The 524122-nt window shown below is 52.4% G+C and overlaps 121 protein-coding genes and 3 non-coding genes across 124 annotated transcripts in view; 62 read left to right on the forward strand and 62 right to left on the reverse strand.

Annotated features, from left to right (window-relative positions):
* Positions 1 to 200: 200 nt before the first annotated feature.
* On the reverse strand, positions 201 to 5524 carry SMAC4_00616 (uncharacterized protein). The gene is made up of 5 exons (XM_003352020.2): positions 4360 to 5524; positions 3444 to 4303; positions 3124 to 3390; positions 1571 to 3067; positions 201 to 1517 (listed from the first exon to the last, which is right to left on the reverse strand). Exons 1-5 carry the CDS (start codon positions 5159 to 5161, stop codon positions 1047 to 1049), a joined length of 3897 nt encoding a protein of 1298 aa, XP_003352068.1. The 5' UTR covers positions 5162 to 5524; the 3' UTR covers positions 201 to 1046.
* A 9056-nt stretch (positions 5525 to 14580) lies between these two features.
* On the forward strand, positions 14581 to 15003 carry SMAC4_00617 (uncharacterized protein; the record flags this gene model as incomplete). The annotated part of the gene is made up of 1 exon (XM_003352021.1): positions 14581 to 15003. The coding sequence occupies one exon, from the start codon at positions 14581 to 14583 to the stop codon at positions 15001 to 15003; it is 423 nt and encodes a 140-aa protein (XP_003352069.1).
* Positions 15004 to 15727: 724 nt separating this feature from the next.
* Positions 15728 to 17004, reverse strand: SMAC4_00618 (uncharacterized protein; the record flags this gene model as incomplete). The annotated part of the gene is made up of 2 exons (XM_003352022.1): positions 15728 to 16639; positions 16708 to 17004. The coding sequence occupies 2 exons, from the start codon at positions 17002 to 17004 to the stop codon at positions 15728 to 15730; spliced, it is 1209 nt and encodes a 402-aa protein (XP_003352070.1).
* Positions 17005 to 18945: 1941 nt separating this feature from the next.
* On the reverse strand, positions 18946 to 23447 carry SMAC4_00619 (uncharacterized protein). Its single transcript, XM_066089458.1, has 3 exons — positions 22153 to 23447; positions 20027 to 22038; positions 18946 to 19974 (listed from the first exon to the last, which is right to left on the reverse strand). Exons 1-3 carry the CDS (start codon positions 22274 to 22276, stop codon positions 19417 to 19419), a joined length of 2694 nt encoding a protein of 897 aa, XP_065945907.1. The 5' UTR covers positions 22277 to 23447; the 3' UTR covers positions 18946 to 19416.
* A 242-nt stretch (positions 23448 to 23689) lies between these two features.
* Positions 23690 to 24853, forward strand: SMAC4_00620 (uncharacterized protein). Its single transcript, XM_003352024.2, has 2 exons — positions 23690 to 24112; positions 24194 to 24853. Exons 1-2 carry the CDS (start codon positions 23998 to 24000, stop codon positions 24697 to 24699), a joined length of 621 nt encoding a protein of 206 aa, XP_003352072.1. The 5' UTR covers positions 23690 to 23997; the 3' UTR covers positions 24700 to 24853.
* A 1-nt stretch (position 24854) lies between these two features.
* SMAC4_00621 (uncharacterized protein) lies at positions 24855 to 27343 on the reverse strand. Its single transcript, XM_066089459.1, has 2 exons — positions 26263 to 27343; positions 24855 to 26203 (listed from the first exon to the last, which is right to left on the reverse strand). Exons 1-2 carry the CDS (start codon positions 26410 to 26412, stop codon positions 25256 to 25258), a joined length of 1098 nt encoding a protein of 365 aa, XP_065945908.1. The 5' UTR covers positions 26413 to 27343; the 3' UTR covers positions 24855 to 25255.
* Positions 27344 to 28112: 769 nt separating this feature from the next.
* On the reverse strand, positions 28113 to 30492 carry SMAC4_00622 (uncharacterized protein). Its single transcript, XM_003352026.2, has one exon. It carries the CDS (start codon positions 30452 to 30454, stop codon positions 28262 to 28264), a length of 2193 nt encoding a protein of 730 aa, XP_003352074.1. The 5' UTR covers positions 30455 to 30492; the 3' UTR covers positions 28113 to 28261.
* A 315-nt stretch (positions 30493 to 30807) lies between these two features.
* Positions 30808 to 31762, forward strand: SMAC4_00623 (mitochondrial 54S ribosomal protein mL59). The gene is made up of 3 exons (XM_003352027.2): positions 30808 to 31357; positions 31440 to 31500; positions 31565 to 31762. Exons 1-3 carry the CDS (start codon positions 30963 to 30965, stop codon positions 31598 to 31600), a joined length of 492 nt encoding a protein of 163 aa, XP_003352075.1. The 5' UTR covers positions 30808 to 30962; the 3' UTR covers positions 31601 to 31762.
* A 264-nt stretch (positions 31763 to 32026) lies between these two features.
* On the forward strand, positions 32027 to 32924 carry SMAC4_00624 (uncharacterized protein). The gene has a single exon (XM_003352028.2). It carries the CDS (start codon positions 32207 to 32209, stop codon positions 32792 to 32794), a length of 588 nt encoding a protein of 195 aa, XP_003352076.1. The 5' UTR covers positions 32027 to 32206; the 3' UTR covers positions 32795 to 32924.
* Positions 32925 to 33218: 294 nt separating this feature from the next.
* SMAC4_00625 (uncharacterized protein) lies at positions 33219 to 35250 on the reverse strand. The gene is made up of 5 exons (XM_003352029.2): positions 35124 to 35250; positions 34430 to 34510; positions 34059 to 34365; positions 33690 to 34002; positions 33219 to 33635 (listed from the first exon to the last, which is right to left on the reverse strand). The coding sequence occupies exons 2-5, from the start codon at positions 34488 to 34490 to the stop codon at positions 33528 to 33530; spliced, it is 789 nt and encodes a 262-aa protein (XP_003352077.1). The 5' UTR covers positions 34491 to 34510; positions 35124 to 35250; the 3' UTR covers positions 33219 to 33527.
* Positions 35251 to 37412: 2162 nt separating this feature from the next.
* SMAC4_00626 (uncharacterized protein) lies at positions 37413 to 38695 on the forward strand. Its single transcript, XM_003352030.2, has 3 exons — positions 37413 to 37910; positions 38046 to 38177; positions 38356 to 38695. The coding sequence occupies exons 1-3, from the start codon at positions 37795 to 37797 to the stop codon at positions 38393 to 38395; spliced, it is 288 nt and encodes a 95-aa protein (XP_003352078.1). The 5' UTR covers positions 37413 to 37794; the 3' UTR covers positions 38396 to 38695.
* A 352-nt stretch (positions 38696 to 39047) lies between these two features.
* SMAC4_00627 (uncharacterized protein) lies at positions 39048 to 42287 on the reverse strand. Its single transcript, XM_003352031.2, has 2 exons — positions 39698 to 42287; positions 39048 to 39602 (listed from the first exon to the last, which is right to left on the reverse strand). Exons 1-2 carry the CDS (start codon positions 41546 to 41548, stop codon positions 39405 to 39407), a joined length of 2049 nt encoding a protein of 682 aa, XP_003352079.1. The 5' UTR covers positions 41549 to 42287; the 3' UTR covers positions 39048 to 39404.
* A 32-nt stretch (positions 42288 to 42319) lies between these two features.
* SMAC4_00629 (uncharacterized protein) lies at positions 42320 to 45574 on the forward strand. Its single transcript, XM_003352033.2, has 4 exons — positions 42320 to 42880; positions 42964 to 43374; positions 43501 to 44411; positions 44480 to 45574. Exons 1-4 carry the CDS (start codon positions 42805 to 42807, stop codon positions 45275 to 45277), a joined length of 2196 nt encoding a protein of 731 aa, XP_003352081.2. The 5' UTR covers positions 42320 to 42804; the 3' UTR covers positions 45278 to 45574.
* Positions 45575 to 46352: 778 nt separating this feature from the next.
* On the reverse strand, positions 46353 to 49149 carry SMAC4_00630 (uncharacterized protein). The gene is made up of 3 exons (XM_003352034.2): positions 48314 to 49149; positions 47224 to 48210; positions 46353 to 47155 (listed from the first exon to the last, which is right to left on the reverse strand). The coding sequence occupies exons 1-3, from the start codon at positions 48829 to 48831 to the stop codon at positions 47125 to 47127; spliced, it is 1536 nt and encodes a 511-aa protein (XP_003352082.1). The 5' UTR covers positions 48832 to 49149; the 3' UTR covers positions 46353 to 47124.
* Positions 49150 to 52129: 2980 nt separating this feature from the next.
* Positions 52130 to 55210, forward strand: SMAC4_00631 (uncharacterized protein). Its single transcript, XM_003352035.2, has 4 exons — positions 52130 to 52694; positions 52751 to 53534; positions 53593 to 54060; positions 54139 to 55210. The coding sequence occupies exons 2-4, from the start codon at positions 53100 to 53102 to the stop codon at positions 54778 to 54780; spliced, it is 1545 nt and encodes a 514-aa protein (XP_003352083.1). The 5' UTR covers positions 52130 to 52694; positions 52751 to 53099; the 3' UTR covers positions 54781 to 55210.
* A 1008-nt stretch (positions 55211 to 56218) lies between these two features.
* Positions 56219 to 58126, forward strand: SMAC4_00632 (uncharacterized protein). Its single transcript, XM_066089460.1, has 2 exons — positions 56219 to 56744; positions 57165 to 58126. Exons 1-2 carry the CDS (start codon positions 56453 to 56455, stop codon positions 57866 to 57868), a joined length of 996 nt encoding a protein of 331 aa, XP_065945909.1. The 5' UTR covers positions 56219 to 56452; the 3' UTR covers positions 57869 to 58126.
* Positions 58127 to 58337: 211 nt separating this feature from the next.
* On the reverse strand, positions 58338 to 60152 carry SMAC4_00633 (uncharacterized protein). Its single transcript, XM_003352037.2, has 2 exons — positions 59476 to 60152; positions 58338 to 59394 (listed from the first exon to the last, which is right to left on the reverse strand). Exons 1-2 carry the CDS (start codon positions 60015 to 60017, stop codon positions 58632 to 58634), a joined length of 1305 nt encoding a protein of 434 aa, XP_003352085.1. The 5' UTR covers positions 60018 to 60152; the 3' UTR covers positions 58338 to 58631.
* A 1409-nt stretch (positions 60153 to 61561) lies between these two features.
* SMAC4_00634 (uncharacterized protein) lies at positions 61562 to 64855 on the forward strand. The gene is made up of 4 exons (XM_003352038.2): positions 61562 to 61950; positions 62069 to 62645; positions 62700 to 63662; positions 63719 to 64855. Exons 1-4 carry the CDS (start codon positions 61906 to 61908, stop codon positions 64237 to 64239), a joined length of 2106 nt encoding a protein of 701 aa, XP_003352086.1. The 5' UTR covers positions 61562 to 61905; the 3' UTR covers positions 64240 to 64855.
* A 1919-nt stretch (positions 64856 to 66774) lies between these two features.
* Positions 66775 to 67284, reverse strand: SMAC4_13156 (uncharacterized protein; the record flags this gene model as incomplete). Its single annotated transcript, XM_066091280.1, has 1 exon — positions 66775 to 67284. The coding sequence occupies one exon, from the start codon at positions 67282 to 67284 to the stop codon at positions 66775 to 66777; it is 510 nt and encodes a 169-aa protein (XP_065945910.1).
* A 2145-nt stretch (positions 67285 to 69429) lies between these two features.
* Positions 69430 to 70639, forward strand: SMAC4_04808 (uncharacterized protein; the record flags this gene model as incomplete). The annotated part of the gene is made up of 2 exons (XM_003347457.2): positions 69430 to 70369; positions 70427 to 70639. Exons 1-2 carry the CDS (start codon positions 69662 to 69664, stop codon positions 70637 to 70639), a joined length of 921 nt encoding a protein of 306 aa, XP_003347505.1. The 5' UTR covers positions 69430 to 69661.
* Positions 70640 to 70753: 114 nt separating this feature from the next.
* Positions 70754 to 71661, reverse strand: SMAC4_04809 (uncharacterized protein; the record flags this gene model as incomplete). Its single annotated transcript, XM_003347458.2, has 2 exons — positions 70754 to 70897; positions 70972 to 71661. 2 exons carry the CDS (start codon positions 71659 to 71661, stop codon positions 70754 to 70756), a joined length of 834 nt encoding a protein of 277 aa, XP_003347506.2.
* Positions 71662 to 76321: 4660 nt separating this feature from the next.
* Positions 76322 to 79025, forward strand: SMAC4_04810 (uncharacterized protein). The gene is made up of 3 exons (XM_066090185.1): positions 76322 to 77123; positions 77193 to 77365; positions 77430 to 79025. Exons 1-3 carry the CDS (start codon positions 77019 to 77021, stop codon positions 78718 to 78720), a joined length of 1569 nt encoding a protein of 522 aa, XP_065945911.1. The 5' UTR covers positions 76322 to 77018; the 3' UTR covers positions 78721 to 79025.
* Positions 79026 to 79230: 205 nt separating this feature from the next.
* On the reverse strand, positions 79231 to 82134 carry SMAC4_04811 (uncharacterized protein; the record flags this gene model as incomplete). Its single annotated transcript, XM_003347460.2, has 2 exons — positions 81616 to 82134; positions 79231 to 81166 (listed from the first exon to the last, which is right to left on the reverse strand). Exon 2 carries the CDS (start codon positions 81133 to 81135, stop codon positions 79231 to 79233), a length of 1905 nt encoding a protein of 634 aa, XP_003347508.2. The 5' UTR covers positions 81136 to 81166; positions 81616 to 82134.
* A 1083-nt stretch (positions 82135 to 83217) lies between these two features.
* SMAC4_04812 (uncharacterized protein) lies at positions 83218 to 84717 on the forward strand (the record flags this gene model as incomplete). Its single annotated transcript, XM_066090186.1, has 1 exon — positions 83218 to 84717. The coding sequence occupies one exon, from the start codon at positions 83218 to 83220 to the stop codon at positions 84715 to 84717; it is 1500 nt and encodes a 499-aa protein (XP_065945912.1).
* Positions 84718 to 92523: 7806 nt separating this feature from the next.
* Positions 92524 to 95670, reverse strand: SMAC4_04814 (uncharacterized protein). The gene is made up of 2 exons (XM_066090187.1): positions 93419 to 95670; positions 92524 to 93312 (listed from the first exon to the last, which is right to left on the reverse strand). The coding sequence occupies exons 1-2, from the start codon at positions 94575 to 94577 to the stop codon at positions 92726 to 92728; spliced, it is 1746 nt and encodes a 581-aa protein (XP_065945913.1). The 5' UTR covers positions 94578 to 95670; the 3' UTR covers positions 92524 to 92725.
* A 1294-nt stretch (positions 95671 to 96964) lies between these two features.
* On the forward strand, positions 96965 to 101595 carry SMAC4_04815 (uncharacterized protein). Its single transcript, XM_003347463.2, has 2 exons — positions 96965 to 100808; positions 100871 to 101595. The coding sequence occupies exons 1-2, from the start codon at positions 97388 to 97390 to the stop codon at positions 101398 to 101400; spliced, it is 3951 nt and encodes a 1316-aa protein (XP_003347511.1). The 5' UTR covers positions 96965 to 97387; the 3' UTR covers positions 101401 to 101595.
* A 3614-nt stretch (positions 101596 to 105209) lies between these two features.
* Positions 105210 to 140266, forward strand: SMAC4_04816 (uncharacterized protein; the record flags this gene model as incomplete). Its single annotated transcript, XM_066090188.1, has 12 exons — positions 105210 to 105574; positions 105718 to 110892; positions 110947 to 118324; positions 118379 to 118884; positions 118942 to 119836; positions 119960 to 120061; positions 120149 to 120241; positions 120304 to 121481; positions 121542 to 125969; positions 126053 to 136355; positions 136416 to 138664; positions 138734 to 140266. The coding sequence occupies exons 2-12, from the start codon at positions 105904 to 105906 to the stop codon at positions 140264 to 140266; spliced, it is 33654 nt and encodes an 11217-aa protein (XP_065945914.1). The 5' UTR covers positions 105210 to 105574; positions 105718 to 105903.
* Positions 140267 to 146878: 6612 nt separating this feature from the next.
* SMAC4_04819 (uncharacterized protein) lies at positions 146879 to 151646 on the forward strand (the record flags this gene model as incomplete). Its single annotated transcript, XM_066090189.1, has 4 exons — positions 146879 to 148315; positions 148398 to 148994; positions 149049 to 151070; positions 151332 to 151646. The coding sequence occupies exons 1-4, from the start codon at positions 146882 to 146884 to the stop codon at positions 151644 to 151646; spliced, it is 4368 nt and encodes a 1455-aa protein (XP_065945915.1). The 5' UTR covers positions 146879 to 146881.
* Positions 151647 to 152208: 562 nt separating this feature from the next.
* On the reverse strand, positions 152209 to 155928 carry SMAC4_04820 (uncharacterized protein; the record flags this gene model as incomplete). The annotated part of the gene is made up of 1 exon (XM_003347466.1): positions 152209 to 155928. The coding sequence occupies one exon, from the start codon at positions 155926 to 155928 to the stop codon at positions 152209 to 152211; it is 3720 nt and encodes a 1239-aa protein (XP_003347514.1).
* A 698-nt stretch (positions 155929 to 156626) lies between these two features.
* On the forward strand, positions 156627 to 158225 carry SMAC4_04821 (uncharacterized protein). The gene is made up of 4 exons (XM_003347467.2): positions 156627 to 156812; positions 156914 to 156955; positions 157020 to 157555; positions 157617 to 158225. Exons 1-4 carry the CDS (start codon positions 156671 to 156673, stop codon positions 158091 to 158093), a joined length of 1197 nt encoding a protein of 398 aa, XP_003347515.2. The 5' UTR covers positions 156627 to 156670; the 3' UTR covers positions 158094 to 158225.
* Positions 158226 to 158228: 3 nt separating this feature from the next.
* SMAC4_04822 (uncharacterized protein) lies at positions 158229 to 159731 on the reverse strand. The gene is made up of 2 exons (XM_003347468.2): positions 158631 to 159731; positions 158229 to 158451 (listed from the first exon to the last, which is right to left on the reverse strand). Exons 1-2 carry the CDS (start codon positions 159726 to 159728, stop codon positions 158239 to 158241), a joined length of 1311 nt encoding a protein of 436 aa, XP_003347516.1. The 5' UTR covers positions 159729 to 159731; the 3' UTR covers positions 158229 to 158238.
* A 572-nt stretch (positions 159732 to 160303) lies between these two features.
* SMAC4_04823 (uncharacterized protein) lies at positions 160304 to 162015 on the reverse strand. The gene is made up of 2 exons (XM_003347469.2): positions 161390 to 162015; positions 160304 to 161318 (listed from the first exon to the last, which is right to left on the reverse strand). Exons 1-2 carry the CDS (start codon positions 161587 to 161589, stop codon positions 160919 to 160921), a joined length of 600 nt encoding a protein of 199 aa, XP_003347517.1. The 5' UTR covers positions 161590 to 162015; the 3' UTR covers positions 160304 to 160918.
* A 3026-nt stretch (positions 162016 to 165041) lies between these two features.
* Positions 165042 to 167506, reverse strand: SMAC4_04824 (uncharacterized protein; the record flags this gene model as incomplete). The annotated part of the gene is made up of 5 exons (XM_066090190.1): positions 166814 to 167506; positions 166557 to 166611; positions 166225 to 166304; positions 165874 to 166148; positions 165042 to 165799 (listed from the first exon to the last, which is right to left on the reverse strand). Exons 1-5 carry the CDS (start codon positions 167272 to 167274, stop codon positions 165042 to 165044), a joined length of 1629 nt encoding a protein of 542 aa, XP_065945916.1. The 5' UTR covers positions 167275 to 167506.
* An 8524-nt stretch (positions 167507 to 176030) lies between these two features.
* On the reverse strand, positions 176031 to 179273 carry SMAC4_04825 (uncharacterized protein). Its single transcript, XM_003347471.2, has 3 exons — positions 178907 to 179273; positions 177117 to 178853; positions 176031 to 176804 (listed from the first exon to the last, which is right to left on the reverse strand). Exons 1-3 carry the CDS (start codon positions 178989 to 178991, stop codon positions 176218 to 176220), a joined length of 2409 nt encoding a protein of 802 aa, XP_003347519.2. The 5' UTR covers positions 178992 to 179273; the 3' UTR covers positions 176031 to 176217.
* Positions 179274 to 179741: 468 nt separating this feature from the next.
* Positions 179742 to 182282, forward strand: SMAC4_04826 (uncharacterized protein; the record flags this gene model as incomplete). The annotated part of the gene is made up of 1 exon (XM_003347472.2): positions 179742 to 182282. The coding sequence occupies one exon, from the start codon at positions 179742 to 179744 to the stop codon at positions 181896 to 181898; it is 2157 nt and encodes a 718-aa protein (XP_003347520.1). The 3' UTR covers positions 181899 to 182282.
* Positions 182283 to 183217: 935 nt separating this feature from the next.
* SMAC4_04827 (uncharacterized protein) lies at positions 183218 to 191249 on the reverse strand. Its single transcript, XM_066090191.1, has 2 exons — positions 184347 to 191249; positions 183218 to 184212 (listed from the first exon to the last, which is right to left on the reverse strand). The coding sequence occupies exons 1-2, from the start codon at positions 191244 to 191246 to the stop codon at positions 184099 to 184101; spliced, it is 7014 nt and encodes a 2337-aa protein (XP_065945917.1). The 5' UTR covers positions 191247 to 191249; the 3' UTR covers positions 183218 to 184098.
* Positions 191250 to 193643: 2394 nt separating this feature from the next.
* Positions 193644 to 198272, forward strand: SMAC4_04828 (uncharacterized protein; the record flags this gene model as incomplete). Its single annotated transcript, XM_066090192.1, has 5 exons — positions 193644 to 194856; positions 194912 to 195267; positions 195327 to 197532; positions 197684 to 197851; positions 197998 to 198272. The coding sequence occupies 5 exons, from the start codon at positions 193644 to 193646 to the stop codon at positions 198270 to 198272; spliced, it is 4218 nt and encodes a 1405-aa protein (XP_065945918.1).
* Positions 198273 to 198542: 270 nt separating this feature from the next.
* Positions 198543 to 201412, reverse strand: SMAC4_04829 (uncharacterized protein). Its single transcript, XM_003347475.2, has 2 exons — positions 200066 to 201412; positions 198543 to 199979 (listed from the first exon to the last, which is right to left on the reverse strand). The coding sequence occupies exons 1-2, from the start codon at positions 201114 to 201116 to the stop codon at positions 198583 to 198585; spliced, it is 2448 nt and encodes an 815-aa protein (XP_003347523.2). The 5' UTR covers positions 201117 to 201412; the 3' UTR covers positions 198543 to 198582.
* A 360-nt stretch (positions 201413 to 201772) lies between these two features.
* SMAC4_04830 (uncharacterized protein) lies at positions 201773 to 208783 on the reverse strand (the record flags this gene model as incomplete). Its single annotated transcript, XM_024655712.2, has 2 exons — positions 201773 to 205746; positions 205799 to 208783. The coding sequence occupies 2 exons, from the start codon at positions 208781 to 208783 to the stop codon at positions 202399 to 202401; spliced, it is 6333 nt and encodes a 2110-aa protein (XP_024511031.2). The 3' UTR covers positions 201773 to 202398.
* Positions 208784 to 209955: 1172 nt separating this feature from the next.
* SMAC4_04831 (uncharacterized protein) lies at positions 209956 to 211893 on the forward strand. Its single transcript, XM_003347477.2, has 4 exons — positions 209956 to 210183; positions 210236 to 211538; positions 211601 to 211746; positions 211812 to 211893. The coding sequence occupies exons 1-3, from the start codon at positions 210156 to 210158 to the stop codon at positions 211704 to 211706; spliced, it is 1437 nt and encodes a 478-aa protein (XP_003347525.1). The 5' UTR covers positions 209956 to 210155; the 3' UTR covers positions 211707 to 211746; positions 211812 to 211893.
* A 1627-nt stretch (positions 211894 to 213520) lies between these two features.
* SMAC4_04832 (uncharacterized protein) lies at positions 213521 to 217868 on the forward strand (the record flags this gene model as incomplete). The annotated part of the gene is made up of 6 exons (XM_003347478.1): positions 213521 to 213723; positions 213890 to 213965; positions 214014 to 214042; positions 214110 to 214152; positions 214219 to 214397; positions 214580 to 217868. 6 exons carry the CDS (start codon positions 213521 to 213523, stop codon positions 217866 to 217868), a joined length of 3819 nt encoding a protein of 1272 aa, XP_003347526.1.
* Positions 217869 to 218474: 606 nt separating this feature from the next.
* SMAC4_04833 (uncharacterized protein) lies at positions 218475 to 220433 on the reverse strand. The gene is made up of 3 exons (XM_003347479.2): positions 219834 to 220433; positions 219307 to 219687; positions 218475 to 219211 (listed from the first exon to the last, which is right to left on the reverse strand). The coding sequence occupies exons 1-3, from the start codon at positions 220089 to 220091 to the stop codon at positions 218810 to 218812; spliced, it is 1041 nt and encodes a 346-aa protein (XP_003347527.1). The 5' UTR covers positions 220092 to 220433; the 3' UTR covers positions 218475 to 218809.
* A 1158-nt stretch (positions 220434 to 221591) lies between these two features.
* Positions 221592 to 223259, reverse strand: SMAC4_04834 (uncharacterized protein; the record flags this gene model as incomplete). The annotated part of the gene is made up of 1 exon (XM_003347480.2): positions 221592 to 223259. The coding sequence occupies exon 1, from the start codon at positions 223026 to 223028 to the stop codon at positions 221592 to 221594; it is 1437 nt and encodes a 478-aa protein (XP_003347528.1). The 5' UTR covers positions 223029 to 223259.
* Positions 223260 to 223513: 254 nt separating this feature from the next.
* SMAC4_04835 (uncharacterized protein) lies at positions 223514 to 224023 on the forward strand (the record flags this gene model as incomplete). The annotated part of the gene is made up of 2 exons (XM_003347481.2): positions 223514 to 223856; positions 223916 to 224023. The coding sequence occupies exons 1-2, from the start codon at positions 223587 to 223589 to the stop codon at positions 224021 to 224023; spliced, it is 378 nt and encodes a 125-aa protein (XP_003347529.1). The 5' UTR covers positions 223514 to 223586.
* Positions 224024 to 225172: 1149 nt separating this feature from the next.
* On the forward strand, positions 225173 to 227588 carry SMAC4_04836 (uncharacterized protein; the record flags this gene model as incomplete). The annotated part of the gene is made up of 6 exons (XM_003347482.2): positions 225173 to 225584; positions 225827 to 225940; positions 226026 to 226158; positions 226256 to 226712; positions 226968 to 227233; positions 227309 to 227588. 6 exons carry the CDS (start codon positions 225173 to 225175, stop codon positions 227586 to 227588), a joined length of 1662 nt encoding a protein of 553 aa, XP_003347530.2.
* A 983-nt stretch (positions 227589 to 228571) lies between these two features.
* Positions 228572 to 231252, reverse strand: SMAC4_04837 (uncharacterized protein; the record flags this gene model as incomplete). Its single annotated transcript, XM_003347483.2, has 4 exons — positions 230451 to 231252; positions 230035 to 230242; positions 229768 to 229977; positions 228572 to 229715 (listed from the first exon to the last, which is right to left on the reverse strand). Exons 1-4 carry the CDS (start codon positions 230929 to 230931, stop codon positions 228572 to 228574), a joined length of 2043 nt encoding a protein of 680 aa, XP_003347531.2. The 5' UTR covers positions 230932 to 231252.
* Positions 231253 to 232899: 1647 nt separating this feature from the next.
* SMAC4_04838 (uncharacterized protein) lies at positions 232900 to 236113 on the reverse strand (the record flags this gene model as incomplete). The annotated part of the gene is made up of 1 exon (XM_003347484.2): positions 232900 to 236113. Exon 1 carries the CDS (start codon positions 235879 to 235881, stop codon positions 232900 to 232902), a length of 2982 nt encoding a protein of 993 aa, XP_003347532.2. The 5' UTR covers positions 235882 to 236113.
* Positions 236114 to 236503: 390 nt separating this feature from the next.
* Positions 236504 to 238022, reverse strand: SMAC4_04839 (uncharacterized protein). Its single transcript, XM_003347485.2, has 3 exons — positions 237671 to 238022; positions 236738 to 237580; positions 236504 to 236672 (listed from the first exon to the last, which is right to left on the reverse strand). Exons 1-3 carry the CDS (start codon positions 237891 to 237893, stop codon positions 236632 to 236634), a joined length of 1107 nt encoding a protein of 368 aa, XP_003347533.1. The 5' UTR covers positions 237894 to 238022; the 3' UTR covers positions 236504 to 236631.
* A 275-nt stretch (positions 238023 to 238297) lies between these two features.
* On the forward strand, positions 238298 to 239141 carry SMAC4_04840 (uncharacterized protein; the record flags this gene model as incomplete). Its single annotated transcript, XM_003347486.2, has 2 exons — positions 238298 to 238764; positions 238833 to 239141. Exons 1-2 carry the CDS (start codon positions 238480 to 238482, stop codon positions 239139 to 239141), a joined length of 594 nt encoding a protein of 197 aa, XP_003347534.2. The 5' UTR covers positions 238298 to 238479.
* A 149-nt stretch (positions 239142 to 239290) lies between these two features.
* On the reverse strand, positions 239291 to 240861 carry SMAC4_04841 (uncharacterized protein). Its single transcript, XM_003347487.2, has 3 exons — positions 240189 to 240861; positions 239771 to 240001; positions 239291 to 239529 (listed from the first exon to the last, which is right to left on the reverse strand). Exons 1-3 carry the CDS (start codon positions 240546 to 240548, stop codon positions 239341 to 239343), a joined length of 780 nt encoding a protein of 259 aa, XP_003347535.1. The 5' UTR covers positions 240549 to 240861; the 3' UTR covers positions 239291 to 239340.
* A 758-nt stretch (positions 240862 to 241619) lies between these two features.
* SMAC4_04842 (uncharacterized protein) lies at positions 241620 to 244198 on the forward strand (the record flags this gene model as incomplete). The annotated part of the gene is made up of 2 exons (XM_003347488.2): positions 241620 to 242565; positions 242626 to 244198. 2 exons carry the CDS (start codon positions 241620 to 241622, stop codon positions 244158 to 244160), a joined length of 2481 nt encoding a protein of 826 aa, XP_003347536.1. The 3' UTR covers positions 244161 to 244198.
* A 716-nt stretch (positions 244199 to 244914) lies between these two features.
* Positions 244915 to 246036, forward strand: SMAC4_13157 (uncharacterized protein; the record flags this gene model as incomplete). Its single annotated transcript, XM_066091281.1, has 3 exons — positions 244915 to 245005; positions 245120 to 245405; positions 245529 to 246036. 3 exons carry the CDS (start codon positions 244915 to 244917, stop codon positions 246034 to 246036), a joined length of 885 nt encoding a protein of 294 aa, XP_065945919.1.
* A 2726-nt stretch (positions 246037 to 248762) lies between these two features.
* On the reverse strand, positions 248763 to 250668 carry SMAC4_04844 (uncharacterized protein). The gene is made up of 6 exons (XM_024655725.2): positions 250571 to 250668; positions 250348 to 250455; positions 250085 to 250177; positions 249837 to 249990; positions 249564 to 249769; positions 248763 to 249507 (listed from the first exon to the last, which is right to left on the reverse strand). The coding sequence occupies exons 2-6, from the start codon at positions 250399 to 250401 to the stop codon at positions 249373 to 249375; spliced, it is 642 nt and encodes a 213-aa protein (XP_024511033.1). The 5' UTR covers positions 250402 to 250455; positions 250571 to 250668; the 3' UTR covers positions 248763 to 249372.
* Positions 250669 to 251141: 473 nt separating this feature from the next.
* On the reverse strand, positions 251142 to 252535 carry SMAC4_04845 (uncharacterized protein). Its single transcript, XM_003347491.2, has 4 exons — positions 252365 to 252535; positions 252114 to 252288; positions 251647 to 252054; positions 251142 to 251567 (listed from the first exon to the last, which is right to left on the reverse strand). The coding sequence occupies exons 2-4, from the start codon at positions 252264 to 252266 to the stop codon at positions 251439 to 251441; spliced, it is 690 nt and encodes a 229-aa protein (XP_003347539.1). The 5' UTR covers positions 252267 to 252288; positions 252365 to 252535; the 3' UTR covers positions 251142 to 251438.
* A 1115-nt stretch (positions 252536 to 253650) lies between these two features.
* SMAC4_04846 (uncharacterized protein) lies at positions 253651 to 258371 on the forward strand. The gene is made up of 5 exons (XM_066090193.1): positions 253651 to 255427; positions 255488 to 256012; positions 256064 to 256517; positions 256580 to 256804; positions 256871 to 258371. Exons 1-5 carry the CDS (start codon positions 254576 to 254578, stop codon positions 257869 to 257871), a joined length of 3057 nt encoding a protein of 1018 aa, XP_065945920.1. The 5' UTR covers positions 253651 to 254575; the 3' UTR covers positions 257872 to 258371.
* A 683-nt stretch (positions 258372 to 259054) lies between these two features.
* SMAC4_04847 (uncharacterized protein) lies at positions 259055 to 260545 on the forward strand. Its single transcript, XM_003347493.2, has 3 exons — positions 259055 to 259180; positions 259487 to 259834; positions 259907 to 260545. The coding sequence occupies exons 2-3, from the start codon at positions 259550 to 259552 to the stop codon at positions 259982 to 259984; spliced, it is 363 nt and encodes a 120-aa protein (XP_003347541.1). The 5' UTR covers positions 259055 to 259180; positions 259487 to 259549; the 3' UTR covers positions 259985 to 260545.
* A 1989-nt stretch (positions 260546 to 262534) lies between these two features.
* Positions 262535 to 264857, reverse strand: SMAC4_04848 (uncharacterized protein). Its single transcript, XM_003347494.2, has 3 exons — positions 263675 to 264857; positions 263294 to 263610; positions 262535 to 263235 (listed from the first exon to the last, which is right to left on the reverse strand). Exons 1-3 carry the CDS (start codon positions 263730 to 263732, stop codon positions 263176 to 263178), a joined length of 435 nt encoding a protein of 144 aa, XP_003347542.1. The 5' UTR covers positions 263733 to 264857; the 3' UTR covers positions 262535 to 263175.
* An 18815-nt stretch (positions 264858 to 283672) lies between these two features.
* Positions 283673 to 287689, forward strand: SMAC4_04850 (uncharacterized protein). Its single transcript, XM_066090194.1, has 3 exons — positions 283673 to 283878; positions 283941 to 284466; positions 284516 to 287689. Exons 1-3 carry the CDS (start codon positions 283828 to 283830, stop codon positions 287254 to 287256), a joined length of 3318 nt encoding a protein of 1105 aa, XP_065945921.1. The 5' UTR covers positions 283673 to 283827; the 3' UTR covers positions 287257 to 287689.
* A 1478-nt stretch (positions 287690 to 289167) lies between these two features.
* On the reverse strand, positions 289168 to 291055 carry SMAC4_04851 (uncharacterized protein). Its single transcript, XM_003347496.2, has one exon. It carries the CDS (start codon positions 290982 to 290984, stop codon positions 289224 to 289226), a length of 1761 nt encoding a protein of 586 aa, XP_003347544.1. The 5' UTR covers positions 290985 to 291055; the 3' UTR covers positions 289168 to 289223.
* A 352-nt stretch (positions 291056 to 291407) lies between these two features.
* Positions 291408 to 294119, reverse strand: SMAC4_04852 (uncharacterized protein). Its single transcript, XM_003347497.2, has 3 exons — positions 293791 to 294119; positions 293441 to 293726; positions 291408 to 293383 (listed from the first exon to the last, which is right to left on the reverse strand). The coding sequence occupies exons 1-3, from the start codon at positions 293944 to 293946 to the stop codon at positions 292095 to 292097; spliced, it is 1731 nt and encodes a 576-aa protein (XP_003347545.1). The 5' UTR covers positions 293947 to 294119; the 3' UTR covers positions 291408 to 292094.
* A 1569-nt stretch (positions 294120 to 295688) lies between these two features.
* SMAC4_04853 (uncharacterized protein) lies at positions 295689 to 296819 on the forward strand. The gene is made up of 2 exons (XM_003347498.2): positions 295689 to 296516; positions 296626 to 296819. Exons 1-2 carry the CDS (start codon positions 295789 to 295791, stop codon positions 296717 to 296719), a joined length of 822 nt encoding a protein of 273 aa, XP_003347546.1. The 5' UTR covers positions 295689 to 295788; the 3' UTR covers positions 296720 to 296819.
* A 6-nt stretch (positions 296820 to 296825) lies between these two features.
* Positions 296826 to 298764, reverse strand: SMAC4_04854 (uncharacterized protein). Its single transcript, XM_003347499.2, has 2 exons — positions 297714 to 298764; positions 296826 to 297517 (listed from the first exon to the last, which is right to left on the reverse strand). The coding sequence occupies exons 1-2, from the start codon at positions 297903 to 297905 to the stop codon at positions 297113 to 297115; spliced, it is 597 nt and encodes a 198-aa protein (XP_003347547.1). The 5' UTR covers positions 297906 to 298764; the 3' UTR covers positions 296826 to 297112.
* A 2536-nt stretch (positions 298765 to 301300) lies between these two features.
* Positions 301301 to 302314, reverse strand: SMAC4_04855 (uncharacterized protein; the record flags this gene model as incomplete). The annotated part of the gene is made up of 1 exon (XM_003347500.2): positions 301301 to 302314. One exon carries the CDS (start codon positions 302312 to 302314, stop codon positions 301430 to 301432), a length of 885 nt encoding a protein of 294 aa, XP_003347548.1. The 3' UTR covers positions 301301 to 301429.
* A 448-nt stretch (positions 302315 to 302762) lies between these two features.
* Positions 302763 to 303512, reverse strand: SMAC4_04856 (uncharacterized protein; the record flags this gene model as incomplete). The annotated part of the gene is made up of 2 exons (XM_003347501.1): positions 302763 to 303122; positions 303207 to 303512. The coding sequence occupies 2 exons, from the start codon at positions 303510 to 303512 to the stop codon at positions 302763 to 302765; spliced, it is 666 nt and encodes a 221-aa protein (XP_003347549.1).
* A 381-nt stretch (positions 303513 to 303893) lies between these two features.
* SMAC4_04857 (uncharacterized protein) lies at positions 303894 to 305650 on the reverse strand. Its single transcript, XM_003347502.2, has one exon. It carries the CDS (start codon positions 305491 to 305493, stop codon positions 304015 to 304017), a length of 1479 nt encoding a protein of 492 aa, XP_003347550.1. The 5' UTR covers positions 305494 to 305650; the 3' UTR covers positions 303894 to 304014.
* A 1725-nt stretch (positions 305651 to 307375) lies between these two features.
* Positions 307376 to 310023, forward strand: SMAC4_04858 (uncharacterized protein). Its single transcript, XM_003347503.2, has 2 exons — positions 307376 to 307920; positions 308001 to 310023. Exons 1-2 carry the CDS (start codon positions 307612 to 307614, stop codon positions 309651 to 309653), a joined length of 1962 nt encoding a protein of 653 aa, XP_003347551.2. The 5' UTR covers positions 307376 to 307611; the 3' UTR covers positions 309654 to 310023.
* A 729-nt stretch (positions 310024 to 310752) lies between these two features.
* On the reverse strand, positions 310753 to 315024 carry SMAC4_04859 (uncharacterized protein). The gene is made up of 3 exons (XM_003347504.2): positions 314679 to 315024; positions 311852 to 314517; positions 310753 to 311794 (listed from the first exon to the last, which is right to left on the reverse strand). Exons 2-3 carry the CDS (start codon positions 314384 to 314386, stop codon positions 311261 to 311263), a joined length of 3069 nt encoding a protein of 1022 aa, XP_003347552.1. The 5' UTR covers positions 314387 to 314517; positions 314679 to 315024; the 3' UTR covers positions 310753 to 311260.
* Positions 315025 to 315388: 364 nt separating this feature from the next.
* On the forward strand, positions 315389 to 317009 carry SMAC4_04860 (uncharacterized protein). Its single transcript, XM_003347505.2, has 2 exons — positions 315389 to 315730; positions 315802 to 317009. Exons 1-2 carry the CDS (start codon positions 315662 to 315664, stop codon positions 316462 to 316464), a joined length of 732 nt encoding a protein of 243 aa, XP_003347553.1. The 5' UTR covers positions 315389 to 315661; the 3' UTR covers positions 316465 to 317009.
* A 3098-nt stretch (positions 317010 to 320107) lies between these two features.
* SMAC4_04861 (uncharacterized protein) lies at positions 320108 to 322986 on the reverse strand. Its single transcript, XM_003347506.3, has 2 exons — positions 321213 to 322986; positions 320108 to 321146 (listed from the first exon to the last, which is right to left on the reverse strand). Exons 1-2 carry the CDS (start codon positions 322866 to 322868, stop codon positions 320643 to 320645), a joined length of 2160 nt encoding a protein of 719 aa, XP_003347554.3. The 5' UTR covers positions 322869 to 322986; the 3' UTR covers positions 320108 to 320642.
* Positions 322987 to 323659: 673 nt separating this feature from the next.
* Positions 323660 to 325642, reverse strand: SMAC4_04862 (uncharacterized protein; the record flags this gene model as incomplete). Its single annotated transcript, XM_024655738.2, has 4 exons — positions 323660 to 324500; positions 324661 to 324788; positions 324848 to 324958; positions 325480 to 325642. 4 exons carry the CDS (start codon positions 325640 to 325642, stop codon positions 324297 to 324299), a joined length of 606 nt encoding a protein of 201 aa, XP_024511034.1. The 3' UTR covers positions 323660 to 324296.
* Positions 325643 to 327666: 2024 nt separating this feature from the next.
* On the forward strand, positions 327667 to 327936 carry SMAC4_04863 (uncharacterized protein; the record flags this gene model as incomplete). Its single annotated transcript, XM_003347508.1, has 1 exon — positions 327667 to 327936. The coding sequence occupies one exon, from the start codon at positions 327667 to 327669 to the stop codon at positions 327934 to 327936; it is 270 nt and encodes an 89-aa protein (XP_003347556.1).
* A 1372-nt stretch (positions 327937 to 329308) lies between these two features.
* Positions 329309 to 331376, reverse strand: SMAC4_04864 (uncharacterized protein). The gene is made up of 4 exons (XM_003347509.2): positions 331068 to 331376; positions 330874 to 330964; positions 330237 to 330429; positions 329309 to 330138 (listed from the first exon to the last, which is right to left on the reverse strand). Exons 1-4 carry the CDS (start codon positions 331102 to 331104, stop codon positions 330106 to 330108), a joined length of 354 nt encoding a protein of 117 aa, XP_003347557.1. The 5' UTR covers positions 331105 to 331376; the 3' UTR covers positions 329309 to 330105.
* Positions 331377 to 331558: 182 nt separating this feature from the next.
* On the forward strand, positions 331559 to 331949 carry SMAC4_13158 (uncharacterized protein; the record flags this gene model as incomplete). Its single annotated transcript, XM_003347510.1, has 2 exons — positions 331559 to 331592; positions 331741 to 331949. The coding sequence occupies 2 exons, from the start codon at positions 331559 to 331561 to the stop codon at positions 331947 to 331949; spliced, it is 243 nt and encodes an 80-aa protein (XP_003347558.1).
* A 423-nt stretch (positions 331950 to 332372) lies between these two features.
* SMAC4_13159 (uncharacterized protein) lies at positions 332373 to 333374 on the reverse strand (the record flags this gene model as incomplete). The annotated part of the gene is made up of 3 exons (XM_066091282.1): positions 332373 to 332662; positions 332927 to 333044; positions 333221 to 333374. 3 exons carry the CDS (start codon positions 333372 to 333374, stop codon positions 332491 to 332493), a joined length of 444 nt encoding a protein of 147 aa, XP_065945922.1. The 3' UTR covers positions 332373 to 332490.
* A 2393-nt stretch (positions 333375 to 335767) lies between these two features.
* SMAC4_04867 (uncharacterized protein) lies at positions 335768 to 341652 on the forward strand. Its single transcript, XM_003347511.2, has one exon. It carries the CDS (start codon positions 337244 to 337246, stop codon positions 340889 to 340891), a length of 3648 nt encoding a protein of 1215 aa, XP_003347559.1. The 5' UTR covers positions 335768 to 337243; the 3' UTR covers positions 340892 to 341652.
* Positions 341653 to 343822: 2170 nt separating this feature from the next.
* SMAC4_04868 (uncharacterized protein) lies at positions 343823 to 348136 on the forward strand. Its single transcript, XM_003347512.2, has 3 exons — positions 343823 to 345254; positions 345313 to 346941; positions 347002 to 348136. The coding sequence occupies exons 1-3, from the start codon at positions 344942 to 344944 to the stop codon at positions 347949 to 347951; spliced, it is 2892 nt and encodes a 963-aa protein (XP_003347560.2). The 5' UTR covers positions 343823 to 344941; the 3' UTR covers positions 347952 to 348136.
* A 272-nt stretch (positions 348137 to 348408) lies between these two features.
* Positions 348409 to 350466, reverse strand: SMAC4_04869 (uncharacterized protein; the record flags this gene model as incomplete). The annotated part of the gene is made up of 1 exon (XM_003347513.1): positions 348409 to 350466. One exon carries the CDS (start codon positions 350464 to 350466, stop codon positions 348409 to 348411), a length of 2058 nt encoding a protein of 685 aa, XP_003347561.1.
* Positions 350467 to 351552: 1086 nt separating this feature from the next.
* On the forward strand, positions 351553 to 355011 carry SMAC4_04870 (uncharacterized protein; the record flags this gene model as incomplete). The annotated part of the gene is made up of 1 exon (XM_003347514.2): positions 351553 to 355011. One exon carries the CDS (start codon positions 351553 to 351555, stop codon positions 354844 to 354846), a length of 3294 nt encoding a protein of 1097 aa, XP_003347562.2. The 3' UTR covers positions 354847 to 355011.
* Positions 355012 to 355255: 244 nt separating this feature from the next.
* SMAC4_04871 (uncharacterized protein) lies at positions 355256 to 357775 on the forward strand (the record flags this gene model as incomplete). Its single annotated transcript, XM_003347515.1, has 1 exon — positions 355256 to 357775. One exon carries the CDS (start codon positions 355256 to 355258, stop codon positions 357773 to 357775), a length of 2520 nt encoding a protein of 839 aa, XP_003347563.1.
* Positions 357776 to 358120: 345 nt separating this feature from the next.
* On the forward strand, positions 358121 to 359737 carry SMAC4_04872 (uncharacterized protein). Its single transcript, XM_003347516.2, has 3 exons — positions 358121 to 358586; positions 359293 to 359392; positions 359502 to 359737. Exons 1-3 carry the CDS (start codon positions 358359 to 358361, stop codon positions 359609 to 359611), a joined length of 438 nt encoding a protein of 145 aa, XP_003347564.1. The 5' UTR covers positions 358121 to 358358; the 3' UTR covers positions 359612 to 359737.
* A 744-nt stretch (positions 359738 to 360481) lies between these two features.
* SMAC4_04873 (uncharacterized protein) lies at positions 360482 to 364655 on the reverse strand (the record flags this gene model as incomplete). Its single annotated transcript, XM_003347517.1, has 5 exons — positions 360482 to 363089; positions 363147 to 363372; positions 363432 to 364288; positions 364397 to 364535; positions 364595 to 364655. The coding sequence occupies 5 exons, from the start codon at positions 364653 to 364655 to the stop codon at positions 360482 to 360484; spliced, it is 3891 nt and encodes a 1296-aa protein (XP_003347565.1).
* Positions 364656 to 367952: 3297 nt separating this feature from the next.
* SMAC4_13160 (uncharacterized protein) lies at positions 367953 to 370890 on the reverse strand (the record flags this gene model as incomplete). Its single annotated transcript, XM_066091283.1, has 2 exons — positions 370016 to 370890; positions 367953 to 369965 (listed from the first exon to the last, which is right to left on the reverse strand). Exon 2 carries the CDS (start codon positions 369963 to 369965, stop codon positions 367953 to 367955), a length of 2013 nt encoding a protein of 670 aa, XP_065945923.1. The 5' UTR covers positions 370016 to 370890.
* Positions 370891 to 371924: 1034 nt separating this feature from the next.
* Positions 371925 to 374243, forward strand: SMAC4_04875 (uncharacterized protein). Its single transcript, XM_003347519.2, has 3 exons — positions 371925 to 372061; positions 372128 to 372266; positions 372322 to 374243. The coding sequence occupies exons 1-3, from the start codon at positions 372022 to 372024 to the stop codon at positions 373862 to 373864; spliced, it is 1722 nt and encodes a 573-aa protein (XP_003347567.1). The 5' UTR covers positions 371925 to 372021; the 3' UTR covers positions 373865 to 374243.
* A 1331-nt stretch (positions 374244 to 375574) lies between these two features.
* SMAC4_04876 (uncharacterized protein) lies at positions 375575 to 377455 on the reverse strand. Its single transcript, XM_003347520.2, has 3 exons — positions 376493 to 377455; positions 376014 to 376429; positions 375575 to 375951 (listed from the first exon to the last, which is right to left on the reverse strand). Exons 1-3 carry the CDS (start codon positions 377253 to 377255, stop codon positions 375895 to 375897), a joined length of 1236 nt encoding a protein of 411 aa, XP_003347568.1. The 5' UTR covers positions 377256 to 377455; the 3' UTR covers positions 375575 to 375894.
* A 503-nt stretch (positions 377456 to 377958) lies between these two features.
* SMAC4_04877 (uncharacterized protein) lies at positions 377959 to 378519 on the reverse strand (the record flags this gene model as incomplete). Its single annotated transcript, XM_003347521.1, has 2 exons — positions 377959 to 378180; positions 378256 to 378519. The coding sequence occupies 2 exons, from the start codon at positions 378517 to 378519 to the stop codon at positions 377959 to 377961; spliced, it is 486 nt and encodes a 161-aa protein (XP_003347569.1).
* A 1543-nt stretch (positions 378520 to 380062) lies between these two features.
* On the forward strand, positions 380063 to 383061 carry SMAC4_04878 (uncharacterized protein; the record flags this gene model as incomplete). Its single annotated transcript, XM_003347522.2, has 2 exons — positions 380063 to 380095; positions 380148 to 383061. 2 exons carry the CDS (start codon positions 380063 to 380065, stop codon positions 382833 to 382835), a joined length of 2721 nt encoding a protein of 906 aa, XP_003347570.1. The 3' UTR covers positions 382836 to 383061.
* Positions 383062 to 383106: 45 nt separating this feature from the next.
* On the reverse strand, positions 383107 to 384599 carry SMAC4_04879 (uncharacterized protein). The gene is made up of 2 exons (XM_003347523.2): positions 383927 to 384599; positions 383107 to 383792 (listed from the first exon to the last, which is right to left on the reverse strand). The coding sequence occupies exons 1-2, from the start codon at positions 383990 to 383992 to the stop codon at positions 383466 to 383468; spliced, it is 393 nt and encodes a 130-aa protein (XP_003347571.2). The 5' UTR covers positions 383993 to 384599; the 3' UTR covers positions 383107 to 383465.
* Positions 384600 to 384908: 309 nt separating this feature from the next.
* SMAC4_04880 (uncharacterized protein) lies at positions 384909 to 388676 on the forward strand. The gene is made up of 4 exons (XM_003347524.2): positions 384909 to 385915; positions 385981 to 386821; positions 386876 to 387327; positions 387380 to 388676. The coding sequence occupies exons 1-4, from the start codon at positions 385867 to 385869 to the stop codon at positions 388087 to 388089; spliced, it is 2052 nt and encodes a 683-aa protein (XP_003347572.2). The 5' UTR covers positions 384909 to 385866; the 3' UTR covers positions 388090 to 388676.
* Positions 388677 to 388875: 199 nt separating this feature from the next.
* Positions 388876 to 390876, forward strand: SMAC4_04881 (uncharacterized protein). The gene is made up of 4 exons (XM_003347525.2): positions 388876 to 389144; positions 389301 to 389344; positions 389448 to 390167; positions 390235 to 390876. Exons 2-4 carry the CDS (start codon positions 389303 to 389305, stop codon positions 390250 to 390252), a joined length of 780 nt encoding a protein of 259 aa, XP_003347573.1. The 5' UTR covers positions 388876 to 389144; positions 389301 to 389302; the 3' UTR covers positions 390253 to 390876.
* Positions 390877 to 391006: 130 nt separating this feature from the next.
* SMAC4_04882 (uncharacterized protein) lies at positions 391007 to 393709 on the forward strand. Its single transcript, XM_066090196.1, has 3 exons — positions 391007 to 391821; positions 392137 to 392556; positions 392626 to 393709. Exons 1-3 carry the CDS (start codon positions 391757 to 391759, stop codon positions 393506 to 393508), a joined length of 1368 nt encoding a protein of 455 aa, XP_065945924.1. The 5' UTR covers positions 391007 to 391756; the 3' UTR covers positions 393509 to 393709.
* A 136-nt stretch (positions 393710 to 393845) lies between these two features.
* On the reverse strand, positions 393846 to 394799 carry SMAC4_04883 (uncharacterized protein; the record flags this gene model as incomplete). Its single annotated transcript, XM_003347527.2, has 2 exons — positions 393846 to 394084; positions 394385 to 394799. 2 exons carry the CDS (start codon positions 394797 to 394799, stop codon positions 393846 to 393848), a joined length of 654 nt encoding a protein of 217 aa, XP_003347575.2.
* A 320-nt stretch (positions 394800 to 395119) lies between these two features.
* On the reverse strand, positions 395120 to 397176 carry SMAC4_04884 (uncharacterized protein; the record flags this gene model as incomplete). The annotated part of the gene is made up of 2 exons (XM_003347528.2): positions 396115 to 397176; positions 395120 to 396043 (listed from the first exon to the last, which is right to left on the reverse strand). The coding sequence occupies exons 1-2, from the start codon at positions 396322 to 396324 to the stop codon at positions 395120 to 395122; spliced, it is 1134 nt and encodes a 377-aa protein (XP_003347576.2). The 5' UTR covers positions 396325 to 397176.
* Positions 397177 to 397475: 299 nt separating this feature from the next.
* Positions 397476 to 400958, forward strand: SMAC4_04885 (uncharacterized protein). Its single transcript, XM_066090197.1, has 4 exons — positions 397476 to 398982; positions 399033 to 399906; positions 399976 to 400204; positions 400614 to 400958. The coding sequence occupies exons 1-3, from the start codon at positions 398434 to 398436 to the stop codon at positions 399996 to 399998; spliced, it is 1446 nt and encodes a 481-aa protein (XP_065945925.1). The 5' UTR covers positions 397476 to 398433; the 3' UTR covers positions 399999 to 400204; positions 400614 to 400958.
* A 2128-nt stretch (positions 400959 to 403086) lies between these two features.
* Positions 403087 to 404097, forward strand: SMAC4_04886 (uncharacterized protein; the record flags this gene model as incomplete). The annotated part of the gene is made up of 1 exon (XM_003347530.3): positions 403087 to 404097. One exon carries the CDS (start codon positions 403087 to 403089, stop codon positions 404095 to 404097), a length of 1011 nt encoding a protein of 336 aa, XP_003347578.3.
* Positions 404098 to 404803: 706 nt separating this feature from the next.
* SMAC4_04887 (uncharacterized protein) lies at positions 404804 to 406247 on the reverse strand. The gene is made up of 3 exons (XM_003347531.2): positions 405635 to 406247; positions 405311 to 405438; positions 404804 to 405203 (listed from the first exon to the last, which is right to left on the reverse strand). The coding sequence occupies exons 1-3, from the start codon at positions 406205 to 406207 to the stop codon at positions 405173 to 405175; spliced, it is 732 nt and encodes a 243-aa protein (XP_003347579.1). The 5' UTR covers positions 406208 to 406247; the 3' UTR covers positions 404804 to 405172.
* Positions 406248 to 408795: 2548 nt separating this feature from the next.
* SMAC4_04888 (uncharacterized protein) lies at positions 408796 to 410786 on the forward strand. Its single transcript, XM_003347532.2, has 3 exons — positions 408796 to 409561; positions 409643 to 410060; positions 410211 to 410786. The coding sequence occupies exons 1-3, from the start codon at positions 409248 to 409250 to the stop codon at positions 410388 to 410390; spliced, it is 912 nt and encodes a 303-aa protein (XP_003347580.1). The 5' UTR covers positions 408796 to 409247; the 3' UTR covers positions 410391 to 410786.
* Positions 410787 to 411095: 309 nt separating this feature from the next.
* SMAC4_04889 (uncharacterized protein) lies at positions 411096 to 413725 on the reverse strand (the record flags this gene model as incomplete). The annotated part of the gene is made up of 3 exons (XM_003347533.2): positions 411096 to 412299; positions 412357 to 413176; positions 413236 to 413725. 3 exons carry the CDS (start codon positions 413723 to 413725, stop codon positions 411777 to 411779), a joined length of 1833 nt encoding a protein of 610 aa, XP_003347581.1. The 3' UTR covers positions 411096 to 411776.
* A 1201-nt stretch (positions 413726 to 414926) lies between these two features.
* SMAC4_04890 (uncharacterized protein) lies at positions 414927 to 417409 on the reverse strand. The gene is made up of 2 exons (XM_066090198.1): positions 416185 to 417409; positions 414927 to 415960 (listed from the first exon to the last, which is right to left on the reverse strand). Exons 1-2 carry the CDS (start codon positions 416444 to 416446, stop codon positions 415101 to 415103), a joined length of 1122 nt encoding a protein of 373 aa, XP_065945926.1. The 5' UTR covers positions 416447 to 417409; the 3' UTR covers positions 414927 to 415100.
* Positions 417410 to 418451: 1042 nt separating this feature from the next.
* On the reverse strand, positions 418452 to 420778 carry SMAC4_04891 (uncharacterized protein). The gene has a single exon (XM_003347535.2). The coding sequence runs from the start codon at positions 419999 to 420001 to the stop codon at positions 418748 to 418750; it is 1254 nt and encodes a 417-aa protein (XP_003347583.1). The 5' UTR covers positions 420002 to 420778; the 3' UTR covers positions 418452 to 418747.
* Positions 420779 to 422662: 1884 nt separating this feature from the next.
* On the forward strand, positions 422663 to 425259 carry SMAC4_04892 (uncharacterized protein). The gene is made up of 3 exons (XM_003347536.2): positions 422663 to 422858; positions 422923 to 423126; positions 423194 to 425259. The coding sequence occupies exons 2-3, from the start codon at positions 423058 to 423060 to the stop codon at positions 424676 to 424678; spliced, it is 1554 nt and encodes a 517-aa protein (XP_003347584.1). The 5' UTR covers positions 422663 to 422858; positions 422923 to 423057; the 3' UTR covers positions 424679 to 425259.
* Positions 425260 to 426399: 1140 nt separating this feature from the next.
* Positions 426400 to 430105, reverse strand: SMAC4_04893 (uncharacterized protein; the record flags this gene model as incomplete). The annotated part of the gene is made up of 1 exon (XM_003347537.2): positions 426400 to 430105. Exon 1 carries the CDS (start codon positions 430096 to 430098, stop codon positions 426400 to 426402), a length of 3699 nt encoding a protein of 1232 aa, XP_003347585.1. The 5' UTR covers positions 430099 to 430105.
* Positions 430106 to 433992: 3887 nt separating this feature from the next.
* Positions 433993 to 436138, forward strand: SMAC4_04894 (uncharacterized protein; the record flags this gene model as incomplete). The annotated part of the gene is made up of 1 exon (XM_024655764.2): positions 433993 to 436138. The coding sequence occupies one exon, from the start codon at positions 433993 to 433995 to the stop codon at positions 435853 to 435855; it is 1863 nt and encodes a 620-aa protein (XP_024511035.1). The 3' UTR covers positions 435856 to 436138.
* Positions 436139 to 437716: 1578 nt separating this feature from the next.
* SMAC4_04895 (uncharacterized protein) lies at positions 437717 to 443962 on the reverse strand (the record flags this gene model as incomplete). Its single annotated transcript, XM_066090199.1, has 3 exons — positions 437717 to 439512; positions 439585 to 441015; positions 441083 to 443962. The coding sequence occupies 3 exons, from the start codon at positions 443960 to 443962 to the stop codon at positions 437809 to 437811; spliced, it is 6015 nt and encodes a 2004-aa protein (XP_065945927.1). The 3' UTR covers positions 437717 to 437808.
* Positions 443963 to 447011: 3049 nt separating this feature from the next.
* SMAC4_04896 (uncharacterized protein) lies at positions 447012 to 452872 on the reverse strand (the record flags this gene model as incomplete). The annotated part of the gene is made up of 2 exons (XM_003347540.2): positions 447012 to 449390; positions 449445 to 452872. 2 exons carry the CDS (start codon positions 452870 to 452872, stop codon positions 448160 to 448162), a joined length of 4659 nt encoding a protein of 1552 aa, XP_003347588.1. The 3' UTR covers positions 447012 to 448159.
* Positions 452873 to 458754: 5882 nt separating this feature from the next.
* SMAC4_13161 lies at positions 458755 to 458828 on the forward strand. The gene has a single exon. It is a non-coding gene; the product is annotated as a tRNA-Asn (tRNA).
* Positions 458829 to 460425: 1597 nt separating this feature from the next.
* On the forward strand, positions 460426 to 462093 carry SMAC4_04897 (uncharacterized protein). The gene is made up of 4 exons (XM_003347541.2): positions 460426 to 460603; positions 460666 to 460774; positions 460834 to 461156; positions 461213 to 462093. The coding sequence occupies exons 1-4, from the start codon at positions 460590 to 460592 to the stop codon at positions 461787 to 461789; spliced, it is 1023 nt and encodes a 340-aa protein (XP_003347589.1). The 5' UTR covers positions 460426 to 460589; the 3' UTR covers positions 461790 to 462093.
* A 5316-nt stretch (positions 462094 to 467409) lies between these two features.
* Positions 467410 to 467743, forward strand: SMAC4_04898 (uncharacterized protein; the record flags this gene model as incomplete). Its single annotated transcript, XM_066090200.1, has 2 exons — positions 467410 to 467578; positions 467646 to 467743. 2 exons carry the CDS (start codon positions 467410 to 467412, stop codon positions 467741 to 467743), a joined length of 267 nt encoding a protein of 88 aa, XP_065945928.1.
* A 2322-nt stretch (positions 467744 to 470065) lies between these two features.
* SMAC4_04899 (uncharacterized protein) lies at positions 470066 to 471573 on the forward strand. The gene is made up of 3 exons (XM_066090201.1): positions 470066 to 470306; positions 470507 to 470657; positions 470738 to 471573. The coding sequence occupies exons 1-3, from the start codon at positions 470269 to 470271 to the stop codon at positions 470810 to 470812; spliced, it is 264 nt and encodes an 87-aa protein (XP_065945929.1). The 5' UTR covers positions 470066 to 470268; the 3' UTR covers positions 470813 to 471573.
* A 754-nt stretch (positions 471574 to 472327) lies between these two features.
* SMAC4_04900 (uncharacterized protein) lies at positions 472328 to 478454 on the forward strand (the record flags this gene model as incomplete). The annotated part of the gene is made up of 4 exons (XM_066090202.1): positions 472328 to 472976; positions 473032 to 473684; positions 473738 to 476747; positions 476802 to 478454. The coding sequence occupies 4 exons, from the start codon at positions 472328 to 472330 to the stop codon at positions 478196 to 478198; spliced, it is 5709 nt and encodes a 1902-aa protein (XP_065945930.1). The 3' UTR covers positions 478199 to 478454.
* Positions 478455 to 478897: 443 nt separating this feature from the next.
* On the forward strand, positions 478898 to 482591 carry SMAC4_04901 (uncharacterized protein). The gene is made up of 4 exons (XM_066090203.1): positions 478898 to 479773; positions 479886 to 480066; positions 480158 to 480953; positions 481091 to 482591. The coding sequence occupies exons 1-4, from the start codon at positions 479581 to 479583 to the stop codon at positions 481262 to 481264; spliced, it is 1344 nt and encodes a 447-aa protein (XP_065945931.1). The 5' UTR covers positions 478898 to 479580; the 3' UTR covers positions 481265 to 482591.
* A 2937-nt stretch (positions 482592 to 485528) lies between these two features.
* On the forward strand, positions 485529 to 490470 carry SMAC4_04902 (uncharacterized protein). Its single transcript, XM_003347546.3, has 3 exons — positions 485529 to 488913; positions 488984 to 489122; positions 489189 to 490470. The coding sequence occupies exons 1-3, from the start codon at positions 486900 to 486902 to the stop codon at positions 489307 to 489309; spliced, it is 2274 nt and encodes a 757-aa protein (XP_003347594.2). The 5' UTR covers positions 485529 to 486899; the 3' UTR covers positions 489310 to 490470.
* A 464-nt stretch (positions 490471 to 490934) lies between these two features.
* On the reverse strand, positions 490935 to 492426 carry SMAC4_04903 (uncharacterized protein). The gene is made up of 2 exons (XM_003347547.2): positions 492058 to 492426; positions 490935 to 491901 (listed from the first exon to the last, which is right to left on the reverse strand). Exons 1-2 carry the CDS (start codon positions 492181 to 492183, stop codon positions 491203 to 491205), a joined length of 825 nt encoding a protein of 274 aa, XP_003347595.1. The 5' UTR covers positions 492184 to 492426; the 3' UTR covers positions 490935 to 491202.
* Positions 492427 to 492831: 405 nt separating this feature from the next.
* On the forward strand, positions 492832 to 498304 carry SMAC4_04904 (uncharacterized protein). The gene is made up of 3 exons (XM_066090204.1): positions 492832 to 493572; positions 493630 to 496072; positions 496136 to 498304. Exons 1-3 carry the CDS (start codon positions 493492 to 493494, stop codon positions 498094 to 498096), a joined length of 4485 nt encoding a protein of 1494 aa, XP_065945932.1. The 5' UTR covers positions 492832 to 493491; the 3' UTR covers positions 498097 to 498304.
* A 1705-nt stretch (positions 498305 to 500009) lies between these two features.
* Positions 500010 to 501270, forward strand: SMAC4_04905 (uncharacterized protein; the record flags this gene model as incomplete). Its single annotated transcript, XM_003347549.1, has 4 exons — positions 500010 to 500499; positions 500582 to 500887; positions 500968 to 501086; positions 501178 to 501270. The coding sequence occupies 4 exons, from the start codon at positions 500010 to 500012 to the stop codon at positions 501268 to 501270; spliced, it is 1008 nt and encodes a 335-aa protein (XP_003347597.1).
* Positions 501271 to 502052: 782 nt separating this feature from the next.
* SMAC4_04906 (uncharacterized protein) lies at positions 502053 to 503450 on the reverse strand (the record flags this gene model as incomplete). Its single annotated transcript, XM_003347550.1, has 5 exons — positions 502053 to 502199; positions 502293 to 502402; positions 502492 to 502535; positions 502775 to 502958; positions 503030 to 503450. The coding sequence occupies 5 exons, from the start codon at positions 503448 to 503450 to the stop codon at positions 502053 to 502055; spliced, it is 906 nt and encodes a 301-aa protein (XP_003347598.1).
* A 1451-nt stretch (positions 503451 to 504901) lies between these two features.
* Positions 504902 to 507926, reverse strand: SMAC4_04907 (uncharacterized protein; the record flags this gene model as incomplete). The annotated part of the gene is made up of 4 exons (XM_003347551.1): positions 504902 to 506017; positions 506123 to 506629; positions 506709 to 507245; positions 507384 to 507926. 4 exons carry the CDS (start codon positions 507924 to 507926, stop codon positions 504902 to 504904), a joined length of 2703 nt encoding a protein of 900 aa, XP_003347599.1.
* A 658-nt stretch (positions 507927 to 508584) lies between these two features.
* Positions 508585 to 511603, reverse strand: SMAC4_04908 (uncharacterized protein; the record flags this gene model as incomplete). The annotated part of the gene is made up of 1 exon (XM_003347552.2): positions 508585 to 511603. The coding sequence occupies exon 1, from the start codon at positions 511207 to 511209 to the stop codon at positions 508585 to 508587; it is 2625 nt and encodes an 874-aa protein (XP_003347600.2). The 5' UTR covers positions 511210 to 511603.
* A 569-nt stretch (positions 511604 to 512172) lies between these two features.
* Positions 512173 to 512937, forward strand: SMAC4_04909 (40S ribosomal protein eS21). Its single transcript, XM_003347553.2, has 3 exons — positions 512173 to 512297; positions 512370 to 512630; positions 512711 to 512937. The coding sequence occupies exons 1-2, from the start codon at positions 512266 to 512268 to the stop codon at positions 512599 to 512601; spliced, it is 264 nt and encodes an 87-aa protein (XP_003347601.1). The 5' UTR covers positions 512173 to 512265; the 3' UTR covers positions 512602 to 512630; positions 512711 to 512937.
* A 747-nt stretch (positions 512938 to 513684) lies between these two features.
* SMAC4_04910 (uncharacterized protein) lies at positions 513685 to 515791 on the forward strand (the record flags this gene model as incomplete). Its single annotated transcript, XM_066090205.1, has 2 exons — positions 513685 to 515054; positions 515141 to 515791. 2 exons carry the CDS (start codon positions 513685 to 513687, stop codon positions 515715 to 515717), a joined length of 1947 nt encoding a protein of 648 aa, XP_065945933.1. The 3' UTR covers positions 515718 to 515791.
* Positions 515792 to 516053: 262 nt separating this feature from the next.
* SMAC4_13162 lies at positions 516054 to 516163 on the forward strand. Its single transcript has 2 exons — positions 516054 to 516091; positions 516131 to 516163. It is a non-coding gene; the product is annotated as a tRNA-Ile (tRNA).
* Positions 516164 to 516932: 769 nt separating this feature from the next.
* SMAC4_04911 (uncharacterized protein) lies at positions 516933 to 518584 on the forward strand (the record flags this gene model as incomplete). The annotated part of the gene is made up of 2 exons (XM_003347555.2): positions 516933 to 517629; positions 517731 to 518584. The coding sequence occupies 2 exons, from the start codon at positions 516933 to 516935 to the stop codon at positions 518438 to 518440; spliced, it is 1407 nt and encodes a 468-aa protein (XP_003347603.2). The 3' UTR covers positions 518441 to 518584.
* A 20-nt stretch (positions 518585 to 518604) lies between these two features.
* Positions 518605 to 518718, reverse strand: SMAC4_13163. Its single transcript has 2 exons — positions 518676 to 518718; positions 518605 to 518640 (listed from the first exon to the last, which is right to left on the reverse strand). It is a non-coding gene; the product is annotated as a tRNA-Lys (tRNA).
* A 108-nt stretch (positions 518719 to 518826) lies between these two features.
* SMAC4_04912 (uncharacterized protein) lies at positions 518827 to 520407 on the reverse strand (the record flags this gene model as incomplete). The annotated part of the gene is made up of 1 exon (XM_003347556.1): positions 518827 to 520407. One exon carries the CDS (start codon positions 520405 to 520407, stop codon positions 518827 to 518829), a length of 1581 nt encoding a protein of 526 aa, XP_003347604.1.
* Positions 520408 to 522275: 1868 nt separating this feature from the next.
* The window catches only part of SMAC4_04913 (uncharacterized protein), a 2495-nt gene continuing 648 nt past the window's right edge, over positions 522276 to 524122 (forward strand). The window contains exons 1-4 of the mRNA XM_003347557.2: positions 522276 to 523186; positions 523246 to 523322; positions 523394 to 523767; positions 523828 to 524122. The exon at positions 523828 to 524122 is cut by the window's right edge and continues 648 nt beyond it. Coding sequence (XP_003347605.1) covers positions 522913 to 523186; positions 523246 to 523322; positions 523394 to 523767; positions 523828 to 524122 — 1020 coding nt within the window. The 5' untranslated portion in view covers positions 522276 to 522912. The remainder of the gene's footprint in view (positions 523187 to 523245; positions 523323 to 523393; positions 523768 to 523827) is intronic.

The following is a 524122-nucleotide window of genomic DNA, read 5'->3' on the forward strand; positions in this document are numbered from 1 at the left end:
AATACGAAAGGGACGGGCGGACGGATGTGTGTGTATATTCATGGTCGACCTAACATACATACCTACCAATCTACCTACCTACCTACCTACCTACACTAGTGAATGAAAGTAGGTGGTGGAAGTCTGACTGACTGGTCCCGTTGTTATCAAGTCTCCGTGTTTATTCATAGCAGCAGTAGCAGCAGCAGCAGCATGAGGAAAGTAAACACACACCATCAACCATCGTAAAGTATCACTTTGATAACATAACGTGCAAGATCATATTTTAGTGTGAGTGGTAATGCAGGTAGGTATCATGTAATTAAAAAAAGACTCACTCTCTCGAGAACCCAGTCAGGAGAGTACGAAACGTACGCAGCTAAGTAGCAAAACCAGAAGTCCCCAGGTCCAAGGGTCCAAGGAGACACACACGGACGATAGCCATATCTTAGTAACGTAACCATCAATGCCAAGCAAGCCATACAACGAGAGCCAGAAGCCAAAAAGCCAAAAAGCCAAAAAGCCAAAAAGCCAAAAAGAGCAGACGAGGAGCGGCGGCAAGCGAAAGTTGAACCAGTAAAATAATACTTTGACGAGAGAGATGAGCCGACACGAGCGGCGACGGACAAGGACATACAAAATTCGAAGAAAACTAGCAAACCAGCCGCAAGTAATAATTTCAATCAATGCCTTGGTAACAACAGAAACCGCCTTTGGACCTTAAAGAACCTGATTTGAACCCGGGTACCGGACAAGAGACACACAAACACAAAAAATGACAAACACAGGACTCCATCCACTTCCATCCTTTCCCTTCTTTCTTCCCCTCCCTTGTTTCTTTTTCCTTTCATCCCATCTCGCGAAACCCTTCTACCACCCTAAGCGGTGCGGCCACTGCTTGGTACGTATCGCGTTGTCGAATGTATATATAAAGACACCAAACCTGACTGGCTTTGCTGAACGACGAAGACGGATATCGCGCGACGTGTTAATCAAAGACTGGCAGTATGAGCTCGTATGACCAGCTATATTCCTCCAACGAAAGTCAAATCGACTCATCCACACGGTTAGCTTGCAGCATGGATGTTAGGTTCGGAGAGGCTTGCACATGCCCTGCTCAGAGGATCCTCCTTGTCCGCCGTCACGATGGACGGGCTCTCCAGGCCGGAGACGAGGCTGTCGGCGGCCGTGATGGCCCTGGTAGCAAGGGGTGGGCGGAGCGCAGCGTGTTGCGCAGCTTGGCTGGCAGAGTACATGCCGTTGTCGCGGCGGCCGCCAGTTACGGCGTCGGCGGCACGAGTGAGCTCGCGCTCTCGGTTCTTCTCGAGCAGTTGTCCGCCAAGTGTCGCGCACTTGAGAATGGTCTGGATTAGATGATTCTGCTGCAGCGGCTTGGAGAGATACTCGTCCATCTGTGCCTGGATACACTTCTCTCTGTCACCCATCATGGCGTGGGCCGTGAGGGCAATGATGGGTGTGCGCTGGCTGCCGAGGCTGCGCTCGTACTCGCGAATCTTGGCCGTGGCTTCGAAACCGCCCTATGAAACTGTTAGCATCAGGTTCTTATTTCATAAAGTCGGCTTTGACTTACCATAATAGGCATCTGGACGTCCATAAGAATGACATCGAACTTCTTCCTCTTGACGGCCTCGACAGCCTCCTCACCGTTTCCAACCACGGTGACGACGTGGTGGTACTTCTCCAGGATCTTGACTGCTAGCCTCTGGTTGACAGTGTTGTCTTCGGCAAGCAAGATTTCGAAAGACCTGGTGTTGTCTGCCAGCGACGGCGTGGCCCTGTTCTCAAGAGCAGGAACCATGCCGTTGCCGAGGTCGATGAGTTGACAAGGGGTCGTCATGTAGGACGTGATACCCAAGTCAAGGCAAGACTTCAGCGAGACGTGAACGACAGGTGCTAGCAAGACGATCGGAAGGTACTTAAAGTCATCAACAGACCGCAAGCGCCTAGCATCCTCAATCGAGTCCACAATAATCACGTCGTAGGGCGACTGGCCGGCAGATTTGGCCTTCTCGAGCGCAGGACTCCTCTCCGAATCGACGACGATGGGGACGAGACTCAAGCCGTGAAGCATCTTGGCGATCTCAGGACCATGTCCAGTGCGGCCCTTGTCAATGAACAGGACCTGGTGACCCTTGTAAGGGTTGAGCTGCTTGGCGATCAAGGCGATATCGTCGTTGGCCAAGCGGACCACGCAAGTGAAGTAGAACTTGCTACCCTTACCATATTCACTCTTCACCCACACGTCACCACCCATGAGGTTGACGAGACGCTTCGAGATGGAGAGACCGAGACCAGTACCGCCGAACTTGCGGGTCATTGAACCATCGGCCTGCTGGAAAGTGTCGAAGATAAGATCGAGCTTGTCCGACGGAATACCGATACCAGTATCGGAAACGACAAACTCGATAGCGTACTCATCATTACCGCACTGTACTGAGGAGGCCTTCTGGATGGTAAGGCTGACTTCACCATGCTCGGTGAACTTGATAGCGTTGCCAACGAGGTTAAGAATAATCTGGCGCAATCTGAAGGAATCACCGACAACGTGGTCGGGTACGGAGCTGTCGACCCGATATGTGAGATCCAAGAACTTCTCGTTTGCTTTGACTGCGAGAGTTTTGAGCGCGTTGAAGACGGTGCCACGTAACGTATAAGGAATCTCTTCGATGACCATACGCCTAGCTTCGATCTTGGACAGATCCAAAATGTCGTCGATAATGGTCAGTAAGCTGTTGGCCAGGGAGTTGACTATGTTGAGCATTTCTCTCTGATACTGCGTCAGATCAGTATCGAGAGTGAGCTGTGTCATGCCGATGATGCCGTTCATGGGTGTTCGAATTTCGTGGGACATGTTCGCCAAAAACTCGGACTTAGTCTTATTGGCCAGTTCGGCGGCTTCCCTGGCTTGGGTATTACGTTGGATACTGTCCCTCAAATTGTAGACCATCTGGTTGATCTTCTTTTTGAGTTCGTCCATCTCGCCTGAGGCTTCTACCTCGACGAGTTTTGTAAAGTCCCCGTCTGTTGCTGCGTTTGTAATGTCGCCGAAAGCTCTCACTTGGGCCGTCTGTAAACGGGGTTAGCAAAAGGCCCCGTTTTAAAAGTGCTGGTGGGAACACTTACCAAGTTGTTCGCCATTGTGTTGACATCGGTGGTAATCTCTTTCCACCTGCCCTTCAGGCCAGCAACGTCGGCTTGTCCTCCCATGATACCGTCCACACCGACATCCTTTGCGACTCTCTGCACCTCGTTACAGAAAATGGAAAGCCGGTCAACCATGTTGTTGATAGTCTCCTTGAGTATGAGTATCTCTCCCTTGGCTTCAACCTCGATCTTGCGGCTCATATCACCATTGGCAATGGCTTGTGTGACGGTAGAGATCCCACGGACCTGTTGAAAAAGTTAGCATACAGCACATCCTGTAAAAGACGATAGGAGCTTACCTGAGATGTAAGGTTGCTGGCCATGGTATTGACGTTTTCCGTGAGGTCCTTCCACTTCCCCTCCACATTGTCAACCTGAGCCTGACCACCCAGGGTGCCATCGGTGCCGACTTCCCTGGCGACCTTGCTGACCTCGAAAGCAAAAGTACCGAGACGGTCAACCATGGTGTTAATGGTGTTCTTCAAATCCAGAATCTCACCCTGAACCTCGACCCCAATCTTCTTGGTCAAATCACCCTTGGCGACGGCTGTAGTAACTTTTGCAATTTCTCGCACCTGCGTGGTCAAATTCATGGCCATGCCGTTGACGTTTTCGGTGAGGTCTCTCCAAGTACCCTGGACATCGTGAACGGTGGCCTGGCCACCGAGCCTTCCTTCGGTTCCGACCTCCCTGGCGATCTTTGTAACTTCGCGAGCAAATTGTTGTAGTTGGTCCACCATAGAGTTGATAGTCTTCTTCAGTTCGAAAATCTCACCGCGGCATTCAGCTTGTACTTTTTGTGTGAGGTCACCCTTGGCGACAGCGGTAGTAACCTTGATGATATCTCTGACTTGGGTTGTTAGATTGTTGGCCATGGCGTTCACATTAACCGTTAGTTCGTTCCACATGCCCTGGACTCCTTCAACGTCGGCTTGACCACCGAGGATACCCTCGGTACCGACATCTCTGGCGACACGTGTAACTTCAGAGGCAAAAGTCCGTAGCTGATCCACCATTGTATTGATGGTTTGTTGGAGTTGAAGTATTTCGCCCTTGGCGGGGCGCTCAATCTTCTTGGTAAGATCGCCATGGGCGACAGCAGTCGTTACGGAAGCGATCTCTCGCACTTGATCGGTAAGATTCTGGGCCATAACGTTGACTAGATGATGGTCAGTAAATGGGCCATTGCGGTTGCCAAGATGGGATGAAACGTACCGTTGTCTGTAAGTTCCTTCCAGGTGCCGTCAACGCCTTCGATCTGAGCCTGACCACCGAGAATGCCCTCGGTTCCGACTTCACGAGCGACACGCGAGACTTCGGAGGAGAAGACTTGCAACTGGTCCATCATTGTATTTATTGTGCGCTTGAAAGTGGTGATTTCCGGGTCCATTTCCACCGAGTTCATGCGGACCTTCTTGGACAAGTCACCCCTGGCAACGGCAGTGACAATCTCACCGATTTCTCGGAGAGCCTTTTGGAAGGCCTCATTGGCCTTTTGGTGCTTCCAGAGTTCCCGCTCGAGGGTAGCAACGCGTTCCTGTTCGATGATGGCAAGAGCCTTTTCCTGAAGTTGCTTTTGCTCAATCAGCTGTGCGTTGACACCGGCGAGCTCCTGACGCTGGCTGTCAAGCAGCTTGGACTGGTCGTCGACATGTTCGCGGAGACCCTCCAGGGCCTCGTCGATGAAGCCATTCCGCGGTAGCGGAGCGGGGTAGCGAGGATCAGGCGTTTCGGAAGATGGCGAAAGGGCGGACTCTGAAAACAGCGCATCGGGTGTCGCATTTGGCGTATCGGGCATAACTGGAGGAGAGGCAGCGATAGCGGCAGTCTCCAGCAGCTCTATACGGACAACAAGAGCGGAGAGCTCTCGCTCCAAGTCACCCTTCTCACGGGTATAGGGGCCGGGAAGCCTGACATGGGTGCTCGGGCGAAGTCCAGAAGTCTGGGTAGTAGCCGGGTCGACGGCTAAGGATTTGACGAGAGCAGCAATAGCTGCGAGAGTTGGGCCGTCAGTCATGATATTGGGCTACGGCCTGTTGGCGCCGTGAGCCTTTGGACGAAATAAAAGCAGGAAACGGCAGTCGGGCAAGGCGCGGATGCTAATGGGAAACAATCGACTCTTGCGACTTCATGGGCGTTTGCGGGTGTACTGATAAGGCGCGTTCAATTGAATCGAGATGGGAGATGGACTCGAGAGGAGAGGGAGCGGCGTGGGTTCGACCTCTGGTCTCTGGTGGTTTGTGGCTGGTTGTTGGGTAGGTTGATGTGGTGTTGCGGACTGCAATGCAAAGCGTCGGGTTGTGGTCTTGAAAGCAGGGGATCGTCAGCAACGTGAATAATGCAGCGCGTGCGTAGGTACTTTTTTTAGGATTTGGGGAAGTTGAGGTTTCAGATGAAAGGACAGTGCTGTTGGGGGTGGGCTCACTGTTTGTAGATGGCCGGGTCCCGCGATGGGTGGGAATGGTGTTTTTCAAAAGGATTGTATCGCGGCGAAAGGAGAGAGGAGCTGAGGCTTCAGGCTCGGAGGAGGCTCGATGGTGCGCCTCGGTGCTAGTAGTAGGAGATTTTGTTTGCCTCTTTTGGTCGTTTTTCTCCGTGGCTAGGTAGCGCCTGGGACTGGGGACTCGGAGCGACAGCGGCAGCGGAGGTTGTGACTGTTTTCCCTTTAGGCTTCAGTCTGTGGTCGCTGTTGACCTGGGGACAACTGCGGAATGCGGACTGGAACTGCTGGGAACTTCAACTGCTGCTGCTGGGCCCTGGCTCCTCGGGGTGGTTTGTGCTGATCTGGGATGCTGGTTGAACGAGCCCGTGTTGGTGGTGAGTGGTGGTGGCCCGGTGGTGGTGGGCACTTGTGGCCAGGTTGAGAGAGTGAGGCGGAGAAAGAGGAGAGATATCGAGCGGTGCCTGGACTTGGGATGTGGCTCTCGACTGGCTGGCTTGGGCGAGACTGGAGAGAATGGGTCGGATACGATCAGATCACTGGCTCCTGGATGGACGGGACTGGAACGGGGACTGGAACGGGGGACTGGAAAACAGACTCGTCGGGGCCGCAGCAGGGCAGGGCACTGCGGTCCCGTCTGGCTGTTTGAGCGAGTCTGGTGCAAAGTGCAGAGTCGGAGCGCTACACTCTAGAGCAGCACAGTGCCGTTTTTGTTAGTGCCGTGGGACCGGGCCGGGGGCGGGCGCTGAGCGTTGAATGGCTGGATTGGCTCGTGTGTGGTCCGTTTAAGTTCTTAGGTAGTGGAGATGGCTTTCTGTTCTTGTTCAATTTTGGTTTTCAAACTGTTGTGCCTAGGTAGGTATTTCGTCACTCTCCCTTCAGGTTCTGGGGTCGGTTTCTCTTTTTTCACTTTTTGGTAGATGGGAGTTGTTGAATGCGTAGGCTCTTAGGGAGGTCGAGGTTTGGACAGAGACTTTGGCACAGTGTGCTGTGGACGGAGCGTCCAGGTAAGTGCGGAAAGGCTGCGTTGAGAGATGGGGAAATTCTGAGAAGGGGAAAACGGATGGGACGAGAAAGAGACAGGGCCCAGGCTGGCCAACAAGGATAATGGCGGCGCGCGGGCCACAAGTGGAGGACGGACAGAACGATCAAGGTTTGAATGTGGTCTGTTGTGTTGTTGGAGAGGAGAGCAGACTGCTGGTGGGCAAGGCAAAACACCAAAGGTCAAAAAGTCAAAGAGAAGCCTCTCCAGTGCTCACTCACAGTCCGTCCAATCTCTTCTTCCTCTTTGGCTCTTTACAGTTCGCATCACTGCACAGCGCAACAGCCCGACAAGAGGCACGCAGAGACGGGATGGGGGTAGGCTGGTGGGGTTTGCCGGCCGAGCCGCCCAGTAAGGGAGGGATCAGCGCTGCCCTGCGCTTCCTGCACGGCAACTCGTCTTGGGTGCTTCTTGGTGCTGATGCTTGGCCCTTGGGGACCTGAGGGGATGGTCTGTGCTTTGCGTCTACAGCAGACCCCTTGAGCATTTCTTGGGTTGATTTCTTACAATCATTCAGTCAACCGTTTTTTCCAGCCACTCGGCGCCCACCGTCCGGACTCCGAAACCCAGTGCCGTGCAGGTGGTATCAAGGGCTACAGCAGCCTGGCACTGGCAGCTACCCTGAATGGCCTGTCCTTTGGTGGTGCACAGGCGGTACCTGGGACAGTATGAGCGGCAACACTTTCACACGCCAGCTGTCAACCTTGAGCCTGACTCGTCCCATCTCGTGGTCCCGTTCTGACGAAGACGGAGGGACGGCGAGCACACAGACCGGCAACAGCTGCCGGGACGGGGAGCTTCCGCCCGGGAACCAAGGACGTGCCTGGAATTCTTCAGTTGAAGCGGTCTGATCGTAGGAGTTTGGAAAGAAATAGAAAAGGAAACGCGACGGCACGAACGGAACACAAAGTCTCGACATTGGACATGTTCTTGTCTCGACGACCACACATATCTCGACTGCCCCTCCCTGGCAGAGAGCAAGGCCGCAAAACCCCAAATCGGAATCTCAGGGGCATCGCTGACATTTACCACCAGAAACACCATGCTTAACTCGCGTTTCCCATCTCGGGTCCGGACCTCAATCCCAGAAGGGGGAGTAGGGGACCCAAGGCGACCAGTTCTGTGGGAAAAAGTCAGGTCACCTACTGTGGTCAGGCAGCTGGCAGATGGCACGCATGGACACCCGCACACACGATGGTACACATGGCGCCTTGCACAAGACTCTCTCTACCGTGCGACTTGAAGTCGTGGCAGCCGGCCGGTCCTAGAGCAGTCAAGGCAGTCAGGTCATGCTTGATGCTGCAAATAACCCAATTTTGTCTCTTATTGCGCATCTGGCGGCTGGGCATGGTCGCCGAATCGCCAGTAATCGGGCGTCCTGAAAAGAAAAACAATAGGGAACCATTGATCTCCGATCAACACAACAAAACGATCGAGCAATGCCATGGAGATCAATGGTTGGCGGTATCATATCCATGCGCAATAGTGTAGCTTCCTACACCAGTCGCCTGAAACGGGTTGCGGGGTTGCTCAACGCCACCACCTCTTCAACGTCGTACACGTACAGACATCCAGACTACAGCTGAGAGAACCGACCCCGGAGACATCACGTTGAACAAGACCGGGTTGCTTCCCCCGTCTTCATCGCCTTCTGTCGACTAGACCTATCATACATGAACAGAGGTCGAGATATTAACTGCAGCGCTACAGGTTCTAGTTGCCAGTCAAGGCATTCCGATGCAGGTTGTAGCTAACCGGCTCTACGAAAAAGACCCCAGTATCAACAGCGGGCACCAGCTAGATTCATCAAAGAAGCTCTGGAGATAGCCTCGACCGCAGAAACACAAACAAGTTGCTGAGCAATCGAGAGCAAAGATACTACCTTTGGAAACCTCCCCTGGTCGCAGTCGGCCCTTGTCAAGGTAACCGCTGGCTACTATGCAGTGCACATAACTCACCGTCCCACGCGGGATCACAAGGTGAGCCTGTGAGGTGTGCGGAACCAGAGAAAGCAGTTCACAGCTTGCAGTTCGCATGTCGGAATGGAACCGTGTGCTTCCAACAGTTCCAGCTTTGTGGCAGGCAAAGGAGTTCTAGATGCGGGACCCGCCTTAGTTTGAGCCTCAGTGCCTCACCGAACCCGTCCGGCATATCGTGGGCGATGAAAATCACAAACCCATCATTTCCTTGCAACGCCCAACTTTTTGGTATTGCGACCCAACTGAAGGCCACTGAAAACTGGCGACGCTGGGCACCCAAAAGACGGGAGGCAGAAGGAAACGGAAAGAACTGAACAGGTCGAATTCCGAGAAGCGTTCAAAGTTGGAGTCCCTCCTTCCCCAACTTTGGCAGTACAGTCGACGAAATACTGTATACTAACCCCGAAGAGGCTAGACTCACAGTGTTCTCCAAGAATTCTCACACATGATTGCCCCGTCACACCGACCGAGAGAGCAAGAGCCAACACCTTCCATTCCACATCCACTTGCCATTTTTTCTTTTCGTTCGCAAGCTTCACCATTGCACATTCGAATGATTGCCATGGCATAGTCTCCCGTCCAATAACCGGCCACTAGACGGACCAAAAGAATGCAAGCAAGATCATGGCACGGGTCGACAACATGTCAAAATCGGTTTCATCCGCAGCGCACGCGACCCCATTATTTAGCCTTCACTACACCGCAAGACACCTGCACCTGTCAAATGTTTACCCCTCCTTCCAGACTTCCCCAGGCTCGAATCTCTCAACGGGCGCCCCGGACGATGCCCAACACTCCTGGAGCTTCCCCTCGTCTAATAACGACATGGTCATGGCCAGCAAGCGGGTTTCAACGTGTGTATTGACAGCCACCTACGTCACTTCTGGCTTTCGTCTCTTCTTGCGAAAGCCGCCGTTGTTGTTGGGCCAGCAAGATTCGATTTTGTTCTTTCAGGTGCAATTCGCGGCGGTGAAGACTGAATTGACGACGTGGAAACAGAGACCAGTGCAAGACATGGCAGGGCTTGCCTGTTGCAGAAACACAAGCTTCAATACGATTCAGACAACTGACAACGGCGGCAACCGTGACACACTGACATTTTTTTTCAGCTGGCCTTGCCATCATAGCCGACGTCGCCGAACGGAGTTCCGTCCGAACGTTCGCTTGAAACTGCAGAGTGTTATGTTATTAACACCATACGATTCATGTTGAGCATCAGCTGGCGGATAGATCCAACGAGAGATATCATGGCTTCATAACAACAAGAGAAAGCGACATCGTATACGCAACAAGTAAATCACCATGGGAACGCCGTTCAAGATGGTCGACTGTATGGTATGTTTGCTGGTTTGTTAGCCAATGTCCCAGCCTCGTGTAAGTCGAGCCGCATCAAAAATGAAGTATATAATCAATATCTAAACCAACAAAGAGGAAAACGTGGATCTGAGCTGACATACCCGCACTGATGGGATCCCCCTACTTGTGACAGTATCGGAAGCCTTGGTTTTCTCTCACATGACTACATAATCTTGCGGGTTTGTCTCGCTTCCCGTTTACGTTTTGAATACTGAAACGGCTTGATATCCGAATGGAGGCTGACATCCCAACTTCCCAGGAAAACAACAACATGGACACACAGTATGTACTCGCACTTGAGGCCTTCCAGAACTCTTAGAAGTTCCTGTCCGTTCTGCCATGTCAGCCTCCCATTCGCAGACAGCACCACAATGTCCATAACACAGCATGGCAGGCAGCTCATGGCAACCATTCAGAACTCCACAGGCCGCTTCCCCATGGCCCGGTGGGTGGCCCAGGACCCTGAAAAGCGGTCAGGTGGCAATTGTCGATCACCGAATCCAGATTCGACCTTTTTTTCGCTCTTTATCCCCTTTTGTCCACCTGTCAGCCGAATGGCGCGTAGATTGAAAGGGAGCACGAGAAAAAAAAAACAAAGCCATAGCACAAATTGGCGTGATCGACAAATTGCGATAAGGCCGTTCGTTTGTTTTATCTTGTTATTAAGGCACAAGAGCGACACACCCTTCACATTAACCCAAGCCGACATGGCTTGTACCAAGAGACATTGTCATCCACATCAATTCATCTGTTTGGATTGTGTTGGTTACCTCCCGAATGTCAGATCTTGCCCGTTTTTGGCTCAGTCAGAAAATGCAAAGAACCGAACGAGGTCGAAAGAGGAGGAAAGAAACAACAAAAAAAGCAGTTCGAGACAGGTCCAGCCTCGGGTCGGTAACACCAAGCCAAGAATTGCCCAGATCGGGGCAACCGGAGATGTTCACCACCTTGTCTCTGATTTCTTTTCCTTCCCGAAAGTTCTCAAAAAAAAAAAAGACCTTGAAAACTAATATCCATCCTGTGCAGTGTAGTAGGCAAGGATTATTACGGTCGTGCTATTTGGTCCAAGCAAGCACGAGGCTCGCACCACCGTTTCCGCGAAATCGAGCGATGGATTGAACCAACCGCCAACCCTTGATTTCACTTTTTTTTTTTTTTCTTTTAACTTGCTCGTTTCGTTTCGTTCGGCGCCGGATACGGGCAACGCTTATTACATTAGGCCTCTGGTCCCAGCAGCACAAATCCTTTCCACACTGCCTCCACACTCCACATGGTTTACAAACCATGCAAACTGAACCAAGTCGTTTCTTTAATCTCTGCGCCATATCCGTAACCCTTGAAGTGGCGAATTGTACCTAGCTCAAGGTTGTAGGCTAGTCGTGAAAATATACGGAAATCACACATACATAACCCTATACTATCACAGTCCTAACGTTGGCAAGTGCAACCACCAGCCACTCACATCAGTCACAGAAGATTGTAGTTCCGTCCCAGTTAGGGAGTGAAACAACGGACTCCCGGACACTACCACTGTGGTAAGCCCCTATCACAAATTCCAGGAGAAACCAAACACTACAGCATTCGCACCTCTTGCTTGGTAAACATTCCATCTGCCCATTCACCCGGCAAATCGTTGACCAAGGGACCAAGTGTCCCAAGTGCCCAATGCTCCGAGCGGAAGCGACCAAGCGACCAAGCCTCGCTCCTAGTGAAAGCTCCCGAGAATCCAAGGGATCACAAAGACCCCAGGCCAGGCCAGGGGGTTTGCTCCTTCCCTCCTTCTTCGGAGCCGGAGCAAAAAAAGCCAAGAATAATTATCTAACGGGAATGGGGATGCCGAGCGGACGGGCAGGCGGGTTGCCTGCCGTGGGAGGCTCAACCAGTGTGCCAGTCAACCTCTCAGCCTCTCCGAATCAGACTATAATTTCGAAATTTTTACGTTTCTCCTTTTTTTCTCGGTTTTGATCACTGCCTGGCCACCCCTCCTTTTTTTTTTTTTTTTTTTTTTTTTTTTGGGGGGGGGGGGGGGGGGGGGGGTTTCCTGTGAGTGAGTGCTGATGAATGCTGATCTTGATCTGATAGAGTATCAGATCATCCATCCAGAGCCAGCGCCGGCGGTTGCTTCCACTGCACACACACGTCTGCATGGCATGGCATGGCATGCGGGTATAGGGAGGGGACGAGGGGGAAGTAGGTCGGCGCTAAACGTAAAACTCAAAAGCTACTGTTGGGGTTGGGATATCTCAGACCACTTGGATCGCCAGAACAAAAACTAACAAAACTAATAAGAAAAGGAGGATTCAACCATGGGGATCTTGGCAACAAAAGAGATCGGGACCTTTCAGAGTGGAAAGTTGTAAGCTCATCAAACGTGGTCTGATAAAGTATCTGAAATCACAACCGCCAAGGCGCACAAGAACTTGTGATGGAAGTTTCATCTTTTTTTCTTTTTCTTTTTCTCTTCTTTTTTTCGTCCTGTCACAACAACCCGAACAGCGGCTACGGGTCAACACAAGATCCAATGGGCCTACTGTGTACACCAGAGACGGGAATAAAGAGGCGCTCCCGACCAAGGGAACGAACGTCGTCCGTGGTGTCATCCCGGGGATGATCGGAATTCTTTTTTTTTTTTCCTCCTTTTTTGGTGAGCTTGGGAAAATGAGATAAAACGAAAAGAAGGCATCGCCAGTCCGGATACTTATGTAAAAGAAAGACGGAGTTGAACCCTTCTTGCATCTTACATACCCTATCTCACCCTCTCACTTGTCCATTCATTCGCTCGCCAAGAAACCAAAAATGTCTACCTAGCGGATCAAACCAGGGAACCCCAGGTTTTTTTCTTTTGGCGCTTTTTGGTTGGAGCTTGGAATACGAAAGTTGCGGAGGCGTGACTGGGAGACTTGGGAGGCTGGCAGGGTCTCATTCGATATTGTATCTCGCATCTCTGGAATCTAACAACACAGGACGATTTGTAGATACTACCCTCTACCTCCTCTTCCTCCTCCTCTGCAAATTCCCTTCCTCACGACCCTCGCTTGGATGCCTCCGGAAAGAATCAAAGAATGAAGAAAGGAAGAAGGATGTCAAGAAGAAAGAAAAAAGCAACTGAGGCTGAAGTATATAATCATATGTAATGCGAATCTGGCAACCTCCGCTAGCCTCATAGAACCGCGCGATGGAGTCACTCAGGTCAGGTTACGGTTACATAGCCTACCAGCCTATCCTATCCACAGATGGTATGGGTGTCATTGGCGCGGTAACCGCAAGCGAAGGCATGAAAGCTCGGTGATCCGGGATCGGGCCGAGATGGGTTTGAAAGGGTTTCGGTATCTTCGGTGAGTCGGTGAACTTATGGAGTGTGGTCGGTGAATCAGTGAATCAAATTGCGTGGCCGGGGCAAAGGGTTGCGTGATAACCTCACATACAGACACGACCTTGTGACACTACGACATAGGAAATATTGCCATTTGTTGTTGGGAAAAAAAAACTAAAAAAAAAAAACCTGATGAGACTGCATTTAGTATTCATATTCCTTTTGAGTGTATACACGCATACAAGTGGGTATCATCCGATGAGCCTTGTGAGCCCACTCAGGCGAGGTCAACTCTCGGTCACGGTAAGAAAGCCCCGAAGACACTCAACCATCAGCAACCTCAACATTGTCCGGCGAAGATGACTTGATTTCATTATTTATAGTTTCTTCGACGGCTTCCCAATCAAAGTTAGGGCACGCAATCAGCATGACTCTGATCAACAGTATTGCTAATTCTTGACGTCGAGAATCGCCGCTTGATGTCATCATTGTCCTCACGCATCCAAACTGGCGCCAGATATCAACACCCAATTCAAGTTTCACGCATGGGGGGGGGGGGGGGGGGGGGGGGGGGTTCCCTTCGCAGCGTGCTTGTTAGGTAAGGTACCTTGGATGGTTCTATTACTGGCGGGTGCGAGAGGATGGGATGCAACTACAGTGGCTCAAATTTTGTGGCACATTTCGTTGCTCGTCGTCCTTCCTCCTTTTTTTCTTTTTTCTTCTTTTTTTTTGGAGCGTCACTGCACTTTTGTAAGGTAGGTGGGAGGAAGGAGGCAAGCACGATGGATACAACGAAGGATAGCCACGAACTAAAGCGTGTCTTCCTTAAGTTGTTTGCATGCATCATCGAAGTTCTTTATGGGACGTATGTGACGAAGCTGTCGAGTGTCTCGTAGCATATATGTATATATGAATATGATGTTTGATTGTTCCATCTCAAGTTAGCATATCGACCCAGCAATATCACTGCTTTGCCAAAAGTCCCCAGTACAAGAGAAACTCAGAGTTCCGTGACGCATTGATGTGAATTGGTGTCGACAACCGTGGTCCATGAGGGAAGCAAACGGGCATATTTGTTGTCGGCTTTCTCAATCATGAATACTCAGTGTCCATGGTCGATCAATTCCTGTACCTAATCCCGAATTATGATACATCCATTGTCAAGGTTGGCAGCTTCAACCATCGCGATCTCTTATACATAAAAGAACCGTTTGAGTCCCTCACCGACAGTACCAGCCCATTCCATCCAACCCAAAACACCAAAGCAAATCATGCTCACATTCTAAATTAACCAACCAAGACCAAAATGTGCCGCAAACTCTGGCCCGTCTACACCTGCGGCCACGAACAAATCCCCGCCCAATCCACCCACACCGAGTCTTGCGGGAACCAATGTCCCGAATACTCCTGGGGTTGGGGATACTACGAACTCCCCACGGACTGCGGTAATGTTCGTTGCTCGACGGCGATACGGAGGATGCTTGATAAGGGGCAGGTGAAGATTGCTGATTGGAAATGGGATTATGGTGCTCATGCTGGTGGTAGCTATGGCGGTGGTGATGCTGGTCCAGCTTTGGGGGGTATGAGCTATGGTGCTGATAGTAATGCTGGGTATGGAGGTGGAGGATATGCCGGCTTTGCTCCGATGCGCCCGGCTGGGGGTCCGTTAACGTCTTGTCCGGTACAACGTCTTGTCCGGTACATGGCGGTTATGATTCAGGGCCTGTGATGCTTCCTTATCCTAACGGTGGCAGTTGTTGCTGTCAAGGATACAACAACCCGCAACCCATGACGCGTCCTATGTCAGCTCCTCCAGCCCTCTTTTTGGGTCAACCGTTTTATCCATCTTTCCCAGCGTTTGGTGGTAGTGAGCAAGGATATCCTCCGCCTCCGCCTCTGCTTCCGACGATCGTGTTGAGATTTCACGGGAAGCCCTCGAGAGGTGAGTAGCAAGTCATGAGGTGAAGAGTTATGATGTTTAGCTTGGAATCTGTGAATCTCGAACGGGAGAAAATCCAAGGAATTGGGGAGAAAAGGGAAAAGTGGAAAGTGCAACCTGCTTTTGTGCGATAGTGAAGCCAAGTACAGGTAGCGTAATTACAACAATGTCTTAAATGCATTTCCTTCACAACGGAGCACGTGTGCTGCGAATGCAAATGTATATGCGTATATTCATGCGCATTTTGTGTCGTTGATGCATGCATAAGGAGACGGGAGACACTGGATGTTGATAATTAACCCTTTAGTCCACCCCCTTTTTGTCGTATTTTTTATCGATATTCCAAATGCTCCTACCGCACTTGTTTCTATTGCCACAGTCTTTCAACGCTTATTTCCTGGTTCAGTCCATCACGACCTTTATTCCCATGCCGGGTTCCCATCCGCTTTCTTGTCTACATCTCTATCCACATTATCCAAGTCCCCATCGTCACCCATAGTTACGGATCCCAAGTTTATCGGCTTTGGGCAATCTCTCCATAGGGCTCCTCTTCACTATCCTCCTCCTCCTTAATGTCCATATCATTGCTCCCATATCCACTGCCCTCCGCCTTATTCCCCGCCTCCTTATTGCCCGCCTCCGTATTGCCCGCCTCCTTATTGTCCCCCTCCTTATTGTCCGCTTCCTTGTTACCATTCTCATCATTAGCATTCTCTTCGTCGCTATTCACTCCATTTTCCTCCTCTTCATCCCCATTACCCCTAGTCCCCTCCTTTTTCTTGCCCTTCCCTTCATTGCTCTTCTCTCCACTGCCCTTCCCTTCATTGCCCTTCTCTCCATTGCTCTTCTCTCCATTGCTCTTCTCTCCATTGCTCTTCTCTCTATTGCTCTTCTCTCTATTGCCCTTATTTTCATCAGTTTGTCCCAATCCGGAACCCGTAGGCAGTCGAGGGCGCAGTCGAGGGGGGGGTCCAAGAGCCTCGGTCAAGTTGGAAATTGGAGGCTGCCTACGAGAGGAGGAAGCAAAAGATGGGCCCGCGTGGGGAATCTGTAGAGCGTCATTTCCAAAGTTGGATCCAGCGTGTGGGTTTGCGATGGGTGTGGGCCGCGGGCCAGAGCGTCGATCAGCCTGATCAGGATTACCCCTTGCGGGTGTTGTAGCCGGACGTCCATTGGTTTGGGTCACCGGAGGAGGGGGTGGACCTGCAGATTGGCGAGGCAGAGGGCCGATGTTTTGGGTCCGTCGACGAGATGCCGCGGACTCGAAATCTACGGGGGGGCCCAGAGGTGCTCTATACGAGTATATGGCATTTGAAGACGCACGAGGTAAAGGTAGGATATTCGCGGCTGCCGAGGAAGATGATGGTATTGCGGGCGAAAGCTGGTTTGCCAACACATCGCCCTGGGCATCCTCGTAGGCTTTAAACTGTTTGGGTAGCCTTGGTCAACGCTATGACGCAAGAAAGGGGCTTGTTGTTCGGGAGGAGATCGTACCGCATCAGCGTAATGCCACGTAGAAAGCACCTCAAGCCTGTCCATTTCATTAAGCTTCTTTGACTCGGCAAGCTTAACGTATTCTTGCCAATGCTCCGCTGAGGCAAGCTGGTTGTTGAACATCCAAGCCCAGTAGGCGTCCACACGCGGGCAATGGCCGGGTCGGCGACAGTCGTGAGCAAGTACAACGGTTCTAATCACTTTAGGATCCTCAGCAGGGCACGGGGGTGTACACTTGTGCTCGGAGACGAACGCATAGCATCCGCATGCGCACTCGGTATTGATGATAAAACACATTGTTGATTTGGCTTCTGCTGTAGTTGTGTTTCCGTGTAATGTCTTGTGTTGTATGCTTTGGGATATGAGGAGTCCGTCGGATGCGTCCTCTACGTCGAACGGGTATTAATCCAGTGGAACTAGCTTTAATACCGTTTCTACCAGAGCGTGGTGGTTAGCGATCGAACTGTTCGAGGACATGAGGTTTCCTCATGTAGGTATGAATTGTGAACGGAGGGCAGGAACAAACTCGAGTTATGGCGGAATATAGCACCACAGCACTCACTTGATGGCCCGGGCCGTCACTGTATCAGCCTGTGGTATTAAGATTTATTGGTGTTTGTAGACTGTTGACGGCGCAGCGGTATGGATGTGAGAGGATAAAAGCTGGAAAACAAATAAACTGACTGCCTTCCCAGCGGAATGCCATGACGTGATCCCTTTTCTTGTTGATTTGGTAAGCTTGGTGGTAAGAGAAGGGACATGATGCTACTGATTCAGGAAGGCACCTGTCCGTGATGGTTGGAGGAGCGTTGGAAGAGGGAAAATGAATAAATAAAGATGGAAGGACAGCAGGTAGAAACAAACATCGATGATAGAGAAGGCATGGGAATGAGCTATCCCTTCAAATAACACCCACTCGCTCCCCGTTTCAACACAACCTGGAATGATCCATCATAAGATCTGTAACAAAAGGTGCTTGAACTCGTTACTTGCTCAAGTCGCTCTTTCCTTTCCCTTCGTCATGTCTGTCGCTCTTCGACTTTTCTTCAGGCTCTTCAGTTCACAATTACCCCTTCTCTCCTCCTCCCTTTTCCCATCCGCCCCTTCCCTTTTCTCCCTCAGCTTCCTCTGCTCCCATTCACTTTCATCTTCCCAATATCTATCCCACTCCTTCTTCCTTCCTTTCTCCCCTTATCTTGCTTTCCCCTCCCACCAACCCCATCCACTTTCCCCCATCACGTTACCACCTTTCTTTCCTCTTCTTTCCCATGAGTTGTCCTCTTCCTTCCCCCAATCTTAACCTCATTCACTCACTCACCCTACCTCCTTACCTGGTTCCAGCCCCTAACTCCATCCCCGAACCCTCCCCCACAGCCCTACTTGCCCTCCTTGCCCTCCTCCTCCTCTCCTTCCCCCTTGGAGACCCCAACCATTAACCCTCCCACTTCTGATCATCTCCCTCATAGCCCACGGACACCTCAAATCCCTACAAGTTTGGCCCTGTAGCGTGGTGATTACTGTGTGGGTTGGGTACAACGGGTTACAACGGAGGTATTGATACTGGGCACAGCGTTCGAGACGGGAGGTCTGATGGGGGCAGATTGAGTAGGCTGTTACGTGTGAGGTGCACATTTTGGGTTTTTGGCGGACTGTTTCTGTTTCTGAGAGGGCATGGTAGCTTCAGTTGGGAACAGATTTGGCAGGCATCATCAGGGGTCTCTTTAACCATCTCGGTGACGGTGCTGTAGTCGTCAAGACAAAGTGCTGTATGTCATGAAGCAGGATTTTCAAGAGTGACACTCGGAGCAGAGGAATCAAATTATATGCATGGTGTAGATTCCGTCTTCAACAATGGTGATGTACAACAACAAGCTTCCTTTGGACATCGACCGAGCTCTGACTGGCGTTTGACTTTGAGGCCAAGCCAATTCATGTTCCTAAGAAAATACAATGGGCTTGTCAGTAAAAAAAAAGGTACAGTGACACTATGAGATCTCTAGACAGAAATACTGCAACGATACACTCAATTCATCACCAGACACACACAAGTATAACAATGCAACTGCATCCAAGGAAGGTTGATGCGAGGATGATAAGATCCAGTGTCTAACACATACTCCAACCGTGATATTAAGCACTTGAACAACCCATCTGAAGTGAACACAAACGGATATGGATTGGATCAACGACACTCTGTCCGAGTCTGTCTGTATCAACATACCGCAGTCATTGTAAGGAATTAGTCACAGTCAACAATCGCTAATGATGCACGGAAAAGAACTATAGAATCCGCGCCTTGAATAATCTGTCTGGAAGACTGTAACTAAGTTACTAGCATGACCCCATGAGTTGTAGTAGAATGGGCGCTGTAAAGACCTCGAACCTCGGAACATACAACGTAAGATATACCCATCCATCCTTTCCATCCTTTCACGATCGACTGACCGATCGACTATGTACGTACGAACGCGCTCCACGAACCTGACTGACTCTCGAACCTGACTAGACGTAACGTAACCACACACCCATTCTTTTCCACTTCATCCCATTCGGAAGAAAAAAGACATTGTCCCTAGCAAACAAAAAAAGAAAGTAGCAAAATAATTATCAAGGCTATCGATGAGACGAGTCATGCCTGCGGCTCATAGAACTCCACGAGGGATATGAACCGAACTGATAGACAACCGAATTAGGGAGAACTCAACCCCTTTAGTAGTTGAGCTCGCCACCGTTTCCTCCAGCCGTGGCATCCAAATCCTCGTAGCTCTTGAGGGTCCTTCCTTGGACCGCCTCACGAGGGCCCATAGCGGCATTACCAGCAGCGCCATCGCCCCAGCGGTTGGCAGGACCTCCCACGCCACGACCGCGACCGGCCATTCCACCTTCCATGCCTCCTGCATACCGAGGGTTCGGCCTGCGGTCGTAGGGACCAGTACGACTCTGAAATCTGCCTCCGGCACCGCCCATGGGACCGCCACGGCGGATAGGACCACCTGCACCACTGCGGTCGTCACCACCAGCAGCATGCCAGTTGGACGCCGCACCGGTCATGGCACCAGCGTTCATCATGTTGGGGAACATGGATGGGATGGGGAAGCCTGGGAAGTTCAGCATGCTGTTCATGGCATAATTCTGTAGGTTGAAGCCACGCGGGGTTCCAGTCGGTTGCTGGCCGTTGGAAGGCGGGAAGTGGCCATTGGAGTTGGCGTCGGTCCTGGACGGCGCAATATGTGCAGGGTCGATAACATAGGCATTAACCAAGGCGATCTTTTGAAAGTCAGTATGCAGCCCACTTTGAAATAGCCAAGGAATAACTTACCTCTTCCTTGAGCTTATCCAGCCAGTCGTTGTGGCGCTTCTCAACGTGCTTCTTCCAGAAATGGTCCTCCTTGAAGAGCTTGGTGCAGTCGGGCACCTTGCACCTCCACTTGTTCTCATCTTCCTGCTTGACGTACTTGGCGAGCTCATCGTTAATGGCATCCTCAACAGGCTTACCGCCCAACTTCCTGATGTCAACCGTATCGGGCTCAAGGATCTGCATGATCTTGTCTTCAAAGGTCTTGACCCAGTTGTACGCACGCTGCAGCTGTTGCTCGGTCTTGGAGGACGTGCGGAACTTGCGCTCACCGCCCTCAGGCGCCTCACCTTCCTCAACCTCTTCGGCGTCCTTGCGCTTCTTGGAAGGGAAAGGTTCACCGAGCGCGCTGGCACGAGCGACAGCCTTGGCTGACGATGAGAGCGTGCTACGGGGTCTGCGCAGATGGCCACCAGGGCACTTCCTCGTCAACTCATGGATCGAGTCACTCTCAAAGACGCAAAAGAAGCAAAAGTTGAAGACGCGGCGAAGATACTCAATCATGAGATCCAACTGCTTCTTCTTGACGAGCAAATCTTCGTCATCGACTTCGTCGTCAACCGTCCCCTCATCTTCATTGTCATCATCACTTTCGTGTTCTTCGCCCTCTTCGTCCATGGCTTCATCCATGCCGATAGACTTCTTCTTCTTGATCTTCTCTTTCTTGATGCCAGAAGCAGAAACCGCAGGCTGCAGGCGACCGGCAGCCCTCAGGTCCTCTACGCGCTCATCGATCTTGAGTGTGGCGTTGAAGTCAGAGCCGAAGTCCTCTTCGAACTTGTTGACAAGACGTCTGACAAGCTCGAGGTCCTTCTCGATGCGTTCAGGTGCAGAGAAGAGGTCCCAGAGAGCCTTCTTCCTGGGGTTCACGGGGGGATTGTGTACGCCTACGTGGCATGTGAAATCACCGCGCTGTTCGTCTTTAACGGTCTTGCCATTGATGGCCTCCAGGGCCTTTTCGGCAGTGTTGGGGACGGGAGGCTTGCCTTCGCCCTCGTCATCTTCGTCTTTCATTTCATCCTGAGCGATGGGAGCTTCTGGCGCAGGGTGTAACATGATCCAACCGATGCGGTGGTATCGCTTACTAGGATTCGGATCACTCAAGGAAAGCCACTTAAAGCCGCCCTCTTCCTCACCAAGATGTTCCTTGCAAAAGGCCTCCAGGTTCTGACGGCTGACAGACGGGGCAATAGTCTTGATGAGGAGAGTGGGCTGGAAGAGATTCTCGTCCCTGATGTCGGCATTATTGGCTGGGACCAAGTCACCAACGCCGAGAACCTCGTTCGCAGCAGTTGCCTCACCTTCTTCCTTTTCCACGACACCGCCAGCACCGTTGCTCTCACTCTTGGGGATGCCCTCCAGAGAGAACTCGTCAAAGGTGCCGGTCTCAAGGTCTTGCTCCCACTGGGTGTAGGCGCCACGGCGGAACTCGTTGAGTTGCTTCCTGAAACCGTCTCTGATTTCTGGGACGTAGCGTTCCCTGAACCATTGCTCGTCCTTGTGTTGTCTGACAAAAGTTTGTGCCATCTTTGCTTGGAGTTCTTCCTTGTAGGCATCGTAGGCGGCCTGAATCTTGGCCTTTTCCTTCTCACGCTCCTCCGGACCGCGGACACGCTCGGGCTCATGGCGGCGGCCAGTGCGCAACCTCTCCTTTTCCTCCTTGATTTTCTCGTTCGCCCTCCACCACTCGCCGTAATATGAGAAGCCGACTTGGTACGGGAGCTTGATCGGGTCTGGAATGGGGTTGGCTAGAGGTTGGATCGGGGCCACATCCTGGCCGGGAACGTAGCGGTCAATGTTGGCCGGAGGGGATCGGATGCGTCTCGACTGGTCATCGCGATCGCGAGGGTCGCGGGTGTCACGGTTGTCACGGGGATCGCGGAGATCGCGGGTCGGGTAATCGTCTCGTGTGCGGGCTCTGGGCTCGTACCGGTCAAGCGGGGCCGGGGATCTTGAACGACGTCTGCTGCGGTCGGCTGATGCAGGAGTAAGTACGGTGTGAAGGAATGAACGCATGATCATCGGGCTGAGCGACGTAGAGGGACGGTCTACTGTAGTGCAACACGAAAAGAATGAGATTAGGGACGTACCAGGAGATCTGCCACGATAAAAGTTGTCCCTTTCGTCTTTGATTCTGTCGTCACCTCTGCCCCAGCCACGATCACCAGGTGACCGAGCAGAACCCTCTCGGTAGGGATGGTAGGACGAGTCCATTGTTGATTGTAATCTGATATGTGAAGATGGGTTGGAATGGACTGTTTCCGTCTAACCGTGTCGATGGAAGATAGATGGGAAATGGTCGGAACCGGATTATGGAACCGCGTCGTATAAGTGGTGATTCTGAACGTTGGATGTTTTCCGAATGACAGCAAGCGTGACAATGCTGCTTGTCAAGTGATGGTAGCGGAAGCCGGACAGCTGCTTGCGCGTGTAGATTGGCTTCTGTTTGGCGACATGATTGCGGTTAGAACGGGTAACTCTTGGGTGAAGATGATCTGGGCTTGGAGCAAAAGAAGTAGAGAAGGGGATGTATGTGATTGTAGAAGAAGGCAAAGATGTGGCTAAATATTTATGAGGCAGCCGTGATGTTTTGTGTGTTGTAGCTGCTTGATATGCTGGTTGTGGTGGTGGTAATAGTAGTAGCAGTGGTGGTGATGATGATGATGATGATGGTGACGGTGGAGGAGGAGACGGTCAAAGGAACGAGAACACAGCACAGAGAGCAACGGCACCTCTCGTCGCTGTACAAGAAGAAGGGGAAATCGAGTAAAACCAAGGCAACAAATAACTGATGGCTTGAAGGGTATCTGAACAAGTGAAGGCTTTAAGGAAAAAAGGGAATAACGAACAATTACATGAAAGTGTTGATGATCTGTTGCCCCCAGGCTGGCGGTTGCTTGTCGCCGTCGCGCAATGAGGTTGTATGGGTACAAGTTGGATTTCGTGGCGGCGCGCGTGGAGATTCCTAGTATAGAGTGAAGGGAAGCAAGCAATGGACAGGTACAGGCTGACGAGTACCTTGGCACGCCTGGCACTCCTGGCTCGCTGATGGCTGCAAGTGGATCCACCGCTGTTACCTCAGCAGCCGCGGGTTCGTGCTTTCCACACGTTCTTTGATCTGCTTTCCCACTCCCGGCCAACTAAGTCACGTGTAATCTCCACTTTTAGCCATTCAATCCCCGATTCAATCCATTGTCCGACGGGGGCCTAAGCGTTGATGGCCCAGCAGCAAACGGCAAAGTCCCATCTCTAAACTACTGTGTGTCAATGTTTCGCCAAACCTCCAGCAAACGATTGTTCTTGTAACCACAAGGGCTACGACGAGGGGTAGGTACTGGAAGCTCTATATATTTAAAAGTGTCCTTGATCCATTCATCATCGGCAAGTTTTAACCCCAAAACACGGAGACTTTTTTAAGCGACAAAAGATGGATATCCACACAAGAGGGGCAGTGACATCTCTCACGATCCCGCGATCCAAGGGACCAGGCATTTGGCAAGTACATCGAAGCTTTGGACGAATGATGTTGGAAAGTTTCTACCGCCAAGGTACAATCTCACTTGCAAATAGCAAAATAATACCAACACAGAGTAACAATGCCACTTTACGGAGACATTCAGCTGTAAACGGCCCCCTTTTTCGTTATCTCAAGCAGCACAGTGTTAGCGTTGCAGACCCTGAACTTTCCAAACCTGGCCATGTCGTCATAGTCAGTCGTCTGACTTATACACTACATGAGCTGAACACCACCACCATCGACCGAAGATTCCGTTCTTTCTCTCATTCATATACAAAGACGAGACAAAATCACTTGACGTTTAGTTCCAGATCAACAGCTGTCCTTTTCTCTGATCAACTTGACGAAACCACATATCCAGAACAACACAAAACATATCCATTCACAGCTGGTGTCAACACCAATACAAACCGCCAATATGACGAGCTACATCCCCCAGCTCACCCTCCCCTCCTCCATCTTCAACTCGGCCCCAGCGTCGATTCTCCTCCCCATAGCATTGGGAACAGCCGTAGGCTTCGGCACGAATCGTGGTACGCCCTCTCTTTCAGTTTGCCCCCTTCCCTCTTCCCCTTCATCATCATAACCCATCCTAACCCTTTTCCATCCAACAGCTTCCGACCAAAAGCGTCAATACCGCTCCCTCCAACAACCCCCTCTCCACCCCCCCTCCTCAGTCTTCGCCCCCGTCTGGACCTTGCTCTACGGAATGATGGGCTACGCCTCCTACCGCGCCTACCAAATCGGCACCTCCCCCTCTTCCCTTCTTACCTCCTCCTCTCCAACAGACCTAGTCTCAACAACCTACCACACCTCGACCCTCTACACCATCCAGCTCGGCCTGAACCTCATCTGGATGCCTTTGTTCTTTGGAATCCGCCGTCCCATTGAAGCTACGCTTGACTGCGCCGCGCTCGTGGGCATTAATGCGTACTTGGCCTACGTCTGGGGAACAAAGATTGATGCGACGGCGGGGTGGCTGATGGTGCCGTATGTGGCCTGGTTGAGCTTTGCTACGTATTTGAGTGCGGGCAGCGGGTATTTGAACCAGTGGGATTTTAGCGAGGAGAGGATTAGGAGGGGGGAGGAGAGGAGGAAGGCTGAGGGGAAGGATTTGTAAATCCAAGGTGGATTAGATGGAGGGAGGTATGGTGTTAGGAGCAAGCGAGTTTGTTAGATGAATTGCTGTTTGGGGTGTTTTGGTCAGCGTGTAGACAACACCCAAGGGCAACTGTTTGATAGAGTTGCTAGATGCCAATCGCAAAGTATTTGCGCGAAAACCGTCACTCTTGAAGCTGCAGTGCTCTAAACCAGTTGTTGTTATGTCCAAGTAAACAAACTATGTCTAGTCAACCAAAACCCACGTCTTTCGATACCTTAGTATCTCTCTCTCTCTCTACCTCTAAACCGTCCTTTTTCTCTTCCTGTCTGGTATCAATCCTCCTCCCGAAATGAAACGATGTGTAAAACAGATGCAAACGCTCCAGTTCCAACCAACCGACCCTATCTATAAACTTTGCGCCGACCGTTGTCCCCGTTTTCTTCTTCTTCTCTCCCCTTGCGCCATCTTCTTGCAAGCTGTGTCTAGATCCTCCAAGCGAACATTGACGTCCCTCTTCTTGTCTCATCTCTTCTTTCCTCTTGTTTATCTTCCTTTTCCTCCTCTAAGATGACCCTCAAGCCATAGGAAAATACTTCTTCAACCCATCATACACCATAAAGATGAATGCCGAGCTCGGCGCGCTTCTCAACACCGTGATCCCGCACCCTCTATAAAACCCTTTAATGCCCGCCTGCTTCCACAACGCCCTGGCCTCCTGTCCAAATGTATTCTTCTTTGTCGGCCCTGCCACCCCTCCCTGTCCCTCTCCTTTCCCTGCGTTGTCGTTACCAATCGGACTAGTCTGCATCCGACTCTTGACCGTATCCGCAGGGAAGAACAAAAAGTTATAGCTCATACCCGCCGATGCTCCGGCAACCGCCTGCTGCCAAAGCGGCAGCGCCCTCTCCCTGCTTTCCAGCACCTCATCCTGCGTACCCCCGCGCTTGAGCAGAGTCCGCTCGTTGCGCTCGCGGAACCATTTGCTGGTGGTCTCCTTGGACCCGAACCAAGCCGCGCAACCGCCTGCTTCGCGGATTAAGGTGCCGAGCTGCCCGTGCCAGAACCCGCGCAGGCCTTCATGGCGGAAGATCTCCTTGATGACGGGGATCGGCTTCAGCGGCGCCCTTCGTCCGGTTCCGCCCGGTTCGTCAGGGACTTGGATCTTGCACTTCACCAACTCCACGGGCGTAAGGATGAAAGAGGTGAAAGCGCCGGCGAAACCGCCTGTGAACCAGAGGGCGGACAAGGAAAGCTCGGAGTCGCGCGGCGCGAAGCCGGAGGAGTAGATCAGCCCGCGGCCGATGCGCTCGAAGAAGAAGAGGGACGAGTTTTCCAGGGCGGCACCGACGAGAGGCGCCGTGATGCCCCGGTAGAGACCGAGGAAGCCGTCGGCGCGGATGGATTGGCGGAAACAATCGAGCGGACCGGTGTAGCGCAACGGAAGGTGGTCGGGCTGGGATTGCAGCCGGACTTTGACCGTGTCGAAGGGGTATTCGATGTATTTGCCTACGATGCCGGCGGCCTGCATGTGGTGTTAGTCTTAGGAGAAAAGTTTGTGGAGGCAGGTGAGTGAAAACGTACAGATCCGTAAACGATATCCTCCAGAGCCTCCATCACTGCTGTTCGTGACTCGACCTTGGTCGGTAGAGATGTGGTTGATGTGAGGTGAGAGGCCGAAGCAGCACCGGCTTCCTTGAAGCCCTGGTGGGTTTGAGCTGGTACGGAGTCCATTTTGGTGATGTGTGGGTGGGCTGTAAAGCCTCTGATTAGGGAGACAAAAAAAAAGTTGTGAGGTTGATGAGTGAGTCGGTTGATGAGACCGTGGCCAATCCCCTTTGTCGCAAAACAACGTGGGAAGCTAGCCGGTAGTGTGAAGATGTTATGCAGTTTGCGCCCAAGGAGGCAGTTTTGCGATTCTGCGATCTTATTGACTCTCGTAAGATCGCACGGAGTGTCGTTGACGGTGTGTGATGCGCGATGTGCGCCTGTGTGACTTTTTGTTGGGCTGTAAATGTGATCAGGGATGCCGGGATGCCTTCTCACTTCCTTATTCTTCTTGACTCGTGATCTATAGCGTATGAAGGGTGAGAATATGGCTTGACGTCCGTGGTTTGATTCAGGGAACCAGGAAGAGGGGGAAAAGAAGAAGAAGAAAAGATCAAAATCTATGTTTGCTCAAAAAGATAAAGCAAGGGGGAAAAGAAAAAAAAAGTTTATAGAATAAAAAAGTGGAAGTGAAGAAGAAGGGGAAGAAGAAGTCCGGGCGGGTTGTAGGACGAGGGTCCCTCCGTTTCTTGTGAATCCCCAGTCAGGCCGCTCGGGGTCACCGTTCTCGAACTTGGGGGACTATTCAATTTCAGGGATCACCACCGATGATAACGAATACCTATGTACGTAAAAGTCAACCTTATTTGGGTCCACGGGTAAAGAGTCCGAAGAACGGAAGACCCAAAGCAAGAGCGGAGCCCCGTTTTGATGTGAGTAAGTTGTCTCAAGTTGGTAAAAAGATTGTGTGAGTCGATTGACATGTGCTGGCGTCTGTCTCTCTCTTCGGAAAGATGGAGATCATGGTTCATTCATTATTTTGGAGGAGTATGCGCCTTGTGGTTGACAGTTTTTTCCCACTATCACCACAACGAGAAAAAAAATAAGTGTATCAAGAGGGTACAAAAACCCTCACTTATACCAAAGTAGGTAGGCCGAGGCAGCCAAATTAGTGTACCGTATTACACACAAATGCCCTTGTATCCGTATTTGAAACAAAAGGAAACATTGTCCGGGATTTAACTGATGGTGAAGAGAGAAGTTGTCACAAACCTTTTCTGTTGCAATGGAAAGTGACGACGGGATCGATGGACTCGATCAATCATCGGGAACCCCCGTGCGTGTGTCACCGTTAACAACTTGAACCAACAGCAGGCACAGACAGCCCGCAGCACTCACAAGCGAACGACAGGAACAGGACCCCGAGCGTCCCACAGTGACCGACCGAACCGGAGACGGCAGGAGACGACGCCAGGCGGAACGTCGAGAAGGAGTGGAACTTTGTGGATTTCTGTTCTTGCAAAATTTTGGTGTCAATGAAATCTGGCGCGGTTTCGAGTCCGAGGAGCAGTCGTGCTGCAGGGCCAAGACCCGCCCTCGCCGCCTAACAAAGGCCAGCGGCACCCAGTCGCAGCCAGTTTCGGTACTGAAGGGGGGCGCTGGCGGGGCGAGCATTCAGGTTGCCCTGGCATGGCCCACGCCGATGATGCTTGGCGAGATTATCTGATGATCTGATAAACTTTGCAAGCCTCGGAAACGTTGGGTCGACATCTCCACTGCAACCTCAACCGCTCCTCTTCGGGGCTCTTCCTTGGTCCTCACCGTTTCTTCGTATGCATATTGTTTCGGACGTACGCGGCCGGGCTCGGAATCGCTTCATGGAAAAGATGGATATATCATTAAATCCCTCAAACCATTTCCGGTACTCCTATGCATTCTTATGGTTTACCCATCCACTATCCCATGCCGTTACCGTCTTTCTCAATAAGATGATGATATGCATACAACATTACAATAACATCCATGTAACAGTTCACTAGTTCCATGACCCGCCCTTTCCGCTATACCCGTTGCTCTCCTCCAACTTCTTCTGTCCCTTCTGTGGCTTATTCTGCGCAGCCTCATGTCTCCTGAGCTCATCCGGCACCTTGGAGATGGACGACTTGGAGATGATCTGCCTCAAGTCATACAACACATCATTATCCTCGGGGCCCAAGAACGTGATAGCCACACCGCTCTTGCCCGCACGACCCGTACGACCGATACGATGCGTGTAGGACTCGATGTTGGTAGCCATGTTGAAGTTGACGACCAGCGAGACGTCGGGGACATCGATACCACGGCCCGCCAGGTCGGTGGCCACCAGGATATCCGTCTGCCCGTTACGCAGCGACGCCAGCGCCGCCTCACGCTGCTCCTGCGTCTTGGAACCGTGCAAAGTGACCGCCGAGAAACCCATGTGCTTGATGTCGCGCGCCACCATGTCGCAGTTGCGCTTGATGTTGACGAAAACAATGATGGGCGGCTTGAACTGGCCCGAGTTGAGGATCTCCTGCAGACGCTTCTTGCGCTTATCTTCGCCGGCCACGAACTCGACGCGCTGCTCGACCGTGTCGACGGCCTCGCCTGCGTTTCCGATCGTGACGATGGCCGGACGACGTAGGTATTTCTTGGCGATGCGTTCCACGATTGGAGGCATGGTGGCCGTGTACATCATGGTTTGTCTGTAGCGATCTTTGCCGTCCACGTATCGGCTCATCAGTTGCGGGTTCTCCGCATCGTCCGTGTCTGGCTTTTCGTTGGTTACCGGCATGGCGTCCAAGATCTTCGTAAGCGGCTCTTCGAAACCTTGGTCGATCATGCGATCGGCTTCATCCATAATCGTGTAGCAGCATTGAGAGAAGACGAGCAGGCGTCTCTCGAGACAGTCCACCAGACGACCAGGTGTGGCGACAATGATTTCGGCGCCGTTTCGTAGAGCGTACGCTTGCTCTTCGAGCGAGTGACCACCGACAATACTGACAACCGTAAACCCGAGCGGTGTGGCAAACTTCTTTGCCTCGCTCTCGATCTGCTGTACCAGTTCTCTTGTCGGCGCCAGAATAAGGGCATATGGGCCGTCGTTCTTGTTGTACTCGGTAAGAGGTGGTAGCTCGGAAATGTAAACCAGCAAAGGCAGCAAGAAAGCTGCTGTTTTACCGGAACCGGTCACAGCCACACCGATCAAGTCGCGTGCTTGAAGAGCGATGGGAATAGCAGCTCTCTGAATAGGCGTCGGCTCGTCGTAACCCACATTCTTGACAATATCGAGAAGACGCCTAGGCAGTGTCGACTCGTCCCAACTGCGCATGGGGTTGGGAATTGCGCCGCCCTTGGTAGCAATGCCAAAGTTCTCCTTGAAGATACGCCAATCGCGCTCCTTCATATCCTCCAGTTTCTTCTCGGACCAGTGCTTGCCCAGGTTCTTGCGCTGTTCCGTCTCCTTGATGCGTCTGTGTTGCTCGAGGTATTGCCTGGCACGCTCCTCGCCCGTCTCGGGATCGCCACGACGAATGGCTTCGGCCTTTCGCATAATCATCTCTTCCGTCATCTCGTAACCCCCAAGTCTGACCAGAGGCTCTTGACGCTCTGCGTAGATGGGGTCGAATGGTCGGCTGGTGTCATCATCGGCATCCCAGTCAAAGTTGAATTTGTTTGCTGCCGTCCTCCTCCTCTTCTTCTTGGCTGAGAATGTGGATTGGTTGACTACTGGCCCCATGTACCGGGCGCGCAGCTCTGCCTCGTCGTTCTTCTCCATCTTGACTCGCTTGTCTTCGTCATCGTTGGGTGCGCCGCGTTTTGCGCCACGTTGGTTCCTGTTATCTCGGTTGTCCCTGTTATCGCGGTTGTCTCTGTAGTCGCGGCCGTTGCTCATGCCGTTGGGGTCCCAGTCTTCGTCATATCGCATTGCCTTGGGACCGGTTGGGATGTGTCGTTGGGGGTTGTGATGGTGATGGCTCTGGATACCATCCATGCGGTTGCGGTTGCCGTTGTGTGTTCCATTTGGTTGAGACTTGGATTCTTCCTTGCGCTTGCGCTCTTCTTCCTCCTTCGCCTTCTTTTCGGCCTCTAGCCTCTCGCGTTCTTTTTTGGGGATGAATCTTGGTTTCGCCGCGGTGGCTTCCTGTTCCTTCTTCTGGCGCAGCAATGCTGCCAGGTCTGGGGGTTCCCGTCTTGATGTCGTGCTCATCGTGGTAACGTCTGAGATGTCTGGTGGGATGAAGATCGGCTCGTGGACCAGGTTGCGAGGATCGAATGTGCGATATAAACTTGTCCAGTTACTTGTTGATTTCTAAGCAATTCTGGGTTTGGTATTCGGTTTGCTATGGCGAACTTCTGGGGTGCAGCGGTGCAGCAGTTCTCGACCCGCCCAAAAGTTATGTCACGGTTGGGTAGCGCCGCGCCGTCGGTGATCCCTGTCGTGCCTGTTAAAGGGTCTCCACATGCCGCGCTTTACGCGGGGGGTTGAAGAGTCGGGTTAGGGTTTAACGTGTCATTCTGCTGTTTCGCGCCCTGGAACTTTTTCGCAAGTTTGGGGTTCGGCCGATTGATCGCAAAGTTCCCCGTTCCGGTCGTTCGAGCAATCCGGACCCTGTCACCTACGACACAAACCCATACCCTCTCTCTCGACCTCGACCGAACATACCACCGCCGCGTATAGCAGCAGGCCGGTCGATCGATCGATACACATCTTCACCATGGCGGCTTCGGTGAAGCAGCACGTCCAGTTGGCGCTTTCGCTCCCACCGCGGTTGCGCACCTTCTTGGCCCGGTACCCCCCGGCCTCGATCCTGCCCGCCGGCGCCGACCCCGAGACGCACAAGACCCCGTACCAGGAGGAGACGCCGAACCCGTTCATGCCCACCAAGCACCCAATCACCGGAAAGTGGCACAACCCCAAGTACTCGCTCAGGCGACAGGCCGAGCTCGTCAAGCTGGCCCAGGAAAACGGCGTCGAGGAGCTGCTGCCCTTCACCCGCAAGCTCAACGAGGAGAAGCTACGGAAGAGGGTCGAGCTCGGTCTCCGTGTCAAGGGTACCGGTGTTGGAGAGAAGGTCAAGGGTCACAAGCACGAAAGGACATTGGTTGCCAAGTACGTTGTTGTGCTGCTGGTCCGCCGCTGGGTTGTTGGGAAGAAGTTGTGGTTTGCTGACTGGGAATTTCTTTGCATACAGGATGGAGAAGAGGAGAGAGGCCATGTTGGCTATGCCCGACCTTATCCGGGAATGGAAGAAGGTAATACCAATTACACCGAAACTCTCGCGGTTGGGACGATTTCTAACATCTGGACTCAATACAGGTTGGCAAGAGGAACTGGACCAAGTTCCCCAAATAAGCGATCGGTCGTTGTCGCTTGTCGGGAAGATTCATGCAACGAGACTCAGTGCCATGTCCATAGACTGTATCATCACCAACAACAACAATGTACAACAACTTTCAAGCCATTGGAAAGAGGATGATGTCTTGTGGTTCGTTTCTCGGGTGTTGTCTTTTTTGGCGTCTTATAAGACGGGGTTTCTCCACCGTGGTTGGAAGGACGAGGTACTGCGTTTAACGGTGCAGTAAAATTTCCCCAGAATTTTGTTTCTCTGAACAACTCACTTCACGATATCAGGCAGACATAGGATCCAGCCACCACCGAACCGAACGACAACGCCTTTTCCTTAAGGACTTTTTCGGTCCTTTCTCTCGCTTTAAGTCGAGCACTTATAAAACTCACGTCAAAGAGACACGTGATTGCGGCATTCAAAGTTTTTTTTTTTTTTTGGGGACTCTTGGGGCTCTTGGGACTCATACCAACCAACCTTTCACCACTTACACATCTCTCACCACAACCAGCCAACTCCACTCGGACAACCTCACCAGTGCAACCTCACTGTGGTCTTTCCTACCGATAACCTATAACCAACCCAACACAACTTCTTGTAACAGACCGACCAAAATGTCCCAACCAACCCTCTACGAAATTCTCTCCCTCTCCCCCAACTCCGACCTAACCCCCGCCGTCATCAAACAAGCCTACCGCCGCGCCCTTCTCACCCACCACCCGGACAAGTCCACTCAACACCAACATCAACACGCCCACAAGACCTCGTTACAACCCAACTCTGGTACCGGTACCGGACCCAAGCCTCTCTACACCATAGACCAAATCTCCCACGCCTACACCACCCTCTCCTCCCCCAGTCTCAGAACCCAATACGACGCCTCGCTCCGTGCTTCTCGCAATCACCCGAGCCTCGGCAAAAGTGGTACTGCAGTGGACGAAGATTTCCAAACGGGAATCGACACCATAGACCTAGACGACTTGGACTCCGTTGAAGATAATGGGAAAGATACGTGGTACCGCTCCTGCCGATGCGGAAACGAGCGGGGATTTGCTCTCACGGAAGAAGATCTTGAGGAGAATGCGGATTTGGGAGAGGTGTTGGTTCAATGCGCTGATTGCACCATTTGGTTGAGGGTTTGTTATGTTGTTGCTGAGGATGATGATGATGATCATGATGGGGTGAACCAAGAGAAGAGGTAGTTGTGTCGCATGTCTAAGAGAAATTCGGAAATGCGATGGAGGAGAAAAAAGCGGGCAGGATGGGGGAATAAACGAAGCAAAGGGGCTGTTGTGGTGTTGAGATATGGTTGGCAAAAACGGATGGATTAGAGTTGGCAGGGAGAGTTAAGCAGAGCAACTCTAAGCAACTACCCGTGTACCACGACTTTCACACCCATTGTCTTAGATTGAGGTACAAGCATAAACGAAAATCACACATCAGAGTTGGTCAGGATGATACAAGTGTGTAGAAAAAAAGGTTTCCTTCAGTCGGCAATGAAATAACTTTTCCTGGGAGCGTCAAAGATATTCACATCTATAACTGTGACCATCAACCTGGTTCTTGACTAGAACGCCCAGTGGCGCTGTGAGTGTAAAAGGGTCTGCTCGATATCTTGCTCGAGAAAAGGGGGTAGATTTTGGTGTTCACGACTTCCCAGCGTACTAGTCTAAGAGACAAGACGATACCGAGAAACAAAAGGAAAACATCCAGGGTGCTCTGCTCTGCCACCTTCCAGCTCTCTTTCATATGGGGGGAATCGTCCACTTATTCTTGGATTGCTGTGTTGTGTATCTGCGTAAAACATGCAAAAAGTACTTGGGGGATCTCCATTCCGACACTCCAAAGACACCATTTCCACCGTGGACTTGCCAAGATTTCTGCCAGGGAATTATCACATCATGAGACTAAAAAGGAAACGCATCCGCCACCTCTTTACTCGGCCTTGGGCTCCTCCGCCGCAGGAGCATCAGCCTTGGGCTCTTCGGGAGCGGCCTCACCCGCAGCAGCGGGCGCCTCGGCCTCAGAAGAGGTCCAGAGAGTCTATAAAACTGTTAGCGTCTTTCAACCCAATCCAGCTTCCTCGGGTGGACTCACAAGGTTGTCACGGAGGAGCTGCATGATGAGGGTGGAGTCCTTGTAGCTCTCCTCGCTCAATGTGTCGAGCTCAGCAATGGCATCATCGAAAGCTTGCTTGGCGAGGTGGCAAGCCTGGTCGGGAGCATTGAGGATCTCGTAGTAGAAGACGGAGAAGTTAAGGGCAAGGCCGAGGCGGATGGGGTGGGTGGGAGGAAGCTCGGTCTGGGCAACGTCGGTAGCGTTCTTGTAGGCGTCGAGCGACTTGTCGGCAGAGTCCTTGCGCTTGTCGCCAACGGCGAACTCGGCAAGGTAACGGTGGTAGTCACCCTTCCTATTGTGAGGGTTAGAAAGCGGTAAACCAAACGAGCCAGGGCGCTGTATGCTTACATCTTGTGGTAGAAGACCTTGGACTCGCCAGTGGTGGCGGAAGGAATGAGGTGCTGGTCAAGAACGGAGAGGATGTCCTCGCAGATCTTGGCAAGCTCGCTCTCAATCTTCTGACGGTACTCCTTGATGAGGGAAACCTGGGTAGAGTTGCCCTTGGACTCCTCCTTCTGCTCGATAGAGGTGACGATTCTCCACGAGGCACGGCGGGCACCGATGACGTTCTTGTAGGCGACGGAAAGGAGGTTGCGCTCCTCAACGGTGAGATCACGGTCCTCGGAGGCGACGATCTTCATGTTCTCGACCATCTCTGTACATAGCGAAACGCATCAGTCGCCGTCGGTCGGCATCGGACATTGATGGATTTAACGTACCCTCGTAGCGCTCAGCCTGCTCGGCGAGCTTGGCAAGGTAAACAGCATCCTCGTGACCCATTTTGGCGGTGTTGTGAAGTTCTGTGATGTCGTGTGTTAGCTCGTGAAATTGCTTGATGTGGTGTTGTAGTTGATTAAGGGGCGGGCCAATGTGAGGGCGCGGTGACAGAAATGGCGGGGTAGATATCAAGGCGGGACAGCGAAAAGGAGGTGTAAGGCAGAACAGGCAATGCGCGCCGCGACAAAAGAAGCCCTTTGGTTGCCGACAGACAAACTGAGGCCAAAGTGAAAGTCGCTTTGTGTTCTAACTTTGGAATCCCCCGGCGTGTCGATCGAATGTGTCGAAGTAGACTTGCCGCCAACGGTGGGGTATTGCGCAGGCTGGGCAGCACCTCCTGAGCGAGGCCGTCTTGAGCCGGAGGGACACAGGAATCGGCTCCCGTCAGGTCAAGGCTCGGGTGCGATGAATGCGGCCGCCGTCGATGGCAGCGCCGGGGATGACAAAGTTATGGCGTTGTCGCATCGCGATGACGACAGCGGGTGGTGTGGTAGACGAAGAGAGGAGCAGCGGATAGCGGGAGTGCGTGTGTGCAGCTGATGCCCATGCCCACGGTGGACGGTGCAGGGAGAGGGGAGAAGCGGAGAAGCAGTGTGGTGTCTGTCTGTCTGGCCGACAGAAGCCATCGTTACATACCTTGTTAGATATTAGAGTAGACGGTAAAGGCGGTTGTAAGTTCGCGATGGGGGAATTAGCAGAGGCTTTGGTGGTGAAAGAAGTGGATTTCGCTCGGTCGTTGGGAAAAAGAAGCAGGAAATGGACTGGCAGAGTGGTTTTGGGATGCAAAGTTGGAAATGAGAGAAGGGGGTGCAATAAGGCAGGGAAGGGGAGAGTGAGTGCGACACTGAGGTGGAAGTGAGAGGAACCGCCGGGGCGAGGCTTGCACGGCCACGCCTCCGCCTGTTTTGGGTTCTGATCGATGCTATGGGCCCGCGGGACCACACTGGACTCCTGCTTCACCCACTGTGGGCGTGATGGCGGCCTAGGGAGTGAAGGAACGGGAAGTACCACTCACCAACACGTGACGCCGCCTTTGCTGCCTTGAGGTTGGGAGACGGGATTGGATTGCAGCTTCACTTTTGCCAAGTACGTCACGTCACTTGGGCTGGCACTCACCCTTTCAGTCTCAAGTCACTATCGCGGACGGACCCGGACCTGAGGTCTGGCTTTCGTCGCTTCCATTCCAACTCCATCTTTATTACACTCACAACAGCGGTTCATTGCTTGCAGTCACGCCCGCCTTTGAACCTGAAGCTCCCCTCCTCCCATCAGAGTCCGAGCCCGCTCCCTGTTTGACCCCCAACCCAAACAGCACCCGGGCAGCCCTGCCGGATATGCCAGCGAACGACGGCCGCTTCGAATCAACCAGGCCAAAAAGAGACACGACGTTACTTCTTGAAAAACTCTGATGGGTGATGACCCGAATGTTGGGTGCTCTCACTCTTTCACTGTCGTGACAGTCACAAACACCACCGTCAGCCCCTTCCTGGTGGTATTCAACAGCCCTATTTTCATCCCGTCAACCTGGGTTCATATGAATGCAACTGATGCCACTATGATTGACGCGATTGGAACTTGGTTGCCGCTTCCTAGATTGTTCCATGAATTCCTACCCGTCTGATAAGCCCAGCTTGACTGCTCCCTTGTTCGAAACAGCAAGCGCCCGGCATCATCATATTCAATGGTCGCATTAAGTTGCCCACGTTTCGATTATGCGCTTCTCTGATCCACGGCTACAACTCCCTAGTAAAACCAACCGCTCGGATTCCACCTGTCCATCCCCATCCCCTATGTCCTTAAATTCCGGGGGCGTAAACCACAAGACCCTGGCTCGCCTGGCCACACAGCATGATGGATCGGTCTCACGGTCTACGACTTTTGTCTTGGTATCATCACAAAGCCGCCTACAACTTCCGGAGACCTCCCTGTTCACACACGCTCACGCTGAAGGCATCTGGGACATCCGGTCTCGCCCTACATTTTGTCGCCCTCCAGATGTAACCGTTCCCATACCATCAGCTGAGCTTCCATCCCTCTCGTCGTGAAGCCGCTGTCCAGACCTCGATGGACAGGGATGGGCCCGCATTTATGATTTGAGAGGATGGAGTCCAACCCGGGGTCCCTTGTCTGACCCTGCTCACGCCCCAAGGCCCTTCACAAACGTCAGGAACACGATGATCTCCGGCTCGATGGAGTTTGGCAAAAGCCACGCCGTGGTAGTATGATGCAAGAAGGCTGGAAGGTAGGCCGCCCATGGAGGCACTCAGAAGGACACAGAATTCGGGCTGGAACGGTTGGAGGGTTCAATGAGGACCCTGAGTTTGGGTTGTGCAACCCACAGAGCCGCCCGCTTGCGCCGGTCGCGCAACCAAGATCTCACTGCCGAGTGTGTTCACGGCAGGTGGTGGCGTTCAGGTTGCAAAGGCGCCCTGCCTCTTGCGTGCTTGCAAAGTCACAACATCAATGAAATGAGACAGTCAGGATGGTTGTTGCCTTAGTCCGTTTCCATGATGAAGAAAAACACAGGGTTGCCGTTTGTTGTTGTTGTTGTTGTCTTGGTCATGAACATTGAAAGCAGACGGGCACTCCATTGATTGACTCCAGATCATGATTGCTTTCAGACCCCCTGATGCGTCATTCGTTACCTTCAGCAAGACAGCTGAAAGTGGGAAGAGGGGTGAGCTTTGGCGGGGCAGTGGGGTCAAACATGCCAAGCTTGAGCAAAGAATAGCAACAAATTTGCTGCCTGAGGCTGAACATTGTGTGATCCAACACAGTTCCCGTAAAGACGCCAACTGCCAGTCGAGCCCGTTGAAGTGTCAACGACTGCCACAGCCGAGCCGTCAGCGGACAGGCGGAGCAAGCGGCAAGCCACGAGCCGGGCTTTGAGCCTTGTCCCGCCAACCCCCAACCCCCGACGACATTCGTTGGAGAACGGAGCTTCGACGTCCATGCTCACCCGAGAAGCTCCATCCCCGTCCCGAACTCCAGTCTCCAGTTTTGATCAGGCCATCCCAAACAAGTGTACGCAATTGGATCACCATCTTCCTACACAACGTAATCGCATTGACAGCTAACAGCCGGTCAGCTTGACGATCCCATAGAAAAGGTAGCTTTATCCCCAACTTCCGCGACTTCCAATTGCTGTCATACATTCTTCTCCCATTACATACAACGACTCTTAATCATTTCATCCGACGAGCCTCTCTCTCTGTCTCTTACACGCGAAAAAGAGACCCCATCCGCTAAAGCTTAACCCACGTCACTCTAGTCCAACCAAACCAAACCACCAAACACAACCATCAAGATGCTCCGCACCACCGTCTCCAAGCTCGCTCGCCCTACCGTTTCTCGGGCCTTTGCTACCACCTCCCGCGCTCTCGCCGGTGAGACCGGTGCTCCCCCCAAGACCGGTGGCCAGGGGTGAGTTTTGTTCTTCCCTCTGATTCTCTGTTCCTCTGCTCTTGCGCGTCTGCACTCAACGTGGCGCGCACGTGGAGACAGTATTGATCAATTGCTGGCTGGCTCAGTCCGCTGACATCATACCTCCGACTCTAGTGACGCTTTCCAGCGCCGCGAGAAGGCCAACGAGGATTTCGCTATCCGTCAGCGCGAGAAGGAGAAGCTCCTCGAGCTCAAGAAGAAGCTCAGCGAGCAGAAGAAGCACCTCCAGACTCTTTCTGATCACATGTAAGCTTTGCAACCAGCACCAGCACCTCTCAACTAGAAGCTATCAACCGGCTTCATGCGCTTTCATCATTCCTCCCACGGGCTCTGGACGCTAGTTTGCGAGGAAGATGTCCAGATCCAGCGAACTAGAACAAGAACAAGAACAAGAACAAGTGCTAACATCCGGGGAAAAAAACAGTGACGAGATCACCAAGGAGCAGGGCGGCAAGAAGAACTAAGTCGACGATCTTATAAACAACCTATAATAAACATCACCTTCTCAAATTTTGACGCGCGCACAACCTCGAGGGGAATGATCAGCATGACTATGAACCCATGAAACGAACGCAGGATCAGGAGGGAAGGAAGAGAAATTGGGAGGCAGGAAAGGAACTGAATGGGATGGGATACGGCACTCGCGTGCGTGCGTGTGTGCCGATATTATACCTCACCACTATCTTGTAGCAATACAGCGAGCCAGATGATCGAAGAACTATGTGTCTTTTTGGATACATACCCGCTGGGGACGATGAAGCTTGTTCGGTTGTGTCTTCTACTTGGACTGTTGCTTGACGTGGGAACTTACTGTCCGAGAGACGAGACGGGACGAAGCTGTTATTTGAATTGGACGGGGTGCTTACATGGCTCTACGATCTGTGTTTGATCGTTCACCTCAACAAAGTCAATGATGTGCTTTGCGATCTCTACTTTGTTTCATCTCAACGCACTCAACAGATCGAGTGATTACTTACTCCAATTTCCTATCACCACTGCCTTTGATGGCATGTCTTTAGAAAACCAGTTCAGCCGCCTTTTCCTTCAAATTGTAGATACGCCATGTATTATCATAGCGATGCTATTTCACAGCTCAATCCAGACTCTGGATTCATGTGATCCACGGTCAGCATAGAGGCATCTGTTGTGTGTCACTTTCAAAATTTGTTCTTGGTTCCTCGACGCTAGACCGAAAACGCAAATATGTTCCTGATGCAACCCCTTTTCAGACTACCCGAGGATCTGCGTGAACTTAACCATTTGTTTACTATTTTTGCTTCACAGCCTAGCTTAGCTTAGCCTTTTCATCCCCATCGCAAGCATTCAGCCTAAAAATCCAGACCTAACAACGTAGTGTAGGCCCATCCATTGATACACAAGGCATCTCATGTCTTTACAAATAAACTTGGTAATCAAAACACAGAATCGCCGCCTCCCATTCTCTTTCACCTCCCTAAACTACATCGAAGCCCTTCACCTGTAAGCACCACCAGCCCTGTACGAGCGGTAAAAGCTCTGAGCAGCATCCGACTCGTTGACGCCAGCGTGAGAACCCATGCCGCTGGTGGCCTTCTGGGCAGCGACCACCTTGGCCTGGAGAGCGGCGGCGTTCTGGTCGATCCATTGGAGCTGGGTGAGGTGACCGTTGAGGACACGGACGATTTGGCTGAGCTATTGTTATTTGTCATATGCGTTAGTAACTGTACCAGACCCAAATAGAAAGAAAAAGGGGGGGGAAGTAAGCAAAACGACAAAAAAAGACATACCGGATCATCAGGCTTGCTCCCCTTGCTCAACGAGCCACTCATATCATTAATCTCCTTGATCATCTTGGTCAAGTCCTTGCCCATCTCATCCAGCCTATCGGTAAGCTTCTCCGCAAGCTTATACGTCCTCTCGCGCTCCTGGTCGGGGCCCAAGCCACCGTCGTTGGCAGCCTTTTGCTCGCCGCTGCTGGAGCCGGATCCAAGCTGCTGCTTCTTGAACAGCTCCTCCAGCTGCGCCTCGTACTGGTCCAGCCACGCCGTCAGCTCGTCCTGCTGCGACTCGACGCCCGAGAGCTGGCGCTCGATCTCGTTGCTGGCCTTTTCGGCCTCATACGTGCTCGTGTACAGCTTCTGGATCTTCTCGCCGTTCTCGACCAGGAGACGGTCCCATTCGGCGACCTTGGCGGCTTGCGACTTGAATTCCTTCTGGTACTTGGAGAGGTCGGTGGCCCAGCGGGTGATGATCTCGTCCATCGTCTTGTTCTTCAACCGTGGGAGAGTAGAGGTGGGACCGGTGGTCGTGGAGGCGAGGTTGCCGGTGGTGCTGGTGGTACCCGCGGCGGTAGTGGTGTTGTTGGCGGTTGTCGAAGTGGTAGTGGTGTCCGCAGGCTTGGCTCCGAAAAGACTAGTGGTTCCAGCAGTGGCGGTAGTGCTTCCACCCGCAGCGGTAGTAGCCGCTGTGGTGGTAGCAGGCTTGGTGGTGGCCGCACCGAAGAGGCTACCAGTAGCAGTCGCAGACGAAGTAGCAGGTGCCGTGGTTGTGGTCGTCGCAGGTGTAGTCGAGCCGAATAGGCTTCCTGAAGCCGGGGCAGTAGTGGTAGTGGTATCATCCTTCTTGGCGGCGCCGAACAGGTTGCCGGAAGCAGCAGTAGTGGTAGAGGTGGCAGGGGCCGAGGTGGTGGCAGCTCCGCCGAACAGATTACCCGTAGCTGGCTTCGCAGCTTCGGTCGGCTTGCTTGTGTTGGCACCAAAGAGACCGGAGGTTGCTGGTGCCGTGGTGGTCGTGGCCGATGTCGTAACCGGGGTTGTCGAGGCTCCGCCGAACAGGCTGCCGCCGGTGGTCGCAGGCTTTGCGCCGGCGCCAAAGAGCGTAGATCCAGAAGTAGCTGTCGTCGCGGGAGTTGTGCTAGATGTAGTCTCAACTGGCTTGGCGCCAAAGAGACTAGAAGTGGTGCCGGAGGTAGTGGTCTCAGCTGGCTTTGCTCCCCCGAAGAGAGATGATGTTGTTCCCGCGGTAGGGGCAGCGGTTGTGGTCGGGGTGCTCGTGGCTCCTCCTCCAAAGAGGTTGCCAGAAGCGGGCTTGCTGGCACCGAAGAGAGAAGGGGCGGCCTTGGAGGCATCGGCAGCAGGCGGTGCGCCGGCGGGGGTAGTCGACCCTAGTCCGAACGTGGTCTTCGCCGGCGTCGCCTGACTGTTGGCGCCACCTCCGAAGAGGTTACCGGTACCTGAAGAAGCAGCATTGTTTCCAAACAGATTTCCCGAAGTAGCTGCTGTTGCGGGTGTGGTGCTGGCTCCGCCGCCGAACAAGTTTGAACCACCAGCGGCGGGGGTGGTAGATGTGTTGGAGGTGTTGTTTCCAAACAAGCCCGCGCCAGGCGTCGTGCTGCCTCCAGCAGTGTTGGAAGTAGCGCCAAAAAGCGAAGGTGTAGTCGAGGTGGTATTGTTTCCGAAAAGTCCTCCAGCAGGTTTCGGCGCATCTGCAGGCTTAGCACCAAACAAGCCACCGGCCGGCTGTGTCGAACTCGCTGCTGGGGTGCCGAAGGTTGAGGCTCCGAAGAGATTCCCGGATGTGGCAGTCGTTGCTGGTTGGCCCGTGGCCGCACTGGAGCTTGGTGTACCGAAGAACGACATGGCTGCAATTATGTGAGGGTGACGATATTATGTCGAGGTTTTGGAGTTTTTGGTTGTTGGTGGTTAGGTAGGTAGGTAGTCGTCGACAAAACTGCTAGAGTCAACAACAGCGTCCCACTTCCTCAACAACAGGGAGCGCGGCAACCCAAGCAACAAATCGTAAAATGCGACGAGGGGGATTGACGCGATGTCGGTTTGGGTAATTGATGCAATGGTCCAGCCGTGGTATCAAATCGCGAGTTTGGACCTTGTTTCGAAATCCGTTGGTGGAGTGGACTTCGTTTGGGCGTGGGTTGGAGAATGCAAAAGAAAGTGCAAGCGTCACTCTCTCTGTGTTTGGATGGTCTGCGAGGTTGTCAAGGTTCCTTCGCGACAGGCCTTTTTTGGGAGGTGCTGCAGCGCGCCTGGGCTTTTCCCTTTCTGGGGGGCGCAAGGCCAAGCATTTCCCGCTGTGAAGCAACAGCCCCAGATGTGAAGTGGTCAGCCTCATCTCCTCCCATCTGGCATTGGGCAAGTGCCAAGCGTGCACGGGCGATCGATATGTGGCTTGACTGCAAGCTCAAGAGTAACAACTGGGGGTCAAGGCGGACATGCTCGTGCCGCGGACTTGATGCTCTGGCATCTGACTGGACCGTCTCCTGCAGCACATTACGCAGCGAGTATCCGTACACGGCGATAGCACCGTATCAAAACCAGCCTAAGCGGGCAGGAGCGAAGCAAGAAGCACTGACTGCGGTCACTGCCCGTTGTCTTGGAAAGCTTGGGTGGTGGTTACCCAATGTTCTAGGCCGTCGTTCGCCATTCCTCTAGGCCATCCGGAAGCTGTTCCTCCTCTCGACCTCTCTCCACACATTGTCCATCGTCTGGACATCGAGATGCCACAAGTCAGCCGCAACGTCTGTGTGCATACCCAACCTTGATTTGACCTCTACTCAGGCCATCTGCTGCTTCCAATTGACCTATCTCCTTTCTGCAGAGTATAAGAATTGGCTTACTCCCCCCTCATTGATCCATATATCACCGTCTTAGACACTCCTCAGACTCCTGTCACCTCAGCAGTGGACATCCCCCCACACCAACTACATCACTCCTCAACCTTGCCCCCCGATCACCGATCCCGATCAGCCCATTCATACGAACGTATACTGCTTTCTACCTACCTACCATATACACCTCTGCGCTACCCTACTCACCATAGTCGAAATTCCTCTTGTTCTTTGATCGTATAGACCGCCGCACTACGCTTCGAAATCACAATGGCTTCGCGCAGGAACAGTTTGTCACCTCCCGAGAGGAAGGACACCATGGACCCCGGCGCTCATGAGCTACCTGGTAGGTACAGTTGGTGGGACATGGAAGAGCCCCAAACCAGCCGGCACATGGATAGGCAACTAACTGTCTCTACGCGCCAACAGGCTCCGACAACGAAGATCACTACTCCGATGCCATCTCTGGCTCAGCCTCCCCCAAGGCTCCGTCCTCACCCATCCCAAAAACAAGGGTCGAGCGAGTAGACGACAAGCCGGCGTATGGAGAGGTCCCAGGAACACAAGCATATGCCATGAGGGAAGGAGATGCGAAGCCGGATGAGTTTGCCATTATCCCAGACCCGGACGCCAAGCTCACGGCCGAGGAGCATGACGAGCGCCGCCCGTCCACTCCCGGCGGCCGCCCCATTCCCAAGACCGTAGTAGAGGAGACGCCTGATAGCGCCGGTGCCGTCACCCACCCTGAGGTCGAGGAGAGGCACAGGGTTGACAGTCCTCCCGACGTGCTTGTCAAGGCGGATGGGCAGAAGATCGAGAATGAGAAGGGTGGTGACAATGGTACGGATGCGTAGCACTTCTTTCTAGCCACACGCACATTCACGAGCACATGCCTGTTTGTTTTTTGAGCCAGCCAGCATCGAATTATACAAGATCTCCTTTGTATTGACTTTACGTCTTTCGTAGATACTTCAATACCACCTGCATTAAAGAGTCCCGCGTCGATACATTCTAGAAATTCGTCACCTGATCTAGACCAGCCATCCTCTGATTTGCCCTCCTTAGGACCTAGTCTCCTAGCAAAGGAAGACGGCACTAGTAAGGAGGCGAGCAATGACGCGAGGGACGATGCCGTACCAGACAACGCCAAGACCGTCGACGAAGACGCCGACCATTCCAAGGACGAGGATGTAGTGGCCAAGACTGAGCAGGCTAAAGACGGAGAGGACGAGGACGAGAAGGACGAAGACGAGAAGGACGAGGAGAAGAATGGCGAAAACCAGCCAAAAGATGAGAATACTCCAGAAGAAGGACCCCAAGCAGACGAGTTTGAGGATGCCAGCGAAGAGCTTGAGAACCAAGATACCAAGAAGGAAGACGCGGAGGAGAAGTTCGACGAGCCAGAGCCCCAAGATACAAAGGAAGAGTCAGACGACCAGTTCGACGAGCCAGAACCCAGTCTAGAGGCGGAGAAGAAGATCGAGCCAGAAAACGACAAGGTCGAATCAGAAGACGACAAGGAAGATGGTGTCAACTTTGACAGCTCAGATCAGAAAGAGGAGAAGCCTGTCCAGAACGATGGATTCGACGACGACGGATTTGTTGAAGCAGGGGACAAGGCACCAGACGATGATGGGTTTGGCGATGATGACTTTGGGGACGACTTTGCTGAGCCTGCTCAGGCCGGCGCTGACGACTTCGGGGATGACTTCGACGACTTTGAGGAGGGAGCCGAGGTCAATAACGATGCTGACTTTGGCGACTTTGACGATGCCGGATTTGACGACGACGACGACTTCCAAGAAGCCGAAGGGTTCTCAGCTCCAGCACCCGCTCCCGAGCCGAAACCACGGCAACCAGAATCCTCATTAGGTTTCGTAAGTCCCACAACCAACCCAGTCACTGGTCCCTTATACCAACCGACGACACTGACACACATTCACAGCAAATACCCGACTTCACCCACCTCTCCCCCTCCGAAATCCTCTCCCTAACCTCCACCTACCTCAACGCGCTCTTCCCTCCCTCTCCCGACCTCGACGGTGACGACTCCGACTCCTCTCCCAACTCCATCCCAACCCTCAACGTCACTTCCAACGGCGTCGACCCCATCTTCCAACACCCCCGCTCCGCCTCTCTCTGGTCCCAACTCGTCGCTCCCCCTCCCCTCCAACCCCCCGATTGGATCCGCTCCCGCATCCGGCGTCTCTTCCTCGTCTCCCTCGGCGTGCCCGTAGATCTAGATGAGATCCTCCCCGCTTCCAAGCAAAAGAAACTCGTCTTGCCCAGCTTGGACTCTCCAGGAGGCGACGCCGATGGCGACGAACGTGCAGGCAGGTCAAGAAGACCCAGCGCAGCTCGTCAAACCCGCTCCGTTGACTCCCGCGGAAATCCCACCTTAAGCCGCACACCTTCAAAGCAACCAGTGAACAAGACAGTCACTTCCGCCGCCACCGGTAGTGCAAACCGCTCCTCCTCCTCAGCAAGGAAGGGCCCACCTCCGGAGCCGGTGTTTGATCTGGTTGCTGCGAAACAATTTTGTGAGACGACGGATGAGGCATTGTCGGGAATGACGGTTAAGGAATTGAGGGAGCATGTTAAAAAGTTGGAGGCGATGCAGGGACTGGCGAGCGAGGTGTTGGTTTATTGGCAGCAGAGGACGGATGAGAAGATTGGAGATCGGGAGGCGTTTGAGGGGGTTATTGAGAATTTGGTTAAGCATGCTCGGAAGGTTAGGAAGTAAGTAGCGATGGATGGGTTTGGGTATGTATGTGTGTGTGGTGGTTGGGGATGGATGGGTGGTGATGGACAATGGGAAGGACGGTCTGTGAATGGGTGATGGGTGATGGAAGACAGTGAGAGGGAAGAGGAGACGGAGGAGTGAAGTAAATGACGAATGTTCTATTCGATGTGCTGGAGGTGTTTTAAACCAAGACGATAGACTGAGGTTATAGTATCAGTGTTGTAATTAGAGAAGCTGTGCCAATATTGGATTGAGACCGATGGCTAAGAGTGATGTACTATGTTCCGAATGGTAGACTAAATTGACAACTACGAACAGTCAAATAGTTCAGTTGATATCAGCGCTGCCATGTATTCATGTCATCATCATTCCTGGAATTACCGCTCAACAACTGTAAGAGGTTTTAGTCTATATACCAGTACGGAGACATTCTAAGAAAGTATGAAATTCATGCAAATTATCTGCTCTGCCTCCTAGACTCTTGATTGTTTATGACCAGCACAAAACATGGCCTGAGTAAGAACTTGATGAAGTTCAGGTTTTGCTTTTGGTCGCGTCTTCTGGCATCGTGACGGCTGGCTCAGGACAAACTGAAGGTCCCACGAAGTGTACCATGATAGTTCGAGCAACTACCCTACGGCTATCGTGCTGAAGTAGTGTTTCAAGCATCATGCGTTTACTACGAGGCCCATCTATTTCGTATCTCTCTCTTTCTCACCTCAAGTAATTAACATAGAACCAAAAAACACTTTTGTGTACAATATCCCAAACACCACGGTTGATAATGCGATGTACTGGGTATGTTTGCACCAAGAGGATAGACAAGACTTATTGTATCAGGATTGTAATTAGAGCGAGAAGCTTCCTCGTGAGATTCGGCTTTGGAAAGGTGAAAGGTGTATAGTAAGCCATGAACAGAGTCATTTGTATGAAAATATATATGTACGGTGAATTCATCCTCATTCCCCGTTTCTGCTTCATTTGCCATCTTCACTTCACTCTTCACTCTTCACTCTCACTCCAACTAACTACCTATGCTAGTAAACGCAAAGTACCAAACACGAATAAAACTAAACCGAGACCGTATTCTATCAGTTGTTGTAAGTAGAGGAATTTCTTGTCACCTTGTGAAGTTGTGGTTCAGACGGTGGATAGGTGATGAGTGTGATGTGATATATACCAAGTGAAGGGTGGAACGTATAGAGGACTACAAATGTCCCATACGTTGTTGTGTTTACTTGCCTCACTCATCCTAAACGTATGATCCCCATGTCGAAACTGTTACCAGAATCATACGTATTGCCTTATCATCTCTACTTTCACACCACTCAGCTAGTTAACACAGATACCAAGCATGACTTTTTGTACAGATCCCATAACACCTCGGTTAATAATCCAGTTCAAATGTTCTTCTCTTCACAGTTTCCTTTCATCCTCGCGTATTACCGGGCTTTCTACTCCTTTCCGTTGCTCTCCGGCCCATGACCTCATATTCTCATCTTCGTCACCTTCTATCAGATCTGCCCATTCCTCTCATCACCATCTTCACGTGTGACCAGTGTACCAGTGTACCAGTTCAGTTCTTCTTCCCCTTTTGTGTTTCACACCACCGGACTCCTGTTGTTGGATAAAAATAAGACCATGTACAAATCTCAAGGCTAGTTTTAGAAACACAGGTCCCGGTTCCCATCACGCTACGCCGTCCGCCTTGTCCGCCCAGTTCCATTCTTCCTCTTTGATCACATCCCAACGACTTTTGAAATTCATCATCAGAGCAACCAAAAATTAACACCTTCTCCATTTTCTTCTTGATCCAGCGATATAGTAGACTTTCGAAAATTGGTCGCTTAAGAGGTGGAAGGCTCGAGGGTAACACCGCTGTTTACAGATATTAGTAAATGTTGAGATAAGAAAAAAAAATTGGGGAAGGACACAAAAAAACTTACGCAGCAATGGTGGCCCAACCGATAAGACGCCAGTGCTTCTCGATACGTCTGGAAAGGGCAACCTTCTCGCCGATGCTCGTGCAGGCGGGGGAGGTGAGGATGAGCTTAGCGGCATCCTTCTTGATGGCGGAGACCTTGGCACCAGTGGAGGTGGAACCAATGTTGACCATGATGACTTCGTTCTTGGCGAGCTTGTCGACCTTTGCCTGCTTTCCGTCGGCGGTGCGGACACCGAGGAGGCGGCGGAGGAGGTAGAAGTTGACCTCGATCTCGGAGTAGATCTCGGGGAGGCGGCCCTTGAGACCGAGGACGAAACCGACGAGACGATCGGCACGGCAGAGGGTAGGGTCGATGCGGGTACCGACACCGATGAGACCACCGGGCACGGCGTACTTGAGGTCGTTGGCCTCGGAGTTGAGGGAGACGATTCTGCTGAAGATGGGAGTGCACTTGAGGTCGCCCTTCTCGTCACGGGTGACGATACCGGGACGGATCTCGATCTCGTCGCCGAGCTTGAGGACACCGTGGAGAATGGAACCACCGGCAACACCACCCTTGAGCTCGTCGATCTCGGCACCGGGCTTGTTGACATCGAAGGAACGAATGACGATCATCTGGGGGTCCATGGAGAAGTCCCTGGGAGGAACGGGAATGGTGTTGACGATGGCATCGTTGATGGCGTCGATGTTGAACTTGAGCTGGGCGGAGATGGGGATGATGGGCGACTTTCCAGCAACGGTACCACGGATGAACTTGAGGATGGACTCGTAGTGCTGCTTGGCGGCCTCCTCGCGCATGAGATCGACCTTGTTCTGGAGGATGATGATCTTGTCGAGCTTCATGATCTCGATGGCAGCCAAATGTTCGGAGGTCTGGGGCTGGGGGCAGGATTCGTTTCCGGCGATCAGGAGGAGGGCGGCGTCCATGACGGCGGCACCTGACAACATAGTGCTCATGAGAATATCGTGACCGGGGCAGTCGACGAAGCTGGAGAGACATGGTCAGCCAGATGTGCTCGTCGGCGCATAGTGTCTGTCACTTCTATCATGACATGACGACGAAAAGGGGGGCGATATAGGGAAACACTTACGAGACATGGCGCAACAGACGGTAGGTACCCTCGCAACCCTCGCGCTCGCAAGGGGGATCAACCTCCTTCTCGGACTTGTAACTCCTGTAGCATGTCGGGCGAGGGCATGCTGGGTTGTCGCACTTGTAGATCTTGGCGTTGGCGTAACCAAGCTTGATTGTGATATTGCGAATAAGCTCGTTCTTGAAACGGACCGTCTGGACGCCCGAGATGGCTTTTACTACTGTCGACTTGCCGTGAGCGACGTGGCCGATGGTGCCGATGTTGATGGTGGCCTGTCGCGCAATAATCTCGGGGGTGAGGGGGCTGAGGGTCTTGACGTCGAGGTCCTTGGGGTCGGTCTGGGGAGGAAGGGGAGGTCTCGCGACGACGGGGGCGGGAGTCTTCTTGAGGGCCGACTTGCGGGGCTTGGCCTCAACCTCGTTGTCGGACTCGTGCTGTCCGACGTGAGACTCGTTGTCGGAGCCCGAGTCGGACTCGACGATATCGTTGCCGAACTTGTCGCCGTTGGTAGCCATGATTGCGGATGTGGATGTTCGGTGGTTAGCGGTTTAGGTCGATGTCGCGGGGCAGTAATTTTTTCGCTTTCGGTGAACCCCTCTTGCTTTGCTGTGTACTGGTATGGTAGTGGCCTGCTGCGGCTTGCTACTTTTCCAGACCCTGCTCCTTGGTGTGGGTATGTGTCCTAATGTCTCCGCAACGGGACTCGCGATATTTGATAGCGGGCGTTGTTGGACTGGACTGACGAAAATAGTGGGGTTGGAGAGAAGGTTGACTTCGAGAAAGAATGACTCTGACGATATTTGTGACCTTTGGCTTGTGCTCGTGGACCTGGCTCAGGTAATTTTCTTGTGCATTCATAGGCCTGCCGCTGCTGCCAGCTGCGACCGATCTCCAGCCCAGCCAACGAGGCGAGAGCCTCCTTCCTGCCCTGCGAACTGCGTGCGCCTGGGCGCCCAAACCTTTGCTTGCCGCTGCCCCACTAAGCACGATTTTTGGTTTAGCGTAGCTTGCCCCACAATGTACGATAAGCCCGATAAGCCTTTCCGGCCAGTGCTGAAGTCCAGAGCTCGGTCATCGGTTCAACATCATCCACTGGAACTTCATCCCATCAGCACCTCGCTACAGGCACTACATTTTCATCCAACCACAGTGACCAGTCTCGATACGCAACTGACTCAAGGTTTACACGGCCAAGTATCTGCTCGAAACTATACCGAATGTCAAGAATGGATGTACTGTCTCGAGCGGCGAGTCGAAGTCGGTTTTTTCTATGAGCTCTCGAGAACGATCGTTATTCTGCAACGCTATCTCTTATTGAGAAGCAGCATTCTTCGACGTACATACAGACGCTTTCGGATCATATGAACGTTTCCAAGTCGATAAGCTATACCCATGCGATATCTTTAGCAGCACGCCTCTTGTCGTCGTCAACTTCGAGGAGCATCACAGTTGTCAGCGGTGGTGGAACTCTGAAGCTTTGGTAGAGATATCGTCAACACAAGTTTCTGCCCCCAATACCTGACTGTGAAGTCAGGACTTGGAACACGAGATGTTACGGCAACATCAGCAGCTGGTGTTGAGAAATTGCTTTATATACATCCACAGCTACAACTACGAGCAACAAATTGCACCGTCGCCTTACCTCAAACCACCCCCAAAGGCGTTGTTTCACGTTCAGCCTTGATGCTTGTTGGATCGGGATCGGGAAGATTCCGGGAGCGAGACCTGTTGAACAGCGCGTACGACCGTCCCTAATGTTTCGAGAAGCAGTCTAAGGATCCAAGCCACAGCCGATATCCAGTGATTACCATTGGAGCGGGGAGAAGACTCAGCCAGTTACACAAGACACATCTGCTTGACCGCTGAATGGCCGTCAGTCACGGCCACAGATACGGTTGGAGCTCGACCATCGCTGGGTTGGGGCCGAGAGAAGCAGCGCGGAGTGTCTATCCAAGATCAATCAGGCTGGAAGTGGGCAAAAGGCAAGAAGATGGATCTACAACTGGCATGGCCGAGCAGTGTCTAAGTAGGTACCACATCAACGGTGGAATGGGCGATGACTTGCAGCACTGAGCCACCGAGATAGCCCAAAGGACGGGTGGGATGCAACGCAAAAATGGTTGCCCATTATGGCTTTGATGGCTATATCAGGATGGTGGTACCCAAGTTTTCCCATCACCTTCGGCTCGGCGGGCTAAAAATACTGAATTGGTGGCAACACCAAAGACATGATGGGCTAAATACTGGCACTTTCATGGTCCTCTGTGCTTACGGATGCCCGATGGAGGGTGGGCAATATCTGTGTGCTGACAAGTGCAGCACAAGGTAAGCTCGCTTCCAGGCTTTGAGGTGGTTTATCGCGAGAGTTGAAGACGGCATATTAGTTGCCAAGCTATGGACGGGAACTGGTAAGCAAAAGTTGGCCGTCTTTGTCCGAGTTGGAGAATATTTTCGCTTTCAATCGCGGATTTCAGAACAAGGTCATTGTTGCAGTTGGCAATCGACGAGGGTTGACTACCGACGTGATATTTACGGTGGTAATCCTTGTGAGTCCAGAACCTACGTATACCCCAAAACACCAGCATTGTATCGTCATTCCTAGGATCAAGCCTTCTCGCAGAATTCGTCTTACACACAGCAGCACACTGCATCCGTCCTAGCGGTGTACATGTCTTGGTACCATGCCATGTTGTCCGCCGTGCTACGGAACACCGACGTCGTTGTTCGTCGCTGTGTTCCAGAGGACCCCGATCCCGGATAGGGAGAAAGGTGAAGAACACAGAATCCAATATCTGGAAGGTCGGTCGGGAACCAGAGACCACACGTGTGTGATGGTGCAACATTGAGAAAGTCTGAGGAAGCCGCTGAATTATTGAGGAGGCCCGCCCTTCGCCAACCAGCCTTAGTCTTCACATTTTGTGAACACTCATCGTCAACTGACGATTTTTTACCCCAGGAAATTATAAAAGGCTACTGTGTCCCCGGCGCGTGATTCCCGCGCGTTCCCGAGAGGTCATGGTAAGGTCAGAGTTAAATCGAGCAAACATCACACTTGGAATCTTGGATTTTGCCGTTTCTGGGTCAGCGCCCGATATTAGACTGTGAACGGGCGTGAAGAGACAGGAAGAAAGTTCGCTAGTCGCGGAGAGAAAGGTAGACGAGGTTTGTGTGGTACCGCTTGCCGCCCACCAATGCATGGCTGGCAGCTCTATCACGGGGTTATGCCATCTGATTGGCTGGACATGTGAAGTCTCTAAACATTCAACCAATCATTATCACCGGAACACTCCAGGGTAGGCAGTTGGACGGCAGGGGGACCAGCGGACGAGTGAGATGCACGGCAGGGGTTCTCTTCCTGAAGCTCGAAAAGCCCCGCCCTCCAAGACTTCGCTCAGCAACGACGACGACCGGGCCGCCGTCTCCTGGTGTTGCTCTGACCTTCACGCCGTTGCTGATCTTGGCGGTGCATCTGGACGACGTCGTTGGCCAGCCTCTTGGTCGAGTCCGGTAAAAGTGCTCCCATCCGCCAGCCGCCCCCAGCCAATGGATTGATGTTACCCAACCTTGCCCATGAGTTCCGGGGCCATTTCCATATTTTCTCTCTCTCTCTGGCTGGGGCTTGTCATCCTGTGATGAGGAAGGCAAAATACCTACAGAGAGAGGATGAAAGTCGGGAGAGGCCGAGGGTTCTCTCTGATGTTGGAGCGAAAAGAGACGAAGAGAGAGAAAGAAGACTCACCATGAGCAAGTGCCTGTGATGGTCCCTTACCCACACTCCTATTGGACTCGGTTACTATTTGAGTTTTTTGAGCACATCTCGGTCTTCTTGGCCATGTGTGTGCACACGCAGGGTCATTTACATGTTGGTGTTGACGCCGCGGGATCGTCCATGCCGTCGACAGGCTGTTGTTGTTATTCCCCTGGTCCGTTGCTATATCGAGAAGAAAGGTTGCAACCCCTCTTCCGTCTTACACCTTTCCTTATTGCGTTCGAGTCTTATCTAGACCATTTCTGCTTCTAGGCCCTCCTAGGACTCTGACTTTTCTCTTCTTCTCCCGTTTCCCTCATTCTGTTTTCTCTCACAGAACTCTGCAGCATCCCCAACATCCACGAGACGCAGGAACAAGAAGACCAAGCCTGCCACTGTCCGATCACAGTTCCTCGCTTGCCGACGTACATCTGCGGCCTCCCTCTTGGGCCACGAGCGAAAAAGCAGCTAGAGGTAACCAGCAGCAGCACGACGATCAGTCTGGTGCCCACTCCTGACTCCCACTGGGCGTCTATTTTCGACATCAGTCGCCCGACCCTATTGGCGACACTAGCCCGTCGTCCTATCAGGTTCCGTGTCTCGGGGCCGACTACACCACCCCTGTGCAAAGTATGCTTCCCCATTGCTTCCCTCCGAAGGAACCAGTTGCTGATCGTCCCATGCAGAGAGGCAAGACTCGCGCAACACACCCATACCCATCCACCACCAAGATACCGAATCAAGGTGTACGAGGGTAGTGGCAGCGGCTATTCAAAACCACCTTCACCCCAACGGCGCCTCGCTTTCCGTCCTCTCCTCTACTTCGGTAGCTGGGCTCTCTCATATCTGCGTCTTCCTTCCATTTTACTCTATTTTCCTTTTGCTTCACTCCTGCAAAGTGTGTGCCGTCATCATCTCACAGTTTCAGGCTGTGTACGACCCTTTGCTAGTTTGATATATCGACATCGAAGACTGGCTTCTTCGATTCTTGCCTATTACAGTAACTAAAAACATATACACACATACGTCGTCGATATGGCCTTCAACGACGAGAAGAAGCGGCCAGCCGCTCTCAACCTGACACCCCAACGAACAATGTCGGCCGGCTCAGTATCCTCCAACAATTCATCATCAACAGCTTCATCACTGGCCAAGCCTCCAAGGACACCACGATTTGCCGAAGCCACCTCAGTACACTCACCTGTCGATGCACGGCAACTACCTTTCTCTGAGAAGTCCGAGGTTGCTCATGCTCAGCCTGGAGATGTTGGCTTTGGTTATATCGGGAACGGAGGAAACAGGGAATCAGTTGCCATGCCAATGACACCAAGGTCGCCTCTGAAGAGTGCTTTGAAGGTTCCAGGAACACCAGGTCGGGGTCTCTCCAATCCTCTCAGCCCAACATTTAGGGAAGAGGATCAGTTGGAGCAAAGAGAGAAATTGACGGAGAAGGAACAGGCTCGGGATTTGGTAGGTCTCATCATATTATGGATTTGATCACAGGCCATGGTAACTAACAACATTACAGAAAATCAAAACCCGTGTACGCATGGCCAAGTTCGCCCTTCGCGGTGTCAACTTCAGCTGCAGTCTCATCATCCTCGCCATGCTTTCGGCATCGTTCTCCATCTTCAACGCTACCCGACGTCTCCCGGCCATGAACGGTCTTCCCGCATGGGCCGAAGGCACCAGCCCCTGGCCTCAATACGTCGTTCTCGCCTGCTCCTGCGTCTCGCTCCTCATCTGCATCGGTGTCTTTGTCGGTTACTGCCGCGGTGGTCATAACAGGGCGGAGAAGGTTGGCGTGTACTACACGCTTTTCGCCGTGGGCTGGTTCATCTTCAGCATGATCATGTGGGCGGTGGCTGCCGGTGTCTTCCAATTCAGCAAGAACAACAGCAAGAACCAAGACATGTGGGGTTGGGCCTGCGTCGAGAACCACCGCGCCGACCTCTTCAAGGACAAGGTCGATTACGCGCTGGTGTGCCGTCTTCAGGTAAGCTTTTCCCAATCCCCCCTCACTTCGTACCACCGCAACACCCGGGATGTCTTACTGACTGGCAACAAACAACAGAACTGGGCTCTCATCTGCATAATCATCGAAATCATCGTCGAGATCATCAGCATCACCCTCTACAGCATCGTCTTTTACCGCTACTGGTCCAAGCGCAAGCTGCACAAGTCCATGAACATGCGCGACAAGGCCCGCTCCGACCTGTACCTCGCCCAGCTGCGCGTCCAGTCCGCTCCCAACACGCCCGGCTTCGGCCCCAAGTCGCCCGCCTTCTCAGCATACGCCATGTCTCCCCGCTTCCCGCCCTCGCAGTACCAGTCTTTTGACGACGTCGAGAAGGGCAACGGCGCCGGTCCCGGTGCTGCTCAACAGCAACAGCCCTTCACCCCCGGTGGCCAGCGCCTCATCATCCCCCAGTCCTCCTTCTCCTCCGCCTCGCCCAAGATCGACACGGGATTCAAGCTGCAGGCTCCTCCCTCAAAGGCTAACCCCGCTACTCCCGTCACTCCCAAGACAGGCTTCATGACGCCCACGTCCTCCAACGCCGTGTCGCCCGTGGATCCCATGCCGCAGTTTAACTTGCCTCAGCCTCCTCCCCCGACGGTGCAGATCACGCATGCTCCCGTGGTGGCTGGCGAGCAGCAGTATGAGGCGGTGCCGATCCCCGGTGCTTATGCCGGGCAGGCGCAGAGGTTTGCTTAGACTGAGCCTGTCACTGGTTAGGTGAAGCAGTGGTTTAGGAGGTGTCAATAAGTAGCAGGCGATGAAGTATATAACCATAACCCCCTTTCTCTTCTATAACTATCTTTTTCCTTTGTTTATTATTTTTTATGTTCGTTTCAAATTGGATATACCAAAGGCGTTGGCGGGATCACAACTTTGTTTTTGGAATAGCGCTGGATGGATGGGAATGATGAAAATTGAGCTGGCTGAGGGGAGCGGAACGAAAGTGTGTATAATATGAGCGGGAACTCGAGATACGTGGGAGATGAGGATGAATTGGAGAATGTATGGATGGAGTGATGGGTTGCTGGATGACGAGAAGGTCAAGATAGCTTTCTGAGACAGATCAGACATCAGACAGATCAGAACAAGAGAATAGAATTCTCTGTGCGAATTGAACAAAATTGTCTGACATCTTTGAGTTTCTTCTTGCACATCGTGATATTGTGATAGTATGACATCGTGAAGTGGTTGGTGTTTATGTCTTGACAACTGTAAGGACTCCCGTGTCTTGAGCCAGTGCAACTGTCACGGTCCTCATGGAGGAGGCGGGTGTCGGTTATACAGTAGAGGTGTTGCACGCCAACCTCACCAACCTCTCGGTGAAAGACATCACCGAACCGAGTAACACAAGAGTTATGTGACTACCACAAGACGAAGTATTGGTTCCCACCGAGGTGAGATGAAACCGTGGAATAGTGTGTAATTCTCGGTCATTGACAATCACAAGCGGGAGCACCCGATCCTCCCCGTTCCCTCGGCGGTGATGATAAGCTTTGATGTTCAAGTCCAGCTGTCCAGGCCTCCAGGGGAATTGAGGTTAAATCCCAAGTCTCCACTTCATTCAGGGGCGCCAGCTGTTCCAGCTGTCAGCCTGCCAAAAACAGTAGGCGCTTCACTGCAACTACTGCAACAAGACGAGGTGATCCACATTGCAGCAGCTGCCAGGCGGGCAGTTCATCCCGTCAGGTCCAGTCCAGTACCTCACTGCACTGCAATGACGCTGGCTCGCTGGCAGCGGGACCTGCACTAACAATTAATTTGCTTGCTTGGGACTTGGGACTTGGGACTTGGGACGGGGACAACGCGTGCAGGAGTCGGGACCCTTCCTTGTGAGTGGAATTGGACCCATTCGGGGATGCCACATGTAATTCGCGTTTCGGATCGTAGTCCCTCGTAGTTCTTGAATCAGTCAGCCCACGCCGTCTCCTTTTCCTTCTCTCTTCCTTTCTTCGTAGTGAACAGTAGAGTCGGAGGAGTGATAGTGAAGTAAACAAGTCCGAGTAAAGGTACGTAGTCAACCTTGTGATAGCACCTTGAGTTTTGGTTCGCAACTTATAAGTACACCGCGAGCGACCCTGTCGACCGCTTTTGCTCCCGAACTGTGATCGCCATCCATTCTCCAAAAAAAGAAAAGGGGACGACACGAGACACGGCGGGAGCTCTCCAATTCTCACACCAAGTCGCAACCCAAACTGGACTCAGGAATCGAGACTAAAACTAACGAACGAGCGTCATCGTGCAGGCCACCCACCACCTTCTCGTCACCCAAACCAAGCTTCCAGCTTTCATCCGCTCCCTTGCCCAGAACCCGACCGCATCACACATAACTCGTACCGTCGTACCGTCGTACAACCAACCCTTCGATCCAATGGCATCCTCCCTCCCCCGCCAGGCCTTGCGGCTCGCTTCTTCTACTCCCATCCTCCGCGCCGCCGCCTCCCGTCGTTGCGCGTCCACTCTCGTCCAAAACACCAGCCGTCGCAGCACCACTACTCAGTGGGCTTTGCCTAAGAACAACAGCGGAAAGAGAGCTTACAGCAGCTTGCCCCCCGGCGGCTCTCCCCCTCCTAGAGACACGAACAAGATTGCTTTCTGGCCGTTTGTGGCTGTTTTCGCGTTGGGGTCGGGTGGTTATATGTTGTTGGTTAATCGGAGGAAGGGTGAGCTTTTTTTCCCCCCGTTTTTACGTGATTTCCGTATCTGGAGGTGATGGGTGAGGCTGCAAAAGGGCATTGGGTGGAGGGTACGAGAGAGAGGGGAGATAGGGGAGAGAGGCAAGAGCAGTGGGAGCAGCGGAAGCAGTCACGGCGGGCAGGTGGGCGGGAGGGCGGGAAGGGCAGGCTGAGTTGACTTGGAGCTCTTGCGCCTTTCTCAACTGACTGTCTACTTGCTGTGCTGCTTGCTGTTTGCGACTGGACTTGGCTGTCAGACAAGACAGAGATGACGTCTGCGCAACCATCTCTTGCTCAACCCACCAGCTCCTACAAGCTCACCACCTCTACCTTCTACCTTCACCTGCCCCTACAACCCAACCTACAGTTCTACACCAAACAAAAGCTAACAAACTCCCCAACAACCAGACATGCCTCCCAACCCTAAACCCACCTCGGCCGCAGCCGTCGAGGCCCCCTCTTCCTCCACCTCTACTCCCTCCACCACTACCGCTTCAACCCCCGCCTTCTCCCCCACCGACGTAACAGTAATCTTCGTCCTCGGCGGCCCCGGCGCCGGCAAGGGTACCCAGTGTGCGCGCCTAGTGCGCGACTACGGCTTCACGCACCTTTCCGCCGGCGACCTTTTGCGGGCCGAACAAGACCGTCCGGGCTCTCAATACGGCGCCCTAATCCAAGATTGCATCAAAAATGGCGCCATCGTTCCCATGGAAGTGACCGTCGCTTTGCTCGAAAACGCCATGCGCGACACCCTTTCTTCATCCAACACCACCAAGGGCCGCTTTTTAATCGACGGATTCCCGCGCAAGATGGACCAAGCCGTCAAGTTCGAGGAGGTCGTTTGTCCGGCCAAGATGGTGCTGTTCTATGAGTGCCCTGAGGCGGAGATGGAGAAGAGATTGTTGGAGAGGGGCAAGACGAGTGGAAGGGCGGATGATAATGCTGAGAGTATTCGCAAGCGGTTCAGGACTTTCGTGGAGACTAGTATGCCTGTTGTTGAGTATTTTGAGAAGCAGGGGAAGGTGGTCAAGGTTGACTCGACGCCGGGGCCGGAGAAGGTTTATGAGGAGACGAGGGGGCAGTTTAGGAGGGTTTTTGGGGATAAGTTTTAGGTAACTGTCCCGGAAAAGGAGATGGGGGAGATGGGGGAGATGGGGAGATGAGGCGGGTGGGTGGCTTATAGTGTGTCTTGATGGACTTGGACTTGGTTTCTGAAGTAGTGGTCGTTCCATAAAATAAAACTTTAGTACTATAGAAAGGGAGCGATGGAGTCGGGAGACGGTCAGTCGGTGGATGGTTCTTCGTTAGAAATGGATTTGCTGCTTTTACAGATACCGAGATGGCATTGCGTTCAGATTTACCGTTGGAAGCCTGGCATCATGACCTTGATGACCACTCATAGCTGGGCATAAGGCATTCTTTTAAAGCATTGTTTTACGCTTCCTTTCTTTGTACTTATCTATGGTGTCTGTTGAACTTTACATGTTCATATCCTTCCTTAAAGCTGCGAATTCATCATCACATCGAGAGAGAAAACCTGATGATTGCTGGATATCTAAACCCATTCCTCTCGGAATGATACAACAACAAAATGCAAACCCGCCAAAAGTAGTACTTGGTCGAAAGAGCAGCTCTACCTTCTTCATCCGTTATTTTTGGGGCTCACACAACTCCTTAATAGAAAGAAAGACAACGACCCTTTTCGATGAAACTTTGTAGAATTCCTTTTTCCCATTCAAACGAACTGAACTGATGACCGAGTGTAGAAAAAGCACTGATATGGGAAGAATATCTTTTTTGGAAGATTCCCCAACTCTATGCTACTAACAACAACCAATTATTTGTGTGTGATATCCCGTTTGGCAACACCACCCTTTAGTCATCATCATCAGTACGGGGCCTGGTCTGCCTTTGACCGCCAGTACGTCCTCCCCGGTTACCGCCGCGCTGCTGGGGCTCGTCCAGGCCGGCGTTGGCCAGCTTGCGCTCGAGCTCCTGCTGCTCGCGCTCGCGCTGGGCCTCAACATCGGACTGGGCCTTGCGCACGACGCCGACGAGCCTGTCGACGACGGTCTTGAACTGGTCGACGCGGGTGCCGAGCTCGCGCCACTGCTTCTCGCCGAAGACGCGGTAGGTGGTGCGGTGAACCAGGAACACCTTCTGCTTCTGTGACAGGCGGCCCTCGACCAGCTTGGAGCGGATCACGTCAATGGTCCACATCTCGACGTCCGCGTCGGGGATCTGCAGGGCCTTGGCGATGCTGGCATAGGGGATCTCGCGGTTCGGGGTGCTGGCGGCGAGCGACGCAAAGGTCAGCAGGCGCATCTTGCGCTGCAGCTTGTCGTGGTCAAGCTTCTCGTTCTCGATCCAGCCCTGGTGCTCGTCCCTGAAGTCGTTGTAGTCCTCGAGGTCCTGCTCGGTGAAGATGTCGAGCAGCTGCGAGTAGACGGGGTGCGAGTCGTTCAGGGCCTGGACCGAGGGGAGCGAGCGCAGGTCGTTGAAGTCGAAGCGGGTAGGCGACGAGATGGCCATGCGGAGGGCGCGGAGGGAGAGCTTCTGGGCCTCATCGGAGGTGACCTCTTCCTGGTTGTCGCGGTCGAAGGTGGCAAGAGCCTTGAGGAGGTAGAAGTAGGACTCCCTGTTGTAGACGTGAGATCAGCATGAAGTCTTCAAGGTGCACATGGTTTAGTATGCATGCATAAGAAAGTGTAAAACTCACTCCTGATCACCACCGTCGTTGGCGGCATCGGAAACCTCGACGTAGAGCTTGCGCTGGCTGTCCGAGTCGGACTTCCACTCCTGGAGCCAGCCCTCGACGTTCTTTAACCTGGGCTTGAGGAGGTCGAACTGGCTGTTTTGCCTGATGAAGCGGACGATCTGCATAAAGACGTTGAAGCGCAGGGGGTTGGACTTGTCGAGGAGGTTGAAGATGGTGGTGAGCGCATTGGAGGCGAGGGTGAAGCCGTGGGTGGGCGAGCCGGTGATGGGCTTGAGGAGGTTGCCGCAGAGGGTGGGCAGGTACTTCTTGGGCTCCTCGGACTGGAGGACGAGGTGGATGAGGAGGTTGTAGGCGGGGGTGAAGTCCTTCTCGGGGGCGCCGTTGAGGATGTGGGAGGCCTTGACGATAACGTCCAGGGCATCCTCGCGCTTGTCCTGCTCGAGGAGAGGCTGGACCTGCTCGCCGACCTGGATGAAGTCGGCCATCTCCTGCGCCAACTCGGCGAAGGTGCCGTCGACGAAGATCAACTGGGGGGTAGCCATGTTGATCGATGTGCGTCGGGTGTGGTTGTTTAGTGACTGGAGGAGTATCGAACTATTCCCAGTTGGACCTTACTCCAAGGCTGAGAGGTCTGGGTATGGGAAGGGAGGGGGGGGGGGGACTCGGACGGCGGGACGGAGTCAGGCAGTCGATCGAGAACGGAGACGGGGACACACGGCGACGGGAAAATATGGCCGGGGACAATCTGATAGTATGTCCTGGTGCTGCTAAGGTCGAGCACTTCGGGGGGTGGCCGGAAACGATACGGATATCCTGTAGACGTGGGAGGGGCCCCAAAGGAAGTTTTCTTACTGTAGTGGCAGGCTCCGCTCTTCTTTTTCTTTGCGCAGTCCTAGGCCTCGACTCGCTGTCTCTCTTGAGGAGCCTCAGGTCGACCCTCACCAATTTCTCAAAGCAAAAAAAATGCCCCGCATTCAATGCCAAGCCCACCCATTTTTGCCCTGTGCTGTGAAGGGCTGTTCTGTGTGCTCCAGCCAGTCACGTGAAGAAGCCGTGCTGATGGTCAGGGTTATTGCAGCAATCCGTTGGTGACATAATAAACCCTGGGTTAACTGGTCCATCCTTGACAATGTCAAGCTCCCCTTTGCTTTGTCACCGTGCGCTTGACATTGTCCCCAGACTTCTCCAAATCCGATCTTCACATCACATTCCCATCCGTCTTTTTCTGGGGCACGAAACCATCGATATCGAGAGACGCACCTGATGAACATTCGGATGGTTTCAACCTCTTCAGGTCAAATCCACCTCGAGACTTTTGAACAAGCTCGGACTGTTCAATGTGCGTGCTTCCCTCTGCAAAATGCACCTGATGAATGGCTGTTGGTAGCTCACTTGCCGTGGGCGGTGGAGATATGAACTACGGCAATGACGACAATCCCTGGAGGACTATCAAACGGGGCCAAAACTACACGTGTATCGAACTCGCTACATCATCGATTTTGAACTTTCCCCAATCGTATTCATCAAGAAAAAGTGGCGACTCTACACAGTCGCAACAGTTCAACTTTGTAAGCTCACCCAAAACATAAACAGAAGCGGGAAGCGGAAGAGGGGGTCACGGGTCATCTGAACCCGATATGTATCCAGGCAGACATTCAGAGGGTGGTGGTGACCCGGGCAACACAAGTTTACAGCCAGAGGATATTGCACCAGCTCCTTCCTTTTCTCACCGAAGTGGGAGTCTCAAAGTAACAAATGACCCGCACGGCTGACAGCCCAGAAGGATGTTGAAGAGTCACAACGAACCCACAATGGATTCTCGGGCAAAGAGTGATGACTTGCTGAATGACCAGCCCTATGCAATGCATATGGTGACATTCAGGGACTGAGGGTGTGCACCGCTAAACTCAAATAAACAATGCCCGTGTAGAGTATTGCTTGCAAATCGCATCTTGACAACCATCAATGATTAAAGTCCACCAGTGTTGACATGGGGATGTTTCCCTTCTAGTGGATATGTTTACTGACTTACACGCGCAAAGAGTGGAGTCAATGAACCCCCAATGCTCCCCATATCACTTCTTGGCTCAGAGGCGCGGCGTGATTTCCAAGCAAAAAGTGGAAGGAAGTGAGGAAGCAACGGGCGGTCATCGAGGCTTGTACACCGTGAATCCCTGACGTTGTATGGTCACTTTCTTGGGGGAGGCCAATAGCACTGCCCGCCGCCTATCCCATCCCTCGTTGTATAGTAGTCATTTTCCCCAGGCACCGTCACCACCACCCCAGCTTTTTCCACTTTACACACACACAACACACCCTCGTGTCCCGCCAGCTTGATCATCTCCAATCCCTCCCTCGAATCGAGTCCGCAGCTCCGGCGATAACTGACCAACACACCACCCGACTCGTTGCCCTACAATCCCAGCAGCCATGGCTCCCCGAGCTGAAGGCAGCAGCACTCTTAAGAGAGCTCGCGTACGTCCATCCTGTCATGTCATGTCATGACTCTTGCGTCGTGTATCCTCTTATAAATCCATGGCGCATTGCGTCACCACCAAGCATGCTCCGTCGACTAATATGCGCTTTACTCCAGGGTTCTGCCGACGACAATGATTCCTTCAAGAAACCCCGTCGCTCCGAGCGCCTCTCCTCCCAGCGCATCGAAGACAGCGCCGAACCCAAGCAAAAGACACCCGTCAACAAGACCAAACAGCTTCCCTCGCCAGTCACCCACGACACCGATGACTACCAACAAGATGCCAAAGAGGCCACGGCTACCCCACCAGCTGGCCGCCCAATCCAGCTGTCGCAAACCCACCCAGAGTCCCAATACTCCCAGTCGCAAGTACTTGGCTCCCCGCCCAACGACACGCAAGCCTTCAGCCAGTTACCCGATATCGACAGGCCATTGTCGGACGATGTTGAGGATGAAGTCAAGGAGGGAGTTTGGGGCTACCTGTTCCCCTTGGACCATAGGCACGGCGGTCAGTGCGTCGTCTTGAGGCGGAGGGCCGCTTGCCCTCTTCCGGATACAGTCGAACAAGCGGTTGGCTCTAAGAGAGGCAAGCGCGGTCAGAAGGCGTTGATCAAGGAGGAGCACGAGTTGGACAAGACCAAGGTCAAGGGGCTTCCATCCGGTGGCTATTTGATCGGAAGACACCCGGAATGCGGTTAGTTGACCCGTATACTCCCCGATTTACGCGACAATACTAACGGAACATTAGACATCCAAATAGAGGATCCCATCGTTTCGAACCGACACTGCATTATCTTCACGGAGAACAAGGGCAACGATACCGTGGCCGTATTGGAAGATCTGTCGAGCAACGGCACATTTGTCAACGACGCAATAGTGGGGCGCAATCGAAACAGAGAGCTCCACGAGCTAGACGAGATCGCCATTCTTGACCAGGCCCGCTTCATCTTCCGATACCCAAAGAGCCGACACACCAGCGCATTCAAGCAGCAGTACACCATGCTTCAGAAGTTGGGCAAGGGTCACTTCGCCGAGGTATACTTGTGTGTGGAGAAGTCGACGGGCAACCAGTATGCCGTCAAGGTCTTCTCCAGGACCCCTGGCCTCGAGGAGAGGTCCAAGAACGAAGGGCTTCAGCAGGAAATCGCCGTGCTGATGGGGGTTAGTCACCCCAACGTCTTGTGTCTCAAAGATACCTTCAATGAGCCCAACGCCGTTTACCTAGTTCTTGAGCTGGCGCCAGGAGGTGAACTCTTCAACTACATTGTTAAGAAGACCAAGCTGTCCGAGAATGAGGCTCGCAAGTTGTTTACCCAGCTTTTTCAGGGTGTCAAGTACTTGCATGATCGCAACATTGTCCACCGTGACATTAAACCCGAGAACATCTTGCTAGTTGATGATGACCTGCATGTCAAGCTGGCGGATTTCGGTCTTGCCAAGATCATTGGCGAAGAGTCCTTCACCACCACGCTATGCGGCACACCCAGTTATGTCGCACCAGAAATCCTCACCGACACTCATCATCGCAAGTACACCAAGGCCGTTGATATTTGGTCTCTTGGTGTAGTGCTGTACATTTGCTTGTGCGGCTTCCCACCCTTCTCGGATGAACTCACCTCTCCCGACTTCCCTTATTCTCTTTCGGATCAGATCAGGCAAGGCAAATTCGACTATCCATCGCCTTACTGGGACCCTGTGGATGACCTAGCCCGTAAGTTACCCAGCTTTATTCCACACGTCGCTGTACTGTTACTAACAATGTGTTAGTTGACCTAATTGATTCGATGCTCGTCGTTGACCCCGAGAAGCGCTTCACCATCGACGAATGCCTGGCTCACCCCTGGATGACCGACAAGAAACCTGGCGTCAATGATAGTACCAACGGCCTCGTTCACGGCATTGCCGGTCTCGATGTCACCAGGCGCGGTGTCCTCCGCGAGCGCACCCTCCTTAGCTCGATCAACACAGTCCAGGTCGCCGACAGGATCCCACTTGGCGAGAACAAGCCTGAGCTGAAGGTTTACAAGAAGAATCCCACGGTAGCAGTCGATGGGCCCAGTCAGCGTGAATTTGTTGGCGCACAAGCAGGACCTTCCCACCAGAAGGAGACCAAGCCCGACGACAACAGAGATCCGAATGAGTTTATGAAGATGGGCGGTAAAGGTGATGAGGTACTCTTCGCGGAGGACCCGAAGAGTAACTACCCTACCGCCAGCGAGGACGCAAAGGACATTGTTGAGTCGGCGAAGACGGACGGCAAGGGAAAGGGTAAGGGTAAGAAGAAATAAGGGAGTTCATTAACACTTGCCTCTTTCTTACCTGACCTCCCTTCACCTACACTCTAAGTGATGATATATGGGCATTGGCGTTTGGAACATTGCGTTTGGTTGTTTGAGTAATAACAGGACTGTATCTGTGGGATAAGGTGGACATATTGTAATGATGGATGTTGAAGGATGGATGGCATGAATCTGATGGCTATGAAAAGGATACGTGGTATCTCATGAAAGTAAGGACAGGACATGTTTGTTGAAGCAGGCAAGCAAGCAAGCGGATTTGAATGGGGTTGTCATCATGGATGAATGGAGGAAACTGTTACATACCACTGGAGCTTTAATATTCTGCTTTCTGCTTTCCTTTCCTTTTCGTCACTTCACTGGATCTGTGGGCTGGGAGTCTACCTAAAAGCGGTGCTGCATGGACTTTGAGGTCTTCTATCGAGGGAAGGGTTCAGTGGTATATAAGTTATGTTGTTAATATGTGTGCAAAGCAGATATCTTTGAGGCACCTATCTAGATAGCGTTCTTCCATCTTTCACTTCGATCTTTGGTGACGGATGTTGATATCGATGAACTTGGCTAGTTGGCTTCAGAAGAAAATAGGCAATTGTTCATTAAGGACCGGTCCCATTCGTCAACTAACCATGACCTGAAATGTGTTGGACTTGAGTCGAATAACGTAGTGATCATGTACTCGAGTTTCTGTCGATCGGCCAAGCAGACGGACAGTGTCCCTCATTACACCTCCTAACAAAAACAAGACATCTCAAAACAAAAGAAGGCACGGTGGTAGTCCCACCTCCGGCCAACAAGCAACCTTAAAAAGCTCAATGAAAAAAGAAGTGTAAAAAGTTTTCCAGACAAAGGACAACCAGACATGCATGTATGATGACCATCCGGCATCCAACATCTCGTTGCACCTATCTACCTACCTATGTTATCCAAACAGCCAAACGTAACCGTACCAACAAAGCTTTCAACATATCAGGTTAGTTGGATATAGGCTTTTTTTTTCCTTTTCTTTTCTTTTCTTTTTTTTTTTTTTTTCCTTCTATCCTTCTCGCTTATCATTCTTTCTTCCCAAGTGTCTTTTGCTCAACTGGTCTTCCAGTCTCCAGAAACAATGACGACTGCCCCCCTGAAGATTGAATTGAAATGGGCTCCGAGGTAGCCCCCCATGATGGGAGCATTTCACGGCAGAGAGCAGACAGCAGACAGCAGACAGCAGGCCAAAATTATGATCATATCATACGTAGTGTGTTGGAACTTCTCCAAACATTCCTGACAGCCCTTGGAAATATGTTGGAGGTCACGACGCTTTTATTTGCCTTTTGAGATACTATAGATACTGCTCAAAGGTTGGTTACATTTATCATCCAACATCATCATCATCATCATCATCATCATCATCATCATCACGGGTAATAGGACTTTTTTTTTTTTTCTTTTTGCGATTTTTGTGCTGTCTTTCATGAGCATCATGAGGATGAAGAGCTACTCCGTCTATGTAGACTACTACTGTGTTGAATGAATGCGAAAATTTTCGGGAGATGTGACGTAAAAGCGGCAGTGATGGACTTCCTCTTTCTCTCTATGTGTTTTGTGTGCAAGACGATAATTATCATATTTTGTTCAAAAGGATGAGAGAATAACGAGGGGGTTAGGCATGCTGGGCTGGGGCTTTGGTGGTGGTGTATAATCAGGATGCGAGACAAGACTTGGGGGGCAGGCTTCGTGGCAGGCTTCTGATTCTTATCCTCACGCGGCATTCAGTTCTAATGTGGGGTCTGTTCCTAATGTTGGGTTCGTAGTCTACAAACGTTGGATTTGATTGATGATAAATCCTAGTTAGTGATGGTGGCGGCCCAGGAGCCACCTACGAAAGAGGTGAATATCTAGTCCAAAGGGGGAGGGATAGAAAGGGTCTTGCAAGGTGAGGGGAAAGAGACGGACAGGAGTAAAGTAAGGAGACAGATAGGGGTGAGGCCAAGAGCCGGGATAAAGAAAATGGATGGGGGGAAGGGTAAGAAGAAGAATAAACACCGAGAAAGGAGGTAGTCCGGGGTAATGGGTGAGGGTGAGGTTGCACGGGGAGATTGAATTGGGATGACTGGTAGGTTATGAGAGTGATGGGAGGGTTGATTTCAGGTACATCCGAAGAGAAGAGAAGAAAAAGCAAGGCGAGTTTGACAAAGGGGCTGGTCTTCGTATTCTTAGTTAATTGGCGTTAGCAATGAATAAGTGTCATGGGAGTGTGGGATGTAACTCACTCGCTGTGTCTTGGTACTCCTTGCTATCAAGAAAGAAGCGGCTAATTCCCTGTCTCTACATACCTACTCATCCATCCCCTTTGCCTGTCTAACCCCCTGAAGAAATAAACGGATTGTAATCCTTCACTCAATGCTAACCGTTCTCCGGCAGCACATCCTCTCCCACTTATCCACACAAGGCAAGGCCGATAAGACTACGAATATCCGTCTCTCGCTAATAACATATATGTACACACACCAAGCCTACTACTGGCTGCCCTCATAGGACGCGAAATTAAACAGGTTCTTCTCTCCTGTCAGGTACCTCTAAGCCGAACCCCACAAACAAGGAGAGCATATGAAGGTGAACTTGTTCTATGGTTAGGCGACGACGTATATCGACGTGACACTCTATATCCTCCTCGCCCACTACCATGTTCAATGCTGGATATTCCTCGTGATCACCGCCAAGCATCGCACTAGGTATATCGAGAATAGGCCACGGCGGCGGCGTCTGGTCTTTCGCTTTAAACGGATGGGACCGCTCCGAAAAGGCCAAGAAGTTAAATCCAGGCTGGTGGTAGCGAGGGTATTGGGGGGTCCATACAGGACGGTCGTGTTCGTATGGATGTTGTATAACTTCTTGGGATGAGAGTTGGTTGTTGGCGCCGGCATCACACCACCTGCCGTAGCTCTGGATGAATGACAGCCATCGTTGCTGATCACAGAGCCCGTGATGGACGTGCCAGCTCCAGTAGTTTTTCACGCCTTGGCAGGTCGGTCGGCCACAATCGTTGGCGAGCATATAATTGCATTCTCTTCCGGCTCTGTCGTAACAGTGATGCACATATCCATGGCAAGACCATAGCCCGCTGGCTACGGTGGCGTCACATCCGCATTGATAGAAAACTCGCACGTGGAGACACATTTTTGGTTTCTGTCTCGTGTTGTAGACTTTGTAGGCTTGTTTGCTCAAGGCTGCGCGTCCGAAGCTTGGAATAACCTAATACCCAGTATCTTGACGTTAGCTTCCGCATATACATGTTCATGTAGATAGGGAACAAGACTCACTCTGGTTCGAAGAGAAGATGAGAAGTAATTCAGGGCGTAGACAGCGAGAATGTACGCTGTGTTTGCGCAATGTAATGATTGATGATTCCCGTGGCTTGGGTTTCTTCGGGCGGTGATAGTGATGATGCAGAAGTAAGGAGGCCATGGGACACGGACTTTCTGATCTCTTCGGGTCATGTCGAAGATGGTCCAGTTTTTCTTCAACCGTAGCTTCCATCGAACACAAGCTCAAGAATCGAGTAAGTGCCTTCTATTGTCAATAGAATTGATGATATTTGGGAAGGAGCAGATCGATGGCCATCCGTTGATAACCGCGGCGGCGTGTGCGTCGGCATAAACTCCATGGCAAGGGAATATCTGCGTCTCTGGAAAGAATGATTTCCCAAGATGCGAACGCAAGGTGTCAGTGATGTTGAGAAATGACTTTCTGATTCATTGCTTCAGGATGCTCGCAGAGGTGGGGGGGGGGGGAAACAAATGGACAGCTCGCTCGCGTCAACATGTGCAAGCTGGGTCTCCCTGCGCCAGTCATCCTTCTGCCACTATAGGTGGTCTGTTCATAAACCAAAACCTTCAACCTGTCGAGTAGTCAGCTCAGGCTTGAGGAAGAATGGCCCGATGAACCGGGAAAGCTCGAGAGACAAACATGGAGCAAAATGATGACGGTGCTAGATGAGCTTCATCACAGATACCGCCGGCTCAGATTACCTGAGCTCTAGTTTCCTGCATTCCCTAATGCTCGCCGATCGCCACTCGGAGTGCTTAATCCATTCTTTCGCGACTGGACTATGTCCGACGTGAGCGTGCTCTTAAGTGTCCACTTGTATGAGGTTGTAGACAATCGAGAATGCCTCTTGTTTTCCTAGTAGATAACAATGGCGATGATGATGGCGATGATGATGGCGATGATGATGATGATGATGCCAAAGATGATGATACCGAAGATGATGATGATGATACCAAAGACGACAGAAAATTCCAAGGAAAACCAGACTGAAGCAACCTGAACTGGGTTCGTGAACAGAATTCTCCAGAAATCTCAGTCTGGTCGCCAACGTGAAAAAAGTCGTGGAAAGCGCTCCTCGCCAAAACCAGTCATTCCATGCCCGCGGGGAAGAGCAACCACGACGTTGAGTTTTACAGGAGGTACGACTTGTACCTTCCCTCCTTCAACCTCGACAAATGATTTCCACTCACGACATCATGATGCGAGATTCCACTGGACGGGACACAGATGAAAAAGGGAAGGAACAAAATGGGGAGCGGAATGAGACATTCTGAGGGAAGACATCGCGAAGTTCTTGTCAAGTTCAATCCCATCATCGCCAGATAGAGAGCAGAAAAGCCGGCCCTTGATCTCCCCAAATTCTCGGCGTCGTGTTGTTTCGATAATCTGCCAGCGTGTAATGAGCGGCAATCCTTCAATTGATCTAGAAGCCCAACAAGAACAACGATTCCAGAATATTTATGATCAAGATACTCGAAATGGAAGATGGTGACTTAACGAACTTGAAGAAATAGAGAAAGAGAGAAAGAAAGAACGTCCAACGTCAAAGGTCTGTTAAGACTGAGTGATGTCCCGACACCCAGGCATCACGTTACGCCAAGCAAGCGTAAACACAAGGGTTAGGGTCCAACGTGACTGTGACGTAAGGTGACAAGTGAGGTGGTCCGAGTCCCCTCTCGCGGTCTCGCCCGTTCTGTCAGGTCATTTTTAGCAAGAGCAAGAGCATTGGACGGGAGGCACAAGATGGGATCACGAGCTTCGTTTCTTTCTTCCCTTCCATCAGGTCTCGATTGATTCCAATTGATGGAGTATAAAAACTGATGATACCCTCTCTTGAGTCCATCTTGTGGTTCTGAAAATTCTCCTTCGACAACTCAATTCACAAAAGTGTCACTAGCGCAACCGGACAACGATAGTGGAGCCAAGCAACAAAGGTTCCATGTGAATCACATCACGACATCACAAAGTTCACATCTTTTTCACTTGATCATCTTCACAAATCTCACAAATTTCCATGTAAGTGTGTTTTTTTTTGTCCATTCCAGTTAGGAACCCAAACAAGACCGCTAACTCAATCCCCAGCTCACTTCGACACACCTCAAAAATGGCCGACACCTTCGTCTCCGACTTCCACGTCCGCTCCCAAGCGGGCGAACCCTGCGCCGCCGTCTCGGTCCGCAACCTCTCCACAAACCTGTACGCCGCCTCGGACGCCTGGGGTCGCAAATGCGTCGCCGCTCCCCAGCCATGCCTCATCTCCGCCGAAGTCCACTTCAAGCAACCCTTCGGGACCGCGGCCGCCAACGACCAGCTGGGCGCCGACACGGTGCACTACGGCAACCTGAGCAAGGCGATTCTGGAGCGGATGAAACGGTTCACTGTTCCGAGGGAGGATCTTCTCCAGAGTAACGGCGGCGACAGCAACTTCACGCTGGCGTACGTCATCCATGATCTGTGGGTTGGACTGACGGGGTGGGCCCACTTTGGGTCAGTGAAGGAGGAGGAGAAGCCGTTTCTTGATATCTCGACGGTCAAGTTCCTGAGCCTCACGGTGACGCTTCCCAAGGCGTCTTTACTGGGTGACGGCGTGAGCATGACGTGCAGCCAGTTCTTCAAGAATGGACCGGGCGAGAAGATGAGGGAGAATCTTATCAGTGCGTCGCTGAAGATTTATAACCTCAGGGTGCCGACGTTGGTGGGTGTGAATCCCCATGAGAGAAAGGCCAAGCAGTTTGTTACGACGAGCGTGAATGTGGAGAGGTATTTCCGCATGGATGATTATTACCCGGAGCTGGAGGGTGTTGTTGTCAAGGTTGGTATCCATCCCTGTGAATACAGTTCTTTCAGACAGCGCTAACAAAATCACTAGGCCCTTGAAGAATCCTCCTACGAGACCCTTGAAGCTCTCGGTGCTCATCTGGCTGAAAAGCTGCTTGAGCCGGATCACATGAAAGACCACTCAAAGTGGCAGGTACACATTCAGATGGAGAAGCCCACCGCAGTGCCTCTTGCCGACTGCCCGATTGTCGAGGTGCGAGCCGGTTACGGCTTTCCTGCGCCCGGAAGGCCAAATGCCAGCTAGATATTTGAGGTTCTCACATGACAGCGGTTCTTGCGAGTTTATTCCATAGTCGATGGTTTTTGACGCTACTTGTTTGCGCTGGTTGTTGAAAAGGTGGGCGGGTTCTTTTATTCGTTATTTCGTCTGTATGATACCAAGGGGGACATCACCGTTCGTGATCTCCTTCACAAACTCGGGGTCTGGGTCAAATAGCATGACGTGGAAATGTTCCACGGCTTTTACCGACTTGATGTGAGCCCAGTTCTTGAACCAGATGATCTGTTTTTCATTATTAGTCTCCATTCACAATCCACAGTCAACATCACGGCGGAGAAAGAAGGACAAAAACTTACATGTTCCTCAGGTACCTTCCCCCCAAAAGTCATCTTAACATACTCATCAATCTCTCCCCTCGCCTCATCCGTCAAATCCCCCGTCGCAGGATCATCCTCCAGCTCAAACTTTGTCCACACCACAAGGTGAACAATCCTCTCATCGATCCCATAAGGCCAATCATTCCATAAAATCTTGACATCCCCCCTCTCTTCACAACCCTCGTAGAATCCCGTTCCCTTAGCCACCACCGGCCCCGGCCACTCCCATTTGAGTCGTCTCGTAAGTATAAACTCCTTAACCCCCCCTTTCCACTCCTGTTTTATGTTGTAACAAAACTCCAAATACCGCCACATATCCGCCGGCGTTCTCTGAAAATCTGCCAGCTTGTTTTCTCGCACGCGCTGGACTACTTCCGGCCAGGTATCGAGCTTATACAAATGGTTGGGGGTGCTGATGGTGATGAGGTCTTTAGGTGGGAGGACGGTGCGGAGGAGGAAGGGAGGGCATTCTTTGCTTGATGAAGAAAATGAGGCATGGGATGGGTGGTATATAGAAGAGGGAGGGGCGTTGATTTGCCAGTAGTTGTATGGGATCTTGGAGGTCGGGTTTTGTTTCGGCGTCGGGGTCGAGGTCGAGGTCGAGGTCGAGGATGTCGGGTGATTCTCCTGGTTTGGGTTTAGAGGTTGGAGGGGGGTTAGACTTCCCATTGTTAATGTTGATGTGTTGATGTGTTGATGTGTTGATGTGTTGATGTGTTGATGTGTTGATGTGTTAATGTGTTAATGTGTTGGTTTGTTGTTGGTTTGTTGTAGTGAGGTACTGGTTGGTGATTGAGGAGAATGGGAGGAGTGCGAATGAATTTGGATTAGGAAAGATTTAAGTACCTGTGCATATCAACTGATAAGAAAGTGCCAAAAGTACCTTATGGAGTGAGGGAGTGACGGTGAAGCACGGAAGGAGTCAGGAGTGTGGTTATGAAATCAGGAGGTTTGCCAAGACCGGGGGGTCCGGCCGGCAGTGCTTGCCGTTGGCCGGAGGTAAGACGGAACGTTTCCGAACGTTTAACGGATCAACCACTGCGGGACTTGCCAATTGGCTTCAGTCCACTATATAGACCGTCAACAGGTTTGCTGGTTGAGGTAGAAAATGATTCTTTTCTCTGATGGCTAATAGTCGGACCTGCTGGGTCAACCAATGGATTTGTTTGATAAACAGATATGTTTGCCTTGCGAGGCAGGAGGTCTCGATGGAAGGCAGATAAGCCAGGCATCGATTCAGCTTCCAGACCGTTTCAACAAGACGTTGGCTTTGATCCCAAATAATGGCACCATGTGAGTGTAGTTAACTCGGCCCGTTAGCCAGGTCCGTGCTGAGCAAACGTAAAGTTGAGAAAACCATTATCGATCATCAAGAAAGAGGCGTGATCCATGAAGCCCAGCTGGATTAATCATGACAGTCCGACTACTTCCGACTTCAGTAATCGATGAGCGATGTTTGATACGGTGTTGTGGCTGATCCAGCCGCCTCCTCGTCAGCTGAATAAGCCAACGACAGCCAAAAAGGCAGCCGAAGTCACCAAGCTTCATATCCTTTTCAGTCTTTCCCGCTCATGATCGACATATCTTGACAGCGCCGTCTGTTCCAAGCGCTACTGTATCTTCATGTACCTTGTGAAGATCCATTGGTAACCGTGCCAACCCCACTGCCGAGAGCAAGAGAGTTCCTTGACAAGTCGACACAAGCCGCTTCAGCCCTGTAGAATCTGGATCCTTTCTGACCTGCCTCTTCTGAAGACGCAAGGTTCCTCGTTGGGTCGAGGTATCCGTGGTCACTGCTTGATTTGGCAGACAGGCAAGCCCCTTCCAGGAGATATCTCCGAGGGTGGTGGTTCTTTATCAGATTAGGAGGTTGGGCTGTGATAGTCTTACAAGGCTGATGCTGAGCGGCACTGAGAGGAAGCGAAGATACAACAGAGCAACTCCCACGAATTGAGTAGCTGGATTTTATGATGGGTGATTTTGAGATAAAAGCAAAACTAGCAGCAAACGTGAGGCCATGTTTGCAGATATTGCCGGTATCACACATGGTCTTTCTGGGTGTTGCGTTCTCAGTTGCGCAAGCCTCGTCCAGCCTCATATGAGATGATAGACGCTTCAGCTCAGCCGTATGATTCGTCCATATGTTTGTATTCAATGTTCAGCTCTAGGCGTCGACATTCGAATGGCTTGCGAGAAACGGATGCCAGCTCGGCCACAATCATTAATCCTGAACCGATGAAGAGTTGAAGGGTTGCTTACAAGCTTATCCATCCCATATCATCCACGTGCTGACATGTTATGAAATTCTCTCCATCTGACAGTGGCTGTGTTGCGGAACCTTCGATTTCCCTTTTCTTCCAAAATCAATACTTGTATGAATCCCTTGTGTTCTTTGGCTCAAAAGCGAGAGACGTCGATGGAGTTGATCAGCTCGCAGAAGACAACTGTCACTCTGCTGACCTCAAAATAGTAGAAAAGTCCCACTTGGGAATGTATGTAAATAACACTAAAATCAGGGGCAAAAGAAACAAACCCATGTGCCAAGACGAACGATTCTCAGTGGTCTAAGACAGATGTGGTCTAACACGGGGAGGGTGGTCATGATCATCATCAGGGACACTATGGTGTGGTCATGGGCGTTGCTTGTTTGCATGGTTGTACAGTCGATCCGTGAACCTTGAAGACTGGACTGAAAAGAGTGAAGCTATCACCGTCAGCCGAGTTGTACCGAAGTGAAATGGGGAGAAGGGGCAGCAGAATGTTATGCTGTTGAGGTTGTAAGTCGTAGGGAAGTACTAGCTTGGAAGGGGGGATGGGACAGGGGTGTTATTGGTTCCGCTGCTTTCCATTTCTCTTGAATGAGCGGGCGGGTCGGGAATCATGAAGATATCCACACTTTCAAATTCACCCCAAATTGCCCCCAATGGACGAATGGGCCGTATCGGTGAGAGAGAGAAACGGCCGTGTAACGAGCCCTTCCACCGTCCTCGCCGTCGAGCGCCTCGCTCCGACATTTGGGATGGGGACTCGGTGTAAGGTACGGAGTAGCAAAACAGCGCGGCTCCCCTTTCCACGTGGGAATCTTGGGGCTAACGAGCGCTGTAGTTACGATTTTCTGGGAGATGCCTGAGCGGCTGACCTGTTCTTGGCGGAGACTGTCATATTAACAACGTCTAGACCTGGTACCCTGTTGTATACGGCGGTGATGGCCTCGTGGTGGTGTAGTGTAGTTGTTGCGGTGGGTGGTGGGTTGCGGTGAGGTGAGAGTATGTTAGCAGCGATTGTATTCGTCGCATGTATTCATTTAGACATGGCCAAAAAAAAGAAGACCAGGGTGGGGCTGTCTGGCCGAACGGAAAAACGGAATCTCAGGAGAAGCATCAGACCTGGAATCCTTTCGCGATGCCGTCAGCCATGGATGTAATGGGAAGAAGGCCCGGTGATGCTGTCGAGAAAGAAAAGTCGAATGAGAGAATATTTCATTTTGGGTTGAAGATTGCAACGTTGGGAGAGAAAAGGAAGAATATTTCCCCTTGGGGTTTGGACTGGAAAGAGCATCTCATGATAGAAAAGTCGTCGTTCGTCGCTTCCACTCTGACGTCTCGCTTAATTTAAGGTCGAGCCGTAATTACCCGTTTCGTGTAAGGGGCATTTGTTCTGTACCACAACGTCAGAACGGCCAGTCGGGCCAACCACCCATCTGCTACTCTGTACACAAACAAACCGCCTATCTCCCGGAACACAGCATAGGCCCAGATGTTGGACTACTGCCGGTGGCGTTTCACTCTTTTTTCTCTTGTGATGTTGTGATATGTATCAGAAGAAGCAAAAGATATTGAAGCCTCTGCTGCATCCGAAGAACATGTTCCGCTGTGGTTCCTGAGTCTGTCAAATTTCCTGGTCATGTCCACCGGAAAGCCCACGGTGGATCTATCGTGATCTCTTGCTGGTCCCACCACCCTGTTTTTAGCTCCCGTCGGGGCTGAAAGCAACATTAGCAGCCCCTCCAAAGAGGCAGCCAAAAGGAAGCTGTAGCCAGAGGTCAGGAACCGCATCGGGGAGGGCTTACGATGGAGGGTGAAGTGGGTGAAGAAGAAGCTGGTGAGCTTTTCCCTTTCCCCCCTAATCCATGAACCGGGGGATGTAGGAGATGGAGCTGGGTCCGTCTCCAGTCTAACCCACGCCAGATAGTTCTCGAAGTATCTTTTTCCGGTCAACGGTCAGACCTCGTCCTGGAAGCTTTTAGGCAGGGAGGTAGAGGTAGGTGGATGGGTGGATGCCCCTATTAGTTAGTACTCTGAACCTAACTCTCGAAAGGGGGAAACGTCAGGGCAACATGGTTGGCAGAAGTCGCAGGTTGGGCAGGAAGCTTAAGCCAAACAAGTTGACCAGTGATCCATCGAGTTTCGACAATGCTCTTTGACTGCTGGCTGGCCGTTTTCTTTTTTTCTTTTTTTTTTTTAAGCCGACGGCGGCGATGCAGCAGCTTGGATGCGTAGGTAGAACTATGCCTTACCCCTGGCTGGCTGTAGGTGGACAGTAACTAAGTGAACCACTTGGCGATCCTCTGCCTTCACACCTCCTTCAACTCCAAACACCCGCCTTTTACTGCAAAACATCTCGCAAAACAACAGCCCAAGAGTCTCAACAAGTTGAGCAAAGACTTCATCAAGGCAGATATTTCTTCAAAAAGGGCTCCGTCTTGCGGATTGGGTTCGGCTGCTTAGGCAGACTGGCAGGTTCCATTCTGACGGTGATGTTGGCATGGAAGTGGAGGCGGGGTTACCCAGGTGTTTATGCCTTGCTCGCTCACTGCTGCAGCAGCTCACCACTGCACCCAACTAAACATTGACGCCAGGGGCAACCCAAGTCCCCGCGTCGGGAAAAGAAAAAGAAGATTCCGAAGTGCAGTCGGGTGTCTGAGATGCCAATGAGTGCCCAATCGTGAAATAAGCAGACAGAAGAAAGCCAAGCTCGAGTTGCACTGCAGTGCTTGTAGGGACAAAATGTTCAAGAGGCCAAACCCTGGTTCGTCTCTTCGTCAAGCAGTCCAATGACGCCACACGGTTGTGTCGGTTGAAGATGAGCCTGGGCCCGATCGGAGGGGTGGTCGAGGGGTGACCCACAGGCTACCTTGCTCAGGTACATGGCTCCCTAACAATTTCCACTCTGGCGCGCCCAAGTACGGGCCCAGTACGAGCCATTACGAGCAGCCACCTAGCTTGGGGTTCCGACTTTCTATGGGCCATGTCATGTTTCCATGAACAAGATAAAAGCATCGAGATCCCCATGCCCACCCTCGAGTTTCTTGAACGTTGTTTTGCTCTATCCTTCATCCTTCTCTCTATCTCTCTCTCCCATCTCGGTCATCACATATTGGAAGTTTAAGCTGTAAGTTACCACGAAACCCTAGGAGACATGGAGACACACGGATGATGGCAGCTTGAGGCTGCTGGCTGCACTTGCAGCTGCCCCTCCTCCTTTTTTCCACCCCTCACCTCCCCCACCCTACTAAACAGACACTACCTCACACCTCCTGGCTGGGTGCTGGCTGCTGGCTGGCAGGGGAACGAACGACTCACGGCAACCTCACCGTTGGTTCGAGTCTCTCTTTCTCCTGATTCCTCCTTCCCCCTTTGGCTTCTCTGACTGGCACAAACTGGGCCGATCCTCAACGTGTCCACCGTCGACAATTGAGCTGTCATTTGCAAAGACGCTAGAGAAAACTGGCGGATCCATTCTGCTATCCAGCCTGCCAGCTTCCATTTCCAGCCAGAGGCCCAGCCGATCTCGACTCCTGGCTGCATTAGTCGATTGGTTTCCATTCATTACGTCAAGAGCGTCCAGGCTAACACACTCCCGCACGTTTCAAAGAATATAGAAAGCTGCTTCCTTCCCACACCAACTTCCTACTACTACTATTACTACTACTACTACTACTACTACTACTTATACCTACTTAATCCTCCAACACGCCGTTCACCATTTCGACCTTCTTTTCCAACGTAATTACACAATTCGACACAATGGCCCAAGCAATCAGGAGCGCCCTCCCCGACCGCCTCAAGCCTTCCAACGGCGACGAGTCCGAGTTCACCCAGAGGCACCATGGCAAGACTAGATCCCACATGGTCAGTATTTTCATTCTTTATTATCCGTTCAACAAGATGACAGTCCAAGCACTAACACCACCCTCAAAGGCTTTCGAGAACACCTCGACAAACATTGCTGCCGCCCAGATGCGCAACCACCTCACAGACCTGGCCGAGACGGTCAAGGACCCCAGCCAGAAGAAGCTCTTTGAGACCGAGATGGACAACTTCTTCTCCCTCTTCCGTCGCTACCTGAACGACAAGGCCAAGGGCAACGAGGTGTACGTTTTCCAGCTATTCTATTCCTGGGGACTGATGACAGATAGCTAACTTTCGTCTCCACAGCACCTGGGACCGCATTGCTCCTCCTGCCCCTCATCAGATCGTCGACTACGAGAGCCTCGCTAACAACGACTCGGTCGGCTTCCTTAACAAGCTTGCCGTCCTCAAGCTCAATGGTGGTCTCGGTACCTCCATGGGTTGCGTCGGCCCCAAGTCCGTCATCGAAGTCCGTGATGGCATGTCTTTCCTCGACATGTCCGTCCGCCAGGTTGAGCACCTCAACCGCACCTATGGCTCCAACGTGCCCATCCTCCTCATGAACTCGTTCAACACCGATGAGGACACTGCTGCCATCATCAAGAAGTACGAGGGCCACAACGTCGACATCCTCACCTTCAACCAGTCCCGCTACCCCAGAATCTTCAAGGACTCCCTCCTCCCCGTCCCCAAGTCCTTTGACTCTGCTCTCCACGACTGGTACCCTCCCGGCCACGGTGACGTTTTCGAGTCTCTCTACAACTCTGGCATTCTCGACAAGCTTATTGAGCGTGGTATCGAGATCATCTTCCTCTCCAACGCCGACAACCTCGGCGCCGTCGTCGATCTCCGCATCCTCCAGCACATGGTTGAGACCGATGCCGAGTACATTATGGAGCTTACCAACAAGACCAAGGCCGATGTCAAGGGTGGTACCATCATCGACTACGATGGCTCCGTCCGTCTCCTCGAGATCGCCCAGGTCCCCAAGGAGCACGTCAACGAGTTCAAGTCCATCAAGAAGTTCAAGTACTTTAACACCAACAATATCTGGATGAACGTCAACGCCATCAAGCGCGTCGTCGAGAACAACGAGCTCGAGCTCGAGATCATTCCCAACGGCAAGACCATCCCCGGCGACAAGAAGGGCGAGTCCGACATCAGCATTCTCCAGCTCGAGACCGCCGTCGGTGCCGCCATCAAGCACTTCAAGAACGCCCACGGTGTCAACGTGCCCCGTCGCCGCTTCTTGCCCGTCAAGACCTGCTCCGATCTCATGCTCGTCAAGTCGGATCTCTACACCGTAAAGCACGGCCAGCTCCAAATGAGCTCTGCCCGCTTCGGTGACGCTCCCCTCATCAAGCTCGGTAACGACTTCAAGAAGGTGTCGGACTTCCAGAAGCGCATCCCCAGCATTCCCAAGATCATCGAGCTTGACCACCTCACCATCACTGGTGCCGTCAACCTCGGCCGTGGCGTCACCCTCAAGGGCACCGTTATTATTGTGGCCACTGAGGGTCAGACCATTGACATTCCTCCCGGATCCATCCTCGAGAACGTTGTCGTCCAGGGTAGCTTGCGCCTCCTTGAGCACTAAACGTTTTTTCTTTCAAACGTTTCTTGTTCAAAATTTTTGATTATCAGCACGTGCCTTACATCATCTGTCTTCTTTGCTTGCTGCACGTACATATGATTAATATACCAATGGATGGATTGATGGATAGTATGGAATAGGGATTCAAATTACTCTTTTGTAATACAGCTGTCTGTCCATAAAAGGACGATGGCTTCAAAAGGAGAGAAAGAAGCATGATGAAGATGGGCGGTAGGATGGGTAGAATTGGGAATGGAGGTTTAGCAGTGATTTTGGCGATAAGAACAAATGCAATGCTGTTATAAAGTACAGACACGTCGATGTCGTGAAGAAAACTAAGATTGTTTGTAGTTCTCGTGAATTAGAGAGGCAGCAGAGCCTTGTTTGTTTTGTACTGTTTTTGTTCCTTTCTGATAATGCAACTGTGACATTATAGAGGCAGACAACTTTGTTGTACTTTGGACCTCTTTGGACCTCCATCCCATGCTCATATGATCTTACAATCTCCTACTCTCACTGCCCTCCTCCACCCTGACTACTCAGCCCCCCTCCCGCTCCCTGGCTACTACTACTCTTCTTCCCCTGACTATTACCACCATCCCCCCTCCCTCCTCCTCCTCCTCCTCCCTGTCCCTGGCTATTTTGGTTCCCACCACCACCACCACCCCCCCTCTCCATATTCTTCGCACAAACAGGACAATACCAAGTCCCATTCGGCTCGCTCTTCAATCCCACACAGCTCCAATGGAACCACTCATAAGGACACTCGTCATTGTCGCACGCCACCATGTCTCCGAACGAAACGTTCTGACATAAGCAGTATTTCCTGTCATCGCCGGCTTCTTCGTCGTCTAGTTCCATTTCCATTTGGTCGTTGTCGTTGTCGTCTAGGTCCATTTCGTCGTCGGATAGATTAGGGTTTTGATGGGTTTGGTTATGACTGTTGGAGTGGATGTTGCGGCCGGAGAGGGAGGGGGAGCGATGCATTTCTTGGAGCTGGTGATGTGTGGAACGGTTGCGGTTGTGGTTAGAAACGGAGTGGGAGTGGGAGCCGGGGGGACCGGGGAGGGAGGTGCGGGGTTGGAAATGTCCTTGACTGTGACCGCCGCCGTTGGAGGCGAGGGAGGAGGAGGGGTGGTGACCTCCTGTGTGGTGTCCGCCGCCGTGGGAGAGGTCGTCTTTGTGGGAGAAGGAGGAGGAGGTGTGATGGTGATGGGAAGCGGAGCGGGAGTGAGAGCCGAGAGGGGTGTTACGGCCTGTTTGACCACTGCCACCACCGCCGATACGACGGTGATCGGTGTCTGAGCCGGAGAGGTTCGAGTCGGCGTCTGAGAGGTCGCTGTCGCCTGTTGAGTTGGCGCGGGAGGTCGAGTTGGGACTGTTCTTTGCTCCGCTACTGGTACCAGTGCCGGCGCGCTTGAGCACGCGGGAGAGGGAGGATTTATGGCCTGAGCTACCTGAGGGACCGTTGGCGGAAGCACCGCCGGGTCCAGTACCGCTGCCGGCGGTGGGCACGCTGCTGCCCTTCTTACGGGAGGCGGCCGAACTACCAGAGGGTACGGACTTGCGACTGGTGCTACCGCCTCCTGAAGCCTTGCCTGTGCCGCGGGGCCCAGCGCTGCCGGCGCGTTGACCACCGCCCGCCGAGGTTGTGGAGGATTTGGGCGTGCCTGGTCCTAGAGAGGAGTGCCGGCCGATTCCGCTTGTTTGTAGGTTTAGACCGCTGTTGGAGCGGACGGCACCCTTGCGCGCGGCGCCGCCTCCTCCTCCTGGCCCGGCAGAGCTCTCGCGGGCACGCTGCTGGTTGAGGATTATAGTCGCGGCGGGCGTGGCGGGCGCTGAGGCCGAGTTGTGCTGCGGGACGTTGCGGAGCTGGTTCGTTCGGCCAGCGCCGCCGCCGTTGGGGCCAGTGCCGCCGTTTGCGAGGCCGTTCAGGGCAGTGGATATGGGGTGGTTCCCGTTGACGGGGCGGAGGACGGTCGGGGTGCTGGTAATGTTGGCGGCGCTGTCGCGAACGAGGGAGGGGAGCTCGTCGGGGTCGGTGAAGCCGGGGTCGCCGCGGTCGTGGAGAATCTTGATCTGCTTGTCGAGGGCGCGGAGATGCTTGTCGAAGGTGTGTTGGAGCTTTCGGGTGAGCTCGAGTTTTTCCTTGGACAGCTGCTCGGCGAGCTCAAAGTTCTTGAGGATGGTGGCGCGGTATTCTTCCTCCTTTGGGTTCGGCTGGAAGCTGCCGTTGGCTTTGATGAATTTCTGGATGCGCTCGTCGTTTTTCTCGATCTCTTTCACCAGCTTGTCGTACTGTCGGTCCTTCTCGGCGATCTCGTCCTGCATGAAGCGGATCTCCTCGGGGAGGTTCTGGGTGTTGTGAATCCATTCGTCGAGGATTATTGATGGGTCGAGCTCGGCGGCTGGCGGCATCTTCCTGACGAAGTCGATGGAGAGGTCGTCTCTAGGCATGATGACTGGTTGTTAACTCGGCGCCTCGAAGAGGCACGCTCTGGGCTGGTGGAAGTAAAAGTTGCGGCGCAAAGGGTCAAGAATTGGAATGATGCGAGTGTCATATAAAGTGGGATGGATGGTAGAGGCAAAGGTCTGATACCCCGCGATCCAGGCGCGACCGAAGTGAATGGGAAAAGTAAGGTAAGTATTAAGGTTCTGTATATATGAGACGGAAGGCGCCTAGGAGCACACAGGATCAAGATGTTGGAAGAAGAAGAAGACGACAAAAGAAACACATGATAGTAGATAGAGATGGAATGACGCAGTTGTATTGTGGATAAGTAAAAGTAAAGTAATCAATTGTAGGCATATGGTTGACACATGAGGAGAAAAAAAAAGGTGAACAGACGGAAAGGCGATTGGTGATTCGCGAGTCAAAAAAAATCCAAGCGGGCTCACCTTGCGACAGAGGAAAATGCAGTGTGATATGGAGACAAGAAGTGGGCGCGCTACCGATGAGGTAACCCCCCTGTCAACCTGTTGGGTAACGACAATGGACAATGGCCACCTTCCAGCGAGCAGAGAGATAAGGTACTCGTCAGGTCTTCCTTTTGGTTCTCAGTTTGTGTGTGAAAAGCAGTTGAGCTGTATGGATGGATGGACTGATGGATAGTTTCTGATGCTTTGTGCTGTGTGTGGTGGGGGAGTTGTCCCGTCGTTCCCGTCGCGACTCCGGGCAGTGGGGGGGAGATGGGCAGAAGGTAGATATAAGGTAGTGGTGATGAGGAAAGTTAGGAAGCAAAAGACGAGAAGCAAGAACCGAGTAGCAAGTGCTTAGGTGAATAATCCAAAAGGCAACACATGCCAGAGTGGGAGAAAAGCGAAGATAGGTAGTGGTGGACAGATTGAAGAAAGAAGTGAGGTTGCCCGGTGTTGGCACACACATACAACTTAAAACAGGACAAGGCAAGGCAAGGCAAGGCAAGGCAAGGCAAGGCAAGGCAAGGCAATGAATGAATGCGTGGACGTGGACGGAACTGGTGGACTGGACTGTTTCTTTGTACCGTAGCCGCGTCGGACCGCCCGTTGGATGTGCAGAGGCAGAGGCAGAGGCAGAGGCAGAGGCAGAGGCAGTAGTGGTGGCACTTTCACACCTCAAGGCATGACACCGCATTCCTGAGCTCCAGAAACTGAGAGACCACACTGCAACACCACGCCGTGCCAGAGTTCCATCCCCTCGCTCTGACTGTTCACAGTTCCTGGCGGTTGGCGGCTTTTGCGGAGGGATCACAGTGGGAGAATGACCAAGGTACGTACCCTCAGCTTGTGGTGATGACAGCCAATCACAACTGCAATCCGGCAGCCCACAATAACGCAACCCGCAATATTTTAACTAGCCCATATCCGGTTAGCCCACCTTTCCAGGCACAAGATCGCCACGCAGAGCAGGTGCGACAAATGCACAAAAAGCGCCAGGAAAAAGCACTGACGCTCGCTGACAGTTCGGGATTCCAGACACACACTCACTGAAAGAGTTGCCCTCGAGCTGCAGTGCTCAACAGGGTTTCGAGGTACGGGGGTACCTAGAGGTAGGTGACAGGGGTCCATGGTTCCTGTCAAAATGGAATTCGAGATCCACGACGCCGGGCAGGCACAACCGCGGGCGTTGACCTTGACACGGTCTCAAGGAAGGAACATTCAAAACACACAAAGGACGCTACAAGAACATCGCATCCCCCAGCGCAGTTGACTGGAGCCCGTGATAGTGCTGCTTTGCTTCTGCATCCCATCATTCCACAATCCCACATTCACATATTGCCCACATCAACAGCATCACGTCTGCAGATCTAGAAGCACAATCGCCGACTCTCACCAAAGTACCTACTCTACAAGGCGACAGACATCACAGACTTGACAAAGATCAAAACATTCTTTTCAACATCACGGAAACATAATCTTTCAGGGTATTCATAGATCCTCCCAAGACGGCGACATAGGGCTTGGACGGAGGACATCGGACCAAACACCACAGCACTCACCATCATCAGCAGCAGCAGCACCATGGACACCCTACAGTCGCTACAATGGAGGCCACCAAAACCAAACTACCTCCCTCACGACATCGAGGTCGATGAGCCCATCGTGGACGTTTACAAACCCCCGATCCCCATGGACAAGGCCAGCGACCGCGAAAATGTCGAGTACTACGCCCACATGAAGCGCATGGCCCAGGAATACAACATCACCCGTCCCAAGGGATACACGGTCTCGTACCACTTCAACCCCGACATGGAGCCTCACCACTTCGGCCTGACCCATCCCATGAAGCCCTTCCGTCTGACCCTCACCAAGAGTCTGGTCACCGCCTACGGCATGAACTTTGCCATGGACAACTACAACACTAGGATAGCAACGTACGAAGAGCTCAACTCGTTCCACACCAACGACTATCTCGACTACCTGCACATGGCGCCGCCCGAGGAGATGCCCCGGGATATCGACAACCCCGACAAGGAAGTCAAGTTCAACCTCGGCGGCTCCGACTGCCCCCTCTTCCACGGCCTCTACGACTACTGTTCCATGTCTGCCGGCAGCTCCCTGGACGCCGCCCGTAAAATCTGCAACAAGCAGTCCGACATTGCCATTGCCTGGGGCGGCGGTCTTCACCACGCCAAAAAGTCCGAGGCCTCGGGCTTCTGCTACATCAACGACATTGTCCTTGCCGTTCTCCAGCTTCTGCGCTGCTACCCACGAGTGCTTTACATCGACATTGACGTCCATCATGGTGACGGCGTAGAGGAGGCTTTCTACAGCACAGACCGTGTCATGACCTGTTCCTTCCACAAGTTCGCCCCCGAGGTCTTCTTCCCTGGCACTGGCGGTCTCGACGACAACGGTCCCAAGTCCGAGCACAATCCGGGTGCGCACCACGCCATCAATGTACCCCTTAACGACGGCATCACCGACGAGCAGTATGGCCACCTCTTCCAGTCCATCATCGGCAAGATCAACGAAAAGTTCCGTCCTTCGGTCATCGCCCTTCAGTGTGGCGCCGACTCGCTCGCCGGCGACCGCCTGGGTAGGTTCAACCTGCAAGTCCAGGGCCATGGTGCCTGCGCAAAGTTTTGCAAAACCTTTGGCATTCCCATGATCATGTTTGGCGGCGGTGGCTACACCCCCCGCAACGTGGCCCGCGCATGGGCCTATGAGACATCGGTCGCCATCGACATTGACGAAAAGATCAACAAGATTATCCCCGAGCACACTCCCTGGCGGAAGCATTTCGTTCAGGAGGAGCTGTTCCCCTCGCTCGAGCAGATTCTAGGTGACCCGCGTGTGAATAGGAACTCGCAGAAGCGGCTTCAGGAAATCATTCAGCATGTACACGAGCAGTTGCGCTTCGTCAATGCCGCCCCCAGCGTGCAGCAGCAGGTGATTCCGCCAGACCTGGGTGGCATCCGGGACGATGTCGAGGACCGCCTCAAAGAAGAAAGCGAGGAGAGGGACGAAGGCCTCAGACGGGACAGGGAGGAAGGCTTGGGTATCAGCGGCGAGTTTTAGGGCAACTTACGAGGAGGCGGTGGAAACGCTAATGTTTCGCACCCCCAGGCTGATTTGCCTCCGTTACCTCCTTGGCCCAACGATAATGACAGACAGTCGATTCTCTTTTACCCTGTTTCACCCATCTTCACCCGTTTACCACAATCTGATTCCGACTCTGTTTCCAACTCTGGTGCCGACTTTGGTCTCAACTCTGGTTCCGACTCTGGTTCCGACTCTGGTTCCGACTCTGGTTCCGACTCTGGTTCCGACTCTGGTTCCGATTCTGATGTCTACCCTCATCTCGACCTTGACCCTCCCATTGATTTCCTCGATGATCCGCCTACATATCAAGAAGCCACACAGGTCGACCCTAACCTGAACGCGCCTACATATGAAGAAGCCGCACAGATCTCCTCCACCCCAAACACGCAGTACAAAAAAGAGTTGCAAGGAAGGCGGGGGAACCTATGCGCAGACTTGGTACTCGCAGACTCGGTACTGCGTGGCAAACGGTTGGAGAAAGTAGATCCCAAAGACTTTGAGCAAAACCCCGACGGTGTAATAGCCGTTGCCCTCGGAGAATTGCGTGGAATGAGAGAGCGAGGGGAGTTGACCAAGGAACAACTGGATGAACAGCACGACATGTGGAAACGCCTCCGTGCTGCTATTAAAACCGGTCGGATTTCGAAAAAGGGCGACCCGATTACAACAGAGGAGTCCATAGAGGTGGAGGCCTTTCTGGACTTTTGGAAAGGCATGGCGGCAAAGGCCCACCGGCGCCAGCAGGAATGCCAACGGGAGCTGCAGGATGTGGAGGAAGCCAAGAAAAGGCTTTGGGAAACCGTGGAAGCTTCCTGCGAAACCGTGTCTCGTATGGACCTGGAAAAGATTCGGGTAGCAGTGGAAGCCGCACAGGCTCTGGCACCTGAAGACGGCCCACCTAAAAGGATCTTTGTGGACACGGAAAATAAGCCACGGAAGCAGCCAGTTAAGCCATCGGAAGAGGAGGGTAAAGAAGGGAATGGATGGGCTAAGAAACTGCAGGGCTTTTTGCAGACTCTAGGGAAAATGCCGGAACTTGAGGAGACGAGCTATCCAAATCCTTTTCAGCTGGAGACCAAGGTGCTAGAGGGTTGGTTTCAGGCAGCGCTGGACATGGATCTTGCCGTGAAGATCTTGAAAGCGAAATGGTCAAGTGTGCAGGCGATTATGGAAAAGAGGGGGGTGGATCCAGCCATGGAGATGCCGAAGTTGTTCAAAGAGGACGATAAAGTGGCACCGGCTAACAAGGTGCATTTGGTTTGGCAGTTCGAAGATTGGGTTGCCAAGAAACTCGATGGTGATCCATCGACGAAGTCAGATCCGGGGACAGGCCGTGTTGTTATAGGCGTGAGTACCAAGAAAGCAGTGGAATGGTTGGAGGAGCAGGTGGATAGGGAAAGGGCTGTTAAAGAGATAATGAACAATTACAAGGTCTTGTTGGCAGATGTACAAAAGGAGCAACAAAAGAGGGGGGTGGATGTGACAGCACAAACGCCTTCAGAACCACCGAAGCAACAGGTCAAGCCAACGGAAAAGAAGGATGAGGGAGGGCATAGGTCATTTGTTACGGTGCATCAGGATTTTTTGCGGTTTGTTGATAGCGTTGGGAAAGCCCCGGGAAGTGAAGGGCCGAGCTTTCGTATACAATTAAACACGAAGACACTCACGGAGTGGCTTCAGGGGGCGCTGCGGATGGACACGTGCTTCAGGAATCTGAAACGGAGATATACAGCTTTGGGAGTGATACGGGAAAGGAGGGGATTACCTCTAATTGGGGACAGGAACGTGCTCTTGAAGGTCATCGACAATAAACCGGTGGCGCTTCCCGATCCGGAGTTTTTGAAGCAGCTCATGATTTGTGATTCAGAACTTGGTGGCGGTTCTATACCGATCAATATACCGATCAAGAAGACAGCTAAAGGGCTAGATAATCGTATCATGAACACTATCGGGGTGGATAGCAAGAAAATGGCAGAATGGCTTCGGGTACAAGTGGCCAGGGAAAAGGATATGTATTGTATGAGAAAGGATTACGAGTATATCATGAAGCAGTCACGCGAGAGTGGGGTAGGTGTGACGGAGCAGGAGGTGACGGATTTTATTAACTGGGGATGGGGGTCGGATGGGACGGGGACGGGGACGGGGACGGGGACGGCGCAGGACGGAAAGAATGAGGATGAGAATTACGACGACGACGAAGAGACCGACGAGGACAACGATGAGAGACTGGAGGATAAGGAGAAGAAGAAGAAGAAGAAGAAGAAGAAAAACAAGCCGAAAAAGAAGCCGAAAAAGAAGAAGACGACGACGACGACGAGGACCGCGGAGGATGAACGGGAGTTTTTAGAAGAGGTCGCCAAGCAGAGAGACAGTTTCGAGGATGCGCTGAAGGACCTCATGACCGAGCACATTGAAGATGGTGACGCTGTTGCGGTGAAGGATTCGGAGGTTGAGCAGGTTGAGAATGTCGAGGAGGAGCAAGACAAGAAGAAGAATGCCGAACAAAACAAAAAGGACGAAGACGAACACGGGGACGATGATGAAAATGCAAAGAACGAGACGGACTCGGAAGAAGACAACGAAGACGACTACGTCGACGAGGCTAACAAGACCGAAGAACAGCAGCAGAAGTCAAACAGGGCTCAGATCAATAAAGCCAAGAAAAAAAGGAGAAGAGAAAGGAAGCAGGAAGCGAGAGAGAAGGCAGAGCAGAAAGAGAAGGAAAGGGAGGCAAGGAGGGAGAAGGAGAGAAAGGTGCAGCAAGCGAGGGAGCAGGAGAAGAGAGAGGCTAGGGAAAGAGAGGAGAAAGCCAAGCGGGAAGAAGAAGAGGAGGAGGAGGAGGCTCAGAAGCGGAGGGAGAGGGAAGAAAAGTTGGCGAGGGCGAGGGAGGCGCAGAAGGCGAGGGAAAAGATGTTCCGGGAGGCGAAGGAGAGAGAGGCGAAGGAGAGAGAGGCCCAGAAGGCGAGGAGGGAAAAGGAAACCGTGGAGGAAGTGGCACGAGAAAAGGAAGAGAGGGAGAAGGAAGACAGGAAGAAGAAAGCTAGGAAGTCGGAGGAGATGGAAAAGAAGGCCAGGGAAAAACAGGCGTTGGATATGGAAGCGCTGGAGATGAAAATTAAGCTAGGGGCAGAGAAACAAAGGGAAAAGGAGGCTGAAGAGAAGAAGGCTGAAGAGAAAGAAGCTCGGGAGAAGGAAGCTCGGGAGAAGGAGGCTGAGGAGAAGGAGGCTGAGGAGAAGAAGGCTCAGGAGCAGAAGGCCCAAGAAGCGAAGGCAAAAGAGTTGCAAAAAGCGACGGAGAAGAAGGACGGAGTCATTGTGACAGAGAAGGAGGTGAAGGAAGAGGCCGGGGCGCCAGAGGAGAGGCAGATCTTGTCTCCAATACCAAAGGTGAAAGAGTCTACAGGGCCAAAGATGTCGGTAGAGCAACAGCAAGGAACTCTGCTGCAGCTAGTCACATCACCACCACCACCGGCCAAGGATCCGATTCCTGATCAAAATCCGGCGTCACAGCAGAACCCCATCACAACTAGCCCGAATCCTCCCCGGCCGATGATGCCATACGCTCCGATGTCTCCGCCCCGTATTCCCCAGCCGATGATGCCATCACTGGGACTGATGCCGCCGCCAGGACTGACGCCGTCGCAGGGACAGATGCCACAACAGAACCCGATCAAACCCCAGATTTCCCAGCCAGCGATGCCAAATCATAATCCTTTCATACTCCAGAGGCCTCGGCCGATACCGTCGCAGGGACAGATGCCACACCAGAACCCGATGACGCCGCAGCTTCCCCGGCCGAAGATTCCCCATCAGAATCCAGTCACTCCTCAGGTTCCTCAACCGGCGATGCCACCGCCGGGACTGGCGTCGTCGCAAGGACAGATCCCACTACCGAATCCGCTCGCACCCCAAAATCCGCTCATACACCAGGCTCCCAGGATGATGCCACCCAAGAATCCGCTCGCACCCCAGATTCCCCAGCCGGCGATGGCCGATCAGAATCCTCTCGCATCCCAGGTTCCCCGCCCGATTCAGCACCAGAATTCAATGCCGTCGCAGGGACACATGTCAAACCAAACTCCCCGGTCAATGCCAAACCAGAATCTGTTCACATCCCCGAATCCCCGGTCGATGATTCCACAACAGAATCCGATCATGTCCCAGAATATGCGCCAGGTCCAAGGCCAGAATCCAATGCCGTGGCAGGGACGGATGACGGGGTCGCCGGGACCAATGCCGTGGCAGGGACAGATACCACACCAGAATCGCCGGGACATGCGATACCGGGAACAGATGCCTCACCAGACTCCCCAGCCGATGCCAGCGGAGCCATTCATTGGCCCGTCGGATGCGGTTCCTTTAATCGTGTTCACACCGGAACAATTCTTGACTAATTGTCACTTGTTGGTCGACATCAGCGTCTGGATGCACAGAGTCCTCTCAGAAGATTACCACCTTGCCAGTCTTCCTCAGCAGTCAAAGCACCGGCTCATCAACAGGGTCAAGGAGGACTTTCAGCTCATGAGAGGCAGGCATCACCCTCATCAGCAGATTCAGTCGCAGAGCCAGATGCCAGCAGAGCTATACATACGTCCGTCAGATGTGGTGGTACCTCTACCTCCTTTAGACGAGTCTCAATTCTTAGCTCAATCTCACCTCTTAACTCAAATCGTCGCGTGGGCTCACAGAGTCATCTCGGAAGATTACCACCTTAACAGACTTCCTCAACATTCGAAGCACCGCCTCCTCATCAGGATCACAGAGTATTACGTTCACTTCATGGAAGGCAGGCATTACCCTCATCAAGAAAACCAAGGACCACCGGAGCGCGAGTAGCATGTGCCTCAGGTTCCCGAGGGAAGACGCCGTCGATCAAGGAGCAACGTCGTTTCTCGGCTGGAAGATATGGCCAGGGTTCAAGAAGAGGGATACTATCGAGGGTCTCAAGGGGGAGGGCGTCAAGAACAACCTCAAGCAGAACATCAAGAACCTATCCAATGGCAACGACCTCCCATGCAACAACCTCCACTGGAAGAACCTCAACGGGGGAAACTTCAGAATGAACCCCAAGGAGAACTTGAAGGGGAAAAAGACCCCCTAACGGAAGAAATCCAATGGGGAGAAGTCCAATGGCAAGCACCTCGACAGCAACCACTTTCACGCGAGTTAAGCCCTCGCGAGCAAAGCCCTGCCGCGGAGCAGGCTGAAGACATAATCACAGAGCTGCTTAAATTGCCTGTTCGAAGGACTTTGCCGTTCTCGCCCCCAAGAACCCTGTCGTTTCCTTCACTCTCTGCAGACAGACACAGGCCCTGGAGCGTTTCTTGGCTAAGGTTTCTTGACAATATGACCCGGCATAAAGAGTTTCGAAGGGAAGAAGCAGAGAGAGCTAAGATTGTTGCATCTCCCGGTATGCGATATTTCCCCACTTCCCTATCTCACATGTTGCCTGTGACTAAATTATTTGACCTAGGCCTAGTTCCAGAATCCGCCCAAGAGGACGATTCAGCGGATGATGACAAGAGTAAAGACGGCGGCGGTTACATTATCATCGTCAACGATAATTGGTATCTCGATGCCAATGGCAACTTCAGGTCACTTGGTGATGGACAACGGCAGAACATTGAGGCCTGGGCAAAAGGTGAAGCTGAACTACTCCCTACCCATGTTGGAGAAGAAGAAGAAGAAGGCCGGAAGCTATTGTCTCGAAGAAGAGGAAGGCTACTGTCGGTTGATGAATCGTTACGTGACGAAATCAGGGACACTTCTTGGCCGGATCCTTGGCCGGAAAATAAGCCCTGGGGCACTCGGCAGACTCGATTAGGGGAAGAAACTCGGGGGGAGGGGGAGGAGGGGCCTCACGAGGAATGACTTCGAGGGGAACCTCGAGAACACCGAAAGAACCTGAACATCAGGGGGGAAACCCTCAGGAGGAGGAAGCTCGAGAGAAACCTCAAGAAGTACCGCAAGAGGAACCCCAGCAGGGTTTAATCGAACAGGATTCATTCGAGGCGAGCCAAGCAATCCTGATGCTCATAGGGGGGCGGTCAATACTCTGCCCAAGACCCTGTCCGAGAAAGCCTGCCCGAAACTAAGAATGAAGCTGAAACCGAAGCCAAACGCCCGACTCGAACTCCAACTCCAACTCCAACTCCAACTCCAACTGTACGATTACCCACGAATGACCCGAGAAAACTGTGATAAGCGGTAGCTAGGGGATGTGCGCAGCGAGCTTTTGTCTGTTTGGTGAGGGTGGTGTGGATGAGATGTGGATGTGATGTGATGAGGGTGGAATGGACCTTTTGTGTTTAGTTTTAGGGACTTGTATTTGTTTACAACGCAGCGTAGATAGTTAGTTCACTACCAGGACCAGCGGTTATCGATATTTGGTTCATGTGGTTTAGGCATAGTTAGGTAGTTAGGTAGTTGAATCGAATGGATAGGCAAATTCCTGTCTGAATTAGGAGCGTTTCCGATCCATGCCCTTGTGTTGTACCAATATGGCTCACGACAAGTACCTACCTAACTGACGTAGCTGAAGAGTGGTGAAATAATAGACTGTAATACAGAAAAAGAAACTTGAGTCATTCATCTGAAGGTCGTTAATTTCAGTCACAATGTAGTGTTTCCCTGGGTTGTTTCCAGTTATCAAGAACGAACTTCATCTGTCAATGCGGATGTCACTAAGAGACAACAAGACGAACAAGACGAACAAGATTTCATCTGTCAATGTCACTAAGAGACAACAAGACGAACAAGACCAACGATCGAAAAAGGAAAATGACATCAGCTTGAGAAATAAGGATGAACTTGCTTGCTATTAGTGCTACAATACTCCAAAGCATACAATGCTGGCTGACGAGATACTATGAATTGTCCATGTCTACACCTTTGATCGCTTCATCTATTTTTCATCCATTTCATCTTTCGTCCATTCTTTTTCACTATCTTGTTTATGGTTTCTCTCTTTCCTCCTTTGTTTCACAAATTACAGTATTCAAGCAATGGTTCAGCAATTTAAGCAACACTTTAGCAACCAGTCGAGGCATAATTTACTACTTTGAAATAGTTCGGCAACAGCCATATGTTATTAAAAATCAAACAGTTCACCAACAGTTGAAGAATGCTTCAGAAACACTTTTTAGCGGCCTTAGGTTTAGCAACACTTTAGAAACCCCTTCCATAACACATTAGCAAACCCTTCAGGAAACGTTCAGCAATACTCCTCCAGTAAGCCTTTAGCAATAGTTCACAAACACTTGAATAACAAACAGTTCAGCAACAGTCCGGCAACAAATCAAGTCCATCTTCGTCAAAATATTCTTAAACGTGGTAATATAAAAACAGTGTTAATGCTATTCGCTGCTCCAAAGAAAAGATGCTGACCGTGTATATGCGCAATCCTTCATCCTCCATCTGTCCCGACATCTTCGACAATCTTCGCTTTCGTTTCCCTTTGTTTGCAGTCCTTTTGATTTATGAAGTGAGATGAAAATGACACAATGCCACATGCTAAACATGAACATGAAACTCAAACTCCGCATCCCCAAACACCATGCTAGCTTGCTTTGCCTGCAGCAATGAGAAGTCCTTAAAAGCCATAAAACGTCGATATCCATCCATGCATATTCCGTTACCATGACTCCCGCATGAGCCGCATGTGGAACCCTTTTCCACTTGTTGTTGTTGTTGTTGTTGTTGTTGTTGTTGTTGTTGTTGTTGTTGTTGTTGTTGTCCATCCTTTTGTTTTCGGTCAAACTGTTCTCTTGCTCTTCTTTTTTTTTTTTTTTTTTTTTTTTGTTTTGTTTTGTTTTGTTGATTGTCACATCATCATCTTCGTCCTCATGCTCGGGCTAGGGCTAATCTTTCCTCCCATCAGCCAGCCGGCATATTTCCACAACTGATCAGGTGCGTCAGTCGTCATATTCTTCTTCTTTCGTCCAGGTCGTCCACCCCCTAGCACTCTGTAACAGATACCTAGTACCTAGTACTCCCCCAAAACCCCCCTAGCCTCCTCCTCCAACAACTTCCGCTTGATCCCCCTCGCCTTCACTGCCACAAAAATCACCATGATCGCACCAATCAGAAATCCAGTAGCCATCAGCCCGATATTCACGGGGACCGGGTTCCCCTCGCAAGTCTCGTGAAGCAGGTAATCCAGACCAGATTGACTGAAGTTCAACAGTCCCGCAAAACAGATAATCGTGCCGTACACCGTGCCGAACGTCCTGAACCCGAAGACCTTGGCCGAGTAGTCGGATACGGCGGTGTAATAGAAGGGGCGGTAAAGCACAAAGAGGCAGACGTTGGCGTAGGCGGCGAACATGCTGTGGGGGATCACGCCGAGAGCGCCGATGGTGGTGGCGATTGCGACGAGGGTTGTCAAAACGGTGACGGTGGAGGTGCGGTCGAGGATGGCGCCGATGAAGGGAATCGATAGGATGCCGCCGAGGGGAAGGGCGAGGTCGAAGAAATCGTTTACGCGCTCGGCGAGGGCAGGGGAATCGAGCAGGTCGGTGTATTGCACGCGGATAGTGGCGACAAAGTAGTTGATTCGGGTCATTTGGACGACTGTGACACAGGGGAGTTAGTTGGGGTGCAAGAACGGGAAGGGTGGGAAAGGGGATGGAAAGGGGAAAGGGGAAGGGGAAGGGAAGGGGAAGGGAAGGGGACATACCAGTAAACAAACAAATCAAAGTAAACCAAGGACTCTTGATCTGCTCCCAAGCAGTATAAGCATGCATAACGCCCCAAACGCCCGAAATCTCATTCTTGCGCTCTTCCCTCTTGGCCTGCTTATCCGCCTTGGTAGTTCCCAGCAACTCCTGGATACCCGAGACCACCTCGGCACGGTGCTGTCTCTCTTCTTCGTGGAGCAAAGCCGTCTCCTCGTCGATCTGGTCGTCATAGGGATCTATGTCCGTGGTGATGGGCTCCTCGATCTCCTCCACTAGTTCGCCCACGGTCTTGTAGGATTGGGCTGGCATCAGAACGAACTGGATGACGACGATGGCGGCAGGGACGACGAGGTAGGCGAGGAAGAAGCTCTGGTGGCCAAAGGTTTCGTTGGATTGCTCGTAGATGACGCGGTACACTAGGAACAAGGCACTGGAAGCGTCGAAGGCGCCTGTCAGAAGGGCGAGGATCAACCCCGAGTTCTTGGGAAAGGCGTTGGATAGCTGGAAGGACGAGATATAGGTGAAGGGTCCGCCGAGGGCCAGAAAGAGATATCCGAATAGCAGGCCGTCGAAGGGCAAGTTGTTCTCGAAAGACATGAACAGGGCACCGATGGCGAGGGACAAGGCTCCTAGAAGACCGCAGACACGGGGACCATAGCGATCGAGGATAGCACCGACGGGAAGGGCAGCAACGTTGGTAGCCACGGCAGCCGTGGTGAACATGAGGTTTAGGTGAATCTCGACGCATGTGTCTTGGCTGATGGCGTCCTCATCGTTGGGGTCGACGCGGCAGACATCTTGGTAGACACCCTCTCGTTTTAGGACGGGCTTGATGGCGGCGTAGCCAAAGACGATTCCGGCGGCAAAGAGGGAGTAGATGACGGCGACGACTACTTGGACTGTTTGTAACATATGGTCAATATCAAATGCTAGGATGAATATCGGGGTTACAAATGACCTACGGGTTCTCTTCCACTTTGGTACTTCAAAGGCACCTACGGCCTGGATCTGGTCCAAAGCTGGAGGATCCCATTCTGCTGGGAGAGGGTTGAAGCTAATCTTGCGGTTACGGGTCGAGGCATCCGAGCTTCTTCTGGATCTGTTCTCTGTGAGGAGGGGAGCAAAGGTCTCCAACGAGGATACACGGTTCAGAGACATGGTGACGACGGTATGGTTAAGAACGGGAACGGGGGAAGAGAGACGGGCAGAGCTGGAGGGCTCGAGGGTCTCACGGTTCCCTTATACACGGTCACGATGAAGCAAGAGAGAAGGATGGGCTGTAAGAAGACGAGGGTAACCTAGGACGGGGAGGAGGGGTAGATGATATTTTGAACAAGGCCAAGGCTGGAAAGAGCCGGCACCGGCCTAGCTTGGCGTGTTGATCCGGGGAAGACGGGGCGGAGATGGAAGTTGGGTTGGGGGTCACTCCACGGAAAACAGCAAGTGACGTCGTTGAAGTTGTGGGAGACGCGGCCTCGGCAAGGATGGCGCGTGAGAGGTGCCTATTTCCTACCTTATCTTGAGGAGATATAAAGATTATGTAGGTCGGATGTAGGAGATACGAGGAAGATGCCTTTCTTCTGCTTTTGAAGCAAGAGTGAAACAAAAAGAAACAGGGAAATAGAGAGGTTCAACAAGGTGGCTGTGGTGGTTTGAGGCGAGTTTCCGTTGACACACACACGCACAAACACACACATTCACAATGGAACTCGACCTTGTCGTCCTCCTGTGTTCGTCACTTGACGTGCTCTCTCAACACCACCAGCCTTTTCTCTTCACGAACCAAACAAAAGGCCCCAATTGAAACGGAATTGACAAATCTCTTTTCGTGGGGGCACAGGAATCTGGGGTTTGTACTCCCTGATCGTTGGTCTTTCGGGAATCTCTGTTCGGGAAGGAAGCCGGCCATGCAGCATTCAGTTGTATTGGAGATGATGTTGTTGGACAGTTGGACGACGTGATGAAGGCGCTATTGGATTCCCTTTGACACTGCGTCGACACTGCAATGACACTGTAGCGGCCGAATCAGGCATCCCGTTGCCAGCCGCAGGGCAGGTGATTGTTAGAATCCAGTGTAGCGTCTAACAACCCCGCCTGCGAACCGCTGCGAATTGCGTCCATTCCATGCCATTGATTCGAACCATTGCACATGGATGCACCGCAGCTCACCACTGCAGGGACGGACGGACTCGACGAGGAGGTGGGCTGTTCATCCGCCTGGTTCCGAACTCCTGATTTCGGCCGACTTGTGATGAACCTGTGGACAGAGGTGAAGAATTTTACAGCTGAATGGAAAAAAAGTAAGAGACAACAAACGGCCGGGTCCGAGTTATAATGAAGAATTTTCAAGCTGAATGAGCACCATGCCAGATTTGAAGATGGTGGTGTTCTTGGTGTTTTTGCTTGTGAAGCCTGGAACTCGCCTGCAGACGGGCGGAAACGAAGGCTGCAGCAGCAGGGTCTGCAGGGGAATGGCGCAAGCAAGATGGAAACTGGTGGAACTCCAGTAGGGTGGAACTTGCCGGCCGGCCCCGCTCCCCTCCCCCGGTTGGCCGAGCCGTCTTGTCTTCATGTTTCGAGACACAGCACCATTTTGGCAAGAGGAGGTGGTGAGACGGCATAAGATGTCTCAAATATTGCCATTTGACATGTTGACTATTTGAAGGATACTTCAAGAGTGCATGTTGACCGAATGCCAGACGAGAATGAAGAGACATTTGAGAAGTGTCTTGGCATTCAAAGTCCAGAGTCTTCAGCTCAAGTGAACAGAAGCAAGCGCTCATCACAGTCACATGCACCATCCAATGTTTGGTCTTTGCACCTAACCCAGTACAAACATAAACATTAGGTACAAGTTCTTTGTTCACAACAAAGACAAGTTCAACTCCTACCCAGGTGAAGCCAGAGAATGAAGAGACACTCTTAAACAAACTCCCGTACCCTACCCCCGGCCCATTGTTTAGGCGTTTTGGCCAGGACAGCCCGGGTTGCCCCGCCATCTAATCAGTGCCATAGCATCACCAGTCAATAATAAACTGCGGGGGACCCTCTTCATCCACAGCTCATCTCAGTGGCGATACCACAAGACATCAAGGACTCGAAAAACCCAAGAGCAAACAAAATGAGTCTCGCGAGATTGCAATCATGAGTTCCCCATTCGGAGTGGGAGTCGGAGTCCTCTGACGCCTGCGACGACAAAAGCTTTTTGACTTGTGAACAGGGTGAGCTTTGGTGGGCGCTTGCAACCACTCTCGTCCAATCAAGCCCCCATCTCCAAGCTTCATAAGCGCTGCCATGGGAGGCCATCCGAGGCCAATCACACAGCTTGTTGCCCATGGATGTGTGAGTGACACTTTATTCAGTGGGCAGCGAGCCTGAACTGCCGCCCACGCCGCCCTCACAATCACTGGGGTTGCTGAAGCCTGAACTAACTAACCTACCCCTTTGCCCCTGGTCTCTTTTTCTGCTTGTCTCCATCAAGTTGTGCCTGGCCGCCGCCCATGTCAGGTCGCAGTATCTGGCCGCATATTGATCACCTTGTCTTCCCGGTCTGGCCCTTTTTTCTGATACAAGACAGCTTTTGTGTTTCAACAAGTCCATCTTCAACTAACTTTTTGTTTTTGTTTGGATTGCTTCAGTTGAGAAGCTTCAGCTTGTGACAAGTTGAGCGCAACGAGCTTGTTGTGTTCCCGTCAAGAGTTGTGTTGTCTTATCTTTTACCATCATCTCCATCCTCAACACCAAGGAGGGGTAATCACGAACCCCTTTGCGGACTCCAAGCGACGAGACCGAGAGAGCTGAAACCATCCGGAAATAAACACACACTCCCTCAAGAGTGACAAGAGACCGTTTGTCCTCCCAAATCCTTCGACATCCCGAAACGACGCCAGCCCGTTGTTGCGCATAGCCGCTCTCCCAAAATAACCACCACCACTCCTTACCAGATTCCCATCTACCCAAAAGTCAACATGTCTCGACCCCGCGGTTTTCAAGATGAGGAACTCTTCATTAGCAGACCTCGTCCTTCGGATGAAGATTGCGACAGTCCCACCGTTGAGCCTCTGAGAATTTTCAAGCCCATGAGCCCGAAACCACCAGGTGCCGCCGATAAGGCATCTTACAGCAAATACCCCGCCCCGCCAACATCGTCATCGGCAGCCTCAGCCTCAGCTTCCATCGCCCCTTTACCCGGCCTCCCGGGCCTACCTCCGTTGCCATCCTTCCCTCTCCCGCCCGGAGCTTCGAGTTCGGCCGCCCCTCTCCCGTACCCGGACGACGACCTCTCTTCTCGACCTACACAGCAGGCCTCCAAGCCAGCCCGAGCCCCATACCCCGTCGATGATGTGCGCAGGCCATCTCCGGCTTCAAGCACTGGGCGCATCTATAGCCCTCCTCCGATCTCCTCGACCCCTCAGCTACACAATGATTCCAGCCCGCGGTTGAACATAAGTCCCATCGAGAAGAAGCCTGGTTTGGCAGATAGGCGCGGAGCTGTTCCCAAGCCTCTACAGAGTCCCGATAGTCCCACTGGGGATGACCTGTTTGCGAAGCCCTTGGGTCGACCTGTCCAGCAGCCAGCCCAGCAGCAAGCCCAGCAACATCCTGCGCAGAGAATCTCCAATGCCTATCAACAAAAGCCTTATTACCCTCCTCCCGGAGGTGGCAACGTTCGCAAGAACTCGGAGCCTAGCATTGCCCGTATCTCTTCAACGGCTTCGACTTCGACCACGAGGGCTAGCCGTGGATCGCCTCCTCCTCCCGAGACACCCATTGTTGAGCCGGGTGTGATTCCCGGAGGTGGCATTGAGGCACGCTATGCCGCTGCTGGTATTTCGGGGACCGCAACCCTCACGAGTCTCCAGGCGCAAACTGCGCAGAGTGCGGCTGCTAATGCGCGTTTGGCGCAATATGGTGGACAGAGACCTCCGTCTCAACCACCACATAGCCAGCATCCTGCCCTCGCTCAGTCCCAGCAGCAGCAACCTCAAGCACAGGCGCAACCACCTCGACCTTGGACTCCCACTGAGTCTCCGGATCAACAACCGTTCGGGCCCCCTACCGTCTACCAAGGCGATGCCGTTGCCCAGAACCCTCAGCCAGCGAGGCCCCAGCCCCAGCAGCAGAATAGCTACAACCTTCCCAAGAACCCTGAGCCTGCTGGTAGCAATGCGCCGGCTGGATCTAGCCTCCAAGTGAGCGTTTTGGAGCAGGACTTCCAGCGCATGCAGGCTTCTACTCCTCCTCCGGCTTACAGCAGTGTCACTCCGAATGCCGCCTCCTCGGGCTACCCGGCCGAGAAACAACGGCCTACCCAGGCACATCCGGCCACTGCCACTGCCACTGCCACTGCCAACAACAACAACAACAACAACAACAACAACAACAACAACAACAACAACAACAATGCCACTCCGAACCCAACCTCCCGTCCGGCAACAGCTGCTTCTGGAAGCAGTAGGCCTGCGAACACTGCCTCTCCGGCTCCCTCTTCCTCCATCCACAAGCCCAAGCCCGTTGCCGTCGCTGCTCCTCAGACGCCGGCTCAACAACACCCCGGACACCCGGCCTTTGCCAATGAGCCCCAGCTTCAACACCCGGCTCAGGCTGCGCACAATGTCGGACATCCGGCCTTGCAGCACACGCCGTCTCTCATGGCTTCGAGTCAGGCACCGCCGCCTTTGCCTGAGGGTTGGATTGCCCATCTTGACCAGAACTCGGGTCAGTACTACTACATCCACCTAGCCACCCAGGCCACACAATGGGAGTTCCCCAAGGGTCCCAACCCCATTTCCCACGAGGCAGCTCCTCTGTCTCCCACGGCCTCAACCTACGGCAACCCCCTCGCCTCGCCTCTCCTCGGCGGCAAGGCAGGTCTAGCCTCTCCCATGTTCCACCCCCAAACCCCAGGCTACGCCGAAAGCATCATGACCGTCGCCTCCGCCGCTCCCTCGGGCTTCACCGGCCCTCCCCCCTCCGCCGGCGTAGACATGTACAAGATCATGCCCACCAACGGTGTCTATTTCGGCCCCTACCTTCGCTACGTCAACATGGATCTGGAGAAGGGTATCTGGCACGGCAGCATCATGATCGTGACCGACGCGCCCCAGCCGCCCACCATCCACATCCACCTCAGCGTCGACTTGTCCCCGAACCCGCGCCAGCTAATCCCCCACAACATCTGGACGCACCAGCGCTGGGTCTTCTACAAGTACGACATGGACCTGCAAATGTCCGAACACGGCACCGAGCGCTGGACCTACGCCGTCACTTCCCACTTGGGGTGCACACGCTACGAGTTCATCGTAGCTGGTCGGTACGAGACCGGGTGGCGAATGATTGCGCATTCCGGGAATGATTTTGCTCCCAGCACAAACCAGAACGAGCGCGCCAAGTTGGGGGGTGTCGGGTTTATGTGGAAGGACATACTCCAGAAAAACGTCGAATGCGGCGGCTTTCACGTCCAACTCGGGTTGGGAGACCAGATCTACGGCGACCGTTTGTGGCGTGAGGTTCCCATCCTCAAGCAATGGCTTAGCATCGCCGGAAGAGAAAACAGGAAAAACGTACCTTGGACGGCTCGCCACGAAGAAGACGTCACGCACGCTTACTTCCATTATTACACGAGCCACTTTGATCAACCCTTCATGCGCGAAGCGTTTGCGCAGATCCCGCATGTCTTGCAGATTGACGACCATGATATCTTTGACGGCTTTGGGAGCTATCCGGAGTACATGCAGTCGTCAGCCATATTCAAGAATATCGGTCGCATAGCTATCGATATGTATTTGTTGTTCCAGCATCATACCACCGTTGAGATGCTACGGAATGTTTCTTCGGATATGGACCTCTTCACTATCACCGGCGCGGGCTGGCACTTTGTCAAGTACCTCGGCCCTGCGGTAGTAGTCGTCGGTCCGGACTGTCGTTCCGAGCGCACCCAGACAAGAGTAATGGCCGGTCCCACCTACCAAGGCTTATTCCCCAAAGTCGCCATGCTCCCACCTTCCGTCCAGCACTGCATATGGATGCTTTCCGTGCCCGTGGTCTACCCGAGGTTGGAAACCGTCGAGACGCTAGCCAACACCTTTGCCACGGGCAAGAAAGCCGTAAACAGCACTTATAACTTGCTAGGCAAAGTGACAAGCTCGGTAGCGGGCGTGGTGGGAGGAAAAGAGGTGGTGGCGCATGGGTTTAAGGAAGTCAAGAGGGCCGTGGGTAAGAGTGGATTGATGGGTAATGTCCTCAATCAGTTTGGCGAGTTCGATATTGCGGAGGAACTTAAGGATCTGTGGACGCATGAGAGTAAAGATCTGGAGAGGACGTACCTGATTAGGACGTTGCAGGGGATTGCGGCGCAGAAGGGAGTTCGGATGACGTTTTTGAGTGGTGGTACGTATTCCCTTCTTTAACCCCCCCCCCCTCTCCTGCTCAAAACGCTAACAAGTAAACAGACGTCTCCTCAGCAGGCGCCGGCCTTCTCCACGACCCCTCCCACCCCTCCGACCACAAAACCATGTACCAGCTAATAACCTCGCCCATCGTCGCCGCGCCCTGTTCCTCCTACCTGCTCAAAGCCCTCCACTCCGGCTCCAACAACAAACTATTGTACGTGCCGCTAAACGGCCACAAATCAACCCACGAAGTCTCCGACACCAAAGAAGACATGATGGAGATCTTCCACACCGACGCTTCGGGAGCAGCGAGGGAGTACAAGAAACTCATGGCGAGAAGGAATTATGTCGCTATTGTGGCGTATGATCCTGATGCGGCTGTTAATGGGGGGATGGGCGGGAGTATGATGAATGGGCAAGGTGGTGGGGGGTATGCGGCGAGTGTGCATAGTGGTGGAAGTGGTGGAAACGGGGGTGGATTGAATAAGTTGAGTTTGGCGGTGGATTTTGTGGTTCAGGGTGATGGAGCGTTTACGGCTACTACCAAGTATGGGCCGGTTATTGTGCCGCATTTGGAGTATGGGCATTAGTTGTTTGAGGTTTGTAGCGTTGAATACGGTAGCTGAGTCTTGGGAGAAAGACGATGACGGGTAGGTAGTTGTTTGGATATGGGTGGATGGATGGCGGTTCTGTCGTTTGTTTTGCGTAGCGCTTTGGATAGCCTTTCGTTCTGTTGTATGATCTGCCAGATGTTTGAGATACTTCTTTTTATATACCAAGTTTTTCTTGTTCGGTTAAACCACGACACGGGCTTCGCTGTTGTTCTGTTGTATATGATCCGTCCAATGTTGAGATACTTACTTCTTTTTCATACAAATCAAGATTCCTGTTCTTGTTCAGCACTTTACATTGGTGTCGGTGCTGTACTGTTGTATGATGATCTGTAGGTCATATTTCTTGGGATACCTACTGACTTCTTTTATATGATATAGTTTCTTGTTTCAGACGGAGGACTTTACAATGGTGCCAATACTGTACTGTCGTGTTCCTTGATATACCAACCAAGCCTTCCTATCCAGCTGGATCGCTAACCAACAAGTCTGCATTGTTTTATTCTATGGACGCACAGTACGGAACTTACAGCTGATGGAGGCTCATTACCGAACTTTCCGACTGGGTAAGCTCTCATCGCTTTTCTCCCTTCATCCACATACGTCTTTCGCCCCTCATCCAAGCTTTCCTTGGTGCTGCTCCAGCTTCCTCGACATTTGGACATCCGCGAAGGAACGACGTATATCGAAGAGAAAGTGAAGTGATTGAACAAGAAACGCACCTAAGATCCTCCGTTCAAAGAAGAGCATCTCTTATTGTTCTCACCATTTACACAGTCACGCAGTTACATATCTAGGTGCCAAGATACGATGTCACTTCATCCTGTCTGCCCGCCTAACTGCTATATGCATGGTTTCTCTCCGCTCTCATGCAGGTTCTTATCTTGGATGAAGTCGGTGTTTTCAGAGTAACCTGGAACTGAAGAATCTCAGGTCAGAAAATGGAACAAGAGAAGAGCCTGATTGTAGAAAACATATCAGAGCTTAGTTGTTCATGCTGTTTTGTGTTCCTAAACTGGGTACTCATGCTTCACAGGAAGATATGCAAAAACTTACCTAGGTAGCGGTTCTGTACTGATATGTTCCCGTTTTCCCAGCTTTCCGTCTCCAGGGTTAAGACTGTCCGGTAACTTGTATCAGTTTCGTTTTAATAGAGGTTTTCGTAGTTCTTTCATCGTGTTGTTTCAGTTGAGTTGTTCAGTCTATCGCAGCCTAAGGACCTGACTACCTCACATTATCTTGCCCTCGGTTGTCATATCATGCGCAATGCTAGTGTTCTTCCACACTCGAGTGCCTATTAGAACTAGCTCTTCTTTTAAGCGGCGGCGGAGCGGGCAGTGGAATGGATTATTAATGTACTTTATGTTTGTTTATTCATGAAAGTGGATGGGGCCAAATCGAGAAAGTGTTCAAGTCGCTGTTGTTGATTATTTTCTCTCTCTTGGAATCTCTCTTTGTGACCCCTTGTTTGGTGGACAAAACTGATGATCAAGGATAATTAAACAAATTGGCCTACCCGGTTTTCTTGGAGACATTCTTTATGAATATGTTTGGTGGATTCCAGTCAGATACTTGTGGTGGTTCATGAGGAAATTACCATGCATGCTTTGTAAAGAGTCTCGACAAGATATGGAATTCTCTGTCCTCGTTATGGGTTTCTTCTCATCTCTCGTTTCTGCTCTCTTTGATAGTTTTCGTCGTGCAAACTATCACGATGTCCGCTTGGGCAATCTCACTTGGTTAGCGAGCCTGATGTATTACTTTCAGTCGACCGTCACTTGGTATGACAACCTCTACTAAAGCAAGCTGCTACTGTATGCTGTGACTGGGACCACAACATGAGAAGGATCGCAACAGACTCAACGTCGGAGAAACGATCCTCAAGGCGATATGTAGAATATATAGCTTCGAGCAGAGGACGGAGCGGAGTCCACCAGAAGAAAGGGGCATTCGAGATATCCATATCATAAAAACCAATATGAAACCCGAACATGTGACTTTCTACAACAAGTCGTCTCACAAGCTTGGATTAGCTGGAGACTTCCGCTCACCTTCAACTCTTACACTGGTGCTTTCAACCAGTAACAACTTGATCCGATATTCTCCCGGCTTGAACTTTGGGTTGATAACTGGCCTCGGCAAGACCGTCCTGTCCGAGGAGCGGAGTTGAGACATAGAGAGATGCAAGTCAAAACTCTTCCGGAAGGGTTGGTTGCTGATACCCAACTTTGTGTTTCCAACAGCTTGTATGTGTGCTGGGTATCACTGACAAGTGTCTAGCGATCTCTTGTCAGGTTTCAACTTTGACTGAGATGTGTGACCGTCATCCCAAGTCATGAAGTTAGGTTTCCGTCTGAACTCACGGTTCGAAGATCAAGGATGTTCGGATGACAGAACGCATGGCCCAATCTGCCAACCATGGGATGAAAGAAAAGCATGCTGCTGCTGCGCTTATTTCAACCTCACGACATCGTCCAACAGCTTTCAGGCCTACAGGCTACAGATGCCCGATCGGATCTGACGTCGAGGCACATGAACACATAGGCTTACTGTACTCATCCATGACTGCAGTGGCTTCTTTGCTGCTTCACGATAACAGGCCTGACGGGCAAACTCGAAGCAGGTCCAGCAAGTGATAGCGAGGCGAACAATTCGCGATAAGGATTGGATAGAAGGGGGTTCAGGGTCAGAGGGGGCAATTTGAGGGGGGAAGGAAGGGAATATCAGTTTCTCGCCGGTAGCTGCACCATGCCGAGAAACACACCACCAAAAAAGAAGCCCCTCTTCAGGTTCTCTCGCCTTCTGAGTGACTTCCGACTTCCGACTCTTGAAAAGAGGTGAATTGTGATGTCGCCTCCCTCTTTCTGTACACGTGTGGACTCGCTGTTGGGCTTTTTGGCGTGGGTGAGCAACCAGTGGGAGAGGTTGCCGTGCGCTTCTCGTGAAGAGAGGTCGGAATGGGCCAATTGAGCGGTGAGACTGATGCAAGGGTAGACTGCCCAGACGAGGACGCAAAAGGGCAGAAAAATACCCACCACTGTACACCACTTTCAGAGTACCCTCCCCGGCTGCAAATCATGATTCGGCCGCGGGACGAGGGCGCGGGAGTCGGGACATGCTGTGAGACACACACACAACTTTGTGTGGTGGTTGTGCTCTTGTGTTTGCGAGCAGAATGAGGGGGAGATGAGGTGTGGTCTCAGGTGGTGCCGCACTGACTGGCAGGTGGTGAGAAAGAAAAAGTCGCGTTTTGACGAGATATGGTTCAGCTGGGTTTGAGACATCAGAAACATCGAATGGGGAAGAGGTCGGGCCCAGCCAATGTGGGGCCTCCGGTTCCATGTTTCGATTCGTGGAGATCCGTCCATCCCAAGCTCCCAAGAGTGACAAGGATCGCTCCTTCTCCCGCGAGTGGAGAGTGGTTGGCGTGGTGGGAAGGAACGTCGTGTTCATCCCAAGAGCAAATCTCAAGAAAATGGAAAGAGGGAAAAAAGCACGGCCCCTCTCTCTTCAATCTTCACGCCCTCTTCACGTCTCAACACCCTGTCTCCTCAGTCCTCACCTCTCGTTCGCCGCGGCTGTTGGCATCTGAGCGACTTCAAAGGTCTGTGGTTGTTCGTTCCTGCCACCTGAGATCCAAATTGCGGGTCCCCCAAGTCTATCACCAAACCAATTGGGATTGGTTCACGTAGCAATTGGCAGGATCGGGGTCCTCTGGGCCTTCCGTCTCCACGCAGGGCATCGTCGGTTCGGCGCTTGTTCCTTCCCTCTCAGCCCGTGGAGAGCGACACAGGCAATTCCCTGACTAATTCCATCTGATTGTAACCTTTCATCTTTCAAAGTCATTTTGAGAAAGAAAGGGACTCTTCAACACTCTTGTTCCTCACACACACACTCCTTACAGCAGGGCTGAATAGAGTGTCAAGGGTCATCCAGCCTCATACAACACAACAACAACAACTTCTCATCACTATACCCCGGAAAATACCAAAATCAATAATTGTCAACGCTGTTCGCTGTTGCGCTCGCTGTCTGGGGGACCCTTCAACCAAAAAGAGAGAATCCATAATCGAGATCCAAACCCCAGTCCAGTCCCTCACCCCCGTCCCCAGCCTCCAACCGAAGCAGCTCTCAGCTCTCAGCTCTCAGCTCCGTACGTGTGAATCCATGACAATTTAATCCTAAGCATATACACAACAACCTCGCCAAAATACACCAAAATACACCAAAATACCTAAATCACCGACATCTAGTGTCCAGTATCGCGATCGCTTACCATCTACCACCCCTACCTAGTCGTAGTGTTTTGCACAAGAGTATCGATACCCCGTATTTCGCGAATAGACACGCAACTGAACGACTGTAACGAATGAACGACACCCCCTACCAATTGCATCAATATCAACGACGCATACACATCGCCAGCCGCAGATGAATGGCCCGTAACGAAACACATCATATCTTATACCCACGCGGTCAACAATGATTCCGCGAGACCAACGCCGCCGGAGCCCCGAGAGGGAGCGTCGCCGACGCGCTGACCGCCGCCATTCCAGAGAACAGCTCGCCGCTGCCGCCCTCGCCGCCGCCACCGTCGGCCAACAGACTGCTGCTGCCGGCCCGTCCTCCTCCACCCGATCCCGCGCCAACTCCAGTACTTCGTCTTCCGCCGTCACCTCCTCCGATGAAGACAGCGCCCCCAAGAACACCGGATGGGGCTTCCGCTCTTTCTTTTCCTTGGCATCCTCCAAGAAAGTACGAAAGCGCCGATCTTTTCGAAAGAAGAACTATTCCTCGTCTTCCGTCGACAGCAACTTGGCCTATGGCGGTTACCAGTCCAGGTCTTCCCTAGAGTCGCAGAGAGGTGTCAGGAGAAGGAGCGGGCCGCAGAGGAAGATTAGCCAGACCTATTCTCAACACTCCCACCACGACAAGGAGTATCAGCAACACAAGGACCAGCCCAAGGATCAGTACCACCAGCCGAAGGATCAGTATAATGATCATCAGCAGTACGAGCCTCAGCATGAGTACCAGCGCCCAGAATATGTGCCGCAGAATCAATATGCGCCCTCGGACCAGACCACACCAAGACCATATGTGGCCCAGCCCCAGTATGCGCACTCGGACCAAACTACACCACGCCCACAGCACCAACAACAGCCACACGCGCATCCCGAGCCGTACTATCGTCACCAACATCAGCAGTACCACCAGCAGCAACCCCATGGTTATCAGCACCCTTCGCAGTACCACCATGACGAGCCCGAACACGATCCAGAGCTCTTTACTCCTGATGGCCGACCCAACTTGGCGCGAACAAAGACGGATGAGGAGATTATTGAACTTGGGCGCAAGATTTCTGACCTTGCTAGGGCTTCCAACCTCCGTGACCTGGAAAGGGCTGGCAAACAACGCCCATCCCAGCTGGTAGGTGCCGCGACCGCCATCTCCAACTTCCGCCGCCAGAATTCGAGGAGGAATGGACGCCGCGGTCTTGCTCCCTCCAAGTTTAAACGCAATGAGCAAAATGACGACGATCAGGGCTGGGACACGGCTTCAGACTCGGACTCCGACTCGGGTGACAACACGGAAGAGGCCAGTGCTAGTGACTCTGACCTCGCCTATGGTTCCTCACCTCACTATTCGGACGATAAGCTGTCTTCTCCCCCGGCTGCCGCGCCTCCACCACCGACCATCAGCCCTCAGAAACCCTATGTCAGGAACAAGGCCGTCGATCCCTCCAAGTTTGGTCCCGTCAACTCCTTGCACGGTCTTGTGACTCCTCTGAATAGCTTCCGACCGACTGAGAATGCGCCCCCACCCCGTCAGTCGAAGCCTTGGCTTAACAGATTCGAGAACGATCCTCTTCCTGAACATCCTACCCCGGCGGATGAGCTTGATACACCAATGCAGATGGTCTACCCGGTCGCTACCCCCGATCCCCACAGGTTCGATGCCGTCACCAGTCCAACTCTGGTATCCGGCTCACCCCTGATCACGTCACGACCCGTTGCTGTTGCCATCCAGGCCCCCAAGCCCCGTGTTCCAGTCTCGACACGCGCCCTGGAGCAACATCAAATGCCGCGCCAGAGATCAGCCGATGGTAGGCACCTTGTGGCCGACTCAGCCCTGGCCAAGTCCATTGGAACTGCAGCTAATAAACATGAAGTAATCCGGGATGATACGCCACCCTCCAACTACCGACAACATCGCTCGCGTGCTTCTGATATGAGCACTGGTTCCACTCACCCATCTCATGCTTCTCACCATTCTCAGGTTCCGTCGCACCATTCTCATACTTCGCACACCTCTCACGTTCCGGTCCATGTCCAGGTCCCGCTCCCTACGACCCGTGATCTCGAGTTCGATGATTGGCACGACTTCGAAGACCGCCACAACCGCCTAGCCTCCGATGTCCCCAAGTTTACCGACCCGGCTGCTGCCGGTGTTGCCGCGACACTCATCGGAACCGCCCTCTTCCAGGATCGACACCGACGAGACGACGAAGAGGAACGTAGCCTGGACCCCAACCACGTTCTGGCCGAGTACAAGGCACGCGTCCAGCAGGAGGAAGAGCAGCGCCGGAAAGTCGAGGAGGCCGAGAAGGAGCGCCTTGAGAAGGAACGCCAAGAACGGGAGGCCCGTGCTGCCGCTGCCATCAAGCGGGAGCGTGAAGCTCGTGAAGCTCAGGAGGCCGCTGAGCGGGAAGCTCGCGAGAAGAAGGAGGCAGAGGAGCGTGCCGCCGCTGCTGCTCTTCAACTGGCCGTGCAGAGAGAACGCGAGGAGCGGGAAGCGCGTGAGGCTCTTGAGAAGATGCAGAGGGAAGCTGAAGAACGCGCTGCTGCTGCCGCTGCCGCTCAACGGGAACTCGAAGCTCTTGAGAAAGCTCGTCGCGAAGCCCAGGAACGCGAAGTCCAGGAAGCCATCGAAAAGGCCCGCCGTGAAGCGATGGAACGCGCAGCCGCTGCCGAGGAGCGGGAACGTCAAGAGCGTGAGCATCTTCAGAATGTCCGTCGCGAGGCAGAGGATCTTGCTATTGCTGCCCGCCGAGAGCTTGAGACCCGCGAATCTGCGATTGAGGCCGTTGCCAAGGAAGCTAGGCGCCTCCGTGACGAAGCCGATTACCGCGAACAGTACGAACGCCGTGTCCGAGAGGCCCGTGAAATGCAGTACAAGGAGGAACGCCGAATGCATGATGCTCGGTATCGCGCTGAGCGGGACAATATGGTTGTCGATATTGAGCCCAGACACCGTAGCACTAGCCGGCAATCGAGGGATGAGTCTCCCGAGGAAAAGCGCTCCGATAAAGGTAAGGAGATTGACCGCGAGGAGCACCACCGTCCCAAGCCTCAGCCTGTTACCATCATCAACGAGCGCGACGTTCCGAAAGACGAGCCCAAGCCCAAGGTCGAAGAGCCCACCCGATCCGTTCCGGGAGAGAAGCGAGAGAGTATGGGCGACACCCTGAACCCGGAGCCCAAGAAGCCCAGCAAGGAGGAAAGACGTGCTAAGCGCGCCGAAACTCGCCGACTCCTCGCCGAAATGCAAAAGGAACTCGAGCTCGAAAAGGAACGGGCTAGGAAATTGGCCGAGCTTGAAGCCGCTGAGCAGCAACAAAAGAAGCCTAAAGAAGAGGAACCTCGCAAGTCTAGCCCACCTGTTGTGCCAGAGTCTTCGAAACTCACCAAGGACCAGGTTAGTCGCGACTCCAAGGAAGCACCAGCTCCAGGACCATCCCCTTCGAAGTCCCCTAAAGGCGTAATTGACCCATTCCAATTTCAGGTTCCGGATGATGCCTTTGCCACTCCCGTTTATGCCACCCCGGCTAGGCCATTGACTCCTCAGGTCCATACCGTTCCCGAGCCTGATTTCTCGCCTCCCAAGCGCCGTCAAGTAACCCGCCAGTTGACCGATCAGGAGCTTGAAGTTCGTGAGAGAATAACCCGTCGTGATACCTTTGAAATCGAGAAGCGCCAGGAGGAAATCCGCAGGAGCAGGAATGCGTCTGAGCAGCCAACTGGGGATTATTTCGACCCAAGGACTGCTTCCGAGGCGGACATGAAAACACTAACGCCGGAGGGGCCCGAACGTGAGCGAAGCCGGAGCCGTAACCGGGCGGGAAGCCGTGTCCGCGAATCCGAGCCACTGCGCGATATCACCGAAGAACCTGGTCGTGCCCGCAGCCGCAGCCGTCAACCCAGTTACGCTCGCGAGGCGGAGCCAAAGCCAGATCCTCAGGTCGAAGCTAACAAGTGGTACCGTGACTACAAGAATAGCCAGCGGAACGAACGCTTGCGCAGCAGCTCGCCTAATCGATCGGTCGTGGATAAGTATGACGATTCAAAGTCCGAACCATCGTCACCTGTCATCGTCACAGCCGAACCAACGATCATCACGGCCGAACCTAAATGGGTTACGGTCGAGCCTGCAGATGATGGAAAGCCCGCAAAGAGCAAGTACGCCGAGCCCAATGCCGATGTGAAGATTGACCATGTTATCTTGCCGAGAGATCTGCACAAGTTCCTCACACCGTCGGAGGATCATGCCAGTCTTCATGCGCCCGCTGGAAAACCGATGTTCAGTTCGAGAGATCCGTCGTGTGAGAGGGAGAGGCCCTTGTTGACTTTGGTGTTGCCAACGCCCGCGCCCACTCCGAACCCAGAACGCCAACGGAGGGAACGCGAAAGACAAGCTGCCCGCGAGCCTCAGACAGGACCCATCGAGACCAAGCCTACCTCCGAGGACCCCAAGCCAACGCCCGTTGCTGCCGACGAATCGAAGAAGCCGAACTACATCCTCAATGCCCGCGGTGAAATCGAAATCATCGCCCCGACCCCAAAGGATGAAGACAACGAGTCCGTCAAGTCAGATGGGTGGGTGGAGCCCGTGGCTGATACGGGTTTGACGCATGTTGTTGCGGACAGGTCGAGGCAAGCAGCCGTGGAAGCGATCAAGCGCGCGCTGTTGCAACCCAAGAAGGAGAGGAAGGCGAGCAGTGCTTGGGGAGCGCTTGGTGGTGCGCTGCTCAAGAAGGTTGCTGAGGATAGAAAGGCAGCCGCTGAGAAGAAGGCCGAGCTCCCGGCTGCGGAGGAGAAGAGCGCTGCTCCTGAAGTCGAGGAACAGATTGAGGTCCCAGCTTCGGTTGTTGAAGCTCCAATTGTTGAAGAGCAGAAATTGCGGGAGCTCGAGCCTGAGACAAAGCCGGCTGAGGTTGTTGCGCCAACAAAGACTGAGGTGCAGCCCGATGTTGAACTACCCCGCCAAGCCCTGCATCCCGCTCCGGAGCCGCATCCGGAGCCGCACCATGACGCGCCGCCGGTCCCCACAATTGCCATTCAGGAACCGGAGAGCCCGAAAACGACTGAGGAGACCAAGTATGATGAGCCTAAGGAGGAGCCAAAGGATGAGGGGCAGAGTGCGCTTCCCGAGGGAGATTCTCATGAAGAGAAAAGAGATGAGGCTATGCGTCAGGTGAGAAAGCAACATCATCACAGCGGACGATTACGATTGCTAACCTAGTAACAGATTGTCGATGAACAAACAAGTAGCCCCGTCAAGCCCAAGCGAAAGCTCCCGAAAGGTGTTGTAGAACCACCGATCTTCTCTCCTTACCGCCCTACCTTCTCCGATAACTTCGCCGATGTGCTTTGCGGCGAGAACCCGAACCCCGACACGCATGCCGATACTTATACCTGGCGCCGCGATGGCGTGGCATTAGAGCCGGAGACACAAACTTCTTCTACGAGTGAGGAGTGGGAGTCCCTTCCGCGAGAAGTGGAAATTGATAAGGACGAAACCACGACGAACCCAAAGAGGACATTCAATCCGGATAATCGAGAGCCGCCAGATCGGTTGGGAAAGGAGTTCTCGTTTGAGGTTGTGGACCGCGAGAACTCCCAGACCTATCCCTCCGATGAGAGTGCACGGGAAGGCGAGAAGGTTACCACGGAGCACAGTGGTGTTTCGGACCGCCGACCTAGCCATGAGTTCGCTGATTTCCCGAAGAACCAGACCAATGGCTCGACATCGGGCGGCAAGCACGACCACATCATCACCACCACCACCGAATTGAACGGCAACCATGAGGAGCAGTCTTTTTTAGGTAATGCCGGCACCCATGGCGCAGGTGCCGGCTCGGCAGAAGATTCTGAGGCTGCGACCGCTTCTGAGAGCAAGGAAGCGGAGGCCCAGATTCTCCCTCGCCCAAATGCCACCCAGGCCTCCATGGGCGATATCCCCGTCGCTAAAGCTAAGGAGGAAAAGGAGGAGGAGAAGAAGAAGAAGAAGAAGAAGAAATCACACGACAGCAACAACGCGGGCTCGGACAGTGCCCCCGAGCCAGCCCAACAGCTGCGACACACCGATTCTCGGTTTATCGACCCTGAAGTCCTAGTTCATAGATCCATCACCCCCGCCATCGATCCTCAATATGGGGACCTCCTTCCTTTGCCTCCCTACCCTACTCTCACGGGACCTGGGTACCGCTACCTCGAAGACTTGCCCTCGCCGCTTGATCTTGATCTCGAACAACTTCCTGCACTGCCGGAAAGCCGACCTTCCACCCCCCCACCTACATCTGCTTCCAGAAGCAGCTCGTTCAAGGCCGCCGTGGCAGCAATGATGGGCACCCAATCCATGGTTAAGAGACAAAGGGGTCACACTCGTAGCCGTAGTGCGCTCGATGGGACCACCCCTGTCAGAGTCCCAAGCCAGACTGCTGTTCCTATCCAGTTCCGTCTGAAGGGAAAAAGATCAGGATCGGTTCACTCCCTTCCTCCTCCTGAAGCTTGGGGTCAATCGCCTGTTTCGAGGCCGTCTAGTGCCCATGGTGACCCTGCTGGTGTCTCCGGTGGGACTTCCCCAGTCAGAAGCAGGCCGAGACCCAGTAGCTGGGAAAGTTCAATGAGGGAGATGAAGCCTCTGTATCTTGTTGAACGCAATGCTGCTGTGTCTGGGTCGGCGCCGGCTCGGGTTATTGCTACTGATACTGATGAGGCACTTCCTCCCCCGGAGAGTTTCGAGCTGCCGGATGATGATGATTTGGATTTGTTGCCTGCGCTGCCGGAGAGTGTGCCGGGAAGTGTGTCGGGAAGTGATGCTGGTTCGCCTCTTGTTGCGCCCCAAATTGAGAACCTTGGAAGGAATATGGATGTGCCAAGTGAGGATGAGGAGGAGGTTTTGAAGCCTGTGGAGGTGGATCTTCCTACCACTGAACCTGAGACTGAGGCGGCTGTTGAGGCGGCTCTCCCTGCGCCGGAGGTTGTTTTGAGAGCTCTTCCCGTCACGGCACCGGAGACTGTCAAGCTGCCGGTTGACGAAGACCTTGATCTCCTCCCAGCTCTTCCAGAGAGTGACGCTGGTTCACCTATCATCGCCCCCGCGGATCTCTCCAGGGATGTTCCCGTCGACGAAGTCCTCAACCAGGTCGAAGTCGAAGTCCCTAGCCCGGCTCCTGCTGAGAGGACTCTCCCTGCTCTGGGGACTGTCAAACTTCCGGTTGATGAAGATCTGGATTTGTTGCCGGCTTTGCCTGAGTCCCCGACATTCGAAACTGCTGTGCCCGTGGCGGTTTTGCCGGTCACGGTTCCTGCTGAAGGAACTCTTCCTGCTCCTGAGGAAGTCAAGCTCCCTGTTGACGAAGACCTCGATCTCCTTCCCGCTTTGCCTGAGTCTCCTATCACCGAGGCCGCTGTGCCTGCTTCTTTGCCGGCAGTCACTCCAGAGGTTATTGAGGTGGTCCCGGCTGAGAGGGAACTTCACCTTCCTTCTCCAGAGACCGTCAAGCTTCCTGTTGATGAAGATCTGGATTTGCTACCGGCTTTGCCTGAGTCTCCGACAATTGAGTCTGCTGTGCCTATTTCAATACCAGCGGTTACGCCAGAAGTTGTCGAAGCGGTCCCGGTTGCTGAGCCTGAAGTTGTTGAGGCTCTCAAGGCTATTGAGACTCCCGCTCCAGTTGAGAGGGAAATTCGCCTTCCTTCTCCAGAGACCGTCAAGCTCCCCATTGACGAGGATTTGGATCTTCTCCCAGCTCTACCGGACAGTGGTTGTACTTCACCTACTCTTCGTGAACCAGCCTCCCTTGTTTCCGTTGGTGAGTCTGAGGATGAGGCTTTCGCATCTCCCACGGAGGACATTCTACCAGCTCCACAAGCTGTCAAGCTCCCAGAGGATATCAAGCTTCCTGTTGATGAGGACTTGGATCTTCTTCCGGAACTGCCTGATTCTCCTGCAATTGAGACCATGCCTTCTATCCCCGTCTCGGCTCCTGAAGAAGAAGAGACTCCAAAGACTATCGAGAGGCCGCAGACGATTGAACTCCCGGTTACTATCGCTCCGGCTCCTGAGACTGTCAAGCTCCCGGTCGATAAAGACCTCGATCTTTTGCCTGCCTTGCCGGATAGTCTTGCTACCTCTCCGATAACAGAGACCATGCCAAACCTGCCTTTTGATGAGGAAGTAGCTGAGGAGACGCCAAAGACCGTTGAGCGTGAGGTCCCCGTTCCGGAAAGCATCAAATTACCTGTTGATGAGGATCTTGATCTCCTTCCTGCTTTGCCAGACAGCATCGCTACCTCTCGGACGCCCGCGACCATGCCAACTTTACCTAATCTGGCCCCTGAAGTTGCAGATGCGCCCAAGGAGATCCCGGTTGCCCCCGAGACTATCACACTCCCAGCTGATGATGATCTCGATCTCCTGCCCGCACTTCCCGCAAGTGACAATACTTCCCCAGAAAGAAGCACTTCTCCCGTTCTCGAGAAGGCCGCCTCGCCTGTCATAGTCCCTGTCCCCGAGCCTGAGGCTGAGACAGTAGCGCTACCTGTTGACGAAGACTTGGATCTGCTTCCCGCGCTTCCTGAAAGCGGCCCGGCTTCGCCTACGAAGGAATACTCCTCTCTTGCTACATCGCCGGTTATCGCTCCTGCCGTTGAGAGGGAGATTGATAACGGGACTAAGCCTGTTCCGGATGTCAGCCGTGAGTTGGAGGTGTCCAAGGAGGCTACAATGCTCGAACCTGAGCCGGAGACGATTTCATTGCCGGTTGATGATGATTTGGATCTGCTGCCTTCGCTGCCGGAGAGTGGACCTGCTTCACCTACCAAGGAGCATGCTTCTCTTGCTACTTCGCCTGTCGTTGCTCCTGTCTTCAAGCCTGCACCGGAAACCGTCTGCTTGCCGGTTGACGAAGATCTTGATCTCCTTCCCGCTCTTCCTGAGAGTGGTCTAGCCTCGCCCACCAAAGAGCATACTTCTCATACTACTTCGCCGGTCGCTTCTCCTGCACTTCTCAAGGAGATCGAGACCGAGGCTGCACCTATCCTCACCCTTGACGATGAGGTCGCTAAGGAACTACTACCCAAGCCCGAGACAGTTTCATTACCTGTTGACGAAGATTTGGACCTCCTACCTGCTCTACCTGAGAGCGGTCCAGCCTCTCCTACCAAGGAACACTTCCCCCGTTCTGCTTCCCCAGTGGCCCCCGTACTCGAGAAGGAGCCAGTTCCCGAGGCCACCTCCGAGGTTACGCGTGAAGTAATTCCTGAGCCCGAGGCCGTCTCATTGCCCGTTGACGAAGATTTGGATCTTTTACCTGCTCTTCCTGAGAGTATTCCGGCTTCGCCTACCAAAGAGTATGCTTCGATTGCCACCTCGCCCGTCGTTGAAGCGGTCATTGAGAAGGAACCCATTGTCGAGGCTGCCCCTGAAGTCGTCCCTGAGCGTCTACCGCTCCCAATTGATCAAGACTTGGATCTTCTTCCTGCTCTGCCTGAGAGTGTCCCAGCGTCGCCTACCAAGGAACACGCTTCGCTTGCTACTTCTCCGGTCATCGAAGCAGTTGTTGAGCCCGTTGTCGAAAAGGAGCCTGTTGTTGAGACCATTGCTGATGTTGAAGTTGTCCCTGAGCTTCTACCACTTCCGGTCAACGAGGACTTGGACCTCCTCCCGGCTCTGCCTGAAAGTGCTCCTGCTTCGCCTACCAAGGGACATGCTTCTCTTGCTACCTCGCCAGTCATTGAAGCGGTCGTTGAGAAGGAACCTGCCACTGATGTTATTCCTGTGCTCATGCCTCTACCCATCGACCAGGACTTGGACCTCCTACCGGCTCTGCCTGAAAGTGCTCCTGCCTCGCCAACTAAGGGGTTCGCCTTCCCTGTTTCTTCTTCAGCCGAAACCCCTGAATCTGTTCCTGAGGCTGTCTCCGAGGAGATTCCCAAGGCTCTTCCAAGTGAAGTTATCCCTGAACTTCTGCCTCTTCCCAAGGCTCAAGATTTGGATCTTCTTCCTGTTCTGCCCGAGAGTGGCCCCAGCTCGCCTACTAAGGAGTTTGCTTTCCCGGTTTCTTCTCCCGCAGAAACTCTTGAAGCTGTTCCCGAGGACAATTCCAAGGTTATTTCAGAAGTCAACCCCGAGCTTCTGCCTCTCCCTAGGGATCAAGATCTGGACCTGCTTCCTGCCCTTCCCGATAGTGGCCCCAGCTCACCTGTATCAAGAGATTTTGCAACGCCTGTGGCCCAGCCCAAGGATATTCCAGTCATTGAAGAGATCCAGCAGCCTTCCAAGGCCTCGGAGGATGTCTTGTCAATCACCACCCCCCAGGCCGAGTTCGTGCCACTTCCAGCTGAATCTGACGACGGTCTCTGGGCTTTGCCTTCCCTGCCTCAGAGCCGTGCCGGCTCGGGATACACCTCGCCTGTCACTGCCACTTTCCCGACTGACGAGGTCTCCCCACTCGTCAAGGCCATCGAAGAGATTTCCGAGCTGCCCATCTCCGTCAACCCTGAAACTGTCCGCCTGCCATCTGACGACGGTCTTTGGGCCTTACCTTCTTTACCCGGAAGCCCCGAGGGATTGGGATACGCTTCGCCAGTTGCGGCGATGCCTGCCCTTGGTGTTGAGCCGCCTATGCGGGATCTTGAGGAGTACTTCCCTGATTCATCTGACCAAGAGACTGTCGAGGAAGTCCCGTCGAAGCTGCCGGTTGGGGTTGTTGCGACCGAGTTGCCGCTGGATACCCTGCCTCAACTACCGGCTGATGAGAATCTTGATCTCTTACCTGCCCTACCTGATAGCCGGAGTGAGTCCCCTGAAATTGCTCAGCCGTCGACGCCGAAGGTTGAAGAGACTATTCCCGAAGAGGTCGAGAAGGCTGTTGATAGCCCGGCTGTTGAGCGCAGTCTACCAGTTCCAGAGTCGGTCTCTCTGCCTGTTGACGAGGACCTCGATCTTCTGCCTGAGCTTCCTGAGAGTAGAGGTGAATCACCTGAGCTTGTGCAGCCCTCTGCACCTCAGATTGAGAAGGCTGTTGATGCTTCTGCTCCTGAGGGTAACCTGCCTGAGTCACTTCCTCTGCTCACTGATGAGGATTTGGATCTACTACCCGAGCTGCCTCAAAGCCGCAGTGACTCGCCTACCGCACAGCCCTCAGCACCGAAGGTCGAACAGGCTGTTATCGAGGAGGCCAAGAAAGCTATCAATGTTCCGGATCTTGAGCGTAAGCTGCCTGAGTCAGTTTCTCTGCCTACTGATGAGGACTTGGATTTCCTGCCTCAACTTCCCGAGAGCAGAAGCAGTTCGCCTGGGTATGAGCTCCAGGTTGCTGTGCCAGAAACCGAAGAGACTGCCGAGAAGACTGTCTATCAACCTGAGCAACTACCTCTTCCTACTGACGAGGACCTCGATCTTCTACCTCAACTTCCCGAAAGCAGGAGCAGTTCCCCAGGCTACGAGCTCCCGGTTGCCACCCCTGAGATTGAGCAAGAGCAGCCCACCATCGACAACGTCGCCAAGGATATCGATCTCGTCCAGCCCCAAGAGCCAACCACTCCAGCACTCTCCGAACTACCAAGCCTGCCGGCCGATGAAGATCTTGATCTCTTGCCAGAACTTCCCGCAAGCCGTGATAGCTCACCCGATTTGGCTGTTTCTTTGCCAGTCGAGGACCAGGAGGTGCTACAAGCTGAAGAAGACACCTCAAAGCAGCTTGCCCTTTCTGGGCTTCCCGCCTTGCCCGTGGATGAAGATCTTGAACTCTTGCCTGTGCTTCCGGAGAGCAGGAATGAGTCGCCTGAGCCAGAGGCTTCCGTGCCTGCCAGCGTTCCCGAGCAAGCCGACTTGTCCAAGTTGCCAGCTCTGCCAATCGATGAGGACCTCGATATCCTTCCTGCACTTCCTGAAAGCAGAAATGAGTCTCCTGAGCCTCAGCCTATTTCTTTGCCCAAGGCTATCTCACCAGAGGTTCTTCCTCTTCCGGCTGACGAAGACTTGGATCTTCTGCCTGAACTGCCGGAGAGCCGGGGTAGCACTCCTGATCAAGAGGCTGCAATGCCAGTTGCCGCACCTGAATCTCCCGTCGTTGAAGAGGCTGTTAAGAATGTCCCAGAGGTTGCTGAAGACCTCTCCAAGTTGCCCGCACTTCCCGTTGACGAAGACCTCGATATCCTTCCTGCCTTGCCAGACTCTCCTGCCGTTGACAACTTCCCCGAAGAGGAGACACAGACCAGCCAGCTACTTGAGGAGGTATTTACACAGCCTGCCTGGGAAGAGACGCAACCTACTCAGTTCTCCGACATCGTCGACGAGGAATTCGCCCCAATTGACAGGGCCATCGAAGTTTCCAAGGACGACTTGTCGCAACTGCCCGCTCTACCGGAAAGCAGAAGCGACACGCCGCTCTCTGACCTGCCAGCCCTTCCTGAGAGCAGATCCAGCAGCCGTTCTGAGGACATCGAGACGGCGCCTAGCCTCGAGGACCCGTCAGAACTCCCGCCATTGCCAGAGAGCAGAGAAGATTCGCCCGAGCCCAAGTCACCATTGCCTGTGCTTGGTACCCAACCAGATACGGAGTCGCTTGCCAAGCAGGTTGCCCCTGGTCAATCGTGGAATGAGGGCGAGACGCAAGGTACGGAAGCCAAGATCGATGGAGATTTGAACAAAGCTAATATCGATTGTACAGAAGAAGCCATCCCTACGTCTAACGAGATCATCGTAGGCCACGTCCGCCGCAACTCTTCCGAAGCTGCCCACCCAGGCGATATCTACGAAAAGCCATCCTCCCATAACCAAGCCAAGTCCCCGATGCTTATCGGCAACGACGACAACAACGACCCCAACGAGATTGACTACAAGCTGGCCGAGACCATCTACGAGGACATGTGCGAGGATGACGCTTCTACGGTGGCTGCATCAGACGCCCCCAGCTTTTTGTCCGGCGCAAATGCGGAACAAAAGGAGCAGATTGCCAAAGCCCTTGCGGGCGACTCCGAGGCTACTTCTAGCTTGAGCCCGGAAAGCTCCTTCAGGGTGTTGCAGTATTTGAAGAAGAGGGATGCGGCGATGAAGCAAGGACAGACGTATGAGGAGGAGCCTGAGGAGGTTGTGCCTGGACCTTCCTCGCAGTACGAGGATGAGGAGGAACAAGTCCCACAGGAGATTGAGGAGGCGGTGGAGGCCACTGAAGAGGTACAGTTCCCGATGTACACGAGTTCGATGTTACAGATTGCTAACCAATTGTCTCAGCAGATCAAGAAGTCCAAGGGAGTATCATTCGTGTCTCCAGAGGCTTCCGAGTCCGAGCCCACTCCTCCTGCTTCTGAAAAGCCCACCGTCCTCGAAGACGCACCTACCGATGAAGACATCGCATCTGACGACCAAAGCACCCCTCGCCAAGAGCTTAGGATCGGCATTCCGGGCCCAAGCTCCAGGGTAGCCAATCTCGAAGCGGTCAACGATGAGCTCGAGAATATTCCTGGTACCGAAGAAGCCCAAGAAGAACAAGAAGAGGAACCTTCCAAGGCTTTGACCGACGAAGACAAGCGCACTGAGTCTGCATCGAATCAGGAGGAGGAGTCCAGCGGTGAACCCCAGCCCCAGCCCGGCTCCATCCTCGGAGGCGGTCTGGTCGCTGAGCCTGAGCGACAGCCCCGGCCAAAGAGAGTATCAAGCCCTGACGACCAGTGGGGTACTCTTGGCGACCTGGACGACCTGGATGATGAAGATGACGATGTCAGCGAATACTCCCCAGGCGGTACTAATATGAAGCGGTACTCGCTTACTAGATTGCCGACGTTCCCTGGTGTTACGGCTTTCTTGGGTAGGAATTTTAGGAGCAATTCGGAGCCGAACCCTCACCCGTCGGATGTGCCGGTGCAGGACGAGAGGGATTATTATTCTAGTGATGAGAGGGAGATGCTTGAGGAGGAGCAGAAACAGGATTTGTTGGGAGAGGAGTTGGAGAGACGGTTGGAGGATGTGAAGGTTGATGAGAAGGAGGATGAGAAGGAGAAGAGTGAGGAGGTTGAGGGTGCTGATGAGTCGCAGACCGTGCCTGAACCGGAGAAACCCACGGAAACTGAGCCGGAGCCAGCGCAAGAGACACTTCCTACCAAAGAGCCCGAATCAATCGAAAAGAAGGGTAAGAAGAAGAAAAAGAAGAAGAAGAATAAGGGGAAGGGCAAAGCCGTTGAGCTGGAGCCAGAAAACGCGGAGCCTGAGGCGCCATTACCAACAACACAAGCTGATCTGGAGACAACACTAGCACCTGAAGTCGAAGAGCCCAAAGAACCGGAGCTGGAAGCTGAACCCGAGACCAAGGAGGCCGTCGAACCAGAGGCGGCACCCACAAGCAAGCCAAAGAAGAGTAAGAAGAAAAAGAAGAAGAAGAACAAGAGCGCTGCTGCTAGCATCTTCGAGGAACCAACCATTTCTGACACAGCAAACCCCACAGACGGACCCGGACTCGACCGACATAGCACCTGGCCAGTGGTAAAGAGCGACACCGTTCCAAGTGAGAAGAAGACAGCTCCGGAGAGCGAATCAAGTATGCAAAGCATGTTGTTACCTAGAGGTGAGGAATAGCTCTGTTGACATTTGGTTTTGAAGCAGAAGAAGAAGCCCCGGCCCCCAAGGAGTCCACCACGGACAATGAAAACACCACCACCACTACCACCACCACCCTCCTCCCTGAGGAAACCCCTCTCCCCAAGAGCGGCGACCTCTCCCCTACTGATGTTGGACCCCAGCCACCTACTCCTACTGCTACTGATGAAGCTTTACCTGAAGCAACTGGCCTTGACACAAACCCCCAAATACAGGATTCTTTGGATTCAGCAGCAGAAAGCAGACATCTCCCGAGCGAATCGCTTACCCCCCTGCCGGACCGTCAAGATACTACTGAGCCTGAACCCACGGAAACTGCCAGTCAAGAGGACGAGGATGCGACTACTACAACTAATGCCATTGAGCGCGAACCGGAACCGGAGACAGAGACCCCCACGGCCAAACAAGAGGAGGCCACCACTGCCGATGGAAAGCAAGGTGAATCCCAGACCGACGATAAGGAAAAATCCCAGGAGGAGCCAAAGACAGAGGAGCAACCAGCTACAGTATCGCCAGATCTTGCCTCGCCGACATCAGAGACGTTCACTCCAAGACTTTTGAGACGGTCAACTGCCAAGAAGGAAAAGATCAAGGCTGGAAAGATGTCCAACCCAGCTTCACCTACCATGGGTGCAGGCTGGGGCATCGCCAGCCCTCCCGCTCTGAGCTTGGACAAGGCCCTTGAAGCCGCTGATCCCTTCTCGGCTCCAGACTTGGAACGACGCATGAGAACTGTTAGTGCGACAACCAGAGAAGCAGAGCGCTCAGCCAAGATCGCTGAGAAAGAAAAACTCGAGCGAGCGCTTTTCTTGCAACGCAGGTCTACCTTTGACAACGTTGCCAACTCACCGACATCTTCTACGCATAACAGTGTCCTTGGCTCTACCTCCTCCGTGGCCGTAGAGACTGGTTCCATCGGAGAGGAGAGGCCGGCGTATGCGCTCAAGAGGGCTAGCACCGATAGGGCTGAGAAGAAAAAGAAGCCGGCTGCTGAGAAGAAGAAGAGCAGGAAGTCCGATTGGCCTGATGCCTGGCCGGAGGACTTTGATGAAGAGGCCACAATGCCTCAGGAGTCTGGCCATCCGAGCATGTGGCCTGAGTTACATGGCAGGGCGTCGCCGAGCCCGATTAGAGGTCGGTCTGGGTATAGGACGCCGACGCCGCTTGGGCAGTACATTGAGGTGCGTGAATGTGGAGGAATGACTGGTGATGATTCTGCTGACTCTGTTGGTGTTTTACAGGACGGTGGACCCAAGGACATCCCTCCCCCTGAACCCATCCCTGAGGTTCCTTCGAAACCCATTCCTGATGTTGGCTCCGACACTGCCACTCCTTCCTCGGTAACCAACAAGGAGCTTGGTGGTACTATCAAGGCTTCTGGCAAGAAGGGCCGCAAGAGAAGAAGCTCGTCTCTTGCTGTCCCTACCGATAAGGAAGAGGACGCCAATATTCATAATTCTGAAGCCGAACAGGGTGACTTGGACACTCAACCCTCCGGAAGTGCGCCCGGCACGAAGACCAAGAAGAACAAGAGAACACGGAAGGGCAAGGGCAAAGCCACGGATTCCTCCCCTGCCGCTAATGCTGAGGATGCCGAGGGCCAGGAGGCCTCGGATGGCGATGAGGAGCCCTCTTCTGGCAATGCGCAAGACGCTAATGCTGGCGCTGCCGGCGATGCGTTGGGCAAGAAGAAGAGGAAGAAGAACAAGAAGAAGGGATCTCAAACTCCTTCCGGTCTCATGAGCCCACCTCTGGAGCCGAACCCTGAGGTTGCTCAGCTCACGGCCCAGCTGGCTCAGCTTACCGATTTGGTTCAGCAACTAGTTGTTGAAAAGACCAGAAGTCCCTCGGTGGACCCGGACACTCAAAGTCGCAGCAGGCGAAGCTCTAGTGTTACTAAGGGTAACCCCAAGATTCGCAGGACATCCTCCGGAGGTGGTGGCGATGGCGAGACTCTCTACGACAGCGACGGCTTCTCGATCCACGACGAAGACGAGGAACTCGGCGACGACAACAACGAGACGGTAGCAGCGGACGAGACGACCAAGGCAAAGCGCTTCATGGGCGTGCCTTACCGACGCGGCAGCAAGTCCAAGTCAGACAAGGGCGGCGAAAAGGGCGACAAGGCCAAAGACAAGCATCAACAACAAGTAGGCGAAGATCCAACCTCTGAGCTCGATCCACATGCAGTCCACCTCAAGACTACTCCAAGGGAGGAAGATGAGCAGACTGGCAACAACCACTCCCCCCAAATTCGTGACGTTACCGCAGCTGACAACGAACGCACTCAACTTCAAGAGCTCTTCGCAATCGACAACGTCAACAACGTCATCAAAGATGAATCTCGGGATTCCGAAGCTGGGGTTGAACTCGCTCTTGGGCGGCAAGTCGTCATCGAGCGGCCCCAAGGAAATGAGCACGCAGACGAGCAGCCCGGAGCCCAGCCCGCGGAACAGCTTCAGCAAGGACGGGGACGAGGAAGTCCCGGGCTCCGAGGACGGACCGCCGGACTCGAAAAAGTATCCCCCGTCGGCCAGCAAGCCGGTCAAGAGCAAGGTGCGCAGAGCGATGAGCGGCTTGTCGAGGACCAGGGGCGCGCCCAGCCTGGAACAGATCCCCGAGACGGAGTTCGAGGACTCGGAGCTGGAGGACGGAGCGTCGTCGCCTGGACCGAAACCGGGGATGCTGAACCGCGCCATGACGGGTATGAGTCTGGACAAGCTGGACTTCAGGAAGCCGAGGTCGTCGTCAGTGGGAGGCGAGACGGATCGCAGACCTGCCACGGCCACGGACGCGGAGTCAATCAATATGGAGACGGCGTCAATTACCCAGCCGAAGGGGTCGGCTATGATGAAGAGAGCATTTTCGGGCATGATTCCTACCACGTCGAAGCCACGAGCGAGCCTGGATCAGTCCGAGACGGAGTCGATTTCCGGAGCCAGGCCGAGCATGATGAAGAGAGCCGTGTCGGGAATGATTCCGGGAGCGGCGAAACCACGGTCGAGCATGGACTCGACGGCAGAACACTCGGGCGAACGCAAGATGAGCATGGGCTCCGCGTTCAAGAACTTCAGCATGGGCGGCAAGTCCTCCAGGGAAGCATCGAGGACACGGGAGCCGACCAGTCGGGGACCGAGCATCGATCTGGGTCCACGGGAGACGGACAGCGCGGAGATCAGTCCGCACGAGAGCCCAGCGGTGAGGGCCGAAGTGTTGCCGGATCCGCACCTACATCAAAAGCCGGGAATGATGAAGCGAGCGTTGACGGGCATGAACCCAGCCGCCTCACGACCGGAGATGACGGATCGCCGCGAATCGGAACCGGTGCTCGAGAAGGAAAAGCACAAGACGCTCGACCGGCTGACGTTCGGTATGATGTCAAGGTCTCACGCGACACCAACGGGCGTGGGTACGCAGACTCCGGATTCGGGGTTCAACAGCACGCCCGAACAAGACCTACTGGAGCCATCGAGACCGGGATCTGGGTCGGGGTCTGGATCAAGCTCGATCCATCACCATCAACAACAGCAGCAGTCATCGGAAAAGAGCAAGACCAACAAGACGATGAAGATGCTCGGGTTGGGCGCCTTTACAAAGAAGGACAAGAACCCGGAGTTGGTGGAGACACCGCCGGAGACGAGCAGACCCGGTTCGTCGGGGTCGCATCAAACCACGGCTGCCAAGCCCAGCAGGTTGGATCGGACGATCTCAGGGATGAGTCTGTCCAGGCCAAGGAAGAGTATAAGCCAAGAGACTTCTCCCCTGGACGCGGACTCGAGACCGGGAACTGGTTCGTCAATGCAGCCGCCACAGCAACCGCAGTTCGCGGTGAGACCGGATCCCAGCCCGGCGCCCAAGTCGAGAATGGCCAGCTTCAACAAGGTCATGACGCTGGGGTTGATCAAGGACAAGAGCGAGAAGACTCCGACGCCCAGTCACCACGAGCCGGAGACAGCGACGCAGACGCCTATGGAATCCTCGGCAAGCGCACATTCGAACGGGTCGAGACCGACGAGCTGGAACAGCAACCAGTTCCCCGAGAACCCGGTGCTAGAGGGCAAGCCGAGCAAGCCGCAGACGAGAATGGGAAGAGCGATGTCTGCTCTGAGCATTCCGACGAGCAGGAACAGCGTCTCCCAGGAACGTCCAGCGTCGAGTTACCCGGAGACAACGACCAGTACCAACCTGACGGAACCGACGGACGTGACGGACTCGCACTCGCATCACAGCCATCAGTCAAATCAGACGGCCACCACGGTGACAGACAGCAAGAAGGAAAAGTCAAAGATGTCCTTCAAGAGCGTGGTCACACTGGGAATGGCGAGCAGCAGTCGATCATCGAGCAGTCGGAGACAGAGCGTCGAGCATGGCTCTCAGACCCAGCCGCAGCCGCCAACGGTGCAACAGCCGCCCGCGATGCCGAAGTTGGAACTTCCCAGCTTTGGACTGGGCGATTCCCTACTGGGATCCCCACCGGGAACCTCATCGGGTCTTTCTCCCCCGCCAATCGGGTCGACATCGGCACCTCCGACGTCTTACGGGTTTCCAAGCATGAACCCAGAGACACCGTTAGAGAGACAGAAGGATCTGGAGACGGCATCAATGATGAATCAACCCAAGCCGGGGATGTTGTCACGGACCAAGACGGCCATGAGTATTGGCAGTCGCAAGGATTGGAACGACAGCGCGGAGGCGGGAGAGATGATGATGGGAGGAGAGAAGAAGAAGGTGATGAGCTCCAGCGCGAAAGCGAACTGGAATCGCGCGTTGATGGGGACCAAGGGGATGGGAAAGATGGGCATGGGAGGAATGTTTGGGAAGAAGAAGGAGAAGGAGAAGGACAGGGGGGTTTAGAAGATCCCTCGTTCTTGTTCAAGACTGGAACCCGGACTGGAACTGGGAATGGGAATGATAGGGTGGGGGGTGGAGAGCTTGAGGATGGAGTTGGAAGTTTTGGGGTGAAGAGGCCACTGGAGGTTGAAGAAATGAAGACTGGTGTTGAGGAGGTCACGGTGAGCCCTGAGGAGGTTGAGCTACAGTCTACGTCAGAGGACATTGAGGCTACGCCAGAGGACAGCAATCCTGAACAGGTAGAGCTTCCACCTTCTCCTACAGTTCTCTCTGATGCTGGGGGACCTACTGAAGCCGCTATGGAGCCAACTGAGCGGGAATTCGACCAGCAGCTTAAGAAAGACAACGAGCTACTCTCTTCACTCAACCCTCAAGAGATCGAACTCCCACCTTCACCTTCGGCTATGTCTGAGACCGAGAAGCTTACGGAAGCCGAGATTGCGCCAATTGAACAGATATTAAGTCAGCAATTTCAAAACGACATAGAGCTTCCATCATCATCATCATCATATGCAGTCAATCCTGAAGCTGTTCAACTTCCCGCCTCTCCTCCACTCTCAGCTTTGTCTGATGCTGGTGAACTCGCCGAAGACAAAAATGAGACAATTGAGCAGAGCTTCAACCAGCAATCCTTCAGGGATGCAGAAACCCTGTCTTCCTTCATAATGAACCCTAAAGACGTCGAGCTTCCGGCGCCTCCTTCAACCCTATCAGATGCAGGGCATCTCACCGATACCGAGCCGGTGGTTGAACAAGCCAAGCAGATCGTGGAGCCGCCTTCACCGGCCACCGCTGACCGTGACCTGGCTCTTGACAAGGTAAGAAATCCCAGTCCCACCTCTTTTCCCCCGTTTACCAATCGGATGCTTTGAAATCTCTTGTGCTAATCCAAATCCTGCAGGAAAACAAACCGTTCATTGGGCAGCAATCAGACATCCCACTTTTCACGCCTGAGGCTCAGGATTCTCAGGTACCCGAAGCCTTGGGACTGGTGCCAACTTCTGAGGCTAACCTTTCCTCTCCCCCACTTCCTTGCTGTTCTTCCCGCTCTTCCATGTCTGGTGCTTCTGAAGAAGAGCTTCCATTACCCTCAGAAGACCTTCCCCCACTTCCTTCCTCTCCTAACCTTATTCCAACTGCTATTGCTACCCCTATCGCTGCCACTGCCACTACCGCCACTACAACCGCTGCTGTTGCTGTTGCTGTTGCTGTTGCTGTTGCTGTCACTACCTCTACCGCTTCCGAGGCTACTACCGAAGCTATTGAAGCCACCCACGACGAGCATGCCCCGTCACAACGCGCGGCTGCTCGTTCTTCTTCTTCCCCTTCTTCATTTAGAATGACTGAGCCTGAAGAAGTGGAGCTCCCTCCATCTCCTCACTCACCGGCGCCGCACGCGCACACTGTCACTGCTGTGCCCAGGCCGGAGGAGGTGGAGTTGCCGGCTTCCCCTGCTGTCGATGAGCCTCATCGCCAACTCACTCAAGACATTGACGGCGACACCAAGCAGCCCGTACATGAGGCTAAACAACATGAGCATGTCGACGCTCGCTCATCTGAACTAAGCCTTGACCAGCACCAGCACCCTATTTCCGAGATAAGACCCACTGAGATCCAACTCCCGCCCTCACCGAAGGTTACCCCTGACTCCCCTGAGGAAGTGGAGCTTAACGCGGCTGCCCCTGAGGCTGAATCCACACCTATCGTCGACCTATCTTCTCATGGAGAACTTCCTTCGCATAACGAACTTCATCAATCGCCCAAGGTCACTGCCGATGCTCAACCTGCCTCAGAGCCCCCAATTCTAATGGCTGTCCCAAGCTCCCTGGACATGCCAACATTGGCCGAGATCAGATCAGAGGACGTGGGACTACAGTCCTCGCCTTCTGATGTTGAGCCTCTAGAGGAGCAACTTCAAATTATTACCGAGCTCCTTCAAGATACTACAACCTCGACCTGGTCAGCTGCGCCTGTTATGGTTCTTCCAAACGTAGAGCTTCCGACTTCCACTGAGCGCCTGGTTTCTCATTCTCCCGCGGTTGAGGCTTATGATGCAGTGATCCCAACTGCTGCCATTGAGCCTGAGCTTTCTGAAGTAGAGGATCTCCCGTCATTGTCAAAGCAGAGAACACTAGCCGACGAATTGGATGGCCTTTCTGATTCTGACTCCCATGAGGCTTCACGTTTTCCCTCTCCCTCTGTCGACGCCCAACGCGCCGAGCTTCCATCCTTCGCTGAATTCCCCAGAGACTCTGAAGAACTCCCATCCTCGCCAGCGCAGAAGACACTCGCCGATGAATTAGCAGACCTCTCCGATTCTCATGAACCTTCGCGTTCTCCTTCTCCTGAAGCTGGGATTCAAAGAGCCGAGTCCCCATCATTCACCGAACTTCCCAAGGATGCAGAACTCCCATCTTCGCACTCCTCGCCTATGGTGGCCCCTAAGGATGTAGAGCTCCCAACCTCCCCCGAGCTTATACTTTCGCCCTCTCCTGAGCCGAAAACCGATAATCAAGATAAGGACTTTCCAATCACGACCGAGTCACACGAGACCGCCAACATTATAATCTCAACCCCCACGTCGCCCAAGGTCAGGCTCGAAAACACCGAGCTTCCGCCTTCTCCGCAGCATCCTCAACTCTTGCCTTCGCCTAATATTGTACCCGGCTACCAGTTCTCGCCTGAGCCTATCTCTGACGACGAGGGCCTGCCGCTCTCACCTGGGGATGAGTTTGTGGATGATGACGACGAAGGGTCACCGGTTGATGTTGAGCAATACGAACGGAGCTTCAGTGATGATCCCCAGGATGGATACGCTTCTTCGCCCGAGGGTACTGTTGAGCATAGGGAAATCCAGCAGGAGTATCCTGAAGCCTCATCGCCCACTGTTGAGCTAGCTGAAGACGTAGAACTTTCGCGTTCTTCTTCGCTCGCATGGTCGCCAAGAATCTCACCAGCGGAAGTGGAACTCCCTGCTTCTCCCCTGGAGGAGGAGTTTGCGGCGGAAACTATCGAGTCGCCCAAGTTCCCTGCTTCGTCCCCTTCACCAAAGAGTACACCCGAGGACGCAGTCCTGTCCCCCGCACTTGAGGCGGCAATGGACTTCACGCCTTCTTCACCTGTTGAACGCTCGGTTCCTTCAACTAAGGATGCCCTTGAGGAAAGGGCCGTCTATCCTGCACCTGAGGAGGAGTCGGTATCGTCGCCCCAGATTACACCCGCGGATATTGAGCTCCCAGCTACTCCTACCGAGCAGAATATCGCCTCTGAGAACGCCGAGCTTCCGTCTTCCGATAAGAGCATCCCAAGGGACGCGGTCCTTTCGCCTGCACCTGAGGTCGAGACCGTTAAGATTGCGCCTTCGTCCACAGTGCAACACCCTGTTTCTCCCAAGATTCCATCCGAAGATATGGGATTGCCAAACCCGCTGTTGCCTGAGGCCGAATATGAAGAAATGGAGCTCCCGATTACTGCCACTGCCGCTCAGTTGCCTGAAGATATTGAGCTGCCGCAGTCACCTGTCGAGACTGAGTCTAACGAATTCGAACATCCACCTACCACTGGGATTCCTACTGGCACCGAGGTTTCGACTTCCACTTCACCAAAGATCTCTCCCCAAGACGTGGAACTCCCCATGTCGCCCGAGGTTGAAGTCCAGCACGTGGAGTTCCCCACTCCCGCTCACGAAGTCACTCGTAGCCTTGGCGATCAATCTGACAACATCCACGAAGAAATCTCATCTTCCCCGAAGGTTACGCCCGCGGACATCGAACTCCCAACTTCGCCTGTGGAAGAAAGCACTCCCACCGCGTCTGAAGAACTGCCCAGCTCTCCCGAGGTCGAAGTTCAGCACGTCGAATTCCCAACTCCCGCTCACCAAGTCACCCGCAGCCTTGGCGACCAATCTGACAAAATCTACGAAAACTCATCCTGGCCAAAGATTGCGCCCGAGGACATCGAACTCCCAACCTCGCCCGTGGAAGAAAGCACCCCCGCCGCGTCTGAAGAACTGCCCAGATCGCCCGAAACCCAAGTCCTAGACTCACCCAAAATCATGTCCGGAGACACTGGTTTGCCCGAATCGCATATGACCAAAGCGGAAGTCGAGGAGATGGACCTCCCTACAGCTGCTGAGCAGGCCACTGAGCAGGATGAGCAAAGCGTTGGTGAACAATCTGACAACGATTTCGAGGCTGAGCCTTCGCCTAAGATTGTGCCCGTTCCCGAGGAGGTTGAACTCCCGCGCTCGCCTTCGCCTGTTGAGGACGTGGAACCTGTGGAGGACTTGGAGGATTTGGATGTTGATGTTGATGTCGATGAGATGCAGCACTTGCATTCGCAGCAGATTATCCCGCCTGGTCTTCAGCGTGCGGTTTCGCCTGATACTATTGCCGAAGAGGTCGGGCTTGTTCCGGAAGAGGTCGAACTTCCTGCTTCTCCCGTAACCGAGGCCACGCCAGAGGATATTGAGGCTACGCCAGAGCATATTAAGGCCCCACGCTCGCCATTGTCTGCCGAGTTAGACGTCGATGAGCTTCAGCACATGCACTCCCGGCAAATCATTCCGCCCAATCTTCACCGTTCAGTTTCCCCTGCACCTATTCCAGAAGAGACACAATCCCCGGCTTTGCCCGAGACTATTGCGGAGGATATTGAGCTTCCTGCTTCTCCCTTGACTGAGCTCGCTTATGAAGAGGTTGAGGTTACACCAGAGCATATCGAGGCCCCGCGCTCGCCATCGCCTGCTGGTCTGGACGTCGATGAGGCCCAGCACTTGCACTCCCGGCAAATCATTCCGCCCAATCTTCACCGTTCAGTTTCCCCTACAGCAGTTGCTGAAGATGCCCAAGTTGTTGCCGAAGAGCCCAAGCTTATTCCGGAAAAGCTCGAATTTCCTGCTTCTCCTATAACTGAGGTTGCGCCAGGGGATATCGAGGCCCCAAGATCACCTTCGCCTGGTGAGCCTGAGCCTACTGGGTTGGATGTCGATGAACTCCAGCACTTGCATTCGCACCAGATTGTTCCGCCTAATCTTCAGCGCTCCGTTTCGCCTCATAATGTGCTCGAAAAGGCCGAGGTTGCTACTTTACCTTTGGCTGAATCTACACACGAGGAAGTCGAGCTTTCGCGCTCACTCTCGCCTGTACCTAAGGTGGATGTTACCGAGCTTCAAAGCTCGAACCAGATTCCTCCTCTGTACGTTCAGCGTGCAGATTCCACTTGGGGTGAAGTTTCTGAAGATGCAGAGCTTCCCACCTCGTCTATAAAGGATATCGTATCTGAAGAGGTTCAGATCCCCGCTTCGCCAAATGCTGCTCCTACTGAGAACGAGCTTCCAACTTCAACTGCATCCTCGCCTAGGATCGCACCCGAGGAGCTTGACATTCAGCGCTCTCCACCTGTGGAGGACTTTGACATTACCGAGCTTCAACATCAGCATTCAACTCAGATCATCCCTCCCCATCTTCAACGCTTCGTTTCGCCTACAGCCCAATCCCAGGCTGTTCCTGAAGATGTTGAGCTCCCTGCGTCGCCATTGGAGAAGCTCATGCCTGAGGAGGTTGAACTTTCACGCTCACCTTCACCGGTCAAGAAGGAATTAGATGTCATCGAGATGCAACATCAACATTCGACCCAAGTCATTCCTCCCCATCTTCAACGCTCCGTGTCGCCTACAGTCGAGGCCCAGGCCCAGGCTGTTCCAGAAGATATTGAGCTCCCTGCTTCGCCTTTGGAGAAGTTCACGCATGAGGAGGTTGAACTTTCGCGCTCACTTTCACCTTCACCTTCACCAGTGGAGAAAGAATTGGATATCGTCCAGATGCAACATCAACACTCGGCTCAAACCCTCCCTCTGTACGTCCAACGTGCAGATTCAACTTGGGGTGAAGCTGAGGATATTACTGAGAAGGTTGAAGCCTCTCCTGCTTTGCCATTGGAGAAGTCCACGCTTGAAAGAATTGAGCTTTCAGGATCCCCATCCCCAGTGGAGAAGGAACTGGACGTCATGGAGATGCAGCGTGAACACTCTGCTCAGATGATTCCTCCCCATCTTCAACAACGCTCCGTGTCGCCAGATCAACATCCTACTCAGAGCCTTCCTCTGCTCGCTCCTCTGTACGTTCAGCGTGCAGATTCAACCTGGGGCGAGGCTGTTGTTGAGGATGTGTTGGAGCTCCCGCGAACACCGTCACCTGTTGACGAGTTTGAAGCGTCCGATGTCCAAACTACCACGTCGCCAAAGATCGTTGGTGAGCTGGACGTTTCTGAGACCCAAAGATTGCATCCAAGCCAGATGCATCCTCTATACGTTCAGCGAGCGGATTCAACTTGGGGTGAGGTTCTTGACGAGCTTGACCTTCCGACTTCGCCTCTGGAGAAGATCGCACCTGTCGAGGTCGAAGTTCCTCGCTTACCTTCACCGGTGGAGAAGGACTTGGACGTCGTTGACATGCAGCATGAACACTCTGCTCAGATTCTTCCTCTGTCGGTTCCTCTGTACGTTCAGCGTGCAGATGGAACTTGGGGCGAGGTTCCTGAGGACGTTGAGCTCCCGCGAGCACCTTCGCCTGTCGAAGAAATGGAGACCTCTGAGCATCAACTAGTCTCCGACCTTCGGATCATTCCAGAGGATATCGAGCTCCCAGCTTCTCCTGTTACTGAGGATGTGCCCGGAGAGACTCAGCTGCCACGCTCGCCATCACCTTTCGACGAGTCCAAGATCACCGAACTCCAACATCTGCATTCGGCCCAGATCATTCCCAGGAACATTCACCTTGCGGCTTCATCTTCCGGCTCGCCAAAGATCAGAGCGGAGGAAGTCGAACTCCCCGCCTCGCCTGTGGAGGAACTGGACGTTGATGAGCTTCAGCGATTCCACTCAAGTCAAATTGTTCCTCCGCATGTTGAGCGTTCGGTTTCGCCGTCCGCTGAGGATGCTGTTGCTCAAGATGTGGAACTTCCGTTTTCTCCAGTGGTTGAAAAGGCAGAGGAGCAGCTTCTGGTTGAGCCTATTGATCATTCTGAGGTTCCAGAAGAGCAAGACGAAGAGCAGCATGACAAGCACACTGCTCCCGTAGATTCGCCCGTCACTGCACCCAAAGACGTCGAGCTCTCTCATTCGCCTGTTCTTCTGCCCATAGACGTTGAGCTTCCGGCATCACCTGCCACCGAATCAGACCCAGAACCAATTGAGGAGCCCGTCCGCCAAAGTTTCGACTCGGACCTGTTCTACGATGCCGTTGAGGGTAAAGGCAAACAACCCGCAACCGGTGCTGAGGAACTAACACAACAGGACGATACTTCAAAGACAAGTCCGGCACAGAAGTGGGAGGTGCTCGACAATGATGACCTTGACTCTATTGACGGCGTCGATTCAGAACCCTCGGAAAACGGCCTACTCACGGAGGCTCCAACAAGTAAGCAAGCGAACCAAGAAAAACCAGTGGCTGCTGCGATCGAGCGATCGGAAGATGATGCCCCCATCATACCTCGAACTACCACTACTACTACTGGCGACGGACATCATGCTGACATTCTCAGCCGCGAAGCAGACACCAATGTGGACCTTCGTCGGTCGGCTGGTGGGTCGCCAGTTCCAACTTCCACGTCGATAGCAGCAGCCACCGTCGCCGCAGCAGGAGCAACAGCACTCGCTGCGGCCGCCATGAATGAGCTTCTTACAACATCAACAAAAGACGATGAACCGGAACTGAGAGATGATACCGTTGAAGTCCACCCCGCCGTCAAGGGCACCATCAACAGAGGCTTCGATGAGTACGACTATGCTACTACTGCGCTATCTCCCACCATGGTTGGCCTTGGTCTCATTGAGGATGCCCCCATGGAGCTGTATCCCATGGATGGGCCCTCTCCCAAGCTTCTCTCCGCTTCCACATTCCCTCTGGAGGAAGCTGGAAATGATGAGGGCGATTACTTCGCCAACGTCAAGCTGCCCGAGGGTGCTACCTTCGAGGAGCTTCCTTCCGAAGCGGAGGAGCCTGCTCATGAGCACGCCAGCCACTTCACTCATGATCCGCCTTCCGAGCCTGAAGAGCATGAAGTTAAGAAGGCAAGGAAGTCAGTCGACGAACCGCAGGGGCCTGAGACACTCTTCGCTCCACGCAAGCCGATGCCATATTCCTCAACCAGGGAGATACCAGTCAAAGGATCTTCTCCCAAGTCCGCTGCCCCGTCTCCTTCCGCTAAAGAGACGCGCCAACCACCCAAGCCAGCAGAGCCAGTCAGACACAAGCGCATCAGGTCCACCGAGCCAGCCCGTCTCTCCAACGAAGCCCTCGCAGCGTCTCTCTCGCCACCCGCTAAAACCTCAACCAGAAACTCATGGCCTGCCGCTTCCACCGGAAAAGCCAAAGCGCTCGCCGCTTCCTTCCTTGAGTCTTCTTCCGTCAACCGCGGTTCCTCACCCGTCACGCCCCGCTTCCCGCCATCTGCCATGCACCAACAACAGCCACCAGTCTCAGTCCTGCTCAAAGAACAATCCCAGCGCCGGTCCCGCGAAATAGCAGCCAATTACCTCGAGATGTTCGCCGACGACCGTAAATTCCGATCAAAATCCCGACCTCGCAGCCAACCGTCATCTTTTTTAGGTCGGGCAGCACCGGACGCCGCTATTAATAGGGTGCCGGTGCCGGTTGATTTGGATTCGTTGGGTCAGACTGTTGTTCCTGAGCCTGAGGAACCTGAGAAAGAGAAAGAAGAGCCGGCTGGTGCTAGTCCGCCCTATTTCACTAGCTCGGTAGACTCGATGGGGTCACCGCCGGGTGGACAGGAACAGTCGCACTCACAAGCTTTGTCGCAAGCTCTGGAGCTGGCTGTTTCCTACTTGGATGACGAGGGTGAGGACGTCGGTGCCGTGCCCATGGTTGTTACACCTGGGGTGGATATGGAGATTACGCCTAGTCCTGAGAGTTTGCCTGAGTTGCAGCCTGAACAAACCAAGACCAGTGAGCGTGGGGTTGAGGTAAAGGCTGCACAAGAACCTGAGCCTGAGCCTGAGCCTGAGCCAGCAACATATGAACATGGCAATTCTCCTGTTTGGGGACGAGGAATGTCTCTGCCTAGTGTCGAAATCCAGCCCGCCACTCCCGAGGCGAGAGCTGACAAAGAAGAGGTCGAGTCCTTGTTCGAAATTCCTGCGCATGCGCATGGGGTTGAGACTTTGTCGACGGTGATGGAGGAGTCGGAACCTACATCTGCTGATGAGGACCAGGAGGAACCTACTCCTGTTCCTGCTTTTGTGTCGACTTTTGAAGCACATGAAGCTCCTGTCATCGAAAGGTCCGAACATGACGAGCGCTCTCCTTCACCTGAACTCCCCAAGGAGGAAGTCCACCCGACTCCATCTGTTGAGCTTGACATTGCTGAGATGCAGCGGTTGCATTCAAGACAAATTATCCCGCCTCATCTTCGGCGTTCGGCTTCTCCCACTCCTCAAACCAAGCCTGAAGAGGTTTTGCTCCCATCGTCGCCTGTCCTGGAGCCCCAAGACGTTGAACTCCTTTCGTCACCTGTATTTTCTGGGGAATCTCAACACACTCCGACCGATATCGACATTGCCGCACTCCAGCAGTTGCACTCAGGACAGATCATCCCTCCCAACCTTCAACCTTTGGATTCTCCCACTTCTGAGGTCACCCCCGAAGAGGTTAAAATCCCCTCTTTTGAGCCTATCCTGAACCCAGAAGATGTGGAGCTTCCCACCTCTCCGGTGGAGGAGATGATCCCCATTGTTGCCACGGGTTTGGTCGCAGCTGGACTCATGTTAGCTTCTGAGGCTTCCGAGGCTTCCAAGCTTCACGATCGCTCAGACGAAGAATATTCTGTACCCGCTTCTCCAGTTTCAGTTAGAGAAAGCGAGAGACATCTGGCTGACAAGGTCGAAGATGCTCACCGTCCTGTAACGCCAGAGGTGTATCCTCAGGATGTTGAACTCCCTGCTTCCCCCGAGATTAAGCCCCAGGATATCGAGCTGCCTACCTCTCCCAAGGTTTTGATGGATCAGCCTCCTCAATCCCCTCCCGGCGTTCCGGGCTACAGCTCCAGGCCAGCGCCGCCGCCTTACAATCCTCCCTCTGACAAGCCGCCCCTGCCCTCGGACTGGACGCCTATGTGGGACGACGAGTATCAGAGATGGTACTACGTTGAGGAGGCCACGGGCCGCTCGCAGTGGGAAGCTCCTGGCTTTGAGGTTGAGTTGCCTGTTTCTCCGAGAATTGTTTCTGAGCAGGTTGAGGTTTCTTCTTCTCCTGCTATTGAACCCAGGGATGTTGAGCTTCCGTCATCTCCTATCGAACGTGAGGAGGTGCAGCTCGCCTCTGATTCTGATTCTGATTCTGACGAAGAGGCGGAGGAAGACAACAAGCCAACTGATGAAGCTCCTCGTGTCCCAAGCCCCGAGGAGATCGAGCTACCTTCATCTCCTGCCATTGAACCCAGGGATATTGCGCTTCCGTCCTCGCCTATCGACCAATCCGAAGATGCAGTGCTCGCCTCTGACTCTGACTCCGAGGCAGAGGAGGACAGGACAGTTGCTGAAGATGATGTCACAAAGCCCGAGGAGATTGAACTGCCCTCATCTCCTGCCATCGTACCCAAAGACATCCAGCTCCCTGCTTCTCCTGCTGTTGAGCTCAAAGGCATCGAAATCCCGTCTTCGCCCGAGCCAGAACATGAACTTGACTCCGAAGGTGAACCAGAAGCAGCAACACACTTTCTGCTCGACTCCGACGACGAAGACGAGGAAGATGACTACGACCCGCTAGCCGACCTCCTTCCCTCGCCCGAGGTCAGCCCCCAACAAAACCGTGAACGTTATCAGCGGGAACTTCCCCATCCTCATCCGCTCATGATGCACCCCGTCGAATACTCAGCGCCATATCAACCCGGATATGATGGGCCAGAGGAAGAGGTCCACACGCCTGTTCATGTTGAACCGGTTGAGTTTTGGCATTCGCCTGAGTTGAGGTACCATTACTCGCCTGAGCTGAGACCTGCCGAGCGGGAATTCGCGTCTTTCCCTGAGGTTAATCCCGAGGATGTGCACTTGCCTGCTTCACCTACAGAGGAGGAGGAGGTGCCGCATGTCGAAGGCGATAGAGGATTGTCCCATGACATGCCAGATGAGTGGCAGAGTGAAAGTGGAAGCGAGAGTGACGACAATGAGGATTTTGAGCATGACGATGGTCAGTAACACCTTGCAATGCAGAAAAGGGAGATTGAAACGGATTGCTAATTAAAACCAGATGCGGAACATGAAGTGCATCAAGCAGAAAGTGTCGCGATCGTCGCTCGCGCCGGCACCGTTGCTGTGTTTGGCGGCGCTGCTGCGGTTGTGGCGAACACTTCGAAGAAGGAAGACGAAGCGAAAGATGATCGCAAAGTGGAAGAACTGGCGGAGACTGAAGAGCAAGATGAAGAGGGTGAGAAGACGGAAAGTGAGAGTGATGAAGGGAATGAAAGAAGCGAGGATGAGGACGACCAAGTCAAACCTGTCACGGCTGTGCGAGGTGATGACAAGCGAGAAGACAGCGAGGATGAAGATTCGGAGTTTGAGGGGCAGAGTGAGAGAGGAGGGTCTGAGGATGACCATGAAGATGACAAAGAGGACTACCATGGTGAGGATGAAGCCAAGGGCACTCCCAGGGCTATTCCTGGAGATGGCGACAAACAACGTACGGAGGACGACGTGCTGTCGGTTTCGATCATGAACGATGCGGATACCAAGAGCCTGGCAAGTAAGCCTTCTTCTGAGGGACTTCCCGAACCTAGTCTCGACCGCCAAGATTCCGAGACGCTTCCCAAGGCAATCAGGGAAGGAGCGCCAATGCCGTGGGCAACCCAAAGCAAGCGTCGGGAAGAGTCCCACTCGCCTCCCCCGGTTGTGCAACGCACGTTCTCTTTCCCTGACGACATTGCGGAGGAGGAAGCATTTACCGTCAGTCGCTCCAACACGATGGCGAGTGAAGGTGGTGGTGACACGAAGCATGGGGAAGGTCCGGCCGCAGACAGTCACGCGACATCGGATCAACCTCACCATCATCAACATCAACAAACCCCCAGCGCGCCCATGTCCACCATTTCAGACTACGCGCATTCCTACAACAGCCTACCGACGTTGCGGGAGGAAGATTGGGCAACGGATGACGACAGACACAAGAGCGACCAGGACGGCGATTCACCCATCAACAAAGCCAGCATCACGGGCCTTTTCAGATACGGGACTCCCATCATGGATCCCAACCGTGATAGTGGCTTCACCTTATCGGCCAGGGGCTCGCCGCAGATGCCACGGTACGCGGTCTTCAACGAGCAGTATCACCAGCAACAACTTGAGCGACAAGCCCAGATCAAGGAGGAGGATCTGCGAGAGAGAGGGGTTGATCTACGGGATTTTGCCAATAGCCCGTCTGCTGGCAGTGACCGGACCGAGACTGGACCTTCGTCTCCTCTGAGAACTACTGGGACTCCCAAGATCCAGGAACCAGTGCCTCAGAACACGGAGGTCAACATGGATGTCGTCAAGGAGCAGCAACACAGCAGCAAGGAGACAAGGCGGGAAACACCACAAGACAAAGCTGCTGAGCAACATATTCCCAAAACCTTGCCAGGCCTTGGAGTCCCCGCGATGAGGCCAACAGGCGCTTTCCGGAGTGTCTCGGACATCAGCCAGCAATTGCAATCAGCAGTCTCAGGAAGCCAATCGCCATCACCGGTTGGCCGGCCAATCCCATCCAACACTGGTGTTGCACGACAGGGACTGCGGTCTCCCGAGCCGCTGAGTACTGCCAGCAACTTCTTCAACAACTTGCGGCCTGACAGTCCAGGCAGCACCACCAGTAGCATAATCAGCAGCCGGTCTCACACGAGCACTCCCCCGCTCAGGCGGATGGACAAGCGGGCCACTGGCAACCTGCGCTCCCTTTCCTTTGGCAGCCAACAGGATCCCGCCGCCAAGTCATTCCTTGGAACACTTGCAGAAGAGGGAGAACAGCAAGGTGAGGGAGAGACTGCTACTGCTACAGTGAGCCCTCCACCACCAAGTTCCAGAAGCCTGAACGCTGGTGGCACTGTCAGCCCAACAACTCCCTCGCGTGGTGGTGGTCAACAACACAGTGACACCATTCCCACCTCCACCACCCGATCGGGATCATCGCCGACGGCTGCCCCCCACCACCAAAACCAGGCCCCAGCCACCCCTAGTCCTCCCCGGCCCAACACTAGCAGGGCTACCAGCGCTAACAGCGTCCTTGCTGGGGCCGGTGCAGCTGCCCTGGCATTGGGCACTACCCACTTGCTCTCCACTACCACCACCAACTCCAGCTCCAGCCCTGTCGCCGGTGACGACAACAAGAACCTCGACACCAAAGACAAACACAAACAAGCTGCTGTGGTGACAACGCCCCGGGCTCTTTCTGTCGCACTATCTCCCACGCCCGTCGCCAATGAAGGCCGCACCCGATCTAAGGGGTCAATGGATGTGTCCGACGTTTATGTAAGTTTTTTTCTGTCATTCAAAACTGTGTGAAAAGCACGCTGGCTGACACAATTGTGCTCCAAACAGGATGGCTTAGGCGAAGGTCGCCTGGGCTCTCCGCGATCGCCCGCCCGTCCGCCCAGCTTGCGCAAACGGCAAAGTGTCCAGCTTATTGATCTGGAGAGACAACTTGCCCAGTTGATGGCCGAGAATGCCGCGCTGCAAAAAGCCAAAAATGACGCCGAAACCGAATTGTCCCAACGCAACTCCGAGCTGAGCAGCATCCTTGCCGACAAGAATATCGAGATCGAGAACTTGCAACGCGAAATCCAAGAAACACGCGAAACATGCGACCGACTCGAGGAAACATACGAAGGCTTCAAGAGCTCAACTGCCGCCATTGCTGCTAAGCACAGCGACAAGGTGCGCGAACTCGAAGAGCAAGTGAGGAAAGCCGCCGAGGAACTCGCCGCCGCTCAGGGCGGTCACGAACAATATACCAAGGCCATTGCAGAGAAGGATGCCCAGATCGCCCATCTGCGCGCCCAATTGGACGCCCAAGCTGCCCGGATCAGCGAGCTGCAGAAGGAAATCGAGAACCAAGAACAAATTTTCCGGTCACCGGAGCCTTCTGGAGCCGATGACTTCCTCGACCTGCACGACGTCGACTACTTCGACCAGCGTCTTTCCCAGCTCTGTGCCCACGTCCAGCAATGGGTCCTCCGCTTCTCCAAGTTCAGCGACATGCGCCACTGCCGCCTGACCTCCGAAATAAACGACGAGAAGCTGATCGACCGCCTCGACAACGCCGTCCTCGACGGCTCCGACGTGGACGTCTACCTCGCCGACCGCGTTCGCCGCCGCGACGTCTTCATGTCCATGGTTATGACCATGATTTACGAATTTGTCTTCACCCGTTTCCTCTTCGGCATGGACCGCGACCAGCGTCAACGGCTCAAGTACCTTGAGAAACAACTGTCGGAAACCGGACCCGTGCATGCAGTCCGGCAATGGCGCGCTGTTACCCTCACGCTGCTCAGCCAACGAAGAAACTACAAGAGTCAGCGAGACCGTGACACGGAAGCAGTCGTCCAAGCTATCCTCGACGCACTGGATAAGATCCTGCCCCCGCCGTCAGACAAGGAAACCGTCATACTGGAACAGCTCCGTCGTGTAGTCAAGGAGGCCGTTTCGCTGTCAATTCAGATGCGTTGTCAAAGAGCGGAGTATATCATGCTCCCTCCCCTTCAACCAGAATATGATGAAAGTGGGGAATTGATCGAGACAGTGTCGTTCAATGCTGCTTTGATGAATGAACGCAGCGGAGACGCCGAGGTCCCCGATCCAGAGGAATTGGAGAGGATGAGGGCTACCGTGCGAGTGGTCCTGTTCCCCCTGGTTATTAGGAAGGGGGATGATATGGGTAGGGGAGATGATGAGGTTGTTGTTTGTCCTGCGCAGGTTTTGGTGCAGAGGCCGAGGAAACAGAGGAGGGTTGTTAGTGGGGGGAAGCAGGTGGCCAGGGACCGGGAGCAGCCAGTGCATAGAGAGCAGAGGGAACCGGTACCGCAGGGGATGAGAGGGGATGAGATGATGGGGGGTATGGGGTCGCAGGTTTGAATGTGATGACCTGATGGACGCCGTGATATTCTGAGATAAGGAACTTTGAGAAGAAATTGGAAACGGACCGGATCGTTGGAAGATGGATAGAGAGACGGAAGGAAAGAAATGAAGAAGAAAGGATGGAAGGAAGGAAAGGTGACGAACGAGATGACCTAAAGATCTTGGTACTAATTTCTTGTCTTGTCTTGTCGTTGTTTAGTGTGTTCTATTAGTCCTTTTCTGTCCTATGTTGGCTTCTTGGTTTCATGGCTTCAGTTTAGTTTAGTTAGTTTAGTTGGAGTTGGCGGGCGTTTGGCTTTGATTTGTTTTTGCTTCTTCAGTTTGGAATTCCATCTTGCTTCATGAAGTTGAATGAATTTGTTTTGCCTCCCAATTGCGATTCCGTTTATTTCTCGGGTATGCGATGATGTGACGGTGTTATCATGCCATGACGCTCACTCACAACTGGGAGTGCATACCTTTGCATTCCCCCCCCCCCCTCCGCCCTCCGCCCTCCTGCTATCTACACAGCTACCTACCTACCTGTGCTACCGTAACTTCCTCAACCCGCAACACTTACTCCCCCCCCTTCACGACCAATGAGAGTCTTCTCACCCTCTACTCTCCCATCAACCAACGCAAAAACCTAGACTTGGATCTCGATTGACCGCTAATGTGAATCGCACTGCCCGTTTCGTTCTTATGGAAGATGAGAATGTGGCTGAATTGAAGGAGTGAAGAAAACGCGAGGGGTCTGACACCCGAAAAGCAAAGCAAAGAGACCTAATAGTTTCGTAATGACATTTTGCCAGCAGAACTGTTAGTGTGTTCCCGCCGTCGGTAAGACCCGGGCCTCAGTTTCTTCTGATCACGAAGCTCGAAACACATCTCTGACTCTTTTCTATTCTACTACATATACACAAATACAACCCCCATACCAGCGGGAGTCTCGACTTCAAGAGTTGGCGATTCTGTTTGGGTACAATGGATGCTGTTCTGTCCCTCGACTTTTGGACTTCTCTCGGTTCTCTTTTTGGGCTTTTCTTTTTAGGCTTTCCTTTTTAGGCTTTCCTTTTTTTTTTTTTTTTTACCTCTCTCCGCTCGGAACGCCTACCTACTCAACCGTGGTTTTGACACACTTTTCTTCTGTCATCAGAGCAATTTCATGATCATATCTCTGCAAGTCCTGCTTGTGCGAAGTTGTACTCGTCAGAAGGAGAAGTCGAAGCACACCTTCCACTGGATCCGAAAGGGATAAAGGGAAATCAAGGCGTCGAGGATGAAGGGTGGCTTGGGGCGGGGGAACTTGAGAGGGGAGTGAAGGAGCAGTTTGATCGGGATGTGGTTCTACTCTGCGCTTCCTGCTTCCTGAGAAGTGGATCTTCAGGACCGCATGAAGTTGGCCGGCCGGCTACCAGATAAAAGCGAAAGATAACTGGAGGGCTTTCGTGCGTGGAAAAATGACGTCTCCGAGGCCGTTTGGGGTTTTTGTTCTGCGTTCATCTCCGGGGCAGAGAAGGGACATGGGACTGGACGTTGTGTTTTGTCTAGTTGACTTTTCCTGCTCGGGAGATGGTGTGATTCATCGTCGGAAGCAGAAGATGGGCAATCAGCGGACGAAGTTAAAAGGCCTCTTTCCCTGCTTCCAGTTTATTTTGTTTCAACTCTGTGTCCCCTTTCTACGTCTTTCTGTTCTGTCCACTTTTATCCCCTTTCTCTTTTTTTTTGTTTTTTTTTTGTTTTTTGCTTTTTTGTGTACTAACAATTACTTGCAGTGCTTTAAGGAACCTCATAATACTGACTCTGTCTGCTAAATCGCCAGTGTTCAGTCTTACAGGTAGGTATCTCAACGGCAGTTGTTCAACATGGGCTTCCCTGACTGAAGATTTTCCCCGCCGCGATTGCGTCGAGAGCTACCTAGCATCACTCATGGTGTGATGGTACCACAGAGACCAATCGTGGTTACACAACAGATTGCATTAAGTTGGTCGCCACGATGCTTCCGTGCTCGGGCCCCGACCAGACCCAGCCAAGGGCAAAGGGATACTAGCAGTGGGCTTGGGAAGAGCGATGCTGTTTTGCTTTAAGGGTCCAGGTTGACTGTTGGGCTGTTCCTGCCTCGAGCTGCTCTTCGACGAGAGTTGAGAAAGAGAACGGACAAGGATAGAAAATGCCAGGAAAGAAAGAGGGACTGATGTGACGGGAACCTGCTTCTTCCCCCATGTCCCCAGCATACCCTTCGAATTGTGAAGGGAGGTGAGAGGGAATCCCGGCACCCCCATAATTTCAGGACTTGACATTGGACAAGGCCATGTTCCCATGTTGTCCATGTCACTTGTGTTAGAGATTCCAACGGTTGACTGACTGGTCTGCCTATAGGAAATCACGGAACCGATTCCAATATCTACAAACCGGGCCTATGATTTGTGGGTACTTCACTCAATGTCAGGTTCGGGAGAATGTTTGTTGCCAGCCCTGGCCGGCGTCAGCTGACGAGACGCCCTTCGGGAAGGTAAGGGATTATTCATTTAATGCGGGTTAAGTGCCTGTCATGATACGGGTCCTGCCGCCTTTGACAATTGCTCAGTAGCTGCTGCTACCCTGAGGCTCACTCCTGCCTAAGGAGGGAAGAATAACAGTGTGCGTGGGTTGATTAACGACAAAAAAGAAGGTGCGCTTAACGAAAGGACATCACCAGTAACACGGTTGGTGACGAGCTGGTCTGGCCTGGGCCCGGCCGCTGGGACACTCTCAGGTCACTCAACGACGGTGAATCGTACAACGAAAGAGAGAACCAAAAAGAAAACATCCGGTAGTAGCTAGTTCTACTACGTTGTTCATCTTCTATTCTTAACTTTGCGTATCAACAAACAGCATATGCGGGCATCAAACCAAGCCCAAGTCAAAACCCTAATCATCAACCGAAGCAGAGACTCAAGAGACAAAAACAAGGACAGGGGCGGAATGGAGATCAAAGACTGCACAGACAGACGAGACATAAAGACACAGATGGGCATGGGGCAGCGATGACCTGCAGCAACGATTCAATACTTACCTGCAACTGTCACACAAAGACGAACAAGAACGTCCGATAGGCTTCCTCCTCCATGGAGTCTCCCGATCGTGCTTCTGTGCTCAACTGTCCGCCAACCCGCCAGCCCACACTCTCGCGCACACACACGCGGATACACGCCCATGCCCAGACGCCACACTCCTTTTCCAGCGTATGTCCTAGTCGTTATCATGAGTCTTTCCTCTTCACTCCGTCTTCGACTTGAGGCACGGTCAGCAAGCAAGAAGCAAAGTGGCGCTCACGCATGGTTCAGTCTTCATGGCCGGTGGCCCTTTTGGGGAATCTAGACTCGGACCAGCCTCCCCCACGCCGCCATCGAGGCACAGATTGAAGATGGTGGTAGAAGAAGGGAGTGGATCGAGCGCCTCTTTGCCTGGAGCGGGGCGCTGGGCCGTCGAAGGTCACTCACCAAGAGGCATAAGGTCAACAATAACCGAATGCCGGATAAGAAGGGGAAGGGATATACTCCGACTGGGGGATCTTTTGACAAGATATCTCCACTGCTACGGTTGGTTGCTTGGTGGTGGTGATCCGAAACGACACATGGGATCATGGACCACGGTGGACATGGGCCCAGCCTGAGGAGAGGGATCTGTGACAGACTGAACACCAAGAAAGGCTGTGGCTGTCACGACCCCCGGGACCTCGAGATGGGAGATAAACTCGCAAAGGCTTGACGATTCAAATCGGATGGCGTTCTTGCTCATCGAGCTTACTTCACCGAAATGGATCTTTAATAAACAAACAAGAAGCATATGCAACAAAAAATGGGCGATATCACCACGACACCCCCGACTCCCACAGTACAGTACTTCAGCTTACCTAGGGCCCTCCACTCTTTGTGAAACGTGGGATCAACGTTCCGGTGCTTGCCTGCAGCAGCTTTCTGCCCCTAGCTGCTTTTCTGTCCCCAAGCTTTCCTCCTTACCTCCCCAGTCTTGAAAAAAAAAATTTAAAAAATTTAAAAAATTTGTGTGTTGCTGTGCTATCCCGTCCGGTCGGGCGGGCGGGAGCGTTGAAATCGCTATTGCGTCTGCAGCTCACATAAACCCCCATCAACCACCCATTGTCCCATGTGTTTGATCAAGGTTATGGGGTCGAAGCAGGGAGGTTCCCCGAAGAACTTCACATCTCACACTCGCTTCTTCTTCAGAAATGGGACCACCGAGTTCGTTTATAGACCCAAAAGAGGCATGTGAGTCTTGGTCTGGAAGAAAGTGAGGGGAAATCGAACAGGCACATTCCCAGTTCCTTCGTGCAGATCTATTTCATTTCGGTGATGAAGAAGAACCATTACCACCCAACAACAGTCAACAATTACTGTTGGGTAGAGTAAGGCAGACAACGCGCCGAAATTATCACCGACTAGAATACGCGAGTATCATCGTATGTAAGGGACAGGAGGGGGGAAGTGAGGTACTTTGAGCTCGAATACCCAAGAAGGGCAGTTCGGTAAAGGCTGGCTGACCGACCGAGGACATTGAAAGAGCTTCGGATCCTTCCTGGTAGCTTGTTCTCCGAGATCTCCTTATTCACTACTCGCTCCTACATTTTCGCTCACCCCGTCCCCCAGTCCCCCAGTTCCCACAATCTGTGGTGCATGTCTGGCCTGGCCTGTCTGACCGACCCATCTGTCTGTACCTCCTCTCTCCCACTCTCCTTCTCTCGCTCTCTCTTTCGTTCTTGTTCCCCCCATTTAATACGATCCGAGACTTTGACTTGGGTCTTGGTTCGGTAAGGTAACCAGCCGCAGCTACCCTTCATACCTGCCCCTCCTCTTTCTTACTTACCTCCACATACCTTACCTTGCTTACCGTTATCGAACTCACGCATCCTCTGCTGGTAATAACAGTTCCCGGGAGCTGACAATCTGGGGATCGAGCAGCAACCGACCCGGTACATAACAAACTTACTTTAGGTCATCAACCCCTGAATGCATGTGTATGTCGGCTGGCGTTCCGGGTGCCGTCCCCAGAAAAGAAGAAAAGAAACGATGAAGCACGTCTTCTAGAGGGAACAGTCCATCCATCCAATAACCTTTGTTCCCGTTTCCCGTGCCTGACAGTAGGTACTGCTGCTAAAAGGAGGAACGGGAATCTCCCTAACTTTCCCATCACGCAGCTTCGGAGTCGGTGTTCAGGGTTTATTATCTCGCGTGGTCGTGGTGGCTGCTGCATCTACTACCTATCGTGACGCCAGCCCCCCTCCAAAAACGCAACCAGACAACCTAGCCAGGGAAAAGAGACAAGTGAGTGAGTGAGTGACTGACTGACTGAGTGTGGCAACAATAAGAAAGCAGCATCACCTCGCACAACGTGTGTCCCGGTGTCCCCCTCCCTCCCCTCCCCCCTCCTCTGTTGCTTCCCTCTCACACACACCCAAGTTCCAGTTCCAGTTCCAGCTTTAACCCTCCGGTACGGTACTCTTCCGGACACACACACACACACACACACAAGACGCAAAGGTCGGTTGGTGGCATCTCAGATGAACATGAACCACCCAAGAAGCGGCTGAATTCCAATTCCAAGACCAGACGATATAGTTAACGAGAGAGCACCATCACACAAACTGACTGGATACAGCACATTAGTCTTAAGAGAGAAAGCACACGGTCCGCCTTGTCAACAGACACAGGCATACGAACACTCGCCTGTTAAGTTTGGGTTTTGTGTCTGAATCAATCCCTTTTGGATCTCTCCTGTGACGGAAAGCGTTTTCCCGTGGAAAGCCGAAGGATACGACACCATACCCTACCGGCCCGTTACTATTCCAAGAACTGCGTCGTATGAGCTACAGCACGACAGAAATCTCCATCCCGACGACGGTACCGAGCAAGTAGCACTACGGACTACAAAGATACCTCCACCCGACGCCTCATTGCCCTTTCTCAGCAAGACAGAGAGAGCATCGCACGTGGTTGAGCGACCGCCACCACCACTAACACCACCAAGACGGACCACGCGAGTAGCAGAGGAAGTATCAGCCAGCCTTCCGATCCACTTTGTTGCCGAGGACCCTCCTGGATCAAACCACCTTTTTTCTACTCTTCTTCAGCTTGCATCTCACCACTACACCTAGACACAGACTGGAAAACCGATGCCTCTACCTCTTTCAGGGTCCGGCATCACCCGCTCGACCTTCTTTGTTTCTGAGGATTGTTGTCGCAAACTTTCGAATAACAACAGCAGAGTGTACGTTTCCGAACTCGATATCGATTCTGCAGGCGGCAGCAAATCGACGACACAAACAGCTGCGCGGCGGCCAAGATCAGGAGACCTCCGAGCTACCCCTTTCGAGTCCGAGCCGCGTATGCCCAGCCTTTTGCCCCTTGCGGGACAAACAATGAAGCCACTCGACAATTCTTCCGCATAAGAGAGTCGCCTTATATATCAAACACACAGAAGCAAAAATCAAAAGCAAACTCCTCAGCTGACCTGTCACGTCGCTTCACGATACATACCAAGATTCCAGGGATTACATCTATCTACCTGTACTGAGATTAGGTAGGGGGGCGAACAAAGAAAGAAAGGTGACAGAAAAAGAAGAAAAAGAAGGGAAGGATGGTTACAACGACGAACGGCATACCTCTACCGACCACAATTATCATGAACACAGCAACAACAAGCAATTACAGTAACAGTAATCGACAACAGCCTCATACCACTCAGACTCATCCTCGATCGATCACTACCGCCGTACCGGTTTCACTACCGTCGCAGAATACCTGTACAGGGGCGCAGCATACCCAGCATCAACGTCAACAACACACTGTTTCCTCAACGTCAGCTGGTCAGCAGCAGCAGCAACAATCATATCCAACTACGATTCCTCCTGCCGTCAACATGTCATCATCAGTAATGGGAGGTATGTCCTCTCTCTCACCTTCAAGCGCGCATCAACAGAATAACAACTTCCGACGAACAAGTGTCGCCTCGTCAATAACCACCGCCACGCTAGACGACGACCAGATGGCAACTCCGATGTCCACTCCACGAAGTACCGATCCCAATAACAACAACAATCTCTACGGACCAGGACCAACCAGCATGGGACTAGACATGGGAATGCTTGGAGGAGGAGGCGGAAACATGAACGGACTATTGGGAGGAATCGGATCCGGAATGGTTGTGGGCAGCAGCAGCAGTAGTGCCGGCAACAACCTCCACCAACAACAACAACCCATCACATCAGTTTCTCACATCAACATGGTCTCCCTAAGCAGCATGCCCACGAACCTCCATCCCATGTCTACCTCGGGTGGTTTTCCCAACCTACCTCTCCCCAACATCAACATGCCCATCTCCATGCCCAGCCTCACCAGCATCAACAACATGAACATGTCCCCTCACCACAATCACACTGGAACCCATCATGCGTACACCCAACACCCACATCAGCACCAACACCACAACACCGGGGGCGGAGGAGGAGGACAAAAACCCATCCGTCGCCGCATGCGCATGATAACCTCCTGCCTCGAATGCCGTCGACGTAAGCTCAAGTGCAACAAGTGCAAGCCGTGCGTTAACTGCCAGAAGTTTAATCGCGAGTGTCTCTACCTGGGTCCCAAACTGGACGAGGCGTCGCAGATGCGACTTACCGAAATCAAAGAGCAGGTTGGCAGCTTGGAGCGAGCGTTGGAGAGGGATGTTGCCAAGGGCGCTGCTTCTTCTTCCTCATCATCTAGACAAAGAGGGGGTGGATTCCGGATGGTGGGCATGGGCATGGGCATGAGGAGGGGGAGTTGTATCTCCCTTTCTCATAGGGACGAGAATGGAGATGGAAGTGGGGAGGAGGGGGAGCTGGGGGAGGAAGGGGATGAGGATGGACATGATGAAGGAGAGGAGTATGCGGAATCTACGCCTTTTGTGACGGAAGATGTGGCGTATGATGAGAATGAGACGGATGATCTTATTGACCTGGGGATACAGGTGGGCAAGATGAGGATCACAGAGAGGATTGGGGGGATGAGTAGACCGAGGTTAGCGGAGGAGGTGAGTACCTTACCTACCTTGAGCGATTCTTTTGGCGGAAAATGGGAGGGGAAAGATGCTAATGAGTGCCTGGTAATGACAGATCTCGGTCGGTATCGGAAGCCCTCGCATGGGAGGGAACTCGTCCATCCCGGGCAACCCTAACGGAGTGCACCAGCTGGACACAGACATGAGCTACGATGCCACCGACCTTTCAGGATATCACACGGTAATTGACCAAGACGGAAACATTGAACACGTCCCGGACTTCCTCCGTCCCACGGCGGCATACATTCCTCCTACCAGCGGCTTCTTCTTTGGTCAAACCGGCCATCCCCCTTCACTCCTCCATCTCTTGCCACCCAAGTTCGTTGGTGACGGGCTCTTGGCTCGATACTTCGCCGCCGTGCACCCTATTGCCCGATGTGTGCACAAGCAGTCCTTCCAAACCCTGTACGACGGGTTCTGGCTAGAGATCCTTAACAACATCGAGCCCAGGGCGTCGGCGCAGGCCGTGGTGTTCGCTGCCTGGTTCAGTGCTTGCGTGAGTATGGAGGAGGAGGAAGTGCTGAGGGAGTATGGGGAGTACAAGGCCAAGTTGCTAGAGGCCATGAAGATCGGGACCGAGATTTCGCTGGCGAGGGCCAACTTTTTAAGGACGACCAAAGTTGAGACGATGCAGGCTTTTGTCATGTATATGGTGAGTTTTGCCTTAAAAGAAGTGAAGAGGTGACATACTAATAACGGGCCACAGATCCCCCTCTGCAGAGAAGAAGTCTCCCGGGCTCACTCCGTCCTTGTCGGAGCCGCCGTTCGCATGGCCGAATGCATGGGCCTCCACCGAGACGGCGAAGCCTTCGGTCTCAACCCCTTGGAAACCCACGTCCGCAGACTCATCTGGCATCAACTCTGCTTCCTCGACATCCGGACCTGCGAAGCCCAAGGTCCCAAGCCCGCCATCCGACGAGACGACTATGACACCCGCCTCCCCCTGAACTGCGAAGAAGACGTCTTCGTCAATAATCATCCCGGCTACCCTGTCGTCCCGCAAGACCATCAATGGACTTCCTCCCTGCTGACCATCATGCGCTTCGAAGTCAACCAGATGATGCGCGTCATCTGGTCCGACCGCCGCAAGCTCGAGACCCGCAAGATGGAACTGCCGCCCGTCATCAGCAAGATCGAGAACTTCCGCAAGCGCATGCTAGAAAAGTACACACCGTTGTTAGACGACCGGGTTCCCATCCAGCGCTACACCAGATACGTCATGAACCTGCTCATCTACCGACTACACGCCATGGTATTGCACCCTTACCACAGCAACACGCCGCACCCATTGACGGAGCGCATGAACGGGATTCTCATCGAGAGCGGCATCATGATCATCGAGCACTCCATCGCCCTCGAGACCACGCCCGAGTTCCGCGAATGGGCATGGTACCTGGGTGCCTACCAGCAATACCAGATCGCCCTCTTGCTCGCCACTGAGATCTATTATCGGCCCAACAACGACAGGGCCGATCGCATCTGGGCGTGTCTGGATTGGGTGTTTCAGCTGGAACGCGACATGCCGAGACAGGAGAAGAGTCTGAGGATCTTGACGGAAATCCAGAGCAAGACCAGTGTGTACGCTAATATGCGCAAGATGCGCGCCCCGACCGACCTCGTTAGGGCGGTACCCGGCAAGCAGGCCATTAAGGAATCGCCTCCGCCGCCGACGCCGATGATGCAGACGTCGAGTCAGTCGTTGACGTCGAGCCAGTCGTTGCAGTCTTCGCAGTCGTATGATGGTCATCAACAGCAGCAGCATGTTCAGCAGCAAGCTCAGGCCCAGGCTCAGGCCCAGGCTCAGGCCCAGGTTCAGGCTCAACACCACCATCAACAACAGATGATGATGCAGCAACAGCAACCCCTAGTCCTCAAACAAGAACCAGGTCTTCAAACACCAACAATGCCTCCATCCTCTTCGATGTCCATGTCCGCCGCCGCGGCAATGGCATCCATAAACACCCTCTCTCTTCCTCCATCCATGAACGGTTCCCTCTCTCCCGCTGAACATCATCATCATCAACAGCAACAACAACAACAACAACAACAACAACAACAACAACAACAACAACAACAACAACAACAACAACAACAACAGCAGCAGCAGTTGCTTTTACTCCAACAGCAACACCACCAAGCCCAGACACAGGCTCAACATATCCACGCCCAAGCCCACGCCCAAGCCGCTCAGCACTCCCAACATCCCCATCACACCCATCAAGCGCACCAGCACGGGCAACACGCGCAACACCAACACCAACACCAAAGCCAATGGTCCAACCAACACAACAATCACTGGCAAAATAACATGCCGCCACCGAACATGGTTTACGCAGGCGTGTCCGATGGTGCAGTGCTCTGGGGATTACCTCCGGGAAATCCCGGGAGTCCAGAGAATAGTAGTGATGGGGGGAGTGTGGTGAATGTGAATCAACATGGTAATTCCCAACAAGGAGGAGGAGGAGGGCAAGGAGGAAGGAATGGAAGTATTGCTGCTGGGAATGGAGGTGTTCCTGGTGGCTCTGGTGCTGGTAGTGGTAATGGGAATGGGAATGATAGTGGTGGTGGAGGAGGTGCTGGTAATAACAATGGAGGGCAAGGAGCAGGAGGGACGGGGTTGCGAGGAGAGGGATCAGGATCAGGAGGAGGAAGTGTTGGAGGTGGTGGTGCTAGTGGTGGGCGAGGGACGACGACGATAAGTGGTGTTGGTGGGATGAATGTTGATTGGGTATGTTTCCCCCTTTTGTTATTTCTTACCTTCCTTCATCGTTGACCATCTCCTTCACTCACCTATTTGCCATGTTCACTCTTCCTTATCCATACCGTCGTACTACCACGCATAATGCACATCACTCATACTTCCCCATCCCTTCTCTTCAATCCCATCACTCACACTACCCTTCTAACTCCCTCCCGTTCCCTCACCCTGATCTCCCTCCATGCTTTTTTCTGGTGAAGATAGGTACTAAAAACCCCCGTCCGCACACAGAACCTAATAGAATCCCTCTTCCCAACCCATCCCGAAACAGGCCAGCCTTCTTTCCAAGCCTTCGCCGAACCTGTCATCTCGTTTGTGGACGGCGTTCCGGTTCCTACCATGCCTTCTTCTCAGCACCACCCACAACAACTCCAACAGCAACAACAGACACAACAACAACAACAACAACAACAACAACACCGGGTACAGGAACACTCCGGATCGGTGGGACAGAGGCAGGGGCAGGGACATGCTTCTCAGACGAGACCTGTGAGGGGAGGACAAGGACAAGGACAAGGAGGGCAGGGGTTGAAAGGAGAGGAATAAGTGGACGGGCGGGGTGCGGTGGTTGAAAGATAGTGAGGTGATGGCAGTGTGGAAGACATACGGGAGTTGGGAGCGGAAGTCGTGAAAGGGATGGGGAGAGGATAGGCAGGGAAGGAATGAATGAATGAAGCAAAGTAGTTTGGTTCGTTGTTGATGCAACTCGGCGCGATGATGAAGAAAGGGACAATATTGGGCGTATATGTAGGTAGGCAATTGAACGGAATAGTAAAGTTGAGTGTGTGTGCGTGTGTCGAATGTTGATCGATTTCCTCCGAGTGTGTGAGTGCAGGGCAAGGCGAGACGACCTTGTGACCGAGGCGACTGTGATTGTGATGTGATACCGACGGACCGATGGACGGACCGCCCGGCCTCGAGCATAAACAGATTTTATTCAATGGTTGAATGTATCGAGATCGAGTTTGTATATGTCCACAAGAAAAGAAAAGAATATCCGTCATGCGCATGGGTATATACGCCCCTATCCACCTCCCCTCCCCCTCCCCCCTTCCCTTTCCCCTTTCCTCATTCCACTCACCACCTCACCACCTGAGATCTAGGAAACCTAATGATGCAACCCCTGCCTCAACTCCCTCCTCCTCCTCACCTGATAACTATCCGGCTTATCCCTCTCATAAAGCTTCGTCCGCCAATCCACCAGTTTCTGCCTCGTAGCCCTCGCCACTTCCGGTCCATAATGTCGTTCCATGCACTGAATGAAATACTTGAGTCTGGTCTCCCGTCCCGGTCTACCCATGACCAAGTCCTTTGTGACAACTTTATAAAGCGCCATCAGGACGTCTGCACTTAAGCCCTGGTTCCAGGGGTTGGGTTGATGGATCTGGTCAGGGTCGGCGACGCCGCCAGACTCGCTGTCGGAGAAAGAGGAGAAGGAGTCCTTGGAGGAGTCCAGCGTGTGTTGCACCGTAGACTGGATGTCATGATCCGTTAAACCGCCCATGCCGCGCGCGGCTTTGATGGCTTCGACTTCTTCGAGGTAGCTGATGGATTGTTGCATCAGCCGGTACTTTTGTCTATCAGAGAGGTGTTCTACACTGGCAAACAAAGGTGCGATTTGGGCAACGACGGCGGCGCGCCTGTCACCTAGGTTTCCGTGTAAGTTCATTCGTCGCCTTTGCTCCTCTGTCGTCAGGGCGCCGGGGTCGAAGGCCTCCTCGAAGCGCGGGATGTCGAGGACTTTCCAGATGGTGCCGATTTTGATGGTCGGGTCGGCGATGATGGCTTTGGCGTACTTGAGGTAGACGTGCGTGCTGAAGGAGGCGTTCTTATCACCGTCGTCCATCTTGGGCGGGAGCTTGGAGTTTATTCTTCTTTCCATCTTTTCCCGCCACACGGGCCCGATCGGTTTCTTTTTCCAGGAGTAGGCTTCCCAGATGCGGCGCATCTTGAGGGCGACCTTGTGGTCGTCGCAGAGATAGGCGAGGTCTTCGAGAAGGGTGCGGTTGATGAAGCCTCTTTTTGCGAACTTCTTGAGGGCACGGGGGAGGTGGTGGACTCGGCTGAAGGAGCGGAGGATATGAAACATGCTGGTGTACAGAGCCGCATGATTGAACACTGGTTCGGACTCGTAGATGGCTAGGGCAAGACACGCGAGCTGGCTGTTGTCGAATCCTACTTGGTGTGCCTCGTGCTTGTGTCTGTATACTCTGGCTGTGAGGAACCGTCTCTTTAGCCGGTCTCGACTGGCCCAGTGAAAGAGCATCAAAGAGCACATGTGGAAGTTGCCCAAGTGCTCGAGGCTCTGGGGTACCGTCTTGAAGGCGTCAAGGGCATCACAAAGCAGTTGGGTGTTCACTCCGTCCATCTGGGCAAGCACAGAGAGCCAGTTGTATACTACCGGACTTCCCAGACCCTCTGGACTGGAGCCGAGTTGTAGAACGAGTTCGGTGGCTGCATCAAACAGAATACTAAACTTGTGTGGAGAGACGGCTTCTAAGGCCGCAGAGACCCATCGAACATGAAGACTGTTTCTCTGAGGGTTCTCCTGTCTGGAACGGACGTTGAGCGCAAACAGCACGGAGTCGACGCAGCTGATTGAGTGGGGGTCTGGTGGAGGCCACTCCAGGTACAGATCTTGATTTGGGTCAATCTCCTTGTCCTCCTCAACCTCATGGAAATTGACTTCCTCTAAATCGTTGTTGTCAAAGTCGCTCTCGTCGACATCTTTTTCGTCAACACCCAACTTGGCTTTATCAGCCTGGCTCAGTTGACCGCCCGCAGCGCCTTCCCCGAGATCTGTCGTTCCTGGCGGTTGAGCAGCCCATCCGACGAGAATTCGTTCCAGGACAGCTAAGATTCCTTCCATACCCTTCTTAATACCTGGCTGAGATACGGTGCGCATTCCCCAGTAGAACAGGAAATACAGCTCGTTGCCGAGTTCGAGTTTGGACATCCACTCGAAAAACTGACGCCAAAAGGCAGGTTCAATGGCGTCTGGGTTGAGAATTTCGGAACTCCTGACGCCGTCAACAATGGCTTTGAGGAATACAGCCAATTGTGCCTGTGTCATGTTGTACAGTGCCTGGTAATGAGTTTGCATCAACTCCTCGTCTTCGCCCCATCTCTCCTGTATGGTTCGGATAAGTTCATGTGAGATAGCTCTGAGTTCTACGGCTGAGATCTCGCCAAGGGTGATGTTTTGCTGGAGTTTGGCGCATATTGGACTGAACATTTCCGCAAAGATGGCCAGCGGTTCTGTGAATGCCGCATGTAGACGTTCTACGTCTTCTCGAAGACTTAGATATTGTGCTGATGGTGTATCCGATACCTCCTCCAATATTTCTTCTTCCGCCTCTTCTTCCGGGACGGCTTCTATTCCTAGAGTTTCCAGCTCAACGTCCCTCTCCATGTTTTCGAATTCATCAGGCATCGTTTGTGCCAGGGCGTCCGAAAACGACTGGAGATCATCTCTTCGATCTCTTGCCAGCGATTTTATGTTTATCTTCTCTGGGTCTTGAAACCATGATGGTAGTTTGACAGCCGAAGGATCGGTATCCTCTGCTTTTGTAGGTTCTGCTTCCTCCGGTGGTTCTAGCGATGACCACTGTTCCATAAAGTCCTCTGTGCTTATCCAGTTATCTTTGGGTTTTTGGTTCTTCGGGCCGGTTTCTGACTCTGGAACCGTTGTAAAAAAGCCTGAATCGTCGAAGACGCCGGGGGTAGTTGTCGAAGTCGCAGTCCCGAGGTCTACTGCGAATGGGCTGTCCACTGCTCCATGTAAGGGCTCCTCTCCCCAAGGTATATCTTGCGGAGCGGAGTACTCTGTCTTATCTGGGCCTTCTAGTTCGTCTTCTGCCGACCATTCTGGCTCATCTTCTGCCAGCCAATCTGGCGTGGAAGTCGCAGTCTCTAAATCTACCGCGAACGAGCTGTCGACCGCCCCAGGTAATGACCCCTTTTCCCATGGTTTTTTCTGTCGGGTCGAGTGCTGTGTATCCTCTGGGGCTTCTTCTGCCGGCCAGTCTGGTGTAATTATTTGATAATCGGAGTGCTCCAAGGTATTTGTGTCTTGCGCTTTTGGGTCCCAAGTGAAATCGCCTGTTTCGCCGAAGATGTCGGATTTTGTTTTCGAGTGACTGTTGTTCGCAACCCTCACAATGGGAGCCTCTGGGTTTTCCTGCGAAGGCCAGCCTTCAAATGGTATTTCGTGTTGTATCGAGTACTGTGTATCCTCGAAACTTTCTGTTTCCTCTTGTGCTGACCATGGTCCATCATCTTCGTCCTCGGCCGAGTTCTGGGTATCCTCGAAGTCTTCTATTCCCTCCTGTATCGCGCATTGTTCGAGGAACTGTGGTGTTATCGGTTCATTTTTCGACTGTCGCAAATCTTGATGCGCCGTCCAACCGCTGACAAAAAAGTCGGCATTGTCGTCGCATAAGTCAGCGGTCGCAGAATTACCGGACGCAATCGCCATGTGATCAAAGGCGACATGTTGCGCCGAAGCTGAAGATGGCGGCTCCCATTTCCACTGACTCAGGTCAACTGGGTAAGGGAAGGCCCATGGTGGTGGAGTGGGCGGACATTGTATGGCGTTGAGGTCTGCGAGGTTCCGTTTCCCCAGCCGGCGACGGGCCTCAAGCGGGCCGGGCACGCTCCCCACCGTCCTCCGTGTGGTCTGGACAAAGCTGGCGAGATGTGGGAACTCGGGGGCGGAGGCGATCAAACACGGAGGGCCGGTCGGGAGTGGGCTTCGGGGGATGGACGGGATTCGCGGAGTTCGACTCAGCTGGAGTAGACGGCAGCAGTGGGAAGTTTGTGGAGTCATGAGTGGGAGTGGACTCGGAGCGGAGGAGGAGGGAGGAGACTCGACGGGGAGCTTGACTCGCGTTCACGGGCGGAGGAGGAGGTGGTTGTTGGGGGATCCCAGCCTGGGGAGATCCATCGGAGGGGGGACGTGCTTTGAAGATGGTGGAGGATGTCGACTGCCGAGGTGTTTGATATAGCAATTAAAGAGATATCATAACAGAGGAAAGCAGAATTGGTGTTGAAAAGAACATGGCGAGACTACAGCGACGACACAAGAGAACAGCCTGGTTTCTAGAGTGTTCGCATTCGTGAGGGGGAATAGTGGATATCAACTTTTTAGTTTGGCATTTCGGGCAGGCCCAGACGGGCAACGGCGCGGCATCTCCAAGCAAAGCTGTAGCGGGAGCTGAGGGGGAGCTGTGTCTGTGGCTGAATGGTACCTGCATTCTCGTCTGAACTTGGGGTACCTGTGGCTTGCACTGACCTTCCAATTCATCCTAAACTCATAGCCCAAGAAATGGAGAAAGCGGGGGAAGGTCCTTCTAGGGAGGGACAAGAGGGGTAAATTTAGTGGAAGCATCGATTGTACCAGGGGTTGCAATTGGCAGCAGATCGACCCCGCAAAACCGCGGGCCCAAAAGAATGGAGCTCCACTGAAATTCAGAAGCCGGGGCCAGGCCGGCGGGGGGCCGAGCTTCAATTGCCCGCTGGCGGTTGCTCCTCTAGTTCGGGCAGTCTGATATCACCAGTTCATTGGAATTATGGCGGGGGCTTCTCTCTGTCTCTTGTCCCTGTCCACTGCCTTGGTTGCCTGGTACATTCACAACAAGTCGACAAACAAACACAAGATGGCTTCCCAATTCCCTCCTCTCAAGAATGACTTGTTGCTCCGGGCCGCCCGTGGTAAGTTGAAAAATTCTGATAAAAATGAAGATGAAATTTCAGAGTCATCCCATATGTCATATTCACATGAAATCTCACTAACACACTTGTTCTCCTCGCAGGCGAGACCGTTGAGCGTCCCCCTATCTGGGTGATGCGCCAGGGTAAGAAGTCACTTACACATTTACTCACTCTCACTTCAAACATCACTCTAACACTTTCCCACAGCCGGCCGCTACCTCCCCGAGTACCATGAAGCCAAAGGCGGGCGTGACTTTTTCGAAGTCTGCCGCGACCCCGAGATCGCCTCTACGCTGACCCTGCAGCCCATCGAGCGGTACGCGGGCCTGATCGACGCAGCCATCATCTTCTCCGACATCCTCGTGATCCCGCAAGCGATGGGCATGACCGTCGAGATGGTGGACAAGAAGGGTCCTCACTTCCCGGACCCTCTGCGCTCGCCCAGCGACGGACAGTACGCCGAGCTGATGAAGCGCGACGTCGACGTGGCCAAGGAGCTCGACTACGTGTACAAGGCCATCACGCTCACGCGCAAGAAGCTCGACGGCCGCGTCCCACTGTTCGGGTTCACCGGTGCCCCCTGGACGCTGCTGTGCTACATGGTGGAGGGCGGCGGCACCAAGCTGTTCAAGGAGGTCAAGACGTGGATCTATAAGTATCCGGAGGAGACCAAGGCGCTGTTGCAGAAGATCTCGGAGCTTTGTGTCGAGTATTTGGCGCTGCAGGTTAAGGCTGGTGCTCAGGTATTTCTCCCCCTACATCCAGCTCTTCATTTTTCACCCGCGCACTACTAACGGATCATAGATCATCCAAGTCTTCGACTCCTGGGCCGGCGAGCTCTCCCCCTCCTCCTTCAAGGAATTCTCCGCGCCCTACCTTACTTACATCGCCAAGCACCTGCCCCTTCGCCTGAAGGAGATGGGTCTCGAGCCCGTGCCCATGGTCGTCTTCCCCAAGGGCGCATGGTACGCCCTCGACGCCGCCTGCGACATGGGCTACAACGTGGTTGGCCTCGACTGGCTGCACGACCCCGCGGAGGCCGTCAAGATCGTCGGTGACAGGCCCATGGTCATCCAGGGTAACGCTGACCCTGGCGTCCTGTATGGCTCCCACGAGGCCATCACCAAGGTTGTCGAGGAGATGGTCCGGGGCTTCGATTGGCATGGCAGACACAAGGGCTGGATCGTCAACTTGGGCCATGGCATTACGCCGTTTGTGAACCCGGATGACCTCAAGTTTTTCTTTGAGGAGATTCATCGGTTGACCAAGACTAAGGCTTAGGAGATCTTTAACTTGACTCCTATGCCGACTTTCGGTGGCGTGTATAAATAACAATAAAATGGCGTTGATGTATGAAGAAAAAGATCTTGTATATCCCTCAGTCAGTTGCTCAAATCCAACTCCAACGTCTGTTTCAAATGCCCGTCTACAAAGCATTACCAACGGTAGCCAAATCAACAACAGCCCAAGATAACAGCCACCCAACCCGCCCTCCAATACTCTTACAAACTCCCTGACTCCTAACATTATCCACAAAAACGTCTGCTGCTCCCCACCCGTCGTTGCCGTAATCTCTGATGTGATCCGTCATGACTTTGCAGGCTACTGCCTTTGCTAGGCCTTTTCCGCGGTATTGATCCTGTTGTCGTTTTTTGTCAGCTTTATCCTCGTTGTTTTTTCGGTTTGTCTTTTTTTTTTTTTTTTTTTTTCTCTGCTCGTTCACTCGTCCTCCTTTTGCGTGCAGTAAAAATGGAAGGGGAAGTGAACTGGTTGAAAGGGAAGAGGAAAAGGGGGCGAGAAAGGAAAAAGAAAACAAACCTCAACATGCAAAGTCATCAGCGTCCCATCAAGCGCCATGAATCCCCAAGCAACCATCTCCCCTTCCTTGCCCTTTTCCTCCCCATGCCCAATACCCTCTTCACCCCTCTCCCCCCCACCAGTAATCTTACGAATAGCAACACTAGGCAACCCCAAAAGTGTATCCTCCTGCCTCTTAATCGCCGTCCTACTCTGCACCAACCTCACATCTTTTGGGGTTCTCACCGAATCCCACACCAGCCCTTCTTCCGCCATCGTCTTCTCCAGCAAAGCTTCCTTCTCTGGCGAAAAGACGAGTGATTCAGTGCGGAATAACCACTTCTGGCAAACTTCCCAGTCGATATCATCGGGTATGTTTGCTGTTTTGTGCATTTTGACGGTATGTCCAAGGGTTGGGTTGGGGGAGAGGAAGAGGCGGTGGCGGTGGATTTCGGCTAGGGAACCGATCATGACTTTTGGCCCTTGTTCTGGCCCGGGCCTTGGTTCGGAGTCGGAAGTGGTAATAGAGGGGGAGGGGGTGTTCATGCACAAATACTCCCTAGCCCCCATCCAGTTCTTCTGTCTTGTCTCAGCCATCGCCCCCTCGCCGAGACCTTCTAGGTGAACAGGCATTTGTTGAGCGATAGTTTTCATCCTTCTCAACAGCGCCAACAGATACCCATCACACTCCCTCGCCTCTTCCTCCGGCAAGCTATGCGACCCAAACACGTCCGCGGAAGAAACACCGGTGCCTGGGCCAGCCTCGGGATCAAAAACCCCATAATCCTCCAACGAGGAATAAACCCAGACTTGCGTCTCAGGAAACCTGCTCAAGTCCACAAAGGCAGCTGCGAAGTGCTTCCTTTCTGGCTTTCCTTCTCCCTTCCCATCCGCCTTCCCTTCACGAGTGGCCAAGCACTCCTCAACCGAAAACCTGGAAGCATAAAGTACATGACTATAAGGCGTAGTTCCCAGGCCGTTATCGGGAAAATTCGCCGCGTATTGAAGACGGCGGAGGACGGGGAGGGAGTGCGGGAGATGTTGAGAGAGGAGGGTTAGAAGGGAGGAGGAGGGGAGGGGGGTGTCGAGGAGGTGGAGTCCTTCTTTGGTGATTGTCATTTTGCTTCGAAGTGCTCTGGAATGAAGAGGTTGTGTGGTTGGGTTTGTTGGTGCTGCTGGTGCTGATGTCGTTCGGTTGATGGTGAGGAATATTGTAAAGTGATATTTTCGTTGATGTCGGTGGTGTTGTGTTGGTGGTATTTTCTTTCTTTTTTCGGGTTTGGAAAATTTCAAGATTCGGGTATTTCCGAGACAGTGGGAACTCTTCTGCTGCGTACAAATGTATTGTGTGCTCAAAAGCGGGAAGACTGAAGTCTCGTTCCCCTCTGTCAACTTTCTCAGAAAGAGAATGGAGAAAGAAATGAAGTTGTCGTTGAATAGGTACTTAAGTGATTGTTGTTGTCGTAGAAAGTCCTCGTGAAGTTGTATCTAAATCCTTCAAAATAGTCACAAAAGTGGGCCTATCAGATACCGACATCGAAGAGTCAGAAAGTGAAAAGGGTTGCACCGACAACATCGAACTATTGAACGGATACCAAGCGGTTATAGGCAGGTGTAATGTCTCTTGTCTCCGTCTCTTTCTCCGGCGAAAAGTAAAGTTCTTCAACATGAAACAGAAACTCCCGACAAGCATGAGTCATCACTTATATAGAGAGAAATTAGTGATGTTGGCCGACAAACCGCCAACCAAGAAACAGATATATCGTAGCATTCAAGTCATGAAAGCCTAGCGGCCCCCAAAAAATGTAGAAATAAACCCATGAGTGGTGAAACTTTTTGAAAACTCCCTTTTTTTCCCTCGCCTGTATCAATGTCAAGGCTTCCCTTTTGCCGTGCTGCGTTCAGCACATCCGTCATAAACCATTCGTTCCAAAAAATCCTAATGTTGAAAAGAGGAAACCCCATTGCCATGCGACACGGCAGGCATTCCTGACAAATTCCAAGCCATTATAATCCGAGTAATCCCATAGCCCATTAACGCCAAATTCCCTTGGGTATAAACAATGTGATGAATCAAAGAAATCCCACCTCCCGCGAATAAGCAGACGTCGGTACGTTGGCGGTTCGGAGGAAGGTTGGAAGAGGATCGTGGGTGTCGTGACAGCAGCTGTCATCGGCTTGAGGTTAACTCCAGCTCGGGTCTGGCCGAACACCATGACACCACCGCAGTCTCCCAGCGTCCACTCCAGTTGTATTCCCCTCTTGTCCTCAACTGCACCTAAACCCAACCGCACCAAAAATCAACGCCCCTACGACGAGCTATTCCCACTCTTCCTCTCCGAGCTGCGCTCAGTCTTCTCATTAGTCTTGTCCTTCTTCCCAAACAAGAAATTCTTGCCCTTCTCGGCCCACCCGAGGTCGGACTCGCTCTTCTCGCCCTTCTTATGACCTTGTCTTTCGGCGACAGCAGTGTCCTTATTCACCTTATTTTCCTTGTGGTGATTACTTCCACTGCCGTGATGGCCATTATGTGTTCTCGACGGGTGCAGCAGGTTGTGCAAGTGCAGGTGGTTCTCGTCTTCCTTTTCGACTGCAGAGTTCCCGTTCTTTCGGGCTTCGCGGGCGGCTTGTGCGTCTTCGGCCGTGAATACGTTGCCTGTGCCGCCACGGCCGATATGCGTGGCGCCGAAGGAGTCGCGGCGGACGACACTGTGAGACAACAAAGGTTAATGGTTGTTCGGGATAGGGTGTGGAGGTATGTAGAAGGGAGGTACACATACGGCTCAACATCTTGCCTCTTCCTTGTCTCAACGGGATCCGAGTTCTTCGCCATGTTACCGGTTCCGCCGCGGCCAGTCGTCACCATGGCCGTCTTGAGGGTTGGCGTTTGCAGGTCTTCGGGCTGGATGCGAGGGGACTTGGAGCTGTCTACTATGTTGCCGGCGCCGCCGCGGCCTGATGATTGGAAGTGGCCTGTCATTGTGTTCTCGTCTCGACTGTGTGATGTTGTATGGTATGGTATGAGTTGCCAAAATTGAGTGGTTGCGTCAAAGGTTTTTGACGACACACGGGGGACGATCGCGTCTTATGCAGCGTCTCTGACGTAGGAAGAACTTGGGGTTGCAGACGGGTTGTTTGTTGTATATATGTCGGTCGTCACGAGGGAGTTGACGATTGGAGAAGTTGGAGATGTGCTGGTATGTAAGGTATGCTTGGTATGCGCGGGTAGTACGGCTGATATCTTTATGACTCGGGCGGTTGATTGTCCAAGAAATGAAATGGATGTGATTGAAGAAGTCCCAACTCTGGGAATAGAATGCGTCTTATATTCGTACCACTGTTCTTTGTTCCTGGTTCGAAGCAAATCGTGTTGGATTGTCGTTTTCGGTTTCTTGTCACACTCAGACCTCAATGTATGGCGGGGACACTTGGGAGGGAGGGGTGCAGAGGAGGGTAGGCAGGGGTGGTCGAAGTGGGCAAAACCCTTCCTTTTTCAGTTCAGCCCAGCAGCGGACAAGCCGGGGCAGGCAGCTCCCTCACTGGACCTCACAGGGCACCGCATGATCAAAACGTGCTGTGACATGGAAACCACCACCCCCGAACAGCACAACAAGGATCTTCTTAGCCCGCCTGCTGCCAAAAGTCGATCACAAGGGCCTGAAAGGTTTTTTTCTGCTTCTTTCCCTTGCGTGCTCACAAGAAATTCCAAGGGTCTCGTCCTTCTCGGCGTTGACATCACACACTTCACAGCCTCCCAGAGTCCCAGGTCATCGTGAAGAAGAAAAACTTTAGCGAGGTCGAGCTTGATGAAGAAGCGAAGACCCCCAACCCAAGAACAAATAACAAAAAAAAAGCCAAGCAGGGCGGAGAACACGCGGGAGCAGGCGAAGCCAAGAACAAAATGACACCATCTAGCAGACGATGTGCTCGGCCAACGAAAGAGGTTCCTGTTACGTACATTCTTGGAATGCGTGGATGGCACGATGGATTGGTTGTTGTTGATCGATGGGGCACCCCCGACTGGGTGACCGGCCGCACCGGTGAGTAACATTACGAACCCTTGTATGTATGGTAAACGTTTCCTTCGATAACCTTGATGGGAATAAGTGCAGTTCGATATCACCATACCTCTCTGAAGTATAATGTCAATATCAAGGACCAGGAGGTATGATGATATCAAGAAGACCGACTTTGCCTTGGAAGACGAGGAAGGGTGTTGAGGGATTGGGTTTGATATCAAAAGTTCCCACTCACCTTGCCGACAACCGGGCGGGACCGTGGCCGGACCCAGCGGGGTTCTAGCGGAGTAAATTCCGGCGACGGAGAGCACCGCTTAGGCCGACCGGAGGGTCCTCGCTCACGGCTTCCCCGAACTGGAAATGCAGTACCATCGGACTCGTCTCATGACAAACAGTTCGTGACTATTGATGGTTACAGATGAGACCCAAAACGCACTGAGCTGACTCCTGTTTTCTGTCCCGTGACAGCTTTGGCACGGGAGATCCCCCGACTTTTATCCAGATGGAATCATCAACTTTAACCGTAACCCCCGAGCCACGGAAGTCACGAATGTTTCTAGAATACGGACAGAAGGGATTCAGCACCTGAACCGCTCGTTGCAATTGATGGGACAACACGCTTCCCACGTTTTCGATGGCATGCAGCTGAGTCGTCGACACACGGACCGTTTGCTAGATTTCCAGGACGGTGGTAGTGTGGCTGGGTAGGTGGGTGGTTACCTACCAAGCAAACCACCATCAGATCAACAAGTCGAATCAACACAAACTTGGTTCCTGACCTCGAGATGTCATCCTTACGTATGCGGGGGCTGTTTGCTCACTTTATCTTGTTGATCTCCCGAATCTTGAAGTGCCACTATTAGATATCTTCTGATATCTCGGTTGATCTATCAATACCAAGCAGCATGGTCGTCGATCAACTCTGATAAGACGATGTGAACGGAATGACACAACCACTTCTTTCGAATGTCAGTCCCGTCATTGAAAAACAAGATATGTAAATGGAAGAATCGGTACCTGCGCAGCCTGCGCAGTTTCGACAGTCTCGGTGTGCGTGCGATTGCTTTTCCGGAGCGGGTAACCGCAGTCGGCACTTGCCCGGCGGTGATCCGGCATTGTATCCGATCGTCGCAACCGGGAAAAAGTGGAGAAAAGCGGCACATTACCCGGGTCTCCCCAGTGAGAGAATCCCGGTCCAGCACCCGGGCCCGAGTCCGGACGGAAAGACTCCCATGCCTCCACCCTCGCAGCAGTTAGTTACCTACTAACTATTGGAGTAGTCTTGTGCGGCTTGAGATTAAGGCAATCCACGGATTTGATCTCGCTATGTTGTGACAAGGGAGAGAGAGAGAAAAAGGGGTCAGTGTTTGTTTACCTTTCCTTACTTACTCTTGTTTTTGCCATTTGCCATCGGCAGAATGCAAGGAGGTGCCTCAGCTTCTACTGTACCATATCGGCCGCTTAAAACCGCACTCTTCGTCCCAGGTGGTGTGCAGACGCCCTTCCGATCCGAACGAAGTTACGGAGGTAAGGGTAGCGGGGGGGCATATAGGACACAGTATCCGTCCGTGTCTCTATCCTTCAAACGTGGGATTTCTCCGGACTGAGATTCGGTCCCGTATATCCCAAATAAATCCTGAAACTAAATGTGAATTGCACTTGTGGGTCCGAGACGTAGTTTTTGGACAGTATATCGAGCCGTGAAGTTCTCATTATAATCGAACTACATACATACAAAAGCAATCGAAAAACAAAAACAGAAGAAACCGCCAGCGCCTCTCCTCTCCTCTCCTCTTCTTTCTTGTGCAATCCCCGAAGATCCAGTGACAAGAAACGCAATGTGGAAGGAACTGTAAGGGTAAGAAAGAAAAAAAGAAAAAAAGTATTTACAACTTGTAGTACTTGACTTCGGGCAATTGGGCATAATGGTCCCGCCAATTCTAGAATAATAAGCCAACATGATAACCATAAGCTAGAACAGCAGCAAGATATCCCATTTCGTTTCATCCTCAATTCCCGAAATTCTTTCATTCATATCCCAACTCGTACTGTAGCCCCCTCTGTCTTTTGTCCCTTGGACATCCAACCCACCTCCGTAGATCCAAAACATACCTTGTGTTGAAATGGATCGTGTCCTGGCAAAATAAGCCACCACGCAGAAAGATCTCTGACAGTCGTTTCGTGATCGGATATGCTATAATCCAAAATCCTCTCTCTTTCTCGATTTGTTTCCATCTTTCCGCCCTCTCTCGTGACCCTACCCTCGTTTGCCGTGAATTCGTCCCCGTGGGGGTTTGAGCTCCTGCGGTGTTGTTTCCAGGTCGACATGGTCCATGCACAAACTCATCCTTTCTGCGGCCCCAGTATTGGCAATGTTTCGCCCATGATATCCAAACCTCGACCCGTAACCTGACTAATAATCATCATCATCCTCATTATTCTTACTATTCGCCCCCTCTTTGCGAATAGGGATCTTGATCCCCTGTGTTGCAAAACACTTGCTCAAAGCCGTGCTGTCGCACACTCCTGGGAACTTCTTTGCCGAATAGACCTGAAACGGCTCGCTGAAGACTGAAGCCAAAATGGGCGCCTTGGATTGGTTGATGCCTGTGCTGCTTCCAGAAGATCCTGAGGAGGGAAGTGGGGTGGGGAGGCCGACGTTGACGAAGGAAAATTGGAGTCTTTTTTGGTAAAATTTGTCAGTACAGTTCAATGGTCCAGGTTGTGATAGGGGGAAATGGGGCTGGAGCGCAAAAGAACGGGGGGAGGGAACGAAGAAAGGCAGGGAACTGGGAAACGGGGGTACACACCTAAAGACGCCTTCAGTCCTCACACTCAAATCCTGCATCACGAACCAAATCCCAATCTTGTCGTTCGTATCCGTCAACCTGAACGCGCTGCACACCAAGCTTCCAATCAAGTTCCTCGTGAACATGCCCTGGGGCTGCTGTCCTCCTCCACTCTGGCCACCGGCACCGCTGACAGACATTCTTTGCTGGAGAGGTCCGCCTACTACACCACCAGACATACCGCCGCCGTACTGAGCTCCAGGATGGTCGTAAGGTCCTCGCGGGGCACCGTATGGTCCGGCCTGGTGAGGTGGAAGTGGTGCGCTGTATTGGTAGTGCGTGGGGGCGGGGGCGCCGTAGGGGTTTCCGTTTACGAAGCCGGCTGTCGTCTCGTTGTTAGCATTTACTGTAAATACTGTATCACATCGTGAGAAGCCGGGGTAAACATAAACATACCCTGGTAAGGACTCGTCTGCATATCATACGGATTCATGCCCTGGTTCCCCCCATACGGCGACATCCCCTGATGATGTCCATAGCCACCAACATCTCGATTCGACGGCAGAATATGCGAATAAGCGGGCGTCGTTTGCTCGAGCGAGGCGTACGAAGCCGGTGTGGTGGACGAGATTGAGGGCGTGGAGGTCGTGTGTCGGACGAGGTTTACTTCCTTTAGGGCGTCTTCTGTGTATAGGCTGACGTTGCAGATGAACATTGAGTATTCGATTTCACTAGTGTTAAATCCATGTTAGCCATCGCCAGCTCTATAGAGGAAGGGGTAAGGAAACAAAAGGTTTGGTTACTAACTTGCAATCAATCTCTTTTCCAGTCTTCGCGTCTCTGATGACCAGCTTTACACAGGGAGGCGGCGTGATAGGTCTTCGATCCTATTATTTTTTTACCCCATGTGTTAGTTCATATGTACTCTAAGCCACCGACCGATCGGATCGAAACTGTTTGTTCCAGTGTAGAGCGAAACACAACACTGCACAACACAACGTGATAGGCAACACTGGTTGGTTGGTTGGTTGGAGGACCGCCGAACGAATGCGCCAATGTGCCCATGTGCGATGTCCTGTGCCGGCAGCCAGCCAGCAGCAAGCCAGACAGACGTAAGCAAGCCATAAATCCACACGTACCTTGTCACCAAAACCACACATTCGCGCACGTTGTGGTTGTTGCACAACTTCGAGCCTTATGGAACGGAAAGAAACCGGGTTAGCCCTTGTTGTCTCTTCTTGTCTTTCGTCTCTTGGCTCTTTCTGTCTCTCTGCCTTCCCGTATCTTGTTTGGCTCTTTCTGTCTCTCTCTGACACCGCCAATCGCAAACAGAAAGGCCGCCGAAACCAAGGGTACTCTTGTAGGTATGCCAAAATCGGAAAGAAAATCAACTCACGAATACATCCTCCCCTGACTATCCGTGCCCGAGTATGGCTTCAGATTTTGCTCCTGCTGCATCCTTTCCTCGACCGTCAAGGGCACCCGTTCTTGTTGTTGCTGCTGCTGCTGCTGCTGGGATGGCGGAGTCGATTGTAACTGGCCGCCGTGGCTGCTTCCGTCTCCGTGGCTGTTAGGACCACCGCTACCGGGGCCGAGAGGAGGAGGAGGAGCTGAAGATCCGGAGCCGGACATGGTGGTGGGAGCTCCCATTGTTGGATCTTGGTATGAGTTTGTATGGCTGGGCGGCGGTGGCGCGTTGGGAGGGGCCATGGAGGGCAGTTGTTGCTGTTGCTGCAGCTGGTGATGACGCGGGGGGTATGGAGACGCGTGAGGGTTGTGGTGGTGATGAGGATCGTGGTGATAGCTCGTGTGGTCGGGCGGCAGCTGGTGCGGCAGGTTTGAAGAATACGGTTGCATCTTGTGTTTGTTGACTGTTCCGTCCTTCTTGTTCTTCTCTGTTTCTAATATGGCTATATGGTATGTCTTGTCTGTTGCAGTGGTCCTTGTTGCTGGGTCGGTAGGTAGGTATGTATGCCGGCGCGCAATTGATCGGTGATCCCCTGGAGGCTTGGAGCGGACTCGAGTCGGGGTCTAGGAGCCAGGTAGTAAAAGTCGTAGGGGTCTTTTTTTGTCCTCCTTTATTTCTGGATCCGATCCAAAAGAAGGTGAACCACGGTTGATATTTCGGTGGGCGCAAGGGAAGGGAAGTGGGCGTACAAGAGCTTTTGTTATTTGTTCTTCTTCCAAACAACAACAAAAGCGCTGACGACAGCTCTTGGAGAAAGAAAGGTACAAGATGTCGTAGCTTGTCAGGAAGTTCAGGAACACCCTTGAATCGGAGCTGTCGCGGGTACCTCTCTGTTGGGTTGGAGATCGGTTTTTGTGGAGAGCCGCTCAGGTGGAATGAGGGGTGGCGGGCGGGTTCGGTCAGTGGCACCGAAGGAGCGGCAGCAGCGTGGGGCACGTTTGGGATTTTTTGGGGGCTCTCTTTTCCAGCAGAGGCAGTGTCCAGGCTGACGGGAGTCGCTCGGGAATGCAGTGACGGGATCCTGAGAGATGATTTGGCAAAACTGACGAGTCGCCTAAGTAAAAAGTGTCAGGTCAACTTATAGTGAGATGACGATGACGAAAGGTTATTGGGTCGGGACCGAGAAAAGTTGAAAGCTAGAAATTGCCGAGTTTGTCCAAGGACTCGGGTTTCAAGTTAAAAGTGAAGAGAGGGTGAAGGGATGTATTATTTGCGAGCCAGCGATTATGCCTTGGCCTTGTGTCTTTGAAGACTTGTGAGCCTCTATTCCTGGGTTGAGTGAGGTTGCTTTGAACGTGACTTTACTTCTCTTCCGGAAAAAAGAAGAGAGACTTCAGTTTACTCTTTAATATCCTTGCCCACATTTAAAATCCCCCCCCCCCCGCGAAGCCGTGTTATATGTGTCTGTGTGCTGCTGATGATTGACTTCCGCTTGCGTGTGAAATGGGATGTGCGAACTGTGAAAGTGAAAGTGAGGTTGCTTCCCCAGAATGGTGGTCGTCCAGGGAGCCAGGGGTCTCTTAGTGGTGCGAGGTAACGTAAGGCCTGTGTTGTATTGGTGCGTGTGGAGCTCTTCTTACAGCTGTTTTTGGGGCCGCTCTTCAGTTCGTGTCGACCCTCTCATTGGCGGTTTCAAAGTGTTTCGTGTAGCTGTACCTTTGAGAAGCTGCTGCACAGTCCATGCAATTTAAGTCTCCGACACGCAGCCCCCTGGTTCTACCTGGAGCTTGTAGACGGCGTTTGTGCAGCTGTTGTTGAACACAGGCAGTTAAGCTCTTTTAGAGAGGAAGGGATACCGCTGCCTGTCCGTTTTACCTTTACATAACTCGCTGTTGTGTCAGGTTCTGCAAGACATGAAGTGTGCATCTGGTTTGACGTTGTAGCGGTTTGACTTTGGCTATCTAGACGACGGGAAACCAGATGTTGACAAGCAAAGTCAGGTCCGCTGCCGAGCTGCTGGCTACTGCCGTCGTCGGGTAGTACTGTGCAAATGCCCGTCAGACGGGAGTCCAGTCCAGGGGCACCTTAGCTCATCAGCCGCAGAGTCCTTAGTTGGAGTTGGGACTGGGGGTGCTAAGCTTAATGGGGGGAACAGCTCATGGACACTTCACTTCTTTTTCATCTTTCCCGTCGGTATTTTGTTGTCGTTTTGGGGTGAGCTGTACATAGTTTTGCTGTGGAGATTGGGAAATTTGATCTCAATGTGCTTTTGGGTGGTATCACTGATATGGCTGATAGAGATTATTTCAAATGTCTACTCAAGTTCGAGAGATATTAAACCTTGGTAATTCTCGGAAATGCAATGTCCAGTCAGCCTCATCCTGGACTATCCCCGCTCTCACCGTAGTATCGGTTTGCTGAAGGCGGGACGTCAAAGGTATGAGGGCCCGCTGGAACGGGAAGCTGAGATGTCCTGGAAGCGAGTATTGATCTTTCTAATATGCCAATTTCCAGAGAGAGGTTGTGCTGGTAAATCATCAGCTGCTGTATCGTGGTAGCTTGTGCGGGTCAATGAATAAGAGATCTTCTATATAGTGCTATTATTGTGAGTGGTATATTTCCCAAGTCTATAGCACGTTAGCGCTCACAAACGAATGCGAATAGACCGCGAAACAGCCACTAGGCCACCGGAGTGTTCATGATAATGGCCCATTATGGCGACCACAAGGCAAGGAGGCCTTGTTGAATATCAGGCGACGACGTTGTAGCAACTTGCTCACGGACACTTGCGAGAAATCAAGGGAGCACAGGGCATCTTGGCCGCGGGTGTAATGAAGAAAAGCAACGCTCAGTAGCATGTGGTGGTGCAGTGTAAGGTATAACCTGAACGGGTTGCATGGAGAGGTAGCTATTCGGTACCTGGGATTGCAACTGTCACCTCATGCAGCGGCGCTTCATCTGTCGTGCTCGAGCTGTGACCGGGGAGTAGAAAACAGCCATTTCGGATTCCAGGTTGTCCTGTTTTGTGCTATGGTAGCAGTGAACAGCCAGCAACCGGACAGGGGGTTAGGTAGGCAGTGTGCGTGAGACGGGATTCAGACGGGATACCTCGCCGGACTGCCCTACCACCCAGAGAAAGCGTACAGCAGAATGTCACAATCGCACAACTTGCATAGTCCAGCCTAGGTACGACCACTGGGCCGTTACCGGGCGTCCATCAGCAATAACAAGCCGTCCTCAACCGCTGAGATGGGATACCAGCAGTGGAAGGTCGTTTGCAGATTTCGCTGTGATAAGCTCAGTGTCGATGGAGAGGTCAGTGCATATGTTAGATAGGCGGCCGCCATATCATATCCGGGCGTCAGCCGCGACCTCGCCTTCACTTGCCTGCTGTTGGCATGGATATCGACGTAACGGTCGGCAAGACCTACCTTTCCTGTCCCGTGCCCCGCCTTGCCCTTGTGGTGGTATCCAGCCTGGAGTTACCAAGTTCGGCTCGTCGTGTTTCCGCTCCGGGTTTTTCACAAACCCTTGTGCGTGTGTTGCCCTTTACTGAGCTCCAGGCTCGGGCCCGTTTGTAGACCACCGAAAGCAAATATGAGAGTACGGCGGTTGTAGGCACCGAGATTGGAGGCTGAAATGGCCCAGACTTTGGTGTGTGATACGAGTCCATAGCGTGGTTTGTCGTGCCGGCAGGTGGTGTTGTAATTAACCACCAAAGGTCATCAAAGCCTCTAGATGACCTTATTCGCCGGGTCACCACTTTGTATCTGTGGCCCGATCGGTGAGCATACATCTCCATCGGGACGGACAGGCAGTCACAAGGTGGTGTAGGGTTCGGTCTGATGGCAATCAAGTACCGCTCGCTTTCCCTTGGCCCAGCTCACACCCACACGTTGACAGCGGAGGCAGGTCCTGACTCCTCAACGAGTCCTTTGACAATCAACCAGCCCTGGCGTTTTCCGCCACACCTATCAACTGAGTCGCCAAAGAGGGAAGCGGATCCGTACCGTGCGCGGCAACTTCCCGCGCGGCGGAAGCCGCGTCTTCGACGAGTCGGACAGCGCAGTCGGAGAGGGTATACCGTTTCCGCGGGAGAGGCACAGATGTTCTCGAGTTGTCAGAATCCCACCGCATTGCAGCCAGTGTTGTCCCAACTGCAAGTCTCCGCTTCTGTGCCTCGTCAGCAAGAGCGAGAGAGAGTGCAAAGGGCGCCAAGGCAAGTATAGGTATGATGGGAGGAGGGGCGCGAGGAGGTCCAAACTCGACAACCAACCGGCCATGTCGAGAACGATCCTTGCTGGAGGAGGCTATATGTCGAGCCACGACTTATACTGGATGGGCTGGCAATACTGAGTGTTCGCAAAGAATGTCCAATCAGGGGCTGGATTCATTGCCATTCGTCTGCAGGCGCGCTCCTTCGTCCACACACACTCCCTTGCCATGACCACTACGTCTCGTGGGCCTGACTGATACAACGACGGTCAGTCTTGATTTGATGCAGCTGAGATACCCGTAGATACGTGATGGTTAGATATTCAGGGCCTTGCTTGCCAGGGCCTTGCTTGCGAAGGCAACGTCGGAAGAAGACACGGTGATGCCACGATCCGATTACTGAAAGGATGAAGTGACTGGAAATAGGACAAGCCATGGTGGTCGAGAACCTGGGACTGGGTGAACAGTAGCACCCGATTGAGTTTGGTAATGGTAGGAAGGAAAGAAAAAACGGTGCGGGCGGGTTCTCGCCGAAGGGCAACCTGCGTGGTGATGGAAAATGGAGGATTGGAGAGGTTGATTGCTTAAAGTTTGGTTGATTGCAATGTTGGATGTCATTGATGAATTGAGGTCCTGGCGTTGGAGACTTGGAGCTGGAGCGGGCCGAATCGATGTGGGCGTCTTGGAGTCCTGCAGGATCTGCCACTCCCGTCACGGCACCTGTGGGCCAGTGACAGCTGTCAAAGGCTCCACCACCGTGCGGGGATCTTCTTCAGGCTAAGCATTTAGTGTGTGCACAGACATTATCAACTGGGAAACGGCATTGGAGATGCAGCTCTCCTGCAAGCCGGCCTCGAGGTTCCTTCCCGAAACTTTGGAGATTTTCAAAACTGACTTGGAAGTCACAAATTGGGACAGTCTTGTTCCGAGAAGGGACCGGCAAGGGACCGGAAGACCTGCCTCCGAGCTCTTTTGGGTCTGTGAAAATTCTTTTTTTCGTCAACGCTCGAGTGTCTGGGATTCCGGATTTCCGGTTCCCCCACAAACCGCCAACATCGCAACCACCACAACCCCTTGGCATCCTGGTGACTTCTTCGCCGAAATATTCACCCTTTCACTCGTTTTGATTATGAGTCTTGGACAAGACATCGACCACTTCGTTGCCGGGATTCAACGTCACCACCATAACCGTCCAGCATGACTGAAGGGCGCCTCATGGGACGAACCGAGACCGTGCGCATAAAAACGTGCGCAGGTGACAATGGAAGATGATCATCGTCCAAGAACATTCGATGGTCCTTCTCTCTTGAGTTTGGTTTATGTTTGTTTGTTTGCTTGTTTCAGTCTAGGCCTTTCCATGATGCCCGTCTCCCTTTTCGTTTCTTGACTTGGCTTGGCAGGATGCTTGAGGAAGGCTTCCAGACGTTCTACATCCGTGCGCATTTATGCGAAGGTCGTCGATGAAACAACTTGTCAGCATCATGTGCTGGAGCGTGCTTTCACTCACTCTATCAAAAACAACGACATCTCAGACTTCGAGTCCACACTCATCTTAACTGTTGCAAAGTGAATGAACCATCAAGCGCCATCAGGACCAGAGGCATGGGAACAAGACAGGGCTTTATTCATGCGAGCCCATCTCAGGTTGCTACTGCTACTCTGTCGTCTTGTTCTTCCCCATTGCCAGGCAACCGACGAGTGTTTGTTCCCCTGAGTTGACATACTGTATACTGTGTGGTGCAACTCCATCACTCCCAACATTTTTGTCAAGATAGTGAGTGTATCAAGGCTAACTTCCGATTCTGCAGGGAACTGCATTGGGATACGAATTCAAGCAACAACACCAACGCCCCAGACATCTGCATTTCCCGGTACTTGCCGCACGGATAGACACCAGACCGTCCTCTACAATCTTCGAACCGATGGCAGACCTTGTCATGCCATGACGACAACACAGGGCGGCATAGACGGGAACTTCAGTAACCGTCCAGAAATGGAACTTTCCCGCTCGCCGTACTTTCGTCGAGGCGAGCTTTGGATCTTGTCCAAAGGCAAGGTTACTATGGGGCCAAGGCAGCCATCTCTGCAAAGAGGGTACCCCCACTTCAGCGAACGATGACCCCCTGGGTAGGGAGACCAGACGTGGGCATAGGGTATCGAAGAATGGTTGCATAAAATCGTCTTGTCAGCGTCACTCTTAACTGGACACACGCGCAGCCGGAAGTACTGGCAAAGAGCTGCTGGGGGCTCGATGTCTGGTGGTTATCGAGAGACATGGGCTTATGGATGCTCATGGCTCACCCTGCCGATGTTACTCCTCATATCTGCAGCCCATTTGCAGTTACGATCTCAACCGTTTAGCAATGGAACATCCGAGAGGGGTACAGGTTCATGACGCACTGGATATGGGCCGTCACCAAGGCCCAGCACCGGTACCGATATGATGCTTCATATGGGTAACGATGAGCAGAGAAGCAGTGCTGTCCAATGGTTCACTCTCGCCTTGCTATAACCGCCAGCAGACCAGGTGATCCACTTCGTTCTGCCCGGAAATTGGGCATACCACACGATGTGCTTCCCCAGAACGGTAGGACATGGCAAAGGATGGACGGTCGTTCCTCGTGAACCAGGCTATATGTGATCACGATATGGGATACCAGAAGGTACTAGGAGTTACTACATCTCCAGGCCTGATAGGCATGAGAGAAGTCTGGTGCTCGTCAAGGAACTCAGATCACTAAGCCACAGTGTCTCGGATAACATCACACCCTCTCACAGAAGCACCAGCATATCTCAGAGGCCAATAAGCCCAGCGCACGCCATTCCCTGCTCGGAGACTCGGGAATGAGGATGAGCGCCTAGAGATGGAGACACTCGGGATGTCTTTCCGATGTGGGAGATGTGACAGACACTGGCAGTGAATGCCTAGACCACGATAAAGGTTGAACTTGGCCAGTCATTGTCAATCTCTGAATGCTGGCCCTCAACGATCATCACTCCCGCCCGTGGTACACACATCATTTGGTCATAAGCACTTATCTTGATCGAGACAGAAGAACTGTGACCAATACGGTACTCGCTAATGAAGGCTACACCCGTCCCGTTTCCGGCCTTCCGTACTTTATCTCTAGACTGACTTGACTATTTTCAGACAGGCACATGTCTAGGCAGCACCGTGGTATTATCAGCTGGCCTTGCTACTTATCCGCCTCCTCAGTTCATCGCAACGACTGAGTGCCAACTCTGTGCGAATAACAATTGTGATACCAGAGGCGATGAAAAAAGAAAAAAAAGGGTTGGGAAAATGGGAGAACGAAAAAAAAAAATATCAACTATCTACTTTACTTCCTCCTCGAGGATGAGTGGACCATGTGTCAACATCCGCAATCTCAGCCGTTCGGCGAAAGAAAACGTGACATGATCCGGTTCGAACTCGTGGCCTCTTTGTGAGACCGGAGTGCGGCAACACTGAAGAGTGTCTCAATGGGACCAGTTGCGCTACCCGGGCAGTGCCGGCGGGTATCTGGTCTCTAGGAGATCCTGACTACTCGGCCTGGATTGGCAGCTCATTAAGGGCGAACGAAGTACGGCGGGCCGGGGCGCAGGTGGTCACTGATCCAGAATGATTTCGTCCGATGTATGTGGCTGTTTGCGCTTCGGCGAGTGAAGGAAGTGGGAGGCACGGAGTGGAAGGTACGGGGTGGACTGTGCGGTCGTGTCGGGGCGGATGGTCTCGGAGAAGGGCAGGCAGTTGGGAAAAACGTCAGTGACGGACTTTCAAGAATTCACCAAGTGGGTTTTGGGCAAGGGAACAAGAAGGCACCTATACTCTTGTCCATCTCTTTATTGTTGGAGTTGTCAAAGATCTGTTGCGAATGCTTGCCCTCGTCTTCTAGGAAACCTTCGTGTTGGCGTCCTTCTCACAAGAACAACGTCCCCCATAAATCATAAACCGGCAACATCCCCCAAAAAGCCTCCTCCATCCATTCACCCCTGCTCGATACACTTCTCCAATCAGTCTATCAATATCATCATCCTCCTCCTCCTCCTCCTCTTCATTTTCTCCCTTATCCACAGACCGGATCATGAACCCTCTCTTTCTGGTTCTAAGTATTGGTGATGCTGAGGTGCTAGGTGATGATGTTTTGAGTGTTAAGAGGTTGAAACTCAACGGAGGCACTCCCTTTGTTCGGGATGGAGGTGCCAGCGCAAATTGGTTTTTGTGGTAAAATGAACGTGATATTGACGGTGTTTACTAGTAGGGCTCAGATGGCTGTCTTGTGTAAAAAGCTGCAAGACTATTCTAGATGTCGAAGTGTCATCGGCCAGAAGTGAGTCTGGTGAGATGCCAATTCAGGGAGGCCTTCTCAAGCCTGTGAGTAGTCAGTTGCTCTGAGAATGAATACGAGACTAAGTGGAATGTAATTCAGGAGATGGAGAGCTGGCAAAAGGATTTCCCATGGTCCATGAGGACCCGAAACTTAGATGTATGAATCACGTCCGAGCTTGACCTACACGGCAACAAAAGGAGACAAAATAGGACATTATTGGATACACCCGTCCGTTTCGCTTCCTGTTCTTAGACTACTTACTTACGTCCGGAAATGCGCTCATTCATGAGACGTACGAAAGAAACAACAAAATGAAAAGGAGAAAAGGATTAAAGGAAAAAAGGAGAAAAAGAGAAAATAAGGTGTTTAGAAGTAGTTAATATAACCGACAACATCAACTCGTACAAGAGTTGCTTACTCCGATTGAATATCTCGAGCTCAAAACAATTGTGCTCAGTCACCTTTAGCACAAGATTCCATGCAGTTCGTAGACACACATAGACACAGACACAGACACAGACACTTGACAGTTTTTTGCGCATCAATTTTTTCCCCATGCTTTTCCTTCACTTAACATGGCCTACACACTCGTCAGCTTAAGAGGACGGAACCGTTATTTGTTTCCGCTTACCACAGTTAAGCAGTATTTATATCAAACCATTCATTCAGTTAACGAGTCTCAGTTCGTGCTGCTGGTATTCACTACTTCAGAGTCAACCATCCAAAACCTCCCGCAGACCCAACATTGAATTGCCATCGACTCAACCAAAACTCCAAACAAACCACAAACTCCGACTTCTACTCAGACTTGAGACTGGGACTCCCACTCAGTTCAAAGGTTCAGCCTCAGACCTGGGGCAAAACGACATCCCCAACCCTAACCTTCACCACCTTCCCACTTCCAGCATTCTCCTCCTCAGCCAAACCCATATGAACCCCAAAGAACACCTTACCCTCAAACCTCCTCGTCTTGCTCAGCGTAACAAACGGTTCCCCTCCACTAATCTTCTCGCCCATTTTTTGGTCAATGCAGACCATGTGACATCTTCTGCAGGAACCTAGCATTTGGAAGCCATGCTTGTTGGTGCCGATATGGACAGAGGACCAGGTATCTTCTTCGTAGGGTTTCAGTTTTGGGTTTAAGCCATCACCAGAGATTAGAGGGGAAGACGGGGAAGACGGGGAAGAAGACGGGGAAGAAGATGGGTCGTAAGAGGAGGAGGAATGAGAAGGGGTAAAGATAAGATTAGCCCTAAAGACCGCCTCCGATATCGCCCTTTGTGCCTCCGGGTTGAGAGCAGCAACAGACGCATTGAGAGCATCGACGCTCGTAGTCGTTATCGCCAAAATCGGACTTTCATTCGACAATAATATCCTTCTTGGCTTTGGTCCCTGACTTTCCTCGGTAGGTGTCGTCGACCGTTGTTCGGTATCTGAGTCAGGCGGTGATGGGGGTGTTTCTACCTCCGTTTCAGCAGAGGGAAAAGCACCTGGCATCATCGCCGGTGTTTTGGCCGTCTTTGTCTGCTTTGATGGTACAGACACTGCGGGCTGTGGTTGTGACTGAGGCTGCTGGTGTTTTTGCAAATGCGCCTTAGCATGCCTCATCCCCTTCCCCTGCCCGCCCGGCGGGAACCTAGCCAACACACACGGCACTCCGAGTACAGTCGAGAAGAAATCATTAATTTGTGCGGAAGCATATGTTTGAGCAGTGATTTCCTCACCGCAGACGCGGGAGGACATACCCGTACCGGATTTCTTTGGTACAATCATCTTTGGGTTTTTCGACAGCGGGACTGATATTGATGATGGTGGACCTGAACTGGATAGAATCTCGCCTGCGCCGGCGTAAGTAACTTGCAATTCACCCCTAGTAAAATCCAGATTTGGTCGTAGAAGGGCCATCTTGGGGTATCGTTTCTGGCTGAGAGCCTGGCCAGAGCCGCGGTGGACTAGACACCATTCTCTGTCCCAGGCTAGGCCTTCGGGGCGGACTTCCCAGTCTGTGTCTGGGGGGACGGAGAAGCCGGCGCAGGATTTGATGGGGTAGACTGTTATGCTTTTCACGACAAGCTCGGGTGTGTTTTGTAATGGTGGTTGGAGCTGAAGTTTCGTATCCGAGTCCAAGTCTGGCGAAGGTAAGACCGGTAGTGATACTGGTAGTGTATCCTCGCGATAAAATTCCTCCATAAAGTGCACAAACCCGGCCACGTCTTTTATCGTACTCATCGCCCCCAGACTCGCTCTTATGATACCCGTCGGCTTCCCGCCCATGATATCATTATCTGTTCCGCACCGGAACCCCGAGGAAAAGTTCTGCTTCATCTCCCATGGCTCCAAGCCCAAAGCAGAGGCGATACCGCCGGGGTTACACACCCCTCCGGTACGGATATGTATCCCCTTTAGCATCGCTAATTTTTCCACTTCTGCGAGACTGATCCACGTCCCTTGCGAGTTGTGGATGTTGAACGCCACCGTTGGCCCTGTTTGTTCCAGTTCAGGATCGGGCGAGTAAATGGTACAAACCTCCTCCCCATTTGCATGCCTCAACCCTTCCAAACCCCGATATAACCTCCTCACAAGAAACCCCGTATGCGCAGCCACCTTTTCCATACTCCCAAACAACTCCCTATGCACATCCATAGCGACATCCAGCGCTATGATATTATGTACCGGTAACGTTCCATCCTCCAGTCTTTCATGGAGAAATCCATCTTTTGGAGCGTGCCATTGTTCTTTTAGACAGACGACCATATCAACCGTTCCACCGCCGAAGTACCGTCTTGAAGCAAAGATATCCTGGGAATCCTTGCGGACGATCAATGCGCCGAGGTCAGGGAAGCCGAATATTTTATAAAAAGAGAAAACGACGAAGTCGGGTGCTGTTTGGGCGTTGCTGAGGTCAAGAGGGGATGAGGAGACGAGGGCGGCGGCGTCTAGGAGGGTATATGTTTTTCGGTTTCGGATTGTTTCGGTTTCCTCGCTGTGCCGAACTTGGGAAGACCAAGAAATGGGATAGCGACGGCCGTCCATGTTTGACTGAGCTGGGTATGCAAATAGGATCGGCCTTTGTTCTTCTTCCTCCTCTTTCAAAGGGCAATCCCCTACTAGCCAATCCTCCATCTGTCGATTATCCAGACAAACACTACTTCTGGCTTCTTCCCGAACTCCAACTAGGCTGGTGTGGCTGGCTTGGTGATAGGCATAGTCAAAGCCCGTGGGGAGACATCGCATGGTATCGACGACCAGCTTGATACCAGCTGTGGCGTTCGCAACAAAAACGAGATCGAAGTCGGCTGGGTCGGCGTTGAAGAACTGCAGGGCTCGGAGACGGATGTCTTGGATGCGCTGGGTGGATAGTTGGGAGGAGGCCGAGGCGGAATGAGGGTTGCCGAAGAGGTTGGTGGTCATCTCGTGGGCGAAACGGTCCATTAGGGACTTGGGATAGGGGGTGGTGCCGGCATGGTCGAGGTAGATGGAGTCTGTTTGTTTTGTGTTAGTGACAGGAGATAGAAAAGTGTTGGAGATGACTTACCTTTCAGCATGGGATACTCTTCTTCTCTTATCTTTTCCACTTCGGCGTTATGGCCATCATGTTGAATGTGTAATGAACCCATCATCTAGAACCTTCAAGCATCACCAAGTTCATCAAGAGACAGAAAGAACAAAAGACAAAGAAGCACTTCTGTTAACCGACTTTGATATTTCTGTGATAATAGCGAGCTATCGACATGGACATCTGATTAGACGCTGGGGTGGATAACTTGTCATGGCTTGCGGTCATGATATCGATAAGTACAGCCAAGGGGCAGTGGCATATTGGAGGTCTAAGTGTAGTCTCCTTCTTATCCTGTCAACGGCCGGCGCTTGTCATCCGGGAGAGGTCAGTTGGGCTCGGCAAAGAGGAGGTCCAAGGGAACGGAACGGAGATCGCCACTTTCCAACACCAGCAGGGGAGAGTAGTGCGGGGAGGTGGACACCGTGCCTGGAAACAGCCCCGCTTGACGCAAGGGGATGCGCCACAAATGGAAACAGTACAAGCCACAGTACACGTGGCTCATGCGCAACCGGGCTTAATTGAAACGCGCAGTGTAGCGGGGAAGCGCGTCGAGGTACGAACTGCAGCCCCACTTATTCGCGGGCGCGTCCCCACACTGGCATGCACCAGGGGGTGGAGCGCGAAACTGGAATTCTACTTTGGTGCAGTGCAACCGTGAGTGCTTCTCAAGGTTCCTCTTTCCACCTTACAACCATACAACCACAAAAGTCCATCACAACCATCAACACCCGCGCATCATTCTTTCCACGCGATTGCTGCTCGTATCTGTGTTTCTGCATTGCAACTGGTGTTTTGGACTTTATAAAAAATCATGACCTCGCCTAGCGCGTCCACGACTCTGGGGAAGAGGAGAAGGAGCACTAGACTCACAGGTGGGCCACAACTGACGACACCATCTAGGCTTGCCCTTGGGAGCATTCATACTGACACACTCCAAGATGAGGAGATCACACTAGGCCCTCTTGCCGTAAAGCGCACAAGACGCTCTCTCCGAATTCATCCAGAGATCCATCATGAGCCCGACCACATCCAAGCAGAGAAGGAGAAGGCCGCCTCACCACCAAAGCCGATTGCCGACGACGTGGAGAATCACAAGGAAAACCGCAAACCATCAGAAGACAACAGCGAGGAAGTCATCAATGAGGCGGAGACACCATCAAAGTCACTCCTAAGAAGGCGCAAATCAATCATCGCCAGTCCGCCAAAGACCGCTCCAGTCACACCTTCCACACCGCGACATTATGATGTCTTCGCAAAGGCAGCAGTCACCACTCCGCGCCATCGCGTCATGTCTGTCGGCAAGCTCTCCAGGCGCATGACACCAAGCACACCCATGACACCTGCGGCTTCTCAAACTGTCTACCATCAAGCTCGTCAACTCTTCTCCCGAAGTGCGGATCCCGGGGAACTCATTGGGCGCGACGACGAGCGCGAGAAGCTCAACACTTTTCTGAATCGCTGTACCACCGCACATCCCAGCGGCTGCCTCTACGTCAGCGGACCTCCTGGCACCGGAAAGAGCGCGATTGTCAATAATGTCACAGACAAGTTCGCATCCGAGACGTCAACAGTGCGCAAGGCATACATCAACTGCATGAGCATCAAGTCCTCCAAGGATCTCTACGTCACCCTTCTCGACCAGCTAGTCAGCCAAGATGAGGACAAGGAGGAACTCTCAACCGAAAGCGACGTGGTGGCGGCACTTCAAAGGCTTATTTTGCCCAAGAAAAAGACCCAGGACGTCTTCCTTGTGGTGTTGGACGAAATCGACCACATCCTCACTCTTGACCCCGAAAGTCTCTACAGCCTCTTCGAATGGTCGCTCGAAAAGAAGAACTCGCACCTTGCCCTGATCGGCATCGCCAACGCGCTCGACCTCACAGACCGCTTCCTGCCGCGCCTCAAGTCGCGCAACCTCAAGCCTGAGCTTTTGCCCATCCTTCCATACACGGCGCCTCAGGTCAAGAACATCATCATCACGCGCCTCAAGAGCCTGCTTCCCGGTGGAACACCCAAGGATCCCAACTACATCCCGTTCTTCCACCCAGCCGCCATCGAGCTCTGCTCGCGCAAAGTCTCCAGCCAAACAGGCGACCTGCGTCGCGCCTTTGAGATCTGCCGCCGCGCTATCGACCTAGTCGAGTCCGAGACCCGTCTCAAGCACGAGAACGAAGTCAAAGAGCAGATGCTACAAATGTCTCCATCCAAAAAGAGCGTCCTAGGCGAAAACACCAACCTCTCTGGTTCTGCGCCTTTATCTTCACTCTTCCGGAGCATCACCTCCACCGGAAAGCCCAGCGCGAGCGTTTCCGCCTCTCTGCTCAAATCCCTGCAGGCCCTGACGCCCGCCACCGCGCCGCGCGTCAGCATTGCGCACCTAAGCAAAGTCACTGCTGCAGCATTCAGCAACGGCACCACGCAGCGCTTGAAGACGCTCAACCTGCAGCAAAAAGCCGCTCTGTGTGCTTTGGTCGCCATTGAGAAACGGAACCGCGCTGCGCAGAGTGAAGCTCTTAACTCTGCATCAGCCAGCTTCACCTCTACGACTGGCACCGGTACTCCATCAAGGAAACAAGCCGAAACACCCATTGCGCCTACAGTCAAGACTTTGTACGAGGCATACACCAAGCTCTGCAAGCAGGACTCGCTTTTGCACCCGCTGTCATCATCCGAGTTCCGCGAGGTTGTCTCTTCCCTTGAAACTCTCAGCTTGATCACGCCCGTGGATGGCAAGACAGGGTCGTTTACTGCGCTGGGGTACAGTTCTCCGGGGGTGGGCACGCCGAAGAGGGGAGGCAAGAAGAAGAAGGATGTTTTTGGCATGGGAGGCGCTCTGGTGGCGGGCGATGAGAAGAGGGTGGCTAGTTGTGTTGGGGAACGGGAGGTTGAGCAGACGTTGTTGAAGGAGGATGGAGCGGGGACGGGGATTTTGAGGGGGATTTTGAGTGGCGAGGCTTTGGATGATTGAGTTGTTTTGATGTTTGGGATGTTGATGGAAGTGTTGTCGATGATTTGTTTTGCGTTTGTTGGAAAAGAAAGAGGCATGCATGGAGCAGCATGGAGGAGCATTGAAGCATTGATGACGCATTGTATAGGGGCATGGCACGGCGCGTTTGAAGTTTGAAAGCATTCAAAAGTATATCATAGGGTGGTTACCCGGGGTAAAGGGTTGGTGTTATAGGCGTTTGGGAATCTTGTTTAGTTTTGTTTAGTTGTTTTGTTTACTGAAAGACAAAAGGAGAAGAGAGAGACTCAAAAGAGAAGAGTATGTCACAGGACACAGAAAGTCCTAGTCGGCAACATGTTACCTTACATAGACTTGCCGTCGTATATAGAGGCAAAGAAATCAAAGACTTCACAACCATGAATTGGCTCGCAGGAAATGAATGCACAACTCATCTCGCTTTACGTGACCGCGTTCATGGAAGTATCATCATGATGAATGTGCATGCACAACGCACATATTGATCATGGACACCCTCTCTCCCAAAGTTCCCCCCGTTCCCTCTTTTTTCAACACGCAGTAGAGTAGGCATGTATCCGACACATACAGACTTCCGTTCCCTATGGTACCGCATTTCTATTTCTACCATGATCAACAGACCAGCCACCTAGGTACCTGGCTGGATTTGGTTCACCCGATATCTACACTAACTAAACTAACTAGCTACCTTTCAAGGTATTACGAACGAGGCACGAAGAACGAGAAACGAAGCCGAGTGGATGGCGTCCCTTAAAATCTCCCCAAGGACAGCTTCCCCTGGTCTGACTTGACTTGATTTGACATAACGTGCCTTGACATAACTTAACTTGACTTGGTAAGGTATCTACCTACCTACCTCTACGGGCAACTGACAACCTGACACTACCTTATAGACCCATAGTATCGCCAGGTACCTACTCTGTTATCACACCTACCTCTAGGTTCAGAAGGGCACAAGTAAGTAAGTAGGTAGGTAGGTAGGTAGGTGGGTTGGTTACGAGCGTTTCTCTCATGAATAAATAAATGAAATCCATCTATCGGGTGACTGACTGACTGATTGCCTCCCTTTTTCTGCTCCAAGCACGACCGGACGACCGAACGACCGAACGACCGAACGACCGAACGTCTCATGAATGAATGATGAATGATCTGGTGACTGACCGACTGACATTGACTTGACCGACTCTCTTCATTGTGGGAACATGACTACATAACTGAGCGCAACATGGCTGTTCCATAGGGGATCTGAGGACCTCTAGGCAGAACTCAACGACAAGTTTGAACGACGTAATATCCATAGTACATCCGTGACATTTGATATTACACAATACCTGGTAACTAAGCTATTTTACTCTTTTGTCTTCTTCTTTTTACCTCCCTTGTAGATATAATAGCAACCTAGTCATCAAGATTTATCTTCCTTCTCTTTTCCCAACCCCCTGGGCCGGGCCTGTCCGTCGTCCGCCCCTAGGTGCTTGTTTGTTTGCCTTAGGCGAGTCCGGGTCCAGGTCCGGGTCCAGGTCCAGGACCAAGCCCAGCTCCGACAGATGGTGGTCCTTTGATCCCACACACCCCCTTTCTCCTCATCCTCCGACCTGGGAATCAATTGTAAAAGAAAATAATAAGCCCATGTCTGTCCACTGGTTCAGTCCATCCATCCGTAACCTCCTGTCTTTCCTGCCCATCTGCCCTCCTGCTCCCCTTTAGACCTAACCGCACCGAATAGCCTTTTTTGCTCGTGCTCATAAAGTGTCTGTCTGTATGAAACGGCAACAAAAGAAAAGATAGGTGGGTAATAACTCTGTCTCTGAACGCCATGCTCAATAAAGCAGCAAAAACCAGAAAATCTTCGCAAAACGAAAACAACACACGTAAACAGCCGAAAGTGTTTTCTTACCCCGAACTTGTGAAGAATAAGAAAACAACGCGATGTCACCACCACCACTGAGAAAACCCCCAAGACGGATAGGTAGCGGTGGTCAGTGACGAAGCAGAAGGCAGAACCTTCGGGCTCTTCATGAAAGAAGGGTTCCCGACCCCTCCATCAACCCCCCTCATCCCCCTTCTTCACCTCACCACCCTTCTCCCTCTCCTTCTCCTTCTTCTTGTCTTCAGAAGCCATCCTCGTCCTCTCCGCCCTTCCCCGAGCATTAGCAATCATCGCCTCAAACCAACCAGCGACTTGCTACTCCGCCAGCTTGGCGAAATGCTTGCTCCAGATCCAACCGATGACGTTTGTTGGGTCGTCTTGATTTTTGGCCAGCCAGAGTTCGCCCTTTTCTGCCACCACGTCGAAGATCTACACGTTGTATGTTAGCTTTATGTTTACTAGGAAATGATCGAGCGAAGCGAGGAAAAGAAAAAAAAAGCCGAGCGCAGCGGATGTCAACAGGGAAAAGGAAAAGGGAAAGGGAAAAAAAGGAGAATACGTACCTCCCCAGCTTGATAAGTCAAATAAGGATACCCGCCCTCATGTTTGGTAGTCTCGATATTGAACTCGAACAGACTAGCAGCCAACCACATGACATTTGCTTCTGCGGCAGCTTCCGCCGAGATGAACATGCTTCCTCCTCCACTTGTACTACCAGCACCAGCACCGCCTGACATATGCATGTCATGACCACTGTGACCACTAGGCCCAGCTTCTGCTTCAGCGTGATGGTGGTGTTCGTCAAGCTCATCTGCGTCATCCATGGGCAAAGCAGAGTGGAACAACCCTGACTGACGACGGGGTTCGCTTGTCGCATAGTTGTGATGAGAGGAAGTATAGGACCCGCGGCGGGAGAGGGTGTGGCCTGAGCCGGAGTGTGCGACGCCGCCGTGTTGGCTGTTGTGGCTGTGGGTGCTGGTGTGATGGGTGCCGCCGGAGGCGGATTGAGCCGAGTAGGAATCGGTACTCTGCCTAGGCAAACTACCTGAATCAAAACTGCGACCAGTCGTGGGGCGGGTAGAGTATCCGCCAGTGGTAGAAGTAGCGTGGGTAGCGGGTACCGATCTTGGGGCCGAAGACGATGACGGGTCTGGACTGAGAGGAGCAGTAGAGTTGCCTCTTGAGTGATGACCGTTGGACAAGCCGGAGTAGAAATCTCGGTAATACTGTCCCGGACTGGGTAGCGCCGAACCAGTGGTGCCGGTGGGTGAGAGGTCAAATCTTCCCAACACGTCAGGTGTCGGCAGAGACGGGACATAATCGCTGTTGATAGACAAACCACGACCTCTAGGCGTGAGAAGCTCAGATGGCCGCGACCGAGTCTTGGACAGAACAGAGCCAGAGCCAATATCATCCGACGTCGATTGGGAGGTCCTACCTCTCAGCGAAACGGGTTTGAGAATGACGAGCTGTCCTGCCCGCTCGACTTGCTCGGTGAAATCTCGCTGGAAGGTCTTGACGATCTCTGGCAGATCGGGGACGTGATCGAGGTCGGCAAGGGGGGACTTGACTTTTTCTTTCCAGGTGGAGTACCACGCCGCTTGGATGTTGACGAACTTGGCCAAGCAGATATTGCCAATCTCAGCGGTCAGGTTAGAAAGCTTGGGAAGCTCCTTCTTGAGGGTATCATCGAGGGCTTCGTACTGCTCAACGGCCTCGGCGAGGGTCTTGTCGATTTTCTTGCCGTTGGCTTTAAGCTGCATGTAGCGCTCGTAGTCAAGACGGCGCTTCGCTCGCTTCTTGATAGCCAGTCCAGGGTTTTGGTAACATTTGATGACTTGCTCAAATGGCTCGATAACGTGTTTGCGAACGTCGACTAGATGTTTGTCCAGGATCTTCTCCATGTCCCGCATAGAGACACTGAACTGGACCCATCGGCTTTCAATATGGGCGTAATCTCTCGATGGCTGCAAGCGCATAACCAGCTCCATAGCAGTTACGTATTGCAGAAACTCGTGGACATAGGTGGAGGCACTTCGAGTGTAAAACTCGACATCGCGAAGTACCACCTGCAGACGAAGGAACTCGTCACCGAACCGCTCGTGAAGTTTGGCGTATTCTTCGTCTTCCGGTGCCCTGTTGCTTGCTCCTTGCAGCTTATCGACACGCTTGCCAAAAGCCCTGGCCAGACCAGCTCGGACATCCGAGTCCTTGCGCTTCCTGTTGCCGACGATCTGACCCACAAGCTCAAAGTTCCTCTTGGTCCTGTTGATCTCGTCAATGGCGCTGATTACGGTAGACTTGGCGTTGACGAGTGCATCTCGATCGGGATGGTCGGCTGGGGTATACTTGAGGAGATGAGCAATGATATCAGGGTACTTGGTCAACCTCTGCATGGGCTTGATGAGAAGGGAATCCAAACTCCAGGCTGCTGTCAGTTCCTTGGCACCCTCGCTGCACTCGTTCAGCCACACCTTGACGGCATCGTCCTCCTGGATCTGGATCAGGCGTTTGGCAGACAGATCACTGGTTCGGAGGTAGACTTCATGGACGGCCTTGAGCTGGTCGATGTTCTTGGTAAAGAGAGGTCCGAGGCTGGTCTGGCGGTCCTTGTCGTCGTCCAATTCCTGCTTGTTCATGGTCCCGCCGGAGTTGATAGACGCCAGTGTCGTCGTATCCGAGTCCTTTGACGACGCCTCATGTGCAAAGGTAGGTGACTTCCTGCCCTTGGGCTGATAGACACTCGCCGCCCCATCCTTCAGCTGAGCAAGGAACGTCAGGTGGAAGGCAATGATGTCGTCGGTATTTCGGAAAATGAGCTTGATCGTCTTGGAATCGAGTTGAGGACACGCTTCCGCTGTGCCCTTGTAAATCTCCTCCACAACGCTCATATCCCGGACAAAGATTTCTTCGGTATCGATCAGCTCCCGGATGACCAGCTGCCGTTGCCGAAGTCGCTTCTGCTCCTGTGTCAAGTTATCTGTAGCTTCGGACGATATGCTCTTGCTCTCGGTTCGGGAAAGATGCGACCGGTCCACTGTCTCGAAGGAAAATTGGCCAGCTGATGGTGGAGAGGAGATGATGGCAGTTCCAAACTCCTTTTCATCATGTGTATGTGGATAACTATTGGGCCGGGAAAGCACTTCGTAGGTGCTCTCGTCCAAATCGTCGTAGTTATTCGCTGCTGCTGGGCGAGCAGGGGCCGTCTGGTGCGACACTAATGGTATCCTCTTCTGGGCAGCAGAATTGTCCCTATCAAATTCTGAGGATTGCCGCGGGTCGGCCTTGTCGGCCAGCATGGAGGATGTAGACGCTCTGGGCGGCTGGTCAAGCGGTGATAATTCTGGACTTCGTGGTGGTGGTGGACGCCGTAAGCTCGACCGATTCCTGTCAAAGTTATTATACGACGCAGGTGGTTCGGGTTCTGTTTGCTGCTGCTGCTGCTTGAACTGCCGTGAATCACGCGGATCTTGGCTATCTAGAGCAGCATTCTGGTCATCGCTTCCAAAGGAAAAGTCAGTCCAGGCTGAATGCTGACTGAGGCGGTTGCCAGGTGACAAGTAGGCAGGTACGGCCAGGCTGTTGGAGTGTGAGCTGTCAGGTGTTTGCTGGTACTCTGCTGTGGAAGGGGGATGTGCATCATATGGATCCCCGTTGTCCGATAACGTGAAAGTCGAATCCCGCAGGCTGGCAATGTTGTCGCGTAGATGCGGGCCAATATAAAAATCTTCGAGGCGTTCCAGGTTCTCGACCTCAACACGGGGTTCTTCGCGCTGCTGCTGGTGCTGATGCTGCTGGTGCTGGGAATGTGAATGCCCAGAGCCGGTGGCTCCCAATGTCTCATTCAGCGGCGGCTCATCTGCATGGTGCAGACCGGATGGAGGCATCGTGTCACGAGCTTGGTCCTTGTACAACGGTCTAAAATCATTTTCGGGGCCCAATATCGTGACCGTTGTTTCGTAATTTTGTGAAGAATATGTATACGGTTGGGGGACGTATTCGTCTTCTGCATCTGGCTGCACAGGAACCATGGTTGTTGGCTTGGTCGCAGTGAAATCCCCCCGGGTCGGCGTCGGTTGCTGCGAGGGCTGCTGCTGCTGCTGCTGCTGCTGCTGCACAGACGTATCCAGCGCAATCTCGATAGACACATCGTCGTCATCGTCCACATCGTCATCGTCGTCGAATGGCGAATGATAGGATAATCGTTTGCTGTGGGTTGACAAAGGCGATGCCAATGGAGGCGCTGGTTCTGGCGGTTCAAGGGTTCGTGGACTTGGTGGCTGGTCAATCACAATATTTCCCAAGGCATAGTCAATCGCTTCGAGACTCTGCGGCCGTGGCGGTTCTGTTTGCTCTTCCTCTTCGAACTCGGTTACTGCGGTCGCAACGGATATGGCTGATTGCGGTATTGGAATATCGAGCTCGTCGTCACTATCGACAAAGCCTCCTGGTATTCCTAACGTCGGTGAATCACGGCCGTTGCTCGCAGGTGGTTGAGCCGGTGTCTGTATTACGGGTAGGTTGGTAATAAGCTTGAGCGGTTCTTCAAGCCCCTTCTTGTCTGTGTGTCTCCCTGCTTCCGAGGCTCTTCGATGTACTGAATCGGAAGACGATTTGGCCGAGGGCAATGCAGCAAGAGCGGCAGCTTCCGCTTTGGCCTTGGCGCGGGTGACCGCCTCCATGTCCTTCTTTCGCTTGTCCGCCGCAGCCTCCCTGGCCTCCTTTGCCTGCTGATCTTTGATGGTTTTGCTGTATGCAAGCTTTATAGTTTCTCGTCGCTGGGCGAAATCGATGGGTCCTACGGACAGCTTTCGTCGTCGAATGGTAGCAACGTTGTCGGCGGCCCTCGATCCGGCCCGGCGGTTCGACTTGTCGGGGGACGTTGGTCGGCCGGTGGAGGATTTCATCCGGGAAGCCGCGGTCGTAGCAGTGGCCACGGACTGCCGGGGTCGCGAGCTTCGCAGCGAGGGAGATAGTTTTGGAGCGGGCACAGCCACATATGCGTTGAGCCGGCCGTTGTTGTTATTGCTGCTGCTGCTAGGGGTCGCGATGTTACTCGGGGCGGCTTTTCGATTCGAGGTCTGGGATCGCTTGGCGGTTGCGGTCGCTGGCGTGGAAGGGGTGCTCGATCGGGTGGCAGGTGTTTTGGCCCTCGAGGCCGGTATCCCATGCTGCTGGCGGGAGGATCTTCCGCTGGTAGGGGTTTGTCCGTATTTTAGTGCGGCGGCGGGGGAGTTGGATCGGGTGGACACCGGGCTGCTTCTTCCGTGGCTTTCAGAAATACTAGCTCTTTTGACCATGACGGGGAGGCGCGAGGTGGAGGATAGGGGCGTGGTCGGTGTGGACGGAGTAGTTCGGCCGGTGTTGCCAACCGCCCTGCTACTTGTTGTCGCTGTGCCGCGGCCGGACCGGGTGTTGCTTGATTTGGAGGACGAGGACGAGACCACGGCATCGCTATGGGCTCTAGAGTGGTTCTTAGCTACTCTTGCTGAGCTGTCAGGCAGCGCAGAGGCCGCCCCGCGGTACCAGTCGGTTGGAGACTGTGGCTCCATATCTCCCATATCCGAGTGAGAGGAGCTGCGCAGGCGGGGTCCGGGCCTTGTGAGGTCATGTATGCTTGACTCGGAAGTCCGCCGGGGACGACCTCCCCCTACTACTCCCAGGTGGCCTTGGATGCCAAACCCAGCCGTGACCTCGTCTTGTTCGTCGGGCAGGATCTCGCCAAAGAGCAGCCCATTCGATCGCGACAATGATTGTAACGGCAATCCGGTGGTGGGGGACAGCTGCGGCAGCGACCTGGATGCCGGCCCGTTTGCGGCGGCTCCACCGTTATTTCGGGGCTTGCTGATCCGGTTCGCGAACGATTGGGAGTTGCGGTTCGTTATTCGATCGTCGGTCGAGAGTTTGGGTCGCGGCCGCGGAATACTTCTGGATCGTGCTCCGTACAATGTTTGGGATGGGCTGCCGGCGTTGTTCGTCGTTGGGTCTCCTCGCGAGCGCCGTATCGATGTGGCTATCGAAGATGTCGTCGCTGACCCTGAAGCCGTCGTCGTCGTCGTCGTCGTCGTCGTCGTCGTGGTGTTACTGGACCGTGCCGAATAGGAGGCAGCTCGGGCGCCAACGCTGGGAGATCGACCAGCCTTGATGGTGGAAGCGGCAGACAAAGTGGAGGTAAAAGTAGTCGGGTCTCTCAAGGGTCTGGACTGTTGTTGTCCTCGCTGTTGGCTTGGGTTATTGTTGTGGCTGTTGTGGGATGTCCCTGTTTGGTTGAACTTCTTGGTGAGGTCCTTCACGCTCCTCCCCGGTGGGTAAGCCCCACCTGCAGTCCCATACGAGTTAGCTGTTGTCAGCGCCGGCCTGCCATTGCCGCCAAGGCGATCGTCAACGGGATTCGATGCTGAGCGGAGACCCGATCGAGCACCAGAGGCACTGGGTGGTGGATTAGTATGCGCACTACGACCGCTGGACATTTTGGCGGTGCCAGCAACGGCAGCATGAGTAGCAGCATGTGTAGCAGCAGGCAGAGGGGATGGCTTTAGGGCCCCATTCGAAGGTGACCTTGGGGAGGATGGGGACTGCGTTTGTGGTTTGTGTTCTTGGAGTGGTGGTAAGGTGGCCGAGGTACTGCTCTTCTTCATTGGGTCCAGGTCCAGGTCCAGGTCCGTAGTGTGGTTGGGGGTGGTGGTTGTTACAGCGGCAACGGCATCACTTTCCGTTCCAAAGCTACGATAAAAGTTGTCGGGGTCTTCTTCTTCGTCCACTCCCACGTCTAGCGAGTCGGGGACTCTTGCATTGGCGGCAAAAGCCTGGAGATTGACGGCGGCGGCATGGGAAGCAAATGGAATCTTTTGGTTGAGGCTGTGGCCAGAGGCAGACGGGCTGGCCAGGGGAGTTCTTGATGGACTTTTTGTTAGTCGAGGACTGGCCAAGGGACTTTTCAGCAGAGGACTGGCTAGAGGACTTTGTCGACGGCTAGGTGGACGACTGGCTGAGTGGTAGCTGGTATAACTGGCTGAAAAGCTGGCCAAGTGACTGGGTCGGGGCTCAAAGTCTAATGCGGGCGCGGGCGCAGACGGGTGTGTGGGACTGGACTGTCTCGAGTGTTCGGGGAAGTACGACTGATGGTCCTGTTGGTGGGAGTCACGGCGTGCTTGTGGTGGACGGGTGTGGGTGTGGGAGTGGTGGCCGTGGTTGTGGCCGTGGGGTGATTCGGCCTCCTGGAGGTACTGGTACAAGTCTGGGTGTCGACGGTCGATATTGTCTAGAGAGGAATGGTAGTTGTGATGGTGGTGGCGGTTGTATTGTGACTGCGACTGTGACTGAGAGCGTGTGTGATGAGGATGATGATGATGGGAATCTGAACTACCCATAAGCTCATGGGTTGATGATCGGGGGTCATGGTTTTGGATTTGTAAAGAAGTTCGTGAAGCAGCCTCGTCTGCTTGGATGCTGCCGTGGTCCATGGTGACCCGACCATTACTTTTTCCGTTACGACTTTCTTGTTTTTGTCTGGTGGTGAGAGGCGGTATAGTACGGCTGCTAACTTCTGCTTGTTTGACGAACGGTGGGAGGGGAACAATGTCTCTCTCTTAACACGGACCCTCCCTCTCAGCTCTTGTTCACCTTACTAGGCTCTGATGACTCCTCAGTCCAACAGCACTCTGACGAGATTTGCACCTCTGACCCCTGTTCTTGTTTTTTTTCCAAGTGAAAGTCGCGGTCGACGAAACGCGGGACGGGAAAGAGTTGACGAAGGGGGAGGGGAAGTCTGGGATCGATAAGTGCCTGGGAGGGGGGCGAGTTCAAAACTCAGTTCCTGTTCAGGTTGTCGTCAAGTGTCGGTAACAGGCGGTGTTAACGGTGCGAATTGGGTCCTGAGAATGTCGATATCATCCATGCACAGGCACAGGCGCAAGCCAGGGGTTACCTCTGCACTGGGATATGTCGTCTGTCTGGGATGCCATACAGCACCCTGAATGCCACTCTAGCATGCCAGATGTCAGGGCAGGGCATGAAGGCAGTGACGTGTCGACGTGGTTGGGCGATGGGATGGATGGAATCGCAAAAGTCAAAGTCAAGGTTGAAGAGATCTTCCATATTGAAAACTAAAGCGACCCAATCTTCAATCCCGTCTGTGGTGACCAGGGGTCTGTCCCTACGTCGAGGGGGGTGTTACTCTGCTGTGCCTGCCTCTGCCCTCTGTCGGTGGTTCGGGACGCTGCAACACCATATGTGTGCCTGCCTCCTCTGGTGAGGTTCCCCTCTTTTTCCCCTGGCATCTGCATTTCTTACATACAGAGCTTGTTTACTAACAATTAACGAGATAAGACCGAATTCCTCCCGCTCTTCGTTAATCTGGCTCCATCCCCAAATCATTTCTCATACTGCACATCGTGAGACATTCCCTTCTCAACAGCTATTTCGGTATATCGATGGATCCCGCTATAATTTGTCCCTGTGCTAATGACGTTCCAGAACGAACCCCTTCTGCCGTCCATCAGTATAAAGTGGTACCAATGTGGATTCTGCCAAGCTTGCTATAGTGCGAAGATATGCAGTGCATCTGCCTGTACCTACCGGCCCCTGACAGTTCCTCAAAGGTCTTGCTGATACCATCACCATCACGGCCCGATGCGAGACAGCCTGAGTCCAATGCAGGTCCCGTTCAGGTCAGGCCTCAAGATGTGGTCACTGTGGTATCAAGGGATAGTGGCAGACATCTGCTGCTGATGGTGATCATGATGGGGGACGGCGTGTGGGCGTCTATCGGTCACCAACACTGTCCTGTCCTGTAAAAGACCAATGGGATCCTATACTGTGCGTGGTATAGCGTGGAACTCAAAGCAAGGTACCACTGCAACCTTGAGTGCCATGGCAAAAGAAAAAAAATGTCCGGTCCGGTGTCTGGGGAAAAGCAAGGACTGCGACCAAAATCCTTCTCCGGCCGTAGACGTTTGAGAAGTGCAAGAATACGAACACCACCCGCAGCAATCAGCCATTGTAAAGGAGGGAAGGAGGGAAGCCACCCATCCTGATGGAAATAAATCCATAAAAGGAGATTGGCCCGTCCACTTCTTTCGGCCGGCAACATTCCCCCTCAAAATGAAAGGCTCGAAACACTGTGGCGCCCTCGTGGCTTCCTCCATTGCGCGCATCCGCCATCCACTGGAGTAATGGAGCAGTTGGAGCAAGGGGAAATTGTTAGCGGCTGTTCTCCATCGTGCCCAATCAGACAAGTCCGGGGTAGGTAACCTCAAGTGACATTGCTCAAAGTTGCTGTGCCTCATGTCCCTCTGTTCCCATGTCCCCTTCTTGTGCCACTACCGGACATACACACGGGCAGTAGCAGAGTCTGAGGCAGTACCTCCGACTTAAATCTCTAGATATCGGGCTTTGACAGTTGTGTTTCGGATGGTTGAAGAATGTCTGCATTTTGGGTCGGGTGGAGAGTTAACTGTCTGTTATGCATCTGATAACGCGTTGCACTGTACAAGTACGTATTAGGCGCGGTTGTACTAACAGTTACCACGCAAACGCCCGTGATAGCGTCTCACATGCGCATATTCGTCCCATTTTCAGGGTACACGAACCCCAAAAACATTTGGAGCCTGGAATGAGTGGAAGAAAGCAAACCACCAAATGTCTCCAATTCGCCATCTCCAACTTTCACGCGTTAACAAGTTTTCCGCGATCGCGCTGTTTCACCAGCCACAACTCAAACTGCTGATTCTTTTCTGTCCAACTGTCTTTCATTTCCGTCAGAAAACCTTCTGATTTTCCATCCAATCAGTCACCAGCGCATCCTCCTCCGCCTTCCATAGGCTCCAGTATGGACCACCAAAACATCCCAAACCATCACCATGTCGATCAAGAAGAGAAAGAGCGTCAGCTTCCTTGAGCTGGACTCAACCGGTAAAAAGATCCCTGGAAGCGATCACGATGAACGGACTGAACCACCATCCGCAAAGCGGCCAAAAACCAACCAAACAGCCAATACCCAGGCCCCTCAACGGCCTCAACATCGTGAACACCCTCAACACCCCAACCCCAAACCCAACCCCATCACCCAAACCCTCCTCTCCATCTACTACCCCCAAACCCTCACTCTCCGGCAATACGCCCTCTCCAAACTGCCCAAGTCCTCCAGGATCCGTCGAAAAAAGATCAGCCAAGTCGGCCTATCTTCTTCTTCCCCTGTCTCTGCCTCTGCCCCTACCCCAGGCTCAGTTCCGGAGAATCCCTCCGGTGCTGCCCATCAGCGTCAGCGTCAGCGTCAGCACCAGCAAGAGCTAGAGCAAGCCCTCGGCCATCTGCTAGACACGACCCTAGTCTGCTGCTCTCACGATGATTTTTTTTCGCTTCAGAAAAAAGAAAAGAAAGAGGAGAAATCAAAAGATTATCGCTGGGAACAATGGGTTTCTTTTTCTCAGGGTGGAGGAGCCGGTGGCGGAGGCGGAAATAAGGGTGATGAAAGTCACGTTACGCTGTCTGATGGGTTGAGGGGCGCGTTGTTTTCGCAGGGGGATATTGTTGATTTTGTGGTTTGGTTGTTATTTTCTAGATCGAGTGCGAGATTACGGGAGAAGAGCGTGACTGGGAATGGAGGAGGAAAAGGGTGGCCGAGGCATTTGCTGTGTGATGGGTTCCGGAAGGGTGTTCCTCCGCAGGGTCGATCGGGTGAAGTTGGAGGAGGACATCATCAAATTCCTGGTGTTTACGCGGTTCATCCAAACAACTGCGTGCGAACGCTGAAAGAAACACCTTGGCCGCAGTTTCTCTTGCTGCTGGGAAAAGAGGGGGAGAGGATCATGTTGGATTTACTGCTTGACTGTGCAGTGTTCGTTGCTGTGAAGGAGGGGAAGGGGAATCTGGTTCAGGTGAGCGGTATTCCTGTGTCGGAATTGCAGCCTTGGACAACGACAGATTCTGGCAGGAAAGACCCGAAAGGCAATACAGGTGGTGAGAACAAGGAACTGAGCCCTTCCGAAATCACCTTTGCCAGAAATCGGATGTTGTACGCCAGAGCGGCGCTCAATGCGAGGGGCTTGGTTCATTTTGGACTGAGGCATATTCGTAGGTTCAGCTTCCGCCGTAGACATATGAAAACAAATCAAGCTGACGATCGTAGACGTATTAAACCGCTTCCCGTTCAAACCACCGTCCGAGTCTGAGGGAGAAGGAGAAAGGAATAAACCAGATGAGAGTACAACTCACGTAATGATGTACATCTTTCCTCGCCAATTTGGTCTTCACAACGTCTTCACCTCGGTGGTAGATCGTCAACAGACTGCGCAGAAGTTTCAGGACTACACTCTCCGGGAAGAGGAAATTGCGAAGAAATTTCCTAAATCTGCAGCCGAGGGAGAGAAGCCAAAGATCAAGATACCAAAGAGACTCAGGGGCAAACCCCAGGAGTTGGTTCATAAACTTCAAGTGCTGCATGGACGGTGTGCCTATGCTGAGATGTTGCAGTATTATTGTCCGGTATATCTCTCTGTATCTCACTCACTCTGGACTAGGAAAGATAACTAACTCACCACCAGCTACCAAAACAACCAGAACCAGAACCAAGGTCACAATGCAGCCAGTTGAGAATTTCAGCCCGCTCCTCGAAGTCATCATCTCAAAAGAGCCGCAAAAGGACACTTCAACCACCATCTACTGCCCAGGTCATCAGCAAGTCCGAGTCCGAGTCCGACAATTCCCAGTCTCACTCCCAGTCTCACTCCCTTCTGGACCTAGCAACGCCCATCGCGAGCATATCAGCCTTTTGTCAAGCAGTTCTCTCAAAAATCATCCCCAACGAGTTCTGGGGTCCCTCACCCTCATCCTCATCCTCATCCTCAAACCCAGACTCCTCGGAAACCCCCAATATCCAATCCCACAACAACAAACACCACTTCCTCAAACAAATCGACACCTTCATCCGCCTCCGCCGCTTCGAGTCCATGACCCTCCACCAAGTCATCCAAAACCTCCACATTTCTTCCATGTCCTGGCTCGCCCCCCCATCTACCAATCAAAATCCGTCATCACATTCACGGCAGAAATGCTCCCAGACCGACCTGGCAAAGAGAAAAGAAATCCTCCTCGAGTTTCTGTATTACATCTTCGACTCCCTCCTCATCCCCCTTCTCCGGTCAAACTTTTACATCACAGAAAGTTCAGCCCATCGCTACCGCTTGTTCTTTTTTCGGCATGATGTCTGGTTATCACTTACCAAACCGGCTATGACTTCTTTGAAAATGAAGATGTTTGAGGAACTTAAAGGGGGTGAGGCGGTGAGGTTGTTGGAGGGGAGGAAGTTGGGGTATTCGCAGGTTAGGCTTTTGCCGAAGGGTGGGGGAGGGGGTTTGAGGCCGATTATGAATCTGAGGAGGAGGGTTTTGCTTACCGGCAGAGGGTTTGGTGGTGGTGGTAAAGGGGCTGGGGGGAGAGTGATAGGGGGAGGGAAGCAGATGCGAATGCAGATGTTGGGGCCGAGTATCAACTCTGTCCTTGGGCCGGTGAGCTCGATGTTAAAGTTCGAAAAGAGGGAGCGGCCGGAAAGGTTGGGAGGGGGGATGTTTGCTGTGGGGGATATTTATGGGAGGGTTAAGGGGTTTAGGGCGAGGTTTTTTCCGAAGGATGAGGGGAAGGGAAACGAAAAGGGGAAGGCGAAAGGAAAGAAGAAGCAAAAGTTCTATCTCGTCAAAGTGGACGTGCAAGCGGCGTTCGACACCATTCCGCAGCAGGCAATGGTTGAGCTACTAGAGAAAATCCCGGGACATGCAGTATACAAAGAGTCGAAGCATGTGGAGGTTAGTCTTCCGTTGGATTACGAGCATAACTCAGCCAACAACACCAGCGTCAGCGGCAACAACACCACTGGCGACACGAAAAACAAAAACAACAAGAACAACAAACCAAAACCGACCAAAAGATGGCACTCAACAACCACACCCTACTCTCCTCTCCCTTCTACCACCTCTACCGCCTCCAACTCACCGTCAACTTCCATCCTCCCCCAGCCCAATCTAGCACAAGGGAAAAAGCAAACCCTCTTCATTCCCTCCCAATCCTCCACAAAACTGCACACCTCTTCCTCCCTTCTGTCTCTAGCAAAGGAACACATCACGCAGAACCTCGTCAAGATCGGCAAGAAGTATTACAGGCAGAAGACGGGGATTCCGCAGGGTTCTGTTCTTTCTAGCACTTTGTGCAATTATTTCTACGCTGATCTGGAGCGGTCAGAGGGGTTGGCTTTCCTCAACCTCGACTCCGGATCTGAAAACGAGAGGGAGGATGGACAAGAGGATGGACAAGAGGATGGACCAGAGGGGGAGGCAGCAGGGGAAAGCGGAGGAAAGAGAGAGAGAGGCGTGAGTAAAGACGGCTCAACCCTACTAATGCGTCTCATCGACGATTTCCTCCTCATCACCACGTCCCGTTCCAAAGCCCGTCGGTTCGTCGAAGTGATGCATCGGGGGTTTTCGGAGTATGGCGTCAGTATTTCTCCTCACAAATCTCTGGTCAACTTTGACGTTGCTGTTGACGGCTGTCCGGTGCCGAAGTTGAAAGGGAGCCTCACGACGAAGTTCCCGTATTGCGGGTTGCAAATCGACACCCGAACACTGGAAATCTGCAAGACCGGAGCCGGTACAGGTCATGAAGCGGATGCGAACGATAAGAAAGACCCAATAATCTTCAACGGAATAACGGTCGAGTATTCCAAAAACCAGGGACGGAACTTTAAGCGGAAGGTTCTCAGTAAGTCACTCCCTTGTCTCTTTTCCTTTTTCAAGTCTTCTTCTCCCCTTCCTTTCTGCAAGTCTCAGGTCTACAGGTCTTCAGGTCTTCAAGTTTTGCAGATCTTAAGTTATGGCTGAAGACTGACAGTTGATAAAAACAAAAAAAACAGACGCCTTCAAAATCCAATCCCATCTCCTCTTCTTCGACACCTCTCACAACTCCTTCGCCACCACCCTCCGCAACCTCTACTCAGCTTTCGTCCAGACGGCTATCAAGTTGTGGGCGCATGCTAGGTGTCTGGGGGCGAGCCGCAGACCTAGCGCGAGCTTGGTGATCGGTAAGCAACCTAACCCGTTCTCTTGCTTTCCCGGATTGTGATGAGATGGGCCGTGGCCTGGTTATGTTTGTTTATAACGGCCAGGAGAGGCGTAAGGGGGAAATAACAATTGAGAATGGACTGTGACTAACATGCCTTGCGAACAGATACAATCAAATCCCTAATTGACCTCTCCTACCGCCTCCTAACAAGCAAGTCCCGCAAAGAGAGATATCCAGGCTACCAATGCACTGTGGCTAAGGGCCAGGTGGCGTGGTTAGCTATGGTTGCTTGTCGACAGGTTTTGGTCAGGAAACAAGCTGGGTATAAGGGGGTTATTGGGTGGTTGGAGAGAGAGATAGGGGAGTTGACGAAGGGGAACAGGAAGATGGATACGAGGGTTTTGGTGAAGGTTGCTAGGGAGGTTGGTGTTCGGTGTTAGAGTTGAAGGGGCTAGGTGGGGACTGGGTGTAGGTTGTAAAGGCTAGGCTGTAAGTTGGGTGTAAGCCTATTAGGTGCGATGTTGATACAGTGATAGCTATCTAGGTCTAATGTCATCGATGCATGTTTATGAATACAGTTTACCCCTGTTTCCAACCCAACGCCTTCTTCAGGTCTAGGTCGGTTTTATCCAACTACCCGGTTTCCTTTTCCAACGCCTTACACCGCAGAGTAGGTCATCACAAACCCTTTTCTCTCTCCATCTTCCCCCCTCCAAACCCATCACCACCCCCCAACCCCAATTCATAGGATCATATCCTAACCCCCCTCTCCCACCACTTGCTCCCCCTCCAAAAACTGGGCACATACTCCCCATCCAACCTCCACCAATCTTTGGTACCCTCCCCTGGCATCCCTCCCAGCCCCAACAGTCTAAACACCGAAACAGGCACCGGCTCAAACAAAAAGAGTCCAGAACGGGCCATGTCGTCGATTAACATCCAGCGGGTCCAGTGAAGCCATAGGAGCACGAAGAGGCCGTTGCCTGTTCTTTCGAGCCATCTTGGCATTTCCTTCCATGTCTTCTGCTGTCCGGTAATTTTGGTGAGGAGGTTTCTGAGTACGACAGTCAGGAAGGCTTGGATCACGCACCCCAAGAATTGGGAGACGAAAAAGCCGACTGGTTCGAAAAAGACGGGTAGTCGGTTGCGCGTTTCGAGGGTTAGGAGGTCGGTGCCGGAGGAGGGAGAGATGCGGAAGGCTGTTGATGTCCATCCTCCTAAGGCGTGCAGGACGCCGGAGAGGAAGAAGGCTGTTGCCATTTCTAGCATGGCTACCACCTTTTGTTTGCGCGTCCTTCGTCTCTTTTTCCCTTCGTTGGGGCTCTTCTCAGTGCCGTTCATTGTCACTGCGCTCTCTCTGGTCTTGCCACCATCCTCATCTTCGTCAGGGCCAACGTTCCCATCATTAATATCCCCGAAAACCCTTCCAACCTTAACCAACCACCTAGCCGGCCCTGTAAACCCAACCCTAAAACTCTGATGCCACCACCCGCCCCAAAAACCGGCTAATCCTCGATCAAGCACATTCCCCACGAACCCGCCAAAAAAACACGGGTACCGCCACAACTCGTTCATCCCTTGGCTTTCGTTCCCTAGCATCCTTCCCAAAACGAAAAACTGCGTGAGTTGCCAGACGTAGCTATACAGAAATAATCCACCTAGCACACCTGAGAGGGAGAAGAGGGAGCGGGCAAAGTTGAGGCCCCAGGGTGGAAGGGAGGCTAGGAATTTGGCTGAGGCGAGAGATAAGGGTGGGAAGGCTGAGTTGGAGAAGGATAGGGAGGCGAGGTCAGATAGGTGAGTAGGGTGGCGGAGAGGGCCGTTGGGACCGGCGACGAAGTAAGGGTCTAGGCGAGCGGAGATTGTGAAGAAATCTAGGGCTAGGTAGGACCATGTTATGTGGAGGAGGCGGGTGGTGAGGAAGTGACGGACGGTGGGGGAGCGGTGGAAGGTTTGGGGGGTGGAGAGGGGAAGGGTGGTGAATGAGACGGGGATGCCGGTTGGGAAATAGGGCAGAATTTGGGAGGTGGTGGTGGAGGGAGAAGAGGAAGAGGAGGAAGATGATGAGGAGGTGACGATGGACTCCGGTAATGGAGGGATGACGGGTGGTTGAAGAGAGGGGATGGAGGAGATGGAGTAATTCCAGCCTGATTTACAATGTCATTGTTAGTTTGAGTTGCGTTTTCTGTTTCCCAGGGAAGAAAGAAGAGAAGAGAAACAGAAGAAAACGTACCAGCACCCCTGAAGGAATTAAACATATCCATCACCCAATCCAGCCTCTCCCAAGCTGTTCCCCGATCCGGGTACGGCTCCCAGTAGTATTCATACTTGTCGAGGTCGACAGTTTCGTCTACTGTCCATCTCTGTCCATTTGCTCCATGATTCTCTCCTAGAACCAGTGGACTTTGACTTTGACTTTGGTCCGCCTTGGTACTAGTCTTGGTCGACTCAATAGGTAAAGAAGTTGACACAGCAACCTTTTTCTCATACTCCGTATCAGCCAAATCCCAACCGCAGCTGATGCCGAGGTTTCTCCGTCGTAGGTCAGTGGTGTCAGGACCCCAGCTGCCTCTTTTGATGAGGCCGTTTTGTTCGGATTTGGATCCCCGGGTTTTGGCTGCGGTGCCGTTGGTGTTCACGAATCCACCATTTGGTTCCCCATTTACCAGCTTTCCATCCTGGATTCCATTCGCCATCTCCTTCCCCTGAGCTGGAATATCACTCCCACTCCTCCGTAGTCGTCGCCGAACCCTCATCGCAACACCCTGATACCCCCCAAAAACCACCGTCTCCAACCCCCAAATCGTTCCCCACCCGCACATCAATCCAGCCGCATAAGCCATTGCCGTACAAGCGCTTGCCGTAGTTTTTCTTGGCGTGGTAAACCACCTCCATATTCCTCCCCGTTCCCCATCCCCATTTTCTTCAAGTGCAAATCCGCCGAAGCCAGGAAGACCGACGACGATTCCCAGGTTCCACCACACGATAACCGCGCCAACTACCCATCGGAGATGGTGGATCCATTCTCTTCGTATCCTCACTTGTCGCTTCTCGTTTTGACCGGTGGTGAGGGTGGCGACGCGGTATTGCGGGATGCAAAGAAATGCGATTGGTAAAAGGAAAGAGCCAACCAGACAGAAAGGGAAGAGGAAAGGTTGGACTTTATTTGGATCTAGAGCTTGGTAGAAGATGGAGCGAAAGTTGGAGAGGTAGTGGGCTGGTAGGTTGATAGGCGCATCTGATGGTGGTATGCCGGCGGTAGGTGGTGAAAAAGAGGCCGACATTATGTCATGTCATGTCCGACTCTGTAAGTGCGGACGCAGGCGGGTGTAGGTCGGTTGGTTGGGGTATGTTGCAGCTGTCAGTGCTGTAGGAGGGAGGGAGTTGGAGATATTGGAGATCGAGAAGCTGAAAGTCGCGAGGTGATGAATCTCTATCGCCAGTTCAAAATCTCGTTGACCTTAGCGGTGACGTGTCTGGCCAACAATAAGAGCTACTAAAAAAGCTGCTTGAAAACTGTGCAAAAAAGAATGCAAAGAGAGAAAGGATTTATTCGAGCCTGCGAAACCCAGCGCAGACCCAAAGCAAGAGAAGAATGACAATCAATGTCTCACAAATCAATTGTGTCACCGCCGCCGTCACTGTATCCGCCCAGTCCCGTGTGTCCGTGTTGTTGATCACGAGCAAACCGCAAATATCTGGGTCTACGAGACGGGACGACGGCAGTTTGCTCAGGCTAGTTCTAGTGGACGCCACCTACCCTGAAGTTTGTGCACCTTGCACCAAAGTCAAGGATTCCCGTCGAACCCAATGGAGGCAAGTGAGAACCCTGAAGGCTGTTGAAAGTAATCTCCACAGCGCGGTAAAGCCCGCTGTCATTGGGGCGATTCAGATGCGATTCGGGGCAAACATATATAAGGTAGCCCTATCGATGCAGGGGCAATCCTGATTTCTCGGATGCCGGATCTTGATTGCTACCAACGGATCACCAGATGAGCCAGATCGGTGGGAATTGCTTCTTTTTTTATGTCAGGTAATTGGTACACTAGAGGCTCATTATACGTAGGTAGGCTACTTTTTGGTGTCTTCAATTTAATGTAATCCGGAGTTCGGACTATCGCTGTCGGCTTGGACTGTGTGGTTTAGCTAGGTAGCCCAACTCAAGAACACTTTTCACCTCTACACCCTACCTACAGCTCTCTCTCTGCACCATGCCATGCCATCTATTCTCCGTCATCCGCTCCTGAATTGAAGTCGAGGGGGGACATCGACAGTTAGGTAAACAAAACACCATGATAAACATCGCCAAACCCCTTATGCGTCTTCGGACTCACTCCCAACACGCTCAAACACACTCAAAGCAGGCTAAGTTTATAGCTACCTCTAGACGGAAAGGGTAACTTCTTTTTCAGTTCTCAGCAACTACAGCGAACGCCGTTATTAAGCCAATAACCATTACCGTAAAACCACAGTGACGCCTTTTCTATGTCTGACACACACATACAACCTCGAGCGCTAATACACACAAGCATTGATCCAACAAGCAACAAGAGTATAGCCAATAGCCTAAGACCTCCCCCTCCTCTCAGCCTCATACAACTCCCTCTTCAGATCCATAAACAAGTCTTCAATCTCGTACACTTCTTGTCTCGACAGGCCGCCTGTTGCCGTTGCGGTTCGCAGCTCGGCGAGACTGGCGCGGAGGGTGGTGAGGATTCTTTCCTTGCTGCCTGTGCTTGGGTTGCTTGTGCTTTGGTTTTGGGTTGGGTTTTGGCTTTGGTTGCTCGGGTTGTTGTTGAGGTTGTTTTCCAAAGAGGAGGCCTGTGCCTTGTCCTTGGCCTCGCCAGGTTGATTTGGTTGATTTTGCTGCTGCGGTTGTGGCCTTTGTCGCTGCGGTTGTTGGTGGAGCTTTTGCTGAAGACTTCCTGGGCGACTGTCTTGTGGGTTGTTGTTGTCGTTTCCGATCTCGCTGCTTTCGCTGGTAACAAAGTCCTCCGTCAGCCTTCCTTCCACCGGTCTTTGCTTCACATCTTCCAACCCCGTGTTGTTTCCCACCTCTTGTTTATTCTTCTTCTTCTTCTTCTTCTTCGTCTGCTGTTGCTGTGATTGTGATTGTGGTTCTGGTTCAGGATCATCAACTTCCATATCATCTTCCTGTCCGAAGGTTTGCTTCTCAGAGAGAACGGTGTCCTCCACCAACACATCGCTCCCGTCACCACTCCCATTTCCACTCCCACTTCCATCCCCGCTTCTCCTACCAGCACCACCAGGCACAGTCATAAACGGCGAACTAGGAATCAAGTCCTCATCCGAGTGCTCAATCTGAGACAAAGAAAGTGACTGTCTCTCATCCGCACTCCGAGACTCGAATTCTATCTGAGACTGGACGAGCTCTTCACCATCGGATGATAGCTCTTCTATCTCCGGCACCTGTTGAGCCCCTTGTGACCCTTGGGACCCTTGGGACTCAGCAACTTCCTCACTTGCCTCAGCAGCACCACCCATATCAGGTTGTCCAGGCTGCTCAACCTCCATCGGCACCGGAGCAGGCGCAGATAATTGTGATATCTGCTGCGGCAACGAAGAGGGGATAGTTCGCTGATAGGCGGCAGTCTGAGGCAGACCCCTTGCTCGCTCAGTAAGAACAGAGTTAGACACCACCGATACCGAGGAAGCACGGCTAGACGGTGGTTGCGACAATGAGGAAGACCTCGAAGAAGACACGACGGAGATGGGTAGGCGCTCGTAGAAAATCGGTTCTGGCTTGGGGGGCTGAACCTCTGCCACCCCCTTTTCAGCAGCAGGCACGGGTGCAGTAGATGAAGGGCGTCCAACTCTCCTCTTCTTTGTAGGTCCAGTCCCAGCAGTCGCAGCAGAAGTAGCAGCAGTTCCAGTAGCAGCAGGAGCAGTCTCCGAAGCGGAAGAAGCAACCCTCTTCCTCTTCCCCTTTCCCGTTCCCGTTCCCGCTCCCGCCCGTGCGCTCGTCGGGCCCTTAAGTTTTGATGACTTCCCCTTTTCAGCCTTTTCTTGGGGCTGTGAACTAGTAACCTGTTCAACTGAGCGGTTGGAAGCAACAGAACTAGCCCTCGATCTCGTCACCCTTCCCCTTCCTCTCGTTGCCACGGGCGCCGGCGCTAGCTTTGGAACATGTTCGCTTTCGTCGATGATGTTATCGTCGTCCAAAGCCACGATGCAAGAAGCAGCCGGAGAGAGAGCGGCTGACGCAGAACCAGGTCCAGCAGGTCTATTAGAAGAATTGGGCTTGAGGTTGGCTGCTGTGAGAGGTAACTTCTCTGGAGAAACGGATGGTGAGGGACGGGTGTATTCTTGTCTGTTGATGGTTTTACCTGAGTCGAGCTCGACGACCAGTTTCAAGAGGGAGCGGTCGTCCCACTCACCGCCGTCGTAGGAGGGAGCGCCGGATGGGGTGGGTGCGGGTGCGGGTGCTGTGGCTGCAGGAGCAGTAGTTGGTGCGGTTGCGAAAGCGGGAGTAGGTGCCGGAGGTGGTGCAGGAGCGGGAGCGGATTTCTTCACCGGGTCTGTGTTGGCTTGAGTCGTGGCTCTTGCCGACCTACCGGCACGGTGCGGCGTCGGCGGCAGCGGGCTACTAAGCGCATCGACAAACTCCTCCAGCTCGTGATCCGATTTCTCTGGCGTGTCCTGACATGGCAAAACCAGATGCGCTCGCAGTCCTGAGCCCTTGACAGAAACACTAACAGCTTCCTTGGCCGACTTAGCCTGCTCCATGGTAGGAAGAACCTGATTGTCCTGCTCGGGCAGCACACTCTCCTCAATAATATCATCATCTTCCTCCATCAAATCCTGCCCAGCCTCCTCTGCCGGCGCAGGCGGTGACGATCCAACCGCAGCATTAACAGCATCCAAAGCCGCAGCCACAGCCAAACTCGAGGGTACTGGCGCAAACGACTGCTGCCTCAAAGGCGAGCCAGAAATAGGAGAAGAGGACAACTGCCAATCATCCAACAAGCTGGTGTTCGCCGACCTGGACCTTATCTCAGCCGCGAGTGGATTCCTCCTTGGTTCCATCATCGGCGGTGATGAGGGCGGGTCCATCATGTCCATGTCTTGATCGATGATCACCAACGCCGCTTGCCCGCGACGCGGGGTAGGCGTCCCACTGACATGATCGGTGAACCTGCCCCCTGGATTGCTGGGGGTTCCAGCCTGGGGAGTCGATGGGGAGCCCTCGCGTGAGCGGGCGGCGAGACGCGCGGAGCTTCGGGTTCGTGTAGCTGGAGAAGAACGGAGCTCGGGGAAGAGGGCGGCGTTTTCCTTCTGGCGCTCGCGGACTTCTTTTTGGCGCTCCGTCAAGAGTTGGGATTCCATTTCCTCATTGATGAGGTTGAGGTGGGGCGAGGAGTCGACCGCCGCAAACTGGATCTGGGAGTCATCGTGTCGAAGTCGTGGTGCTGCCGCTTTAGGGCGGGGGTTGAAGCCAGAGCTTTTGACTTCGGGAGTGGCACTGGCACGTCGCGTGGCTGGAGACCTGCGCTTAAAAGGGTCCGGTGTCTTGACTGGGGAGTTTGTGCGTGAAGCGCTTCTTGTTGTGCGTCTTGAAGATGGTGGTGGTAGTCTAGGTAGGCTGAACTCCTCCACTGACTCGACAAAGATAGGTTCGTGAGAGGGATATTCGAGGCTGGAGAGCTCTAGGCCTGGTGTGACCAGGTCGGCATATGGTCGGAGCTTTGCAAGAACTTGCTTGAGCTCTTCAGGGTAGTCGAGCTTCTCAGCTTTGCCATACAGTCTGTTCCAAAGAGATACAGCCGAGTTGACAATGTATCGATGAGAGGAACCGAGGGTGGCACAGAGGATGCGGGTGAGTGAATCCAACTGCTGCTCGGGGCGTTCGGTTGTCGAGAGAAAACCGCATAACTTGTCCCAAAGCGTGTTTGTCTATTTCATGTTAGTCTATGTTTGCCTACTATTTTCGACACGGAGTACTCACCACAGCCACGATGACGTTTAGTTGGCTGCCAAGCAGTCTGTTAGAATCTTGGAGCCAAGGAAGGAAGCCATCTTGAAGAATGAACAGTGTCCTGAAGACAAGTTGTTGGTTACACCTATCGAAAAAGCCGACAACCTCTTGCAGGAGGCGGATGATGAGTTCGGAATTATCCGAGTCGAACTCCTTGTACAGGCGGGTCGATGCCTCATTGATAGCCTTGTACAGGTTGTCAAAGGTATCGAATGTTGCCGAGCGGGAACCAGCCAGGGCCGTTCCCCAGAGCCGTCTTCGAGCTGCGTCAACGGCTTGCTTGTCGCGTGGTTGGATAGCAATCGACAACAACTCGGCTACACATCGGACTCCGTTAAAGAAAGCGACCATGGGCCCCGGAGTAGTAAGTTGATCCAAGGCCACCTTAGCTAGGGGCTCAATGGCAACAATGGCAACTCCGGGTTCGCCTGCCTCTGATCTGACCCTCTGGTGAACAGCATTGAATAGTGACTCCCAGTGCTCACGGGGCAGATTAGGAGTCGACCTGATTCCACGCTCAAGGACCTTGACGATATCACGGTAATCATGACCTATGGGTGTATCACCGGAACCAGTCGAGTGATTGCTACTCTGATCAGGCTGAAGCCATCCCTCAAGCGCCTTTGCAACAAACAGCCACATTCCGTATGGACGTGGTGTCTCCATAGGAATCATGGCGAGCAAATCTAGAGCAATTTCCATCTTTCCCTTCTCGGTCTTTGCCTCGGTGAAGTGCTCAAAGACTGAAGTGAAGAAGACTTCAAAAGTCTCGTCGTCAGGGATGCCATTAGGAAGCCCAGACAGCATGGAGAACAGGTTGTGCATAGGAGTCTTTTGGCCAGCTTGGGCCTTGCCCAGCTTCTCTGTGAAAGGGAGGAGACCAAGTGAGGTTATCATGATCTCCACATACCCCTTTGTAGCACGAAGAAAGTCCACTGCCGAAGCAGCATCACCTGGTTGTACACCCTTAAGCCAAATCTTTTGCAGAACAGACAATGCTTCTGTTATAAATAAGCCTGTGTCTTTGGAGACCTTGATCTCTTTAGATGCGGCAGATGCAATAGAGCCAACGAGAGAGGCCCAGAGCCAGTAGACTGCGCTCTTCTTGTTGGAAAGTGCAATAAAGTCTTGGGCGAGGATAGGCTCAATCGCAGAAAGAATCATGCGCGCGTTTTTCCGAACCCATTTTGCGTCAATGGCTGGAACCTCCTGGGGACTAGCGAGGGGTTCGTCCATTACTCGATCCACAGTCCATCGCCTGGCTGTTGTGCAGTTGAAGAGACCGCTGAGGATGACACTTGCTTGTCCATGGGTCTCCTGTCGTTTCTGGATTGGGTTCTCGGCTGCTGGTTTGGAAAGTTCTGGGCTGGACACCAGTGCCGTAATGATGGGTTGGACGCCGGCCTTCCAGTATCCATCCAGCAAAGTCACATTCGTGTTTGGTTTGAAAAGATAGTACCAGAGGTTGCACACATCGCCCAAGACGGCTGCCCTTAGTTGTCCTTCCGAGGCCTTCCCGCTGTTCTTCCTCTTGAGCTGACTAGTCAGAGGGGTGATGATGGTTTTGATAGATGACTCGAATGACGGCTCTACGGCATTCGTCAAGTAAGTGAGACGAGCCCAGGCATGATGCGCGGCAATCTTGGTAGGGTAATCGATGTTGTTGAAACAATTTTGGACCAGTGTCAACCAATGCGCTGTACGGTCCCATACCCTCAGGCGGATCCGCAACAAGAGGATAACGACGCTCCAGATGTGAGGAACCGAGGCAGAGACGGTCTTGTCCTTGACCATAGATTTCAGCCTCTCCTCGTAGTACTCGATGTACTTCTTTTCTTCCGAGACCGAGTTGAATATCTCCATTGCCTTGCGCGAAAGCTGGACTTCATGGCCAATGGTGAACGCAGCGTTGAGGCCCAGGGTGACGGCTTTCTCCCTGATATCCTTTATTGTGCTGAGCATGTCCGTGAAAAGGTCATACAGCCAGTCCGAGTGGATGACCATGGTCTTTCCCGTTTGGCTGACCAGTTTCTGGTATATCATGACCCGATACATGATGATGCTCTTTCCCTTGATATTCTCCTCGATGTTGTGTAGCGACGTGACCAATCTGCCGACTCGCTCAGGGGTCATAACCTTGGACGGAAAGTTTTGTATCAACACAACCTGCATCAAATGCCGAGCCGTGTCTTTCGGGGTCGAGGTGTCTTGGAAGGATCGGATACAGTGATCGATGAGGAAGGATCCGAAATCGGTCGTGATGGTCGAGGCAATGGCAGGGAGGCCAAGGAAAGTGACGATCAGCTTGAGAGCATGTTGAACAAGCGATGAATCGAGGGTGCCCTGAGGTGTCCTGGCGACAAGGTCTCTTTGCATGAACTGCATGAACAAGCCCATCTTCTCTTGCAAAGCCACCCTGTCTGGTAGGTTGTTGGAGACCTTGAAGGCGCGCGTCAACATCATGTAGGAATCGAGCTTGGAGTCGCGATCGCCGCCGGCGAGTTGCTTCAAGGTTGACTCCAACATGTTGGCAATGGAGGTATTCGCGTTCGAGGGATCGGACGGGTCGCCGTTGTTTGCCTCGAGAGGATTCGGGACGTGGTGGGTGATTTTGAGGATGGATTTGACGGGCTTGGAGGCGCGTCTCGAGAGGGAGACGGGGGTCGGCTGCTGTCTCTTGTCACCGTCGATAAAAACTGGAGCGTCTTTGTATTCTGCCTTTGCCGAGAACCCAACTCTTTTGACGCTTCGTTTGGATGTGGATTTGCTGTCGAGGCCTGAGCCGGGCGAGTCTAGGGCAGGCGGGGTATGGACGGCCTTGAGATTGCTGTCGAACTCGATCGGGGCCAGGACATTTCTTAGAATCGTAGCTGGGGGCGCATTATGTGGTTCTCTTTTTGGTGGAGTGGGCGGTCGTGGTGGCAGAGATTCGAGGCTGATGGTGTTATTGGACATGATCTGGATGGAAAGCCGGTCGTCGTCGAGGTGGGGGATGACAGCCGTGTAGGTCCAGCCTAGGATGGCATGTGAACAAGGACAACGCCGGTGCTTTCGAGTAGGAGAGCTAGATGGTGGAAGCTCCTTGGTTGCGCATCACAGCAAAGGGAGCGAACGAGTAGAAGAAGAAGCCGAAGTGAAGAACAGACAATGAAGTCGTGAAGAGCTAAAGTGACGTGAAAGTCAACAGAAAACGAAGATGGCAACCAATGGCTGTCATTCACCGACAAACTGTACTTTAGTGGTGGAAAAAGGAACGTGGTGGTGGTGGTGGTGATGCTAACTTTGTCGCCTTGGCTATGCGATTCAAACGCGAGATGTTAGGAAGAAAATTGACTTGGTTGTAATGTCTGTCCACCTCTCCTTCCTCTTCAGTTCACAGAGTTCAGTGTCTAGGCTACAGCGCGGGCGGTGACGATTTGTGCCGTGATGCCAATCGCTGATAACTGAAAAGGATTTAACGCGGTCGCGACTGACACGGTTGCACATCGCGTCATGCTGCCACTGATTTACAGGGGTCGCGCGCAGGTCTCCAATCCACTTTAAGGGGCTCCCCACCATTAAACCTTTTAGCTTTACAGACACCTCCGTTTAGGACATGAGCTCTGCTTGACCACCAAGACAACAGCTCGCTTTTTCCGTTCGAGGCTTCATCAGAGTTGTCGGAGTAACAGAGTATCAATTTCACTATGAGACATCATTCTTCAGTACCGGAGATGCATGAACTAAGAGGTTTGATCAGGAGTGTTAGTGGGAGATGTAAGATGGGAGGAGAACCATAAGACATTAGCAGTTCAAACTAACAGCTGCTAACACTCCGCTTTTGATCCGCTTTGGACATACAGTTGACGAGCTTGGTCAATTTAATTGTTTGTGCACCGTATCATCATAGCTGGACATTCTCTCGACAAGAAGATGATATTTACCAAGGAGATTAAACTTCGTTTGAAGAATCCACAGACTTCATACTATGAGATGAAATCACTGAAGCGTAAATGTCTGTTTTCACTGAACATGATGGCTCGGTCAAGCGTTCATGGAAGCTCTTCAACTTTGGATCGAGCTTCAAACACCAACTTGGAAGGTGGGGCCACTGTAATTAAGCTTCAGTTCTTACAGTGTTCACCGTCCCGATTCTTCTGTCATCCGGCCAAGTCTTCATCGGTTCATCTAGCTCACTTCCCTTCATTCCATTACCTATCAATCACCACCACTCCTGCCTTAACCTTAATAATTCTAGTACATCTACCAAAGGCTAATTCCAGGTCGCCTCAGCCCAAATCCGAGTAAGACTGGTCACCGAATCTTCGACCCAATCATCAACATCAGAATGTTCTCAATAGGAGTCTCCGGACCAGGTCAGTTACCACTTCTTCCACTAGAGACATGGATCAACTAACACCCAAATAGCCAAGCTCCAAGCTGTGACTACCCTCGTCAACAAATTGACCGAGGACCTCAAAAGCAAAAGCCTCTCATCAGAAGAACGAGACAAGGCCTTGGAGGAGCTCAAGGTGTATGGTCGTGACCCTAGAAATGCGGACCCCATCTTCACCAAAGAAGGCATTGAGACCCTCACCAAGCACGCCTTCGAGTCTTCCTCAGAAACCACCTCAAGAAATGCCCTCCGTGTTCTCTGCAACTCCATGCTGCTCAAACCTGAAACACGACAGGGATTCGTCGACCTAGGCTATGAGTCCAAGGCCTGTGAAAAGCTCAAGAACGACAACTGGGATGACGAGTTCCTGGCTACCCGAGTAATCTTCTTCAGCACTTACGGCACCAGCATCGACCTCGCCAAACTCATCGATGAGGAGCATCTTGCGGATAGTATCGTCAAGAACCTCTCTCGACACGCCACCAGATTCTCTGAGCATGTCCAGAACAAGACCAAGGCGGACCCTATGGAACTCATGGCCCTGGGAGAGACACTCCGTCTCCTATTCAACGTCACCAGCAAATGCCCTTCCAAGACCGACTCTTTCACAGCTGCCGTGCCGCACATCGTGTCCCTTCTTCTCAACTTGGATATCCCGCCAAAAGGGTCACCACCCCTTGAAGCTCCCCTTGGTCCTTTGGTCAATGCGCCCATGAATCTCAAGCTCGACGACGAGGAAACACGCAAGTGTCTCTACCCCAAGGACGCACCCTCCAGTCTCGCCGAAAAGTTGATCAAGCTCCTCGACCTTTGCCTCAAGTCCTACCAAGACCAGGAGCTCGACGCAACCGTCACCCCTCTAGTCTGCCTCATCTCCTCCATCTACGAATATGCGCCAGCCGACTCCCCCGTTTGCGACTCCATCCGCAAGGCCCTGCTCCCCTCGGAAGAGGAGCGCACCAAGGTTCTCGGCAAGGGCGACACCCTTCCCGCCAGTCTGCTAGTCAACATGACCAACCCCATCGCTCCCGAGTTTGCCAAGGCCGTTTCCCACCTGCTGTTTAACATCTCGGACAAGGATGCCCACAAGTTTGTCGACAACATCGGATACGGTTATGCGTCCGGCTTCCTTTTCCAGAATAATATCTCTATTCCGGAGGGTCTTGTTGGTGGCGATGACGAGAAGGGCGAGAGTTCGAAGGGTCAGAGCAGCAGGAGGGCGGTCAATCCCATTACTGGCCAGTTCTTGGATGCTGAGACGTTCCCGGATATGCCCGAGATGACGATGGAGGAGAAGGAGCGTGAGGCCGAGAGGCTGTTTGTCTTGTTTGAGAGGTGAGTAACTAACTGCATTTTCTTGATAAGTCGGAAAACCGGATGCTAATAGCGTGTCATAGGGCGAGGAAATTGGGCATTGTTAATGTCGAGAACCCTGTTGCAAAGGCGGTTCAGGAAGGTCGGTTCGAAGAGTTGCCAGATGACTACGAAGAGGATTCGAACTGAGCTGAGCGGCGGAGGACCGACAACGTTTCTTTTGTTGCAAGTCAGTCCACCTTCAAACCCTCGACATGCAAAGTCTATACAACAAGACTAACAATCTGGACCTAGAACGCATGCTAGGCTACATATTATTGCTACTGTAATGCTAATCAAATATCACCTGGTCTTAATCCCGGCCGGACAAGAGAAGAGTTGACGACGCTGGTGCTGATTTTGCTGCTGTTGATGATGATGCGGACCACCCATCATCCGAGCCGAGCTACCTCTGGTAAACCCAATGCATCCATCCATGTTGTCGATCCTTTTGGAACGATATCGGCTCTTCAGTCTTCAGGGGGCACATGATGCGTTTTGAACGGAGTGTGCTCCGCTGCGGTGAGATGGCAGGGCTGACAAGTTGCTTGTCCTAATCTACACCGCATGTCCGGGTACCGGAGACTACGGCACTCCTCCATCACATCACCACCCACTTGTCACCGATCCGTGAAGGACCTTGGTAACTTCATACAAGGTAAGGGCCTCCGTTCCCCGCGGAGGTATACAAATCCCAGAACATGGCACGGAAAGTTCCGTTTTTAGTTCAAATGGTGATCATCAATAGTGGAACTGGTGATTGCAGGGATTAAGGTACCCAAATTCGATCCCTTCATTGCATTGCGAAAAGGAGATAAATCCGATGAGATTGGGATCATTGCTATGTACATTGTCGGTACAACCGATTTTCTTCAGCTCGCACAGCATCGGACAGTCCAGTTCCAACGAGAAGGCCTGATGTCTATCAGGGTAAACCCCGGAACCATGGTCAGAACCACAAAAGGCACAAAAGGAGTCCAATTTCTTCATGTTCTTTTTTCTTTTTTTTCCCCCCTTCTAGAATCTTGTCCCAAGAAACCCCTTTGATATTCTTACACACACACACTTTCCGAATTCCCATCATCATCATCAAGTCCGACCAGGTCGGCGATGATCTTCCCTACTTCGTGGATATGATCACAAACTAAAGAGTCGTGATCCTACCCAGCCGACCCGACGTCCTGTGTTAGTACCTACACTCGTAGGTAAGGTAAGTGGACGGTATCCGAGCTGGACAGGGGTTTGACTAGTACGTAGGGAACCATCAGGGGGGCTGCTGTTGCCCACTGATCCGCTGAGATGGTCGTCAGTCAGTGGATGACCTAGATGCGGGGGTTCGCTCGGTGTGCTCTACACTACTTCCTACCACTACTACCGTACACCACTACCGTACACTACTACTACACTACACCAACTCTCTAATCGCTAGGTATTCCCGTCCGGGTCCCGTCGTGGTCGTGCCAAGCGTCATTTTAGTTCCCTATCACCTATGTCGGACAACGGGAGGAACTAACTGTAGGGAAAACGTCCAAATAAGATGGATGTAAAGAGACATGGGACCTTCACCTACCAACCGTTCCTCTTTCTTCCCTTCCCCTGGACAACCACCCGACCAACCAATACGACTTTACACGTGTAGACGAAACACCAGGCAATATCAAGTCCCGTTCCATCGACACACCACATACCCGTTAATAAACCTTCCCGACTCCCGTCGTCCTCCCACTTTTCCGGATCTCCTTGCTTGATTGTTTGTCCTGAACCAGCGATTTTGTACCGGTAGTGTATCAAACAACCGGTAGAGATACACGCTCCCACACACACACATACCTGTGACACCGTACTATCGACGCAGCCAAGCTGTCTACTGTCTAGTGGTGTTGGCTTATCGTCTGCCTTCACATCCAACCTATTCGGCTGAGGCATCATCACCACTCATTCATATTGACACCCCAAGCATCACAATGGCCAGTCCCATCGGAAATCTCATTCATCCTCCGGACCCTCCTCGATACCGGCAGGGGTCGTCGGGCCAAGCAGCCGCCGGCATAGACTCGATTCTCCACAGCAGCCATCATCAACCTCAACCTCATCCGGGCCCGAGTCCGAGTCCGATCCACCATCTCGGCCCCATCATCGGCAGTCGGCCCGGAATCAGCTCCGGACTGTCTCTTGCTCCGATGTCCATGTCCGGTCCTCATTCTTATTCTCACTCTCATTCTCATCCCATTCCGCCGCCATCACATCTTCCCTCGCAAACCCATCATCAACAAGGGCAGGCATCAACACCGGCAACAAGACAGCCTTTGCCGTCACCGGTTCACAATAACCAGCCTCCTCCTCCACCTCCGCAGCCGTCGAGGAGTCATTCCAGTACTCAGTCACTTTATCAGTGTGCTGATTGTTTACGTACGTTGCTACTACCTTTTTTAAGTTACAGTATCTAACAATGACCAGGACGATACTCCCGACCAGAGCACTTACAGGTACGTCTCCATCCTTGACATTATGCTCCAAGTATTACAACAATGTAGCTAACCGAAAACCGTAGAGACACATTGCGACCCATACTCTCGGGAAGCGTTTCACTTGCGATGTATGTTTGCTCATACAGCCAACCCACTCTTCGGACCATTCGTATACTGACATGAACATCGTCCAGATCTGCTCCAAAGCTTTCGCCCGAGCTGATCTCCTCAAGCGTCACCGCACCAACCACCAAGATGACAGCAACGGAACCAATAAAAGGAGACGCATGAACTCCTCGCCCGGCGCTGGACGCGTGGCTCATGCTTGTCAAGCTTGTGCTAAAGCGAGGGTGAAGTGTGACGAGATGAAGCCGTGAGTATCCAGCCTTCCCAGTCAGAATGACGATTGCTAATAACTATCAGATGTACACGATGCAAAAACCGTGGAATAACCTGTGAAATTGCCCCTTCCGAAGACGCAGCTTTGCATCTTCTTCATTTATCAGCTCATAACCACGCGGAGAGTTATCATCATCATGATCATGACGATTCTAGGCAGCAGACTCCTTATTACCCGCGGGCTTCGGTCTCAGAGCACTCACACGCTGCTTCACATGCTGCCGTCTTCCAAACACATCGTACTTCCGAACCAACAGCAACAGACCATAGTCCTATACTCACCTCTACCGAAAGCGATGAGTCGCATCTCCCGACTCCCTCGGAAAAGATGATGGTGGACCAGAATCAGACTCAACTTGCAACCGCAACCAACCCAGAACAGGCACAATCCTTCCATGTCCCAGCCCCAGTTCAAGTCCAGCCCACCTACCCCTCCAATCAAAACAACACGAGCAGTAGCATGCTAGACGACATAGCCAAACTCCCCTTCTCTGACTTCCTTCGCGACGTTCTTTATGACCAATCCCTCTCCCAAGCCCAAGGCCTAGCGGTTCTCGACTTCTGCGACGACTCGAGCTTGGATCTGAACGCCATGGACTTTGGATTGTTGGATTACTGGTTACATGCTGATGGTCAGGGGTTTATTCCGCTTCCTTCTGATCTGGAGTATCTCGGTTCTGGTCCCGGTCCCGGTCTAGGGTTCAGTTCAGGGGCAGGTCCAACAGCGATGACAGCAGGAGCGGGAACAGCAGGAACATTAGGAAAAACAGCAGCAGCAGAAACAGGTCAAACAGGAACAGGTCAAGGGTCTGAAAGCGCAGCAGATCCCGTGGATATATCCGCCATGCGATCAAAACTGGCTCAGATATGGACTGAGAGCCCGTGGAGGTGGTCGCCCAAGAGGTCGGATAACGTTTATGCTGAGCAAGGACATTTGCCTTTGTCGTCATCTTCTGGTCCGTCGTCTCCTACTATCGGGACTGGTACTGGCACTACCTCTCGCTCTCAGGATCCCATCAACACCACCACAAACAAGTCCAACGCCAACAACAGTCCAAGACAACGGCAAGGCCAGGTTCAAACCGCCAACAATCACCGCAGAAAATTCACGCAACAAACCACCTCCCAGGGGACCCAAGGACAGCAAGGACAGCAAATAACACACACCCTTCACCCCTCCGGCCGCGACTTGATTCTTTCGATAGTCCTGTCAATTTGCAAATCGAACTCGTCACAGTTTTCGAGAGTTGCCTCGTCGTTTCCTTCGTCGGGGTCAATCAACCATTGGATTCACATCTTTTTGGCTTCGCATCTTTGCTCGGTGTCCAGCTTTATCCCCTGCCATCTACCACCCTCCCCCAGTTCCGCCTCCTCTGCCTCCCTCTCCGGTCCCAGCTCTCAGTCAGGCTCCAGCTCAAAGGACCGCTCCAATTCTGGTTCTAACTCCAACTCCGCAAACCAGAAGAACAAAGATGGCAAAGACTCCAGTGCACCACTCTGGTCCCTAAACGCTCAACCAGCCGAATGGCACGCCATAGTCGCCGCAGCCGGCGCAGTCCTCGCCCCCGTCCCCGCTCTCCGCAAATTCGGTTTTGCCCTGCAAGAAGCCGTGCGCGTATCGATCCCCTCGCGTTTCGAAGAAAATAACTCCAACGTCTCCTCTTTGTCACTAGTCCAAGCCCTGGTCCTCACCCAAGACCTGGGAGTATGGTCAGGAAACAGACGCAAGATGGAGATTGCTGAATGTCACCTTACTGTGCCTGTCGCTATGATGCGTGGTCGAGGGAAGTTTACTCGTGGTGCGTATCTGCCGGAAATTAGGGTGAAAGAGGGGGACGAGGGCAGGGAACTGGAAAAGAAATGGAAAGCGTGGATGGAAATGGAATCCTGGAAAAGACTTGCTTTCCACGCTTACTTGCGAGATGCGCAGGTTAGTATGACCCAGCTCGTCGGCAACCCCAGTATAAGCTACGCGGAGATGAGGATGCCGCTGCCTGGACCTAAAGGGTGTTGGTTCGCGCGAACAAAAGAGGAGTGGAAAGCGAGGATGCTGGAAGCGGAAGCGGCTGCTTCCCGAGAAGGTCAGGGAGTCGAGGGGGAACAGGTCCCGTGTCTGGGCGATCTGTTGCGGGATGTCAAGTTGCTGGAAAAAAACTGGATGAGAGTGGACGTGCAATTTGCTATCAGCATTTATTTGCACAGTTTCTGGTCGTTGATATGGGAATATCGACAGCTTGCGTCGATACATAGGCCGCTTTTTGGCCAGCCGAGCTCGAGCTCGAGTCACTTTACGGCGCCGGGGTCGTTCACCGACCAACCTTGCACCACCACCCAGCAAATTTTGATATCCAGACTTACCGACCTCCGCACTACTTTACATCAGTTTCAAGCCCTCATAACCCCCACCACCGGCCCAAACCTCTCCCCTAGCGGAACCTCGCACCTAGCACAAAACACAACACCAACCGAACTCCTCCTCCTCCACCTTTTACTCATGCACATCCACGTCTCTCTCGAAGACCTGCAACTTTTCTCAGGAAAAGAAGGCGAGGAACAAGCAAAGCGTATCTATCCCGTCTTGCAACGGTGGGCGGATAGCTCAGAAGCGAGACAAGCGCTATGGCATGCTGGACAGGTACTCAGGTGGGCGAAGGAGTTTCCTAGGGGACACCTCAGAGAGTTTTGGGCGGCCGGGGTGCATTTGGGGGGGTTGGTGGTTTGGGGGTTTGGGGTTTTGAGTGCTGTTAATCATAAGGGGAGGAAGGGGAGTTTGAGCAATGAGCAGGGTTATCGACAGACGGTGATGGGGGGAGGATATGCAAATGGGGGTGGAAGTGGAAATACTGGATATGGAAACGGGCATTGTGGACGGGAGTACGGTGGACAGCAGCAACCCCAGGGACATTATGGGTATGGACAACAGCAAGGGCAGCAACACCACGCCTATGGATACGGTCAACAGCAGCAACAGCCCGAGCATCAGCAACAACACCAAACCGGAATGTCAAGTTACATGCAACAAGTCATGACGCCCTCAACCACCATCACAACACCAGCAACGATGGCCTCAGGCTCCACACCCTCTAGCATGACCGCCGCCACCCCAGCGTCTACCACTTTCACACCCTCCAGCGGAACCACCTATCATTCTGGATTATCCCAAAGCCAAAACACCATAGTCTACCTCGACGGGCCCCACACCCCGGAAATCGAAAGATTCATCCAACACAACCAAGGCCGTCCGTCGCTCCAGTTATCGTCCAAGGATGGTGGTTCCGACTCGCCAGTGCCGTTGGATGATATCGCAGGCTGCATGTCCGTCTGCAAATCGATCCTCAAAGATAACTTCCCTGATGCTTCATTGCCGGCTATCAGTGAGAATATCATTGCTTTGCTGGGCAAATTGGGCGGGGTGGCGGGGGTTGTTGGTTCTGGGTCTGGTTGATGAGCTAGTCTTTCCCTAGAAGGATGATTGCAGACAGAAGGGAAATGCAGAAATGGAATGGAATGAGGAATTATGGATGGGTGGATGGAAGGTAGGAAGGTAGGAAGGTAGGAAGAAGGGAAGAAGGGAAGAAGGGAAGAAGGGAAGAAGGGAAAAAGGGAAGAAGAGTCTCCTGAGAGTCAATGGCGGGACACAGAACGCTTGACGACTCAACTCTTCAGAATGCGGGCAATATGAGGCCAAGAAGGTGGTAGACATCGCCTATTATATTTACAGGCCGAATCACACATGGATTAAACATCGAGGCATGGGCAGGAGTTGGAATTAATCTGGAAATATTGAGATACTTCGGATATTTTGATATCATTACAGCATAGCATAGCATAGCATAGCATAGCATAGCATAGCATGAGGGGGAGTTACTAGGTTCATATCAATGCTTTCTACTTTCTTCCATACAGCTGAATAACCACTTTCCTGAAGAAGAGCGGAAATGAACATGGAGAAACTGGTGGTTGTACTGACCTGGTAGGTAAAACCGAAGCCATTCCTGGCCGTCATCATCACTCATCACCCACCACACCCCAATTCCAGTCCGTAAGCTTTTTTGGTCAGGCTACTATCCTCATTGTCATTTGTCTGTCTGTCTGTCTATCTGGTAAAATTTGCCTCTTCCACGCATTCAAAGCTGGCTATATCATCTCTTGCTATTCATCGTCATCACTCATCATCATTCATGCACATCCTCCGTTTCCTGTGACCGATTAACACTCATCCAGATGCCGCCACCCTCAATTCTTCACCCACGCTTTCGTATCGCAGCATCTCTTTCTCCTCCCCCTCACTCTCTCCCCCGCGAAGTCCTTCTAGAATCAGAATCAAAGCCTCGCCTTCTCCACAACCTCCCTCTGCACCCCCATTCCCTTTCCACCCTCAACAAGTCACTCCGTCTTCCCACCCAAAACAATAGTCTGCGCACCCTCAAGCGCATCTCCCGGTTCCAAAACCTGCCACGTACCCACGGCACCCGGTTCCACGCACAACATATTCTTATACCCCTCCTTTGGCTCAAAGTCCGCCATACCCTTCGCCTTTTCAATCCAGGGGTTCCAGACGACGACATTGGACAAGTTATCGCGGAGGACAGTAAACTTGGGCTTGTCGTTCGACAGGACGGTGATGGGCACGGAGGCGGGCGAGTCGCCGGCGGGGGTGTAGACGCGGTCGGTTTCGGAGGAGATGGTTAGCACGGGGGAGGTTTGGGTGTTGGTGGAGATGGGAGAGGTGGTTTTGTCGATGTAGGAGGCGGAGGAGAGGCCGGTGATGGAGGTTGTGGTGATGTCCTTTATTATCATATCAAGGTTAACGGGAGTGACCAAGAACAGGGGAAATTAAGAGAAGAGGAAAGGAAGGGGAAAGAGAAAGGCAAGAGACGTACATCAACCCTCAAATAAGTATGCATCAAAACCTGACACTCCCAACTCCTCTCATCATCATTCGTCACGACCAAGTTCGTCGTCAAGCTATCCGTGTTAAGCGTGACGCTGTAAATCGCATTAAACGCATATGGCCACTTCTGTCTAGCATCCTCGCTCAAGCTCGACGAGCTCAGTCCGAAATCCAGCTTGACAGACATGTCGGCGGCGGCAGCAGCCACGGCTCCGGCGGCGCTGGTGGCCGTCGCGGCGAAGGCGGGGGTTGTCGGAGTGGGAGTGGATTCCGAGGTGGACTTGCCGAGGAATTCCCAGCGGGAAGAGCGGGCGAAGCCGTGCTGCGGGAGGGACTTGGTTTGGGCGTGGTCGGGGGCTGTGCCGAAGACCTGTTTACAATAGCTTGTCAGTCACATTTCCTTTATTTTTTCCCTGTTCGTGCTGATATCGCGTTCATGGCTGGTGTAGCTGGTATAGCTGTCATAACTGCCCAGCCCTCCGAATCACGAGCGGCAGTGTTATGTGGATGACCTACAGGAAAAACCAACGGAATCCCTCCCCTAACAGGCTTACTCCCATCCAACTTGGCCGCCTCACTCAACCACAACTTCTCATCGCCATTCTTGTCCTTCCAGCTGACGACGGTAGCTCCGTAGAGCAAGACCGAGACACTTTCGCCGGTAGGCAAGGTGGCGGTCACGGAGGAGTTGTCGGAGGAGAAAGCGACTTGCGGCTGAGGGGGGAGACCCGGGGTGGTGGCTAGGGCGGAGGGCTTGCGGGCTCGGTCGACCATTTTGTGGTTTGTACTTGGCTTTTGGGGTGTGTTGATTATTGTGTAGGTTGTCGGTTGGGTTGGGTTGTTGAGAGGGTTGCGAAAGCGGATGTGGTTGTGGTTGTGATTTGGTGATGGGAGGTCGACGATAGGTAGGTAGATGTTGGAACGGAGTTGGAACCAAACAGAAGCGGGAGTAAGATGGAAGAGGGGTAACGTAACGAGGTCGTATCGAGGTATGCAAACGGATCGCTGAGCGCAAGTAAAGACAAGCCGAAGCTGTACTGTTGGACGTTGATGAGAAGTTCTTCCAGGTCGATGTCTAACAAGTCAAGTCAGCTTGGTCCAAGTTGTCCTTTGATGGGACGGAAGATTGAAGAAAGAGGGGAAGCTGTTCAAGGTCCCTGGAAGTGTTTGGGACGGAAAAAGAAAGAGGGGCAATTTACTAAGACCTGAGGCGCAGGATACAAGACGGAAGCTCAATGGTCGAGAGACAGAGAGAAGAGTTTGGTGGTTGGATGAAGCTCAGGAGCAGGAGCACCAATGATACAAGACAGCGGGGTAAAGACTACTCCCAAGCTGAATGAATGGGACGACGGTGAGCTTCTTGCATGACCTGAAACAGTCGGTGCAGTGACCAACCGACCCAAGCTGTTGTGGAGCCAGGCAGCGATACGTCACTTTGGGCAGGTAAATAAAGTATTTGGGCGGTACTTTTGTAATTCAGGCCGCTAAATTGTTCCTTTTCGGAATATTTAACAACCAAGGAGCTTGATAGGTAGAGGAAGAGAAGAGACAGCTACCGCCAAATTGGGCCAAAAAATGTCAGTTGAAGATGAATCTCACGATGTTCGATCATGGTGAAAGACGTTTTTGTGCTTTTGATGTTTAAAGGTATCAATACCAGAAGAGTACCACCACTGGTCTCTCCTCGTCCTGAAAGACTGCTCGTGAACAATACTTTGGTATCCCCTTTTTTCATCCCCTTCCTCCGTGATCCAAATACACTCACGCTCAGGACAAAAAAAAGTGGCAGGGTTTCTTCTGGGCACTGCTATCTGAATCCTGTCACTTTTTTTGTCCTGAGCGTGACACTCAATCAATATCCTTTTGGTTCTCCCTTCGCTTTTCCATCACAACCTCCGCCCTTCAGAAACCCCTTTTTTCGGTTTACCACAAAAACTTCACCGCATCGCGATTATAGTAACATTCCCTGAGTGTCCGCAAAAACCTCCGTGGCGGGTCGTCTATTTCGAACATTCGATCCCAGTCTTCACGAGTCAAGGTAGGAGGAGCATTCGAATCCCAGTCAGGCATCTCATCATCATCATCCCCATAACCATCATCATCACCATCCCCATCGCTGGCAGTAGCAGACGCAGCAATAGCAGCAGACCCATTCGTATAGTTCCTCAAAGCGGCAAGATCAGCCTCAGCCCTCTCCAGCGCAGCCCTCTAGTTCGCAGCAGCCATAGCCTCAACCCAATCCTCACCCCCCGGCTCCTCCACAAAAGCAGCCTTCTAAACCGCCGCCGCCGCTTTCCTCTTCTCCATCCTCTCCTGCCTATAATGATCCGCCACCAGGAACGCCAGCTCAAGCGCCTGCTTCTCGTTCAACCGCGGGTCGCAGAAGCTGGTATAGTTAGTACTCAAATCATCCTCATCCAATCCGGCGCCACCACCAAGACACTCCGTGACCGCATCGCCCGTAAGTTCCAAGTGCATACCGCCCAGGTACGACCCCTGTTCCTTGTGAATGCGCAAAGTTTGTTGGAGCTCGGAGAAGATATTGCTGAACTTGCGCGTCTTAATTCCGCCGGTAACGGATTGTGTGTTGCCGTGCATGGGATCGCACTGCCAGACTACGGTGCGAGCGTACTCGGAGTCCTCGACGGTGCGGATGTGTGCCGGTAGCAAAGAGGCGACCTTGTCGGCGCCGTAGCGCGTGATGAGCGTGATCTTGCCTGGTTCGCGGTTGGGGTTTAGGGTGCGGAGGAGAGGCAGGAGGTCCGAGGTCGGGGTGGAAGGGCCGATCTTCACACCGATAGGGTTGGCGATGCCGCGGAAGTATTCAACGTGCGCGTGGTCGATCTGGCGCGTGCGGTCGCCGATCCAGAGGAAGTGCGCCGAGGTGTTGTAGTATTCTTTCCTGGGGGGAGTGGTGGAGTCGGGAGGGTAGGCGCGAACCGAGGGGTGGTTGAGCAGGCGGGTGAGCGGTTGTTCGTACTCTAGGAGCAGACCCTCGTGCGAGGTAAAGAGTTCGACGGTGGAGAGCTTCTCGTTCTGGTCGGCGCCGATGGTGTGCATGAAGCGCAGCATTTCCTGGATGCGGTCGACGGTTTCTTGGTACTTGGCTTTGAGGGCCGGGTCGCGAACGTGGCCAAGGCCCCAGTCGAGGGGACCGTGGAGGTCGGCGATGCCGGAACCGATGGCGCCGCGGATGTAGTTGAGAGTGGCGGACGAGTACTGGTAGGCGCGCACAAGACGGTTGGGGTCCAGCTCGCGCTCGTCGGGGTGGAAGCCGTTGAGGATGTCGCCACGGAAGGAGGGCACTTCCTTGCCGTTGATGGTCTCGACGGGGGAAGAACGAGGCTTTGCGTACTGGCCGGCCATGCGACCGATCCGCACGACGGGCTTGTCGGCGCCCCAGAGAAGGACAAGCGACATCTGTAGGAGAAGCTTGATCTTGGACTCGATCACGTCTTGCTGGCAGTAGCTGAAGAGCTCGGCGCAGTCGCCGCCCTGGAGGAGGAAGGCCTTGCCTTGGGCGACATCGCGGAGGTGTTCGCGGAGACGGACGATCTCATTGGGGAGGACGATGGGCGGGAGCTTCTGGAGCTCGTTGACCGACTTTTCAAGGGCCGCCTTGTCTGGGTAGTCGGGACATTGCTTGATGGGCTTCGACCTCCACGAGTCGGGCGTCCATTCGGGGACGTTTGGTGTTGTTTGGTCGCTCATGATGACGGATTGTGTGAAGATGGTGTAAGTGGGTGGAAATTTCAAAAGTCAAAGTGGTACTTGTGAAGTCTTAGCCTTGGGGCTAGTAACAGTGACTAAGAGTTGACAGGTGGGTCAATCTCCAAAAGGCTGAATCAACGACACCTGTGATGGTGGTCTCTTCTCAGTAAAGTAAGTGGTAAAGGATGGTGGTGTATGGTTGGTAGCAGTCATGACTTCATAGAAGAGGCGTCCTATTCAAATATCTTTTCGGCTTCCTTGTTGGTTGGGGGTGAGTCAGTCGCAAGTGAACCACACGGTGTTTGTTCAAAGTGTCAAACCCGTAAATGGCAGTCGTTCTGAAAGTCAATTGACCAATCATAGGTAATAGAGATTCGAAGACCCTTGAAGTGACGTTGTGCTGCCTGCCCGCTACAAGCGCTGCGGTACAAGCTACAGGCTGCCCCACCCCCACATTTGATGTCGCAACGTCTTGCGCCGGCGACACTGCAGCAGCCAGCACAGCTCTAACTCCAACAACAACTCCAACAACCCGCACACACACAACCCAAGTTCATAATGGCCGAAGATAAACAACCACCTGCCGTCGTCGAGGGCGCCACTGGCGGTGACGTCGAAGAAGAGGTCCAATCCACGGCCAAGTCCGCCGAGGACCGCAAGGCTCAGGCTGCCCTGTCCAGCCTCGACTCCAACAACCGCGAAGACGAGTCCTCGGCCAAGGTCGACCAGGATGCCGTCAAGAACGCCTTCAACTCCCTTAGCACTGCTGGTAGCAAGCAAGCCGAGGTGAAGAAGGTCAAGGTTGATGCGGCTGATGTTGCTCTTCTTGTGAGTGTCTCTGGGTTTGGAGATCAACGTGAGACAGCTACTGATGGACATTAAAACAGGTCGAAGAGCTCGAACTTACCAAGGCCAAGGCTACCGAGTTGCTTAAGGCTCACGATGGTGATGCTGTCAAGGCCATCAACGCTTATGTTGCTGCTCCTGCGGCTTAAGGACGATATACCCGGGTAGAGAAGGAGTAATAGACATGAAGCCGAGTTACGCGAACGGGAACCACATAAACACACCATCGATTTATCTCTGTACTTGAACCATACGCAACAGACTATACCACTTGCTTCCAGCGACGACGAGGACGAGGACGACATTCTTGTCACCGACAAGAGAATTAGCATGCTTAGGCCGGGCCGGGAAGGGATTTGGGGACAGGGCACGGATGGACAGATGGATTAGACAAAAGGGCAGCCCAACATATATCGACTCAATCAACGACAATGTCGGGCATGAAAGTTCTGTGCGGTTGGTTTCGGTCTCGGCGTACACGTTAAAGGACATAAACGCGCGGCCGGCTGCTGGAATCAAGTTGGTATAAAAGTTATCGACCTACCGCATCTGTTCTAGCGCTTACAACGAACGTTCCGCGTTTCCAGGGCTAAAACGTACTTCGCATACTTCAAATCCTTCCATACAACCCTCTCATGTAAGCTTCTAGTTTTCCCAAAGAGACTCGATGTTGGCTATTCACAAGAGTCCGTTCGAAGCTTCGCATTCCCCATCAGCTGTGTGTCGCGCACTGGTCAGTTTCTCTTGTCATCTTTCTCGAAGCAAAGAGCCACGGCGTGTCAAGACCCAACAACCAAGACGGAACGGAACCCAGACATTACATTACAACCTCAATATCACCCGTCGGGTCCCGGGTTCCGGTGGCCGCTATCAACAAACCGCTACTGAGTCTTATAGCGTGCCAGCGCACCGCAAACCCTAATAGGAGTTGCGCGTCCTTTGCGCGTCCCGGCCTGGAATTACGTACTCTCACTCTTTACGACACCAACTCATCCAGCCCTATGATGTGAAGTCCCCTTATCATTTGTTTACTCTGGTTCATGTAAGGTTTAAGCTTATAACTATTGTCGAGCCACATTGTCTTGATTTGATCCTAGGTTCTCAGGTTCTCAGGCTTTTATATCATCAGGAGCACGCCCTTCTTTCCCCTTTCCTGGTCCCCATCTAACCAGTGTCGTCTTAACCCTTATCTTCCCATTCATCAGCATCATCACCACCTCTCCTTCCCATTCTTAACTCCCTCTCATCACTGCGACACCCCAACACCACACAACAACACCATTCATATCACCACCACCATGGACCCATCAGACGGCCACGACCCCTCAAACGAAACCGACTACCCAACAGAACAAACCCCCTTCCTTCGCAAAGGTCCTCACCCCCCTCCAAAACCCCCTTTCACCCCCAAACCAACCTCCCAACAACTATGGCCAACCCTCCTAACAGTAGCCTCCCTCGCCCTCCTCTTCAATATGGGAATGCACATCAGCGCCGCTCCTTCGTTGGCCATTTTGCAGGGTATCATTTGTAGGAATTATTATGAGAAAGGGGTTACCGACGGGTTGGGACCGGGAGGACTGGGAGGATCAGGAGGAGGAGGAGGAGGAGGAGGACTAAGCTTTGAAGACGACAGGTGCAAGATTGGACCTGTGCAGAGCGAGGTTGCCGAGGTTAGTGCTTGGAAGGACGTTTTTGAGATATTACCTGGTGAGTTTTAATCTCTTATTGTTGAGTGTTTGATGAGAGGGAAAGGAGGCGGAAGGGAGGAAGAACGACGGGGAGGAATAAAGATAGGAAGAAAAGAGTCGGGAGGTAAAATAAAGGGTGGGAGAAAACAGGAGACCGGTGAGATAAGAGTTGGATAAAAACGCTGGAAAAAAAACCCTGGGTGATCCATTGGACAACCTGACACTTCAGAATGCACAACTAACAGCCCCCTCCCCCCATAGCCGTCGCCCTCGCCATCCCCTGGGGTGTTCTAACCGATCGCATCGGCCGCAAAAAAGTCCTTCTCCTCGCCCTCTTCGGCCTCTTGCTAAACGAAGCATGGGCTCGACTCGTCTGTAAGTTTCTTTAGCTCCCAGCCACCTTCCTACATACTCGTTGTCAAGATGCCATTGCAACTGACTGACTGACGCAAAAAAACAGATCGGTTCTCCGACATCTTCCCCGTGCGGGCGGTCTGGTTCGGCGGCCTTTTCCAAGCCATCGGGGCGGGAAGCACCAGTTTTGCTAGTATTGCATATGTCCTGGTGGCGGACGTTTGTCCTGCTGAGAAGCGGTATGTTTTTCTTTTCCTTCTCCTTGTCTCGTTGTTACCCGAGACATATAACAGGGAATAATAACTTGGAAAAATATTGACATGAAAAAAAAACCAGATCAACAGCCTTCGGCTACCTTTTAGCGTCCACCATCATCTCGCGTCTCATCTTCGTCCCCGTCGGCGGGTACCTCATTTCCATTGACGTCTGGCTTGCCATGTGGATTGGGTACTTGGTTGAGGTGCTTGGGTTTGTTGTGGCGGCGGTTTTTGTGAAGGAGACTTTGCCGGTGGCTGCTGCTTCCGATCCTTCTTCCCCCTCTCAGTCTGAGCCTTTGACCGGAGCAGATAACACAGACAGTTCCACCACCGACTCGACCAAGAAACCGCAGACAGTCAAGGAACATGTGGAGCATTACCTCGAAAAGGCGAAAGAGGCGGGCACCTGGATGCTTCAGAACCCGAAGATCGTATTATTGTTGATCTGCTTCTGGCTGTACATGATGGGCGAGCAAGCAGAAATGCTCCTCATGATCCAATACGCAAGTAAGCGGTTGGGGTGGTCTTTTGGGAAAGTACGTTACTGTCTTTTTGGTTATCATCTCTCCAGTGTCTCCCCTCACTTCCTCATTCTCACCCCTTCAACCTCACCCGCTTTGCCTCCCCACATGCCACGTCCCTCAATCCTCCCCCGCTTTCTTCCATCCATCCTTCCCAAGGGAACATACAGTCACCTTCTTTTTTTCCTCTACACATTTCCTCTTCCTCTTTCCTCATTAACCCTCAATGGCTCATTACTAAAAAAAACTAACATCTTATGGCAAAAACAGGCCTCCCTCCTCCCCTCCCTAGGCGCTCTAACCAACCTCCTCACCTTGATTATCCTCCTCCCCTTTTTATCCGTTCTCCTCTCCCCCTCCTCTCCTTACTTCCCCTCCCTACCCTCCCTCCGCATGTCCGAACCTCGCAAAGACACCCTCCTAGCCCAAGTCTTCGCCACTTTCTTGACTCTGGGCTGTTTCCTCATCGCCGTCCCCATCCCCCACTTTAGTTTCTTGGCTTCCGGGGAGGTCCTCTATTCAGCTGGCGCCGCTTTGTCAGTGCCACTAAGGAGCTTGATAACGAATCTGGTGGATGCGAGACATAGAGCAACACTGTATACGGTTATTAGCGTTTGTACTTATGGGGCTGCTAGTGTGGGCAGGCCCGTGGCTGCGGGGTTATTTGGGGCTGGACTTAGACTTGGGGAGGGAGATAAAAATGGGGATGGGATGGCGTGGATGGGACTCCCGTTTGCCGTGTCGGGGTTGATGTTTGGGGTTATTGTTGGGGTTGTTGGGTTTGGGGGGTTTGGAAGGGAGGTAGTGAGGGAGACGATGGTGGGAGAGGAAGAAGGGTTGGGGGTGGATGGGGAAGGAGAGGAAGGGGTGAGGGAGAGGTATAGAGATTGATTAATGATAGATGATAATATATGGTAGATGATGGTGGATGATAGATGGTGAACGATAGATGCTGGAATAAGAAATGAGTTTATCAACTTACTTGTATTATGACACCTGGTGATGAAATCTTCTTCCCTTTCAAAAGACTAGACTCCCCGTGGTAAACAAGTAAGATGAACTTCTGCTTTCTCCATACTCCCTAATCGAGAGAAGGCATGAAGACAAGAAGACAAGGCGAGGATGGCGTAAGAAACTGACGAGACATTGTGAAACGTGATGATTATTACGATGAGCAAGGTTACCTAGCTAGTTTCCTGGCTATGGTAGTGCAGTGCTCCATCTTGCAGGGGCGGTGGATTGAGTGCTCTTTGCCATTTTCTGCCGGACTGAAGTTTACGAACACAACCTTCATCGCTGCTTCCTCAAATGACGTATCCAAGAGAAATTCCCGAGGCGTATCTGCCTGTGTGAGATGGAATAAGAAACTCGGACACAACTGAAATGATGGTGTACCAGTCTCAGTGACGGGAAGGTCAGTGCCCGATTGATTCCATGCCCTACTTCCAGATACCTAGGCAGAGCTTGATATCTCACCATAGAGGCGGTCTTACGAGGCGTCGTGCTCGGGAGTTCTTGTCTGTTGCATCGTTCGAACATTCTCAAGAATGAAGAAGAATGTATGACCATAATGTATCGCTTGTATAATAACAAAGCCTGTGGTATCATTGCAAATCGAAAAAAAAAAAACACTCACACACTGAAGAAAAGTCCATCAAGAACTCGCTCCTAGCCCGGTACTAAACTCTGAACGCCTCGCTTCATACCCATATCCATAACGTATTCCCAAATATCCTGGGCAAAAGATTCTTCCCAAAGATCCAACAAAAACCCCCACAATATACCCGCCAGCATTGGGGTGTTCCAAAGAAACCCGAACCATCTATACCCAATCAATCCATGGAACCTTTCTGCCAAACAAGTCCCCCGCAGAACTAACAAAAAAACCTATAAACCCTCTTCCACCCCGGCCACCCCTCCACCTCCTCCCTCTCTTGCATCAACAGCACCGGCAGATTAACATCCCTCCTCCGCCCCGTATCCAAATCCATCTCCTCACTTCTCACCACCCTCGTCCTGAACCAAAGCTTATGCACCAAATAAAACGCCCCCACAATCGGCACACACAAATACTGCAAGAAAAACGTCTGCACCACCTTTGACGCCGACGCGTGGTCCGAGTCTTGGTTATCAGTAAAAGTGACTATGGGAAAAGCGGCGGTCCAGAATTGCGCTATTAACACGAATATGTTGAGACCTAGGCCGATGTAAGACCCTGTGACGCCGGCTTGGGCTGTGAATGATAACTGGCTGAGAGAGCGGCCGCGACGGGCCCACGCGCGCCGGAAGCGGATGTGGCAGAGGCAGATTGAGCCCCATGTGAAGATTGAGGAGAGGCCGGAGACGGCAAGGAGCCAGTTGAGCACGTCGGCTTGGAATTTGAGGTCTGCTAAGTAGCCGATGAGGCCGACGAGGGCAGCGAAGAGGATCGCGAAAAGGGGGCGACCTTTGCGGTCGACGTAAGCTAATATCTGAGGAGCTTGACGCTGGTCTGCTAAAGCTGCTAGTGTGCGTGATGACCCAAAGACGGCGGAGTTTCCTACTGATAGCACGGCTACCAAGATGACGGCGTTCATTATGCCGGGGAGTATATCGATGTAGGCGGACTCGATGGCTATGACGAAAGGGGAGTGCGAGGCGTCGGAGACGGAATACGATTCCTTCTTTCTGTCTGGAGACCCGTCGGAGGGGGTGTTTCCCAACAGGTAGGGGTGGTTGTAAGGGACGATGAGGCCGATTAAAGTAAGAGAAACGACGTAGAAGACGGTGATGCGCCAAAAGACTTGTTTAATGGCTGTTGGGAGGGATTTGCGTGGGTTGGCGGTCTCGGCAGCTGCTAGACCGACGAGTTCGGTGCCAGTGAAGGCGAAGGCTGCGGACACAAAGACGGAGCAGAGGCCTTTGAAACCGTTGTGGAAGGCGCCGGGGTTGGTCCAGTAGCGTCCGCCTATGTAGCCTGTGCTGCCCCCGTGAGCGTCGTCGGGGAAGCCGCCTATGTTGATTACTGCTGCGAGGATGCTGCTGCCGTTAGTGACTGGATGATGAAGGTAAGTGAAAAGGGGATGCATACATGAAGCCGATGACGGCGGTGATCTTGATGAGCGAAAACACAAATTCGGCTTCACCGTAGCCTTTGATGCCGAAGAGGTTGATGATGATGACTATTATTAGGAAGATGGTGATGAAGATAGCTTTGTTAAGTTTATCGTTCCAGTAGCCGATGGTTATGGATGCTGCTACGAGTTCGAGTGGTAGGACTGTTAACCATTGGAGGGCGTAACTGGTTATGTTAGTCAGTGTTCGATATGATCAAAGTTTGAGAGAGTGTCTGTCTTACTTCCACCCCATGGCAAAGCCCCATGCTGGATCAAGGAATCTTGTTGAGTATGACGAGAAAGAACCGGCAACGGGAAAAGCAACGGCTAGCTCACCCAGAGCTTGGATGGTACACCAGAGCATGATACCGACGAAGCCATATGCGATGATGAGGGCGGCTGGTCCTCCTAGGAAGAGACACTTGCCGGAGGCCACGAACAGACCGGTACCTGATAGGTATGGTCAGTTAAGCTCGGAATGAACCGAAAGAGTTTGGGTGTCTCCATGTAAACAAAGCCCCCTGACGAGCGGAGCCTTCTGTAGGGTAGCCAAGATCCACATATAGGGAACAACATGTGGAAGCGGGAGTGGCTTGTCCATTGAAAGACGGGCATGTGAAGAAACGCCAATGCTGACATTAACAAGACAAAGACATACCAACTGAGCCACCAATGGCAATCATCTGCAAGTGTCTCCCCTTTAGTTCTCGGGCAAGACCAGTGTTTGCCGTTCTGACGTTGGCGGCGTGTAAATCAAAGTAGTGACTTCCATGATTCTGTTGTCCTCTCGGGGTCTCTGAAGACGGATCAGACGAGTCGGCTGCCTGGTCAGAAGCACGCGTGCCGTCTCTGTATCGATATTGATCAGGATGACCGTGTCCATAAATCCCATGAGTTGATACTCGCCGGCCCGGATCTCGTTTGAAGGAGTCGATGAATCTTCGCAACGGAGGGTCTTGACGATGTCGACCCCGTGCCCATGCCGGAACGTGGCCGACGCCAAAGGGTTCCCGGATACTCCAAGAACTTCCTTGTGCGAAGGAGTCGCCGCCTTTGCTGCCGTAAGCGGCCATTTCTATGTCGGTGGGCACGGTGTCTCTCTTTTTGGGTTTCATCTTGCTGGTATTCCTCCCGGTCATAAATTGGTGTTATCGTTGGCGGATGCTCTTGTTGCTACTGCTGTTGCTTGACAATCGTTTATTCGGGTGTTGTGACTTCATCCTCTCATTACGCGCCCAATATCATCGCGTCCTATCACAGATGTATCTCTCGGCTGACGGTCCTATCGTTCGGGTGAGGTCGAAGATTGTGGTGAGGGTGAGGTTGCGTGACAATGTGTGTCAAGAATGATGATGCTGAGAATTCCATGTACGGGAACAAGAAGAGGTTCCGAAGTTCAAAAGATCATGTACATAGAAAAGATATGAGTGAGAAAAGAAAAAAGGCAGCCATCAAAAAAGCTCAGCTCAGGCCTCGGCCAGAACAGGAAGTGCTTATCGTTCCTTTTCTATTTGGATGCAACATGGGCGAACATCATGCGGGTGATCGGTGAACGAGCCCGTATCTCATTGGTGACATTGGATCGAAGGAAGGAACGGCGAGGTACCTTTCCACCGTCTCCCCTTGAATCATCATTCGGCGGATTGCGGCGCAAATGAAAGTAGAAAACAAGGGGGAAAGATACAGAAAACCAGGAACATGGCAAGGGGGGTCCAAGAGGACATCTTGAACATAAACTTTCCTCGATCAAGAGGTACATCGTTCGGCCACTGAAGTCTGGGGAACCACTTCCCCTGCAACAACCCACCAACACCCCTGAAGGTCCCGCCGACCATGCCCTGAACAGGTCCACTTCAAGCGCTCTTAGCGTTCGATTACCCGCCGTGGGGTTGTGGAGTTAGTGGGGTAGACTCTTTGTCAACCCTCCCGTCTCCCATTTTCTTCTCAGGTGGGAGCAAAGGGGGTGCAAAGAACATTGAACTGTGCCTCTCTTCACAAAAGTTTCCTGCCTGAACATCGCCTCATTCACGTTTCTTCACATTTTCTTTTACAACGAACAGAACATAAACCCAGATCCAACGCCTCGGATGCGGGATATCCAACAAGCCCAGCAATCTTCAACCCCCATCATCTTCAAGCCTATCGTCATCTTTCCGAAATTGGGCATCTGGGACATCACGATATCAGTTCCCGCTCCTTCTAATGATAACGCTTCCCCCTTTTCGATATCCATCCCTCCCCTCCCCTTTCGCTCTGGTTCCATCCATTTGCCTCGGGATCCTCTTCCCGGTTACCTTGCCAACTCTCTACCATTCAGGTTTGAGCCAGGTTGCCGGATCACTACCGTTAACGTTGACACTTACACACCACCATTTCTCTCAAACCGCCTTGCCGTCCCATTTCGCCGTCATCATCCAATCATCCGTTAGACATGTCCTCATAAAGGATGTCAGCCAGGGTCACACCAAGCACACCAAGCCTTACCCAGAACTGCCAGAGAGCCAGAACAAGCCAGACAAACAGGTGCCTTGTACCTATTGTGTGAAAGACAGCGCACAAGAAACATGGCTCTCAAATCACAGACCGAGACAAGCGAAGCCACGGACGGGGAAAGACAAGCCTCAATGTTACACAGGTTGGGGGCGTCTTTACTCTTTCGAACATTACGGCACTTATCAGTGTCTTGTCAACACCTGAATGGGTTTTCAACATTTCGATCATTGAAACACCGAAAAAGACTTCCAAAAAACCAACTCCTCGCTACCATTCACTCGGGTTTCTTTTTTTCTTTCTTCACTAGGAACCCAGCAAGTGCCTTATCGGATCGGATCTTTCACAAACGAGGCAAACACATTGTTGTCTAAGTCTGAAGGGGAAGTAAACGCGTCCCATCAGAAGTCTGGCTTAGCACCTGTCAGGTACTGCGGTAGTGCCCAGGCGAGCCAGGTTATCATCTTCAACAATGACGATCCTTTGATAATTCCAGAACCTCTATCCAATTTTCCATATCCATATCCAAAGCCCATCCATCATCTACTTCCCACGACTTCCTTTCCCATCAAGTGGAAATTTCCAATTTCGAAACCACGACAATTTCAAACTTCCCGTCAAAACCCATAAAAATCCCTAATCCTGCCCAACCTCTCCACCCCCTCCCCATACCCCAAAAACTCACAAAGCATCCCTCCCTCCTCAAACACCCTTCGCATCTCCTGCCATTGCTGTTCCCAAACTCCTTCGTTTCTACCCTCAAACTTCTTAAACACCACACCCTCCTCGCTACCCGTTTCTCTCCACATATGTACATCATTATTCAAATCATCCCCCGTATTCTCCCACCTAGGACCCAGGTCCCTACGAGGAAAGGAAAGAGGAGACGGTCGAGCCCACTGCTCTCTTCTACCCAACTCTTCCAACACAGATACACCAGCAATATCAGGACCAGGAACAGACGTCTCGGATGTCTCGTTGGAAAAAGACGTGGCAAAGAAATGAGTGGAAGTGGGAGGGACGGCGAAAGCGACTGTTTCAGCCCATGATAAAAGCCAGTACATGTTTCGCGCGGTATGCAGTTCGATACTGTCTGTGTCGTGCAGCCGGAGGGATTGGGAGCGGGACCAGAGGAGGGTGCAGATTTGGGAGATGTTAGGGAGGAGGGAGTCTGTGCAGGTGATCTCTTCAAGGGATTGAAATGAGGAGTTTGAGGAGGGAGACGTTTTGGTGCGCTTTTGGCGTCTGCCCTTTCCTTTACACCGCCGCTGCCGCTGTCGTGAAGAAGGTGGTGGCAGTGAAGGCGAGAAGAAAAAACTGGAACTTGAATCAGAACTTGATGAGCCGTGGCGGGTCTTGAGCTTGCGTTTCCTCCTCGCCTTCCTTGCGGACCGACTCTCGACTGTCTGGCGAGGAACAGGACCGGTATCAGTACCAGGACTCTCCCCTCCACGAACCCCCCGATTCACACAATGAGCCCTGATATACCTCTTGCTAGCCTCCAGACAAGCGTCTTGCACCACTTGGATTGCTTGTCGGTATTGCTCCAGCACCCTCTGCTGTCCAGCTGATAGTGACGGCTCAGATCCGGATGCAGGAGCATATCGCTCTGACGAGGAGCTCGAGGGTTGTTGGGCTGATGGAGAGAATGATGGGAAGTGATGATGAGGTTGCCTTTGGGCTTGGTAAATACCTCCAGCACCGGCCCCATGTGGTGCGTCATCCATCCTCTCCTGTCCACAGCTGTACGAGTCGTACGGGTTGTCGTAGTAACTGCTGACTTCACCTTCTTCGCTGCTTCCTGAGATGGAGATGGCTGTCCAGCCTTCTTCCTTTTCTTCAGATGAAGATCCTCGGTTTTGGTGTTGGTCTCGCTGAGTAGCCTCGGTGCCCCCGTTCTGGTCCTGACCAGCACTACTAACCAAATTCCCGAAACCGAAACCTTCGCTTCTTCGTTCCAGGCCCCGTCCCCGACTCCCCACCCAATCCCCAAACACCGCCACCTCCCGATTCCTCTCTCTCAACTGCCTCCGGTCTGGAGTCGATGTCGGGAACAAAAGACGACGAGGCGTCGGCACCCGAGTCAAGGGACTTATTTCTCGAGATGACGGGATATTTTCATCTCCATCACCAGCGGTTTTATAGCCACCACTGCTGTTAGTGACTGGGTCGGAATGGGAATACATGGGTATCTGAGCAAAAGTAGCCCGCGGCGAAGGAGAAAGGCCTGGTTCTCGCTTTATGTCGACGGTTGTTACCGTCGCTGCTGAGGCTGTTCGGAAGTTGGATCCTGCGAGGGAGGTAGAGGTTTTGCGTCTCTTTGGGAGGTAAGGGTGGGAAGCGGAAGAGGTGGTCATAACACCTGGATGACAGTCTTCGCCCTCGGTTTCGTCGTTTCCGGTTTGGTTTCTGTTGCTGTTGCTTCTAGCGATTCTCTTGCTGTTCTTTTGGTTTCCATAAGTTCGCTGAAGATGAACATCACCAGCACCAGCGCTCTCTTCAAGTTCCCAACCCCGAGCCCTCCTCGCCTTCTGAGCCCTTCCCGCCTTATCTTTCTTAGCCTTCGATCTCGAACGGGAAGATGGTCCATCCCACCTAATCGGTCTAAAAAGTCCCATCTTCGGCATCGTCATTTCTCTTTCCATCCCTGTTTCTGTCCCCATCCCCATCCCGGTAGCCATTCCCAATCCCATATCCGTTCCCATATCAATTTCCATATCCATTCCCATATCCCTTCCCATTCCCATATTCACACCCGTATTCACACCCGCATTCACATCCCACCCGGCAGGTCGAGATGCCCTGTGCAATGAAGGCACTACCCTCTCCATCACTCCTCCACCTCTGTTTACCCATTTCTCCCTGTTGTCATTGCCAATGCCAAAACCGGTACCACCACTTCGCATCTCATTCATCCCCATTTCTGTCACTGTGTTGCCAAACTCCCCAGGCTTGAATTCTCGTTTATCTTTGTCTCGAGGCTCCGTTGGTAGACGTGGCTCCCACTTTTTCATCGGCATCGGCATCGGTAGTGGTATCGGTAGTGGTATCAAAACAGGACTAGATGATCCTTCCTCTTGTGTGATAACCACAGCTGACTCGCTGGAACTGGAACTGGAACCGCTCCCTATGTTCCCTTCCAAAGGTAAAGGAGGAGGTACCGACTTCGACTGTCCTGGTCCCATGTTCATGACTGACTCTCGCTGGCGCCTGTGCTCTAGAAGGCCAGGAGGTGGCTGTGGTAGTGTGGGTAGATACGTAGGAAAGGATTGCTCAACAGGCCTAGAAGGGCCGTAACCTATCGGTTGGGGATAAGGCAGAGTTGACGTCGGTGTTGAGGTTGGGGTTGACTTTCTCGGGACTGAAGGATGAGAAGAACGGGAAGGACGAGGATGAGGGGGAAGAAAGATGCTCGCAGTAGCGTTAGCGGAGTTATTGGCCGAGTTGTAAATGAAGTCGCTTGGTGAGCCTGGTGCTGGTGTGCCGTAGTATGGATGTGGGAGTTCTGAAACCGGAACTGGAGCTGGAGGGCATTGAGGGTTTTCGTAATTAAGGTGGTTATATGGTTCATAGCTGTGGCGGTTATTGTGATGATCCATGGTTTGTTGTTTGGCTTGTGATGCTTCTTCTAACCGGGGAAGTTAAGCAGACAGGGAAGGTGAGGCAAAAAGAGATTGCTTGCAGAGCTGCTGGCTAGTTGAAAGGGTGCAAAGAGACGAGCGGTTAAGTACTTGACAATTATCTAAAGTCGTGAGGGCCGAATTAACATAGAGGTGACAACAGAACTTTGACATGAATATCGACATTAACATGCACCTCTCCGGGTAGCAGTAACCTTTCAACGTTATATAAAAGGCTTTCACTTCGGACATAGTGACGAATCGGAACAAGCCCGGCAAGCCATGATCGGTAGATAATGTGGTCAATGAATCGCCTTTGTATGTGTACCTGTAATTGTGTCGACTGTGTGTCTGATTCACACACTCACACATCTTGCGGTATCGGCGGGCGTTCATGACAAACGGATAGCTCACAGTTGATAAGTGACATGGACATGGTGGGACTTCAACAACAATGGCCGGAACTGGCGGGTAAGCAATCACTTGGAGATGTGGCTGGCGGGAAAGCTAAAGCACAGGCAAAGTCAGGCAGGAATCAAAGACCGGGAAAGTTACCCGGTGAAGCCTCTGGGAACGATCGATCTTGGTTTTGAATCTGATTCATTACCAGCCATTCATAGGTTCTTACTCTATTAACAATTAAATGTTACGCTTCGCTTGCTTTGGCTTGGCTTTGGTTCCATAGGTGTGTGTGCGTCTATGCCCTCCTCTCTTTCAAGAAGAAGACATCTAGGTGTGCCAGATGACGACTCTGCCGTCGACACCGCTCGCTGTTGTCAAAAGTTAGCACCAAAACCTCTCTGAAACCAGGACACCAAAGACAAGGAACACTCACAACTAAACTTGGTCACCCGTCCACCACTCTCCTCAAACGGCCTCAACATGGTAACTGTATTCTGATGCACAGTCTTCAACTGCGTATCGTCCTTGCTGACCTTACCCTTCAGATCCATCTGCTTGAACATGTTCAACGCGCTTTCCTCCCTATCCTCACCACCAAGACCGGGTCTTCCACCAGCCTTGGCCTTCTCCAGGGTTCCCGCCAGTTGCCACCCTTGCTCGCCGCCCTGGAAACGGAACGCCTCGCAATCGTAGCCCGCAGCAATAATCTCTGCCTCTCCGTTCCAGAAGAGACTCATGAACGGCAAAAGCTGCGTGTTGATGCTGATGACCGCCTTAGGCGGCTGCTCCGGAGCCGAAGGGTAGACGACGGTGATGGAGGAATCGTGCGCCGCGAACGCCAGGGCGTCTCCGCTCGGGCTGAAAGCGACGGCGTGAACCCAGCCGGCAGAGTTATTCAGGAACTCGCCGCAGACGGTGTTGAAAGGCAAGCGCTCGCCCCAGGGGGAGGGTTCGGGACGCTGGTCGGTGCCCTTGATGAAGGACGAGAATACGCGGGCGTGGGCGTCGGTGGAGCCGGCGGCCAAGAGGACGGAGTTCGGGTGCCAGGCGACGGAGGTGATGGTTGACCGGATGGGCTTCTTCAGGTGCTTGGATACCCACCAGTCGTTTTCCTCCTCGAAGTAGCAGATGGCGATGACGCGGTCGCCGGAGCCAACGGCGAACTTGGCTTCCGAGGGAGACCAGCGGACGAAGGTGGCGGCGCGGGAGATACGGAGAAGTACGAGGGTGGGCTTGTAGCCGGTGGGGGAGGGTTCCCAGACGAGGGCGTTGCGGTCTATGGTTGGGGTGTTAATACCTTAATTGGTTGCCATTGAGTCCCAGAGGGGTTTGGGTGGTTGAGTCGCGAGCGGGAAAGGGGGCCTACCCTGAGAGCAGGTCACAATGCGCCCAGTGTTGGGGGCAATGTCGACGCTGGTGACAAGCTTATCATGACCCTTGAGCTCATCCTTGAGCTTGAAGGCATTGCCGACTCTGCCGTAAAGCTCGACCTGGGTATCGCGGGCAATGGCCAAGGTCTGGCGATCAGCCGAGAACGAGTGGTCGGCGATGGGGTGGTGGAAGAGATGGTGGACCTCGGGAGCAGCCATTGTGAATGATGTTGTAAGGTATGCGATAGGAGTATAGCTCTCTACTACCGCGCTCGGAATCGGGGACGGTGATGACGGAGAGGGCGGGATGTAGGTTCGGTGTTGTCGGAGCCGGATGTTGTAAGTGGAAGTGGAAAGGGGAAGCTGCCCGGGAACGGGAGAGCTCCGTAACTACAGCGGACTGGCCGCCTGAAATGAGGTCAGACCGCCAGGCTCCAGGGGAACCGTTGCGGCTTGCGTAGTGGGGTTGGCTGCGGGTGACTGACGCCGCCAAGCGCCCTGCCGGCCGGGCTTGATCCACTTGTAACAAGCTGCACCCACGCCCGTGGGGTTGGCCGATTGTTTGTAGGCTGGAGGCTGGCCGCTGCTGTCTCCAATTTTTGACCAGCAATTGTCGACGTCGCATGCGCTCCCGCGACTTGTTGGATTCATCACTGAACATTGAACATTATACACCCGCCGACGACGAACGATTGACGACTTTTACCCCTACCACGAGGCATCCACGACATACTGAAAGAGTCTACGCGACAATACACGACCCGCATTTACACATCAATACCAGCTCCCGGATTCACACGCGGCAATGGCTACGCGTACTGCTCCCCCCGCGGGCCTCCCGCAAAAGGTGGTCACGAACCTGCCAAACCAGACCCTTTACGTCGCGAACCTCCCCTCAGCCAAGATCCAGAAAGACGACCTCCGCACAGCACTATACATGCTCTTTTCCACCTACGGACCCGTTCTCGATGTAGTCGCTCTCAAGACCATGAAGATGCGCGGGCAAGCACACATTGTCTACCGGGACATTCAGACAGCAACACAGGCGATGAGGTCACTTGACGGGATGGAGTTTTTGGGCAGGCAAATGGTGGGTCATTATACACAAATTGGGAGGTTATGACCAAGAGGTGGTAATGCTAACTTGGTCTTGTCTAGAAAATCACCTACGCCAAGGGCCGCTCCAACATCATCGCCAAACTCGACGGTACTCTCGTGCCACCCAAGGCCGCCGCCGCCGTCACCCTCACCACCGTTCAACAAAGCATCTTCAGCGCCCCCGTACCGGGCGCCCCTACTACGAATACCGAGAGTCCAGCACCACAAGGATCGCCAGCCAAGCCTCCTGGGACGGAGACGACGACATCGGCAGAGGAAGCCCGGGGAACGAAGCGGCCACGCGAGGACGAGGAAGAGGAGGAGAGCGATTCGGATGTTGCCATGGAGGAGGACAGCGACGAGGATTGATGGGTGTCCTCTGTGGCATTTGCTTCCTGTTTAAAGATACCAACTCGCGGGCGGTGGTGGGAGGATGACGAGAATGAGGGACGCATTGAAGCGTATGGATAAAACGTGTGTGGGAGCGTCAAAACGCTCTCTTGAAAGATTACTATGCAGAAGACGCCGCTAGCTGCACACACCCACCGCGCCACTCCCACACTTCCTTTCAGGCGGAAGAAGAAGAAGGCTCCATGGCCATCTCCTTGGGAATCCAAAGGCCGACACAGCCGCCGACGAGTCCAAGCCAAACCATCAGGTAGTTCTCGATCGAGACATTATTCTCAAAGGTCGACATGGCCTCGCCGAGGAGACAAGGGTGGACGAAGAAGGTGGGAACGCCAGTGATGGGATGATACTGTTTGTTTGGCCGAAATAATTCAAAAGAAGGGACATTTGTGTGTTAGTATAGGCACCTTTTTTTTTCTCGTTCTCTCTTGTTTCTCATCTCATCATCTCATCAATTTTCTCACATCAAAGTCACACAAGAGCATGAAGAAGAAGTTCAGCCCTAGTTAACTTTTTCGTGTTCTCAACAGCGAAAAGAAGAAACATTACCGAGATAAGAGACGAACGCAAGGAGAAGAAAGAAGACTTACATCAGCTGAAATACCACCCACACTACCGACGGCGCGGCGAAGTCCATCTTTGAACTGATCGGGTACGAGACGTCGGAAGACGGTGTCGATGTTGAAAGCTGGTTCGTCGGCGGGTAGTCCGTTTAATGAAAACCACAAGCATGGCGCTTGATATGTCGGATGAAGGTGTATTTCGTATGTGACATAGCCGTATGTTGTCTTTTGTTGCTTCTTAGAAGGTAAAATCATGGCCTTTTCACTGTCATATCAGCTTCTCATTCCCTTTACTCCTTGAGACTTCACACCCCTTCACACCCCTTCACACCCCTTCACACCCCTTCACACCCCTTCACACCCCTTCACACCCCTTCACACCCCTTCACACCCCTTCACACCCCTTCACACCCCTTTCATACCATCCACTTAAGAGAAAACATACCTCATCATCATCCTCAACCTCCATCCCACTGTCACCCCCAAACCCTCCCATCCCCATCCCCTCATCCCTCACCACCGGCCCAGTCCCAGGCCCATCAAAACTCAACCCATCCAAAAAGTCCGACAACCCATCATCATCCAAATCCACTTCCAGCGGCCTGGTAATCTGCACAAACGTGCTATATTCCGGATCCGAAGGAGAAACAAAGTGGGTGTTGAGGGCCGAGCGCACGCGCAGCTTCCATTGGCGTCGCAAAGGACCAAGGGTGGCGCGGCTGTAGAGGCTGTCGAGGTGGTGGGCTGCTTCGGCGAATTCGGAGGGGGTTAGGTTTGGGTAGGATTGTATTTGGGAGTGGTACATGTTGGCGTTGAACTTGATCTTAGTACAGTCAGTGTGATGAGAAATGTGTATACAGTAAGATGGGATAGAGTGAGTGTTGGGTGGCTCGATGGGGTTGAGGCCGGGGGTGGTGATCTGATGTTGAAGAAGCGGGAGCGAGATGGAGAAAGGGTTGCCGAATGTGGAATTGTGTTAGTGAGCGGAGGGGCGGTGATAAGATAAGGAATTATCCCTCCTGTTCATTTGTTCTTCACTTTCATGTCAACAGCAAAGAATAATGAATGGGTCTCTGATAATTATATTGATCATCATATACTCTTCATCAATCTTATCCTGTTCATTCATAACGTTTAACTTAAGAATGTTTGACCTAGAGCAAGCCTAAGTGTGACCAGACACACCTAACCCCGGCCCCCTTTTCAGAAATACAAACAGCGGGGCCCCACAACTCCACGACGTCGTAACGCTTCGGGTCAAAGCTCAAGCTGTCCTCTTTGGCATTGGCGTACGAGGTCAGCAAGGTTCTTGGCTTCCTCTTGGATAATCTCGTTATCTCGAGTTGATATGAAAGCAATCACCACCACTTGCATTCGGCTGGTGTGGTTGAACAGTGAGGTACAATGCCATTATAAATACATACATGTGAATACATATGTCAGGCAATCCCCAAGTCCATGTAAAGACGGAAGTACAGAAGCTCCATCAACGTCTCCAATAAGGTCCGCAGCTCTCCTTCCCTGTGCAGCCAGCTTGACCGCTCAAAGTTTTGTTTGAAGGGAAAGTTCGGGGAAATCCTTCGAGGTGCATTTGTCTTTGCAGCTTCTCCTTATCTGTTTGCGAATACCTACCTTCAATCTTTCCAGTAATAGCTTAATCCATCCGATCTCAAAGACCATCTATTAATGACGACCTAACCAACTATCGTGGCGATTCCATCCATTGTCTCAGTCCAGCAACACAACGAACAAGCTCCCGTGGCCCAAAGCGCACTAACACCACCACTAAATCCGGCCAATGCACCCTTCTGAAATATAGCGCCCAATCAATCGGTCCCCTCCACCTTTCCATTTCTTGAACCTCTCCTTCTAGAGAATGAACCGCGTCCGCGATCCATTCAACCTCCACACGAACCGCCCGGGTACCACCTTTGCCGCCATCAACATCCTCCGCGCAACGGCCACCACTGCCGCGAGTGCTGCCACCACCGCTGCCACCGAGATCCGCGACCGCGCCGCTGAGAAAGCCGCTGAAGCCACGAAAAGCGCCGCCTGGCAACAAGCCGTCGAGACCGCCTCGAGAGCTGCCGAGTTCGCAGAACAAGCTGCTGAACGCACCCGCCACGCCGTCGCCGGCGCCGTAGCTGAGGCCGCAGAAGTTGCTGAGGCTGCTGCGAAGGAAGTTGAACGGACGCTTGATCAGGGGTTTCAGAGCCAGTCAGCGTCAGAGAGACAGATAGAGGAGCAGTCATACCTAGAGCAGGGCCTGTTACTGCCGGGTGCTGCTAAAGAGCCACCAGAAGACGAAGACGAAGACGACCCAGAAAACCAGATGGCCGCTTTCTCGATCCCCCGACACGTCCCGTCGTTTACGGACCCAGCGCGCCAAGCAGAAGATAGACTGTGGGCGGCCGCCACTCGTCAACGGGCTGGGCCATCATCAGGAGGAGCCGGAGGAGTGTTGGGAGGGGTACAAGATAAAGTTGGAGGGTTCCTGAACCCAGATCGAAGGTCGTTACCCATGTATAAGGATAAACCGTATGGATATGGTCCTGGCGGGGCAGGGAGGCCGAGACCGCTGCTAAGAAAAAAGAGGGTGTTGGGGTTCTTGACGCTCGTGGTGCTGGGAATGCTGTGGTTTACGGGGGTGTTTGATGATCATCATGAAAGGGCGAGGGCGAAGTTGGGCGATTGGGGGTGGTTGAGCTCGGAAGGTGGTACGGCGGGGAAGGCGAGGAGTAAGGCGGACTGGCTGAGGAGGAGGGAGAGGGTTGTTGAGGCTATGGAGCTGAGTTGGGATGCTTATGAGAGATATGCTTGGGGTATGTTTCTTTTTACCCAGACAGTTGTTGGGGTTGTGATGGCTAACTAACTGATGGCAGGTTACGATGAGTTTCATCCTGTGTCCAAGACGGGCCGGAATATGGCCCCCAAGGGTCTGGGCTGGATCATTGTCGATTCGCTAGACACCTTGATGATCATGAACTTGACTTCAAGGGTCACTCATGCCCGGGAGTGGATCTCCAAGTCGTTGACCTGGGATCAGGACCAAGATGTTAACACCTTCGAGACCACCATCCGCATGTTGGGCGGTCTTTTGTCGGCTTACTACCTCAGCACAGAGTACCCTCATCTCGCCCCTATCACCGATGATGACGTGGGTGCACCAGGCGAGGACCTCTACCTCGAAAAGGCCCGCGACCTGGCCGACCGCCTCATGTCCGCCTTCGACACCCCCTCGGGCATCCCCTACGCCAGCGTCAACCTCGGCAAATTCCAAGGCCTCCCCTCGCACGCCGACAGCGGCGCCTCCTCCACCGCTGAAGCCACTACCCTCCAGCTCGAGTTCAAGTACCTCGCCAACCTGACTGGCGAAAAGGACTTCTGGGACCGCTCCGAAAAAGTCATGCAAGTGCTCGACGACAACCAAGCCCCCGACGGTCTGGTGCCCATCTACGTCCAGCCCAGCACGGGACGCTTCCACACTCAAAACATTCGCCTGGGTTCTCGCGGCGACTCCTACTACGAGTACCTAATCAAGCAGTTCCTGCAAACCAAAAAGGCCGAACCCATCTACCAAGAAATGTGGAACGACGCTCTCCACGGCATCCGCAAGCACCTAGTTACTTACACCGAAAACAGCGGGTTCACCATCGTCGGCGAACGTCCCTCCGGTCTCGAAGGCCACCTATCTCCCAAAATGGACCACCTCGTCTGCTTCCTCCCCGGCACCATCGCGCTGGCCGCCACCGAAGGTCTTTCCGAGCGCGAAGCCCGCAAAAAGCCCGGTTTCTGGAACAAACAGCGCGAAGCAGACATGCAGCTGGCCCGCGAACTGATGCAGACCTGCTGGGGTATGTACCGGTACATGGCCACCGGTCTTGCCGCAGAAATAACCTACTTCAAGATCCCCTCCGACCCTTTGCCGGAGTCCACCACCCACGTCTCCCCACCAGACTCCATCTTCGACACCCCCTCCACACCCGAATCGCCCGCCTCCTGGCGCAAAGATTTCGAAGTCCACCAGTTCGACTCGCACAACCTGCAACGGCCCGAGACCGTCGAGTCGCTGTTCTACATGTACCGCATCACGGGCGAGGTCAAGTACCGCGAGTGGGGGTGGGAGATGTTCAAGTCGTTTGTGAACTACACGGCCGTTGAAGACGGCGGTGGTTTTACGAGCTTGTCGAATGCCAACGTTATCCCGCCTGTTACAAAAGATAATATGGAGAGTTTCTGGATGGCGGAGACGCTAAAGTATTTCTATTTGCTGTTTAGTCCGGAGGATCTGCTCCCGCTTGATAAGGTTGTTTTTAATACTGAGGCGCATCCGTTGCCGATATTTGAGGTGGGGAGGTTGTTGAAGACGGGGTGGGAGAGGAAGCCTAGGGCGACAGCGGCGGCGGGAGAGAAGTAGGGGGGTTGAGAGGGTGGGTATCTGAGTTTTTGAAGGTGTGTGATGTGAGGGGGGGGGTGATGTTTGAGGTGAAGTAAAGAAAGGAAAAGGAAAATAGATGTTGAGAGAGGGAGAAGGAGATAAGAGGGAAGCTAAAAGTATATATACTTTTCTCTGTAATAGGTAGTTTGTTAATGAGTGGATGAATGGATGAGTATTTTTCCTGCTTGTTAGGGTTCAATGTACATATCTTATTTGCTACACCAAAAAAGTATGGTTCTTGACCTGGAGCTCATGAAAACAAGCACGCACCTTCGCATCTACTCCTGCAATACGCCTTAATGAAGTCCAGAAGAGCCACACGATGAATGTTCTGGTCGTTGATAATGGCCTACCTTTTTGCTTTTTCATTTTCTATTTCACTTTCTGTCCCTGCGTCGACAGCAGTGAGCTGAAGGTGTCCCGTCACTAGCGTCCATGTTAAGTAAGGCAGGTGCACTTGGGGACTTTCCAGCCAAATGACCATGATTCGAGGAAGGAGCCATGAAGTCCTTAGGTAGCTTCCGTCCAGTTCCGTTTTATGCAAAACGGGAAAGAGCACCCCAGAATGCTTGCTCTGATGAACCACCGCTTTCATGGCACATGGACCTCACTTGCCACCTTTTGTAGGTACCATCGTCTCGCACGATACCCTCTGTTACACTTTCACGCTCAAATCTCCCGATCTTTTTGATCTTCTCGCCAAGTGTCCCATTCCAACCAGCCAGCGATAACCATGAACCTCCTTTCCTCAACCCTCAGACAAAGGCCCGCGTGGGCTGAAGTCGCAGCTCAACTTCTTCATCAACCGGGAGGTCGTTGGCAAGGTAGATACGCCAAACCATTATTCCCTTCCGCATTCTTCTTCCATTACATCCCAATCCCATCCATGATTCACCTCGTCGGTGCTGACTGTTGCTGACCACGTCCACTCCCAAAAGAAACCGAGCTAGGCAATAACGACATAACCAGCATGATCCCCAGTGGAAACAGCTACACCGTCCTTCGTCTCCTGTTGTTCTCGGCTGTTGATGTCGGTAATAAGCCAAAGACGATGGAGTGCATAGGTAGCTTTATGGCCTTGTGCCAGTCGGATAGAAGCAATGATTCAGAGGCAAAAATTGTTTATGCGCTTGGAGCGGGTAATAGCGTTCTGGATGGTGAAGGGGGTCATGGCAGTGAGGGCAAGGAAAAAGGGCTGGAGGGGTATATGAAGTTACAGATTGAGTAGGTGGCCATTTCTTCCGTCTTCACCTGTGTCTTTGAGGGTTCTGGTCTTATTGAGCGTTCAACGTCATAACATCGATGAATCACAGGTTGTGAAGATATAATCAACTAACAAACTCGCAGTCTCCTCTCAACTCAACAGCCATCCCTCTCTTCAATCCCCATCCTCCCCATTCCCCACCCTTCACAATTGCCATCACTCCTCTCCTCCCTTCAACAACAGGCTCCATCTCCCACTCCCGTACCCCCTCCAGCACCAGATCCCACTCCAATCCCCGCAGGTACCCATCCCCACCACCATCCACACAACTACAACCACCCAGGAGACATCAACCCCAACACCTACATCCCCAGCAGAGACACCCTCCTCCCCCTCTGCATCGCCCCCTCCACCAACCAACGGCACTTTACCCCTCTCTCCCCTTATTCCATTTCAGTCCTCTCAGGTCCAATCTTCGTCAACTTCCCCGGCCTGCGGGATCTCCTGGAGCTAGTTGAGACCAAAGAAGGGAAAGAGCAGATTAGGAACGCGATGGCACAGGCTTCGGGTGATGATAGGGAGCTGGGAGAGCTGGGAAGAGTGGAGGCGGAGAGGTTTTTGGCTTTTTGGGAGCACGAGTTTGCTGTCTAAACTGGGGGTTTGGTTGTGAGCGGTTGAAGAGGGGATGAGGGTTGGAAGATTGAGTATGTGAAAAGGGGGGTTTTTGACTGGAAGCGAGAGGAAAATGGTGATGAGTAGTGGTTTCCAAAGTGAAGAGAGGAGGAGACGATGAGGTCAACGGCAACCGCGATACGCAACAAGACTGAAGATGATGATTAACTAGGATGGAAGAGAGAATGTACGGTTGAGAGTGGGAATGAAAAGGTGAAGAGAGCGGTTTGAAAGGTCAGAAGAGATCTTAGAATAGATGGCAACTTAAGTTGCAGCTGAAGCACTTGCCCGCTTGTTCACTCACTTGCTCACCTGCTCGGCTGCCTATCATAGTATCCCCCTTTATCCTTACTATAACGACCGAAGCAAAACTCCGACCAGTTCAGTTCAGTTCTCCCTCTTTTCTTCCGGCTCTCCCAACTGAAAAGCCACCAACGCTCAAGACAGAAGGTAACAGGAAAGCTAGCTGGCTAGATAAGGGTAGAATGAAGACGGATGCGCCCTCATCGCTGAGTGCTACTAGACAGTAGAGGTATTTGAGTCCCAAGCAGGAGTCCCCGATAGGAGTCCCCGGCAAGAGTTCCAGGCTCCCAGCCTAGGCAACGAAACGGGTTCCATGGAGGTTCCTCTAACTGAAGTGTTCCCAGCACTTCCTAACCTGTTTCACCGGCCGGCCGGCCGGGTGCTGTGCTGTGCTGTGCTGTACCGCTTCATCACCGACTGCGTGGGTAAGGTAGCAAAACCTGCAGCGAGCAGACGGAGTAGACATTACAGATGGATAGAAAACATGCGGACGGGATTCTCAGGTCCTGCCTGAGTCGTCAACAAGACCGACCGGCCGACCGACCGACCGACCGATCCATGCCCTTCCTCCCGCCTGCCCTTCCGTGATATCTATCCCTCGGCACCTGACTTGAAGGACTTGAGGGACTTGAGGGATCAAAGTAAACCTCACATATTGGTGCCAGGTAATGTGATGATCCGAAATCATCTCCGCGTACACTGCATATCGTTCGTATTAAACGGGGAAGTGGGGAACCTAACTGAGTGCCGGTGAGTAGAGAGTGGTAGCTGAACAGCGAGTCAAAACTTGAACGTGAGCCCGATCCGATGTGATAGCATCCATCCATCGAGGTAAATGTAAACCGGCGAGTTGAGAATAAAACTGGGAGTGTGACTAGGTGAGGCGGTTGTATGTCTAGACACGCAAGCAATTCATCATTAGCTATCTCGACCCATGCCCATGCCCATCTCATGAAACCGTACGTCGGTGCAAAAGGTAGTGACGAGCTCTTTGAGTAGATACCTCTAGGCTCAAAAGCCCGTGCTACTCGTCTCTCCCCCCCGCACCGCACTGGGCCTTCACTTCGAACGGCCACGCTCCCCTTATTTTTTCCGCAACGAGTCCCAACAGGAATCTAGTTGGATCGGCTGAATCGGCGCCTCTGGTGCCAGGCCGTGAGTGTTCCAAAGCCCGAGCGAGACTGAAGTCAAGTAAGGCGTAAGGCGTAAGGCGGGAGAAAAGATGTAATCCATCTCAATCCGCCTCTAGACATGTCGATACCCAGGTAGCCCCTCAGCGGCACATCGTCTAGAAACCTTCTTACTTCCTTCCCAGTCATAACTCCTCTCTGGCTCTTCATGACTGAAATACCGGCCATGATTGATTCATAGTTGATTTTAACGTCCGGGTCTCTGAATCCTGGCTTCCTGCCCTGGGGATATCGATATCGTGAATCCTGGGATTTTGGCTGCTCGACCGTAGAGGTGTCTAGATCTCAGCCAAAGCCTCGGCTTTCGACCTTCGACCTCTCTGATGTTGACCTACCATAGGTCCTAGGTATCCTTGGTTTTTGACCTCCACCTGATCGTGGCCTGACCATAGACGTTCGGCCTAACTCCAGCTCGCAGTAGCTGCCATTGCTTTCACGATGGCGTTGGTCCAGCGTCTCCTTCCGTCCATGTTCCCGACCCTCGACCGTCCGGATGTCGTTCACTTGAAGCCGGCGACGTATGACTCTTTCACCGGTTCTGCTAGTCAATATTTTCAGGAGAAGCATGTAGTCATTTTCGGTGCGATATCCGATGTTTTCCGAAGTCGAATAGTGCCGTCCAGTCCACCTTGAGGCCGGAACGTGAAGCTGTTGAAGTCGCTGAACTCGTTGAACCTGACGTTGTCTTGGCCTCTTTTGGTGTTTGGTTTGAAAGAGAGTCTTGGCCCGCTCAAAGTTCCCTTTACTGAAGGGCACGGCAGGCATCTAATTTCTTGGCACTTGGCGCTGACAAACACCTTTTCTCCTCTGTGCCAATAACACACGGTCATTCTGTGCTGCCTGATTTTACGCCGTGTTCCTATCCAAATTAGCCTAGCACTAAATAGACTGTGACTCACAGCAAGCTTCACTTTCAAACAGAGCGGCAAGGGATCGCGGCAATGACACTCATTCGTTGGCACCGGCAGGCAAAACTGAGAGCGACACACCCAGAGCACGACACGACAAGAAAGTGAGCTGTGGTTTGATGTCATTGCCAGGACGGGATGACAGGGAGCCAGCCGCCCAACGCCCCACGTACCACGCAACCACTTTGGTCGTGGCCGTTGGAGGACGCGCCGGCGGGGTGGTACGGTACGGATGGGCCTCACCGCCTAACCTTATCGCTTTCGTCGTTTCATTTGAGGCCGTTTGCTAATGACATTTGATAGCATCATGAGAGAAAGTGATGGTGTCTACCAAAGGGTATTTTGTGGTAGTTTGTGTGTGTACCTATCTAAGATAATCTACCTACTAAATAAAATGGGAGTCATTCGTTATTGAGAAAAGCGAAGAAAAAAAACATGCAGGTCTACCGCCCTCGCACCCTCCTCATTCAGATCGATTGACATTGTCCAGATGCTGTTGGTAACGGGAGTCATGAACTTGTCGTGTAAGTCGGCAAAGTCGAGACAACCAGATTAGCAGCCCACCCTTCAAGTTCCCAGCGCAAAATGAAACACAAAAGACCCAACAGCTTCGGAATCGATGACCTCTCTCTTTTCGGCTGTCTTGTCTTCCTCGCTTTAGACTTCGATCGCTTTCCCGCTTTCCCTCATCCTCCAAGACGACGTGGTGACAAAAAGGCTGGTTCTCTCCAACCTATTTCCGGACTGGCGACTGCCCAGAATGCGAAGTAATTTTTTTGTCATTTGCGTCTGGAAGACTCGCTCATCCTTTCATAACGGACATTACCAATCTTTCATTTTCCCACAACTCCATGACTCCTGACCAAGGGGGGTTTCGCCTGAGCCGGGCCCTGAAGTCGACCCTATCCATCCGCTTAGAGATCATCATCGTCCTCCTCGTTGGGGAGAGGCATCTGGGCGGCCTCGTTCATCTCGGCGGCGTACTTCTGCATAAGCTCCTCATCGACAACGGCGGTGGGGGGAGCAAGGGCGGGAGCAGCAACGAACTCCTAGAGACACGGTTAGACATCATACTTTTGAAAGAGCTGACGGAGGGATAACGTACGAGAGCGTTGTTGCCGACGAGCTTGCGAGCGAGCCAGAGGAAGGGCTTCTCGAAGTTGTAGTTGGACTTGGCGGAGATATCGTAGTACTGGAGGTTCTTCTTGCGGTGGAAGGTGATGGTCTTGGCCTTGACCTTGCGCTCCTTCACGTCGACCTTGTTACCGCAGAGGACGATAGGGATGTTCTCGCAGACACGGGTGAGATCACCTAAAGGTATTGTCAGAAAGATGTTGTCATGTGTGGTGACAAGTCCTGGATGATGAGGGGCGCTTACGGTGCCAGTTGGGAACGTTCTTGTAGGTAATGCGGGAAGTAACATCGAACATGATGATACCGCACTGGCCGTTGATGTAGTAACCGTCACGGAGACCACCGAACTTCTCCTGGCCGGCGGTATCCCAGACATCGAACTGGATCTGGCCGAAGTTCTGCATGAGGGGTGGTTGGGTCAGCACTGGGTCGTCGAGCGAGCGAGCGCGCGTGCGACTACGCGTTGGTATAATCGGGGCCATCGAGACTTACGGTGCTGAAGCCGAGAGGGTGGACCTCGACACCGAGGGTGGCCATGTACTTCTTCTCGAACTCACCAGTCAAGTGGCGCTTGACGAAGGTGGTCTGGTGATGGCATCATGATGTTAGCGCAACGGTCCAAGCAAGCAGACGGTTACCCACCAACACCACCCCGCAGCGCAGCGGCATATGGACTGGAGCGTCGATGGTGTTTGATGACGAGGATGCCGTCCATGTCGCGGAGGGAAAAGCCTAGGATGGGAAGTGTCACTGACCTTGCCGGTACCACCGTCACCGACGAGGACGAGCTTGAAAGTAGGGGTCGACATTGTGTATGGATGGGTGCTTAATATCGCAGGCGAAAAGAAGCAGGTAAACAAGTCCTTTTGAAATAAGTCAGTTATCGACCGGTCGGAGCGACACAGATGGGCGGGGTATCGAAAGGTTAAATAAGGGCGAGGGGAGGAGGGAGGGATCCAAATTCGACTAGAGACGCACCTTTGCGATTTTGCAGAGGGTGGGAAAATGGGTGTGGTCAAAAGAGAGAGAAAGCAGTGGACCTCAGACAGCCTGGTGGATGATGTTGTGTTTTCAAGGCACCCGCTTAAGGGAAGACCACCAGCCTTGACGAAAAACTCGTTGGGCGGCGGGGTGCTTGTTAGGTGACGGGCACGTGACTCGCCTGGTCAGTGCGGCAACCTCAACCACTCAACCTGAACGGCGCAAAGTCAACACAAACCGAACTCTGTCGCAGTGCCGCCCGTTCGTGTCTTTTTTCCTGGTATGTCTACTGACGTGCAGTCGCGCGCCGGGAAACAAAGAACCTGTCAGGGGTGTCAAGCGCTGGGTTATAGTGGATGCACCATTCATCGCTTTTCCATCTTTTCCTTTTCTTTCTATTCACTGTCACCAGGTTTGCTCGTTTTTCTCTTTTAGTCTGGAAGTTTCAATTGTGTCACGCAAAACTGAAAACGGCTGTCGACTACATGCCAGGTCACACAAATTGTCCTGGGCGGTTCGATCAAGGTTTTGCCTTTTCACCTGTTCTGTCAGGTGGGCGCATACGCTGTTGTCTGAAATTCGTTTGTTTTTGTTTTGGTTCTGGCTTTGTTACTACGGCGAGGGAGGACCCCTGGCGCCTTGGCCTTTTGGTTCATCTTTCGAATGCCAGTCAGTCTTCAGATGCCTTTTCCCTCCATTACAAAGCAAATCCCCAAAGAGGACTCATTTTTCAGGCGGCAGCGATGCGTCCTGAATCTTCCCTAACACCTTTTGGCGAATTCGGTGCCCAATGACGCTAGTCTCGTATCACAATCTTCCTCTGCCTAGCTCCAGGCAATCACCTATAGTAGTCTCATTTGCCGTTTCATAGTGGGAAGATGTGGCATCCAAGCATGCCTCTACCGCCCCAGTCGCGGCGAGGAGTCAACGTCAGTCGAAGCTCTTGGGTTCGCGTACCTGCAGTGCTCCGAGAGACCTTGACAAGAATATTTTGCTAGGAAGTATAACCAGTTAGCTCAGCTTTCATACTGGCAGGCAACTGCTGGTGGTTGACAGAGCCTGATATGACTTACCCCTTCATTGCCCTGAACACACTCTGCCACCTTCCTGAGGTTGTCATGGTTGGACAGGTTGACATAACCAAAGCTGCGGATCAGATCACCGGCTTTTAGACCTGCTGTGGCCGCTGGGCTGTTGTCGACGACACTGTTGACCTTGGCGAAGGGCTGCTCTAGAACCTCAGGCACCGAATCTGGTAGCGGCGCGGACTGATCGGTGGGGATAGGTGCTGACTCCTCGTCGTCGTCCTTGATGCTGGCGAAATGCTCATGCAGGCGCTTCTCGATCAAGTTCATCAACTCCTTGTAATCGTTGCGAAGATGGATGATGCGCGACCTTGTTGTTCGGATTTGCGCAACATCGAGATCGGATCTGGGAAAACCATCGGGAGTAAGGAGGTTTGTGTTCATGTCAACGCCGTGCTGCACCAGATTCATCAGTCAACTGTCTTGATGAAGGCTGGATATGGATATGGACCAACCGAATCAAGCACTCCACCGAGGGCCTTGAGCTCCCCCTCGATAGCATCCTTCTTGCGCTGGAGCTCAGCAAAGGATAAATGGGCAGCATTGCCGTTGGAAACAGGAGCAGATGTCGGTCCCGAGGGGACAGTGGGCGCATGAAGGTTGCTCATGGTGAAATGTAATATAAGATTTCTATAAAGTGCAGGTAAGCTTCCGTTGTGAAGTCATGATGATACTCTCGATCTCAGACATGGGAGTATGTATGTACCTGTGTGAGTTAGTCTCCAGCGAATGACGCGTTGCGGTGGCCTGGCCGGATGGATGCCTCTGCTTCTCTGCTTGAGCCTGAGCTTCAGTGAGCTTCACTTCTTGCTTGCCCGGCCTGTTTGCCGGCCGTGTTCCACTCTTCGCCGGCCGCCTGTGTGGTGGTCGGGTGGGCCGAGGATGAGGTGAGCGGCGGCGCGGGGTAGCATTTTGTTCTTTGGCCCCTCCATGTTGAGTAATCTGACCAATCAAATCGCAGCATTCACCTAGTCGACCCGTTCGGACGGTGTTGGCCGGGGCTCCCTGGAATGGCGCCTTCCCACCTGTCGCAGGGATGGCCTGCGCTAAAGCAACCACAAGCAAGGGCCACAGGGCTTAGGCGCAGAAGTGGACGAGAAGAAATGGAGCGAGCGGTTGCTTCCTCTTTCTCGTCGTCGACAAAAACTCCCCTTACTTCAATCAAGCACACCTTCCCTTTGAGAGCAGCGGTCAAGGGTGCAAGGGCAATAAGTTCCGAGAGATGGAACACGGCATGAAGCGAACTCTTTTACTTTTTCGCAACCTCAAACAACATCCTTCCCGCGTCCATGATCGACGTCCCACCGCTCTTGCTGCAGTGCTGCAACTCGCGATGTGCCTCACCGTCTCTGATCCCAGCTGAAGTTCTTTTTCAGATATTACCCGACCCACAGAGACAGGCATCTTTGTTTTCCATTGTTTACTCAAAAACTCCAATGGACAAGCCACGATAGGTAGTGATTGGCTCTACACTGTCAGAGTGTCAGTCGATGACCACCTCTCTGCCCCGTCTCTACACTACCACAATCCTTTCTCAGTCGTGTCTGTATGATGGATCCCTCTGGACTTTCTCAGCACTGCAGCGACCAGAGGGCACAGTACACGAGAGGAGTACCCGGTGGTCCAAGCCAAGAGATGAACAAATCCATAGGCTGACTTGAGCCACGTGTCGGCAGTGTTGCGGTTTCACGTCCGATTCTCGCAGCCAGCCTTCCGCTTTGATCGAGAACACATCTGGCCGAGCCCCCCCGAGTCCGCCTGAGTCCTCCCTTCCACTGCCTTTTCAGCTGGAGATCAAGACCGCCCAAGAAATATCGCTTACCATCTCGGCGTGCTCGGATACCCAATAGATCTAGATACCAATGGATTCGAAAAGGCAAGCATTGGTGGCCAGGATATCATCGATGACGTGCCTTGCGCTAGATATCCAAGAGTGGCTGTCCGCATCCCCGGCCGCCTTGTCGACTCTCGTTAGTACAGACAGTGGCTATCTCAACTATCTACCCTTACCTTGTCCTGCCTTTGAGACAGACCTTTCCAGACAAGGTTCAAGTTGAACCCGACCTCCTCTTCCCGTCCTGTGCTGCAGTGACTCTTGGTCGACGGGTGCAAAGTCGGAGTGTTGTTCGTGGTACTACCTCTACCTACTTCCACTTTGTCCCAAGGCAGGCACGAAGCAGGCAGGTCTCGGCCATTAACAGCAAGTGGAAAGCGGGCAACAGCAAAGCCGGCGAGGAAGCGACAAAGGACTCACTCCTTCCCGGGCTGTCCTGGACTGGGACTCGGACTGGACTAAAGAGGTGGGTGATGGAAAGCTCCTTCCCAATCAACCTCTTGTTTCGCCCACGGCATCTGGCGATAACGGACAATCTTGCACCATTTTCAAGCCGAGAGAAATTTCTGCCCCATTGTTTTATCCTTGATCCCTCTCAGAAAGAAAGACTTCTCTCTCTTCTTCCCCTCCTCGCAATGTTCCGGTTCGTGCTTCATCAGTCGTGGAAAGGAAAACGTTTCGGTGTTTCGCTTCTCCAACCTTTTTTGGTTTCTTGGTTTCTCGGTCAACTACTCTCTACGCATTGTGCATTATCTTTTCATCGTCACTGGGTCTTACCGCTGCTGCTTTGCTCCTCTTAAATTACCATGTTTTGCTAAGGGCCAGTGCATCATCTGGAACACTTCGACTAGGAGAGCACTGGTGCCCAGGGATCCGAGATACTATCTGTGGTGCTGCTGTTGCTGCAGGAGCACTTGGACTCGAGAATCTCCACGGTGGTCATCTGAGCCTCAACCAAGGTTTCAAGTTTGGAGTTTCGAGTTTTCCCTTTGAGCCTCATCAGGTCTGGTTCTGGACCCCTTCTACCTGTTCCTCTTTTTCTTTTTCTTGGAACATCCTCTCGACCACTGGACCCAACCCATAATGGCAGTTCCTGGACCCAGTGTCGATACCCATGTCGATCCCGTCACCAAGCCTTTACCGCCATCTCCTTCTACTCTACCGATAAGCGCCATTCATACCCCCTTCGACCCCAATGGAGACCCGCTGCCGTTGCTTTCACCATCAGTCGAGATCCAACCACTCTATCATGTACTGGATGATGCTACGGTTACAGGAGAGGGCAGCCTCGACTCCAGTCCTATTGTCGTCGTGGTTGAAGAGGGCGGGCCCCATGGGTGGAACACTTTGGATACGATACACGACTTTCAAGATGGCGTTGCACATCATCATGCCCTGGAAAGTAGCAACTATGTCTACCGGAAACCAACATCAGCACCATGCGAGCTTCCAGCCAGTAAACCTTCGAAACCGAACAGGCCGTTTCAAAAGTGGATCAAGACTCTGCACAAACGAGCAGTTCGCCGTCAGGAAGCCATGGGTAACGAGCATGCTTCCACGTCTCACTACTTCAATCTCGACGGTGCGGGCTCGACAGCATGGGGACCCGGCCACCATCGACAATCATCTTCAACTTCCTCTTTCGGTTTCGTGACGGCCGTCAAAAGCGCCAGTATATCTCTGACTAGTGCCAGCACTATTCTGACGCGCTCCCGGAGAAACACTGTTCGGTCATCCCGTGGCCACTCGAGGACAGAACGCAGCAGCAGAGCTTCTCTCTCCGGTGCACGGCTTTCCGAGGACAGCTATTGTCCGGAGCGACAGCTGATGGTGGATCCTGCGGCTATAGGGAGGTCATTGCAGAGACGCCGGGTTTTGGAGGAACTAATCAACACGGAAGAGAGTTACATTGGAGATGTGCGCTTCCTGATGAATGTATGTCACATCTTCAACATATCTTCTTCCATTGTCTCTAACCCATAACTCCTTATGTAGGTTTACGTTACTATTCTTGCTTCCCTCCCTACTTTGCCAGCCAGCCTTCGCTCTTCCATAAACCGAAACCTGAATGACATCGTTGAGTTGCACGAGGAGATGCTAGGCGACCTCCACAGAGCTATCCCTCACTCCGAGTATACACAACTCAACTTTCCTCCACAAGTTCCTTCAGCCGGCTCAGGGTTTCGTGGTCATCAGCGATGGAGGAGTCTGGATGCAGTACCAGAAGATAAAGATGGTATCTCATGGCTTCGGGAAGTGCCCGGCATGCTTGCTGATCCCCAAGTTGCTGCCGAAGTTTCCAAGATATTCACCAAGAAGATGAACCGATTCTTCATCTACGAAGAGTACGGTGCCAAGTACGAGCTGATGATCAAAGACGTTGCTTCTGTTCACAGGACAATGCCTGCATGGCAATCGTACCAAAAGGGCATCGAAATTCTGGCTTCCTCTCTGGGCTCGGCTAATAGCTACGAGGACAAAGAGAGAAAGAGCTTGACTATTGGGGATCTGCTTATGAAGGTAGGTAACACATCTCAGGACAAAATGCGGATGTATGCTAACAAGGTCTAGCCGATCCAACGTGTATGCAAGTACCCATTGCTCTTCGCCGAGTTGCTAAAACACACCCCAGAGGCAGACTGCCCATACTCTCATATGGAGATCGAGAACACACTTATCCGGTTGCGAGAGGCCACCGCAGAAATCAACAAAGCTACGGATGATTTCAAAATCAAGTCGACCCTAGAGAAGACATGGATTCTCCAAGACCGCCTGGTGTTCCCTAATCAGCAACTGGATGCAGCTTCAAAGAATCGCATTCGATCATTCGGTCACATTCAACTATGCGGAGCTCTACATGCCTGTTGGCAGACAAAAGAAGGCGTCAACGGACAATACATGGTCGCTCTACTGTACAAAGAATGGTTCTGTCTAGCTACAGCTAGTAGGACAGATCAGATATACACAATCCAAGCTTGCATTGCTTTGAGCAACGTCAAGTTGGAAGAAGTGGACAACGGTCGAGGTATGAGATGGATACTGTCAGATGTCTCCATCCGTGTGAACCTCGTGCTGACGTATCTATAGGCCTTCAATGTCACACCGCGCCATATTCCTGGAAGCTTGTGTTTCTCTGCGACCATCAGTTGTACGAGATCATCTTGACAGCATGTACACCAAAAGAGGAGGTGGAATGGCGTACACGCCTCGGCAACCAGCAGACCAACGAAGGCCAAGATCAAATGCAACCGGCAACTTTTGGCTTGCTTTCGCTCAATATCAAGACACTGGGTGCTGTTTTTAGAAAGCCAGGTATGTGGTCACTCACCAATTAGCCTATGTAAAGGGAGAAAGAAGCTAACCACCGATTGTTTCCAGGAACCATTGCCAGAAAGATATCAATACATAGAGCGACCACTGTTGGACCGAAGTCACCGTTATTCCAAGTAATCTTGAAGAATACAAGTGTCATCAAAGATGCACCCGCCTCTGGGACAAGCTCTTCAATCAGCCGATCTCAATCCCTCCTGACTACCAATACCCGACTGCCAGTCCTTGCCCCATCCCGTGAAGAGCGGGCTCGACTCGAGGCTCTGCTGTCAGATGTCTGGACCCGAGACATCCTGCCCTTCCCCGGGATAACTGCCCGATCCCGAAGCGAGCAGCTAGTCCGAGCCTCAGCGTCATCCATGATGCGAAAACTCAGTGTGGTGAGCATTACGAGCAGCTTCACCAAACGCTCTGCTAGTTTGACCAGTCTCCCACGCAAAGGAGGGAGCGGCAGTAACGGCACGGAGGATGAGACTCTTGTCGGCTCAACTCCCTCCAAGGGCACAAGTACGAAAGCTCTGAGCAGAGTCTGCTACAACTCGCAGGAAACGAGCTGTTCTCTACTCTCCGTGATACCCGATAAGATCGAGAGACGAAGTCCCATGCTTCGCAGCGCTTCAGACTCGGTGAGCAAAGAGATGCTTAGTGTGGTACGTCGGTTGGACCGAGCGCGCGTTCGGTCAGAGAGCGAAACTGAAGGGACACGGATGGTTCATAGTGATATCTCGGGTGTCCTGCATCATTCGTCTGGAAACAGCTCAAGGGCACCGAGTATCCAACAGTCGAATCTCAGCAAGCAGTCGACCAGGGAGATGTCAGTCAGGAGGGGAAAGGAAAATGGTGGCTCGGTTGCTGACTCAGCTAGTGTCAGAGGTAGCGGGAATAGTACCTCGTCCGGTGACTCTGAGTACAAGGCGTCAGTTCCGAGGCCGGGGAGGCTGAGGAAGAGATCGAAGACGACAACGTCGTCAACAGCGGGGAACAAATGGCAAAAGGTCAATGTGCATAGGGAGGTTGTGGTACAAAGCTTGAGGAATCTGTTTCGTTGAGCAAAGGAACTCGGGAATAATGTTCATTGGGGCAGACAAAATTTCATGATAGGCGGTAGGTAAGGGTAAGACGGTTGGCATGTTTTTGGGTTGGGAAAGTTTGGTCGGATAAAAGCATTCTATAATACCCGCTTGTTTTTCTTCGCATGGTTATGGCTTTATGGTTTCACGAGCTTAAGAACAACAAACAAACAAACGGGTGTTGAATACCACCTCGGCGATGAGGTTATATGCTCAAGGATGGTGGTGATACTGGTGGGGAGGACAGATTGTTATCTCAAAAATTATCAGATACCCGGATGTCTTAATGGTAGTCGCTCGTTTGCTGGAGGAAAGATGATAGGCAGCTTTGAGCTGATGGAATTATGGAAGTCAACGTTCGATGGTCTGATGTTTTCATGATGATTCACAATGAAAATGCCGCCAATATGGCCCGATGTTTTCATGGGGATCCAAAGTGATGGTGTTTACTGTATCATCAAGAACCAGAATGATTCGGGACGGAGCATCCTCAATCCGATAGCCAAGAATAAGGCCAAGCATCTCACCGCCCGCAGATGGGTCAGCAAACGTTGGCATTTGTCGTGAATGCCGATGCCAGATGGAAGTCACTCGCGACGTGCCGTTGTCCGACTGACAAATGACGTAATTGAGGTCACCCAGAGCTCGGCTGCAAGGTACCAAGCTACAACTCGGTCTTGTGAGCAGTGAGCTCCTCTTTGTGGACAAGACAAAAGCTAGGAAGTGGAATTTAGCTTCAGGGACCCTCTTCAAATGAAACAAATTCCAGTTGGATCTTGAAAACAATGGAAGGGTAAGGGGAAAATGATTTCATTCTTGAGGAACTGTGCCATGGTTTACTTTGTACGAGAGCTTGGAGGGTCTTGGTGACAGCGCTGAAAGAGCTAAAAGATCCACAGGGCGGCAGCGCTATTGTGCGCGCTAGCTTTCAGAAACCCGCTGAAAATGGATCTGCGGGGCTGTTCCCGCCCCACCATTCCTTGCTAAAGTTGTGCCTGCCGCGATAGTGTGGAGTAAGTGTCGAGAAAGACCCACCAATTACATCCAATTCCCCGAAGCGTCACCTATGACGTAGTTGTTGTCTGTTTGTTTTGCTGGCTCTGGCTGGCCCAGCCAACCTTCGGTCAGTAATTCTGTCGTCTTTATAAGGCGCGAGGCAGAAACGGACAATAACTTCTTTTCCCCCTCTCTACTCTCTTCTTTATACCAATCAATCATCCAACGACGACGAACTATCACGACTTTTTAACGACTACTACTACGACGACGATTTGATCAAGTTATCAAGGTGAGTTTTCACAGCTTGTGTGCTTGTAGCACATCGCATCCAGTTAGATGCTCTCTTACCTAGTCCCATATCCTCGTTTAAAGGCGGGGTGGGTGGTCAAACGAGCTGCGATTGGGGAACTTCCATTCACTTCCTCCAGTTGGACTGAGGATGGAACTGCCTGTTTGTCACGCGACGACATTCACCCAATTCCCCTAGGTCTCCTACATGAGCAGCGAGCATAAAAGACCACAGTCGCACCGATCCTAGCAACATCGCAACAGCAACAAAACAGACAGCTAACCTAAACCCTTCCCTCGTCTACAGAACTTCACGAATTTGCTACACAAACACATAACCAAACCAAACCCCCCTCACAAATCCATCAAAATGCGCGGCGGTGCTACCGAGACCAAGGTCCACTACAAGGGCACCGGCGAGGACTTCCTTGTCTTCGTCGACTCCAAGGAGGACTACAACAAGTGGGTCGGCGACAAGTCCACCCCTCTGGCCCAGGTCGTTTCCGGCTTCGAGGTCTTCACCACCCACAGCCACGGCGCCCAGGGCCGCTACGAGACGGCGTCCAAGTCGACGCTCGAGAACGAGTTCGGCTCCACCGACCCAGAGGATGCCATCAAGCAGATTTTGGAGAAGGGTACCCTGCAGGAGTCGACGGTATGTTTTATTTCTCTTTGTCTTGTGATAACGTTGAAAGATCAGGACATGTGCTAATGGGAATGCAAACAGATGGCCGAGCGCCAAGGAAGGAAGAACGACTCCAACGGCGAGTTCATCATGAGGGGCGGCGGCATGAACCACTCGTAAACTTGACACGACCAGTCACGACATGACACGACACGACATTCTTGAGCGGGAGAGAATTTAATCAAGCGAGCTGGCGTTTTTGATAAACGGGCTGGGCTTGGGCTTCTCGGAGCTTAGGGGTTGGAGTCGAAGTGGAGTCGAGGGGAAAGAGGAGTAGAGTGAGGAGGAGTGAATTAGAGCAGCAGCAGCGCTTATGACGATACCATATTAATGATGACTGCTTGATTCTGAAGAACAAACCTTTGGTTCGACTCATGATGCGATGCGTGAACTGTGACGGGTGTGTGAGTGTTTGATGGACATAAGATGCCTTCGAGATGGATAGATTGGGAGGTGAGTAACAAGGGAGTCGAAGAAATATGAGCGGATTCAGATCCTGAAAAGAACAACTGGATGAGCTTTTGGACAAGATTCGGGAGGTGGTGCAGGTATTTCAATTTCTTTCGATATCACCATTGATGGTTTCATGATGTCCTGCACACCTGCGGCACAGCAACTTAACCACAGCAGCATCGAGATGCAATCTCGAACTTCATGCTGAACCCAAAACCATGCCGCTGGAGTTTGCATACGAAGAACGAACACGAATGCGAGGACTCACTACCTTTTCATCACTTTTCTCTCATTCAATAGATACTAGTGCTCACCTCCCGTCTATAAATACTCTTTTGGTTCCCATTCAGAATCCGAAAGCTAGCGAACGGCCAGTTATCCAGGCCTAGACCGCCAGGTTCGCAACAGGAAGCGATTCGTCAAGCGCGGCCAGTTCTCATACCCGCACCCGCCACCAATGCCAGTTGCCTGGTATGGCCGGCGCTTATGGGAACAAGCAACGTTAGATCTAGAGGACTGGATGCCACGAAGACGCCAAACGCACAATCACCCAAGCGACACGTGATTGAGGATGTCTCAAACACCAACATTTGAACGACACAGAAATGCATAACCATAGGATTGTGCCTGACGGCTAGCAGCCCCCGAAGGGATGACAAGAATGCGGCCAGGAGTGAAGACGTTGGAGCAGCCGATGGGCGCGAGCATGAGCGCAAGCATCGATGTGATAAGGTACCTACCAAAGGTCTTTGAAGCTGGTTCACTGAAGGAGCTGGATTTCGTTAGGCAGGTACTGTTCAGGGTGAGGCTGAACCCAGGCGGTTGCTGAAGTGCCGATGTTGCCCGATGGTGTCGCGGTAAACCGCTTTCTGGCCCGCGTGGCTACCTGGCGGCGGTAAGAGAAGAGTCTTGCTTCGTTAGAGGTTGCTTTGGTAAATGCTGTCAAAGTGTTGACATTGAAGAACTCATGCTCGGGAGACGTCTTTTCGAATGACCTGTTGACTGGAACATGGTGAATTGGATTATTGGATTGCGCTTGGGCGGCTCTGAGGGGATCAAGTTTGACCCGGTGATGAATTCAAAGTGTACCCATACACAGCTAGGTACGTAGGTAGGTATTTGATCCTTGGAGCCTGGAGGATTACAGTCTTCTTCTTTTCTGGTACCATCTTGTATGGCGATGACTGATTGGACCATAACTCACTCACTAGTCTTCTTTTCATTACCTTGTTGGTGACCTGCATCTGAAATACTGGTTGGGTGGGAAGGTCAATTCAAGGACGAATGAGGAAGGAAGGAATCTGGTTAATGGCTGTGAACTTCACTCCTCGGTCCTCCTCGGTCTCTTTAAGTCTTTGAGCTCGGACTTGCGTCTATCTCAGAGCACTGATGCAAAAAGCTGTGACATTGGAATCATGAAACTTGAAACTTATAGGTAGTTGAGAAGAAGTGGCGCAGTGAGTGAGCATGTAGTCTTAGACGCTAGACGCTGGAGTATGAATGACCGGTAGGTGAGGTTGGTGATGAATCAAAGTAGACCTTTCACCAAACTATGTGCTTCATCCATTTTTTGGTGTAGATGAAACTGATTCCTTTGGCACTAACACTCTACTCAAGTCAAAGAAATATGCCTCTAGTTGATCACTACCTGTTCATAAATGGTGAATCACGGAAGAGCCTCAACCCGACAATCCACCTCCTCAACCTGACAGTCCACTGTGACATCCACCTCCTCATTCCTCCAAAGATCACTGGGTGCCGACTTCCGAACGATTCTTGGTTGACATCATCCCATAGCATTCGATTCTCTCTTCACATAATTCAACTTCATCGATTGTAGGGGCATTATCAACACCACTATGACCCAATTACGAACATGGTTTCTCGCTTAGTGAAACCGAGCACAAAACACCAAAGGCCTGAGCTAGTGATGATGCCCCTGTCAGGGGCTCACTCACGATACGATGCCACAACACCACGATGCCAAGGGGAGTGAAAGATTGAACAGAAACTGTAAAGTAGTCCATAAGAACGTGGCCGCCCGCTCTTGACAAGAAAGGATAGGCTGGCGATGGCTTTCTGTCCCAGCTTGCTCTGTTTTTTTTTTTTTTTTTTTTTGGGGGGGGGGGGGGGGGGGGGGGGGGGGGGGGGGGGGGGGGGGGGGGGGGGGGGAGAGGAGATAAACCCATTCACCAAACTATCACCACGAGACTTGCTTGGTGCGTAACAAATTGTAGTTAAGAACGTAAAGTGTGTATATGCATTGTATTCTCTCTCTCCGTCTGAGCCAATGATGCTCTTCCATGCCCTATGGCATCACCTATTTACAACCCTCCTAAATAATGCAATCGTTATCATCACCATCTTCCCATTTGCCTCCATGTTCTTGCTCTTCCTTCTCTCGCGGGTATCATGCTTTCTTCATCCCCTGTCATAAAATGTCTGTAATCACAAAACGCCGTGTGGTATCCAATGCCAAGTCTGACATGCAAATTGATGCTATATAGATAGAAAACGATAGGAAGAAAGGAAAAGGACGATGACGCTTGCTGTGCATCGATAAGCCAAAAATATGTGTGAGTTGTGTATGTGCTGGTTGAGGGTTCTGGCTCGTATATACGGCCTTCCCTCGCTTTTGTGTTTACATCTCATAATGGCTGACTGACTGGCAAGTCAATCCCGCGCTCACTCCGGTTCTCCATGGCTATTTGGGAGGTCGCGTGTGATGATGAAGCTTGTCGATTCGGCTAAAATGTGATGAGTGTTTTGTGTTGGTCCGATGAGCAAGTTGTACAGAGTCGTAACCATACGTCAGAGAATGCTGATTGCTGGATCGCCAATATGTACAATTGTGGGTATTATACACGTCCGGACTTGCCACCACGCTGTGGTAGTGTCCATGGCTTTGCGCAGATCATCTGTTGACTTGAGTTAGCAAAACATGTCTCATCTCAAGATTATGACAGGAAAACTAACCTCTCCCTCGCTGTATGCCCAAAAGTACACACCCAGTCCAATCACCTGGTAAATCGCAGCGTTTGTCCCTTGGTAGATGAGCGCGGCAGCCAGGGCGGTAAGCGGAAGGATGGCCAGGCGGGCCTCGAGACTGCGGTGAAAGCTGGATCCGGCAATAAAACCGAGCGGCCACTCCCAAGCGATGAGTAAGAGTCCGAAGAGGAGGTTGATGATTTGCAGTATCGGTACCGGCTTGACGGCGGCATCTAGGGTTTTTGTGAGGAAATCCCAGAAGATCTTGGGCCAGAAGAAGCCCTCGAGTGCGGCTGCGACTTGGTCTGTGAGATGTGTTAGTCAAATGTTTGTGAAACATGTGATGGAAAGATGCAAATTGCCACATACAAGTTCCAGCAGCCAGTATAATGAGCCTCGCCCAGTGGTTCTTAATGAGTTTTCCCATGTTGATGACTGATTATGGATGACGAAAGACGATATGTTTCTCCGTCGGGTATCTTGGCTCAAAAGCAAAACTCAGCGGCTCCCTCTCGTTTCCAGCTCAGTTTCCCTTTTCTTCGAACTGACTTCGCTCCCAAGTTGACCTTTCTCTTCCTTGCTCTTCTAGTTCGGTATCCTTCGCAGGTGATGAAGTCTTTTCACACGCGCAATGATGATGATGATGATGATGATGTCGTCCAATCCAAACACTCTCTCGTATTATCCAAGCACAGACGATGGATGATGCAAATGCCTTTAAGTCCTTTTTTGTAGCGATCCAGCGCGTCAAACAACCCCAACTTCCAACAGGTACTCGATTCGATAGTAGGCAATGGCGAGGTCCTTTTTCGAAAGAATGGAAGCAGGTAATCCCGACCTGCGGTTTAAAGAAGCGAAGTAGTTGAAGGAAAGGGTTGTCGATGTGAAAGAAGGCTATCGACGTCCAGACGAAAAACAAACGCCGGCAAAGAATGGAATGGAGAGAAAAGAGGAAGGGAACCCAAGAATTAAGCGGCCGTGGCGGGGCCGGGACGGACTAATATTGGGCGGGTTTCCCTTCTCTTGTTGTGAAGACTGGCAGTTGCCCGCAAGGGCCTTGCACCCGGGGGTTCGGGAGCGACGTGTGTCAGAATCGACGGGGTGGTGGTGAGGTGGAGCAAGCTTCACCGATGATGGTAGTATGTAGGGTGTATCGGAATGTCCAAAGTTTCCCGTATTGCTAGTCGCTGTTGTTGGAGATCCAGGTTCTGACTATTCGGTCTATAGCAACAGCGGGCATCCGGGCGGCATCTGATGTTTCCAGGGGAATCGGGAAGCTTTGGTCTTTGTTTTGGTTCACGGCCAAAACAATGGTATTATGGTGAGGGTAGATCGAGGCACCTGGCCTGTTTTCGATATGACGGTGGTGTTGTGGGAGTGTGAAGTCTTTGGCGATGTGACTCTGGAAGACCGGAAGCGTCTGAGGATCGAGGAGACGAGGCAGTCCTTGCATGAATGAACACCGGTGTATGTGTTTGAGGCCGACAGACTTTTTAGGAGAAGGGGGGATAAAGAGTGTATGATCTACGAGAGTCTGGGACACATGCGAGTTTAAGAAACGACCAGGTACCACCAAGCCCAGAAGTCGCTTGAAGGAGGGGGTTTGCTGGGGGGAGGATCCATGGACCGACAAGGTGGTCCAGGTCACTCACAGTGTGGGGTGGTGATGGGATGGATCGTGCCGAGCTAGCAGCGAGTTACAGTAGCAACTTGCCAGGGCTGGGCATTGTCTGGGCAAGAGAGGAACAGGCCAGCAAGAGGCCGAGACCCATGAGAGCGCCTTGAGGTTGTGTGTCTTTGGTGGTTTCTGTGAGAGGTGAAGCCACTCGCCGCGTTGGAGGCGGGCACATGGCCTTCCGGGGTCCCTGGGCGGTTGCTGTTGACCTTGGTGGTGGGAGTGGTTCACCCGTCTCTTCGGGTCTTTTTCTGAGGAGCAAAAAAGGAAAGCATCTCATCCTTGATGAGGTAATGTGTACCATTCAGTGTTGCGTAGTACCCGCCAGTCTTCAAGAGAGATGGGCTGTGCCATTGTGATTGTTCCTCTGCTCTTCCACTGCATCTTGCCTTGGGAGATGAACAATCCGAGTCAAGTGGTTGTTCCCACGACAGCATTGGGTGAAAAAGGTGAGGGATTTGGCACCATCGAAAATGACCAAAGAATGAGAATGACGAGGCAAAAAGCCTGGGAGGCCATGAGAAGGAGGGAGTTGTCGTCGTCCACACAGAAAGAGTTCTGCCGTTCCTGGCACCTTCATGGCCCCGAGGTGCCCCGGCCGTCCGACGTGATTGGCGTTAGCGTGAGCGGTTAGCAGGCCGTGATTCAGCCAATCACATAACATCCCGCATGCTCTCCGCTGCCAAGCCTGAGCCAAAACAGGGGCTGTCCCATGCAATGTGACCCACCTATACACTAACGTTGAGCACCAGGGCCGGGATCTTGTACTTTGCGATGCCCGTCCTGTAACTCGACAGCGCTTCACCAGTGTCAAGTGACAAGGCGGATGCCTCCTTTGCGGTTGCCCGGTACTTACGGCGCTATGCTGCCATTTGGTTGAATATTTCTTCCGGGGAGCACTGTCGACGCATTGTGCTTCCGATATCACAGTTATTTTTGGTGGGCCAAGACGTGGAAGGATTTTTATTTTATTTTCCGCGAATGCACCCCTTCAATGGCACCTTTGCTTTTTAAAAAGATATATGTAGTCAATCATTTGGAATCAACGTTGACCTTCTAGAAACTTTGCGAACACGACGGCACAAGACAATTGCTTTATTCTTTGGTACACGTAGACAATGCAACATGGATGAGCTGAGACAGGCCGTTGTCTGGACTCTCCGACAATGGCGGGTTGCTGAGGCAAAAGACGTTTTGAGATGCTTGGCTCCCGATCTGGAATCCCACCCGAGCACAGACCACCAGTCCCTGGGCAATCTCTTCCTCCTCCAACAAAAGAGAAAGAGGCTTCTTCACCTCGCCGCTGACATGCCTCGTTCGTGCCTCTTGTCATATCTTGGTGTGCTTGGCTCCCCGCACGTTATTGGAAAGATCTTGCAGCAGGAGCCGCCCTTTCACAAGATTTCCACTTTCCTGAGAAGGCCACTCGAATTCGGATTCAGAGTTCACCGTTTCCTGCCAACCACCTCACACCCACACACCCACCAAACTCAAAGCTTCGTTTCGTGTATCACCATGCGGCGACAACACGATTGTATAACCTGGTACAACCACACCTCAAAGTTTGAGACTCTTTTTCCATGCATTCTGTATGCTGTGACGACTGACCCCAACCCATCGGATTTCTGTTATCGGATTAAATTGCATTGTCATCGATGTGTCTTTGCTTTTCATTGATACCCACCACCGCACTTTCCAAGTCGATCCGGTTAATTGTTTTCCAGAGTCTGAAAGTTTGGTTATGCCAATCAAGCCATCAAACTGACCTGGTCCATGCTTCTCTTCACTTTACTCCTCACTATCACATCGGCATTTCTTGTCATCACCTCGGCTGACCTTGATGACCTGAAAAGGTCTGAGAAGCGACTTTTCTTCACCGCTCGATAACGAGGTCAATCTTGTCGTCAGATAGTGGACCGATCCAGATTCTCCAAGACCGAGTTCTTCAGGGTTTTGCCTGGTTTTATTTTTTCTTCGCCGTTCTCTCTTCGGAATCTGCCCTGTCCGGTCTCCTCTTTTCAAAAATACACCCCGGCCACAAAGTTCGCCAACATGCACCACCTTGTCCCCCAGGCAGCCCCAAAACAACCCCGGTCGTCACGCTCTCGCAAACTCGCATATGCACATCGTGTGCTAGGGACAATCAACAATGCTGCCTCTGCACGCTCTGCAAAAAAGGGAAAACCCACACAGTAAAGTGCAACGTTAGACCGGGCGGTTGTGTGCTGCTCGTCATTGGCCTCGACTGGAGTCAATAGGCGGAGAGCCACATGGGATCCCACAGTGTCCCCGACTGCACTTCAACCAATTAGGGGTCCCCCATCACCTCTTTTCTTCTTGAGGCTATGAGCCTCTTCACATTCCCAGCCCAAAGATGATCACCATGCGAGTTCAGATCCTGTTCGCTGATCACAAAGATTGAAAAGTCCGCTAGTGCGGTATAAAATCATGTTATCATCACCGACTCACTCGGAGCTTTCTCCAACCACACACACTCCACCACTCATGCCGCGTCATGCGCTACTTATTTTACCATGGCTCCGGTCTTGGGATTTCTTGGGTCGTCAATTCGGTTCTCGGCGAGCTGATTGTTGCGTTGTTGTGATTGTGATGGACCAGGTTGTGGAGCAGCAGAATGGACAACACGCAAGACACCACCATGCGGTGATACCTAGTGGGTAGCCGTTGAACGAGCAAGATTTCAACGATTTTGTTGACGATGAGCCTATGAGAGTGGCATCCGAAGACGAGGAGATAAAATATTGGAGCACCGACCACTCGTTCTTGATATCTGACGAACGGCGTTTGGGTCTTCGAATTCGATGGGGTTGTTTATCTCCACAGCACATCGTCTCACCTCTGTTGTCAAGTCATCATGATGGTTACCTATCACGCCCAGAATGGACCGAGAGCTTTGGAGGCTAAGAAGCCAAAAGCGAGGTCTTCCCTTTGCCACCATACTACGCCTCAGCCGCAGCCAATATTTCTCAACTTCATGTCCACCACTGAATAGCTCATCATGGAGGATCATCACAAAGACGGTACGGTACGGACAAGCAATCCAAACCCAATCGCGGGATCTTCTCCTGGTCCGAGCCGTGCCCTCCATCCCCTTTTTCACTCTGTAATACCCAGTGGCGAAGAAGTGAAAGAACAATCGCTATTGTTCCATGCCTCAGCTTGTTGGATATCTTTCCAGCTGGCACAATAATTTGGCGGTAGTGCCGCCAGGTCCAGTGACCAAACCCGCCAGTCCCAGTGGGATGGATAGGAAGCGCCCCAGAATCCCAACCAACCGAACCCAGTTAGGGCCGGTGTGTGGATGTGTGGATATGTAGTCCAGTCCAGTCTGGCCTCGACCCGCCGGCCTGGCACCTTTTTGCCTCTCGTCTCTTTTGGGCTTTGGCGTGCCTCCTTTCCTTCCTCTTTTGTGCTCTCTTGACTCCCCGGATGATAATGTCGAATGTCTCGGGCGCCAAAGATAGTTCAGCTCAGCATCAACTACGTGTAGGGTAAACACGTGCTGACTTGCTCTCTAGCGTCGTCGTTGGGATATCATGACAGAAAGGTGTAGTCCACACCACCAGGCACGTGAGGCTAGAAAGTTCGGCGGTAAGCTGTGCCTATGGACTACATTAGCTCCTTGGTTTCCTTCTCGCTTTTCACCCCTTTGAAGCCGGATGTCCGATGTTGGAGGTATGCAGGTACAAGACTTCCTCGGCGCTTACACACAAAATCATATAGGCCAAGGACCTTCTCCTCTTGCTCACATTCACATGGAACGCTTTCCGCACGTTTTGCTTTGATACCTTCTCCATTGTCAGCAGCATCATCACAGTGCGCCAGTCATTATCACGGTGATGAGATATAAATAGAGAGTCTTGACCCTCTACCTTTGCTGCGTATACGTGTCTTGGCTACTGGAAAGAATTCTGATTAGGGATCAAAGCTGGGAAATCAGGCATCTAGGAATATGGGAGTTGACGCCTCAGAGATTACGAAAGCCACCGGAAGGGAGGGTGACCGAAATTGGAATTGAAGCTAATGCTGAAGTCAAAATCGATGTCGAAGTCGATGCTCTTGAGAAGGCTAAGGCACGTATGCTGTCTCATCTCAGCGCCTAACAGTGCAAAGAAGGTGGATGGATGGATAGAATCAAAAAACCACAGAAGCCAGGAGCGGCATTTCAACGAATCTGCGGCGAGAGGTTGACAAGTCGTTCCATCCCAGCGCGTACCAGCAGGACAAAAGGGAATTCATTGTTTGGGACTACTGTCTAGTGGCAGCGGTATGGGCATATCAGTCAGTCACCGTTCTGTCCTTAACCAGTCAATAATTCCGTCATGTCATGATCATTTTGTGGTTTTTTTTAACGGGGGACTGGAGTGGAAGCGGAGATCACGGAACTTTCACAATATCAGGCAGTTAGTTGTCAGGCAGCTGCGAGTGCTTCAGCTTCGGCCAGTTACCCCATACCATCTGTCTCATCCCAGCGCCTAGTGGACAAAGAAGGTGGATGGATGAATGCAGAAAACCATGGAGGGCACGGCGTCAACGATGAATTCGAGACCGGAGGTTGACCCGTCGTCCATCTCAAAAGAAAGCCAAAAATGCGACGAGCATTTCTATGATATTTTCAATCGGCGTTGAGCGCGACAAAAATAGCAAAAAGCTCAGTCACCCTGTCGAGCTTGTGGAACGAACCACAATCCTCCAGTCAGCGACCTACGAAAACTGTACCACGGGATACCCACGCAACCGGCAATGTTTTGCATGAACGGAACCACTCGGCCATACGACCACTGGGCCCCGCTCTGGCATTAGGCTCTGGTATCGGATCTTATGAGGTGCTCTACAGGTCTCCCTACAGGTGGTGCCTGGTGCATAGGGGTTGCGGCTTGGGCCGGGCTGGGGCGGGAGGGCAAGGGGATGGGATGGGATGAAAATCTAGAGGGGTCCGGGCTCGGAAGTGAATCAGCGCGTACTAGCAGGACGAATGGATAGATGGCTCGCTGGAGTGCTGGAGAAGACAAGAAAAGAAATGGAAAGAAAGCGAGTGCTGACAAAGAGGCCATTGCGGTATCGGATGGGAGTTGAGATGCGGGATCTGGGATCTGGGATCCGGGCTCACCGCTGACTGACCCTAGGTTTGATTCAGCAATGGATAGTGGGAACATCACGTTGGAGGCGAGTATCACGCCCGAGAATAGCTTCAGGCTTGGTTGGAGTTCATATGCGCACTTCCGCCAGTCAGCCGACACAAGGTGTTGATGAATGGAGGTGGGCTATATGTTGGGAATGAGCATAGTGTGCTTGAGTACCTCTCCTTCTTGTGAAACGCTTGTTGGAAAAGTGAGGTGCGGCGGGCAGGGCCGAGAGGAGGAGAATATCGCATCGCTTGGGAAAGTTCTCAGCGGCCGGGTCGTTCTCAGAATTTGGAGGTGCGACTGGACTCTGCCTGTTCAACCGCTCCTAACCTTTACGCCCATATTCGTTAGGTCTTGGGAAGGTGCAAAGGTGCGTGTACTTCCATGTTGTGGGGTGAGTATATGTCCCGGTCTTTTACTTGGACTTTGGGGAGCCCCAATGATTTGGGTTTTCCCAACCAACCACCATTTTCCCTCCAAGATCTCTTATTGAAGCGAAAGCGTACAAAAGAATCAATGAGAAAGCAGCGCTTCCATTCTTTTCATCCAGGCCTTGATTCAGGGTACATATCGGATCCCTTCTTGTCCAGGCTCAAGCTGTGGTGATGGATCGGTCCCGACGCTGGCTGTTTGATTATTGATCTTCAGTCATGACAAGGTCCGTCGAGCTTCTTATAGTCATTGAAAACGACATCTACCTGTCGTTGTCGTCACGGGTAATGTCTCTGTCTTTACTTGATCCTCCACGCGGGCCCTTTTTGGGTTTGGGGCTCCCTCCATCCGCTTTGCAGCAGCCGTCTCTGTGTGACCTTCTCTTGGGGCAACTTGTCTTTTTATGGTTTGCCTCCTCCCATCTCAAGTTATTCACGCACAGAATGGACATCCAGCTTTCCTCCCTGTCAAGCTTCGGTCCCGAAGCCGTCGAGTGCTGAGTGTTTGCCTAACTCTGAACAAAGGCTTTGCGGGTCAAGCCGTGCTCAGGGTCTTTCCGTGTTTCTGTTTTCAAAACGGGGGCTGGTTTAACCTCTGACCGCGTGGCGGCTTTAGGCTTGTTTTGGACACACAAAGAAACCATCTTCAAACTTTCTTTCTTTGCATTCCTTTCCATGTGGTTTCTATACTTAACACTCACCACTCACTTTACCAGGGGCAGCATACTACAGCTCATCCTCATTCCAAAAAACTCAAGCGACTATGGAGAGTACATGTATACTGTATAGCAACGTTCCTTCCCTCCCGATACGGTTTGCATGGCACTGTGGAATGGAAAAGAGGGAAGAAAGAACTGCTACCGCTGCGGTTGTGGCTGCGTAGAAGTAAAATGGATGCCCCCGATCGAATTGGATCTGTCAACGGTCTAGGCTGGGCTCTTGATGCCTCTTCTCACGACGATGTTGGGTCTGACTTGTCCATCTTTATCAACCATTTCCGTCTCCAACCATGAAGGGGGACAAACTTTCTTTACTGCTGGACCCCAGATCACGACGACCACGAGAAAAAGGACGACGGCTACTACGAGGATTGCCTCTACCATGGGCATCGCATACGCCCTTCTTGCTGGCGCTCCTCGTCGCCCACTTGACCGTCCTCGTCTCAGCAACCACCAACTACACCTTCAACAAACAGGATACGAAACATATCGGGTACTGGGTCGATGAGGAGGCTTCGCGTGGTAAGTCAAACTTCTCACCCACTAACACCAACGGTCCCTCCTCTCCAATTCCCTTAACCCGCACTGCCAACTCCCTACAAACCCTTCTCTCTGGTGGGATCTCACATGCCTCTCTCACTCCATCAAAGCTCAGGTTAGTAAAACTAACACCACGATGACAACGTGAACAGTAATACACCTCACCGCCGACACTTCTCTCTTCTGGGTGACTTCCTCCACTTTTCAAGCGCCCTGCCACTTGGGCCAGTATTTCCACAACGACTGCCCGATTCCGACAAAGTGTACCATGGAATATGAGACTACATCTCCGGATCCGTGGTATAAACAGATAGGCCACAAAGAGGTGGTAGAGTATGATGATGGAAGTCGAGAGACATGGTATGTGCGCGCTCTTATTTCCCTATATTTTTTCTTAGCATCCATAGGTATGCCATCCTCTGTCTTCTTTTCAATTTCCCACGCTCCCTTTTTACAAACCTATCCTTTTACTACTTTCCTTCCTTGCTGGTATCTCTCCCTCCTCTTTTAGACATTTTTTTTCTTTCCTCTGCCATGTTATCTGTTTCCCAGCTAATAGCATCCCTTTTTACGAGCAGTTTCAACGGCGGAAACCCACCCAATTGGGCCAATCCTACCCAAAGCTATGTCTTCTCGCCCTCCGGCTGCATGACCATGACCATCACCCTCGCACCTTACGTCACGAAACCACCGGCAGCGGTAACAGGACCAGCACAATTCGTCAATATTGGTTGCCGGCCGTTCTACGACGGCAAAGGCATGGCGTGGGATCATCGGAATGTGATTTACGCGGCCCTGGATATTCCTTTGGCTACCCCGACGGCGGAGGCGGACGCGGGAGGGGGAGGAGGAGGAGGAGGAGGAGGAGGAGGAGGAAAGATGATGCTGGTGGAGACTACGACTGTGCAAGTGATCACATATAACATTGCTCCCAGGACTTCTTCCACCGGCGTTTCTTGGAGTACCGTTACTGTTGGCACTATGATCACGATAACAGTCCCTCGCCCTACCACCCAGGCATCGCCTTCCGCCGTTCCGTCGATAACATCACAAAACGGAATACCGGGTCAGGATCAAATGTCAGCAGCAGCCAGAGATGACGAAGAAGAGCAAACGACGAAACAATTCGATCCATCCGGTACTACCACTGCCGCTACCACCGACAGAAGCTCTCGCACTTCCAACGCCATTCCGACGGTCACCGACACTAGCATACCCGGGACCGATACTCCTATATCACCTTTCCCATTTCCCTCTTTCCTCATGCCCTTCCCCTCTTTGGTTATCCCCACGGTCAATACCATCCCCACCAATACTGTCCCCATCGACAATTCTGGCGCCGAAACCAACACTGGCACGGACAATGCCACTCCAACTGACGATGTCAACAGTTCCATGGAAACCGGAACTGATGGCAAAAACGCAGAAGATGGCGGAGACCGAGACATAACGGTAAAATACGACAAAAACAAGAAATGGATAACAGCTGCTGTGGTGATGGGAAGCATCACCGGTGGGATCTTCGCTTGTCTTGGTGGTTGGTGCGTGTTTTCGAGGTGGTATATTAGGAGGGTGTTGAGGGTTGAGAGACGACGGAGTCCGAGTCCGGGGTTGAGTCCGGGGTCGTTGTCCGGGGAGTATGACTCTGAGGCACGGGCTGGGGTTGGTGGCGGTGGTGATGGTGGTACAAGGGATGGTTCCGCATCCAGTTCTGCCTCATCGTCTGGTACTGGTAGTGCCAGGGGTGGGCTATGTGGCTTCGGCTCCTCCCGACTTAAACTTCCCAGACCTATAACCGTCCTCATGGCCGGCATAGCAGGCATCACAGGCTTAACGCACCAATTAGCTCGTTACTGTCCATCCAACCTAGTCAGGCTCGTTCGACGCGCAAGATACGGACCTAAGTACTCCTCTTCATCCTCCTCCCAAGAGGATCTAGAGGGAAGAATCACTCAGGGGCAGGGTGCCGGTGATGATGATGATCCCTTCCAAGACCCTCCTTTGTCTTTGTGGCAACAACATCAAGAGCTTCAAGCGCTTGGGTATAAAGGTCCTAGGGGATTGCTTGAGAATGGCAGGTGTGGGAATTGTAGGGATTGTAATAAGGAGAAAGAAAAGGAGAAGAAGAGGCAGAAGAAGAAGAAGAAAAAGAATGAGGTGAGGAATGAATCAAGGAAGACGGTGGGGACGACGTCGCAGTTGTCGATTATTGATGAGGTTACGGAGCCCGGGAGTAAGAGGGGGAGTAGAGTTAAGAGGGCGTTGTCTATTGAGGAGGTTATGGAGGGGGTGGCTGTGGGTGTGGAAGATGATGGAGGGGAGGAGGTGGATGAGGATGTCGAAGGGCACGAGGAAAAAGATGAGGGTGGAGAGGGTGTAGGAGAGGGAATGGAAGGGGAGGTGGACGAAAAAAAGGAAGTAGGTGAGGGGGTAGAAGGGGACGCAGGAGACGAAGTGGAAGTGGACAGTGAGGAGGAGGAGAATCTAGGAGAGGATGCAAATGAGGAAAAGAGAAAAAGTGGTGGTGTGTCCAGCGAGACTGAAAAGGGAGAAGAAGAACGAAGGAGGGATACTTGGCCTGTGTCTCCTACCACCCCCGCATCTCCAGGACGACTACTGCTGCTTTCTGCGTCCCCTAGGTCACCCAGTCGACTACTGGTGTCGCCTGCACCCGATGACGAGTGTGCTGGTAGTATAGGTAGTCGTAAGTCGGGTGAGACGGTTAATGTGTATATAAAGAGAGGGAGTGGCGCGAGTTGTTTGAGTTTACCTCTAGGTGGTACTTCCAGCAAGAACATGGAAGAGAGAGAGAAAGTTGAGGTGGAAGAGGAGGTGGAAGAGGAGGTGGAAGAGGACGAGAAAGAGGAAGAGGAAGTGAGGTATAGTTGGCCTACGTCGCCTACGTTGCCGAAGATAAAGGAGGCGAAGAAGATGGGAACACGGCTGTCGATCATCGACGAAGTGACTGAGCCGGGGAGTAAGAGGGTTAGCGGTGTTGAGAGCACTTCCACCGCTGTGGAAAGCGCTTCGAGTCCTGTGGAAAATATCGCCAGTCCTGTGGAAGAGTTGAAAGAGGAAGTGGAGGTAGAAGATCAGTTGGGAAAGAGACTGGAAGAAGAAGAGCAAGAGGAGGCCGAAGACCAGACTGCCGAGGAGGTGAAAGCCACAGAGGAAGACAAAGTTGAAGCAGAACATCAAGTGAGGGATAGTTGGCCTTCCTGGCCTTCGTGTTCTGCATCGCCTTCATCACCTCACGCGCCTCACTCGCCTCATCGCTTACTGGAGCCGCCATCTGATAATGATGATAGATCGGCTGGTAGTCGTGAATCCGGGGAGATGGTTCATATATACTTTGCACATGGGATTGGCGGGGAGTAGGTACATCATGGAATTGGTAGCATGGTAGCATGAATAGATTGGAGAGTAATGATAATTACTGTGATAAACAGAGAATGCTGGAGGATATCAACAAAGTTGATGGTGCCTGACGAGTAGTAGCTGAAAGATAGTCAGCGCAAAGTGAGTGCGATCGCAAACTTTAATTGTCAGGTAAGTGGTTACTCACTGGCAGAAGAGTAATGAGAATGCCCATTGATCATAATGGAAGGACATCTCACCAGTGTGATACCATGCTTTCTTTCACTTTCAACGATATGAAAGTTGAAGATGAAACTCGTCCCGTTCAGTCGAAGCCATCACTTTTTCGACCAGGAAGGACCGATCTTTCTTCTTGCTCTCGTGTATACTTTCACACCTTCGGAAAAAAAATATCGCAAAGTGTGATCGGCAAACTGTTCGAATGAATGTAGTTACGCACTTCTGGCAGAAGAGTAATTAATGATAAGTGTCGATGACCATAAGAAGGACATCAGCCTGCTTTGTGTGATGCGTGACTGGCTGGTTGGGAAAGGAAGGGGAAAGAAGATGTCATCGGTTCAGTCGAAGATATCATACCTATCAACCAGGACCATCCTCACACTCCCTGTGTACTTTCACCACCTTCCAAAGGTATCGCAAAGTGTGATCGCAAACTGCCCTGTCCGCTCAGTCTTTCACCGTTGGCTGGCTGCCGACAGCTACTTTGATGCGCACATTATTGGTAATTGCCAACAACCTGTTGGGAGGCTGGGAAAGGTGACAAAACGAAGAAGGGATAGGTCGATTCTAGATTTGTCTAAACGGAAGAGTGAGAAACTGAAACCAGGGCAGCCTAGAAAATCAACCCAGGAAGGGCGTGCCAGTCAATGGGACGGCCCGCTCATGGCCACGAAACTTCCAACAAGACCAGTGCGACTACTCGAAAGGACAGAGAACAGATGTCACTCATCACGATATTAACGTTCCGAGTTCGACAATGTCAGGGCAAAGTTCCTGTTATGGACTCTTCGCCGGGGCCAGATGTGGTCGCAAACATGTACAGCAGCAGTTCCTCCATTAAAGTACACAGCGCGACCAGACCATGATTCACCAACAGCCCCAATCACCAGTCCCACTCCGTCGCAAGTCGCAAGTCGCGCGCAAACACCGATCTCTTCCCTCATCACATTCTTCCATGTTTCTTCCTCGCGTCCCAAGGTGTTCCTAAAAACAGCCTAAGAGCACAACGAAAAAAAAAGTGTGATGTAAAGCCGGTCAGACTTCCATCGAAACCCACCCTGCTCAAGCGCCCAAAGGCAAGACCTCGAAGGCAGGGTACAGATCATCGCCACTCTCTATACAGCCTCCCCTCACGGAGTGACCGCCACCTTTTCAGGCAGATCGAGAGTAAATAATATGGATCTCACTGTTGGGAAACGAGGATATGGATCATCAACCCGGGTGGGATCTGTGGCTCCTTTAGGGAACACAAAAGAGGACAAATACTATAGAAATGATTCTCCTGTTGGTGGGAAAGAAGTGTGGTTAGTAATTGTTGATGGTTTGAAGGTGGTCCCAATAGTAGGGGGTGACTCACTGAAGTATTGTCGACATGAAGAAAAAAAAGAAAAAGAAAATCGAAATAGCGGGAGGAGGGACGAGATTTTATACCCTCTCTGAGGGAGGGCAGGTGGTCTGTGCACGAGTGAAAATTTGGCGCGGCGGGATCCACCCGCGGCAGACTTTGCCGGTTGCCAAACTCCGCCACCGTTCCGTTTGCTTTTTGGCACCGGTTCACGCCGGTTTGCAGCGCTCCATTCTTCGGATTCTTTGGTGGAGTCGCCCGGCGCCGGCCCCGGTGAAGAGCTATGGAAAGACTTGGCATCGTCGAACCTGACGTCCATGTCATATCATGTCGAGTCTACCTATCCTCTTTCGTATAACACTGACTCCAGCTGCCATGTGCATGTCAGCGTCGCTTGCCATGGAAAATTTGTGCCAGCATAACACAGAGTGACAGAACCTGTCTGGTCTCAGTCTGTCAGTTGGCCTGGTTCGTTGCCCCGTTCAGGCAGTTCTGGTTCAGATGATTCAGATGATCGAGATGAGGCCAGGTATTTGGCTCTGTTTCCCCGGGATTGTTTCCATCCTACCCAAAACGATGACATCGTTGATACCCCGTTTGCAGGTCATCCCTACAATATCTCCTTACTATTCAAAGGCGCTCGGCGGCATCCGAGGAAAAAGAAGAAGTTGTCCTACACCTCTGACAGAATCCAGATCACAGAAGATGTTCCGTCTCGGATATCTTAGGTATAGGGTATAGTGCCTTTCTGTTCCCTTCCTGGTAGTTGGACGGCTTCGCCCCGGCCTGATGATGTCTGTGACACTTACCCCAGATGGCCGTTTGGGAAAGTTACTTGATGTGGGAGTCTTTCTTCCGGATGAACTTGCTTCAAGGTGCAGGTCAAGAAGTGCTCTTCGAGTGTAGATGAGCAACGACGGAAGGTGATATGAAGATCGGCCACTGTGTCTTCTTTGATGTGTTTCGGGGTAAAGGGTGCGAGCTGTGCTTGAGAGCGTCGTGTCCGGTCTTACCATCGCTTTATCAAGTTCTGCCAGGAATGGCAATGTCTTGGGGTCTGAACAATCGTGTATTCAACCATGCTTTGTCCTGTTACAAGAATTAGGTTTGTTCGTCCCCGTTGAAAGCCAAAGAGGCAAAGAGGTCAGAATCCGATGGCTTTGAATCCCATTGTCACCGTAATCTTTTTGCCCCATGTGGACAAGTTCCCACGCTTACCCTCGATCCGGATATTGTACGGATGCGCAAAGCCATACATCGACATTGAACAATGCGACAAAGGTACTGTGCTTTTAGGTAAATGGTAAACCACCAAGCAGACCGACATGTCAGCTTGAACCGATCAATCCCGTGTTATCCCACCATTTGCAGCGCAGCGCAACGCAATGCTGACTTTGTTCGGAATACGCAGCAAGCAAAGTTCCACCGTCAATAAGATACTTTGGGCTCAGCTCATGGAAATAGGCATTGGACAATTCATCATCCTATGTCCTGACCATTGACAGCAGAAGGGTGCTGTGGTGTCTCCGTTGATTCGCCATAGTGTCAGTAGTTGGTATTCCTATCGTCGTTAGTCTGCCACTAGTGCTCAGTTTGACCGTTAAGAGATAAGAAGCTTCTTTCGACGCCCCATGAGGAGAAGATTGGGATAGTCCTCTATACTAGTTCAACGCATGTGACGACTTGGACACTGTTAGATTGCTAGCCGCCTTGACTAGCCAGGGGCAAGACACCATATCAAAATGTCGTTCCGGCAGTTCATCGTGATGTGTCGTCGTCGACTTTTGCAGTAGTAGTCAACGATAAGAGCCCAGAAGGCGCCACAATAGCAAGCCGCCCATTGCTTTTGGGAGGAGGCTTGCGTTGGCGTTCTGGGGAAAGAACGGGGGGCTTGGTGGCGAACCGATTTGTTTCTTTTTGCAGTACCGTGCTGGGAGATCCTGCAACTGTATGCCGAGACAGTCTTGAGCCATGTAGCGACTGATGTCTAAGGTGAGCCAAGCAACTCTTGCACACCGACCGAAACTGGAAACCGCTCGAAAGTACTTGGCAACTTATACAGTGGAGGGAAAGGTTCCATCGCTCTCGTCGTCCAGCGATGTTCCAAGGCTGACAGGGCTTGCGCAGCTGAGGTTGGATGGTTGAGGAAAGACCTGCCGAATTCCGCACCGACACCAGATACGTGATACGCTCCCCCGCGGTCAACTGCAGCCCAGACCGTGGTAGAGTTCATTTTGGTTCGGCAATGCCGCCGTGGAGGCGACCCAAATGCTCGGTGAAAGCAGTCTTTAAGGTCACCCATCCTGTGCCGGGCGATCGTCCAGTGTGATAGCTCAAGGCGGATTGGTTGATGCGGCTGAACGGGTTAAGAACGTGCTCTGTTGTCAATCAACAAGCTAAACTAGAAACCTTGTGCAATCGGGCATTGTGATTAATCTCATCCATAAGAAATCAGGATGACAGAGGAAATGGCAGCCGCAGGACTTCAGCGCCAAGCCGAATCAAGAACGATATCCGACACTGGAAAGCCATACGATGTTTGGAAATGTTGGGTGTAAACTCGTGCCATGTTTGCGTAGCAAGGTAGGATAGCAGCGCCAGTAGGATGCAAATTGGGTAATATTGAAAGCAGTCAGACGGTGTAAGTCCGATGAAGCCTCGCACCACCACCGCTGAGGATAATGCCGGCCAGTGTCTTGAAGGACTGCATATACTTTCATGGAAGTCATCCTACAGTCGGCCGGTCGGCAGGCTGAAAGATCCTTGCTTGAAGTCAGATCATACCCCGATACATGTTCCACGAAAAGGCCTTGAGACATGGTGACATCTCTTTCCTCCGTGGTAAGGTCAAATCGGGACTCAAGAACTTGGGATACACCAAGTCGGGGTACGTCCGCCACCAAAACTGTCAGATTCAGCCTTTGGACATCAAGTGCAAAGTTGTGACAACTGTGCGTTATGCCTTGCATAGAGCAGTCCCATGTCATCAAGAGAGTGCCATCGTCGGATACGAGGTTTCCGGGCAACAACGCATCACGGTGTGGAAGTGTCCGGGATGGTTGATGGGCTTCCTGATATAGGCATCCGAAAGGAGATAGGATATGATGAGCACATTTGAATGATTGAACGACTCTGAGTAATAGGTTGCTTGGTGATAAGCCATTGAGGTTGGCTCATGGCAATAGAGTCTTGTGATTGGTCTTTGTGTGACCTAATGGTAAGGTAACTCTGACTTTGGAGGCTTTTCCTATGGGTTGCGGTCAGAGACGCTGGTCGTACAAGGACTGACTTAAGCGGGCCGTTGGTGTATGCCGTGGAGACAGCTACAAAGACCGGTTCATTCAGCCCTTTCAACCCCATCTGGGTATGCTGTCAGGTCATGCCAAAGACAGGACGTTTTGCGGGGGGCTAATGATTGTTCGGTGGTGATAAGAAGTGATAAATGCGATAAAGATAGTAAGCGGTTATTGGGCCGAAGGATGCTTCCCAAAGCGTGTGGGTTACACTCGAGAGTCGACGCCCAACTCCCTTGTGGTTGATGGCAGGTTGTTCACGATCCCAAGTCCAAGGTTCAGGCCACTGTATTGTGGATTGATGGGCCTCTTTCTTCCGTTAAGGTTGGCTTGAGCGGCCTTTGACCAAAAATAGGAAGAGTGGTACAGAAGCCGTAGGGGAGACAATTCATTGGTTGCGTAGTTCATCCCGGAGATTTCTCCTTGCTTTTGGCGGTGCCGAGCCGTGGAATATGGCAAGATGCTGATTGTGCAGGGCTGGGCTCTCGTGATGGACATGTTGACTTGACCGCCTCGTGCTGCGTGGTTGAAAGTGCGAATCGTATGCAGTCCATTACCCGAGATCTTGCAGTTTGTTTTCTTGCGGCGTCAGTTCTGGTAATGAGGAGTGCCCAGATGACGATTCGGACTTAAAAACCACTGAGGCTGACATTGAAGTTCTTGGAGATGCTTGGCGAGCATTCTCTCTTTGGAGCTTTGATGTGCTTATTTCCCATGGAGGCAGTCCAAAGCGAGATATCGACAACAAGATGGCGCCCCTAAACTTGGCGGGTGAAGCAAAGTTCAGCTGACGGTTCGCCCAAGAACTTCCTCATGGGTCAATGGAAGGAGTCGTCAGTTGGTGATGGCGGGGTTGTTCGAGCAGCTGGAAGCCTCGAAGCGCCGGTGTCGCTGAGAGGCCCCGCGTTCAGTAACTAAGGTATCGATCGGCTGAGCTTGGGTTGCGCTTCGAGGTATCATTATTCTGTGAAATTGGAAGAGAACGAGTATTGTCAGTCGATCTGTAGCACAGTTATCACAATTGTTAGGATGAAAGTGATGAGAGTTGCAGAGAGCAAAAAGAGCGATTCGAGAGAGGAGAGTCAGGTACCTTGAAGCTTGCACGGACCCACCACTCCTTCACAAGGTGGGGCAAGAGGAACAGCGAAGCTCTCTTAACCCTAACCCCAGTGTGACCACAGTACGGCAACGCCATTCTGGATCAATCCTTCACTTGACAACCACGGTGACAGGAAGGTGTGGCAGAGACAACCTCAAGCGACGCTTTCTCTTTCAGCGAGGTCCGCGGAATGCTCCGGTTTGAGGTTTCATCGCGGGCTCGTTTGATCGACGTTAAACCTTTTCGACTCTTTCAGCTCTTTTCGGAAGCAATAGTCAGTCACAGATTGAACGGAACAGGCGACACACTTTAGGTGACTCGAATCTGGAGGAGGATGGTATCAGGAACCAGGACGGCCAACAGGACGATCGCGAAGAGCGAGATGGCGTTGCGCCAATGCCCTCTTTATCACAACAACAGTGGGATTGTCCGGGCGCACGTGGGTGTTGTTCTGTCATAGGTTGGTGTTCCGAAAGATTTCTCTGGACCATGAGCGAAAATTCGACGAAAATCAAAGTCCGGGAAGGCACATCAAGTGCAGAAATTTCAGGATTGGAGGAGATACCTGACGGACTGAAATCTGCAAGGTACCCGGTACTACCTAGTACCTTCCCCGCTCGTCATGATGGGAGAATCGCGGTGTGCCTGAAGGAATGAAGAAAGACAATTTGGGAAAGAGCGAACGCCTCTCTCGACCGATCGGTCAATGAGCAAGAGCCCGGGCTTCAACTCTGGTCACAGGGCATGGAGCCCTCCTTCTCTCCTGCCTTCCACCGTCTAGAATTGGATATATTCGAGACAATCAAGACAATTTGATGGGCTGGGCTGTTCTGTGGGCCGAGACACTCACGCCGGTCAGAGCTCTGTCTTCAACTTCCATTTCTCGGCACTCAAGAATGTCTTGCAACACCAATCTCCACCACCATCGTCAGCGCATCACCAGATCCATGATCAATCAGCAACTCTGCGCCACAGGCGACCCTCGGCTCTGAAATGGCGGCACAAGGCCAGACCGCGAGGACCATTGTGTTTCCATGCCAATGATACCTTGGTTAGCCATCCCGATGATGGGAATGCCCACATTGGCCCATGGCTTCAGAGGGCTTCGTGTGGCTTGTGGTGGCACTCTGGAAAGGCTGACCCAGGCAAGTGTTCTCAGATATCTTGATGCAACTCGCCATTGACTTCCTTTTTCCTCTCGCAGGGTTCTGGTCAGGGTCCGAAGGTGATCGTAGAGGGCTGAATCCTCGAGGATAGGATTGGTCACCGTGCAAAAGCCTTGGATACCACCCGAGTATCTACCCTTCACATGGATTGCATGGGGGTGGTACCTCATCGGTTCCCATCAACTTACACTCAACCACTCGCCGCACTCATACAACTCAACCGGGGTGATACGAGTCGACAACAAGTCGGCCTCGGTCACCCTGCTGCAGTTAATCTCCACATCAACTGTTACAAAAGTCCGGCTTTACTGCATGGAAAATCGGCCAGCCGAGAATGACCCGATCCTGCCATGACCTTTCTCCAGCTTTTCTGGTATGGAAGCGAAGATGGAACAATGACATTTCCAGGTTGTAGTGCAGCCGTTGCCTCGCTCACAGCAGCAGACCAGCACGGCAGTACAGTATGATGCTGACCGTTGAAGACCGTCCTGGTGAACAAATACTACCTTGGCGACCACTCACAATGAGCTTGGACTTACACACCCCAGGCCACAAGTGTGGTAACACAGCATCAAACGCCTATCCGCCGACGACGAAACTCACTGTCTCGCGAGTACTCCTGCCATGCGGTTTTTCTGTCGTGTAGATTCGGAATCATGCTCACCCACTGCTTGGATTCCACTACACCGCCGCGAGTTCATGTACCTTACCTGAGCTTACTTATACGGATCATGCCGTACTCGCTACACCCACCGGCTGCTCCCATGGTGCCGGCTACACCACCTCTGCCAATTCCTCTTCCCCCTTGCATTTCCATGAGCGAAGATGTTTTGGTGAGGACACTAGCGGCTCCCAGCGGCGCCCAAGTGAAATGGTCAAGAAAAAACCATCGCCTTATCGCAATCCATGTTGGCTATTTGGGATACAACGCTATTTACAAACATCTTCCCTTGTACGTATGTTCCCCCAAGGCTGGCCCAACACGATGCTACCCTCGTCCAACCCAGGGGTGTGTTCCTTGGCTGAAGTATACCCCTGTCGGGATCCCCTCCCTTCCCCCAGCTCCATGTCATGCAAGCAATATGGGCTGTGCAATATCGCCCATTAGCAGCTCACACTTCTGGTACGATGAGGTGGCCGACACCACACTGACACTTTGTCTCTCGGCGCTCACATGGCAGCACGAGACAACCATCCATCATCCCACACCAAGAACTTGGCTTTTCGCTTACCGGCAACCACCACGAAGGGCCGCAAGGGTACCTGTCACTCTTCCGTTAGGCTGTTCCAACCAGAAATATGAAAAAGTCACTGGTACTTCGTATTTCCATTTCTTATTGTCATGGTTTGATATCGTCTAAAGCTGTCAGCCACAGTGTTACCTGGCAATGGCAGATATATAGCCATCATGGCCTCTGTCACTGTTATTGCTTCCTCCATGTTCGCTATCCCTTCTCCTTGAACTTGTTGTCGTACTGGAGTCCGTCATAGGACATAACAGTTGCCCATCATGAGGGCTATTCAAGCGGGGACCGTCTTAACATCCTTTTTACTATCTTCTGTAAGCTTCATCCTCGATATCTACTTTGTCCAGATAAGACCAATGGCTAACCATGTACCTAGCTACCATTTACACTTTCTCAACTCGTGCTACCAAGCGATCTTCCAGGCGTTTGGGAATATGATGGATGCTATACCGAGGTCGACCGAACCATTGGCGCGGCCGCCTATGCCGACGATGAGGATATGACCAATGAAGCTTGTATCTCCTTCTGTACCGCAAGAGGCTTCCAATATGCCGGAACCCAATACGCACAAGAGTGTTACTGTGGTGAGAGCATTGCCTCGACTGCCCTCAAGCTCGAGGATTCACAATGCAACATGGCTTGCAAAGGAAACGCAACAGAGCCTTGCGGAGGCCCTTCAAAGCTATCCATCTTCTACAGCTCTGCCGCTGTTGGACCTCAAGCAAACCCTGGTGTCAATGGCTTCTCCCATCTTGGTTGCTACTCGGAGGGAACAACGGGTAGAACCCTTACCTTCGCTGTCGGCACCATCCCAGGCGCAACCATGACGGTGGACAAGTGCACTGCCGCTTGTAATACTTCTGGCTACAAGTACGCGGGTGTGGAATTTGGTGGCGAATGCTGTAAGTTCTCTCGAAGCTTCCTACAAACGAGCCCTGCTAACTTAAACAGTCTGCGGCAATCGTATTTCCAACGGAGGTGCCCCTGCCACCAGCGGATGCAACATGCTTTGCAACGGCAACACCACGGAGTTCTGTGGTGGTGGTAATCGCCTGAATATCTACATCAAAGGAGATCTCCCGCCAACCTCTACCGTTAGCGGCATTATTGCTATTCCATCCTCAGCCGTTCCCGAGCCCCCAGGCCCCGCCCAACCAGCGTCCGTTGGCAACTATGTTTGGTACGGATGCCGAACCGAAGCCACTGGCAACCGCGCTTTGAGCGCTGCTGTTTCCGCGACTGATGAGATGACACTCGAGGCCTGCAGCGCCTTCTGCTCTGCCTACACCTACTTTGGCGTTGAGTACTCCCGCGAATGCTACTGTGGAAACAGCTTCAACGCTGGATCGGTGGCCGCACCTGACTCTGATTGCAGTATGACCTGCGCTGGTAAACCCTCAGAGTATTGCGGTGCTGGAAACCGATTGTCTGTCTATGCCAAAAATGGCACCGAACCACCGAGCACGACAGTCATTTCTAGCTCTGCTGTCCCATCTTCATTCCCCCAAGCCACTGGCCTTCCGGAGGGTTGGGCTTATAAAGGTTGCTGGTCTGAGGGCACCACTGGTCGTCTGCTCAACCACCAGGCCCCAGACAGCCAGACTAATTCTCAGGTCGTCTGTGCCACCTATTGCGCCTCAAAAGGATACACCATCTCGGGAACCGAATATGGCGTTCAGTGCTTCTGCGGAAACTCCCTCTTTAACAATGGAGCGAAGATCGCGGATACCCAGTGCAGCATCAACTGTCCAGGAAACGCAAGCCAAAAGTGCGGCGCAGGTGATAGACTCACCATCGTTGCCCGTGGCGAGCCCAAAGTGGACCTCCCTCCAGCTCCGAAAGAGACGGTGGGTGACTGGAGCTACAGTGGTTGTTATGAAGACAACATCAACCAGAAACGCACCTTCTTCTGGCAGTCACTTTTCCCCAATGTCATGACGCCTAAGATGTGTCTCGATCGGTGTGCCGAATACGGATACATGGCTGCTGCCATCGAATATGGAGAAGAGTGCTTCTGCGGTGATCCGGCCAACATTGAGACATCCGGTGCCACTAAGCGCCCTGAATTGGAGTGCAATATTGTCTGCCCCGGTGAGACATCGTCCATCTGTGGTGGTGGTAACCGCCTCACAACCTACTTCTGGACCGGAACACCCTTTTACTCGTGGGACTTTCCCCAGGATTACCGGGCGGGCAGATATGAGCTACTTATTAACGGCGTCACCGTCCCCCTGATGGCATCTGAGACCGTCGAAGGCAAGGTCAACTTCCTTTCCAAATGGGGAACCGGTCCTGCCAACGAAACAGGTGCATACGAGCTTGATCTTTCCAAGATCGGTACCAACGCTGCCTTCCGTGAGCTTCATCTCAAGACTGATGTCTTCTGCGCCGGCGGTGTGACCTTGCCAGACAAGGTGGGCCGCCAGCTGACCGTTGGAGGTTGGTCTGGGGACTCTACCTACGGCACTCGTCTGTACTGGCCTGGTCACGACTGGGAGGAAAACGTCAACGAGCTGAGCTTGCAAGCCGGCCGCTGGTATCCCAGCGCTATGGTCATGGCCAACGGCTCCATCTTTGTCATCGGAGGTGAGACCGGCTCGAACGCTGCCGCCGTCCCTTCCATCGAGGTCTTGCCTTATACCGGGACCAAACCACTCTTCATGGACTGGCTTGAACGCACCGATCCCAACAACCTCTACCCCTTCGTCGCCGTGCTACCAAGCGGTGGCATCTTCGTCCAGTACTGGAACGAAGCCAGAATCCTCGACGAGAGGACCTTCGCGACTATCAAGGAGTTGCCCATGGTCCCCGGCGCCGTCAACGACCCTCAATCCGGACGTACCTACCCCCTCGAAGGCGCCGCCGTCCTTCTCCCGCAGCGCTACCCCTACTCCGAAAACCTCGGCATTCTCATATGCGGCGGTTCCAACAACGGCCCCGGTTACGCCCTCGACAACTGCGTATCCACGCGCCCCGACGACGCCAACCCGAAATGGGTCATCGAGCGTATGCCCTCCTTCCGCGTGATGCCCTGCATGGCTCCTCTTCCCGACGGGACTTACCTGATCGCCAACGGCGCCCACCACGGTTTTGCAGGCTTCGGACTGGCTAACAACCCGAACAAGAACGCTCTGCTCTACGATCCTACCAAGCCCGTTGGCTCCCGCATTACGGTAATGGCCAACACCACCATCGCGCGCATGTACCACTCCGAAGCCATCACTCTTCTCGACGGGCGCGTCTTGATCTCCGGCTCCGATCCCCAGGATAACGTCAACCCAGAGGAGTACCGCGTGGAAGTGTTCGTACCTCCCTATCTCCTCAACGGCAAGCCTCGCCCCAGCTTCACCCTTCAAAACCGCGACTGGGACTGGGACCAGAAGAACATCCCCTTCAACCTCGGGTCGGCCGCTAAGAACGGCGCCATTACGGTTACGCTTCTGGGTTCGGTATCAAGCACCCACGGCAACTCGATGGGTGCCAGGACACTCATGCCGAACGTGCAATGCCAGGGCACCAGTTGCACGGTGGACGCACCGCCTAATGCACATATCGCACCGCCCGGGTGGTATCAGTTCTTTGTGCTGGATGGAGGGGTGCCGGCTGTGGGCGTGTATGTGAGGATTGGAGGGGATCCGGCGGGACTGGGGAATTGGCCTAATAGTGATGGGTTTTCGAAGCCGGGTGTTTAAGCATATGGGTTAGGTCATGTTCGAGGATTTGGTTTTTTCTTTCCTCTGATTGTCAGTTGGGTATGGATGTTGACTGTTGATATTGATGGGATAATGTTTCATGAAATGGTTTGATGATGCAGAGAGGGCGTTCGTTGGATCAATCGTATATCAGAACATGTTGGATATCCATGGTAAGATCCGCATTGCTTCAATCTTCGTGGTTTCTTTCCTTGATGCCCGATTTTTTAGCCACCTTTCACTCATGACACCGGTCTGTGAATGACATCTTTCTTTTGGCGTAGGACTAGGACCACCACAGTACATGAGGTTGATGCCAGCGAGATAGAGGACACACGACAGAATACGGACATGAACTACACACTATTCGTTTCTAGATGTTTTTCAACACTAACGCAGTCATTTGTAGTTGATCTTGTTCTGGTTCTTGCATTAAACACTCGTTATCCTCTTTTGTTCCTATCTAGGTGCAAACTGAACTCGCAATAGAAGGGGGATACATTTGATGATCGTCAAAAACGAGTAATCCCGCGTTGGACTGTCTTCTCAACAGTAAGGCAATCAATCATTGATCATTGTCTCCTCAGATTTGATTCCAATCAAGCAAGTACCAACAACATTATCACTCTTTAGGTAAGGCTTCTCGGCCCTTTATTATCATCAACATGATCATCGACATCATCGTCAACATCATCAGTCAAAATGAGCATCGCATTAAGGGTATGGAGAAAATCTTATCTTGTCCAAGATGTCTTTCGACAAGGTACTAACTGAGCCTGGAGAAACATCCAGTATATAAGTCTCCCCAAGGTCAGATGAAAGTCAGCAGGTGCGAAACACCGAAGTCACCTTCACTGTCAGTAAATTCACAAAATGTTCTACCTGCCTATAACTGCTATCCCAAATGTCCGTGAAGTCCGAATGTAGGTAAACCGACATATGCCATCCATTCTCAACAGCCAAGCGTCATACATACCCATAATTCTTTGACTTGCATGCTTTAAATAAGATCAGATCAGGTCAGATTAGATACCTATGTCAAACATGTGAAACATGTCAACCCTATCCAAGCCCACACACCATTGCAATCCCACAAGCCAACAAAAAGGCCTTCGTGACGTTCAACAGTTAGGACATATTTATCAGTTACCTACCTACCTTGTCAAGCTTCAAGACTCAAGACTCAAAATTAACTAATCTTACCTCTCTCTACCTCTAGGTACATTCAGGTAGCTGCAGCGAAACAGTGAACGCTGCAAGTCTAATAGTGAAGTGTCTCTCCCATAGTCCCTCCAACGTCCACATAGACAGTGGTTTCTTGATTCATTGTCTTTTTACCTTATGATCCTTGTGTCTTTTTGTCTCACCTTTTCATCTCAACGACACAAGTGTGAATTGAGAAGTGAGAAGTGAGAAGTGAGAAACACCAGCTAGAACCTCGTCATCTATTCCTGATTACCCAGATTTCGCCGCACAATGGTATCATGACACAAGTATAACTAGATAACTAGTTGACATGTGCAGGCTGGAGGGTGGTAATCTCTACCTTGTATTTTCGAAGCATTTACTTAAGTACTATGATAATCTACCATAAATTTTGAAAGATGACAGATGACTGGATTTGTGAGGTCCTGGTTGCGTAGCCAAGGTACTCACATACCCCGTTCCATATGCTTTTTTTGTTAAGGTGTAGGCCATCGGTAGCATTGCTGCATGGACATGGAAGTGGAAGTGAGGAGTGCCGGGGTGATTTTGCTCGTCATCCATGGCAGTCTACGTTGGAGGGACTTGATGAATCGCCTAGTTGTGGCATTCTCAGATCTAGATACAAATTATACTTCACTAACATATAACTTGACATAAACGTACGAATCCAAAACGGCTTGCTTGCTATTCACCAACTAATCTCATCAACCATAAGCTAGATATACAACACATCCTGCACCTCCCCCATTGCCTCAGCAAACCTAAGAATGGGTAGGCATAGCAACATCCGCCTTCCGCTCAATCGCATCATTAGCCGCCCAGTGCGCCGTAACCGTCTTGAGCTGCGTATAAAAATTAACTCCCGGCTTTCCATAAAACGTGCTCGCACCTCCGCCCGCAATGCTCTTCTTATTGCCCGTGAAGCTAAACATGGGAAGAGGCACAGGGATAGGCACATTAATGCCGACCTGACCGGCCTCGATTCTCTTGCGGAAAGTCTCGGCCGTCGGACCACTGCGGGTAAAGATCGCCACGCCGTTGCCATACTCGTTGCTGTTGATCAGGTCGATGGCGTCGTCTAGCGTTTCCACGTTCAAGCAGACCAGCACGGGACCGAAGATTTCTTCCGTGTAGCACTTCATGTTCGGGGTGACGTTGGAGATTATAGTTGGTGCGATCCAGTTGCCGTTGGGGTACTTGGATGGCTTGTAGCCCCTGCCATCCAACAAAATGGTAGCGCCTTCGGACTCGGCGGAGGCGATGAGGGACTCGATCCTCTCCTTACTTTGCGGGCTGATGACGGGACCGAGGTCGGCGCCTTCTTCGAAGCCGCCGTTGACGTTGAGAGCCTTGGCGCGCTCGGCGAGTTCAGGAAGCCAGTCCTTGGTTTCGCCCACCATGACGAGGGTCGACAAAGCCATGCAGCGCTGGCCGGCGGCGCCAAAGGCGGCGCCTACTACCGCGTTGAGGAACTGGTTCTTGTTGCAATCCGGGAGCACGGCGGCGTGGTTCTTGGCTCCCAAGTTGGCCTGCACGCGCTTACCGTTGGCGGAGCCGCGCGAGAAGATGTACTCGCCTGCTTTGTTGCCTCCCACAAAGGAGACGGCCTTGATGGCGGGCTCGTCGAGGATGAAGTTGACGGTGCGGTGGGCGCCGTGGACGATGTTGACGACGCCCTCGGGGAAACCGGCCTTCTGGACCAGTTCGGCGAGGATCATGGCCGCGCCCGGGTCGCGCTCGGAGGGCTTGAGGATCAGGGTGTTGCCGGTGACGGTGGCGATGGGGATGCACCACAGCGGGATCATGGCGGGGAAGTTGAAGGGGCAGATGGCGGCCACGACACCCAGGGGTTCCCGGTAGGTGCGGGTTTCCATGTCCTTGGCTACTTCGAGGACCTCGCCCTTGAGAAGCTCGGGAGCACCGCAGGCGGCTTCGGCGACCTGGAGACCACGGAGGACATCGCCCTTGGCGTCGGCAAAGGTCTTGCCTTGCTCGAGGGTGATGCTCGCCGCGAGACGGTCCCAGTTCTCGCGGATGAGGGCGACGAACTTGAACATGATGGCCTGGCGGTGGAGGACGGTGGTGTTCTTCCAGGACTCGAAAGCCTTCTGGGCCGAGTCGACGGCGGCCTTGAGCTCCTCATCGGTGTTCTGGGGCACGCGGGTGACGAGGTTGTTGGTGGCAGGATCGTGGAGGTCGATGTACTGGGTGGCGGAGGAGGCGACGAACTGGTTGTTGATGAACCAAGGAGTGTCCTTGACGTCGGCGATCTTGTCGTGGGTGGTAGGATAGCTGGTCGCCGTGGTCTCTAGGGCAGCAGCAGCAGCAGCGGCGGGACGGAGGTGGTTGGCGGTGGCATGTATCCTTCGGGCCGCGGTGGCGGAAGCAATCTTGACGGGGGACGACATCTTGGAGGAGAGCAGAAGTGGTGATACTGCCCTGCGTGAACTGGTGGAGGCGAGGCGACGACCAGCGGCAGAGGCAGACGCTGAGAGAAGACCTCGAGAAGTGAGGCGCTGCATTGTTGAAGGAGTGTCCTTGAGGACAGGAAGAAGTCAAGGGAGGAAGAAAAGAAGAAAATGCAACCACGGCACGACGGCGGTCTCTTTTCAGACCCGTCAGTAAGAAGGTATTACCTTGACCTAATTCCTATTACCCGTGGTGTCTGCTGACTGGTTGGAATCAATTAACGACTGGACAGCAAAGAGATAGGAAACCCCGAGACTGCCTGTGGCCATCATGTCCCTTTTATCAGACACAGACCAATACCGCTTTCCCTCTTCCAAACCAACCGTTAGCCCGAGGCGAACTTTCATTCCCGGCTTGACTTGACCATCAATCTCGGTTTATCATGGCCATTGGTGTCGCTCTGTTACGTACAAGGCAGGGACAATGATACAAACTGCCACTGTCGTCCTAGCGCAAACATGCCGTCGTGCGGGGGAGTGCGGAGAGGTGGAGATGCTTCTTTCTTGCAGTGAATAAGCCGCCGCCTGCCGACCAACCAATGACCTCCCCCGCCTCTCTCCCTGTCGAGCCTGTCCTGGCGAACGGCGATCAGTCTTCCCCACTGTGTCTTCATAGCGGACCCCCTCATCAGGCACATCCCAGCCTTTTTCAGCCCAGTTGAGCCTGTTGAAGGAAATGCACACCCGGCTGCCAGATCAAAGCTCCGAGCTACATACCTGGACGCTATCAAAGGGACTCCGTCGTCAATAACAGCCAAGATAACGCCATCACCTTCAACACTCCACACTTCTTAACTGCTTCAGATAATGCGAAAAGAGTATGGTGATAAGAGCCTAGATAGATAGAATACAGACAGTGCGCGCCCCCTTTGATACTCCGAAAATATCGAATCGAGCACTTCGAAAAACTGGTAATGAACTCAAACCACAAAGAACCTTTTGAAAGGCCAACTATACCCAGGCCCGGTATCGCGTCAGAGCTTAAAGAATATGAATTTCATGTCACGTCAAAACGAAAACACCCAACTAGATTTAGGTGATCCTGTACTTTGTTTCTTCTCTTTCTCTTCCTCTTCCAACTATCTCAAACTCCTTTTATTACCCGTTAATAGATAGATAGTCCCACCTCTCTCTCCAACTGCCTCACTCCACCAGTCTGTCATCTTACGACTGGCTGCGGGTGTTGCGCTTGGTAGCCTGGTTGGCCTTCTCGGCACCAGTGGCGACAGCCTCGGCAGCCTTGTCCTTGACGTCCTCGGCCTTCTCCTTGACATCCTTAGCAACCTTCTTAACGGGAGCAGGAGCGCTGCCGCCAGAGACGAGAGAAGCGAGAATGGCAATGAAGGTAACGAGGAGGGCGGCAGCGCCACCGGCAACCTCAGGAACGAACTTGATAGCCTCAACGGGGTCCGTCTTGGCAATGGTCATGAAGAGGTCAACCTTCTCCTTGATGTAGGTGACAGGGTCCTCGGTGAACTTGAGGTCGTTGGGGGAAGCGGGCTTGTTCTCCTCAACCTTGGGCTTCTCAGCCTCCTCGAGCTTCTCCTCGACGGGGTGCTTCTTGAAGAAGGTCTCGTCAGCAAGAGCCTTGGCGTCCTCAACGGAGTGACCAATGTAGATGTTGTCGAAGAGAATGTTGTTCTGCATGGTCCAGATCTCGAAGCCAATAGCACCCATGGGCTCAAAGCTGGCGGGGGTCTTGTCCTCAAAGTAGTCGGGGTTGGGGATCTTGCGAGGAGCCCAGGGTCCCTTGTAGGCGGGGTTCTCAATGAGAGGAGCGCTCCAGATGCCCTTGTACTCGGGGTTCTTCTTCATGGGCTTAGTCCAGGGGCCGCAACCAGAAACCTCGAAGCACTTGGGGTTGGGAATGGTAGGGGCGATCCAGTCACCATCCTCCTCGTCATCCCAGTCCTCGGGCTTCTGGGCCTCAGGGTCGGGGATGGTCTGGGGCTCATCGACTAGCCAGTCCTCGGGGATGGTAGCCTCCTCATCGACAATCTCGTACGGGGCATCCTCATCCCAGTCCTCGGGCTTCTTGGCATCGGGGTCGGGGATGCGGTCCTGGTCAACCCAGTCCTCGGGCTTGGTGTCGTTGGGGTCGTCAATCTCGGCCTCGGGGTTGACCGAGGGGACAAAGTCCTCGAGGAGGCTGCCCTCCTTGACGGTCTCACCATCCTGCTGGATGAGGTAGGTGTTGTTGGGGTGGACAATGAGCGTGTAGAGCTCGGTGGTCTTGACGATCTTGGCCGCCGGAGGAGAGCTGAGGTGCTTCTCCTCATACTCGCCCGTCTTGGGGTTCTTGTGGTTGAAGATGAAGTGCACCTTGTTGGTGTGGCCGCACTTGTCGGGACCGAACATGATGACGTAGGGGGTGGTGTTGGAGAACTCATCCTGGTGGAGAGCCTTGTTCTCACGGAGGAGCTTCAGGTAAGCACCACCGCACTCGAGGCCATCTGGAGGTGTCTGTTAGCAATTGGCTGTAGTAGGACTGAGTAGTGGGAATGACATACTCTGAAGCTTGACCTCATACTGGACAACGAGATCCTTGCCCTTGGGGTCGATCTTCTTGGGGAACTTGGCCGAGATGGCGTGGTGGGCGGCCGCGTTCTTGACGACGAGACCCTTGTCGCCCTCCATGCCCTTGTAGACGACGGGCTCCTCGACGGACCACTCGCCGACGTAAGCCCACTCCTCCTCGGTATCGGGGCCGGTCTCCTTCTTGGCGTGGGAAGGCTTCCAGCGCGAGTCCCAGTCGTCGGTAAACTGCTCGAGGAAGGGAGCCTTGAGCTTGGTAGGCTATTCGGATGCATTGATTAGATGCTGTTTGTGGCGATGGACTGCATTGACGACGACTACTTACAGTGAAGGTAGGGAGCTTGACGGGGGAGACCGAGGTGGCGGCCTCGGCGACGGTGCTGGAGCTCTCGTCCTTGAGCACCTTCTGAGCATCGTCGGCGCTGACACCTCCGGCGAGGAGGGCGGCGCTGGCGGCAGCGGCAGCTACGTTGAACCTCATGATGAAGGCGAAGTTGCTAATATCTCAAGCTGAATTCGCAATCGCGTATGTGGTGTGTAGAATGGAGGGGTTGGTTGTTGCTGAAAGAAAGAATGTCGAAGTCGAGTTCGAGTTCGAGTTCGAGTTCGAGACAGACAGAGAGACAAGAACCTTGTTGGGCAATGGATATTCACTCCCACGGCACAAGGAGAGAAAAAAAAGAGGAGAAAAAGCAGCCGGTGATGGGGGGAATGGGTGCTGGTGGTGAGTTAAAAGTTTGGGTTCAGGTTCAACCTTCCTCCAAGTGACAACGTGTCTTTAACCCGCCTGAGACGTGAGATGGCAGCTGCTGGGGAGCTTTGGCGCGGTAGGTAGCGGGCGGGACCTGCGGAGACCACCTCAGCATTATTTGCGGGGGCACCTCAGGTTTGGGGCATAGGCTGGCTGGAGGCTATGGCAAACTGGCCTCTCAGCGTCGTCTCAGAGTCCAGTCGGCCGGGACTTGTGGAAATGCTTCGAAACTTCCATGGACGGGATTGGACAGAAGACAAGGGGTCTCTCTATTGATTGGCCAGCATTGAACTAACAATTGTTCTACCCGTCTTGTAAGGGGGCTTGTTACTCGAGGCCATTGTCATCCCTTTTCGCTACAAAGGAGCCAACGTGCATGTGGCACAACAACCGGTGGGTTTTTATCTCAGCTGCTCCCTTGAGACTGTTGTTGTTGGTGTTGGCATTGACTTCTTGAGATTCTTTGGGAATACATTCTTCTGACTCTCCATCTTCGGAATGTCTTCACCGTGGCTTCCATACTGATTGCTGAGTGGCTCTTTTCCCCGTAGCGTCCTGTTGGTCAATTGCGTTGGAGCCAGTGGTTCTAGCGCGTGTATATTAAGTGGGGCCATCTCTTTCGACCACGAACATGGCCATGCACGGCAGGGTGAACACTTCAAGGGTCCTGTCTCGCCAGTGAAGGGAATGTTTGTCTCTATGAGAAGACAACCAAGTTCGTCTCCTGTGGGTATGTGGGTGTTTGTGCGGTGAAAGATACAATCAAAGACTGGCTCCGTCTTTTTTTCTGCCCTGGTTGCTTGTTCACCACCGTGTCTTGGAGAAGGTCAAGTGTTATTGTTCCGAGATCTCCATCTTCATCTGATGGACCCGGTCCAAATACCCCATTCTGGCAACGGAGCTTTGCAGCTTCCGAGTATGGAAAGACGAGCTCATTGGGATATCAAGGTCTTAAGTACAAAGATCATTGACACGATGCTATCTTGACCCGGAGTTGGAACCTTGATGGACTCTGGATCGGGCAAGCGAACTCTCTTCAAGATCCACAGATGTAAGTCAGCGGGTACTGTAGGGCCTTGAAGTGCCCCAAAGAGCCGGCTGAAGCACCCAAACCATTACACTAGCTCTTCACCTTCCGCTTTTCCAGTTCGTCGCTCAACCAAACTTTGAACAACGTGGCTCTTTCCCTCTTCATATCCTATTTAGCCTCATCTCGCCAGTCCTGAATATCGAAACTTCAAGATTTACGCGGGCGTGTCGATGATATGAAGAAGTAGTGTAGGATCCGCACGGCAGGAGCTTCCGAAATGGCGCCATTCTTCCCGGATCCCGGTCAGTGACAAGTCTGGCTGGAGCGGGACCACATTTTTTATTTTCTTGGCATTCAAAATCGCTCCGCGCCGCGCACGTCAACGGGCCGCCGCTATCGATCGAAATCGCGAAATCGACCCCTCCTCTCTCCGCGCCGTGCCCGAAACCCGCGCCGCGATTCCGTCCTCCGCCGTCCGCCGTCCGGTAAATCTCGACCTCTCCCGAAACCTCCCCTTCACCGGAGCCCGACCCATCGCCAAAATGTGTCCCACCTGCCCCCCCTCCGCCGCCTCTGCCTCGTCAGAAAACAACAACACGGACAACAACGACCACCTAGTCCTCTCCTCAGACTCCTCCCACCCCGCGAACCTTATCCCCGCTCTCTGCGCCAAATTCTGGACATTAGGTTGGGTAACCGGCACAGGCGGCGGCGCCTCGATCCGCGACAATGACCTCGTCTACCTTGCGCCGTCCGGCGTCCAAAAAGAACTCATGAAACCCGAAGACATTTACGTCCTGTCCCTCGCTGCCCAAGCCACCTCTCCCAACCCTAAACAGCGCGTGTACCTGAGGTCTCCGGCGAACTACAAACCCTCGCAATGCACACCCCTCTTCCTCGCCGCCTTCACGAAACGCAACGCAGGTTGTTGCATCCACACGCACTCGCACTGGGCTGTTCTCGTCACTCTCCTTCTCGAGCGCGAGCGTAGCAGTAAGGAAGGGGATGAAGAAAAGGGAAAAGTGTTTGAGATCAACAACATTGAGCAAATCAAGGGATTCGGTCGCGGGTTCGGGAAGAGTGGGAACTTGGGATATCATGATACGTTGAGGATTCCTGTGATCGAGAATACGGCGCATGAGGAGGACTTGACGGAGTTTTTGGAGGAGGCGATGGATAAGTACCCGGATACGTATGCGGTGCTGGTGCGGAGACATGGCGTTTATGTGTGGGGGGAGAATGTGCATAAGGCGAAGACTATGTGCGAGAGGTATGTTTGTTTCGTGTTTTTTCTGGTGGTGGTGGTGGTGGTGGTTCGTATCGATGGCAGTGGTGGCGCTGTTGAACTTGAACGTGGGCTAACATTTACCTGTGTACAGCTTGGATTACCTCTTCCAACTCGCCGTCGAGATGAAGCAGCTCGGTCTTCCCTGGATTACCGACATCGAGCCTACCATTCCTACCAGGAAGTAAACGACAACAATAACAACAACGACAACATAGTGATACCAGATACCAAACATCAGCAAAAACACTCAATCAAAACCATACATATCCATGTTCAGTTCAGTTCAGTTCATACGTGTGTCCACGAAGTGATTCAAACCCGCTGGTCATTACTACCATATCGCTCGTCACTATACTTTCTCCAACTTTTCAGTTTCCAAAAGGTATCAAACACAGACACAGACCCAACCGCCGCAGCGCAAAACACCATTAAGTCCGTCATCCAAGCCATCCAAGCCATTAATCATACCCATGACAATACCCATACGCTCATCCCATCATATCCAAGCCATCACATCATACATCCAACTCCAAAGGCATCATCCCACCCACCCCAACTCTTCATAACTCTTCAACCCCCTAGAGCATCGCCGCCAACCCCAACAAGAAACCTCCCAATGACCCAACAGCCACCCTACCCGCGGAACCAACACTACTCGTGCTCTCAACAGTCGACGTACTAGTACCCTTGCTATCATCATCATCACCATCAGAGCTAGGCTCAGCAGACGGTGTACTAGTGCTCGTAACGGTCGTAGTAAAGCTGCCACTGGTGACCGTGCTCACAACAACGACATTAGTCCTGGTAACGCTCGTGGTGGTGATAGCGGGCGAGGTAGGGTTGGCAACAGCCGCGCCACCCGTGGTGGCAGTGAAGTAATGCTTGTCGATGCAGTCTTGCAGGCACTTTTGGTAGTTGGCGTTGCCGGATTCGGTGCCGTCACCCTTAGGGCAGTCTGCTACGCAGTCGTTTGTCTCATTGACCTTTTTTTCGTTCGTTTGTCAGTTATGTGTTTTCTGGTAGTGGGTGGGGGAGAAGGTGGGAAAGGAAGTTGGTGGGGAAGTGATTGGTGAAATTGGAGGTTAAATAGGTGAACATAAGCGGGGGTGGACGTAGAGAGCGTGTATAGAGAATGGTGAAGAAGGCTGAGTGTGAGAGAGGGGGGGTTAGCTAACGTACATCGTCCTCGGAAGGATTAGGAACAGCAATGCACTTGCTCGTGCAAGCAACGTCGCCCTCCTGGCAAGCCTCTAGGCACTTGATGATGGCGGCCTGTTCAGAGTTCTGAGGAGCCGAAGCAGAAGAGGTGGTGGACTGGGCGTTCGCGGTAAGGGCGAAGAGGCCGGTGAGGATGAGAGGAGCGAAACGCATTTTCGGTTTTTTTGTTTGTTGTCGGTTGGTTGGTATTAGATATTAAGAGAAGGTATTCCGATGTCTATATCGTAACGTGTCGTGTGTGTGTAACCGGTAATCTCAACAAGCGAGTGTGAGAGCGAGTGTCGGTATGATGATCTGGGACGAGACGAGGTAAAAAGTTCTGAAGAAAGGAAGAGAGAGGAAAAGGGAAGCAGACGAGGGGAGAGGGAGAGGTTGTGTTATGTTAAATACTCTTTCACTTGGAAGGGAAAAGCTCATACGACATGGACGGACAGACACATGCAAGCCACCACTTTCCTTTCTCCATCCTCCAGTGTTACCTTTTCCTCCCTCTTCTCCATCGCGCCGTAGCAACCAGAACCTACCGTGACCTACCGTCAAGAGAAACAGCTAGACATCCCTGCCTGCGCCTCAAGCAGCTCGATTCGGTCGACTTCCGTTGCATAGCAAAGGCAGCAGCTGTGCTAGGGATGGAACATGGGGGAAAGCAGGTCACGATGCCTGACTGCCTGTCGTTGCAAAGTGTTTGGCTCCTGTGTGCCACTGACTTCTCCAAACACCCGAGCCGGGGTCTTGGACTGGTCTTGGACATCGCGTATCTCCCCCACAAATATCCACAGACACGAAGGCAGGGACAGGGGTACCCGGTCTGAGCGGCTTGAATGGTGGAGATGGACAGACACCACCAGAAAAATGATCCACGATGCAGGCAGAGCGATGCGCCTCAAAAGTGGGTGAGTTGAAGGTGTCTCGTGGAATACTATTGCTTGAGTTATCCTCTGATCGAGTAAAATATGACCTGCTGTGTTGCGTTGTTGGACACTCTCTGCTGCGCTGGACGGAATGTCGTGTTGTGTTGTTATGTGTTGACTGACAACCTGAAAGTGTCGGCATTCGACTCGCGAGACGAGTTCTCAAAGGCCCAGCCCGGTCAAGCGTTGTGTGACCCCGCGAAAGGGACAGACAGAGAGATTGTCTGATGTTTTCTGCCTGGGTCAAATCTATCCCTTCCCATGAAGATCCCATTATTGTTCGTCACGGGCACAGATGTCTTTACGTTTACCGAGCCATTATACCATATCCCCATTATCGCGGGACACAGGGATAGAATCTTGGTCAAAAGTTTATGCACACTTCACTTCCCGTGGTTCCCCTGGCTTGGTGATGTTTAGGTGTTGTGAAATTAAGATTACTGCTTGGCTGCCACCCACCATTATCCTTTGACCAGATTGCGGGTGTGTCAGTGTGGTAGTGGTGGGTGGTGTCCTCCCCGTGGCGGACTCGCAGACGCCAGCGCCGAGACGAGGAAGAGGGAGAAGGGAAGGGAAACGATGGACAAAAAGTGGGTGTGGTGCTATTTTGCCCGATTCGGTATCCCATTCAAGCAGTGACCAATCAGAGGCGGCATTGGGTTTTGGATTTTTAGTGTAATTCGTGTTTGACGCTGGGCCACAGGCGCCCTCAGCTCGGTGCTCGCTCCGTCTCGTTTCCATTGCTGTTTTTAGAGAACAGGTTGGAATTTGAGACGCTCACGATGTTGACCTTTGCTGAGGTTCAGTTCATCCAATCTGGAAAACAGACTGACGATGCAAAGCATAGGCAGACTTGACAGACCGGGAATGTCCAAACGGACGATGCACCGACGCAGAATTGCAGACGCGCAACGACCTGCACGCCTGCAAATCCGTCCAAGCCACCCGAACCGAACCGCTTCGACAACTTGCCAAGCGCAATCCATCAATGTGACACAAAAGGGAACTGGCTGGCGACAAAAAAAAGCCTCTTCTCCTCCCTAGCCCTAATTACGGGCGGTTGGGTGGTGATCAGCACTTGCGCGGAGCTAGCAAACGCAGCCATCAGACGTTTTGAAGTGATTCTCGGCCTTGGCTTGCTTGGCCGGAGCTTGACACCGAACGGCCTCCAACAACACCAAAGAAAGCTTCAATTCGTTCGTCGAGGGAGGGAAACTCAAAGGCAAGCGTTCGCAAGGAAATGAGACAGATACTGTCCGTGAACTCTTGTTGACCCGAAAGCGCGGGCACGCTTCGCTATGCAACACCTACATAGACATCGCGAGCGCTTCTTGACTGGCTCAGGACCGTGACATTTGCGCTGCGCTGGGTTGCGCAAGGCAAATCATGGAGGTGGTGTTCAAAGCTTATTCTTTGTCCCACGCTTGTACATAATTCAGAGAAATCGCCATGAAACGACCGAAACGAGTCCTCCGAGCCCGAGTCTGCTTGTGCTCTGGGGTCTGTACTGCCGTGCCGTGCCGTGCCGGAAATAAGGCCGTCTAGCCGACTTATACGAGGGACTTCCCAGCCAACGAATGATACGCACAACCGTTCGTCTGATGACCACTGGCTCTCATGCTGGGACACGCGCATCCAGGCGTTTTTTTATTTCCACACTTGTGGCTCAGAACCTGAGGCTTAGAACTTGAAAAAAAAATAAAAAAATGCACGAAGGGTCTTGATGGCCGATGCGCTCAATAGTCAATACGAGGTCACGAGCTGTCGTCTGGACCTTTCGGGTCACTAATGGTCCAAGGAAGCTTGTTACCAGATCAACGGCAACGGCGACAAGGTTATCAGAATCTCCACTTGGATCATTGGCGTGCCCTTGGATTAAGGTGTCTTTATGTAGAAGAACTTGGGACACATGCAAAAAAAAGAAAGGTTGGAGGCAGCTGGCACAGCACGTAATTGAAGGCTGACGCACTAAAACGGATGGAAGAGATGCGATCTTGGAGTGATGAAGATGAAGAAGGGCTGAGAATAAGAGGCGCGCGCATGGTGGGAAAGGGTTTGTATATGCGATGACAGGAACCGGATGGGATGAAAGAGACCGGGTGGTAACACAAGATGTGTAGCCGGAGTAGGTGGGCATCTTGACGGGATCGCGGCCGGTCTCGTCGAAAGAGGCAGGCATGGAACCTCGGAGCTCTTGTGGAAAGCGGGTATTTGGTGAGGGAAGGGGTAAAGGGATTTGGAGTCCTGGAAGTTGACGGGGAGCTCGACGAAGATGTCCTTGTAGGTGGAAGTTGCTCACACGTCACCATCACAGATGCCAAAGAATTGCCAAGTGATCGGTTTTGAGACGAAGACCGTACTGACATTTTAGCAGGGAGGGCCTGTGCTATCCTCATTTTCTTTTGTGGCCAACCCAACCCTCCATCAGTCAGCCAACTTCTGGCGATGCCTCCTTCCTCTTGGTAATGTCCTCCTGATGGGGGGCGCCTTCCATCTACTACCGGTGGCCACTTCCATCTTCCTTCATCGCGGAGCCTGGTGGGCAGGTTGCAACCTCTTCGAGTTGGTTCTGACAATACCTAAAGGTACCTGTGCTGATCAGGTTCTATCAGGAACGGCAATTCTGTGAATAGCTTTACTTGTGCACCTCTTCATGTTCAAAAGTCCTTTGCCTAACTCTATCCCTCACATCTCCCACACATAGCCTTACGGCCTTCCTCACACCACGATCACCACCATAGCTTTACACTAATGTGAGTGTGAGTATCACCAAGGCACAATCCCGTCCTTATCCCTAAATGTCCCCGTCTCTCCTCCTTCCTCCTGCACAAGTCTCACTACAATCTTCGCCGCCTCACTCGGCTCCTGCGTTCCCTGGTAATTATTCAACCCCGTCTTCGTATACCCCGGACAAACCACATTGACTTTCCACTTGCCCTTTTTCTCCTCTCCTCCCTTTTTGTCTCCTCCCTCCCCCTCACTCTTTCCCCTCCCCGAGCCTCCTCCCTCCCCATGTGAATGTTCCAACCTCCAAGCCAAATGCTTCGCATACAGATTCAGTGCCGCCTTACTCGCACTATACTCGGTAAACCTCGTAGCATCATTTAAGTCGATGTGACGACTATTGACTTCGTCGAAAGTGTACGCGATCGACCCCAGCTTGGAACTAACAAAGACAATTTTGCGCTCTGGTTGCGGAGAGGCGGATAGTAGAGGGAGAAGTGCGTCGGTTAGGAGAGCGGGACCGATCAGGTTCGTGTCGAAGATTGCATGCCAGTTCTCTCGTTCCCGCTGCGGCGCGTGTGGGTCTGTGACGTGTGTGGACAGGGAGGAAAAGGAGATGGCGGCGTTGTGGACTAGGATGTCGAGGTGGTTGTGTTTGGTGGAGATGTGGGCGGCGGCGGAGGAGATGGAGGTGTCGGAGGTTAGGTCGAGAGGGAGAGGTTCGAGGGTGGTGGAGCTGTGGAGGTTGGGGAGGGCGCGTAGGGTGGTGATGGCGGACTCGACCGAGGAGTGGTGCCGGCTGGAGAGGATGATATGGTAGGGTTTGTCGGGGGAGGTAGCGAGTTTTTTAGCGATTTCGAAGCCGATGCCCCGGTTGGCGCCGGTGATGAGGACGATGGCTTTGGAGTCGGGGGCGGCGGTTGCCATGATGGGAGGTTTTGGCATGCACTGGCTGGGAATTGTTCGATTGTTGAAGGATAGGCGAAGAGATCGTTCGATCTTAACGAAGTGTCCTCGGCTTTTGCTGTTTTGCCGTCGCCTCTGGTTCTCTTCGTCCGAACATCGTGAGCTCTTATACCATGCCACACGTCATGGCGACGTATCCGCGGACATCTCGTGAACCGTTCCAGAGCTGCCAACCCAGTCCCAATATTCGCCCCGCGGACACCGATGGGACGGATGTATGGTGATCGCCGAAACCTTAACGGGATTAAGCAAAGTACCCTGCATTTCGCCCATACTTCCGATCGTCGATCATCTGTTTTGGTGGTGTTGAGTGTTCTCCTGGAGATAAGCCTCCGCCAACACCTAAACTCCGTGATCGACCAACAACCCTCAATGTTTGTAGACAACTTATTCCACCAAGTCAGCAACCTCAAACCAACTCAGCATCCCCCTTCTCCACCAACGCCTTCGCATCTGACCATCTCAGTATAACAATATCCCCCTCTTTACCCGTAAGCACGCCATCGACGTCGACACCATGACACTCAATCTCCGCGTCCTTCAACAAGCGAATAAACACGGCCGAGTCAAGGTCCGGATTATCAATCATGCTGATATTCCCCGCCGTATCGTTCAGGTTCTGCATCGCCGGAGGGAACGTCCCCAAAAAGGAGTTGAGGTAGTGGTTATGCAGCAGCAATTGATGTCGGCGCGCGTACGCTTCTTCGATTTGCGACATGCGTGTTCGGAGGGTGTCGTTGGATATATAATGTAGTAAATGCTTGTCGATCTGTCCATTCCTCGATTATCAGTGTCTCCCATTCCTTTCTTCAACCTTCGACCCTCGATGGGGAGGGATAGGTGGTGAACGCACCTTCGCAATCCGACTCCTCAAAAACGACCTCACCAAATATTTATACCTCTCCAGCTCCGTCTGGATGACAATCAGCGCAAAGTTGGTTTTGGGATCCATGTCGCCCGTCATCTCCTCGACTCGCTCAATCTGCCGCTTGATCTTGTCGTTGATGCGCTCGAAGAGGCCGTTGGACGGCCAGGGGAGAAGTTCGGGCGTGGACCGCTCGGCCACCCAGGCGCGCGTCAGGTCTTGCAGGTCGCGCGTTTCTTGCGGGATCTGGTGCGAGATGGGGTCGACTTCGCGGAGGATGTCGTCGATGTCCATATTGGCTGTACAATTGGAGGGTTGTTGAAAAGGGTTGAGTTTGGTTGGGTTGTGTGGTGGGTGTAATGAGTTGTTGACGAGGGAAGGACTTAAGGGAGGGAAAGGGAAGAAAGTTGTCGCATTTTTCGTGACTTGACTTCGGATTGAAACTGGACCTCGAACGCGGGGCAGATCTCGCCCACCCCGGATTTTAGGGGCTCGGCGCGGGCTGCTACGGCGATCCAGTGGAGCGGTTCATCCCGCTTTTAGTGACGTCGATTGCCCACTGACTCCCCCTAACCTTAACGGTGCAGGGGTCGAATAGGGATGCCCCTGAAATTCATGTAAACAATCACGGTGAGCATGTGAGAATGTGGTCGTCCGGAGTTTGAGCATATAGACTGGCTGATTATTAAATGTTGCGGAATGATTGAGTCATCAACTACAGCAAATTAGATAGTAGAAGTGTTGCCCTTCCCTTTTCCTCCAGTCCGCTCCTACTCAGCGTCCACTATTGCTCTCATCAGAGAGTGTTGGCGCTGGAGTCATCCCTTTCGATCAGACTGAGGATTTCCTGACCCCAGTCAGAATCTGAAGCTCTTCGGGAGAACATCAACTTGTACATGAGAGCCGAGTTGGGAGGTGAATCGCCCGGCGATGTCTCACTCTCGCCAGGGCTAGCCGATGTTGGTGTAAGCACCACTGTGCCGTCGGACGACGATGATGATGATGATGATGATGATGATGATGATTCCTCCCTTTTGTCGACCCCTATCATAGAGTCCAATCCTCCTCGCGCATCCCCATCCGTTTCCCAAGGTTCCACCAACCGGCCGTGTTGACCATCACAATCCTCGATGGTGCATTGAAGCACATTGCAACCGTTGCGTAGTGTCTTCCGCTCCACATCGTGCCCTGTTTTCTCGATGCTCTGCTTGTGTTTTCGCCTTCTGGCCAGGGACGATCCTTCAAGTTTGCCAAGGTCGGGAATAGGTTTGAAGGGACGCACCGGTACCGAGTCCAGACCTATCAGCACCTCTGTAAATAGTTTCGCCTTGGGTCTCGCTGCCTCAGGACCATCGTCCGCGTCATTGTCGATTTCGTCTCGTCCTCCATCTGATCGTTTGCCTTTGTGCGTCTCTTCGTCCTTGGGCGAATGGCTTTTGTCGATATCGTTTTCGTTATCTGCCCGACTCTGTTTCGTGATGTTGTCTTCCGCTTCGTCCTCGTTTGTGTCATGAAGACATTTTCCCTCCGTGGTAGCGGCTTCTCCGTCCGATTCGTCTGTATTCCCCACTTTGTCCTCTTGCTTTTCTGATCTTTCATCAGTTATTTTCGTATCGTCCAAGCCTCTGGGCTGCTTGACCTTTATCCGTCTCGTCGTCCCAGCCGGCAATCCTGTCCCGTTCCCGCACGCCACCCGCTCGCAGTCCCCTAGCCGTCGCCTCAGGAACCATTCAACCGAGTGACGGCCATGGCCATACTTTGCGAAGCTCTCCACCGCCGCTCTTAGGAGTTTATCCCATTTTGCAGCTGCTTTGGAGACCTTTTCGCCATCTGATGTATGATCATTTTCGCCATCGATCATGCGGTCTGATCGCGGTGTTGAGAGAGGTTGTGGTGCGGTGGATGACGAGCGTGACGTAAAGCCTGTCCTCAAGAGCAAAAAGTCTTGCCGGGAGCGATATATCGTGCAGGCGCGGTTGTGAGGGTAATAGAGGGTGATCTCGTAGAGAGGAAACTCGTCTTCTGGGTCTCTTGACTTTGACCTGTGCTTAGGTTTCCGTTCCTGTTTATCGGTGGTCTGAGCCTCTGAATCGGAGTCTGGTATGGGCCTTTGTTGACGTCGAACGCGGGTGGCTATCGGTAACGTTCGGGTGCCATTGTAGCTGTTGTGATTCTTTTGGGTGTGTAATTGAGGTTTGAGTCTTGTCTCAGGCTGAGGTTCCGATGTCTTGGAAGTGGCTTCCAACTCGGGCAAGAACATCAGTGGGACCAGCATCTTGTTTCTCGCGTAGTCTGTGATTGTTGGTGATGAGAGGTGAGGGATACCTCAGGATAGATATTTGTGGTGATCGAATCGAGTATTAAGATTAAAGCCGCCGGGTAAGTTACAAGAATAAGCTCGCTTGATGGAAGCGAAAAGAGTTGGGAAGGAAAAGAAAGAAAACAAACCACACACCACAGCCGCGATGATATAAACCCAGGCTGCTTACGCAGAATGTGGATATCACATGTGTCCCACTTACTGTATGCAAAACGGGTGATCAGCTAGTTTCGGGACTTGGAAACCAGATCCATCCCGTCATGTGTACTGGAACGGGGACCTCATTCCAACCGGGAGTGGTTCCCGGACGTGTTGCTGGCAACACAGGCGGTATCAAGAGCAAACCGCAAGGTCGCACAACAGGCGGTTCAGGTGGCTCAACAAAGAGCGTGCCTCGCAAGGCTGATTGAACTGGCGAACCAGGAGCCGACAACGGGGTACGGTTTGGCACGGTAGAGCTGACATTTTCACCTGAAACGGACTATTTGGCTAGACCGGCGGTGACTATGCACCATGGGGATCACCGTGGTTAGTAGAGGCCAAGGCCGATGATACCGCCTTTTTCTGTTTGCCAGTAAGACGGGCTTTCCTCAGACAATGGCATTTTGGGATCCAGTTTGGCATGACTAGCAGGAGGTCAGTCGGTGGTGGTGGGAGATGGATGGTGTTGTCAAGTGGAATAAGTGTTGAGCTGTCAGCAGCCGAGCTTTGGTTATTACGGCTCGGGGTTGATTGATAGTCCAAGGGGACATTGCCATGCATGGTTGACGCGGACTCATTTCGGTAAAAGAGGTCCGTGAGATGTAGCGAGGGTTGTGGATGTGTTGGTGTATGTATATAAGCTCGTTTGAATCACAAGCTGGTCGTCCATGTGTGTTCGACTTCTTGTCTGCGATGTTGGACGGGAAGTTGAAACAAAAGGGAAAATGACGGAGGCCGTCAAGTCGCAGTGGACCACACCGACACAAATCGGGTATAGCGTGTTCCTGCTCCGGAACCCCTGCCCTTATGAAACGCAACGGCTCTTTGCAGTTTAATGCGACTTGACCACATGGGGCCGTGCAACGAACCCCGCACCTCTTTTGGGTACGTACCGCTCGCTATCAATCCGTAGCCCGGCTCCCGTGTGAATGATAACACAAGCACGAGTTTGTTTTGTTTGGCTGTCACAAGATCTGGTGGATGTCCAAATCGACTTCGATATAGTGAGCTTGTTCTACCTTGGTGGGCGTACTACTGAAGTACAAAAGAATAACTGATTTGATAGATATCAAGGTGCCTTCCGTTTCGCTTGAGTGTTCCTAGGGCGTCCAATCAATAAACCATCTGCGCTAATGCAGCACGAGAACTCACAAGCATATCGACTGTGCCTGCGTGATCACCAGCAGATGCGAATTGGGAGATGTGGTTCTGATTGGAAAGATTTCTTCTAACCTGCGGTCGATATGGCGGCAACTTTAGTCCTCGACACCAGAGATACTGATTTGACATTCACCACTGCAGATACCCTACTATTTGGCTCTTCCCAGGAGATTGCTGAATTCCCTGTTCCCGTATTGACTACTAAGGTACCTCTAGTCAACCGTGAAAGAGCAGACGGTGTTGTCTGCGCCTTCCTCGGACCCAAGGGACCCAAGGGACCCAAGGGAGCGAAAGTGGGAAGTGGACTGCAATGATGGACCCCCTTCCCCATGCATTGTCCAGCAATCCCTGCTAACCTTGCATTGCCCGGTCGCCATGCCTGCCCCTTCTATTCCATGCGTCAGTCCTTCACTTCTTCCAAACATTGCACCTGCCCCAACAAGCTCCAGCTTTGTTACTGTTTTCCTCCCTTGGATTTATCTTGAGTCTTTTCAACTTTTGTTGATATTTTCCTGAAATTCTCCATTTCCCCTCTTTCTCTCGACAAACAGCTTTTGAACAAGGTCTTTGTTTCTTGGTCGGCTTTTTGCTATCCAACCACCCCCGCCTCAAGATATTATCACAGCTATCTTTGCGCCTCGCATCGGATTAGAACATTCAACGCGGCTGTCATTATTTTGTCAGCAAGACTCACCATCGCCAACTGCAGCCATGTCATTGCAGGACGCATACAAGAGGTTCCTTGGGTCGCCAAGTGCCGCTCCGCTCGCGGACGACGCGTCCCTACACTACATCACAACCACCACCAGCATTGTCGGCGCATCCAACATCACCAAGCACCTATCTTCCCTTGCCAGCCAGGTGAAGAAGGAGAAGGAGACCGTTCTCTATGCCATCGAAGGCCAAGATGCCATCGCGCTAGAGGTCAACACGTCGCTTGAGTTTCTCATCCAAGGAGGCCCCTATCTCCCCGGCCTGGAAGACAACTATGTCGCCGATCGCAAGGTCAACTTTACTATTGTGAGTTGCCAAAGCTTTCCCTTCCAATGTTACCTCTTCCTTCATGAATCCCGGTTCAGTGCTAACTCTGCGTGTAACAGTTCCACATCGTAACGTTCAACAGCGACGGCAAGATCACACAAATCCGACAGAGCTGGGACCAAGGCTCGCTTCTTAAGCAAGTTGAGGTTATTGGCAGGTCCGGTCGCAACTGGCCAATTCGCGACAGCAAAGATCAGATCAGCCTGATCAACAGATGCATCAAGGAAGGCGGAACTCCCGCTACCGAAAACCAGGGCTCCACGACCACCCGTCCCAAAGTTACCAACGCCATGCGCGATCCTCATGCGTCGCTTTCTCTGTTCGCTTCTCGCGAAGAGGCCGCAAGCCCATCAGAGCCTGTTGTCTCTCCATATGCTGGAAGCAGGCCTCGCCAACGGGGCTTGGAGGAGATTATTGGAGATGGACCAGTTGAGGACCCTACCTCGCCCAGTACCGACCGCAGCCGCTCAATGACTCCAGGCGCCGCGGCCAAGGCTGGCGCCTCGAAGCATTTCCAGCCCATCCGTCTCTTCGAGACTGACGATAATATGCCTGAAATTCCCGATACACCCCAATCGATCTATGCTGTTCAGCGCAAGGTGAAGCCAGATCCGACAAAGTACAAGCACTTTGACTTTGCCGACGGTTCCGATCCCGCCGACGCACCCCAGCCTGGTGTTCCCTTCGACAAGAAACCCAAGACCAAGCATGACAGCCAGTGGTCTTTCGACGACTTCAACTCCCCTGAGAAGCCAGCCCCTACCCGGAAGGTTGTCAAGAGCTTCCTTAGCAGCGTTGACGACGAAGAGCACCAAGGCCCCTCGACTCCGCAAAACAGGGCGTCGCGTAAGCCGCGCCGTGATGACGAGAATCACTGGAATGTTGGCAACGACGGTCCATCTCCCGAGGTCCAGAAGAACAACCGCGGCGCTGGCACCAACGCATCCTCTCACTTGTATGATGATGACCTCATGAAGGCTGACGGCAGTGCCCCATCCCCGGTCCAGAGAAGCAACCGTGGCGCTGGAACGAACGCAGCCTCCCACTTGTATGACGATGACCTCATGAAGGCTGACGGCAGTGCCCCATCCCCGGTCCAGAGAAGCAACCGTGGCGCTGGAACGAACGCAGCCTCCCACTTGTATGACGATGATCTCATGAAGGCTGACGGTAGTGCGCCATCCCCGGATCAGATCAACAAGCGCGGCGCTGGCTCAAATGCAGGCTCCCACTTATATGACGACAACCTCATTAAGGCTGATGGTAGTGCGCCATCACCTGCACCCCGTGCGCTGAGCAACATCACCAACGCCAGGAACAGGGAGAAACACTTCGAGCCTCACTTTGACATTACGGATGAATCTCCTCAGGCTGAGAAGAACGGTCGCTCCAAGGCCGCTGAGAATCGTCAAGCGGCTCAGCGTGGATTGGAAAGTCACTGGTCGATGGAGAACGAGTCGCCCGTACAACCAAAAAAGAACTCGAACACCGGCATCACTATTGCAGGTGATGGTATGGGCAGCAGAAAGGGATTCGAGGCTAGCACCGCTGCCAACAAGGGGATCACCATTGCCGGAGATGGCATGGGTGGCAAGAAGGGAACGGAGCGGAACTGGCTTACTTCTGAGGAGGACCCTCAGGATCTGCACCTCCAAAACCGAAACCCTGGCAAGAAGCAGACCCTCAAGTCTGACAATTTCTGGGACTTTTAAGCTTTCTGTATGTTTGCGGTGGGGCTTGAATGGTTGGGTATGCTGTCGTCATTTTGTTTTTCGCACTTGATATCACCTTTCTGTTTGTTCTTATTTATTTCTTTAAGCCAGGAACGCCCACCACTGCTACTGGACCCATGTTTGGAGAAACAGTACATTTGTGTAGCAGAGCTCTTTGGGCCAAAATGTTCCTATGTTGAGAAGGGGGAAGTTGCTTGTTTGAGTCGGATCGTCTGTCTGTTCAGTTGTTAAATATTGGCTTTACAATACCAATACCAACCAGCATGAGAAGGAAGGATGAATATTTAGGGAGCTTCTACCTAGATATGAACAATACGATACGTACATGACTGTTTTTCCTCTCGTGGCACACAACACAACATACAATTACTTCGAACGTCACAGGCTTAGTTCTAACCATGACAACCTGGAAAACTTACTTGGTAAGCGAGTGCGAGTAGCCGTAAGAATCGTAAACGCAATATGAGCAGCTTTAAGGAAAGGATTTAATAAACCCAGGATGCCACTGCACTGGTCTCAAATCAGAGACACATGCGTTTCGATTATAATGAGTGTATTTGGTTGAAGTGCCTTAATTCAGAATATTCCTCGTGTTTCAGGATGTGTATATGTTGAAGACAACAAGGATCATGCGTGAAGAAACCGGTGAGAATCATACTTGGGGCCTTTATGATTATTAGGTAGATCAATTTGCAGCTAAATCCAAGGTGAGAAGAGCAAGATTGATTTTGATCAATGACGATGTACTTACTTCGTAACCCGATTTGAATTAGTCACAATCTGTTCGTCGCTTGTCACCTGGCGCTCAAATACTTGTGGTGGTTGTTTCTACTCAGTAAAAGGGAACGAAAGGGATGAAAAGGATTGTGAGTAAACAAATGATATTTAGAAGGTGGGAAGGCAGACGGTGATCAATAAAATACGGAGACTAGGTACTTCAGTATCAAGTTCATTTATTGTTGTCATCAACGAAGTTACTCGTCGTAGCTCGAAACGTTACCGACCAATGGGGGTGAAACTGGTCTGGAGCCGCTTGGAGGCCAGACGGGTATGCATTACAGAGTGGATCATTCTTCGCCTCGACCGTTGTTCATTACTTTACTTACCTACCAAGTACTTTTCAATAAGGAAAGAACCAAACAGGCTGGGAGACAGAGTTTAATAAATCGTAACATGTACAGCGTACAGTATTCTTCTACAAAGACTCAGACGGACAGATAGGCCAGACGCTCATGACTTTTAAAGACAATGCCATTCCCATACCCAGCTACCCATTCAAGTACTAACCCGTAGGACCATATAGAACTACTCCTACAATTGGGAAAGACCTCCGTCCACACCTAGAACTAGATAGATAGTGATAGGAAAAGAACAGAAAACCAACGCCTCCCTATAGAAATAAACTTACGCCTATTGCATCGCCCATGAAATGTGGCATCGCACGCGTGAATCATACGTCGCGTCGTCGTGGTGGGTATAATGCAATTTCCCTTTTTGGCTTTGAAAGACATAAATAAGCCACCCATCTCCTCTTTCTCAACATCACCCTCTTCTCAACATCCACCCTTTGCTCCTTATCATGGGCTTCACCTCCTCTTCGCGTTCTCATCAACCTCCTCCCCCATCTCCTCCGGTCTCCTCGGATCCACATACGCACTCAATCTCGAGTCACCCCACCGCGCTCCAATCGTTACCCAAACATGTTTCATTGGGCCCGTGGCATTCCTCGTCTCTCTGCAGCCCGTCCATCTCATCCTTTTCTCGCGAGACATGTCGCTGTTGCCGAGTCCGCCGTTGGCCGACCACTCCCTGATCACGTCACGGATGAACATGATCTTCTCGCGGAAGTGGTTAGCGGCAGGTATGTTTTGTAAGGAGGTAGGAATCTCGGGACGACGGCGAGACGTAGAAGTGCTGGTGATGGTGGTAGAGCGGGAGGGTGAGGAGAAGTTGAGGAGGGTTTGTAAGGGGTAGGAGAGGACGGAACGCTCGTCGAGAGCGGATTCGGAGAGGGAGCCGGTTATGGAGAGGTGGGTGGCGGCGGACTCGGGGAGGTGCCAGAAGTGGCAGAATGTACCGGTGGGGTCGAGGACGATTTTGGTGTGGTCGGGGAAGTTGAACTGCCATTACTGTTAGTCAGGTGAGGGCAAAAGGAAAAAAGAGGAAGGGTAACGTACCTGGAAATGACCATCACAAAACATCCAGCATCCGACATCACCAAACCTCTGGTAGAAAGTGACAACATCACTCGGCGCAACAGTCGGGTCCGTGATAGTGGGCATCCGAATTGGCGCATCATCCTGGTTGTCTGACTCTCGGCCATACTGAATCATGTAGTTGGCGAACTTCTTCCATAACACAATGCGCTCCCGCTTACGGTGGTCGTAGATGTCCCTACCAGCTGTCAACTTACCCGTAGTACCGTCGGCGTTCACTGGGATATGGAAGTTCTGAGGCGGAACACGGACACGGTTGATGCCGTCCTCGCCATTATTTTCGTAAAAATATACCCCCTCATTCTGGGGCAGGATTTGGTGCCTGTCTGGGTACCTTGGATCGTCTCTGCGCTGGCAGTGACGTTCCGCGCCGTGGACAAGCACGCAAGCAGGTGGTAGCAAGCCGCTCCGGCTGCCCTCCTGAGTAGGAATTGTACGAAGAATACATCCGACGCTGCCATCGTTCAAGATGTAGCCTAGACCAAACTTGTTGGTGTAGTCAACCCACTTGACAACAATGTGAGGAGGCGATGGTGTCTTGTCCCTGGAGGATACAAGAGCCATTGAGCGAGCGTTGAGTGCCCTTTCCAACTCTGCTTTCAGTCTGCGGAGTCTCTCGAGAACAATGTCTGGCTGAGTCCCTGGTACTGCCTCTTGATACTCGGTAGGACTGAAGAGACTCAGCTTGTCTTCCTGGGGCTTTTGCGCTGTCAAGGTCGGCGCACTCCTTTGGGCAGGAGCGGGCTCCTCAGTTGGCGTTGGCAACACCGTCGCCTGGCTTCTGGTAGCTGGATAGCTGCGAGAGCTGCGAGTTGTGGGTCGGATTGGTTGGGATCCTAGTGCATCAGGAGCAGCCTCTGGCACTTCCCGCCTGCTAGACCGGGTGCGTACCGAAGTAGAGCTAACACTTCGGACAGCCGGTTCTGGAACCGTCTGCGACCTGACTGTAGCAAGAGGCCTGCCTTGGGCCCTCTGTTGAGCCGCAAAACTCTGAGGTGGCGCACGGAGAAGTCCTGTGGTGCCCCTGTTGGCGATGCTCGCCTGGGCGAGACTGTTGCTCAGGTCATCCACGACCGGCTTTGGAGGTTGTGAATGTATTATTCCCTCCATTCTGCTTCCACCAATGTCTGCCAAGGGAACGCGCTTCTGAGGTTGCTGCGATGAAGTCAGCTTGGCGGGTTGCTGTTCGGCTTGCTGTTGCTGTAGTAGACGAGCGCGACGTCTTGCCTCGGTCTTGATCTCGTCATAGGGCCTGTAGACAATACCTTCGGCGAGCGGAATAACAGGGGTTAGGCCGTTTGCCTCCTCCTCTGCCATCTCTCGCCAGATGTTCTTGAAGACAAACTGTTGTGTGCACCATGGTCCAACACTGCACTCCTTACACATCTCTTGCACGTTGCGGAGATTGTCTGCCTCCGCCCGGGGACCGGAAAGAGGATCATAGAATGCTGGGTTCTGTGGTGCGGACTCTCGGAGTCTGGACGAAATGTCGGAAGGTACGGGCATGTAGCCAGAGGTGAAGAAGGGATGGGAGACAATGGTATCTGGGTCGGGTCTCATGTCGGCATCTTGTAGCATGCTTGCGACAAGATCCTTGGCCTCCAAGCTGTAGTACTTTTGTGTAGCATCGGGCGATGGCCATTCGTAGTCACGTTCTCTCGCGCGGCGGTAGATTTCGTCGGTCGTCGAAGACTGGAAAGGTGGTTTCGAGGTAAGCATGGCATAGACAATGATACCCAGACTCCAAATGTCCACCATGTGGTCATGGCCCTTCTTTCCCTTCTCAAGAATCTCTGGCGCAATGTAGTTGGGTGTTCCGCATAGTGTCGTCCTCCTCATGATCTGCATATCCTTTCCGGTCAGGAGCAAGGCAGCCAGGCCAAAGTCTCCGATCTTGGCGTTCATGTACTTGTCGAGGAAGATGTTGCCCATCTTGAGATCACGGTGGATGATGCCCTTGGCGTGCATGTACTTGATGGCGCCGGCGATCTGAACGGTGTAGAAGCGCACTTCGGGTTCTGTCAGACCCTTGCGACGCTTGACCATGTCCATCAGGGAGCCATTGGAGCATAGCTCGAGAACAAGGTAGGTGCAGTTTTCGAAGGTAAAGGCGCGGTGGAACTGGACGATATTCGGGTGTCGCATTTTGGAGTGGATCTGGAGCTCGGTCTGGAATTTCTGCTCCATCTTGGAGGCCATCTGGGCCTTGACGATCTTGAGGGCATATCGCTTGGAGCTACCGATTAGCTTGCCGTCGTAGCAGATAGCAAAGCCGCCCTTTCCCAGCGGCTTGCCGACCTGGTAGATGGCGCCCTCTTTGCGATCGGAGCTGGGAGGTTCGTTGACATGGTTCGGCGGCGGCGGAGGGTGGTCTTTGTCCTTGGAAGCCTTGAGCCCGGCAGCTGCCTTGGACTTTAGCTCATGGGCTCTCGGTCTCGCCTGGGCGTTAACATCTCTAGGGGATAGGGCGTCCATACCGACACCTCTCATTCCCATGACTTCTCGAGCGCCTCGAGGATAAACAGGTCGGGTAATATTAGGGAGTCGTCGAGTTCGACGTCGGTGTCGTCGGTCGGGAGTTTCGTTTTGTTCGTCGGGTCATTCAATGCCGTGAATTATCTGAAGGTCTAAGGAGTGGAGATTCCACATGGTTAGAGACGAGAAAGTAAACAAAGCAAGGGGGTGTCCAAAGTGGGGATTGAACGGTGGCTGGCAAGGTAGAAGGGAAGAAGCAGAGGAAGAGGGACAGAGGACAGCGCCAATTGTTTTGGAAAAAGCAAAAACTCACAGTGGGACTAGGAATCGTCAAGCACTGCTCGGCGACCTGGAATTCGAAGTGGAGGTAAGCCAGGCAGTATCATGAAGATAATTGTCGTCAGTTGAAGATGTGCAGCGCGGATTGGACTTGAGTGCGCGCTGGAGGGTCGGAGGAATAATTGGTGACAAAGACAACGAAGGCCGGTAAATAATTAGTACTCCCAAGATTGCGCGCAAGCTGAAATCAAGATGCAAACCCAGGCTCGTGAATGTCAGGTGGAGGCCAAAGGAAGATGAAGTGTGGGAAAGAAGCACCGGGCAAAAATGATGAAGCTTCGTTTGTTAGGTTGTGTTGAATTCAATTGACCAAAGTCAAGAACGGAGGTTGCAAAGGAATGAAATTGGCAGGCAGACCTTTGTTTGTCCCTGCCCAGTCAAGTCGCCAGGGCAACGGGCAGGTTGTTGCGGGGACCGGGCCCTCTCTGCCTCTCCAGCCCAGCCAAGTCGCCTGCCAAGCCAGCACCCCAGCGCGCCCACAGACGGACCACGGGGCCTGACTCGTCCGGTTCAGTGGGGTGGTGAGCTGGCTGTTAGCGGCCCGGGACATGTTCAATCGGTGTTAGCGTGCTGTTTACTCCAATCATCTACAGGCAGCTGCGGTTGAGCTTATCGATACCTTGCAGTCCCCGCCGTTCAGGTCTCTGTGCCGGCGATGGAGCCCCCGATGGAGCATGACGGAAGCTGTAGGATGCTGGAATTGTTCGTCATCCGAACTTTTGAAGATTTCCTCAATTTGACTGAAGTGTTGTCATATGCGCCTGTAGAAACAACGATTGCGACCTACACAGTAAACATTCTTTGTTTCTACCTGAATTACCAGCCACAAGAGCTTCCATTCGTTTGGATCTTGTTCAACCCAATCCGTCCCATTCGCGGAACCTCGGGACCACCACTCACAAACCACCAACAACCAGCGGTTTCCCTGATTACCTACCTCCTTGGCAACACCTCATCATGGTTGTCTCGCTTCCTCTCTTTAAGCTTGCCGCCCTCTTTGTGCGGCATGTTTCCAAGTATGGCGCAGTATGTCTCTCTACCTTTCCCTCCTCTTGCCCTTCCTCTTCCATGGCCGTGACTAACATGTTTTTGCGCAGAACCACATCAAACACCAGGCCCATGAACACCCTCGATTCCGCACCTTCGCTGCCAAGTATGGCCAGATGATGCACCAGCTCAACATGCGCATGTCCGTCCTCGCCCTTCGAAACGCCGACGCCGAGCAGCGCGCAAAGGAAGCAAAGGAGAAAGCCGAAGCGCCCACCGTCAAGACGGAAGAGCAAATAAAGAAAGAGGAGGAACTCAAAGCCAAGTACGGCGTAGTACCAAAGGAGTCGCATCCCGTCAAGGAGCCGCCCAAGAGCATATGGAGGCGCAAGTTCAGGCCGTTGCCAGAGCCCAAGGCCGTGGACTTGTTTGCCGATGTGATTGGAGATGTGTTCATCCTGACGATTGCTAGTTCGCTATTGCTGTACGAGTACTACCGGTCCTCGGCAAAGCCTGATGCGAACATGCTGAGGATAAAGGATTTAGAGAAGCAGTTGGAAGAGGGAAGGAAGAGGGAGGAGGAGTTCCTAAAGATGGATGAGGAGAGGCGGGCGAGGTTACAGGCTATTGAGGATGCGCTGAGGGCATACAAGGATCCGAAGACGAAGAAGCCCATCTTCCCGGCGCCAGCGGCAGGCTCTTCAGATGAGTCGGAGGATGGCTTTGCTCTTACGAGGACCTTCTCTGGACTTGCCGGGAAGTTGGGCTTCTAAGTATGACTTACGGATTGGTCATATTATTGACACCGCAAGCTCCTCATACCGGTCGAACGATCCTGGTCCCAGCGACCCTCGATGTTGAATGACGGACTATGAAGAGAGACATACCATACGACACTCAATACGTGGGCATACACGTAACCTTGTATTATACCGGACCCTTTTCCGCCCCAGGCAACGCGAGCAAGCGTGAGGATCATGTTGAGGAGCTACACGCAATCCAAGGGAAGAGCGACGGATGAAAGGGCCCGGGAACACTCGGCAGTTTTGCATCACGATAAATACGGCAGGCATGGCGGACTACATTTACAGGAGGAGGAGGAATATCTTAGACAGCACACCAGATACCTACTCAAAGCTAGACGATACCCTTTTCATTGGATAAACAAATCATCACCACTCACCATCTTCACCATTTTCCCCATTCCTACCTTTCGCTTTTTATCTTATTCTTCTTTCGACCAGTAACTACACGGACTCATAGCTTGAGTCTCAGCTAGATGTCAAGACAGCTGATCAGCGCAAGCATGTGTTTGGCCACCACGGTCAAATTAAGCCGGAATGGCAAACGATCATGAATGCGGTCATTGGTATCCGCGGAGATCGCTAGGAACGTACATGTTCAGTGTTCACATTCCTGGCCATGACATTTATCAATCAACCAGTGGTACTTACACACCTATACAAAGACCGAGGAAACATACCACGACATTGGCCTTCAAATGCCCAAGCACAGCCACTTTCCAACCCTCTCTCTCTTTTTACTTTCCAGCGAGGATATGCTGCGCAGTTACTCACTGCATCGGATTCTAAATGCCGAACGAGCCTCCCGATTCAGCAGCGAATGCCCCACCAGACCGGCAATCATATTCTGCCTCGAGGACATTCGTCACGAAGATGGTTTACAAGTATTGGGATTGGTCTCCTTCCTTGCACTTCTAACCAGGCACGCACTTCTTAATCTCTTCCCCCTTTCCTCTCCTCCGTAACATGGCTTTTTTTAGCGAGAGCATGACGCACAAGAGATAAGGCCTCAGCTAACCCACCACTATAAAACTACAGGATCATAACTACCCAGTGGAAGATTTCTCTTCAATTCCCGTTCTCGTCATCTCTCGCTACGCGCTTCTTCTGTCCTTGCTCGCCTGGCTTGAAACGAATGGACTGGCAAGGGAGTACTTTCAAACACTGTCTCATAATCCCTAGGAAGACCAGCCCCCTTGGCTCTGCGCGATCAGCGACAACAGGCAGCTCGTCCCGTTTTTAGATGAGGCTCGCCGTGTTCTGGATGGCCCGCCTTTCCATGACCCCCCGGGACAGCCGGGTGTCAATGCTCAAAGGCTGATCAACGTGGTGGTTGCAAAGGCAGGAGGGAGGATGCTCAGAGACATGGCACGGTCGGGACAATGGGGACCGGCCACGAATGAGAGGGTCGTTGCTTTCTGGCTGCCAGAGGACGGTATTAACTATTGAAAGCGAATGATACGAGAGGTGGGATTCACTTGTGGGTAAATCACAGAGGTAAACATATCCTGTACTTGAGAGTTTGTCAGAAGCGTTGATTTACATTACATACGTAGCTCTGTTTATACTTATAGTGAGCATACTTGTATCTAAAGCGAAATACGTTGCCATTCAGTTTAAGTACTTCTTATCTGACAATGCATACTCGTCCCCCTTCTCTCTTCACCCTCTTCATCCTCTTCACCCTCTTCATCCTCTTCACCCTCTTCATCCTCTTCGCCCTCTTCATCCTCTTCACCCTCTTCACCCTCTTCACCCTCTTCACCCTCTTCACCCTCTTCACCCTCTTCACCCTCTTCACCCTCTTCACCCTCTTCACCCTCTTCACCCTCTTCACCCTCTTCACCCTCTCTCCTTTCAGCCACACAGCACAATACAAATCCCCTACCCATCCAGCCCTCACGTCCAAACGTCCAAACGTCCAAAAATTCTAAAGACCTTTGGACAGTAGAGTTTAGACACTCAAATCTTCATCCTCAACTCCAACCCCTGATTCTCTCGCGCTAGGAGATCGACGTCCATATTTGCAGCGTCAATCATCCCCCGTATGCAAGTGATTTCGCGCTCGAGACGTTTGATGTAATCGGCTTTTCGAAGGCGGTGGGAGGATTGGGCGCGGCGGACTTGGAGGCGGCGGGTGTGATATTTGGATGTAGTGGAAGTAGAGGTAGAGGTAGAGGTAGATGTGGTTTGGTTTTGGTTGTTTCGGTTTGTGGATATGTCTGGTTGGTACTCGTGGGGTTCGTGCTGGTGGTGGTGTTGGTTTTGGAATTGGGTTTGCAATTGGTGTTGGTGGTGGTGTTGGTCTTCTGACATGGAGGGCGGTGGTGTGGTTGCGGTTGTCGATGTAGTTGTGGTTGTTGATGTGGTTGTTGAGCTGGGTGAGGTTGGAGAGGCCGAAGAGCTGGGTGAGCTCGGTGAGGTTGGAGAGGATGATAATGAAGAGGACGATAGAGAGGCAGGTGATTTCATGGTGGGACTTTCCAATGGGTATCGCGGGTTGATGCTGGTGTCGAGTTTGATGTCTTTTTGAAGGAGTGGTGAAATGGTAGGTACGAGTGTCTCCTTGAACATGATGGAGCTGGCTGAGGACGAGGAATAGGTTGAAGAGACAGGAGAAGAGAAAGAAGAACAAGAAGACATCGTTGAAGGTCTTGATACCTTCCTGGGAAGCGGTTGAACGAAGTAAACGTGGATACGCCCAGGTGCTCAAACTCTGGATAACATCCGCAGAGTACTTGAAAAGAAAGTAGAAGCTTCTTGACAATATGTTTCCATACAAAAGTAAACAGCGATGGACTAGACGTAGTTTTGAAGAGAATAACTCTTTGAGGAGTTGGACATGTACCACAGCAACCAAAGCAGGTAGCTAGCTACATCTGTGTACCGCCGTGATATGGTATGGTCATCGAGGTAAATACTCCGAGACTTCGTACAGAGTAACCGACAGAGGAGACCGAGAGGACTTTGATGAGGACACTCCGCAAGAAGACAACCCAAATTCCCGTTGGGCTGATATCAATGGAACTCTCCGAGTGTCACTCTTGACTTCCAGTGACACCTCTGGCTCGCCAACGTGAAAGTGTCCACCTTGGTCACTGACACTTTGCCAGGTGCCAGCCCAAAACCAAACTCAAATCAACCTGGAACTTATTCAAATACCTTCTGAGCATCCTTCCTCCTCATGGTGGATGTTAGAGCAGTAGTAACCCACCTTGTCAACCTGTCATTGATATGACATTCATCTATCATCTATCATTCATCTGCCAATCTGTCATTCATCTGTCACCTGTCATCTATCATCCATCCATCCATCCGCCCCCATCCTCATCCAACGGACTTGCACCTCTCAAAGCGGACATGTAGAAAGCAGATGAACAACCTTGATGGCTCCAGGATCGGCCCACGGCGCCTGGGGTTTGTGGATCCATCCCATGTCGTCCAACCCTAGACTGGCCAAAGTTCCTCGCTTGCTTGGTGTTGACAAATACCTTTTTGGGGGGATGCAACGCTACGATGGAATGGGCCACCCTTGACAGCAGGAAAGAAGAAAGAAGAGGAAGAGGAGATGACGATTTGCAGGCCAGGATGGTATTTGAGTTATGTATCAATATCTTGCTTGCATTGATTTGGCTAGATAAGATAGAGCTAAGTAGGTTTTGTTTGCTTACTCCTTCGCTACTATTGCTGATTCATACCTCGAATCCTCGAATCCGTCGCACCTCTCTCTCTCTCTACCTATGGTATATCCTCCTCTCATCCTATCTCACTGTTCACCCCATCCGTATGATATGTCCTCCTCATCCCATTCCAGGTCCATCCCATCCTATCCCTGATCTTCCAACCCTTACGGTTCCTCGCCTCAATCCCATATGATGCCCTACCCTTCCTTGTAGTTCCGACCAAAGAAAAAAAACTTAATTTTCCGACCCTGTTGCCTTTCTCCTTTTCCGTCCCTTTTTTCCCTTCCCTAAAACGCCATAAGTGACGAAGGCGATACGATGCGATGCGCTTTCCCACCCCCTTTCGCCATGCAAAGATTGAACAGATAAAACCCTACCAAAAGAAAACCAACAATGAAAATAACGACCTACTCTCTTCCTCCCTCTTCCGCAATGATAAAAGGACCCCACCCCATCACTAGTCCTCTAAGTCCTCCGAAAACTCCCATGGATACCCTCCTCTTCCTCTCCATCCGTACTATCATCACCATCCTCATCATCCCCTTCCCCCACATGGACATCCTCATCACTCTCATAATCACTCGCATCCCCAATCTCGCCCATCCCATCCTCGCTCACATCATCATCCTCATCATCACTGTCCTCATCACTATCAGCATCCCCACCCTTCTCAAGCACAGCAATACTCCTCCACTCGACATAATTCTTGTCCAAATCCAACCACCTCTTGGCGACGGGTAGCTGGAAGGGGTCAAACGGGAAGCAAGCCTCGATGTGCGTCCAGTTCTCGTGGTCGAATTCGAAACCGGAGTCGCGGAGGGCGCCGCCGGTGGCGTATGAGCTGGTAAAGAACTGCGAGAGGTGGATGGTCTTGTTCTTTTCGATTTGCGGGTAGATGTAGATTAGGCGGAGGTGGTGGGAGAGACGGGCGAATTCGTCGACGATTATGGGGGAGCAGCATTTTAGGGGCTGTTTCGTTCATCTCGTTAGCAAACGCACAAAAGCTGATAGGTAGTAGGCTGGTGGGTGGCTTACATTAAGTTTACTCGCAATATTCACCTGCAACCGCTGCCTCAACCCCTTCATCCACGGCAAATCCTGCCCCAGGAAACTTGCCGGATCGTCCCAGTCAAAGGTCGCGGGGATCTCGTCCCTATCGATCAGGTCCCGCCAGCGGAAGCAAAAGATGTACAGCAACCCCTGAAAGTACGCATAGTACTGACTATAGCGCCGGATGTCCGGTCCGCGGCAGCTGGTGTGGGTGTTTCTGTAGTGATCGATGTAATCCAGAAAAGTCTGCGCGATCAGCTGCACTTGGTCGCTCTGCACGCGGGCTCCTCGTGCTGTGAAGGAGGCCAGGTAGGCGACGGCCGCTTGCTTGACAACGGGCGCTCGGGTAGATTGGAAGGCGATGTTGAACAAAGTGCCGATGAACATCTCCATTAGCCGATTGGACTTCATGGCAAACTTGAAGAGGAGGTATTGCGTGTGGCGCGATTTGAGATGGGGGAGGATGACGTTGACGAAGTCGGTTAGGAGGTCTTCGAAGGTTGCGAGTGCCTCTGGGCTATCGGGGTCGGCGAAAACGGGATCGTAGATGGAGAACATGAGGTCGAGAATGGCATCCATGGTTTCGAGTTTGCTTTTTAGCAGGAGAATTCGCCGCGTTTGCTCGTCGCTTTCCTCCTCGTCTTCGTCGTCCGAATCGGCTTCGCTCATGGCATCGTCGTCCTCGTCATCGCTCTTAGCGTTCGAGGCTTCGAGTTGCCGTAGAACCGCCCGTGTAGTCTCGTCGTCATCGTTCTCCAGGTCGAGTGTCATTTCCACATCCAGCTTTACCAATCGCGAGAGGATCAGCTCCATTATGTCCCGTTCCAAATCCGGCTTGTCTGCCTTTAGCCTGAGCAAGTGATCAATGTATTCCATATGTCTCGTCTTCGACTCTTCGGTATGTGGGAAGTTGTGCGTTACGATGTCGAGGATCATCGGTCGTGCATCGGCGTAGAGCTCGAGTAGGTATTTCAGACCGAGATGTAGCCGCTCTTTCTTCGTCTCGCTATCGACGGGCGGGAACCCCGGTACAACTTCCACGGTCGAGGATCGTGTCTCCGTGAACTTTTCGACCATCATCGAGAGTACCTGTTGCCTGAATGACACCTTCGCAGACAAGGCTGCCAGTAGCTGAATGTACGCCCGTGCAAAAACATCGTCCCTGTCCAGCCACGTGCAACTAAGCACCGCCCGTATAAGTCCCGAACACGATCTATCCAGCAATGGTACATGGCTGGTCAGCGCCACGACGTAAACCTGGAGGTCCTGTGGTTGTGGTGTATCGGCATCTTCCTCTTCGACAATCGTTCGCTTCGGGCTCGGGCAGAAGATTTCTTTCAGGCCGTCGTAGTCCTCGTCGTCTCCGCGGGCATGACCCTCGAGGGCCTGCTTGACCTCACGTTTTGCGTCGTCCAACGTCTTGCCACCGAACTCCTTGATCATGTTGAGCTTGTCGTTGAACATGACGGTTTTCCTTTTCTTGGCCGGGCTGCTGCCTGGTAAGCCGTCGCTGCTCTCGCCGTCCTCTTCCCTGGGCCTCCTCCCGAGCACCGTGGACGGCTTTCGTAGGATGGACTTGATGGCGGACGATGTGAGCGGGGTTGCCTGCGATCGGGTCGCGACCGGAGTAAGAGTCGTCATGATCGGAATCGAGGATGGGGGTGGGCGGATAATATTCGCCGTCTAACCGGGGGTTGGTCTATTATCTGGAGATTATTTTGTTGATAGGAAGTGGGTCCCTGGAGATCGATTTGGCCGGCAGAAAAAAAAAAAAACGACGATGATAACTAGCGTGGTGGTGTGGTGGAAATGGGAAAGGTACGCAGTTCCTCGATCCTTTCGTTTTCGATAATGCACGTCTTCTTGAATGTCCCAGTGGCGGACAGGTGATGGTACGGTGATCAGGTCTCACTCTCGGCTCCCGTCGCAGATTTGGCCAAACAACAATAGCATGATACTTGTCGAAATTGAAGAGATTACAAGCAGATGAAGCGAAAGAAAGTGCGGGGGTCTCCTTGGGCCAGTGGCATTCCGCTCTGGTCTGGTCTGGTCTGTTCTTTTCTTCGTTGCTGGCCGTAAGGATACCGCTTGAAAGAGTTTGTTTACGCTGGAATGAAAAGACAAATCAATTGCAACTCTGAATGTGTTTTTCCCATCTGTTAGTGACCGGAAGGTCTCCATTTGCCTCCACAGTATGGCACGTGCACGCCGCGCTATGTGGGCCCTGAATGACGGATCAGGAAGGCGGTGAGCTTATCGGTCTCGGTGAGTGACGCTTGATTACATAACCACTGACATCGGGTTCAACCTCCCAAGTCCCCAGATTCCCATGTCATTAATATCGTATCATAGGTAAGTACGCATTATGACTTGAAGCAAAGGAATATCAAGACATTCAAAAAAAAGTTACATCGATAATTTATCCAATCTCCAGTCTATTCCTGATGATGTCATTGCTATTTATTACCATGTCTAACCTGGTGGTCAAGAGTCACCAGATGCAAGAGCATCCCTGGCTCTCTCACCAAGAAAGACAGCAATATCCATAACCGCTCATTGCGCCAGCTAGCCGACTAAATACCAATTTTGGTGGCCGCTCATGTATCTTTGAAGACCAAACAATATCCACCCCAGAGAAAAAAAAAAGAAAAGCAAAAGAAAAACATAGTAATGTAAGAGGACGCTGCTCACTGCCTTGAAAAGTCAACAAGCAACAACCCATAGTTATACACATACATCAGAAGCTCGGTAATGGTGAGTGTGGGTATCCGTAATCCTTCCCAGTTTCACCGGCATGTCCATCTGCTTCAGCAGCAACGGCGCTTCTCCTCGGGATGACGGTGCTTGCTTGTCTTGAATCGCAACCGGATCATCGAACGTCTCAATAAGAGCACAACGTCGTCTGGACCTGGGTTCGGATCGTCCCCTCCATCCGCAAGCTTTTTGGAATGAGTGTTCGCTGCCAACGGCCATAGGGTTGGAGAGCACCGCCAGCGCTTATAAGGCTCCAGGAGTCTTGGAATTTTCGGAGGATGGTTCTTATCGGCCAAGTTCGGGGTCTATGAGCCCCTAGTACCCTTCAGCACCGCCGCCGTTATGACCTGTCTGGGCGCCGTAGAGGTTGTAGCCTTGAGCATCACCGCCCTCCTGCTGACCGAGGTCATTGCTAGAAAACCCGCCCTGTCCAGGTTGGTTCTGGCCCTGAGGCGCACCGTAACCTTGACTGCTAGGTCGGTTCTGCTGGTTCTCGCTACGATTGGTCTGATTCTGCTGCTACTGGAGTTAGCCGGGTTTTCATATTCTCCCCGTACCTTCAAAATCGTAATCGCCATGCTTCGGTATCGTATCGGCCGAAACGCCACGAGGTAGGAATAAGATCCGTGGTACGAAAGGGGCCCCGCGAAAAGGGAAATCTTTTTGAATGGAGACCTACTTCTCTGTACTTGGAAAGGTAGATCTTTAGAGCCTCTGCATAGTTTTCAAATCCCAGAGACGTCATAGCGAACAAGATGTCCTCGCCGTTGACCGTCTTGCGCTTTTCTTGCTGGCATTTTTCCGAGGCTGTGATAGGTCAGATCCAACTTGTTCCTCTGACTGGATGATTGTGGATTTTGACGTACCTTCACTGGTGATAAACGAGATGAACTCGCTAACGCACTCTTGCATGCACTCCTTCGCCTCTTTGGCTATTTTTGCATTTTCGGGAAGCGCATTCTTCATAATGCGAGCGACTGGGGCAAAGTTGCGTATGTTAGCATCATAAGCATCACATCTGTCGGCCTTGGAAGAGGAGGAAGAAGCGCGCGGCGCTTCGGGCGACTTGGGTGACGAATGGTGAGACATGGAAGTGTGTAGAGAATATGCGCAGCGGCTGTTCTAGAAGTGCTCTCAAGCCCAAAGCAGCAGCAACAGCAGCAAGACAGAAGCGAAGCCAGTCGGAGACGGTCTCGGATCTGTTTCTCGTCGCCAAACCCCCGGCCATGGATGGACATGGTGCCATGCAAGCGCAAGCGGGCGTGCTGCCCTGCTCTCTCTCTGTCTGGCCACGGCTAGAACCCTCACACACACTCCCACGAGGGAGGCGGGCGCACACACGAATCATGGTCTGTGACTGTCCACAAAGACCAAGAGACACAAAGGAGGCTCAAGGGCTCGCCGGCACCGAGACAGAGGCCAGAGGCAGATAGGGACGGGTAGAGGTAGGTCGGTCAAGAAGGGCAAGAGGGGATAGGCAACGAGGTGTGTAACATACCATTGGCTATGGGCAACCACCGGTCCTGTTCCTTGACTTCGAACTCATACTGGTTGAGCCCGCTCGAGTGTGGGTCCTGAGGGTCGTTCATTTGTGGTTCCTCTCCGGGTGACGGTGCACCTTGTTCGACATCCTTTGAATTGGATTGGGGGGAGTCGGACATATTTGGCTACCTGCAGCGGCTGCTCACGTCTTTCTAAATTCCTTGGACTGCCAGCTCGCACAGACTGATTAAGGTCGGTGATGTGTCGTTGGACACGTTGCAAGGGTGTTAGGTAAGGCTTGAGGCCACTTTTTTTTTTCTTGGGCGGCTCGGCCTGCAGGCGACTGCGTCAATGTCCCCCTGTTTTTCGCGTGTCCAGGGATTCTTCAGGCTGTGACGGAGGGCCGGGGCTGGGCACGATGGGACTTGATGGGGTACCTTGGGGTGACTGGTGGCGATGAAGAGGAGGGACGGGAGAAGCCCGAGGACTGGATATGGCAGCCCGAACCCGAAGCAAAGGAACGCTCCGACCTTTGCTTGTCTCTTTCTAGCGGCACGCTCGGTACCTGTAGCGAAGAGTGAGGGGGGCTGTTCTGGGGGTTGAATGGGTGGCCCGACGAGACTGGTGACTGGACGGGGCACTGCGGGTCCTACCCAAGGGTGCAGGGTGGTGGTGTCTCTAGCGCGGGCTTGCTTGGAGACTCTCTGGGGCTCTGGAACCTTGCCGGCGTCTGCTGGATGGATCGCCTTACTGCAGGACTGGTGCGGTCGTAAACAGGATGACCAACGACCAGCAAGATTTCTGGGCGTAGGTACCGCAGGAGGTAGACCGACCCTGCCGCAAGTGTATAGGTATTCCCGTGTCCCCGAATTCGACGTTTCGTCAAGTCCGTTCTCTGCTGCTCCTGATGGCCTCCTTATGTTGTGTGTCTCTGTGTACACACGGGTCGCTGTTACACCACACGGCGATGGGCTGGTGATGGTTGGTTCTTTTGGATTTACTGTCCGGGCCAGCGCAGGGCAGAGCAACGCGTCTTGTTCTTTGGTCCCGCGGTGGGGGTATAAAGAGACAAGTAGTCTAGTGTAGAGGTGTAGATTGTATTGTGTATCGATGATGATGCCTTTCTGCCTGGTGTTCGCCCCGTGGAAAAGGTAACCTGCAAAGTCGCGTCAGAAGAGCAAATCCAGTCAACTAATGAACCATTACTTGGCCGAACGTGGGACTACGACTGTGGATTGGACTGGGATGAGTTTGGGGGACAGACAAGACGGGGCACGGGAGATGGAGACGGACGACTGGAGCGGCAGCGTGATCACTGGAACCCGAGCTGGGGAAGTGTGGAAATGTCCAGCAGAAGCTAGGACCGGGAAGGTTGGGATGGATGGATGTTGGAGTTCAACGCCCCTCCTTGGACTGCCGCGTTCCTGAGGGGCCAACAAGCAGCAACAGCAGGAGCAGCAGCAAGCACCTCACAGCAACACCTCATGGCGCTCACGCAAAAAGACGGGATGACTGTGGTGTGCCTGTGTGTTGTGGTGGTGATGTGCGCAATGATGCAGTGCGCGCATGGCAACAGCAAGGCAAAGGCAGTGTCTGGCTGCTGGTCTGGCTCCTTCACTAGACTCCATAGTCTCTAGTGTAGTATCTCATGATGTGTACGTACCGGTAGTAATATCAGGAGATGAGTGGTCTGTATGGCCCCGTTGCTTCACGCTTCGCGTAGAGTACAAGAACGGGTTTCTGCTTTTGTCCTGGTTGGGGATGTCGGACGGCGTGTGTATCCACGTCGAAGGGGGTGTTTGATTGTTGATGGGGGGCGCGTCAACAACGGTAGGGTACCTCTTGGGTTAGAGTGTCGAGATACACTTGACAGAGTGAATAATTCGGACGAAAGTGGAAGATACTGGATGCCGATTCTTCCTAGTGGATTATCCGGTTGTCTGAGTTGGCCAATATGGACGTGTGAATGTCAAGGTATGTAGTTGCAGTACGTCTGTCGTTGTCGTTTCGTTCCGTGTCTGAGATGCATGGAAACACAAAAACCAAGACAAGCCGACTCGTGGGGTTGGTTGTGGTGACAGTGTCAGCTCGTTGACACCTCTTTCCTTCTGTCTCTACCAAAACACTGCACTAACAATTTACAAAGAAGAAGGATATCGGGTGAAAGAAAGAGCATGCGGGAGAAGCGGGTCCCATCCGAATCATGCGCCGCAATCCATCCCGGATAGGCATAGTTTACGTTGTAATGTTCCAGCGATTTAGCGAACATCCCGGCTTCGCCAGCACAACGTCGGATTCGCAGAACGACAACAACACCACCCACCATCAACAACAACAACAACAACAACAACAACAACAACAACAACAACAACAACAACCACAACAACAACAACAACAACAACAACAACCACAACAACAACAACAACAACAACAACCACAACAACAACCACAATCATTCAATCTGCATGGCTGATATCGATTGACAATGGCACATAAAGCACCCAACTGATACCTATTGTTGTGACGTTTGCTTGGGCATATCTATTGCCGTTCTTGTTGCCCGGGCCATCAAACTGTCGACCTGGTACCTGAGTTTGACACCAACTTCATCATGTCAAACCACCAAACGACTGACGCTTTCGTCGATACAACTTTAATCCAGAGGTTCAAAAAGACCGTTCCACTCACCCGACCCCGACGTCCTTGATACGATCCTACACCTGCCTTCCCCACCTCGATTGATGAATATCACCAGTGCTCGTGACGACTAGTCACCCGACTGCTACTCCTCATCCTCAACGAGACGCCAATATCTGATATCCGTGGACCGACAAGAGCGGTGAAAGTGCATCGTCCGTGACCTCTTCAAAGGGTTGCATGCTTGCGACTATTAGCAGGGATAATGCACAAAGCAATAGTGAGTCCTCTGTTTTCCAACTCTTCATCAACAACAATAAGCAACAGTTGAGTATTCTGTCGACGATGATGCCGAACGTCGACGCCATTCCAGATATGATATCTTGGCGAAACAACAACCCCAGCTTCAGGGCGACGAATGCCTGAAAGGTGGGTGGAGACAGCCTCTGATTCGACAATGGCTGTGACATATCAACACCATCTTCAACGAACCCAAACAACAGGAACAAGAAGGCTGAAAGAATCCAGAAGCCCAATGGATGCCCTGAAATCCAACCACGGCTTTTGGGCCGAAAGAGAGGCTGGGGGTTCTTCAAAAGGAGATCCCAAAGGAAAGGTGTGTGTGATGACTGGCTGGGCTTTTCGCTATCACCACTCATTTGATATGCCCGCCCCTTCTTTCGTTTCCCACGATGCGGGCAACCATTCACAGCCCATTCACCATTCCATCATACACGAGGCTGGGACGACTCCAAAGAACGAGCTCAGTGGTTATCACAAAGTCAGTTCTTCACCAATGATGGATTTTAGATGAGATTTCGACAGCCTCATTGGAAGATATTCCGGAGATTATGTGAGAAAATTCCCTGTTGGCTCACAGAAAGATATCACGATCACGAGCGGGTGTGTCCTCCTTGGAAAAGCACCCCTCACTCACTCGCAAAGTCCAGAAAAGGTTGGGGTTGGCCAACAGCAGCCCCTTCGAAACCCGAGTTTCATGATCTGCTGCTGTACGACTGGACCGGACATCCACGAGCATTCAAGCTAACTGGCTTACTTACATACATATTAAGCCATAAAGCGGAGAAAATGACGCCGTCGTCTTTCCGCCCGCCGACGGCAAGTCCGTCATCTCAGAAGAAGCCTTCTGCGCAGTAGCTCATCGCCGGTCGTTTTGCTCGCTTCGCTTCCTTTCACTTTGCTTGCACGCGGGTTCCAGTCCAATCGAAGCCCAACCAGCCAACCCCATGTGCTGGACTGCTGGCTGGGCTTTGGGGGAAGGATGTTTTTTCGGCCTCCCGGTTGGGCACTGAGACGCGCCCCCTTTGCCGCTAGGCTGCAGTGAGCCTCCTTGGGAGTACATACCATGTCCATGCCAGGATGGGTGGGCTTGGGACAACTCATCAACCACACCACGACCATCATCATTATGCCCAGGGCCTGAAGCACCATCCAAAAAAGCACAAATATGCCGTGACAACTGTCAACCGATCGTTTATGCCTTGCGTGCAAATTTGAAGGAGGATGACGCCCTGAAAGCTTCTTTTGGTTATTCCATTTCTGGTAAAAATCTACACATCACCTATATCAGTTCTGCTGAGATCCCGGCCACCCCTTGACGACCATAAACATCGACATACAGCCATGATATGATTCTAAACACTGTTTGATTTCGCCTGCGCTGAAACAGAAACAAAAAAAAACACCTAATACGACGTCATCGTTCTTGATCATCATCGCCTTCAGATGCCGAACCTTGCAAGCAATCCCTTGATGAACACGTCAACAGCCGACCATCCTTGGTGACATGGCATCCATCGTTTATCCACTTAGTTAAACCTGCTCACTTTGCTTCATTCGGGCTGAATGCTGCTCCTCTTCACTATGACGAATCCGTTCGTAAAATGGTGGCGGGGGTATTGTATCCGTACCTACACTATACATTGTCGGAATCTTTCTCTCTATCTTCCCCCAACATGCCCTAACTATCGTTTCGTCTCCTTGCTCATGACTGAACAACTTGGACGTTGTTCTTCTTCTGTATAGTTTCGAAAACCAGTCAGTCAGCTGACCATTCCTCACGCTCGAAAGTCAGGGGGATAAACCCCCAAGGAAAACAAGAACATAGTAACATACCTTCCACTTATCCAGCTCCTCCTGCTTACTCTGGTACTGCTTGACCAGGTCGTTCAGAACCTTCTTCAAGCCCTCGGCATTGGTCTTCAAAGCGGGGACCACGTCCTCCACCGTCCTCTCCACCAGCACGCCATTGATCATGCGGAAGCACTTGCGGTCTGCCGGGAGGGGATCCAAGGTTTCGAGGACGAGTCTATTTTCGGTCTTGTCAGTTATCAATTTCAGGTTTCAGAAAGATCGGAATTCAAGATCAGATCTTTCAAGGTGAGGTAACAAGGTACGGATCGGATGAGGAGGAGTCGTAGATGATGGAATAGGATGGGGAAGGAAAGGGGCGGTGTGACCAAGCATAAGAAAGAAACAGGAAAGGGATACAGATACGAAATGGATGTGTTGGAAGAGAAAGAAAGGTACAGAAGAAATCAGAAATATCACCACCATCATGATCCTGTGGCAGGAAAGCGGTGTGATACCCTATATGACATCCCACAACGAGAAGGATCAAGGAACGATGAGTGAGGAGTTCACACCATCACCATCACCACACCACCGTCACCCTCATCAGCCCGCCCCCCGCAGCCCGCGGTTAAAGAAGAATAAAAGACAAAATCCAGAGACTCCAGATTAAGATGCTTACTTATGCTCCTCAGCCTCCTGCTCAACATCGCCAATCTTCTGGGCAATTTGTTGCAGAGTGTTCTTGTAAGTGGTGTACTGAAGTTGAAGGTCTGCTCATCAGTTTCGTTAGCTAGCTGTTTATCGACAAGGATGGATGCCCCTCATCTTCGTCAGATGCCCTTCAGGGACCAACAAAAAAAAAGACTGACGCACCTTGCTGCTTCTTCGCAGCTGCTTGTTGTTGAGTCATGATTATTGTCTGTCTGATCTGGTCACTTCCCCTGTTGAATGTCGAGTGTAGGATGTTCAGTGAGAGATTCTTCTTGTCGTCGGGCTGTCGTCAAATCGAAATGGATAGGAGACGTCGTCAGCAGTGGTAGATTCGACGGACAGCACAAAATGTTAGTGCTCAGGAGGTGTTCGAGGTGTTGAAAACCGTTGGGGGGGGCAATCACAGGGAGCTTTGGGCCCAAGTGACTTCCACTTCCACGCAATTGGTTGGTCAAAGCTTTAGCTTCGGCCAGGCCTTGCCGCCGCGCCGCTTTTTTGGATCTTGCCCGTCTGATCTTCCCGTCTTCCGTCTTGTCGCGAATCGCAAACTGCCCGATTCCCCAGATCTTCTTTTTTGGTTTTGCGACGACGTCAACTGCCCTGGTCACTGTAGCTGTTCCTTTGCGACAGCTCTTAGAACTCCGACGGTCAAGATGCATCCTCACTTGCATACCAAGGACAATGCCGGTACGTTTTGTTCTTCTTCCGGTCGCCTAACACTCGTCCGGGACCTCCAAATGCCCTTGCGGCCCTCCTGGACATAATTCCACCACCAACCCTTTGCCTCCCAGCCGGCCTACCGACCTTAACCTCTAATGTTTACTCTACCGAACAGCCTGCCACGACGTCATGATCGCCTTCGAAGAATGCCACGCCCGTGGCTTCCTCTGGAAGTCCATGGGCATGTGCAACGACCTCAAGGAGCAGCTGTCGTCGTGCCTGCGCGCCGAGAGATTCAAGAACCAAAAGGACAACCAGAGCAAGGTGACGGACAAGAAGGCCATCATCAGGCAGAAGTGGAAGGAGATTGATGAGAACTCTTGAACGTCGTCACAATAAACAACATTCGGCATTTTACGCGACCCGACGTACCCGGCAATCCTACCCACCGAGAACGTGAACGTAACCGAGCTACCTTCTCAACCCTGACCGAAGTGTTGCGGAACCTTGCCGGAACGACGAACCGGATATATATGGAGGAAGGAAGAGGAGGATCGTACAGAAACGGAGAGGAGGCGCAGTACCGGCAGGGCATCACACACGGACTCCTGGAAGACGTCAAGACGATCGAAGAGCAACGGAAGTCGAATACACATAACACATACTCTGAACTACTACGCCCGACTACGGAAGTCACAGGCCGTCAAGGTTCAAACAATTATACCCCATCACTGCATCACATCAACATCAAAAGAGCATCGGGAGGCGCACAACTGGACATTGGCTGGTTCTTTTTGTAATATTTTTTGGCTTATACCGCATAGCGCGTACACTACACAAATACCAACTCCCCTCTTATTCTTCTTCCCTCCTCTTCTCTATCCGGACCCTCTAAGGCATCGTTTAGAGAGTCTGGCGGAAAGCATCACCAAAGGTATACAGCCCAAAAGCGGCAATGGCACTGAGCATCATGGGCACAGGCTTGCGGAGCTTGATGGCGCGGGGAAGGGAAGCGCCGCCGAGGACGACGGAGGCCAGGAGGCCGAGCTCGACGCCGTGGGGCTGGTTCTGCTGGATGCGGTAGCCGCCGAGGCCGTCTGTTTGGTGGAGGCGTCAGCAGCAATTCTAGCTTAGAAGCTGGATGGTAGGATGGAGGTTTCTAAAGGGATGGCAGAAGTAGGGGGTTGTAGAGATAGGGAGGTTGTAGAGATGCGTGTGTAGATCGGGGAGTTCGGTCGATCTGGGCCATTGGGTTCGTGTTTGGTAGGTAGGTAGGTAGAACGGATGCGGTCGTGGAGGTAGGGATCGTAGAGGTTGCGATCGTAAAGGTAGGTATCGACACTCGGAATGATGTGACGTACAAAGAAGACCGACAGCGCAACCGGCAATGATGGAAGGCTTGGATTTGGTGCGAGCATAGCCGGCGATACCACCGGTGACCGTCAAGGCGGAGAGGACGTAGGCGGGAACTTCGAGACCCTATTTGAGTTGCGATTGCGATGCGATTGTTAGCAGGATAGCTTCAACAAGTATTTGTAAACCTCGGCCTCTTTCCCTCTGGCGGCCAGTGTTCCCTAGCGCAATTGAACAGAGTTGTTTCCCCGATCGAAGCTCTGTCAATCCCTTGCCCTCCAACATCTTCCATCTGAACGTACCATTGTGATAGTATCTTTCGTCTGAACTTTGTTGTTGTAGAAACTTAAGCTTCAAAAGATCATCCAAGTTCGGAAACTTACCAAGCAGCTGCACTAGCGAGCCCGAATGTCCGCGTCCCGGCCGCGATCTTGGGCGGACTCCGCTCCCATGCATCGAGGTCGGGTCGGCAGGCAAGCTCAACACGATCGTGATTGTTGATTGCTGATCGGAAGCTCGGACCACTTTGTCACCAGAAAAGCTCCGAAGCAACGAAGGTTCGGGAAGAGCCGAGGATGACGTTATTTACCCTAACCCTTTGCACGTGTAGACAGTAGTGTAGAATAAGCATGAGGATGAAGAAGGATACCCTAACCCTGGGCTGGATGGGCATCAGTCAGTTGGTGTAGGGGGCCAGAGCAGAACAGCGTGGACTTTACTTTTCTGGTAGGCACATGAAGAACCTAATTTGTATGTGAAAGGGAGTTTAGACATGAGTGAAAGTCACAGCGGACTTAAAATGGTCAGTTACTGTCAAGATGGTACTGTTTTCACCTAGTGTCTCTTCTTCCTTGCAGCCGACGGCACGGCCAGATGACCAGCCAGGACTTGAACGTTGGTTGTCAGGATATGGCCGATCAAGTCAACGAAAGGCTTCTAGAGGTCTTCTGCGAGAAGTATTCTTTCTTCAAGTGGACATGAATATAGTAATTGGTAAAGAAAGCCAAAGATCGAGTCGCAGGGTCGTGATGATCCGGCCTTGCTCCGATCTGACGATCATCCCCATCCGAACAGCACTGGATCATCCCCGAGAGGCTATGAATTGTCACACAAGAACATAAGAACTTAGACAACGCCAAGATGCGGATCTAAGCCCGGTTCATATGAAGCCCGCTGCCTCATTGTTAAAGCTTATGCTTGTCATCGGTGTTGATGGAAGCGGAAAGGAGGCACAGAAGACTTTAGCTTGCGGCGTAGGGGTAAGATGGGTTAAAGTGTTCAGCCAGATGTTCTCAGTGTTAAGATGGTGAGATGGTGTGAATTGGGGTAGGAGAATGGGAGTCTAGAATGTAGGCTTGGGCCAGAAAGCTTGTGCGATAATAGGCTTGTATCGTGGGGTGGCATCTTGGGATGCGCCGACGATTTTAGACAGGGCTGCAGGGGAAGGAGCATCATGAAGGTCTCCGTAGTCGGGCAGTTCAGGGTGACATGGGTGAAGGCGGATTATTGAAACTTGGTAGTTAGATTCACCGGCGGATCTTCTGATTTGTGAGTTGCTCAGAATGGCGATGATCTTTTGGATTGGTTTACCGGGTACTGACACCGGAGATACTCCAGCGGCATGGTGATCAGCGTCTAAAACATCAACTCACGGACGTGGTCCATGACCGTTCATGATCATTGTCCGTCCGGGATTGTGGATAGGGTTCCGACGTGTCAAACTGTTTGTGTTGAAGGCTGCTCCTTTTGTTAGTGTAACAGACCGGCTCGTAATAGTATGTTAATTGCCGGTCGGCAGGCGAAGCAAAGGAGGAAGATAATGTTTGAAAGTGAATCATTGACTCGTGAAACTTGGTGATGATAGGGATCAGGGGTTCATAAAAGTGAAAAAGTAGTTCGGAGACGGGGTCCCGGAGGAGAGGTGCATCATGGGAAAGGTTCCGTGAATCTAATGGGGGTGGCAGAGCGGAGTGGAAGCCGGCGTGGCGTGGCAGTGCAAGCCGTCCGGAGGCTGCACGGCATCAAACTATACCACCCCACCCACCATAAGGAATCTTGAAAGCTCGAAGACACTGGGGCCCCCTGAGTCAAACTAAATGGAATGTTTGTGAGTCTGTTGATGCAGTGGCTTGTGAGAAAGTGCTGACCGCATCAGTTGAAGGGGCTTTGGATGATCAGCCATGGATTTGGGTTCAACGGTTCGTCTGAACTTTTGACATGGTAGTATTAAAGTGACAAGCGAATCGGGATGGTTCAATATCGATTGTGTGAAACTTGAGAGGAAGTGACTGAACGTCAACAGAGGTCTGATCATGGCTTCGACTTCCATGCTTCCTTCCGTGCTTATGGGTTGCATATGTAATCATTGTGACGGAAGGAAGCATGATGTATTCCCGCAAGGCACAATCCAAGCCCCTTTATGAGACTCAAGATGATCAACGAGATGGTGGTGAAGTGTCCCTGAAGTGCCCGGCGTTGATGATGTCGGGTTGGTGATTTGCAAATGGTTCGCGCGGGGCAGTGCAAGATGCCTTGTCCAAAGTGGGGTCAGCACGGCGCCGTTCAGGTTGGTCGGGCAGGTGGGGTATCTGGGGATCCTGCCCCTGCCAGGGCATGGTCCCTTCTGTTTCTGTCAGTGGTTCTTCCGTCCTTTGTTCTCTGCAACCGAATTCTCGTGACCTTCAACTTGTCTCTTCTGTGACTGGACACAGATTGAACACAGAACTCATTGGATTCAGCCGGCTTTCTCTTTGGTCGCCTTGAATTGCTGCAATACAACCCAGCGACCTTTTTGATCAATTGACTCTGTTCAGCCTGCTGCTCTGCCCGAGTCTGCCCTTTTCGAGATGTTGCTTCGCCTCGATTCACAATCCACTCAGAGACTTCAAGTGGGACGCACCCTGGATGCTGCGATATTAGTGAGACCGTGCCGAACTCGGGACCTCTTCCACTGTCTCGGGTCGTGATGATATCGACTTGATCCAGGTTCGTTCTCTCACCGACCGGTATGCCTCCCTCTTGTCACCATGATGACCCTCATCATTGAGCCTTGGGCCATCTGGACCATGGACCTCTGCAGGTTCTCACAGTGCGTTCATGACAGTAAGCAGAGCATGTCGAGGGTGATCTCGACGAGGCGAAAGTCCATCAAGCCGATTGCTTCAAATTGGCTGCATCTTCTGGCCTAATCAGGCAATACTTGACAGGGGCTTGAGGTTGAGGGTACACAAGGACAACACACTCAACGCACATCGTCGGGCTCTAGTCCGGAAGCCAAGTCAAGATGACATGAAGCCACGATGAGGCAGAAAGAGCACTGCTCCATGTGGCTGGAAGTCCATGAGACTATCACAGAGTCTATCAACTCCGTGTGCCGGTTGAGAGACATCGAGAACATGACTTCATACTCGGGATATTGGTTTGTGATTTTGGCATCACATCCTTCCCAAACGGGTCTACACCATCACTGTCGACCCCAGCTCCCAGGCAACCACGGCAACCTAGAACCAGGACTCCCATCTTGGGCTACCTCACTTCAAATCTTCAGTTCACTTGACTGATAAAACCCTAGAGACTATCGGTGACCTTCATACCATGGCGAATCCATATGATGATAACTAAAAGATTTCACAGGTCGACAGAGTATAAACTCTTGAGATGTTGCGGATACATGGCTAGACCACAAAACTGCGCTACCACACACTATCTCAAACCCCTGCTCACATCACGCAAAATCAAGCCTCTAAGCGCTCACGGCCACAGACCAGGCTCGAAAGCGCAGCTGTCTCTGCGCCTTGCCCCCATCCTCGCTGCACAAGAGGAGAGACAGGGGGTCCAGCCCGGTGTTGCTCAAGCTTTGCTTCCTGCCGGGTACGCCAGACACCATCTTTTCCCCATCTTCTCGTCTTTCCTACAGTTTCCCGAAAGTTTTTTCTTGAAATCGCTTCATATCCGGCTTCCATCACACGCGTGGGAGCGGGAAGAAATTGCAAACATTTTAACCTCTGTCTCGGTCCATGTGGAGAAGCGTCTAACACGACGACGATCATTCAGCCAAGCCAATACCACCATCACTCTCTTCAGAACCCCGCGCAGCCGCAACCGCAGCCGCAATTCGCTCTCCTCCTCCTCATCCTCCTCTTTAGGTTTGCCTACGCAGACATATCATGGTTGCCGCCTGATCGCCTACCAGCAAGTTCAGGACCTGACCGCGCACCGCCCATTCAGCCAACATTCTCGGCGTCATAACATCACTTGTTGATATATACGCACTCACACTCAGAGAGACACTCTCTTAAGGGCCCCCACCCCTTCCCTCCTTCAACATGTCTTCGGGTTATACTTATTACACGCCGTCCTCTCTGGCCGATAACGACTCTGCCACGCCGGAGCGCAACCAACTATCACAAGAAAGCCATCTTACACCAAATACCCTCAGTAACTCGGCGTCACCTGCACTTAACAACACACAGACACCAGAAGAATCTCTAGAAGCTCTCAATAACCATTACCAATATCAACAATTAGACTTCGCCAACAACGACGACCCGTTCTTTGGCGTCAACTTCTCTTTAATCGAGGACGGTTCACCTTCCTTTCTCGAAGACGACTTCCTCCAGACAGCCAACAACAACCATTTTCCCGACCGTACTTCATCCGAACCAGTCCTGAAGACACAAAATGCTCTGTTAGGTGCCAGTCATCTCCCCATGAGTCCAGAAAAGACGCCTTCATTACAGACCTCTCCGAATCTCGGAACCGGCTCCAACCAAGCAACCTTTCCGAAGCGCTCACCTATTTCCGTCAATACCCAAGAGGTCGTCACCCATAGGCCAAAACAGCCATCTCTTTCAGACTCGCAGGACAGCAGCCAAGCCGAGTACGAGTTGACGCCAGAAACCACCAATAGCGCGGAGCTGGGTGACGACAGCTCTGTGCCCTCGATCAACGTCATGTCAGAGCAAAGTCCAAGGGTAACAGTCTCAAATTGGGACAACATCAACTCGTATACCCTCAACAACGCTCAATCCCATGCTCTCCACCCCGGCGTCAATGGAAACGACTTTGCCCACCAAACTTCCGACGGCAATATGTCCCATTCATCGACACTCGCACGCGATGGGTCACTATGCTGGGCCTCAGATCAAGTCACTGGCCGAACTGGAGTAGCACCCGATAACTGGTCCTCCGCCGAGGTACGCAGCGTAAACGAGCTTGCTGCCGAGAACCAAGTTAAAGAACAAAACGAGGAGGTCGACGCCTGGATGGCCAAGTTGAGCACTGCTGGCCGCACAAAATCGGGCTTCGTGGATGTAAACCAGCCTTTCATACAGCCTATTGACCACGATGACGATAATATTGATCCGAGGGAGATCGGAGCCGAACCCTCGGAAAACAAGCAACTGTCAGGGCAGATATATTTTACAGAAAAAGGCGGCAAAATGACAGCGGAGGATCGAGCCATCATCTCTGGGAACCGCAACTGGGCCGATGCACCGCTGTCATTCCCCATCATATCTGAGCGACATCAGCCAGAGACTTCCCAAGCTGCCATTAACAGATTTGAGCAAATGTGCAAAGACAACGGCTCCATCATCTCGAGAGCGGCAACCTGGGGAACGAGGCGTCGCAGCATTGGCACAATAGACGCCGAGGTCGAAAACGCTGGGAACTTCCTCAAAAAGCTGTCTTTGAGCAGAGGAGATTCTCTTCGCCGACCTAGTGCAATCATCCAAGAGCTCCGAGGTCTGGTTAGAAGACCCAGCAACGCCAAACGAACTCGGGCCGAAAATGAAGAGGGCGCTTCCAACTCGACACGCTCGTCGGTGGACCACAAAGAAAGCCAGGGCAGCTTGAACTTGGCTCCTCCAAGTCGCACAGCAAGCCTGGGCAAGAAACAATCGTTCCCCAGCATCAACACTGCCTTGGTCGCCATGGGAAGCAATGTGGCATCCATTGCGACCGCGCACGCTAGGAATGGTTCGATCAGCAACACCCCCATCACTTCTCCTAACGCCAAAAGTCCAGCACGGAACCTGAGTGTCAATTTCTCAAACCGCTTCCGCAGCAGGTCGGACGCTTCCGCTCGCAAGGAGCCCAATAATGGTCTCGCAGGCTTATTGAAGAGTTATGGCGGCCCCCCAGCCCCTCTTCCCAGGCCTACTGCGGAACCAAAACCTTCTGCAGAGGTCATCGAGATTGACGATGATTCGGATGAGGAAGATGACGAGGATGGGGAAGGAGACTCCAGCGCCGATTCAAGCGCATCGATTCTCAACATTCAGCCAACGAAAGAGGGTTTCGAGAAGCACTTTCTGGAGCTTCATCCAAAGCTTCCCCCAACAAGCCAATACCTGGTTGACCGCATTGTCTACCAACAGACAGTTCGTTACAAGCACCTCTTGAACCTCAAAAAGGACCACGAACAGCAGCTCATGAACAAGAGTTGCCCATCTGGATCCAAGTGCATCAAATCAGGCGGCAAGGCGAAGATGTTGAAACCCGGCCCCAACGGTCGAGGGTTCACTGAGCGGTCTGAAGATGACATGCCACCCGGTGACAAAATGATCAACCCAAACCAATTCCCTGCTAATATTCCCCCGCCAATTACCAGGGACTTGCCTGCTGAGCTGGAGTGTCAGTTGTGCTTCCAAGGCAAGACACTCGGGAAACCCTCGGATTGGACCAAACACGTACATGAGGATGTCTCGCCTTTTGCCTGTACCTGGGAACAATGCAGAGACGGCAATAAAACATTCAAGCGAAAGGCCGATTGGGTGCGCCATGAAAATGAAGGTCATCGTCATCTCGAGTGGTGGAAGTGCATTGTCGACGATTGCCACCACGAATGCTACCGGCGGGACAACTTCCTCCAGCATCTCGTGCGCGAGCACAAGTACGATGAGCCCAAAGACAAGACAAAGGGGGCTATCAGGAAGGCTGGCGGTGCGCGTCACCCGACCTGGCAGATGGTGGAGAAGTGCCACCGAATGAACACAACCACACCACGTCAGGAGCCGTGTCGGTTCTGTGGGGAACAGCTCCAGACATGGAAGAAGTTGACAGTCCATCTGGCCAAGCACATGGAGCAAATAAGCCTACCCATCATTAAGCTTGTGGAGCGGATGGAGGTCGACCCTGATACGATCATCAGTCCGGTGCAGGAACCTCCGCTGAGGCACTTCCCGCCTCCCATGCCCCAAAATAACGACAGAAGGCAAAGCGGACAGCCTCATATGCAGCAGCGGTTTGATCCAGCGATACATGGCATGAGCCATATGCCCATGCGCCAAATGCCCATGTCTTATCCCAGCACTCCACAGCAACACCAAGGCTTTGGGTACCAACCCTTTCCTCAGCCTGGCTACCAGCCATTCGGCGATCTCTCCCAAGGCATGCTGGCCTCCGGATCTATGAACATGCCCATGGGCCAGCAACCCATGAACCAAGCCTACCACAACCTGATCACCACTCAACCAGTGTACACCACCATGCCAATGACCACCACAGCTGGCGGGTACGTGACTTCTCCCATTTCCGCCTCGCAGATGGGAGTCTCCTCACAGCTAACGACTCCCCTGATGGGCACGCCGTTGATGGGTGCGCCCCCTAACCAGGGGCAATTCATGGGCATATCCCCAGATAGCACCAGCGGAACAGAGGCGTTTCCCGGGATGGCCCTAAATCTGAACATGAACGCTCTAGGACTTCAAGATCCTGTCTCGATGGGATACGGAACTATGAATAGTGGTGGTGGTGGGATGATGCTGGATACAAGTCTCACTCCAACCCCAAGGCAGGGTGGTAGTCGACCGCATTCGCAGAATGGACACCAGCACCATGGATATGGAAGACAACAGTCACATGGACATGTGAATGCGCAGTTCATGCCAGTGGGAGCACAAGGGCCTCATGGGAATGTGAGTCCGTTTGGGACGGCGCGTATGCCAGGGCAGAATGGAGGGTTCTACTGAGAGCAATACGGGTTCTTTTTCTTCTTTCTTGTTCCGTTTTTGGTGTTGATAGAGGTTGCTTGGACTGATGGTTTGATGGTTTGATACCCTTGCCTGCACACGTTCTTGATTCGGGATTCCGCTTGGAGAGACGAGGTGTTTGACAGAGAGAGTTGGTGCGGGTGTTTTCGTGTTATTTCTTCTTTTCATGGCCACGAACGAGCTTTACGTACATACAGTATCGGATGGATGAGCCGGACGTTTCATTTTCATCGTGAGAGTTGTTGCTTTGTCTTTCCTCGCATGAAACACATTGATGAATCATCTTTCTAGACGCGGGACATAGGTGGTCTCTCTCTTTTCTCCCATTGAGTTGCGACATGATTCAGCAGTGCGAACGGAACCTTCTGGGATTGATATTTTGGATAGACAAGTCTTTACGAATCATGCTATGACCATCTAGGTTGGCCGTCTCCTATGAGCTACTTCGCCCGCTGTTGATCGGTGTTGCTGGATCTTGGATCGAAGTTTTGATACCCTCGCCTACTGATACTCTTTTGCCCACACATGTACCTTCCTGCAAGTTGCCTTTGGCAAAGCGTTTGACAAACACTTGGTGCCGGTGTCTTTCCATCTTTCCTTCTTACGACTCTTTTCGCAATTCCTTGTAATATGGCTGGACGGACGTGCTTCTTTGTCCTTTGGGAGGTTCATCCTTCCGTTCCTCGAAACACATCAACCCAGCCAACTCAATCATGACTAGACACTGGAGGCCTCCGTTTTTGAATATCTTGTTTTGAGGGGTGCTGTTAAGCGCGAGCGTAACACTTCTTTTTTGGATATCTTGGACAGAAAAGCCTTTTTGTCGTCGCTCATTTGAGCGGAACAATGACCATGACCATGGCATTGGTCTTGAAGTATGGGCCTTGAACCATCGACAGCGTATGGAATCTCAGGTATCGCTATCACATGGGCGTCTACTCACTCTATGGGTATGCTACCTGATAAATTTGGCCTTGGATACTACGATAGGAACGGTAGGTGGTGACTTGCATGAACCTGACGCATTTCGTGCTTCGAGTCTGTCAGTCTGCGAGGCAGATCTTGCAATCTGAGGTGTAACCGCGACAGGGGCACCACAAGGAACCACAAGGAAACAGGGGCTCGCATAGTTGATGCAGGGATGGATGGGGAATGAAGTCGTTCCAGGTACCATGCCGACGAAGATGGGGAGCTACGAACCCTCTTGGATATATGCATGCAGAGGATATTGAGAACAACCCTCATCGCTCTATCTCGCACAGAGCTCAATGACAGTGAGAATTGAAAACAGGCGCTGGATATGTAAATGGTTGTAGGTTCGATGAGTGGTGAGGGACCCAGATGACCGGATGCAAGGGCGACTGTCGCCAGTCTTTTGGGACCCGGCAGGTCGCAGACGTCAATTGATGCCTGCAGGAAGATATATTCTGGCCTGTCGTTTCTATATCCGTCAAGGCCGTTGTTGTGGACTTGTGGTTCCGTCAAGGTAGACTGACTCCTTCAATTACCAGGCCTTAAATTCGCTGTTGATGTCGTCGAGGAGACAGTGGAGGAGAGGAGGCCTTATTAACAGTACTTCTCCTTTAGGTGACCCATACAATCTCGCGGACATTTCCAATGGCCATCGCGGCATCCATCATATTTATCTTTCTCCTCGTTCACGATGGCTCTAAATCGAACTGGAAGCCTTTCTTGAATTTCCAAGTGAATTCTCATCAGAGGCCAAAAGATCGTCAGGGGTCCAGACCTCCTGGTCGTCTCCATCAAAGTCAGCTCCCCCCGGCCCTTCTCTCACGCCTTCTCTTCGGTTAGCGGCTCTCAGTGGACAATGTGGGGCTCGGTACCTGAACGGTGGCGACTCCATTTTCGCATCCATTGTTGGGTCTCAGCCAATTAGATCCCACAAACGGCAGAGCCGCCCACTCGGACGAGACATCAACCCCCTGTTCGGGCGCTGCTTGGTTCGCAACCCCACCAACGTTTCAGATGCTTGTGTTGCTTTGGGCTGGCGCTTGTCAAGGGAATTTCTTGAACTTCCTCCGATGGCCCACGAAGACTGCCATGTTCTGCCAACAATGATTCGACTGGGACCGGCGATGGGGCAACCGCTGAGCCACGCGGACATACCTCATTGCGGTGAATGGACCGGTACAATAGAGGTTCGTATCTATCTACGGAATGGGAGAAGACGGACCGACAAGAGGGGGGCAGTGAAGGGTCTTTATACGAAAGGTTCGAGAACGGAGGCGCTGTTCATCCTCGCTCATCATATGGAGCCGGAGGCCTTCGATGCAAGGTACGCACTGGACACTCCAAAAACCACAAGGACTACTAACTGGCGCAAAGAGCGAGAGATGAGGATGAGCGTTTGGAGCTGAATGAATGAGGGATCGCGGATTGGGCGGATCGGGTAGTCCGTTTGTTCCCTTCTCCTGTTCATTGCTTTTGGTGCATGGCTGTTGACCCGAGTGGGTGAGCTGCCCGGTGATGGAGTTTCGTTCGCTGTTTGGCATTTTTGAATAAGAAAAGATTACACGTCATTCGCCCGAGTGGGCAACAAGCGAGCGATTGGTGTTTGGACCACCACGACGGACTCGGGACTCGTTCGCTGAGAGGCGAGCTTTCGGTTCGGTTGATTTGTTCCATTCGTTCGCTTGGTTCGTTCCGAGAGATTCGATTCGAGAATTTCGATTTCGAAATAGGGGACTGAATGGCAATGACAGAAAGGTGTGGGAGCCAACTCGCCCGCTCATAGAGGGGGATTCCCGGTCTTTTTCTTTTTGTCATGGTGGGTGACAAGTGACAACACGGGGCTTTTCCTGACTTTCAAGTGACTTACTGCAACCTCGAATCTCAAACCTCAAACTTCCATAGAGGTATCGTCACCTGAAAAAAGCTTGAAAGATTGTTTCACATACCGGCTGGGGTGAACCCTTCTTTTCCTTTCCTTGTTCCGTCTTGTCTGGTCGTCCGGTCTTGGGGCGTTGAGAGATCTTCGGGAAATCTGTAACTTGCATTTTCTTCGCTCTTTCCACTTTTCCATCACCACTTCTCCATCGACCATCTCCATTCTTTTTTCACGCCTCTTTTTTCACCTTTTTCAAACAATCCAGCTGGCTCGTGCATTTTTCTTTTTTTAACAAGCACAGCGCAGGATCGCTTTCTTTTCTTCTTTTTCCATACACTCCTTAACCTTACAGGAGACAGGTTCTCGACTTTCGCTCGAGATTTTTCTCATCCATGACGACTTTGACAACATCCTAGGGGACTTTTCTTCCATTCAACGTCGATCATCATCTGACTTGGATCCGATTTCTTAAACTGGGGACCTGGACCGTGAGCACCTGGATCAATCACCTGGACGCTTGGGAACAAGGACAATTCAAACCAAACGAACAACACCCGTTCTTCTCATCTTCGCGCCCATCCTTCTCTCACTCTCTTTGTGCTCTGCTCGTCCTCTCCTTCTTTGAGCATACAGACAGGGCCCTTTGAGGATCCTTTTCGTTTTTCTTTCACTTCTCCTTCCAGGTTGATCCTCGGCTTTTTCCATTGTTTGGCCTTTACCATCCAGTCCTTCGTCGTCGCTTAGGAGGTTCAACAACAAGAACATTGCCTTCTTTGTTTGTCACTATCGCTCACTTCAAATCAACCAATCACCACTCAACATACAACACCATTCATTGTTTTACTACCACGACATCTGATCGATACATTGACAAATCGCAAAAGCATTATCCAACTTTCCGAGAACCGGCTTCGAGGATACTACTGCACTGAACAGCAAACCTTTCGACGGCACACACATGAACTAAGAGGTTTCGAAACGATAGCACAATAGAAACGACTTTCAACCATTTCGCCATCACATATTTCATATCTACAACATTATCGACGACAGAACATAGGAGGAAGAAGGAAGAAGAATTTACCTACGACTGGGGAGAAAAGAGGGAACTGAGCTGGACAGTATTATTCGAACCGGACATATTCTTCATTCATTCATCAACACACACAACAACAAACACCATGATCCGCAGGAAGCGGACGGCCCTCGCGGCCCTTTTCGCCGGATTGGTTATGGCACACGGAGTGATGGGCGACGACATTCTCAAGACGATCGGCTTCGACACATGCGAGCAGGACGCCCAGGTTTCGGTACAAAAGGCCGATATCACCTACAACAACGCCGACAAGACGGTTACTTTCGACGTGGCGGGGACGAGCAACCAAGTACAGAATGTCACGGCTCATCTAACAGTGACGGCATACGGGGCGAATATCTACGAGAACAAGTTCAACCCTTGCGACGAGGGCACCTTTGTGAAGCAGCTATGTCCTGGTAGGTGGAACTTGGATACATGGAGAGGTTATGTGGGTGATATGCTGACATCTGATAGTCCCCGCGGGTAGCTTTTCCGCCAAAGGAACCCAGAAAATTCCTGCAGAGTTTGCCGACTTGGTACCGTCGATAGCATTCCAGATCCCCGATATTGCCGCCATGGCCAAGCTCGAGCTACTATCGGAATCCACCGGTAAGACCGTCGCTTGCATCCAGTCCGAAGTAACGAACGGCAAGACCGCCAGCGTCCCCGCGGTCTCTTATGTCGCCGCCGGTGTGGCCGGTGCCGCCCTCATCTTGACCGGTATCTCGGCTGCTGGAGCTGCCGTTGCCGGAGGTAGTGCTGCCGCAGGAGGAGCAGGAGGAGCAGCAAGCAGTGCCGGCATGGGCACCATCAGCCCCAGCTTCACCGAAGTATTTGGGTTCTTCCAGGGCATGGCCATGAACGGCATGTTGTCTGTCAACTACCCTCCCGTCTACCGCAACTTCGCCAAGAACTTTGGCTTTTCCACGGGAATCATCCCCTGGGCGGCGATGCAGACCTCTATCGACGACTTCCGCGGTAAGACGGGCGGCAACCTCACCCACAACAGCTTCATGTTCCTCCGGGAGAACACCACGCTCGTCTTCCCCGATAACACCACCATGACGCTCCACGAGAACAACAGTGGTAGCTTGCCCGTCAAGCGCGCCATCAACGAGTTCATCCGCCTCGCCACACGCGAGATCGAGACCAGTGTTAACCTCACCGAGCCCGGCGCGGCTACTGAGTCCGGAAACGGTACCACTGCCCTCGACAATCCAGAGAGCTTCCGCGTTGCCGTCAAGGGTATTTCACAATACGTCGAGCAACTCTCTATCCCTTCGGCCAACATGTTCATGACCATCCTGCTCATCGTAGCCATCATCATCGCCGCCATCGTCGTCGGCCTTTTGCTCGTGAAAGTCGTCCTCGAGTTCTGGGCCCTCTTCGGCTCGTTCCCGCAAAAGCTCGCCGGTTTCAGGAAGCATTACTGGATCTCCATTGCGCGCGCCATCACCTCGCTCATCATGCTTTTGTACGGCGTCTGGGTGCTGTACTGCGTCTTCCAGTTCACGCAGGGCGACTCCTGGGCGGCTAAGGTCCTCGCGGGAGTTACCTTGGCGTTGTTTACCGGTGTTTTGGCCTTTTTCAGTTACAAGATCTGGAGCACGGCTAGGAAGCTCAAGAAGCTCGAGGGCGATATCGGAGGACTTTACGATGATAAGAACATCTGGGTTCGGTATTCGCTTTTTTACGAGTCATACAGGAGGGATTACTGGTGGATTTTCGTTCCCACGATTCTTTACATGTTTTCCAAGTCGGTGGTCCTCGCGGCGGCGGATGGGTCTGGTATGGTCCAGACTATTGCGCAGCTTTCTATCGAGGGGCTGATGCTCATTTTGCTCATCTGGAGTCGGCCCTACGAGAGGAGGAGCGGGAACGTGATTAACATCATGATCCAGACGGTCAGGGTCCTGTCGGTGGTTTGCATCTTGATCTTTGTCGAGGAGTTTGGGATCCAGCAAACGACGCAGACGGTTACGGGCGTGGTGCTCATTGCGATCCAGAGCACGCTGACGGGCATTTTGGCGATTTTGATTGTTTGGAATGCGGTCAATGCTTGCTGCAAGGCGAATCCGCATGTCAAGAAAAGGAAGGAGATGGGTATGTTATCTGCCCCCCTTGTTCTGAATTGTCTGACCCTTTTTACTAACAACCACACAGAAGAGTTGCAATCCCGCGACACCCTCACTCCCCTCGATGCCCGCAACTCCCTCCTCCTCGGCCGCACCAAGACCACCGACACGACCTCCACCTTCGAAACCCTCGACAACAAGCCCTACCACGACGAAGAAAAGGCCATGCTCGCCTCCCGCGAACGTGACTCCGTCCCTCCTCTTCCAGACCTCAGCCTCATCTCTGGCCCCAACCAGCGCACCTTCACCGCCACCACCGTCCCCCTTGGAGGCCCGGGACTTGACGCCAGCAACGCAACGAATGGTGGTAAGCTCGGCAGAATCCAATCCGGCTACACCATGTCCGTCTACTCCGATTACCAACGCTCCACCACCCCCTTCCAATTCGACGCCGTCGCTGCGCCGCCAATGCCTCAGCAGCCTCAGCAGGCTCAACAGCAGTTACATGGCAGAAAGGGAAGTCGTGAGCAACTCACTGCTAGTCCGGCGCCGATGGGCATGGGTATGGGTCAGCCGCCGATGAACCCGATGACTCGCCAACCGACCATCCCCAACGTTGGGGCAGCTGGTGTTGGTAACGGATATCGCGGTATGCCCGCCACGGGTCAAGGTCAAAATCAGGGTCCAAGGTCAGCTAGATCTGGCTCTGCACCCGGTCCAGCTCCCGGACAGGGGCAGGGACAGGGACAGGGCGGATATCAAATGCGTTTCCAACCACAACGACCACCGAGGTATGGAGCTGGTAGTCAGAGTGCTGGGAGCGCTGTTGGTGGGTATGGCCAGAGGCAGGGGAGTGTGAGTAGCCAGGGCCAGGGTCAGGGAGGATATTACGGTCAACAACAACAGCAGCAGAAGCAGCAGTGGCCGCAGCAGAGGCAGGGGAGTCAGAGTAGTCAGGGAGGATACTACGGTCAGGGACAGCAGCAAAGAGGTCCCGGAGGACCGGTTTATAGGCCGCAGCAGGGACAGTTCCGGTAAGGGGGGTTCCGGTAGTGCTGAGGAAAATGGGGAGATGAGGAGGAGTGTAGAAGTATGGAAGGGAAAAGTGTATGTAGGATAAGAAGGAAGATTGAAGAATACATAGCTACGGATGTAATGATGATGGATGGGGAAAGCGATACCTATAAGAAACTTTTCTGTTTTGTATTTGAAATAAGATACCATACATGCACATTAACTGAAGCAAGAAAATGTTCTGCTTTGTGTGAATTGAATACCTAGGTACCTACTTGGCCAACTTCGTTCAACTACCTGGATTTATTTTTTTGGAAACAATGACAACTGTTATTGCCAATTGACCTGTGTACCCTCCTTCTCCTTTGGGAGAAAAGAGAGCTACGTGAATTGCAAAAACAACGAATATTCAAATTAATGCTAGCTCCAAAACTAGGGTCTCGGACGTGAATAAGCCCACCCGCCCACACACTCATCCACCTTACTTCCCATGCTCCAATATCTTCCTCTTGGGATCCTCCTCCATCTCCTTAACCTCCACCCCAACATCCTTGATAAACCCCTCCCCCATCTTCATCTCCTCCACCATTTGCTCCACATCCACCTTCCTCTCCGTCAGCTCCTTTACCTTCTGCTCCTTCTCAACAATCTCCTTCTCCTTCTCCTTATACTCCTCGCTCTCCCTAGCCGCCTCACCCAGCTGCAGCAGCTCCTGCCTCCTACTCTTCACCACACTGTCCATCGCCTCTGCCGCCTGCTCCAGCATCTTAACCTTATCCTTCAACAACGTTGTCTCATCCGTCCCCGGCGTCGTCGTCGTCGTCGTCTTCTTCATAGTCTCATAAACAGTCAAAGCCGTGATCTTGTCCACATACCCCTGCGGCGCCAGCAGCGGCAAGCAGATGGTCTCTCTCGCCGCGCTCAGCACCGCTTTTTCCAGCAACAGGTCCGGAACATCGGCCCACTGCGCGTCCGACCTGAGCACGTCCCGCACCTGGGCTTCTAGGTCGGGAGTTACTTCCGCGAGGAGGTAGTTGTCGACCAGGCTGGCCCAGGCCAGGTCCTGTCGCAGCTTGCGCATCGTCCTGGCGGTGCCGGCTGGTTCGAGCGCCAGCAGGCTCTTGAGCAAGGGGGCGTTGATCTGTTCCGTGATGGCGGAGCGGATCTTGGCGACGGTGCTGGTGTCAAGCAACTGCTGGGCGGGGTTGCGGGCGGCGGCGAAGGCAGCGGATTCGAGAGTCGGAGCGTGATGATGATTTTCGGGGACGGTGATAAAAGAGGAAAAGGTCATGAACGCGAAAGGGTCGACGGGGCCGCTGCGGTTTATGTAGAAACCTTCTGGTAGTGATTTTTCGAGTTTCAGGCCAAGCGCGTGAAATTCCGAGACGGGGGTGTCGGCGGTGAAGCTCAGCAGCTTTTCGATCTTGGGGCCGTCCTTGGTGGCGTCGATGACGACGGTGCTGAGGTCGAGGTTGGAGCCCGCCCACTTGCGGTAGCCCGCGGGGAGAAAGGCGGTGCGGTCGAGACCGGCGAACACCCATCTGTTGAGGAAGATGTCTTTGACGCCGGGGTCGACTTCCTTGGCGGCGCGCAGATCGGCAATGTACTCGTCCAGCGGCACGCCCACGGCCTCGGCCTCGACCGAGAGCGGGACCGTCTTCCACGTCGTGGCCATCAGCCGCTGGCCGAGAAAGTTGTTGGCCCAGTCCATAATGGGGACCTTGTGCTTGCCTAGCAGCTTGTTGGAGAAGATGACGACGTCCGGGTGGTGCGGATCAAGCATCGCCTCCCACAGGTTGATGCCGTCGAGGGCGTGCTCCCGCAACGTGGCCACCACCATCGAGTACACCTTGCGGCCGTTGACTTCCTGGAAGATCACGCCCAGCACCATGACCATGTTGACGGAGCCCAGCAGAGCGCCGCACTTGGCCAGGCTCCCGCCTTCGGCAAAGTACTTCTTGGTGGCAGCCCTGATGTCAGATTCGTTGGCCTTGACGAACGTGGCCATGTCATCGCCCGCCTCCTTATGAATCCTTTTCATCCATCCCGGCTCGACAACTAGCGCCTCTTGCGGGAACGAGTTGAGCATGTGCCGCAAGATGGCCTCGTTCTCGAACAACTTGGCCGCGTGCGGGACGGAGACCTGGCCGGTGAAGACGCCACGGTGGCCGTCTGTTGAGTCCGAGGTCTTGTACTGGAGGACGGTGTGCTGGCGCAGGTCGAACGGCGTTTTCTCGTACTCGGCCATGATGTTCTCCCAGTTCTCCTTGAGGACGGCCTTGAGAGACTCTCCCGTCGGGTCGTCACTGATCTTTTGCGCGATCGCTTTAGCATCGAGTCCGAGAGGGTCAAAAGCTTTTTGCCAGTATCCTTTGTCGTCCAAGTCCCGAATCAGCTGGATTGGCTGGTGGATCACGACGCCTCCTGACTTTTCCAAGACAAGATCCTGGTTGAGCTTTTCCAGGAAGGTCAGGTCGGGGACATAGGCGTCCACGATGAGGCGGATGCCAATCTTCGCGGCTTTGTCTAGCCTGGACATGGTGAAGGTAGGTTAGGTAGGTACCTAGGGAGAAACAGAAACCGAGGACGTGTTTGTAGGTGACTGTGAAAGTATCGGTCTCTGTAATTGGCTTTTGAGAATGGGCTTGATCTTTGTCGTCTGTTACCGGCGATACAATAACACATTTGATTCTGCTACCTCTCTTTATGCTTTATGTAGGTAGCAGACACTATATCCTCCTCCCTTTGGAGGCCTTTGCTATCAGACGCGTCCATCATCTGATGTTGTGACTCATGAGAAATATCGCTTTCCTTCAGTTTGGTGTCAGTACCTAGACATCAAAGGTGTAGGAGATGCCGAAGCTATTGGAAGTATGAATCCAATAATTCTTTGAAGTCTTGTCTCGGTCTAGCTTGATGGCATAGTCTCAGCTGAGCAGACAATAGGACATGGCATTGTGACACCTCCGCCCATTTTTGCTGCAACATCATCAAGAGATAGGTATGCTTCAGCCTCGGGGACTTTTTCAATAGTATATGGGATAGAACGGGCCTAGACCTGGTTTGCGTTAGGTATGCAGCACCGGGGTTGACCGGCGCTACGGTTCAGCTTTGAGCTTGCTACCCGCTTGGGTTGGTGGCGTTTGAGGCTGAACTGCGCTAAGTAAACGATAAGCTATGTTATTGATACCCGTCGATAGCTTCTCAGGATATAGGTATCACATGCCTTTAGCTCGGAGGCCTCGAGGTCGGTACCTGGTGCATCCACAAACTTGACATTGCAAGTACAGGCCTCCTAGCTAGTTTAGTATGAACTTGCTCTCAGAATGGATTGAGGTCCGGAACAGTGAAGGGGCGCGGATATCCGAGCAAGAGCGTTCATGTGCATGTGTTCTTCCTTTGCCGTGTAAGTGGAAACGGCGTAATCGTTGCGGATGATTTTGGACTCTTTAAGACCAACCGTGTCGGCCTTGATATAATCAGATCCAGTCATCCCAGCTGTTCCCATACTCTTCCCTTTTCAAGACTTCTGCTCGAGACCACTTCAATATCTTTCTCTTTCCACCTTACCATCCACATCCTACCCAACACACTCGCCAGGTCTTCCTTTCTCCCCATAATCACAATGCCACTCGACAAGAAAACAGACCTCGACATATCCGACACCTCTCTCTACCGTGTCATCGTCGACAAAGCCGCCGACACAACTCGCATTCTGGTCGCTTACCGGTCCATAACCTTACTCCCCTCCCACCTCTCCGGCGCGGGTATAGTCCCGCCAGAGGGCTCCGTCCGTCTCCCGCTCGCCATCGCCGGGGCATACACAACCAAACACATCCGTCTGCACGTCGAGAACCTCTACCTCGTGGCAGGCAGCACCTTTGAGTTCCCTGGCAAGACGGTTATCATCACCGCCAACCGGGTAGTTCTGTTCTCGTCGACTGCAGTCACTGCAGGTGCAGGTGACAATGTCATCTTCGACTGCACGGGCGCCAGCGGGGCGAGTGTTACGGCCGTCGGCACCGCTGGCAACAACGGAGAAAAAGGCAAAGAGGACCACAGATATGAGATGTACGCTATGTCGGGCATCACGGAGACGATTTTCAGACCCAGCGCCAAACCCACGGGCGGCGGCAACGGGACCAACGGCGGGGACTGTAGCAGCAGTGGACAGCCCGCTGGGACGTTTGTTCTCAATGCTAGGTCTGTCACGCTGCTTCCGTACGACGGCCAGAATCCCAATCGCCACTTGGAAATCGTGATCAAGAGTGCTGGAGGGTCTGGCGGGCGGGGTGGTAATGGAGGGGCTGGCGGAAGTGGCGGCAACGGAGCTATTGTCCCGTCGGAAGAGACCGTGAAGCATTATGGTTCAGTCAGCACAGAGAAGGGCGCGAGTGTTGACGGCGCCACGGGCGGAAATGGAGGGTCAGGTGGGAAAGGAGCAAACGGTGGCGCCGGAGGTCTCATTCTCAGCCTTGTTGGACCGTCGGCCGGGCAACTGGAGGATGCTAACTCCGGAGCATCACTTGTCAAGAAGGATGTCAGTGGAGGGAAAGGAGGCGAGGGCGGTAGTGGTGGTGCAAGAGGAAGTGGTGGAAACGGCGGTAGCGTCAGAAACCAGGAAAACGGCAAGAAAGGCAGCGATGGCGGGGAAGGCCAGCACGGAGCCAACGGACAGCCAGGGGCGGACGGGCATGTCGTCGGTCAGGTTGTCGGTGACAAAGGTGCTGAGCTTCTCCAGTACGAAAAGGCCTTGGCTGAAGAATGTCGGGCCGAAACCCTGGACGTGGTCCAACTGACCATGACGATGGAGCGCCTCATGTTCGAGTATTCTATTCTCCTCAGTGGGTATGCTGTCACTCCCGACAACACGGAAGACACCGCAACGCTGGAACCGTTGAAAAAAGCATTTCAAGAGACCTTTGACTGGTTGATGTGCTGCTTCGACGATATTCTCAGCCTGTCGAACCAGGGCTCTTCATACGCTTTGCCTGATGCCCATGGATCAGCGCCATACGCAACCAGTGCGGCATATCAGGAATTTCTGGCTTACCAGAAAAAGGGCTGGAAAAACTCCGTGGACATCCGATCCGGGTTCCTGCAAGTCTTTGTGGCCTTTTGTTCTCGTTGCTCGACTCCTCAGGAGCGAGATCTCTATGGCCAAGACGTCAAGTTTATCTCTCAACCGAACATCCACCTCACCACGGTGGGCGAGGCACTCACAGCCCTCGAATCCATTGAGGGATCTTATAAGGAATGCCTGAATGAAATTGGGAAAGCCATTGGCCAGAAGGAGGCCAGGAGCAAGTCAGAAGCCCAACTCACCGATGCTGTGAACGATGCTCAAAAGACCATCGACGCCCTTCAGAAGTCCACAGCTAGTGGATACGAGGCTGTTAAATCCGCCCGCGATGCCGTCCAGGAAGCTCGCAAGACTGTGCAACAATCCGTTGAGAAGCTGTGGAATGCACACAAGTGGGACATTTCATCTGATTTGGGTCCCGTGTTGGAAGCCATCGGCACGGTCTGCCTCTTCGCCCACCCAGGCGTCGGAACCGCTTTCAAACTCGGCGGTGCCCTGACGATCGGTATGGGTCTAAACAAACTGGGTTCCAGCATATCTACACCACAAGGAGCCGTATCCAAGGATGCGTTGCACGGCAAAGTGCTGGTGGTAGAGAACACTCTTGTCTCGACCGCCCTCAAGGAGGACATTACCCAAAAGACCGCCTCGTTGCAGCAGCTCTCTGGCATTGATAAAGAGTACGTCAACTCGGTGATGGTGAACCGCAAAAACTTTGAGGAGTTGGTCAACACCTACTTCGTGGACGCTTCTCAACACGGCGTCACACCAGAGGAGGTGAAACAAGCCCGCAAAGATTTCGACTTCTACATGGAAGTGGTGCAGAAATTCCACGCAGCCGTCACCTCGTACAACGACACCTTCACCTCGCTCGCGCAGGCAGCGGCCACCAAAGCGCAAGCCGAGCACGGGAAAGCGAAGCTGCAAGTGACCAACTTCTCCGCCGACATTCCCGCGCTCGATCTCTTGACCACGCTGTACAGCTCGCTCCATCACGCCGCCAAGCTCGAGACTCTGCGCATTCTGTTTGACGCTTCCAGGGCAGCTAGCTGCGTCTTCTTGCGCCGATGCGACCTCCTCCGCCAGCTGTTCCCTCTCGGAAGCTGGTCCAACGTCAGCGCCAAGCTCTTGCGCGACGCAACTGTCCCGGCCTTGTGCCGTCAAGTGGCCGACTACCAGAGTTCCTTCAACACCAAGCCCCCTATTCACATCGGGGGAAGGACCATCTCCATCTCCAAAACGGGCCCGCACAAAGACCTTGTCGAGCGGTTCCGCGACACTAGACGTCTGAGCTTGTTTCTAGATGACGCCTCCGCCACGGGAGCCTATGACTTCGACATCAACTGGTACGACATCCGCCTCGAAGACCTCCAGATCTACTTCCACGGAGCGAAGAACACGCGGGCACAGCCGAACGTCGACACGCGGATCATCGACGTGGAGGTGCAGCTCGGCGGGGTGTTCTTCGTGCACGACGAGAAGTATCGCCAGTACACGTTCGAGGTGCCACAGACGGACGTGACGTTCGAGTACAAGTACGGTGACGAGGCGGGCAGGGAGGACCTGGAGCCCAAGTCCAAGGGCGGGATCAACAGCGCGTTAACCAAGTTCAGCTTTGCGCTGGGACAGGTCCATGACGTGAGTCTGGATTTCAAGACGCCGGTGAGGAGTCCGTATATGCATTATGTGTTTACTGTCGGGGACCATGTCGATGTTAAGGACGTGGATGAGATTGAGATCAAGATGGACTTGAGAGTGAGGACGGGTCAGAGGCCGAAGGGGTTCAAGGTTGGGTCGGTGGTTGTTACGCCGTCGGCGTTTTCTGTGCTTGGTTGACCATCGCGTTGGATTTTTGAGTATGGAAATCGGTAGATAGCAGAGCGGAATGACAATAGGCAGGTTCAAATTACGTGAACCGAAAATTGTGTCAAAGTGAAGTTCAACTGTCGGTGATGTTTATAGTTGACGTTGGCTGCTGCTCCAGCGGCAGTGACAGATCAAGTCCCCGCCAAGTGCCAGGAGACCGTCTGCCAGCCGTCAACCTTCCCTGACCGGGCCCACCTTTTACTTCCTCTAACAATGCACCCAATCACATCCCGCCAGTCGTTTTTCTTTGCACGCCTTCATACATTTCCCAGCGTATTTCACCCCATTCATTCATCCTCTCACCCAATCCTCCCTCCACTTCTCACCATTTCCTGGCTTCATCATCACCAAGTCAACAACCTCGCCACATATTTTCAAAATGTCACGCAAAAGAAAAGCCGACTCGGGCGAAGTCCTCAAAATTGGAAACAAAACCATCTCCCTCGAAGGTTACCTCACCAAGAAACCAAAGACTACCACTCCTTCAACATCAACATCAGACAACAACACCCCAGCCCCAACAAGCAAAAATGATTCTTCGATAACAACAAACTCCAAGGAGTTTAAACCCTCCCGTCCTCTCACCGGAGACCCATCTCTGTTCCCCACCCGCCGCACCCTCCCGCTCTACCTCTACCAAGACCGGATCCGCTCCATCCTCTCCAAGAAGGATGTGCTAGTACTAGTGGGTGAAACTGGTTCGGGTAAGTCCACCCAGGTACCGCAGTTTCTCTACCAAGAACGCTGGTGTCAGCGACGGAGAGTCAAGGTCAAGACCAAGGTAGTGGATAAGGATGGGAATGAGATCATGGAAGAAGGAGGGAAACCAAAGACGAGGGAGGAGACGGTTAATGTTGGTGGAGTCATTGCTATTACCCAGCCCAGAAGGGTCGCTGCTACCACTCTTGCGGGGCGTGTGGCTAAGGAGTGCGGGACGCCGTTGGATACGAGTGGGAATGGTGGCAGAGGGTATAAAGGAAGGGGGCCGAAAGGGAAGGATGTGAAGGGCCCAAAGGGTGGGAAGGATGGGGAGGAGTGGGATGAGGAAAAGGATGTGGTTGAGGAGATGGGGAAGAATGGAGGAGATGATGAGGAGGTGATTGAAGCTAATGGGAACGAGAAGAAGGACAAGAAAGAGCAGGAGAAGGGACTGGTTGGTTATTCAGTCCGTTTCGACCACCGAGTACCGCCGGGAACGAAGATCAAGTACGTTACGGAAGGTATGTTGCTGCAGGAACTGCTGAGGGACCCGCATCTACGACAGTATTCGGCCATTATCGTGGACGAAATCCACGAGCGCAGCGTCGACGTCGATTTGTTGTCCGGTTTCCTCAAGCAGATTGTCACGGGCGACAAGGCCGGCCGTGGAGGGATCCCGCTCAAGGTGGTGGTCATGAGTGCTACCGCCCAAGTGGAGCGCATCAAGAAGTTCTTTTCCAGCGACGACAGCCTCAAAAACGGAACATCAGGAGAGGAAGTCGAATACCTACAGATCGAAGGCCGCCAGTTCCCCGTCGAAGTCATCCATGAGCCCAAACCCGTTCCGGACATCCAAGAAGCCCTCATCAAAACGGTCTTCAAGATCCACACCCAAGAGCCGCTCTCCGATAAGCACGGCAAGAAAGACATCTTGTGCTTTTTGACAGGTCAAGAAGAAATCGAAGCCGCCCAGCGTCTGATCGAAGAATTCGCCGAGACTCTCGACCCCAAGGTGCCCAAAGTCAAGGTCTTCCCCCTCTTCGGCCAGCTCTCCATGGAAGCCCAACACGAAGCCTTCCAGCCTATCAAACACCCATTCACGCGCAAGATCGTGCTGGCGACCAATATCGCCGAAACCTCCGTCACCGTCCCCGGCGTGCGCTATGTCGTCGACTGCGGCAAGGCCAAAGTGAAGCAATACCGTCCCCGTCTGGGCATGGAATCTTTGCTGGCAAAACCCATCTCCAAGTCCTCCGCCATCCAACGAACGGGTCGTGCCGGCCGTGAAGGGCCCGGTAAATGCTTCCGCCTGTACACAGCCGAGACGTTCTCTACCCTCCAAAAGACGGACCTCCCCGAGATTCTGCGGACGGACGTCCTAGGTGCAATCCTCACGATGAAAGCCCGCGGCATCGACGACGTGCTCGCCTTCCCGCTTATGGACCGGCCGGAAATTGAAGCCGTCGAAAACGCTCTCGTGCACTTACACGTCCTAGGCGCACTAGATGACGAGGGGCGCATCACGGAAATGGGCCGCAAAATGGTCATGTTCCCCGTCACGGCGCCCTACGCGCGCGTGCTTTTGGCGGCTGCCGACCAGAAATACGATTGCCTGCTGGAAGCTATCGACATCATCAGTTGCATCACTGCCGGCGACGACATCTTCATGCAAGTCCGTTCCGAAGAGGACAAAGAATCCGTCGATGTCTACCGCAAGGAGTTACAACGTCGCGAAGGCGACCTAATCACTTACCTCAACACGATGCAACGATTCGTCTCTACACCGTCCTCCGACCGCGCCACCTTTTGCAAGCAGAGACGCATCAACGTGCGGAATATGCGTCAAGCGCTCAACATTCGCAAACAGTTGCGCTCCCTCTCCGTCAAGACGAAGATGCTCGAGGACGCACCACCCCCCGACTCGGAAGTGACGTACCAGCCCGTCTCGCCCGAGACGGCAGAGAGGATCCTCAAGGCTTTCCTGAGAGGGTTCGCAATGAAGACGGCGGTCTTGGCGCCGGATAGCAGTTATGTGACGGCGCATGGGAAACATGTCGTGGCTATTCACCCGAGCAGCTCGATGCATGGCGTTAAGAGGGAGGCCATCATGTTTTTGGAACATGTGTATACGCAGAAGAATTACGCGAAGAAGGTGAGTGCGATTCAGGCGGGGTGGATTGCTGAGGCTTTGGCTTGTTGATGTTGCAGACGGACGGGAATGAGATGTTCCTGCAAGGGAAGGGGAAGAAGGGAGGGGAGAGGAGAGGAGGTGATGGTCGTGTATATAAGGCTGTGGTAGAGACAGGGAAGATTGGTGGATGGGGAAACTTAGAATACGGATACCCTAGATTAGGAGGTGTTTAATGAATGGCTTTCATTTTCAAAAGGTGACCAAGTATGATTTGTTTACATCGTGATATCATCGTTGGTGTTGTGCCAGTCCACTGTCCAGGGGGCTCCAGCAGCACAGTGAATAAAAGTGGACCAAGACCCACTAATCTCCGGCCTTGGCACTTGTCATCAACTGCTGCCCTCCAACCGCGCAAATCCGGCATTGCCGCACTTGCCAGCCCGGAACTCTCTCGGCAACGCCATTCAACGCATCACCATCAACTTAAACTCCCGGGTTTCAATTTCGCCGTCACGCCTCCCTGCCACATTCCTTACTCAACCATCTAGATTCAGGTCTTTTCAGCTTGGCTTTTTCTGATCTTTTCAACATTTATCGCCCGCTCAGTCTCAACCCTCAACACCCCAACCAAGTCCCAAAAAAAGACACAAAGATGAACGCCCTCCGCCCCACCGCCCGCAGGCTAGCAGCAGCCCTCAACTCCTCCAAAGACCACGGCATGACCCCCGGCCCCATGGCCCTGCTGCCGCCCATTTATCTTTACCGGAGACTGTTGCGGGCCCACAGGAAACATCTCCCGCAGGAGATGAGACTTTTGGGAGACGAGTATGTGAAGGCCGAGTTTAGGGCGCATCGGAGCGTGGATAACCCGGCGCATTTGGTGAGTTTTTTCTCTCTTTTCTTTTGAATTTTCTTTGGGTGGAGGTCGTGGGTGAAAGATCCGGATGGGACGGGATGGGGAGAGGATGGGAAGGAGGAAGACGAAGATGGGGGTTGGGTTAAGAAGAAACCAGAAAGGGAAGGGGGAAAGGGGGGAAGGGGTGAGAAGGGCTTGGAAAGTGGGTGGGTCGGAAGAGAGAGGTGGGAAGTGAAGTGAAGGTGATACAGGAGGTGGTGGTGAAGGATGAAGTGCGCAACGCAACAAAAGGCACAGGAGAAAACGAAGATTGGATGGGCTGTGGATTGGGAACGCCCGGGAGTAGAATATGAGGGGGCTACGAAACGAGGAAGGAGGCTGGAAACCGTCTCGATTGAGGAGAGGAAGATGAGAGAGGGAATACGGCCTATGGGGAATGAAGGGATCTGGATGGCAGGGCATGTCGTTGAGCAGGTGAAAGGGCTGGATCTGGAGAAGCCAGGGCCAAAATCTTGTCGGAATGAGATAGCTGCTGTGGCAAGAGGAGGATAAAGGAGCGCGCTCGACAAATCAGAGCAATCTGGGTGGACAGAACGGGAGAAAGGGATGAAGAAACCACCTTGGCGAATCTGGACCGTAGTGCAGGAGTGGGAGAAGGGCTGTTATTTGACAGGACAGGACGCAAATTCTCTTCAAGAGCATCGACTAACACAGACAACCCATCTCACAGATCGGCTTCCTAACAGAGTGGCAACTCTACGCTCAAAAGATTGAAGGAAACTCGTGGGTGGGCGAGAAGTTGGATAAGGGCAAGGTTGAGAAGATGAGTGGTGCGTATTTTTCCCCTTTTCTGTTGCCTTTTCTTCTTTCTTCTTCTCTACTGGTTCTTCCCCCACCCTTCTTGATGCCCATCAACTAACAAAACCAAACACAACACAGACGAGCAAATCGGCCAACTATACGAGCTCATGCAAGCCATCCAAAAGCGCGGAACAGAAGGAGATCTTCAGGACGGTGACGGTGGAGAGTCCGGGCAGAACCAGTCGTAATATGATCCTTGTACAAATGAAAGCTTTTGTGTTTTGATAAGTGTAATGTGTATGTTTCTGTTAAGCAAAGATGGCCTACGACCACCTTACAGGTATAGCGGCTCAGCGGTTTGTGATAAATCCAGGTGAGTAAAATGCAAGGCATATATGCGAAGAGAAACCAAGAGATGGGGACGACCCCAGGGGGAAGAAAAGGGGGTGGGGAGGTGTTTCGCGAAGCTCTCGGGCATCATGGGACGCGAACAAATGAACGAATGAACAAAAGGAACGAAGGAATCACAATCCTCGATAGACGAAAAGCCGCGTGGAAGTAAGTAGCATCTCTGGACGGCTTGGTGAAGTACAGTATAATGCTGCTTCATTTATTATCTACCTCTGATCTACCTCAGTTTGGTACACCTGGTATTTTCGACGAGATCCAAGCCCAATTTGTGTCCCAAAAACCTCCTTAGGAAACCGTATTGAGAGGATTAGGTGGGTATGGGGATATACCTACGAAAGATTAATCGAAAGTGCATAATCGAGATTCCAACATCGGCATATTCAACATCGCCATCGGCATATTCAACTTAGATACGAGGCGTTGATAATAGAGCAAAAATAAACATGAAAACGCCCAGGAGAGTTGACCCTAGGTCTCGAGCTGACAATGTACACGTAGAGGTAGGTAGGTGTCTAGAGGTACCTAGTAACCCCCTCTTCCCCTCCATGTCCCAAACCTCTCCCTCTCCCTCTCCCTCTCCCTCTCCCTCTCCCTCTCCCTCCACCTCCTCATCACCAAGACCACAATGAAAAACAACTTCCTGCAAAAGAAAAAAAAAGAAAGTGTTAGTCCACCCTCATCCATTGAATCCAGCACATCATCAGAAATCAATTCATAACTTGCATCATCATCACCATCTCCTCCCGTCCCATTTGAACCCCCCTCCTCCCCTCCTCCTCCTTCGTCTTCCACACCCCCTCCGCCAGCTCCAAATCCTCCCTATTCTGCCTGGTCTCCCTCATCATCTCCATGTAACCTCTTTCTAAATCACCTACCACCTCCCTCACTTCCCCCTTGGCATTCAGCCAATTCCGCACGTTTAGTTTGGTTGCCGTCTCGCGGTGGCTTTGCGCTGTGCAGCCCGCAAAACAGCCGCCTACTCCCTTCGCCCTGACGCTCTCAAAAAACCTAGGGTCACCGGCCTTGATGGTTTTGATGCGCTTGGCGGCTTCGACGGAGTAATCGTGGCTGGCGGTATGGATGCTCGTGACCATGTCCTTGAAGACGATGGAGAGTTTTAAGGCTTCACGCAGACGACCTAAGTTGTAAACGGCTTCGGCATGGTGGGCGAGGCAGACGAGGGTATGGGAGTGGGTTTTGCCGTATTTTTTGGAGGCGAGAGAGAGGACGTGGCGGCGGACAAGGAGCGGGCAGGGGAGGTTGGGAATGGGGTTTTGGGGTTGAGGTTGTTGCGTTTTTAGTTCGAGCTGCTGCTGTTGTTGTCGGGGAATAAGAAGGGGGAGTTTGGCCAAGTAATCCTCAGCCATTGAGGTTATTTGGTCATCGTCGCCGTAAATATCTCTGAGTTCCTGGTAGTGGGCCCACAAGAGGTCGGTCTTTTCCTGAAGGGAGAGCGTGGTGGAAGAGAGGATGTCCTTGCGGTACGCGTCTTGTTTGTGAAGGAACGTTTCTTCATCGACGAGCTTGTGTTTCTTGCGGTACTCCGCCTTCTTCATCGCAATCTCCTTATCCTGCTGATCTTGTTCTTCCGTGGTCATGTTCGCCGTGGCCTCAGGATTTTGGGCCCTCTTTATCTGGTACTCTGTCTCGATTATCAAGTCGCCGCAGGGTTGGAAATATTCATGGTGAGATTTGATGCCGCTTTCCCAGGTCATCTTGTCGGCCTTTTTGAGGGCTTCGAGTCGACCTTCGGGGTCTCCAGCGAGCAAAAAGAGATCGGCTAGGCGGCGGAGGGCGAGGATCACATGTTGGCAGTATTCTCCCGCTTCTTTGGGCGTAATATATTCTTCAGAGTCAGTCTCAAGTTCCTTCCCGTCTTCTTCTCGGACGTATCTGAGCCTGTCCTTTTTGAAGCAAATGTATCTCCATCGCTCGTAGGCTTCCAGGCGCACCATGTGGGCCTTGTGCCATTCTTGACGATTGACGTAAAAATGCCCTAGTTGGTCTATGGCGTTGATGGCGCGTCCTTCGTCCAGCCAGCCAACCATCTTATATCGTTTAATAGAGGAGATGAGAAACTTCTCTGCTTCTTCCCAGTTGCCAACATCTTCATTGGCGCGGGCCCAGAGCTTGTCATAATAAGCTTCACGGTACAGATCACCGATGGCTGTCGGAGGTGCGTGTTCGTTGAGTGCGAGGCCGTGGGGTATGAGCTTGGTCCGGTAGCTGAACTCTTCTGGACGAGGCGATTCAGGTATTGACTCGAACAGAATGCATCGAGCAGAAAGCGCGTAGGATTCCTTCTCGGTGAATCCATATTGGTCTCTGGCTGATGTATCCAGTCTGTCTCTGGCCCAGGAGTGAACTAACACGTGCATGGACAGCGACCGATGTCGGTCTATCCTCACGAGAGAAAACTGTTTGAGGATGTTTGCACCGCGGCGGAACCAAGTCGGATCCCACTTTCGGTCCTCGTCGAGCTCAATAATGACGTTAGCGTTGCGGTCGGTGTCTCCACCGAGTTGGTCATCAATGGATATTTGTGATTCTCCAGCTTCCTTCTCGAGCATCTCGCCTCGCCAGTTGGCCGCTCTCATGATCATCTCTTCAGGTATGTTATCGTAGTGATAGAAACAGATGATGTTGAGGATTTTCATGGCTGTTTCGTAGTCGCGTGCGTGTTGGTCTTCGTTGATCCTTCGGGATTGTCTGCGGAGGGCCAGATACGACATGTCAAAGGTGGCATATACTGCCGGATCACCTTCCATGTCTATGCCTGTTGTTGACTCCTGTCTCTCCCTCAACAATCTGTCTCGCCTTTTTCGGAACTCTGTGAGATAGTCTTCAATGTTGCGCTCTGTCATGTGGATGTTGGCACCGGCTTGGTCAATTGCCAATGGCAGGCATCCCAGCTCCTTGACTAGAGCCGTACACTGCTGTCGCTCTTCCGGATCCACGATTGTGCGGTGGAGAGTTTTGATGAAGAAGGTTGTGGCTTCATTGTCGTCCATCTCCCGGACTTCTGAGACATGCTCTGGACCTAGCCTTTGTAGAAGTGTGTTGGTTCTGCTGGAATACAGCAGATTACCTCTGTTAGGGGTAATCTTGTTGTACTGCCCATATTCGTCGCCCTTGTGAGCGTAATTGTCGAAAATGAGAAGCCATTTGCCACTGGAGGCATTCATCCAATGCAGGACAACAGCCTGAGATTCTTCGGCTTTATCCGTTTGTATCCCAAGTTGTAACGCAATGCTGTGGTAGCTTTGTTGCACCGTGTTTTTGTTGGTAGCATCAAGCCAAAAGACGTACTCAAACCTGCTTCCAAATCAGTGAGAGTCCAGGTAGATGTTGATGTTCAAGGCATGCTGTTACCTGTTTCCGTAAATCTCGGCAAACCTCAGGGCGATTTGGGTCTTTCCAATACCGCCCATGCCCCAGAGAAGATATTCCTGGTGTCGCTGGCTGCCCCCATCTGGGTTTGAAAGCAACGCTTTCACCATCTTCCTGAGAATGTCATCCCTTCCGGTGAAGAAGTTGCTAGACAATCCCATAGGACGAGCTTGTAGCGACATGGCTACCGCACTCTTTTCCAGCTGACCTGTACAAAAGTAAGTCTCCGAACGACAAGAGTCACTGGAAGTGCCTTGGTGCACTTACAGACCAAACCAATCCACGCCCCTTCTGTTTTCCTTTCTGCAAGTATTTGAGCAACCTTTTCGAACTGAGCTGCGACTTCAGGATGATCCATGTAGTCTTCTGTCATCTTCTTCAGCATCTTCATTTTCTTGTAGTCCGGCAGTTTAACCTCATTGGCCGCGCCGGGGACACTGAAGCGAAAGTATGTCTCGTTCCACGCGTCGAGGAATCTGGAAACGTCGATGTGCTTGGGATCAGGGTCCGTCAAACTTTCCTTCATCACTTTGGCCATTCGCAAGCCCCAAGTCACACCCTGGCCGAACCACCGACCAGATTTCCTGAGGGTCTTGTCCGCTTTGGTGCCGCACCCCAGGCTCAGAATACATCCCAGTTTGAGGTTTGGATCAAGTGATGTGCCTGCTTCGTTCAACACTTCAGTTATGGGGTTGTTGTATCCCAACGCGCCATCAAGAAATTCTTCCTGGACGTCACTGTCGCTGACCGTCATTGGAGCGAAGAAGGTTGGCGCCGCCGCAGTCGCTCTTGCTGCTTCCCAGATCTTGCAGTTGCTGTATTTCTTGTCCTTCGAAGCGTAGGTGCGAAAGCGTTGAGGAGCACTAATATTGGCGGAATTTACGGCGCAAACGAACACTTTGCCGGTAGTCGGCTCATCAGTCGGGTCGTACATGAGCTCGCTAGTATTTCGCTCTTGAACGAGCTTTTTGACTGCTGTTACGAGTGCCTCTGGTCCGTATTTTGCGCTGATTTCGAACTTCTTCTTGTTGCTCTTGTGAAAGATGACTTTTCCCAGGTCAAGATATTTTTCCAGGGCTTCTTCGGTGGACATGCGCAATCTACCGAGCAAGATTGCTACCAGTCTGTGGAAGGAGCCATGTCAGTCTCGGAAAGAAGGTCGTTTCTCTCAGATAGAAGATCTTTTTCGTGGGAAAGCTTTCCCATGAAGCGATTTAGAAAGCTAAACTTACCCTCCAGTACTGGTGCCGCCCATAATGTGGAAGTACTCGCATGGCTTCGGCAACTCCTTGAGATTTTCGAGTTTCTGCACCCTCTGCATGATCCCGTGAAGCATTACCACCTCTGAAATCCCACGAACCCCACCGCCATCTAGTGAGTTATGTTGTTAGCTTCGTCTCGTCGTATGAGGGCTATGAATTGATACATACCCAAAGACAGCAAGTTGACAGGGCCATCGATCCTCTGGTGTCTTTTCGGTTGGTAAACCATCTTGTCTCCTTCTTCCTCTTCCTTCCACTCTTTCTTCCAGCAAACCTAGTGGCAAGTCTCCAAAAACTCGACGCAGAGGGGTATCACAGTAAGTAAACAGTTAATCGAAACAGGTAAGTCATAAGCAGTATCGACACCGGTCAATCACCAAGTCATGCCAATGACCAGCCTGGGCATCGCAGCGGTTGAAGACCAGGCGAAGGGTGGGAAAAGCGCCAACACCATCTTTATATACCTAACCATATCCCACCGTCACATTCGGTGACATTGCTTTTTCTTCTCATTCCCGAGCTCCCAAGATTGGGCCTCGAATAACGGCCGCCCACATTCCATCCCCTGCCATGTCCTTGTATTGGTTGGGCGTTCAGCCTAGAGATCGACTTATTCTGAAATAATGGCATTTTTTCTGAAATTTCAGGGCCCGTGCACGAGTTCGTGCACTATCACTCATAGCTAGCTACAAGGCAGACTTGACTGACTTCAGGGGCTCTCCAGCGCTGGATCTTAGAGGATGCTGCTAGTGGGTCTTGAAAGGATGGAAAATGATCCCATTTTTTCGGAAATTTTCATGAAATTTCTGAAACGTTCTTCTTTCAGAAATTTCAGATAGATCGCTAGTTCAGCCTAACCCCTCTCCTACTCTTCCGCATGAGGGTGCCCCATCTGCAGATCCATATTGTAACCTGCCCGAGTTTGAGGGTGGTCGTCGAGCCGGTTAGAGCGACTGTATGATCCGCTAGCGCGACTGTGGGGGGAGGCCTTCGGATGTCCGGGAAATGTTGCTACCCGCCAAATCCTCTACAAAATAACTGTTAACGTGTGGCTGGTACTATGCTTTGTAACTACCTTGTACTACCTTGTAGTATAGAAGGCTGTTTGCTGCAATGCCCTAACTGGTTTATAATAATAGCATCAGTATAGAGATGCTACAGTGAACTATGCACTTGTAGCAGAGCGGAGCGGAAGCGGTAAAAAGTACGACAGCAGTGCTGAAGAAAGCAGCATAGTAGCAAAGATAATAGAGGGATGTTGTAAGAGAGGTCTTAGAGAGAACTCTGCTCTCAAGACAGAAGAGTACAGTAAACTCTGCACTATAGGAGTAGACTGTATTGTATTGCTTCAATTGTATTTGCTTGCTTGCTTAAGGATTGACTAACTAAAGAAGAGAAAATGTCTTTATATACACGAACGTTAAGTATCTAGAAGCTTCCAGAGTGTAGAAGCTTCTATAAGTTGATAGAAGTACTTGTAGGAGCACTATATCATGAAAGGAATGAAATGAATCTATAAGCTTTTGGTACATTATATGATAACAAATTAGTCTAGAAGAAATGCTGAACAAGTTAGAGAATCTTAGAATACAGTAGCAAGACCTCTGTATTTTAACACGTTCTGTGGGAGCTGTCACATGGACATTTGCCCATAGTTCTAGGTTAGGGTTGCCGAGGCTTAGCAGAGTCTCAATGCCTGACATCAGCCTCATAAATGCCCGGTGGCCGCAGGCTGCGAGGCTCAACCTCACTTTGGTCAGGCTCTCAGTGTGACGAACGGCAGTCTGATCTGCCTAAATGAGATAGCTGAAGGTAGTAACTATCAGAGTCGTTCGGTGAAGCCAAAGGGTTCACAACAAGTATGCTCGTAATACTGGTCTCGGTGATAATGGTCTATTGACTACTGTCGAACTATCTGACAATCTGAGTTCTCCCGTAGTCCCTTTATACCTGCTCGCCCTCTGCGAGATATCTGTCTCCGGATGCTCTTGTCGAGCCCCATAGGTCTATCTAATGTGTGGTGGCTCGCGATGCCCTCCTGGCTCACTGTGAGCCCTTCGTACTGGTGAGCCCGTGCGTGCGCCTTCCTGATCCGTTGGTCCTGTAGGGTAACACGGCCTTGCCCGTTTGGGTCTTGTTGTGCTACCAGTGCTGTGGTTGGCCCGTGTGTCCTCATAAGTTCGTAACACTCAGCTACCAGCATTGCTTACTCAAGCCTCTCTCGACGCCTTCAGGCTAGCGAGCCAACCATCAAACTGCCGACGACGCTAGTAAGCGAGATGAGGCAATCCCCAGTCATCACAGAAGCGATCACAGCAACCAAGCAAGAATCAGAGCGACTGAACGAGGATCGGCGCCAGAAGAAGGAAGTAGAATGGTTGAAAGCACTCAGGAAGATCCACATATATGAAGATTGCTATATAGATACCCTGAGGCCTCAAGCAACAAGGCTTGGTACGTACCTTAGTACGCACCAAACCTCTTTGGTATAAGAAGGCCTTGAAGCCCGGCCTGGATGGAAAAGCTTTAGAGGATTCAACAAGGCCTTCAGGACTAAAGTAGTTTATCAGCGGAATTGAACTACTGTTCCAAGCCCAGAACACTGCCCTTGTCACAGGAGCTGAGTGGACTAATTCCATAAAAGGAATAGTTCAATCAGCCTTTGTTAACGTGTGGCTAGTACTGTGTCTTGTAACTGCCTTATATTACCTTATAATATAGAAAGCTGATTGAACTATTCTTTCTACACAAAATTCCTATTAATCTGCTTGTCCTTCTAGATCTTTTTGGTAGTACGCTAGAAAATAATAAAAAAAATAAAAAGGAATAAAGACGACATAGAATATATTATATATCTTGCGAGAAGCCAATAACCCAAACCAGTCCCGATGCGCAGCCGATGGATATCATCCGTTCCTGAACATTACAACTAGACGGTCGGTAATTTGGTGGTAGCCAAAGTACGTTCTGGCCGTTATAAGTAATCCAAAACTCATCTTGTCCTAAGCAATAACCATAACTCTCTGAATTATTTAGTACAACTTGGCTTTCGGTAGTTTCTATAACTATTTTAATACGTCCAACGTTAGTATGTAGGTAGCGATTGGTAGGGTCAAACGAGATATCGGTTATCATAGTACTAGTAGGAATCGTCTGGAGGCAGCTCCCCGACGCCGGATCCCAGATCTTGATCGTTTGGTCCTCCGAACCGGACGCAAGCCGCTGGCCATCAGGTGAGAAGGCCACTGAGTAAACGCAATCGTCATGGCCTTCCAGGGTTTGGAGGCAGGCATTCCAATCCAATTCCACAGCCGGCTTCGTCTGAATCCATTCAGGTTCTTCTGCCCTAAAATTTTTCTTTATTAAGCTGCTTCTTGGAGCAAATACAAGCGCTGATATGTATGCTTGAAGTGGAGCTTGCTCTATTATTGGCTTATAAGACAGAGCAAACCGGTAAGCATCCCAAACAAGCTTTGATAACTGCGATTGATTATTACCTCCCTATATCTTTAGTTAGACTAAGTTCCTAGTGTGAAGTTAGACTTGTACTTACTAGCAGGCCCTCGAGCTTTTTAATAGCAATAACGCCCGCAGGCATAACTTGGAGTAGACTTAGAGCTTCCAGCCAGTAAAGGTACTTCGTCTTGAGGAAGGTATAGACAATCCCGTTTTCCTGTAAATGATCGTGCTGTTTTGTGTTCGTGTCAAAAACCGAGTCACACAAGTGATCAACCCAGTAGACGCACGAGTACCGCACCGTTGCTAGCGGGTCCGGATCCGGTATTTGGACCTCGTCGCTTGGAAATCCCGGTGCGCTTAAGTCGTATCTGTCGCGTCGCAATATCGTAGACATGGTACTAAGTGACCTCAAGAAGAGAGTATAGTGCACATCTTCTTTTCCTTTAGGGAAGATCCACTTGAACGCCTCCTGAGAAGCTTGGTTGCCAGCTTCATCAGAGGCATTGCCAAGCAGAAAATCCTTAGCTGATTGATGGACAAAATAGACTGTTTGTTCTCGTGACGTGAGAAATGAACCGCAAAGCTTTATAATCTCTTCTACAGATTCGAGATCATCGCAGGTGATGTTGGGCAACTCAACGAGAGTAGTTAGTTCTTGAAGGCTAATTGGTCGACGAACAATGGCGGCGACGGCAAGAATGCGTTTGCAAAGATCGGAATCTTGGGATAGGCTTATATACTGTTTCATTTGCGCGTATAGAGCATCCAGTCCGGGTGGAAACTTGCGTAAGATCTCTTCGGTTTTCCATTTCTTAACCTCCGGACCTGCAAGCGCTTGGCAGACCAACGCCACCCAGAGAAACGTATCATGCGCGTTAGTGCGTAAATAGTCCTGAACAACCTTTTTGGTAGCAGGACTGTACTTCTTCAGCCCTTCTAGTTGGTCCACCTTGTGTAGGATGAATGCATTAACAGCTGCCGCGACGAATTCCGCATTTAGCTCCAGGGAGACCTTCACTTTATCTGTGGCTCTCTCCAACCGTTCCTCAATTTGCGGCCAATTACGGCTTGAAACGATCCACTTGACTCGAGATTCAGATGCTGTTTGCTGAGCAATGAAGTCGAGAAGCTGCGGCAGGTCTGTTGTAATGCACTCGTCAAGTGCATCAATGATTAGATAGGTCGTTCGGAGGCTTGAGTCTTGTAAAATATTGGTGAAAATATTTGATAGGGCGACCCATGTATTTGCATCTTTGAAGAGATTCTCGCCTGCACGGTCATACTCCTTCCGCACGTGTGAGAGGACAGATGGCTGCTGCTCGATAAGCAGGTAGATCAGGCCGCGCAATACGGCAGTTGCATTGTTGATGCGAGAGTCGGTAGCCTGGCAGAAGAAGTAGGCCACATTGCAATGGCGTGCGTTGGCAGTATTGCCTTGATCCAGCTCATTGATGATGCCGCACAGCAACATAGTCTTCCCTTTGCCGGGGTCGCCTTTGATCCAGAGCAGTCGGTGCTGTGAGTCGTCACGCAATTTTTGAAAGCCAGCGCTATCGAGGACCCAACGATACGAGTCTTGCAAAAGGCCGCCTTTGGTCTGTTCGATGCGGGTTTTATCGTGGCGAGGATCGGTAAGGCGTACGTGCTTTAGACATTGCTGGTCCTTCTCTGACATTTGTTGTATTTCTTGGTGCTTTGTATAGCTAACGAGCTGCTCGAGACGAGATGTCACTTGCTGATTGGTGTATGCTTGGGTGTCGTTTTGGAAGCAGTTTTCGGCATCTTGGATAGCCCCCAAATCAGCTTTCCAGTCATCAAGCGTGATCATATCCCGCAGAAAGACTAAGCCACGGTTGCAATAATAAGCGCAAACACTCTTAATCTGATAAGAGAGGAGCGCTTTGTAGAGGTCAACAATTTGGTTCTCCAATTCGCCTCTCATTCCATCGAGTTCGCTGGTGTTGTTAGTGGGATCCCTGAGAAGGCTAGTCGACAAATTCCAATACCAGTCCATTCTCTTAACAACGTAGTCGATCCCTTTGCGGTTGGCTTTGGTCGCTTTTATAGGATTGGCAAGCATCTGCAGAGGTTAGTATGTGAAGTATCATATCACGTTCTAAATAGACATACCTCTAAAACGATACAAATGCCGGCCTAAGCGAGCGCGGCTTGGGGCACGGCCTGGATTGCCGCACTTAAAGTGTTCTTTGCCGATAGAACGACATCTACGGCCACGCCAAGGCTCTCTTTCACCTTGACCTCTCTCTCAGTCTTAATTAGGCCAGTATTGATAAGCCGGGTCATTTGGCAGCCCCTGTCCAAGGTGTTGTGGGCGATGGTGTTCGACTGGGACTCGGGCACCGTTGAGCCGGGGCCATCCTGTAGCTGTCGGGACAGTATCTTCTCATATGAGTCCACCAATTTGACCTCTTCTTGTTTAAGCTCATTATAGGCACGGTCCCAGAGTCGTACAGGCAAGCTGGTAGTAGTGTCATCTGTGCTGGCGGGAGTCTCTGTGTTGGTGGGATTGGTAGCCGAAGCGGCTAGGAAATGAACAGTGGTGTCATCCGCGCCGGCGGACGTCTCTATGTTGGCGGAACCAGTAGCCGGAGCGGCTGGGGACCGTGGGGTGGACGTCTCTATATTGATGGAACCGGTAGTCGGAGTGACTGGGAGTCGGGAGGTGGACGTAGAGGGAGTGGCAGGGATGTGCTGTGTAGACGTCGGCAACTTGAGCAGAGGTGCAGGGCGAGACTGTTCTTGGTCCTTAGAGCCTTTCCTATCCTCCGTATTTCTGTATCGCTTAACATGCGTCTGGAACCATGAGCGCAGTCGTCGAGGCATCGTAGCTTTGAGGAAGGAACGTCTTAACTGTGGTGAGGATGCTATGGTTGATGTTCAATGGATCGAGTTTATGAAAGTGCAGGGAATTTCTCTCTCCTGCCATCTAGGACAAAACAGGAAAAGAAACTAGTAAAATTGAATAATGTCACGGCGCTGGCGGACCACTACACCACTAGGCTATGTTCCAAAAGGATACAAGTAACCGAAGCTGGCAGTTCGGTCGCTTAAGTGGTCTTATATAGTTTGTCCTGGAAGAGGCACCCGAGTGCATTCCGTGACACACACAGTCGCGCTAGCGGATCACACAGTCGCTCTAGCCAGCCCGGCGGTCGTCGAATCGAAACCGTCAGCGCTTAAGGCGTCCGGTTAAGGCGTCCAAAAGCCACTGGGCATAGCCGCGGCGTTACATTATAGGAGGAACCGTAGGGAGGGGGCGCCCCATGGTACCGCGGCTGGCACAGTAAGCGTTGGCGGGGGTGGCACTGGTATGGGGTCGGGTCACTGAAGTCGGGGAGAATCTTGTCGAGAAGGCATTTCCAAGGTATTGTTGACCTTTCCAATGTGTTATCATGGTGGTTTCGGGTAATTTTTGGATGGAGTGTTTTTGTTGTAGTCGTGATGAAGATATCTGGGTGGAATATGGGACGGGAACTTGTGTGTAAGTGGAAAGAAGTGCGGTGCCTGGGGGATGGGGAAAAGTCCGTTGCCGGAGCCCCAGGGCGCTCTTTCATCCCGTCCGCTATTCTTCAGCGGGACGAGCCGCTGTCGTCCGAAGAAGCTCACCGTGTTTGTAACTGTGCGCGCTGTACACCCCTGAAACCCCCCTGAGAAAGCTTGTTGTGACAGAAGCGCCAACCCGCATCGACCGGGATCTCATGCTTCCACCTTTTCCATCACCAATCGTCCAATTGAACATCTCTCACGTTCCGAAGGAGGTACGCGCCCCGGAGAAGATGGGCCTAAAGGCCTTGGTCAAGATTTGTAACTCAGGTGTGGTATGATTCATTGAGCGTTTGGATTGCGGCTAACAGTAGTGAGCAGACCTCATGATGCTTGGAAATCGGCCGGATGGCCTTCCTCTCCGTCACTCCTCCCCTGCGCTGGGATAGACATGGTTGCATATATGTAACTCAACCGTGGTCTATATTTATCACCCTTTGTTGGCGTATTGAGTCTATATATCTTTGACATCCTGACACCCAAAAGCTTCAGGCACAGTCTTCATGTCATGTTCATCGGAATCGTTGAATCATCACGTCCTTGCAATGTACTGAGTCTCAAGCTTGAAGACAATGCCTTCTGATGATGAGGTCTTCAATATCCTCTCGCTGGGTAAGAACCTCCTTGGCTACTCTTCTCATATACTCACATGGCTAACCATAGAGCCTCTTTATACAGACGGCGGAGGAGTCCGTGTCTTGTCAGAAGTCATGATACTCGACAGGATCATGAAAAGGATCCAAGAGAAGCAAGGCCTCGCGGAGACTCCAAAACCATGCGATTACTTCCATTTGATTGGAGGCATTGGCACCGGAGGGTGAGTGTCTCAGAGCACTACTACTACTAGACATAACGCTAACTGCGGCATCCAGAATCGCTGCTCTCCTTCTCGGAAGGCTTCGCATGACGACTACCGAAGCTCTCACAGGATACGAAAACATCTCCACTAAGATCTTCAGTACCGCCAAGAGAAGGCTTGAATTCAACATCGCTTTCAGAGAGGAAAAGGTCGAGCAAGGAATGAAGAAGGTCATGAAAGGCCGCAAAGACGGCGATCAGATGAGAGACGACAAGGGCGAACGTTCGACCGGGAAGACGTTCGTGGTTGCGCGACGAGCCGATCACTCATTACGACGCATACGCGCCTACCGCCACAAGGATCCCAACCAACTGGAGTCCATGACCATCTTTGAAGCTGCAAGGTGGGCCGCGATCTCGATAGAGCACAAAGAGGACCGGCAACGGTTCCCCTTCGACGATACCAGGGACTTCAAGAACCCGATAAGGGAAGTGCTTGACGAGGCAACGGAAGTCCTGGACAACACAGCCAAGGTTGGTTGCGTGTTGAGCCTCGGGGCAGGCTCCCGAGAAATTGCCAACCGCTTCGACATAGCAAAAGATGGCAAGAAACGAAACAGCGAAAAGGCCCATATCGACATGACGAGGCGTTTCGAAAACGTCCCAAACACATACTTTCGGCTGGATGTCGACGGCATGGAAGACCGAGTTGAAGCTCAGCCAGCCCAGGATCACATTCCGCTGGTGAAGCGCGAAACGGAAAATTGGCTGAGCACAAGTGACGCAAAAGGTTACATCGACAGAATCGTCGACGTCCTCATCAAAGGCGGCACCACCACGGCATCAGGCATCATCACCGTCGACAAACTCACCTTGGACGAGATAAACCCCTGGATTCCACCCAACTACGGTATCGACAGCGACCTGGACCCCAACGACCCAGCCTACCGCGCCGAACAAGACGACCTCTGGGCGCAGTTCCGAGAGTACTGGTCCGCCCGCGGCTCCATGGCTTCCGAAACCCGCAACCTCTACTGCCTCATCCTCGAGCACATGACGGCGCACAAGCACCTCTCGTGCGCGGTCCGCGTCGCCGAGGAGTTTTACAGACGCTGCGTGGCGCGCACGAGACCGTGCCCGCTCTCGACCGCCTTTTTTCTAACGGAACTCACCCAGGCAACCCTTCTCGCCGGCGAAGTATTCGACGCTGTCGATCGTAGCGAAGAGCTGGTTGCTCATTATACCACAAATAAGGAACTATGGGGCCCCGATCACCATTTCACCAGGGCTGCGGTGAATGTGCTGGAGGTGGCGAAGGAGAACAGAGAGAAAAGGATCAAAGGAATCGCGAAGGCGAGGGTGGAGATGAAGAAGTTTGAGGACTGGAAGGGGGGAAGATCGGAGGCGCAGCTGAGGGCCGAGGTAGGGAATGTGGGGTATGAGACTAAATACAGGGCTTATCTGGTTGCAGTTGTGGCGAACGACAGGCTGCTGGTGGAAAATGCTTGTAAGGTTAGGGGAGGGTGTAGGGAGAAGGGGTTTAGGGATGTGGATGAAAGGTTGGGCATCAGTAACGATGTTGAGATCGAGAGGGGTTTGATTAAGGATTATAGTTAGAAATGGCCGGGCAGGGGTGGAATATGTCATTTTCCGGTGCAAGTTCTTGATGGCATATGGTTGATTCAGGGGCATGTTATATGGAAGGTTGGTAAAGCCACGGTATGGAAGTGGGGAGTGAGTTGGGAATACCTAGATAAGGAGACTAGGCTGGATGTTTGAGACGGAGATGGGCTTGTTGATGGTTTTTGTACTTAAACGATATTTGGAGAGATTCAAAGACTGTTGTGCTTTCCATGATAAAGGAAACAGGATGAGCTTCATGTTCTTTGGTAGAGGTATAGATACCTACAGAATGACTTTCCCCGTGGTGTTTGGCTGTCAGGGGCAACTTCAATGTCTACAAGGACCCGACCGGATTGAGTCACTCTCCCCAATTCGGTCTCTCGCTTGTTGCTCTCGTGCACAGCCTACATTATACATGGATGTGATGCCAATAGCCCAAAGAAATTCCCAAGGTTTTTTTTTTTCACATGATATCCATATCTTCATATTTCCTAGACCCCCGGACCAGTTTGGTAGGTAAATTTGTCGTTACCTAAAGAAGGACGGACGAGTGAGTGTCTCTCGGGGTGGCCTTCGTAACATGTGGTCGAAATCAGCAATGCAGATGGAAATGAAACTACCTAGTAGAAATAAAGCAAAGAGTACAAACAAGTAAAGTAAATAAAGTAGAGTAACTAAACCCCGCTTGAACGATGAGCAGTATGGTAAGTCTTTCCTTCGTCTGCTTACTAGGTATCGTCCCTTGTACAGATTGTGCACGGTTTTGTCTTTTTAAACTCCCACTAAGGTAGTGTTTTTAACATAGGGATCTTAGGATTCTTGCATATTCACTAACTCGTATTGTGCAGTATCCTTTCAAACATGGGTATTCCAGAAGTGTCCAAAAGACAGTAAGATAGGTAGCGTCGAGTTTTATGTTCTGGCCAGAGTACCTACCTAGGCCGAGTAGAATGGCCGGCTTAGAGAGAAGGATTTGGTAAGGCAGCTGGGTTCATGTTCTCGATTAACATTTCCTTCTTTTGTTGCTGCCTTAAGACTAATCATCTTGATATTTGCCGTGTAAGGGGTTCGTGATGCGACTGATTAACATATTTGTCCTGGAAAGAAGATCCCTTAATATTTCTTATACATATTTGTAGTACCTAGCCAAAAGTGAATTGGAAGAGGAAAGAAAGGAAAGAAAAAAAAACACTGGCTAATTTTTTTTCCCACTTGCTTTGCCTTGCTTATTCTACATCGTTGCTCAAAATGTTGTTAATGTTAAGCCGTTTTGCTGTGTACAGCACCGTCACAGTGGCTCTCCAGGACTTTGTGTCATTTGAACTATTCGACTTCGTAGTAATCATGTGGCAGATGAGATGGAAGACCACCTGCAGATAAAAGACTATAACTACATGTAAACCAAAAGGTTCTGACAGAATGTTACACGTTAGTTAGGTGGCATACGCCATCATAGATATTAAAAAGTAACATGATGGCACCTCTGCGGTCCTTTCACAAGCAAGCCAGGAGGTTCAAAGGAGAGGGAGCGATTTATGACTTGCGAGGAGGTGTTTGCTGATGATGCAACTTATGAGTTAAATCGTGGTGTTGGGAGAGGCCGCGAACGTGAAATAGGTCTCTTCGTTCTTCACATAACATCAGTTTTGTATTATGTTTTCAGCATTTAGCTTGGAGTTGAAACATCCCAAGTAGATCACAATGGAGATAGCAAGGTACATGACTTAAGTCTATTAGTAGTTAGATATTTACCGAATCATCGCAACGGCCTGCCTTCTTCAGGCATGTATATTTCCCGAAACCATCCGAATCCGAGGAAGGACCCTTGTACCAGCCAGACTCACCGCAAGAAACATTTCTGAATGACACACACAAAAAAACGTTCCTTTTATAACCCACAGTATTATCAACATAAACACTGAAGAAAAGGGGTAGCACATGTTCGCAGCGAAAAGTTAAGACCAGCAAACAAACTCCGGTTACTCCAAACCATCCAACCCAACCAACATCCCATGCCGTTCTGTTTAAAACCGTTCGAGCGCCATCTTGTTCCTGCGAACCTCGATGTTGAGTCTATCGGTCTGTTGCAATTGTTAGTGCGTTGCTTTTCCCTGCATCGTCTCCCAGAAAACAAAACACTTACGTTCTCGGTCATGGTATCAATGTACCTATTGCTGAGATCCAGACCTGCGCTGATATCCAAAGCACCTTCCTTGAGCTCATCCGCAGCCTGCTCCATCAGGGCGATCTTCGTATTGATGAGGTTCTCGTTGTGGTCCATCTCCTCATCGTCCTCCAGGGCGTACTTCTTCTTGTTGTCAGCACCGCCGCCAAGACCCAGCTTCTTAGGCTTCATGCCGGCCATTTGTGCTTGCGAACGGTTCTTATATATCTCGCGGGCATTTTCCTCGCGGATCGCCTTCTCCTCAAGTTCAGCCTGCAGGCGGTCTTGGTCCATCCTGTTAAGCGTCTTCTTGCTGTGGCCGACGGGCATGAACATGGAGCGATTCACCCGTTCAAGTTCCTTCACGCTGGCCTTAGCAATACGAGCTTGGCCCACTGTTGTTGTGTGTTAGCATCAGGTCATTTGCTCCAGGTTTGCTGTACATGGCAAAAACTCACTTCCGTGATCAACGTTTCCCTTGGCATACAGCAGCCTCTCGTTCTGCTCCCTCAGCTGCTGTCGAGCATTGCGCATGTTCTCCAGAGCAGCTTGAGTCGTCTGCTCAGTCCGACCCAGAGTGTCAATGGTGGCATTTTGCTCGTTCACAATGTCGTTCCGAACACCGTCGAACTCTACGTCCTCCTTCTGCTCTTCCGTGAGCTCCTCCTCCGGCACGCCAAACTTGTTGCCATAGAGTTCCTGGGGAGACGGCTGATAGAACCCATCAGGCTGAATCTGCCCGGGCTGCTTGTTGTCGCCATATGTTACGGGGTATTGCTGCTTGGTAGGAGATGGTTGAGCAGAAGTGCCGGCCGAGACGCCCGAGCTGTACTTGGAACTGGAGAATGGTTGGCTCTGCTTGGAGTCGGTCGAGGGCTCGTAGCGGTTCTGGTTGCTGGTGGAAGGGGTATCGTAGCGGTTATCGCCATATCTATCCGTGGTACCAAACCTGTCGTTGGTATACCTCCCCGCAGCAGATGGCTGCTGGACCGGACCTCCGGCGGAGTAGGGAGGAGGAGCTTGGTTGTTCTGGTACGGGGACGGACCCGAGGGAAGACCACCGGGACGGGGACCGCTACTAGTGGTGCTCGATAGAGTAGCCTGGGACTGAGCAGGGCTCGCGTGCTGATTCGCATATGGATCGGCTGCTGGTTGCTGGGCATAAGGGTTCTCGGCGGCGGCACCCTCCTTGTTCTTCTTTCGTCCGAACGACCAGCCCATTTTTGGAAACTGTGATGATTACAATACTTAGTACAATTAAGAGAAACGACGGAGATGTCAGAGAGATGGAAACTGATGTGTTGTGATTGACAAGATGCGGTGGAACTGGAACGAGAGGAAAGAGAAAAGGAGTAAGATGGATGGAGGGTTTGTTTTAGGGAGAATAATCCATGGATGTGGTGCTTATGAGGGGAACAGGGGGACAAATGTTAGTTCCCTCTGGAGAGCACTCCAAATGTCTTGACTGGTGTCTGGAGCGTGTTCCAGCTTTCTGCGTATCCTCCTGTGGCCCTTCTGTGGCCCGCCCGACGCTTGATGGACTGCCGTAATGATTGGGGGAAGGCCCGTAATACAAGCGTCGTAACCATGTCTGCAGGGAGTCCCATGCTCAAGTGTGGACAAGTTGCAGGAGGCAAGAGCAGGGGCCGGGCGATTTGGAGACGCCTGCATCGAGAGGGAAAGTGCTGACGGATCTCGCGGGTCTTTAGGTGGACTGTAAGCAGCCATTTTTAGGTGTTTCTGTTACGCTAATGGCGGCGTCGAATATGTTGACCACTAACACTGACTGGTGGCCTATTTCAGTTGCGTCCGCGTCTCGCCCATCTTGAAATTTCCCTTTTTTGGTCCTCTTGTGAGACTGTCCGTGGGTTGTTTGAGGCTGTGTTGACATTCCCGGTTATCTTGGCGGTGGACGTGCCGGTATTCATCGCCACCCCAAGTACCAGATCAAGGCGTCTTGTCTGATGTTTCCTCGAGGACTCAGGGTCCAGTCGAAAAGTCGAAACATGGGTGGTGTTGATGGGCCTCCTTTTCCGCCGGTTCCTCGTTCCTGAGTGGTGGAGGAGACGTTGAATGCGAGGAAATGGCAGCGGAGATGGGCGATCCAGGGGAAAGCGGGCTTGAACATGTCGCAGGCTAGGGCTGTCTGTGGATGGTGGTGTAGGGGCCAGTGCTACCAGTGCTAGGGGTCTGTGAATGATATTTCCATATAAATGCTTACCTTCATCCCACACGCCAAAGACCGCCATATTGATGGCTTCTTCTTCTTCTTCTTTGTCACCTTCTCCTCCCCATCCTCCTCCTCCTCCTGCTGCTCCTCAGGTTGTATGTGAGCTTCGGGATCGGGATCGGGGTCGGCATGATCGCTGCCCCATGTGCTCGTCCTCCATGTTGTCGTTGCCCAAGTGCTGTATCTCCGAGCGGGTTCGGGCTTTTCCCAGATATTGGCCTCCCGCCAGGCGGGGTTCCTATTTTTTCGACCCATTTTTGGTGGTGTCGAACTGCTAGTGGTCGCTACTGCAGTTCGGTGATGGATGGCTGAGATGAGGTCGTGCGAGGACGATGGGCAACATTGAAATAGAGTTGTCGGGTGACGTTCTTTTAGCAGGAAATGGTCCCGGTTACTTATTGCCTCCGCCTCACTTGGTCAATGAAGTGAATTCCTGGGGATTCGGTTTTGGAAAGTTCGAACAAAGAGACGGCAACGACGCCTCGCGACGCCTGCCAGCAGACCGTGACTGTCCTCCCTTCACCGGGCAGTTTGCGGCAGCTGTTGTTAAGACAATACCAGCTAGTCGGCATTTCTGTGCGGGTAACTAGCTTGTTGGCTGGCAATTGCACAAGTACCAGATAACTGCCATGGCATTGGCCTTGTCGCCGTGCTCGCCGTGGTGTTAGTGCTCTGGAAGGAGCGGGAGAAGCCGCGCAATACCAGCAATAGTGGGGGAGGGATGGCACTCCAAATGCTCCTGGAAGCTCCGTTACCGCGAGACTTCGTTGCGCACTCTACGTAATCCAACCACCACTCTACCAACCTTCAAGTGGAAATCGCAATTTGAGATCATGTTGACCTTGGAGCTTGACAGACTCTCCCGGCTTTACGCTTTTAATCTCGCCGTTTCGTTATTTTCCTGTCATGTTTGCAGACTCAGGTCACAAGAATCTGGTTAGCGCACGAGCCAATATTGAACAGTACAAGCAATACGAGAAAATGACACAGACAATGGGAAAGGAATACCAAGGCAACTGTTTGCAGCGTTTTGGAGGATGATACTTGCAATTGGATCAGGGTATACTTTGAACTGAATGCCATGAAATGACGTTATTTCCATCCCTTTACATCCAGACAAACTTGTTCAAACGGGACGGTAAACGTTCAACGTATCTGATACGTACTTGCAACTCGCGCATTGATGCACGAACCGCCATATGCGTTTAGCACATAGGTTGGTCAGTTGGTCTGTGGGAGTCAGACACCTCTGAACGAAAAGGGAAGGAAGGCATTGATGCGTCACTCACCGACCAAACACCTTTCATCTTGTATTCCTCCTTGACCTCACTTTCAAGAAGAGAACAAACCCTCTTGTGTTCTTCCTATTGTATCCCAAACACAGGTCAACAACAGAAACCGTCACCATGATGTTCTCCAGCCTCAATTAAAAAGACCAGTTGGTCTGCCACAGCACCCAGTTAGGACCCTCTCCACGGACCTCACTCGACTATAATCAACATCACCAGACATTGAGCAACTCGCTCCATAGCATCCAAAATGATCACTCGAATACATACACTATTATCCTATAACACATACCTTCACCGTGCAATATTGTCACACCATCATCTCCGATACCACCACCACGGGACTTGCTGATTCTTTGTTTATTTGCTGTCAAACCCTCTTATCAGATATCATATACACTGACCACTTGAGGTCACACCACCAAGTCCTCCCAAGCGAGCCCAGACACAAACGCAAACATCATGTCCGTCTTCACCTTCGATCCCAACCCCCCGCGAGTCTCCTCCCCATGGCTCAAACCCTCCGAAGGGCCCAGCCGGCGGTCCACTCCGGAAGTCCGCTCATCAAACCCCACTACCACCGGAGTCATCCAGACCGGTCTCCTCTCCGACTACAACGGTATCACCCGTCTAGAAGCCGAGCCACAAGAAGGTCCAACGGAATACAAGCTGCACCTCCTCCTCCGCCCCCGGCGCAAGTACGAACACAGCAGCACTTCGACAGCCAAGATCTGCGGGTCTACCCAGAGCAGACCACTGCCTTATGATCCCACTTCCAACTCATTACGGGGCACTCCAGTCTCTGTTGGAGGGTCTTCAGGCGCCACGACAACGAGACAGGATCGCTTTGAACACTTGACTACCCAGTTGCTATGGAGGCTGCAGCAGTCTTGTCCTTACCATGCTAGTTCTGCGGCGGTAGATCTGGTAATTCCGAAGTTGCCGGATCCGGATGAGCTGGCGCGGGATGGAAACGTCAAGTTGGGCAAGTTGCTGCCGGGGCTGGAAGCATCGAGAGGTGCCCTGTATGAGATTGGTGTGGCGGATGATGGCACGCTCGTGGGGCTGACGAGAGATGAGCTGGATGAAAGTTTGGTAAACTTGAGGGTCATGGCGGCGAGTTTGGGATGCAACATGAATGTGTTAAGGATGGTGATAGTGGGCGAGTGCGAGTGGATTGACTCGTCGGTTGAGTCTGAAGGTTCGTTATTCGGAGAACCCCAGGAGACTCGACGCAAGGACAAGTTATGGGTGGTTGAAGCTCTGATCATGCCAGACTTGACTGCTCAAGCCACGGGCGGTGGTGCTGTGTCTTCAGCTTTGTCGACCATGAAACAGGGGCCGTTGACCGCGAACCAGCTGCGCGTTACGCTCACGGGGCCGACTACGTCTGGGAAATCCACGCTTTTGGGTATTTTATCTCAGGGGACTCTGGACAACGGCCGTGGAAAAAGTCGGCTCAACTTGCTCAAACATCCCCATGAGGTAGCTTCGGGTGTTACTTCCTCTGTCGCTCAAGCACTTGTCGGCTACAACGAAGGCGAAATCATCAACGATGCTCATAGCGGAGTTGAATCTTGGATCGACGCCCATGACTTTACCAAGGATGGCCGGTTAGTTTACCTGGTAGACTCGGCTGGAGCTCCGAGATATCGTAGGACTATCCTCCGCGGCATCATTGGTTGGGCGCCTCATTGGACATTACTCTGCATAGCTGCCGACGGCAGCGATGCTTCCCCTGCTGTTGATGCCCCGTCTCTGGGTACCACCCCGACCGGTAGCAGCAGCAGCATCGATCTAGCCTCCGCCCATCTCGAGCTTTGCCTGCGCCTCAAGTTACCTCTGGCAATCATTATCACCAAACTCGATCTCGCTAGCAAGCCCTCCATCTTGTCAACCCTCAACAAAGTCCTCACAGGAATCAAGCGAGCCGGCCGCGCTCCCGCAATTCTCAAAGCAGACGCCACCACTCCTCACGAGCTCACCCACGTCTCGCCAACCGAGGAAGCGGCCGTCGCCAAGGTCGCCGACCAACTCGCTTCCAACGGCGGTGACTTCTTATCAGTGGTCCCTATAGTCCTCACCTCCGCCGTCGACGGTCGCGGTCTAGGCATGTTACATGCTTTACTCCAAGGCTTGCCATTACCTCCCACTCCAACCGCGCATGACTTCATCGGCCCTGCATTGAATCCGGAGCAGCCTGCCAGCTTGTTCCACATCGAGGACCAGTACAACCTCGCTGCCTCCTCTTCACTAGCAACAGGTGACTCGGACGAGGAAACAGATCTCGGAACCGTGGTAGCTGGCCACTTACGCTTTGGCAGCTTGTCAATCGGGGATACGGTGGTCGTTGGACCTTTCCCTTCTTCGTCTTCTACCTCTTCGTCGTCAGATGAAACAAGCGACACGCCCAGCCCCGCCACCCCTTCTCTGGGAGCAGTAGGAGCTATAGCAAGCGATAACCACCTCCGCCCTACCCTCTCTGACTTGGAAGCAAACCCCTCATCAGCAGAACTCAACCGTCTTAACTCGTCGACCAAAACCAACCCGTCTGCATCTGCTTCCTCTGCAAAGGGGGAATGGCATACCGCCAAGGTTGTTTCCATCAGGAACCTCCAGCTTCCCGTTCAGACCTTAGCAGCAGGGCAGGTTGGATCTATCGGCATGGTGTTTGACCACCCCACGGCCACTGAAGCTGGCGCCAAAAGGACAGCGAGGGTAAGAAAGGGGATGGTCCTCGCCGTTCCTGGGAAACACATGTCCAGCACGACTACGTTGCAAGCTGCTAGTGGGTTGACTGCTGTTTTTGAAGATGACGACTGCAGTCCCAATGGCTCCAGCTCAAGCGGTGATGGTAACGCAGACGAAGAAGGAGGAGTCGCGGCTGCGTTAATAGTGGGAAGTCTAGTCAACGTATACGTCGCCAGCATCAGGGCTTCTGCGAGGGTGGTGAGGGTTACGAGGCTCCATCCCACCCCTTCTCCCCTATCTACACACACTTCCGTCAACGAGCCAAGTGGAAAGGAAGAGGACGATGTCTTCACCTTCGGCGATGACGTCAATGACACCAGCAACAACGGTGAGACTGTTGACAGTGGACATGTTGGGGAAGAGGAAGAGGAGGCGGCTAAGAAGGGATGTGAAGTCCAACTGGAACTCTTGTCCAACCGCGAGTGGATCGAGCTGGGCTCGAGGATCTTGATATTGGGTGATAATGGGAGTCGGGATCGGTCGTCGCGGTTGGAAGGGTTTGTGGGGAGGGTTGTTGAGATTGTTGAGTGATCCAAGTCTTTTTGTTTTCTATGGTTTGTTTCTGAAGCATGAGAGTGCGTGTCAGCGAGTCTTTGTTTTAGTTCCTTTGCTTTGTTTGGATTTCTGAGCTTTTGGTTTTTGTTCTTGCCATAGCGTAACTGTGTTTTTTTTCTGTTGTTGCTGGATTGATGATGTAATGGAGGTAGTTGTCGGGTACCATAGTGTTCTGTTAGCATTGATAAATCAGATTTCCTTGTTAACAACGGCTCTCTGCGGTTTTTGTGTCGATTGACTGATGTCTGAACATTGCACTGGTTCGTACAAACTTGTTCTTCTGGATACCCGATCAGCTCTTCACTGCCGGAGATGTGCTCGGTAACCAAAACATCACGTTCGTAATTAGCTCTACCCGGTACGATTCGAGCCTTGCATATCATCAAACACACGTAGCAACTTTCTGTGTCTTCCTAGGACACGGGGTTGAATCATACTTCTTCATTCCCCCCAACTGCCTCCACATGATCACATCCCCATCTTCACCCATCTCGATCATCTTTTCTTTTCCTCATCCCTCCCTAGACCGCCCAAACCCCATCGCCTGCCTGACTCTCTCCCTATCTATCCGCCTCCGTCCCCCAGCCTGTCATCCAGACAAACAGCTCAAGCCCTAACCAACCCATAAAACAACGTCCAAGTCAACACAAACCCCGCAAACCCATTCATGATGCCTCCGGCCCAGAACTCAAATCCTCCCCTAAAGTATTTATTGACTCCACCGACTCCGCTGCCCAAGCCGTTGTCCGTGCCTTTGTTGTCTTTGTATTCTTTCGGAAAAGTGGACGGCGCGACCCGGATGATGTACATCAGCAGGGAAGTGAGGAAGGAAAAGAAGATGTAGAAGAGGAAGCCTGAGTAGGATTCCAACCCCAAAATTCCGGCGGAGATGCCGAAGAGGGAGGCGGAGAGGGATTGGAGGTTTTGGAGGGACTGGTTATATCATGTTAGTATGTGGGATAATGTTGAAGGGGGGAGGAGGGGAGGAGGAAGAGGAGGGGAGGGGAGCAAATGGAGGGGAGGGGAGCAAATGGAGGGGGAAATAATGGAAAGGTAAACAAACATACCTTGGAGTTATGCATCACGCTCTCTTGCACAATCGGCGAAATCTGGTAGTCTTTTTCGGACAACATCTTGGCTGTCTATCTCGGGTAGTATGGATAATTTTATCGTTTTTTGGGTTGTTTCGGTGTTTCGCGTCGGGTATCTGGCGCCGGGCCTGCTGTATATGCGACTCGCGATCTCGGGTTCTGGTGGTTCGTGCTGATTGATAATGGCTTGGGTGTCGCAATTTACCCCGGATCGTCCTTTTTTATTCCTTTCCGATCTCGTTTCTTTCTAGTCGGTTTCGTCTAAGATGCCTGGATCCGTTTCGTTTCGTTTCGTCGTTGTCGTGGTCGTGGTCGTCTGGTCGTCAGAATGGTGATGCACTCGGTCGTCGCTTGGTGGTTGATCGCGTGGAGCCGCAACCTGCAACTGCCAATTGACCCAGCTCGAGCCCAGGTGGCCAACGTCAGGGAAACGGAGCTGCCGAGCAATGCCTGCCGGGCCGCCGCGGCGTCATGCACTGTAGTGAGCTGAAGCTGAGCTGGGGCAGGCAACATGCCGGCTAGGGCACGTGGCAGGGGTTCAGCTGCTAAGAACCTCTACGGCTCCTTTGCCGGGTCCCGTCGGGTGGAAGCTTTGGCCCGTCGATCCGTCTGTAATCTTATCGTATCTTACCGTTTTATGAGACCATGAACCAGTCGGGGTCGGCGACGGTGACCACGGCGACTGGAATGAATTGGGTAATTTCCAGGGTTGGAGAAGGGGATCCGTCTCGGTCACGACAGGGTTCAAGGTGCAGTAGCGTAACGGTCCAACCTCCTGAAGGGAAAGTGTCACTGACTTTGAGTGAAATGTTCCGAGGGAATGATTGATCATTGTCACATCGGCCTGGCCTGGAACTCTCCCAACCTCTCTTCCTCACCGATATAAAGAATGAGCTCTACGGATCACTCCTGGGAGTGACATATTTGTGCGACGTTGGGCACTCTTTTTATTCCTCAACCCGTCTTTCACTTTGCTGGCACTTGGTTACTGGAGACAGCAGATAAGTAACAAGACGGTAAGATACTACGATACAAACACCCACCCCCCTGGTTCGCTGAGTTGCAGACGAGTGGCGTCAAATTTAACGTCATCTGCCAGGGTTCCGGTGACCTTTAATGAGCATCCCAAGGACCTAGAAAGCTGTTATTTTCGGACTCACAGCTGTGGAGAGATTCGCACTTGTTGAGAGAAAAAGAAGGCTTCCATAATCATTCCACCAAGTCAAAATCCACAGGGGACGTCAGTCGCTCGTTCAGTTGTCTCGGAGGTCGCCAGTTGCCCGTTTCCCGGTTCTCCCAGGACTCCGTTTCGTCAGCGTCCGCTCGATCATCGTTCTCCATCCGTCATCAATAGTTCACTTACACCAATTTCCAACCTCGACACTCCTTTTCAACATCGAACATCGACGAAATCACGATCGATCGAATCTCGACCAGCGTTTTACGAAGCAACAAAGACGAAACAGAGGGCACATGCATCGATAACCGATTGCGCTAGCACATTACCAAGTCGGCAGTCGAACACATCACCTTGCGCCGCACTCTCCATATTCCCACGTCTCGACCACCTCGCATAGCATAAGCGACAAAGAAAACCCACCGATTCTCAGCTCACAGCCACATCGCATCACGCCCATCTTCGCAAGACACGGACATTTGGGGGGAAACCGAGGACTTGAAACAAGGAAACACTGCGTGGTGCCGCCGGCCTTGTATCTGTACTCCTTCGAAACAAGGGACAATCATTAGAGTTGCCGCCTGGCGCCAGATGGAGAGCTAGCACCAACACATTGCATCGACCGCCCGTGTTCTTCCTTTGTTGGATGTTCTTCCAAGTCTGTTCTCTTGTTCGAGTTTCTTCGTTGTCCTAGTTTCTTCGTTGTCCGAGTTGTCCGGTTGTGCTGGTGGCTGCATCCATGGAGACCGTAATTCAGGATTGCGAGCCTCTTGCCAATTATCTCAAGGGTTCGCTTACCTTCTTTTACTCATTACTATCAAACATCCTCTGACCGGTTACTTTACCATGACAGATCAAGGCGAAGAAAGAAGCAACAGCAATAACTGGCCAACACCGCCAGCCTCCTCCTCCTCTGCCTCCGATTCCGATCACAATGACAGTCCCCAATTCCACGATGCCCGCGACGATGATGACCGCATCTCCGACCACAGCATCTCACCCCCGTCCTCCCCCAACTTCGCGCCCGTAGGCCGCCCCATGGTCCGCAAGCGGTTTCGCAAGAACGCGCCCGAGCCAATACACCTCGACATCCCGCACCGCATGAAGCGCTACAGCTCGCTCGGCTCGCTACATGACTCCTACTCTGTAAGGTTCTACGCTCAGATAATGCAGGCCATAGGGGTCGAACTAATGAAGCTTCTTGGGGTAAAGAAAGCCGTGACAGCGAGGATAGACCGCGCCGACAACCAGAAGTTCATCGAGCAGTTCCGGTACACGATCGTCGCCTCGCAGTTGCTGAGTGGACATTCAGTTGCGGGGCTGAACCACTTTTACCGAAACCAGGACGCCGATGGCTCGAAAGGGCAGAGTAACGATGTGGTGCTGCCGAATTCGACGGGGTTGATCGCGACGGCTGCGGGAGCGTTGGTCGTGGCTTTGGGGATAAGATGGTTGTGCTTGGGAGGATATACCCGGTTGACAAAAAAAGGGGTGCTGGTTACCGTCGTGGTCGCGGTTGCAGTGGGATTGGTGGCGCACTTATACATCCGGAAGCAGTGGTTGAGATATGTAAGGAATAAGGCGCTGGCGGAGGTTGCTACTTTTGTGGCCAAAAGTCAGGATTGGGATAGTGCTACTAGTGCGGCGCTGTCGTTGATTCAGGAGGTTGAGTTGGTCTCGAGGGGTTATAGACTGTAAGTGTGGTCTTGTTTACAAAGAGTAAGTACCCACAGCTAACATACATCCAGGAGCGCACCACTACCGCCTATCAGCCGAATCGAAGACCGAAGCCAAACGCGACGATGCGGACGTCTGCGCAAGGCCCTCAAGCAGCGGTTTGCCGATATGATCAAGAGTTATATCCAGGTGACGACAGCGGTGAAGGGACTTTCGGAACAGTTGGATCTGGAAAAATACTACGACGTTTACGACATTACCGACTTTGACGTTTCCGATGCGATGCAGGGGTTTCCGGAGGATGCGACGGAGGACGCCGAGTCACTACGGGTGCTTAAGATCGCGGCTGCAAGGTTTCACACCATCCGCAAGCTGCTTCTCTGCGCTTTGCTTGCATTCGAGGCTACGGGCGATAACAGCGACTTTGTAAGATGGTCGACGGCGGCGCAGTGTCTCAACCAGCTGAGCACTTTGACGGGTGATTGTTATGAGAGGCTGAGGCTTATCTTGAGTGATGAAGAGAGTACGTTCAACCCATTTCCATGGCCATGAGTCATGAAATCTAACAAAAACAGGCTTCCCCGCTATTCCCGAGACCAAGTTCCCTCTTTCCCCCAATCGCGAGAAACGGCGAACGCAGTTCCGCAAGCTCAACTCCCTATCGACGGGCATCCGCGGTCTCCAAGCCAAGCTGGCACTTTTACGCGAAGAATCCGAGAAGGCACTCAACGAAGCCGACGATATTTCCGAAGTTGGTTTCGACCTCATGTCGCAATACGAGTCCATCGGTCAAGACCTCAAAATGCTCCAACAAGCATGGGAAGACGGCAAGGCTGCACTGGCGTCAGGTATCGATCGCAACGAGAAGCGTTTATCCTCCATGAGCATGCTTTACTCGCCTGCTACTTCGCTAAGCGGGTTGACTACCGTTGGCGAAGAGAACGAAACCGGTGGTGGAGCGGAGGATGCGCTGAAAGCGCTAAACGGGGAGACTTCTCCCCCACGAAACTCATCACCAAGTTCCACCGAGCCGGATGTGTTTGAGGCGGTAGCATCACAACCGGCCCGGCCAAGGAGTATGTTGACGAGAGAGGAGAGATTGGTGAAAATGAAAGAGGAGAGAGAGATGAGAGCGATGCAAAGGGAAAAGTCAGAGGCAAGCAGGGGCATGCTGAAGGAGTTGGAGATGGTGATCAATTTGCGACCGAAAAGGCATACCACCGCGGGGCCAGCAGGAGGAGGAGGAAACGGGGGAAGTCTTGCACCGACGAGGCTTTCTTTATGACGACATACAACCTACACATTTTGCGACATTCTCTTTTCTTTAACCCCGGGGTTTTCTTCCTTTCGAAAGAAGAGCATTCATAATTCTTGCATGGCATTGCGATTGCGCGCAGACAAAAGAGGGAGGGAGAGCAGAGGGACAACGACCACAAGCACAAGAAGGCCAGCTTGCCAGTTTTTCTTTTTTTAACATCACAACAACTTTGGGTAGAATGGCGTTTTCGACGGGATACAACAAGACACACACACACACCATGGAAATGGAGTCATTTGAAAGCTGGGGGCGCGCAAGCGAGCGATTATGGGATACAGAATTTAACGGCGTTTTATTTACACTGCTACTTATACAGACAGACGATCTTGGGGCTGGCATTCTGTGATAAATTGTTTGGGTTGAGGGAGAGAGAGAAAGAGAGAGAAAGAGAGAGAAACAGAGCGTGTAAGCTAGGATGGGTGAATAATGTAATAGGCAAAATTGAAGACTGGAAAGCAGTAGAACAGAGAGAGCAAAAATGAAGAAGTCCAATAGTTGAAGCCCTATATCGAAAGTGAGCATGCCTTCAACGTCGCCGGCGAGAGACACGATGATCCAAACAGACGGGAAAGACTTCAGGGGTTCATCAGCAGCTTTCAGGAACGGCAGGAAGGCACCACCCACTGAAAACGCGAAGATTGCGCCTGAAAGAACACTAAAAGCGCCATGAACGGACCGTGCACCGGGGAGCTAGCCCGAAGCGGTAAATCAATTAAGCCTAACCCCAGCTCAGCGCGTTTAGCAGGCGCGTCAAGTCGCGAAGTGGGTGGTGTTCCACCACGGCACCTTTCTCTTTTATCACATTGGATTGCCTGCCTGTTGCACCTCTTTGAACAAAACCACAAATCTCGCCGTTCACGCCAACTCTTTCCAATTCCAATCTTTTCTCTCCTCTTTCCTTCGTCAAAACTCTACGAGCGCCTCCCTCTCCCACGAAGTGATACCCAGCGCGCGCATTCGCCTGTTATACCCTTTTTTCCCTCTTCTTTTTTTTCTCGAATTCAGTTAATTCACATCCATCAGTATGTCGTCTCTCTGTCTGGGCGTGAAGCTGCCTGCTTCCTGCTGCCTACCTACCCGCCTGTCCTGCCTGTCTAGCAATATTAGGAGGAAGAAAGCTGGGGGAACGAACAAAAAGTGATGGGTTGCTGACTGGAGGACTGTTACAACAACTACAGAAATGCTTGAAGCACGGTTGGAGCAGGCGTCGATCCTGAAGAAGGTATGTCCATGTCCCATGTCCAGTCCTCTTCCTCTCCTCAAGAGCTATTTCCTTTCCCAGCTAGATGACAGCCCAACTAACTTTCCAATGATGTGACATCCAGGTCGTCGACGCCATCAAGGATCTCGTGCAGGACTGCAACTTCGACTGCAACGACAGCGGTATCGCGCTCCAAGCCATGGACAACTCGCACGTCGCTTTGGTATCCATGATGCTCAAGACGGAGACCTTCTCGCCCTTCCGGTGCGACCGCAACATCGCGCTGGGCGTGAACCTTACCTCCCTGACCAAGGTGCTGCGCGCCGCCCAGAACGAGGACATCCTGACGCTCAAGGCCGAGGACGCGCCCGACGTGCTCAACCTCGTCTTCGAGTCTTCCGAAAACGACCGCATCTCCGAGTATGACCTCAAGCTCATGGACATTGACCAGGAGCACCTGGGCATCCCCGACACCGAGTACGCGGCCACCATCAGCATGCCGTCGGCCGAGTTCAAGCGCATCACCACCGACCTCATGGCCATGAGCGAGAGCGTCAACATCGAGGCGAGCAAGGACGGCGTCAAGTTCAGCTGCCAGGGCGATATCGGTAACGGCAGCATCACGCTTCGTCAGCACACCAATGTCGATAAGCCCGCGGAGAATATCGAGATCGAGCTTAGCGAGCCCGTGTCCCTCACGTTCTCGCTCAAGTACCTGGTCAACTTTTGCAAGGCGAGCGCACTGTCGAGCACGGTCAAGATCTGTTTGTCGAACGAGGTGCCGCTTTTGGTTGAGTACAACATTTCTGCTAGCTCGTATTTGAGGTTCTATCTTGCGCCCAAGGTATGTGGTCACCATCTTCGTGTGCAATGTTGGCTTGGGATGATCCTAATAGGTTTCACTTTGACAGATTGGCGACGAGGAGTAAACACCTCCATCTATCTACCTCCAACCGAACCATATCTTTGTTATGAACATGACAACAACAATAACAACCACGAACCACGTCTACGTCTACGCCGGTCTTACATGTACGCTATGTACGAGAGGCTGGGGAGCTACGCCAGGATGGATAGGAAAAGTCTTGAATGGGAAGCAAAGGGAGAGATCATCGTAGAAGAGGGATGAATGGGTGATGAGAAGAAAATGGGATATGAAGAAAAAGAATCTGTGTTTTGAAAGAGAAGAGTCTGGCATTAGTACACTACACACGCACCAAATGTTTTAGAGGAGGGCGTTTTGTTCTTTTCTGTTTGCGAAATGAAGTGCTTAAGGAGGAGGCAGGGGAGACGATTCGCGAGGTGTCAATGAGTATCATGATGGCATCCAACATTGACAACTTGACGAAGTGACAGCACGTTCCTGGAAGGGTCACCAATATCTTCTCCTAGGGTGGTTGCACCAAGATTAGGTTGGAAAGTTGCTCGTCCTGTGCTGCTTATGATCACTATTCAAGGGTCCAGCCTTGCCCATGATATGTTATCCGTAAATCAAATCATCCACCACTCTTGACATCACAGCTTCATGTTAAAACAACATCTTCGTCTGATGAGGCTCACCAGCTTCCCCACATTGTTCCCTTCGTTCAATGTTACCTACCCACCTGCGTGACGTCCCGCGTACACTACCAAGCAGTACAGGGCGTGAAAGAATGGACCCCGCATTCCCTAACCCGCCCTGCAGGAAACTTTTGGCGGGGAATGGTGGTTCCTGGAAAAGAGTCATTGACGCGGGCCCTGTGCAATAACAGACAGCCGTTAACGGCGACTTTTCTGGACCCTTTTTCTCGAGGACCATGATGCTTGACTCGAGCGACTTTGGGCAAAGAGGTGACACAGGAGGGCGATATCGCAGTTAATTCTGCTTTTTTTCTACACTTCGATTACAAATTAGTTTCAATTGACAAATTCTTTCGGCTATACACGGTGTTCTTGTCGCTGTTGTGATCACTACCACTGACTGACTGAGTGTCAGACTGGGGTCAGATCGTATGTGTCATAGTCTTGCCTCTTTTTGGAACTTTTTCCTCAATCTTTCTTGACCCAGTCCGGTGATCACCTATCTTTCCTTCGACCTCTGCGACTCAAGACAAACTTCCTCTTGTCAACAACTTCTCATCTCCTTTGGCATTGGATCAATTCTTGACATCTTCAGAGATCTTGAGCAGACGACTATATAGACGACCGACCTGCCCTACCCAATTCAAGCCATTGACTCTTCAGCTTGGCTTGGCTTGCGTACCTCCTCATTCCTCTATCATCGATCGAGATCCTTTTGCGCCGCCACTCCACGCCACATTACATCTACCGAACCGGAAATAACCAATTCGAACGAAGGAGTCTGTCTATATCACGACTCCAGAGTCCAATCTTTCTACCAGGTCGCCCCTAAACCGAATCGCACGAGCATCATACCTACCTACCTAGATCACAATGAGCGACGGAGAGCCTCCAGTCCCTGACACCCGCGTGTTGGCGGTTGCTAGCCATGTAAGTTTGTTCTTGTCCTTCTTCTGAGGATTGGTGAGATCAATTGCTGACCTGGGCTGTTCAGGTTGTCTCTGGGTTAGTTATTTCCCCTCGAACCTAGTTGCGCCGACCTTCTCCACGATGACAGGACGAGACGAGAGGACTTGGAAGACCGGCTGGACAAGATAGACGAGTCAAGACCGGTCAAGACCGGACAAAGTCAAGACAGAACGAGACAAGACCGGAAAAAGTCAAGACAGAACGAGACAAGACCAGACAAAGTCAAGACAGAATGAGACAAGACCAGACGGCAGAACACTCAGGCTAACAACCCTCCCGCAAAGCAGCTACGTAGGCAACAAAATCGCCGTCTTCTCCATGCAATCCCTCGGCTGCGACGTCGCCGCCCTCAACACGGTGCAATTCAGCAACCACACAGGCTACCGCCAGTTCACGGGAACACGGGTATCCGCTGCGGAAATCACGGACTTATACCGGGGTTTGAAGCAATCCTACCTAGATGATTTCGACATGATGTTATCTGGTTACGTCCCCGGTGCTCCAGCTTTGGAAGCAGTAGGGGAGATTGCGAAGGAACTGAAAGAGAAGGCTCAATCCAGAAACAAACCGGGATCTTTCTTTTGGGTGCTGGATCCTGTCATGGGCGATAATGGGAGCTTGTATGTCGCGCAGGATGTGGTGCCTGTTTATAAGGGGCTGATGAAGTATGCGGATCTGATTCTGCCGAATCAATTTGAGGCTGAGTGAGTATATCCTCTTTTTTTCCCTTTCCCTATCTGGTGGTCTGGCTGGGGTGAGCTGACAACCAATAGACTACTATCAGAAGTCAAAATAGTAGACATGCCATCCCTAACCCGCGCCATCTCCGTCCTCCACGAACGCTACGCCATTCCGCACATCATTATTACTTCGGTCTCCCTCCCCGACAGCAACACTCCCTCGTCTACAGCTCCCAACTCCGTACCCGGCTCTTCAGCGCCTACACCACCACAACTACCCCAAGAAGAAGAAGAAAACCAAGGCCAGTCCCAACCACCCCGCACCAAAACTTTGAGTGTGGTAGGCTCAACAATGACTTCCACCCGGCAACCGCGCGCCTTCCAGATTAGCTTTCCCGCCATCGACTGTTATTTCAGTGGAACAGGCGATATGTTTTCCGCGCTGATGTTGGTGCGTATGCGGGAAGCTGTGTATAACACTGAAGGAGGCCTGACGGAGAGAGAGAGCTGGTTGAGTGAAGATGGTGTGGACGCGCTGGACTTGCCTTTGGCGAAGGCGGCGGAAAAGGTGTTGGCGAGCATGCATGAGGTTTTGACGAAGACGGCGGAGGGGATGAAAGGGCGGGTGGAGAGGGCTAAGGGGTTTGTTGAGGAACAGCTTCAGAGGGAGAGGGCACAGACGAATGGGTATACGAATGGCAATGGGACGCAAGATGGGGAAGTACAGCACGTGGATAAAAAGCCCAAGCTGGAATCTGAACAGACGAACGGGAATGGGGTGCTGAGCACAGAGACGGAAAAGACGGAGAAGACGGAGGAGGAAATGATAAAAGAGAAGGAAGAACAAGAAGCGGAGGCAAGGAAGAAGTTACACTTGATGAAGAGCAAGGCGGCGGAGTTGAGGCTGGTGAGGCACTTGGATAGCTTGAGGCATCCTAAGGTGGAGTTTAGGGCCAGGAGGATAGAGTGCTCTTAGCTCTTGTTTTTGTTTGGGTGTCAGGCTATCGGAGAGGACGCCGGGGAAAGAGATGGAGAAGAGTTGGTTTTGGATAGATGCGAGCTGTTCGGTTGAGCGTGGCACTAGAAGCTAGATTTTGGCATAGCATGGCGACTTGAAGGATTTCGGGTCTGACATCCTATGGAAAAGTATATACCACATCATACTTCATATATAAAGAAATGTCTTGGATCGATAGGGTTGTAGAATTTCAACATCCTCAATATGCATTCTATTTCATTCCCAAACGCCATCTATACCATCCCAAGTCCCTAGCCCTTTTCCAGACAGACAAATGAGCAAGAACCATCAATACTTAGTTCTTCACCTCCCCAACACCGGTACTTCCAAACCCGCCCGCACCCCTAACACTCTCCTCCAATTCCTGGACCTCGACAACCTCAGGTGTATAAATCCTTTCCAGCACAAGCTGCGCCACGCGATCGCCCTCCTTGACCTGGAAGTCAACGTCCGAGTGGTTGAAAAGCAAAACCTTGACTTGGCCGCGGTAGTCGGCGTCGATCACGCCCGCGCCAACGTCGATGTAGTTCTTGGCTGCGAGACCGGAGCGGGGGGCTATGCGGCCGTCTATTTTTTGGGGGGGCTGTTAGCTGTTGATTCTGGGTTGAAGAAGGGAGGGGGGAAAGAGAAATAGAGCGAAGGCAAGGAAGGGGGGAAAGCGAGGCGCAGCGAGTTCACTCCCGGAGGGCCTCCACGGAGTGGCCACCGGAGGTAACGTCCAACCCAAGCTCAATCCCAATCCCAATCCCAACCCCAACCTAAATCACCATTGAAGAAACAAAAACACAGAAAGGTAGGGACAGGCTAAAGCAAAGAAGAAAGAGAAAAACGTACAAGTCCCCTCCGGAACAGCCATAGAAATATCCGTATCAACCAATCCCTTTCCCCGCGCAGGAATCGTAGTCTCCTTGGAAGCGTAGATGTCGTAACCAGCAGCAAAGGCGGAACCGCGAGTTGGGAGGCGGGCCTTGTCGGAGAGTTTCTTGATGAGGAGAGGAGGGGCTTGGGAGAGCTTGGTGACGGCCGGGACGGCAGGGGTCTGAGTATCGGCGGTCATTGTGGCGGCGGTGGTGGTTTGAGAGGAGGAATCGGTCTTGATGCGCTTGGCTGGGGGAGAGCTGGGTCCGTCTGTGGTCATTTGCGGTGTTGTGGTTGTGAAGGGTTTGAATGTGGTTGTTTTGGAAACAATTGGGAGGAAAGAAAGGCGAGAAGAATGACGGGACAAAAGTCGACGGCAGGCAAGAAACATTGGAGGGAGGAAACAGAGCTGTTTCAATGGTGGGGAGCAGGCGCAAAAGCAAAAGTGGAAGCTCAAACAGAGCTCTGTAGCGCGTTGGTGTGACGCGTTGGACGCGTTAATTGATTTCAGGGGTCCTAAAACTCTTGGCCAGTGCGTTGCCTGCCGGGAAATGGCTACCCCCAGGAAGGGTGAGGGTGATGCTATACCGACTCTCCAACGCCGCTTTCGAGGGTCTTTGGCCAGGTTAGGCTGTCTTTTTCCTGATCTAAGAGACTCTCAGGATTATCATGACCTCCAATATCGTAGATGTGTCCCAAACCGTGACTGCCCTAATCATCCAACTCCCTCCCAAAATCCACCAACCTCAACCTCGTAGCATCCCTCGGATGAAAAACAGCCACCTTGCTCCTGACCAAAAACCTCGCCGCCGCCGTCTCCTTCTCAATCCTGACATATGCCGCCGAGCTATCTCCTCCGGCATCCATACTCTTATTCATAAGTTTCTCAATCAGAGTTCTCATCTCCGCTCCTGCAGCACTCGCTTCATCCCCTTCCCTCTTTCTCTTGCCGCCGTTCCTCTCCCTTCCCTCCTCTGGATCTTCCCGGGCCCCGCCCCAAATTTCATCAATCCTCCTCTGCTTTTTATCCCCTTCCTCGTTTCCATCGGTCTTCTTCGCCCTACCCTTCTTCAACTTCCCCCTAGCATTAAATCCCGCCTCAAGATCCTCAGCATCTAAATCCATCATCTCCCCCACCACCGGGCCACCCATCTCCTCCGCCGCCAACAACGGACCCAGATACTCCTCAATAAACCAATTCAGTTCTCTAACCAACTTTTTCGTCTCCTCATCATATTTCTTCCTCTCCCCCTCCATTTTCTGCAGCTCTTCCCTAGCCGCCTCTTCGAGACTCATCTCCTTCCTAGCTTCCATCCCTTTCCTCAGCAGCTCTACGCGTGCTTGAAGAGCTTGTTGCAGCTCATTTTGCTCGCGGACTTCGATTTTGAGGTCTTCCAGCTGCCGTTTTTGTTGGTCGAGCAATAAGGAGGAGGAGGAGAGGTGGGAGTTGGTTTGGGCGATGGTTTGAGAGGTTTTGCGGAGGGTGAGGAGAGCGGGCAAGACGGAGTCGGGGAAGGGGAGCAGCGGGGTTGGGTCGGATTCGGAGAGGGAGGTGTAGGCGCGGGTTAGGAGGTGGAGAGAGGAGAGGGGGGTTAGAGGAGGTGGTGAGCCGGTTTGGGCGATGTTGAGTTTTAGCTGTGAGTTGGTTAGTGATTGGGCGAGTGACCGAGTGAGTGAAAAAGGGATTTGTTGACATGGGGACTCACCTCGTTCAAAGTCGCCTCGGCATCTGCCGTCATTCGCTTGAGTTCGCGAATTGTTCGCTCTAGGTTCGCTTCATGCACGGGGTCCTTGACGCGACCACCGCTTCCGCTTCCGCTGCCATTGCTTGTTGTGCCTTGTGTGCCTGTGGCTGTGGTGGATCCTTCGATGATGCCTTCCATGGTGTTGCTGTTGTTGTTGGTTGTTGTTGACATAGCCGACTTTCCGGGGCCCTTGGTTGGTCTATTTTGGCTCAGGGGGTGGCAAGTGAGTGAGGAATAGGGGGGCACGGTATCACAGCGTGGACTGAGAGTGAAAGTGAGGGTGAAATTGAGGAAGTGTTGCACTTGCAAGCAGGTATCGGTTTATTGGTGTGCACGACGTCCGGAACGAGAATTTGACAATTAGTGTGCCACGTTCAATCGTATGTGTGTGTGTTTCCACCCGGATATGTTCCAGCAGCCGGGATGAAGCTCAAAACACGGCTTCCGTTCTGTTCGTATACGACTCTCGACTCCAAGATCTTAGTCCAGCACTTGACCAACCACGAAGCTCTCACCAAATAATTGAGTGATTGGACCCTTCTGCCTACGCCTGCTCCTGCGCCTGTAAATTTGCCCGCTTCAATACGCGCCCGTTTGTTTTCGTCGCCGGCGTTTTCAAGACGATAACCTGACTGAGTGACTGGGATGAAACCAACACGACAACAACAACCACAACAACAACCTGATCGTGGTCACTGGTTGTTTCTCTCTCGTCGGATGTGTCTCGATGGTAATGTTACGCCGTAACGCCGTGTTACTGTACTACAGCAGCAATTGTGTTATGGTGTTGCAGGCAGCAGGCATTGGTGTGTGAGCACACATGAGCGTGATGAACCGTGACTGTGAAGCAAGTGCTAAAATCGGATCGCAGTTTCTCTCGGGCGTTGTTGACGGTTGTGACCCACTGTTTGAGATAACCTCACAGAGGCAGGCACAGGTCGGATGCTAGAATGCCTTGGCAACTGGGCGTTGGGCAAGGAGGGAGCTGGGGTTGCATGCTGGGCTGCGCCTGCCGTCCAGGGGATGCACCAACTCACTGCATCCAGCTCCAACTTTCTCCAAGGCCTGGCCGTCATGGCGTCTTTACAGCTGGCAGACTAGGATCCAACAGTTGGTTGCAAACGAGTTGACACCTAAATTCTGGCCCTGGCAGCCCCGTCAGAGGTGCAGCGGTCCGTCACCTGAGGCTGTTGAGTTGGCTAATGGTCCGTGCCCTTGCCCATGGTCGCGTTGAGGCTACGGCCGGTGCTGATCCTGCTGAGGTTTCATCACCCATCTCCTTCCTCTCCACAATTCCAAACCTCTTTCGAGACATCCACTTCCACTTCCACTGGACTTCCACTTTCTCCCCCCAACAGCCACTCACCACCTGGCAACCCTTTCTTTCCTCGACCACACCCCTCGTCGTCGTCGTCTCCTCTTCTTCTTTCCCACTCCCGGTCGTGTCTCAATCTCGTCAATCTTGTTGACTTGAGCCATCCGATCACTTTTTTTCTTCAAGACTCTGCCCGCTTGTTGGTTTTCTCCTTTGCCACAACCACCCGCAGTATCACCACGTCGTCGAAAAGAAGAAGCCGACCGCCTACCGCACTCCTCCATCCACCTGATCACAGGTCTCGGTCCCTTCCTCTACCACCACCCGGATCGAAACCTTTACCTCAAATCCCGGTCAAATCCACGATTTGCTATCGGTAGCTGCAGCCGGATCTCGGATACCCTGGACTAGCAGAAAAAGGCTGGCGTGTTTAGTCTCCAGTGCTTGACAAGCGAAAGAAGGTTTGAGATACCAGAAGTGCTTCTCTCTTCCGTTACCAAACAAAAAGCAATCATCACATCCACCACTCTTCTACCTCACTCACCTTCTTCCTTGCTCAACCCGCCTCTACTACCTACTCTTTGCGTTCGCCCTTGCCGCATAAACATCACCACCACTACTCCCCGGACAAGGCATCACCAACACTGCAAGACAAAAGCAATCCAGCGATAGGCCTACCTTCCTCCCACTCTCAACGAGCACCAGCACCAGCACCGGTCTCCGTCTCCCGTCGATCTCCCTTTGATCGGCCCCTCCCACGAGCAACTACTACTCCAAATCCAACACCCTGAGAGCGCAGTCCCGACCCCTTGTCAACCGCACCCTCACACTACACCAGCACGTTTTCCTTCGAAAACCCCCAAGGTGTAGATAAAAACAAGTTCGATAATTCAAGAAGAATATTCATCTCGCGCGACCACGACTTAATCGAGACGTGATATCTACCTGACTTCTAGCTCGCAAACATGTCCGCGTCACCACAACCCACTCAGTCCGCTAAGCGGCCCCTGGAGGAGTCCTCTTCTCCCTCTCGCAACGACCAGCCCGAGGCCAAGAGGCTCGCTCTCGACAAGGTCGTTAAGGACGCCCAAGAGGAGGTCGAGACTCCTGCTCTCGAAGACAGTCACAATGCCGACGAGACTGCTGGCTCCGCTACTCCTACCCCCGCCCCCGAGTCTAACGGTACCAACGCGAAGGGAGACAAGCCTGAGGCTCAAGATGCCCAGGGCGACACTGTCGTCCCTGATGCCCCCGAGAGCAAGACAACCAAGGAGCACGGTCCCCGCAGCCGCGCTCAACCCCCCGTCTCTGCTCAGCCTCACGACGAGACTGCCTGGATCCATGTGAGATCTGTTATTTCGAGCCCCGAGGCCGCTACCATCATTGGAAAGGGCGGCGAGAACGTTTCCAAAATCAGGGAGATGTCGAACGCCAAGTGCACCGTCAGCGATTATCAGAAGGGCGCTGTCGAACGTATTCTCACTGTTAGCGGTGTTGTTGATGCGGTCGCAAAGGTATGCTGTTCCTCTGTTTTCCTTACAAGTTCACTAGCTAACAATCCTAGGCATTCGGTCTTATTATCCGTACGCTGAACAATGAGCCTCTTGCTGAGCCTTCCAACACACACTCGAAGACCTATCCCCTGCGTCTTTTGATCCCTCACGTCTTGATCGGCTCTATCATTGGTAAGGGCGGTGCGCGCATCAAGGAGATTCAGGAGGCCTCCGGAGCTCGTCTCAATGCTTCCGACTCCTGCTTGCCCCTTTCCACTGAGCGTTCATTGGTCGTCATGGGCGTTGCCGATGCTGTCCACATTGCTACTTACTATGTTGGCAGCACTCTCCTCGAGCAGCTGAACGAGCGCTTCGGTGGTCCCGCCGCCTCAGCCTATGCCACCCGTAGCGGAGGCCCCGCTGCTTCTGTTCCCGGTGGACTGCAGGTCGTCCCCTACGTTCCTCAGCCTGCTGGCGGCAGCTTTGGCAACCGCGATTACTACCAGCGCAACCGCGGCCCCGACCCCAGGTCCCAGCACGGCATGCCGCCCAGCCAGTACGCTGCGCCCTATGGTGCACCTCATCCGGCCCAGCCCAACCCTGCCGTCCCCATGCACTACGGTGGCCACGCCGCCGCTGGTTACGGTGCTGCCGCCCCTCACGTTGCGCCCCATGTCGGCCACGCCGGCCCAGGTCCCCATCCTGCTGGCCCTCATGGCGCCCCCGTTGCCGGCGCTGCTCTTACTCAACAGATTTACATTCCTAACGACATGGTTGGCGCAATCATTGGCAAGGGTGGACAGAAGATCAACGAGATCAGACAGATCTCTGGCAGTGTCATCAAGATTAATGAGCCGCAGGACAACAGCAACGAGCGTCTCGTCACCATTACCGGTACAGAGGAGTGCAACCGCATGGCTCTCTACTTACTCTACCAGCGTCTGGGTGAGCTTCAGAATAACGCCCGTGACTCTCAGCAACCCAAACACTAATCAGATATTCTCACTTCAACAGAAAGCGAAAAGCACCGGTCATAGGATGATTTCCGACGATAATCTAATTCACCCCATAGAATTCGCCTCGGAATTTCGTTTTAGTTTTATGTCTCGAGCCTCTTATATCGATCTTATAAAATACCAGGTGCTGGGAACGTGGCGTTAAGCGGATAGTTCGTCGTCTTTGGTCTTCGGGATTAAGTGTGTGTGGACCTGGGAGATACAGCAGCGACTTTGGAACAAGAACGGTAATTTGCAGTTTTTAATTCTACTCCGCGTTTGGGTCCCACTTATGAACAATCAGGACATGGTTGTGGCCACCGGACACTGGCATCTCCGTCTGTCTGTTGTTTTTGCACCATCTACTCTAGTCATCATAATGACGCTGTTCCCTTCTTTTTACCTATCTCTTGAACACTCACCCTCGTGTGCCCTGCTCCAGAAATGTCTAACTCGAAGCTTGTCTCTTTTCCTTCCACTCGTCCCATCGTCTTCCATTCGTTGTTTGTCTCTCATCCCGCCAACTCTCCAGTCTCATCGTCAAACATATGCAGCTACCCGCCCGCCTTCCCGACATCTCACAGACGTGTGCAGTGCCCTGAGTGCACATCCCGATAGGCTCTCGGAACTGCTGACAGGGTTTGTCTCTGCTTCTAGGTTTTTGATCGACCGACCGTTTGACGTTTGTCCACCTGCTTCGGCAACTACTTTGGGGCATGCTGTCGCTTTGCGCCCATATCCGGAGCGTAGGTGAATGTTTTTTTATGATATGGTTTGGTTTGCATATGATGACCAGGACTATAGGTAAAGAGAGTTGTTACAGGCTTGGTCGGTGAGGTGAGGTGAGGTGACTGTCTTCGAATCTTTCGCGATTAATCTATGTGACTGATCTGGTGAACTGGAGGCTAAAGTCTCGGTTTTCACTGAGAAGTTACGATTCCGGGATTTCTGATCTATTGAGCATCGCCGCTGCCGATGTCTGTGAGTTTCAGAAATACAAGAAAAAAAGAATTTTTTTTAAAAAAAAGAGAAGATAGAAACAAGGCCCAAATAAACGACAAGCGAGCCTCCACTGACCTCGGTTCCTAGCTATAAAACCGGTGGCTCTTTTATTGTACCATAGGTAGGTCGTCAAATGGAGAATGTGTGATCTTGTCAACTACTAAGCCACGAATGAGCATTGCTCTTTTTCCATCGTAAATCGTGAGAGAGTGAACCGAACTCAACTGGACTGAAGGTTCCTAGGAACATACCAAAGGAGTCGTGTGGAAATAAACCTAACATCATAAGGTATGTCACGGTCAGTATGGCACTGTATACGTTCAATCGTGTCTCTTATTCGTTCAAACCCAGCCTCTCCGCTAGACATCTTCTAGATTGGAGAATCGATGATGGACTGACTGTCCAATATATTTTCGGTGCGGTGTCATCCCTATTGTAGCTTTGCGATGGGTTTTGCGGGCCAAAGCGAGGCGTGGTGGACTTTCTTGTTTGGTTGTTTTTGCTACTACTTCCAGCAAAACCCAGCCTCTAAGCATCTTCAAGACTTGTCAATCCCAGATGGGCTCTGTTCGTCCGATGTATTTCTACTTTGTTGTGGTAATCAATGTGGTAATCTTGCGAGGGGCTCTTCTGACTGACCAATACGAGGCGTGGTGGACTTTCTTGTTGGGTTGTTTTTGCTACTACTTCGAGTAGGTAAGTCGTTAGCGTGAGATGGGTGGTCTTATGACTAATGATCAACTGACGGAAACATCATATACTAGACTGCAGGTACCTAGTCTTGCGCGCTGCCGTACGTGTGAAGCGCAGACGGGAAGAAGTTAAACTGACTCTTCTAAGCAGACCGGGATAATTTTCTAGGTGTTGGTGTTGGATTCTCCAGGTGTTCCACTCGTCGTACCTTACAAGTGAGACGGGTGCTTGGTGATGAAAAACTCCTATTGTAGTGTAGGAAGTCACGGTGGATACGTACTTACCTGAGAAAAGGAAGGTGGGGTGCAGTGACGAGGAGAGATAGAGAGAAAACTAAAGGAGAAAGAGGAGGAGAGAGAGAAGTAAAGAGAGAAGGGGAACAAATTGGGATTGATGAAGTAAAGAAGCCAGAGACGTCCGACGTCCAAAACTCCCAATTTCTTCTTCCAACCATCATCACCACCACCACTTTCATCAACCACGACAGCGACAACACCACACTTATAGATACGGAGGGTTACATATTCGCTTCAATATTAAGAACTAATAATCACCATTTGCATCGCAGCTTCAATCAACTCAACGACAGTGACGACAGCGATAACGCCCACGATGCAACGCGGTGGTGGTAGTAAACTTGGAGGTTATGGACTTGAATGCTGCGATTAGCACTATGCGGGAGATAGACAGAGGACTCGCTGGTTGTCAAGAAGTGGATTGCGACTATTTGGTCTGGGCAAAAGGGAGGAATGAACTGGATTCGGCACTGGTGTTTCACCACCTTGACTACCAAGATCGAGAACTTCACGAGGTCATCGACACAACCAGGACACTCGGTCGCAACTGAGGGCATTCCAACATTGGGCAATTGAGCAAGCGCTCACCAAGCCGAGAGAGCTTTCTTATGGCAGAGAGCAAGCCGCGATAACCGGCCTTCCCTCACCCATCGTCGGAGCTACACGCCGGAGGTTGCCGGAGGGCACCGGGAGGGAGGGAGGCCTAAAACATAGCCGCCACCCTCATTCCTAACCACACCCACCACCAAGTTCTGCTGGCACGTTACAGAAACGCATACCTTTTCCTACTACAAACCATATTCATCACAATCTCCCACCACGAGGCGTGGGATTCCAGTTGGCGTGTCGTGGCATAGCAGCAACACACCAAGCAATGGCCGGGAAGATGACATCCGGTCAATACCAACAAAACACTGGAGGAAGGCGACAAGAACAACAACAACATGGAGAAACTCAACCTATAACTATCCCCAGATCTGACCAGCCTGAGAGCTAATTCTTTTCTTCCTCACCACCAGCCTTCATCTCCTCCACCGGTCTTCATCTTCAGGACTTCGCTTTCTCCTACCAAAGCCAAACCAATCGTTAACAGATCACAAACACACACTCACTTTAACAACTTCATTCACTCATTCAAGATGAAGTCCATCGCCCTCACCGCCACCCTCTCCATCGCCATGACCGGCTCCTCCCTCGCCGTGCCCATGATGGCCGCCAACCAAATGTCCCAGGGCCACGCCGTCGCTCACATCAACGCCGAATCCCTCAAGAACAACCTCGAGATGGCCAAAGCCAACACCATGGAGGCCGCCGAGAACATGACCAACATGGACATGCGCCAACGCAGCAAGCGCCAAACCCCGCCCAACACAGCCGGTACCCTCGCTCTCCCTCCTTCCTCCGGCGCTGTCCCCTCCGTCACACTCACCGATCTCGACCGAGTCGTCTCCTCCATTGGCGTCATCGTCAAGGGCGCCCAGGACGACCTCAAGAAGATCGATATCAAGGATCCCCAGGGCATCAGCGGCCTTCTTGTGCAGCTTCTGGGAAATACTACTAAGGCTATCCAGCAGGGGACTACCCGCGTCAAGGCCAACAACAAGGCTATGATCTACCCCGGCTGGGGCGTCGCTGGCGGTGGTCTCGGTGGTCTCGGAGGACTTGATGCTCTCGGTGGTTTGACCGGCGGCGGTCTTAGCGGACTACCTGCTCTTGGTGGACTTACTGGTTTTACCGGTCTCCTGACTAGCTTTTTGAGCACTGTTACTGGCCCGCTTGGTGGTGGTGCTGGGTCCGGCAGCGGCACTGTTGGCGGCATTAAGCTCGGTAGCCTCACCGACTTGGCTAACCTTAGCAACCTCCTTGGTGGCTTGACTGGTGGTGGTCTCACTGCTCTGCCGCTTGGTGATCTGAGCGGCCTCACTGGTATCCTCACCCCTGAGCTGCTCGAGCAGTTGTTTGGTAGCGTTTCTTCAGGCCAGCCTTTGAGCCTTGTCAGGGACTTGGTCTCGGCTGTGTTGGACTTGGTCTCGGCTGTGTTGGACTTGGTCTCGGCTGTGTTGGACTTGGTCACGTCGCTCCTTGGTGGCTTGACTGGTGGTGCCATCAGCGGTGGCATCGGTGGGGGTGTCACTGTTACCACCCCTTAAGTTACCTCTTGAAGGGGTTTGAGGTCCTTTGGTGGTTGAGATGAGCCTTACTGGAGCTGGTGGTCGATCCTTGGACCGTTCGTTACTTCATGGCTGGGGATGTTCATGTGGCATTGGGGGGGGGGGGGGGGGGGGGGGGGGAAACGTTTTTGTGTGTGTCTGGAGTCGCTTTTCCTTTCTTTAATCTGGCAATAAGTTTTTGTTTTCTGTCGATGCTTATGTGGAGGAGGCTCTGGTGCTGGGACGAAAGGGGATGTATAATGACTGTGTCTGAGAAGAGTGCGTGTTAGTTTTGGCTTTGAACAGAAAATATCAGGGGTGGTTGCCCTTGACCTTTTGGCTCGTCTTCGTGATATGATGTGATATGATCTTTGGTTGCGGCTTATTCGGTCAAACGACAGCCATCTAATTCCGGACAAAGTCTGCCTCCAGAGTTGGTATATAACCCCGATATATAGTGCACTCCCTCCGTCTACAAGTGATGAGGTTCTAGAACAGAAACTTGGTCAGAGTTGCGCGTCAAAAGAGTCAATTTCAAGGCAAATGTTCTTTTTGGTCTTTAGTTACAGTCCTTTTTGAGTGGGTTGGTTTACTTTATGGTAGAGCTAAGTGTTTACGTACCCACGTCTGTCTCACAAAGTAAACATGATGTATTTCGGGTAGTTACCTACTAAACAGGGCACAAATCCAAAGGAGCTCAAAATCAAAGCAATATACAATCTTTTTTTGCTCGTTTTTACTACTACTACCATTAATCGTTACATCGTTACAGAAGTGAAAAGGTCCTAACTGAGACAGCCCGACAAAACGAAACCCCATGAACCGAGACTGACATACGGACAAAAAGGAATATGTAACAATAGACTAGCCAGTACGACTTACAACAACCACCCATCCGACCAGACTTCCCATCGTCATTGATGCATATCACACCCTGTACCATGCCCACCCTTCGTACAAGTATGTCCCGACGATTCTTGGTTCATACAATTTGATTTTTCCCCGCCCCCCCAATTGGTATTTTCTTCTTGTTTGTTGTAAAAGCATGTCGGCGAGAACTGAAAAGGCGAGTCGTTTAGATGTCAGGAGGGACGCCGCGTACCCAGCTAGGTGTTACACAAAGTCAGCATCTAACGACAAAATAGGCACGATCTGAAGGCACGATCTGAAAGGGACGATCGGAAAGGAGAAGAAAGAGGAGAGATGAACATACTTATCCCACATCTTAGCAATGAACCCAGTAGACGGCCTCTGCTCGCTCAAGCTCTGTCTGCGCGCGACACTAGCCGGGTCGTTGCGTCTCTTCTGGGCGGTTAAGCCTTCGAAGAGGCCGTGGGATGACTATTTTTCGTCTCACAGTTAGCCCACATGTTCTCTCCTCTACCTCAGCCTCAGCCTCACCCAACCAGACCTCAGACATCATAACCAACCAACCCAGCCATGAACCACCGATCAAGGTAGGTAGGTAGGTTGGTAGGTAGGTAGGTAGGTGAGCACCAAGGGGAAAGCCAAAAAAGAAACAGAAAAAAAAACTCACCCGTCTAGGATGCGGATACTCAGTAACCGCACTAGCCGGCCCCATCAACCGATCACTTCCCGTGCTACTAGTACTGCTAATACTAGCATTCCGCTCATTCCTAAACACATTTCCCTCTCCCTCTCCCGCACCGATACCACTGATACCACCACTGAAGCCCATCTCCCCACCAGTAGAAGAAGAAGTAGAAGGGAAAAGCTTAGTACTATCATCAATCAACTTGCTATCACTGGTATCCCTCGCCCCTGTTCCCATGCGACTCATAGACTGCGCAGGATCAGCGCCCCACTTGCGCATGCCGCCGTGGCCGATGCCCGTGCCGCCTGTTCTGCCGGTGGACGAGGAGCCGGAGAAGCGCCGACTATTGACGGCTTTGGAGGTGCGAGCGTCACCGGAGACGGGGGCGACGGGGGTCAGGGAGGACTCGGAGGTTATGCCGGAGGGAGAGTCGATGCCGGGGGGAGCGGTCATGGAGGTGGAGGAGCCGATGCCGCCGCGGTTGTGGGGGCCGGTGGTGGGTGGGAGGGGACCGACGGTGGTGGTGGTGCCTGTGGTGGTGATTGTGTCGTCCATTGTTGTTGCTGTTGTGGGAGGTGGATGGGGGTGAGGGGGGTGGGGGTGGGGGAAGAGGGGGGTGGCGTTGTTATGCGTTGGGAAAGGTGTTGTTGGGTGATAGGATGTGAGGATTGGTTTGTTGGTGGTGAGGGTTGTGGAAGTCAAAGTCCTGATGGTTGTTAAAGACTTGACTGAGCTTAATAGGTTTGTATTGTTGTTGTAGATTTGTCACTTGTTGTATGTAATGTAGATGAATGTGAACTTCCAAGTGATTGTTCAAATGAAGTTTCAATATTAACAGTGAGAAGCAAGAATCGTTAGATGTAAAGTGAGGAGTAACATAGGAACACAAGTGGATGAAGAGGGCGGGGTTGCCGGAGGTTTATACCTTTGCGTTGCTGCATGCACTCAGCATCTGTGATGTATGCAGCGCAAAAAAGAGCTATGGGCAGCTTATGGCATCTCAAGAGGCAGAGCAAGGAGTTCTCCGCGTCTTCCACTCACACTCCGACCTCTTACAAACCACGATCCGTAAGACAAATTGGTGAGATCAGTCGACTGGAGATCCAAACCGAAAGGTCAATGTACCTCATCATGCCGTCACATGCAAAGGAGGGGGGGAACGGGGCCGTCCGCTGTTTTCAAATTCGAGGGGGAAGCACGTCCCGCAGGAAGAGCAGAGCTGACCAAGTGAGCTGGTCCATGGCCATACATGAACATATGTCGGCGACTGATGGTTTGAAGGGCACTTGGCTCGTACGTCCGAGTGGGTATGGGCTCATAGGTTATTGGGTTGATGGAAGTACATCTCTAACGTTAAGTGCTTTGACTCCGGAGCGAAAGGGCAATGATCATGGCTTCTGTTTTGCCAAGTTGTGTGTGTGTGTGTGTGTGTGTTCTGGATGGTTCATTTCGGGGCCTTCCAGAACCTTTACCCCTCCCGTCTCGGCCTTACGATCGCTTCAGAAACGAGGGGAACTGAGATCTGATTGCGGAAGGATGCAGCCTTGTGCTCATCTATGAGTGGCCAGCCAACCATAGGGTGACATTTGGGAGGTCTTGAAAAAGAGGGGTTCTTGTGTTCCCATTCTGTCAAGTTACTTGCCGGTAGATCGTCACCGGTGTCGTTGTTTTAGACTTCACTCTTGGCTTCCGGGGTTGACTCCGGACTTGGTGTGCTGACGGCAGCGGAAGCGGGTGATTAATAGGTGAACATCGGAAGCGGTCACTGTTGACCTATCAGCTGAACATGCAGGAAACCAAGGTCAGAAAGAAGTGAGTGGACGACATGCTTCGGCAGCGTTTCGATGCAGACAGGTGCATAAGAAAATGATTTCCATTAGAAATCGGCTCTAAGCCACACGATCCAGCCTCTCAACTCGTCTGACTTGGACGAATATCTTGGGCGCATCCATCAGAATCGAATCGGTGGACTCACGAACGTACGGTATCAAAGCTCTCGGACCGTATTCCGGCAGACGGGAGTGACGTTGGGATGACGATGCTGTGGGTACTGGCCGCGGGATGGTTGGGGGTTTGCGGTCATGGTCGCTCTGTTCGCAGCCGTTTCTATGGAGACGGAAACTCGTTTCTGGGGGACTGGGTTGCCTGATATGCTTTGTGATCTTCCTGGGCTGTTCAATCTTGGACTTTGGACAGTTATCTCCCTCTTGAGCGGACCATTGACGATGAACTGGATGGACTCGGAAAGGATTTAAAAGACTGGTTAAACCGATTAGAGCAATTGATAGCTTGATTGGTCTGAGAAAAAGAAGAGGAAATCCGCAGGTCTGCTACCCCTCCAGCTAAAAACCCGAAAGTCGAAGAAGGTAGGGGACGAACACAGTAGAGACAGATTGCGAACTCTGATATCGCCTCAGTGTCCACCCCACAAGGGCGATGATTACAGTGACAGGTGAGTGTGTGTTGTAGAGAGAGATGTCATTTAAACCACGAAAGCCTCTTTTTGGATAGAACTCGCATATATATTGTCGAGTGTCATGGTGATGATGAATGATTCATATCCTTGATGGATTGAGTATTCTTTCGGTAAACAATCAGGATCACTGTATCTTGGGGTGAGCATGCCTTCTCAGACATTACCTTCCCACTCGAGAAGTTATTCTCTGCCATTATCATGACGGACCAGGTTTTGTCGATGAGTGTCTGAATGGCATCATGATCCTTTCTGGTGGGAAAATGGGAGATAGTGGGCAACCGTAACATCGTTTATTTTGTATGCGCTGTAAGAACCTCTTCTGCTTCAACTTGAAGAAAGAATGCGTTCTCCTCACTTCGAGATGTTTCGAATGTGGGTTCAGCTAATATCGATGACTGTGAATTGATAATGTTGATGCCGCATGTTGTGGTTGTTGAGGTGATGCTGCAAGTGGTGAGAAGTGTCGAGTGTCCATTGTTAGTGCAATAAGCAAGAGGCATCTTGGCATCGTTATCGCTACAGTACCAGTACCCAGCCTTACTCTAGCCCCTGAGCCCCTTTGGCGTGGGGCCCCTGCGGTCATGGCAGTTCCCCCGGAATGGTTCCACCACAGGGGGGCTCGGCAGGCAGTGGCCCCAAGGTGTGGAAGCCGAGTCCCGCCAGGTGCCCCAGTGAGCCGCGGTCGCGGTGGAGGGGTTCCAATGGATCGAATGGTTCCATGACGGTTCCATGGCCTGGGGAAATGTCCTTCCGCTTCCACTGTTCTTGAACTATCTCAAGCCTCGTTCGATCCAATCATCCACTGTCCTTCCCCTAGTCAAGTTTGCTGCATTGCTGACCCTCTATCAACACATCCTCGGCCATACTGGTAATCTCCTCTCTTGAGAGACACTGTCCCGTCACACAGACACACATCGAGGCGATCTACCTGAAGGAGGCGACACACGGAGTACTCACCTCTAACCATACAGACTCAGTCTGACCGAGCATGATCATTGGTGATTACCGTGCCTGGATCCGAGTCACCTCTACCTCTTTGCGACGACTACCACAAACACCCACACCTACTGCGACAAAGGTTTAAAATCGTCCCAATTCCCGCGCACAACTATCTCCAAGATGACACAAGACTCGCCATCATCTCCCAAAGACTTGCGCATCGGCAACGGTGTCTCTTCAGCTTCGTCTACCACCACCTTTAGTTCAACTGCGCCCTTTCCCCCTTCAGAGACAACTACCACGACAGACATGGCTACCGCCTCAGTCTCCAAGATCGTCAGCCAACCCCGCAGCCTTGCCGAGGTATGCGCCGCTTTGCGCGCAAAGCTACTGGCCTTTTTGGCTCTTCAGTCCGACGATGAGACGGTACAAGGTACCCAACGACGGGCTCGTGATGCTATGGAGGTGATAGAGGAAGCGTTGCGTCGGTATAGGTGTGTTGACCTTGACCCTTTCAGCCCATCCCGTAACCTTCACCTCCACAACCCGCTAACCCCCTCTTCAACCAAAAACAGACCCGAAGAAATCTCCCTCTCCTACAACGGCGGCAAAGACTGTCTAGTCCTCCTAATCCTCATCCTAGCCTGCTGGCCCGCCTCGATCCAACCCTCTACAGCCTCAACAAAACAACACCTCCCGCGTCTTCAATGCATCTACATCGCGCCCCCAGACCCCTTCCGCGAAGTAGAGGACTTCGTCGCCACCACCACAGACGAATACCACCTGGACCTAGCCCGCTACGCCCTGCCCATGCGCCAGGCGCTCGACATATACCTCGAAGAAAAGCCGAACGTGAAGGCGGTGTTCATGGGTACCCGACGAACAGACCCCCATAGCGAGTTTCTGACGAGCTTCACGCCGACGGATAAGGGGTGGCCGCAGTTTATGCGGATAAATCCCGTGTTGGATTGGCATTATGTTGAGATTTGGACTGTGAGTTTTTTTTGTCTCTCTTCTCTGCAGCATACGTCCCCTCGAGAAGACCCGGAGGTGACTGGGACGCCACAACCGTCACATCAAACGAGCCACAAAGGGCGCCAAGCCGGAAGGGAACCTTGCTAACACTGTGCTCTACAAAAACAGTTCATCCGCCAACTCGACATCCCCTTCTGCTCCCTCTACTCCCAAGGCTTCTCCTCCCTGGGCGGAACGAAAGACACGCGGCCCAACCCTGCATTGGCACTCGATGCTGAAGGGAAGAAGTTCCGGCCGGCGTACGAGTTGACGCGCGATGACGAGGAGCGGTTGGGTCGTGATCGATAGTCAATTCCACCTCGATTTTGTGTCACCGGGTTTCCGACCACGTTTTGCGAACGACTTTTTACGGGTAGAGAGCAAGAGCGGAAGAGAGAGAGCAAGAGGATATATACCTCGACTGGCCTCACCGGAGACAGAGGCCACGAGCAGAGGGTGTTGTATACTGAGAGGAGAGGAAGAACAGAAAGAGAAAGAGGAACCACAGGCCGAGCAAGCGAGCGATGAGTGTATGGTCGACAGTCGAAAGGGAGGAAGAACTCAGACCTCTGGAGTGGTCTCAGCACATATCACTACACAGCATCTACATAGACAGGACAGCGTAGAGAAGAAGCATGGCGGCGTTTTTAGAGCGTTTTCCTGGATATACTTATAATAAACTTCATTGGTTAAGGGGGCGGTTTTTCGCTGGGCCGTATCCGTGATTGTGTCCGTGATTGTGGTGCTCGGTGCTCAGTGTCTTGGAGTTGGTTGTTTCCCGCTGAGGGAACGAGGATGCGAAAGGAGAAAGTGGTGGAAATCTGGCTCTTGGGTTGTGAGGTCTGCGAGTCGGGTACTATCAAACAAACACCAGTTTGCCTTTTGTGATACTGCACCTGTACGAGGTGATACTGGATGTGGCAGCCGTGGTGAGGTTACAGGTATATGTCATGTCCCATATTTTGGGTATAAAAATCGACATTCTCCCTCCTTTCACTCTTCTTTTGTTTTGGGGTGAGCAACATGACCTAGTAATCGGAACCCAGCTAACTTGTTGAAGACAGAAAAGGGAAGCACTCCGGCTCGGAACCAGATCGAAGGCAGCCTATGTGGATGTTTCGAGTTGGCAAGGCTCGGGGAGTGGATCACCTCGAAGACTAGGCTCAACAATGGACTGAACATCACCACTCGATCATCACTCTACCATCACTCGATCAACAGCACTTGACAGCACTCAACAACAGTCACGGGCACGAAAAGAGACACTGTCAGCATTCGCAGCCATCCATTGACTTCAAAGCAACGCTATGCTATCTGGGTATTTCGACTATTCCAACTCCAAATTCCAGCTCCCAAATTTCAAAAACCATTCCATTCAGATTCCAACTGCTACCTAAATATTCCGATCCCTCCTATGGCCTCCATCCCCACTCTACCCATCAAACGCTTGCCTGGGCTGTATTTCATTTTGTTCCGATCCAGTTTGCTTCCCTCTTCTGTCTCCCCAGTTGCTCGGTTCTACCTACTAGATCATGTTGCCCCGTTACTTTAGGGCTAGGTACATGGGTCCGAGTAAGTCGATCTAGAACCGCAACCGGGGAGTGATAGGGCGGATCGGATAATTTGTTTTCCCTCTGGGGTATCTGGTTATGGCAAGCGTCGTGATGATGAATGATAGTCGATGATTCTAATGAATCAACTTCTTCTCATGACATCGGAGATGAATCGAAGAATATCAGCGTCGAGGTCTTCGTCGTCGCCGTCGCTGTCCCACTCAATGGGGTGGTCGAGGATGTCGCGGTGGTCCCCGCCATGGAAGAAGTCATCATCCTCAATAACGTGGTCGAGGATGTAGTCGACATGGCGGTGATGCCGGTGCTGGCGATGACGAGGGTGGTAGTGCTGGTGATGATGGCCCTCATCGTGGTGGTGATTGCCCTCGTCGTGGTGATGATGGCCCTCGTCATAGTGGTGTCCCCGGTCGTGATGTCCCCGGTCGTGATAGTGCTGGTGGTCACCACCAGGGAAGAAGTCATCCTCCTCGCCCTCGGGCACGTGCTCCGGAATACCAGCTACCCGTCTCTCCTGGATCCGCCCCTCTGCCTCGCCATCTATAAATATGGGGCAGAGGCACAGTGGCCTACCATCAGGCGTACGGTGCCCGTCAGGGTAGATGAGTAGGCAGTGGTAGCAGAAGTATGTACCGCACCTGAAACACCTGCAAGACTGTCAGTAACTTGTTTCCTCTAGTTTTCAAGCGAGAAGGGGTTCTTACTTTATCAGGTTACAGCCACCGTTCCTCTGGACGGTCCAGCCACAGGTCGGACAGGTCGGCCAGCCCTCCTCCCGCCTCAATCGTAGGAACTCCTCGTCGGCCTGCGCCTCCGCCTGCTGTTGGTCCTCTATCCTTCTTCTCGGACCAGGACAACGTTCTTGGTACCTGGTACGATGCGCCCTGCCCTCGCAGACCGTGCACGTAACCTGTTGACAGTTGTGGCAGACGGCCTCGGTGTCTCTGCGACCTTCGACGCCTGTGAACCGCTCAGGGACAAGCCAGCCACAGTCCGCGTTCGAGCACCGCGTGCCTGCACCGTCCCTCTCCATTTGTACCTGCTGAGTACGAGCAAAGTACTGCCTGATCATATCGACACCGAGTAGTCGGTGAAAGCGCTGGTTGCGCGCTCGGACTTCCCGAGAGGGGTTCTCGTTGGCGTGATTGTAGAAGTGGTTGCCGCAGCACATAGGAGGAAATCTGTCGGCGTTGCGCCAGACGTTGCCGTCCATGCTGTTTCTGAAGAAGGCCTGAAGGCATTCGCCGCAGTAGTGGTGCGGCTCGGTACAGGAGGTCGTGAAGACCTGGGAGCGTGGGAACTCCTCGGTGCAAACCGCACAGGGGACGAGCTCACCGTTGTCGGCGTTGGGATCCGGGACCAGTGCCCTAGCGGCGTTGACTGTGGTGGCTGTGATGACTGGCGCTGCCGGTATTGGTGCCGGAATCTGGGGACCTGGAGGTCTGTTGACTGGCGCTGGGCGGGCTTCGACGGGATTGGCTCTGGCAGCTGGTACGTTGGCGTCTTGTTGGCGGTCTTGTTCGCCTGTATAGCCAAGCAGTTAGCTTCAGATCCATTCATGAGTCCCAAGTTTGGCTTCATACCTCTTCTGGCCACCTCTTCTAGGTGCTCCACCCGTCTCCTCTCGGCCTCCTCCTCCTGCAGCCTCCTCTCGTGCTCGTACCTCCCTCGCCGAGCCTCCTCTACCTGCCTGTCCTGCCGAGCACGCTGGGCTCGCTGATCGGCTTGACGGGCCTCCAACCGGTCTTGGGCGACCTCATGTTCGATGTGGTCGAGGAAGTGACGGTTTCGGCCGAGGAGCTCCCGGGCTCGGGTCCAGACTTCTCCCCTTCCTTGAGTAGGAATTGGTGGGAGTGGTCTCGTAGGCGGCTCTTCCCATCTGACCATCGGCGGAGGGAATGGGAGAGGGGGCCACGGGTGCCTCCTTTCTTCCCTCTCGATGTGCGGAGGAGGACCGTCGACTGATTCGTCTCGGATGACGATGGTGATGCGTGGAGGGCGGCGAGGGTGGTTCTCTCGGCGGCCGCTGCCGCGGCTGCTGCCCTCTCCGTTGTTGGTACGGCGTGGGTACATCTTGATAGACGTGGCTTGGTTGTCGGTTTCAAAGCTTGAGTTCTTGCTCTAATTCGGTGGTCGTAGGCGTAGTCGTAATCGAGTGTTCGGGTTGAGGAGGAGGAAAAAGAAGAGGAAGTTTGGCCTGGATTTGCCTGGGCACATATAGAAACCGGGTGTCCTCTTTTTTCGGAGCCTTTTCATACATATTTTGTAATGTGGTAATTAGTCAGAGGAGCAGGTTCAGGTAAATGAGAAGAGACTGCTTGTTACCTTGTCATGGTTGTAGTACTGATGGAAAATGTCCGAGAGACAGGCGAGTTGTTGGACGACGAAAACCATGGTGAAATGGATCAAGGGGTCTCATCGTCACCGACTGTGGATGAAGTCTTCTGTAACGCGCTCGTTAGTCAGAGGAGCAGATTCAGGTGAATGAGAAAAGCACTGCCCCACCTCGTCACGATCGTAGTACCGATGAACTTCCTCGCGCCATGGGCCTCGTGAAAGATGAAAAACAAAGTGGAATGGATCAAGGGGTACCACCCTCTTTAACTGTGGATAAAGTTCTTAGACCACAAAAGGTGGTGAAGAGACGCTTCAACCATATAAGCTCATCAATCTCTTGCTCGGGCCAGCGGCTGATACACCTCCTCACTTTGCTGACGAAACAGGAGATGGGTTGACGATGGTACATCCATCCTGAGCGAACCCCTGATACACTCCCACACACGTCTTCTGTCCTGCCTCGGAGCCATCTTGGATCATATAACAACGTGTCAAAGCATATGGATTATGCCCCCAGGGTGATTGATAGACGGCTTCACTTGCCGACAAGACAGAATCCGATCGATCGTCAACACCTTGGTATCGGTGGCGATGAATTGTCATCTGTTTACCGGCAGGGAACAGAAAACTTTGCCAGCGTCATTAAAGGGTCCCGAATTCGATAGTTGATGAACAACCGCAGAGTGGCGAGGGTATTTGTTCTAGAGGTAGTATGATGCAGTGAATGACGAGGAATGAAGCGGTAGGGGATGAACCAGCACCAAGAAAAAAATCTGATCGGGCTCACCGTCACGATAAAAAGACATGACCTACCACAGAGGTCATGCCACTTCACTCGGTATTGGTCCCGACTCTCGCTGCTCTTCGCTCCTTCCTCATCTCCATCCACATCTGCGTCAAATGCAGATGAATCAAAGTTGGACCAGCAGGACATGTCGGTAGCTCGCTTCAGTTTCAATAATGCTAGGTATCGAGCAAGTTCAGGTCAAAAGGTATATTCAATCCAGCGCCAAAACTCCATGCCATGGTCATGCTCCATATAATGCAAACGCTCCGATCATGAACCAAAATGCAAAGCCAATCCACTCTCTCAAGTCTCAACAGCCCGCTTTTAAACCGCTTCATCCCCCCGTCCAGGTCCCCTTCTTTCCACCTCCACCTCCTCATCACTTCCACTTCCACTCCCACTCCCATTCCCATCGCCCCCCTTCACAGCACCCGCACCCTCCTTCGCCATAACATTACTCTTAACCTTTCCCTCCTTCTCATTAACATTCCCCCTCTCCTCATCCCCCTTTTTCACTTTCTCCCCGGGAGCGCACAAAAACATCCCCAAAACAACCGCCTTCCCACCTCCCGAAATCGTGATCACCACCGCACTCCCCACCTCCCGATAAATATACGCACCACAAAGACTCCCGACCGCCAAAGCAGTCAGGAACGCCATCCGTCTGTTTCTCCCCTTGTTCTTCTTGAGCGATCTGAACATGTTTTTGTCAATGACAAGATCCAACCAAGCAGCCGTCGCCATGGCGGTGGTAATCTCCGTCATGTTCAGACTTCTTGACAGTACAACCTGTGACCCAGCCGCTGAGGCTAGCAGAGCGATGCAAATGAGTGTCCTGGTTCCCGTCACTGCATCCCATCCGTCCAAGCTACCGCTCTCAAAAAGGTCCTTGCCGGGGGTGTTGGTGTGGTGACTACCAAACTGTAAAGCGGCGGCGATGAACACCAAACAAGTTTGGATCGTGTTGGTTACCAAAAGCCATAAGCGTCGGCGCGGGCCGATGATGTGCCCTAACTGCCCGGTAAGCCAGGCGGAACCGAGAAAGAAACCGAGGGAGCACCCGATGTTGGCGGTGATGAACATGGAGGGGTTGAATTGCGGGAGGGCAATGGCGAGCATTAGGAAGACGGTGTTGCCGGTTTGGTTGGAGGCGAAGGCGTGGAAGTCTGGGAATGAGACTGCGTCTGTTTTTTTTTGTTTTAAACGAATCAGCATGAGTTTGAAAGATCAGGTTTGAGACTTGAGAGGAAAAGATTTGGAAAGAGGACATTACAAGGTGGGAAGGGGGATGGATGACAGGGCGGTAAGAGGAATAGTAGGAAGGAATGTAAACAGAGACCGGGGGTTGAAGGGTAGAAGCGAATCAAAGACGGGGACGGAAGGGGAAGTGAGGAGAAAAGAAACGTACCTTGCAACCCAATACAAAACGTTAACAGCACAAGCTGCATCTCAGCAAAGTGTGAAGGGCGAACATCTTCATTGAGATATGCCCAAGCCCTCGAAGCAAAGGGCTGTTGATGTTGTGATGGCTCTTTCGGTTCAGGTTTCGAGCATGAATATTTGGGACAACGGAACTGAGTTAGAGTCCTGGTGCTTCCGTCACTGAAGTTGACTTGCTCGGTCTCTTTTGGTGGTGGTGGTGTTGTCATATTAGCCGGTGATGTTGTCATGCTAGACACTTCGCTCCAATACTCTCAACTGTTGATGTTGCGTCGAGAATGAATGGAGGTGTGTGATAAATGGAACACTGTATCGGATAGGTGTAGAAAGGAGTGCCTTGCGTCTAATTGAGTCGAGTATCTTTCGACAAGGAATTGGATGAATCCTTCACGAACGAATGTTGATTTACCAGTAATGAACGAAGGATGGAAAAAGTGACAAAGACCGAATCGAAGAAGATATACATAACCATAGTCTGGTACCACTCGACATCGACAAACAATCCAATCCCTTTCAGTTTTGATCAAGGATAACAAGTATTTCACCGCTTCTCCATGTTATCCATGGTCCCCAACCCGACCGCTGGCCTGGCAAGGAAGACTTTTTCCTTGTTCTCGGGCTGTTATCCGTCACGGAAAAGATCTTGACGGATAGGGGTGGACGGGTGGTGGCAAACCCTTACCAGACGGCCGGGACATGGATGAACGCATCCCTCGACCGACACCCGTGTTTGAGATTTTCACCGGGAGTCCATGTCCTGATATCGACAACACCCTCTATCAACACGAGCCACTGATATCGAGGTTTCGATAACACAGTGATAACCGGGGAACATCAAACTGTCCAACATGGAAGCAATATTGACGAGATAAAGAAGAGTGTCCAATCTGGCACCCAGTCCCATCCAGGCCACGGATTCGACAGAGGTAAACCACCACCCACCTAAAATCCAAACGTTGTCCGTAGCTAGCCGTTGCCAAACTTCGGCGAGAAACCGAGAACTCGCCAAGCTGACACTGATATCATCCATCCATCCATCTTCCGAGCTTCTCAAGAGTTCAGGTAGCAAGATAAACAAGGAAATGGGTGAGAGTGTCAGTCCCGACCGGATCGGTGAAGTAACACTGCCCACCAGTCGACCACGTGCCAATGGAATGACTTTCATTAGCGTCGTGTCCAGACCGGTTTTTTTCCAGAAAAAGTGCAAAGGATGGGTTCGGGAACGCAACGGGACGGATCGACGACTGACTTGATCGAAACATCTGTGGAAGTTGAAAAGTGTGTGGGCCCGGGACCGACTCCCGCCCCCAGACCGCGCTTAACGTGCGTCGGGCTCCACCATGCTAGCGGGGATACCGGCAAAAGTGGGTCGGTTATCGGAGTTCCACTTTGGCGGCTATCGGATGTCGGACGGGGGATCCACTCCTCCGGAGCCGGAGGGGGAGGAGGACGCTCAGCTTATGACTCTCCCACGAGCGCAGCACGTCCTTTTTCCGGATATAAGAACGCGAAAGCCCTTTAATCCACAACGCTCTCTGTTTTCCATGATTTCTTTGACTCAAAAGCTCCCTCTGGGTCACTTGCACCCGTCATGACAGACAATGGTTATAATGTTTGGGCAAACGAGGGGATGACCGATAGCCGCCCGACAGCCGACCATGCCAACCTCACTTTCCGCACCGCAAGTCTTTCTTCGATGAATTCGATCACCACCATGTCCTTGCCCGCCCGTCCTTTCGATCCGAGCCAATAAGAAACTTGAATGCCTTCACTTACACAGGTTCTTGCTCTTTCCCTTTTCGGACATGGAACACCTTGCTTCGCTCGAGTTTCACCGCTCAATCCTGCTTGGTGACTGACGGATTCTGCGCCATGGTCTTCTATGTAGGCTAGCGGAGGACACAACGTCGGTGAGGATGAGCTAACCAGTCAGTTGAGTTGCTGTTATTCAATTTGTGACCGTAGTGAGAGTAGACTTAGGTAATGGTGAGAGTTGGGTTGAATCTTTGACAAAAGGGGAATCAGAGAATGCCGATGGTGGCCGAGTTGAAGTCGTGGTTATCTAGCGGTAGGTTGATGTGTTGTCTAAGTGTGAAGACTGAAGAGGCCAACTCGAAGCAAAGTTCTCTCTGAAAAAAGACGATTGAGAAAACAAACAGCAGAGATTATGAGACAAAGTAGTTATCACAAGTCAAGAAACAGTCGTGGCCCAAAATCAATATGAATGATAAACAAGAAACGCTTTGCTTTGGTATCCTCTATATGACCATGCCATGTCTATATACAAGTGAAAGTGAACCCCGACGCTTTCCACGTTTGCGGTAAAAAATCCACCCCAAAAGGTATACCCTTGATCAAAAGCCTCCTTTAGTCTTCTTAAACCCAAAAATCCCAGGATATGATCATGCCCATAAGAGAGTCGATGATGGTGAAATAACGCCTGAACCCCGTCTATAGCAGTGATGATGAAACCCGCTGAATGCTTTTTTTCGTACGCCCAACTTTTGTTAACCCGTAGACAAAACAAACACTTAGTGGGTGCCGTTGACACCGTTGGAGACACCGTTGGCGGCATCGGCAACAGCGCGCTCAAGAGCCTGGAGGACATCGGCCTTGAGATCCTCGGCATCCTCAACACCGCAAGAGATGCGGACAAGGTCATCAAAGACACCGACGGCCTCGCGCTGAGCCTTGGGGATACCAGCGTGGGTCATGGAGCTAGGAATCTCGCAGAGAGACTCAACACCACCGAGGGACTCGGCAAGAGTGAAGATCTTGGTGTACTGGCAGAACTTCTCAGCAGCGGCGTGGCCACCCTGGATACGGAAGCTCAACATGCCACCGCCCATGCCGTTGCGGTGCTGCTTGAGAGCAATGGCGCGGTGGGGGTGAGACTCGAGGCCGGGGTAGTTGACCGAGATGACGAGAGGAGAAGCCTCGAGAGCGTGGGCGATGGCGGTCGCGTTGGTGGTGGCCTCACGGGCACGGAGGTGGAGGGTCTTGGCTCCACGGTGGGCAAGCCACGAGTCGAAAGCCGAGGGAACGGCACCGATGGCGTTCTGGAGGAAGGAGAGGCGGGTATAAAGCTCGTCGCTGTTGAAGGCGGCAACACCCATGACAACGTCGGAGTGGCCGTTGATGTACTTGGTCACACTGTGGACGACGATATCGGCACCGTGGTCGAGCGGGTTCTGGACGTAGGGGCTCAGGAAGGTGTTGTCGACAACGACCAGGATGCCACGCTCATGGGCAGCGGTAGCAACCGCGCGGATATCCACAAGGCGGAGGGTAGGGTTGCTGGGAGTCTCGATCCACACGAGCTTGGTGGCATCGGTGATGTGCTCACGGATGTCAACCTCGATCTCGGGAGTGAAGGTGACCTTGACACCGTGGGCCTTGGCGACCTGGGTGAAGTATCTGTGGGTGCCACCGTAGACATCGGAGACGGAGATGACATGGGAGCCAGCAGCGAGCGACTGGAGGATGTTGGCGGTGGTGGCAGAGCCGGACGAATAGGCGAGAGCGTACTTGGCGTGCTCGAGAGCAGCCACCATCTTCTCAAAGTTGGCGCGGTTGGGGTTGCTGCTGCGGGAGTACTCGAACTCGCCAATGGGCACACCAACGGCCGACTGGGCGAAGGTGGTGGAGAGCGAGATGGCCTCGATCACGGCGCCGGTGGCGGGGTCGTGGGGGGATCCCGCATGGACGGCAAGCGTACCGAAGCCATGGACGGGCGAGGGAGCGCGGGGGGGAGTGGTGATGGGGTGGTCGTTGGAGGCAGTCATCTTGACGTTTGATTTGGCGATCTTGCTCAATTGGCGCGATTCTTCCGTAGGGCTGTTGAGAGGGTCCGTTTGGGCGCGGGTAGGGCGTCTAGTTACCGTCTAACTGTCGGTAGTCTGCGGAGATGTGACGGAGATGGCGCCAATTGGTGATCGGTCGGTCGTCGGTCGGGCGTGGTGGTTGCGGTTTCGGGGCTGGAGATGGAGAGAATGTCGAACTTCTTATGGATTGTGCCTTTTTTTTATGGGCCGGCACAATGGTGCGAAAGACTTTGGCGATGGCGCAATTCGAGTTTTTGCCGCGGATCCACCCACACACTGTTGCTTTATGAGGAGAGAGAGGCTTGGCTCTTTCTGTTATAGGACTCGACTGACTTCTTTGAAAGTACAATGGAAATGGAAGCTGTGACTGTGATGCTGACCTAATTGTCTTTTATATCGTTAATCTCCTTCCCATTTCGACATGGACAGAGCGGTCAATGATCAACGACTCTGACAAAGGTGTTGTCGTGATTGCTCAGCAGGATTGGGTAATCATCAGCACCGTTGGCACCATCGACAAACGACCATCACCAACCACACTCTTCTGCTGACTACTGACACTGTTGAATAATCAACTAATTTTCTCAATCAAACCGACACTGGCCGCGCGGAATGCCTTTTCCGAGCGGTTGATCGCAATGCGCTTTCATGGTTTAGGTAAAGGGCGCCGCCTTAACCTCGTCCTAGGCCTGTTTCTGTTACCTTATCTGATTGTATTGTCGGCTTCTGGCTGGTTAAAAACATGTTGACCGAAACTCGAAAAGTCCACCACCGTAATCAGTTTTCGGGGTTGCACACGGCAATGCGGAAAACAACAAAGAGCGATTGGAAGCCATGGAAATTGGGGAGGACAATGGATGCGTGGCGTGTAACACGAAGCGGCAACTGTTGTGTAATATGTAATACCTTTATGGACATGACTTTGATCCGATGATGGATGACTTTTATCCGATATTGTCCATGTGTTTTAAAGTTCGATATTTCTTGGCGCAAAGTTTATCGCAACTTGCGACGGTCGGATATGGGATGAATGTATCTGTCGCATAATCAATCCAGAAATAAACACCACTGCGACCGGCTTATCGTTGTAGAGCACGGTATGGAAGTAAATGATGACAAAACGAGTCCGAGGTGTGACGTTGCTGACATATGTCTTTGTTGTCGGTAGAGACCCCTCATGTCAACCGATGCCGTCGTCTCCCGTCTCGGCCCTGAGCATTAATGCGATGCCCGGCGGTAGGTTTCGTCCCGAGTTGAAGTCATATCGCAACGTCACGGTCGCCTTGATGGCAGATCACTCCATCATCCACGAGGATTTCTCACGGCCGTTGACATGTTGAACGGGACGTAGATAGACCCGGCAACGTGGACGTGGGGTAAAAAAGATCAGATCAGATCCTCGGGGCATCTTGTTCGGATGTAAGCCCCGTCGGTAAGAGTAGTGGGCAGGGAGGCAGGCACGCGCAGGTCGGGGAAATGGGCAGGGATGGGATCTTGTTCATGGGCGATACATATGTACATCCCAGATCTGCAAATTACATTCCCGTCGGGGTCCTGGCGTTGTCGTGAAAACAAGGCGAGGGGGCTGTCGAGTCCAATATATGTAGCTGTATCTCGAATGATATATCGTCGGCCAAGAAGTGAATACTCCCTGATTCTCACACCCTCATCACCTGTTTAGCCAAAAGGTGGATGGGGATCCACTTGGATTTGAGGGACCTATCGCAACATTTCGTCACAAGGGGAATTCGGAACATGTTTGTCTTGTGTGACCCTTTTTCACACCTTTTTGACAGGCCAAGGGGGCCCATTGAATAACCGTGTGTCTCATCCGATGCTTCTCATTTTAGCGTAATTGCAGGAGCTCATTCCGTGCGTCATCACACTTGGACAGAACACCTTCAGACAGCCTCAGAACTCTATTGATGTCAACAGAAACAAAGCCTTCACCAAGAGATATCTCGTTGCTTTTTCGGTAATCTGGTCAAGGGGAACTCGAGCATTCACAAACCCCTATTCCCGGACCCTCTGCCTAGACATGTCACTCATGATAACACCTGGTAATACGAACCCGCAGTGGAAACATTGGAAATAATTGACGCTTTTCACAAGGCTTTTACAGGCTCTCGACAGCCCGAACATGTGTCGATCCTCTTGACATTCCCGCTCTTTGCACCATTTTCCCCAGGTTCCCTCTTTCTTGGCCCCCACCCAGCAGTCAGCATTGGATTGTGAACATGGCATGGACCGGATGCAGTCCGCCATTTCCCACGAGCCGCTTACCCTTTACGAGTTTGGTCTGAGACGGGTGGCGGCGCCTGAGCCAGTGGTTGCTGATGTCCTCGAGTCTCCGACAATCTCACCTTGTTCGTGTCTCTTCTCGCTTGTTGTTGCCGATGATGGTGAAAGATTGTCACTTCACCGTTGAGTTGGACGTTGCCTGCCTGCCAGGACTTCACGTCTGTGAGCTGTCATCACTGCCGGACCACCTGAAGGCTACATTCCATAGGCCTCCCTTTCCGTGGCCCTACAGGAGGCAGGCATGAGGTGCCCATCAATTGGCCGTTCCCCTTCCCCGTGCTTTTTCGACAAATGATCGTCGTTGCTTCCTGCGCTCCACCAGGAACGGCCCCACAAGGATCCGATTTAGTTGCACATGGCTTTATATTACCTGGGTATTGGTCCGCCCACTGAACAACAACGGGGTAGCGACGGGGGAATTGGCGGGTACTTGTGCGTCGTCACCGTTCAGTCGTTACCTTCAAATCCCAACAACATCCTCTCAAGAGGTCCAGTCTTAGTCCTCGATTCCTCTCTCGTCAGCTTCACCCTCGTTTCTCTGTCTGTCATATACCAATCCTAACCCGACGATTGTTATCCAGCTTCCCGACCACCCTAATATGGAACCCCGGTAACATATAAACCGCCACCGAAGGCCGTAACACAAGAAACACATCGATACCTACCTTACTCGGTATACCTACATCATCGGCAAACAACCAAATCAAGCACCCAAGATGCCTCCGCGTCGTTCTCACAAAAAGTCAAGGGCAGGTTGCCGCCGTTGCAAGTCGAGAAAGATCAAGGTGTGTATCACAGGACAAAACGATCAGACCAAGACATACTTACCTAACCCTTTCTCCCTACCACCAGTGCGATGAGGTGCATCCTCGATGCGGCAACTGCGTCAAGCACGGCGTCCCTTGCGACTTCGAACATCCCGAAATCATTCCCGAGCTTCAAGCTGCCCAAGCTGCTTCAGCATCCAGTCCTTCCACCGCCGGAACCCCTTACACTCCCGCATATTCTCCCGGTGCTGAGTCCGTATCGAACGCTTCGACTTCGCGCCTCCAACGAGCACCGCCCCTATGCCGCTCACCACCCTCACAAGCTCTCTCGACAACCACTCCGGCCGCCCACCGAATGCTTGAGCTGAGGTTGATGCATCAGTACACCGCCATGACATGCAAGACATTCACCTTCACCGCCCCTGTGACGGAGGAAATATGGAAGATTACCGTGCCAGGCATGGCCTTTTCGGGCTCTCAACACCTCACAGATGCCATCCTGGCCGTTGCCGCCCTTCACTTGCGAAGTCAATCACCAAACGACAAAGAACTAGTCCGCGCTTCGCACGCATACATGGCAGCCTCCCTAGCCGAATATAGCGCAACACTTACCAAGGGCATCGACAGCACCAACGCTGAATCCCTCTTCTTAACCGCCTCCCTCATCGCCTTCCAATCAACAGCCACCCGCGTCTTCATGAAAGACGAACTGACCCTTGCTCAAGCAACCGGGAACAACCCCGACAACTTCGACAAGCAAGGCCGATACACAGCAGCCGGGTGCTACTCTATCCCCTTCTCGTGGTTCCACTCCTTCCAGGGCGTCAAAGCCGTGACTGCCGCCTCCTGGCAATGGCTACGAAACAGTCCCGTAGTGACAGAAGTGATCAACTCCCAAGCTGTTTTGCAGCTCGACTTTGGCCCCAACCGCCAAACTTTTTTCGGTCATCTTCTCGATGGGCTAGATGAGGAATTGGAAGAAATGTCCAACCCGTCTGAGCCAGCACCATTACACCCCGGTTCGCCCGGGCAACCCTTCCAGCAGCGCCGGGTACCAGCCAGTCCAGAACTGGTGACAAGCTCCCGCCAAGCCTACCAACATGCTGTCGCCGTGCTCAACTGGGCGCATAAAATCCCTCACAAGGGCGCGCCGCTAGCATTCCCAGCAACTGTCTCGAAGCGCTACATCGAAATGCTCGAAGAGCGACGTCCTCGCGCTTTGGCCACCCTCGCATGTTTCTTCGCTCTCCTGAAATCCCTCGACTCGATATGGTGGCTGCACGGCATGGCCCGTCGGGAGGTTTTGGGCGTGGTATCTCTCTTCAACAGCGACTTCTTCGGTCCCGAGGCCTACAGCAAGTGGTGGCCGCACCTGGAATGGGCGATGCGGATTGCGCTGTATGAGACGACGGACGGAAACCCGACGATACCACCCGAGGTATGGGGAGCAGATTGGTATGCGGAGGAACAGGCGCTGGAGAACCAGGGAGGTCATAATTATTATCGACATATCGAGCTGCTGAGCCAGATGACGAACCCGACGAGGAGTATTCCTGTTGTTCCTGAGTGAGCAGCTATCTAAAAGAGAGGGTTACCACACATGGTGAGGGTATGAAGACCCAGGCGTGGAAACAAAAACCCGAGAAAGAGAGAACCATTCACTGAGGGACCACCGCTGGTAGGTGGTCCCTTTATATGGGCTCCCAGAAATACGAATACGATCAGAGTGGGACACTGGTTGATATCTACTGGTGTCACGCATCGGGAGGCGGGCGCCGGACGCAGACTTTAAAAGCCGCGCCCTATCAAGTATGGCGTACCGACAGCCGAGGGAGCGAGGGAAACCATACGTGGCTCCCCTCCTGATCGAGAAATAAGCCGATGTTAGCCATTTCAACAACGCTGACAAAGGCCTTCATTTCCCCTATGGGAAAAAAAAGTCAAGCTCGCGACCTTGAAACATCATACCTGCGACAGACTAGGCGCGAAAGATTGAAAACAACTACATCACATCACAACATCATTATCATTTTTACCATAGCAGAGGCGTTGACGGGGAATTCTTTACCACATACTACTATATACAGGGGACGACACATAGCAGGAGTCCTAAAAAGGGGGTGATGAGGGGCGGGGGGTGGGGGACTGGATCGGATGAAGGCTGGAAGTTGGATTGATACCCTTTTGTGAAGAGAGCGAACGAATTGGAGAACTTTTTGTCATTATGAATTTTTATGAACAACTTGGAAGGAGGGGGAAGGAAGGATACTGCATCGGATCTGGAATCTAGTAATCAAGTCAGATGTGAAACTGTACCCTACTCTGCTCTATATGTGATTTGGACATCTATCTACTGTATTCAGGACAGGGATGAGATTTCATATATCTTATCAGTCGTCGTGACATACGTGACATGACATACATGACTTGCCCGTGCCCTGCCCCGAAAGACTTCTTCTTTCTGTTGATCTGGTCTATCTATCTATCTATCTATCTGTCTGTCTGTCCATACTGTCCATGGAATCTCTATAACATAAGGTATCATCAAGTTTCAAGTTTCAAGGTTCACTGTGTTATCTCGATCCTATCTTGAGTGAGAATCGAAGATGGAGGAAAGAGGAAGTAAGTAGGAAGGTAGGTAGGTAGGTAGGTAGGTAGATAGATAGATACGTATGCCATGGCAACCATTCAGAGAGAGAGAGAGAGAGAGAGAGATGCACGAACGAACTCTTGTACACCCACCTAGTTGAAGTAATGGACTTGGAAAACTAAACACCATAACACCACGACAAGACACAAACTTGGAACTTGAGACATGGGACATTGTTGGCCTGCGCAAAGTGAGAAAATTGACAGATGCAATGAATGCCATTAAACAGACTAGACTATATAATCACACAAGCTATAAAACAACGCCATGGCCCATCCATCATTCTTCCCTTCTTCCTTTCCATCTCCCCCCCGTGCCTGGTTTTGAAAGTCCTTTAAGCCAAATTATACATGATGTGATCTTGTGATTGTTAACAGAAAAGCAAAAACAAAAAAACGCCATAGCTATGCAATGCTAGTTTTCATATGATGATTTCAAAAGTGATATGATGGGGTATGTGTGTGAAGCGCAAAACGAGCATAGAAGTGCACAAGTGATCAAAAACAAGGGTGAATGCAACGCCACGCAGGGACAAAACTCCATCTTCCTCTTCCTCCCCTTACCCACACAGCCAGCCAGCCACTTGGTCAGTCAGTCACTGCTTCATTTCATCATCCCGCCCTCAATCCTTGACAACAGGCCTAAGGAAGCCTCCACCTAGGCCGCCCATCCTTGCCCACCGCACCTCCATTCATCCCCAGTGAACTCCCACTCCTACTCGCCAATCCCAGCGAACTTCCACTCCGCCTCCCAGCAGCAGTATCTCTCCCGTTGCTCAACCCCATAGCATGTCTCGCCCCGGCAACCGCCTGCGGACTCTCCCTCCCCGTAGTGGTGCCAGGACCAGGGGTAGTAGCCCTCATTCCCAAGCGAGAAGTCGGCTGCGGAAGCATACTTTGCCTATTACCGCTGCGCGAAGTAGCCATGGAACTAGCTGGTCGTACTTGCAGACTTGGCTCAGACATGCGAGGTGGTTGGAGGGACTGGCGCTTGGGGTTGTTGCGCATGTTGGAGGTACCTGACCCGGTAGGAGGTTCGCGGTCGCGACCACCGCCGGAGGAATGCAAAGAAGTGTTGGAGGATGAAGGAGGGTAGTATGAGTGAGAAGTCTTGGACTGGCGCGGGGTGGCGGCCGGCCTGGTGGCGCTGGGGCCGACGGACTTGGAGAGGGTTTGCTGAGAGTAAGGACCGGGAGAAGAGATGCGGTCACGGAAGGACATTTTGCTCGCCGTGGCATTCGCTCGTTTGATGGTGGGACTTTGAAGGCCTGAGCTGTCGCCGACGGTGGGAGAGGCGGTGATGCCGCGGTTCAGAGGAGAGCGGGTTTGCGGTAGCTTGGAAGTGGAGGACTGTCCTAGGGAAGAAGTAGATCGGAGAGTGGGAGGAGTATTGGACTTGGCGTAAGGAGAAGGCGTGGTTAGGGTCAAAGGTTTGAAGTTGTGACCTGTGTCGACATCGGATGGGTTAAAGGTAGCGTTCCAACGAGGACGGTTGTCGAGCTTGGAGGATGGGCGAGGGGGTTGTTGGGCGGCAGGGCGAGAGGTGGAAGGAGTAGTTGTGCCTGGTCTTTCGCGATAGTCCGTCTTTACCGGGGTACTGGAAAAGATGGTGGACATCCTGGGATTGGACGGTGCGGGTTTGCGGGTGACGGTCGAGGCCGAAGCTGGGACGGTTGACTGCCGGCGAGAGGCAGGAGGTTTTGGAAGCGAGCTGCCAGGAGTACCCGCCTGTCGAGACTTGGACCTCGCACTAGGAGGAGCGTTTCGCCCAGTCATGATGACAGACGAAGGTGGTGAGCTCTGAGGAGTCTCATGGCCACTACCCAATGGAGACCTGTCGTTGGACAAGATGCTCGAGACAGAATCCCGAAGTTGCTGTCCCTTGGAGTAGAGCTCCTCCACGACCACATCTACGTCAACCATCTCTTCCTTCAGATCCTTCCACTTGGCCTGCATCTCGGTATGCAAGCGCAGAATCTCTCCATTGACCGTCAACCGATCCTTCACGCCCTTCTCGATAATCGACAGAACCCTCTCGATAGCAGGCCCGTAATGAGTCTTCTTAGCCTCGTAACTTTCCAGCTTCTTGCTCATCATAGGCTGGTTCGTCAAGTGCATTCCCGTGTCGAACGCCTCCTTCACCCTCTCCAAGCTCCTTTGTACGGACTCGTACATTTTTTGCGCCTGTCGGCCAGCGCCCCTGAATACCAACACCCATCGATCCTCGCCCAGCTCCTTCCTCAGAGCCTCGGCATCCCTCTCCAGCTTCCTGTACGTAGCCTCGAGACTGTGCCTCCGCATTTCCAGCTCGTCAGAAGCAGTAGGGAAGATGTCCTCTGCCCTCGACTGGAAGCCAGCCAGTCTCATGGGCAGAAAATCCAAAGACGCCCTAAGCGGCTGCATCCGAGCAAACAGCGCCAGCAGGCTCGAATCGTCCATGGAGATGCCCGTTGACGGTGTCGGTAGCGGCGACGTCGGGCTATTCGGAAATCCAGGAAAGCTAAACCTCCCGTTGCCATGCGCATTAGCTGCCTGCAGCCTGCTCGCCATGGACGTCGGCGCCTCTTCGACAATGGTCTCCAAATCACCAATATCCACTCCATCCCCCGCCAACATAGCCGTCTTATGCCTCCTCTCCTCCATCTCGAACACCAACTTGCTCAAGTCGTCCACCTCCATCTGGATATCGCCCAGAACGATGTTCCATAGCTCCTCCCACTCCATGGCCAGCTCTACCTGCGACTTGACGGATCTCAGTGTCTCTCTGATCCGCGCCCACTCGCCGAGGATGCTCTCCATCTGCGCCACCGCCCGGCGCAAATCCTCCGTCGAAACTATGTTGATGTCTTCGCGCTCCTGCAGCTCCTCGATGGCTCCGACGTAGATGTTGATCAGCTCTTCGAATCTGACGATGGCCTTCTCAACTTCGTCTACTCCTTCGCGTCCGCCAGCGGCCGCCCACTCCACGTCATCGTCTGCCTCGAGCCCCTCAATCACCTCGGACGCCTTGAAGATCCATCCTCGGATCTGCTCTGCAGCGCCGATAAGCGCCCTTGTGGCTACTTGCGCGGTGGGGATAGCGGCAATCTTATTGGAGAGAAGCTCGGCATCGGGAAGAGTAATGGATGTTAGTTGAGCCAGCTGGTTAGCGAAGGAGGCGCGAGATAAGGTATAAACGGATTGAGGGCGTGAAAGGCCGAGAGGGTTGAACGAGATGTTGTCCGGGTTGAAGTAGTCGCCATTGTTGGAGGAGCTGTTGGAGGTGCCGCGATGGTGTGATTGCGAGGAGTTATCCTTTGATGGAGGCGGGAGCGGCACATCATCAGAGGACCCTGATGAGCTTCGGCGTGAATCGCGGGCTATGTGCTCGTATCGGGTGTCTCGTTGTGCCTTGACGCCGTTGCCGTTGACATGATCAGGTAATCGGTATTTGTTAGTGTCCATTTCTGTGTTGCTGTGTGGTGAATCGGAAGCGTTGTTGTTGTCGTCGCTGTCGTGATGTTCTTGTTGTTGCTGAACTAGTACGTCACCACCGATGGTGGCGTGTTGTTCATGGGCGGCCTCCTGGGCTTCTTCGGATTTGTGATGGTGATGGAACAACTTGGATGCCTTGATGCTCGACGATGATGGAATGCGAACCAGAGGACCTTTCCAAGGACGACCGCGTCGCTCGATAACGAGGGCTTGAGAAAGGGACAAGTGGTGCTCGTCGAGCTTCTTCAGAGTCTCCTCGGGAAGTTTGCCAATCTCGAGATCCCGGTGCTGGGGCGGGGATGCAGGTTTGCGGGAACCGCCGAAGCCGAGAGCCTTCAATCTCGCAGCAAGACCCGGTGAAGGTTTTCGAGTGGCGCGAAGACCGGGAGGGGTTGGATCGGGAGTGAGGAGGACGTCTGTCGAGAAGTGGGATTGTCCTGGTGTTGAGGAGGAGGTGGTGGGCGCTTCGAAGTCGGGTTGGAGGCGATGGTCCCGTTCAGAGTTGTGAATGTGATTGGTATTCTTGTTAGTGGAAGCGCTGGAGCTAGTATCAGGCCTACTGTCGCTATCGTTGTTGGCAAAGGTAAACTGTAGCAGCTCGGTAGGGATCTCTGAAAAGGTCAGCTCGACGGCGCTATCCTGACGGTGTTGTTGTGATTGTTGGTCTTGTTCCCGTTGGTCTTTGCAATAGTCATCAATCGTAACAAAGTCGTCTTGGGCATCAATATCAAGATCTAGATCAGCATCAGAGTCGCCGTCCGAGTTCACTAGTCGAATGGTAAAACCACAGTCACCACTTTCAGTGGTACTGGCTGTTGGAGGAGGGCCACCAGCAACTGGAGACCTAGGCGACACACTGGTGGTCATTTGTTGAGGATTATTTTTTCTTGCTGGGTGTCTTGGTGATTATTGGTCCAGCTCGTGGCCCGGGTTCGAGACGGTGACTGGTTCTAGAGCCCGAGAGAGGCCAATCGACGCCAATGGATGGCAGCTACAGGCTCAGATAGGCTAGGCGACGTTGCGATGCTGCAGCTTTCCTGGTCGCAGGCAACACTTTCTTAACTCCTTCACGCGAGGGAGCAGCGGACGTGGGCGTGCATGCAGCAAGCAGCTGCCTCTGTGAATGTGTGATGCCTTGCTAGCGTAGTTGTGTGGACAGTGTTTCTTTCTTTTTTGACGGGCGAATGCGGTAATGGGTTGAGGCTATGAGGTCAAGTCTCCAAGTATCCCCGCTCGGCGATCAGGACTGGGCTGGCGGTTGTCGCGATTGCGATTGGTGAGGTTGGCTGAGGTTTAGGGTCGGGCCAGGTATGACAAGAGGTTTGCGCAGAATGTACTGTAGGGGTCCCGTTAATACCGGCGAGGGGAGTGTTGTGTGTGTTGTTTCGGAGCAAGCAAGAATGGATGCGACAGGAGATGCGACAAGCCTCGAATGGTTTGCGATTAGTTGAGGAGATAGTCGAGATTGAAGACTGAGAGAGAGAGAAATGCCGAGGATGAGATTGTGTGGTTGTCCGTGTTCAGAGGTGACAGAAGGGTGAAATTGGTAGAGTGTGACGCCGGGCTTGGCAATGAGTTGGTCTTGAGTGTGAACTGGCTGAGGATTGGATGCCGTCACCAATTGGAGAATGGAGAACAGAATGGAGTCTCTTTCCAAGTGAGTCGGTCCAACAGAGCAGATAACAGCAACAACAGAACCAGGAGAGAATGGTCTAGCCTTTGGTCCCAAAATTACTATGAATTAAGGTAGATGAGAAATGGGAAAGAATCATAAGGGAACCGCAGTGAAGAAAGGAAAGGACAGAAAAGTGGAAGGGGCTTATTTGCTGCTGCTGCTTATTTCTGGAAACACCCGCAGTCGTCGAGGTAATTTGGGGAATTTACGCCATTCTTTCCTCCCCTCCCCCTCCCCCCCAGAGTTGTGATGGGTTTCAGCACACTAATCCACTGTGGCAACAGCCAATCACGTTGAGCCTTTGACAAGATGTGCAAGAGTCAACCACCATGCTTTGAAACATTCTGACAAGAGAGCTCGATCAAGAAGCTCCGAATAGTGACTGGAGAATGACAGATATGTAGATTTCAATGGTTTCGCTCGCATTCTTTGGCATGTATCTTCTCCCTCGATAAGTGAGATGAGTGCCCACTATCCAGCTCGTAATTGACAACATCTTCACTAACATAAATAATTGCCGCTCCCCGCATTCTTCTCCATCCACCCATAAGGACGTGATATCTTTTTGTTCTTCTGCATCCCAGCATCTCGACCAGTCCATCACGGCCATCACCATCACCATCTGGGGGATCTTCTCTTCTCTCCTTCTCTCTAGCAAATGACAAGGTCGCAACTTTCAACCAAGCGATATTGATATCGGCTACCCTCCCACTCGGGTGCGCAATTACAATTACCACCCCAAGCACTCCCACTGGCTACGGCGGTTCATTTTGTTACTGAACGTCCAGGGGTCTTGTCAACCTGGAAATTAAGGGTACCCCTGCCCAACATCGGCGTTGGAACTAAACCAGATGTGGTAGTCAGCTCAGAGGGCAAAAGTCAAGAATGCAGATTGACTGCTGAGACATGGCAAGAGATGTTGTACCGAGAGAAAATAATCGCGGGTTTCTCGGCAACCAGCGGATGGCTGATGTCTGTCTGAGCGTCTGAGCAAAGTGTATTGCTGAGACAGCATTTGAAGAATGCGCAGAGACATTGAGTTCCAGCGGGAGAGACATATCTGGAGATTTGCGTTCCAATAAGTAGTTAGGTGTTTGGATGGATGAAGAAGTCAAGAGAAGGGAAGCCTCTCAAAAAGCCAACATCGCATCGCAGCTCACGGCTTCGTACCTGACATGCCTCGCATGCTCAACACCAACATGGAGTGGACCGTTAGTTCCTATGTGGGGTTGGCAGTCTTCCATCTGAATGGATGACAGAATCTTGGACGTTTCGTAGAACTTGTAAGGACATGGGTTCTTCCTGTTCTTTTTGGAGTAGAGCTTCTGTTTCACAAAAGAGGCTCCAGGTCTGTGTGTGTTTCTTTGTCTTTTTTGTTTGGCTCTCGTCTCCCTCAGCTCGTGCTACCGCGGTACTAACCTGTACATGGTGTCACCACCAACGGAACCCTCTCACCATCTGGATATACTCATGGCGAAGCGTGACATTTCACGATTTGTGTAATATGTTGACCGAGGTTACTGATTAGGCACTGACTTGCAAGCTGTCAACGTCTGAAACTCTGAAACAGGACCTATCTCACCGGCCGGGATTGACGGGATGGATGATGGTATACATATGCTAGATGGATACTGACAAGGAAATTGCAGTGACTCGGCAGCACCCGCTCTTCTTCCGTGGTTGCATACTACACTACGTAACGGGACCGCGGAGCTTGTTCGGAATATACGGGAATCGATGGACTTGGATAGGTCAGAGGTCGGGATAGGTAAGCACCGAGGAAACTAGTCACTGGTCTGACGGGCCGCTCGTTTATAGTCGTGTCAAGGTCAAGGTAGAGGGGATTCCCTAGTACATGGACAAAATGTTAGTGCTATCACAAGGGAGGCCAAGGGAGGAGTACGGAAGAGATACCAGCCAACCCCTGAACGCCATCCGTCCAATGTCAACAAACCAAGCCGACGGACTCAAAGAACAATGGAGATTCGTCTCACCTCAACGCCGTCGTACTGGCCTGTTTGCTCGCTTCAACTATAGTCTCCTCCAACCAATCAGATTTCCCCAAGGGATCGGAGATGGATGATGGCGATGCGAAGCGATGAATAGGAAGATCCTCCGGAAATGTGGCCAGTGACGAATTGTTAGTGCAAGCCCCTGTCAGTGCAACTGTCTATCTTTCCCCGCTACTGTCAAAATGTCAGGCTTGTCGCTAGGTGTTAGTGGACGCATGCAAAGGTCCGGCCATCTTAACTGACACTGCCGTGACTGCACTAGCGCGGACTAACAGCCAAAGGCCTGCTGGGTGCACGCGTGGTGCTCCGCTTCCACTTGGCTGCAACTGCAAGGGCAGCACCTGCAGCGAGCAGAAGCAATGAGCGGGGTTTAGTTAAGACGTTGAGGTGCTAGCAGCCTAACGCCAGCACACCACACCGTCACCCGATCTGGATGAGCTCCCGACACTCCAACATCTGCTTCTTCCTTTCGCTCCGTCGTCCACTTTCCGGAAGCCCAACACACCTTTCACGACAAATCACCAGAAAGCCCCTTCCTCATTTCCTGTGCCTGCATGCCCATGTACGCACAGCAGAGGCAAACCCCTGACTCAGTCATCGAAGCCTGACATCTTTCCCTTCTGTTTCTTCCACACAACCACTCCATCGCTTCCTTCCGCTGTGGATCTCTTTGGGGCACAGTCCCGTAACAGTTCCCGGAGACAAGGCTTCAAACTTATTTGACAATCTCTTTTCAAAGAGCGTTGGTCATCACCAAGCTTTTAACTGTCCACTTACCCACCACAGCCTCGGTCGAACCTCTGATCACTGCCACTGCCTTCATCTCCGCCTTGAGGCATGTCAAGAGCACAATAACGATCGACATCCCTCGCTATACGTCAGCGCCCAATTCGAGACCTTCCCCTCCTTCTCATCCTCCTACCTCAAAGCTCGACCGCCCACGACGAGGCCAGCAGATACCCGAGACCTGCCAAACGGATATATACACGAGTGTAACCCATCGTCGAGAGACACTATTCGAGACATACCTGAAGCCACCCGCGCGTGGACATAACACATACCGGGACCGCTAGGATGAGCGCTTCACCAGAGAATGCCTCCGTGGCCCGGTGCGAGTCACCCGAGGCTCTGCCCTCGCCGGCCGTTGGTGCTCCCGCTCACAAGTTCATGCGCTGTGCCTCTGCCACCTCGGCCATCTCCCACGGATCAGGAACCACGGAACACTCGCGCGACTCCCTCGGAAGCGACGCCAGCTCGGCCTTTTCGCGCTCCTCGTCCGGCACCTTCCCCATCACCACGCGCCGGTCCGACATCAGTACGCTTGGCCACTTCTTTCTCCGATCCCGCGATAACTCGTGGATACGGGATTCTACCGGAAGCTTGGACTCGTTAACGGCTAACTCCTCCATCTCGTCAGGAAGCAGCAGTAAGCGACGGGGCTACATGCGCCCTCAAGGAACAGACTTTGCCCAGAGCGCCCGCCAGCGCGAATCCGTCCTGAGTCTCGGAAGCATCGCCCACCTGCAGTACTACTTCGCTCGGACGGGGCTGCTGGATGGCAAGGGCGCCCAGTTTGCTCGGAAACGCCAGCGGGCGAAAACACTCGAAATGTCCCAGCTCGAGGATGGCGACTACACAATACCTAGAGTCTTGAGCTTTGAGAACGATTCGAGCTATGCCTCCATGGGCAGCAGTCCTAAAACCCCAGGGCTCGAGCACGAGATCAGGTCGCCCACAGGGGACGAGCATAACATGGAATTCCAGCCGCCACCGCCCGAGGAGGAGTACGGATCGGATTATGATGAGGAAACAGACCCGCAACATATGCTCCCGCCAACAGTCTCAACGTACAACCACCGCGAAAAGCCGATCCCGAAACCTCCATCGATGGAGGAGCTCCGGTCCGACCTAACAAGTGCACTCAACGACGCCGAACGATCTTTAAAAGAAGCCAAAGAAGCCACCGCGCCCGCCGACGAGTCTTCTTCACCGTCAGACCGATTCGTCGTCCCACCTGCCATACTCCTCTCCGACACATCAAAACAGAACTCCTCCGACCAAGAACCCTCCACCCCCGTCACCCCCACGGTTCCCCTCAACCCAACCGGCTGGTACGAAATCCAAGGGATGCACATCCTCGACGTCATGACCCTCGCCATTCGCGCCGCCAAGATCTACTATACTGCGCACGAGCGCCCAGATCGATTAGACGCCATCAAGTCCGAGAGAGACATACGCTCTCACCTCCTGGCAGTAATGGATATCCTCAAGAGAATGGCAACCCGCGGGTTCATGGGCGGTATGCGCGACGACGAGTTCCAGACTATGAACCAATGGATCAAGTCCCTGCGCGACATGCTCTCCAAAGAAGACGAGATGGAAGCCGCCGAGCAGAAGGAGCGCGAGTCCTGGACCTGGCTAAAACCGGAGAACTGGCCGACGGATGAGAATGGGAATCAGATCGAGCGCGAGGAAGCGTTCATTCACTCCATGTTTGCTGATCTACCCCTTCCGCCACCGCTGTCAAATCTCCCGCCGTTGCCAAAGTGGACACCCATCGACAGGAGTCAACCAAACCCGGAACCAACGCCGTTTTTGAGAGAGTTGAGTAACGGGATAAGACTAGTGCATCTGCACAACTGTGCCGTAAGGAAAAGTAGGAGGAGGTTCGGTGCTATCCCCAGTTTCCACGCGGACACGCAAAAGCCATATCGGGCGGCGGATAATTTGAGGTACTGGATGAAGGCTGCTGAGCTGAGGTGGGAGATAATGATCAAGTGCGATGCGCTGGGGTTGCAGTATGCCAAGGACGGCAAGCTGGAAAATATGGAAGAGGCGGGGAGGATGTGGGTGCAGTTTGAGGAGGCGGTGGTGAGGTGGTGTAGAGGGGTCAGGAGCGAGGTGGAGGGGGAGTTGAAGGGGGATGTTAAGCCATAGTGATGATGTCGAAGGAATGAAGAGATAAAGGAAGGAGGTATATCTATATAAGAGGGAACGAGAGACATGAGACAAGACAAGGAAGACGGAGGAGGAGGAAGATGAGACACACACACACACGCACACATCTTCACATTTTCATCATGCATATGGCATTTTCACGCATATACCATCACTGCACTGGCACACATTGGCAGACATTGGCACAACTGGTTATTGGATTACATTTGGTACTATGGAAGGAAGGGACATGAAAGAGAGCATTTACTTAGCATCATTTTCCATTCTTAACGGTACTGGCAATTTTTCATTCAAACATCGTTTTACATTTTTGGCTACGGAAGTTTTGGGAGGCATCGGGCAGATGGGGGAACTGGAGGAATCGGAGGAAGGATAATAGTTAGTAACTTACCTTTGTGAAGAACGAAGAGAGATGAGAGAGTCAGATCACCTCTTAGAAGCAGACACGAGTAGACGAAGAGAAAACAAAGAATATTGAATGCCTCAAACTGAAAAATTGAAACCCGAAAACTCAAAACTGAAAAACTCAAAAAACTGAAAAGAATTAACGCCTGTCTCGTCGAAAGAAGCACAATTCATTGATTGCTCTTTTATCGTAACCCAGCTGGGAATCCAAGTCAAAGTCGAAATGCCTTACTGTACGTAACCTCCGACTAATTTCTCACGCCGTTCCTTATCCACAACTCCGTGAGAGCAAGGGCGAGTGAGTGGGTGTGGCTAACCTAACTGAATGAATGGCTAGCCCCCTTTTTTTTTTTGGAAGTAAACAAAGGACTTTTACCACTACGAGTACCACTATGGTACCACGAAAGAACCACACCCCAAAAATCCAATCCACGACTTGAAGCGAGACTGTACTGGTACTGCTGGCTTCTCTCTCTGCGGCTTTTCTCTCTGCAGCTTTTCCTTAGGTACCTAGGCAGTTTCAAGAGGTATCTCTCGGTCTCATTTTCCTTGGGTCTTTTCCCTAGGTCTTTTTTTTTTCCTCAAGTCTTTTTCCTTAAGAACATGCAAGGCTCAGAGCGCATTAAGTCGTCTTCTGGTAATGTGGTGGTGACGATGGTAGGAAACCAAGCCCTCAGCTGAGATTTAATCTCGACACTTCACTGCTCTACCATAGAGGCTGAACATGTGTCGGTTGGCGTCGATGTTGGTGTTGGTATTTGTCTTGTCCAAACTCCGAACAGGAATTACAGAACATAACTAGCTTGATCAACAATCAACGAGTTGACTGCCCACTCATCTGAGCCACCTCAACATATGGGACATGGTCATATTCACACTGCAATATCGTATCGCAATAAGGGATCTCTGCATGTTGTGCTCGCTAAAATGGAAAATCTGGATATTTGCCATATTTGATATTTCACATTTCAAAGTTTGAGAATTCCTTCCAAAGCTTGGTCCTATGTGCTAGTCCCTGACTTTGGCTTTACCGACGTGTCGATATCTACCTGTATCCGAGCTATCCTCCAGGGGCACCCTTCACCTATCACCTGTCATCACCACGCCATGTCATGCCATGCCATGCCATGTCAAATATGGTCTCCCGTCCCATCCATACAAGACTAAGCCGGGATAACGAGAAACAAACACCTGTTTTATGGTAGGTGGTGGTTGCCTCTTTCGATTTTCGCTTTTAAGTGTTCTCTGGCCTGGGCTGTCCAGACCTAGAACCAAACTCCCCAGTGAAACTGCACGGGAAACTCTGCGCGAAAATTCTACGAGAAAAGTTCCACGAATGATCAATGATCAACGACAAATGATGAATGATAAACTTAAAAACTCAATGCTGCTGCTGCTAATGCAATGCAATGCAAGGCACCTCTCCTCCCCCAGGGCATCCTATAACATCCATCCTTCTTATGCCTCTCATGATCTCCGATGATAAATGCGTAACGTAACGTAAAGCGATATGCGATAAGATGCCCGCTAATGAGGCATAACACCTATCCCTCCCATCCCACCACCACCTCCTCCACCACCATATCCTCCTCCTCCATAACTTCCATAACTCCCTCCTCCACCACTTCTTTTCCCTCCTCCCGCTCCTCCTCCAGCACCACCACCCCTAGATCCAGCACCACCTCCTCTCGCAGTCTTCGGGGCAGTACTCGCCCCTCTCTTCCTGCTAGCCTTGCGCTTCGTAACTCCACCGGCACCAGCAACCGAACTCCCAGCTCTCTTCTTCCTATAAAACTTCTTCCCGCCACCACCTCTCCCTCCCGATCCCGATGCTCTACTAGAAGATCCTCCCGATGCACGACCTGAGCCTGCGCCGTAGCCACCGCTTGATTTGGAAGAGCCGCCGTACATACCCTGTAACTCCCTCAGTCGAGCATCTTGCACAGCCTTGGAGACGGGCGGACCGGTGGAGGTTGGGCCAGAGAAGTAGCGCGAGGCTTCGAGGTCTGAGTCTTCATCTTCTTCGTCGGAGTTGTCGGAGGCGGTGGTGGCGTCTGGATCGATGGCTTCGTCGAGGTCTGAGAGGCCGTAGTCTTCTTCTTCTGCTTCTTGAATGGGTTCTCCTCGGCGGTTTACTGCTCGGCCTTTATCTTGGGTTCGGCCTTGAGTTTGGGTCTGGGTTTGGGTTAGTCCCCGTGTCCCGGTCGGCTGTGGTTGTCCTCGCCCGGCCGGATTCCGTGACGATGCTGTACGAGCAGGAGGAAGTCCATCCTCCTCATCACTACTAATCAAATCGACCACTTCCTTTCCTCCTCCCTTCTTATTTCCCGCTTTCCCCCTCCCATTTCTTCCAGACTGATCCTCTTCGGCACCATCAGTCACAAACGGATTATCATACTTGGGCCCCATCATGTCCCTATAATTCCCGTAAAACCGCTCCACAAGCGGTATGAATTTGGCCCCGTACAAATCCACCTTATCCTGGTTGATATCCGGGATCGCGCGCATCTGTTCCAGCGTGCGAGTCCACCGGATTGCCATCTCGCGGTACTGGGTCTCGGTGAAGATGGGCTTGCGCATACCCTTTTTGTTGCGGAAGTCCTCCTCGAAGATCTTGGCTTCCTCGACAAAAGTATCGACAATGTCTTGGTGGACCTCATCGAGCTGGGCGTAGCGAGGGTTTTGCATAGTCCGGGGGTCGCGGATGGGGGGCCCCAAAGTGGCGAGGTGTTGGGACATGCTTTCGTTGGAATGTTGTTGTGTGTGGGAGAGGGTATCGTAAAGGGTGGTTTGGCGGTGTTGAGGGCGAGTAGCGCGGGAGGATGGACCACGTCGGGAAGGGCGGACGGGCTCAAAGGCTTCTTCTTCCTCGTCGTCGGGCTCAACCCTATCGGATACGACAAAGTCGTCGCGCTCGTAGCCGTTGGCATGGAGAGGGCCGTGAGGACCGTCGGAGCTGGGTTCTTCGTAGTCGGCCATCAGGGTCGGCAAAACCTTTCCGGTGGCGGTCCTCTTTTTGGTGGTTCGGACGGGCGAAGAAACGTTTGTTGATGTTGGCGGTCGTCGCAAGGGAGGCAAGGTGGGAGGTTCAGGCTCATCCATCGTCATGTCCTCGTCGACACGACCTCTCCGCTGCTTAGACCGAGACGGTGGTTCGACGGACTTGTTGGATGGAACGGGCAGTAATAACCGCTTGCCGTTGTAAAGGTAAGCACCCGCTTCAGGTCCGGTCTGCACACTGCAGTGTTAGCAAGACAACTGAAAGATGTCAACAGAAACAACCCGGGGTACAGTAGCACTCACAACGTAGTAAGTAATAGGCATTCCCGCCCCATTCATGATATTCTTCTCGCCCAGCGCCTTGTGGAAGTTCAGCTGCAGCACGATCCTCTGCAGTTCTCTCTGCGTGCTCCCCTTGGCGATACCAAAGTGACAGATCCCAGCATGCTCGTTCTTCTTTTTGCCCATCAGGATATCGCACAGCTTGCCGAGCGTGAGGGTCTTCTGGCTCTTCACCACCTCGATCGTAGCGAGGGCGATTTCCGTAAAATCCCTCATCTCCGTCGACTTCGTGATGCGTCCGTATCGGCAGTTGTCGCATCCGTCCTTGCACTTGCGGAAGTCAAACTCCTCGCCAAAGTAACGGAGCACTTCCTCGCGCCGGCATGTGTGCTGCGATTCGCAGTAGTTGACTACCATGTTGAGCATGTGTTTCTGACGCTCTTTTTGCTCGTAGTCGCCGTCACCCTCGGCAATCATGCGGCGAAGGGATTGGATGTCGCCGTAAGCGAAGTAGAGATAGCAGTCAGATGGCTTGCCGTCACGTCCAGCACGTCCGGTTTCTTGGTAGTAACCTTCGAGGGACTTGGGGATATGTTGGTGGATGACGAAGCGGACATCGGGCTTGTCGATACCCATACCGAAGGCGATGGTGGCCACCACAACTTTGACATCGCCGGCTTGCCAATCGTGTTGGACTTTGATCTTTTCCTCGGTGGTGATGGAGGCATGGTAGTGCTTGGCTCTGATGCCGTGTTTTTCCTCGAGGTTTTTGGCGATGTTCTCTGCACTTTTCCTTGACAGCGTATAGATGATTCCCGTTTGGCCGTCATACTTTTCTTGAATCAACTCCGCGATGCGGGCAACGAGGTTTTGCTCCTTCAGCCTGACCTCGTAGTAAAGGTTCGGCCGATTGAAGCTCTGCGAGAAGGTCTCACAGGTGTCCATTGCCAGGTTGTGTTTGACATCCAGGATGACGTTGTGAGTTGCCGTAGCCGTTAGTGCCATGACCGGGACTCCGGGGAACCTCTTACGAAACTCTCCTATAGCTTTGTAATCGGGTCGGAAGTCATGGCCCCATTGACTAACACAGTGAGCCTCGTCGATAACGATTCTGGCCAGCTTGTTCCTCTGGTAAAGGTCTCCCATCTTGCCGACGAACTGCATGTTCTTGCTTACCATTTCCGGGGTGACATAAAGCAGCTGGAGTTCATGTTCAGGATGCGGGGTATCAAGCTTTTGAAACACCATTCGGCGGGTTTCCGCATTCATGTCTCCGTTGAAAGCGTAAGCTGTGATCATCAAGTTTTTCAAATGGTTTACTTGGTCCAGCATCAGACTTAGCAGAGGGGAAATCACGACTGTGATGCCACGGGTTTTCCCACTCTTGACCACAGCTGGCAACTGGTAGCACAGAGACTTGCCGCCACCAGTCGGCATCAACACGAAGGCGTCCTGTTTCTAGTCAGCAACTCCCTTCTCTTCTTCTTTGTTCATCGGGAAAAATAAAGAATGAACTCACCTTCCCACCCAAAGTAGCATTGATAGCCTCCAACTGGTTCTGCCTGAACCCCGCCATCCGAAACCTATCTTTCAACGCCTTCCTCACATCATTTGACCACGGAAACTTCATCTTGTCAGGCGGCATCGACAGTTCTGCCTGGCGCGGCTTGGCCTTCTTAGTGTTGGCTTTTTCGTTCCGTTTCCTCGGCTTGATCGTAGTCGCCGTGGATGTCGACATCACCGAGCGCGATCGTGACTGATTGTTAGTGTGGGTGGCCGTGGAAGTATACGTCTCAACGCTGTCCACTGCTGCTAGGAGATCGGCGTCGTCGTCTTCGTCGTCGAAGTAATCATGGCCATGGATCGGTTTGTGTGGTACGTTTTTGAAGGGGCTGTTGCGCTGGGGGAGAGTAGCCTGGAAGGGAGCAGAAGGTGGAGGGTGCTGTTCTTCCATGAAGGGGTCTTCTTCCTCGAACATCATTGCTTCTTCGGCTGAGATGTCAGGAAAAGAGTTATTGGTGGGTCTGTGTTGATACGACAACGGGATCTGGCGCGCTGTTTGAAAGCTCGGTGTCGGCGGTGGTGGCATCCGCTGAGCAGCTGGTTGCATGGCAGGATGTTGAGTCTGCAATATGACCTGCTGAGAATTATGATACTCCGTCGACGGCAGAACCGGGGGTTCAGTCCTCCTCGAAGGCGTGGGAGTCGCGATAATGATAGGCTTCATCTCTTCCTCCTCCTTGAAGTTAAAACTCCTCTCCGTAATCCCCGCCGCCACGATATTCAACGTCAGGCTCCTCTCGATAGCCTCAACTTCATCACTCAACTTGTCCAGCTGCACCATCAACTGATCCTCATACTCGTCGTTTTCCTCCGCATAAGCACGAGAGATTTCGTCTTCGATGGCTTGTCGCTCTTTGCTCTTCTTGAGGTACGCCTTGTGCTCCTCTTGAAGGGCTTTGAGCGCAATGTCCCGTCGCTTGAGCATCTCCTTCTCCTTCTTGACTTCTTCTCTTGCCCTGTCTCGTTCGTCCCTGGGCAGTCGCAGACAGTCCCGCATCTTGAGCATGTTCTCCTGAAGCTCATTATTAACGGCGCTCAGTTCTCTTTCCAAGATTGTGGGTCTGCGAACGAATTGTTCAAGAAGAGGTTTGTGAAGCTGGTAGTCGAACTCCTCCAAGTTGCTGTTCTCCCTTGTGTTAAGGGGGTCTTCACTGGGTGGAGGCATCGACGGCGGCAGCGAGCTTTCAGCGAGTGTACTGCTTTGCGCAAAACTCTGACCGATAGTAATTGCCGCAGTGAAACTTGGGCCAACAGATGACTGCTGCGATGGCCTTTCCACCGACTCAAGCAGCTGATCGCGCGACGTGTTCAGTGGTTCCAAAGGTTTCCGCGATGGTAGGTCCATGGTCGGCGGCGGTGGTCGACTTTCTACAGACTCTAGGGTTGGGAGGGTTGGGAGGGTTGGGAGGGTTGACTCGACTGGTGGCCTACTAGGTGTATCCATAATCGTGTCTTCATCCAAACCCAGTTCTCGTGCGGTAGTCCCACCGCTCCTAAGTGGCGACCCAGCAGAAAGAGGAGTGAAGGCCTCATCCTCTGAGTCCATCACTTCACTACGCCTTGGCTTTTTGGTGGTGGTCGTAGCTGGGATATCTTCCGTCTGTTTTGTTCGTGGTCTTGGCGTCCTCAAACCTTTTGGAGATTCAGATGATTTGCGCTTGCGGGAGTTGTCGACATTCGGACTTGATAGAAACGAGGGCTCTTCATATCTTTCCACCTGTTGGTCTTCGGTTGCCGTACGCTTCTCAAACGAAGCCTCCTTCCTCTTAGGAGACCGACCTCGTTGCAGCGATACTGTAGGCGGCAGTCTCATGGACACAGACCTCGATGTAGCCTTCGGTTTCGGAGTACTTTGCTGATCCCCCTCAACCAAATCGTTGATATCCATAAACTCGTCCTCCTCATTGTCGTCATCGTCAAAAAGCGAGACCTCCTCATCCTTCACGCTGTAGTCGTTTGATATCTTCCGCTTCTTGACCTGGCGAGGCCTGCTCCCACCTCTTTGGCTTTCGCCCGCAGGAGTCGCTCTTTCAGCAAACTCCTCCCGCCACAGTAGCTTGTCATCGCCGAACCCTGTTAGCGAACTCGAAGCGACCGTGTCGTCGTTGTCGGTGTGCTCTTTGTCTTTGACGTCGCGGTCATCATCGAATTCTTCGGTAAGATCGACGGCGTCGGAGAAGATGTGGTCGTCCACGATAGGACTGTCGGGCGTGGGCGCGGGGTTGCGGATATTCTGCTTGTTCTTGAGATGTAAAGCTTGGGGAGCTGACGAGTCTGTTTTCGGGCAGATCAGATTGGTCGAAGGGGACTGTCGAGAAGCTAATGAAGCCGAGTATGCGCGTTGGAGCGGGCCGACGCTTGCGGCGCCAGTGGTTGAAGCAGGCGTGAGGAGGTTTTGGGGTGGCCGTCGTTGTTGGGGTGTCGGCTCGGGCCTTTGCGCATATGTAGAGGTAGTATGTGCATGTTGCTGTGCTTGTTGTTGTTGTTGTTGTTGTTGTTGTTGTTGTTGTTGTTGTTGTTGTTGTTGTTGTTGTTGTTGTTGTTGTTGTTGTTGTTGTTGTTGTTGTTGTTGTTGTTGTTGTTGTTGTTGTTGTTGTTGTTGTTGTTGTTGTTGTTGTTGCTGCTGTTGCTGTTGTTGTTGCTGCTGCTGCTGTGGTGCTTCTGTCTGCGACCGCTGGCGCTTTTGTTGATCCCGTTGTTGATGATCAAAGGTACTGGAACTGGCACTTCCATGCTTAGTGGAAGCTGACCTGGTTCCTGACCCAGACCCCGTCGACGACGACAAGGAGACCAAGTGCGGCCGTGGCAGGATATTCTTGACCGAGAGCTTCGCCATTCCTCCAACTCCTCCAACTGTATCCTGATCCGTCGATCCTACCTCCGGGGCGATCTGTTGGCGTGTAGCGGGTCGGGCGTCATTGGTTGTCGAGGATGTGTTTGTTGTGGGTGTGGATTTTGTGTATCTCGGAGTCGTATGAGTCGAGGTTGAGGTTGGGTTTATAAATGGCTGTTGTGGTGGTGGTGGTGGTGGTGGTGGTCCCAGTGGTGGTTGTTGTTGTTGTTGTTGTTGTTGGGCTGGTACTGGTACTAGAGGTGATGGTAGCGCGGGCACCACAAAAGTTCTTGGTCCTCCTCCAGCTCCTCTTCCTCCTCCTCCAGTATTTGGGTTGGTGACAGCCGAAGTCGGATATACGAAATTATTTTGATCCTCGATCGCGCCTATTGAGGTTGTCGCACTCGTATTCGCACCAGTGGCACTTGTCGCAGCAGGATATACAGGTCCCTGTGGAATGGCAATGGTATTTCCTGATCTTTTCAACCAAGAAACTTGCTCCCCCAGATTGTTGCGCGTCATGAGCGTAGATTGCGCTGTCGAACTCGTGAGCAACCGGCCGAGCACGCCGCCGGACGCATTGGGATTTAGCACTGTAGATTCACCCGTACCGCTCGCGGCAGAGGCAGCAACTGAGCCGGCAGTGAAATGGTAGAGAACTTTCAGTGAATGCGGCACCCAAGATGACAGTGACGAACCAAGACTGGTGGAAGAAGAAGAAGCAGACGAGGAATTGGAAGGAGGCACCTGCACCGAGGAAGGAGTCAGGGAAGTTGGAGTGGAAGAAGTCAACAACGACCCAGCACCAGAGCTAGTACTACGGTCGTTACTTCCAAACGACGTCGACAACCGTGACAACGACTGTTGATTGGATCGCGTCGTGTCAGACGTGTTCTGATACTGCTCCTGCTGCTGCTGCGGCGGCGGCGACGGTGGGGTATTCGAACTGCTCGTACAATTAAAAGACGTTCCTTCCCGTTCTGCCATGGCGCGACAAAAACACACACGCACCCCCACACTGAACGCGCCGTCAGGTGCTTGCGCGTTGCCGTTTGGTCTAAGCGATTAGCGCAGGTTCCTGGTTTTGGCAGGGGAACTGCTTATCTGCATATGTCAAAGCACCTACCCACTGTTAGTGACGGCACTTCTTGTCTGCGTGTAAGTGTTAGTGCAGTCAGTTTAGACTGAGAATTGGTGATTGCAACTCGTCGAGATCAAAGGATTTGTTTTCTTTTGATCAAAGTGCCTTGTCTTCTTGTTGGAGAGGACAAAGACAGGCAGAAAGCTGATCTCCAGACAGCTGCGCAAGATCAGTAACCTTGACCTTGAAGTTTGCGAGTGTCTTGACCGATAACGTCCATTCGCAGTCGTCCGTCGTTCTTACTTCGGTTCAAGCTTTGGTAAAGAATTTGCTGACTCTTGTATTTTTGATAATGTAGCTTGGTCGGAATGTTGAGAATGAGCGGATGACTACTGCTGAGTCGAAATCGATCCAGTTCCGTTTCTTCGCTCTCAAGGTAGCAGAACGGGCGTACTGTCGCGCGGTTGTACCCCTTCTCGTCCCTGATGCTGCAGAAGGAGGCCTCCGGTAATAGCAGCAAGTTGATTATTGACTGTTGAGAGTAAACCGGTGATAACTGTTGATCGCAACGGGTTGGCTTGTTTTTGATGTCCTGGGTGTTCACCGTGTTGTTCCCTCATGGGGGAACTTTTTGAGCGTTAGGGGGCCTGTGGGAGCACACAACCTCAATAACAGTTTTGCTTTTCTGGTGCTACTGATGATGATGACGATGATATTCCTGATGTCGCCTCTGCTTCTTCTGCTCCTGTGGCTGATGCTCTTTCTCCTAATGTTGCTGCTGTTGCTGCCACTCCTGCTGTTGATCGTGCCGTTACCTTCACCATCAACAAGTCGCAAAGATCAAGAAATCCCAAAAGTTCGAGATCACAACCCTCTCGTTTGTGCTCTGGTGAGTGACTCGAACGAAAGAACCAAGTGCCACTAGACAGATGACATCAAAGTGGAGGAGGCCCAGGTTCCAAGGTTCCAGGTTCCATGTTTCTTTCCCAAGTGAAAATGGAAACGAGATCCAAACGAACAGAGATCCATCCATCCAGACGAAAAGAAGGATGCCTGTCTTCCTGCCTACCTACCTGCCTGCTTGCCTACCTGCAAGTCGTTAGTATCGAAATGGTTGCAGGTTTCTTATATCGAGGTTCGGTTGCCGGTTGGAGTATTACTATTAAATATTCCCCCATGTTAGAAGTCGAGCAAATCGAGGTTAACATCTATCACCTCCCTCCCTCACCTCCCTCCCTCACTACTTTTTCACCACCCCCTTACCCATCACTCACTCCCCCCTCAGAGCCCCCCGAAACCCGCCCATCCCGCAACCAAATGCATCTCTCCACCGCCTCCGCGGGCCCTCACCAGATCCGTTCGCGGGCACAATGTAATCTGATATCCGCCGCTCGCGCAACTAGCGGAGAAAAAGGTAAGATTGAAGGAGGGGTCATTTTGAGAATTCATTGGGATAGAATAGCGGCAAGTAAGTAATTTCGGAGAAAAGAAGGGCGAGAAAAAAAATTTAAAAAATTGATGGTGGTTTTGGAGATGACTTCTTTTTGGGATGTTGATCATGGGGATGGATTTATTAGTTGGGATTTTAGTCTGGTTTAGATATTGCGAGTTAAGTAGGTATGTGTGTTTTGCAGGTGCATCGGCGAGGTGTGGGATGAGGTTGTTTTGGGGGAAGTATACTTGGATGGTTCCTATGGGGAGAGGAAAAGAAGTCGAGGAGGAAGCATGAAAAAAAAAAGGAAAAAAAAAAAGGGAAGAAGGGGAGAGATAAGGGAGTTAGGAAAGAAAGGTAGAAGTAATGGGTGTACGGAGCAAGCAAGTATTCTACACGGGGAAAGATGCGAAGCTGTCGTTTGACTCCGATCTTGTATACCAGGTAATATTGGAAACTTTCCATCCTCCCGAACATTTCTCGAGCCTTGTGCCTGGCGGCCTTTCTTAGTTCCCATAGGTATTTGAGATACCTACTCATTCCCGCAAAGACCACTCGGTCTAAAACACGTCCTTCACGAACACCACATCACACAATCACTTCCCACACCCAAAATCTTCACCAAGTCGATGCTCAAATGTCTTCCCAAAGTATATTACCGGTGTAACTAAGCAATGCCTCCAACTTTTTCTTCCATGACAGGGGCGTCGCCACTCCATTCCACTCCATGCTCCCAAGCAACCTCTCATGACCAAAAAGTGGTCGTCATTTATCACCATACCGCCCATAATACCCTACTAATGGTTTGTAAAATGTGAACATGTTCAATTAATCCCCAAACTCAGTGATCACCAATAAACAATAAAACTACTGCTGCTGCTGCTTCCTCGGAAGCGCATCGCATCAAGCTATGAACAGACGAACTGTCGGACGGACGTAGCCGATCTCGACCTCTCTCCCCCTCTCTCTCTAAAAGAACAGAATGAATAAAAAGACCTCCAAACTTGCAAAGTGTCAACCGTGAAACCAAAAGCGAAGATGCCAGCCCTGCGCCGTGCGGGAACCATGATGAGAATGAGAATGAGAAAGCTATGAAATATGTTGTTATGTGTTTGTATGTATGGCAAAAGAATCCCGGACGGTATGGTGTGGAGGCCGGCCGTGTGAATATGAACAAAGATTTTTTTTTTTTAAAAAAAGGTGTGAAAGTTTTCGTGTGGTCTATGCAGCAAGGTGAAAAAGAAATCGAAGCAAGCATCGAAAGATGATGATGATGATGAAGCGAATTAGGTGATCAAGGAGATGTAAAAGTCGACCGTGGAACGCCAGATTTTGTTGCTTGTTCGGTGAATGGTGACAAGGAAATTTTGTTGCATGTTGTAGTGACAGACAGGTGGGTGGGTATACGATGATAATGATGATGATAATGATGATAATGCAGGCAAACCCCATGCCATGCCAGGCAATGCTCGTTTGAGAGAGACAGATGTGCCGTCATTGTTGAAAATGATGTAAAAAGGTGATGATAAAAAGGGGAGGGTATCTCAACAACCGACAAATCCAAAATCCAAGAAAATATCATTCCAAAGTCATTCCGGCTTCCTGCCAGCCAGCTTTTCCACCGCATGCTCGCTTTAACCAAAACCGGTATCGACAGCCATTACGGCGGTCTGTGTCGGATGCTTTCTTAACCCCCTCTCTTCAACCCCATTCCTTCCACTCCCAAGTTGGGCACCTCCACATCCCTCAGTCCCAACACGCCCTCGTCCCTCCTCCTATCCATAAAGCTGTTACACTCACTCACCACCAGGCTCCATTCCGCCAGCGCTCTGCCAGAATACACCGCGCCCGAGGCGTAGATCCCCACAGGCTTCTGAGCGCGGACGGCGAGGTTCAAACGATTGACTTCGCTGTCGAACCCAGCAGGCGGCGGTGAGCAGGCGCGGGAAAATGGACTGCTGTCTTGCATGCTTGCAGCGGAGCGTGTCTTGACCAGCGCGCTTTTGTCATCAGACTCGCCAACACCGTGGAGGATTGCGAGGTTAATACTTGTTGAGCGGCGGCGGTTGGGGTTTCTTTCTGGGGGAGGTGGCGAGGTGTCGATGGAAAGAGGACGAGCGTTGCGGACATGGTTGATCAGGCCAGTCTCTGATTGTCCGCTGTAACGACGGGTGACAGGTGGAAGACCGGGCCTGATAAGGTGCGATCCAGGGCTGCTGTAGATCTCGCCGTTGGGAGATCCGTCGGAGACGATGGCCCGGGTGAGAACCCTGGATTGAGCGGGGGCTGGAAGGCGAGGCCGGTATAGGACCATATCCCGTTGGGGTCCAACAAGGCCGTTCGTACCTTGCCAAGTGAGAGCGAACCGGAAGACGAAGGTGGCCACATCGTAGACGGGAGCGGATCCGGTTGAGGAAGCCGAGTCGGATGACGGCTTGGCGTTCATCGAGGAGTTCTGCTTCGGAGGCGGAGGAGGACCAGCCCGAGCTGCAGCGGCCGCAGCCGTTTCGCGCCTAGCTTGCTCGAGTTCTTCATCCCATGTGCGCTTGCCATTTGTGGCACTATTGGAGGGTTGAGCCTGCGAAGCGGTAAAGTTGAGAACCTTGCCCAGGAGAGACCATCTCTTCTTGGATGTCTCTTCGACCCTCACGCTTGACCTGTTCTCATTACTGGTGAACTGGTAGTCGGAGGGGCCATCTATTCCTGGGAAGGAGCTGGTGAAGGAGTCGAAGCCAAGATATAAAGGCGTTTGCGCTGGTTGAACTTCGCTTCGAATGATGAGGAATCGCTTGCCAGGAGTTGGTAGGCAGGGTGCCGTTGAAGGAGGTATACGACCCTCAGCTTCAGCAGTCTGCCACATCCATAGGTAATGCGACCAGACAGTCCTCAATCGCTGTGCAACAAGCAGGAAGATTTTGCTATACAACGGTTAGCAGGCAAGTACAAAAACGTCAACAAAAGGGGAAGCTTACTTGTCCAGCTCGTTCACAGAACCAGTGTCCCTACAGACACGCCAACACAGCAGACGCATATAATAGGCGCGAACCATGGGACACCAATGATTGAAGAACCTCTCAAACGTCTCCTCCGTCAACAACCACTCGCAGCAGAGTTTCTCCTTGCGTGCCGGATCAGCAACGATAGCATCCCACACCGAGTAGATGAACGAGATGATGCGAATCTCCGACATGGTATTGTTGGAATCCATGATCATCTTGCCGACCTCGAACCAGAATGGCCAGTCAATGTAGTTAACAAGCGAACTAGAGGTATCGAAGGCGGAGGTGGGCATCGTCTCCTGAATAGGCGAGGTGGCGACACTGTTGTTCTGACTGTCCTGGTACGTGTTGAGCGCCGTAAGTGCCTCCTGGAGGAAATCGCAAAGCATGAAACAAGCGGCGTGCTCATATCTGGATGTCCGCTTGGTAGCGGCGACCATAACAGCCATGAAAGACTCGGCAAAGTTATGCCTGATCTCGGATCCAACCACAGACTTCTCCGACAACATATCCTTCAGCAAGGCAACAAGTCTATTCTCGTCCATTCCCTTCAAGACATTGCTGGGTAGCGAGAGTCCAGTTGCTCCGGTCATGGTCGCGTCGGTACCATGGAGACTATCGGCGATCGGTGGTCCCAGCAATGCATCCATAGAGGCCTGACGGTGAATCGCGCCGTCCAAGGTTGAGAGAAGCTGAGCATGCACCAGGACAAAAGCTGGGGCACGCGCCTTCTCGACGAGAGGAAGACCTTCCGGCATGAAGTCAGCAGACAGAATGTGATAGTACTTGCAGAAGACATAGAACAAGTCGGTATCGCCTCCTCGCCATCTGGAGACCCAGGGACCATGCCAGGCAATCTTGGCTTGGTTCAAGGGTAGCTTTGCTGCCAGGCGCAATCTGTTGCCCAGTGTCTTGACTGACGTCCAACCCAGCTTCCCAAGATGTGGTGGGAACAGCGCCACAATGTCCTCGCTCTCGCCCTTACTCCTCCTTGGAAGCTTGAACTCGTCTGACGTCCGGCGCAGAAGATCGCTATTCAATTGCCAAAGGCGCACAAGGACGTCGGCTATCCCAGGAACGAAGAAAAAGGCATAGGCGCATGCCTTGCCGCTCCAGTTGACCAAGCTGAGAGGCGCATGTCGTAGTGACAACTTATCCACCACGAGAGCCATCTGCCTGGTAAGGCTGTTGACGAACATGGTCCGCACATTGTGCTCGGCGGATTGGGCGACAAAGTCAATGGCAGCCAGCTCGGTTTCGTCTGCGGTGGACTGTGTCGACGATCGGGCGCGCACACGCTCCTCTGGGGAACGTTTTGATAGCGGCTGGAAGGAACTGGTGCATGACCTCCACTCTGGACGCATCATGATAATGGTGATGGTTTCGAGTAATATCGGCCTGTCGATGCCTGCCACTGGTTGCAGATTAGTGCCCAACGTGGGAGGAGGGGACATGGCAGAGCCGGTGCCCATGGACACGGCGAAAGCATTCCTTTCCAGCCTGGACTGCCCAGCATCCAACATGTCCAAGAGACCGTTCCACCATTTATTCAATATTGTTGCTCGGCGATCAAAGTCTTCTGGTGAAAGCTGCTTTGTGTTCGAGTTGGACGGGTGGTGTGACGTGCTGCGGAGGAAAGGTACGAGCGTCGATCGTACTACATTCATTCGCATGGGGGTCGAATTCTTGGCCACGAATTTGGAAAACTCGCTATCGAGCGTTCGGAAGGTCGACCATAGGGGGTCGCCGGAGGAAGGGTTTGGCATCGTGATGCTCGTCTCTGCGGTGGACTGGGATGCGTTTTCGGAGGTAGCTGCTGTAACAGTAGTGTCCAAAGACGAATTCCTGGTTGTTGATGGGGCGTCGCTATTGCTGCTCGAAACATCGTGTTTGGCATCCTTTGCTTGCAACAACTTTGTGGTTGTGGTCGTGGAAGAAGTGGTGGACTGATCAACGGGCTTTACCCCGGAAGCGCTACTGTTGTCAATGCTGGAGGATGCGCTGCTGTCAATGTCACTTGATTTTGAGCTGTTGACAGACGAAGCTGATACCGAGGTGGATGACGAGCTTTTGGAGAAGACACTTTGGGGTCGCTGTTTCATCCGAGCCACAAAGGTACTTGCCCGCTGTAGAGCTCGGCTCCGGCTACTCTCTTGTGGTGCGTCACCACCTGCCGCTGTGGCGCCGCTCCCACTAACACCCCCAGCAGTTTTCTCCTTCTTACTGCCAAGCCCGAGCAATCCTCTGGACGTCCTGCGTCCCTCCGCTGGTGATTGTCTTTCGAGCTTTTTTGTAGGTGGAGACGGAGACCTCGAAGTCGAAATCCACGAGCGCTTCGCATAATCGGCAAAGGATTCTACACTGGCCGTCTTGGGTCTCTGCACTTCCTGCGCGACCTCCCGCGCCCCTCCAGCATGATTCGGCTTCGACAATTTTCTGGTGCGACGGTCCTCGGCGGTCTCTCTGGCGTCATAAATAACAGTCGTGGTCGAACCAGGCATCCATGAGCGCGGACGATCAATCATTGATTTCCTCCGAGGAAGGGGTTCCCGCGCCGGCGATTTTGGGGGAATGATCGGGGCCGTTAAGGTTGTGGTCGTGGTTGTGGTCGTGGTCGTCTTCGTTCTGGTCGGCTCGGTTGTGCTAACGGGTACAACAGCGGGCGCAACTGGCGCACTGGCGGCGGGCGGTGTTTCTGGCTCTGCGTCCTTGATGGTAACGACTGTTTCTTTCAGGGCCACACCACGCAAAGGCTCAATCTTGGAGCCAATGCTTAACGACCGTTCAAGCTCTGCAGCAAAGTCTAGTGTGAGAGGAACATTGAGGTCGGGGAGGGTCGGGGGAACGCTTGTGGGGGAGATGGGACTGGTGGGAGAGTTGAGGAAATCGATGCGACTGGGAAGAGAGTTGCAGCGGCCGGAGGTAAAGAGGGTGGACAGCCTGTGGGTATTTGCTGGACTGGTGGCCGACTTGGTTGCGCTCGTAGGGGTGGTGGTGGTGACGACAGCCGGAGCCGTCCTCGTAAGTATATGCGCAGGACCACTCATCTCATCAGGCCGGGCAGTACTACCAAGAGCACCAAAGCTTATCCAGTTGTCGAGGCCAGTGGTGTGGGGGATGTCGAGTTTCAGCAAGCCTCCCGGCTTTGGTTCTGCCGCTGAGTCGTCGTTTCCGCTGGAGGTGGGCGCGGGAGTGGTGCTGCTGGAGGTGGTGCTGGTTGACGTGCGGCCGGCCCGCGACTTGCCCCTGCTGAAAGGCGTGCTTGGCTTGCTGGGTTTGTCTCCGTCGTGCTCGGCCTTGGTTCGCCCGCGGCTGCTGGTGGATGATTCGGGACTCTTTGGAGAGTCGAAAGCGTACAGCGCTATAGCCCTGCTGCCTTGTACCGTTCTCGCGATATCCATACAGGCCGCCGTCGAAGGTACCGTATACTAGATGGTGATATCGGTGAGGATGATATGCGATGGTGCTGTGATACTGACGGAGGTAAACTGGAATTGCAGCAAGCAGCAAGCAGCACAGAGCCAGCACAGCAGCCAGACGGGGGATCTCGAGATTGGATCCTGGACCAGGTAGGTATAGTATGTAACAGGGGGGATTTCAAAGGTAAAGAACTGGGTGCCGCCTCTGCCGGAACCTGGCAGTCTATAGTAGTTGCAGTCGAGCAATCAAGGAAAAGGGCCCGTCTGAGAACTGCAGCTATGCTGGCAGCCTTGCTTTCTTAGAACATTGTATTATCACCAGGCGATGTGCTTATAGTAACGGTCGGGGTTCGGGCTCGGTTTGGGTGTTTGATACTTGGTTGAGGAGCTGTCTCTGGCCGGCAGAGAGTATAGTGGTTGTAGGAGGTATGGGCGGTATGGCTGATGATTGGCAGTGGATGGGTCTGTGGCGTCTGTCTTGTGTAATCCAGGGGCACAAAAGGTACCAGGTTGTATAGTGGATGTGCGGGGACCTGAGACCTTGATGGGCGGTAGAGGTAAGTAGAGGTAGAGTCCGAGGCGAGGCGAGGTACCGTTGTATCCTCTTGTTGACTGCTCACTCTCCGGCTCTTTTGGTTCTCTTTCTTTGTCGGAAGTGTCTGTCTTGTCTGTGTCGAAGTGAAAGGTGTGGTTCCGTCCAACGTCTGTTCTCTCCTTGTTCTATAACAGCAATGGTAAGGGTTGGTAGCGATCTGTATAAACGGAGGGACAGGGCAATGCGATAATCTCCCGAAATGAGGTGATGCCAATGATATGATTGCAGTGCCGTAGCCGTGGAAGAGCTAGGTAGCCGCTGAATGGAGACAGTCCGCCGGGCCTTGTACTGTTTGTGGTATGTTATGTAGCTGTTGTGTGGTAGTGTAGTGCAGTTGGTGGGGGATGATTGAAGATCAGGAGGAGCTGAGAGTCCAGTGGTAACAACGAAAGTCGGGGGTCTGTATGTACGGTGTAAGGTGTGGTATTGATGGCAACAAAGAAGAGGATTATGAAAATGAAGTGGAAGAATAAACTGAAGTCAAACACTCTGGCTCCGTCAGCTTCAGTCAGTTCTCAACTGTCACTGTCTGCGACGGACTGTGAGGCAAGAACGAAACGAACGAAGAGATCGGAGACAAAACACACACATGAACGAATTGAGACTGGAGACTGGAGACTGGAGACTGGAGACTGGAGACTGGAGACTTGGAGACTGGAGACTGGAGGCTGGAGGCTGGAGCAGACTCGACAGAGAGAGAAGGAGGAAGGAGGAGGACCTGAGCAAAACAACAGCAGCCGCAACAGCAGGCACAACCACTGCAGGCGGAGTCTTCCAATTCCCGTCCACTCGTTCGTTCGCTCTTCCCGTTTCTCTTTTTTTTCTTACGAGCCCCATTCTTGCCAATTCTCCAATTCAATGCTGCAACAATGCTCCAATCAAGCTCGGCGGGCCCAATCAACACGACTCGCACTCCCGCAGTGGGGACTGCATTTGTCTACATGTACCCTCTGGAGGCGCTTTCCCTGTACGGTCGGTAGGGTGGACACAGGATTAACAATTGCACAGCTTGACAACAGGCAGGAGAGAGGCAGGCACGGCCAACTTCTCCCTCTGTTGTTGCCTTCAAAAAGAGTTGGAGTTGGAGTCTGACCGTTAGTATGACGCTAAGGATTTCATGATGGCACCGATGTTCGGACGAAAGCATGCGAACTATCAAGTGGAAAGTGTCGGGTTCCTCTCATCGGGGCTCTGTGCAGTGCAGATGATGCAGGATCAATGGTTCGTTCAATGGTTCGTCTGTATTATGTAGGTATGTACAGAAGTCAGTCTGCTCCGGGGCACTTTCATGTCCAAGCAAGGACGCAGGCACTGATTGGGCCTCCTCAGGGCAAGTGTCTGTCGTTCTTGAGCATCTCCTCTCCTTCTCTTCAGACCGGACTGACCTCCCCTATCCCAAACAAAACTGTCGAGATGAGCAAATGATTTTCCAAGCACCGGGTACGTAAATGTAAATATAAACTTACCGCGTATACGGAGTTTGTACCCCTTTGGACATGGGTTCGGCCCTCGGCGACATTTTAGCGACACCATCATTTTGACCATGCCAGCTGAACTCGCTGCAATGGATGGATGCCCGTGAAGAGACATGGACACACCCAAACACCAGTGGGTGGGCTGCACCTCGCTTCTTCCAGGTCTTGGATCACCCACCTTCAGCGCAAAAGCGTGCTGAAGCGTGGATCCCATCATGTGCCAAGACCGCTCCAAGATGGACACCGATGGGCCGCTCTTAGGCGTCTAATCTACTTTGGGCAACGTCGATATGGCGCCGCCAAGGCGTGGATATTACCTGATTTGGGGCTCCAAGGCGCAACCACAGGGCCAACTTTCGGAACACAAAGACCGGGCGCTGGCAACGTGTCGACGGCACAGATTCTTCTCTTCCACTTCTTTTTTTTGTGTGTGCCGTTGAGAAGGCTGCCTGGAGTGGATTTCCCAAAACATCAAAAGGGATGTCCGCAACTAGCGCGTTCCTCCGAAGTGGGATGAAGTGTTCCGGTCTTGGGTTGCATTTGTCGGCTTCAAAACGGGTTGGAAACAGCGAGCTTTTGGTAGCTTTCCGTCCTACAAAGTGGAAAGTCAACAACTCGATCGTCGATTTGGAAAGAGCACACCACCAAACCCAGGACACCCACCCCAAGGACACGCGCCGGACAACAGCTGGGAGAGCAACACTGCAGTGCAGCCGGCCAGCCGAGGTTCCCCCTGGATACTGCAACGTTGAAGACCATGGAAAATGCACATCCTGATATGGGGGATATATCCAACTTTGCCTCTTTCCCATCTCTGTCCATCTTCACCCCATCTGCCAACGACATAAGCCTTCTTTCATGCTTGTCGACTATCGAAACGCAGTCCTGGAACGATGCAAAGTCTTCCAGAAGGATAACGGATGATATGATATGATGCTTGCCCGCTAAACCGCTAAAATTAACCACTACGTCATTGACAATGGCCAGGGGGCAGGCCGGCAGCCAAATCCCTACAAAGTCACAACGGAAGCAGTTCTTCATCAAAATGAGGATGAACAGACACAAGGACCTCGAATGACCCGCTCTTCATGCTACCTCACTGACCTTTGTCGATAGCATCAAACTAACGACTCCCGATTCCGACAGCACGGGCCTTTCCGTTCCCTCATCCCTAGCTGGCTCCCCTACTCCCATGCTCCTCCAAACCACCACCGCTGCAATGATCTGTTCGCTTACGAATCGACGGGACGGCGCTATTGAAAAAGAAACTTCTGACAGAAACACAACGGTTCGCTTCGTCGGTCGTTCGCCGTTTCAAAAGCGGGTTCACCATTGTATCTCTGACCAACAGGGCCATGTCGCATCCATCTTGCTTCTCTAGCTTCTTCTTAGGTCTGTGGTGCACAACCTAACACGAGAGTGATCCGTAACACAACACAGAGAAAGGCTGAAAAGACGGATACCTCCTAAAAGCCGGGTAACGGTGGTCCGGCACTACTCGAGCGAGTCCAAGTGCGACGATAAACCACGTGTACTCGAACTTCTTTCTCCCTTTTACCAGGGAATCCAGGGAGGACCACGAAACTCCGATATCGACGAAGAGAAAACAAAGAAGCTTTCCCAATGCAAGCTACCCCCTTCGCTTGCCGAATCAGCCGCTTGCTCGCCAGTGCTGTGTTGTCTAACTGGTCTGAAACATATCCACACTACTTTAGTTGAACTTGACGAACATAAGAAGTAGGAAAAGCGGTCAGGCTGCCATGCGGCGATGCGGCGATGCGGCGATGCGGCGATGCGCTTTAGAAAAAGGTCTTCCCAAAGGTCGGTCGGCACTTGGGTCTTGGGAAGCGCCTCGTGTCGGGACCCGCGATACGCTTTTCGGATTCATTGTTCGCTGTAGGCTTCTATCACACAGTTCACAAATGTGCCGGGTAGCAGGGTAGCCTCCTCGAAGCCGACGAAGGCGTCACTCTTCAATTTCCATGCAAGCCACTTTCTGCGGCAGGAATTGAGCCTAGCAAGCCTAGGAGCTAACAAACTGCACAATCACAACGCCACACAAGTTGTTCACCCGAGGGTAATGGCACCTTATTGTGATCTGAGGGTAGCTCAGGTAGCTACTTGTCGATACTTACGTCTTACACAAGCTCACCGGGCCATCATTAGGCCGCGTGGTCTGGCCCAAGGTAGCCTCAGACTCTCAGCGGTCTGGCAGGCTCAGCTGTCGTACAACCGGAATTTGTTAGCTGAAGTTCTGAGAGCACAACAGAAACGCAAAAAGCGTGCATGGAGAGGGAGGAATGCGGCCTGATGGCCTCTCGTTGAGATCATCGCTTGGTTGGTTGGTTGGTTGGTTCGATGCCGTCTTTCAGTCAGTTGAGGTTTGTTCCCGTTGGCTCTTGACAACACTACCTTTATAAAGTTCAGCAGCCATTAACAACGAACGAGCCGCGCGGATCCTCCCTACTTCAACTTTTTTCCAACGAGCCGCGCGATTGCGTCCTGAGATCTTCCCAGAGGGTGACAATTTATACATTACAGCCAATGCCCGCCATGCTCGCCCTGCCCACTCAGGGACATACAAATACATGTGAATGTGTGACGACTGATGACACGGGCAGCACGATGCAACTTGAACCCGAGACATCCGGGAAGTCCAATTGTTGCTACGGTACTACATATTACGCTAATGCCGGATAACGAAGTACCAGAAACCAAGAAACCAGATATTACGATACGCCCAAAAACGTGGGGAGAAAACCTGACAATATACGACGGCGAAGATCGGGAAATGCTAAGCACCAAAAGATCTTCACTCGCTATCGTATTTCCAAAGACCGTGGTGACCAGTGAGAATGCTGCTGTCACTTGTTGGGGAAGAGGTTGGGATGAGGAGAGGGGGATGTAACCCCCACGTTTAGAGACGAAAGCTATGGATAGCTGTGCTCTCTATGGTTCCCTATGGTGGGCTATGGCGAGCATCAATGGCTTTCCGGTGTGCTAGGACGTACATAGAGGTATTGACCGGATTTACACATACCCGAACTGGAGTTATATACATTCCCGGTGGGAATAGTCGATGGGACTTACATGAATATTACGGTCATAGATGTATCCAGTTACTTCTCGGCACACTTAATAAGCCAACACTCACACTGCTGACTGGACTGCAGTACTGTCTGACTTCCATTCCGCAGGAGCTGAACATGTATGTATTGTCAACTACCCCTAAAAACTTCTTTTCTTCGGTAAGATACGCGGCCGCTCACGGCACAGGCCCACGTTTTCACAGCGAGGTGTCGAGAAAAGAAAAGGTTGGTGAGACCACTGGCCTGACAGGTTTCCAGCAACATGGCGTAGAACTTTAACCAACCGCTATTCAACCTATCAGTCATTGAAATATGTGAACACGCAAAGAAAAAAAAAGGAAGTCCTTCCGAAGAAAAGGGAACGTGAGGTGAGACAAAGTTGGATATCACAGCATTCGGGATTTCGTACACTGGCGGACTGGCACCACTAGTACAACTGATGCACAAAAGTCGGGATGTAAGACGGCTCGAGGACAGTGAAGAGGGACCCTAACCCTTCAGTCAGTTAGGTAGTGGAACGTGACCAAGGGGATATCGAGGAAAAATCCAAAAACATCCGACAAAATGAAAATCGAAAAAAACAAGAATACACAATAGTTCATCACAAACGGAGGAGGGAGGTGCAGTTCGTAGTAAGTGCACACCCGCTGCAAATTGTTGGATATAGGCACAAGCTTCTGACAGCCTTCTAACAACATCTAGATATCCCTCGTGGCGCAATTGGCTAGCGCGTCAGACTGTTAATCTGGAGGCTGTAAGTTCGATCCTTACCGAGGGAGATCAACAATCTCTTTTTGGCTTTTTGCACTTTGCGACTCTTGATGTTTCCTTTTCTTCGTACCAACAGTGAACATTGATTTTACCTTTTGGAGTTCGTTTTGGAGAGGTTGTTACGCGGTTCCGGGAGGGAGCTTGTCGAACAAGCCGTGTCGATACTCGGTCCAAGAAATCCCCATCGTCAAGCACGGAATGCCACTGCATTTTGATCACTTTACATGATGACTCCGTTCAGAAATCACGGTATAAAACCGCCAAAACTTATTCCAGATCGTACCAAATATGGCCTGATAATCAGCATTTCGGGACTCCAAGGCACCTGATATCGGTTTACTGCAACAAGCCAGCCACCATCCAGTCTATCTTCGAGCGTCTGCACGGAACAAGCCGCTCCAAACCTCTTTCCGCCACGGGAACATGCCTACAATTACGCAGATCCGGAGAAAGCTCACGAGTCACAGCAGCTTGCATCCTGACGCCTTCTAGTTCGGCCACGGGAAACTGCATGGAACTTTCGAAGGAGACATTATGAAGCATCCCTTACTATGTATGTCCGAGTTTCCGAACACTCTGAACGGTAGAAACGGGAGGTAACAATGGCTTGACGAGCAGGACGAGAATGCAATCGCCCTTCTCAAACCGTTGGAAGTAGGTAGGTAGCTTCCCGATGGCGTTGGACATCCACTGACGGAGGAGGCAGTAAGGCTAGGTAAGGCAAGGCAAGGTAAGGTAAGAGAGGGATTGCACGATGGGAGTACCGTACCGAAGAACGAAGCCTTCCGAGAAGATCTGCAACGGTTTATGGTAGAATGTGCGTTTCGGAGGTATGTAGGTAGTATGGGTACAGGCAGTTTTTGATGCCGTGCCGGTCGAGCGTCACTAACCAAAGAAACTGTGCAACCCGTGCTTTGGTTTCGATGGGAAGATCCAGAGTTTCACAATGACCGAATACTTTGAATATAGCGGGTAATCACAGGGTTTGATAAGGTATACTGGTAGAGCTTCATGGAGATCGATCAACGATTGAAGGCTGGCAAAGTCATTCATTTATAGAAAGCTGACCAAAGAGTGCGTAGGTATACTCGATGTCAGTTCAAGAGAGAAACCTAAAATGGAGAGGAGGCAGAATCAGAACACTGTGATGCTCGCCGGCAGTCTCCAAGATCAATTTAGAAAACCTGAAGTCTGCACTCGCTGATGAAACCTCAAGATGGTTTCCATAGGTGGTAACTTTTTGGACCTTCGGTCTTGAATACCCATATGGAGGTTCTGGGGAATGGCCGATGTCATAGAGCAGCGTGATGCTGTCGAGACTCCAAGATGTAAGGCATCCGGACTCGCATTTCTAACTTTCATGGACTGGTTTTGGGCCTCAGACCTTGAGCTTCGAGCAGTTCGGAATGACCTGAATCGGTCCTAAGTTGACTCCATCACCAGTTGGGATCAAATGGCAGTGACGTTGTGAAATGGAAACAATGAACCCTGGACAGCAGACAGGGGAAAGCCAGCGCCCAGTGGATGAGTGGACAACCTTGACCCCACCCACCCCACAAAAATTTGACTTCAAGCTTCCTTATCGATAAGCGCCGTTCTGGAATTTCTTTGCTCGACCATCACGACGATTTGCAGGTGAAGGAGAGAACCCGCCCGCAAACAGTCCCCAGTCCACACCACCACTCTCCCCCATTAGTTGTCCACCATCACCAACTTGCGATACCTACCCAGTCCATCCACCACCGTTGTCGCATAATAATACCGCCAAAATGCTCCGCCAAGTGTACGTAATCGATCATCACAGTGGAAAATGTAGAATAATAGCTGACAGTCCTCCCATCACAGCAAGCCGCGGACAGCCCGTTCCAAGAGGGCGCTCGAGAAGCGTGCCCCCAAGCTCAACGAGAACCCCAAGACCGCCCTTTTTCTTCGCGGCACCCAGTGCAGCCAAGTTGTATGTCGCCTTCTCCATATCATCTCATACACGACTGTCTCTAACACAGTCCTCCGCAGACCCAAGATGCCATGCAAGATCTCTACTCCCTGCGCCAAACCCACGCCAAGCGCTTCCACAAGAAGAACCCCGTCCATCCCTTCGAGGATGCCAGCTCCCTGACCTTCTTCTCCGAGAAGAACGACACGTCTCTCATCCTCTTCGGCTCCAGCAGCAAGAAGAGGCCCCATACCATCACCTTCGCCCGTACCTTCGACTACAAGATGCTCGACATGCTGGAGTTCTACCTCGACCCTGAGACCTTCCGCAGCATCGCCCAGTTCAAGACCAAGAAGGTTCCCGTTGGCACCAAGCCTTTGATGGTGTTTGCCGGTACTGCTTTGTATGTGACCCTGAAACCTAGAAATAGAAGATGGCATAAGCTAACAAGTTCCCCAGCGAATCCCCCGTCGCCAACGAATTCACCACCGCCAAATCCATGCTCATCGACTTCTTCCGCGGCGACCCCTCGGACAAGATCGACGTCGAGGGTCTTCAGTACTGCATCGTCGTTTCCGCCGACGAGCCCACCTCCTCCGCCGACCCCTCGGACCCCTCAACAAAACCCACCCTCCACCTGCGCGCCTACATGATCCGCACCAAGCGCTCCGGCCAGAAGCTTCCCAGAGTCGAAGTCGAAGAGCACGGTCCCCGCATGGACTTCCGCCTCGGCCGCATTCAGCTTCCCGACGCCGACATGCTCAAGGAGGCGATGCGCAAGCCCAAGACCAACGAGGAGCGCACCAAGAAGAATATCAGCATGGACAGCATCGGTGACAAGATTGGTAGAATCCATATGGGCAAGCTGGATCTCAGCGAGTTGCAGACGAGGAAGATGAAGGGTCTCAAGAGGAGCAGAGACGTGGTGGATGAGGACTTTGATGATGCGGATGTGCCGATGGAGGGCATCAAGGAGGTCAGTGACAGGATCGTGGGGCCCAGAAAGAAGAGGGCGAGGGATGCTGTTGAGTTTTAAGCTGGGGGTGTGTGAAACACGAGGGGACAAGGGGTTGAAAGGGATGAAGAAGGAGGAGGTGTAATCTTTTTCTCACAATTTGTTGCGATCATCCACCAAGACAAGGCGTTTCTGGGAGTTTGTTACTTTACATTATATCATTTGCTGCTGGGAAGATGAAAATCAAAGTCAGATCAGATTATCGTGGGAAGAGAAAAATTGGAGTGATTGATAGATGGTTGTTTGTGAAGCACTTTGCTCAAGTTAGTAGATTGGACGGCATTTTGGACCACCTAAAGACATAGCGCTCACTTGGTGTTTACATTGCTCGAAATTCTTTCTCACTCAGCCCACTTTCCGACAACGTCATCTTTTATATCGCCGATATCATGTGGAGCCGCCGTGCCTGTTCTCAGGATCCGTCCTCTTGGGAAGGTGTGCTGTGCTCCTCTCAGGGAAGGTATAAACCGAGACTTGGGAATTTTGGGGCTTCCGGGGCCGTATTTCTTTTCCTCCTAATCAACCACCACCGTACTCCCACAGAACGACACCCTCCTTGGAGAACTCATCTGCGGTCACTTTCCTTTTCTTTTTCTCCTTTTCTTCTTGTTTCTCTACTACTTCTTCCTCACCGCTGAGTTTCACTTGGTCGGTCCCCTTCTGGCTTCGGTAGTGATCTGGATGATCCGAAACTCAATGTGGTTTTTCTACCGACTAGATGTTTTCCCTGCGTCCGGACCATCGCCTTTGGTCCACGAGCAATTTGGTGAGCGAGTGAGTAGTTGTTGAGCAAGATGTTGTCTTGAGGTTCCATGTAAGCTTTGTTGACCTCTGTTTTCTGGTGTAGGTGAGCCGGCCTGTTAGTGTATTAGTGCAATTCCCCGTATCATACAATTAAGACGCCGCGCCTTCTAACAGACTGATAGTGCAGATCCCGGTTTTACGTGCGAATGAGCTCGTTAGTGCAACAATATAGCGAGAAATCTTGTTAGCGCAGCTCCATCCTCGCTGCAAGGCAAGCCGCGGTCCAAACTTTTCAGTCAACAATGCGATTTCCAATCTCTTCACATCACTGCTCCCATCCTCGAGAAGCACCCTTGACGGCCCATGTTTCAACTGTCCCAAGCGGACGATTACATCGCATGTCAGACACCATGACGCCGCAACATCGCCTCAGTCTTTGACAACTGGCTACGTATCTAGGTAGACTAGGTCTAAGAGCTGAAGTCGTGGCCGAGGCCTTCAGATGCCTCGCCATTGGTCCTTTTCCCGTTGTTACACTCCTGCCTGCCCAGGGAAGGAGTACGCCGATTACATGTTGATTGGGAGCATGACCATTGGGCTGTATAGCTGCGTCTCTCTTCCGCCACATCTTCCTTCAGATCAATACCCTGCCGACCTGTTTTCATCTCTACATAGTACGTGGTGCCACAACTTGGTTTGATCATATCTCGAATGAGCCCCCTTCCACGAATATGGACTGCGAAACAGATGGGGTGGTTCCAGACCGCTTGTGTGGGAGCTGTCCTGGAATCGTAAGCAATTCCATAACCGTCCAACGTTTAATCGCCGCCGACCCCTACAAGCTTCGCAACAGGAGAAAGGTCCCGACGGTAAAAGAAATCTTCTTTCACAGCCCAGGGCTCGAGATTATCATGTCGTCAGTTGCTTCTGGCTGCCATCTTTGCTCCATTGTTTCCTGGGACGAGAACAAGTATTTCCGGCACAAGGACCAGAGCACGCCTGCCTCAGCGCTTGAACAACCCAGGGTATCATTCGAGTGTCGTGACCGAGGAATGGGCGACCGGGCAGACGATAATGAGCTTCGATATTCTGACGGACGTGCAGACATCCGCAAGCCAAATGGAAAACGCTGATCAGATTGGACTCTGTCCTCAATGACCGATTCCTTGGGTTGCAAGGATGGGAGCGCTGGAAAGGCGGAATATCCTTGGGTGTCATATGTCTTCGAAAGACGAATGGTACTGTGTACAACCACCGCGCCCATTAAACTGTCACTTGCTGAGTTGTATTGGGCCCAATATTACCGTGAGCGGTGACTAACAACGCTGTACAGGCTTTGTATCTCCACCGTCGATATCGGGTTCTGGTGCCCCGCTCCCTGTTTCAACCGATTCTCCAGAGTCTGTTGCGACAATTCAATATTGGCTCAACGAATGCCTGTCTCCTTTCAAAACCGCTGGACCAGGGAAGCTTCCAACGCGGCTCATTGATGTTGGGAAAGCCGAAGGACCACTCCTACCCCGGCTTGTAGAGACCAGGAGTTTGCGTAACAGGGACGAGAGACACTACTTGACATTAAGCCATTGCTGGGGAAATTTGAGTATGGACCTAACGTTGGCAAAAAGCAGCTACACAACTTTCGTGAAACATGGCATCCCAGTCGAGCTCTTCAGAAGGACACTTCGGGATGCCATGGATATTACTTGCCGATTAGGCTACCGGTACATCTGGATCGACTCTCTCTGCATTATACAAGATTCGTCGGAAGACTGGGCCGTAGAGGCACTCACCATGAAAGATGTCTACGGTAATACCTCCTGCAACATTGCAGCTTCGGGAGAACCTGGACACAGTTGCTTCGTGAAAATAAACCCCTTGAACCTTTTCCCCTGCTACCTCGGTAGGAGGCAGTGGAACGACAAAAACGATGTTTACGCCTTTAGGCATTACAGCGCGAATTTGGATCCAATGGAAGACGACAACGGAGGTCCACCTCATCTTCGCCGTGGCTGGGTTGTTCAAGAAAAGTTGTTGTCAAACCGCGTGATATACATGGGTAAACCTCAAATCTACTGGGAGTGTGCTCGGTATAGGCGCTCAGAAGGACTATCGGTTATGGAGGAATCTGCCCCAGTCGTGCCATTCTACAACCAACTTATGTGCGCAAAATCAGATTTTTGAGCACTTCGTGGCCAGGCACTTGAATCCGATGGCGACAAGCTGAAACACGAAGCTCAGAGCATGATAGACCTCTCCAAATGCTGGATGAGAATGGTCAGCGACTATTGCAGGATGAATTTCACCAAGCAAGAGGACAGATTCATTACATTTGCGGGAGTGGCAGAGGCTATCATGTCAGGAAGGGGATGGACCTACGTAGCCGGGACATGGAAAGAACTCTGGCCTTTCGACTTGTTGTGGGCTCGTCTTGAGCCTAACCCCCAACCGATAGATCCTCGCTGGCGCGAGAGCCGCTTCAAGCCGGTAATTCCTTCATGGTCTTGGGCTTACAAGATCACTGACTCCAGGTCCAAGGCGAGCCCCGCGGTGCACTTTCTTCCTTTGCGGTATCAGGACCTCTTCGACCCCGACACGCTCAGGCTTACCATCACTTCCTTGGCCAACGTTGTCGACTTTTCCTGCCCGGATTTTATGACGCAACACTCTCCCGGAGCTCGGTGTACAAGTTCACTGGGACGTCAGCAGCTCTCCGCGGAACGACCTCCTTCTCTTATTGCTGATGCGGTGGACGGAATCCGGCGACGAGCAGCAGGCCGGACTGGTTCTTATGAAGCAGATGGCTCCTGTGTCGAAGGTCAGGCAACAGATACACTTCCGCGTTGGCGTATGGGAGGACTATAGTCCTCAGCCTCGTCGTGGACGACGGCTTTTGTTCCCTCCTTCTGTGGCGGAAGAGGTTGTTCATCTGTGCTGAGGGTCGGGCTGATAGGTTGGTGGAAGATGGAGATGAAGCTGCTGCTCGGTTAGATCTCACATGTCGATCTGTTCGGCGAGATTGTGCGTATTTGTTAAATTTCCAGTTTGTACTTCCTGACAACCACAACTCACCGCTTTCATCGCTTGACGCTTTTGCACTGTCTTTGGTTCAGTCGCAACATGTACACTGCATGCGTCCTCGCAATTTGTTGCGATCCTGGGCAGACCCCTTGTGTTCCGGTCATTCACCATGTCAAACGGGAAGGTGGGAGACATGAGAGATGAACCAAATGGAAGGAAAGGACGGATAATGGAAAGCAAAGTAACTACAAAGGAAGGCTCATTCGTGGCCTGCGTGACCTTGCGGTAGGATGGCCGGGGACGAAACGCGACGGGAGTTTTTGACGCAATCTCTTCTCAATCTTTTCTACCATTGTCTTCCATTTCCTTTTCGTTCCAAGTAGTCGACACTTCAACCTACCACGATATCGCCAGCATCTTCAGTTTGGACGGTCAGTGGCATTTTTCCATCATCGCTCACTGGCTTACTTTATCATCATCACTTTGCTTCGGACCACCGTAGCACTTTGCTGCCGCTACGGCAGAGGTAGAGGTACAGAAAAAGCTCACTGAGAGAGGTACAGTACAGAGAAAACCTTTCGAGAGTCCATCGGGATGGCATCATAAAGGTAATACTGGTGTTGGACCCTCGAAATTATGTTCCGATTCCCGTCACGACACTCACTAACTGATTTTAGGTTTCTATACTTTTGCTGTCCGGATGTCTGTGATGGCCCTAAGTAGGGCTTGCATGACTGGATTTTGCTGTGGTTGGTGTTGTCATCTCCTCTCTTTTTGTTTCTGCTTCAGCTTGCCCTTTTGAATGACTCTCTCCCCCCCCCCCCCTTTTTTTCTTTTTTTCTTTTCTACCTTTCTGTCCTTTCTGTCCTTTCTGTCCTTTCTGTCCTTTCTGTCCTTTCTGTCCTTTCTGTCCTTTCTGTCCTTTCTGTCCTTTCTGTCCTTTCTGTCCTTTCTGTCCTTTCTGTCCTTTCTGTCCTTTCTGTCCTTTCTGTCCTTTCTGTCCTTTCTGTCCTTTCTGTCCTTTCTGTCCTTTCTGTCCGTCACATTTTTCTTCCTGGCATAACTTCTGTCTCTTTGACTCGCCGTTCCTTCTCTCCAACGGAGTGGCGTCCTTGGGTATCAGGCCGGGCAGGCTAGGCGGTTCTCGCCCGGTTGGGGTGAATAAGATCGCGGAATAGGTTCTACCCCGCCATAACCTTATGCAAAACCAAGTGTCTTTCGCCCCTTTATCCAATCAGCAGTTCTCTCGCCATTCAAGCTGGCCTCCCTTTCTGACACATCATTCTTGAGGAGACGTGTACCATGAGCTAGGCTGACAGTGCGGCTGAGTGGGGAGCTGAGGCTCGCAGGCGTCTGATCCAACCAAAGTCCGTTGGGCCCCGTTTAATTCCTGTCATTTCCCCTCTATCCTTGACACATCAGTCTCTTCATCACTGCCAGCGGCCTGGATCCGCAGTCAGTCAATATGGCTACCAAACCACCAGGAACCTTCGAGCCCGAACCACCTCCGCAACCGATGACGGTCGTCCCACACGTGCTGTGTGACTGCTGTTCTCGTATCGTCAAGAAGTCCAAGACTATCCAGGCACTCACAGCTGGCAGGTTTGATCAGTATATAAGTACTAAGGTATCAAACGGTGTTAAGGATAACTTCTTCCGCAACCGCAGTCGTGAGGGGTGTTATGTGGAAGTCTTTTTCCACAATCGCAGCCTCAGTTATCTATGGAAGTCAAGCGCCGCCGGATGCCATCTTTGTTCGTTGAGTCTTTCGGAGTCTTTCGATTAGGCCTGGATTTTTTATCCAACGTTATGGGAGAACAACAAGCACTCTGTTGTGTCTGTCGAGTACTACAGAAAGGGACGCCAAATCTATGTTTGCATGAGATTTTGGAAGTACGATAGCATGGATGTTGCAGAGGAGCTACTGACCGATTTTGATCATATGGACTCGAGGATTTCACACTTGTGGTCAAAGGAAATGTTGCCTGAAGACTCGAACTTTGTGATCCTCGAGATACTAATGCAGTTGAAGGGGTTTCCGAGCAAAGGTACTAGCTACATCATCACCACTCTGTTGACCGGTATTTGAACATAAACTGACTTTCCATAAAATAGAAACCCGATTTCAGTCTTTCTCCGGTCAGAACTGCCCCCTACATTTAGCTGGGCTTTTCGAAACTCTTCCAATTTCTTTCTCGAAGACGACCGATTAAGATGCAAAATCAGTCCCTGATCCTGTTCCTTCCACTTCAAGCAATTCCTTGAGGTCAATCTCCACTATACGGTCTTGGATAGATCATTGTCTCTGGAATCATCCCGGATGCAACCGGAAGCTCTTCGACACAGATTGTACGGAGTATACGGGGCTTCCGATAAGGTTGGTTGACGTTGGGACAGTCGACGGAGCGCTTGCACCACGGTTGATACTAACTTCAGCCACCGCAGCCCCCTCTATTGAATATCTCACACTCAGCCATTCTTGGGCTATAACTTCGACGGAGTCGACCTTGAGATTGACAAGCGGTAACATACAGCGCCTGCAGAAGCAAATACCTGTCGAACACCTCCCGAGGACATTCCGGGACGCCATGGAACTTACACAACGACTTGGATATCGATATATTTGGATTGATTCATTGTGCATTATTCAAGACTGTGAGAGTGACTGGCACTCGGAGGCCCTTAAGATGAGCAGTGTTTATGGCAATTCGTTGTGGAATATTGCTGCTTTGGGGCTCGATGGAGCCGACACTTGTTTTGCGCAAAGGAACCCCCTTCAGGTCTTTCCATGCAACATCACACCACAAAAGGAAGGGAACAGCATCTACGCCGGTCCCGAGACTGATAAAGATATGCCTCTCTTGAGGCGAGGCCGGGTCATGCAAGAAAGACTCCTTCCTCCGCGGGTCATTTACACAGGAGCCAAACAACTGTTCTGGGAATGCTGTTCAGGAACGGCTTCGGAGGGCATACCGAGTTTGACCGGAAAGGAGCTTGCAGAACCTAAACATGCCTCCAGCTTGGCCAGATATTTGAGCCGCAAACAGTACTGCGCAAAGTCAGATTTCGAGTTGCTTTGTGGATAAGAACGTTACGGATTAAAACCGAGCAAGATTTCCGGTGCATTGCCATGCGGGAGAGAGAATCCCAACGCCGCATTTGCTGCAGCCTGGCAACTCATAGTCAACGATTATAGGCGCGCCGAATTCACCTACGAATCAGACAGGCTCATAGCTCTTGCTGGAGTGGCCAAGGCTATCGAAGATAGCAAAGGATTCACCTACGTGGTTGGTATATGGAAGGAGCTTTGGCCCGTCGACTTGTTGTGGCGTCGCAGTGATAACCCCATCGAATGGTTGGATCGCAGGTTCAATGATGGCCCGTACTCGCTGGAGCCCAGGCAGAAACGGGGGTACCTATCAAAATCCAGCCCCCCTTCGTGGTCCTGGGCTGCTGGAAACTTTGAAAAGACGTTTTGGCTGTTGGACCACGAGGGGCAAATGGCCGAGACCATCCAAATCACCTACTTGGCACGCGTCATTGAGTTCACCAGCCCGACACCCAGAGCCCGATACACTGGTCCGGGGGCGGATGAGGAAAGAATAACACTCACCTTGGAGGGTAAGGTCTTGAGAGGGTTGGTCAGAGCCTCCAAGAAAGATGGCGGAATTTGGGTGCGAATGAGCGACGGGCTCAGTTACAACACCCATCTGAAGCATTTTATTGATTGGGACTATGAACCAGAGGACGGCGACCCGGTACTCTTTCTGTGGCTACTGTCATGCTCGGTTTATTCCTTTGATCCTTACACTGTAGGACTGGTCTTGACGCCGGAGGAGAGCCCACAGAAGAGCGGCGTGCGGCGACCTCGGTACAGACGCGTAGGCTGTTTCATGGAGGACTACTTTACGTACTCGAAGAGCAAATGGGAGGAGGAGAGCATCTGTCTTTGTTGATGAGGGACTCCAAAAAAGAAACGGGGCAAAAAGGGACTAGACTTAGGGATCTACGGTGCTGGTCTACCTAGGGAGTGTGAACCGGAGCCTGTCGTGGCCTCGTGGGCGTCTTTGGATGGATGGGATTTGCTCCTTAAATATGACTCGAAAGTTGGAACTTTGATGATGGCTTCTTTTCTCTTTTAGTGTTAGGCTATGTTAGTGCAGGATACAACTTTGGTGTAGATACTGTATGGCCACTATCTGATACTAGCCGCTTGACATCCTTGAAGCCCCAGATATATCGACCTTTTCCGGAATTTCTGTGAGCCAGAAAAAAGTGTCACTTGCTAGATGAGAACTCGTATCTTTCCGTCAAAGTGATCTTCCCTCAACCCTCTTGTTCTCTTCACAGACATCACGCTCCACGTCGTCTTCACATTGTCAAGAGTCGTCTCTCTCAAGCGCACTGCGCCTACCGCAGCCAATGATTGGTCGCCTGCGCTTGTAAGCTGTGGGTCTTTAAAAGTGGGCCTGGGTCAGGTCCAACCACAACGCAACGAACGACATCATCCCCGGCTGTCGGGGGGACGTGCTTGACGTCCTGCGCGGCCAGGTCCAGTCCAGGTCCCGGTCTCCATTCTCCATCACACTGACTGCATCGCCATCGAATAACAACACCGAGACATTACAACGACGACGACGACGACGACGACAAGGAGAAATCGATTACCCGGCTGTCGCATTTGGATTCCCACAAACAACAAGACATTTTCGAGCAAATCGATCATAATACCGTCAAGATGAAGCCCGTTGTGGGAGCCATGCAGGCTTGGAGCTGGTAGGCAACCCGTTCCCATTCATCAATTACACCACCTTCGCCATCACCGGTTACAGCAGCGCGCAACAACGACCGGGAGAAAGATGCACAGTCGACGTCGCATACCAACCTAGAAGCACGCAGCTACACCAAACCATCGCCCCAGTCTTCACATCTAGATTACGAATGGAGTAACCAAAGCTAACCACACACTAAAACAGCACCGTCATCTCCGCCTTCGCCATAATCATCCTCGGCACCCTGGGTCTCCTCTTCAACAAGAACCACCCAGAGCTCGTGGGCGGCGTGGAAGATCCGGAGGACGGCAAGACGGTGGCGGCGACGGCTGGAACTGCTATTATCATTTATGCGGTAGGCTTACACACATCTGTTGGATCTTCGGGTACAGATGGGGAGAGCAAATGCTGACATGTGTTGCGATGCGACGACAGGCCTTCTTAGTCTTCTGCGGTTTCCAAGGGTGGTTGCACATGCGAGAGAGTAGGAGGGGGGCTATTGCGCTATGAGCGAGGTGCTTCGACACGACGACAACTACGATGGCGGCGGCGAAGACGACGAATAGCAATACCTACCTTACCGAGACCTACACACGCATCCGACAACGACATTGATGTCGACGGCGATATATGGCGAAGATCGTAGGAAAAGGACAACAAGAGTTACAGCAAGAGAGCAAGCAAGCATTATTAGACTTTGCAACGCGACGCTTAGAAGAGGAGGTTTTATGGGACAGCACACTACGATACGGCGTTTTGGGATTGTGTTTTAGTTTTACAAAGGAAGATGGAAGGCACGGTGGATGGCTATGGCGATCATATCAAACCCTAAGGCCGGTGCTGCTGGGACATCTCGAAACTACTGCTTTCGAGCATCGCCACCATCATTGTGCCAGGATATAATCGATCGGTTGCTGGGCTGGCAGAGTTACTCCACGATTGAGTCATCCTCCTCGTCGTCCACCAAAGTTATTGTTTAAAGAAGGATGGCCGGGCTGGTCTTACCTGTTCCACGGCGTCTTGAGGATGAAGAATTCATGTTTATCATCTGCACAGTCCAGGTTGGTTTTCGCTCCTTATCACTCATGGCCTGTTTTGATGCCGCATTTTGAGAGCACTCTTCGCGATACCATGCCAGGCAAGGGTTCTGAACCTGTAAGACACTTGGCGCAACCTGGCGCGACTGATAAGCCAGACAAGAACAGACCGATGAGAATATCAACTTTATGCTCTTTTCGTCATTTTCGACATGTTTGATCTTTGCTGTACAATTGTGGAGTGCATAACCAATGCCTGCTGGCGCTCATGCAGTTACTTGGTACGCACACACACGGGACGGCTGGGGAATTAGGCAGCAGAAGTGGGTCCGCCGCGATAGCTTCAACCAATCTCGATGAGTTCCCCGCAAAGGGTTCTCGTTTTCAGATTGAAGCCAGTGAACACTCCAGGCAACACCAGGCATCACATCCACCATGACACGCCCTGCTCCTCTTTCTCCAGGCTCTTTACACGAGTTCACATGATGTCGCGCCAGATCCGCGAGCTGCGCGGTGGGTTCGCGGTTGCACGACCGGGTGCCCCATGTTGATCTGGATTGTTGACGTGGGTTGTCCAGGCAGCACACCCCCTGGCGACTTCCTTCTTGGGATGATTATGCTGTCGGACCTAGCAATCAAGTGGAAAGCGCCATCGCCGTGAGGCGTTGAGGGGCAAGAGTGCGTTCAAAGGAGCGGGAAGGAAGGTGCAGTCGATATTCAGATCGGCGACGGTTAGACATACCTACCGGGACGTACCTGCCTCGACTGAGTACTGACACCATGGAAATTTTACAAAACCAGGATTGCTCGCTCTTCTTCTTTTACCATCCGTCTCATCCGTTTCCTCTCATCCCACCTTCTCATCCCACCTTCTCATCATCCTTATTCCTTACCGTCTTTGATCCAGTCAAGTCAAGTCAAAGTCTCTTCACGTCTGTTTGTCCCATACTCAACACCGAGTCAGGTCTCCTCAAGACACTTCAACAACATGGCGACATCAACCTTCCCTCGGCTGCCGGTCCCTCACGGTGACTTGGTCAAGCACATCGCCAACCACCCAGCGACCCCCATGGTTGAGCTTCTCCAGCCTTACCGTGAATATGAGGCTCGTCTTCGTCAGGCATACGCTCAAGAGCCGGACTCTGAGCTGCTCAAGGACCCCTACGTCAATGTCCTGCCTCTCTTCACAGACAACACCTCCAACATCAAGATGCGAGCCCGAAACCTTGAGGCCGAAGCCGATGAGGAGAAGGCGCGCTACATCATGCCTCTTCCCAAAGACATGCGCCGCGCAGACCAGTCTCCCGCTGTTGTCCAGTCCCATCAGGAGTTCCGCAAAAACTTCAACATCTTCTCCGAGTCTTCTCTTGTCGAGTTGAACTGGGACAATGTTGTTGCCGCTGGCTCCTCCGTTGTCAACTGCATCTTGCCTGTTCCCAAGAAGTACAGCGGTTCCAAGAGGTTGATGCGCGAGTTCTACCATGAAAAGTTCGCTCCTGCTTCTGATGTCGATCTGTTCTTGTATGGCCTTACCGAGGAGCAGGCGATTGACAAGATCAAGGAGATTGAAAGTGCAGTCAGGGACGCGCTGCTTTGCGAAACTACCACTGTCAGAACCAAACATGCTGTTACTATCTGTGAGTTTTCCCCCTTGTTTATGTGCTGTGGAATGAGAAACTTACACCGGTTCAGGCAGCCAATATCCCACCAGACACATCCAGATCGTTCTTCGCATCTACAAGTCGGTGTCTGAAATACTCACCGGCTTTGACATCGACTGCTCCGGCGCTGCATATGATGGCAAGCAAGTCTATTGCACCCCTCGCGCTCTGCAGTCCTACATGACTCAGACCAACCACATCGACCTTACCCGCCGCAGTCCATCCTACGAGAACCGCCTTTCCAAGTACAGCCGCAGAGGGTTCGAGGTCTACTGGCCTGAGCTTGACCGTTCTCGCATTGATCCTACCATCTTCGAGCGGAGCTTTATGAGAACTCTGGGTCTTGCCAGACTTCTCGTGCTTGAAAGACTGCCAACTGCCAAGGCTAGAGACAACTATGTCGACCAACGCCGCCAGGAAAGAGGCCGCCCTGCTCTTAACCGATTCATGCGCAAGAACTTCCGCGCTATGGGTGGAAACATCAAGGACGACTATGACGATGAGATCGCGGATTGGGTCAACGAGGAGGAAGTGTCCAACTACCACACCTTCACCATCCCTTATGGCCCCAAGTTCCACGCCAAGAAAATCGAGAAGCTTTGCTACACCAGGGATCTCTTGCTCAATGCCGAGTGGAACCAGCGCGATGATCGGACCGTGTACTTGCACCGTCATCCTGCCTTTGTAAGTTTTTTGCGAATGGATAATCTGGTTGTACTCCGCTCACAATTTCTTAGTTTGGCCGCTTCAGTGACGTTGTCGAAGACTGCTGCGGATACTGCCCAGTTCCCCAAACCGATGAAGAGAAAGATATCGCCGAAGAGGAGGCTAAGATCTACGTCTCTGGCAGAATCTCCTTCATCAAGGACGACCCCGGAAGACAGCAGATTGGCTCCTTCAACCCTTTGACCGACGATGACTGGACGGAAATGGCCTATATCGGCAACACTGCCAGGCTGTGCCAGGCCATTGTCGATGGGGACGTTGAGCACGTCCAAGACTGGCTTTCTCAGGAGGACGCCGATCCCAATACCAGGGACCACACTGGCAGGACTCCCCTCCATCTTGCTGTCATTTCCTCTTCGCCGGAAGTGGTTCGTGCTCTCGTTGAGGCTGGTGCACGCCTTACCGCGCGTCTCGCGGACGGAAGAACTGCACTCCACCTCGCCGCTTCTCGTGGTGATCTGGAGATCATCAAGATCCTCATGAACAAGAGCAACACCAACGAGGAAACATTTGAGGAACTGGAAGACCAGCGTCGCAAGGCCAGGGCTGCACTTCGGGAACAAAAGACGGAGAAGATGGATGTCGACGAAGAAAATGAGGACGACTCGGAAGACATTGAAATGATTGAAGCGAACGACGCCGAGACCGATGCTGATGGCGATAAGATGAGCATCGCGACAGGCTCGTTTGTCAAAATTGACAAGACTGCCGAGACGCCAGCACCTGATGGCACACCCCTAGCCGAAGATGAGCAAGGCCCCGACTTCTACGACGTGAACCAAGTTGCATGGGATATTCCGTGCTCAGCATTGCACTTCGCCATTCTGGAGGGACACGATGAGGTTGTCAAGCTTTTGTGTCAAGAGTACGGAGCCGATGTCTTATTGCCGGTCAAGTTCCTTAAGGACAACAACAAGGCCCTCCTGACGCTGGTTCTCGTCATGGCCCTTCCCATTGAAAAGGCAAAGTCCATGGCTCAGACGCTTCTCAGCCTTGGTGCTACGGTTGCCCAGGCAGACATGAACAGTTGCACTGTCTTCAACCGCTACGTGGAGCGGAATGCCAGGACGCTCCTGGACCTGGCCTATGAGCTCGACAAGGCAGGCTACAAGACCGCAATCAACCACGTCTTGTGCGATCAATGGTCCCGAAGCGATACACCATTGCTAACCGCAATCAGGGAAGGCAACCTGGGCATGGTTGTGAAGCTCCTTGAAACGGGCGCTGTGCCGGAGATTGACTTTGAGACCTGGCTCAAGAGCGCCAGGCAATCGGCCATGCAGAACCGCCTCGGCGACTTTGAGAGCAACAAGCGATTGTTCCAAGAAAATCTTGATCGCCCATTGATTGCTGCCCTACAGTCCAAGGAGCCTGGAATTGCGCTTGAACTTTTGGAACGGGGGTGCGATCCCAATACCCTTCACCCCGATTCAGTACGGTCTTTGCGGAACACTTACAGCTCTCGATGGAAGGGAAAAACTGCCCTTGACATGGTGCGATCGCAGCTAAGGGCCCTTCGCAAATACAAAGGAGAGAACACGAAGCTCGAGGAGCCCCAGAAGCGCCTAGGACTGGACACCTATCTTGAACGATTCAAGGAAGGCACCTACCAGCACTGGGCGGTAGCCACCGCAGTCAAACTTGAGAAATGGCAAGACGAGAGGGCGCGGAAGGAGTATGAGAAAGGCCTCGAATGTCTTGCCAGAACGGAGGGTATTTCTGAGAAGGAGCAGGCTATCAAGGACGCCATTGCGACGCTGGAGAAAATCGAACAGAGCATCATTTCCAAGGGCGGCAAGACATTCAAGGAGCTCCATCCAGACCGCAAGGAGGACGGCAATGATGACACCAGCAGCAGTCATTATGGGTACTATAATTACAGTCATGGCAACGACCCTTCCAAGAGAGAGCCGTATCACTATGACTTCGTGTTCACGGGTGTTCCGGATATGACTGAAACAAAGCAGGCCGCCTATGTGGAGCTTTTTGAGGCGGTATGGAATGGCGATCTCGACAAGGTTAAGAAGTTTACCTTGACTTCTTGGGACGACGCCAAGCAGCAGCCGCCACTTAAGATTGCCGTCGAGGGTCATAACGGACACAATCCCTTCACTCTGGCATTGCACCGTGGTCACTACGACCTCGCCAAGGCGGTGCTGGAGATTGCCCAGGCGCAATACTCGCCTCCGGAGAAGACCAAGACCCGTTACACGATGAACAAGAGTGGCGAGGCCGACGAGGATGATGATGAGGATGACGACGATAGTTGCTCGGACGACTCTGGACCCAAAGTTGTGAGCGAGACTGTCGATGATCAGTTTACTATTGACACCATCGGCCAGGTGTCCATGCAGGTAAAGAGTCACACGTTACCGGTGAATCTGCTCAAGGGCAGGACGGCCACCAGCAATTGGAACGGCGGCAGATGGGGAAATCGCCAGATTCTGGTCAACGGCGAGGACACGTGGGATCCGCTGACGCATGCCGTCGAAAGCAACGACTTGAAGCTCCTGAAGTTCGTGCTCGATATGGGCGAGCACTTTGGATCCCTGCAGCTTGACCCGGCCACGGAGCCTCCCAAGTTCTTCTCGGTGCCAGATGCTGTCTTTGCCAGCGCCATTGGCAAGGGACGCATCGAGATCATGACTGAGCTGATTAGACGTACTGGTGCGGGCTTGCCGTTGGAGCACCTGGTGGAAGGATCCGGTGTCGAGCTTAAGGAGCAGCCGCGTTACTACCAGGGCCTGTCGGTTTATGGAAAGAAGAGAAAAGATTGGGCGAATGCCGGCCGGGAAGTGGCTCAACAACCTCGCGACGAGAATTCCACAACGTCTCCTCTGCTGAGAGCTGCAGAAAACCGCTGCATTGAGAGCATCCAGTGGTTCCTGAGCGATGCTCCGTTGAGACATTACCTTGAGTTCGCCAAGTCCAAGGGTGCTCAGGAAGACCCGAGGATGCAGCACTTGGGACGAGCCCCCGGGGGCTTGGAGGGTGCGATTGCTAGGTGGCTTGATGACCAAGGTGAGTTTCCCGTCAACATCAACAATATCGAGAAAGAAGCTAACAAGCAAACAGGCGAGTTGGTCATTCATGCCGTCATCACCAACTCTGGCGGAGTTGACGTTAGTGATCTGGTCTCGTATCTCATCAAAGCTTGTCCCGATGCTTTGGAGGCCAAGTCGCACGACAACGTGACGCCACTGATACAGGCCATTTACATGGGTCGTATTGAACTCGTCAAGCTCTTGCTGGAAGCCGGCGCAGACCCGAACGTCAAGACTAGCTCGTGGAAGAATATTCTGCACGCCGCATTGCACCATTCGCCACCGGCTGACAAGTTCAAGGAACTACTAAGCCTCTTCGACCGCGAGGCCATCATCCGGATGATCGCTGAGCGTTCCAGCCTGGCCAGTGATGGCCGCACCCCACTCCACCAATGGCTCAATGACATCGGAAGGAACGAAGACTATGACAAGTCCATCGCCGTCTTTAACCTCCTCGCTGAGATGTCATCTGAGGCGGTGACCACGGCACTCAACTTGCTCAACGCTTCCGGCGACACCCCTCTGCATGACATGCTCAAAGCCAGCCACCACAGCTCCAAGATAATCCGAGCCGTGCTGGACTTCCAGCCCAGCCTGCTCTTCCGTGAGAACGCCGTGGGCAGGACCCCGGTCGAAGTGGTCCACGACGAGCTCATTTCCAGCCGAGTAACGTCAGACGACGGACATCAGAGGCACTATCGAACATACGGATATGGGAATGATGGCTACCGCAACTTGATGGCAGCGAAGCCTAAGGCGTTCATCGCCCTCGTGAAATCTGACCAAGAGACGCGGAGCCGCGAGCACTGGCATCATAAGAACGACCAGAATACCCGAATGTGGGCTTTGTGCCAGGAGTATCTGGCCAAACTATCCAGCACTCTTCCGCCATCTTGTTCCCCTTCCCCTCACACTGAAGGCGAAACGCCAGGGCATGCCCGGGGCCAATCCCCTTCCAAACGCCGCAAGCTCACGACGGAAACCGAAGGCCGTCTCAACGCACACATCATGGCCGCCAACAAGTTGAAAGAGAAGCGCACGCTCGTCTCCCTTCCCGAAGCCAACGACGTAGCCAAGCGTCTGGGCGAAATGAAGATGGGATCCAAGTACAAGTACCAACTTGCCCCCGAGAATGAAGAGGAGGAGGAGGATGATGTGAAGCGGTTCGCGGACGACGAGACCCCCTTCGCTTCCAAGCCCGACCGTCGCACATGGGGTGATGGTGTCCGGTTTGGAAAGTGGAGGAGGGGACAGGGAGAGAAGCAGACGCCGAGGAAGAGTTACTATGTAAATGGCAATGTGGCTTGGAAGGATGTGAGGAAGAGCGATGAAGCGAAGGAGGAAAAGGAGGAGTGGTTCCAGTGCAAGTATTGCGACGAATATCATACGATGTCGGGGGAGAAGTATCCGAACAACCGTTGGGGATGAAGTGGGAGCGTGTTTGAGAGGGGTGGGAATGGGGATTTGGGGATGGGGCAGATTAAGTTACCTACCTGTGTGAAGTTGGATGGTCATGATGAATGAGCTGATGATGTTTGGGAATTTCCTTGCTTTCTGTCTCGATTTCTTTTGATGATTTAGTGTCAAGCTGCAGATAGATCTGTGCAAGTTGATAGTTGTGGATTTCTTCAAGTTAGTTAACAGTGTTCAACGAATCCACTCCTCTCAAAGGATTTGAACCCAGGCTGTTTTCGACCTCTTTTATTGATGGTGATAGTTCGATGCTGTTGACAAAGGAATCATTAGTCCCGATATGTTGATCGTCCAAGAGCTTGTCCATAAACAGCTGAGATACTGGAACTGGCTTCACAAATGGTTGTCCCAGCAACAAAGCAGGAGTCAGAAGTGGACACTATTTCAATGTTTTTATCACCATTCCATTCCTGGAAAAAAGAAAAGGCCAATGGTTCAAGCAGTTCGAGAAAGAGAAAAGGAAGGGTTCATGCAAGACATGACGGGAATTTCCCCTGGCAGCGCCAAGTAAAGTCCAGCCCTAGGATCATGGGTGGCCGCTGGTTCAATGCCCGCCGGGCCAATGCTACGCGGCGGATCCTCTAAGGGGTCCTCTTGACCAATCCGAGAAGGGAATCAGCGTGTAAGGTGGCCTCAACTTTGTTATCGCATCGTTTCGGTTGCAGTTGACGAGCGGGAGATGTCTCTTGTTCCTGAATAACTGATTGACTACGTAAATGATGGCGATGAAGTAGCGAAAGTGTCTACGAGAAGAAGAAGAAGTGCTTGTTCGTTTGTTTGATTTGATTGTATTGATTGCTGCCCCTCCTTTCTGGAATTCAGATTTGGGAGTTCTTTGAAGATCATCCCGTCCCGCCCGACGCCGGGAGCTACAGTACAAGGCTGCAGCTGAGACTGAGAGTCGTTCGGGAGCTTTGTCAATTCCACCGAGCGACAGACAGCTTCCACTTCCACTTCCACTTCCGTTCCCCGTTCCCGCCGTTGGTGACGCGCAAGCTTCCTTTTACAGGAACGAACCAACAACAAACTGGAAGCAAGGGAAGACGAACCGAACCCCCGCCCTCCACCTTGAACCACGTGGAACCTACCTTTGGAACATTCCCTCGTTCCAGTCCCTTGTTCCCTTGGCTTTCCCAATCCTACCTAGGGGTACTTGTTTCATTACACAACAATTGTACACCTGTCGACTTACGACTATACTACCGAGATCCAGGACAGATCGATACAAAAGATTGGTCATCGCCGTCAGCCAATTCCCACCGAACCTGTCCGTCCATCCGTCCGTCCGTCCGTCCGTTAGCCCATAGAGGCACCACCGACGACCTGACGACCCCAAGATGGCCGGGAAATCGAGATTCACCAAGCTCGACGCTTTCACAAAAACTGTCGAAGATGCGAGGATCAGGACAACATCCGGTGGCATCGTCACCATCGTCTCGCTGCTTGTGGTTCTGTTCCTCTCGTGGGGAGAATGGAGAGATTACAGGAAGGTGGTAATACACCCCGAGTTGGTGGTTGATAAGGGACGAGGTATGCGCATTTTCAACATCGACAACTCATAAACATGAAGAGAGATGGACAGACAGACAGACAGGAAGAAACACAAGCTGACCATGCCGGACTACTATCACAACAACAACAGGCGAACGAATGGAAATCCATCTCAACATCACCTTCCCCAAAGTACCCTGCGAACTCTTGACCCTCGACGTAATGGATGTCTCCGGCGAACAACAACATGGCGTACAGCACGGCGTCAAGAAGATCAGACTCAGACCTCAAAGCGAAGGAGGAGGAGAGATTGACGCCAAGGTTCTTGCTCTGTATGTTCTTCCCGTCTTCCCCCTCCATTATCTCCATCAAACATCACCAACACCCCAAGTCACAACCACTAACACCCCATCCCTCCCAAAGCCACGCAGCTGACGAATCCGCCACCCACCTCGACCCCTCCTACTGTGGCCCCTGCTACGGCGCTCCAGCTCCCTACAACGCCAAAAAAGCCGGCTGCTGCTCGACCTGCGAAGAGATCCGCGAAGCCTACGCGCAAGCCTCCTGGGCCTTCGGCGACGGCTCCACCATGGAACAATGTCAACGCGAGCACTACACGGAACGTCTCGCCGAGCAGCGGCATGAGGGGTGTCGCATCGAGGGCGGGCTGCGCGTCAATAAAGTTATCGGCAACTTCCACATTGCTCCCGGGCGGTCCTTTAGCAACGGGAACATGCACGTGCACGACCTCGCGCAGTGGTGGAATTCGCCTGTTCCGGGGGGGCATAGCTTCTCGCATGAGATTCATAGTCTGCGGTTTGGACCGCAGTTACCTGATGATCTTGTTCGCAAGCTAGGCGGGGGGAAGGATGGGAAGAGGAATACCCTGTGGACGAACCACCATTTGAATCCATTGGATAATACCAGGCAGGAGACGGATGATCCCAATTATAACTTTATGTACTTTGTCAAGATCGTGCCGACGAGTTATCTGCCGCTGGGGTGGGAGAAGCAGGCGGCGCAGAATAAGGCTAGCTGGGATCAGGATCATAGTGTCGGGTTAGGTGTGTTCGGCCAGGGAAGCGATGGAAGCATGGAGACGCATCAGTATAGCGTTACGAGCCATAAGAGAAGTCTGGCCGGAGGGGATGATGCCAAGGAGGGACATGGTGAGAGACTCCATAGTAGGGGTGGCATTCCGGGGGTGTTCTTTTCTTATGTGAGTTTTCCTTTTTCCCTTTCCCGTTACTTTTTACCCTTTTCCCTTTTACCTCTTCCCTTTTCCCTGGGTGGTGTCGGTCTGGGTGGAAGTTAAAGCGAAAAGTGATGGTGCTAACGAGATTGAAAAAAAAATAGGACATCTCCCCCATGAAAGTCGTCAACCGCGAAGAACGCGCCAAGTCCTTCATCGGTTTCCTTGCCGGCCTTTGCGCCGTCGTGGGCGGTACCTTGACTGTTGCGGCGGCGGTGGATAGGGGGCTTTTTGAGGGTACTGTGAGGTTGAAGAAGCTGAGGAGTAAGGATAACTAGACTTGGACGTCTAGTTGAAGGGGGTGAAAAAGGAGACAGGCAGGTATAGAACTGAACTGAGAGGGTGTGTTTACAGAGGCGGAGTTGTCCGAGTGTTTCTTTTCTTCGAAGTTTACTACAGTCTACAGTCTAGGTACATACATACACACAGTCGAAGTCAAGTTGACGTTAACAGCTAGCGAGCAACATGCTTCTTCATGTTGAATTCCTAGCTTCGAGGTCGTGCTCTTCTTCGTGTGCACCAAAATTTTCTGGGGAGCTATGGAGCCATGCTTCCACGGTTCGACGTTCAAAATGGTCAATCGCATCATCAGCGGGAACAGGACTGGACTTCACTTGATCCATTTCAGCACTGGAAGTACATCTTCCTTGATATGCTACCTTCTATTTCCCTCCGTCGAAGATCGAAGATGAAAATGCCGGACAGTTTCAAAAGTTTAAAAAATACCCCCTTAAAACCAAACCCAGGACTCCAGACGAACCCTGGCTCAAGCCCCAGCTCAAAGTCCGGCTCGAACCCCGGCTTACCGGCGCCCCGGGGCCTCGGACGGTGTACACTCCAATGAAGCGCCGATGTGGATCCTCGGCTCCCCGGCTTCCCGGTCGGGGCCGGATGGGGTCGAAACGGTCGGTAAGGTCGGGCCAGAAGAAACTCGACTAAACCGGGGGATCCGGTCCGGTCCAGAACAGGCCACTCAGGGGCTTAGGAAGGGTGGAAGGATGAGATGCAAGCTCAGCCCCGACTGTTGGCCCGGCCGTAGCCTTGGGTCCGAGTTTCGGATTTTGTTGTCTTGGAGAGTTGGTGTTTGGGCAAGAAAGAAGGAGTCGAAAACATCACTCCACATTTTACAGGGCTGTGCAAGCAGGCGGGCTCAGCGAGTTCAGCAAGCAGGCAAGCTCAGCAAGAAATAATTCGCCATGGTCTGATCGTGTTGGTTTGAATTGTTGGTTGAGTTGGTTGAGTTGGTTCAATCGTCTGGATGGATGTGAGTGTGAGGGTTGTTGGCCTGTAGAAGGCCGTTCAATCCCTTCGAGGCCCGGTGTTGGCCACATCTTACTCTTTTCAGATCTTTCAGTCATACGAATTCGTATGTTGTTGGTAGTGTCTCTGGCATGTTTGTTCGCCTTGTGCTCATGCTTGTGGAACTGTCTTACCTGTCTTTAGAAGTATGTAGTGTAGAAATCGGGAATCAGCGGCTGTTACAATGGTTCAGTGTGTGCTGTGTGGCCTCAGACATCGTCATCGTAGGTGAACATGGCAAATCATGAAGAGGGTTCTGGTTTCGGTAGGTGCGTAGGTGTTACTTTGCGGCTTTGCGACGAAGTCATTGTTTTATTTTGTTGGTGACTTTGCCTTCCGTATTTCTCCGGGAGGGTTTGAAATATGGGATTTTCCGGTCATAGCTGTATTGGATGGGCATTGACAGTGATGGGAATTGCAGTGTTGTGTTCAATATCGACATTTCTGCTGTCAATTGTAGACTTGTTACCAATTTGGGTGAGGCAAGTTCGAGATATAGCACCAGCAAACAGCAAAAATCTAGTGACAGCTGCGTGCTGTCATTGACAGTGGAAAAGAAAGCAAATCACAAACTCGACCTATCTCCGTCCCGCATTTGGAACATGAATGAGTTTGTCGCTCGGTTTCTACCCGGGAAAGACTCGGAGACTTTAAGCCCAAAAGATTTCGGTCTAGATTTCGAGCTGAGATCTAGTTCTAAAAGGGATCGGGGAATCGGCCGTCGTTGCGACGGTGATGGAGTCATGGTGGTCTAGACAACACAACTTCCACAAGTCCCTTTCTCGGGGTTTGGGAGTTGTAGTATTGATGACGGCAGGGTCGAACACCATGGATACGCAGGTGCCCAAGTGATAATATTGACACCGAGTTGACGAACTCGACGGTAATAAATGGAACTGTCGTATAAGTAAAATTCACTGATGATTTCTTGTCGCAGTGCACCTGCGAGGGAAAGAGAAACAAAACAAAGACAGAAAAGAAAACGAAGAGAAAATCTTATATCCCAAAGCAGTTTAGCGCCATGCCATACAAAAACTGCCATTTATACCAAAGTGTCAAGTCAAGCAGTTCATCTCGTTTCACACTCGCATCGCTGCCATCGCAAAATGACGCTGCGCATTGCAGCTGCTGCTGCAGCAGTAGCAGCGAATGGATGCAGGTCCGTCCGTTCGACGGACATCGTGGAGAACCCCTGTCATGTTTTTCTCTCACTGTCCGTTTTCTTTGTCTTTGTCGTTGTCGTTGTGTAAGTTCCCTTGCGTGTGTGTTCTTTCTTTCGTCTTCATCGCCAGCGGTGGTACCTACCTAGTCTTCTTTGATGTCTGATGGATGGCGTCAACGGTAAAACCCGTGTTTGCTCTCGGAAGCGGCAGCGGTTGGCTATGCTTGTGTTGATCACGACATCGTCAGCGTCATTCTTGAGAGACGTTTGACAAGAACGAAGAACGAAGGAGACTGAATGAAGATGATGAAACGGGAAGGCCAAGATTCTAATAAATCTTATAAGAGTTGACGACCCGCTATTGGTGGGTTGTTCATCTCTGGTCAAAGGTGTGCTTCATTTCCCCTACCGACCCTACTTATAAACCTCATCCCTGTGAGAGCTCATCAACCAAGATCCTCCAACCATGTCCCATCTCTACCGGTAAGGTACGGGAAGGGGTCCAACCTCATTTCCAGTCTTCATCATCAGTGGTGCGTGCAGCTACTGTACCTATGGGGTCACGACATCCACATGAGATTGAGTTGTTAAACGTTGAAGGGTTCTATCCCTGTGCCATGTGCCACGAGGCAGCAAACACATTGCCATGTGCTACCTTGAATTTTTTTTATACCGCAGTTCGTTTCTTTTCTTTTCTTGTCGAGTGTTTCGTTGTTGAAAGTTTGGTGGATAGTTAAAGATTGATTGATGGATCTGGGAACATATCCGATCGTGTATCATCCCGAGCGGGACCGTCGTTAACGAACGGTTGGCCCTGACTTTTGACGAAGAAAAAGAGATTTGGCCGGGCAAAAGGGAACTTGACTTTTGGCGATCGGTAAGCGCTAATAACCAGAAAACTTTCTGGAAGGTTATCATGTTCGAGAAACCACTGGACGGCACCGTGACTCGCCTCTCTCGATGTTCAGTTGTTGTTACCGTGACGACAAAGAAACGACAAGAAGCCATGTGAAGCATTGCCCTTTTTCAACAAATATTTACCGAGGGAGACCAACTGCTGGAAAATGCTTCATGCAGGAGAGATGGGCACCTGACCAGCAAAACAATTTCCGGGGGCGCGCCCACCCAATGACCTCCATTTTTTTATCAACCATAGGGGTTCTGTTCCTCTTATAAGCCGCAGGCAATGCCCCTGGTCGAGATGCCAGATGGGGAGACCAGGGGGGCGGTTTAGGAGAGATGGACCACATCTAGAGTTGCTTGGCACCATGCGAGAGAAGGGTTGAGGGGGTTTGAGGTCATGTTGCACCGCTTTTAGAGAAAGAATATCCAATGGAGTTGCTGGACGGTACGGCATTGAATCTCTCTGCGTGTATGCGGTCTTGTTGTGTCACATATTCGTGATGAGGGCCGTTGTGCCGTTCTCGGTGTCCAGTGGTCGGTACCTGACATGGTGGCTTACTGCCATAGTGTTGAAATATGGGGCCCCTATTTCGAAATGCATTTGAGGGAGAAGAGTGATGTTACTGGCATATGATGTAAAATAGAAATGGAAAGGACAACGGAACCTGGAGAAAAGCAAAGAAAAGGGGGGGACCGGTGATGCAATTGCAGATCTTGGAGAGATGGGGTTTAATCCAGTGGATGTTGCTGGTTTCGACATGCAGATGCTCGACGTTCTCTGGAGATCTTAGTGAGGTCCTTGAGTCCCGAGACGATATGAGGAAGACGTTGAGAACATGAGAATGGGGCGGACAAAGAGAGAGAATTTATGTGCCTGTCAACCAGCTATCATCAAATGCAAGGAAGAGCGAATGACAACAGCAGCAGGAAAGAAGCACATCACGATGACTTGCCTTGAACCGTTTCTTCTTTCTTTCAAGGCAGTGGGATGCTTCCTGTGTGTCTTGCTAGACGTACATCGCTCTTCCACAATCTCGAATGCTTTCAGGAACGCCCCATCCACGAAGCTATCCCTCTTCCAATCTAGCGCCACTTCATTTTTGGAACACAATTACAGAGATCTTACCATGAACAGCTTAGCCGCAATATTCGCCCGCCCACCCTGGCCCACTTAATATCCCCGGATGAACCACTCAACGGCGAGGACGCTAGCGTGCTGAGGGTGTGCATTCGATCAGAGGGTCCAGGTCCCGTCGCTCAGAGGTTACAGTGATGTTAGTGGATGAAAGCGCCCCAACTGGTCTCGTTGGTGGGGGCCCGCTTGTGGCCTAACAGACCGTTTCCATTTCCTCAGGGACCCGTTCGTCCCTCTGCCCACCACAGTTCCCGGACGTTCTGCCCCTGGGGTTTCCTGCGTCAAAAGAGTTGGGATGACATCGTGCAAAGCAAATGGGACTTTGAGATTCCCCAATTCCACTTTCTACTCGCCCATGTCCACTTTGTCACTTTTGACTCTCTCCAGTCCAGTCTCCATGTCTTGAATTGTTTCCTCTCCTCGGGCAAAAACAACTGGTTTCCCCCTGTTTGATTCCTACCTTACCATACTATTTTCCCCTTCTCCTCTTCCGAGTAGTAGTGTAGTGTCCCTGTCGTTGTGTCTTGTTTATTCTTTTCATCCCTAGAGGTACTACCCTAGACCTACCACGACCACCACCCCTCGAGGTCCCCTCTTCTCTACAAACTAGGAGAAGAATCAGGACGGTATCCATTCGCTTCCCAGTCGAGAGCCGAACGAGAGAAACGAGCGAGTCAATCCCGAGCCGAATCGCAATTCCTCGACCACCCTTCACCCTCGACTATCATCCTCGACACAAACCCCCGTTCGAATTAAATTGTAGTCACTCGTTGTCGATCGCTGCGACTCTCCGTCCACCAGACTCCCCCCCTCAGACTCCAGTCCACCACACCCCATGGGTCACTGCTAGGACTGATTCGCTGCCATCCCCGTCATCGTCGACCTCCCTCACCAAGCACGACAGCAAAAGCCACCTACCCCGTGTCAGGCCGACCGCTCGAATGCGCCCTTCTCCAACATCGGAAAACCTGCTTTGACGCACACCATCCGACACTCGCTTGCGACCCCTCCATTCTCGAACCAGACGAACGATTCGACGAGATCGCCTTAGGGGGGAATACGGATCCATAAGTCCCTGCATCTGCAATACCATCGGGATACCCACCGGCTCTTGTCTGTCTGTCTGTCTGTCATCGGTTCCGACTCGACGACGGCAAACAACGACGCTCGTTGAACACTACGGTCTATCCGCAGACCCCAACATCACACGCTCGCTACCTGTCTTTCGCTTGGATTCGACCTCATACTTGATGCGCCGTCTATAGTTCGGAGCCATACACTTTCAACTCTCGTTGTGACGTTGCGGCCTCTTGGCCGACTCGCCAGAACCTGACGTTTATACCCGGAATTCAAATCCGTCGACCTAGGAAACTTCCCGTCGGCGTTCTCGACTCCTCACGAGACAAACAAACCAATGGGTTCTCCAGCGACCGACACGGCATCCATCATGTCGTCCACACCACGCCGCCCAGAGCAGCTTGACATACGGTCAAAGTCTGCAATGTCCGTCTCGAGACCACTGAGATCCCCTCGAATGCATATCGCCGGAGAGGCGCCCCCGGAGCTCTCGCCTCTGGATGCTTTCGCCATGCAGAGCCGGCTGCTTGCCAAACAACTTGAAGAGAGCGCAAGGCAGGGCCGGCGCATGAGCCGTTTGCCGCCTCTGACCACCGATAGCCCGTTAATTGTACAAGGCCGCTCCGAATATTTCCGCTCCCTGTCCCAAGATTCTGGAAGCGATGAGGCTTACACACCGCAGCACAACGTCGGCCTGGGCCTGAGACACGAGGTGGACGAGGACGTGGATAACCGACCAAAGTCGATGCACCCGCGCATGAGCCGCATCCCGCCTACCCCTATCGAGTTGTCCGTTCCGATGCCCGCTCGACCGAACTTCGACGCCTTGAACAGGCAGTTCTCGAACGAAAGCGTAGAAGGAGAGATCTTTCTCGGAATAGGCGCCCGTAGGGAGGAGTCGCCACAACCCCTCGACCGCAGCCCCGAGGCTGAGCGACGATCCGCCTCGGCCATGGGAACACGAGAGAGCATGGCGCGCTCACCACCACCGGTACCGACTCTGACCCGGGCCATGACTTCCCCGGAGCACATTCAGAAGCAGGGCTCGTTTGAGCACGGTGGTCTTCTGCCTCCTCGTCCTCTGTTTCCCAAACGATCTTCGAGCATCATGTCTTCGACCCTGGAATCGACCGACGAGGATGGACTTGGCTCGTTGGGAACATCGTTCCACTCTCAGCACTCAGGGGTTTCTCAAGGCTCCCGCAAGATGTCTACCAGCAGCAGCATCCGGTCTCCTCTGGGCCACAGTCAAAGGTCTCCTTCCATCGCATCCGACATGTCCGTATTACCAAGGCCATCTTTTAACTTTTCCAGACCCATGAGCAGGGCCGAAACTCCATCCTTCGAATTCCCAGCTCGCCAGCCGTCTTCCGACAGCCATGCCTCGTTTGTTCTGGTCGATAACGAGGCGCACACCCCGGTTAGCATGAACGGCGATGGTTTCCCGGACCCTGACGGTAACCACTCTTTCCACAATGTGCAGTTCACTCTGCCACGCGGAAAGTCGGTTCGACGGGCGGAAGATGAGAGGCCCGAAGTTGGTACTCCCCTTAGGCAGGTTACTACCAACGAGCAGCCTCCGATGCCGAGCCCGAACGAGCTTCACCCCCGTTCTCCCGTGTCTGGACAGCCTCCTCCATCGCCATCGAGCTCAGTAGGACCTCGTGTATCCGAAGATCGCCTCAGGCAAATACCATCCGAGCGCAGCAAGGTAAGCCTCGAGGTTCCCAGGTCAGCCTCAACACGGCAACCGTCACCAGAAGCCATTGGTCGCCTCTCAACAGACAGCGCCCTCGAGCGAGCCCGACCATCAACGTCCCCAACGCCCGATAGCAATCAGAACCAGATGACCACTCCAACGGTGACAGCAGCACCCTCAATTGCTGCTACTAACGACACAGCGGCCACCCTCAAAGCCACCCGCTCCCTCGGCCAATCTACGGCGCACACCATGGCTGAAATGACTGCGGAAGAGCACGTCACGAAAGCCGTTGCCCTACACGAGAAGGGTGCCCTGCAAGAATCCACATGGCATCTTCGTCACGCAGCAAAGCAGGCCCATCCTACAGGCATGCTACTTTACGCCCTCGCTTGTCGACACGGTTGGGGTATGAGACCAAACCAGCGCGAAGGAGTAGAATGGCTACGAAAAGCCGCGACGAATGTCAATCTGGAATTGCAGCAGGATGACGACAAGACGAAGGAAGGAAAGTCAGTGGACAAGGTGGAGCATAAAGCGAGGAAGGCGCAGTTTGCGTTGGCGCTTTATGAGCTCGGAGTGTCTCATATGAATGGGTGGGGAATTGAGCAGGACAAGGTTTTGGCGTTGAGGTGTTTTGAAATCGCTGGATGTAAGTTTGGTGCCTGTTGTGTGACAATTTCGGAAAAAAGGGTGGATTTGCTGACAAGGCAACGATATAGCATGGGGAGATGTCGATGCTCTAGCGGAAGCTGGGTTCTGCTATGCTCAGGGCATTGGGTGCAAGAAGAATCTGAAGAAGAGTGCCAAGTATTACCGGGAAGCAGAGGCGAAGGGGATGAGTATGGTTGGGAATAGCTGGTAAGTCGCTTTTGCCTATTAGTCCGTGATATGGGGGAGATATTGAAACTAACGACGTGTGAATAGGATTCACAAACCGAAATACGCTGATGATCCGAAAGACGGAAAGGACTCGAAACACTCCCGTACCAAATCCAAGTCTACCAGGAAAGGGCTGTTCGGGAGGAAGTCGAGCACTCATTCCTGAGCGATCTAAGAGCACGACGGTTTCCAGCTACCATCTTCAACCATATATCCGGCACCTTTTTGTTTAGGTTCTCTTCGCCACCTTGGCCCGGTAGGGCATTCTTCGACTTAGAACACTCAATTTGCGGAACTCTTTCAACTTTCAACTGATGATAACGACCATTCCATCTATATCCATCCCAATCTGACACAAAAATAACCACACCAAATACCCATCCCAAATACCCAACCAAGTTCAAAATACCACCACTTTATACATATCCCCATCTATACAACATACAAAATTCCCATTCGTTTTGAGAGTCCCTTCGGAAAAAGGAGTTACAAGGCGCTGAATGGGTTGCATGGCATGGCTACGGGGCGTTGATGTTGTTGTTCTGGGTCCTTCCATCGCCTTTTCCAAGTGGGAGGATCCGGTTTCTCATGCGCATTTACATTTTACATATTTCTGAGATTCTACTCTTGTACGTTATGAGCAACATTCGCTATTTTTGCTTTTCTCCCGTTTGGTCTTTTTTTCTCGTTTGTTTTCCCTTTCGTGTTCCATACCTTCGCTTTTCCCTTTTCCGTTTCTCTTTTCTTCTATGTTCATTCTTCTTTCTTCATATCATTTTCCGGTGGTGGGTCGTAGGGGAGTGGGTTTTGCAAAAAGTTTCATTTCTTACCATCTACGTTTTCCCGCTTCAGCTAGGGAGGGGCAAGCGAGCATAAGGAGCAAAGGTGCCGTAGAGATTCGGTTGCGAGCAGTAGGCAAGATGCCGACTGCCCCATACCCATTTAGACAGAGATATTCAACAAAGAATGTCCTGCGTATCTTCATTAACCTTCCTACTCCGATGATAGGAGAAAGGTGGCATATGGCGCAAGAAGATCGCCCGATTTTTGGAACACATTTTTGGAAGCAAGTGGCATTGATTTATACCTAGCGAGCTAGCACAGCCCTTGAGAGGAGCGATAGTAGAGATACCAGGAGAGAGAGGAGGCAAGAAGAAAGGGCAGAAGGAAGAGGGAGGAAGAGAAAGTACAAACACGATCAGATCAGGTCAGACATATACCATATACCAAGTAGAGGGGATGAAGCTGAGGAGAGCAGAAGAAGAATGGAAACATTTGAAGTATTTCAAAGCATTTGAAGACAGAAAGCAAATATTTTACATCTACCTAGAAGCTGCAGTGATTATTGTTTTGTTTACATGTGTGTGTGAAATTATCCGTATGAACATTTTTATTTGTCTATACATCAGTCGGAGACGGAATGGGGCTAGTAGGTCTACTATACACTGCCCAGACAGACAGGAATCTCTTCTCTCCGATGATGGCTCCGGTCTTGATCTGCTCTGCTCCGCTTACGGGACGGGATGTTTGGGGATTTATGAAGGCTGAGGGACGATGATTGTGGCAGGCAGAGGGCTAAAACCTGTATCATCTAAGCCTACATGCATAAGATATAAATGTGTTGAGCAGAGCTAAGGAGGTTTCCACCACCACCGGAACGGGTTGTTGAAGACTATATATATCGTGGACCTGCCTGCTGCTTTCTTTGCTTACTTTGTGATCCAGCTGGCACAGTCCAACCTAGTCTAGTCTTTCCTTGCCGAGATGAATTGAATTATGAGACGTGATATAATCCTGGCCGTCCGTCATCACGCGACTCAGACTTGGAAGAGGAGAGGGAGGAATATGTTCAAGTTTTGTCATTATCTCTTTACCCATCTTTGGGGGCTATCAACACTTTCTCTCTAGCTCTCATGATCGAGTAGAACTGCCATTTCAGAACCCGTCGTCCAGATCATGGCTCGAGCTCAAAATCGCTGATCTCATCTGTCTTGACTGTCCTAGTCAGAAATCGAACCGCTCCGGCATAGAAATCTCCATACCACACGGCATCAACCCTCTATGTATCAACCTCCATCTTGTCACCACTCGGCACCTCCTCCGCCAGCTCCTCCACACTGACATAATTCCCAATCTCCTCCTTCTTAATGACCTTCTCATTAAGCACCGCCGTCGTGCCCCTCCTAAACACGTAGCTCTTGAGCTTCTGGGTCCTCTCGTTCGGCTTGACGAAGCCTCTGTGCAACGTGGTCTTCTCCGCCGTAATAACCGCCAAATCGACATTACTGCCCGAACCCAAATCGTTCCAGATACCGGCCTCGATGGCCTGGCTGCACAGCTTCATGGCCTCCTCCTTAGTCAGCTGCGGCTTCCACTGCGTCTCGAAGACGGACATGGCCGCCAGCGAACCGGAGCCCATGGTCACGTAGGGCAGCTTGTCGGTGGAGCCGTGGGCGTGGACAGTAAACAGATGGGTGCCGGTGGGGTCGACGCCCGCGACCACCAGGTAGGCGCCGATGTGCCCCTGGTAGCGGAAGAGGTGCTGCTTGAGAAGCGTCATGCAGGTTACGACGCGCGGCTTGCGGCCTGTGGACAGCGAGTGCAGCTCGAGCTGCGAGGAGATCAGGGCCGTGGTGAATTCCGTGTCGGCGGCGGTGCCGGCACCGGCGCACCAGATGTTGGGGGAGATGAAGTGGAGCTTTTCGCAGTTCTTGTCGGCGACGATGGGACCGGAGGTGGCGCGGGTATCGGCTGCGATCTGGCAGGCGACAGGATGTTAGTTGGATGTTGGCTTGGGGGTAATGGGAAATGGTGGGGTGGTAGACGGAACGAAGACGTCAAGGTAGGAGAGGAGGGGGGAAGATGGATGATAGCTCGAGGCAGGAAATCAGCAATAGAAAGAGGATGTACTCACCACTACACCACCGTCGAAAATGCATCCCACAATGGTTGTTCCTGTGCTGGTGGCCTTGGGCAGAGGGACGCCGCGGGCGTGTAGCGCCGCATTGCGGTTGTAGTTGGAGAAGTCGAAGCCGGGCATGGTTTCGGCTTGGGTATTAGTTGGTGGTGGTGTTGGCTATTTGTAGTATAATCGTGAGGGTATCGTGAAATCGTCGTCGTCAACTTGTTTGTAGAGGCGGATCTGTTTGCCGCAAGGTCGTCGTTAATCGGGTGTTGAGGTTGATGGATGACGGAAAGTGAATGGGACAAGTTGATGTCGGTTCGTTGCTGATGGACAGTTGATAGCTGATGACGAGGCTAGAAGCTGCCTTCTCCAGGCGGTTGTTGCTTGGTTGCTTGCTGGCTTCCAGGTTGCCCGCCTCCAGGTCCTCCCCCGCTGTAGCTGCCCACTCCCGTCCTGTTCCACTGAGAGCTTGCTGCCGGCCGAGCAAGAGCAAGCTGGGCGCTAGACAGGGCTGCTAAGGGTTAGTGGTAAACAGAGCTCAGGGTTATCTGTGATGACGGGCCCAAGCTCCCCACACACGTGATTCTGTCTAACCGGATCAGGCTAGATTGACATACCTCCAGTGTTGTTACTGCAGGGGTTGGGCAATGCTTAGCTCACCAGAACACGCCCCGGGCACACGGCAGGCAAAGACGGCCTCTCCCAGAAAAATCGTGGGTCGCGTCTTCTTCGGTTCTTGTCCAGTCCGGCGTCGTCCACTGCGTCAGTCAGGTCTCCAACTGAGGATTCAGCAGAGGAACCACTGCATCGACGGAGCTGCGATTTGGAGGAGACCACTACCACCACCACCACCATCACCACCACCACACATCACCAATCCATTTTTGTTGTGGAGGGATTTTTGTTTGTCGCCAATTATCTTTCCTTTCATCTTTTTATCGCCCACCACAATCCCACACGGCGATTATCAGCCACCATACCCGAGCTGGTCTGTTCTCAAAAGTCAACAGACCACCGACCACCATCGAAGTCGGCTCTCTCCATATTTTGATCCAAACAAAACACCACCCAATCCACTCCGACGCATCAACACTCGAGGTACCTTTGTAGTACTAGGAGTATAGAGTATACCTGCGACCGACGATATTTACCGCGTCACCGTCTTTCATCTTGAAAGTCAAGCGCCGCCGTCCACAGTCGCATCGGCCGACGCGCTTCTTTTCCCCGCCGCGCATTCGTCACTACGACTCCATCTCCACCCTCATCACCAAAATTCGGCTCGGGCCTCACGCATCCGCGGTTCCCCTTCATATACACCAGGCCCTTGGCCCAATGCCATCCAACTTTCGGTGATATAAATCCAAAGCTCCTCCTCTAAGGGCGTAACAGCATAACACACCGAGACAACAACATCAGTCAGTGGTAGAGGCACCTCTAGCTACCATGGCGTTTGCCTTTGGAAACCAGTCCGGCGCGGCTGGCGGAGCTACAGAGGGTCCTGCTCTCGAAGTTATCCAGACAGAGGTATGTTTGCGACGCCTCCCTCCCTAGTGTTTTGCTAACTCACTGTTTTCCCACCAGGGCCTCGGTTTCCTTGCCATCAATGGCGAGGCCAAAGTCCAACTGACTTCGAAATGGAATCCTGCTCCCTCTCCGACGGCATCCCTCCTCAGCATTGCTCCTCACAAGGGCCTCGTAGCAGCAGCTGGTCCTGATGCCTTCATAATCTCCACTACCGAATCCGTACGAAAGGGCTTCGAGGCCGAACAGCCAGCCGAGGGCGACATCCGACCCTTCACGCCCCAGGCCACCATCTCTATGCCTCTCCGCATCTCACAGCTTGCCTTTACTGCCAATGAGAAATACCTTGTCTTGTCCGCCGAGGAGGGTGGCGGTCTGGCAGTCTACGATGTCGATGCCCTTAGCAACGGCACCACACAATCCGCCTTTGAGATAACCACCAACGGCGAAGCCCTTCGTTCTCTGATACCCAATCCGGCCCCCGAATTCGCCCACTTCTGTGCAGTTATCACCACCAATGGCAACCTATACATGGCCAACTTGAATGAGCGTCAACTTGTTTCGGGAGCCAACGGCCCAACGTTACGGCCCCAGGTTAGCTGTGCATCATGGAGCACCCGAGGAAAGCAGCTGGTGGCCGGCATGGCGGACGGTTCCATCATTCAAATGACTCCGGACGGTGCTGAGAAGGCGCATATTCCCAAGCCCCCTAGTCTGGGAGACTACCATGTGTCTTCGCTGGCGTGGCTCGAGAACCACCTGTTCCTGGCAATTCACAACCCTACAAGCGGCCAGGATCCGTCTGTATACCATATTATCACACGCCACCAGCAGCCTAACGCGCAAGCCACCTTTACCTACAACAAGATGACAGACCCCGTCGAGCCATTTGGGGCGGAAAAGCCTCCTCACCATACAGTATTGCGGTTGAAAGACTTCCCTCCGAACATTACCGATCTTCTTCTGGTGTCCTCAACTGCTACTGACAGCACTGGCCTCCTCACCCGCTCAAAGACTCCTTTGGCTGGCGACAAACCGGTCGTGAATGCCTTTACCACAACGGAATTCGCCGATGACACTAAGCGCGCCCTTCTCCCTATGAGTGAGGATATGACGGAAACCTTCCCCGTTGGTACTGCCCTGGACTTGTCTTCCAAAGACAAGGTATATAAGCCCATCCCCACGGACGAAATTAACGAGTCCCCCGGCCCCCTGCCCGGCCTTTGGGTACTAAATAACGACGGTGTCCTCTCGGCTTGGTGGGTGGTCTATAACGAATCTATCCGTAGCGGCGTGACGTACCCTGGTCTTGCTGTCATGGATAGCAACAAGCCTGCGCAGGCTGCTCAACAAGCGCAACCTCAATCTGCATTTGGCACGTCTACTACGGCTGCGCCGGCGTTTGGCTCCTCGGCGTTCGGTGCTGCCCCATCTCTCGGGGCAAAGACATCTCCCTGGGGCGGCGGTGGTGCAGTGGCCCCGGCATTCGGCTCCAGCAGCTTTGGAAGTGCTCCGGCTGCTGCTGCTCCCGCTTTCGGCGCCCCGAGTGCGATTGGAGGCCCAACGGCGGCTCCTGCTTTTGGCCAGTCGTCCATGATTGGCATGGGTGTCAAGGCGTCTCCATGGGCCGCTGGTGCTGCTGGCACCGGATCCGCGGGAGCTTCAGGTAAGGTCTTTGGCAGCGGTGCTGCTGCCTCATCATCCGGTGGGTTTGCCAGTTTTGCGAATAAGCCTACTCCCTTTACTAGTTTTGCGGGGAAGTCGGAAGGCACCCCATTCGCCGCGCTCGCCGGTAACAATTCCGGCGGTAGCATCTTCGGGTCAAAGCCCGCTGAATCCAAGACCATTGAGGTCTCTATGGATACCGAGACGGCTTTCCCTCCTCCTGCTGCTAAACCCGCGGGAGGCTCTCCCTTTGGATCATCTCCCTTTGTGCTTGGAACTACTTTCAAGGCTGACCCCAAGACTGCCAACGACAACGAGGATACTTCGGAGAAGAAGGGTGGCTCTATGTTTGGCAGTGGATTCGGTCTGTCACTGAACGAGCCTGCCGCTTCGGAAACCAAGGATGAGGCCATGGAGAGCGCGGCCCCTACGCCGGTTACCGAGAAGCCCAAGTCGATCTTCAACGTAGAGTCCACAACACCCGCCGGTACCCCTGCGTCCAACAACATCTTTGGTACTCCCAAGCCCGCTGGCAGCGGTCTGTCCAATGTGTTTGGAGCGCCCAAGACTGAGGAGTCCAAGCCCAAGCCAATTACCGATCTGTTTGGAAAGCCGAAGACTGAGGATGGTGCGGCCAAGCCTAATCCGTTTGCTGCGCCTCTTAAGTCTGAGGCAAAGCCCAACCCGTTCGCTACGCCCCTCAAGTCGGAGACGGAGCCGAAATCGTTCGCGGATGTTCTTAAGGCGGCCAAATCCCCCGAGATCAAGGACGAAGACGCAGAAGACAAGGAGAACCTCGCCAATATCCCGGAGGCACCCCTACCCCCCGAGACTACTAGTAAGACGGACTTCCTTCCAGGTGAATCATCGGCATCTTCAATAGCTGACCCACTAGAAACAGCTCCCAAGGTTAAGAGCGACGATGCTCCTCTGCCGCCGGATTTCTTGTCAAGCAAGCCTAAGCCTGCTGATAGGAAGGCAGAGGATGCACCGCTGCCTCCCGATTTCACGAGCAAGACCCAGGATCTTCCCAAGTTGCCTCATGTTCCTTGGAGCCCGAACAAGGAGGAGGAGGAGGAGGAGGAGAGCGATCTGGAGGAGGGTGAAGTTGAGGATGAGGAAGGAGAGGAGCACGATGAGAACTCGGACGATTATGAGGATGAGGAAGAGGGGGATGAGGAGGAGCATGGTAGTGAGGAAGACGAGGAACGGAGCGACGAAGACGAAGAGGAGGAACACAGTGATGAGGATGATGATCGCTCGGAGGCGGCCAGTGAGGGTAGCGGTGTCGATGTCTCTAAGGAACTCGACCAGACGACGACCTCCGTCCACTTCGAAAACGGCAGCCCACGCTACCAATCCCGGAACATCTTTGGCAGCAGCACCAACAACATGGGTGCGAGCACATTCTCTACGATATCTCACTCCGAGGCAAAGCCACAGAGCCGTCCCCTCTTTGGCGAGGCCAACAAGAACGCGCCCCCCTTGTTCTCCAAGCCCTCAGGACCTTTCAACTCTCCCAGCCCCGTTCGCAGCACACAACCCGCCCAGCCCAGCCTTCTCAGGCCACAAGAGGGACCCCGGACTGCCAGCACCCCCGTCCTCAACAAGAGCCAGCTCCTCGGCGCCAGCACTACCCCCAAGGGCCCTCCACCAGTCGACCCCAACGTGGCTGCCCAGCGCAAGTTCGCCGCCAAGAAGGAGGCCGAAGCTCAAGCGCTCGTCGACCCCGAAGACGAAGGTATCCAACAACTGCTTGCCGCCGATGTCGAGCCTACCCTCGCTATGAACGAGTTCCTCGTCGTCGACTCCAAGCTTGAGACCCATCGCTCCCCCTCATCCAAACCCTCCTCCGAAGTTCCCGCCGCAGTCGAGACGCTATGGCGGGATATCAACCGCATGGCCGACCGTCTCGGTCTCAACTCGCGCTCTTTGGCGTCATTTATTCATGGTCATACCCAGTTCGCCAAGAAAGGTGGCCGCACAAAGGAAGACCTCGAAACCCCCGAGGACTGGGTACTCCTGGAAGCTTCAGAGCTTACTAGGCTCATCGACGGCCAGTTGACTCAGGAGTTGGAAGAGGGTCGTATCAAGGATGTTGCGGAAACACAAGGGACGCTGGATAAGATATCTCGGGAGCTGAGGACCATGCGTGCCAAGGAAGAGGATATGCGCAAGCTCTTCGCTACCCAGACGGACCCTGAGCAAATCGCCACTATCAAGGCGCAGCCGCTCAGCAGGGAGCAGAGCGTGCAGCAGGCCGAGCTTCGCAGGGCATACGCTCAGTTCACGAAGCAATTAGCAGAAGCCGAGGCGGCGTTGGTTCTACTAAGGACCAAGATCGCCGCTAGGGCTGCCGAAAAGGGAGCTGTCTCTGCCGCTGGCGGAACCGCAAGGGTACCGACAGTCGAAGCCGTCATGCGAACCATTCAAAAGATGACGACCATGGCTGAGAAGAGGAGCGGCGATGTGGATCTACTAGAGGCGCAGATCCAAAGACTTAAACTGTCTTCCCAATCCCGCGAGACGTCGGAGGGTAGAGAGGGCACACCCACACTTAACCCACTCAAGGCTAGCACTGCCAGCCTGAGAAGCTCCATGACGTTTACCCCAAGAGACTCAATCAGGAGTATTAGGAGCGAGTCCTCACAGTCTCTCTTTTCTGCATCGGTCAGGAGCACCACGCCGGGAACTAGTGCCGCCCCTAGCCCCAGTCCGAGGAAGAAGGTGAGCATGTTTACCGAGGAAGAGAGGAAGGAGATTAGGGCGAGGGAAACGAGGAGGAAGGGCAAGCTCGCGCTGTTGAGGAAGGCGTTGGAGAAGCAAGGGCCGAGGGTGGAGAGGTTGGGTGATGATGATTGATCGACTCATGGATCTTGGATTATTCCGTCTTGTGCTGTCAGGCCATGTTCACTGTAGTGTTGGTGTCGGTGGTGGATAGCCTGAGTGGGAATATAAGGAATTAGCTGTTGTATTGATTATGATGGTGTTAGTATACTGAGGTCAAAATAAGAAGATGGTGAGGAAGAATGAATGAATAAATTGAAGGGGACGATGAATTCAGTAAGCAGTTGCTGTATGCTCATTCAAGGCGAGTGTCATGGTTCTCTCTTCTCATACCTTGACTGTTCGTTTACGATAGTTTCTTTCCCTTCCTTTGCCTCCTGGTGTCGGTTCCCATGTTGTACGCCGCTACGTTCCGGCTCTCAGGATATTATCACCCGGCACCGAGCACGCCAACACTGATTCGACATTTTCCGCTACCTGGGTAGGTGCATATCAATCCCACATACTTCACACTCAAATTACCCAACAGCAACGATGCAGACAAAGCAAGGGGAACGAACCAAAGTCAAGCCCAAAGCGAAGCAACGAAGGAGAACCAGAGGGCAGAAACGACAAACATGGAATTCTTTTCTCCTAGAGGAATTTACTTTCAACCAACCCAAGCCCGTACAGCCACTATCTGCCTTGGTTCCTTCTGCTTCATTTGCATCTTGTGGCTACTCCTTCGCAATATCACGACGGATGCTGGCGAGAAGGTACCTATATATCATACCTTGTACAGGTCTCAAGAAAACCCGGTCCCGATACATAGAGGTACTCTTGTGCGATTTGCTTTGTTTTTTCGGTTTGGTTCAGGAAAGGACGATGAGAACATGGCTGGAGGTGCCATGCTCTTGATGTTCTTGGTGAGAGAAGATCGGGTCCCTGGTTAGAGGGGAGTTTTCGGTTCGACGGTTATTAGTCATTTAAGCTCGGAAAGGGCAAGAATGCCCGGATTTGAGATATATGTATTTGACACCATCCGCCACCATGGTATGAAGGGCTCAACTACTTTTTTGTTTCTGTTAGATTGTTATGCGCTGGTTGCACAGTTGGCTCTCTCTCCGGCCGGCCGGCCTGATATGAGTCTGGCTCGGCTCGGTAGTGTCAGATACAGCACTAGGCATAGATAGATATAGGGTGATAGTCATCTGCTCTTGTCTACCTCTACCCCCTTAAGGAAAGGAGAGAGGGGCTAATCGATTATTCTTAAGCAATTAGAAGATAAAGGTTTTGCTTAGTGAAGCTGTTACTTAACTTAGGTTGGTATGAAGTCCTGTTAATATGGGTTCCGGTGAGCTTTTTGTTGTATACTTGTATACACTCGCCAAAGTATACCTTTTTGAGTCATTGTTGGGTTATCTTCCTCTTTCAAATATCTGGGAGTTGTGACATCTCTTACGTGGTCCTCTTCGACAGAGAATGAAAGTGGCTTTTGCCGCTTACAGTCATCATCGACCACAACAGACAGTAGTTTTCCCCTCCCTCTTTTCGTATAGATTCGTTCCGCTTTGGGGTCAGTGAGCGAAGTGCATTATGAATATACTCCACTCCATAACGTAGATGTATATGGTGCCTGCGGGAGCTCAAGGTTTTGGACTCACGTGTTTTCGTGGACCTACCGCAACCATTCAGACCTCCGTCTCCCATCCGGTCGTTCCTTCCGGTCGCGCCTTCTGTCTTTTGCGTCTACGAAGGCGACCCGCGGCGGCAGCATTCAGCGCCCAGTTCCATTCACAGCTCTTAGACCATTCACTTTCCTATAAGACATGGACTGTGCACCCTTTGAACCGGGCATTTAAAGCCCAGACAAACAACACTTCGATGGCTGGCATCTTCCTTCTACACCACCTGTCCCACATCCTCTCCTCAACACGAGAATTCAACGACAATTTGCAACCGGTCTGAAACCCTAAAGGCAGCTCATAGAGCTATCGAAGTAACTAAATATGGCAATCCTCACTTGTCTTCCCGGCCTCGAAGTAACTATTGAAGTCGACGGCCAGCGCGCTCAAGAATACGACGCGGATCCAAATGAAGTCGAGTCGCGCGCCGAGGAAATCGACTTCCACTCCATCCAACAGCAGACACACCACAATCACCTCCGCCGCCGCCGCCGCCGCTTCCGCTTTGGAGCAGCTTCAGCCCCAGCTCCAGCCCCAGCTCCCTACGTGTTGAAGTACATCGAAGCCAAGCCAGGCAAGCCCTTTGGCTTCATCTTCGACATGAGGAACTGTCCCAATCTGGAGGATGTTTTCAGTAGTATACGTGCAGGCACGGAAGGGCCGAGCATCTATTACTCATGTGTTCTGGACGGTTTCAGTACCGGGAAGAAGCACGTATACAGCGGGACCCGGGATACGAGATATTCTTGCACGACGGGTAGTGATGCCGCGGGCTGGAAGAAGAATAAGTTTCGTTTTAGAAGCTTGGATGTTCGTAAGTTGTTGGTAGTTTATCTTACCTTATTTGACTTGATGTATTTGTTAACCAGTGGCTAACATGATCATGACAATTTCAGTCGAAGGAAGCGATGGTACCCAGTCCCAGTCCCAGTCCCAAGCCTCAAAAGCCAAAGAGTACGGCACGCTTCTCGTCAAACTTTATCTAGTAGGCAAGCGAGGCCGTCTTGTACCGCATCCCGGCAGAGCCGGCCCAACCCTTATCGACTCGGTATGCGAGAAGGACTTGAAAGGTAAAGCGCTTGACAGCAAGGTCAGCTTTGATTCCGAGCCTATTGCGCGCCCTGGTCCAGGCCGCAAACGCAAATTTGTCGATCATCGCGGCCGCCCTTTTGCTGTCTTTGAGTTTAGGTATCGAACTATGGGTAAGTCTAAATATCTCGAGTCTATCGCATATTTCTTTCATCAGAGTCGCTGCTTACACTTCCGTTTACCATATAACTAGAAGGTCTCTACCAAGAAGCTGTCATCTCTCGCCGTGCGGTACCAACACTGGTTCTTAAGATAGAGAAGTTTGAGGACGAACAAGAAGTTGTCGATGTCGATGTCGAGGAAAAGGTCAAGGTTAGTAGCATTTCATTTACTCTCTTTATCACTTCAGGTTTACTATTTCCTCTCGAAATATTAACCGTTCTCTGTCACTGTCCCACAACAGCAGCGTCTCATCACTATCAAACAAGAACCCGAGGAAGATTCAATGCGCCAACCCAAAGGTATCAAGCGAGAAGCCCCAATGCCGATGGACTAGGCAAATGCTGCCCCATTCGCTGCCTTGTTTGCTACCAGGTACAAGCAACGCCGCTTGGAAAACGGAAAGTTCGAAGTTGACTTGACGGACAAACAATGACTAGTGTCTATGCGAGGGATGTGGCACTATTTGGGAAATGTACCTACTTTTGTTTTCGTTTCGGTTTGGTTCAAGAACCAAGCGCCAGGGTGGGTGCGCTGTCAAACTTTATCGATGACAAGATAGGCTGGTTACACACTTGGCTCTCTGGGCCGGCCGGATTGACTGTTACTGATGTGAGTCTGGTTTGGCTCGGTACGTAGTGTCAAATACAGCACCAGGAATAGATAGGGCGATAGGGTGATAGTCATCTTCCATATTCTCTCTCTCAAGAGTGAGCGTCAATCAATCATGTATTTACTACCAAAAGACTTTTATTCCTCTCTCACACAAAGATAGGAAGTCACGACACTAGTAGTGATTTTTTCAACTTTTTGTCCTCATTGTGCCAACCACGCTTTACTCTCTTCACTGGACTTGTTGCTTCACAAAGCTGCCCATTTTGAGAATTGCATGTAGACGTACGCGTACCTCCCCGTGGATGAAGCCACTTCCTTTCAGAGTGTTTTCTGCATAGAGGTATTTGACCTTTGAGCTATGAGACAGACACTTCATGTTCCAGCCTGTGCCTTCCACGGCCCGGCCGTACCATTTAAATCCCTTCTTTCAGATTGCTAAAACCAAGGTATATGTAGCTGATGACATCAATGCCTTTCAATCCCTCCACATAAATCAGAAATCCGTCAGTCGTCCGTAAGATCAATCTCGGCATCTCCGTTGTCCAAGCGGCGCAGCTTGTAGCTGCTGACAGGGTACTGAGCATCGTTCTTGGGGGCTTCTCGCTTGAGGCCTCGGGAGGCATCATCTTCCGGCTCACGCTTGATGCGTTTCTGTGGGACAAACAATCTTTATTAGCTTATTCATTATTTCTTGTTCATTTTCTCCTGCCTCTTTGCAAGTTTTTAATAATGGAAAATGGTTACCTTATCCTCTTCCTCAACATCGATGACTTCCTTATCTTCGTCTTCGTCGGCGTTAACAACAACATGAACCGGGCGGGGGCAGGGGATGACGCATTCTTGATGAAGACCCTCTGTGATAGTATGGAAAAGTCTGGTGTAAGCAGCAATTTTGACGAGAGAGTACGATGGAGGGGAGGGAGACTAAACCATAGTTCGATACCGAAACTCAAATACGGCGATGGGTCGGCCGCGAGGATCGACACACTTTGTCGTATGAATCGGGTTAAGGTCAGGTTGATGCTCAATGGGTTCGGAATTGAAGCTAGATAGAGGCAGATGTAAGGTAAGCAGGCGATTCAACGTCGGTACCTAAGGAAGCATTCTGTCTAGATAGACACTCAATTGCAACTATTTTATACCTAGATGTAGGTAGGTAGGTAGGTAGGTAGGTGTTGGCGAGTGAGTGAGTGAGTGAGTATTTCGTTCTTATAGATATATCTTACCTGACCTTGCTGTCGACGGCTCTACCCTTCAAGTCCTTCTCATGCACGGAGTGGATGAGGGGAGGGCCCTCTATGTCATCCTTAGCAGCTGCGATGCGGCCTGTCCCGACCTTGAGAAAAAGTCTGACTGGAAGGGTGCCGTACTTTTTGGCATTTTCGGCGTTGGAACCATCCCCTCCTTCAACTGAACCATCATATTGATGATAGATTTAGCATGGGAAAACATAACCAGTCAGCATTATAGTTTGTACTCACGGACATCAAGCCCTTCAAACCGAAAATAGCGTCTCTTCCACCCCGCAACTCTACTCCCAGTTGCCCAGTATTCCGTTACGTTTTGGACACCATTACAAGCTCGCAATAACCCGGCGCAGAAGCCGTCCAAATGGCACGAGTAGCTGAGCTGTTCGCTCGGCCCGATGTTCCAGTCGAAAACGTGATGACAGTTGGTCATATCGACGACGAAGATAAATCGTTTACCGGGCTTGGCCTCGATGTATTTCAGTACGTACGGGACTCCAAAGTGGCGGTGCTGGAGTGTTTGTTGAATCGGGTGGAAGTTGCTCTCCTCCGCGCGCGACTCGACTTCCTCTAGACCGGCGTCGTATTCGTGGGCACGCTGGCTGTCGACCTCGACGGTTACTTCAAGGCCGGGAAGGCAGCTGAGGATTGCCATATTTAGTTTGGTTAAATATGAGCTGTGTCTGGCAGTTGTTGCAAGTAGGAGGAAGGGGATGTACCAGCCATGGAAGCGACGCTCGTCTGAGCTTTAAATGTCCAGTCCAGAGTGCGGACATGGTGGACGGTCTTGTTGGCGATTGAAGTGATGAATGGTAGTGAATGAAAGCCTTGAAGAATGAGGTGAATAGAATTGAAATCAGTGGAGGGTCTATGGGAGACGAAAGGGACCGCCTCGACGTGACTGGAAGGAACGACGAGACGGGACAGAAGCCTGGTCACGGCAGGTTCACGAAAGCAAATGAGTCCGCAATAACCACCTCCGTCGACGAAAGCCAACTTCTGGGCATCGTCCCTTGTTGAATCTGGTGATGATGATGGCTTCGCGCGGCAAAAGACACTTGTTGACATTCAAAGCGAGCCAGGAGATTCCGATCCTCCCAAATTTCAGTTCCCAGTGAGAAGAAATAACCAAACGCTTCTCCAATAGTGCATCATGGATTACATCTCCAGAAAAGGTAGGCATGATGATGAGTCGCGGTTATTGGGGAAGAGGCAGTAATAGTGGCTGGAAGGGTTGAGTAGTTGACCTGAAAGATGATGTAAAAGAGAAGAATCCAATGTTGAAATTCACCTACAGGCCCAGAACTGAAAATGGCTTTTGTAACCCACCGGTCAAGTCGTCGCCCACCACCACAGGTACTTTACCGAGTATCTTCTAGACTTTTTCGGTGTATACAAGAAAGGTTGACACTGATATTTTTTTTAATTCCGTGTTGTACAGGTTGGTATTGGAAAACATGTTATGAAGTATAATCTTCTCGAGAAAAACATTATTAAGACCCTGTTCTTAGATTTAGTAAAACGGCGACAACTGAGATCACAGACATGATGAAGTAAGGCAAGGTATCATGTCTACACATTTTACATAGAGGTATAAAGCCACATCATCGTCATTCTCCCAAAAGTCCAACTCCAAGTCCCCAAAGTCCCCAAATCCCAATGGGGTACACGATCTGGTCTGCCTACCCAGATAACGATCAAATTAGACCGGCCTCCGTCATGATAATCTCAAGGGCAGGCAGGCAGTTCCGTCTTTGCAGAGCGGGACCTTTAGACACTGCCCTGTTCTGTCCTGCTTCTTGTTTTTTTTTTTTTTTTTTTTTTTTTTTCCTTTCCTCTCTTTTTTCTTTCCTTTTCCTTTTTTCTCCCCCATTCCCCCCTTCTCGCCAACTCCCTGATAGGTATGCGAGTTTCCCAAATCTCTTCCATGTGTGTCGATAGTAGCCATCAAACCTGCCGCGCTTCACTTCCACTTCCACTTCCCTTCGTGTTGTTCAGTTGTTGAACATTTGCGCCTGTACCTACCATAATGCTTCATCCACCAACCTCAGATCTCGCTTTCTTGCTGTTCTGCCCTGTCCTTTCCTTACTCGACTCTACTCAACTCTAACCATGGTGATCACGGTGAGCATGGTCGCCAAACTTGGCATGGTGGCAAGGAATCAGAAAGCAAATCGGATTATTGAGCCCCTCCACAACATCATTCCCGAATCTCTCGACTCCCTCCTTGATGCCGTCGCCGATTTCGGACCAGAAGTCACCGTCTTTTCCGCCATCTTGCACAGCGAGAGATACGAGCGCCTGTTGGACTTCGGTGATGTTGTGCTCGGCGATGATGCTGATGGCATTGTGCTCCTCGGCGTTGATATTGTCCTCGATCCTCTTGTGCTTCATGTTCACAACGGTGCCCCTGTCGTTGTCGCGAATCCGGTTACCGCATGTCAAGGTACGGGTGCTATACGAGGTCTGTGCAGGTGTACGAGTGACATGGGCCGTCATGATATCACCACCTGCATCCAGTGACTCGTGTTTCTCGCTGTCGCTGCTGTCGGTGGGCTCGAGCTCAGGATGGGAACTGGGAGCAGGAGCAGCGGTTATCATCGGAGTAGCGGCAGCGTTGTCGATGGACGTAGACGTGATAAATGAAGGCATCTTGCGAATGGCAGTAATAAAAGTGATTCCCCCGTCACAGTGTTGCGGCCAAGTAAGCGGGGGACCGTACGTAGGGTTAGGATTGCTTCTGGTTCCGGAGAGGGTGATCCAGCCCTTGGGGTTCCTGTCTCTGCATCCTTGCGCGACGAGGTTGATGTTATTGTCAATGTTGTCCATATTGGAATCGCGGGCCTGGACGTGGACGTGGACGATGTCAGGCGACTCCTGCTCCTGCGGCTCTTGAGTGCCATCGGCCTCCGAGGTAGTGGTATCATCACCCTCGTGCTCGTGCTCGGTAGTAGGCGTTTCGTGGGTATCCTGAGTAGTAGCATCGGAATTAGCGACAACGTTTGTTATGGAAATAATCTCAATAACAGGTGTAGAGGTGGAGGTAGAGGTAGTGTGGACAATGGGAGAAGTCAAGGTGGTATGAATGGTAGAGGCAGAGGCAGAGGTAGTCTCGACGGCGGAGGCGGACGTGGAAGTAACCTCAACCTCAACCTCAACCTCGACAGTAGATGTAGCTTGAGCTTGGGCGTTGTCAACAGCACCCGCACCCGCACCCTGATCCTGGGGACGAACATCAAAGGTAACGTCAACAACAGAAGTAACCTCCACGGTAGACAAGGAGATCGAAGTCGAGGTCGGAGTCGAGGTAGTCTCAACAGCACTAACCGGGGTGGTAACCGAAGTAGTGCTCCTAGCCGCCTCCATGTCCATGCCCATGTGCATTCCAGTCTTAGCAGCAGCAGCTGCTGCTCCAGCTCCAGTTTCACTTTCAGTTTGCTTCCAAGGAGCAACAACCACATTAACCTCCCAAGTAGGCCAAACTGGCGGCTTCAGCCGCTCAAACTCCGCCGACCTATCTCCAGGAACCGTATGCACGCCCTGCGCCCAATGGATACCGCCCGGATCTGCGTCCGGCTGGTGGGTGTAGTAAGCCGCAGGGGTATGTGAAGCTCCAATACCGAAGGGGTGCGCGTTGGAAACGGTGACGACTTCGACGACTGTCACCACTGCGGGTTCGGGTGGTGAGGGTTCGGGTGCGGGTTCAGGTGCGGGTGGAGGAGGTGCACCATGTGCAAGGTAGCTGGTGGAAAAGTGGGTTTTTGTGACTTTTTGGGTTTTGGTTTGGGTGATGAGGTTGGTTACCTCTCCTACCGTGGGCGTGATGGGAGGAGGCTCAGGCACGTAGATGCTTGTGGAGAGGTGGGTTTTTTGTGACCTTTTTGGTGATCACTTGGAGGTTGGTTTTGGTTACCGTGGTTGAAGGTACTGTGTTGGTGGTGGCTTTGGCTTCTTGTTGAACGGGTTGTTCGGTTGAAGTGGCAGTGGCAGTGGCAGGGTCCTTGGGCTTCACGACAATGATGTCGGTTTCGGTTACCCCGCTGGGCAAAGTCTTGACGATGGTGATGAAGCGCGAGGACTCTTTTGACTGCCCCTGGACGACAACAACCTTCGACTTAGAGGAATCAGTAGCCGTGACGACCTCGTTCGACTCCTTGGGTTGCACGACGACGACATTGGGCTTGCCGTGCTCCGTAACTGTGATGACCTCGGTGGACGGCTTGGGTTGGACGACCACAACTTTGGGATCAGAGGACTCGGTAATCGTGATGACCTCGGTGGACGCCTTGTTTGGTATGTCCATGACGACGACATTGGGTTTGGCAGACTGAGTCGTGATGGTCGTGATGAACTGTGTGGTTGTAGGCTCCAGTTGAGATGACTTCTGGGACTCCACGACGACGACATTTGGTGTGGCTGACGACTGCTTGGGTATGACAACCGTGATATACTAGGTGCTGGTGGGCTGTGGTTGCAACATGGATGAGGATGACGATGACGACGACAACGACGACGACGAAGAGAAAGAAGATGAAGTTGACACGTTGGGGTAGACCGTGTTCACGGACGTAACGACAATAGGACCTACCTCGCTTGTGGTTGTCGACGACGACGACGTGCTAGTGCTGGCGGTGGCAGCAGCATTGTTGACATACACCGTTAAGACAATCGTGACCGAATCTTCATATGCAGTCGACCAAGTCGATGTGCTTGATGGACTGGGGAGGTAGACGGTTTGGTAGACAGTCGTGGGGCCCACATGCTGGCTGTTTCCGCTGTGCTCCTCTTCGACGACGGGAATGTGGTGGGTACCGTTGTGATCGCTGCTCGACGGGGAGGGAGCAACTTGGCCGGGGACGGTGAAGACGGCGACGGACTGGTGGACGATCTCATCGACCTTGGGCGAGCTAATGATGACAGGCACCACTGTGGTAGACTGGGAGGCATCGATATGTGTGACGGTGGTCAGTCTGAGCGGAATCGACTTGTCTTCGTCGATCCAGAACTCTCCGACCGAGGGGGTCGGATCGGGAATTGTCTCGACCACTGGTACCAATTTAGTGGTGACGTTTGCGGATGCCGTTGACACCATGGCCAACAGTAACGGAAGGAAGATGACAGGGTCAAACATCGTGATATTTTTTCTGACAATGTGCAATTGGTAAAGGTAGTTGTTGATAGTGGTATTGAAGGGTTTGTGATAGAGCGTTTGTGATCGAAAGGTGCTTGATATATGGAAAATAAAAGAGAGAGAGAGAGAAGGGAGCAAACTGGAAAATGGAATGATGATTATATAAATGGCAGTGGTAAAGAAATTCATATTCCTTAACAAGGCCATATGGCACACTTGAAAGGAAGCCATGCGGCAAAATAGTTGCAGGAACCAGGCTTCAAGAAATAAAATATTCCATGCATGCAGCCTGGCATATATGTAGCCTGCATGGCGACTGAGTCCAGTTTCGAGGGAAAAGCTTGGGGAAAGTGACTGTAACAAGGTGATTCCCGTTCGCCTCGTCTGGATCTCGCATCAAATCAGCAAAGTTGCCATTTGTTTCTGAAGGTCGTCAACAATGTCCGGGAAGAAAAAAAAAACCCCCCAAAAAAAACCCCCCCACAACAAGGCCTCATCATGCACATTCCACCAACCCGCCGATACCCAAATCCCGTCAGTCATTCCCAGTTTCTCCAAGCACACACGTGCAAGCAAAAGCATCATGACCCTCATATCCCGCTCCCAACCCTCCAGCCGACGGCCGACACAAACTCCTCCTATATCCAGTCTTGTCCCCTCAGAACCTCTTCCTAACCTGCCCCCTGTTCCCTTCCCTCCACACCCACCCCACGCCTTTACTCTCACACCACCTCCTCACCTCATCTGTGCCCGCCTCGCCTTCCCACCCGACGCTATCCAATCCCTGTCCAGCTGTATTCAACCACGCCGTCAAATCTTCCAATATGATAGGATCGTACATAAGAATCATCTCATGCCAGGAGGGCTCGGCAGGATTGCTGGTGCGAGGAGCCGTGGTGATAGCTCGTGTCATGTGTTTGAAGAGATTAGCTTCCGAGGAAGTAGAGGAGGTGATGTCTAGCAGCGACTCTTCGCATTCGGTTAGAAGGGACATTTCAACCGCGTCGTGATCTTGTCCTGGGTGTTTTTCGGGAGTGGAGAAAAGCTGGGATGCGGAGGGGGAGGCATCGGGCGAGGAGGCGAGGAGGGGAGAGGAGGCGAGGAGGGGAGAGGAGGCGAACGGATTGGAATCGGAGTCATCGATATCCGAGTCGGGAATTTCAAGGACGCTTATGCGTTGGCGCTTGGGTGTTGATGCGGACATAACAGGTATTGGTGCAGTTTTCGAGGTTGATGCTGCTGTCTGGTTTGCTGTTCCTGCAGCAGCAGCTTTTTCTCGTTTGTTCGTGGTGCTGCGCGAAGGAGACGCAGTAGCAACCGGAGCCAAGGTTTTCTTCGGCCTTCCCCTTGGTCTTTTCGTCGCCGGTGCAGCGGCCAATTTTATTCCTGCTCCTTCTACCTCCTTTAGCACAGTTGCGCTTTTCGCCGCTTGGCCCCTCCCAGGGTTCGGAGATGCTGGAATGGGGTCCGCCCCTGTACCTCTACCTGTACTTGTCACCCCCATCTTACTATCCCAGCATTTTTCAAGCAAAGAAATCATAGCCGCACGCCTCTTGATCGGCTTGAATCCGTAAGAAGCGGTCTCTCGGCTCAGTTGGGCATCAGTAAAAAGCTCGTATTTTGGGCGAGGTGGAGGTCGAGGGTCCATCTTTTTCTGCGGCTGCGGTTGCTGTTGGAGTTTCTGTTGCTGTCCCTGCTGCTGCTGCTGTGTCTTGGAAGGGCTGGCGGTCTTTTGGGACTGCTCGAGGAGTTGGTAGTGTTCTTGGTTACTTGGTGGTGGCTCGTAGTCGTCGAAGTCGAAATCGAAGTCGAAGTCAAGTACGGCGCTTGCTCGCGGGGGCGTGGTCGGTCGTGGAGGCGTTTTTGCTCGTGCGAAGACCTTTGGTTGCGGAGGTGTGCTTTCTCTCGAAGGCGAACGTATCCACTGTGGTGTTCTCGCTCGTGGAGTGTTAACGGGATTTGGCGGCGGAGGCTTCGTAGTATGCCGGGCCAATTCTTTTCCCTTTGCTGAGAGTGCTGTGATCTGAGTCTCGGGCCTCGTAGCCGTGGGTCGTTCTGGGACAACGGGATCAGATGACAATATTTCGATTGCTCTTTCCGTCTTGCCCTCGGCTTCTTTTCCGGGTCTTGTCTCTTCAGGCACACCAGCAGACGGCCTGTTAGCTAGCTGTAACAGATCTTCCGGCACATCTACGGCTTCAGTCAGATCAAATACCTCCAAATCCAACAAATCCCCGTCCTCATCTCTAGCTCCCACCCTCCAAAGCTTATTGTTCCCTGTCCTGCGTCTGCTAGCAAGATTGCTGAACTTGGCCGGGCTCGATGTAAAGGGATCGCTGTCCGGCGCGTTGCCTGCGGTCTTCATTGACTCGTGCAAAGCACGAAGGAGATCGGTGTCTTCTGTCACTAGCTGGCTTGAGGTGCCAAAGACGAAATCCTGACCAGACACCTGCCTGAGTGCGCTCTGGGGAGATAACAACAGCTGTTTCCAAGGCTCCGGTTTCTTCTTGGAGACCCGGGGCTTTGCTGGCTTCTTGGAGGCGGCCTTTGTCTTGGCATCACTCGGTTTGGTAGTAGCCTTGTCGTCCTCGACGTCAATGTAGCCTAGGAGAGTGTCTTGTTTCGATGTCACCGTGGACGCAGAATCGTCGACTGGGTCTTGTATTCGGTAGGCGGCCGTTGCTAGGTCAGTGATTGTGCGTGGCTTCTTCTTGGGGGCTTTCGCCTTGGCTAGGGATGTCTGTGGACCTGTGGGGTTGTCTGTTGTAGTAGTTGTGGTAGCGACCATCTCAATCAGCTTTCTCTTCCCGAGAACATCAGCTTTAGTGACTTCACTCGGCTGATCATTCTCTGGTTTACAGCCGTATGTATCCAAGAGCTTTCCAAATGCCACTGGTGGTTCGATATGGGCAATCGTAGAGGACGGTAGCTCCTTGACAGTAGACGAGTTGCCGGCAGCTGGTGATGGTCCGTCATCTAGCGGTGGTGTCCAATCCAGTCTTCTTCTATCTGCCGGCTCTAGATCTACTGGCTCGTCGTCAATCTGTACAGGGGCGGATTTTGGAGCCTTGGGCGCAACGGGAGCTTTCGAGGGCTCCTCTGGGACGGGGGTATCGGCCGTAGAAGCATGAGCAGAAGCGGCAAGATGCTTGTTCAGTCTCAGCTTTCTTCCTTGAAGCCCGTGGTTTTGCCGCTGGTTTGGACTTGGGTAAAGCAGTCTGTCCATCCGCGTCCTTTTGCTTGGGTGGTCTTCCCCTTCTTGCTGGTGGTTTGGGTGGCGCATTTTCGTCGGTGACCGTTGTTGTCTCGTCTTTCTTTTTCCTCGGCTTCCTGGGTTTCTTTGCTGGCTTGTCCCCGGGCACCGTGGTTGTTGTTGTCGTTGACACCTCAACCGTTACTGCAGACACGGATGTTGCTATCGCCGTAGTCTCCTTTGTTGTTGTTGGCTTCGGTGGCGACTTTTGCGCAGGGTTTTCTTCCTCCACGACTTGCGACAAGCGCCAGATGCTAGCAGCACTTGTCAAGGTACCGAATCCGACAGGCTCAGTGGGAATAGGTGCGGCATTGCTACCGGTTCGCAAGGTTGGTTTCCTTGGTGGTGCCTTTGCGACTGGCGCGAAGAGGTCTGGGAACTCTGGCGACGAGGAGATGATGTCTATCGTGTCATTATGCGCCATTCGAATTGGTGTTGTTGGAAAGAGTACCAAATCTTTTCCGTATGTGTCGGTAGAGTAAACAATTCCGGCGCAAAGACTTTGGTTGGTGACGGTGATGGGCGCTCGGGGCAACTTGGCGACTCGATGCGCCGCGCGAAATCAAGAAAACAGGAAGGCGACGAGATTGGCGAAGGGCGAAGACGGGACTCAGCCAAGAGACATATGATGTTACTGAGTATGAAAGCCCAAGCCAAAAAGACAATCCAACCCAACTCAAGGTATGCTATAAAGAAACAAAAGTAGGCACCATCAACCATCAATTAAGCGAATTGGCGATGGGAACCTCTACGGCTTCCATTTTGCAGGGACCAAGATCGCGACTGCAGCGCGCTATCACCTGACAGTCCGGGCCCTTGTTGTTAGTGCAGGTACCTTACAAAGGGACTGGTTGAACTCCAAGTCTAGACCGCAGCCACAACCAGGGAAGCACACTAGCCACAAAAAGTGACTAGAAACGGTCCGTGCACAACACCGGCAGCCCACACTTGGGGCTTGCACACCAAACTGCGATTTTGTGTCGAAATTCAAGTTAACCAAGTCGGAATTCTGCGCTTGTTGCCCGCTCCTCGTCACCAGATCACACACCCCCAACCGCAGTCTCAGCACCCCCAAAGACAGCCAAAATGGAGAACGATCGCGGCGAAATTGTCGACCTGTATGATTATTGCTGCCCATATGTTGACTTTTGGTCAAAAGGGTGAAAATGTGCTGACACAGGGCATTCCAGTTACGTCCCCCGCAAGTGCTCTGCGACGGGCCGCATCATCAAGTCCAAGGACCACGGTTCTTGCCAGATCACCATCGCCAAGGTCGACGAGAACGGCCGTGCCATCCAGGGCGAGAACATCATCTACGCCCTCTCCGGCTTCGTTCGCGCCATGGGCGAGTCTGACGACTCCCTCAACCGCCTTGCCCAGCGCGATGGTCTCCTCAAGGCCGTCTGGAACCCCCAGCGCTAAGTGCTTTTTCCCGAACGAATGAGGCAATGGTACGCGAATACACTCGAAATCACAAATCGACACTATCGACGGAAGAGCACATTTGCTGATATGATACCCAACAATTCAGACAATATCCGACACATGATCGATCTGGACACAAGAACGACCTGTTGAGAAGGCAGGAAACGACTTGGGACGAACAACTACTGGCAGCGGGACCACGACATTGGGTTTGGGAAACTCTGGGATTTGCGGAAATGCATCTTTGATGGACACAAAGGCTCAATGGCGTCAGAAGGATATTGTTTCTCATTCGGAAAAATACACTGGCATTGATGATCTGAACGATTTTACGTCCGCATACCGTTCCGCTCGTCCATCGATTCCTCCTCGCGCCGATGCCGAACATTTCACACACATCCGATCGTGATACTGCACCGAATCCAGCATCCAACCGACCGTGACATCCCCTACTACACACACACCCCGGCTAGACAAGTCTCCCCGGGTTACAATACTCGAGGCTGGGGATTCTGGAGCTACCTTGATAGCTTCCATGCCGCAGATTGAACATCGAGGCTTTGAAAGGCTGTGACGAGCGAGTGATTCGTCGTGGTACAGATACGAGTCTTACATGCTGTCATTATTCTTGTGCTGGAAGTCCAGTTTTCTTGGAATATGTTTGAACGTCCAAAAGGGGTTGCTGTGTTTCATTGTTTGTTTGTGAAATGTGCTGACATGTTGAGGGGAATTTGTTTGCAAGGCAGTCGATATCTGCAGAGGAAAGTTCCTCCCAATGAATGCTTCCCTCATGTTTCCGTTCGTCCCAAAATATTGCCATGGAAACCCGCATGTCCCTGCATTTGGAGATCCGCTGCTGGAGATGCGCTAACAAAGCAAATGACTGGAACGGAAGGGGCGCGATCCGTCTCGATTCAATAACACCATGACGTACCGCAGAGATCGAGCGATCAGACTGCACAAAGCATCGCCTTCCCATCACACGCGCATCCACATCATAAAAAGTAGTTATCCTGTGGCTGTGGCAATGGTGAAGGTAAAATAACCTCTGTTTCCATTTCTCCTTTCTCATACAACTCCATGTTTCGCACCATCCGCATCTCGTCAACACCAAAGACAAGCGTCTTCCTACCAACCATCACCACCATCTTACAAAATTCCAAATCAACAATGGCGCCCTCCAAGCGCAAGGCCACCGCGCCGCCCCAAACCTCACGCATCAACGGCGACCCAAAAACCGACAAGAAGCGCAAAACCACCACCGATGCCCCTCTTCCCACCAACCCCAACGCCTCCCTGGATCCCCTCAAGACACCACATCCCTTCTACAAAGACTCCGAAACCCACGGCATCGTCCTCCGCAAGTTTTACCCTTCGGAAATGTCCAACGCGCGAGCCCAAGCCTACAACAACAATGAGCTGCCCCGGCCCATCGAAACCCTCTACGCCGCACTAGCCGAGACCGCTGCCCTGCGCAAGTCCTTACCAGTCCGCCAAGCGGTAGTCCACTGGTTCAAGATGGATCTCCGACTACATGACAACCGCTCTCTCTGGCTAGCCAGTCAGAAAGCTCAAGAAGCGGGTGTGCCGCTGATCTGTCTTTACGTTTTGAGTCCGGAAGATCTGGAGGCGCATTTGAGGGCTCCCATACGGGTGGATTTCATGCTGAGAACGTTGGAGATCTTAAAGAGGGACTTGGAGGCGTTGGGCATTCCGTTGTGGATTGAGACCGTCAAAAAACGCAAAGATGTCCCGAAGAGGATAGAAGAGTTGATGCAGGCTTGGGGGGCAAGTCACTTGTTTTGTGCGATGGAGTATGAAGTTGATGAGCTCAGGAGGGAGGCTAGGCTTGTCAAGATTTTCGCAGAGGGTGACGAAAAGATGGTAGCGGAAGTAGTGCACGACACCTGCGTCGTCATGCCCGGCGCCCTGAAAAGTGGCAGCGGAGGCCAATACGCCGTCTACAGCCCTTGGTATCGAGCATGGATCAAGCACGTGGAGGAAAACCCTGACTGCTTGGAAATCTACGAGAAGCCTTTACCAAACCCACCCTCTACAAAATCCAAGTACGCGCACCTCTTCACCTGTCCCATCCCCCCAGCTCCCGAGAACAAAAATCTACCAGACAACGACGAAACCAAAGCCCGCTACCGCGCCCTCTGGCCAGCAGGAGAGCACGAAGCGCTCAAACGATTACACAAATTCTGCGACGAGAATATCGGCAAGTACGCCGAGCGGCGCGACATTCCTTCTGTGGAAGGCGGGACGAGTAAATTGTCGGTGCACTTTGCTTCGGGAACGCTGAGTGCCAGGACGGCGATACGCGCGGCGAGGGATAGGAATAATACGAAGAGGCTGAATGGGGGGAATGAGGGCATTCAGAGGTGGATTAGCGAGGTGGCGTGGAGGGAGTTTTATAGGCATGTTTTGGTGGGGTGGCCTTATGTTTGGTATGTTTTTTTCTCGTACTCTCCTTTCGTTTCCCTGCTTCTATCTACCATAGGAATCACATCGCACTAACCCCTCTCCTCAAAAGTATGAACAAACCCTTCAAACCCCTCTACTCCAACATCACCTGGTCCTACAACCCCACGCACTTCCACGCTTGGACTTCGGGACAGACAGGCTACCCGATAATCGACGCCGCCATGCGCCAAGTCCTATCAACAGGCTTCATGCCCAACCGGCTGCGCATGATCGTCGCCAGCTTCCTTGCAAAGGACTTGTTAATAGACTGGCGCATGGGCGAGCGGTATTTCATGGAACATTTGATTGATGGCGACTTTGCTTCGAATAATGGCGGGTGGGGGTTCGCGGCTAGTGTGGGGGTTGATCCGCAGCCGTATTTTAGGGTGTTTAATCCGCTTTTGCAGAGTGAGAAGTTTGATGAGGGGGGGGAGTATATTAGGCGGTGGGTGGAGGAACTTAGGGATTTGGAAGGAGGGAAACTTGGGGGGAAGGGAGGGTGGATTCATGATCCTTATGGACGGGGAGGGGAGGAAATAAGGAAAAAACTGGAGGAGAGGGGATATCCGAGACAGATTGTTGAACATAAGGGTGCGAGGGAGAGGGCTTTGGAGGCTTATAAGAGCGGGCTGGCTAGGAATTTGTGAGGACTAGGAGCGGGAAGGTCTTCATGATCGTGGCATCTGGCTTCTTGTGTATAGAAGTATGGACATTCAACAACGACATGGCGATATAAAACTATTCCCTTCTGAAATGCACCACCGCACCTGGGTTCACGACTGCGCGTCCCCTGTCGCAACCAGGAATTGAAAGTGGTCGATGAAGTCCGTCCACGCACTCGTCTTCGTTTGCTTCGACCCCTCCCCTTCCTCTCCTCTCCTCTACTTTCATCCCAACTCCCAAGTTCCAACTCCCGTCCCAAGTCCAACCAACCAACCCAACCCAACGGGTATATAACCCAGCTGCTTGACCTAATTTTCCGTGGTCTGCTGGTGTAACTGATAACACCTCTGGTCTTATGACGACTGCGCTTAGCTCGGTCAGCTAGGCTGAGGGATCAAACATGTCGCCGGTTCGATTCCGGTGCGGACCACATTTTTTTTACATCTTTCTATGGTTTTTACTTACCCCTTTTGGGTAACCATTTTTTCACTTTTGGTTGGTTATTTTCGTTGGTAGTTTTCCGGTGAGCACATATAGCAAGCAAACTTCGTGCTATGTGTGAGTCGCGGGTAGCGTAGGTAGTGTAGATAGAATATGAAGTTTTTAACTGTTGACTAACTGGAGTGGGCTTACACACCACGCTCGAATCAATCAACGAAAAGTTTCAATAAACACCACACTGGTTGTTGGCGTAGGAATACAATTGCCGCCGATATGAATCTGTCAGGTAGGGAATGCCGATCAAAAGATGGGCGATGTTAGATATACTTGGCCATATTCCATGAACTTGCCCGTCTTCCTCGATGTCGTGTGATACTGGCAACATAATGTTTGACATTCAATCCATATCAAGAAGCCATGATGTTGAGAATACCGCCGGCATGTGGATATTGAAGCCGGGGATATCAGCATCCCCACCCCGTAGTGGGGCCGCACCTAACCCCGGAACCCCGGAGCGCCCTGTGGAGCCACTATCTTCAGGGAGCAGGGCCAAATGTCTTGGCTGACGGATGCGGGGAACCTGGAATTCCATCAAGTAAACACAACCACACGCAGGACAACGAACTCCAACAAACCAAAAAAAAGAACCGAGGTTGAAACGGATTGTAACCCCTCGGGAGCGATCAGGCCGGGAATAGTCATTCCACGAAAAATAACATAAAGCAAAGACACATCCGCAAATCGAAGAAACAAAAACCATGACTTCGCCTTGTCTCCGGTTCACGACACGGACAAGTGGTATCGGCAGTAACGTCTTCAACTTGTCGACACCAAGTCTTCGACATCAGACGCGCACGCTCAGTGCCTCTACTGTTTCTCGAATCCCACAACATTCCCGCAGGACCCTTCGCGCATCCGCACCCAGATACAACCCTCCAACACCAACAACAACACGGACAATCACAACAACCATGCCACCCAAATCCGCACCCAAAGCCGAACTACCCCAACTCAACAAAACCCCTTCCGGTCCCGGCTCAGGCCCCCTCCCAATCCGCCCCTCCTCCTCCGTCATCCTTTTATCTCCCACCAACCAAGTCCTTTTGCTTCATCGGGTCGCCAAATCTTCCTCTTTTGCCTCCGCGCACGTTTTCCCGGGTGGCAACCTTTCCGAGTTTCACGAAGGCGACTTTTATCCTTTGCCAAAGAACGGGGAGTTGCACAAGGATAGTGAAGCTTATCGGTTGGCGGCTGTGAGGGAGACGTTTGAGGAGAGTGGGATTTTGCTTGCGCGGAAGAAGGGGACTGGGGGGAATGGAAGTGGGGGAAATGGGGATGGGAATGAGATGCTGGTGTTGAGTGAGGAGGAGCTGGAAGAGGGGAGGAAAGAAGTTTTCGGGGATAGGATCAAGTTTGGGAAGTGGTTGGAGGGAAAGGGCGGGGTTGCTGATATTGGTATGTTCTTTCCCCTTTCTTTATGTTCTAGTCATGACCTACAGGTACGGGGAAAGACGTAAACAGAAAAGCAAAGCTAACACCCAAAAAAAAAAAACCAGAAAACCTCCACCCCTTCACCCGCTGGATCACGCCCCAAAACCAGCGCAAACGCTTCACCACGCAAATGTACCTCTACATGCTCCCCCTCAACACCAACACTTCCGAATCGCAGACCCGAACCGTAGTCCAAACCCCCACCCACGACGGCGGCATCGAGCACACCGCCGCACTCTTCGACTCCCCATCTACTTGGCTAGCCAAGGCCTCCTCCGGAGAAATTATCCTCTACCCACCGCAGTTCTACCTCCTGACGCTCATCAGCCGGTTCCTTCCCACCAACCACTCATCAAACTACAGCGAGCAACGCGAGAAGCTTTTGTCGTTTTTGCGCCGTGTGCCGACTTCCAGCGTCAAGCATCCCACCTCCGACATCCCCTGGGCAAAAAAGGTCATGAGTCCCGAAGTCGTCAGCTTCGCCAAGACTGGGAGTTACGGTAATGGACGGGTAATCTTGGGACTGGCGAAGCCGGGACATGAGTTGAGGGATAGTGGACGGGGAGGAGACGTTGAGAGGGTTGTGCTGGTGGATTTCAGGAAGGAGGAGGTTGAAGAGACAAAGGAAGAGAAGACGGAGAGTGGGGTGGTGAAGAAGGTTGTCAAGACGGCGATGAGGGTGCCGAGAGACTTGGAGGTGGTGGAGAGGGTGGAGGCTATGGCTATGGCTGCTGCTCCGACTGAGAAGACCAAGGGGAAGGGGAGTAAGCTGTAATTTGTTGTGGCATGCGATGCAGGCAGGCAGCCATATATCATCATGTTGTGGTTGGACCTCCATACTTCTTCGGATATACAAGAAAGCACATGAATGAAGACGCCAAAACCATCAACACAAGAAAAAAGGGGTACAAGTTATGGAAAGATGCAAAAAAAAAAGTGTGGCCCGCACCGGATTCGAACCGGCGATATCCTGAAATTTCCCAGACTAGCGACCGGGTTAATGTCTATGTCAAAGGCCAGGTGCGTTGTGTTTACCAATTACACCAGCGGACCACAAGGAAAAGGTGCCAATGACCTGGCTTATATACCTACCCGTTGGTTTGTCTGCTTGTTTGGGGCTACTTCGGACGAAAGTGAGAAGTGGAGAGGAGAGAACTCGAATTACAGATATGACAACAAACAGTCCTCGACAGTCTTGACGCAATCAATACCGTCCGCTTCGTCCTTCAGTTCCCTAGCTCGTTTCCTCACTTCCTTCCCCTCCTTGTCGTCAAAAACCTTCTCAACAGCCTCCCCTAATTCCTTTACGTACTCCTTTCCCTCCGTCCACGATCTACTCAGTTTGATCCCATGTCTGCGCCACTGCACCCTGGTCGCATTTTCCTTCTTATCCTGTTCTTCTCCCGCGACAACCATCGGCACCCCGTGACCAATGCCGTGCATCACTGCTCCGTAACCAGCATTGTTGACGAAAACATCGGCATAAGGGAGGATAGCGTCGTAGGGGAGGTAATCTGTTACCTTCACGTTACCAGGTACCAGCACGTCCTTGTGTAGTTTCCGGCCGCGATGTCCCAAGATGGCTACCACCAAAATGTCTTCTTGTCGGGCACTCAAAGCTTGAAGAGTCGGAATGATGAGTTGTCTGGGGTCAATCTCCACCGTACCCTGTGTCACCACCACCACTTTCTTCCCTTCTTTTTCCCTCGCCCGCTTTACCTCTTCCACCAGCGCTTGCTTCGCCTCCTCCTCAAGGACAGGAACCAACTTCGGCACAACCCCCACAAAGCTCCAATTCCCCGGCCACCCTTCCTCCGTCTTATAAAACCAGCTCTCGACACCAACCTGAAAAACATGATTATACCCAACAAAGTTCTCCCCACTTAACCACGCCCAACCACTTTCCCGCCCCTTTTTCCTTTCATGTGCATCCATGGCTTTGGCAAAGTCCTTCCCGCCAGCTTCTCGTTCCACCTTCTCTACCATGAAATCTTTCAGGTCCTTTGTATCCACCTCCCAATCTCTCCACATCTCGGCGACACGTTTCCGATGGGTTTCGGAGGAGGAGGAGGAGGAGGAGGTAGTGCTGAATTCAACGGGTTCGGTAATTAGCGGCGGCAGGTCGACAGACCGGAGAGGGGGTATCATGACACTGAGAGCGAGGAAGGCTATTGGCTTGGGGATGAAAGGTGGGAGGGGGGCAGAGTGGAATAAGGGGAGGAGGCCGTTGAACATTGATTCGGCTATGACTATTACCCTTCGTTGTGAAGGAATGGAAGGGTGGGAGGTAGAGGGGTGGCTGCTGTAGAGGCGGTGCATATGAACAAGAGCGGCGAGGAGAGAACGGTGCTGAGAGGGGATGGGAGAGATGATCATTTCCCGGGCGATGAATAAAATGCGGTCGCGCCATGTTGGTTCTGGAGCAGCTTTGTCTGTGGTAGTAGCCTCGGGCTCAGACACCGGAGGTGAGGGCAAAGGAGCTTCCCCTTCCCCGGCATCATCACCAGACTGAGAGGCAAAGTACGCCAAATTGTTGAAATCTGCGTCGTCGAGGAAAGGGAGAAACTTGACTCCGGTGGCGGATATGGTGGCCTTGTGGGCGGTAGGACCAAGATAGAAGACGGGCCAGCCGCGAGCGTGGAGGGAAGAAGCTATGCGGAGGGTGGGAGTTATGTGGCCGGTTGCTGGGAGGCTGGTGAAGAGGAGGATGGGTTTGTCACCGCTGACTTGGTGGGAGCCCATTGTGAAGACTCGGCGGTGGTGCTGGTGTGAATGCTATCCTGATGCCTCAACATGCCCGAGAAGAAGACATTGTGTTGGGTTTTATAGCCATATTGCATGACTGCCGCAAGTCGGAGCAAAGAAGTTTCATCGTATGCATCTCACCTGGGTGCTTACTCACCGTCAGTCTCAAGTATCGTCAGCGGTCAATGAATCCGACGAAAGCGACACCTAGAGCCGGGCGAGGATGACAGAAGATCTGTTAACGAAGTACCTGTAGGATGTCGGTCACTTGGCCCTGTTTGAGTGATCTTGTCCATTCGAACATCCAAATAGCCGTAGCATTATCCAATGCTATTTTTGGTCTAAATATCTGTTTGCAGTCTTCCATTGAGCTCAGGTTGGGATTGGTGCCGAACATCTGTTCTTGTCTCAATGATGTAGTGGCATAACCCCGGAACCACTCGGTCCGCTGTCAGCACGACTGTCCATCACCGACGTTATCGCCAACTCAATGTTTGAACCAGACAGTAAGCTTTCTTGTGATCTCAAGCTGTTGCCTGTTGAGATAAGGTGCTTGGATATCTCGACAAATCTGTCCTTTAAAGTGAGTAAGGGTTGTGAAAGGTGAATGAAGACCGTTACCTGGATACGGTCAACACACCGAGGTGAACCTGACCCCCCAACCACTTGGCCTCTTCCAGGATGGCCACCTTGGCAACACAGCTGAGGCAATAGCGGTTTCACATATGAGAGCTTCTGGAAGAACAGGAGGGTGCATTGAGCATTGATAGTGGGGGAAATTAAACATCAAAAGCGGGAGAAACAACCAAGCGGGGCTCAAAAGTTTCCGACCCGACCGAACATAACAGAAGGGAACCGGCGGATGGTAGAGTAAAAATAAATGAATAAAAAAAGGAGAAAGCATAGCCGTCCATGCCAAATTTTCTGTGCCGTCGTTGTAGTGCTTTTGGTGTTCATGGGAATGGGAGTCTCTGCCGGATTCCGATTTTATCAAAAAGAGGCATGCAACGTGCTGCCGGCTGAAGTCAAGCGAAGTTAGAGCCCGGTTGGGGAGCTGGAGGTCTGGGAATTTGGGACGGAGGAGAAGTCGCTTGCTTCCGGGCGGGCCATTCATGGTCCAGGTCAGCAGGATTTTTGATGTTCAGCTGGAACCTATCGTGTCCTTTCTTTTTCCTGCCCGTCGTCCCCAACCCATTCATTCTCTTTCTTTCCAGACTCTTGAAACAGAAAACAATGGCGGGGTTCAGTTCAGTTGAAGAAGGAGATTTGACAACTCCACTTGTGCTCTTTCCTCGTAGGGCTTCAGTTGTCCGGGATGTGTGTCCTCCTGAACTTGCCCAAACCATGGCGGCGATCCAGGCACCACCGACAGCAATGGTGGACTCCTCCGTACTTCTCCACTTTCCCCGACTCCCCACCTCGATCGTAAGTCTGGCCAATTGGAATCCATTCGCTTTCGCATCGAGCCGCTCTCGTCTGTGCGCTTTGCAAAATACAACCACACAACCACGGCAGGATCTCACTCAACCAGCGTTTTGCTCCTTCCCACTTCCGTCTCGGATTCATCTCTGGCTCATCTGCCACAAATTGGGCTTTTTTCCTGACAGGAAAGAGAGAATGAGGAGAGTGTGTCGCGTGAAATTGCCATTCTTCTCTGAGAAATATTGAGCCACAACCAACTTCTTGAAAACATCCCCGCGGCCGCCCAGACAGACTCGGTCGGGACTTGTCATCTCTTTTCTTTTTCCTTGTGATCGTCTCGGGCATGGGGTAGCCAGTGTCAGCTCCAAGCCTGGGCCAGCATCTGACAAGCTAAAGAACACCTCATCCAAGAGATCTTGAGGAGATTCAACAGATTTCACAAAGTCGGAATTCAAGCTGCCCATATGAAGTACTCAAGTGAGTAAACTCCAGCATGGGATTCTTGATGATCAAGCGAGTCCGAGTCCCACTTCAACTCCCCCAGACGAATCGTCAAGTGTCAATGTCAAAGCCCATGTCCGCATGGCCTCTCAATCTGCATGCCCATCAATGTCAATGCGGCATCACCAACAAAGTATCAAATCCCCATTGCCTGGAACCCAAAACCATTACATTGGCAGAAAGACCCTCACCGGTCAAGGCTAGTCTGGACTGCCGGCGCTTCGTAACTGTCCAGTACCAGGTTCGAACCAAGCTGCATAGACAGCAACCGTTGCATTGGCACCCGCCCACCCGCCTTGGGGGTTACCATGCTTCCCCAGAAATGGCTTCGACCTCCGTTGCTACTCTCCCCGTCTTGGTGGCTTCGGGAACATACTTGTATCCGCTCTTCCCCCCCGGACTCCCGTCCTTTTCCCATGAATCACTTCCACTGTCCATGAAGCTAGTCTTCAAACTGTTATCGATCTTCACAATATAACACTCAGAGAGACAGTGTGTCGAGGTTGAGTTATCAGACTTGGGCCTTGATCAACATACAGCAACAGGGGGGAGACGATATACAGATTACACCCACATACGATGAACAGTACGACGAATGGTACTACTACGGCCCTGCCACCAGCAGAGATCTGCGACCCATATGGTACCTGGCCGCCAGCAAGTGAACGACAACATGATTCCCTGAGGCCAAACATCTACGCTTCGAGCGTCGTTTGCTGGCTCATAGCCGCTTTTCTTGTCGGGCTGCGGCTATACACAAGAGGAGTCATCATTCGAGTGTTGGGCCCCACAGATTGGAGTCTCTTGGCTGCTTTGGTGTTTTCATTGGCCACGAGTATTGGGGGTATAGAGCGTGAGTACATGTGTCCAGCGTCATTCAGATTCATCGGATGGAATACTGACGCTGAGCAGAGGCCATGCACGGTTCCGGCCTTCACATCTGGGACATTAACTGTTTGGATATAGCAGCAGGAACTAGTTGGTTTAGGGTACGATCTCATTCTTGAGCAAAACGAAGAGAGGCTTGGACGAACTTACTGACATCTCTCACAACACCCAGGCCTCCTGGTACTCCCTAGTCTTCTACACCCTCTGCCTCTTCTTCTCCAAGGCTTCCATCTTGCTCCTCTACATCCATCTCTTCACCTTCCGCTGGGCCCGACTCGGTGGCCAAATCCTCCTTGCCATTGTCACCGTCAGCCACATCTACATGCTTGCCGTGTGTTTCGTGGCCGCCATCCCCTTGAATTCCTACTGGGACTTCTCCATCCAGAGAGTCTGGACGGCCCCCCAGTCAATGTGGTGGTCCAGCACGGGTCTACATATGGCCACGGATTTCCTGATTTTCTTGCTGCCGTTGCCTGTGGTGTGGACAATCATGTTGCCCAAGAGGCAGAAGATTGCGCTTTCCGCAGTCTTTGGTCTGGGTTTTTTGTAAGCTTTCATCCTTTATGTTTACGCTTCCCTAGTCACTAACATCCCCTTGCCACACAGAATCTGCTTCATCTCCATCCTCCGCCTCCTCAAGCTCCTCGAAGTCGAAAACACCGAAACCCCTCCAGTCGACTGGACCTACGCCGCCGCCGAACTCACCTACCTCACAGCCGTCGAATGCAACGGCGCCATTATCTGCGCCTGCGTCATGACTTTAAAGCCTTTCATCGTCAAATACTTCCCTAACCTCCTCGCCTCGCGTTCCCGTTCCCGCAACGGAAGCAACGGACAAGGCGGAAGACTAAGCGATAGTATCACCCCGCCTACCATCGGCTCAAAGCCGTTCAAGCCTCCG

The sequence above is a fragment of the Sordaria macrospora genome, chromosome 1, assembly GCF_033870435.1.
Source record: "Sordaria macrospora chromosome 1, complete sequence".
NCBI classification, from domain to species: domain Eukaryota; kingdom Fungi; phylum Ascomycota; class Sordariomycetes; order Sordariales; family Sordariaceae; genus Sordaria; species Sordaria macrospora.

Excerpts from the sequence above, each read along its gene's own strand:
- SMAC4_04897 (XM_003347541.2), top strand. Across the intron at positions 460,775-460,833 it reads GCACCCAGTGCAGCCAAGTT|ACCCAAGATGCCATGCAAGA; the intron begins GTATGTCGCCTT and ends AGTCCTCCGCAG. Across the intron at positions 461,157-461,212 it reads GTGTTTGCCGGTACTGCTTT|CGAATCCCCCGTCGCCAACG; the intron begins GTATGTGACCCT and ends CAAGTTCCCCAG.
- SMAC4_04867 (XM_003347511.2), top strand. The coding sequence starts at position 337,244 with ATGTCTTCGGGTTATACTTATTACACGCCGTCCTCTCTGGCCGATAAC.
- SMAC4_00632 (XM_066089460.1), top strand. The coding sequence starts at position 56,453 with ATGGCATCCTCCCTCCCCCGCCAGGCCTTGCGGCTCGCTTCTTCTACT. Across the intron at positions 56,745-57,164 it reads GTTGGTTAATCGGAGGAAGG|ACATGCCTCCCAACCCTAAA; the intron begins GTGAGCTTTTTT and ends CCCAACAACCAG.
- SMAC4_00625 (XM_003352029.2), bottom strand. The coding sequence starts at position 34,490 with ATGGGTCACGAGGATGCTGTTTACCTTGCCAAGCTCGCCGAGCAGGCT. Across the intron at positions 34,366-34,429 it reads GCAGGCTGAGCGCTACGAGG|AGATGGTCGAGAACATGAAG; the intron begins GTACGTTAAATC and ends CGCTATGTACAG. Across the intron at positions 34,003-34,058 it reads AAGGTCTTCTACCACAAGAT|GAAGGGTGACTACCACCGTT; the intron begins GTAAGCATACAG and ends CCCTCACAATAG.
- SMAC4_04846 (XM_066090193.1), top strand. The coding sequence starts at position 254,576 with ATGGCAGTTCCTGGACCCAGTGTCGATACCCATGTCGATCCCGTCACC. Across the intron at positions 255,428-255,487 it reads ATGTGCGCTTCCTGATGAAT|GTTTACGTTACTATTCTTGC; the intron begins GTATGTCACATC and ends CTCCTTATGTAG. Across the intron at positions 256,518-256,579 it reads AGAAGTGGACAACGGTCGAG|GCCTTCAATGTCACACCGCG; the intron begins GTATGAGATGGA and ends ACGTATCTATAG.
- SMAC4_04885 (XM_066090197.1), top strand. The coding sequence starts at position 398,434 with ATGTCCGCGTCACCACAACCCACTCAGTCCGCTAAGCGGCCCCTGGAG. Across the intron at positions 398,983-399,032 it reads TTGTTGATGCGGTCGCAAAG|GCATTCGGTCTTATTATCCG; the intron begins GTATGCTGTTCC and ends TAACAATCCTAG. Across the intron at positions 399,907-399,975 it reads CTTACTCTACCAGCGTCTGG|AAAGCGAAAAGCACCGGTCA; the intron begins GTGAGCTTCAGA and ends TCACTTCAACAG.
- SMAC4_00623 (XM_003352027.2), top strand. The coding sequence starts at position 30,963 with ATGGCGGCTTCGGTGAAGCAGCACGTCCAGTTGGCGCTTTCGCTCCCA. Across the intron at positions 31,358-31,439 it reads GAAAGGACATTGGTTGCCAA|GATGGAGAAGAGGAGAGAGG; the intron begins GTACGTTGTTGT and ends CTTTGCATACAG. Across the intron at positions 31,501-31,564 it reads TTATCCGGGAATGGAAGAAG|GTTGGCAAGAGGAACTGGAC; the intron begins GTAATACCAATT and ends GACTCAATACAG.
- SMAC4_04852 (XM_003347497.2), bottom strand. The coding sequence starts at position 293,946 with ATGAGGTTCAACGTAGCTGCCGCTGCCGCCAGCGCCGCCCTCCTCGCC. Across the intron at positions 293,727-293,790 it reads TCAAGCTCCCTACCTTCACT|CCTACCAAGCTCAAGGCTCC; the intron begins GTAAGTAGTCGT and ends GCATCCGAATAG. Across the intron at positions 293,384-293,440 it reads GTATGAGGTCAAGCTTCAGA|ATGGCCTCGAGTGCGGTGGT; the intron begins GTATGTCATTCC and ends AGACACCTCCAG.
- SMAC4_00634 (XM_003352038.2), top strand. The coding sequence starts at position 61,906 with ATGGCTCCCCGAGCTGAAGGCAGCAGCACTCTTAAGAGAGCTCGC. Across the intron at positions 61,951-62,068 it reads GCACTCTTAAGAGAGCTCGC|GGTTCTGCCGACGACAATGA; the intron begins GTACGTCCATCC and ends GCTTTACTCCAG. Across the intron at positions 62,646-62,699 it reads CGGAAGACACCCGGAATGCG|ACATCCAAATAGAGGATCCC; the intron begins GTTAGTTGACCC and ends ACGGAACATTAG.
- SMAC4_04851 (XM_003347496.2), bottom strand. The coding sequence starts at position 290,984 with ATGCAGCGCCTCACTTCTCGAGGTCTTCTCTCAGCGTCTGCCTCTGCC.
- SMAC4_04857 (XM_003347502.2), bottom strand. The coding sequence starts at position 305,493 with ATGCTGGTCCCACTGATGTTCTTGCCCGAGTTGGAAGCCACTTCCAAG.
- SMAC4_00622 (XM_003352026.2), bottom strand. The coding sequence starts at position 30,454 with ATGAGCACGACATCAAGACGGGAACCCCCAGACCTGGCAGCATTGCTG.
- SMAC4_04839 (XM_003347485.2), bottom strand. The coding sequence starts at position 237,893 with ATGGCTGCTCCCGAGGTCCACCATCTCTTCCACCACCCCATCGCCGAC. Across the intron at positions 237,581-237,670 it reads CATTGTGACCTGCTCTCAGG|ACCGCAACGCCCTCGTCTGG; the intron begins GTAGGCCCCCTT and ends CCCCAACCATAG. Across the intron at positions 236,673-236,737 it reads ACGGGTGACCAAGTTTAGTT|CGAGCGGTGTCGACGGCAGA; the intron begins GTGAGTGTTCCT and ends TTTTGACAACAG.
- SMAC4_00633 (XM_003352037.2), bottom strand. The coding sequence starts at position 60,017 with ATGGCTACCCCCCAGTTGATCTTCGTCGACGGCACCTTCGCCGAGTTG. Across the intron at positions 59,395-59,475 it reads AACGACGGTGGTGATCAGGA|GGAGTCCTACTTCTACCTCC; the intron begins GTGAGTTTTACA and ends CGTCTACAACAG.
- SMAC4_04853 (XM_003347498.2), top strand. The coding sequence starts at position 295,789 with ATGTGTCCCACCTGCCCCCCCTCCGCCGCCTCTGCCTCGTCAGAAAAC. Across the intron at positions 296,517-296,625 it reads GCGAAGACTATGTGCGAGAG|CTTGGATTACCTCTTCCAAC; the intron begins GTATGTTTGTTT and ends ACCTGTGTACAG.
- SMAC4_04847 (XM_003347493.2), top strand. The coding sequence starts at position 259,550 with ATGCGCGGCGGTGCTACCGAGACCAAGGTCCACTACAAGGGCACCGGC. Across the intron at positions 259,835-259,906 it reads GTACCCTGCAGGAGTCGACG|ATGGCCGAGCGCCAAGGAAG; the intron begins GTATGTTTTATT and ends GAATGCAAACAG.
- SMAC4_04841 (XM_003347487.2), bottom strand. The coding sequence starts at position 240,548 with ATGTACCACTCCCAAATACAATCCTACCCAAACCTAACCCCCTCCGAA. Across the intron at positions 240,002-240,188 it reads AGGTTGAGGATGATGATGAG|GCCATGATTTTACCTTCTAA; the intron begins GTATGTTTTCTC and ends GACAGTGAAAAG. Across the intron at positions 239,530-239,770 it reads TGGGTGGTATTTCAGCTGAT|TATCATCCCATCACTGGCGT; the intron begins GTAAGTCTTCTT and ends CCAAACAAACAG.
- SMAC4_04861 (XM_003347506.3), bottom strand. The coding sequence starts at position 322,868 with ATGACGACTCTTACTCCGGTCGCGACCCGATCGCAGGCAACCCCGCTC. Across the intron at positions 321,147-321,212 it reads ATATTGCGAGTAAACTTAAT|CCCCTAAAATGCTGCTCCCC; the intron begins GTAAGCCACCCA and ends TGAACGAAACAG.
- SMAC4_04833 (XM_003347479.2), bottom strand. The coding sequence starts at position 220,091 with ATGGTCGACCGAGCCCGCAAGCCCTCCGCCCTAGCCACCACCCCGGGT. Across the intron at positions 219,688-219,833 it reads GGATTCCGTTGGTTTTTCCT|GTCTTCGGCACAGCCCCCGA; the intron begins GTAGGTCATCCA and ends TATTGTAAACAG. Across the intron at positions 219,212-219,306 it reads ATACTTATTTGAGGGTTGAT|GACATCACCACAACCTCCAT; the intron begins GTACGTCTCTTG and ends ATGATAATAAAG.
- SMAC4_04810 (XM_066090185.1), top strand. The coding sequence starts at position 77,019 with ATGGCCCAAGCAATCAGGAGCGCCCTCCCCGACCGCCTCAAGCCTTCC. Across the intron at positions 77,124-77,192 it reads GCAAGACTAGATCCCACATG|GCTTTCGAGAACACCTCGAC; the intron begins GTCAGTATTTTC and ends CCACCCTCAAAG. Across the intron at positions 77,366-77,429 it reads AAGGCCAAGGGCAACGAGGT|CACCTGGGACCGCATTGCTC; the intron begins GTACGTTTTCCA and ends TCGTCTCCACAG.
- SMAC4_04879 (XM_003347523.2), bottom strand. The coding sequence starts at position 383,992 with ATGTTGTCCGAAAAAGACTACCAGATTTCGCCGATTGTGCAAGAGAGC. Across the intron at positions 383,793-383,926 it reads GCGTGATGCATAACTCCAAG|TCCCTCCAAAACCTCCAATC; the intron begins GTATGTTTGTTT and ends TGATATAACCAG.
- SMAC4_04872 (XM_003347516.2), top strand. The coding sequence starts at position 358,359 with ATGAACGCCCTCCGCCCCACCGCCCGCAGGCTAGCAGCAGCCCTCAAC. Across the intron at positions 358,587-359,292 it reads TGGATAACCCGGCGCATTTG|ATCGGCTTCCTAACAGAGTG; the intron begins GTGAGTTTTTTC and ends CCCATCTCACAG. Across the intron at positions 359,393-359,501 it reads CAAGGTTGAGAAGATGAGTG|ACGAGCAAATCGGCCAACTA; the intron begins GTGCGTATTTTT and ends AACACAACACAG.
- SMAC4_04815 (XM_003347463.2), top strand. The coding sequence starts at position 97,388 with ATGTCTCGACCCCGCGGTTTTCAAGATGAGGAACTCTTCATTAGCAGA. Across the intron at positions 100,809-100,870 it reads GATGACGTTTTTGAGTGGTG|ACGTCTCCTCAGCAGGCGCC; the intron begins GTACGTATTCCC and ends ACAAGTAAACAG.
- SMAC4_04892 (XM_003347536.2), top strand. The coding sequence starts at position 423,058 with ATGCCTCCGCGTCGTTCTCACAAAAAGTCAAGGGCAGGTTGCCGCCGT. Across the intron at positions 423,127-423,193 it reads GCAAGTCGAGAAAGATCAAG|TGCGATGAGGTGCATCCTCG; the intron begins GTGTGTATCACA and ends CCCTACCACCAG.
- SMAC4_00621 (XM_066089459.1), bottom strand. The coding sequence starts at position 26,412 with ATGGACTCCGTACCAGCTCAAACCCACCAGGGCTTCAAGGAAGCCGGT. Across the intron at positions 26,204-26,262 it reads AGGATATCGTTTACGGATCT|GCCGCCGGCATCGTAGGCAA; the intron begins GTACGTTTTCAC and ends CACCACATGCAG.
- SMAC4_04848 (XM_003347494.2), bottom strand. The coding sequence starts at position 263,732 with ATGGGAAAACTCATTAAGAACCACTGGGCGAGGCTCATTATACTGGCT. Across the intron at positions 263,611-263,674 it reads TATACTGGCTGCTGGAACTT|ACCAAGTCGCAGCCGCACTC; the intron begins GTATGTGGCAAT and ends CACATCTCACAG. Across the intron at positions 263,236-263,293 it reads GGGCATACAGCGAGGGAGAG|ATGATCTGCGCAAAGCCATG; the intron begins GTTAGTTTTCCT and ends TCAAGTCAACAG.
- SMAC4_04902 (XM_003347546.3), top strand. The coding sequence starts at position 486,900 with ATGGGTTCTCCAGCGACCGACACGGCATCCATCATGTCGTCCACACCA. Across the intron at positions 488,914-488,983 it reads GTGTTTTGAAATCGCTGGAT|CATGGGGAGATGTCGATGCT; the intron begins GTAAGTTTGGTG and ends GCAACGATATAG. Across the intron at positions 489,123-489,188 it reads AGTATGGTTGGGAATAGCTG|GATTCACAAACCGAAATACG; the intron begins GTAAGTCGCTTT and ends ACGTGTGAATAG.
- SMAC4_00619 (XM_066089458.1), bottom strand. The coding sequence starts at position 22,276 with ATGGACTCGTCCTACCATCCCTACCGAGAGGGTTCTGCTCGGTCACCT. Across the intron at positions 22,039-22,152 it reads TTATCGTGGCAGATCTCCTG|CCGACCGCAGCAGACGTCGT; the intron begins GTACGTCCCTAA and ends CTCCTGCATCAG. Across the intron at positions 19,975-20,026 it reads TGGATAAGCTCAAGGAAGAG|ATCGCCTTGGTTAATGCCTA; the intron begins GTAAGTTATTCC and ends GACTTTCAAAAG.
- SMAC4_04899 (XM_066090201.1), top strand. The coding sequence starts at position 470,269 with ATGAAGCCCGTTGTGGGAGCCATGCAGGCTTGGAGCTG. Across the intron at positions 470,307-470,506 it reads GCCATGCAGGCTTGGAGCTG|CACCGTCATCTCCGCCTTCG; the intron begins GTAGGCAACCCG and ends ACACTAAAACAG. Across the intron at positions 470,658-470,737 it reads CTGCTATTATCATTTATGCG|GCCTTCTTAGTCTTCTGCGG; the intron begins GTAGGCTTACAC and ends ATGCGACGACAG.
- SMAC4_04821 (XM_003347467.2), top strand. The coding sequence starts at position 156,671 with ATGGCGGGGGCTTCTCTCTGTCTCTTGTCCCTGTCCACTGCCTTGGTT. Across the intron at positions 156,813-156,913 it reads GTTGCTCCGGGCCGCCCGTG|GCGAGACCGTTGAGCGTCCC; the intron begins GTAAGTTGAAAA and ends TTCTCCTCGCAG. Across the intron at positions 157,556-157,616 it reads AGGTTAAGGCTGGTGCTCAG|ATCATCCAAGTCTTCGACTC; the intron begins GTATTTCTCCCC and ends AACGGATCATAG.
- SMAC4_00626 (XM_003352030.2), top strand. The coding sequence starts at position 37,795 with ATGCTCCGCACCACCGTCTCCAAGCTCGCTCGCCCTACCGTTTCTCGG. Across the intron at positions 37,911-38,045 it reads CCCAAGACCGGTGGCCAGGG|TGACGCTTTCCAGCGCCGCG; the intron begins GTGAGTTTTGTT and ends CTCCGACTCTAG. Across the intron at positions 38,178-38,355 it reads CAGACTCTTTCTGATCACAT|TGACGAGATCACCAAGGAGC; the intron begins GTAAGCTTTGCA and ends GGAAAAAAACAG.
- SMAC4_04881 (XM_003347525.2), top strand. The coding sequence starts at position 389,303 with ATGCTTGAAGCACGGTTGGAGCAGGCGTCGATCCTGAAGAAG. Across the intron at positions 389,345-389,447 it reads AGGCGTCGATCCTGAAGAAG|GTCGTCGACGCCATCAAGGA; the intron begins GTATGTCCATGT and ends TGTGACATCCAG.
- SMAC4_04880 (XM_003347524.2), top strand. The coding sequence starts at position 385,867 with ATGGAGACCGTAATTCAGGATTGCGAGCCTCTTGCCAATTATCTCAAG. Across the intron at positions 385,916-385,980 it reads TCTTGCCAATTATCTCAAGG|ATCAAGGCGAAGAAAGAAGC; the intron begins GTTCGCTTACCT and ends TTACCATGACAG. Across the intron at positions 386,822-386,875 it reads GTCTCGAGGGGTTATAGACT|GAGCGCACCACTACCGCCTA; the intron begins GTAAGTGTGGTC and ends ACATACATCCAG.
- SMAC4_04831 (XM_003347477.2), top strand. The coding sequence starts at position 210,156 with ATGTTCTCAATAGGAGTCTCCGGACCAG. Across the intron at positions 210,184-210,235 it reads AATAGGAGTCTCCGGACCAG|CCAAGCTCCAAGCTGTGACT; the intron begins GTCAGTTACCAC and ends ACACCCAAATAG. Across the intron at positions 211,539-211,600 it reads CTGTTTGTCTTGTTTGAGAG|GGCGAGGAAATTGGGCATTG; the intron begins GTGAGTAACTAA and ends AGCGTGTCATAG.
- SMAC4_00620 (XM_003352024.2), top strand. The coding sequence starts at position 23,998 with ATGACGAGCTACATCCCCCAGCTCACCCTCCCCTCCTCCATCTTCAAC. Across the intron at positions 24,113-24,193 it reads AGGCTTCGGCACGAATCGTG|CTTCCGACCAAAAGCGTCAA; the intron begins GTACGCCCTCTC and ends TCCATCCAACAG.
- SMAC4_00629 (XM_003352033.2), top strand. The coding sequence starts at position 42,805 with ATGGCTTCGCGCAGGAACAGTTTGTCACCTCCCGAGAGGAAGGACACC. Across the intron at positions 42,881-42,963 it reads CGGCGCTCATGAGCTACCTG|GCTCCGACAACGAAGATCAC; the intron begins GTAGGTACAGTT and ends ACGCGCCAACAG. Across the intron at positions 44,412-44,479 it reads CAGAATCCTCATTAGGTTTC|CAAATACCCGACTTCACCCA; the intron begins GTAAGTCCCACA and ends ACACATTCACAG.
- SMAC4_00631 (XM_003352035.2), top strand. The coding sequence starts at position 53,100 with ATGGCCTTCAACGACGAGAAGAAGCGGCCAGCCGCTCTCAACCTGACA. Across the intron at positions 53,535-53,592 it reads AGGAACAGGCTCGGGATTTG|AAAATCAAAACCCGTGTACG; the intron begins GTAGGTCTCATC and ends ACAACATTACAG. Across the intron at positions 54,061-54,138 it reads CGCTGGTGTGCCGTCTTCAG|AACTGGGCTCTCATCTGCAT; the intron begins GTAAGCTTTTCC and ends AACAAACAACAG.
- SMAC4_04829 (XM_003347475.2), bottom strand. The coding sequence starts at position 201,116 with ATGTCGGCCTCTTTTTCACCACCTACCGCCGGCATACCACCATCAGAT. Across the intron at positions 199,980-200,065 it reads TAATTCCTTCAGGGGTGCTG|GCTGGAATTACTCCATCTCC; the intron begins GTACGTTTTCTT and ends ATTGTAAATCAG.
- SMAC4_04822 (XM_003347468.2), bottom strand. The coding sequence starts at position 159,728 with ATGACAATCACCAAAGAAGGACTCCACCTCCTCGACACCCCCCTCCCC. Across the intron at positions 158,452-158,630 it reads TGATGACTTTGCATGTTGAG|GATCAATACCGCGGAAAAGG; the intron begins GTTTGTTTTCTT and ends AAACGACAACAG.
- SMAC4_04859 (XM_003347504.2), bottom strand. The coding sequence starts at position 314,386 with ATGGGAATGAGAGGTGTCGGTATGGACGCCCTATCCCCTAGAGATGTT. Across the intron at positions 311,795-311,851 it reads TTTGTGATGGTCATTTCCAG|TTCAACTTCCCCGACCACAC; the intron begins GTACGTTACCCT and ends CAGTAATGGCAG.
- SMAC4_04823 (XM_003347469.2), bottom strand. The coding sequence starts at position 161,589 with ATGACAGGCCACTTCCAATCATCAGGCCGCGGCGGCGCCGGCAACATA. Across the intron at positions 161,319-161,389 it reads AAGAGGCAAGATGTTGAGCC|TGTCGTCCGCCGCGACTCCT; the intron begins GTATGTGTACCT and ends GTTGTCTCACAG.
- SMAC4_04887 (XM_003347531.2), bottom strand. The coding sequence starts at position 406,207 with ATGGACGACACAATCACCACCACAGGCACCACCACCACCGTCGGTCCC. Across the intron at positions 405,439-405,634 it reads AGTATCCGCATCCTAGACGG|TCATCCCACGGCCTCTTCGA; the intron begins GTGAGTTTTTTT and ends GACGAAAAATAG. Across the intron at positions 405,204-405,310 it reads ATTGCTAAGATGTGGGATAA|CTGGGTACGCGGCGTCCCTC; the intron begins GTATGTTCATCT and ends TGTAACACCTAG.
- SMAC4_04850 (XM_066090194.1), top strand. The coding sequence starts at position 283,828 with ATGAGGGCTATTCAAGCGGGGACCGTCTTAACATCCTTTTTACTATCT. Across the intron at positions 283,879-283,940 it reads CATCCTTTTTACTATCTTCT|CTACCATTTACACTTTCTCA; the intron begins GTAAGCTTCATC and ends CCATGTACCTAG. Across the intron at positions 284,467-284,515 it reads GGAATTTGGTGGCGAATGCT|TCTGCGGCAATCGTATTTCC; the intron begins GTAAGTTCTCTC and ends TAACTTAAACAG.
- SMAC4_04868 (XM_003347512.2), top strand. The coding sequence starts at position 344,942 with ATGATCCGCAGGAAGCGGACGGCCCTCGCGGCCCTTTTCGCCGGATTG. Across the intron at positions 345,255-345,312 it reads TGTGAAGCAGCTATGTCCTG|TCCCCGCGGGTAGCTTTTCC; the intron begins GTAGGTGGAACT and ends GACATCTGATAG. Across the intron at positions 346,942-347,001 it reads CAAGAAAAGGAAGGAGATGG|AAGAGTTGCAATCCCGCGAC; the intron begins GTATGTTATCTG and ends ACAACCACACAG.
- SMAC4_04876 (XM_003347520.2), bottom strand. The coding sequence starts at position 377,255 with ATGGGCTGGTCGTTCGGACGAAAGAAGAACAAGGAGGGTGCCGCCGCC. Across the intron at positions 376,430-376,492 it reads GGGAAACGTTGATCACGGAA|TGGGCCAAGCTCGTATTGCT; the intron begins GTGAGTTTTTGC and ends ACACAACAACAG. Across the intron at positions 375,952-376,013 it reads TTGATACCATGACCGAGAAC|ACCGATAGACTCAACATCGA; the intron begins GTAAGTGTTTTG and ends CAATTGCAACAG.
- SMAC4_04890 (XM_066090198.1), bottom strand. The coding sequence starts at position 416,446 with ATGACAACATCACCGGCTAATATGACAACACCACCACCACCAAAAGAG. Across the intron at positions 415,961-416,184 it reads GTTTTGTATTGGGTTGCAAG|ACGCAGTCTCATTCCCAGAC; the intron begins GTACGTTTCTTT and ends AAAAAAAAACAG.
- SMAC4_04844 (XM_024655725.2), bottom strand. The coding sequence starts at position 250,401 with ATGTCGACCCCTACTTTCAAGCTCGTCCTCGTCGGTGACGGTGGTACC. Across the intron at positions 249,991-250,084 it reads ACCCTCTCGGCTTCAGCACC|AACTTCGGCCAGATCCAGTT; the intron begins GTAAGTCTCGAT and ends CCCCTCATGCAG. Across the intron at positions 249,770-249,836 it reads GAACGTTCCCAACTGGCACC|GTGATCTCACCCGTGTCTGC; the intron begins GTAAGCGCCCCT and ends CAATACCTTTAG.
- SMAC4_04860 (XM_003347505.2), top strand. The coding sequence starts at position 315,662 with ATGGTTGTCTCGCTTCCTCTCTTTAAGCTTGCCGCCCTCTTTGTGCGG. Across the intron at positions 315,731-315,801 it reads ATGTTTCCAAGTATGGCGCA|AACCACATCAAACACCAGGC; the intron begins GTATGTCTCTCT and ends GTTTTTGCGCAG.
- SMAC4_04858 (XM_003347503.2), top strand. The coding sequence starts at position 307,612 with ATGTCATTGCAGGACGCATACAAGAGGTTCCTTGGGTCGCCAAGTGCC. Across the intron at positions 307,921-308,000 it reads GCAAGGTCAACTTTACTATT|TTCCACATCGTAACGTTCAA; the intron begins GTGAGTTGCCAA and ends TGCGTGTAACAG.
- SMAC4_04888 (XM_003347532.2), top strand. The coding sequence starts at position 409,248 with ATGACACAAGACTCGCCATCATCTCCCAAAGACTTGCGCATCGGCAAC. Across the intron at positions 409,562-409,642 it reads GAAGCGTTGCGTCGGTATAG|ACCCGAAGAAATCTCCCTCT; the intron begins GTGTGTTGACCT and ends AACCAAAAACAG. Across the intron at positions 410,061-410,210 it reads ATTATGTTGAGATTTGGACT|TTCATCCGCCAACTCGACAT; the intron begins GTGAGTTTTTTT and ends CTACAAAAACAG.
- SMAC4_04904 (XM_066090204.1), top strand. The coding sequence starts at position 493,492 with ATGGCGTTTGCCTTTGGAAACCAGTCCGGCGCGGCTGGCGGAGCTACA. Across the intron at positions 493,573-493,629 it reads TCGAAGTTATCCAGACAGAG|GGCCTCGGTTTCCTTGCCAT; the intron begins GTATGTTTGCGA and ends TTTTCCCACCAG. Across the intron at positions 496,073-496,135 it reads CCTACCCCCCGAGACTACTA|CTCCCAAGGTTAAGAGCGAC; the intron begins GTAAGACGGACT and ends CACTAGAAACAG.
- SMAC4_04814 (XM_066090187.1), bottom strand. The coding sequence starts at position 94,577 with ATGTCTCTGAACCGTGTATCCTCGTTGGAGACCTTTGCTCCCCTCCTC. Across the intron at positions 93,313-93,418 it reads TTTGATTTGTTTGTTTACTG|TCGTCCAAATGACCCGAATC; the intron begins GTATGTCCCCTT and ends CCTGTGTCACAG.
- SMAC4_04882 (XM_066090196.1), top strand. The coding sequence starts at position 391,757 with ATGAGCGACGGAGAGCCTCCAGTCCCTGACACCCGCGTGTTGGCGGTT. Across the intron at positions 391,822-392,136 it reads GTTGCTAGCCATGTAAGTTT|CAGCTACGTAGGCAACAAAA; the intron begins GTTCTTGTCCTT and ends CCTCCCGCAAAG. Across the intron at positions 392,557-392,625 it reads CCGAATCAATTTGAGGCTGA|ACTACTATCAGAAGTCAAAA; the intron begins GTGAGTATATCC and ends GACAACCAATAG.
- SMAC4_00616 (XM_003352020.2), bottom strand. The coding sequence starts at position 5,161 with ATGACTGACGGCCCAACTCTCGCAGCTATTGCTGCTCTCGTCAAATCC. Across the intron at positions 4,304-4,359 it reads GAAGGAACTTACAGACAACG|TCAACGTTATGGCCCAGAAT; the intron begins GTACGTTTCATC and ends ACCATCATCTAG. Across the intron at positions 1,518-1,570 it reads ACGTCCAGATGCCTATTATG|GGCGGTTTCGAAGCCACGGC; the intron begins GTAAGTCAAAGC and ends ACAGTTTCATAG.
- SMAC4_00624 (XM_003352028.2), top strand. The coding sequence starts at position 32,207 with ATGTCCCAACCAACCCTCTACGAAATTCTCTCCCTCTCCCCCAACTCC.
- SMAC4_04901 (XM_066090203.1), top strand. The coding sequence starts at position 479,581 with ATGGCCGGGAAATCGAGATTCACCAAGCTCGACGCTTTCACAAAAACT. Across the intron at positions 479,774-479,885 it reads GGTGGTTGATAAGGGACGAG|GCGAACGAATGGAAATCCAT; the intron begins GTATGCGCATTT and ends CAACAACAACAG. Across the intron at positions 480,954-481,090 it reads CGGGGGTGTTCTTTTCTTAT|GACATCTCCCCCATGAAAGT; the intron begins GTGAGTTTTCCT and ends AAAAAAAAATAG.
- SMAC4_04827 (XM_066090191.1), bottom strand. The coding sequence starts at position 191,246 with ATGGACCACGGCAGCATCCAAGCAGACGAGGCTGCTTCACGAACTTCT. Across the intron at positions 184,213-184,346 it reads TGACTTATCAAGCTGGGGAG|ATCTTCGACGTGGTGGCAGA; the intron begins GTACGTATTCTC and ends TACAACGTGTAG.
- SMAC4_00630 (XM_003352034.2), bottom strand. The coding sequence starts at position 48,831 with ATGGCTACCAACGGCGACAAGTTCGGCAACGATATCGTCGAGTCCGAC. Across the intron at positions 48,211-48,313 it reads CGTCTGTTGCGCCATGTCTC|CTTCGTCGACTGCCCCGGTC; the intron begins GTAAGTGTTTCC and ends ATGTCTCTCCAG. Across the intron at positions 47,156-47,223 it reads GGTTGGGCCACCATTGCTGC|CGGTGTTACCCTCGAGCCTT; the intron begins GTAAGTTTTTTT and ends ATCTGTAAACAG.
- SMAC4_04845 (XM_003347491.2), bottom strand. The coding sequence starts at position 252,266 with ATGAGCAACCTTCATGCGCCCACTGTCCCCTCGGGACCGACATCTGCT. Across the intron at positions 252,055-252,113 it reads TCGGTGGAGTGCTTGATTCG|CACGGCGTTGACATGAACAC; the intron begins GTTGGTCCATAT and ends AATCTGGTGCAG. Across the intron at positions 251,568-251,646 it reads GTGTTCAGGGCAATGAAGGG|CAAAATATTCTTGTCAAGGT; the intron begins GTAAGTCATATC and ends TATACTTCCTAG.
- SMAC4_04903 (XM_003347547.2), bottom strand. The coding sequence starts at position 492,183 with ATGCCCGGCTTCGACTTCTCCAACTACAACCGCAATGCGGCGCTACAC. Across the intron at positions 491,902-492,057 it reads TTTTCGACGGTGGTGTAGTG|ATCGCAGCCGATACCCGCGC; the intron begins GTGAGTACATCC and ends GTCGCCTGCCAG.
- SMAC4_04864 (XM_003347509.2), bottom strand. The coding sequence starts at position 331,104 with ATGACTCAACAACAAGCAGCTGCGAAGAAGCAGCAAG. Across the intron at positions 330,430-330,873 it reads CAGGAGGCTGAGGAGCATAA|ACTCGTCCTCGAAACCTTGG; the intron begins GTAAGCATCTTA and ends GACCGAAAATAG. Across the intron at positions 330,139-330,236 it reads AGGAGCTGGATAAGTGGAAG|AAGAAGAACAACGTCCAAGT; the intron begins GTATGTTACTAT and ends GAAACTATACAG.
- SMAC4_04875 (XM_003347519.2), top strand. The coding sequence starts at position 372,022 with ATGCCTTCTGATGATGAGGTCTTCAATATCCTCTCGCTGG. Across the intron at positions 372,062-372,127 it reads CTTCAATATCCTCTCGCTGG|ACGGCGGAGGAGTCCGTGTC; the intron begins GTAAGAACCTCC and ends CTCTTTATACAG. Across the intron at positions 372,267-372,321 it reads GGAGGCATTGGCACCGGAGG|AATCGCTGCTCTCCTTCTCG; the intron begins GTGAGTGTCTCA and ends TGCGGCATCCAG.
- SMAC4_04825 (XM_003347471.2), bottom strand. The coding sequence starts at position 178,991 with ATGATGGGTTCATTACACATTCAACATGATGGCCATAACGCCGAAGTG. Across the intron at positions 178,854-178,906 it reads AGAGTATCCCATGCTGAAAG|ACTCCATCTACCTCGACCAT; the intron begins GTAAGTCATCTC and ends CAAAACAAACAG. Across the intron at positions 176,805-177,116 it reads ACCAAAGAAATCCGGTACGG|ATACCGAACAACGGTCGACG; the intron begins GTATGTCCTCCC and ends CGCCTGACTCAG.
- SMAC4_00627 (XM_003352031.2), bottom strand. The coding sequence starts at position 41,548 with ATGTCGTTCTTCGGTACACCAAGCTCCAGTGCGGCCACGGGCCAACCA. Across the intron at positions 39,603-39,697 it reads GGAGCAAGCCTGATGATCCG|CTCAGCCAAATCGTCCGTGT; the intron begins GTATGTCTTTTT and ends AAATAACAATAG.
- SMAC4_04854 (XM_003347499.2), bottom strand. The coding sequence starts at position 297,905 with ATGCGTTTCGCTCCTCTCATCCTCACCGGCCTCTTCGCCCTTACCGCG. Across the intron at positions 297,518-297,713 it reads CTAATCCTTCCGAGGACGAT|GTCAATGAGACAAACGACTG; the intron begins GTACGTTAGCTA and ends AACGAAAAAAAG.
- SMAC4_04891 (XM_003347535.2), bottom strand. The coding sequence starts at position 420,001 with ATGACTGCCTCCAACGACCACCCCATCACCACTCCCCCCCGCGCTCCC.
- SMAC4_04909 (XM_003347553.2), top strand. The coding sequence starts at position 512,266 with ATGGAGAACGATCGCGGCGAAATTGTCGACCT. Across the intron at positions 512,298-512,369 it reads CGCGGCGAAATTGTCGACCT|TTACGTCCCCCGCAAGTGCT; the intron begins GTATGATTATTG and ends AGGGCATTCCAG.